At 34.5% G+C, this 561,150-nt stretch overlaps 1 protein-coding gene across 6 annotated transcripts; it reads right to left on the bottom strand.

Annotated features, from left to right (window-relative positions):
• Positions 1-80,645: 80,645 nt before the first annotated feature.
• PCLO (piccolo presynaptic cytomatrix protein) lies at positions 80,646-483,956 on the bottom strand. Of its 6 annotated transcripts, none has more exons than XM_055347822.2 (26): positions 483,358-483,952; positions 475,669-477,403; positions 455,127-456,533; positions 292,473-293,189; positions 278,535-283,617; positions 276,154-278,168; positions 241,281-243,468; positions 235,532-235,668; positions 229,327-229,417; positions 206,018-206,143; positions 173,752-173,860; positions 173,180-173,247; positions 171,883-172,097; positions 168,071-168,121; positions 164,839-164,963; positions 162,288-162,314; positions 154,518-154,611; positions 153,238-153,309; positions 150,875-151,055; positions 149,105-149,299; positions 147,720-147,902; positions 132,393-132,534; positions 128,224-128,297; positions 87,976-88,110; positions 87,268-87,413; positions 80,646-85,350 (listed from the first exon to the last, which is right to left on the bottom strand). In XM_055347822.2, the coding sequence occupies exons 1-26, from the start codon at positions 483,603-483,605 to the stop codon at positions 85,210-85,212; spliced, it is 15,705 nt and encodes a 5,234-aa protein (XP_055203797.1). In that variant the 5' UTR covers positions 483,606-483,952; the 3' UTR covers positions 80,646-85,209. The 6 variants fall into 6 exon arrangements, with proteins under 6 accessions (XP_055203797.1, XP_055203798.1, XP_055203799.1 ...); XM_055347823.2 differs by having other exon boundaries at positions 147,720-147,899; XM_055347824.2 differs by having other exon boundaries at positions 276,628-278,168.
• Between the last annotated feature and the right edge of the window lie 77,194 nt (positions 483,957-561,150).

The following is a 561,150-nucleotide window of genomic DNA, read 5'->3' as shown; positions in this document are numbered from 1 at the left end:
CTAAATTTTAATTTGCTTTAATTTTAATTAATTTACATTTACATATAAATAGTCACATGTAGCTCATGGCTACAAAAATGGACAAAGTGGCTATAGAGGTCATAAAATTAAAAACTCGTTTTCTCAGTATCCCTTTGCAATTAATAGTGATCATGTTTTGTGTTTCATGGTTATGACTGATGAGACTGTATCTGTCAGAGTGTGGTTGCAGAAGCAGAACCACGTGAGATAGAATAGTAAGACTTAATAAGAATAAAAGAATGAGAATAATATAATGGCTACACACTTGTCTTGTTGGAAGGGTTGAGTGTCATAATTTATCAGTTAGGAGTGTGTTCTGCAGCAAGAAACAGCTTTCAGGAAATCCATAAAGGATGGCAGGGAAGCTGTCACCTATGTATCCACCTGCCTGCACACTATGCTGGATACATCTCAGATTGCAAAAGCCAAGGAAGTGCTTGCTAAAGATCCCACTGACTCCCTGCAGTGGGTTGATTCTAGTGAACTCCCAGAGTCAAGGGAAATTATCTCCAATTATCTCAGCTGCTACTGAGAGCTACCATCAGAGAATAAGTGCTACTCCATCTCTGCTCTTCACATTGCCAGCTTGCAGTGTCCCTCGGTGGCAGAATCTAAGCCAGAATCCTATTGGAGAGATTCAGAGAGATACAGCTGTGGGCTTCTCCACTGTGACGCAGAAGAGAATGTACAAGGGGTCAGGGAATACCCCTGAGTTGACAAGGGGCATCCCGACACAGAGATTTAAGAGGGAGTTTGCTGTTATCAGTTCATCTTCTTGTTACCTCACATGTGGATAGGATGGCAGGAGGACTTGTGACCAGGAGGCAACAGACATATGGATGGCAATAGATATTCTACAATGGTGGAGTGGAAAGAGCCTCAGGGCTGGATGACATTGCTGAGTTACTGTACCAGCCTTGGATTGACTATATCTGTTGTTGTTAAGTTAGAGAAATTAAGCCACAATAGTTTATTTTTTTTGTTTATGTAATAGAAGACATTCCTAAGTGATACAGGAAAACTACAAAATTGTGCAAGACTTTCCCTCTCCCTAAGAAAGAGTTCACATTTAACAATTTTATTGGATCATAACTTACAGTTGTGGCAGTCATTTCAGGTCTGTTCCTTCCTTTTTATTTTTTGGTTTTATTTTTTCCTTTTCCTCTCCTCTCCCTCCGCCTCTCTTTCTCCCACCCCTTGAACTTATCTTTCCCCAAAATAGCTTTCTTTCTTTTTAATTTATTCACTAAATATTTTATAAGACCCTACTATGGACCATGTAGTAGGTACTTACAAAATCAAAATGCCCATGCTTTTATAAAGGGTTTTAAAATCACTGTGGTCCAATGTTATTTTAATTTATTTATTTATTTATTTATTTTGAGATGGAGTCTTGCTCTGTCACCCAGGCTGTAGTGCAGAGGCATGATCTCGGCCCACTGCAACCTCATCTCCTAGGTTCAAGTGATTCTCATGCCTCAGCCTCCCAACTAGCTGGGATTACAGGTGTGTGCCACCATGCCCAGCTAATTTTTGTATTTTTAGTAGAGATGGGTTTTCACCATATTGGATAGGCTGGTCTCGAACTCCTGACCTCAGGTAATCCACCTTCCTTGGCCTCCCAAAGTGCTGGGATTACTGGCATGAGCCACTGCCACTGGCCCAATGTTATTTTTGAGCCTTATCTTTTTTTAAAAAAAAGTATATTATAGTTGGTCTTCAATTTATAATTTCCTGACTTTCCCAAGAAACACTACATTTCCTCCAGACCTCTAGTACTCAACGTGGGATTTGAAGACCAGCAGGATTAGTATCATCCAGAAGCTTGCAAGAGAAGCAGAGTCCCAACTGTAAGAAGGACTTTTGCTTTATTAAAGATTTTTTGGAGGGTAAAGAAAAGAGCTGCACATATAATCTGATTTCAAAATTTCGAGAATGTGAAAAATGTGTGGTTTGGCATGGAAGAAATAAAATTTATATAGTATATATATAAAGTTATGTTTACCGTGTCAGTCAGGGCTGCCAAGGGATTCCAAAGCTGATTCACAAAGCTCACAATACACTTGAGGGGGAGGAGAAGATAAAGAAAAGTTGCTATGAAGTTATAGTTAGATAGGAGGAATAAGTTCCAGTGAGAATCTTAAGAGAATCTATTCTCATAATCTATTCTTATGAGAAACAATGAGAATCTATTGCACCATAAAATAATGTACTATATATTTCAAAATAGCTAGAAGAAAGGATTCTGAACATTTTCACCACAAAGAAATGATAAATGTTTGAGGTTACAGATTTGCTACTTACTCTAAATAATCATTACACAATAATACATATATCAAAACATCACATTGTACCCCATAAATATGTACAATTATTATGTGTCAGTTGAAAAGAAAATAAATTACAAATGTCAAAAAAAAAAGAGAGAAATATCTGATGGTTTTCCTTTGGCTAAAGAGATAAATCTTACATCCCAGAACGTGGATATAATAGACTTTACCATGAACCCTAAACTGTTCATGACATCTTCCTTTCCAGTGCCCACACACGGCATGCCCTTCCCTCTCCTAACTCTTCACCATTCAAGGAAGATGGCCCCTGCTCCCAGACTTCCCTGCTACACTCTTAGCCTGATTCTTCTTCTGCCCTTCTGTACTGGCAAACTAGTTATAATGCTTCAGGTTACAACTCAAAGAGGCACATCCTTTTCCCGCTTAGTGATGGCCTCCATCGGATTGTATTATGTTCAGTTATGTTTCTTCCTTCTCTGTCACTAGAATCTATGTTCCAAATCAGCATGGAGGGTTTTGCTGTTCTTGTTATCAATAATGTAATGTCTGATGTGATACATGCTCAAGAAGTGTTTGATAAATTATTTCAACAGTTAGTTTAGACCAAGTTAGGCTGCAGTTGAAACAAAAACAAAACTTAGCACTCTGTGGTTCTGAACAACCAAGGCTTATTTCTAGCTCAAGGTACATGCCTATCACAGGTCAGATGTGGTTCTGCCCCATGTCATTATCATTCCAAGTTCCAGGCGGGGAAACAGTCCCTGTATGAGACACTGCTTGTCTCAAGAGAGAGCAAGGGGAGACGTCGTCAAACCACAGAAAGGTTCTTAAAGCTTCTTTTTGAAAGTGTCTAATTTTCCTTACAATTTATTGGCCAAAGTGAATCATAGAAGATAAAAAGAAATATAAAATCTTTCTATAGGGAAGGACAGCAGATATTCTAAATCACAATACAACTTAATATAATTATCCATAATAACCCAAAACTCATTAATCACTTATTATGTAACAGGCATAGTGCTAAGTACTTCACAGGAATTATTGCCATTACAAGGCACTCGAGACTGCTAAAGGGCAGTAATTTATCAAGTCATACAGCTAATAAATGGCAGAGCTTAGTGACAGAGACAGTCTAATTTGAAGATTAAACATTTGGGTTTTCATACGGCTTTGCCATAAAAGATTTACTAAATAAATATAATTCCCAAGAAAAAGAGCAGAACTAATAGCAGCAGGCTGCCTGTTGAAGCCATGGTTTTGGTTACTAACTAGCTGATAAAGTACACATGCTCTCACAATCTGTCACAAATCTTTGTGTAAGGCTGTTGTTTCCAATCAGGGCCAAGTTTGCCCTGCAAGAGACATTTGGCAATGTATAGAGACATTTCTGGTTGTCACTACTTGCGGGTGGTGGTGGGAGGTTGGTTGTTACTGCCATCTAGCAGGTAGAGGCCAGGTATGCTGCAAAACATCCTAGGATTCACAGGACAGCCCCCACAACCAAGACTTATCTAGCCCAAAACGTCAATAGTGTCACCGTTGAAAAACCCTGAAGTGGGGAATGGGATAAAATATTTAGGTCATCTTTAAATATGAGACTTTATTCTTTAAGTAAATAATTATAGGAAGACATTTTCTACCCTGATTAAAACCTCATTAATTTTTACTTCATATCAATTTAAAACACCCCCAAACTTTTGATGTGTTTCTGTATTTCTAAAAATTATCCGCTGTTTATTTAGATACAGTGCAAGCTTCATTCAGATTTAGAAGGATGATATCATTCAGCAGGAAGGTGACATTTGGAGGAGAGGCTTTGAGCACCCCGGGATGTGGTCGCCAGTCACGGAGCAGAAGAGGCGGAAGCTGCTGAGAGCTCTGTTGGCTCTTGGAACCAAGTCACTTTCTGATGTACTCTAGCAACATTTTGCTCTCCCACATCTCTGCAAATGCACTTTATATTAATTAGCTAATGACTCTAGTGTTTTAATAATGAAAATTCAAGTAAATAATCAGTACCATTAATGGCCATTCTGTCTCCTCTTGTTGAACAAAACTAGCTTAATTTGCATAGTATAGGCAGGATTATTTCTTTATTATGTTAGACACGTTTTTCCTTGATATATCCCTTTGATTATTTCTAAAATGTCTCATTTCACTGAAAGATTTAAGAGAAAATTTATGACATATTTTGGCCAACTTCACTGATCAGTTTATGTTCCGATCTTTCTTTTATTTTCTTTTTTGAATCATATTAAATTATTTAAGTGGTATTATAACAACAAAATTAAGTACAAATTTTAACATAAACCTGCCTGTAGCAGCTTTTGATGGTGACATAGTTTGAACCATCAAATAATCAATGTTGAATCAGTGTTGGAAATCCTTGCCTGACACTTTGTTTATATAAAAAAAATTGATCGGTTTATGCAGGCTAAATATAGTGAGGTTTTGAGAAAACAGTGCAAACGCTGTCAAGCTTTTCCTGTAAAGGACATATTTTTAGGCTTTGAGAATCATACGCAACCACTCAACTCTATGATAGCACAAAAACAGCCACAGGCATATGTGAACAAATAGGGGTGGCTGTGTTCCCACTAAATTTATTTACATGCTAAAAAGTGGCTGGTCGAACTTGCCCTGCAGGAAGTATGTACTTGGCTGACGCTTGCCCTAATTAAATCAAAAGAGCAATCAAAATTGCACAGAAAGAAAAAACTTTCCCTCTAATGAGACCTAAGTACTCCACAAACTCTAGTGGGTTATAAAAACTCCCTGCCATCTGACCCAGACCCCATTCTCAGCATTTTTTTCCTCCTACGTTCCTTTATGTACCTCGTACACTAACATAAATAAGCCATTCTCTGACCTCTACACGAGATTTAGGAGTTCCATGGCTGTTATCCCTGTCACCCTTATAATATGTAGCATTCTACTTTAAATTTCAGCTCAGTTGTGTGCTGCTTAATGCTAGAGAATGACATTGTCGTGGTTTGTCTTTTACCCAGGTTAAGTAGCTTCCTGTATCTAACACAGGATGCTGAAACTGCAGGGTTGTGGGAAAGGCATATGCTTTAGGGTCAGACATACAATGGTTTAAATCTCAGTGCTGCCATTTGTTAGTTACATGACTTTGCACAAGATACTTGACCTCTTTGAAGCTTATTGTTTTATATGCAATATTAGCGAATGAACACCTGCATAGAAGTATTATAATTAGGAATAAATTAATTTGGTGAGATTGCATATGCAGGGGCTTCCGTGAATGTCAGGTATTCCCCAACTTTTCTCACCTTTAGGGAGTTATAATCATAAAATGAACCAAATAAATAAAAAAGTAAATAAAGTGTTTCAAGTCAAAGTCACCCAGTAAAATGTTTCTATTTTTGTTGAGAACACTTAAGGCAATAAAATATAGAAACAAAGAAAAAGAGTAAGGGCAATGAAACAGAAAAGAGATTTTTTTCTTTCCCTCCCTCCCTCCCTCCCTCCCTCCCTTCCTTCCTTCATTCCTTCCTTCCCTCCTTCCTTCCTTCTTTCCTTCCCTCCTTCCTTCCTCTCTCTCTCTCTTTCTTTTTCTTTTTTTTTTGAGATGAAGTTTCCCTCTGTCATCCAGGCTGGAGTACAGTGGCACAGTCATAGCTCACTGAAGCCTCAAACTCCTGGGCTCAAGCAATCCTCCTGCCTCAGCCTCCAGAGTAGCTAAGACTACAGGTGTGCACCACTGTGATGGTTAATATCATGTGTTAACTTGATTGGATTGAAGGATGCCTAGATAGCTGGTAAAGTATTGTTTCTGGGTGTGTCTGTGAGGGTGTTGCCAGAGGAGATCAACACTAGAGTCAGTGGACTGGGAGAGGAAGACCCACCCTCTATGTGGGTGAGCACCCTCCAATCGGCTGCCGACCTGGCTCGCACAAAGCAGGTGGAATGAGCTGACTCGCTGAATCTTTCGGCTTTCATCTTTCTCCTATGCTGGATGCTTCCTGCCCTTGAACATCAGATTCCAGGTTCCTCAGCCTTGGGATCTTGAACTTACACCAGTGCTTTGCTGGGGATCTCGGGCCTTCTGCAGACTGAAGGCTACACTGTCGGTTTCTCTACTTTCGAGGCTCTGAGACTCGGACTGAGTCGCTACTGGCTTCCTTGCTCCTCAGCTTGCAGACGGCCTGTCTTGGGACTTCACCTTGTGATGGTGTGAGTCAATTCTCCTTAATAAACTTCCTTTCATATATGCATATATCCTCTGCATAGTTCCGTCCCTCTGGAGAACCCTGACTAATAAAACCACCATGCCCAGCTAATTAAATTTTTTTTTAGAGATGCGGTCTTCCTACATTACCTAGGCTGGTCTGAAACTCCTGGCCCAAGCTATCCTCCCTCCTCAGCCTCTAAGTAGCTGGGATTACAGGTGCAAGCCACCCTGTCAGGTCCAGAAAAAAAGATTTTTATGTAGACCTAGGGGAATTAGATAGATAATAACTGTGGCATATCAAAATTTGGGGGTATAAATGTATTATTCAATAAGTGGTATGGAAACTACTACTGATTGAAAGAAACAATTTTAAAAAGTTCCAAATATCTCAATGGCATAAAATATTAAAAAATGAGGCCATAAACAAAACCAAGTTAAGTGCGAATTAATATATTTATAATATTAGAACATGGAAAGACTTTTAAATTAGCCATTAATTTAAAATCTTGAAAATTTTGACCCAATAAAATTAACAACAAAAATTCTGGATAACAATGAATAAATTCCAAAGACAAATTTGAAAAATTAATAACAATTTGAAACAAAACTTTAAGCATATAACAAAATGGTAATTTTTAATTTACAAAAAGTTTATGTAAATCAATAAGAAAGGATGAACTAACCAATTTTTTAAAAGAGAAAGAAGGCATTCTCCAAAAACTAGGAATGACAATAAATTGTAAGAAATTATGTTCAATCTCAGTAACAACTGAAGAAATGCAAATAAAAGAAAAAAATTGAATTTATCTCCTATTAAACTGTCAAAAAATTAGAATAGTTTGATTTTCCCAGTGTTGTCCAGGATGTGGGTAAATGAGCTATCTCATTCGTTGTTGTTGAGAGCAAAAATTGCTACATCCTTTCAGTAGGACAATTTGGCAATATCTATCAAAATTCAAAATACTTTTATCCTTTGCCCACTGATAAAAGTTCAGTTTATCAATGTACTTATAAAACGTTTGCGAAAATTTATATACAAGGGTATTCACTATAGAAATTTTTGTAAGAACAAAATGCTGAAAACAACCAAAATGTTGTTCACCAAGAGAATAGATTAATATATTACCATGTATTAATATATTATCGTGTATTAATATGATGGTATATTCTACCACAATAATAATGAAATGTAGATATATGTGCTAGCATGATGAGATCTCTAAAATCTATTTTAATTGAAAAAAAAATTTACGGTAATATGTTAAGATCTCTTTTGAGAAAATAAATGTAAAACTGGCTACATATTTGTGGCTCAATGTACATTTTGGTGATGGAAAGGAATCACAAGAAACTGTTAACAGTGGGTGCTTGAATATAGTGGTTAATATATGAATGGAAATTAAGAGGTGATGAGTATTTTACAGTATTTTAGGTTATATGCTTTTTAAACATTATATAATGATTTACATTATTATTAGTATTTGTCACAGTAGTCGAGTACACCTACTTGACTGGTTCTTACAGAGATGGGTGAGATTGGGGGCCATTTTATATTTTATTCTTTATTTTGAGAAAAAATCAATCAATATTTTAAATATAAATACACACACACCAATACAAGTATGTTTTTAAAGGTAAAACCATTCCCAAGAATTGTTTTAAGTGAGAGCATGTGGTTTGTACCAAATTGTGTTAAACATAAGGTAGCTATGGAGAGAACAAAATGCTAAAAACGAAGGAAATGATCCTCTAACAGCTTGTCGATAAATATATCTTGGTTTCTTGGTTTCCGTCAGTTTTTCTGCTCTCATCCACTATTTCTTAAAATATTTGTGAACCTCTAAATGTATGTTATTGAGGAATCACTAGATCTACATGCTCTTTTTGAATGTATACATGGTCAATACACTAATTATAAAGGTAACAATAACCTGTTTGTTAATGTGCACAGTCCCAATAACCAATATTTTCAAAACAATCAATGGATTATTGGTTAACTCAAAACCTGATTGATACTTTGGAAATAGAGTTTCAAAACATAATTCTTCGTACTATATTGTAAATCTAATTCCACTTACTATATGTAATCAACCTTGCCTTCAAATATTTTAAAAGGCTAATTGTCCAGGTTGTAGTGATGTTGTAAGATGGTGGAGAAATTATAGGAGAGTCACACCTTTCCTCAGCCCTTTCCTCAATGCTGCACCTTGGCTACTACACCTATCTATTCTTATTTCACATATCAGCTTTCCTAAATGGACATTCTACTTCTCAAAACATGTGTATTAACACTTTCCTTTTCTTTTTCTTGAAATATGAGCAAGTTTCCATCAAGAGAATTTAAAGCTGGGGTGGGGTGAGGGGAGGTTAGATGAAGTCTATATGATGATTTACCTCAGGGTCTGACATTGAATGTCTCAAATATGCTTCAGCATATCACCTAACATCCTATATTCCATTTATCTCTGTAAGTTTTGTTGTCTTTTTTTCTATAAAGGAATAAAGTTATGATTTTTTTCAAATGTACAGTAGTTGCTAGTAGGCTTTATACAAGTTAGTGTTGGTTTATTTTTTACCCATGGATATTAAATTTCGAGAAGTACAATTATGGTTTTTAATGAGAGTTTATATTGTAAGAATTTTGCAGAAGGCCAATTTAGATTTTTTTTTCTAGTGGGTATTTAACCATAGAAAGAGTTCAAAGATTACATTAGCACAACCAGATGAGTTCTTGATATTAAAAACAAATAGCTTACTTATTTAGATTCTCCTGACATTGGCCCACAGCTCTTATCTTTAAATGCTGGTTCTTACAAAGATGGGTCAGGAGGTAAATGAAAGACACTGTGAAAGGTCTTACAAGATGAAGACAGATTTGAACCAGTTAAGCTTTTTTTGTGAAACTGGCCTCCCATGCTCGGGGCAGTGTGATAAGTAGCACTCTCTGCTCCAAGTTGCTGATATATACCTTGAGAGTGGTGAGATGGGATTCTGTAGGCTGGTCCAGCCTTTGCTATGCTTCCCCTAATGACTGCAAGCCAGAGCCATTCAGTGATTCTCAGTATCCTCCTTCTAAAAGATCTGAGGCTTTAACATGAGAGCCTTCTTTCCCTATAATAATATACCTTAATCTGACACTTATTTACTCTTTTTCCTGGTTTTATGGGGAAGGCTCCTTCTAAGGCTCACGACTCATAAGTATTGAAGAAGTTGTTTATCAAGCATTCCATGATTCTCCTCTTTCTCCAACTTTTCTCTTTCTTCCTGATCCTTCTCTTTTCTGCATATATTTATTTTCTCCTCTTTTAAGAAAAGGAAACTCTTGCATCGATCTTCTTTACTTCTGGCTATCAGAGTACATTACTCCTTATGTTACGGGGTAAGCATTTTGAATGAGTGTATTTTTGCTTCCTGACTCTGACTTATTACCTACCACTCTCTTTTCAGTCCACTGCAATCTGTTCTCTGCCTTTATCTCATACCCAAGAGATCACTCAAGTCAAAGCACTCATGACTTGCCAACATTGAAAAACAACTGACAATCTTCTTTCGTATTTTAATTGACTTCTCTGTAGTAGTAAAAATGTTTCCCCTTTCTCATATTTCCCAACTTAACTTTTTTTTCATTTTTCCTGTGTTGCTAAGTCTCTTACTGCATCCTAGTTTCATTTCTTACTAGACTTTTCCATTACTACCCACTATATAAATGTAGCCCTTGCTAGAGCTCTCGTCTCCTTTCCTTTTCTTTCCTTTCTCCTTAAGCATACTTAACTAGCTTCACAACCTCTCCTACCACCTTTAACCTCACAATTTTCCAACCTATATCTTGAAATCTAACTCCTCTCATTTCTGGAGCTCATATATTCAACTACTTCACTGACATTCTTGTTAGATCCTCTCTTGGTCAGTTCATTCTTATTAGATGCTATCTTAGTACTTTACTATAACAAAATACTATAGACTTGGTGGCTTATAAACAACAGAAATTTATTTCTTACAGTTTTGGAGGCTGGAAATCTGAGATCAAGATATCAGCATGGTCGAGTTCTTGTGAGGGCTCTTCTGGGTTGCAGACTGCTGACTTATAGTCTTACATGGCAGAGAGCAGAGAGAGGAAGCTTGGGACTCTTATAAGGACACTAACCCCATTCATGAAGGCTTCATTCTTATAGCCTCATCTAATCCTAATGGCCTCCCAAAGGTCCCATCTCCTAATACCATGACATTGGGGAGTGGGATTTTAACATATTCAACATATTAATTTTGGAGGATAGAAATATTCAGTCCAGTACAGAGGCCTCACAGCTTCCTGAAATTTCACACAATCAAAACTGAACAAATCCGACTCTCCAAATCTGCTTCAAAAATGAACATTCTCTCTCCAGATCTCCTTAAAATTAAACATTTCTTCTCCAAATCTACTTCTCCTCTATTTTCCTTGCTTGTTATATTTAGATGCCTACCCAGTTCTTTCAAGTATTGCTCTTTAAAATATTATTTCATCCCTCTCAATCCTGGTTGTAGCGTCATGGTGCTGGAGGTGGCTGCTGCAGCGGCAGCATCCCTGTTCAACTGGGGAGACAATTGCTCCCTCAGTGGCTTGGTTTTGTGTTGTAGATTTGGGAGTTCTTTCTAAAAGTTCAAGTTAAAGCCTGCATCTTCAGCTTTCCAAATTACCCTATTAATACCAAACAAATAGAGATTTAATTTTACTATAACAGATTCTCTGCAACTGGATCTTTACCAATATAAACGACCAATATAATTTCCTTCTAATAACACTTGTTACTTTTCATCACATTTTTTTGGTTGATGTGTCCATTTCTTCTACTTGACTGTTAACTACCTGAGCATGCTATTCCTGCAGTAGTACACATGGTAGCTATTCAATGTTTATAACTGAATGCATTCACAAGTAAGTGGTATGTGCTATACAAAGATAACTTCATAATAACTATCTTTTCCTCTATGAGCTATTTAACATTATGCTTAAAATATTAATGAAAATGTGACTTCAACTCAGTATGCTAAAAATATCTTTTAATAATAGAAATTATCTTCCAAGACTACATTTTTCTTTAATGGTTGTATCTCATTTCCAAATTTTCTTTGATGAAGAAAACTACTTTTGCTGTTGTCCTAAAAGTTTTCATGCATGATTTCATGTTCTTTGTTGCACCTGAAAATAGAAATTGAAGTTATAAAGTTATAACTTTAAGATACATTGATGCTGTCAAACTGAAGGCCATGTAATTTTTTTCTTTGCATTCCTCTGTGGTTCTTAACATGTCAAGGATGACTAGTCACTTTCATTAAGCACTATGACCTGGGTATGAAAATCCAAAGATATTACAGAGCTTGTCAAAACAGCTTAGCTCTTTTGGCCTCTTCTGTGCCACTTATTTTAAAGCTTAGGAAATGAAAAGCAAAGAAAGAGTTTTAAATAATGACAGTTATGGTTAATAATTATAAATGATAAATTATAAATGATATTTAGTAGTGCCCATGTAAAATAAAGTCAGTTTGGAATATGGGGTGCAAAATTAAATGTCTGCAGGAATGGGGCAGGTTATGTAACAAGTGAAATGGGCTAAATTGGACAAAATGAGTTGGGGAGTATGGAGGGAAAGGAGATTATATTCATGGTCTAAAGGGGCTGGTACTACGCAGGAGGAACAAATTGGTGCCTTGCAGACAGATAAGCCCAGTGTGGCAGATCTGATTTTTAAAAGAGAAAACAGAAATAAAGAGTTTGCATGGATCATTCTGAACTGTAAATATTGCCACATACAAAAAATTTACAAACAAACGTAACTAAAATTTTGAGTCAATGTCAGCTCACAAGATTAGGTGCCAAGTCTAGGTTAGAATCTATTAAGAGGAGAACACTTCTTCACAATGTGACTTCCATGTAATACATTCATATTACATTTCCTCAGGAATAAACATTTATTGTTAACTACATACGTATATTTTTACAAAAAAATAGACTTTGGTCAATGATTTCTGAGTTTTTAATGTTTAGATCACCATTTAAAAACCTAACTAGTATTTTAATCAGTCATATTGAATGAATGAATAAACGATTGAGTGAATGAATGCTATAGAGGTAAGAAGGTGAATGTGAGGTAAAGCCTCATCATTGTTCTTTTAAAGCATGGATCTTGAAGTCAGGGACCTTACAAAGCCACTGGAAAAAAAATGAGTATCTAAACAGAAAAGTAAATTTGATGTCACAAGCAATCAATCACTGCAAATTAGTAAAATGTAATCATTACACTTAGACTAGGCAGTGTTTTATTAGTACATCAAAATAAGTCTGTTCCTAAGGGAAATAATGCTAGGGATAAATAGATAACACAAAAGAGAAAGTAATTCACAAAGCTGTAGATACATAGGTGTATACTTGTGATTTTACCTAGATGTTTGCTACATATCCATTAATAACTTTTATATTTATTACCAACAAAATGAAAAAAAGACATCAGGTTACTCACTCAGCTGTGTAGTCAACTTCCTGGCTTCCAGTGACAGCTTCACTGCTTGTTAGCTGAATACTTGAGTTAAATACTTGATTTAATTCTCAGTTTCCCCATATCACAGGGTTGCTAGGAAGATGGAATGAGAAGTAAAGAGCTTGGGACACGGAATGTCACATTGTAAGCACTGAATAAATATTAGCTCTTATTATATATTTTCTAGCACCTCCCTTAAAAAGTATAGCTTGATTGACTGATAGACTATTTCTTGGTTCTCCAAATTTTTTATCTACTGAATGAATATTTCAAGTACTAAATATTATGCCAAGACTGAGAGAAAGATGAGCTTCTATCCTGGAAGTGCTCAATTACTAGTAGAGGATATAGAAACGCATACATGCCAAAAATTCAAAACAATGTGATTTTTTCATAGAGGTTTTTTTTTTATTTTTTATTTTTTACAAAATATTAAGAAATACATGTGGACCTGGAAGGGTTAAAAAAAGTTTGACATAGAGGTGATATTTAGGCTAAGCAAGTCCTGTAGGACAAGCAGAGGTTTTTTCCAGGTGGAGAAAAAGAAAGAATTAAGTTAAAAAGGAAACAGTAGCCGTGCACGGTGGCTCACGCCTGTAATCCCAGCACTTTGGGAGGCCGAAGTGGGCGGATCACGAGGTCAGGAGATCGAGACCATCCTGGCTAACACGGTGAAACCCTGTCTCTACTAAAAATACAAAAAAAAAAAAAAAAAAAAAATTAGCCAGGCGTGGTGGCGGGGGCCTGTAGTCCCAGCTACTCCGGAGGCTGAGGCAGGATAATGGTGTGAACCCAGGAGGCGGAGCTTGCAGTGAGCCGAGATCGCGCCACTGCACTCCAGCCTGGGCTACAGAGCGAGACTCCGTCTCAAAAAAAAAAAAAAAAAAAAAAGGAAACAGCACCAAATATTGTTTTCTCTGAAGAGCATATTTGGTGCAAGAAATGGGAAGTAGTTGTGACTCAGTGAAGTGTAGGAAGTTGAGAGGCCTGGGTTATCCCAGATTAATAACATGTTTTATCACAAAATACATACAAAAATGGATTCTACAGTTAGTGGTATACCAAAACAAGTGTTAAATATAATAAAATATTAGCAAGTGAAAGCAAATACCGAAAACAATGAAGTCAATGAAGCTTCACACTCCAGGCTCCACTTTCTTCTCTGTCCAAAATATACAGCACGATGTATCACATTATTACTCTTTCTAATTACTTCAACCTTTTCTTCTGTAGCAACCTCCTAAAAATTTTGGAGTCTTGGTATAAGCTGAATGTTCTTGCTTGAGGTTAATACTTAAGATGTACTCACTGGCTCCTCATCATTTCAGTTTGAAAATTGATTATAAGCTTTTGTTGTTGCTATCTATAGTCATGTCTTACTACTCCAAGAACACTTAGAAAAATGCATTAAACATAGTGATTATTAAAACGAATATACATGAACTAGGCTAATAAGACCTCTTTAAAACCATAATTTGCACAGATGGATGTTCTATCTTATGTGGATAAAACTTATTATCTAGCTTTTTACAATAATTTCTGCTTTTTAATTGAGGTTATTGTCCTAAATACTATCAGCTCACATATGGAAATTCTAAAAGGGACTAACAAGTCCGCTTCTTACTTCATATTTGGGAAAGCTCTTTGGAGGATTCTGTAGATATGAAGAGAATCCTAAAAAGTTGTATGAATTGCATTTATCTCAATCCATTATGTTTATTTTTTACTTATCAGAATGTTCCCTATCAAACATAGACTAAAGGGAAATAAGTCTAAGTTTTTCTGTGAACACCCAAGTACTGCTATCAGAATAAGATGACCTAATCATTATCTCAAAGGCAATTTGTGAGGATTAGCAGCGAATGTTTTTTTGACTTGCGTATTTGCCAAAATAATTCTGTTTGCTGTGTATATCCTTTTAGAGATCATTCTTTTTTTTTCTTGGATGAAAATCTACTTTTCCTGAAATTGAAATTGCTGACTACAACCTACAATATAAAGCTTTATAAATATTCCATTCAGATTTCTCAAAAGATTTAGTTGAAATTTTACCTATGATGACAGATGGGATAAGAAAGACAGGGCAACATTCTTTACGTATATTCTGAACAGACAAGATTTATGTTCCTGTTTTCTACAAAGGACAGAGGATGCCAGGCATCTCTCATAAATCTATTTACATTTGCCATAGGATGGATATCACAGCCAATGTTTGAGTGCATTAATTTGGGGTTCAAAAGAGTCATTTTCATTCAAAATGTGAAAAACGTGAGATGATGAAAGAATGATTTTAGTGGTATGCTGGTAAACATTTGAAAACTTGCCCCTTAGAAAAAGTTAAAAAAAAAAAAAAGCGCCCGGATTTGTGGCATTTTCTGATTTCCTTACTGTAAGTACTTTCACTATTTCCTATTTTCAAGTCACCAACATGGTGTCAACTGGCTTACAAATTCCTTAATTGGTTTCCAAGAGTCATTATGAGTTGGCTTAACACACCAGTGACTAGAACATGATATTTATTTTTACCTATCAATCAATTTCAAGCTCATTAATGACATGATCAAAATAATTACAGTTCATTTTTAAGTGAAAGTGGAAAATGTTGCTGCATTTTTCCTTTAGTGTAGAAGAAAAAATATATAAGTAGCTTTTGGAAAAATGGCACGAAATATCTCTATTTATATTGTAGGTTGTTTTGGGTGTGGTCTTCTTGCAAGCACCATTTTACTTTGAAAGTTATTAGAAAAAATAAATCATAGAAATTAGAAAGTGAATGGAAACAGTTTTTCTCCATTTAATTTCATTACAGTGGTACACAACAATCTCTTGACTAATGTTGTAGCAGTTTGTGGATTGATCAGAATAATTCTTATCTATAGACAAGGCCAGGAGTATCAAGATGCTAGGGTATAAAGTATATTTCCCCAAATATGTGTAATGCCTATACAAATTACTATTCATAGTATATTTTAATACTCTTTCAAATCAAAGGAAAAACAAAAACATCTGTTAGAGAGAAAAAAAGCCAATCATATAAACAGAAAACTTCCATGAAGTAAACTCCATCATTATCATCATTTTATTTTATAATTTTTAATTTTTGTGGGTACATAGTAGGTGTATATATTTATAGGATACATTAGATGTTTTGATACTGGCGTGCAATGTGAAATAAGCACATCACAGAAAATGGAATATCCATCTCCTCAAGTATTTATCCTTTGTGTTATAAACAATCCAATTATATTCCTTCAGTTATTTTTAAATGTACAATTAAATTATTATTGACTATAGTCACCCTGTTGTGCAATCAAATACTAGGTCTTATTCATTCTATTTTTTGTACCCATTAACCAAATCATCCCAACTTCCCCTTTTCACTTTCCACTACCTTCCCAGCCTCTGGTAACCATCCTTCTACTCCTTATCTACATGGGTTCAATTATTTTGATTTTTAGATCTCACAAATAAGTGTGAACATGGAATGTTTGTCTTTCTGTGCCTGGCTTATTTCACTTAACATAATGTCCTCCAGTTCCATCCATGTTGTTGCAAATGACTGAATCTCATTCTTTTTTATGGCTGAGTAGTACTCCATTTTGTATATGTACCACATCTTTATTCACTCATCTGTTGATGGATGTTTAGATTGCTTCCAAAAAAGTTGCAATGAACATGGGAGTGCAGATATTTCTTCGATATGCTAATTTCATTTCTTTTGGGTATATGCCCAGCAGTGGGATTGCTGGATCATATGGTAGCTCAATTTTTAGTTTGTTGAAGAACCTCTAAATTGTTCTCCATAGTGGTTGTACTAAATTACATTCCCACCAACAGTGTACAAGAATTTCCTTTTCTCTACATCCTCACCAGCATTTGTTATTTCCTGTCTTTTGGATACAAGCCACTTTCACTGAGGTGAGATGATATCTCATTGTATTTTTGATTTGCATTTTTCTGATGACCGATGATGCTGAGTACCTTTTCATATGTCTGTTTGCCATTTTGTATGTCTTCTTTTGAGAAATGTCTATTCAAATCTTTGCCTGATTTTTAATTGGTTTATTAGATTTTCTTCCTCATTAGCATCATTTTATACTTAAGAAAACTGAAATACAGAGAGGTTAAGTAATCTGTCTAGGGTCATGCAGCAGGTAAGTGTCAGAGCCAGGACTCAATGTCCTTTTGATACCGCTACCTACGTAATATACCTTTAATATTTATGGTTTAGAATTATCTGTGCATTGGATGGGCTCTTTTGATTGTTACCTGGAGAGACTTGCTCAGGTTTCCTAAACTACATAAGAAAACTGCATAAGAAAACAGGAATTATATTATGCAGCCAGGTCTCATTGAGTCCCAGAAAAGCTGCACACGCAACTTTCAGTGAAGAGACAAGAATTGCTAAAACCATACTTCATAAGGTACTGCAACACCATTCTGAATTCAGTGCAACTGTGGTTCTCATGTGATCTTATTCCCCCTCTACAGAAAATGTTCATTCATCTTCTTGGGGTTCAGAAAAATCATATCTCAAAGTATGGTGCTTTTGTATGCTGAACATTGGAAGGCTTAAGTAGCAGTCTCAGAACCAAGGTCTCACTGACCTTCTCCTGCCCTCCTATCTCACACCCCTCATTCTCTCCTGAAGTGAATCATGAAAACCAGAATTCCTCTTCCCCAAAGTGGGCCTTAGAAACTAGAATCCCTTTGCCCCATAGCAAGCCATAAAACCTAGAAATATTGCTCTAACCTTCCTCTACCTTTTTCTCTAGGAGCTGACTATAAAGAAATTCTCTGACCTACCTCTCTTTAATAGTAGGTCATAAGACCCTCAATCCAGATGGGTCCTGCCCCATATCAAGAAGGAAGAAATGATACCACAGACAGGCCAAGAGGAATCTGGACAGCTTTGCTGAGTTTCCCTACTCAGTCTATTATCTTTAGGTCTTCCCCTTTTGTCCAGTCACATTGCTACACAGCTGTTCATGCCTCACCAAACCTAAGCATAAAAATACACACTTTTCCCTGAGTCTTTGAGTCTTCATTTCTGAAGGCTTTAGTGTCACATAAAATTTTGAATAAACTGGTGTGCTTTTTTCTTGTTAACCTGTCTTTTTGATGCAGGATTTTTCTCAGTCACTTCGCCAGCTGGGAACCGCCGGCCGGTGACGCCCCCGCCTGGGCCTTGCTTGGCCATGCTACTTGCTGCAGGAGGTGGCCCACCCACTCAGCCCACCCAGGCTGTGCCTGGCTTGCACACTGGCTCAGCCCGCAGCTGGGCCAGGTGTGCCCCAGCCCATCTGTGTTATAGCTCATACTATGGGTTTGGTGATTCCTGAGTTCTTCTCCTGTGTCCTAGAAGAATGAGGATATGCTGACAATTGAAGGGTGAGGAGGGTGGAGAAGAATTTTATTGAGTGACAGAACAGCTCTCAGTGGAGAGGGGTCACAGGAGAGCTTCCCCACCCGAAGTCAGGTGGTTTCTCCCCCGGTGTGGATGAGTCTAGGGTTTTTACAAGCACAGGATGGGGAGGGGTGGGACGAAGGTAGCACTGGAAAAGGTAACTTTTGGTTAGTTTAAAAGCATTATTCAGAAAGAACCAATTGGGAAAGAGCAGGCAAACAGGAATAGAAGATCTCACTCCAGGTTGCAGGTCTCGGGCTGATTTTGGATTGAAGGTGGGGTTTCACTTGGGACCTTCCCCTGTCTACTTAGGCATTTGTCTACCTCCTGCTGCTCTCATTTTGTTATGAGTGTTGGCCATGCCCCTCATGATGGAGAGGAAAGGTATTAATCTCTACTATTTCTGATTCTACAATGTCTACTATTCGTGTTCTGGAATTTATTTGACTCCACTACTTTTTCTGTTCTTCTAAATTCCTTGGTTAAGCTGTGGAAAAAGAAATTCTGATTAACTCAGCAAATTAGTGTTGCACCTGTGTAAGCAGAGCTTTATGCTAAGCCATCTTTATGAAAGATACTAGATTATTCTTAAACAAGGAGACAGAGGAAGTAGGAGAAAGCACAACTTCAAGTTTGGGCAAATAGGTGAAAATACAGGAGAATGAAGGGATAATGATTTCAATATTGGTTGACTTTAGTCTTAGGTACTACAAAATACATGAGGGTATTTGTTCTATTAATTCTATTCATTAACAAGAAAAACTGAGTGGTCTGCAGGTCAGGAAAACCCATTAGTGAACCATCAGTGTACTTGTCATGTTTAAATCAGAGTATCTCTTAGCCATGCCATAACTTAGTCTCATATTCTTTTTTTATTTAAAAATTGTGTCAATTAAATATTTAAATTAAATCCCAATGCATTTTGAGTGTGAAGTTTTAATTAAAAGTCAGTACACTATGGTTTTCTCATGTAAATTTGTTGCTTGAAGGCTGCCTGGCAAATAAAAAAATAATAAAACAGAAAATGTCTTTGAGGTAAACTCAGCAAAAGCATAGATGCAGTTCCACTGAGTACTGCTGCATTGAAAATCCCTTCAGAGATAGGAAAAAATAATTCCTATCTGCAATACTGCACATTCCCTAAACTATGCTCTTTGAAGCAGTCATTAACAGCAGCATCCTCAGTGTATAGTGTTTTATGGTCTCACTGTGTGTGACAACATTACGCATCATTAAAAAGGGTAATTAGAATAAAAATGCAATGTTCCATACATCTTTTGAAATACATCACATATAGTCTGTCCTTGAAACAAAAAAGGGCATGAAAATAAAGTTAACTAACCTTTTAAAATACGTGAATAGAATAAGAATGAAATCTTTAGATTGCCTTAAAAGACACAATTAATAACTCTAAAACAAAGTGCTAAAAACAGAAAATTTCAGTGCTTGAGCAAGTAAAATAATGTTGTTAAGAACTGAACTGGTAATAGAGTAGAAGAGTAAAGAAAAACAAAACATATAAATGTCTCTTTGAAGAAACCATAGGATCAAGAAGAAAAAATTTATTGCTAGCAAGCAAAAAAATAGAAAAAATATGATAACTGTCCAATCTAAATACAAAACACCCGTATAATGACATATTATATAAACAATATCAGATATGCTTTCAAAGTGTAGTTACAAAAACAGTCACATTGTCATGGTAAAATGGCAAGATTTGAGATACCCAGCTCTACAGACAGAATTATTTAAAATCATAAAATCAAATGTTTAGTCTCACTGTATATCATCCAGAACTGTTAGCTGAAAAACACATAGTAATTTAAAAAATTATTTAGACTGAGTTACAAAATTACAGTGGCTCATGCTTGTAATCCCAGCACTTTGGGAGGCCAAGGCAGGAGGACCGCTTGAGCCTAGGAATTGAGACCAGCCTGGGCAACATAATGAGACCCCCATCTCTGTAAAAAATTTAAAAACTAGCCAGGTATGACGGTACATGCCTATGTTCCCAGCTACTCCAAAGGCTGAGGTGTGAGGATAGCTTGAGCCCTAGAGGTTGAGGCTGCAATGAGTCTTGATCACACCACTGCACTCTAGTCTGGGTGACAGAGTGAGACCCTGTCTCAAAAAAGTAAAAAAATAAAAAAATAAATAAAAATAAAAAAATGCTATTTCGAAGGATGAGTTCATTTTTTACATGGTTTCTAGCATATTTTTTCCTGAAGTAAAGCAAATGCTGACCAGTGTAAGAGTTCTACAGGGATGCTGGGTGTGAAATGCAAATTTTGGGGGAAAGTTTGTCATCTATGACTCAAGAGAAGCTGATAAAGTCAATGATAATGAGAACCCTCTGCTCCAGCATAGGGAAATGGAAGTTGAATTAAAAAGGTAACTCTTGTTTTGTTCAGGAGTAATGTATGCTTTAGCTTTGGGTCTAGGGTGAACTGAACTGTTGGGTGTATTTTTCCTTATTATACTTAGGTTTGATTTCAATCATACTTTCTGAAGAACCCCCATTGAAAATTATAGTTAAATGGATGCACTAATTTTTAAAGAGCTTTTTATAAAATATATCAGAAACATGAAAACAAAAACTTAAGTTTTAAACATTAAAAATGCCATGTTAAACATTAAAAATTAAATAACTATATTTCTTAGTTATTAAGAAAAATAACTTATTTCTTAGTTGTAGGTTGGTCATCATGAGAAATACTCCCTAAATTGGTTCAAATATTGACATGCCAGAGATGTTGATTTATGAATTCACAAGGTATTTTGAGATTGAAAGCCATGATTTCCACTAGGAATGAATTTACATTCTGCTTTAGGGAAACCAGATGACTTTCACTGCTTAATCATTCTGTTAAGTACTTCGTTAGTCACAACTTTAGCCTCAAGCCTCTATAGAGATTAGGGGAGCACACAGGAAAAGACTGACAAAGCTAAATTGAAAAGATTCGTGAAGTCTTGACTTAATATACAGGAACACTTTTGTTTCTTCACCAAATTTAAATTTCTAACTAGGATCATATTTTTATGTAAAAACTACTTTGAGCACTAAAGGATAAAAACAATTGACATTTTCATACACATATGGGGAAAAAAAACCTTAAACATGCCTCCTTGATACTTGCTAGTACTAGAAATCTTGGTCTTACCGAGGAAAATTTGCAAAGATCCTTACAAAAGGATTTCTTACATAAATCCAGATAGAGCCAAGTCATTTAGTCAATGATCAATGGTTATGCTTTCTTGTGGCACTTCCTTGTTGCTGCTGAGCATCATGGTCTTCAGGGTATTGCAGATATTCCATGGGGCCTTTGCTAGGAGAATTGTGGACGAAGGACCAAAATTATGAGCATTATTTGGGAGCTTGTTTGAAATACAAAATCTCAGGTGACATTCAAGACCTTGTGGATGACAATCTGCACTTTAACAAGATCTCCAGGTAGATCATATGCACGTTAAACTGAGAAGCACTGTTCTAAACTTGTCAGGGTCTCGCAGGTGAGTCTCACCTTTACAGTCTCTCACTTTCAAACCACAAGGATTTTCTAAGTACCATTTAACCCTCCCACTAAAATCAATGAGTCCTAGATTCCCTTCTGTGATTCAAAAAATTCTCCTTCTAAGTTGCAGTGAGCTAAGTTTCTGTCACTGGGAAGTAAGATGGATAATATTGAGGTACCTGGAAAGACAGACAAATGACTCTGGGTTTCACACACCTTCAGGTTACCATTACTTTTTTTGTTCAAGTACTTAAAATGAAGAAATATCTCAGACTTATAGGATTATTTTCCAGATGAAGGCCTCAGTTGGCCTACATGAACTATGACATTCCTATTTCACTTCTAACATAATTTAGATGTTATTTTACTAAAAGAGAATCCCCTGCTAGGCTCTACTCCAAAATGATGTACATTTTGGAAGGATCATTTACTTACGTGATGAGTTTCTTCCTATTTGTTTGTTTGTTTGTTTATTTATTTATTTTGAGACAGAATCTCACTCTGTCGCCCAGGCTAGAGTGCAGTGGCGCAATCTCGGCTCACTGCAAGCTCCGCCTCCCGGGTTCACGCCATTCTCCTGCCTCAGCCTCCTGAGTAGCTGGGACTACAGGCGCCCACCACCACGCCCGGCTTCTGGTTGTCCTCACTGTTCATTACACATTAATTATAATGCATTGGCATGCTAAAAGACACTTCCACCAGTGCCACGACAGTTTACAAATGCCATGGCAACTTCATGGAAGTTACCCTATATGGTCTAAAAAAGGGAGGAACTTTCAGTTCCCCAGGAATTGCCCACCCCTTTCCTAGAAAACTCAGGAATTATCCACACCTTGTTTCATATAATCAAGAAATAACCATAAAGATGATCAACCAGCAGCTCAGTCTGCTGCTCTGCATATGGAGCAGCTATTCTTTATTCTTCTACTTTCCTAATAAACTTGCTTTCACTTTTGTTACTGGAAAGGAGTCCCAATCTAGACCCAAAGAGAGGGTTCTTGGACTTCTTACAAGAAAGAATTTGGGGCGAATCCATACAGTAAAGTGAAAACAAGATTATTAAGAAAGTAAAGGAATAAAAGAATTGCTACTCCATAGGCAGAGCAGCAACATGGGCTGCTCTTTGGCTTTTTTTATGGTTATTTCTTAATTATATGGTAAACAAGGGGTGGATTATTCATGAGTTTTCCAGGAAAGGGGTGGGCAATTCCTGGAACTGAGGGTTCCTCCCCTTTTTAGATCATATAGGATAACTTCCTGAAGTTGCCATAGCATTTGTAAACTGTCATGGTGCTGATGGGAGTGTCTTTTAGCAGGCTAATCCATTATAATGAGCATATAATGAGGAGTGAGGATGTCACTTTTGTCACCATCTTGGTTTTGGTGGGTTTTGGACTTCTTTACCAATCCTTTTATCAGCAAGGTCTTTGTAACCCATACCTTGTGCCGACCTCCTATCTCACTCATCCTGTGACTTAGAATGTCTAACTTCCTGGGAATGCAGCCCAGTAGGTCTCAGCCTTATCTTACCCATACCCTATTCAAGATGGAGTTGCTCTGGTTTGAATACTTCTGACAGATTCGCCTCAAATTCTGTCTTGTGTGAAATCCAAGAACTCTCTCTTGTGGTCCGGATTGGGACCTCTTTTCTGATAACAGTTTGTGCCACAAGGAATGCCTCAAAGAAGAACACTGCACTGACAATTTCTAAACAGCAGCTTATTAGGGAAAGTGAGAGCAAATTGTTTTCCTTATGCATTGGCTCTGGAGTTCTCAGGGCAAGATGTCAGAAGCAGGATGCATCTTTGGATTGGTTGCTTCTTAAAAGGAGGATGGTTGGAAGTGAGATGAGATTCTAAGTGAAGAGAAGAAGTGTTGAGTCATCACACATTGTGAGGCTGCAATTACAAAGCTGATGATGATGGTTGTTCCGTTTTTCAGGATGATGGAGGAGAAAGGCAAATTAAACTGAAATGTTATACCTTTCCAAAATTAAAATCTCCATTTTTGTAACTATTCACTGTATGAAATATACTTTAACAAAACTTCAAATACACAAGAGGAAATATCTAATTAAATGCCATCTTGCCTTTAACAGCTAAAAGCTATGTGAAATCAATTCTATCTCCATGTTTCTGTATACACATTGTTTTTTAAAACTGATATACTTCAAGAAAGGAAGATAGCTATCTAAAGCCATCAGTTAGTGGGTGTCAAAATTGAGATATAAAGTTTGTATCGACTGTTCTAAATTCATTTATTCATTCTTTCCTTCATATGACTACTAGTTCCATGCTACAAGTTACCACCCAGAATGCCCAGCTCCAAGGATATACTGGTGCACAGCAAAAGTAGACTAGTCAATGTCTTCTGTAACATAATTTACGTACAACGAAATATTCAATCTTAAGAGTAACGTCACCCTAGAAAGTTCTCTGATGCCTCTTTCTAATCAATTTCCTCCCCATCCTTTGTGAGTTAAAGAACATTGTGATTTTTTTTCTGATATAACTTAGTTTTACCTGTTCTAGAACTTCACATAAATGGAATCATTCATGTATTCTTTATACACATGGAATTGTTTGTGGCTTTTGTGTGAGGCTTTTTAAAAAAAAAAAACTGAGCATAATATTTTTGAGATTTATTCTTGTTGTACATTAATCATTTATTGCTGTGTAACATGCCATTGTGGATACAGCACAATTTGTTTATTCATTCTAATAATGGACACTTGGGCTGTGTCCAGTTTTTTTCTATGATGAATAAAAATGCCATGAACATTCCTGTGCAAGGCTTTTTGTAGGACTGACACTAGAAATTCCAGCTACTTGGGAGGTTAGGATGGGAAGATCACTTGAAGTCTGGATTTCCAGGCTGCAGTGAGGTATGATCACACCACGGCACTCCGATCTAGACAATAGACTGAGACCCCATATGTAAAGAAAAAAAACCTCTTTTTATAAATATATGTTTTCATTCCTGGGGTATAAAGCATATATAAATTAATTTTATACAAAAAAAGCCAGATCATTTTTCAAAGAAGTTGTGCCATTTAACTCTCCCACTAACAATATGTGAGTGTTTGTATTGTTCTACGATCTCATCAACATTTATATTGTCACTCTTTTTAAAATTTTAGCCCTTATTGTGGATCCATCCATAGATAATTTAAAGAAAAAGTACAAGAATTTATTTTCTTATTTCCTAATAACATTCCCATTGATTATATACTCCCATTATATTTCTAACTTTTTTCAAACATTCTTGTAGTAGGCTTGGAAATATCCCGTATTAATATCTGGGTAAAGTGTGCCTTCTTATTTGCATAATAATGAGCGAGGCCTTGTAAATTAGGGAAAATAACTTTCTGTTATTTGAGGTTTTACTTGGTGAGTCCAAGGTTCTTTCGTCATCTTGGAAAAGAAGTTATGAATCTTCCTCATAACCTGAATCCTTCCTAAAGCAACACTGGACAAATGGCCATCCGTATTCTGTTTGGTCACTACCCGTAATGAGTGGTCTGCTTTACATGACGTCCCAATCCATGTTTTAATGTTCATAGTTTGTTGTTGCTGAATAAATCCAATTTGATCTCAGGTTTTTTATAGAATACCTGATTATGATAATGTGATATATCATTCATTCATTAAATGCATGTGTACTCATTTATAACAAATATTGTCACATATTCCAGACAGTTTCTGGGCAAAGTATTCAGGATCCAGTAGTGAATAGCAATGTCCTTAACTACATAATTTTTTTAGTCTAGAAATTAATCATTCTCTAGCATTGTTACTTACCTGGTTTTCCCTAGTCTCTTTTTCAAAATACAAAGTAGCACTTACAGGTGAACTGTACCTGTTACAGAGATGTATTTATAGCAACACCAGGAAGATATTTGTTTTCTTAAAAGATGGGGTCTGCAGCCTCAATCTCCTGGCCTCAAGTCTCTCATCCAGTTTCATGTAATTACCTGAAATAAGAATATTGTTTTCTAATATTCTTCTTCATTTAACATGTCTAGCTATTAAATATTATTAAGTTAAAAAAATCTCCTAAAATGTCAGTGCTTTGTTTGTTAATAAGTTGTGCTCTTCTCTAATTGAAAGAATATTAAAATGCATTTATATGAGTTGTCCTCATATTTACATAAAATGGTTTGAGCATATTTACAAAAAATGGTTTAAGGTTATCTAGAAAGTCCAATGTCTAGGGCTTCCTCAGAGACAGTATCTATTGGCTGCTTTTTCCTGGTGTGTAGGCCATACTTTCCTGATTCTCTGCATGTCTCCTAATTATTTTGTTAAAAACTAGAAAGTTAAATAATATAATGCACCAACTGTATAATTTAGATATTTCTTCAGGTTTATTATTTTTGCTGTTTCTTGTGGTGGTGGATTTCTGGAACTAATTCTTTAAAGTCTGTATTCTTTATTATGTGTAGCCACTGAAGTCTCTGCTCTGTTAAGCTTTGTGGTCAGGTAATGGTTGAACAGAGATTCCCCGTAATGCTTTGAATAAATAAATCTCTCAGCTCTTGCCAAGGGCTTGCTGTGTGTGTGTGTGTGTGTGTGTGTGTGTGTGTGTGTATGTGTATTTGTGTGTGTGTGTGTGTATGTGTATTTGTGTGTGTGTGTGTGTGTGTGTGTGTATGTTTGTTTGTTTGTTGGGGTATTGTCAGAGGCGTTTTAACCAGAGCAACTCCATCTTGAATAGGAGCTGGGTAAAATAAGGCTGAGACCTGATGGGCTGCATTCCCAGTAGGTTAGTCATTCTTAGTCACAGGATGAAATAGGAGGTTGGCACAACATACAGGTCATAAAGACCATGCTGATAAAACAGGTTGCAGTAAAGAAGCCGGCTAAAAGCCACCTATACCAAGATGGTGATGAGAGGGACCTCTGGTCATCCTTACTGCTCATTATACACTAGTTATAATGCATTAGCATGCTAAAAGACACTCCCACTAGTGCCATGATAGTTTACAGATGCCATGGCAATGTTAGGAAGTTACCCTATATAGTCTAAAATGGGGAGGAGCCCCCAGTTCTGGGAATTGCCCACCAGGAAACTCATGAATAATTCACCCCTTGTTTAGCATATAATCAAGAAATAAGCAGCAGCTTAGGCTGCTGCTCTGCCTATGGAGTAGCCATTCTTTTATTCCTTTACTTTCTTAATAAACTTGCTTTCACTTTATGGACTTACCCTGAATTCTTTTTTGCGCAAGATCCAAGAACCCTCTCTTGGGGTCTGGATGGGGACCCCTTTCCAGTAACAGTACGTTTTCAATGCTCCTGAGGGCAATTTACAACTCCTTCTCAGTCTTCACTTCCAACTTGCACAGAACCTCAAAGTCAACCAGAAGCAAGAGATTTGGGCTGTCTTCTGTCTTCCTTGATCATAGGCACAGCACTGAGTACATGTGTGGACTTCTAAATTTCCAGCAACATCTGAGCTTTTCATAGCCCTCTATGGACGTTCAATTCCTGCTTTTCCAAATAATTATCACTTGGTGTTTTGTACTAATGTCCTGAAAAGAGTGCTGTTCATGTAGAGGGATCTCTGATTCAGGTCAAAGGAAAAGAAGCCCCTGAGGATGGAGCTTCTTGGCAAGCTGCCATATAGGTCAAATAGTGACAGGTTTTTGAGGGCGGGGCTTGGGGATACTCCAGACCAGTTGGCCTCTGCAAGGGCTTGCTAGGCTGCTAGTTTTCACTGCTGTAGTTATAAGACTTTTGGTTTCCAAGGCTACTGCAGAGCAGGGGAAAGGGGCACATAAGAGACACATTAAATGCCATAAAGCTCACGGTTCATGCTAAGACTCAATTGTTTTTCTAGAGTAAATGCTCCTCAGATTGTTGCATGACTTTAGTTAATTTCCAGAATTCTGAAAATGTTCATTTTGACAGTGTTCGCCAGTGTTATCATTGCTTTTATGCAAGAGCAAATTTTCAGAAGTCTTTGCTTTTCCAGGAGTTAGTCCTCTATCTTGCAAATTTTATCATTATAAACGGGAAAATAATACTATCACTTCATGACACTAACAAGTGATATTGCATTTTTTTCTAAATGCCCTTCTAGTCTTCATTCATATAAATACATTTTATATAATATGATAATAACAAGATTTGTAGTCTGATTATTTTTCTTAATATTGTATGATGAACATTTTCTGTTTCTACATTTCTAATTCTGTGTTCCATATTACTGACATCTTACAATTTACAGCTTCTTTACTTCGATTATTTGTCTCTAATTGTTTGAGATTATAAAAAAATGCTATGATGTCTAATTTTGGATATTTTTCTTATGAAAAATTTCTAGGAAGCAGAATTAGCAGATCAAATGATTCTTACATAACTTTAAAAAAGTAGGAAGCATAATTAGTAGATCAAATGATTCTTATATAACTTTTAAAAAGTACAATACACTTTCCAAGACAGGACTGTATTTATAGTTATTTATTATTTCTCCTATGTCTTTACTTTTGTACACATGCCTGCCTTGTGAACATCTTTTTATTTTATGAGGTTAAGGGACCCACCAATAAAAATTTCCTTGATATACATTTTGTAAGCATTTATACATCTTATTTCTCTATTCATACTTTTTAGCAGTTAGTGAAATGACCAGTAGGGTTAAGCAAATGGAAATGTTTTATGCTATTTAAACTAAGATAATATTTATTAATATAATATCTATATTACAAGCTTCACTAGGTAATATTGAATTCCCTTAGGCAAGTGCTTCTAAAACTTTATTTTGGGCATGACTAAATTGGGAATTCTTGTTAAAGGTCAGATGCTGAATCAGTAGATCTGGGGCAGAGCCCAAGAATATGCATTTCTAATAAGTTCCATGAGCCATGAACCACAATATAAATAGCAAGACCTTGTGACATTCTTCTGTGTTTGTATTACTGCCCAGATGGTTAAAAGGATGAATTTAAAGGTATCCTAGTTCTGGTCAAATCTTGTTTTGAAATCTTCACCTTATTTAAAGAAATACACTGGGATTAGGACTCGAATGGGAATAGACAGATTTAACAATGATTCCTGGTGCATCCTCTTGGAGCAGACATATTCACTGATTAGTTCCCATCCTTCTAAACACAGCATCCTTCCCTTTCTCCTGTCTATCCGTTCTCTAGGAGCCTATTTTAGAAGACATCATCTAAAGTTCAAAGCTTGATAAAACACCTTGTTACTTTTCACTGGTTGTTAAATTGTATCAAGGATATAAATTGTTTAAATGAACAATACCTTTTACTATCAATACTAAACTTTTCTCTCTGATTTTTAAACTTAAAATTGAAAGTAGGATCACAGCAGCTCCCAGGAGGTATTTGCTTCAGAACGGTAGGCAATATTTCTAGTTTCAGTGCTTTTGTGATATGCCTATCATCTTCCATTCTTAAAAAAAACAAAAATGCAGACAGATGGCTATCTAGATTTTATAAATGGATTTAAAAAAATAAACTACATTTACCAGGATGTGCATTGTCAGTAGGATTTAGGGTATTAGCATATTCATTGTTCAAGTTTTAAAGTATTACAATGGAATTCTCTTCTTTAATGGAACTGTGTATTATTTGAATTAAACAAAATAGTTATAGCTTTAGTTTTTTAAAATTAACTATTTTATGTGGCTTAATAATGTAAAGTAAGTATTGTAATATTAAGTAGATCACTTAAAGTCATATGTAAATAAATCACAAGTGACTCAGGACAATCATAATGGATTGTGCAGACTTAAGAGAAGAACTTCTTATAAATATGGTACCTTAAAAATTACAACAAACCAGGTATAAAACAGATAACACAAAATTACAGTCTGGTTAAAAAAAAAAAAATCTCTGGCCTGGAAAATGCGTGGCCTTAGTTGGAGGTAGTCCTAAACTGATCATGACCTCACATACGTGCCAGAAGCAAATGAGGGAAGTATCTTATTTACAACATTGTAGGCTTCAAACGATTTCTTTAAAATTTTTTAAAGTACAAAACCAGAAAAATGGCCCCAAGTGTAGGTAGATCTCAGAGATGAGAAATATCTTAGATCTCAGCAAGCACAATAGCAGCAGCAGCAGAAACAGCTCTTCACATGCTGAAGAAATTAGAATGATCAGATTCAAACTATAAAACGATTGTGCTATGTTTAAAGAAGCAACAGTCTTGAAGATATCTGCTGGAAACAGTAAAATAAAGTGACATGGAATTATTAAGAAGGAGCTGAAAAATGTACAAGGATAAAAATAAATGAGATCTATTTTTTGAAATTCGGTACATATACTGAGGAACAGAGAAGTGAAATAGAGGATATAATGAAAAAGTATAATATAAATTCAATCAGGATCCTGAAAGGAGAGAAGATAGATTTGAATGGGGCAATATTCAAAGTGATAGTTGCTGAGAGTTTTCTAGAAATGATGAACAGCTATAATTCACTAATTCAAGCAGCTGAAAAAAACAAAAACAAAAATGCTAATCCAGATTGATAAGAAATTCTATACCTAGACACACCACAACTAAACTGTAGGGAAAAAGACAAATAGAAAATCCTAAAAGCAGTTGTACTAAAAAAGAGAGAGACTACTTTCAGAAAAGTAGCAGTCAGATTGAGAGAAAAAAGGAAGTTATTTACAGTTAAAAAGAAATGAGATTCTGAACACATATGGAGCAATTGGTCTTTGAATAGAATAACATGTACTCTGTTGTAATAAGAAGGAAGAAGATGGGTATAGAGGAAGATGTTCATAGATTCATGAGAGAAATGAGAGTGTTCCCATCAGTGAAATGTGAGACAAGATTATCAGTTAATGGTAAAGAAAGAGGATGTGGAAAGTCATGTATTCAAGAGTGGAAAACCAGAAAAATATATAATAGGATTGCAGGCAGTAATCAGTAATATTACATGAGAATTGTGGAAAAGTGATATAGGAGAGGCAGCTATAGCTTGACAAAGAAGGTCCTGAGTGACAGGAGATTTGAGAGATTCTGTAGCAGAGCAGATCAAGTGACTGCAGACAGGAGACTGGCTCAGCTGGCAAATGACAGCCAGAATGCATTTTGGAACGTATTCAATTTTCTCAGTGACTTCCACAAGTGCTTAAGGAGGGGAACGTGGTAAAATATCATTGACTATCTTTAATCAAAAGTTGTAGTGCTTTCCAGGTAAATATTAAATTTATCTGTGATTTCACACACTGGTTGAATCTCAGATCTGTAGTTTTCATATGCAATTAAATATCTATGCAAGAATGCATGCTGCATTCTCTGCCACACTCACTCAGTGATTCCAGATTGTTCTCTAGATATAGCTATAGAACTGCCCCGTATCATTATCTTGCCCATCTCTGCAAGAAGACAGAAGTCCCATCACATTTTTTTCAGGGTCATCTTTAATATGAAGTTGGGGAGAACTCAAAGGCTGTGGCAAAGCTCAGAGGCCATTTCTTAGGCATTATTTTATCTGCTGCCATCTGTGAGATGGTGGTAGTTTAAGCACATCAGAATATTTGAATTAGCCTATTGAAATAATCACTAGTTTAGTTTGAAAAAGAAGGTAAGTAATTTATGAGCCCACATTCTAGTTACAGCTTGTAAAACATTTGAACAGCTGGGCAAACGTTTCTTAATTGAATTAAAAGGAAGTAAAGAACAATTATTCACTGCAGTAATGGTATATAAATGGGTCCGATAAAAGCAATAGTGGGGATCATTGCATCCTAAGTACTTACTGCAGTTAACTAGCCTTGAGTTGTTGAGGAAGAAATGCCTTTGTGATGTGTGGGTAGCTCTAAGCAAGGACTAAATTGAGCAAATTCAACATTCCTCATGGTAAATAAGCATTTAACAATTCTGTAATCTACTTCTCCCCAACAATAACAGATTACTTCTCATTACTGTACTATTTAAGTTGTTGCTGAACATTTAGCTTATACATGCATTTAGAATTGTTCAAAAGTCCCTGACATCTTCTTATTGGTTGTGAAGTAAGTTTCGTAGTCTACACAGGATAGCATTCAATAATTGAATACCAATTTCAGGGTTGAGTACAGTTACTGTTCCAAAGTTCTATTTACCATTTTATTTCTAGCATTTAGGTCAGTACCAGTCCATGTAGGTGTGTAATTCATTTACTGTATTAACTTATTATACTTAGTACAATCATATCAAAATGCTCAAGGTCAAAGTTTGAAACATAGTTATGTTCCTGGAAAGATCTTCACCTAAAATTGGGGTAAAGATCACTACTCTTGTCTATATTATTATGTGTAGCTGTGTTATGTTATTCTGCCTACATTCTTCATATATAATTTAGTATGTCACTCAGGGAAGCCTTGTTTGTCACTAAGTACAGGACTTGTCTTCAGTTTGTACAGACTTCAAAAGACATTTGCCAAGTGGGTAGGCTTAGAGGTTGACTCATAGTTACAAAATTCAGAGGTGTGTATGTGTGTGTCTCTCTGTATGTTTATTTGATGTATTATTTATTACAATAAGAAATATAACTGCTAAGTGAAGCATCACAATTTTTATACGGGACATAACATTATTTTCACATTGCTTTTCACCTGATGAGAATTGACTTCAAACTCGGGCTTTATTTTCATATTTTAATGGATAATTGTATCAAACTAAGTTATCATGATTGGTCATTTCCCTTTAAAGGGTCTGCCAGCCACAGGGGTTGGTAATGGCAACGTTTACACTTCAAAACTTCCTCCCAGAACAGCCAGCAAGAACACCATGTGTGGTCTTAATCAGCTCTGTTTTTTATAGGTTTTTCTGCAGACCAAGCTCTATTTGCTTCTTTTTCCCTTGGCTTGACTTTTTCTTTAGTGATTTATTTCAACTTAGATAAGTTAATAGAACGAGAATGAAGTTACATCCAGATTTTTTTGTTTGAAATGTTGCTGCTCCTAGAACTTCATAGACACTCACTCATTTGACCCCAATGTAAGGCTCTTTGGTTCAAATATAGTCTTCACCACCCTAATCACTGGTGACAAAATGAGGCATAATTTCCCAAGTAACAGAGTCAAAATTAAAGTCTAGAGCAATCATTTAATATATTTTGCTTGTAATTCCAGTTGCACAATAAATGGAATGGATAAAGTTTGGTGAAACCAGGTTGATTATAACACCTTACATTTGCATGAAATGCTGTATTTCACAAAGCCTGTTTGAAACATTACCTCATTTCAGTTATAAGTCCAACTCATCTTGACTGAGATTAGCCCAATAGTATATGTGTGTGTCACTGAGGTTCAGAGAAGCTGGGTAATACCTACTAAATAGAATATGTGGGGAAGCCCAAGGGTTGTTGGTAATAATTTTCTTTAGATTAGGATGAATGCTGGTAGACATTTCAAAAGCCATGCCATACATATTTGTCCTTTGACCCCTAAAATATTCTTTATTTATTCATATGAACATAGATATTTGTTTAGACTGTAGCTAAATTAATGGGCATTCAAATTTTGTTATCTTCTTTGGGATTTTTCTTGCTCATATTCTAAACATATCTTTCTTTTGACCTTTTGTTTATGAAATAAACAGCTAGCATGAACTTTGGAAAATGAGTTTGGGTTCGATACATATTCATCAGATACATTTCTGTTGAAACTGTATTTTTTGTAACTCTCACAGATTTGTGAGGAAACTGTCATAGACGATTATTCAAGATACTGACAAGTTGATGAAAGTACTATAAGAACATCCAAGAGCATTTTATAGCTAAACATCGTTATTATTCACATTTAATTGTCCCAAATTCTTCATGAAAACAATAATCATTACCTAATTCTTTACATATATTAATAATCCCTATTATAGGATATTAATATATGTGATAATTGTTGATAATTGTATAAATCACTCATGATGCAAATTTTCCCTCTCAAAAAAAATTACTGAATGCGTTTCCAATTTTAATAAAAATTTCATGTCTCTCTAATAATCCCTTCAGTAGAAATCTAATAAAAGGATATGCATACAAGAGAAAATTACTGGACATTTTTTATTTCTCTTGATTTCAACTTTTATTTCTATAATAAATACTATGAATTACTTAAAGGGTTCGAATTTTTTAGTAGTATTTTGCACATATGTATATATATGTGTGTATATACATATACACACATATTACATATATATATATAACATAATTTTTCCTAGTATTAACAGTTAGCTACCAAAATTCTATCAGTACAGTATTGGTTTTAATTTCTTACCAGGAATTGATATAGGAATAACTAATATAGAATTTTTCAGGAGACAACTGAAAATAGACTGATGGGCCTTGGCCACAGACTCTTTTGGTTTTAATCCTGGCTTCATATCATCTTTACTTATTAGTTAACATAAGCCTGGAAAGAATTCAGCTCCCATAACAAAAAAATTATATATGGATATCGGTGGATATAGGTATAGTTGTATATGGATATGGACACATGAATCCATATAACCATATGGATATACAGATCAGAATACTTCTATCTCATAAGTTTGTTATGAAGATTGAAAAGAGAATACGATTAAAGGAACCAGAACATTCTGGCCAATAAATAAATAATTTGTCTTAAAATAGCAATGATAAAAGCCAACTTTCATTGAATACTTAACATGTGCCAGGCCCAAAGACAGAGTGATGAATAAAATAGTGAAGATAGTTCAACTCAAGGAGTTTATATCCAGGAGAGAGTAGAGAGATAGTAACTGAGTCAAACAATAAATAAAGAAGATTAAATAAATTATCTGGGTGATGCTATAGAAAGTTATCTTGTAGAACAAGTGCTTTACACAGAGTGAGAACTGAAAGCTTTTACAAGAAGATACCATTTGACCAGAGGCCAAAAGAATAAAAAGCAGACTACATAGAGATTGAGGGAAGGCCAAAAAGCATTAAGCTAGTTTGAGGAACCAAAAGAAAGATAGTTGAGACTTAGAGTTTTCTGAATTAGGAATTGTTTTAAAAGATCTGAGGGGAAAGCAGGAGCCAGATCATACACATTGTAGATCATGATAAGAAAGTTGGATTTTATTGTAGAGCATTCAGAAGCCACTGAAGGTTTCTAAGTAGGAGAGATTCATCATGGGAATTTAAGGTCTACTCTGGATGCTGTGTGGAGAATAAATTGTCAGGACAAAAGAGTGAAAAAAGGAGATCAGTCCAAAATTATTTAAGATGGTCTGGTAAGCATATGATGGCTTTTTAATCTGTCAAATAGTGAAGTGGTTCCCAAGCAGCAGTGCCTCTTCTGTTGGTCACACTTCTTCATATTTGTCTGATAGGAAGTCAGCAAGCCCAAATAGGTTTGGATCATTTATTACTCACTGAAGAGCAGGCAGCATAAACTTCATATTTCTCTTGGTTCCCTTTGGTCCAAAATCCCATGGGGGTAACACAGAGGTCGGCCTAGGTGAATATTGCACATGTAGTAGATCTGTGTCATGGTTGAAATTAAGATTAAGAGATCCTGATCTTGTCTAGGGGCTGATGGCAAACCTGCCCCTCTTCCCTTCCAGAAAGAGACATTATCTTTAGTACCCTGAAACATCTCCAGGGAGAGAGACTAGCTTTCTTACCTTGAATGTAAGCCAACCTAATCTCTGTTCTGAAGCACTTTGGCAAACATCTTTAAACAAAGATGTCAATGTCTTTTGCCCAGAAGAGCTGCAGAAGTGCACTGCCTCCCAGCACATCTATGATCAAAATTTTAAAGGAAGGTGTGGCTGAGGCATAAAATAATACAGTGTAGGATATCTCAACTTAGTTCCATTTGAAAATTTTTGCATGTCTTTTGCTTTTTAAAAACCATTTTTCCAGTTCCAAATGAAAACAAATACAAATATCGACAAAATCTCTAGAATTAATAAAAAGAATGCTATTGCTTTTCATTTTTATTGGATATACAATAATTTTATTTTTCTAATGTTTTAGTCATTTTCTATTCCCAAACTTTCCCTCTAGTTCTGTACATTTAAGTCTTTGCCTTTCCTGGTCATCCCTCTACTTATATTGCTTTGGCTGCCTCCGTGTATTCCCAGGGACTCCTATGCATAGCTCTGTCAGAGCACGTAGCATACTTCAGTTTGCTATTTTTTGTCTTTACCATTGATCTTACACTTCCTGAGGTCAAGAATAATGTCATTCACTTCCATATGACTAGCATACCATATTTTTACTTTAAGGGAGTAGAAGCTTGATAAAAGTTTGTTGAATAAATGTTGAATTGATAGCCATTGTTGCATTGTTTCAGTTCAAATATTTCCTTTTTTACAGTAATTAACTCCATGGGAAAGTACTATCTCCCTTTTAGGGACTTGTGTATCCATGGGTTCCTCATCCAGGAATTCAACCAACTGCAGACTAAAAATATCAAACAAATGAAAAATAATAATACAAAAATAAAGTAATACAAATAAAAAACAATACAACTACTATTTACATAACATCTATATTGTATTAGGTATTGTAAGTAACCTATAGATAGTTTAAAGTATACAGAGGCTGAACGTGGGGTACACGCAATTATGATAGCATTTTATACTAGGGACTTGAACATCTGTAGATTTTGGTATCCTCAGGAGTCCTGGAACCAATCCTCCTCCGATACTGTGACATTACTTTGTTTTTCATGGCAGTCGTTATTTATTTACATATTTTTTCCTCATGAAAGATAAGTAAGTCTTCTTGAGGGCAGAGGTGATACTATTTTTAATGACATACATCTTCTTAGTTCCCTGTAAAGAACCTGTATGGAGGAAGTCATCAAATATTTAAGTGAAATTGATGTAGCCAGGCGTGGTGGCATGCACCTGTACTCCCAGCTACTTGGGAGGCTGAGTCAGGAGAATCACTTGAACCCAGGAGGTGGAGGTTGCAGTGAGCCGAGATTGCAGCATTGCACTCCAGCCTGGGTGACAAGAGCGAAACTCTGTCTTTAAAAAAAAAAAAAAAAGAAATTGATGCAAGGCAGGTGAGCCCCCAAATTGGAGCTTAGCCCGGGAAGGTTCTTGGCTTTGCTCAGGAAAGAACTCAAGAGCAAGCTGACGGTAGAAGAAAGCAGCTTTACTGAGGTGGCAGTGTTGCTGCTCTGTGACTGCCCCTGCAGAGCAGGGCTGCCCCACAGGCAGTGCATGGAAAGTGGCAGTTCAGGGCAGTTCTGCAGTGATATTTATACCCACTTTTAATTACATGCAAATTAAGGTGCTGGTTGTTCAGAAATTTCTAGATAAATGGCGGTAACTTTCAGGTCATTGCCATGGAAGGGATAGTAGCCTCTGAGTGTTGCCATGGCAATGGTAAACTGACATGGCACAGGTGGGTGTGTCTTATGGAGAGATGCTTTCACCTCTTCCCTGTTTCAGCCAGTCTTCAATCCGGTCCAGAGTAAAGATCCACCACCTACCTCAGTACCCCCTCAGAGATTAGATACTCCTCCCTAATCTTAAGGGGGCTACAGAAAGGCAGAGGTCTATCTTCCGCAACTCCTTTCTTTTGAGTTTATGGGTGCAGGCCCTGCCCAGTATCAGAAGAGTAAAAATCTCTGCATACCTGATCTAAAGTGCCCCAAGGCAGGATGCCTTTATTCCCCAGGTCAGTAGACAGGATGGGGTGGAAGTCTTGTGTCAGCATTGTTGTTAACTGGGACTGCTGTAATGTAGAAGACAAACTTTACTAAGAGGTTAAACAAGCAAGGACCAACAATTAGTAATAACAAGACAGCTATCAAAGGTCCTAGGAGAAGTAAAAACCAGGTGAAACTTGGGAAGGCACTTTTGATAGTTGATGAGATATAATTAGGGTCAGTACCCTGGTTATATCTATGTAATCAGGTAACTTGCTCAAAGATCTTTTGCATGTTAACCTCAAGCTGTCCAGAGCTGTTAGTATATGTGCAGCAGATTTTGTTAGCAACTCTACAGGCTTAACTTTGTTCAGTTAATAAGCCAATGCTAGCCTGTTATTGAGAACTACATTTGCCAAAGAGTCTAGGGACTCTTGAATTCCCTCAGTGCCTGATCTGTGTTGATGGTTAAGGATTCTAGTGTTCGAGTCAAGTTCTTTAGCGTTGACTCCTGGTAGGCAATGTCACTCCAGGGTGCTGCTAGTCCTGTGGCCGCCCTGATTCCTGCAAGAATTAATTTCACTGCTTGCTTACTTCCTGTGTTTTGGGTCTTAAGGGTTATAGACTATAACCCCTGCAGGGGCAAGGGTGGCCAGTGTACATTTACCTGTGTTCCAAGTTTTTTTATACACAGGGGAAAGCTACTCCTAAAAGAACAGGCAGTTCCCCAGGGAATTGGGAGTGGTTATGGAGTGTGACTTCTTCCCATTCATGACTGCAAACAAAAATTACCCCAGCTGGGCACAAACAAAGGCCCTATGGGGTGTGATGTCTATTCTTTGCTGCCAAGTAGAGTCTATGAGATATTCTTCCTCTGTTTAAATGGGGGTGGCCAAACAACCCTTGTTTTCCAGAAGGATGTGGTACTCTCAGCTTCCTGGATTAGGCAGTAGTTTTTCCCCTGTATGTTCTGATCCAGGAGAAAGCACCATATGTGGTCTCCTCACTTACAAGTGGAATCCCACTTACCTTGCTGTGGCCTTGGGAACTTGGCAACTAGAGTTGAATCCAAGCATTGCAGGGAATCTTCTGCTTTTGTGTCATTAACCCAACAATGGGTGCAAAAGATAAAATCATTAATGCACTGGAGATATAGATACCCAACTTCCCAGGTCCAGGTAATAGTAGCTGGGGGGGTTCAGGTGGAATCCGTTATGTGGAGAGTTCTCCTTAACAAGCAGGGGTCTGGGTTCTTTGGGATTGCTATGGTTATTTAGGAAGTCTAGGGAGAAGGCTGTGAGATTTTCCAGATAGACCAGAAGGTGGAACTCTCTATCCTGGGGATGTTGATGACAAATACAGCAACGATGAAGATTTCCTGATGCTATAATTTTTGAAATATTTACTATAGAGTTTTTGTTCCCTCCCACACTGGATCAGGGTGATTGGGAGAGCAAACAGGACTCACAGTGACAGCATGGTGTCCAGTTGGGACTTAGAGTGACTTCTACACCCAACAAGGACAAAAGAAGTGTTTCAACCAGGAGAAGGTGGTTGGCCAAAGTGATAGAAAAGAGGTATTACAATCAGGAAGGGGAGAAAATTAATGCCCTTATTCTCATCCACAGCATCACATTACCACTTCTGGCTGAGTGTTGATTCTTTTAAATAGGTAGTGGAGGCCTTCCAAAGGTTCACAGATATATACAAGTCGTGGTGTCCCCCTTTTGTGCCTGTGACTCATAAGAAACAGGTTTTATCCTGGACAAGTATACCCAACTAGTTATTCCCTGAAGTTTAACAGCAGTGGGGGAACTTAATATCTGATAAGGGCCCTTTTATTTTGGTTGTAATTGATTCTTGGAGGATCCTTAATTTTAAAGTTTTTAGTAAGACTAAGTATTCTGGTTAGAGGCAATACTTTAGGTTCATATTCTTGAAAGACCTTGTGAACCTAGCCTAAATTTAAAATTTAGGGGGCATAGTGAGGTATGTCCAACCCCTTGTTTCCATCTTGGCCTGAATTTTTTTTTTTTATTTTTTAGATTTTTTTGGAGGATTTCCTTTGGCCAAGTGACTTAGAGTCAAAAGACTTATAGTCAATTAAACATTCTAGACCAGACAAGAGTGGAAGTGGGTAGAAACTCATTAGCCTTTAAAACCATTTTAAGCAATTTAAGAGTCAAAAAATAAAAACCAAAAATAAGATTCTACAACTGACTTAACTATAAATTCTGTGCATTGAGCTGCTATAATCTTGGCTTGTAGCAATTAGCTATACAAGACATAAGCACTTTGTTTAGGCATCTGTCTGCCTGTCCTTGATTTGGAGGGTCTGGATTGTTTCCCTCAAAACCCAGTCTTTGCAGTCTCACACGCACACCTCTTCTGAGATAGTCCCCAAGCCTGGAAGAATTGCATTGTTATAAATTCTGGAAGTAAAACGTGAAGAATCAGCAATGTTACTAACAAAAAGGCCATAAGCCTTCCCTAGTTTTGAGAATGACAGGGAAGGAGACTCACAGGTAGCTAAACATTTAAGCTATTCAGTATCAAGACATATAATAAGTTATATTAATTCAGTTAGAGGCAAAATTATTAAATGGATACAAGCTTGTCTCTGTGTCTCATGAAAGCACTTTACTTTGATTTTCCCCTTTGCCCAGGTTTAAAGACAAGGTTTTGGTTAACTTGAGTTTGGTGTTAGATGCTGGAAGGAATTGGTGCTTTCTCCAGATGAGCTATGTGTATCCAGGAGTCAGAGTCCGGTAACTTAACAGCACATGGATTAGTTACCTAATAAGATTACCTGATAACTTACCTAATTTGATTACCTGATAAGGAACTTGTCAAAGGTCTGGAGGTGGTGATCCTGGAAACCACGACCTGACTAGAAACTAAAAAAAGAATTTATAACCTTGTGATGATTAATTTTTATAGCTTTGATAAACTCCAGCAACAACCCAGAGATTTAAACTAGGATTTGATTCTGAGGTTGTTTGTCAAAGGTGTTAAAAGGCCCAAAATATTTGATCAATATGGAACCACAGGTTATTGTAAGCAATAGTTACTTGTTTATCCAAAGTGGTAACACCCTCTGCAATATGATTACCTCTCCTATGGGAAGCCCACTTAAATGACCTGAAAATTAAATTTGATGGAGAGAAAAAGAATAATTTGATCAAATGCAGGAAAAATGTGTTTAAGGCTATGAGTATAGCAAAAGAACACTCAAAGTTTTCCAGTTACACTGAAAATCTAGAAACATCAAGAAAAACCAAGAATCCCATGGCTGCTTTTTGTAGCTTTCTCCTGTCAAGGGCAGATTGAGTAATAAAATACATACCCAGGAGAGCTTGCCCTTCAGAAGAGTCTAGATTTGTATTGGTGTATTTCCTGAGTGTCTCAACCAAACCACCCTGAAACAGAGTGGGATTTTTTATTTTTCCCTGAGTTGTTTCTCTAACCTTGTCTTAATTGACTGGCTGAACTGCACACTCTTTCCTCCACTTTTTCTCCACGGTACGGCAAGCAGACAACAATATTTGCAAGTCATGACAAGTTAAATTAAAGAACTTAGTCAACTTAATGAACTCCTCTATAAACTTTTCTGAATTCTCTGAAAACTGACCACATTTTTCATTGCATGAAGCCAAGTTGCACATAGAAAATGGCACATGTACTCTAAATGTTCTGTTATTTCCATCAGCTACTGCCTGCAATGGACACAGGTTTGATTTTCGGGGCTGATATGGGGCCCTGCTCCTGGTGGTACTGGTTGGTTTTGCCTTCTTGGGAAGAGTGGGTATAGGCTGGGGATTGTTAGATAGGCTGGTACCTGATGACCTTGGGGTGAAATCCTTTATTAGAGAACTGGCAGGACCGCCCATCGGAACTGGGGGACTGAGGAGGCTCCAGAGAGGGTGTAGGCCTTCTAGGGGGAGCATCTAGTAGGGGGTCCCTTAGGCGTGGCTTCCTGGTGCCTGGAAGTAACATGAGCCAGTAAAAAGCTCTAAAAGCCTGCACATAAGGGACCTCTTCCCAATTTCCTTCTACAGAACTAATGTAAAATAATGTAAAGACCTGGGCCTAGGATGGATCTGTTTATTTTCTAATTGGTAACAGACCCAAACAGTGATGCAATAGAAAATGAGTTTCAAATTTGAATTCGCTCCAAGAACCTAAAAGACACCCCGGTGGCAAGTCATCTGGGATGCTCATCATTGTTCCCATGGATTGCTACAGGACTCAGAAGTTTTTCTAATTCTAGTGTGAGTAAAAGCAGCTGGGCTCTTGCAACTTTTCCTTTTTAGATTCTCACTTACTGCAGAGAAGGTGAAAGTATAGAAAGCAAGACATTATGAAAGTGGATTATATTTGCCAATGAACAAAGCATGACAAAAAAGTATTTTTATCAAGCAAAGTGTAGAATGAAAAGTGTAAATAAACTGACAATAAGAAAAACCTGTTATGGAAAGTGATATATTTAGGGCAGAAAGCAAGAAAAGGCAAGATCAAGATTCTCCTAGGGGAATGCCAATGCTGAAAACCCCGGAGCATCCAGCGGGCAGCCAATACCAAATGCTGAAAAGCTGGAGTAGCTGAGTATCAACCAGTGGGGTTCCCCACACCAAATGTCGGAAATCTTCAAGTATCTGGGGGCTGGCCAATGCTGAAAACCCCAGAACATCAGTGGGGTGGCCAACAGGAAACCCAAAGGCCTGGTTAGGGCCACAGAACAATGTGACTCTGGTGTCCCAGAGTCAACACAACAGGGGACTTCTCATAACCAAGTGTCTTGCTTTACACAATTGCCCAAATACAGTTAACAGAAAGTCAAAGCAAAAACAAAAAACCAACAAAAACTCTGCAGACCAAATGTACATTTTAGAACTGAAAATAAAATGGCTGGTTGAGCAATAAGATGAAGTCAGAAGAGAAAGGACCAGGGAAAGCAATGACAAGGATATCTTTGAATTTTTCATTATTAGAGAAGACTTTTGCAAAAATTTCTTGATATGACATTTATACATGGCATTCAGGACATGTTACCTCAAAATATGTCACCTTGGCATATTGACTATTTTAAACTGAAGCATTTGAGAAAAAACATGTGCAGAAATAACTTTCTGACCTTCCCCTGAAGTGGGTCATAAGACCCTCATGTGAAAGGTATCCTCCTTCCACCTGAAGGAATGGAGCAACCTTGTCTTCACAGAGGAAGAGACACCAATAGAAATCTGAACACACAGGCCTGGCTGTTTCCCCTGGTTTACTATAGCTCATACCTTGTCCTATCACATTTCTCCACAACTCTCCACTCTTGATCAAATCTAGCATTTAAAACACTTATTCTTCACTTCCTTATGAAGGCCGTGTGTCATGTGAAGCTATATTATAAATTTATATGCTTTTCTCTTATAAATCTGTTGTTTGTTACAGGGGCCCAACTGAGAACTTAGAAGAGTAAATGAGAAAGATATTATATTAGTCTGTTTTCACCCTGCTAATAACAACATACCCAAGACTGGGTAATTTATAAAGGAAAGAGGTTTAATTAACTCACAGTTCTACATGGCTGGGGAGGCCTCATAATCATGGCAGAAGGTGAATGAGGAGCAAAGTCACGTCTTGCATAGTGGTAGGCAAGAGGTGTGTGCAGGAGAACTCCCCTTTATAAAGCCATCAGATCTCCTGAGACTTATTCCTATCATAAGACCAGCACAAGAAAGACCCGCCCACATGATTTAATTACCTCCGCTGGGTCCCTCCCACGACATGGGAATTATGGGAGCTACAATTTAAGAGGAGATTTGGGTGGGGACACAGCCAAAAGATATCAGATATTTTTCCTCCCCTACAGACATGTATTTAGAGAGGGAGAGGTTGTTCTTTGTATCTTATTTTGTCATAATGTGACATGTCAATAAAACATTGTGATTATAATGGCATGTATGTTTATTTATGTTAAGAAATTCTAAATCGTCTCTAAAAAATCACATTCCTGAGAGTCTTTCATAATAACTATAAGGTTTTTTAAAAAAGCATTTTTCTCTCTCTCTTTACATAATCAAATTGAAGGTATTATTCTGGCCAGATTTTTAGATTTATTTTCTGAAAAATAATATAAGTTTATGCCAGATTGTGTGATGTTCTCTTTTGTTCTACAAATGCACATTTTGAAGCAGTGATAGAAATATTAGGATTCATAAACATTAAAAAATGTGGTGCTATTTTGACCTGCTGTGTTCCTTTTTCTAAAAATAACTCATATTTATTACATTTTCTTATTGAAATTTTAATATCTGGGTACTACAGTAATAAAACTGTTCAATAAATATGTAATGAGTGGTATTGTTAAGTATCTACTTTACATTACAGTCATACATAACTTTTGACATCCATAAAGGTGATTGTGTATTATAATAAAGTCTGAAGCAGTTATACTATTTTTCAGTTTTATTTTAGGTAACAGAATATTTTGTTCCAAGCATGTGGTAACCATAGTATTTGAATATCCAGTCCTATATATGGTGTTCAAGCTGTCCTGTTCCATTACTAATGTCCTTCAACTAGAAATTTAAAAATGTAGGTTTTCAATCCAATTTCACTATTACACCTACAGCCATTTGAATTTAAGAAAGTTCTTATCCTAAATCCAGTGTCTTTTTCTGTAATACTCAGTTCAAACACTCAATAAACATTTCCTGAGCCCTTGTTATATTCTAAACACTGTAAGCATAAGGTTGAAAGGCACAGACTTTAAGAGGTTAGTGGTGTCAAAGTATAATTTTCAAAAAGTTAGCCTGGGCAACATGGTGAAACCCTGTGTCTACCAAAAAAAAAAAAAAAAAAAAAAAATTCGCCAGGCTTAGTGGTGCACAACCCTGGCTCCAGCTACTCAGGAGGCTGAGATGGGAGGATTGCTCGAGCTGGGAAGGTGGGGGTGGCGGTGAGCCATGATGGTGCCACTCCAGCCTAGACAATGGAGGAAGACGCTGTCTCAAAAAAACAACCAAAAAGTTAAATATGTACCTGTCAAATGAGCATGAAGTGAACACATGTCAAATATTTAATTCTCTCCATAGTGCTAGAATCTGTAAGATGGTAATAGTGGTTCAAAGAAAGAAGGAAGTATTTAGACTAGCTGAAAAAGGAACACTTGAATAATGAAGGCTATTTGAACACTCCACCCCAGTATAGTCTCTTTGGCATATGGATTGTTTTGAGCTAAACACAACTGGGAACCAGCAGATGGAGAAAAAATTCTCTTTACCTTACTGCCTAAAAATAGAGAATAAATTTTCCCTTTTGTAAGGAAAATTATTTCCATTTATAAAGGAAATTTACATTTGTAATTGTGTCTCATACCAGAGATAACTCTTATGCGCTGAACAACTCTTATCTGCAGAAGACAACTGTTATTTACCATACATTTCTCCCCATTCTTACCTTCCCATAACATTCCTCCCCTGTGTAGAAGCCCCATACTCCTTTTCCTTTGTTTAGCCTAAAATGGTTTATAAGCCCCAAACACCTGCGTGCCTGCTTGAAGCTCATTTATTTGTGAGACTTCATTGCATATATGTGTAATTAAAACAGATTTTTCTCTTGTTAATCTATCTTTTAACAGTTTGATTTGTGGGCCTCAGTCATCGAACCTAGGAGGGCGGGGGGAATAATATTTTTCCTCCCTCATAACAAGATTGCTGATTTAAATGTAACCCTAGTTAATTATCTTACAAAAGATGTGAACAACAAAACCACATTGCTATAAAACAATCATTTGAATTTACTGGCTGGTGATTATCTTTGTAGAGTTGTAACTTACCTAAATCAATAGTAAATTAGCCTAGGGGCAGAAAGATGTGCTACTTTTCCTCAACCCATCTGAAGGGCAATGGCAACACTCTTATAACAAAAGACAAGTTAACCTGAGAAAAGCATAAATTTATTTAATAAAAGTTTTATGTGACACAAGAAACTTCAGCAATGGAGATGCAAAGACTCAGGGAAGACTGTCTGTTTTTATGCTTAGGTTCTATGAAGAATGCCCATCCATGTAGAAATGTGATTGGACAATGATGGTATGGCCTAATGATAATAGACTGAGGAGGGAAACTCAGCAAGGTTTTTCTCTCTGTGTAGCATTCCCTCCTCCTGGGTATAGGGCAGTACCCCTCTGAAATGACAGTCTGTTTGGCAAAGGCACTTGACAGCTGTAACTGAAGCACACCCTGAGAGTGATCCTATGGTCTAAGAAAAGTGTTGGTTCAGGGTTCTGAGCTAAGATATCTGGAAGTGGCCAATATGGAGAGTCACTCCTTATCTATGAAGGACATTTGAACCCTTGGCCCATCCTTTGGAATGCAGGCCATACAGGGGATTGAGGTCCTTTGTTTTGGGTTAAAAGGAAGCTGCTAGGTGGAGGGTGCTAAGTAGAAATGCTGCATAAACTACATGCTTTTTGCAAACGGTAGTCGCACTGGACTGCCCCGTACATAAGTCCTCAATACACCCTATTAGCTGTTTCTGGCTCTCTTCTGTGGCCTCTTGTGCACAGCACTATACTTATTGGAGCCAATAAGGGTCTAGCACAACAGGGTCTTCAAGAGAGAAGAGAGATGGGAGAGAGCAACCTTTCTAGGTTTTATGGCTCACTTTGTGGAAGAGAAGTTCTAGTTTGTATTATTGTATTTGTTTTCATGCTGCTCATAAAGACATACCTGAAACTGGGAACAAAAAGAGGTTTAATTGGACTTATAGTTCCACATGGCTGGGGAAGCCTCAGAATTATGGCAGAAGCTGAGAGGCACTTCTTACATGGTGGTGGCAAGAGAAAAATAAGGAGGAAGCAAAAGCGGAAACCCCTGATAGCCCCATCAGAGCTCCTGAGACTTATTCACTATCACAAGATAGCACAGGAAAGACCAGCCCTCATGATTCAATTACCTCCCCCTGGGTCCCTCCCACAACACATGGGAATTCTGGGAGATACAATTCAAGTTGAGATTTGGGTGGGGACACAGCCAAACTATATCATTTCACCCCTGGCCCCTCCAAATCTCATGTCCTCACATTTCAAAATCAATCGTACCTTCCCAATAGTCCCCAAAAGCCTTAACTCATTTTAGCATTAACCCAAAAGTCCACAATCCAAAGTCTCATCTGAGACAAGGCAAGTCCCCTCCAGCTATGAGTCTGTAAAATTAAAAGCAAGCTAGTTACTTCCTAGATACAATGGGGGTACAGATATTTGATAAATAAACCTGTTCCAAATGGGAGAAATTAGCCAAAACAAACTGCCATGCAAGGGGTTACAGGGCCCACACAAGCCCAAAATCCAGTGGGGCAGTCAAATTTGAAAGCTCCAAAATTATCTCCTTTGACTTCAGGTCTCACATCTAGGTCACACTGATGAAAAAGGTGAGTTCCCATGGTCTTGGGCAGCTCCACCCCTGTGACTTTGCAGGGTACAGTCTCCCTCCTGGTTGCTTTCACAGGCCGACGTTGAGTGTCTGCAGCTTTTCCAGGTGCACGGTGCAAGCTGCTGGTGGATCTGCCATTCTGGAGGATGGTGACCCTCTTCTCACAGCTCCACTAGGCAGTGCCCCAGTAGGGACTCTGTGTGGGGGCTCTGACCCCACATTTTCCTTCTGCACTGCCTTAGCAGATGTTCTTCATGAGGGCCCCACCCCTAAGGCAAACTTTTACCTGGGTATCCAGGCATTTCCATACATGTTCTGAAATCTAGGTGGAGGTTTTCAAACCTCAATTCTTGACTTCTGTGTACCTGTAGGCTCAACACCATGTGGAAGTTGCCAAGCCTTGAGGCCTCCACCCTCTGAAGCCAAAGCCTGAGCTGTATGTTGGCCCCTTTCAGCCATGGCTGGGCCTGACAATCTTCAAAAAATACACTAAAAGGAAATATTGCAATCTCTTTTGCTTGTTTACAAGTTTTGGGTACTTTTCTTGGAAGAGGGAAAGAGAGATCAGTAAAGTATGATAAGTGCTTTGATGTAAGCAGGAGCAGGGTACTATAAAACTAGAGGAGTCCCCACTTTTCTGTAGTTTTGCTTTCTGCAGATTCAGTTACCTGAGGTCAACCACGGTCTGAAAATATTAAATGTAAAATTCCAGAAATAATTTATAAGCTTTAAGTTGCATGCCATTTTGAGTAGCATGATGACCTCTCACACCATCCTGTTTCATTCTACCAAGGACATGAAACATTCCTTTGCCCAGCAAATCCATACTATGATATCTGCTTGATTAGTCACCTAGTAGCATCTTAGTTACCAGACAGACAAAAAAAACATAGTGTATATAGGGTTTGGTAGTATCTGCAGTTTCTGGCATTCACTGGAGGTCTTAGAATGTATTCCTCATAGATAAGAAGGGACTACTGTGCAGGAAAATAGTACTTATTGGGGACTGTGGGACGAGCAGAGGTGTTTTCAAGGAAGATGTGAAAATGCTAGGAACATTCCTTCTGAGACCTGAAGAACAGGTAATCAGACAGCAAAGGAGAAAAAACAATGTAAAGAGAGAACTCTGCCTTTGACTCCTCACTGGGCTACTGTGTGGATGATAGGAGACAAAAACTCCAAAAACAGTAAATAGAAAGGAAAAAAATCTGATTAATGAACAAATGCAAGAGTGGGAAGCAAAGTTGTTTTCTTCGTAGAAGGATTAATCTGACTCAGAAAGTGTAGAACAAATTAAGTAGTCAGAGACTCAAGGACACAGCTTTAGTATCAGCAGGAATGCTTCAAATAGCTTGAAAAAGACAACCTACTGGGGAATAATTCTTGACATTGTGACTATGGGTTGCCTGGAAATACTACTGGTTCTATTTATTATTATATTCTCTTGTCAAGGTTTCTCTATAGGAACAGTGATTATAGCTTGATATCAAGATTGTAGATTCCACAGGGACTCTTTTTAATGTATATAATTATGGTCAGTGACAAACAAGCATAATTTCAGCATCTGAATACTGTACGTTGGAGAAAGAGGCTTAACCTTAAAAATGTTAACCTAATCACAAATCACTTTCCATGACAACTCTTTTATACTTTCTGGTTAAATCTGGTTAATGATACCATTGGCATCATTACATCATTCATTCAATTATATTCAAATCATTACATCTTCAATTTATTTGCAAATCCATATGCAAACCTTTTTCTAAATATTTTTTTCTGAGATAGTAACAAAGGCTTGTTGAATTTTCTATGATGCCAGTTTTGGGCAACAGAAAACTTAGTTTAGTAATAATGTAAATTCTTTTGTTCCAAATATCTTTCACTACTTTTTAACTTAGGACTTTTGAAAACCAAATACAAAATAATTTAAAAGAATATGTACTCTCAGATCATTGAATAAAACAGTATTCATGAATAATGGCAGCTTTTATAAATTTATGCATGATAATCTCTAAATTATATATGAGAATCCTGAGAGCATTTTCAAATTCATTTTAACTAAAGGATTGACTTTAATAATTAGTCTTGCTTGTCTAGAAAATTATCTATGGTCTGATTTTTTTTCTTTCTCCTTTGTTTTCCAAGATTTCTTATTCCTCTACTATATATCCTCACTTATTTATTATGAGAAAGAGGATAGCAGCCCCTGACAGCTAAAAACTGTTCTTGAACTGTCGCTTAGCCCTCAGTCTTGCTGGCTGTTGACCTTGTGTCTGCTCTTCTCCTGTTGAACATAAACAATTTTATGACTACAACATCAGACAACACCATAGATGCCACCAACATCTGTGACTGTAATGGATAAAGACTAAAACAAGATGACTCTATAATTATGTCTAATAACAGACAAAAACATGCATATTATCAAAACCCAAAAATGACCAAACTCCTCCTCTGCTGGCTAATATGTGTGGCTCCTTTGCCAATCACAGCTTTAGCCATGTTCCCTTCTTCCCTCACTCTAGATGAGATTCATTAAGATACTGTAGCAGACCAGCTCCTAGGTGACCCAAGTTATTCCCACCTCCTAGTCATCACACCTATGTGTAATCCCCTTCCCTTGAATATACGCAGGATTTCTGACTTGCTTTTAACCAGAATAATATGGCAAAGATGATGTGATTTCACTGCTGTGACTATGCTGCGTAAGCTTGTTAACTCCCATCTTGCCAGCAGACACTCTTGACTATTACTGACTCTCCCACTCTGCCTTGCTGCCTTTGATTAAGCAAGCTGCTGTATGCAGAGGGCCACGTGGCAGGGAAATGAGGGCAGCCCCAGCTGACAGCCAGTAAGGACCTGAGGCTCTCAGTATGACAACTCAGAAAGAGCTGAATTCTGCTAACAATCTCCTGAGCATGGAAATTGAGCCTTCCCTAGTAGAGCCTTGAGATGAGACTACAGCTGCAGTTGACACGTTGCTTGCAGACCCTGAAAAACCCTGAAGCAGAGGATGCAGTTAAGCTGTGTCTAGAGTCCCAAATCACAGATATAGCAAGATAAATGTGCAGTTTTAATCCACTAAATGTGTGGTAATTTGTTATGCAATGATAGATAGCAGATACAATGGTCAATTGTAGAATTAACTCGAATTCCTGAAAACAATCAATGTATAACAAAGCCCCACTTCCTTCAAGCTGTCCCCAGGTCACCTAACAAAAGCCCAAATTTTATAATGCATTCTTAACAGCCTTTTTATTGAGACACACCCACAATTCCCACTGGTATGCATTTTCCTTTGTTACAGTGAGTAACCTCCTCAATTTTGCTCAATTGTAGCTGTATTTGTGGTGGCTTTAGGCTGTTGGATTGTGACACTTTGTCTTTCAATGCTGAGCTAGTTCTATCTGTTGACCACTGACCTTCCAAAAAGCCCCCATGCCCCCACAAAAAAAAACAAACCCTGTTATCAAACAAAACTAAGTTTATTACATCTGCTATAGAACTCTAGCTTGCCAGAATCTTAGTGGTGTCTTACAATGTAGAATTTAGGGGAGGATATTTATGAGGCTTTAGGTCCTTGGTAAGTGATTTTAAAGTGTGTGTTGCAAGGTGAGGAACTGGTTGGGACTGGGCAGCCTTAATGGCTTAATAATTTGGGATACCTGAGTACAACTAGGTGGAGATCCTGCAATGAGCTTTGATGAACAAATACTTTTGTCTTGATAATTAAGGTAAAGTAACGCATTGCTTAACTACCAGGATATATATATATATTTTTTTTTGAGATGGAGTTTCACTCTTGTTGCCCAGGCTGGAGTGCAATGGCACGATCTCAGCTCACTGCAACCTCCGCCTCCCAGGTTCAAGCAAGTCTCCTGCCTCAGCCTCCCGAGTGGCTGGGATTACAGGCGCTCACCGCCACACCAGGCTAATTTTTGTATTTTTAGTAGAGACAGGGTTTCACCATGTTGGCCAGGCTGGTTTTGAACCCCTGACCTCAAGTGATCCACCTGCCTTGGCCTCCCAAAGTGCTGGGATTACAGGCATGAGCATCCACCACACCTGGCCAGCTACTAGGATATGTTATAAGAAATGCATCGTTAGGTGATTTCGTCATTGTGTGAACATCAGAGTGAACTTACACAAACCTAGGTGGTATAGGCTATACACACCTAGGCTAAATGGTATAGACTATTGCTCCTACGCTACAGACCTGCACAGCGTTACTGTACTAAATACTATAGGCAAATTGTAACACAGATGGTCAGTATTTGTGTTTCTAAACATAGAAAAGGTACAAGAAGAATACAGTATTATAATCTTATAAGACTATTGTTGTATATGTGATCTGTCCTTGACTGAAACACCATTATGTGGTACATGCCTTTATTTTAATTTGTTTACTGTTATTTCCTAGGAGCAAATATTTCCTGGATCAGGTAGGTAAGTTATTTTTACTTGCCCCCAGTATTGTTTAACACTTTGACATAACAGTATGTTTTGTCTCAGTATTGTTTATCTTAAGGGCAGGGAATAAGGTTAGTTTCAATTTTCATATTATTGTATTATGGCCCTTGTTGCTATTTGTAGGGATGATCTGCTTAACAGCATAGTTCAAATTTCTCTTTAAATGCAGATGCTATTTGCTCTGCTGTAAAGGAGGATTGGCCTAACCCTAATTACCCCATATTTAATGTCCATTTATAGCTCTTTCCACCTTCTCTCATTCTCTATTTTCATCATAAGATCCTATGAGAACATTCCAAGTGGAAATGCAAAGAAGTTCTTAATTTAGTCCTTTTGGACGGATCTCAGTCTCAGGCCTGAGTGATGAACACAGTCCTCTCTGGGCATAGTGTGTACGTCCTGGCTCTTTCGAGTAATATTATTAAAATACTTTTTGGGTATAGCATTTCAGAGTTTTACTTTTTTTTTTTTTTTTTTTTTTGAGACAGAGTTTCACTCTTGTTGCCCAGGCTGGAATGCAATGGTGTGGTCTCTGCTCACTGCAACCTCTGCCTCCCGGGTTCAAGCGATTCTCCTGCCTCAGCCTCCCGAGTAGCTGGGATTACAGGCATGCGCCACCACACACGGCTAATTTTGTAGTTTTAGTAGAGACAGGGTTTCTCCATGTTGGTCAGGCTGGTCTTGAACTCCTGACCTCAGGTGATCTGCCCGCCTCGGCCTCCCAAAGTGTTGGGATTACAGGCGTGAGCCACTGCGCCAAGCCAAAGTTGTACTATTTAACAACCTCACACTCTCTATCTTGTGGTTATATCTATACCTACAATTTTTCCAATATTGAAATAGCCTATTTGATAATATGGAAACATTCCTACCAATTAAAAACTCCTTTTAAAAAATCCTAGACAGGAATAAAAATCTTTTGAAATGCATTGCCTTGTGATAAGGTGTCGAAGTTCTGTCTTCTCATTGGCAAGTCAACATGGTAGGAACTCATCTTTCTGTTCTTGCAGCTTTCAGTTCTAACCAACTCCTGTGCTGCTTCTCCTTTGGAATCTTTCTTTTCCACTTGCTGGGCAAACACAGAAAGGCAATTTCTTCCCTCTCTAGTCTTATCAGAAAATAACTGCAGGTATATAAAGTGTAAACTATATATGTATTATGGTTATGGGGCCAATGCAAAGTGTCATATAACTGGAGGTTTTTATTGACCATTAATTTAGGGCATATCAAATGCCAAGAACAGATATGTATAACTCAGGTCACAAATTTGAAGCAATTAACTCTGCTGTAGTTCACTGGGAGAAATAACCTCTTTTTTCCCTCTCTGTATCAGAGCTAGACATATTGTAGTAGGTACTACGCAATACATACTTGACTGATTCCAAGTCAAATAAATTCGACAGATATGATTGAGTGTCTATTACACGCCAGTCCCTTTTCAAGGTGCTTGTGATCTGTCTGTAAAGAAAAGCTTCCTGTCTCGCGAAGATTACATTCTAATAGGTGAAGCCAGACAATATATACTGAATAGGATAAATAATTGAACTAGGTGACATGTTAGGAAGTGACAGGTACTATGTAAAATGGAAAAAGTAGAGAATGTGAGAGGAATGTGGGGTGGTGGAGGGGATGATGGGGAAGACGTTACTGTTTTACAATGGCTGGGCCTTGATAAGGCAGAGTTTGCCAAAACATCTCAAAGAAGAGGTTTTCACTTAGAAGGAACAGCCACAACAAAGGCTCAAGGCCAGTGTCTCTAGCATGTCAGAAAACATGGAAGAAAGCCAGCGTGGCCACAGCAGAGTGAGCAAGGGAGAGAACAGCAGAGCAGTGGATGTCACACGTCACAAAGTGGTTTCTTCAGGTATTTTATTCTAGAATTCGCAATGACTTATTTCATCAAATTTCTCGTTTCAAAAATCACTTCCATGAATAGAAATAGCCAAATGAATATGGAAAATATTTTGATATTTCTTATTATGCATAATAATGGTCAAAAAATGCATTTGTATTATTAAATATATTATGATAAACAGATCTCATTTGGAATTATAAAAAGTCCATGAAAAAATTAATTTAAAAAATTCAGTTTTGGGTTAAACTTTCAATAAATACACTACCGAACTCTAAAAGTAAAGGGTAATTGAAACGCGTATACAAACAGAAGTTCAGTCTTAGCACAGATTTCTCACATTACAGAATCTCCATTAACGTTGGCTACTTCCCAATTTAGGGTTTTCTAGTGATTCAGGAATTTAGTCACTTAGTGTCATCTAGTGGCATTTCTTGGTATAGCAAATAAAAGAGTTTAAAAATATTTGTCAAATTGATATAAAAGGGGCAGAAATTGGCCAGGCGCGGTGGCTCACGCCTGTAATCCCAGCACTTTGGGAGGCCGAGGCGGGCGGATCACGAGGTCAGGAGATCGAGACCATCCTGGCTAACACGGTGAAACCCCGCCTCTACTAAAAATACAAAAAATTAGCCGGGCGTGGTGGCAGGCACCTGTAGTCCCAGCTACTCAGGAGGCCGAGGCAGAAGAATCGCGTGAACCCGGGAGGCGGAGCTTGCAGCGAGCCCAGATGGCGCCACTGCACTCCAGCCTGGGCGACAGAGCGAGACTCCGTCTCAAAAAAAAAAAAAAAAAGGAGCAGAAATTATGGATAGCCTTGGAAGCACTGTGGTATTAACCAATCAAATAATTTAAAGGCTGTTAAAATAATAACATGGGAAACAACCAAAGATAATCAATAAGGGAGTGATGGCCTTCACACTGATAACCCGACCGACCCCAACTAGGTATCGGAAGGCAGATTTTCAGAATTAGGGCTCTGTCTTTTTAGGTTTTATCAAACCCAAAGAATTAAAAAAAAAAGTTTCAGAGCTTGAAGAAACTATAAGCAGCCATCATTCCAGTATGTGAAAGTATAATACTAATGCTCACTTAATGATAGCAATGAGAATACCTCAAAATATTTAGTGCAATTACAATAAAAAATTAACGTAATTTATTGGTTGACCATTCTCTTCACTTCACCTCAATTTTTGTGACACATTTGTTGGTGTCGTCTTTCTATTGGAAAATCGCTTTATAATAAATCTTCTCAGGCCAGTGTGAGGTTTATTTTCAAATGTATTTCTTGTTCTCTGACTGATCGAACCATAAAGGGTCAATTCTGCCAGTCATTTGGGTAAGTGAGGAGCACTGCTCTGGGAGTCAGGAACCCTGCGTTCAGATCCAGCTCTGTCCAATTGTGAACTTAGGTCAACACTGTGAGTCTAGGTTTCAATGTCTTCACCTTAAAAAGAAGGCAAAAGTGTTTTGCTTTAAAAATATGTTGTTATAATAGCCTGTTATGCAACCGCATTGTAATAAGTAAATTTTATTACAATGCTTTACTATATTATTAATATTATTTTCTACTCCGTCATGTACTTAAATCTTAGCAGTTACAGAAATAATGAAATATCTTTCTCCAGGAAATTATAATACAGTTAGAGGCTTTTGAGATGATGATGGAGACAAGAATCTAAGATAGAAGAGAATTTTTATTCTAAAAAGAGAGAAAAGCGAAAATATTAATACATACTGTCTAAGAGAAAAGGGATCTAAATACAAATGGCACTATAAATATTTTAGACCTAAAGGACAAATATTCTGCTAGCTGTTGTCACTTGATTTTGATACTTTGTTTATCTTTTACTTCAGGGTTACAAAATCAGTGAGTCAAATTATTACATGCCTTGTAAGAGGTCATGATTTTAGAAGAGATTTTATTAAATCACTATTGCTATATGACATCTGAACTGTTAATAGTTTTTACATGCCATTAAAATACCCACTAGATATGTTAAACACGTTTAAATTGATAAAGCTTTTGCATCTGATTTCACTTTATTGTGTAGTATAAATTTTACTGGGATATTTTTATGGTAGAGCATAAAATACACAGGCATATCACCCTTTCTACAATACATTACTCACCTGAATCCTCAACATTTGGGACATCACATAGTATTGGAGAGCCTGAGTTCACATTATTTTGATTTTGTGATCTTGATTTTTAAATCTTGAATTAAAAAGTACAGTTCCAGAAATAGGTGATAAATAGATCAGTTAAATCTAAAGGCAGCAGTAAATCAGTAGTTTGAAAGCTTGTTTGTTGATAGGGATCTTAAGGGGCATTTCCTCAAAATACAGTTTGCTAAGCCATGTTCCAGACCTGCTAAATTAGAATCTTCAAAGAAGGAGTCTCAAAATGTTTTTGTAAAATGTACCCCCTGGAGATTATCGTCGTATTAATTTATAAAGCACAACTCTAATTCAAATATAAAATATAGCATAAGACACAATCTTAAAAGGCAAGATAAATAAGAACCCCTTTTCTAATACTTCTAACTTTGAATAAGTACCTTCACTAATTTAAGTCTTGGTTTTCTCTTCTGTAAAAAGGGTAACAATGATTGCACCTAAGTAAAGATAGGGTGGTGAACGTTGAGTCAATGCTCGTAAAACACCTAGTACATTACCTGGCACAAAATAAGGGCTTAGATAATATTAGTGTGATTATTGCAATGTCAACATCGTCATTCTTACAGAATGAATTCAGTTCTTATGATTTATAGTCACTTAAGAAATATTTATTCACAGTGGAAAATTTCTAAAGTTATTAAAGCTGTAGAGAAGTTGAATCGTAAAATAAGAGTATGTTGTACTCATGTTTTGTGTTTGCATAAATCTTGAAATAAACTTATTGGAAGTTCTTTGCTTTCAAAGAGTTATACTCCCACCTTGTGGCAAAGGGCTGTAGAGCAAAGACAACAGGACCTGACTCCCTTGGGGATCATGGGATCAAAAATTATTTATACAAGTGAAGAAATGAAAATAGCTTTACAAATATTGGCCAATAAATGTAAATGAATGAATAAATAAAAAAGTAAATTTTTAAACAGGAAAGTAAAATTAAGAAATAAAATACTAACTTGAGAATTGCAAATCTTTCACAGGCAGGATGCCGCCAAGGTAAAGATTTGCCAGGTGCATTCGTTTCTCGGGAGACCTCAGAGAACTGAGTAAGCCAGATTTGAGCTTTGAAAAGTCAACATGATCAGGGCACTAAGAGTTCGAGTTAGAGGCAACCCCCACTGTGTCTCAGATACTCAACTTAGGTAGAACATTGAACACGTGTTAGCCAGTTGAAGTTCATCATAACTTTATTTGTAGATTTGAACTTTATACATAGAATTCAAATTCCTAAAATCATTTTATGTGTATTTCAAGAATCCACTTAGAGAAATATTTAAGACTAATTTTATGTGAAATCTTGTCTTTCTATGTCCCGTTCCTCTCATATCCATTGTGTCTCCTTGACAGTTTTCAAGATGATGGAATTATTGATTTAGAATTAAAGCACAAATTTCATGAAGATTTTACTTTATTTCAATTTCATTGTTCAAAATAAATATTCAAAAATCAGACATTTATCCGATCTGCCATTAATGTGAAAAACGTTGATGTGAACTGTCAATGGTGCACTGAATTATTTCTTTCTTATCAAATTTCATCAGTTCAAATGTAGATTTTACTACTTACAAGCTTCAAGTTAGGAGCATTGGCCAGCTGAAATTAACTTTAAAAGGCCATTTGGTATAAAATAATTAATTAATTGCTAGCAAGCTTCTCAGCATTTTCTTATTTTGCATTTAATGAAACTCCTCTGAGCATGTCAAAGTATCCCCTACTCAGTTCTCACCCACAGGTATTCAATTATCACTCTATTAATATATAGACCAATAATGGCTTCCTTAGTCTACTTCACCATGCTAGCAATTAGAAGGAAATTACTCCTGAATAACATGGAGAAGGGGAACATTTCTTAATAGGTAGTTCTTTAAACTTAGAGAACTATGATAGTGCTTAGACTAATATAATTTGTAACAATTTTCCTGTTTTTAAAAAATGTGTCTTTAAAAAATAGAATGTTGGGCTGGGTGCTGTGGCTCACACCGGTAATCCCAGCACTTTGGGAGGCCGAGCCGGGCATGGTGGCAGTCGCCTGTAATCCCAGCTACTTGGGAGGCTGAGGCAGGAGAATCGCTTGAACCTGGGAGGCAGATGTTGCAGTGAGCCAAGATAGTGCCATTGCACTCCAGCTTGGGCGACAAGAGTGAAACTCCATCTCAAAATAAATAAATAAATAAATAAATAAATAAATAAATGTTGAAGGATTAAACAAAACAGGGAAACATTAAAGATCCTTGGCTATTGTGGGCCTGGCACGGTGGCTCACGCCCGTAATCCCAGCACTTTGGGAGGCTGAGGCAGGCGGATCACCTGAGGTCAAGAGATCAAGACCATCCTGGCCAACATGGTGAAACCCCATCTCTACTAAAAATACAAAAATTAGCTGAGCGTGGTGGCGCGTGCCTGTAGTCCCAGCTACTCGGGAGACTGAGGCAGGAGAATCGCTTGGACCAGGGAGTCGGAGGTTGCAGTGAGCCAAGATCGTGCCACAGCACTCCAGCCTGGGCAACAGAGTGAGACTCCATTAAAAAAAGTCAACAATATTTAATAATCAATGATTATTACAAATTTTTATATTGTAATACAACAAGGCATCTGTACATATCGATCAATTGTACACTAGAGTTATGATCCTCAGTGGGCTTATGGAATAATGATACAAAAACAAGCATTGGAACGACTATGATACATAATATAAACTGTTATGAGATTTCGGAGATGGGAGAGGTTACTTCTAAGAATGAAAAGTATCATAGCCAGTAATAAGAACTGTTCTCCATCAGTATTTTCAAGTTCCAAACTCATTATCCTTCTATGTAACCCATCTACTAAGTGCTACCAATAAATCATTCCCCAAATCTGCCTTCTCAGCTTGTAAACCTAATTGACTATTAAAACACCAACAGAAAAAAAATCAGAAAACAAATGTGAAATGATGCCACCAAAAGTTCATAGTTTTTATGAATGGAAATGAATGAATAAAATAGTAAATTTTATTGAATGAATGAATGAATGAATAAAAAAGTAAATTTCATAGATTTTATGAACTTTTGGTGGCATCATTGGGACCCAGAATCACTAGTCAATTTTTATTTGGCTTCGCTCAATTCTTTCCTTCATTCTTTTGGGCGTTGTTTTATTTTATTTTATTTTGTAGAGACAGGATCTAGCTATGTCGATCAGGCTGGTATTGAAGTCCTGGCCCCAAGTAATCCTTCCACCTTGGCTTCCCAATGTGCTGGGATTATGAGTGTGAGTCATCGTTTTGGGCAATTGCTTTGAAAGAACAACACTCTGTTCATATCCCTGTTCCTGTCTCCTTCAGAAATCTCCATTACTCTCCACCTCTCTCAGCTCTTTTATTTCCTTGAGAAACTTGTAGTCAGCAAATGTGTAGTTCTACAACTTTTTATACCACCCCTCACCTACAGATATATATGTATCATATCTTCTGCCATCTACAGTAAAGGGCTTATATATTTAGTTATTTTAGAGATGGGGTCTCACTCTGTTGCCGACACTGGAGTGGAATGGTGCAATCATATTATGCTAACCTCAAATTTCTAGGCTCAAGCAATCCTCCCGCCTCAGCCTCCCAATTAGCTGGGACTACAGGCATGTGCCACCATGCCTGGCTAATTTTTAAACAAAATTTGTAGAGAGGGGTCTCACTATGTTGCCCAGACTGGTTTTGAACTCCTGGCCTCAAGTGATTCTCCTTGAAGAAAGAGTAAAGAGGACTTTGTCTTGCAACTGGATACCAATTCAGCCACAGTAAAATAAATCACCAAGCAGGCCCCCATTCCAGGACGTTGCTCCTGGATGTCATTTCTAGACCTACCCTGGGTCAGGAGAGAACCCACTGCCCTGAAAGAAAGAACCCAGTCCTGTCAGGATCCATCATCTGCTGATTAAATAGCCCCTGGGCCTTGAATAAACATCACCAGCAGCCAGGCAGCAGTTGTCATGGGCGTTCAGCAAGATCCGGTGTCATACTGGCTTCAGGTGTGACCAGCACATTCCCAGCTACAGTGGCCTTGGCCATAGGCCTCCTTTCCTTTCTACTTTAGGAAAGGAGAGAAAGAGGAGTAAAAAGGATTTGACTTTCAGTAAAATTTGACTAAGCCAGTAATATTTGAATGAAGTCTATGCTACTTCATTTTTTATGTCTTATACTTTGAGATACACACCTGGTTCTGTAATAGATGTTGTAGATATGTATTGAGCAAGAGCCCTGATCCTGCCCTCACAGAGCTTACAGGCTGATTAGGTGAGAGACATTAATAATTTTATTACCATAGAATGATCAACTGTAATAAATACTATGTAGGAAAAATATGGAATGGTAGGAAAAATTAAAAGGTCAGATTCAGTCTAAAGAGTCAAAGAAAACTTGTGTTATTAGTTTGATTAGGGACTAACTTTCTAGTTATAGGGATAAAATCGGAGATAGTCATTTTGTTCTTCCAATGAAAAACATAAACACACTAAGCTTGAGGAGACAAAATACGCAGCAGTAGGGTTCTTACCAAATGTAATAGGAATGGCATAATGGACACTGTTGGGTCATGTCGATTCAGATGTCCCCAGGAGACAGTTATTTGGTCTGTTATTTCCATAAGCCAGTTGAAAACAGGCCTAATGTTGGACAAACTTCTAAGGAATTCAGGGAAGTGAGTTCCCAGACACAACCCTTCCACCAAATATTTAAATTCTAATGAGTCCTCTTTGCCAGTGGATGTGGCCTTCCCACCATCATATAAGCAGCTTTTCCACCCCTAGTGGTAGCAATTTCTGCACACTCAGTGGCAGTGGCCTCTCCATCCCTGGTTGAGAGCATTAAGCCTGCATTGGCTGAGAAATTTATTACAGAATGGCCTCCCTTGAGACAGTGGCCATGCAGCAATGATTCTCCTTAGGACCCACCCCATGACCCTTTTACGCTTTTAGACCTTTCACTAAACTAAAGTCCCAGCAGGCCCCTAAAGGTGAGGTACAAAGTGTGACTCATGAGAAGGTGTGCTGCACTCCAAAAGAACGAGTTGAATTTTCTAATTTACACAGACAGAAATCTGGGGAAAAATATGGAAATGGATGTTGAGGATATAGGATAATGACAGAAGGAAAATAAAGTGGAACCAGGCCAAACTTATTTATGTATGTATTTATTTATTTATTTTTGAGATAGGGTTTCACTGTATTGCCCAGGCTGGATTTGAACTTCTGAGTTCAAGAGATTCTCCTGCCTCAGCCTGGCAAGTAGCTAGAACTACAGGTGTGTGCCAAAATGTCCAGCTCCAAATTTATTGATATGGGCTCACTAAGCAGAGATTCTGCCTTTAAGGTTGCAGCTCAGGAAGTTTGGAGGGGCTCCTAACTCTTGGGTTGGTGAACTGAAACATGGACCAAAAGGTGGCCCACCATGAGTGAATTAGAAGTGCTGAGTCTGCCTTGATTTAATGTAGAGGAAAGGATTCAAAGCTTAGGAAGACTAGAATGTTAGACAGGATTTAGCTTTTAAGACCTACTTATACCCACACTGGGAGTGTCTAGAGGACATACTTTTCACCACTACTGTGAGAAATAAATCTGTGAGGTGGGGGAGGGGGAAGCATTTTTAAGAGTTCTGTGATCACTCTTACCTGTAGGCCAAGCTTTATAGTGAGGACTGCAGTCACTACATTGGATCAATGCAACGGGAGTAATTGCAATGGGAGTAATTTGATCCCAAGGTGGCAGGGGCCAAGTGGTGGCACTCAACCACCAAAAGCAAAATGCATATAATTATTGTAATGGACAGCAGAGTCAAAGCAGCAATCAGAATAGTGTGACTCACACAGACCTAAGGTGTTTGCTAGTTAATCCTGGTGTTCCTAGAAGTGAAGTAGATAGGAAGCCTACTAATTCTTACATGACCTATATAAGCAGAATATTTTTAGGTCAAATGGACAAAAATCTAACATGGATTACATAAGCAGAGTTATGGTCCCTCAATCAATTCCCAGATGAGCTATTTGCAGACCCAGAACCCTCTGAATGAAAGGGAGATTGGATCCCCTTGAGGAACGACTCTTGTACACTACCAAAAATGTTTACTGTTAATCTTTCTTGCAGCCTTTTCCAAAGGGACCTATGGCCTTTTAACAAGGTAATAGTGCATGGAGAAAAAGGAAGTAATCAGACCTCTCAGGGATTACTGAACACTGGCTCTGAAATGACAATAGTTCTAGAAAATCCAAAATATCACAGTGGTCCCCCTGTTAGAGTATCGCCTGATGGAGGTCAGGTGATCAAAGAAGTTTTAGCAGATCCATCTTACACTGGGCCCAGTGGGTCTCTCAACCCATCCTGTGGTTATTTCCCAAGCTCCAGAATGCATAATTGACATATATATTCTCCGCAGCTGGCAGAAAGCTTACATTAGTTCCCTGACTGTGGAGTGAGGGGTTATTATGTTGGGGAAGGCCAAGTGGAAGCCACTAGAACTGTGTTTACCTAGGAAAATAGCAAACAATAAATAGTATTCCATCCCTGGAAAGCTTGAAGATATTATTGCTACCACCAAGGACCTGAAAGGTGCAGGCGTGGTGACTTCTATCACATTCTCGTTCAACTCACCTGTTTATCCTGTGTAGCAGACAGATGAATCTTGGAAAATTGGAGTGAATTTTTACGAGCTTAACAAGCAGTAGCTCCAATTGCAGCTGCTGTATCAGATGTGGTTTCATTGCTTGAGCAAATCAACACATCCCCTGGTACCTAGTATGCAGCTAATGATCTGACAAGTATGTTTTTCTTCATACCTGTAAATAAGGACCACCAGAAGCAATTTGCTTTTCGCTGGCAAGTCGATACCCTTTCACTCTCCTATATCAGGGGTATAGCAACTCTTCAGGCTTATTTCGTAATTTAGTTTGCAGGGATCTGAATTGCCTTTCCCTTTCACAAGATATTACACTGGTCCATTACATTGATGACATTATGTTGATTGGACCTGGTGAGTAAGAAGTTGCAACTACTCTAGTCTTCTCTGTGTATCAGAGAATGGGAAGACATTTGAGTATCAGAGGATGGGAAATGATTCCAACAAAATTTCAGGGGCTTTCTGCATCAGTGAACATTTAAGGGGCCCAGTGATATGGGGCATGACAGGATAACTCCTTTAAGGTGAAGGATATGTTGTTGCATGTGGCTGCTTCCACAACGAGAAAAAGAGACAATGCCTAGTGGGCCTCTTTAGATTTTGGAGTTAACATACTACTCATTTGGGTGCGTCATTCCAACCCATATCAGGTGACTGTAAAAGCTGCTAATTTTGAGTGGGGCCCAGAGCAAGAGGGAGTTCTGCAGTAGGTCCAGGCTATTACTGTACAAGCTGCTCTGCTGCTTGAGCCATATGATACAGCAGATTAGAGTTCTTGAAGTGTCAGTGGCAGATAGGCATGATACATGTGAATTTCAGTACATACCCTTAGGATTTTGGAAAAAGTCTTGCCATCCTCCACAGAAAATTACTCTCTCTCTCTTTTGTTTTTAGAAACGCTCTTGGCCTACTACTGGGGCTTAGAGACCGAATGCTAAACCATGGGCCACCAAGTTACCACGGGCCCTGAGCTGCTCGTCGTAAACTGGGGGTTATCTGATCTGCCAAGCGATAAAGTTGGGTGTGCACAGCATCACTTCATCATGAAATGGAAGTGATATAGATTTTGATAGGCCTGAGCAGGCCCTGAAATCACAAGTAAGTTACATGAGTAAGTGACTCAATTGTCCGTGGTCTCTACTTCTGCTACATTGGCTTCTCTTTCCCAGCCTGCACCTATGGCCTCATAGGGAGTTCCCTAGGATCAGCTAACAGAAGAAGGGGACATTCAGGTCTGTTTTACAGATAGTGCTGCATGATATGCTGGCAGCACTTGAAAATGGACAGTGGCAGCACTACAGCCCCTTTCTGGGACATCCCTGAAGGACAGTCGTGAAGACAAATACTCTCAGTGGGAAAAACTTTGAAAAGTGCACCTGGTTGTTTACTCTGCTTGGAAGGAGAAATAGCCAGCAATGGGATTATGTACCAACTCACGGACTGTGGTAAATGGGTTAGCTGAATGGTCAGGGACCTGGAGGGAACATTTTTAGAAAATAGGTGACAAGAAAATCTTGCCGAGAGACATCAAAATGTGAAAGTATTTATGTCACATGTGAATGCTCACCAAAGGGTGACATCAGCAAAGAAGAGTTTTAATAATCAAGTAAATGAGATGTCCTCTTCTGTGGATACCAGTTAGCTCTTCCCCCCAACACTACTCAATGGGCTTATGAACAAAGTTGCCATGGTGGCAGGGATGGAGATTATGAATAAGCTTAGTAACATGGACTTTCATCCACCAAGGCTGACCTGATTGTGGCCATTGCTGAGTGCCTAATCTGTTAGCAGCAGAGACCAACAGAATCCACCATTCACTGCTGGTGATCAGCCAGCTACCTGGTGCTAGGTTGATTATATTGGACCACTTCTGCCATGGAGGGAATATCGTTTTGTTCTTACTGAAATAGACAGTGTAGATATGAATTTGCCTTCTCTGCATACAATGCGTCTGCAAAAACTACCATCCATAGATTTCTAGAATGCCTTATCCAGCATCATGGTATTAGACACAGGATTGCTTCTGATGCAGCTGGTTTGATAGAATGGTGGAATGGCCTTTTGAAGACTCAGCTACAGCACCAGCTATGTAACAATACCTTGCAGGGCTGAGGCGATGTTCTCCATAAAACTGTATATGTCTCAATTATCTTCCAGCATATTGTGCTGCTTCTCCTATAGCCAGGATTTATGGGTCAGGAATCAAGGATGGAAATCAGAGTGGAACCACTCACTATTACTCCTAGTGACCCATAAGCAAAATTTTTGCTTCCTGTTCCTACCACCTTATGCTTTGCTGACCTAGAGGTCTTAGTTCCAAAGGGAGGAATGCTTCCATTAGGAGACACAACATGATTCCATTGAACTGGAAGTTAAGACTGCTATCCAGCAACTTTGGACTCCTCATGTCTCTGAATCAACAGGAAAATAAGGGATTTACTGTGCTGGCAGGGGTGAGTGATCCTGACTACCAATGGGAAATTGAACTGCTACTCCACAATGGAGGTAAGGAAGAGGATTCCTGGAACACAGGAGATCCCTAAGGATGATTAAGATCAATGGAAAACGACAACAACCCAATCTAGACAGGACCGCTAACAGCCTAAGTCATTCAGGAATACAGGTTTGGGTCATCTACCAGATAAAGAACCGCACCCAGCTGACGTGTTTGTTGAAGGCCAAGGAAATACAGAATGAGTAGTGGGAGAAGATAGTTATAAATAGCAGCTCGGACCATGTGACCAGTTATGGAAATTAGGAGTATTTCCTCCTTAGCTTGTTCTGAATATGTGTGTGTGTGTGTTTGTGTGTGTGTGTGTGTGCATAGATAGATAAATGATAGATAGATAGATAGATATATAGATAGATAGATAGATAGATAGATAGATTTACCATAAGAAATTGACTCATACAGTTATGGAAGCTGAGATGTCTAAGATCTGCTGCCAGCAGGCTATATACGTCCCTTTGTTTTCTTTCCTTTCCTGTTCCCTTTTCATGTAACATAACATGTATTGACTTTATATCATATAATTTGTTTATTTATTTATTTATTTTGAGACAGAGTTTCACTCTTGTTGCCCAGGCTGGAGTGCAATGGTGCCATCTCAGCTCACTGAAACCTCTGTCTCCTGGGTTCAAGTCATTCTCCTGCCTCAACCTCCTGAATAGCTGGAATTACAGGCATGTGTCACCATGCCCGGCTAATTTTGTATTTTTACTAGCGATGGGGTTTCACCATGTTGGCCACGCTGATCTCGAACTCCTGACCTCAAGTGATCTGCCTGCCTCAGCCTCCCAAGTGCTGGGATTACAGGTGGGAGCCACCATGCCCAGCTATATCATAGTATTTAAGTATTGTTAATTTTACATCTCAGTACTCAAGTTATAGGATATCAAGGATAAGAGTAAACATCCCTCAAGGACTTTGCCTCCTCTTCTGGGGAAGGGGTTTGTGCATTTTCAGTTCTATGCAGGGTAGTTTTATCATATTAGATGGAATTATGAATTTGTTATTTTCTTTATTTGTAGATAAAATATGTTTAAGAAGATGCATATGAGTGCCAAACTGGCAAGGAGTAGGTTTGTGATGGTTAAACTTTTGTGTCAACTTGACTGGGCCAAGGGGTACCCAGAAAAATCATAATTTCTGGGTGTGTCTGTGAGGGTGTTTCTGGATGAAATTAATATTTGAACTAGTAAACTGAGTAAAGCAGATTGCCCTTCCCAATGTGGTTGGGCCTCATCCAAATCTGCTGAAAGACCTGAGTAGAATAAAAGGCTGAGTAAGAAAGAATTCTTTCTCTCTGTCTTTGAATGGGGACATTGGTCTATTTCTGTTTTCGAACTCACACGGAAACTTATGCCATCAGCTCTCTTGGTCCTCAGGCCTTCAAAATCAGACAGGAACTTATATCATCTGCTCACCTGGCTCTCAGGCCTTCAAACTCGACCTGGAACTATACCATCGGCTCTCCAGAGTCTCTAGCTTGCTGACTGCAAATTTTGGACTTCTCAGCCTCCGTAATTATGTGAGCCAACTCCTATGGCAAATTTATCTATCTGGATGTCTGTGTATCTATCCATCTACCTGTGTATCTATCCATCTACCTATGTATCTATTTATCTATCTATCAATCAATCACCAACCTATCTCCTATTGCTTCTGTTTCTCTAGCGAACCCAGACTAATACAGATTTGAAAGGAAAAAAAAGGATCTTAGTATATCCAGATTTTCTAAAACATGACCCTTTATGTTGATAGAAATTGTGTGCTTTTTTTGACATAAGATGCAGAGGAATAATAGTATCAGGATATTTTTTTTAAAAACTGCAAATAGACCAGTTTCTGTTTCCTACAGGAACTACTTTGTAGATCCTTTTAGAACAGCCTGAGTGAGATATTGGGGGTGTTGGATGGTAGAAAGCATTGATTTGGGTTGATATCAAATATATTTTTTTAAGCAGGGGAACCTTCTCTTCCATCCCACTACACTACTACACTCTTTGCATAAAGTCACCTTTTGTGGAGGACAAAGGTCTCTGCAAAATATTTTGAGGGAAAAGATAAGAAGGGTATGTTTGTATTGGATATAGATCTTCTACCTATATATCTGTATAGGTTGAAGAAAAGAAAAGAATAAAATACTTTAAATATAGATTTTGCTGTTACAGACAGGAAATGATGAATGCAGAAAGCTGAGGACCCAAAGCTGTCAGAAAAATCTGACTTAGCCTCATTAGATATTTAATAAATAAAACACAAATAGATCACAGCAGAAAGGCTTTCATTTCTGAGGGACTGCTAGGCCCAGATTTTGTGCATCTTCTCTGTTAACTGGGTCATCATTGATTAAAGAGTTTTTCTAGTGCACTTGGCATACTCATTCAGTATTAAACTGAACTCAATTCAACTGAACTCATGGGGCTCCAGCAGAGGGCGTGATTCACAAATGCTGGAGCAGGGGACGCTTTAGTAGAATATGTCTAGAAAAGCAAAGATGGATCTGGAATTTCCAGACTATTTCAACCTTTTCTTTTAGCAGTGTGCTGTATTCAGGTAATCAGTAATTCAAGCTAATATGAAAGAACAATGAGAAGCAGTAAGCTGTATTTTTGGAGAGATATTAATTATTGTATAAAATATTTTAAAATATTCACTGGAATGGGGTTTTAAAAATAAATTGAGTTTTTCTTTAAAATGCATGGAATGTGTCTTCTTTTATCAACATTAGCTGCCTTATTGATATTGAGTCCAGAAGCTGAGGGAAGAAAAAAAAAACATTTTTTAAAAATGCCAAGTTTGCAGCATATCTTAGGGAAGAAAAGTGACTGTAGTGAGCAAGTATCTATAGCTTGATAAGAGTTTTTAATAATGAATTCTAAACATCAGTAAATAAAACACCATTGAATAATAATGAACTTTGCTTCTTAGGTAAGTGTCTTAAAATACATATTTTGCACTTAAAACATCCAGATGTCAAAAATATTCAGGGACTATGGGGAAACTGATTGAGATGTTTAGGAATTAACCCCCATCATCAAGACCGCTTGGCCCCTTCTGATCTCAGAACAGCTTTCATAAAAATATTCTACTGTGAGTGCATGTCAGGGGTCTTCATGTCCAAGATAGGCTGAACTTCACGATGACTAGAATAAAACATTTCCCATAAGCGCTTCCTCTCTCCCATCTCCTGACTCAAGACCCCAACATTTGGTCTTGATGTTTCTGAGGACTGTGGGTTTGAGTTTTTAGTTTTAACCTATAAGTATTTGGCCTTCAGCCCTGACTCTCTCCTACTGTGCATAGGAAGGAAACTAAAAACATTCAGCTCACATTGAGCAATAATGCTTAACATATTAAAGGCAAAGTGATACTTTTAGTGGTAATTTTTGATAATGTTATTGATGGTAGCGATGATGATGATGAAGGACAACACTAACAAACAGAAAAAAAAAAGAACAGAAGAGAGCATAAAAAGTACCCAATAGAATGGCAATAAGCTAGATATGTTTGAACTGAGACCCTAGACCTCAATGAAAACAGAATAATTTCAATCTCAATTACATCTATCAATGTATCTAGTTCCTGGGATTTTTTTCTTCCCTGGGAGTAGACACACTTTCAAATTCCACTTTATGAGAGTACTAAACAATTGCAGAGGCAGCAGCTCTGAGCATTCCTTTGAAGTATGTACTAAAGAGGCATTTCAAGCACTGCTAAGAGTATGCTGCACCATCATTAAAAGCCAACATTAAAATTCAGAAATCAAAGGCATGTTTACACCAGGCTAAACCATTTTTTTCTTACACATTAAAAGAACATCAAGCTATCCAAAATGATTTAGTGAAAAAGTTCTCTTTTTTCTTGTTTACCCATCAACTGAGAAAGCACTGGGCCAGTGTTATTCTAGTTATCTCAGCATTTTTAGCATTCTCTTTGTATAAATTTTTTAAAAGGGCAAACTTCACATATACAATATCATACTTGTTATAAGAAATAGACTATTTGAGGAAACCAAAATTATACTTAAAACATACTAAGAAGAAAATTATGTTTATTGCTCTCCAAGATAGAATGGAATATGAGGTGCACTGATTTCTAATTCCAAACTGAATCCCATTTTTCCCTATGGCCTTAGGTTTTAATTGCCATTAGATTTCTCTATCCTACTTTTTCATATTTTATGAAGAGTTCTTGTAAATGACATGCTGTGGTGGCTGTGGACATGCCCTGCTCAGATCTTCATAAAAACCTCCTGTGGGAGGGTAGTTGATCAACAATTTCTAGCTGCTTCCCTCCTGAGCACTGAGGCCACACATCCTAAGCTGCTCCCAGACAATGGTCAAGCACAGCAGGGTAGAACCAGTCCATGCCTGCTCAAAGTGACGCCTCCTCTAATGAACACATTTTCTTTGAAGCGCCCTCCACCACCTTAGTGTGCCCAAGAGTTTTTCAGAACTGTTCTGCAGTCTGTAGGAGTCCTTCCTTCCCAATCCTTCCTTTTCTTTTCATTCTTCACAATCATGATGTTTCCATCTCAGTCTGAAGGCTCTTCCTTCAAAGGCAATACACCTGCAAATCCTTTGGACATCCAATCCTGTCCTGGTGTCTACTCAGAGGACCCAAACTGACACAGAGAGTGGTCTGAGAAAACAGGTGACAAGAAGCGGGTTGTGGGGACTGGATCATTCCCTCTCTAGTTGGCAAATAAGGTACCATACTGGACTTAGCAAGATGTCTGGCTTTTGAACAGAAATCTTCATAGCACCAGCGATAAGAGAGAATTAAATATGGGTGATGATGAGAAGGGCAAGAAGATTTTTGTTCAGAAGTTCTTCCTGGTTTAGTCTTGGGAGGGTGTATGTGTCCAGGAATTTATCCATTTCTTCTAGATTTTCTAGTTTATTTCCTTGGAGGTGTTTATAGTATTCTCTGATGGTAGTTTGTATTTCTGTGGTATGTCTTGTGACTTTTTTTATGTGTACCATGATTTAATAGATCTCATACATCAGAATTCTGATCATGAATGACTGACAGAATATTTTTCTTGGGCAGTCCCGACTTAACTAAGACTGGCTTGTGGTTAAATTAATATGTTTGGTTTTTTGAACGTTAATAGTAATTCTAATTCAGTAAATGCTATCGCTGTTTTTGTCTTCTGAAGATATGATTGGACTTTGTTAATAATGTTCAACTTTCCACAAAGATGGTGCATGCCATCTTAAAACCAATTAGAGAGTGGTTTTGTATTTAGATGTATATAACTTGTTATGTGACTATATTTAAATACTGGGGAAATCCGCCCTCTTTCTCAGAACCAAGCAAGACTCATTTGTGTTTTGTGTTATTTGCCTCCTAAAGGCTGGGCTGAAGATAAGGTGGCAAAGTCTACTTTATCTTTTTGGTTTTAACTATACCAACCTAATTAGAATTTCCTGTATCTAAAATGATTCCTTGGCCAGGTGTGATGGCTCATGCCTGTAGTCCTAGCAGTTTGGGAGGCCAAAGTGGGTGCATCACTTGAGGTCAGGAGTTCAAGATCAGCCTGGCCAATATGGTGAAACCTCATCTCTACTAAAAACACAAAAATTAGCCAAGTGTGTTAGCACATGCCTGTAATCCCAGCTACTCAGCAGGCTGAGGCAGGAGAATCGCTTGAACCCAGGAGGTGGAGGTTGCAGTGAGCCAAGATCGCATACCACTGACCTCCAGCCTGGGCAACAGAACAAGACTCTATCTGAAAAAAAAAAAAAAAGTTTCTTGTACTTATTGAAAGGCATTTTAGTGTGGTGTATGTGTAATATCAAATAAAGAATATTTAACACTTAAAAAGGAAATACATGGTCTGAAATGCAAAGCATAGATAATTTCTGAATAAGGTGGCAGCCCATTTGCTGCTGATTTCAGGAGTGATGACTTAGGAAAAGTCCCCAGGGAGAGGAATGTCCTTGGTGTGAGGATCAAGGCATTTGAAAGACACAGAGTGAACAATGCCTGTAAGGACAGCAGAACTATTTACTAAGTTGAAGTGTTGCTTTATAGAGGTATAATGATAAATGATAAGGAAGTTGACAAATTCGTAAAGTTAGCTGTGATAGCCAGAGGCCCTTTATGGTAGTTTAGGAAGAAGCCCTTACTTCCTGCAATGGAAGAGCTGATAGTTGTTGAGAAGCAGACCCGGGATTTCATAGTGAGAACTACAGAGGCTCCAGAGACATTTTAATGTTCAGCAAAGACAGTACAGGTTTCCCTTAAGGTTGGGGCTGTGGTTAGGATCTCTGGACCCCTACCAGATAGAATTGGAACACCTGAGTCAACGCTGACCGGGATGGCTTTAAAACCCCTGAGGTCCTCTCATAATCCAGGAAAGTCTTTCTTGAGGACTTAGAAGCCACTCTTTTGACATGTAATTTCGAGGAAAGATAGTGCACCTATCTTTCAGTTTCTGTGTGCGAATGGGAGCCTAACTTTTATGGGCACCAATTAGCAAACATGGATGGCCTAATAATTGAGAAAAAACATTTGCAAACTCAGGATTAGCACATCCCACTGATCAACCGCCCAACCCCCACCCCATGTCCTCCAGCACTTTTCCAGTAGATCATCCCAGTTCTGAAAATTCCTCCTTCCCTTTGTTTCAATAGAGTTGACTTCAGACGACCTCTCTCTTTTGTTTTAGCAGCTTTGAATAAAGTCTTCTTTGCCTTCCAGTGCAATTTTTACTTTGACCATATCACTGAGAATTGTGGCTTTTCAGACCCCTCTGACCTTCAGAATTTGCAAAAGGGAGAAGGCTGTCCCTCCCTAGTAAGAGCTAGTACTGCTCCCCCACAGGAAAAAGCTACAGAGCAGCCTCTCCTTTGCAAGACGACAGGTGACCTTCTCAAGAGTTGCCCCTCTTGCCTATCCTGATTATAAAGCTGAAAACTGTGACTGAATTCTAGCACAATCTAACTGGAGACATGCTGGGCTGATAAGGGAGAAATCAGTTTATAAACTGAAGGAGTTTCAGGTATATGCTACAATGTACAAACAGTAGCCAAGGGATCACCCCTGGGGTTAGGTTTGAGGGTGCTTGATCAAGGAAGACAGAGTGAAAGACTGAATAAGAACAATGGACTTGGCAACACTTTTTTTGAGACATTTGATTTTATACCCTGGTAAGGACCCCAGAATACAGAACAAACTTTCTGCTAAGAGTGGCTCTTAGAAGCCAGGAATAAGTGATGGCCCTGGCCGAGCAAAGTGGAAATGCCTGCATTGCCTGGCAGAAGCAAAAGGCTCAGGAATGTGGGCCTGATGGAATGCATGGCATGTAGGGCCAGAAGCCCCATTAAATGTTATGCTTCATGGGAGGTCACAGGGAGCCCTTCAGCCAACAGGAATCAATTGGTGAGGGCAGCAGCATCCATAAGTTCAGTGGCAGCTCATCTCAGAATGACGGGCTGTTGGATGGAGAGGGGCTCCCAGAACAGGTCTGATTAGTATTCATGAGCATGATGAGACCCTGAATAATTGAGGCTAAGTGGCAGGGCTTAACAGACAAAAGCAGGAGACACACAAGATTGGAGTAGTCAAGGGGGCTTGACCTTCAGGGAGTTATGGAGATTGTTAATACAATATGGCATCGCTAGGGGCAAAATAGATGGGTAGCTAATGAGCGAGCTGCTTGACATCTACAATCAGAAATAAGCTAGAATGAAAAAGCGGGAGGCTGAGGCCAGTTGCCACACATAAAGTTACAATGCTTTGCCTAGTTCTCATGCCTAAATTAATTTTGAGTTTCAGGATTCATTTACTAAACAGATGACCATGTGCCCATAAAGGAACAAGTCTCCAATACCAAGCATGTATATACTGTAATGATTCCCCAAGTCTTTTCTCAAAGGGACTTCTAGTTATTTACTCATGTGACCATTTACTAGGAAAAAAGAAGTACTCAGAGGAATGTTGAACAGATTTGTGAGTTGACGTTGATACCTGGTGACTCAGTGAATCATCATGGCGCTCTAGTTAGGGTGGAGATTTACAGGAGCCGTGTAATAAGTGGAGTCTGCTAAAGCCTGGCCTAGAGTGGATTCACTGTGTTCACAGACATATCTGGTGGTCATTTCCTGGTCTTCAATATGCAATTGGTATTTTACCTGGCATTTGGCATATTCCCCATGTTTGGTCTTTGGACTTCTTGGGAAAGACCAAGTGGAAACTTCTGAAATTATTCCTCCCTCCTACCTGTACGAAGATAGTAAATCAGTGTATCTCTGGGGGACAGGGAGGAAAGGTAGAATAAACATGCCATTCAAGAGCTAAAGGTTGCAGGGATGTATGGCCCTAGCATATCTCTGTTTAACTTACCATTCTTCCCCATGGGTAAAATAAATGGATCCTGGAGAATAAATATAGACTATAGATACTGTTAGCTCAGCCAAGTAATAGTTCTTGTTGTAGCTACTATACCATGGGTGGTACTTATTGCTAGAGCCAATATTAAGGCTTCAGGTAATGTAGTATGCAGATGTGGATTTTGCAAATGCATAATTTAAAAAAATTCTGATCAGAAAAAATCACGGAAATTTTCATATATGTGGAATGGACAGCAATATTGACTTACAGTTTTACCCTAGGACTATATTAACTCTTTCAACCCTTTGTCATAATATATTTAAAATTGATCTCAACCATCTGGACACTTCATAGGCTATTACATTGCTTTGTTGATTTATTATGATTTATTTATTTATTTTATTGATGACACTATGCTGATTTCGACAGTTCAAGAAACAGTGGCTAGTATTTTGGAAGCCTTGCAAAGACACATTTCTGAAAACTGCAATTTCAGTCAGGTTTTTTAGGGGTCCAGTGATCAGGGGCCCCTAAAGTATCCTGGACCCCTTTGAGGTATCCTGGATACTTTGAGGTATCCCCTGCAAATTAAAGGTCAAATTTATGTATCTTCTTGCCCTTATCACAGAAAAGGAAGCACCACACCTGAAAGACCTTTTTGGATAGTGGCTGGAACACATTTTGAACATAACAATATTGTCTAGCCCTTAAGTCCAGTGATATGAAAGGATGATAGCTTTAAATGAGTTCTAGAATAGAAAAGGGCTCTGCAGCTGGGTGAGGATGTGGGTCAAGCAGCCCTACCACTTGGATCATGTAATCTGTCCTGCTCTAAATTGTTGTAAACGTCAGTAGTGGGAGAAGATGGAATGTAAGTTTATGGTAAACCCCAGTGGGAGAATCTTAGTGTATCCTACTGGGATTCTGAAGCAAGGCCATAACATCTGCAGTGGGGAATTATACTCCATTTTAGAATCACCTTTTGGCATGACAGATGGCCCTAGTACAGATGAAACACTTGACCATGGGGCACCAAGTAAGCATGCTCCCGGAACTGCCCATAATGAGCTGGCTCTCTTAGATCTACGGTGTCATAAAATCAGCAGGCTCAGCAGCAGTCCATCACAAGTTAAAAGTACTACATTGGAGATCAAGTTTAAGCAACAACAAGGGCACAGGCAGGATGCATGAGCAGGTGGCCTAGACCCACATGTCACTCAGGATGGTTGTACCAGTGCTCTTTACTTGGTGCATTTTCTAAGACAAGCTGAAGAAAAAGAAAAATACCCATGCTTGATTTATAGACAGGCAGTCTCAGTATTTGAGCTCGAACTGAAAATGGATGACAGAAGACTGTAGCATTACTTGACAATCAGTAGAGAGAAAACATCTTCCCAACACGTGGAGGTGAAAAGGAAGAACTTGGTCATCCAGTCTGAGGAAGGAGAAATGTCCTGAGGGGATAATATATACAGATTTCTGGACATTTACTAATGGCATTGATGGCTGGTGAGGGGCCTGGGGGGAAAAGACTGGAGGATCAGAGACAAGAAGGTGAGGATAGAGGGTGGGTGGACACATGGGAACAGGTACAAAGTGTGAAGATTTTTGAATCTTAAGTTAATACCTAAGAAAGCATATATGAAAGAAGATATAGTGAACAATGAAGTAGTCAAAATGATTTGGTTAGATGAAGTTAGCCACCTTTGTCAATGACCTCTCCAGAAGTAGGATAATGGGCACATACATGAAATGGCCCAGTCATAATACTGGTATTTCTTGATCATGATCAAAGATTAGATTATACTTATGCTTATTGGTTTGCCTCGTAATTGTCCTCCATACCTTTCTATTGTGCTTAAAAATCTAAAAACTAAGAATTATGACAATTATATGAACAAATTATGAGGTTCAGAAAAAAATTGGAAATACCAGAAATTATAGAACTGGACAGGGTTCTAGCAGAAGCACAATACATTGCCCAGAAAGTGAGCTTATTTTATTGGTTATGTGTATTTAGATTCAGATATTGACTCAGATTATTAAAATTTAGTTTTAAATCTTGGCTAATTATAGTGATTTTTTGAGAAATTATGTGTAAATGGGCAACAAGCTAGAAAACAGAAGGATTTTATTTAAAGAATGCAATAGTGTTGTCAGTTTTGTTAGATCTGTGGGGAATACTGCGGATGATGTAGTCCAGCTCTTTAACTTGGGAAACCTGAGGCCTTAAGGATACCCGCCTAGTGTTGTAACACTAATTAGTGTCAAAATTATGGTTTAGAGCCCAATTCTTCTGACTAAATATCCTGTATTTTTTAAAACTAAGTCATATAGTCTCTTGTACATAGAATAACCTTACTTGAAAATACTGTGGCTACCCACATAAATCCGTACACCTTGAAATAACTGATCTATTCATTTAAGTTATCTTAATGAGGTGGCCTTGAATAAATCTTGTGTTTTGTTCTTTCAAAACAAAAGTAAAAATGGAATTGAGATAGTAGTTGTAATTTTAAAAAGTGTGAAAAGTGATAGCAGGTTAAAAATTCCCAAATTAATCCATGTAACAAAACTGCATTTGGACCCTCTAAATCTATGAAAATAAAAAAAATTACAAAATTCTCAAATTAGTAAATTGTCTCAACTATTTGTTCACAGATTTGAGAGTGAACGTCTTTTGGAAGGTGTTAATTAACCTCTTCCACCACTGGCCAATCTTTTTGATTGTTTACCTTCTGGAGAAGAGGTTACAGATTTTACCGACCTTATTTTCATCTTGTATTTCAATTCATTGTAAATTTACAATTGATTTCAATTCATTGTAAATTTACAATTTCAATATGCTTTTGGTCAGGTTAGTGACAACTCACTTTCAAGGTTATTTCCACTTTAGGGGTGTGTGTGTGTGTGTGTCTGTATGTGTGTGTGTGTGTTGGAGGTGGCAAGTTGTTGGGAAGTTAAGAATGTGACCAACTTGGTCTTAACATTTCCCTCAGCTTGACCACACTCATGACAGTGACAGGCTTCTTCTTCTTCTTCTTTCTTCTTTCCTCCTTCTCCTTCTTCTTCCTCCTCCTCCTCTTCCTTCTTCTCTCTCCTCCTTCTAATCCTCCTCCTCCACCTTTCCTCCTCCTCCTCCTTTTTAAAATCAGGAATGCTTTTGCAGAAAGAATAGACAGGCTTCTAGACTCAAAGCCTGCCTCAAGTCAGTTTTATAGAACAGTATGGTCTTTCTCAAGGATGATGGAGCCGTCGCTTTAAAATGCAGTCATCAAGGAAGATAGTGTCCCTATCTCCTAGTCTCTTGCTGGAGAGAGAGAACTTCAATGGATTCCTTGCTCCCAGGTGTAAATTCCTGTCATGTCATGAAGATAATGACAAATGTATTTGGAGTGGGAGAGGAGAAGGAAGAGGATTTACGTAGGCATTGAATTTAAGTATTTAAGTCTTCATTCTTCCCTCCTTCTCTTCCCTTAGCCAATTATGTCTACTTATTCCCCTATGAGGTAACCTATCCTTTCTTTTGCGATAATCATCCCCTGAATTTTCATAGTTATTAGAATCACACTATGTTTTTTGTCCACTTATATATAAAACTCATTCATATTGACATGTATAGCTCTTGTTTGTTCATTTTTGTCATTTCATGTTATTCTGTTGCATTAATATACTGTAAAATATTTACCTATTTTATTATCGATGTTTGGGTTGTTTTGAGTTTGTGGCTATAAAGAATGACACCAATATAAATATGCTTGCAAGGATGATATCAAAAATATTTAATGATGGGTAAAGCAAGGTCACATACCAATCATAACAATTGCCAAACCCATCTGAGTGGAAGCTTGGACGTGTCTCCTGGTGCACATTTTCAAAAATTTTTCTGATATCTGTATCTAGGAATGAAATTATTCAATTATAAGGCATTTACTTTGTAAAGGCATTTAACTTTACAAGGTAATTTCAAGCTATTTAAAAAAATGATTGTACCAATTTATGCTTATATCAATTTATGCTTACATGAGAATTGTTAATACATTGCCAATGTTTGAGTTCCCTAGAATATATTTTTGCCAATGTAATGTGCATATGATGTCTCATTGTAGTTTAAACTGGAATTAACCAGAAACTAATGAGTCTGGGCATCCATGCACGCTTCCTAATCATTTGAATTTCTTTGTCCTCTGATTTATTTATGTATTCTTGACAGTAGTCCTTTTAAAATTGCTTTAGATAACAAATATCTTTCTGAATTTTGTGGCATTTCTTATCAATATTTTTATAATTTATGAGAAACAGAAGTCTTTATTTTTATGTAGTTGCATTTATCAGGTTTGCCTTTAGTATTTTTCTGTCTTAAGAATTTTTTATAACTCGAGTTTATAAAATTTTTTCTGTATTATCCTCTAAATGGTTTATAAATTTGACTTTCACATTGAAGTTTTAAAATTAAATGCAATTTATTTTTGCTAATTGTGTGAAGTAAGATCCAGTTTTATCTTTTCAAGCAGTTAATTGACCCACACTATTCATTAAAAGTTCATGATTTTGTCGCAGATCTATTTTGCCTCCTGTGTTATATATATTTGTGTGTTAGTCTGCTGTTCTCACTATTTTGTTCTGTTGTTCAATTTATCTATCCTGTGTCGGTACTATGCTCTTTTAACTTTGGTCCTTTTTTTTTTTATTCCTTAGGATTGTCTAGAGTGTAACTTGTGTACTTTTATGAGTCTTGATAACTATTAGAAAATAGTTTTCAATCTTGTTCTTCCTCTTCAAGTATGCTTTGACTTTCTTGGCATTTCGTGCATCAACATAAATTTGTAATCTTCTTGTGAGATTTCACATATATTTAAAAATGTGGTTGCATTGGGCTGGGCGCAGTGGCTCACGCCTGTAATCCCAGCACTTTGGGAGGCCGAGGCGGGCGGATCACGAGGTCAAGAGTTCGAAACCAGCCTGACCAACATAGTGAAACCCCAACTCTACTAAAAATACAAAAATTAGCCGGGCGTAGTGGCGTGCACCTGTAATCCCAGCTCCTTGGGAGGCTGGGGCAGGAGAATCGCTTGAACCCGGGAGGCGGAGGTTACAGTGAGCCGAGATTGCACCACTACATTCCAGCTTGGCCAACAGCGCAAGACTCCGTCTCAAAAAAAAAAAAAAAAAAGAAAAAAGAAACAAGAAAAAATGTGGTTGCGTTGAATATCTGCATTTGTGATTTGGGAAGAGTTGAGTACCACTACAATATTCAACTTTTTCAATCAATGAACATGGTGTTCAGGTCTTATTTAATATATTATCTTAACAACATTCTTTGTAGAGGTCTTGAACCTCTTTGTTAATTTATTCCTAAGCATTTGATACCTTTGATGATAATAAAAATTATCTTTTAACAATTTCATTTGCATCTAGTAGAACTGACAAATTCATTTGTATATTCTAAAGAAAATTGTTGAGTGTTTGGATTTTCTAGGCATAAAGACATATAATCTACAAATAATTATAATTTTCTTTTCCTTTCTACTTCTTGTTCAATTATTTGTATTTTTTTCCTTGCCTTGATACATGACTGGGATCTTTGATACAATATTAAATAGAAATGATACAATAGGCATACTTGTTTTGTTTCTGGTCTCAAAAGAAAAGCCATTCACCAAGTTTTATACATAGATACAATTCATTAGATTTAAAGAGTACCATTCCATTCCAAGTGTGCTATAATGTTTTTATTATGAATGAATTTTTAATTTCTTCAAATATATCACAGTACCTTATCATTCTTATACCTTAGCATATTAATGTGGTAGATTTCATTAATTCATTTCCCAATATTAAAATACTCTTATGTAAATAGTATAATTTAACTTGATCATGATTCTTATCATTTTTATACATTGCTGGATTGGTTTTTTTCATTATCAGGTAGATATCTTGACATCCATGAAAATTTCTCATATCTGATTATGGTAACTTGGTTTTCTCTTTTGATTGGCATGGATTTTTTCATTTTATTAATCTTTTCAAATAATCAAATTTTGGAAGATTGTTTTCTTATAAATAATCCATGAAACCCTTCATTTCATAAATAATAAAAAATATGATAATACAAAAAAGTAAAAATATCAAAATTAAAAAACAATTTTTTTGGAGTTGTTATACAGGAAGGAAAGATTTCAAAATTTTTGCAATTATACTTTCATCATTATCTTTTAATAGATAACTATTTTGTCTCGATCTTCAAGATCTTTAGACTGTAGTTTGAGGCATTTTCAGGTTTTAATACCTAGAAAATAAATAGTCAAAAAGCCAAACTTTTAAACCATTCATCTATTTATAACTCTTTAGATCTGGCATTATCTTAAAAAAACTCCAATATATACTTCACCTAAGAATGCCCTTAAAAGTTTACCAGAAGTATATTACATAAAATTTGATCAATCAGTGTGAATACATTCCTAAATTTAATTATTGCAGAGAGAAGAATAGATAAAAAATAAAAATTTAAACCAACTAGTTTTTATACTGTTTTAAGGTTAAAAAATGATAGGTAACTTACTTGCTATAGCAAGAGAGTATCAAAGAATATAGTAAACATGTACGCCCCCTCGGACATGCCCTAATTGGCCAAAAAGGGTAAATCCAAGCATTAATATGAATAATAGCTTCAAAGAATTAAAGCATATCAAATATGTTTCAATCTTTGGTTTTATAATGACACTAAAAATAAAAACAAAAAGGAATTGGTTATTTTTGGAGGGTGGTAGGGAACTATCTGTTATTTTGAAATATGGTAAACAGATAAAGGGAAATTGTCCAGCTTTCTCTGCCTTTATCTGAGATTTCTTGTACAGACTGTAACACGGGGTAACCAAATATTGACTCAAAAAAAGTTTATCTTTTTCTAAATATTTCAAGAAGAAATAATGATTGATATATAATATTATCATTTTGCAACATTTAATTAATTAATAAATCTATTCTAGGGATTGAGCATCAGTGGCCACAAGCAGGACAAAGTAAGAGACCACCAGACATATGTGCCTCCCAGTCCAAGAATACAAGACTGACTTGTGACAAAGAAATTGAACATGATTTGGATCAAGCATATTGAAAAAAATATCAATGCACAAGTAACACAGAGGCAGAGAAACTTGTTAACTACCCTGTAGTATGCAATGAGCAAAATCCAGTTTGCGAGGAATCCTACAGGTGCAAAGACCAAGGTTTTTTTTCTTTTCTTTTCTTTTTTTTTTAAAGGCGATTCACTGAAAAAGAAGGGAGGGGGAGGAGAATAGGCAAATTAAAAGAAGCTTAGAAAAATATTAAAAATAGAACAGGACAACTACACTAGTGTTTTGTGGGCTCTGTGAGTGATAAATCAAGAAATTACTATCATTAAATCAGGATAGTGTTTTAGAAGGGTGGGAATGAGTTGTGATAAGGATGAGTTGAATGGAAGACTTATGAGATGGCTGGCAAAGTTCAATTGTTTGGCCTGGATGGTGGTTATAAAAATGTCTGACATACAATCATTTATGAAGCTATGCATTTGTTTAATTCTGTTTTCTGTATCTCTGCTATATTTGAAATACAAATTTAAAACTGGGCGAGTGAATATATTTACGATACAATTTTCAGAGACGTCCTGAAAAGTTTTATCTTTATATTAAGGATGAATTTATCAAGTTGATAAACACAAGAAGTCAAAGGTGATATTTTCAATATTTATTAGTAAGGCTGAGGCAACAGCCTTTATACAGCACAATTTACATAAGTTATCAAGATACATCTTGTATACAATCACAAAACCATGACATATTTTTACACAGAGTAAAACTTAAGACGGATTTACAAGCATTTTTTTTTTAAATGTAACTCTCATGTATTTTCAGGTCAATTTATACAGTCCTTAGTCCAAGAATTTGCGTTTGTCCATTAGATTTTTCCAAAGGGATTTGGGTAAAACAAACAAACAAAAAAACACATTAGCAAATCACCAACATGGCATGCAACATATAGTTAGAAACAAGACATATCTTCAAGTACTTTAGTTTTTATTTCAAAATCAGTTTTATTAAGATGTTTATGTTGTCAGACAAGAAAATTTTTTCTTAAACCTCATATGTGTTTTTAGGATATTAGCACACACATTAATCAGTAGTGGGAGCACCTGAGCACGTCACCAAACAAATATACAGACACAATCAAACAATAATCATATTCACATGCTGAATGCCAAATGAAATTAATATTTCAACTTCGTCTACTTTACCAAGTGTATACTTATGTACAAGGTAATGCATTAAGAAAATGCTCTCAATCTACCTATCAGATAAAGAATTTGATTAAATAATTTTGGCCTAATGGATACCTTTAATAATAGAACATGAAACATACAGAAAACAGCATTGTATCATATTCAATGAGAATATTTGTTTCACTCATTCATTACTGTATTACACCCAAGGCAAGTAATTATTAAATAAATAGCTCATAATTATTCATTGAGTCTTCTTTCACTTTCATTTCAAGCTCAAAAAGAGGGAAGGAAGATCACTTCTGTCATACATAACACATATATAGCTGTAGTTGGCTGATTTTGGAATATTTGACATTGTAGCAATGAAAATAAGTTTTTAAAAATATTGTTAGTTATGATTTAAATAATAAAGTAAAAAAATACTATAAACATCTTTATGATATTTTAATGAAATGAAGCATTGATCAAATAATTTCTAATAAATTGGGCACAATATAATATATACTTTTATTTTACTTCACATCACCACCACCGCTAATATCACTACTGCTACCACCACTATCATTACAGTCATTCCTATAATAAGAATCAATATCAGCTGGTTACCAGCTATAATATTCCCACAATATGACTATTTAAATGTGTGTGATCCACAAAATTAATTCCACTGGTATGCTGAAAATATGCGTTTAATTAGTGTAATTTATTAAAATATGGGCAATATTAAAGAGTAAAGATAACTGATGCCCCTTAGTCTTGATATTTTAAACTGAAATATAAATAAAGAGTTCAGAGTCACCAAAAATCTTCTTAATCTTAAGTAAAAACAGGGAAAACACCAACTTCTTGCTACTAGGGTTATTTGTGTCTGTAATGACTATTCTATATTCCCTGTCTTTTGTAAAAAATTCACTCTGTGCTTTTGTTTCTACAGCCGAAAGTTTCTTTAGGACCAAATTTGAAACCAAGAAGCAACATCAGTCTCTGATGACTCAATGAAATTGTGGGAAAAATTGAGATGCTCTTCAAGGTAAAAGTGCTGTAATTGGAGTAATTACGTATTATATAGAGATTACAAACTTTGTTAGTATTAGAATAAAAAAAAGTTAATTCCAATAAAATGAAATAAACTAAAGAGTGAAAAACCATGTACTGTGATATGTACAAAAAAGTAAAAAACACCAAGAGCCCTATTTGCAATAAAAAAGAAACAGTTTTGTTGTAAGAAGGGTAGTCAACATCATTCAGAAGAAACGCATTCATATAAGGATCAGTGTTGCATAGAATAATTCCAGTACAACCTAGAAGTTTGGTCAGCTGCAAACTTGGCACACTGGCAGGATCTTATGCTCTCTGAAGGGGAATGCTGGTGCACAAAAAGAAGCCCTGTTGTCAACTCTGCTGATTGACCTAGCCCCATCGCTAGTTCCTTGGAATGGAGGGGCTTCTATAATGGAAAGACTCCTACGCTTTCAGGTTAAATAGCTACCAAAGAGATAATCTTTGTTTTGGTGATCCCTCCATTTATATTATTCTAAAAGAAATTGCAACTGGAATGAAGAAAGCTAACTGGTCATACAAACTCTCATGCATACCTATGGATATGAGTGGCTGCAAAAGAGGATCAGAGATGAGTCAGGGTTTTCTTTTAAGGGCAAATACCAGAGCCTTTTTATGTCAGAAGGAGATCTCCTTGGACCTTTTCTTCCCCAATTATGAGTGATGATTATAGGCTTCTTCAAGTGCTAGCTTCTGCTGGAAATATCCATGGCAACCATCAGCAGATCTAATAGTTTCTAAAAATAAAATACTAGCAATATAATGTGTTTGATGATTCCACTCTCCCATGCTCATTTTAGAGCAAAGTCAATGGTAAATGACATTGTATTGTCAGTGGAGGGGGATTAAAAAATAGAGGGAAGAAAAGTTATGGTTATCTTTCTCAGTTTGGGGAAGAGCGAATTTGTATTCTGAAGTCATATATATATAATCTCCTGGGATATATTAGAAATTCTCTTATTTTTAGTGTTTTACAGTCCTCTCAAATTTAGAGCATTTTTTCTTTAAAAATGAGAAAATTCAATATCCAACCAATATCTAGAGATGGTTTTCTCTAATTCAACTAACACTTCACCCTTAAATAAAGCAGCAGGTTTTAAGCTCAGAATGCTCTGAGAAGCAATTTGATTTATTTATTTTGAGTAGAATACAGGAATAGGGTAAGACCAGCATTATTCATTTAATTTAGGATAACAAAATTTGCATTTTCATGTAATTCTTCACCTTTAGTCAGGTTAAAGTTTATATTTTAAATAAAAAATAAGTTTTGTGGCTAATTTACTGCTTTTATCCATGTCAATCCTTGCCATTGGTTTAGATGACGTTTTTCACATATAAAATTTGAGAATTAAAAAGATATGTAATAATTATTCCTCACTTCTGTGTATAAAACTATATTTGGAAATGTGCTTTCATCTTTCATGGATCATTGATTTATCATCACAACATCTCATCTGGAAGGTTAAGAATATATAATTATTTTTATCCTATAGATAAGAAAACTGGGGTAAAGTGAGTGTAAGTGACATGTGCAAGGTGACACAGTCAGTGGTAGAACTAAGACCAGAAGACAGGCTTTTATTCCCTGCTGAGTGTGTTTTCCACAACTTCACGTTACTTCCTTAATTAATAATGCTGATAGAGAAGAGGGTGCTTCATTTTAAGACTTGGACATTAGTTGTTTTATTCATTATTATTAAAATAGCTCAAAGTATATTTTAATCTCAGGTAAATGTTGACTTTTCACATATTTTCCCAACATTGATGAACTTGATCACTGTGATACTGTCACTAAAGTAAGAAAATACAGCACTAGAGAGAACTCGAGTTTAGTGTCATGTTTTCATGATACAATCAGTAAATGAATTAAGTCATTAAGGAAAAAAGCATAAAATATTATGAAATGAGGATCCATTTAATTAATCAATGTCACAAGATTAATATGGTTTGTTTGCCAGAGAAAGAATTTTCTTTCTCTGTCAATGCATCGCTCAAGAGAAAGGCAATGTGCAGGATAATACATTTATTTGCAGTTTCACAAAGAGTAAGTTATCATGCTTCCTAGAACATATCAGTTTACTCTAGGTCCTTTGGTACATAGACTGAAGATGTCTTGGCTTAATGGTAAATTATGAAGATTTTGATGGTTTCAACCAAAATTCCAATATTTTATGGGGCAACATTCTTCTTTGTTAGCCAGTCATAGTTTTATTTCTAGATAAATTCAATTTTATTTCTACCTAGCATTATCTTCACTCTACATCGTTTCAAATGATACGGAAACAAATGTGCTTTTACCACATGGATTCCAAAGTCAGTGTTGTACACGCTTGTAACATTTAGACACAGAGAAAACTGGTAAAATATGGCCTGAAAGCCACAATTTCTACATCTCCTCTTCCATTTTCCGTAAGAACACAGCCACCTCACTTCCAGCCTTGGACACATATTGTAGGTATATCTTATGTCAGAATCTGAAAGCAGCAAGTTGTCTGAATAGAAGATGATGAAGGAAGATTTTTGAAGTTTTGAAAACTGAGATTTGTTACATCAGTTCTTTCCTTTCAACCAAGGCTTCTTTGCATAAAGAATTACCTTTGTGCTGCATGAAAACCACATTAATCTTTGAGCCTCTGTCTTAAGCTATAGCTCAACTCTGCTCAAAGATTATTGTCTTAAGTAATCAAAATTTGTTTCACAGTTTCTCTTCACAGCCATGGGAATTTCGAGGTCTCAGAACTCCATTCTTTTTGTTTTCAGTATGTGAACTTTTTCAATTGAATATCTTTGTGTGATCCACAACAATAAATGTACAAGGTGTTAAGTATGTTTTTGCCTGTTGTTCCCACTCTTATGTTTGCCTCTCAAAACTTAGCTTTGTTCAATAGTATTCAACTATAGTCTTGATGTGAGGCTATTTAGAGCAGTTTCTATACCCTGAGAAGACATGTTTCTTCAATGCGTTTGAGTAGGACTGACCAAAAGTTTGTGCCAGTTGACTATTCTTTTTCTGAGATCCACTTTGTCAAGCCAGATACAGGCTTCACCAATCAAGGTCTTTTTCATAAACTTCCCTCCATTGGAGAAAAGTAAAATCTAGAAAAAATAGCCAAAAATAAACATATTTAATTTATACACATATACATGTGTATAGTTTTCAACCTCTTTTAAGGACATTTAATCATCAAAGAAATAGCACGAAAGAGGGTGACGCTGAGTAGAAGTAGCAGACATATTTGCAGGAGAACTGATAACCAAGGTGTTCTCAAAAGATTTGCATGTAATGTAAATTAATTAACATCAACATGTGTATTATTCTGCAAAGGCAAAGACACATTCTGAAGAATGTGAGAATACTAGGTAAGAAATGTGTAACTAGCTAATTCTAAGTTTATGCTTAAACTGATGGAAAGTTCCACAAAATAACTTTGCCAAATAATTTTTTACTAGTTTACACAAATCCAAATCAAATAAAAGATTATCTGTATTCTGAATAAATAAATATAACTTCACAGAGCATTGTTTTTATTTAGTATTAAATTTTCTGGTGATTTTACTATAGTATGTACGTCCAAGCTGTTTTCTGAAGTCATATGCAGAACTTATCACAAGGGTCTCAAACTAAATAATTTTTTTTTTTTCATTTTAAAGATGAGTTGAAGGAAAGGTAGAGAGCATTCAGTGGAGCTAGGCAGTAATCCTTATAATTTTATTCTCTTTTTCTCTTCAGAATCTCCTTCGGTTATATAATTTACCCTTATTCCTGGCGAAAACTTTTATGCTTCTGACTTCAAAATTTGTACTTCCAGATATGACTATCTCTTCTGGTTTCCGGTTCAGGGATTTCAAGTGACGTTGTATATTTTCACTCGAATCTCTGCCTTCTTATCAAATTCATTTCAGACAAACTATTGGTCTTTCTCTATTCTAAATTCCCTGACTACGTAATCTCTGTGAAATAATACATTTGTTGACACAGACTTCAGAGTGTCATTTCACATTTTTATTCCCTTCCGGTCTAATATCAGTTAATCTTCTCAATACATTTTTGCTTTGTAATATCTCTTATCTTTGTCTCTAATTCAAACCTTTAATTTCCTGTACCATGGTCTCTTCCTATATTTTTTTCTCATTCCCCCATTTCTACTTTTATTCCTTGTCTCTATATCTACTAAAGACATACTATGTGCAAAGCATTGTGCAGGCTGTAGGCAATGAAAATTAGGCCTTGCCCTAGAGAAACTGATAGCATAGAAGCAGTGACAGGTAAGTACAGATATTGTTACAAGACAGACTGGGATTGATAGCCTAATAATAGAAGCAAAATGCTTTGTGAATAAGGTAAGATGAATTATACCCAGGGTCATCGGTAAGGAGATGAAAGATGTGGAGTATTGTGACAGATGGCGAGAGTTGGAAAAGGGAGCTTTGAATGGGAGAAAAAATATGAGGAAAGGATTGGAGGCTTAACATGACTTGAAAACAGTCTGTTGTGACTTGGAGTGTTAAGTGAGTGGAAAAGTATCCAAGGAGCTGAGACTAAGTCAATACAACTAAAACTCACTTTGGAGGACTCTGAATGATTCAAGATAATGGTGAGTAATTAAAGAGCTTTAATGTAAACTAGGGTTTTAAAATGTAACTCTGGCAGTGCTGTGATGAAATGAACTAAAGGGATTAGACATAAACGACAATAGGCCAGGTAAACAGATGAAATGATTTGAATAACAAAGATGGGGGCCCAAAAAGGTTTAGTGGCAGTAAGCATGGAAATAAGAAGAATCTATGTAAAATAAACTCCGCAGACAGGGTAGAGAAGGCATGGCAGCTGATTGGATGGGGTGAGTGGGCTGTGGAATTCTAAAAGATTCCTGGGGAGATACTGCTGAAAATTAGTTAACTTCTCAAATGTCATATAGTGTATGATCAGTATACAAATATTGAATAATGGAATAAAAATAAATACAATATGAATGAGAAGTTTTAAATATCAACTACATAATACAGAGGTACCTGAAGAGAATGTCCTGCAGGACTTAGACTGAATCGAAATGTTTCATTGAATGAAGGCTCTCGATCATGTCTGCACACTCTTGTTTTTTTCTTGATCACCTTTTTTTGGGTAGAAATATTCATCACATATATTTTCACATATAAATCTGAAAATAAGAATTCAGCCCATTAAATTCCATCAATCATATAAATTTCTATTGAAAGAATTATAACTGTATACTGAGAGTTCTTGTTACATTTTGCACAAAGCCAGCAGGTTGTAAACAATTTGTTTCAGATAATATAAAATGATTAAAAGATATGTCTATTTTTTTTTTTTTGAGACAGGGTCTTACTCTGTCACCAGTCTGGAATGCAGTGGCCAGATAACTCACTTAACTTCAAACTCCTGGGCTCAAGTGATCTTTCTGCTTCAGTCTTCTACATAGAGGGACTACAGGCAGAAGCGACTACACCTAACTGATATATCTATTTTTCTTAACAATTTAAAATTGTCCTTCTGTTGTCTAATGAATATAACACTATAATGTATATGTTAATATATCTAGCTAAAAACTGAAAGAAAACAACTTGTTACATATGTTAATCAGTTATTTTTTCTGACATATTTGGTGTACAGTTCAAATTTTAGTTAACATTTTCCAGAATATGTAAGACACATCCCTAAAAAATTCTAGATATATTGATGATTATAATAGAATTAGATACCTGGTAGATGATCAGGAGACTTAAATTTGTATGTAATATTTCTGCATTGGAGAATTTCAACTATTAGTTGTTCACCATCTGTCTTCATTTCCTTCTTCAGTGCAATCTTGATTTCTCCCATTACTTGAGTTTTAGCTGGGAGAATTTAATAAAAATGTAAAGAAGTATGTAATGCCATATATGAAATGTTTAGTTCAATAATTCATTCATACATTCATTACTCTTTATCAAGTGCTAAGTATCTTATGACATCCTAAGTGCTAAATATCTTATGACTGTATTTTATTCATCTGTATATTTATTCACAGGTGAATAAATAAATTCACAGATGAATAAAATACACAAAATTTATCACAGATTCATTTATTCAGATATGAATAAAATACAGTCCATGCCCTTAAAGCCTGTAAAGAGTGAACAATCTTATGGGTAGACTGATAAATACACAGATGCTTACACCAAAGTATGTTAGATATAATGATAGCTTAGCAACAAGGGAGGTATGAAGAAATGCATGTAGATAAATTTTACTCAACTGTAGACTTTAGGGCAAAAGAAGTAACAGATATGACTGTATCAATTCATATAGATATGACTCTATCAAGAGATATGACTCTATATCAATTCATGCATTAATTCACTTATTCAATCTCCAACAAATATTTTATTTCCCACCCTACTCTGTGCTAAGCACTCCACTAGGAAGAGTGAATATAATGATAAGCCAAAACGTGAGTGCTTATTGGTTTCATGCTTTTTCTACCTATTGGGAAGAAAACCATTAATCAAATGTTTTCATCAATAAATATATAATTATAAAAAGAGGAAAGGTTCTGAAGTATAGAAGTATGGTTTCAATGGAGGCTAAAGCAAAGGAGCAGATGTTTAGGGAGGTGCTGCTTAAGCTGAAACCAGAAGGATGAGAGTTAATTAGGTGAGACGGATTAGGAAGGACATTCCAGAGAGAAGGAACAGTGTGTTCTCAAAAGGAAATATAACATGAGAAATAAATGCCTATGTGATAGTAACATATTGTAAATTGAAGCCATGTTAAGAATTTGGTTTTTCTGTTTAGATCTATAGGAATCCATTAAAGGTCTTTAAACATGGCTGTAGATAATTTATTCTCAAACATTTTGATCTCAGGAATTCTTTACACTCAAAAAAAATTAGTCTTCAAAGAACCTTTGTTTATGTGGATAACTACCAATATTAGAAATATAAAATTTCTAATTTTTAATTAAAATTGAAAAGTAGATATTCAAAAATATTTATTAATCAAATTAAATGACAATAACTGCTTTAATGAAAATGTTTTAATGAACATAATCATATATTCCAAACCAAAAAAAAATAGAGGTACTGTTTTATATTTTTTCAAATTTCATTAGTGCATGGCTTAATAGAGGACAACTGCATTCTCTTTCTTTCTCTCTCTTTCATTTCTTTCTTTCTTCTTCCTTCTGTAGAGATGGAGTCTTGCTATGTTGCCTAGGCTGGTCTCAAACTCATGGCCTTAAGCAATCCTCCTGCCTTGGCCTTACAAAGTGCTGGGATTACAGACATGAGCCATACTGTACCTCACCTCTTTTTTCCTTTTAGAGATAGGGTCTCACTCTGTTGCTCAGGCTGAAGTGCAGTGGCCCGATCATGGCTCACTGTAGCCTCAGACTTCTTAAGTCAACCATTGTATTTTGGTATGTGGCATAAGCACTTTAAGAATTTTTCCTATTTAGTCACACGAATATTAGAAAGAAATGCACTGAAGGATTTAGATTTTTAAACAGTTGAACTGATTCATCGAGGATACCCTTAAGTGAAACTCGCATTTTTGCCCTGTAAGAGCATGTTGGTAAATAAATAAAGTGTCTACTAGCATAGTTTCTTGCCACTGCCTTAATTGGAAATAAGTCCCTAGCACTTTCATGCACTATTACTTTGCACTACCAACATAAATATCAACCAAGTGAAAAAGGTAAGTAATTTCAGCGTATTTTGAAAATTTTGACTTTATGAACTTAAAAATCTCGCGGAACCATGGAGGTCTGTGAACCACATTTCGAGAACCACTGTTATAGAGTATAGTTGAGTAATTTTTGAAAGAAAATGAAATAACAAAACACTGTGAGTAAAGTTGTAAAAATATTAGGCTGTAGTTATTTGATCATTTTGATTTAATTTTGTCACATTTTGGGGATATAATTGATAGATGTATTCTTTTCTGGATTAAGCAACTGTTTGACGAAATTAACTTAAAATTTGTAAGTCCAGATATACCCTTACATGTGGAAAAATACCTATAACATATGTCTCCTCGCTCTCTTCCTCTGTCAGAAAACTAATACTGTAGTCCAAAAATTGACAAAATTATCTTCTATATGTTTTATAAACTAAAATACAAATCTTCCAGAGTTAAATAATAATTCATGAGCCAATGATTAGAGATAGTTCGTAGTAGAGAGATGTTTACTTTCAAGAAACTCTAAGCATAAGTCAAAGATTTTATATCCAGCTAACCTGTCTTTCAATTATCAAGCCTATTATTTTAAGCATGAAAGAACTCAGGGAATACTTCACAAAATTTGACTCTCTGAGAAATATATAAGATAAATTTCATCAAATGAAAGAGACAACTAGAGAAACTTCAGCAAAGGGACCGATGGTAATTATTCAATATAATTAATTGTAGAACTAAGATTGAGCAGTACATAGGTTGGTGGAAGAATAGTATGGAAATGTTATATTTATGACAAAGTATAAAGTATGAAACTAAAAATTAATGAATAAAGAAGGGAGAGAGAAAGAGGAAAGCAGAATGGGATTACTGATTTTTGTATAGGTAATAGGTAACAAAGGATGCCATTTAAAACTAACAAACCAGGCAGTCAATGGTCATGTAAGAGGAACAGGAGTTAGACATTATAAAAAGTATAAATAAAAGGAAAACCTTTAGAACAATGATACAAAGCTTTCTTAATTCCAAAAGAAAATTAAAAAACCCAGAGGCCAAGTGGAGAAATATCATGAATATGACATAATATACACAATGATTATAAAATAAAATGCAGAGTTGAGATTAAGCATATCTATTATATCACTAAACATGAGTAAGTTTTAGCTAGCCTATTTTAAAAATTGTTTCAGATTGGCTCACAAAGCAAAGCCTAGTTCTATACTATGTACAAGAAATACAACTAAAATCTGGTTTTATTCCAAATAGTAAAAAATACAGATATTGGCAAGTATGTCAGGCATATGGAATCAATAAGAGTGCAGAGGTTGAGATCTTATTCTCAGATAAAACAGAATTCAGGCCAAAATGCAGCAAACAAGACAAAGAAAGATACTGTATGAAACTAGAAATCCATAAATCATAATGAAGACACAACAGTTATCAATATCCGTGTACCACTTATGTAAAGTTGAAACTACAAAGTAAGATGCATGAATATAGAGGATTTGAGGAGGAGTAAAGATGATAATAATGCAATATTAACAGCGTAAGACAAGGCAAGTGAACTAAAAAACTAGATAAAATATTGAGACACTATAATCAATAAAGTAGATCTCATGGATATGTATCAAACACTATACCCTGATAATAATGAATATGCTTTTATCTTAATCATCTATAGAACATATTCAAAAACTGATCATATATTGAGTTACAAAGAAGACATTAGTGGGTTCTATAAAATGAAGCTATTATCAAATTATGTGATAATACACTCAATGGCTTTCAACTAACCAACTTTTGGGTGAATGGAAAAATATATGAAAAAATACAGAAGTTCTGAAAAATAATGGTAATAAAACACTATATATCAGAATCTGTAAGAGTTAAAGAAATGATCACATGAAAATAAATAGCTTTAAACTCCTATATCATTTCAAGTAATGATTAGAAAATACACATATTCTTCTATCTGCAAGTAATTATTAGAAAATACACATATTCTTCTATCTGCTATCAATAAAAAAACAAAAAATACAATTGGTTTAAATTCCAACTCAAAATCTAGAAAGGAACAACAAAATAAAATAAAAGTAAGTACAAGGAAGGAAATAATAAAGATGTCCACTAAAATTAATAAAGTAGGGAACAGAAAAAAAGTAGATAAAATTAATAAATCAAAATTCTGGTACTTTGAAAAACCCACCAACAAAATAGAAAAATTAATAGTGAATTTAGTTAATGTCATGTGGCTTCTTAACATTACTATTTAGAAATGACATGTGTTCTCTTAACTGTAACACTACTCTCCTCTCAAAGATTTGGTATAAAATGTCTGGTGTCATGAATATACCCTAATACTAATTGGCTCACATTTTGTTTATACATTCTTGACAGATGGGAAACTACAAATCTCACCTTATATGTTTCTTTGAATTTGTGAGGGCAAATTCAGTTCTGGTCACTTAACCATTTTAAATAATCATAAACAAGTCCATTAAAAATCTATCTTTTTTTAAAAGGACCTTCACAGGAAAATAAAGGATCTCTAAAATAAAAATGAGAAAATGAGACAAATCTTAATATCTCCCTTCTTCAATATCTAGAGAAGTTAGGGGGGGAGAAAAAAAAGTAAAATGTAGGAAAGTGTTAATCAGTACCAACAAAGCAAGGAATAGGTTATAGTCTCTGGACAGAAAACCCAAAGAAGTGATGTCTAGGAATGAAAAGGCAGTTTCTGGTAAGGTACAAGTCAGCAGAATTCTTGAGTACAACAGATATCACAAAATCTTGTCAGGAAAAGAGAAATGAATTGACAAAACCCTGAGAATTATTGCTAAATCCCCCATCTTAGGGAAGTAGATGAACAATGAGAGTAGCTAGCCCTAGGAAAAAATCAAAATAAACCTTTGAGAGTGGCAGCCTCGGCTTATCACTATGAAGATTCAAGAGTCTCAGTAGAATCAGGAAAAACAGACATGCCTCCCCATTACTGGAGCTCCAAGATAAAGTAGGGGAAATATGTAAAGCTTAGTATATCTTTTCATAGGAATAACATGCACCTCTGCTTGGTTGAGTGAACACTGACAGAAAACATTTAATCAAATGGTAAAAGAGGTAGCAAAAAACCTAGTTAAATAAGGTGGCAAATCTATCTATCAGGCACCTCTCACTCTTTCCTTTAAAGCCACAGAAAAGTAGATAGCTACTCCTCAATCTCTCAAACCATACCTGGGAGGGAAGGAAAAAGAGGTTTCTAACATGGAAGGGAGGGAGTCAAGGAAAATTCTCTCTTGCTATTTGGAGTCAATAGCAGTTGTGAATAGAATTGATCACACTAATGATCATGATGAAATAGAACAGCAAGACAAATTTTATCTGGGAGAAATTCACTTTTATAGGTCATAGTCTTCCATTATAGGCCTAAAAGCTCAACACACCGCATATGTGAAATTTGTTGTTTTTCACCTTCTCACTTGGGGAGAAAAGTGGAATTAAAAACTTGCTAATTGAAGTTCTCAAGTCATCACATTGCTTGTTTCTTTCTTGGAATGCTTAACTTCACAGGCTTCACAGTGTGATACTTGTGAAATTTTTTTTATAAGTTTCTCTCTGTTCAAAGATTGAACCAGCTTGTTCTTTGCTACTAAAGGAAAAAAGGACGTGCTTACTGAGGTTGTCTCAAAGCAGGTGGTTGCGTTGTGGGTCCATTGCTACCTCTTATATCTGACCTTTTATAGGTTTGTAATGCTTTTGTCTTTTGAAGCAAATACATGGATGGAGGCAAAATCCTCCATGTTTGCAGGTTGGGCAGCAGCTCCAGATCTGCTTGAGCCTTTGAACAAAACAAACAAACAAACAAACAAAAAACAAACAAACAACAAAAAACCATCACACACACAGAGGACATGTGATGATGTTTTATAATTTGGTTTGGATAAAGAGTGAAATGGCATTAGAAAATGCTTTGACCAGCCTTCACTTCTCCTGGTGTCCTGAAACTTACGCTTCTTTGGTTGTATTAAAAGAATAAAAATTAATCCTACTCTAGAGAAGATATTTATCCTATAATGTGGCACAAATCTACAACTTAAGAACAGGGAGGAGAAGAGGAAGGGATGGAGGATGTAGAAGTCATGGTTAAAAAGTCATGGTTAAAAATGAGATGACAAAATAATATATGAGGTGAAAATGGAGATGCCAGATCTAAGAACACTAATAATCACATTTTAAAACTATTAGTGAAGTAGAAACATCATGGAACAAAATGAGATAAGATAGAAATTAAGACTATTGACATGGAGGAAAGAAAGAATTAAGATAATACAGAGAACATAGAGAATAAAGGTAGAGAACAAGGATTGAGGTATGGAGAAGAAAACTATGACACATATAATCGTTTCTCAGAAAAAGTAAATTCAACAGAATAGAAAATAATATCTATTTAAAAATATCAAATTATTTCTCCCAAATAACAGAAGAATAAATCTGTGGACCAAAAGAGCATCCTATATTCCTGGAAATATTGATGAGTTGATACACTGATATATCCATTTAATATTATACTTCAAGAATATAGGAATCATTCTTAAAAGGATTCAGGAGAAAAAGAAATAAGTTCTCTGAAAGATATATCGACGTATAAAGGAAAGTCATTCTGAAATATATAAGACTATGGCAGAGGATACAGCAATGATTGAGTGAAAGAAAGAAGGAAAGAAAGGCAAAAAGGAGGGAGGGAGGGAAGGGAGAAAGAGACAGGGAGGGAGGAAGGACTTGAAGATGAAATCCAGACAATTAATAAAATAAGAAAGTGGAAGAGAACTAATTTACTTGCAATTTAAAACAGAGAATCAACTGATAAAATTTAAAATTAAAATATAGTATTAGGCTGGGGACGGTGGCTCACACCTGTAATCCCAGCAGTTTGGGAGGCACAACTGGATGGATCATTTGAGGACAGGAGTTCGAGACCAGCCTGGCCAACATGGCAAAAACCCGTCTTTACTAAAAATACAAAAATTAGCCGGGCATGGTGGCGCGAGCCTGTAATCCCAGCTCCTCGGGAGACTGAGGCAGGAGAATTGCCTGAACCTGGGAGGCAGAGGTTGTAGTGAGCCAGGATCATGCCACTGCATTCCAGCTTGGGTGACAGAGTGAGACTCTGTCTCAAAAAAAAAAAAAAAAGTATTAAAATGTATAATTATTCAACCTCAATATTTTAAATTTTGTCTCTTAAACTTCATGAAAATTTTTAATAAAGTAATATGGCTAAAATATTTATTGAAATTAACTCATTCGTTTTTTCCTTAAAATACAATTAAATTTAATACAATCATTTTTTGATGAACATGAATATTTTAATTCTACTTTAACAAAATTGATTCTTGCTTTCTCTTTAGCTAAAGTGTTTCTACTAATGTAACTGTCAAATTGGCTTATTTTTATCTTCCACTGTAGTTCTTAAATCACTTTCTGGTGCTTTATTCTCAATTAATAAATACAATGGCCTTCTCACTTTTGAATTTTCTCAGATAAAAATTATATATACATTTTATCTTTGAAAAATATGTGTATGTGATATCTATATGCATACATTTGTACACATACCTCTATCTCTAGCTATCTAATTTGCATTTATAGAGAAACATTACGATTAACAGAATACAATCATCATTTCACCAAAAGAAATAGATTGGTATAATTTCTATTTTACACATGAGAAAAAAGTGGTTTGGGTATTTCAAGTAACTTGCCAAGTCGTTAAATGGCCCTGGCTGAACTTTAATCTAGATCTTCTAATTTTAAGTCTAAGGCTCCTTTCTCTCATGGCCACTTTAGATTTTCTGTGAATAAGATTGCAAAAACACTGACTTCATGGGAATATTCACTTTAAAACATTTTTGTAACACAGTATCAGAATAAAAGAGTTTACAGAGGCTATTTTGCTTTTTTATTTTAGTCACATACTGGACTTTAGAAAGAGGAGATGGCATAGTAAGCAACTCTTTAAATTGTTTAAACAACGGAAGATGTCTTCCAGAAATTATTGTCTATGTAGGCACATTAGGTCAATTATGAAAATTGTTTAGATTAAACAATAAACACAGCAATGCTTTTTTTTGAAATATTCATCATTATGTGAAATTGCTAAAATATGAAAAGTGACTATTAATTGAGAAGATATTTCTTTTTTATTACATTATTGGTGTCTGTACCACTTAACTGGACATAGTATAAAGTGAGTTTACTGTCTCTCAGAATTCTAAGAATTCTATTGCAACCTCAGCAGCTGTTGCCAGTGCAAGACCATTTTAGGCAAAAGTCTCTTTAGAGGCAAGTTTTAAGTAACTGTAAATGAATACAATGTGGAAGAGAAAAGAAGGAAAGAATGATACCGTGTAAAAGAAAAGTCTGCGTAAGAAAAAAAGCAGAGTGAACAAAATTCTCATCCCATTACACTACATTTGCAAATTTTCACTAATAAATACCACATAGCAATGATGTAGGTCACTGGTGCTAGCTAGTGAAGTCTGAATTGGTGTCTGATAAGATGAATATTTAGCCGTGACAGTCTATCACCTCATAATTTGTTACCTAGCTCCCATCACTTATTCCAAATCTATAAAAACTCTAAGATGGATTTTAAAAACCAGGAATTCTGGCTTCTAGCCCCGTGAGATGGCAGGCAAGTCATTAAATCTTCTGCTCTAAATAATTGTGTTGGTTTACTTAGTTTTCAAACCCAGTCATTATGGAAAGTCTTATTAATGCCCTAATAGCTGTTAATAGCCAAAGTAGTGATGTATATTCCCACAAGTGTAATTTGATTTTCCTTCCTTTTATTGTTTCTATTCTACCAGTTTCAAGCCTAGGTGATGAAAGTGATGATCTTTTTCAAATGCCAAAATTACAAAGGTAAATTGTTAGTACAATCCCTGAAGTGATAATTACTCAATAAGCATTAATTCTTTTTATTTCTCCATATTCCCTTATTCTTTTTTAAAAAATTAGATTTTCAATTTGACAAATAATAATTCTAGATATTCATGGAGTACAACGTGATGTTTGATATGTGTTTATAATATGGAATGTTTAAATCATGCTAAGAAATAAACCCATCATCTCACTCAATTATCTTTTCTCTTCCAAAATTTTTGATGCAGTGGAAGACCATTAGAAGCACTTGACAATTTATGCCTAGAAAACATTAGGTTAATTGCTCAGTTCATTCAGAGTAAACCAAAAACCAATAAGATCTTGTATTCAAATATTCAGTAGATTTTAATAGAAATTTCTAAAAAAAAGAAAAAAAAGGACATTTTTCACTTTGCTGAATCTATTACAGAAAGTCAGCTCTCTATAATTTGTCCTGTTCACTAATCTTTCTCTATAATTTCCAATGAGGTGTATTAACATTACCCTGGCGTCTATAATAATTTTACCTAACATGCTGAAATTGTATCTCTCCTTTAAAAGATCAAAGGCCTTCTGACTCTGGTACTCAAGAATTACCTATAATTAGTGCTTTTCTTTTCTGCATACTATATCTTCGAGTAGCAAAGCAAGCTACTCGATTTTTTAAAAAAACAATTCTGATAATCTTATTTGCATTGAATTTTATCTTCTGGTATATCATTGTTTTACAAAGGCTATATTAAAGCCGCTGATATGTTTTAAATTTAATTCCCAGAAATATGTTTTCTGAACAAAGTTTCTTACTTCTACAGAACATTTTATGTGTAGGACAACATAGAAGGAATGAAGAACTGTATTTTTTTAAAGGTTTATCCTAGTTACTGTGTGTTTGAAAGAGGGAAGCAGAATGTAACTATTTTATTCCATAGTAGGTTAGATTTTATTATAAAATAAAAATACCATTATTGTAAGATCTCCTAAGTTCAGCTTGGATAAATTAGCCTGCTTATACAATGAAAATTGTATGAAAATGGAGCCACTAGCTAGCTCCCTTATTCAGATCCCTTTTTTTCTATGTATCTAACAAATGACTATAAACGTCTGAGTCCAGTTTTCACTAACACGTACTATGATTGAAGAGTTATAAAGAGAATTCCTAAGACAGAATTTGTTAAGTTCTTTAGGTTCAAATATAAATTATTTATTTAGAATGCAACTCACTGGATTTGGTTTTCAAGTAAAAAAGAATCTTCGCCCTTCAAATTTTTCAAGAAATATAATTTTCCACTCTCTCATAGTATAAACTCATCTGCAATCAAGTGGATAATATTATACTATTGTCAATGACAAATACCAATTGAATCACTTGAAAAATAACATGTAAACTTCTGTCATTGTATCTTGTTTTTTATCAACCATTTTAAATACAGTATATATTACTACCCTCACTTTAAAAAAAGGAGACTGACTAATTGACAAAGGTCACACAACTGGATTAAATGTTTCCATCAAGATAGCCCAGGATTATTGGCAACATTGTGGTAATCTATTATGTGATAATAATTTGGGGCCAAATTCATGTGTGTACTCCTAGGTGTGTATAAGTTGTGGAGACAGGACTGGTTATTTATGGGGAAATTAGCATTAGTGTGTGTATAAAGTGGGGAATTGGGGACCCAGGATTTGTGGGGAGTATATTCTGGAAAGATGAGTTACAATCAAGACAGGGAATAAATGCTTACCCATTTCCTTTCCAAAACATTAGCTTATGAAAGCATACTTCTTTTTTTTTGTTTGTGTTATATAGGGAGTTACAACAGACTCAAATGGTAACAACAATGTATTTCATTCGTTGAACAACGCTTGCTCTTCAGACGTTTTATATATTCCATGTACAGCCTTAAAGAACTGTCCCTTATTTATCTTTGTCTTTGTAGCCCATAGAAAAGTCAGCTAGTCTATATTAGATGTTTAATAAACAAATTTGTATTATTTCTCTAATCTTTCCAGCAATCCTACAAGGTAGATATCATTTCCACCTCTTTTGGAAGAAAGTAATTTATCAGCTCTAACTCAAAAACCCATGCTTGTCCCATGCTACTAAGCTGAGGCCATTGATGAGAGGTATTTCGGATATTTTTTTTCAAATCTATGGTTTCACCCAAAATAAATGATTGTCAATCTATTAATTTCATTTTTATTTATATGTATATCAGAGCCTCTATTATTGAAAGCTATGGGGTGGCCTCCTAGCACATTCTCATGTTTTAGGGCTAAGTGGGGGCTGAGGGAAGAGGCATTTTTAAGTGTTTTCATTAATTTTTTTTCCCCAAGGAAGAATAATTCTGTAAGCTTTCATTAATACCTTTATTTGAAATAACCCAGATTCAACGAGATATTTTATACAATAAGGCAGGCATTCTGGCCTAATAAGATTTAAAAGTTCTGTGAAAGTAGGACAAGCCTGCACATTCTCTCTGTATTCTGTTATATAAAGAAATCCTTTCTTTCTGAGATAAAGCCAGAAAGAACACAATTTTAAGCAGAAGAAAAGTTTTTTCTGATTGATCTCCTTCAGTGTTTTTTTTGGCATTTTTGTCCTTTTGGTATGTGCTTCTTAGCATTTATTTTACTGTGTCTGAAAATAACCAGATTTCTTTAAATTTTTTTGTAAGGGAAAGCCTCTTACTATTTTATAGGAGACAACAACAACAAAAATGTTTCACTATTACAGAGGAAAAACTGAAATTGTAAGTGGACATTACATTTAAAACATCTAGAGTTTTGAAATAATTTCTAAAAGCCTCAAGACCACAAAGCCCAGGAATAAGGTAGGAGAGCTGGTATGATAGACCAACATGCTGGCAAAGTCTCCTTCCAGAAAGCGGTCAAGCTTAACAAAACAAGGTAGTTTCCTGAGTTCCGAAGGCCTTGGCTACAACTCCCAAGCATTTATATTGACTTTTGATCTAAAAGCAGAGCACCCACCCAGGAGAAGTAGTGGGTCTGTATATCTTCTTTAAACTCAGAATAACATTAGGATCGTCATATAACCCATTTAGAAAATAAAACCAGAAAAAAGTATAATGTAAGAAAAACTAGGAGCTCCTGTGAGGAAAAATAATCTGTGTCTGTAAGTGAGAAGCTACCAATAGCTGTAGAACAATCTCCAGCTTCTCCCAGGAGTGGATGGTGGTGACCCTGCAGTCAGATAACCTCTGAGTGAACCTGTGAAGACCTCCTGAATGAACGTAAATAGCGGTGGCAGTCAAATGTTCCATTGGTCCATTAGGTTACTTGCATCATTTCTCCCTCTTTGTCCTTAAATTAATTTTATCACTCTTAAAATGCAATAAATGTGATCCTCCTTGCAGTTTTAACTGACTCTCTGGTTTTATGCTTTCTTTAGATGCAACATACAGTAATATTTTACTGTTCCATTCTATAAAACCCTTTCTCAACCCTATTTTTCCAGCTAACACTTCCTTAACTTAACTAACACTTAACTAACACTAGCTTAAGCTAACACTTCCTTCCTCCCTTCCTTAACTGTCATGCTAGATAAAAGAGCAAACTCTAATTCCACCCCAATTATTTGTTCTTAATCCACTTGTGTTATTTTTCTTTTTTTTTTTATCTCTTCAGTTCCCCTCTTCATTAGTCTCTTGCCTTCTTTTGCCCCAAGAGGAAGAACACTATGAACTTCATCACCTGGGTTTCCTTAGCTTCTGACTTCCAGGGTTTCAGTAATAATTACCAGCAAGAAATCTGAAGTAAGAGGAGAGAGCCCAGGGTACCTATATCCTTCCGTCATCCAATCCTGTCTGTTGTGGCATTGCTTTGCAGAGGTTATGACTTCCTACAAGGCTGTAGCTCTTATCCGGGATCCCCTCCAACATGGCGATAGCTCTTGCTGGATTCTGGCAGCAGCCTCCCTCCTCATGATTCTTTAGACCTAAAGGTAGTAATGGCTTTTTGTTGGGGTTAGTTCCTGTGTGCTTGCTTCATCTTCCCTAGTTAGTTCCTTTCACCTTCTTCCCTTTGTAAGAGCTCATTTCATTAAATTCTTTTTAACTACCCTCTTGAACATGTCAGCTGATTCTTGCTAGGACCTTATGTAAGAGCCACTATTGCATATGAAGTTAGATAAGAATCCAGAATTTTTTTCTCTTTATAGGGAGGTATTCTCCCAATTCCATCTATTAGACAGTCCCATTTGACTTGTGATGCCACTTTTGGTTCTCACGTATTCCTGGATCTATCTCTGTGCGTTGTACACCGTGCCATTATTCCTTTCACTTTGCACAAGTACCAGACCATTTTTATCATTATATCTTGATACCTTGCAGGGTAACTTTATCCTTGCATAAGTCAGGATAGACTAGATTCTGCTGCAGCAAAAAAAGTTGCTTTTGTTTTCCTATAGGTATCTTGGTTATTTTATATGTTAATTCCAAAATACTTTAATAATTTTTTAAAAGATTGGTTTTAGAGCAGTTTTATGTTCACAGCAAAATTGAGAGGAAGGTACAGAGATCTCCTGTATACACCCTGTCCCCAGACATACTTAGCCTCTCCCATTATAAACACTTTCCACCAGGGTAGTTCATTTGTTACAATTGATACACCTACAATGACACATCATGATACATCAGTATCACCCAAAGTCCAACATATAAATTAAGGTTCATTCTTGTTGTACATTCCAGGGGTTTGGAAAAATACATGACATATATCCACCATTATAGTATCATAAAGTATTTTACTGCCTCCCAAGTCTTCTGTGTTCTGCCTATTCATTCCTCCTCCCCGCTAAACCCCTGGCAGCCACTGATCTTTTTGCTGTTTCCATAGTTCTGCTTTTTCCTAATGTCGTATAGTTGAAACAAAGTAGATATAGACTTTTTAGATTTTTTTCATTTAGTATGCATTTAAGTTCCTTCCATGTCTTTCATAGCTTTATAGCTCATTCTTTTCAGTATTGAACAATATTCCATTGTCTGAACAATAAACCACAGTTTATTTATCCATTCATCTACAGAAGGACTTGTTTGCTTCCAAGATTTGGCAATTATGACTTAAGATGCTATAAACATCCATGGGCAGGTTTTTTTGTGGTCATGAGTTTTTAATTCCTTTGGGTAAATATTAAATAGCATGATTGTGGAATCATATAGTAAGAGCATATTTAATGTCGTATAAAATCGCCAAACTGTTTTCCAAAGTGGCTGTACCATTTTGCATTCCCACTGGCAATGAATGAGCATTCCTGTTGCTCCACATCTTCTCCAGCATTTGGTGATGTCAGTGTTCTGGATTTTCATCATTCTAATGGGTGTGCAGGGGTATATCACTGTTGTTTAATTTGCATTTCCTTGATGGCATATGATATAGAACATCTTTTCATATGCTTATTTGCCATCTATACATTTTTGGTAAGGTGTCTGTTAAGGTCTTTGCCTCATTTTTTAAATTTGTTGTTTGCATTCCTTAAAGTTCTTTTTATAGTTTGGATAACAGACCTTTATAAGTCTTTTGTAAATATTTTTTTCCCAGATTGTGGGGCTTATAGTTTTATTCTTTTGACAGTGTCTTTCTTGGATCAGAAATGTTGTAATTTTAATGAAGCCCGATTATTGAATTTTTCTTTCATAGACTGTGCCTTTGGTGTTATCCCCCCAAATTGTCTAGATTTTCTCCTATGTTATTTTCTATGAGTTTTATAGATTTGCATTTTGCATTAAAGTCTATAATTCATTTTATGTTAATTTTTATAAAGCATGAGTTCTGTGTCTAGGTTAACTTTTTTGCATGTGGAGGTCCAATTGTTCCAGCACCATTTGTGAATAGATAAAACACTTTTTAGTTTTGATATTATGAATAATATTATTATTGTTGTTACTGTTATTATGTATCTATGGTAACTTACTGGTGATATGAATAAATTCTTATTAGTTTTAACACTGATCTCTTGATTTAGTCAGTTTTTCTATATAGGTGTTCACATTGTTAACAAATAATTGGTTTTATTTTTTCCCTTGCAATTTTTATGCACCTTTGCATCTAATTTCATTTTCTTTTCATACTTATTAACCAAAACCAATACTAGGTTAAATATTAGTAGAAATAGTGGGCATCCTTGTTGAGCTAAGGGCATGAGCCAAAATCTATCCAATACGTAAAATAATGTTTTAATGAAATGTAAAAACTGGGCTGGGCGTGTAATCCCAGCACTTTGGGAGGCCAACGCCGGGAGACCACTTGACGTCAGGAGTTCCAGATCATCCTGGCCAACATGATGAAACCCTGCCTCTACTAAAAATACAAAAATTGAGCCAAGGGCATGAGCCAAAATCTATCCAATATGTAAAATAATGTTTTAATAAAATGTAAAATCTGGGCTGGGGATGGTGACTCATGCCTGTAATCCCAGCACTTTGGGAGGCCAAGGCTGGCAGATCACTTGAAGTCTAAAGTTCCAGATCATCTTGCCCAACATAGTGAAACCCTGTCTCTACTAAAAATACAAAAATTAGCTGGGTGTGGTGGCGTGTGCCTGTAATCCCAGCTACTCAGGAGGCTGAAGTGGAAGAATCACTTGAACCCAGGAGGTGGAGGTTGCAGTGAGCCAAGATCGTGCCACTGTACTCTAGCCTGGAAGACAGAGCGAGACTCCATCTCTCTCTTTCTCTCTCTCTCCTCTCTCTCTCTCTCTCTCTATATATATATATATATATACACACACACACACACATATACACATATGTGTATATGTATAGATATACATATATGTGTGTGTATATATAGATACACACACACACACACACACACACATACATACACACATACATATATATAAAACCTTGCTTCTCCAGTTCTTTTAGTTGTGATGTTAGGTTGTTAATTTGAGACATTCCCAACTTTTTAATGTTGATGTTTAGTGCTATAAATTTCCCCTTAACACTGCCTTAGGTGTGTCCCAGAGATTCTGGTATGTTGTAACTTTGTTCTCAATAGTTTCAAAGAACTTCTTGATTTCTGCCTTAATCCCAATCACAACTGCCACAAGAAGAATAAAATACCTAGGAATACAGCTAACCAGGGAGGTGAAAGCTATCTACAATGAGAATTACAAAATACTGCTCAAAGAAATCAGAGATGACACAAACATATGGGAAAACATCCCATGCTCATGGATCGGAAGAATCAATATCATGAAAATGACCATATTGCCCAAAGTAATTTACAGATTCAATGCCATTCCTATCAAAACACCAATGATATTCTTCAGAGAACTAGAAAAAATATTTTAAAATTCATATGAAACCAAAAAAGAGCATCAATACCCAAGACAATCCTAAGCAAAAAGAACAAAGTAGGAGGCATTATGCTCCCCTACTTCAACCTATACTACGGGGCTATAGTAACCAAAACAGCATGGCACTGGTACAAACACATGGACCAATGGAACCGAATAGAGAGCCCAGAAATAAGGCTGTACACCTACAACTATCTGATCTTTGGCAATGCTGACAAAAATGAGCAATGGGGAAAGGGGTCTGTCTTTAATAGACCTTGCTGAGGTCAGCTAAGCCAGTTGACTAGCTATATACAGAAGATTGAAACTGGACCCCTTCCTTACACCATATGCAGAAATCAACTCAAGATGGATTAAAGACTTAAATGTAAAACCAAAAAGTATAAAAACCCTGGAAGATTTACCTAGGTAGGTAATATCTAGTTCCCTCTGGACGTAGGAATGGACAAAGATTTTATAATGAAGACGCCAAAAGCAATTGCAATAAAAGCAAAAATTGACAAATGGGATCTAAGAAAACTAAAGAGTTTCTAAAGAAACTATCAAGAGAGGAAACAGACAAACTACAGAATGGGAGAAAATTTTTGCAAACTATGCATCTGACAAATATCTAAATCTAATATCCAGCATCTACAAGGAACTTAAACAAATTTACAAGCAAAGGCAAACGACCCCATTAAAAAGTGAGAAAAGGACATGAACAAGCACATTTCAAAAAAAGACATTCATGCAGCCAACAAGCATATGAAAAAAAGCTCAATATCACTGATCATAGAGGAATGCAAATCAAAACCACGATGAGATACCATATCATACCAGTCATAATGGCTCTTATTAAAAAGTCAAAAAAATAACAGATGCTGGCAAGGTTGTTTAGAAAAAAGAACACTTGCACGCTGTTAGTGGGAGTTCAACCACTGTGGAAAGCAGTTGAGTGATTTCTCAAAGACCTTAAAACAGAACTATCATTTGACCCAGCAATCCTATTACTGGTATATACTCAAAGGAATATAAATCATACTATTGTAAAGACACATGTATGCATACTTTCATTGAATATTGTTTTACTTTGTTTGTGGCATCATTTGCTGAACAAAAGTTTTAATCGTTAGTCTTTTACATTATGGTTTTCAGTTTAAAATTTCTTTATTATTTGGCCATCAGGTAGATATTTATTTTCTTCTGAAAGTTTTAGAATGTTACTTTTTATTTTGAATACTTAAACCACTCACAGTTATTTTTTGTTGCTTTTTACAATGTGAAGCACTAGTATTTTTTTTCCATGTAGGCAACCGATTTTCTCTGAGTCTTATTTATTTATCTGCCATGCCTTTCAATTTTTTTTATAAATAAAGTTTCCTGACCCTTGAGGATTTTTTCCTGGCCATCTGTTCAGTTTCTTTGGTCTGCTAGATTATACCTGTGCTGTACTAAAATATTTTATGTAATATTATACTTGATAACTAGAAACAGCTCTATTTTATCATTTTTCTTCAAAATTTTTTTAGTCCTTTGGCCTTTTATGTAAATTTTAGGGTCAACTCTCAAAATTCAACAGCAAACTTTATTTTTGTTATTTAATTGAACTTTCATGACATTTATATATTAACTTCTTGTTAATATATCAATCTTCATGATATTCATCTTTATGACATACTGTATTCGCGTCTTCTTTTGTGAACATCAACAATAGTTTTTTTACTTTCTCATACAGATATTATGAGTATTTTGTTAGATATATTTCCTGAAGTCTTAGACTTTGTGCTGCTATTGTTAAAAAGTTCTTTTTAAAACCGTGTTTTGAAGTGGTCATTGCAGGTGACATAGGAAAGATATTGCTTTTTGCCTTGATTTTTTCTCTTTGTCTGGTTTTCACATAATTTTTTTACCAGCTTTATTTTGAATAATAACTGAATAATATGTATCTTTTCATCCTCCCTTTTCAACCTTTCTGTGAGATCCAACTTTAGATGCATTTTCTGTAAACAACATGTAGTTAGATATATTTAATTACTTTGATTAACTTTGTCTTTTATTTGATGATTTAAGTGAATCAACATGAGTTTGTGGTGATTTGGAATTAATCATGTGTTTTTCAAATTCCTTTTTCATTGTACTTTTTCTACTCTTTTTCTTCTGCATCCTTAACGAAAGCTTTTAGCTATCAGTAACAGAAAATCTTACTTAGAATGAAGAAACAAACAAGAAATTTTTTTTCTGATGTAACAAGAAATCTAGAGGTAGACATAGGTTTACCACCTCAATATTGGTTTAGGAACTGGGTTTGTTCTTTATTTTTGCTCTCTGTTTTTTTTTCTTTCTTTTTTTAGACAGAGTCTTGCTCTGTTGCCCAGGCTGGAGTGCAATGGCTGTAATTTTTATTATTCGTTTTCATCATTTTTGTCTCATCGTTGCAAGATGCCTGCTACATACCCAGGGATCACTTTTGCCTTCTGGACAATAGTATTGGTAAGGGATATAAGGGTTTTACATCACAGGGTTCTTGGAAAGATGAAATGAACTAATAGAGTGCTCAGCATATTTTAAGCTCTCAATAGGTGTTAGTTATCAACAGTTGTTCTACAACAGAAATTACTCCTTACCATCCAGTTATTGTAAACCTCTTTCTGACTAAAAGTTCAGCTAATATGCTGTACTACATTTGGTTGGCAGGAACACCACATTTATAACTCCAGAGGGTACCATTCACAAACTGGTTTATGTGAATAGTGCCTCCTGAAATTGGCTGTTTACATCTTACTTGTCCATATATGGGCAGTACTGGTCTCAGGCCTCTTATTACATGAGACATTCAAGATTATTACTGTTTTTGATAAATACAAAATACAATTGCCATTAAAGTTGAAATTATTAAGTAGAGAATTTAGTAATCTATCTTAAACGAACCAATAGAACGTTTGTTCTGTGGACTAATTGCTATGGTTCCCCACTTCTTTTGAAAACCTGCTATCAATTTTCAGTCTTCCGGATTGATTGAAGATTGAAGTTAACCACCACTCTCTCCCAAGATGCCTTCTTAATGGAAAATACCTATCATCTCCCCAAATGCTTGAACAGCAAAATAAGCCTCTTGTATGTTTTTTGTTTGTTTGTTTGTTTGTTTTGTTTTGAACGGAGTCTCGCTCTGTCGCCCAGGCTGGAGTGCCGTGGCGCGATCTCCGCTCAATGCAAGCTCTGCCTCCCGGGTTCACGCCATTCTCCTGCCTCAGCCTCGTGAGTGGCTTATTTGTTCTTATTCTCAGTTTACATAGTGATACTACAAATAAGTGGTTACTAACAATATTAGAATTCTTCTAAGCCCACATATGTCTGACATTTTCCTCAAATGGTAAAGACAGTATCTGTAACAAAAATTTATTTTTTTGAGACAGTCTCAAATAAATAAAAGAAGCTTGAAATTGTAAAAATTGGGTGAATCATAATATTCAGATTGGTTGTTGTATGTTGAGAGTACACCATTTGATGCTGCAGGGATTGGGCTATAACTTTAGCTCACATAATTTAATTCTTGGGAACAGACTCAAAAGCAGTTCCTCATAGTGGATTTGTATGAGTTTTCTGAGAAAGAAGAAAAGTAAACTATTTTTAAATAATCAAAACACTAATAAATATTCAACAAATAAGAGAAATAAATAAGCAGTAATTCTGAAAAGAAATAAATTAACAAAAAATCAATAGATTGAAAAAATTTTTCATTTACCCAAATTAATTTATAGAAATGCTTCATTTCAGGTAAGGTAAAGATCATGCTCCTGACAATGTTTAATATAAATTTAATTAAATATCTTTATTATATTATGACTTACAACATAAAGAAACTACCATTTTTTGTTTATTTCTTCTAAAAATAACCAACAACCCCCTCCAGCCCCCCAAAAAAACTCAAAACAGAGTACATGTGCAGAACGTGTAAGTTTGTTCCATAGGTATACGTGTGCCATGGTGGTTTGCTGCAACTATTTACCCGTCCTTTAAGTTGCCTCCCTTTGCCCCCATACCCCCCAACAGGCCCTGATGTGTGTTGTTCCCCTCTCTGTGTCGATGTGTTCTCAATGAGTAACTGCCATTTCTGCTAATGCATGTAATTACATTTGTGTTGTTATGATATATATTGGTTTTCATCCAGGGTTCCTGGTTTATAACTCCCACAGCCCTTATTACAGTCTTTTGTTACAATGTTGGGTGTGTGAGGCCTCAAGGGCAGGCCTCAGGAAACAGAATCTCTCTCCTGCCCTCCTTTCAGCTGCCCCAAGGCAGAACTCTAATCTTCTCCCACCTTTCTGATGTGAGTCTTAAGACCCTCCCCAGGGAAGGTCCCACCCTGTACTCTGTGGGAAGAAATGTTGACATCATGAAGCTTCCATAAAAACCCGAAAGGATTGGGTTTGAGGAGCTTCTGGAGAGCTGAACACATGGAGGTTCCTGGAGGGTGGCATGCCCAGGGTGGGCATGGAAGATTCTCACCCCTTCCCCCATACCTTGCCCTGCACATCTCTTCATCTGTGTCCTTGATAGTAAACCTGTAAACATAAGGTTTCCCTGAGTTCTGTGAATTGTTTCAGCAAATTAATCATACCCACAGAGGAGATCACAGGAACCCCAACTTGAAGCCAGTCGGTCAGAACTTTCTAAGGCCCAGACTTGTGACAATACTTGTGTGTATTGGGAGGCAGTCTTGGGGACTGAGCCCTCGACATGTGGGTTCTGACACTAGCTCCAAGTAGATAGTGTTGGAATTAAATTGGAGGACACCCAGCTGGTATCTGTAATTTGGTGTGTGGGGAAAACAGCCCCCTAACCTCTGACGTTTGGTCACAGAAATCTCTGTTGCTTGTTGTGGTGTGAGAATTGTGGAAAAACATGATTTGAGGAGAGTTTTCTTGAAATAACATTCCCTTCCTTTTCCAGAAAAAAATCTTCTATACATAAATGCTCAGTTACAGCATGCAAACTACTAATAATTTATTTCATTATTTTCATTTATTTTGCTTAAATCACAGGGACTGGCTATGTCTGTTTTAGAGGACTGATTTTACAGTGCATCCAATATTGTAAATCTACTGTGGCAATATATGCTTAGCCAGAAGAAGTCGAAAGAGAAGAGAGTAGAATGTTCTATTCTGGAAATAGTTTTCATGTCACATATAAAAATGATATACTAAATGAATTATGTATAAATTCTAAATGAGCTTTGAAACTTTTTTACGTTAATATAAAATAGTATAGAATATCAAAATCCATTTCAGAAATTTACTACGGTTCACTGTTATGTTTTTCATTTCAAGCAAAACTCTTCTAAAGTTTCCATAATATAAATATATTTGAAAGTGTCTTATATGTTAGTATATACAGAGATGCCTTAACACAATCTCTTATCTGTCTAGTATCTTTTCTCCTCTTTCACCACTATCTCAAGAACATCTACTCCCAAATGCATATGGTTCTCTTAAGCTGGAAACCACCATACTCAATTTTCTTTGTCACAATGTTTGTTCCAGGTAAGTGCATCTGACCCACATAGGAAAAACCAGAGTGCTTCACTGAGGATGTTAGACATATTTTCTCCTTTGGGTCAAGAGTGTAAAACTAGGCCTCAAAGGAGCCAGCAACTTCATCCCTTGCCTTATAGAACAACCTGAGAAAAGGCCAACTTTCAGAGAAAAGCTGAGAAAAGATGTGAGAACTAAATAGGCTTGAGGCTGGTCTTTCCTGAGACTATAATATCTACATGTGAATTTCTTAGTATAGCCACCAGTAAACATTCTTTGGTTTTGAGTTTGTTTGTGGAGTTTTCCATCTCTTACCAGTGAAAATACTGCCTTATCTTAGAGTTAAAGAAATATCACATTTAAAAATTGCACCCTAGAGGGCCGGGTGCAGTGGCTCACCCCTGTAATCCCAGCACTTTGGGAGGCCGAGGCGGGCAGATCACGAGGTCAGGAGATCGAGACCATCCCGGCTAACATGGTGAAGCCCCATCTCTACTAAAAATACATTTAAAAAAAAAATTAGCCGGGCATGGTGGCGGGCTCCTGTAGTGCCAGCTACTCAGGAGGCTGAGGCAGGAGAATGGCGTGAACCTGGGAGGCGGAGATTGCAGTGAGCTGAGATCACACCACTGAACTCCAGCCTGGGCGACAGAGCGAGACTCCATCTCAAAACCAAACAAACAAACAAAAATTGCACCCTAGATGTAATGAAAAATTTAATGAATGTTAAAATTATTCAATATTGTTTTTAAATTAATTAAAAATAATTTAGGTATAAGAAAACATAAAGAACATATCATAAGAACCCATGCAATGGCTGGTCAGCTTAAGAAATCGAACAAATTCAGATGAAGCCAATAGGGTAATCCTTTCCCAATTGCTTCTCTCTCTCTTACCCCTGAAGTAATCATTATTAACTTGATTATTATAATTACCTTGTTATTTTAATTATATATAATTATATATGTATAGTTATATGTATGACATGTATGTATATATAGACACATACATACATGAATCCAGAAGCAATAGGCAAATTCTTAGCCCTTCTCACTGTATTAAATGATAAACCTGATACAGACATCATCATTTCTTTCCTGAATAATTGCAACAAATATTTGGAGGTCTTTCTTCTTTGACCCTTTTTCCCTTCAGAATATTCTCAGAAGAGTAATTAGGATCATCCTTTTAAAACTTGAGCCAGACTGTTTCATTCCTCACCTCAAAACCCTCCAATACTGTCCCACACCATGTTGTAAGTGAGAGTTCTTGCAGTGTTCAACAAGGCTTCTATTCTCTCTCTGACCTCATCACCTACCATTCTCTCCACTGCTCACTTCACCTGGGTCATACTCTTCCTGAAGGTGCTGGGCACACTTCTGCTGGTCATCCGGGAAAGTTATTTGTAGGATTCACACAGCTCTCTCCCTCATTTTCTTCAGTGATTACCTAAATGTCATTTTCTTGTGAGGCCTTTCCAGATAATATTATTTCCAAGATGGTTTTTTTTTTAATTGCAGATGCCCAGAATTGAATTGCCCGTATTCATCAATTCACAGCACACAACCGCACAATTAACATCTGTCTCTGCCAGAAACTGTATTTGTTTGGTACTTTGTTTAGTTTATATTTTTCCCTTTTATCTTCCTAACTTTATCATCCTCATTACCCTCCCAACCAAAGGCAACCAGTCTTGAGTATTTAGTGTATTTCTTTTCAATTCAACTTCTATGTATTTGTTTACATGAATGTTTACAAAAAGGTATATCTGTGAGAATATCTAGTTTGGCTTTCTATCTATTTATTCTGAACTAAAATAATATCATGCTGTGAATCTCATTATTTGTACTAATTTATTTCTCAAATCTATATTTTTGAAATCTATTGATTTTATTATATGTAGATCTAGATAATTTTTTTCTGACAGTTGCATGGTATTCCATTACTTTCCTATATTTTATGTATCTGTTCCTCTAGTTATGGAGAAATAAATATATTGCCTCCAGCTTTTTACAACCACAAAAAACTGGAAAACATTTCTTTACTAATGCCTTTGTAAATGTTTACTTAACAATTAATTTAAGTTTCTTCGGTATTACTTTATATTTCATTTTTTCCTTTAGCATCACAAAACAATTCTTCTTTATTATTCTAGGATAGTGGTCCTCTACCTTTTTGGCACTAGAGACTGGTTTTGTGGAAGACAATTATTCCATGGATTGGGGGCTGTGGGGGATGGTTTCAGGATGAAACTGTTTCATCTCAGATCATCAGGCATTAGATTCTCATAAGGAGCACACAACCTAGATCCATCACATGCGCAGTTCACAATAGGATTCGCATTCCTAAGAGAATCTAATGCCACTGCTGATCTGACAGGACGCAGAACTCAGGAGGTGATGCTCGCTTGGCTGCCACTCACCTCCTACTGTGTGGCCTGGTTTCTAACAGGCCACAGACCAATACAGGTCTGTGGTCCTAGGGTTGGGGACCCCTGTACTAGAAGAAATAAAGCTTTCAAAGTTATAAGCTAAGAAATTATTCTATATATTTCTATAGCCCACTATCTTTCCATCTCTCAATCATTTCAGCTCATAGTTTTGCAAAAGAGATAGAACTTAAAAAGATCATTACAATTGCAGGGTGATTGGTGCAATGATGGAGGCACTGACAGGAGCAAGAGAAAACTTCCTTAACAGAGCCAGCTGGAGAGCGCCCACAGATAGGTTCTTGAAAAAGTAAGCTGAGGGGTGGGTCTCAAAGGATGAAAAGGTGTTTTCCAGGATCAAGCATTTTGGGAACGGGTGATCATATTAAGCAAAGAGAACAGCAGGAGCAAACTTAACAAGAGAAACTGCAGAGCCTGTGTGGAAGACTCAACACAATTTTGATATAACCAGATGTAAAGTGGGAGAAAGGACATGTCAGGAGATAAACTGGAGAAGTAGAAAGAGGGGCTGGTTGTGGTAAAACCTAGCTAGAGTTATATGGTTCATGAGGTCCACAGAAATATTTTATGCTAGAGAGTGACAAAGTCAGATTAGATAGCGGCTGTAAAAGAGATGTGAAGATGATGATAATTCATCTTCAAAAACTTCTAAGGTAGATTAGGAGATCAGTGTGGACACTAGGCATTTCTTTTGGTGAAATGTGATGGAAACCTGAAGTTAGGCAGTAGTTAGAATGAAAAAAAGGAAAGAGATTTAAGAAATCCTGAAGAGGTAAAATCTGCAAGGATTTGGCAATTGCCTAACCGTGGAAATGAGACAGTGATTAGAAGAATAATGTAACTAAAACCAAACCTGAGATATAAAATACAGGAGGAGAAGAAATTTACAGGTTAAGAGCCATAGTATTTTCTTCTATCCTCTAGCAAAACAAACAAACAAAACTAAAATCCGATATATTTTCTATACCAATAAATTTGCATATTTAGAGTTTTAAATCTTAAAAGTTTGTTTAAATCGTTAACAAATTATTCTTAATTAGTTAAACAATTATGTTTAAGGAACATAAAATTGTATATTTCCATAACATATCTCCATATTATCCTGTTTGCCATTACAACAATTCAACCTAGATTGATTCTAGATCGTATTTTGCAAAATGAGTAATTAGTGACTCATTAATTAATAAAGACACAACTTTTTGTTTTGATACTTTAAGTTCTGAGGTACATGTGCAGAGCATGCAGGTTTCTTATAGGTATACACGTGCCATGGTGGTTTGCTGCACTCATCAACCTGTCATCTACATTAGGTATTTCTCCTAATGCTATCCCTCCCCTAGCTCCCCACCCCCCAACAGGCCCTGGTGTGTGATGTTCTCCACCCTGTGTACATGTGTTCTCATTGTTCATCTCCCACTTATGAGTGAGAACATATGGTGTTTGGTTTTCTGTCCTTGTGTAAGTTTGCTGAGAATCATGGTTTCCAGCTTCATCCATGTCCCCGCAAAGGACATGAACTCATCCTTTTTTATGGCTGCATAGTATTCCATGGTGTATATGTGCCACGTTTTCTTTATCCAGTCTATCACTGATAGGCGTTTGGGTTGGTTCCAAGTCTTTTCTATTGTGAACACACAATAAACATACGTGTGCATGTGTCTTTATAGGAGAATGATTTATAATTCTTTGGGTATATACCCAGTAATGGGATTACTGGGTCAAATGGTATTTCTAGTTCTAGATCCTTGAGGAATAACCACACTGTCTTCCACAATGGTTGAACTAATTTACACTCCCACCAAGAGTGTAAAAGCATTCCTACTTCTCCACATCCTCTCCAGCATCTGTTGTTTCCTGACTTTTTAATGATAGCCATTCTAACTGGCATGAGATGGTATCTCATTGTGGTTTTGATTTACATTTCTCTAATGACCAGTGATGATGAGTTTTTCTTCATGTGTTTATTGGCTGCATAAATATCTTCTTTTGAGAAGAAGACACAACTTTTAAAAGCAGGTTTTTAAATAACTCAATAATTTCATCTCATTCTATTGTTTTAACCCATGCCACAATTATTTATTTCCAGGAGCATTTTAGTAGAATATTTTATTTAAAATATATTTAAATACTTTATTAAGAAAAATATGAACAAGAAAATGATTAACTTTAGTTCTACAAAAGTTTAAAATATCACATGACATGCTAGACAAATCTCAATCTGAGACTGCTAATCCATGTTCCTAAAGTCATTGGAAAATGACATTCTGGAAATAGATCATATTCAGAGCTCTAAAACACCCATAAACCAATGAGCAACAGCTCATATTAATTTTACTCAGATAAACTTACAGCTGACTATTAAAAAAACGCTGTAAATTGGCTGAGGAATAACACAGCAGTCTCAACATCAAACTAAATCGCAAAATTTGACCTAAATTTTGACCCAGCCAAGTCATCATTAATTAAAAGGAAATGAACTCAAACTATCAGACTATCAAAAGTAATAAACACTTGAAGAAAAAGCTGTCTTGAAAATAAATTGTTGAGAAATAGTTCCTGTTCATTTGGCCTCTTGCAGTAACTGAAGTCATTATAAACTACCTTTTCCACCAATTAAAATAGAAGTCAAATAGAGCATGCCTCTGGTTAGCTAAACACAGAACCATAGAATGTGAAATGGACTCAGGCACTTCAGCACTAAAAGATGGCTTCAACCAATAAGTGTATTTATCTGATTTAATTTAATCAATCTGATTTAAATTTATAATTTATATATTTATGATTTAAATTTAATATATATTTAATATATAATTAATAATTACATATAATATATAATTTATATATAATTAATAATTTATATTAGTATATAAATTTAATATATACAATTGATATATTTATGATTTAAACTTAATAATCTGATTTAAAAAGCATTAATGAATGAAATAAATATTTTTCAAAAACCAAAATAATAACTCAGTTAACTGCCTTACTCTAGAAGATGTAGTATTTTGATAAATTACATTTCTTCTGGTTCAAGAAATTCCTTAATGTTCTCAGCGAACTTTGTGAAATGCATATAGCAACATTTAAGTCTTCCCAAAATAGAATTGTAATTTATTTTGACTAAGCCTGCTTTTCATAACTTATGGTAGCATTCTGAATTTCTGATCTCTTTGTATAATACCATAGATGCATAAAATAAAAAGTATTAAACTAATTCTCCTACTATTTTCAGGATATGCCCAAAATGTTTTAATTAAAAACATCAAATCCTTCTTCTAGACTTGTCTGCCAGAGATTTTCTGCCTTTACTGAGAGTGCTCCGCACACACACTCACATACTAACCAGAATATGGAAGAGTCAAATTGAATCAATTCTTTAAGTAACATAAAATTGTGTATTTCCATAACACGTCTCCATGTTATCATGTTTGCCATTGTAACAATTCAACCTAGATTGATACTAGATAATATTTCTGCAAAATAAATAGTGACTCATTAATTAATAAAGACAACTTTTAAAAGCAGGTTTTAAAATAACTCAATCATTCTATCCCATTCTGTTCTTTTAATCTGTATCACAATTATTTTCAGGAGGATTTTAGTGGAATATTTTATTTAAAATATATCTAAATACTTTATTAAGAAAACTATGAAAAAAATGATTAGTTATATAAAAGTTTAAAATATATCATGAAATGCTAGACAAATCTCAATCTGAGACTGTTAATCCATGTTCCTAAAGTCACAATCCTAAAGTCACAAGAAAACCACATTCTGAAAATACATAATATTCAGAGCTCTAAAACACCCATAAATCAATGAGCAACAGCTCATATTAATTTTACTCAGATAAGCTTGCTTGTAACTGTAAAAAATAGTTGAATCAATTAGATTGATTCAATTAGATTCTTAAATCGAAGAAGGATCAATTAGAATAACCTAATTGAATTAGAGTCTTCCATATTTGAAACAACAGGTCAATGTCATTATCTATATAAAGCTAAGAAAGCAAAATGTGGCCGGGCACAGTGGCTTATGCCTCTAACCCCAGCATTTTGGGAGACTGAGGCGGGTGGATCACCTGAGGTCAGGAGTTTGAGACCAGCCTGGCCAACATGGTGAAACCCCATCTCTACTAAAAATACGAAAGTTAACTGGGCGTGGTGGCAGGCACCTGTAATTCCAGCTACTGGGGAGGCTGAGGCAGGAGAATCACTTGAAGCTGGAAGGTGGAGGTTGCAGTGAGTCGAGATCGCACCACTGCGCTCCAGCCTGGGCAATAAAGTGAGATTCTGTCCCCAAAAAAGAGAGCAAAATGCAAACATTCTACCTAATTCAAACTCCAAATTACTCTTTTAACTCATCTTTAAAGTACTATATTGTCTTATAAAGCATAGTCAATTTATTTCTTCAAAATCCTGTGAAGGTTTGCTTTTCATCATGTTCAAACAGTTTCCCTGACTTTTAAAATCAGTTTTTACATTGCCCTCTGCTGTTAACATTTCTTTTCTGTTTAATCTTTCTAAATCATACTTGTGTTTAGTGATCATTTTACATGATGACCATTATCACATCATTTCATCTTTATGATGCTGGTGCCCGAAGCTGTTTTATTTGCATTTTGATTCTGAATCATTTTTAGAACAAAGAACCTCATTTGTCTTCCTAGATCACTCTCAGAGCTGTCTGTCCTGCATTTCGCACCTCTGCCCCTGCTTGCATTCCAGTCCTTATCTATTGAATTGCCTCCAAACGAGTCCCCCAACTTCAGATAAGATCCTCTCTAACCCATCCTTCAGAACCCCAAATCTGTGTAATTTTCCTTCTTAAAATCAATCTATATCTTCCAATTGCCTATTTACAGTGTGGAGTCTAAGTTCCTCCTCACAGCTTCAGATATTTCATAATTTATCTGAACTGTGACTGCTCTCAAATCCTATCTTGCACTACTCCCTCCAGCGCAGAACTATGCTACAGTCAGGCAACTTGTCCACAAGTTCACCAATATCACGTATTTTCTCATGTTGCAAAGGCTTTGACAATGATGTTTCCCCATATTGGAATCCTTGCCAGCATTCCTTCTACTATGAGTACACGTTACTTTTATTTCAAGAACTATTTAAAAAAATACTCCTGCCAGGAAGACTTTCCTTATCCTTCCTACAGCAGAGTACCTTAATATTCAATATACATTCACATCTGTCAGAACTCTATGCCAATTGTTCATGAACATGTTTGTCTGTCTTACTACACTGGTTCTTTTTGGCAGAGACACTGCATTAATAATCTTTGGTAGATCCAGCTGCGCTTGTGAAAAGAGAAGCACAGTCAATATAAATTCAGAGTTACTATACTTTTAAATAAATTATGTAGTTTTTAATTGAAGTAATAATCTCTCTGAGTTCAGTTTTAGGGTGGTAAACTCCTTAAAACCTGTATAACAACATACAGGATTAACAAGACTTTTCAAGGTGTCTTAGGTATGTCAGGCATATGCAAAAATCTAATGTTTTAACACACTCTCTCAATGTTTTTGTGTAAACATTTATTTCAGTTTTGCAATTATGCTATTAAGGTTGGTTTAGCCTTTGGTTTCTCTGAGTTTTTATTACTTGATTCAAACATATTTATCAAGTGGGAATTTTGTGCAAGTCCCTGTGCCAGACACTGGGAATAGCATAAATACGGTAATACCTTATTATAAAGGATTCCTGTGAGAGTTGGGTCCACCAGATTTTTTAAAGGACCTAGCCAAATGCTTGGCAAATAAATGAAAGTTGTGTTGTTGTTGTTATTGTTATTAAGGGGTATGTGTAGATTTTTTTAAAAAGATGAATCATCAATTAGAATGAATATATATAATCATTCAATATGACAATATCATAATAATATGTGTAAGATAAACCCTGCTACTGCTACTTAGCATTCCATAACACCAACAATAGTTGTCTGGGCTCCAGAGTGCAATGTAAATTAGGGAAATCACAATGGTGTGCTATTTCTTGGTAAGTGAGCATCCACTTTGGATGATAACAGCCTAAAATTGCATCTGCTTAGTGCAGGTCAAAACATGGCTTGAGTAGATAGCAAGTCTTTTTTCAAAGTAAAAGATTTAAACAGAATAATCCACCTCCACAGTTTTTAGTGGTACAAAGCAAATAATAGAATATATTGATGATTGTAGAGACTAGCAGTCAACATTTAATAAACAAGCTGTGTTGTGCTTTCCTCAGAGTCTATTATCTCATGTCCATAGTACTTTCTTATCTGTAAAACTGGTTCCTTAAGGGAAAGTAATACTTGGTTGACCAAGGGCTTCTTTTCTGAAATGTGCTGGTCTTTTCTTTTTCCAGTTTTATTTTTTTACTTACCTATAAAATATTTTCTTATACAGAAAATTATGTAAACTTCCAGGATTTTCTAGATAAAATAAATTTTAAAAAATTTTCATTAAAGTAATAAACTAAAAGGTGGGAAAGTGCATTATCTTCAATAAATTTTGTCATTTTTAAAAATTCTGAATTTTTTCTTCCTGAACATTTATAAATTTATTTTTAAACTTTCAGTGAACTGGAAAAAGAAGTTAAAAGTTAAAAACTTTGAATTTCATAGACTTTTTTTCCCCCAGAGATTTTGTATTTTACATCATCAAAGTCGGGTTTTTTAAAAGTGAAAAAACTTTGTCTATTCAACAATGAAGCTATCAGGAGGTCTTTAATGAGTGTGTCAGATAAAAAGAGTACTTAATTGTAATACCTACTACTGAAGAGTTTTAAGAGAATGGATATTCATAATAATTTAGGGGAATGGTAGAAAAGTATTTACTTCAAATAATACCGTTTTTTTCTTCTTATTATTATGCAGTTTGATTCCTATTGCTTGTTTTTCATTTCTTTATATAACAAAAGGTTGAATAATTTTATGGCTCTTTTTTTTTTTTTTTTTTTTTTGACAAGGTCTCACTCTGTCATCCAGGCTGGGGTGCAGTGGCATGATCTCGGCTCACTGTAACCTCTGCCTCCTGAGCCCAAGCGATACTCCCTCCTCAGCATCCCAAGTAGCTGGGACCACAGGCATGCGCCACCACACCCAGCTAATTTTTGTATTTTTTTTTAGAGATGGGGTTTTGCCATGTTGCCTAGGCTTGTCTTGAACTCTTGGACTCAAGCAATCTGCCCACTCCAGCCTCCCAAAGTGCTGGAATTACAGGGTGAGCCACCTCACCCCACCACCATTTTATATTTTTGACTTCTTTTTTAAAAAAATAAAATCTCACATCTCACATATCTCAACCCGTTATTTTACCGAACTCATAGTCAAATTGCTAAGAGAAACCCACTGCCAATTATTTTTTTTAATCTGTTTCTTGGGTTCTTTACATTCATATTTCTTAAAATAATTTTGTATTGCCTTTATAATATATGGGCTTTTTAAATTTTGGTATATGAAGATTTAGCTTTTCTCATCCTTGTCATATATTACAATCTTGGTTAAACTAACATTTGGAATTTATATTAACTTGCCTCTTTAATATGCATTTTTGAGAAAATTTGGTTCTTATATGGCAAGCTTTACTTAATTTTCTTTTTTTCCTTAAGTTATTAATTGCTTTTTTTTTTAACAATTTGCTCAGCTTTCTGCGTACCTATCTCTAACTGTTCTCAACACTTCCAAGAGCACCTCTTTCAATACTATTTTTCACTTGGCCAAACACATCATGACTTTTGTCAATTCTCTTCTCTCCTGCATGAGCACCCCATTCACTGCCCACGTGCAGCCTAGAACTCTCCATATATTTTTGTTTTTGAAATTCGTGTTATGGTGGAGATGTCAAAGACAAGGAAGAGTCACATTCTGTGCCAGTGCTATCCCTGGCTTTGACCTTCCCACCTGGGGTTTTTAAGGTAGTACCTATGTGTGTGGCTGACGCTCAGGTGAAGATGCAAAGCAGTATCAGCTCTGGTTTTGAGTTCCAGCTAAGTTGATGGGCACTCTGCCGCAGTTGCACCCATATGTTGAGAAAACAAAACTACAGGCTGGCTCTTCTGCTAGTGCTTCGTCACAGTGTATACCAGTTCACCTCCCTGGAGACAAACGCCATTCGAAATTGGGTTTTCAGGGCCCTGGAAGCATTGAATGAATCTCTAAACTTCTCTAGTTTCTGTGGAGGGCCAATTTTTTTAATTGGGCTACTAGAAATGTCTGTACCCCAAAATACATTGGAATCAAATTCAGATTTTTAATAACTGCTAATGAACTCTTCATATTTGATATTTGATCTCCACATTTGATATTTGATTTCCATATCTCTATATTTGATCAGATTTTCTCAGGCGTTCTTTATGCCTGCTGCATGGCTATTGTCTTTAGATTCTCCTTATCTCATCATGGAAGTCCTCTATTCTTTGTGTCTCTGGATTCACAAAGTATTGTGTGTGGGGTCAGGGTATGCTTCTATGTGGTTAATTCGCTATTTTGCTGGAGCATGTCTTCAAGGAGCTTCCTGAGATAGGTAGCATGGAAAGTAAAATGTACTTAGCCTTCTCAAAAATCATTTCCTTTTACCCTTACACTTGATGGATAGTTTGTGTATAGATTTTTAGTTTACAATCCCTTCCATTTAAAATTTCAAAGGCATTAATTATTATCCTTTTCTTTTTAAGCCTCTATTATTGCTGTTGAGATATTGTTTGAATTCTTATCTTTTCTTCTTCGTAGTTAATGTACATTAATTAATTATCTGGAGAAACCTTTAGCATCTTCTCTACGTTTCCTGTTTTCTGAATTATTATGATGTCTCACGCTGCAAGTCTCTTTATTTCTTGTCTTTCTAATGTGGAGATTTGTTTTCTTCAGTTTAAAGAAATGTGCTGTATTTTGAATAACGTTTCTTTTCATCTCTCCCTTTTCTGTGGAATTACTGCTAGTTAGAATTTGAGCCTGATAGGTTAATCACTTGTTTTTTAATAATTATAAGTTTTTTTGTTGTTATTGCTAATTTCTCTTCAGTGAAAAGCCATTGTTACTGACATGCTAGTTCATAATTTTTTTTTTTTTTTTTTTTTTTTTGAGACACAGTCTTGCTTTGTCATCCAGGCTAGAGTGCAGTGGCACGACCTCGGCTCACTGCACCCTCTGCCTCCTGGGCTCAAGCGATGCCCCCTATCTTAGCCTCCCTAGCAGCTGGAACCACAGGCATGCGCTACCACGCCCAGCTAATTTTTGTATTTTTTGTAGAGACGGGGTTTATGCCATGTTGACCAGGTTGGCCTTGAACTCCTGAGCTGAAGCAATCTGTTCTCCTCGTTCTCCCAAAGAGCTAGGACTAGAGACATGAGCCACTGCGCCTGGCTCTCCAGTTTATAATTTTTGACCTTGTTTGTTCTTGTTTGTCCTTTTTTGAGCAAAACATGGGAGATCCTTATTTAGTATAGTGATCATTTAGTGATCATACAAGTTACAATATTTTAATCTTATTTATCATTTGCTCATTGCTTTTATTTTTGATTTTACTATATGTGTTATTATTATTTATAGACAAAAATGTTTATTATTTCTTTGAAGCCTTATGGCTTCTTATCTTGCTTAGGAAATTGCCCCTCATATTCCACTAAGCCTGTACAAATCTTACTTGGATTTCCTTCAAACATTTTTATTATTCCATTTTAAAATTTCATCTCCTTAATTAACCTGAAAATTATTTGGTATATGGCAGTGACTAGAAGTCTAATTTTCTTTTCTTACTGAAGAAAATTATGGCAGAACTATTTGATAAACAAACCAACTTTTTCTATGGAATGAAATATCTGTTCCATTGGAATTTATAATAATCATTTACTTTAAAACCATATATGGACTGGTTAAGTTATCCATTTGCCCATTTATCTGTCTATTTTGTGTAATTTAATGTTGTTTTGAATACAGAAATTTTTAATATCTGATAAAACAAGATTTTTAATTTTGGCAAGCTACATAGCACCTGTAATGTAAATGGTGTTATTAGTTGATTGCCTATCATCATTAAGTATTGGATGTTTTCCTGCCCAAACCATTTAAGATAGTCTTATGAATTTAAAATGTTTTTTCATGAAATAGCTCTGTAACCTTCAATATCAAAATAAAAATGTTGGTAAGTACAATGGTAAGAGTCAGGTGATGTTAGATTAGCTATCTGTAGATTCTAACTCTTTTTAATAAGTTGACTATAAAATTCTACTTTGAATGGTTTTACTGCTCTAGTTCTCTGTTTTCTTGACTATATAAGGTGGAAATTATTATTTCAATTATTCCATATCTATATCTCCTACTGTCTTGTGACAAATGAACCAGACAATGTGAAGGCATTTAGAACAAAATAAACATTATATGTTTGTGATATTTACACATCTTTTGTTAATTTTCTACATCTATACTAAGAAATTATTCTTGGCTTGTATTTGTTGTGTTATTTGCTAAGTTTTAGTATTCTTATCTTGATTCAAAAGCCTCTCTCTCATAAGTAAATCAGAGCAACAACTCCCAGTGCAACATTTCAGAGACTTCTAGGTAAAGAAGACATTTCAAAAAATATTGAAAACTACTATTTCAGATATTAATCTCTGAAAGTCTAAAATATTCTGGGCTTTCATCAAGCAATTGACAATGCTTTGATGTGTGCTAAGATGAAGAAATACCCAAGATCACTTCCAGAAATTTAATTCATTTAACTTTTTAGTGGTCAATCGATACCCTCCAGAGATGAATCTGGCTTAGATTTAAGACACAGATTTTTAAAAAATATTTCAATAATAGGGTATTTTGCAGTAAATGCCATTAATTTTAAATTCCCAGTGAATAATCCAGGACTAGAAATAAGTGACACTGGATTTTAGATTCACGTAATTTAGGAAAATGTGATAAGGTGATAAGGTCCAGGGAAATCACACCCCAAATAGGAGGAGGCTTTCCCCTTGCACCTTCTGCTCTAGCTTCACTGAATAACTTCCCTTCTATATACCCCCAATCTTTTCTTCCATCTGTGATGATCCTCATGGTGTTCTTCAGTCTGAACTTGGCCTCATTCATTGCCACACGTCTAGACCTTGTTCAACTTTCAAAGCAGTCACTACTTGTAACCTCTTTCACAAAACCATGCTCCCCACCATCACTTCTACAGATGCTGCCATGCTTTTCAATGCTGAAATTCCAAAGCATATAATTTTCCCTCTGGCTTATATATTTTTGTTGTAATTATTCATTGCATGATGGTTATTAAAGCCCCTTCTCAGGATGATTGTTAAAATATACAATAGGTGTGGTACAGTCACCAACCAATCTGAATGGACCCTGGCTGTACACACCTGGTTCAGCAAGCATGCTTACTGGCTGCTGATGAAATAGAACCAGCCATACTAGATGGACAGTATGCTCCCTCAGATCAGTACATGTACTGAATTGATCTCTGTAGGATCCAAAGTTTTAATATAGTGTTTTGCATATAATAGATACACTCATATATAGCACTAATCAACTTTGGAAATATAAGAAAGGTAGCCTAAGTATTGGGAAAAATAAGACAGCAAGGTCACATATTTGTGGAGTGAATTACTGGATGCTATACTAATAGCTGTTATTATACTCTAATTGAGGATCTTCCATAATGGTTTCATATTTTCTCTTTGAGAGTAGAGCCTAGCAAATTTCTATAATGTTTGAGGTTTATTTGTTCTGGAAACTGAATTTCCATTCTTACTGAAACTAAATTGAATTTTATAAAGATACTAAAGAAAATAAATGATTTATTAGGGGTATTTGTTCTTCAAAGGTATACAGCCAAGAAAATTGAACTTCATGGAAAGTTGTGATTGCAATACTTTTTAAAGATGATGAACACCTGGTTTAGGAGACTTAATGGATCAAGACAGCTGCTACATGGATGCTCACTGGCAAAAAATAACAGTATTAAATACATCCATCTTAACTAACGGAAGGGTCAGATAGCTCAAAGGATGTAATTAGATGTTTTTAGTGTAAATTGGGAAAACACTCATCTGTACAATTTGAAAGTCTAATTGGTTTGATTTAAATCTTAAAGAAAAGTGGTCTTGTATAGCTCTCATTGTCAACAAGTGCACAATATTTTATCAATCCTGAATAATAATCATTTCTTTGGATGGGATCAAAATGACTCTCACATATACTTCTAATTTAATAATAGCTACAACTTAAAGGATGTTAACTGTATGCCAAATACAACACTTATTTTCGCTTTACATATGCACTTAATTAAATTGTGGAAATTCAATGATTGATTAGTGGAGATAGTCTGAAAAAGTATTACTGTTTTATACTACAACTTAGGTCGAATCCCAGAACCCTTCATAGAGCTCACATTCTGACCCATTGAACTAATCTCATGCTGGGATTAAAATTCATAAACAACTTCTATGAATAAGGTAAAACATTATTAGAGAAAATGACTATGTGGAAAATTATTGTTTTTAAATTAGAAGCAGAATAAATGGACTTGCTTAATAAGAATAACAAGAACATGGCTATTTAACATTAAAAATACTCAATGACATTCTCATCAGAAATTGCAACTCCATAAAACATTACTTTTTACATTCTGAACCCTATAAAGCAAAAACAAGAATAAAAATTGTATGTGAACAAACCGTCTAAAAGTGATTATTTAAAATCTATGATATACTCCGGATTAAAGTATGCTGTCCTAAAGCAAATCTTTGTAGATGAGTATTTCTTAGAGTGGACTAAGGTGTTCATAAAACAAAGTGCTTAAATGAATAATATATGTAATCAAGATGAAGTGGAACATTTCAAGGATCTATAATTTCAAGAAAACTGTGCTTATCTACAGAGTCACAGTTTTTCTGATGTCCTAGTGAAGGATTGAATGGAGGAAAAATACAATAAAAAAACTATATATTTTGTCTAAAAAAAATTGAATTGACTCTTGTTTGTTTTTGTTCCCCCGCTAAATTGGCTGTTTATGTTCACTGACAACAAAGGCAAGTAAAGATAATTATTTGGATCACTCAAAACAAACAAAACACTGATTAAACATATATCTCAAGTGCAACACAAATTTGATTCCATATTTCTACGTGGACAAAACAAAATCTTGCACTTTGCATTGATGTGTCCTTCTATCTGCATAGAGCAAACACATTCTTAATCATTTTCTCCTCACTCTGTTTATATATTCTTTCTAATTTAAAATTGCCTCTGAAAGTCTAATATTATTGAGTTTTCTTCTCCATATTATTAACTTTTTAAAATATTTTGCTTACAGTGCTTCATGCCCAATTCATATAGATATGTAGATTATAAATTTGATTATTGTCAAATGTCAATAGCAACTCAGTGAAAAACAACTTGTCCAAAATGTTGCTACCAAAAGGGCACTTGACTATAAATAACTCACATTATATTACATATTCTATCTTGTTCCCATCCTCAACCCCCGCCCCTCTGCTCAATAACTAATCTAAGATCAACTGTTGATCAGGGTCAGTTCGCTAAAGGGGAAACATATTGACTCATAAGTTTAAATAAAAATAAAGTCGCCTCTGATTGGCTCCTTCTTGGAAAGCAAGCATGTTTTGTGTGGGACTGATATGAAAGAAGAAAGCAGTATTAGGGTGAATAATTTCTGTTCATTGACAGCTGTTAACATTTATACTAAAACAATTTTATTTATAAACTTTAGGATTAAAGAAAGGTAAAATTAAGTAGCTAAAACTATGCATGAATTGCTTCACTATATATCTAAATTCTAGACTAATATGAAAATCAATAGCTGCTAATTGTATAGGTGATCATATTTGTTATTCATTTGCTCAACAAACATTCTCTAAGCAACTCTGTGGGCAAGGCTGTCTGCTAAGTGCTGGGATACCAAGAGGAATAAGCGCTATCTCTGGTTTGAGAGTTGTTCAGCCTTATGGAGGAGACAAAAATAGAAATAGGTAATTTAAATCAAAGAACAATGATAAAATATGCAAATTCTGTCAACTGTGTTTTAAGAGCATAGTAGGAAAAGGAGGCAAAATTGGGGAGAGGGTGAATTAAGTGCAGGGCATACGTAGTTTGATGCATCCATGTAAAATATTGTGCTGGCCCTATACTTATGTGCTCTCAGATGCATTCTTCGGTCTTTTCCTTGCTTTCTTCTCAGAGTAGCTGCCCTGTACAGTTTTCCAGACCTCTCCGTCAACTGGCTTCCAGTTGGTTTTGATCAGGCACTGGCAGAGATTGGAGAATGGGAGGAAGAGAGAACCAGGATATTTCTCCCCATCCTTGTCTGTCTCAGGATATATTTCTGGCATTGGCTGAATTTCTTTCATGTTTCTTGCTCCCAGAAAGCAGGCTTGTCCTGGTTTCGGCTCTCGCTGTCCTCTAGCTTATGGGGACAATAGCTATTTTTCTGCTGCTTCACTATCCCCCACTTAGTTTCTCAGCTTCTTTCACGAGTATATCATCAATTGCTAGTCATTTGTTTCCTCTATTTCAAATATTCAGAGCGATTTCTAGTTTCCTGGTTGGACACAAGTGCCTGACATACTGAGTCTAAATTCCAGGAGTTTGGGCAGCAGGTTTGGGACTAATCAACATATAAGAGAGAGTTCACGAGTGTACACAGAGATAGGGTAGGTAAAAAGATTGGTAGATTGAGGGTGGAACCCTGAAGTATATAGCAAGAGATAAAGGAAGCATAGCTTTTGAAGGAGCCCAAAGATTAATTTACAATTTTGAGTAGAACAAGAAAAATGTGGCATTCACTTAAGCCCCTGAGAAAACCTAGGTATCACTTAGACCCAGCATTTGTCAGATGAGGTTTCTGAAGACAGAGAAATGAGGTCACATATCTAATAAAGACCAGAATTGAAACCTAAACCTGTTTCCCTATGTAGTGCTCTTGTGATAACACACCCATTATCATGGTAATAGTGTGACATTTGGTGTCATTTTCACTTGTTCTGTCCTTGTTCTATGTGTGCACTTCAGTTTCCTTTTATATAAAGCCAATATACGTTATTAGTTACCTCATAGGTAATTATAAGAATTAAATGAGACAGTGCATGAAAAGTACTTAGAATAAACTACTTAGAATAGTTAAATGTATTGAGAGAGGTTGGAATGACACATGAAGGACAATAGGCCTGCTAGATTTTATTTATTTTATTTTTTGAGATGGAGTCTCCCTCTGTCGCCCAGGCTGGAGTGCAGTGGCGAGAGCTGGGCTTACTGCAAACTCTGCCTCCTGGATTCAAGCAATTCTCCTGCCTCAGCCTCCTGAGTAGCTGGGATTACAGGTGCGTGCCACCATGACTGTCTAATTTTTGTATTTTTAGTAGAGATGGGGTTTCGCCATGTTGGTCTCGAACTCCTGACCTCGTGATCTGCCCGCCTCGGCCTCCCAAAGTGCTGGGATTTCAGGCGTGAGCCACCGTGCCCAGCCAGGTTTACTAGATTTTATCACAGTATTATGAAAGGTAAGCTAGTCATTGTAAAGCTTATAGATACTCCTTTTATATGTTTGCTGACGTTAAGGATTTTTCACATTTGGTAATAATTTATTATTTGTTTAATAAAACGAAATTTGAACTTAAATTTGGTTTGTCTTTAGAAGTTAGTTTAGCAATTAATTTTTCTGTAAAATGATTTTTACACCATTAATTTCTTCTCAGCTTTGTATATTTAAGAATTTCCATGGACTTAAATGAGGTTCCATGATTGATTTTCTATTTGCATGATATTTTAAACAAAATATACGTTATATTTTTAAGTTCAAGATTTCCCTCCCACCCTGGGAAAGTCTTCTGAGTCTTTTTCACATCATCCTTCTCATTCTTCTTTCTCTTTTAATTTTTCAGTACCCCAAGTTACTTTAATGTTAAACACAAATGAGAAAATTGGGGAATTGTAAAATGAATACAGTCATTCTCATTTAATAGATAATGATATCTTACTACCTATTGCTTTTGCCATTAGTATGTAACATTTAAATTCATGTTAAAAGAAAAACAACTGAAACACTTATACTGTAGAATGCAGATTCAGCCAAAATCCAATATTGTAAATTTTTACTTACCTTCAGTGTCTGCTAGTCCTACTCCTACCCCTGGCTGTTTTACAGGCTCTTGTCCATTCTGTCCCATCTTCCCTCTGTTTAGAAATAAAATAAAATGATATATTCAGTTATGATCTCATGAATGCAAAGGAGGCTAAATTTGCATAAATAAAATGACATTGATAGTAATGGCAAAACCTGCAATTACTTTTGTACAACCGAGTATTTTTGGACTTGCAATAATTATTTGAATGGCACATACATACACAGTTAATTGCTCTATATCATAATTTTAAAATGTGAACTTGTTTATTATTCCTATTCAGGCCAAACAATATACCTCAACATTCAGTAGTTTTTATTTGTAGACTATTTATCAAAAAATAAGACCATCATGACATTTAGATATTTTGTTTTAGAATCTTTTATTTATTTCTAACTCAACAATGAGAAGGGGCTTTATATTTTTATATGTTGTACTGATGAGTTATTCCAGTTTTTTTGGTAAAAAGAGCAATATTGAATTAAATAATATATAAAAATGATATTTTAATAAAATATTTCTTATTTCATGTATTTTTTTTCAACTCCTTTCTGTGTTTTCCACTGTGTTGAGCAAACTGGCTTTTGTAGTCAGGCTGCTTGGTCTCTGCTTCTGGCTTTGCTATTTCTTGCTATGTGTAATGTAAGGCAAAGTACCTGGTCAAGACTGTTTCTCCTTTTGTGATATAAAGATAATAATATTAGCTACATTTTGATTATGAAAAAAATCACATGAAAAATGCGTGAAAAGGTTTAACAGAGTGCCTGAGAAATAATAAGCATTCAATAAACATGGCATATTAACAGGTAGGCATGCTCATAGTAGCCTTAGAATTCAACCAAAATCTGCTAATCACTTTTAGTTTTCAGCTTCAAACTTTTTGGAAAGTCAACTAGATGAAGAATTCATGATACTTTGAGGATTGTAAGCTTAGAATGTTAATAATTTAACAGCTAAAGGACAGTAGACCACTTCTTATTTCTTCGGCTAGAGAAAAAGCTACATGGCACATGAAGAAGTTTGGAATTTGCCTTTATATATACTTAGATAAGGTGTTCTAAAAAGATGGAATAAAAACTTAAGTGTTATAGAAAGATGCTTGAACAAAAGAGCATCTTGATACTGCACTTTGTAGACAACACTTCTAGCATAGTGGGATTTACTAACAATTAATTATAACTTTCATAGGAAGTATTTGGTTTGCTGGACCTGCTGAAAATGTAACCATATTTATTTCTTAATAATCCAATTATATCTTACTTGAAAACTGCTCTAAAGATCCTCTTATTCTACTTCAGAGAAGGTGCTGAAATGTTTCTGCACATAATAAAAGAGGAACACATGTAAATTCAGAAATTATTTTATCTCAAAACCCATTACATTGTTCCATTATAATAATTCTAGGTTAAAGGTTTAAGTACAAATTTTTATTAAGTGTGTATGTGAGGGACCAAGTTCATGCAAATTAAGCAATTTCCAACATTTCCATTTTACCATATATATGTTAAACCATGGTCTGCATGGTCAACATCTGCATACATATTTAAGCAACACACAAAATTTTAGCTTATGTAATTGCTTCATCAAGATTCAAGACAAGTAGTTAAGAAAAAAAAAAGAACTCTGCTCTATGTGTTAGCATTAGAGAGGAAAAAAAGCTTAATAGCAGTAATCTTACTTTTATCAGTATGCTACGCTAGTAGAGTGAGCCAAAATATACCTTGTTACTGAGCCAAACTCTATTGAAAGTGCAGGTCTTTTTAGTATTGGTAATCTAGTAGATCAGAATACTAAAAAATAAATATTCTAATACTATCCCAGACTTAAAAAGTAGCTACTGTAAGTCTTAGTAACTGTAGTACAAGTACATTTTGATAATTTTTGGGGTTGTTCTTGAGTCTTAGACTTTATATGTTAATGGTGATACCCAGCCAGTCTTTGCTTTCAATTAAAACTGATTTTAACATAGGTACTTAGCCAATATGTGTAGTAAGTACATTTTGAAGATTGTACAAAAAACTTTCATAGGATTGTGAAGCTAAATTAAGTGCAAAGGAAATGTAACTGTGAGTCGTGTGAAGGATGTGGTTTCTCTGACTTTCCAATGACTGCACTTTAGCTCAGAACATTCTGGCTATACATTTTATAATTTATATTTTTAAATAATCACTAGATATTTATTAAACACTTTTACTAGCCCAAGCTATAATTTTATTAGATACAATGAGGGATATAAAAGAACTGCCAAATACTACTTCTTACACATATCCTATAATGGTTTTCAAAAGTAAATATTCGTTGTGCTCATATGGCAAAGCAAGAGTCTCCTAGACAGTTGTGAGAAGCTTTGATTTACAAGAGAAACAGGAAAATGGGAAAAATCAAAATTAGAATGTGGTATATATAAAATACATAATCTACTTATAATGCAGACATTCAAATATTGACAAAATGACATATTTGCTTTTCGGAATTATAACTTTATCATCAGTGTTAAATTATATATTTTGAAAGGTGCAGAAAAATTGGAAGGATAACAAATTATGTGTGGTTTAAAACCTTTCTAAATTCACATGACATTTACAGCTTAGAAAGAAATTTAAAGAATTTGTAGAAATTCTTTTCTGTCAAATTGGATCATCAGAAGTCAAAGACCAATGTGATTATATTTCTTTTAGGAAGAATTTCCAATAAAATAGAACTGATTAAGTACAAATAACTCTATTGAATCCATAGACTAAATCTCATAAAAGAAAAGAAAGCTAAGATGGACAGGTGATACAATAATAATTTGCTTAATTTAAATTGAAAAAAATGTAGTTCAAAACAACAAAATGAACTCGTTTTTCACTGTAAAAATCCATTTTCTCTAATGCTTTGCTTTTATAAACTGAACCATTATCAAAATATTATAATTGTTGTGGACATCAGAAGGAAAGATTTATAAAAACCTTTATTTTAAAACAAAGAGAAATAGAAAATCCACCCCCTGAAAAGTCTTCACTTAGCATTGGAGAAAATGAAAAAGACCATTTCACAACCCAGCTCAGGGTTGGCAAGCTCTGCAAAGTGCCAGTTAGTAAATATTTTAGATGGGCTGTATTCTAACGACTTAATTCTGCCCTGCAGCACAAAAGCAGCATCAGGCAACACAGAGCTAATAGGCACGGTTGTGTTCCAATACAACTTAGTTTATATTCACTGAAATTTCAATTTCCTATAATTTTCAAGTGTCACAAAATATCACACTTCTTTTGTTTTTTCCTACACATTCAAAAATGGAAATGCCATTTTTAACTCACAGGTCTTAGAAAACCAGGTGGTAGACTGCTTTTGCCCTGGCGTAAACCCTGGGACCTGGGTGGCCCAGTGGTATTTTCAAAATCCAGAAGACTAGTTAATGGGCAGGAGAAGGAAAAGTCAGGAAGTTTGGATTTTGTTATTGGAACAGACATAATCAACATATTTATCTTAAATGCCACCAATATGACCAAGGCGATTCTAACACATTAAGTATGCTAAAGTTTTGCATTTGATTTGCAAAATGACTCTTTTTTTTTGAGGCTTAACATTATGAGTGATTCTTATTCCAAGAGTGCCTACTCAGGGACCTATGCACTACTCGGTATTTGTTCTAGAAAGTATGGAAACACTTCGAAACCTTCAATGTTAATTGTAGAAGGATTTATAGTTGAAAAGTCTGTATGATTATTCACTATGTCCTCTATTTCAAATATGATATATGGATTCTTTGAATATGTTTAAATATCTCCTGATTCAAGGTAAATTAATATATGTTTGTCTCAAACACCAGTAATGTTTGTATTTGGTCATTATGTGATTAAAACATTACTGTATTCCTGCTGAACTTTATTCTGGCATGGCTAAGTGATTAGCAGTTTTAACATCAAATACAGATTGTATTGATTAAGTAGTTCTGGTAGTGACTAACATTTATCCTTAGAATTAACTGAATTATCCAATCTTTCTTGAACTATCTATTTTTACATAGGCATTAACAGTTCAAGTGTCTCAGGGACAATGACTCAGAATTGGGTAATTATCTAGTTATTTCCTGTTAACTGTTAAGAATGCCTTACTCATGATGCTGAGTAAGCTTTGTAGTAACAAAAAGAGACCCACTTACATCCTCGGAATAGGAAATAGATTAGTCTCCCCTGCAGTGCTGCTGCTTCCTTCACTGTCCACGCTATACCCACTGCCAAAGCTGCTGCCCGAGGAGCCGGTGGACACAGAGCTTTCTGCAGGCCGGTGATTGGGAGGCTTTGCTGCATGGTGTGGGAAGATTCAACACCACAGTCAATAAATGAAGCTGACATTGATCTACAAATGCATCATTATACATCTTCTTAATTTACATGTGACAAGAAACAGCTACTGAAGAACTCTACATTTTTCAGCCTGCCTTTTCGTTTCCTTTACTGATAATGAATGGTGGCAACAATAAATTATTTTACTGTTTTTATTGGACATCAAGGAAAAACAATCACCTTTAGGGAAAAAAACATTTAATTTTTAGACCAAGTTAAATAGTATGTAACTATGCTACTATTATTATTTTTGTGGTTTCTTTGTACAGTATTGCAAAAATGATATGGTAAATAAGAATTTTGGCTATTTCATGGAGAAAAGAATTTAGAAAGACTTGGGTAGATAGAAATGGCAAGATAAAGAAAATTGCTTAATTTTTTCCTATTACTAGACTATAATCTGTTTTTTTCTTAGAAACAAAAATGCAAAATAGAATTTTAAGAAGTGATTGAAAATTCTGTTTGTGTGTACCTCTGCCTACTATCTCCAGCAAGTTTTTAAAATTTAAAGATATTTATTTCTCTTCAGGCATTTCCTAGTTTATCATTGATACTTGTCTCAAGAATTTCCTAAGTTTGATATTTGAATATAAGAATCCATATTCCCATACAGACATTACAAATTTGTGCAATAAATTATGCAGTAGGGGTATAGTACTAATATTGTTGTCAGATTTGAGAAGAAATTTTGATGCAAAAAGAAGGAAGATAAGGCAAGTGTTTCCCTTATTTTGCTGGGGAGAAGTTTCTCTAGTAAGTTTTTGAAATTGTTGATATTTGTCTTCTGCCAGAGAGAGTGAACTTTTCGGTCACACCGATCTGATTTTGACTCCCAACCCACTCTTTAGCAACTGTACACTGCTTTTCTCATTTGAAAACAATGGAGTCAGTAATGCCTACCTCGTAAAATTGTGATTATGAGGAGTGAGATATGTAGGAGCTCAGCAACTTACTCTTCTTCCTCTTGTGATATTATTTGCCACATCCCCACTCTTCTCAAGGGCTTTACTGTCAACAGCTGTTTCTTACTGTCTTTGAGCTTAAATAGTCTTTGACAATGAATTTAACTCTATTCTCTTCTCAAGGTATCCCCACTCTTCTCAAGGGCTTTACTGTCAACAGCTGTTTCTTACTGTCTTTGAGCTTAAATAGTCTTTGACAATGAATTTAACTCTATTCTCTTCTCAAGGTACCCCCACTCTTCTCAAGGGCTTTACTGTCAACAGCTGTTTCTTACTGTTTTTGAGCTTAAATAGTCTTTGACAATGAATTTAACTCTATTCTCTTCTAAATCTAGATGTGTTCAAACCTACAGTTCTACTTAGAGTCTTTTTTCTTCATAAATGCATCCCTATCCCATTAGGAGTTTATTAGCCAGTTGGATAGAGTTATACTAATGGGTGAACAGTTGATAATCATTTCACGATCCTAAGATATTTACATATTTCTTAAGGATATGTATAAAAACACAATTATTCTTAATCTGGTGGAATTTTAACCAATATAATAACCACATGAAGTGAAACACATAAACATTGTGTGGGAAACCATTTGAGGACAGGAAATCCACCCTCAGGGTAGCTAGGATCAAGTCTTGCAAAGGATTTAACTTTTCCCCCATTTCTTCACTTTTTCAATTTCGGCGGTAGCAGGTTCTCTAAAGCCACAAGGAATTTTTATATATATTCCAGTGGTAGTAGGATCCCTTCCCGAGAATAGGGAACAAGAAAGAAATTGTTAATAGTCAATTGTATATCAGATGTGTATAAGTTAGAAACGGCTATTTAGAAAAAGGTGTTCCTAATTTATAGACATCTGATATGCAATTGACTAATTGAACTGAACGCTGTTAAACAACCAGTCACCAAGGAATTGCTAGTAACCCACAGGACTAGATTTGTGGAAACAGAATAGTTATGTTTCTGAATATTTTCTTTATTTTATGTAGAAGAAACCCAGATGGTGTAGTTAGTGTTAAAAAAGACTTCTTAAAAGAATAATTTTAAAAATGTAAAGGTAATGTGAGTAGGATGTAAAATGATAGACATGTATAAAGTAGATTAAAATGCATAACCTACATAATGAGTCAGATTAGTCAATTGATTATAAACAAAAGAAAGCTGTCATACTTTTTGATGGGATTCTATAATCCAATTCATAATTTTTAGTATGACATTGAATGGAAGACATTAATTTCATCAATTGGAAAATCACAATTTACTATTTTCAAACATAAACCTTAATTATTAGACACTAATATTCAATCAATTTATATTTATTAAATTAAAATAATTTTATTTCAAGAGCAAACTCACAATGAACAAAAATAGCTATATTATAAAAATGATTTATTATCTATGTTTCAAAATAGTCCATCCTTTGTTTTGTCAACTTTGGTTTTACCTGATGCAATTTTTAGTTCTATTCCTCTTCTGGAAAAGTTGAGAAATGTGTACAGAATATAAAATAGCATAATAAGAAGAAAGAAACAAAGCTAGAAATAAATTTAAGAAAATACAGTTTTTTTTTCCATCTTGCCAATCTCTTTGAATAGAATTCTCATTTTTAAAGCCTGTGCAAGTGTTGTCAATATTTTAAATGCAAACAAATAACATCTTATAAGAAATATTAAAAAAGAAAACCAAATGCAGGGGACATTTACCTATGATGGAATCAGTCTAACATCTCTGCAAAACATGATTACATCTAAGGTTCTGTCTATGGAAATTTTAGGCAGTTAGAAATTAGGTGAATAATTCAAATGAATCTAGATATTTGGAGTTATCACAACAAAACATCTGGTGCTGGATTAAATTCTGTATTCCTAACTTGGTATCTAAGTGTAGCACAGAGATACATAGCCTCACATTTGGTTAGTTTCTGAAAAATGAATTAAATTAAAACACACAACAGATCTTTTCTTCTTGCTGGGCTGTATCTGCATATCATAAAATGTGATAAAACAAAAAATGGAGAGGTTTTGATAAGCTGGTTCTAAGAATCCGTATTTTAATATATCTTTTCCAGATACTGGAAACATGTATTTACTCATTTCTTTCTCTTGAAACAGACTTCAAGAAATAAAACATCAATTCTATTAAATTGAGCTAAATCTGCATAAAGGCAAACTTTTTTTAACAAATAAAGTGTAATTTAGGACTTTATTATCTGAGGCTGGATCTTAGGTAATTTCAAGACATCTAATAATTTCCACCACATTCTTTATTTTGCCTCTCAAAAGAGTTTTTTATTGGTCTGGCCTTTCCAAATATATCTCTCATAATTCTCCTTCAAACATTTTACATGGAAGCCCTCTCAGTCCATTCACTCTGGCTCCCTTTGGTTTGGCTTTTTTCTTTCCAACTTTACTAAGCTCTCTTTTATGCCATCACTTTCTTGTATCTAAATTAAAGTTATCTGTAAAGGCCTAGCACAGAAATCACCTACTTCATGCATTTTTCCTCATTCTCCCATTCAGAAGTGACCTCTCCTATGTCTGGACTCTTGTAGCACATACTCTGTCGTTATTGGAAGCAAAACCTATGTTTTCTCCTTGGTAACTTCCTTAAAAGCTTGTCCTGGAACCATGTTTGAACAATATTTAATGAACAAATAATAATAATAATAATAATAATAATATATTAATACTTCTTTCCTTTAACCAAACAATCAAAACATCTGAATGATTTAGTAGATAATTTCACTTTTTAAATCAAGCTTTGTGTTTTATACAAATCATAAATTTCTCAACAAGAAGTCCACTTGATATGGAAGCTTTTTTTCCATGTTCTTTGTCAAAGAAACTTTAGGGAGTCATTTTTTTTAGCTTTTAAAATCAGAGATAACTTTCCTCTGTCATACTGTATAGAAAAAGGTGATCATTCAACTATATTTTTTAACCCCAATCTCCCAAAACACTGGTTTGATTGAAGGAAATATTTAATGAGAATACACTAAACATGAGAGATTGTAAGCTTATGAATTTCAAAAAGTTCATAATAGATCACAAATATTACATATATATTTAAAATGAAAGTGACAAAAGAAAATAATATGTAGAGTAACATTCTGTGGGAGCCAGCACTATTACAGACTCTAGAACTTGTCCTGATCCCATGCTTGTATGTAGGTAGTTGGAGAGCTCTGGGTTATATTTAAGTGTAATATATCTCTATTTTTTTATGTTATTGAAGGAAATAATATTTTAAACACACTAAGTATAATCTTCCATAATTTCATAATTTCAAAATCAAAAATTTATAAATATTCAACTTCTGCTTTATTCTTCCAACTCTTTTCATTAGAGTTTCAGAAACCAAGGACCTACTGTGTGTGAATGTATTACGCACCTGTGTATTACATATGAAAAAAGTTTATATAAACATTGAGAGGCTTTTCTTAGTAATAAGATACATCTTTGGGGCCATTTTTTATGAATTACATTTTTGTGTCTACTTTCTTTTTGAAATCCTAAGTGTATTACTAAGTACCAAGTAAAGGAAAGAGTGGATGCTATAAATATATGATAGAATCAGCTGACTCATAGAAAGTGTCCTGTGCCCCAAAAGAATAAATCTTAGAACGTTGAATCATTTTTGTAACTCAATTAATTGAGGGGGCATTTCAGGTAAACAAATGTTACGTTCTGTGATGCAATTCAATCTGTTTTAAATTATTCTTTGACCATTTCACTTTCTTTGGCTGTTAGATGGTTCAACATCATTGTGTTTTATTACTCCATTGTGGCTAACCTTAATTAAATCGGTAGTGTCTCTTTAGTTTGCTCTGTTGGCTTTTCCTCCCTCTACCACACAGTACTTAAATATGCAAAGCTATCACTGTACTTACCACATGATGGCAGCACTTTGCTCTGAGAGCACGGATCAAATGTAGACTTCACTTTTACTACTTTTATATCACATCCAGTTATCTGAAATTTAAAAGGCAAGGTCTCTGCCTATCCTACTAAATTCCAAAAATTTAGTGTTTGGAATGTAAATAGGTTGCTGTCTATGATGTTCCATTATTGGTTTTATATCTTTGGTCCAGCACAGAGCTATTTCCAAATATTCTGAGGAGTAATTTATTATGTAGGTAGCTTGTACTTTCCCAAATTACTTGGTTAATACAGTAGTAAATATCTTCCTAGATACAGTCTCTAAAATTTTAAGATTAACTGAAATAAAAAGCAATCAATAATTTTGTTTATTCCAATACTTTAATGATGGAACGGAAATAACTACCTAGCAGTTTTAGAAATCAAGTATTTGGGAATTTTTACCCCCTGTAGCTACCTTTAATTTAGCTAGTATTTACTTCAGGTACCTTTCTCCTCTCTTTCTTTGTTTCTTTCTCTGTCCATCCCTCTTTCCTTTCCTTCTTCCCGCTTCCTGTCTCTGTCATCTACCTGTTGTTATTGCTGTTACTGTTTTTGTTTTTTGATATTTTTACTAAAGGGATTTTGCAGTTTTATCTCATGTTTTAATTTTCTTTTGAACGCGGACCTGAAAATTTCAGGTTTTAAGTGTCATTGTGCCAGCATTATTTGGAATGTTTTACCTTGAATTATGTACAATCACACTTCATGTATGTTTTCTATTACAGTTCAGGGGTTCTAATTTAAGAAGAGATATTGCAACTTAAAAGTAATTTAGAAGTTTAATTTTTTTCCAAATCTACTTCAGTATAATTATTATCTATTTGGGAAAATCTAAAGCAAACTGGACACTAGAAAAATGGGCTAGCTTCAATAGAGCTATTTGTAGTTTTCACACACCACCAAATTACAAGTTTTCACAAATACAGGTGTTGAAACTCTGATATCTCTATCAATCATTTGTAAGTCGTTAGGCATGGAAGTTGAAGGAAGGATGTCATTGACAATTTCTTTTTTAAATGACAAATTATTAGATGACTATTAGTCATTACAGATATATTTTATATATATATGTAAACAATATATCTATTATAAAGGTATGACAAGTCATGAGAAATGGAATGTTGCAGGCTTTTTTCTTATAAAAATAAAAATATTTCCCTTAAGATATTTCACATTCATATAGTAGCTCCTTTTAGAGAAGAAGATGAAGACGGGTTGCCTCCATTTGCTGTGTTCCAGAAAGATGGTAAATCTCGTATGTTCACAGTTTTCTCTCTCCATGCACATTGGCCTTATGACTGAATTCTTAATGACATCTTAATGAACAATTTTAGTTTGTTTATAATGATTCATTATCTGGCTTTATAGATAATAAGATCAATGATCACTTCAGGAAACAGAAGTAATCGTATACAACAATGTAACAAATGAAAGTGAAGTTAGCTTAACAAATAACATGGTATAGAGGAATTTTTTCTTACATGAAAAAATACATGTTGGCTCCGTATACTATAATCCTTGCTTTTAAAAGGAAATCATAATGTTGCCTTTTAAGTAGGTCTTCATTTTTTTGAGGTGTTTTTAGTTCAGAAGTGATTTTGGAAGAAACCACTTAAAATATAGTTTAAGTAAGAATTAAAATTTTATAGTAAATAATGAAAGAAAGTTTGACTAAGACATTATCATATATGAAAATTAAGAAAGTAAATTCATTTTGTCTTTAATAAATTCAGGCCGTAATTCCAGCTATGTTCGAATAAATAGAATGAAAAAAGAATGTATCCAGTGCTGAGTTCCGGTTTGGTGCTAAAAAATGCAAATACAATAATGATCTTTATCTTTAAAAGATTAATAGCATGGGGGATCATATGTGAAAGAAAAAACATTCAATTTTGAGCTACATCAAATTTTCATGGGCAATTTTTAATTTTTCAATCTTCCTTTTATTCTCTTTTGAAGCAGAAGCATTTTCTTTCTTGCTGTTTGCTTGCACTACACTTGCATTAGGCTGTCAGACAGGTATTTCCAACTGACGATTGGAGAAAAAAAAACTCAAGCAGGAATAAAGACTACTGTAAAACATGCAGGGTTGTTTGAGTAAAAAGTCATTCTAAAAATAGTCATTTTGAAAAAAGTTCTTACATAATCCTGAAACTGTGAGAACTTACATCACGACTGCTTAGATAACAAGAATGCTGTCCTTAAATGGAATCCGAACATTTTGAAAATTCATTAAATTTTGCCCAAATGAAAAAGGTTGAGCACATTTCCAGTTTGTTTTCATATTATTCCAATTTGATCAATGGCCACGAAGTAAAGAGGAAGTTTGGACAGTTATTTGATAAATGCACGTCTGGTCTCATGAGACCTAACCTCTCTAGCTAATGTCATTAATCTTTCTCCAAACAGATTATATTAATGATCTATTAATCTATAACAATCATTTCATCAACCTTTCTCCAAATAGATCCTTAAAAAATACTTTCTGTCTATATATAGATTGTTATATTGCAGTGGATTGTACAGGTTATGATAGAACCAGAGGCAGAACAAATAAATTATAATTAATTATATTTTCCAGATATTTTTAAACATGATGATGTTTGGTTGCACATAAATGTAAATCAGTGACCAATTGCATTTTTCTTTTTCCTCTCAGTTGAAGATAGACAAAACTCACTTTTCTGACTCTTCATAATTTTTTCCAGATACCTTTAAATTGATTATTCAATAAATATTACTAGCATGAGAGATTCATGAAGACAGTAATATTTGACTATTTTGTTTGCTGTAGTATCACCAACACCTTGAAGAGTTTCTGTGATATTATTTGCACTAAAAATAATATCAGCAAATGTATGTAAAAATGATGACCTAATAAAGTAATTCAGATCATATTTTTCATAAATGATAAACACATTTGCAAATATCCTTTTGGCATTAAATATTTTGAAACTCATCAAATTATATACTTGAAATTGAGGATCAAGTATTTGGTAAGAAGCTTTCCATTTTTCCTCAAATTTGAATGAGAGTGATAATCTTCAGTTTTTCTATTGTTACGCCAATACAATTAATTGCCACTATATGGGATCAGTAATGTAGATAATGGAAGATGAAATTAATTGATAATTTATAAACAACTGTTTTTCTATAAATGTTACTTTCAAGATAAGAACAAGAAATTTTATTCTACCTTTATAACACTTCTGTCACTCTACTTCAGCTTGGAAGCAGCTTGATTAAAGCTGATAGGCAACTTATGAAATTTCAAAAGGAAAAAGTAATAATTACGGATGTGTAAATATAATTTAATCTATATCATTCCCAATAAAATAAAAAATTGCTATATAAATTGAAAAAATGTCATTTGTCAATCTTAATAATTATAAATTAACATCAAATGAGAAAGGAAAGAAGGGGTTCTGAAATGCAATAGAAGAGATATATAAGATATAGAAAATTTGGAGACAAACATGATAAACATGTTTTGGAAGAAGTCCTTGGTTATTCAGTCTTTGACTATTGTAAAAATTATGATTGTGCATAAGTCTAAGTTGGTGACTTTTAAATATTTTTAAGCTTAAATATATTTAAACACTTTAATATAATTTAATTTATAATAATTTATAAATTATAATTTAATATACTTAAATGTTTAAGCTGGACAACAAGCTGAAATATTTTAGTCTTATCTTATAACTTATTTAATAATCCAAAGAACTTTATATTATGTAGGTTATATCTACTGATATTTATCATATTCAAAATAAATAAAACATTAAAACAAAAAATCAACAAGCACATATTCCATTAGTCATCAAAGCAATGATAATATGACACCTTATGTAGCTGCTGGAAAACTCCATTGTACACTCGAGAAAAAAATGAGAGCAAAAAAGCAAATAACATGTTAATCTTCTTAAGAATATTTTGACCTTGCAGATCCCTGAAAGGGTTTCTGGGACACCCCCCGCCCCCACCAGGAATCAGTGAGAATTACTGGTCAAGACCCACAGTCATGGAAATGAAGTACTGTGAAAAATGAGAAGAAACTGATTAGCATCAGTTTCTTTGACAGTCACCTTAACAATTACATATGTCAAGATCATTTTATCATGCTATTTATTTTTAATTTTGTGTTTTGTACTGAAAAAAATATCAAGTTTTCAGCTTTCTTGAAAAGATTCATTATTGATATTAGCATTCATTTTAATGGTCTCTAAGCTTCTTAAGAACTTGTTTCACTCAGAACTTCACAACTCTAGAAATATATGGCATGAATTAAAAATATATTTTATCATAAAATCTTGTCTGTTCTATTTTTGGTTAAAAACAAACAAAACAAGAAAATAACTATGTTATTGTGCACAGAAACCCAGAGTAAATAATGATAATTGGCAGGCATAAAATAATGCAGATTCTTCCATAAAGAGGTTTTGTGTTCATAAAGTCTCTTTTGTACATTAATAATAGTTGGATGGAAGCAAAATGGTGATTCGATAGTTATTGACTTTATTAAATGTCATTGGCAATGAGGATGCTTTAAAACAAAAACTACATAATAGACCTATATAGAAAGACATTTGAATTAGGTAGTTGTAAAAATATGTTTTCAATATTTCTCTATATTCCAAGGTCTTTTTATAAAAAGAATCAGATAAAAATACAGTGTGATCTATAGAACTTGAAATACATGGTTTTCAATTTGAAATGTTTTAATGAGGAAAAGTGAATTTTGCTATGTTCTTTTTAAGAACAATATGGTAGAAATTATATTTCACTATCTTTCTTATACATTTGGAAATAGAAACCTGTGATCCTGGCTTTTACCAAACATTTCTTCCGAAAAATTTTTCTGCTTTGTTTGAGTTGTGGTATTAGGTTGGTGCAAAAGTGATTGCGGGTTTTGCCATTACTTTCAATGGTAAAAACCACAATTACTTTTTGCACCAACCTAATATTATTTTGATTAATCTGTTCAAATTATAATTAAATTAACAAATTATACTTTTCAGTATCTAAAACACATTAAAATATAAAATGATGGTTAGATCTACGTCATTCCTATTCACACATCTACCAAACTCAACACCCCGATCAAAATTTTATATTTCGGATATAATTTGGTTTCATTTGAAAATTCATGTGTTTTTGGCTTTTTAGTGATTCATTATATATTTACATGTACAGCACAGTAATAAAAATGAAAAAGAATATTTTCATGGTCTTGTTCAGTATACATGAAAATTCCCTTCATCTTACCCCATACCCACGTTTCTTCCCCCAGATCATGTTGCACAATGGAGAATGGGTGAAATATTATGGTTTACATGATGTATGTAATACATGTGGATGAAAAGTGGAAAAATAACCAAGCATTTCATGGATAGTTAGATATCTGGATTTGGGGACTATTATTAAATCAACAATTAGTGTCTTTGGCATTCCTCTACCACTCCTTGGGCAGCATATCCCTGGTTCCATGATCCTCCTATCCAAGTGAGAAAGTTGCCTGCCCCATGCTCTTATTGTACCCTGACTGCCCCCCACTGTGTCTCCATTGGCATTCTCATTTCCCTCCCCCATCAGCATTTACTTGCCTGTCTTACTTCCACAGGTCCTGCTCCCTGGTGGTAATTTGATAAACTAACTTTTTGAAAATAATTGCATTACAAAAACTAGGCTTTATGGGTATTATTTTTAAAGACATGTCATAAATAATATTTAAGAAACCTTGGTATGTTAAAATTTAGGCCTTTCTCTTCTTCTTAGATCATATATTAATAGTCTCATCCTCATTATTTAGGCCCATAGCTAGACCATATGACTAAGGCATAACAATTTTGAAGCCAAGTTTGGTGTTTAGATGGGCCAGTTGGTCTTACTTTTCACGTCAGATGAAATGAACATATAAATCCCCACTGTGGACCAGACCAAAGTATGCAGATGGCTCAGTGCAGATCCATGGCTACTACTGGAAAAGAACAGAAGTACCCATTGATGGTAGGTCAGTGAATTCATCTTCAGGAATGAAGATCCATAAACAAGAGATAGTGTGATATGGTCAGAGTTCTACATTTACTGTCTGATTCTGTATGTATAGCAGAGGTATTTCCAGCAATAAATTTAAATGACTATAGAAATATTTGAAAATGCATAGTCAATCATTCCAAGAAAATGTAGAATCTCTCAAAACCAAAACGTTAGAAAAGCATTTTGATTTTCACAGACAACAAAATAAATCCTTATCACCAGAGAAATAGGTATAGAACTCTGAAAGCTGAAATTGTCCAAATTGATTCTCTTAGATTTTGTTGGATGCTTGCTATGCGCATGCCCTTACAGTTTGAATTTTCTTTTTATTTTAAACTGCTCAAGTTAAAAAAAATTTTTTTTGCACAAACACATGGAAATGAGGAATGTAAAATTTGTTTTTATTAATCTTGTACATACAATGTTAAAGAAGACTTCACCTCCAAATGAAATTGATTTCTCTTATGCTTTTTCCTTTATTTTTCTTATGGGCCTGTCCTTTACAGAAACAGGGAAGGCTAAATTCCTTCTGACCAGAAGTGATCATCTGCTTCTGGTCAAAAGAAAATGGGATGCTGATTAGCTACTATCATTTGTACCCAGCAATTCCCTCCACTCCCAGTCCCACCCACTCCCAAACCCATCCACCCACTACCACTTGCCCAAGGCAGCAGCTCCCACAGAGTGATGGCTTAGTAAGAGTTCACCAAGGCAACACATGGATATGAAACTCTTCTTTGACAGGTGCCGCAAATGAGCTTTATTGAAAGCGGAGTTTCCAGTAGTGGTCTGTGGAAGTAGCATCAGGCTTTTCTCCTACAATTCAGCCACATCAGGGAACTCGAAATCATATTTCCTTGCATGACCTATCTAATAATTTATCGTCTCACCTAATCTCTCCAACCTGTCCCAATGGCTCTTGTTTTATTGACCAGGGTAGAGGGATATTTCTCCTCATCCTGTATTGCCTATTTCTAAATTTAAAACTCATACCTAAAATCTTAGTATCAAACAAAAATAGCTCAGGTTTTTCAAACTGTACTTAAATTTAGTATATTGGATTTCAACTAAATAAATCTTCAAGGTTTTAGGAATGCTTCAACTTGTTTTGGTCTTGATATAGTTTTCAAACAAACCAACAAATAAAAAATCTTTTGAAATGGCAAGGTTTGTGTTCAACCAAACCAACTAGCACGGGGAAAACAACAACAACAACCGAAAGTATTTCCAGAGGTTTTTAACTACGGAGAGTTGTTTAGGCCCCAGGATGTTTTTGCACAATCTGTCTAATCTTTCCCGTCAGGTGTTTTAGCATACAACTAAACCCCAGAGGGAAAGAAAAAATTTCTTTTGACTCACTCCATAATTCTTGTTTGACCCATATTTTATGCTAGTTCAAGCAGAAATCTGCTGAGAAGCTTACAAAAAATCTTTGAAAAGCTCTTTAGGGACAATTTTGTCACTCTTGATAGAAATGCCTACAGATGGACCCGCAGCCTTTTCTAATGGAGCTACAAACATTGCCTAATGCCTCACTGGGCTTGCACAGTGGGGAGGCTTCCTTTTGTTGGGTTAAATCAACAACCTTTAGAAAGGAGGACCATGTAGGTAGAGAGTATAAATGGAATTCCGCCATCATTTCTAGCTACCTCTAATCGTTTGTAAGAATTTAAGAGATAAGTCATAAATAACTAAATGACTGTTCTTATTAAAATTAGGAGAGTTTGATTTTAAAGGAGACAATGTATTCAAAAATTATAACTCAAAAAGTCACAAGACAATGTTATATTTGTCGGTTCTGAAAATTTCTAGCTGTGTGTTCTTATATCAGCCAGCCTACCCCTCTGACTCTGATTGCTCACCCATAAAACAGGGATAAGAATATTGAAATAACTACCTCATCCACTTAAGGTGATAAAATGAGAAATGGATGACAAAACACTCTGTACAACATGAAGAACTATTCAAATGCAGAGTATTATTTTCAGAATGCGGATGGGATTATACGAACTCCATTGTGAGGTTTGAAATGGGACACTTTTATCTAAGCACTTATGATTATTACTAATACTTCTGCAGTTAGTGAACAGGAACTTGCAGTTTCTTTTTATGTGTTTGTATCTCTGCCTAGTTTTTCTCTCTGCACTTTAAACAAATTATATTGCATTTTATATAAATTTAACACTATAGTATGTTTGCTTGAAGTGCCTGGAAATATACATGGATCAATTATATTGTTACACTTATAATAGCAGAAAAATTATACTTTAGAAAACAAGGCTTTTTAAGTTATTGTCTATTAGAACAAAATTAAACATGAAGGCATGCTGTGTTATCTAGTTTTCCTTTCAATTATGATTTTAATGAAGAGTGACTTCTAAGTCAATCACAAGACTAAATGTTTGAGAATATCTATTAGAACAGTATTCAAAAAAAGGGATTAAAAACACTTTAATATAAATTTTAAGGACTATGTCTAGGAAGAAAATCATATAAAATGTCATATAGAAACACTTAAGTCACAATAATTAAAAATAAGGTGTGAAATAAGGGAAGTGTTTGATTACTGTGAAATTTATAATTAAAAGAATATTTAAAGTACGAACGTGAATAACATGAAGAAATCAACTGAACTTATTTGATGGAAGAAAAGGTGAGAGGTGGAATTTTAAAAATGAAAGTTTTAGTAAGGCTAACAAGAAAAAAGAAATTGTGCTTTGATGATAATCTACAAACTGGGCTGAGTAACACATATTCAGAATTATCCTAATGTTTAAGCTGATTGTTTCCTTAATTACCTAATTTAGGAAACACCTCAGTGGTTTACCTCTGTAATGCGACATATATCTTACATTGCCACCACATATATAATTAATAGGGAGAAGGACATATGAAATGTTTTTAATTTTATGAGAATAAAAAGAATGCAATAGGAAAGTATAAGGCTTGATTTTAATTTTGTGCCAAATATAGACTCATAAAATCAAATATTTTAGGGCTGAGAGGTACTTAAGGGGGCAAATACTACTATCCTATTTTTTAAAAAAACATTATTTTAATATGTGCTTTTGAATTAAATTTGAAGATAATTGTATAATCACCCTAGCTTCATTCCTTGTCACTGGCAGTGGCACTCTTTCTTGGGGGAAAATTCTAGCAATGTTGGGGTCAGGTTACAGATGGATGTAAATTTGCTTTTCTTTCTGAACAGAGCTATGAGTTGAAGGTTAGCCACTTCTGCAAAGCAAGAGCTCATGGAATTTACCTTCCTCTATCCAGGAACCTGAGAAGATTGCAAAGTAGATCAGACGTGGGAGAGAGAAATAGCAGAAGTGTTGCCTAGGGCAGCCCAATCCCATTATTTATTTACATTTTAATGCAATCTCTGATGCTTTCATTTGGTGACAATTTTCCATCTATCTTATAGTGTTTCCAAGATGGAACTTTGTCCTGCTCTCAGATGTCCAATCATTACAGCTGTCACTAGCAATGAGGCAGTAATTAAAATCTATTGCAACGAAATCAATTGAGAAAACAAAACTGACACATTCATTTTAAGCTGCATCATATAACAATGGCTCAGAACCCAGTAGTTTATGAATGAAATAAAGATACTTTATTTATTACACAGGCACTTGGAGATTCACATGCCCAACACATCTGATACACTTAACAACTATGGAAACACGAGTGGAAAATGTCTGTTTGTAGGATCAAGAGAGAACTTTCACCATGTAAAGGTAAATGAGTGCATTAACAATTTTTCCTTTACTTTCCTCTAAGAATTTTCAAAATCCACTAAATTTTTTAAAGTTACACTTGAAATAATAGGCAACAAACACGGATCCACATTCCAACTGGTAGGCTAACTTGAACTGTGAGCAATTTAAACTTTTATCACAATGAAACATATTTATAGTCATGCTTGAACAGATTAGGTTAGTAGCATGCATTCCATTCTGCAATATGAATATTGTTAATCTATTTCCCAACAAAAGTCAAAAGATGCCCAGTGCATAGAAAAATACAAATCACTGTAGTCAATATATTACGGGACTGATCTTGGGACTTACATGGTGATGATGAAGTCCTGAAATGCCATGCCCACAAAAGCACATTAAAAAGTGGATAAACATATTTTATCAGACAATCTCTAAAAATTAAAGATGAGAGCTTTAAATTTGGGGATGTTCTTGCTGTGTGCTTTGAACAGGGCCTTTCTGCTCACCTCCTTCTGGCTTGACTGGTCCATCAGACATCACCTTCCTGAGGGCTAGCTGGCTTTGGTCTTGGTTGCCATTGGCTGGTGGAGGCAGATTATCAGACTGAGTTCTTTGAATGGGGAGGACTCCTGCTATGCTGTGTCTGTGCTGCTTCCTGGCATGATTAGACTGACCGCTTTTATGTGCTGCTGTGGCAGTGTGGGTGAAATGGAAACCCAGAGTATGTATCCTCAGATGGAACCAGCTTAAATGTTATTCATGCAAACAGAAGTGCTCTTTTGCTCTATTTAAATAGGTTGTGTTTTCAAATGCCAAAATGACACCACATGCACAGCACTAAAGGGGTTTAAAACTGGCTGTTTCTTTGAAAATGATGACTAGGGAGATGGAGAGAACAATGATCTATCTCCATTGCCTGGCTAATGCCTTTTAGAAGTAACAGGGTACCTACATTTGTGAAATATTTGCACGTATTAAGTTTTTATATAATTATATCAATTGACTAAATTTTCACAAATGAAATGAAAATACAGCAGTTAAGATAGGTCAATTGTTATACTTTGATTGACTTATAGCTACCAGACATAGCATGTCTTGATTTCCAGTGGTTAGAAAAAATATTTGTAAAATCTGTCATCACATACAAAGTGTGATCCAACAGAATGGACCCAATTGTGCTCCTCAGTGAGGTCGCATTGCCTCATCACATATGCTTACACATATATTAATTTAATGTAGTTTTTTGAGAATGTAAGAAATAAGATTTTCTTCACAGATTTTTCAGAAGACTACAATTTTTTGCACATGGAAAGCTACCATATTTCAGAAGCAAAATTTGTTAGTGTTTTAAAGCACTGTCTTGAAATGGCTTTTCCTCCAAGGTTCTAGAAGTTGACTGTTGGTTGCATTATCTTCTGCCTAGACTTTTTGAGTGTTTTCAGATACAAGAATCTAATTGAAAATCTGCTCTAAATACTTATATGTGTGCACTTTTTTTTTTTTTTGGTATAAGTCCTGGAAAACTGGCAGCCACTTGTGCTTATAATTTCTGTATTCTAAAAGATATTTAAGTGCAAACAAAAAGGACACACAACATTGCTTTGCTTCCAAACATCACAGACACTGTATCAAATGCTATGAGCCAGGTTGGATGGATGGTGGAAACAAAGGAGAAACAGCCAGTTTTATTTCAGTCTATGTAAATAAAAAAAATCTAAATAAGAAAGAGCATATTAATGTATTTATATCGTTCTTACACAGACAAAGGGACAGAGAACAGGGTGAGCAGAGGATGTTGAAAACTGAAAGCAAACAGGAAAGGACAGCAGGAAAGAAAGGCAACAGATGAACATTAAGCTGCCATGCTGAGGAATTTATTTGCGTCTTTTACTTGGTTGAATGCGGAGTTGTTGCACGGCAGCTTCGGCAGCAGCTATGGCAGCCCCTGCATCTTCCAGGTGGGTCTGAGTGACGCTGGTTTTGCTTTGACTGCGAGATGGTCCATGAGAACGGAGATGGCCTTCTGATGATGATTTTGAGCTACCAGGACTACTATGGGATTTCTCAATGGTGGGAACCTGCATGTCTGGTCACAAAAGGGTAAAACATGAGTTAAAGTTGTTCCAGCATTCCTCCTATCAAGCTTGGTCTACACATAATTTGAAACTGCCTAAAATTTATGTTAATTCTGAGTCTTATATGATTCATTTATGCAACTGGTCATCATACAGAATGATGATTAAACATCTGGGAAACAATTTGGGGGAGGAAAGGCAAAAGGATGATAGCAATGAGAAGAGAGAACTTTGAAAAAATAAATACATTCTGACTAGCTTCTAGTAATAAATATGTTAACTTTTAGTTTCACCAAGCACCTCTGCTAATTCCAGTAGAGGTCAGGTAGGAGACAGTACACACGAGGAGTTTTAAGTAAAAACAGGATGAAGGATGTGAATCACTAGGACATATTAAGTGTGGAGATTGTAGAATCATGCCTCAAACCATTGTAGAGAATGTATGGATCACATATTTCCTAAGGCAGTCATAGAAAGAGATCTTTATACTAATGATCTTGCAGAATGTTAAGCAAGATAAGAGTTGAGATGGCTAAGTGGAACCCATAAATGATCTATAAAACTCATTCATAAATAATCTACAGCACTCGTAGTCAGCAGTTTATGATATCAACTCAGTGGCCTACTGGACATGGACTCACTTTCTCATCTCCTAGAACACTTGCATTTATGATTCAGAGAATCTCATGTACAAAGAACCACTTTACAATTTGCTGGACTTTCCTAGAAAAGGTGACAAGGAAGTAATACTCAAGTCCAATATAAAAATTATATTTAATACTTACAAATAGTTCAGTATATCTAGGTAAGGAACCACATGTTTTATCCCATAGAGGCAGTAACTCAGTTTATGATGAGGATTAATGTTGTGTTGTAGGACAGTTGGTTATGAACCTCTCAAAGGAAAAGCTCATTTGAATGAGAGTGCTGTACATATTTGCATATTGCCAAACCCAATGTATGGCACTGTTATTTAAAAAATAATAATAGTTATTAAAAAATTAGCTTGAGTCCAACATTTAGGAAAGACTTAAGTAAATTTCAGCATACCAATTGTTTTGATGACAGGGGAAAATATTCTTTGTATGATAAATAAAAAGTAGCATGCAAAATTATATTTATTGGGTAAGACAATATTTATGGACAACCAGAGATTCAAACAATTAGAAGGATTATAACTTAATGATAATGATGATTATGTCTAGTCAATGAACTGGTAGGGATTTTTATATTATCTTTATGAAATACCCAAAAGCATTTTCTGAAATCATGTTATCATGGATTTTGAGGTGGAATAGACCAAATAGCTCATATAGTCACACCTTCTCCATTTTACATGTTGAAAAATGGACAGTTAGAGAAGTGAAGATTACAAAGTACTGCACCTAAGTATGGGTGATGACCTGAGAATAAAGCCCATTTCTCCTGATTCCATATCCATCACTCTTTACATGACATTATATTAAGTATTTTCCAGTCGTGTCTAATCTATTAATATAGGTTAAATGTACAAACATTCACACTAAGAAGATACAGACTGAACAAATAGACACAAAACTTTTTCTACTTAAAAAAATATTTCCTACCCTTTGATGGGTCAGGGAAGATACCATGGCTTCTGCTTTTGATAACAGATGGCTTTGGGGACTGCTGGCTGCTCTGACTGGAATGAGACTTGCCATGATCAATGCTTTCAGTCTGTTCTTTGAGAGAATACCACCTTGGAGTGTTATCGAGGTGAGATGTGCTAGATAAATCAATCAATACCTGAAAAAAAGTGTAACAAATAAATGAAATTTAGGGACTAAAGTATAATTGATTCATTACTTTTTCTATGTTCTAAAATTTATTCAAGGATATAAACCAAGGAATACAGTATAACTTTTGAGGATGATGATTCTTTCTTCCTCAGTTTTCTTCACCAATGATACTGGAAACAATGTCTTTTACATACTAGATGCTTAATAAATGTTTGCTTGAACTGAACTGTATAAAATTTTTGACTATTAACTAAATTATTTGGATATGATGTTAAAAGATAGGGTCACAAGTCAATCTGTTCATAAAACAAAACTTCTTTTTGTTGTAAGAGCTTATTTTAATCTTACACGGTGAAACCCCGTCTCTGCTAAAAATACAAAAAAATAAAAATTAGCTGGGCGTGGTGGCGGGCACCTGCAGTCCCAGCTGTGTGGGAGGCTGAGGCAGGAGAATGGCATGAACCCAGGAGGCAGAGCTTGCAGTGAGCTGAGATCACACCACTGCACTCCAGCCTGGGCGACAGAGCAAGATTCCGTCTCAAAAAACAAACAAATAAACAAACAAACAAAAACTCATAACTTATTTCAATCTTAAACTGGACTAGCAACCTTGAAAAATGTTTGATTTTAGTCACAAAAGGGACAAAATGGAAAAGAATGAGTAAGTTGCAATTACAAACTTATTTATTCTATTTTAAAACATACTTTAGTTCACATTTGAAATAGGGATATGACTACCACATTTTGTCATGGTTTAATTGGCAACTTTTTTTTTCTTAGTACATTGGTGCATTTTACAGTTGCTGACATCTTAGATATGATGAGCTAAAAAGAAATGAAAACCAGACCAATGGATATATGCTTTAGGCTCATGTAAACATAAGACCATAAATTAGAAGGACTTCAGTAAGTCACTTTTTTGAAATGAAACATAAAGTCAGGCATATTACTAATCTAGAGTACTCCTGCCTAGGATCAAGATTAGTCCAAGTGGCTAGAGCTGGATGGAGCCGGAAGGTAAGGGTCAAATGCTCCAGTTTTGGTGAAAAGAGATGTGCAAAGTCTTAAGAACCAAACAAGTCCTCATTATCACCTTGATTACACAAAAGGATGTTGTATTTTGTAGGTTTTGGATTTTTTGGAGATTATTTTTAACATGAATTCATAACTTCTGCCCTAAGCAGAACACTAAACAATGTGTATGTGTGTATATATATTATATATACTATATATAATATGTATAGTATATATACATTGTATATATAACGTGTATATATACATTATATATACACTGTAGACATACAATTGTATACACTGCATAGTATATATTATACATTGTATATAGACATATATACATTATATGTATACACACATTATATATACAATATATAAATATATGTATATACAATGTATAATATACGTATATATAACATATAATGTATAATGTGTATATATATACACAATGTGTACATATCTACATTATACATATAATATTCCTATATATAAACAATATGTGTATATATTATGTTCATATATATAAACAATGTATATATATAATAGATTAAAAATCACAAGATCTGTTCACGCTACCAATTTCATGATTAGGTTATTTGTTTATTTTTAAATTTTTACAAGTACATAGTAAGTGTACATATTTATGGGGTATATGAGATATTCTGATACAGGCATACAATTAGGTTATTTTGATTCCTTGATGTTAATGTAAAAATTGTTTTTATTGTTTTCTCCTACTTATAGTTTTGCTTCTTAAAATGTTTTCAGTGATTTTTCTCAGAATACTTAATTATAAATAACAACGCAATCAATATGTTACATCAAATCAATTAAAGAACTTGTAAATGCATTTTTAAAAGTCCAGGCCATTTTATAATATAATAAATTTGTTATTTCAGATCTCATTTGGACTCACAGTATGATTACATATCTTCCTATTGAAAGAAAATTTCATCTTAGAAATTAATTATAAAGTACATCAAGTGATAGAGTGAAAACCATTTCTTGAGTTAGTATTAATCTACTCAAATAGTAAATCAGGAAATAAATTCTATCTGCCAGAAGATTTTTTTCAGAAACGGCTATCTTATAAACTTCAGAAACATGCTTTGCATCGTGCTTTAATTGGTGGTTTACCATAGCAGCAAATAAGGGAAAGGAAGTCAGAGGCTTACCTCCCCAAGGAAGTCGTTGGATGAAAATCTATCATAATCCCAAACTGTCACCTCCAGTGTTTTCTTCTTGAGCTATATAGTTCAAATAGAAATCTAATTAAACCTATCTTTCCATCATACATTTTCTCATCACACATACAGTAGAATTTATTTTTTTCCTTAAACTCCTTCCATTTATGTGAAAATACTTAAAATTTTACCAAAAACTATGTAGCTTAAATATTAAATATTATGTAAAATTTGAATGATTTTGCACTCTAAACTAGTGTTTGATCATGTGGAACATTATTATTTTGTGAATAAAATGATAATTCTTATTTATTGTATCCCCACCTCATTTTCAAAAATAGAAATCAGAATTTATAAATACTCTAAATGTAAGAAATTCATAGATTGCAAAAACGTCTAGTACTATCTAGATGAAGTATTGGATTAAATGTTTCAGCAATTTCCAAAAAACTTAGTAGCATTGCCTTATTTCTGCAGGTGAGTTTATTTTAAATTCACAAACCCAGATTATAATTTATATCCAGCTTCGTCTTTGTAATGAAAATAATCTACTAGAAGACAAATTAAGAACCTCATTTTGAAAGACAGTTCACTTGTAAATTGGTTTATATGGGAACTGTCTTTATAGTCTTCTCTCTGAATTCAACCTTATACATTTCAGTTATTGTCTGTTACTCAAACAAAGATATAAAAATGCAGATTTTCAGAAATATAATAATGTAATTTTGCCTACAGTTACTTATCTGTGGTGATAATCCTTTATACTAGTCATCATTTTGCCTTCTTCTGTAGAGTTTAGCACCACAATGCCAGACTCTTAGGAGGCCTCAATTTAGCAAAGAGATGAGTTCCTAAAATATTGTCTAGTGGAGTAATACAGTTCTATGCACTGAATCTTATTTTTTTTGTGTATTGTGTATGAAAGTCAAAATATAGCCAGTTGGACAATGTGTTTCTCTCTCAAATATGATAAATGTGGCTTAGTCTAATAAAAATTTTAAATTCTGAAATAACAAATGGAAAATATTCCACTAGTTTTCTTATTTTATTTGTTTATGTTTTGGCTGCTTTGTCAAAATGTGCACATTTACTTTCACCCTACGCTTAAATGTCACTCATTTTTTTCCATTGGCTACATTTCTTACATGTATTTTACTCAACTTTTTCTGTTTGATTGGCAAAATGTATATAGATCCCAATTTTTGAATAATTGTGTTATCACTGTACTTATATTAGCCTAATTCTGTCACCTAGAAATAATCTTGACATACCTGTTCCATGGAAATACTTTTATAAATTACTGTTTGATTCCACTCAGGATTAAGACTTTTCTGGACATGTTTTGTCCTTCTCTTGTACTCAGCACTGAATTGGGAGAAAAGAAAGAGTTATCTTGATTATTCACCTTAGTTTATGACTTCACAGTTAAACTAAAGGACATGCAGACTATTCAAGATATTTTATTTCAAATCACTATATAATTATCTCATCATCCTCATGTCTTAAACCTTAGTTTAAGTTGAATGCACAGTGACAATTTAAAAATATGTTGGATGCTTGTAGTTTTCTTTGCCCTAATGATTTTTTTTTAAAGAAATGCTTGTAGGTGTTCTAAATATACTATAATTTCAGAAATCTTGCTCATTCCTGAATGTAGGAGATAATTATATGAACTAAATAGTAACATCAATGTTATTGCCCCATAAACAATAATTTGGTGTTTAACCTTACTATAGTTTTGTACATATGGAAAAGCAAAACTAAAACATTGTAATGAGTGTACTGAGAAAAAGATGAAGAATGGCTGTTGCTATGGCTCACATTCCATGAACACTTGTTACTGATATCTAAAGTATATTCCAACACTCTTGGTAAAGTATATTTAATGCAGTTATAAAGCAATTTTAATTAAATATAAATTTTTGGTTTCTGTCAATATGTTATTTTACAATTGATGAACCAAATAAAAATCTTTCCTCAATTATTAGAACTTGGGACATTTGCATTAATCCTTGACTTTCCATTTCCTCTGAGCACCAATTAGAAGCTTATATGCTACACATTTAAAAACAATTTATTTTCAAAGCCTATCCTAATTAAGTCTGGCAGAACATCTATAGCTGGCACCAACCTGCTGATGGGGTTGAAATTAGATTACTGTTACTTGCTATTACCAAATGGTGCCCACACAGACAAGGCCTTTCTCTAACTCTCACTGCTTTTTTCTGAATTTTCTGCCTAAGCTTATGTCTCACATTCTAAATAATACTTCATCTCTGGTGGGCACTAGAGTCCTGTAAACCAACCTCTCTGTCTGGGGGTCTTGACATGTGTCTGGACTTCACAAGTTGCCTTTCCCTAAAAGGGGGCTGGACCCTGACTCTTGTAATCTGTAGTTCTATTCCAAACTATAGCCAGACTAACTCTTGCTACATTCCTGGTCTCAAGTATTGCCATATCCTGGATGCCTAGAAATTTTCCCCAGCCACTAATTTACCTATGCATTGTAGAGAAAGCTATTGAGGATCAAACTCCAGCTCACCACTCACTTTTAAAGATGGGCCTGCAGGCAAGTACTTTCCTTGTATCTCTGATTTTATTTTCTTACCGGTCAGATACAAGGGAAATAACGCTCAACATTGACTGCATAATGGGATCACCTGAGTTCTGGTGGTGGGAGGTGGGTCAGTCAACCCTCCACCCACTTCCCTCTTACCCCTGCTTACTCCCCGAAGGAAAGTCTGATTTAATTAGTCTGGGATGAGGCTTAAGTATTAGGATTTTTGAAGGCTCGCAGGTGAATCTAATGTGTAGCGAAGATTAAGAAGCACCGAGTTGGTGTTTCATAACACTTCACAAGTCAGCCATTGTGAGCTGAATCCAACTGAAGAAATAAAGCAGAATTCCTCGCACTTCAACCTATTTGAATGTACACAATTAAGGGCAGAATTTGACAGCGGTCACTCAAGATAAATTACAAAGAATTTTAGGGAAATATACAGACAATGATTTAAAGAAAGAGGAGATCTCATAGACTGTGGATAGGAAGTTTCTATATATACTTTTTAGATACATTTGTCAATATCTAGTGAAGTTTAAGTTTATATACCCAAACATCCAAATATTCAATTTCTACTAATTCCACTTCTGCCATAGAGAAATTCTCCTACCTGTGAACAAGAAATTTGTTCAAGAACATTAATTGCAACATTATTTCAATAGTAAGCCAATAGAAGAACGAATAAATACATTGTGATATATTCATTTCAATGAAATAGTAAGTATCACTGAAAATCAATTAAATAAATTTTAAAAGCCTCCATATGTCAAGATAGATACATCTTGAAAAAAGTTTTGATCAAAAACTTAATATAGTATGGTATAATGGTATAAAGATAAAATCATGTGAAATAAGATTACACATTATATATACATGTATATATGACATACATATATAAATATCATAAGAAAGCTTGTAAATTATGAATATTAAAATCAATTTAGTGAGTTTTTCAATGGATAGGGAAGTGATTTCAGAGGGCTTCAGGGTATTATCTTTTAAAACATCTAAAACAAATATAGCAAAATCTTAAGATTTGACAAAATTGGATAGCAAGCACACAGGTATTTGTTAGGGTATTTTCTATAATTTTTAGTAAACTCGAAATATTTTATAATGAAAAATTCAAAAATTTTTAGTAAGATATGTTGCTTTAAATTTAGTTTTTGATTCTTTTTTTGATGGTGACTTAGAACTAATGACTTAATTTGATGGTGATAGAATTAGTGTCTACAAAAAAGTGTCTACATAGAAATAATACATATAAATTAATACATAGAAAGAGTTAATAAATTTAATTTGATAGTGACATAGAAAGAATTAGTGACTACTTTTAAGTTAATAGTAAACTTGGATTGCTACTTTAGAATCATGGCTATTCTCATAGGTGAATATACATAGGAAACAAACACATGGTAGTATGAGTTTTAAAGCCTCTGTTTTGGACTTACTTATCAAGGTGGTGAGGTTATGGAAACCATATTAAGATTTATAATACACTGAACAGTAATAAAATTATGTTTTTTAAGTTCTAAAAAATATACAATTTGTTTAACAAGATGGGAATTAATATCAAATGCAAACCCATGTACTATCACTAAAATTCTGGGTCTGCCAATACATATTAAAATAGTCTGAAGTAGTATTAAAATACCTTTGAAGGAATTTATCAGTCACTATCTTTTCTTAATCCATACATGTGAATAATTGTTATTCAAATTTTTCAAATCCACATTTAGTCTTTTTTTCACTTATACACCTAGCAAAAATTAGTGAATGCCAACTCTGTATCAAGAATTGTAGATCTCTATCAACTAAAAAACCCTTAATTGTATTGACATATGAGTATATATTTAATTCATGCATGAAAAGCATTTTTAAAAGTAAGCATATTAAAATCATAACTAACATTTATTAAATGCCTTTTTCCTCTGGTAAAGTTCTAAGTGCTTTTCATGTGTTAACTCATGTAATACTCATATTAACCCCATTATACAGGTATTACTTCTTATTCAATTTTATAGGTGAGAAAACTTGAAGCTCAGAAAAATTAAGGCATATTGTCAAAGTTGCATAGTTATTAACTGGACCAGGATCCAAACATAGGTAATTTGATTTCTTGTTTTTAAATAAATGTTATATGAACTCAATTGATTAGGCCCATCATAAAATGTGACATCCATCTATTTTCTTAATTGCAGGCTTCAGTACCTGAAGTATCTAGTTTGTCTTCTTTATAATCTAAAATTCTCCATCTCAATTTAAATACATAATTTTTATACATATAATATAAATTATGTATAATGTGTGTAGACACGCATTATAAACATCGTGAACAAGTTAGGCCTTCTTTAGAGTTGCCTAGGGAAATTCTGAATAGTACATCCTAAGTGAGTGTTGTGGAACAATTAGGCCTACTTATTATAAATACTGATGTTTGGCCAGATACATTTAGAAATAACCTAAACTGATTGGACAAAAGTTAAAATGTTCATTTTAATAGAGTATCTTAATCATAGTAATGAGTTTGATTCTCCAATTCTCTCCAGACCTAAAACATCCATTGCCTTTAGAATTAATGAAAGTAAAAACAGCTTGCTCCTAAACACCAATGAAAGCCTTTGCAGTATTTTTTGCCCTTGCATTTCCTGACATGCAGAGCTGGTCACACAAAGCCATTCTTCAATAACAGTTGTTTTATAACTACCATGCTCTGATCATATCATACACAATTTCAATGAACTGTGTTGCCACCTAACACAATTTAAAACTCTACACAAAATAGTCATATCAAAATCTGTGGAGTTGAAGGTAGGCAGGTAAACAGGGGGATTCTTAAATGTGAGCATAAAGTCAGGCTGAGAAATAAGTGGAGTTCATCCTCCCTTTCCTTTCTTGTCTAGTAAACACACTATATTCTCTTGTGGGAAGATTACATTAATGATTTAACATTAGGACAATTAGGACAATTATATCTAATAATTAAAGAAGTTTATTAATAAGGGAAAATAAAAAGGTCAATACATAAAGATGGGACATGGTGCTTATCAAAAAATATCTAAAACTTCACCCCCTTGAAGTTTTGCCTTGTTTGTTGGTTTATTTTTTGAGATGGAGTCTTGCTCTGTTGCTCAGGCTGGAGTTCACTGCAATCTTGATTCACTGCAAGCTCTGCCTCCCGGGTTCACGCCATTCTCCTGCCTCAGCCTCCTGAGTAGCTGGGACTACAGACACTCACCACCATGCCCGGCTAATTTTTTTGTATTTTTAGTAGAGACGGGGTTTCACCATGTTAGCCCGGATGGTCTTGATCTCCTGACCCCATGATCCGCCCTCCTTGGGCTCCCAAAGTGCTGGTGGTTTATTTTTTTTATTTGTTTTTATTGGTCATTTTGTCATGCATAGGTATATATACTTTTAAGGCTGTCTGAAAAAATTTTTGAAATTCAATTATTCTACTCAAGACCAGCAGGAAAACAGTTTCCATGTACATATTTTTTAATTTCAAAAGAAAAACTGAGAAAAGATAATGAAATTTGAAGGCTTCTTTGGTGTATCTACTTTCATAAAATTATCTAAAACATTGAAAGTATTAATTTTTAATGTTTTATCTGGTTTTCCTTTACTAAACTTACTACACACACACACACACACACACACACACACACACACACACGTTTTTCAAAATTACTCCTCTGAGGTTATTTCTCTTAATTTAGAAAAAGTACAACCTGCATCCCATTTTGTAAGCTCTGTTTAATAGTGCGATGGTGTGCTTATTGTCTATCATTTTATTTTCCTCTTTGCTCTCTGATGGCAGAGACTATGGCTACATTGTCAATTGTAACCCCTGCACCTGGCACAGTGTCTGACACATAGTCTGTGCTAAGTAAATATTCAGTGATCCTTAGAACATGCTTGTATTTTGTTTTCCTTTAAAATCTACTGAAGTAAAATAAATTTTGGACACCATATTGTAAATACACACACCACCTGTACCTGCTTTCCACAGGTCCCAGAGGAAATAGTTTGATAGGCTACCAATGCTGTTTAGAGAAAGGTCCAGCCAGGAATTGGGCTTCCAGGTATAAAGATAGATAAAAATAATTATATTCATAACAAAATCTCAGTAATGAGAAAATATTTTCACTTTGCTCAACAGTGTGATGAGAGAAAACCAGAGCGAGGCCCTTCATATATGCTCATTTCCATTTCTTAATCGTCCAACAGGAAGTATTGAGTTCATGCATGACCCAGACCTTTTCCTTGTCATTCTCTCACCTTATCTTGCCTGACATTTTGCCCTTCAAAGTTTGAGTATATTGATCAGAGGGTGGGAAGAAAAAAGTAAAGGAGACAAGGAAACCAAATCAGTGTACTTTTTAACTAGCTAACAGGACTCTTATTTTAAATTTAAGAATGAAAGATGTATTACATTTTATTATTAAAGAAAAGTTGTTTAATTTTCTATATAGTATTTTAAAATGATTTAGTATAATTCAGAAGCTCAAGCATTCTGTACCTTTCTGTTGCAGAGATAACCAACCACTGGTTACAAAAAATGTATGATACACATTGCTAGCAATAATAATAACAACTACTATTGATTGAAAGCTTATTATGTTCCAGACATTATGCTTATCACTTTTGATGTATTCATTTCATGTATTTCACAGAAGGCCTGGGAAGGGAGCTGTTATTATTCCTATTTTGCAGAAGATAAAATAGTTTTAGAGAAATCTTAGAGCTTCTAAGTGACAGGGCTAAAATTCAAATGCAAGTTCTTAAGGACCTCACTTATTGGCTTCCATAGTCTAACCTACAATGTCAGTACCTTGTCAATATAATTCCCTCTTACATTGACAATTCTCAAAGACATGGTGAAAGTGATTTCTAGATGAAAGATATAAGAAAGTAGCTTCTAGATCTTTTAAATAGTTATCTAAGACATGGTATTATTTATAATTTATAAAATATTCTCTCTTTTATAAGTTAAATACAATCTCTATCATTCTGATAATTTTCCCCAAGTTTCTATATATAAAAGATAGGGAGATTCTGAATAATGTGATTAATAATATCTGTTCTAAAAAAACACTATTTCTTTGAAACAAAACTAATTTTGCATATCAGCCTGAGATACCTGGATTGTGTTCTGTGATGAGAGAACCAGCCATAACAAGGAATCTATCACAGTGTCAGTAACATTGTTTGCCATAATTATGTGGCTGTAAGGAAACAAAAAGTTTCTGGGCAATAGCAAGGCTGTGGTAACAAATCCTATTGTTTGAAATATTTAAGTATTTATGCTTTTAAAAATCAGAAACAGCCTCATTTGGGAAACAGTTCATTAGTAGTAAATATGTGAAATTTTAATGTCATAGACAAAAACGAATGCTGTACCATTAATAATCTGGGTGGGATTAAAATTCTCATCACCCTATTGCTACAGATCATACATGATTTGCCTTCACAACTAAATGACACATTTAATTTATAATGCAATGAGAGATGTGCAAAATAATGCTTTTGGCTATGTACTAAGAAATTGCCTTAGTTGACAGTGTAATGATGCAACTTGTTATGAGCTGTATTAGAAAACGCTCCTACTATTGGGAACAAAGGAAGATTATCTTATTGCTAATATACTACAGCAAGCCAATTATGGCATCCTACATTGCATAGCAGAAATTTTGTGGGGCAGAAGTTATAAAGGCATGAAAATGTTTCAATATTAGGTTCAAGTGAGGGACCAAGTTCAAACACCTATTATTGTTTTTTTTTTTTTTTTTTTTTTTTGAGGCTGGAGTGCAGTGGTGCGATCTTGGCTCACTGCAAGCTCCACCTCCTAGGTTCACGCTATTTTCCTGCCTCAGCCTCCCAAGTAGCTGGGACTATAGGTGTCCGCCACCATGCCTAGCTAATTTTTTGTGTTTTTAGTAGAGATGGGGTTTCACTGTGTTAGCCAGGATGGTCTCGATCTCCTGACCTTGTGATCTGCCCACCTTGGCCTCCCAAAGTCCTGGGATTACAGGCGTGAGCCACCGTGCCCGATGGGACATACACCTGCACTGGACATCCAGAAGACCCATTAATTACTTTTGAAAAATGGCTATAGATATTTTTATTTTAATAGAAGACTCGAGAACTTAAATCATGATTATTATGTGAGAAGCTAAATGAGTTTTAGTGAATAGATTATGAGACTTTAGTTATGTCTAATTTCATGGTAATATTTTTTTCATTGTTTCTATGCTTTTAATATTTTCTACTTTTCTGTGTTCTATTGCACACATCTGCTAAAGCTATTTAGAAATATGCTCAGAACAATTTGTTGTAGTGCTGATTCAATAGATACAAACATGTAGAAAAATATAAGTTACAGCCCATGTTGAAGTGCCAGTGAATGTACATAAAAATGCCAAAAGTATAATTCAAGACATAACAGCAGAGCTTGACACTGAAAGAGAAACAACTCTACCTTGCATTCTGGACAACCATGACTTGACTGCATTGATTCCAAGAGCGAGAGTGAAGGGGTAAAACAGGAAAGTAGAAAAGACAGGAAGAAAATAGTTAGGAACAGAAATAAGAAAGAAAACACGAAAATAATAACTAGAGGAGCTATCCCATAACATAAATGACATGAGGCAGAAAATGCTAGAACTACAGTGGAAATAATACCTTGCAAGTGTAATACATTCCAAGGCCTTTGCTTGTCTAATAATTAGGAGTGTGATTGAAAGAAAGACCCAGGAATTGAATAGGAGTAGCTTATTAGTTGCCTTTGAGCCAAACCTCACCAAGTAGGAATGTTTTATTTGACAAATTGCATGAGGAGAGCTTTAGGTGGGGCATTTGTTCTCCATTTCACCGTGGTTCCCACCATTCCTTGTTGCTTACCCCAGAATGGACTGACAGATTCATGTTACCTGCCTGTCCTTCCTGGTTCTTTAAGTTTGTAACATTCTAATTGACACATATCCTGTAATAAATAAAAGATAGATACTCCCATATTGTGTAAAAGATGATATTCCAGGATATCATTAGAGAATATAGAATATAAACAACAATGCTTTATTTTCATTCTTTCATTTGCAAATGCTAATTACAGACAAATCCTTGGCAGTGATTTCACCTTGTATCATAATATTGTCATAAATGACAATGAAGGTCTAATAAATCAAAGGCAGAATGAAGTTATCAGTTTGTTGTTGTTGTTAGACTCTAAAAGATATTGCCAAATTATAGTTACAACTACTATATATAGATATAAATGAATTAACATAAAACAAAAACTACCTTTTCCTATACTATGTGACTATTGGTAATCTCTACATAAAATTATTGGTTTTTCAAAATGTTCAATAAAGTAAAACTAGAGCAACCATACTAACAATTCCAAGTTTTTAAAATAAAATTATTGAGAAGGATGAAATTAAAAGCTGTGAACTAACTTTGATATAGCACCTGGCAATTTAAAAATTATTTTCTGAGTATTATCTAATTTGGTTCTCCTGACAAGCTAAAAATGATGATTCTGCCTACCTCGGCTCTCAGGGTTGACAAGAATACTGAATCTCAAAGAAATTGGTGATCTGCCTGTGGTGATATAAATACTAAGCAGCAGATTCAAGGGCAGTGTATAGCTCTAATTTGGATCCTGTTTAAACAAACCAACTACAGTAAAAGAATACACTTCATATAATTAAAATGCTTTTAAATTTGCCACAGATTATTTTATGTGCTAGAAAACAGCCTATTTTGGTGAATGCTCCATGTGTACTTGAAGGGAATATGTAATTTGCTATTGATGGGTAGTATATTCTGTAAATACCAATTAGATCATCAAACCAGCTAGGAAAATATTATGAGGCAACCAAACAATTATTTGAAAAATTTAAAATTATGCTTATACAAGGTATTAAGGCTATTTTTAAATGAGTTTTATTTTTCAGAAATATATACTAAAATATTTGCAGAAATAATTATAATAGCTGGGATTTACTTCCAAGTAATCTGGATTAAGGGAGTGTATGAGGAAAAGAAACACGATTGATCACTAAGTGATAACTGTTGGGGCTGAGTGATGGGTACATGGTGTGTCAAATTATTCCTTCTACTTGTGTACCACAATGGAAAATTTCCAAGTTAAAAGGAAAATTCAAATGTCACTCCACAAATTAAAACGAAAATGAATAAAAAATAAAACCAGTTTCTTTAAATTACCAACTCAAAGTTCTTTTTATTTTACCTCCATTTGTTGATCTTATGTTTCCATCTTGCTAATTTGGCTGATATGAATTGTTCAAGTGAAGGATAATAATTTGTAGGGTTCAAATCAGTGCTTTGAAACCATCCTTGAGTACTGACTTATATACCAGAACACAGCAATTTGCATTATGTGAAAGTTAAATATCTCCAAAGAACACTTGCTTATATCAACAATTTATACATCACACAAGAGATTCAAAGAGATATTTTTTATTTATTTACCAAAGTCAATACTTCAAATATCACTTTGTGCTATTTTATAATTTTTAAATCAGTGATTTGGAAATATGCATATAAATAAGGATACATCAAGAAGCCACTTAATCAACACTAACATATTGGAAAATACACATGTCCTATAAAAATAAACAGTAACTTGTAAGTCCTTGAATATTGATTTCTCAGATAAATTTTGGAAGGTAAGCCAATTCTTTAACTTTGACACAAATAATTCCTTAAATGAGTTCATAGTGAATCTGATAGTTATCACAGGAGTGATTTCCAGAATTGAAAGGCTGATTTGCTCTCTTGGAGGCTGGTTTCATTATGATCACTGTTCTTCTACAACCCTGTAAGGCTTAATTACAAGTTTTTAATTCCAACTTATCTACTAATTGGAAATAAATAAATATGACATGTGGAGGAAAGTAAGGAAAAGATAATAAAGTCAATTAAAATGAGGTGTTGAAATTACAGAGTAGAAAATACTATACTATTGTTTTAAAACATGAGATGAAGTACTTCTTAATTTTACTTACCCTCTCCCTGGAAGAAGGTACACTTTCACAAAAGGGTCAGAATAACCATTGTTGTCTCGAGGAACAAGATTTCTTGCTTGGAGAATATGTATTATGAGATTTCCAAGATCATAGTTAATTTGAAGCTTTAGGAGAGAGAAAAATATTCCGTAAGTTTTTAAAAGCATGTTATACATTATCATTCAATGTTTACTAGTTTTTTTTAAAGAAAATTCTTATAAGAAGCATCAACTTTCATTTTCATTTTATTTGAAACCAAACAGACCAGTTAATGTCTAATTTAATTGAGAGCTCCCAGGCATATTTTAATTCCTAGCAAACATGTTGTTCATTCTTTCCACAGTGAAAAGGCCTGGCCTGTTTAAAGTTTATTTAGAAGGAAAATCATAAGGTAGAATGCTGGTTATATTCTTTAATTAAATTGCTACTCAGGAAAATAGTAAATGTTGTTAATGTTTATTAACAACAATTCCTAGAATTTTGAAAAGAAATTAACTAATTGGTAAATTATTATAAAGTATTATTTGCCTTTTGCCAAATAATTAGCAGTGGGGTGGAACTGTTATTTAAAGATAAAGCTGTCAGCACTGAAATGTAAGAATATTTAAGAATACACAGATTATTACTTTTTTATGTTATATTATCTGATATTAAACCTATAGATACCTTTTGGTACCAGCTTTCCTAATAGAGTGAGATACTAGAATAATCTTTTTTTCTTTTAATTTTATAAGCTGAAAAAAGAAGAGGCATTGCTTTATAGATGCTTATTGGCTGCTGCACAATTGTGGCTGAATACTAAAAGACATAATTCAAACAAATATTTGAGAAAACTGCATAATTCAAAATAATTGAGTTAAGCATTTTTTTCTTCTACAATTGAAAGACTCTTTTGGCATCATTTAGAATAAAGCTTAATTCTGTTTGATGTTACTTTTGTTTATTAAATAATAGAGTGGAAGGGATCCATATTTCAAAGGGCAAATCCATATAGAAAGATACTAACTTTTAAAATAATCCATATAAAACAGATATGCTGCATTTATATTTAAAATAGGATAACTCAGATGAGTCATACTTTCCTGTAAAACTTCATAATGAAAATAAATCCTCATTTTAGTATAATTTTGATCTTATTATGTTTCCTGTCAGAAAATACATATTCAATTGCTTATCTCCATCCAGAAAAGACTAGAGTCCCTGACCATAATAAAAGCACAGTGAAAAAGAAAGCAAAGTACCATTAAAGAAGAGGAGAAAGGGGAAGTTTAGAACTCTATGCCATCATGCAGCAACTGTATGCTATAATCTGGTACTGAAATACAGAATATAAAATAGCCTGTAATTAATACCACTGAAATTTCAAACAGCTTCCTGATCTTTATTTAAGGAGAAACACTTCCCCATTCTCTCCTTTCTCTGCCAGCCTTAGAATCCACTTTTAAGTGATGAAGCACCCAAACCGTTTCTTATTGAAATTAAAACTTGCAGGCCACCCGAAGAGAGTGCTTTTCAAAATTTGCTCTGTATGGCCTTAGGGAACATCTAGAGTTACTCAGGGTCAGCTTTGAGAGAGAACAGGATGCCCCAGCAATCTTCAATCACAGCGACTCCAGTGCTGATAGATTCATGGTTTGGTCGTCTACATAAGATTTCATTTGAAATGAGCCTTTGCTAAAATAAAATAATAATAATAATAATTGAAATCAATGCCTTAAGAAAATATCCCCCAGATTAAGAAGGAATAATAGTAGGGTAAATTTCAACTACAGAATTACATCTTACTCCTTAAGGGAAAGCAAAATAAAATTAGAAAAAACAACAACAATAAAAACAAAAAACACAGTCCAAAAGAAATACTAGTCCAAGGACAGAAGTTTAAAAATAGTAGGAAAGAGAAAGAAGGCTATTAAGAATCAGAAATTCTAGCATTTTCTTTGCTGCTTGTGAAATGAAGAAAGATCAAGTCAGTGAAAAACAGGCTTTCTGGAAGTTGGAAATAGCAGAGAAACAGCCAGATCTGGAGTACAGAGGTCATCAGGGTAGTACTGTTAGTTTGTTCTTAGTAACGTGTCAACCTTCTGCACATTTTCTTCATTTCCACGCTCACACTCCACTTCTGCTTTGTAGTAGGTTCCTGGATAATCACTTAATTGATTTCTTTGCCTCGATGTCCTCCCTTTATAATATTTCTTGTAGGTCACTGCCATATGAATTTTTATTACACATTCTTTTCAAATAGTCTCTCTCTTACTCCAAAATAGAGATCATGGTATATTATTTAGTGGCTAACATTCCTAGGATTGTGTTCAAAGTTCTTTTTAATTTAGTCTTAACCTACTTCTCGAAGCTGATTCTTCAACCATTACTCTCAGACAACAATACCTTTAATTGTACTCTTTCTTCTCCAGGAACATAATTTCCCTTTCTTTATGCTTATCTTCAAATTAATTTGAGTTTCTGTTATCCTTTGTGAAGTCTTTTGTGAAAATTTCCTCTATAATGTATTAGAGATGCAGCTAAGACTCTCTTTCATCTGAAACTACTGTTTTCAATTAGTTACTATTTTATAGTGTTAATTCTTTCTATATGCTATTTCTTATTTAGTCTAAATTACTTCTTGGTATCACCTAATGTGCAGGTTTTAAAGTTTTATTTTTACTATGACCCACAATCAGAAATATATAAATATCAAAACACAGAGAGAATTTAAAAAGATGATTATCTTTTTATTTTTATATTTTTATCTATTTTTATTTTATTTTCCTGATGAAAATTAATTTTATAAGTTACAAAGCAGTTATGACTCATGCTATGAAAAATACTTCTCTACAAAAACTATTCAGCAATTTTTAAAGCAATTTTTGATTAAAAGAAGAAAAAATCCCAGTAGACTCATGAAACTCTTAAAGAGGAAACTTCAAATTTCCAGGAGAATCTGTCATGTTTAAAATACATTCGACAAATATAAAGTAACTGAGGCACAAAACATGTTGACACTGCTAAGATATCAGGCAGATTTCAAAGTATAGAAATACATAGCTATGATTGGACTTCATAAAACATATATTTGTATTAATATACTATTCTATAAAATTGCATTTTTCCTTTACAGTTCTGTATATATTACAGAATAAGAAAAATCCTAACAGTGTGTTTACAATTTCAACAAACCAGTGGCAAAACAACCAAAAAAGGTTATATAATGGCGACTTTTTAAAAAACTTCATACCTGAATTTCTCCCGTAATTGGATGAGAGACAACCTTTGTTCCATCGGTAGGCTGTAATATTAAAGAACATATATTACATTAATAGACACATTTTTCACATAATTTATCATTTCGGTTTCCTTCTGAAATTAGTTTCTATTTGGTCAGAGCAACTGCTTGGAAAATATATTTTATCCATTTGGCTGCTTCAGAATAATGGTGTCTACTTACGGTTCTCAATACACATTTAATTTTACAGATGCATAAATCTATTTTTCATTTTGGTAAGCCTGCTTTGAAGCTGTAATTTTATACCAGCAGTATTTTCAATTACTTAAGAAAATGAACACTTTAGGTTTAAAGCACTTAATTAAAGTATCTACAGGTTTTAAAGATCTATACAGTAATGTTTAAAATACATTCAACAAATAAAAGATTGGTTTAATACAAGAACTGCCGAGGAGCACAGAAGGTAGAAAAGTCCTTCTTTCACTTCTTTGCTGAATGCTCAGCACCTCCCTGCTCCCTTCCAGAGTGAATTACCCACTCAATCACTTTCCCTATAAAAATTCCAAAGAAATTTTTATAGAACTAGTAAAACATTCCTAAAATTCATTTACAGCCACAAAAGACCTTAATAGCCAAAGCAGTTTTGAGCTAAAAGAACAAAGCCAGAAGAATTATGCTACTTGATTTCAAAATCTACTACAAAGCTATAGTAATCAAAGCAGCATGGTATGGCATAAAAGCAGACAGACATATGGAATGGAACACAATAGACAACCCCCAAATAAATACATTCATTTACAGTCAATTGACTTTCAGCAAAGATGTTAAGAACACATAATGGGCAAAGGATAGTCTCTCTAATAAATGGTACCAGGAAAACTGGACATCCACTTGCAGAGGAATAAAATTAGATCCTTATCTCACACCATATACAAAAATCATCTCAAAATAGATTAAAGATTTAAATATAAGACCTGAAAATTTAAAATTATTAGAGAGAAACATAAGGGAAAAGCTCTATGACATTGGTCTGACCAAAGATTTTTTTGGAGATGACTCCAAAAGCACAGGCAACAAAAGCAAAAATAAAAAATAGAAGTACAACAAACTAAAAGGCTTTTGCATAGCCAATCAGCTTCTGCTGATTGTTTCAATCAACAGAGTGAAGAGACAACCTATAGAATGTGAGAAAATATTTGCAAACCATACATCTGACAGGGTGTTAATATCCAAAATATACAAGAAAGTCAAACAACTCAACAGCAGGAAAACAAATAACCTGAATTAAAAACGGGCAGAGATTTGGAATAGACATTTCTCAGAAGAAGACATACAAAGGACTAAGAGGTATATAAAAATCAACATCATTAATCATCAGAGAAATACAAATTAAAACCACAATGAGATATCAACTCACCCCAGTCAAAATGGCTGTTATCCAAAAGAAAAAAGATAGTGAGTGATGGTGAGAATGTGGAGAAAGGGAACCCTTGTACACTGTTGGTGGGAATGTAAATTGATATATCCATAATGGAAAACAGTATGGAGGTTCCTCAAAAAAATTAAAAATAGAGCTACCATATGATCCAGCAATCTCACTGCTGAGCATATATCCAAAGGAAATGAGATCAGTATGTCAGAGATACCAACACTCTCAGGTTCATTGCAGCATTATTCACAATAGCCCAGATATAGTACCAACTTAAGTGTCTATCAATTGATGATTAGGTAACGAAAATGTGTTACATATACACAACAGAATACTATTTAGCCTTAAAAAACAAGGAAGTCCTGTCATTTGTAACAAGATGGATAAACCTGAAGGACATTATGTTAAGTGGAATAATTCATGCACAGAGAGATAAATGCCACATTATCTCACTCATATGTGGAATCTAACAAAGTTGAACTTATAGAAGCATAGAGAAGAATGGTAGTTACCAGGCGCTAAGAGAAAAGGAAGGATTGGAATGATGGTCAAAGGGTACAAACTTCTCTTAGAAGGAAGTCAAAAGCTCTGTTATACAACATGGTGACTATAGTTAATAGTAAATGTATATATTCTTCAAAATTGTGAAGAGAGTAGATTAAAAAAAATTTTTTTTTAAGCCAAATACTTCAGAGGAATGAAGAGTAGATTTCAAGTGTTTGGACCACAAAAAAATAAGTGAGGTAATCCATGTTAATTAGCTCAATGTAGCCATTCCACAACGTATTCTTTTTTTTTTTTTTTTTTTTTTTTGGAGACAGAGTCTTACTCTGTCCCCTCCGGCTAGAGTGCAGTGGTGTGATCTCTGCTCACTGCAACTCCGCCTCCCATATTCAAGTGATTCTCCCACCTCAGCCTCCTGAGTAGCTGGGACTACAGGCATGTGCCACCACACCTGGCTAATTTTTGTATTTTTTGGTAGAGATGGGGTTTCACCGTGTTGGTTAGGGTGGTCTCGAACTCCTGGTCTCAAGTGCTCTGCCTCTCCTGGCCTCCCAAAATGCTGGGATTACAGGCATGAGCCACCATGCCAGGCCACAATGTATACATATTTTAAAACATCATGCTGTACAGTATGACCATATACAAGTTTTGTTAATTAAAAATAATTTAAAATTTAAAAATCTAAGCAATATTGCATGAGATGGTTAATTGCTTAATTTAAAAAGAAGTTGTCTTCAAATATGTTCAAATTGTATTTTTATAACATAGAAACATCTACAAAACAGAATTTAGTATTAATTATGTTGGTATTTTAGTTGGCTAGTTTATGAATTATTTTTAAATGATTATCAAAATAGAGCCTCTATAAAGTAATTATTCAAAATTAGCACATAATTGCTTGTGGTAAAATGTAGTTGTGTTAAAATTTATTTTAAAATTTAGCCTAACTGCCCTTGAAATTACTTTGTTTATGAAGCTTTTCTATATTTAGTTTCAAACAAATCATTTTATGATGCAATGATTAAGGTCAACCTACTTTTGTTGTTTGCTTCTGAATAAAAGGATTCTTTTTTTGGTGACATCTGCTGTATTTTTATAGTTAAAAAACAAACTTTATTTTTTATGTCTGGTCACTTGACCTAAGCATATACAGCCTATCCTTCCCATATATCTCACCACATAAAGAAAAACCTTTATTCATTTTTAAACAAAAGGACACTTTTTTCGCATGTATTTATCAACTACAGGGATAGTTTTTCTTAAGAATCAAATCCATGAGGGAAATCATAAATTTTGTATATTTCCTCTGCTTTTTATAAGGTTAAAAAATAATTTTATGCTTTTTTAAATTCCCTGGAACTTTGAAACAATAGCACTGGAAGCATTTGTTTCGAATGAAGATTTGCATCAATAAAAAAATTCTTAATATGGAATTGAGGATAAAGTTCAAAGTAGTGATAACATGTTACTGGTTTTCCTTGTTTGTTATTGTCTTAAATTTTCTTTATCACTGTGTCCTTTTTACTTAATTATAAAATCTAATGTAATATGTACCTTTTGTTCCAAAAAGATGCAAAGCTAATATTCTATATACATATCTCAGATTCATGCAACAACAAAGAGAACCAGAAAATATAAAGTATCAGAGACATTTTTCAAGTTCCTCATAATAACTACTGAAATATTTAAAAGATGTAGAAATACATCATCTTGATACATCTTGATCAGTTTTGTACTCAGAAGAGAAAAAATGTTTCTTGTTTTGATAGATCATCTGGAAATGAGAAATCATAAGAAAAATACTTTAGAAAATGATATTTTATTTTCTGTCTCTATGCTGAATAAAGAGCTAGAAAACAAGTGGGTCAGAGGTCACATCAACAATCCTCACCTTGCTGCTGCCGTGCTTCTTTTTGCTCACTGAGGGGGACCCTGGTTGCCCAGGGCTGGGAACGGAACTGGATCCTGCTGATGTAGGACCTGAATGAACATGAGATCCTTTTTCAACAACTGATGACAGAACCAGCGGTGACTGCTGTAGTGAAACCTTCTGGAGTTCTGCTGCCAACTGCTTAGGATCAACCCCTGGGGATTTCGCCTTATCCACTACAACAAAATGAAATAGATTTACATACTTCTCCATTTCATAGGTACTTTATACCGTGGAACTATGTCAGTTCTAGGTGACAAAGGTAAAACATTACCTATAAAATAAGCTAAACTTTAAAAATGAAATTAACTCTATTGCACTTTTATGTATCAATTTCTAAGGAAGTCTACAAGGCTCTGAGAAGAGTGACATAATGCTGAATTACAGAGGAATAGTGAAGCTCCTGTTGCATCTTCAGAAAAATGTTTTTAATATTTTACATAGAGAATTGTTTGAATGATGCAATATCCTATTTTATCCATTGGAACTTAATTTGTATGATCAGCTGTTTTTCCTTCCTTAAATTTTACATAGTTCTTTCTCTAAGGGGAAAATTTTCTAAGGGGAAATTTTTAATGGGTTTATTTATATTTACAAATGTATTAAAATTCGTATAGCACTTGGTCTATTCTGCTTAGTACAATAACCCAGACTACTAGAATTGTGGCTGTCAGAGTAGGAAGTGCTCAACAAAAATTTATTAAACATAGGAAAAAGTGATGTTTTTAATCTTACAATGGATTTAACAAATTTGTAGATTATATTTGTTATTCAAGAAAGAGTTAAATCTATCTCATCATGTACTTATGAAATTACATGTTGATTTTTGTTTACTACAAAAAGGCAATGAAAGGGTTCAGGAATAATTTTTTCAAAAACCCAGTTATTCTAAAAAGAATCAAGTACGCTCTAAAAATTATGTAAAACCAAAAAGAAATGGCTCCAAGCATTACTTTCACAGGATGAATTCATATTTAAAGAATTAAAACCGTGAACTCATGCAGCAAGGATTTTACGTGAACTTGTTTAAGGGGACTAACATGCCAATATGTATTTCCCCAGAATGCTAACACTGTAGCTACAATGCCCTAGATTTTGTTTATAATTATATAAATACATAAAAAAATCTATCCATAACTTTAGATTTGTCTATATCTGTGTTTATGTCTACATCTTCATCTACAATTACGTCGGCCTCTGCAATTACTTCTATTTCTATCTCTTTATTTACAGTTGAAACTAGACTTCTTTTACCTACCAGCTTTTGGTGGCTCATGAAGTTCCAGATGCTGGGAATTTTCAGAATCTGATAGCATATTGAGGTCCCTAAAAATTAAAACAAAACATTAAGAAAGATATTGAGGAAATCTGAGACAAAGAGCACTTTTTTCCAACTACCCTTAATTTTTTTCATAGGTAAATGAGAAGTGGTTAATGATAAAAAGCAACTCCAAAGCATGCCTACCATCCTAACCCAATATATATTTGCAATGCAGTTAAAAGTCAGAGCTGATAAAAATGATTATTTAAGGTGAAATCTTTATGAATTAAATGTAAGTTCATTTTTAAATACATATCCATGAAATCTAAATGGGTTCAGGCTTTCATTTAAATGAAGCATGTTTCCATAAAAGCATGAAAGGGAAGAGGCTGTTGACACAATCAGAAACTAAGTTAGCTGAATTCTTTCTATGCTTTAGGCTTTGATTCACTTTATTTTATAATTCCAGAAAATCTTGCTAACTGGCAAAGGTTCCACCTTAACAATTTTAAATTAAAAGAGTCATGGATAGCCAAAAAATGGAAACAGAAAGATGGGGAAAAACTCACAGTCTTACACATATTTCTGCTTCCCCACTTTGCTGACTAATGATACTCTGAACTTCTTCATATGTTTTAGAAGTCAAGGGAATTCCATTCCATTCCAATACTTGCATCCCTAGAAAGACAAATTTGAATATAAAATCAAACGTGTGCTATCTCTAGTCTGGGTACTTATGGCATTGAAGACATTTACTTGCATTTAGAAGTCAACTCAGCACACCATTTTAGAGAACATCAGTTCCAAGTTCTCTGCAACATTAATACCAAAACCATTATGTAGTTTGATCTCATTAACTTACCTGAACACATAAAATATATTTAATACAACATGCAAAATTTTGCTTTTGAAAATCTGTGTAATATTATCAAACGCATGCATTCTGTTCACACTGTCATAAAAAACATTATTGAATGTATATTGCTCAGACCAATTTTGTATAGGAAACAAACAAACAAACAAACAATTAGAAACCCCAATATAATTTTCCTGTGGGGAACAAGCTACTAGAAGAATGTATTTGGTACTTTATCATGAAATGGGAGCAGTAGAAAAAAGTCATTTGGATTTCTCCATTTCAGAAACTATTGTAGCTTCTATTTTGTCCAGATGAAACAGAATGCCACTTCGTGTCTTTTTCTTCACTGTATGCCAGACATCCCTGAATTGAGGAATAGCAGGAATGTTATAGGAAGGGCAGCTGCAGGGGTCTGTGACCTGTGCACTAGTACAAGGCCCTGTGCTCAGAAAGGCCTATGCTTGGTTTAATGCTCTGCTGTTGTCATCTTGACATTCTTAGCAACATTTGAACAAGGAACTCACATTTTAATTTTGCATTGGGTTTTGTAAATTATGTAGCTGGCCTGGCCTGACCTGGTCAGGGCATTTCATTTTTCCTCTCTATCTAGAAAGATAATTTCATAGAAAAAAGAAAAGTGTAACATAATTAATATTTCAATATTTTACATCTAGCTCCTTTGGTCCATTTTATATGAGCTGTCAAAATCATTGAGGGGTCCATGTGTGGCATGATTCACATTGTCCTGACATGCAGCTATGTGAACTGGGTATAGTAGATGAACCCATCCAAAGTAGTGCTCAAATATTTGTGAACTCCACCAGCTTTATTTGAGAAAAATGTCTATATACCACAATTATGTTGTTGAACCATTAGTTAGTTGTTTTTTTTTTTTTTTTTAGACAGGTCCCACTCTGTCGCCCAGACTGGAGTGCAGTGGTGTAATCTCTGCTCACTGCAAGCTCCGCCTTCCAGGCTCAAGCAATTCTCCTGCCTCAGCCTCCCAAGTAGCTGGGATTACAGGTGTGCGCCACCACGCTTGGCTAATTTTTGTATTTTTAGTAGAGACAGAGTTTCACCATGTTGGCCAGGCTGGTCTCAAACTCCTAACCTCAAATGATCCACCTGCCTCAGCCTCCCAAAGTGCTGGGATTATAGGCATAAGCCACTGTGCCCGGCCTGAACCATTAGGTTTTTAATGAGCTTCACAGATGCCTATGTGAAATTACCTATTGATCATCACTGGCTCCAATGGGAAATTCTAAACATGGCATGATTGTATATTTAAAAGTTTTGATGATTATGATATATATTAGAAAGCATATTACCAGTTGCAAGTAAGTAAAGGAAAAGCTTTTACACTATAGTCAAATGGTAAAAGAATTCCATAAAAAGGCTCACAATAACACAAACAAGAATGACTTTTCTATAACTTACTCCAAGGAAACTTTATCTTCAGATGGGCCTTAGGTTTATTTCAACAATCCCAGGCTGTTGTACATATAAAATGAGAAAATTATGTAAAAGACAGTGACAACACCACTAAATAAAAATATAGCATGCTGTAAGAGGAAAATAAAGCACTTTTTTTTAAATAAGGAGGAAGAGTATATTAATAAACAGATGATTTTGAATTCAATCAAATTAAAGTTATTATATTTCAGAAATTGCATTGTCACATTTCTGCAGGAGCACATACTATGAAAAGGAATAGTCACATATTTTCATGCTTTTTCTGTTGAATTTACCTGTTATTCTTCACATCCCAAAATAAAAGGGCAAATTTACAAAATAATTATCCTGTAAAATTAAAAAAATGCTTCTAAAGAACTAGTATGGTTAATAAAATTTCTGAAAAAATTATACAGATAACTAGGGTCTCGCCTGGATATATACCTGACACCACAAACTACATGATCTGCTCCATACCACAATGCACCAACGGAAATTCTTTTTGCGCCACCTCAGTTTCCCACCCTAGTTGTTTCAGTGCTGTAGTTCAAAAGAATGGGACAATTCTTTTATCATTGCTTGTTGCCTACAGTGAGACACCATAGGGAAGATGACCACTGAACACAGTCATTTAATAATATTTTCCTTTTCTATTGTCTGTCTTCCTACAAATTCTATGAGCCATATTAAAATAATGAATGATATACAGGTATAACAAATCGCTCCTTATTTATCTCAAAAGAGGTTCTAGTAGTTGTGAAAATTAAATATGGCATTTCGAATATATATGAAAAATATTTGTTAATTGTAACATTATATAAACTATTTAAAAACGCATGCAAAATTTGTTGAAAATTATTATGCTCTGTGGATGTTCAATAATGTATCTTGTCATTTAATAGGTTTGAATATAAGCATTTTTAGTCTCAAGACAGCTTTTCACACTGCGTTTTAGAAAGATTTTCTGGAAAATATTACCCATGTGAATTATGATATTTATTATTTAGTATTATGAGTAAACATATTTTCTTTACATTTAAATTATTACAAATTTCAGGTATGAAAGTACACAGATGAGACTTAAATTCCTTGAAAGTACCTATTTAAATAGCTTATTATTATTATTATTTATTTATTTTTTGAGACAGGGTCTTGCACTATCACCCAGGCTAGAGTGCAGTGGCACAATCTTGGCTCACTGCAACCTCTGCCAACCGGGTTCAAGTGATTCTCCTGCCTTAGGCTCCTGAGTAGCTGGGATTACAGGCACCCATCACCACACCCAGCTAGTTTTTGCATTTTTAGTAGAGACAGGGTTTCACCATGTTGGCCAGCCTGGTCTTGAACTCCTGACCTCAAGTGATCCACTGACCTCAGCCTCCCAAAGTGCTGGGATTACAGGCGTGAGCCACCATGCCTGGCCTTTAATAGCTTTTAATAGAAAATTAAGACAGTCAGGATTTTTGCTGAATATGTAGCATCGATGATAGGATTTGTTGCAAAGTCTCTTGCTTAATAGGCTACTAACCACTGAAAAAGACAATAATTAGGTAATTCAAGAACTTAGTATTAACATAAAACATTATCAAATATATGTTTTCATAACCTCTAGGATTACTTAATATTGTATGCTCCTTAAATGGGCAAAAGCTATTCCTCTCTTTATAATACAAAATTTCATGTTATGTTATTTCTTGATCTATATTTAATATTTACCATCACATTAAAAACATCTTACTGACTAAAATTATTCAGATAGTTAAAAATCTTACAGGTTACTCTACATCCAAACATATGCCACACAAAAGCTCCTGACGTCTGTTCATTTTATTCATTCCACATGTATTTTTCTAACACTTCATATGTGGTAGGCACTACACAATTCATCACCTTTGTTTATGTCTAACATTTTATGGTGTTATAAAAATTAATAAAAATGATAGTCTACTAGAAAACAATTGGAAATATCTAAGCTATTAGTAAAATAAAGATCATTCACACAGGAGGAAGTTCCAAAACTTTTGCAAGTATATGAAGAAAACCCCAGATTCATTAGTCATTAGAAAGTGCAAATTGAAGCCATAATATATTACCTAACTGTCATCATATTGGGACATATTTGAAAACCATAAAATGCTATGTGTTGATTGGAATGTGGGATTGGTGACCCTGACTTCATCAAGGAGATATTCTTGGTAGACGGTTGTTCCGGTTTATTCTCTCTCTAAAATGTGAGAATACTATGACTATAAATAGATAAAATAAAACAACCTCTTATTTACAATTTATTAACACGTAATTATTTTAATGAGAATGCACATGAGTGCAACTGTTCTGGAAGGCAATCTGGCAGAATGTAGTTAAATTAAGCATATGCATACTCTATCACCTAAAAATTCTTTGTGGGTATGTATTTGTGAGGAGGTGGAGGTATCAAGAGAAATAGGCATTGAGAGCATTGAGAGTGCTGTGAACGCTCACGATGAAAATACTTGGCAGAGGCTGGAAGAAACAGACCATACCAGGTGTTAACACCAGAAGGTGGATCCATCCTGAAGTCTTTGCCAAGTTAAAAACAAGTGAGAAACAGGATCTGACCTATAGGGCAATGTTATTTATGTTGATTTAAATAACACGTGCACAAAATAAATCATTACATATTTTATGAATAAATACCAAGCATCTCATAAATTATAATAGTTGTTCACAGAAGGGAGAGCAGAATGGGAAAATAAGATAAAGGAAAATGAATGTGTTAATAAATGAATAAAGAAATAAAAAAATGCAGGAGCAGACCTTGAAAAAAAATAAAGGCCCAAACCTAATTTAAAAATGTGTAGTATAAATTATTTGTAATTTGTTTGCTATCTTTTCCATACTAAGATTATTAATCATGACTATAGGTTCATTTTCCAAATTTGAACAATCACTCTCAGGAGTCTTCTATAAAGCACTAGCAGCAGCAGCAAAAGATCAGCTGAACATGGCCATCTTCCCTGGCGGAGTCAACAGCAAACACATCTTGCAAGTGGGCTTCAATACAATTGCCAAATCAATTATACTAATTGCTCGTTCATTTTAATGTTAGGCAGTGTTAATGTATGAGAAAGACATAGAGAAGTGGATTTTATTTTTTAAATTTATATATTTTTCATATTTTACAATTTTTATCTATTTATATATTAACATAAAAGGGAGAAAGGTAAGAAGGATGGAAGAAAGGAAAGAAGAAGGATCAAAGAAAGGAAGGAGTAAAAAGAAAGGAAGGGGGAATCTTTGGTAAAGGAAAAAATTAGTATTTGAATAGTGTCCTGCTTATTTACAGAACAAGGAGATACACTCAGTCATAATAAGAGATTTAAACTAGGGTATATTTTCCTGAGTATATTTATTTTGAAATATACAATAAACTACTGTGATGGTTAATACTGAGTGTCAACTTGATTGGATTGAAGGATGCAGTACTGTTCCTGGGTGTGTCTGTGAGGGTGTTGCCAAATCAGATTAACATTTTAGTCAATGAGCTGGGAGAGGCTGACCCACCCTCAGTCTGGGTGGGCACCAGCTAATCAGCTGCCAGTGTGGCTAGAATAAAGCAGGCAGAAGAAGCTGGAAAGAGCCGACTTGCTGAGTCTTCCGGCTTTCATCTTTCTCTTGTGATGGATGCTTCCTGCCCTAGAACATCAGACTCCAAGTTCTTTAGCTTTTGGACTCTTGGATGTACACCGGTGGTTTGCCAGGGACTCTTGGGCCTTTGGGCACTGCTGGCTTCCTACTTTTGAGGTTTTGGGATTCGGGCTGATCCACTACTGGTTTCCTTGCTCCTCAACTTGCAGATGGCCTATCATGCGACTTTATATTGTGATCGTGAGTCAATTCTCCTTAATAAACTCCCTTTCATATATACATATATCCTATTAGCGCTATCTCTCTAGAGAACCCTGACTAATCCACTGTCGTTAAGTATATTCACTCTACTGTGCTATTGAACACTGGATCTTATTTATTCTCTCCAACTGTATTTTTGTACCCATTAACCAACCTCTTTTCATGCCTCACTTCAAATCCTTCCCAGCCTTTGGCAACCATCATTTTATTCTCCATCTGTATGAGATCAACATTTTTAGCTCCTACATATGGAGTGAGAACATGCCATATTTTATTTTCTATGAGTGGCTTATTTCATCTAACATAATGACCTCCAATTCCAGCCATGTTGCTGCAAATGATGAGATCTCATTCCTTTTTATGGCTGAATAGAATTCCATGGTGTATACATGTACAATCTCTTTACCCATTTATAAAATTTTGAAGTTGAAAAGTGTTGTGTTGAAGAGCTAATCTCATAATAATATTGATATTTTTAAAATTATTATTGCTATTATTTTTATTTTTTGTACTCATGGTTCAAACAAAACTTAAAATAGAGCCTCAATATACAAAATATATAAAAATGGGCCTACTTTCATCAAAGCAGGCTCAGTCTGCCTTCTAGCCTCCTCACCATTCTCCAGGTCCTATTCTATAGGTACCCTTAGACACACCCTGTTTCCCTGATGTACATGAGTTGTGAGTTTAAAATAACATCACAACCTGAATAAGGGCATAAGAACAATTGCTATTAACTAGGACACTGTTTCTTGAGATGTACTGGAAGGAAGGTACTCTGAATTTCTGTTTATTGAAAATGAAATCTTAATTGGTTTAAAAACTGTAATTTTTTTAACCCAATAACTATAGGAATAAGGCTTTCAAGTAGAGCTCTGTGTAATATTTACCATTAAAAATTAAAATCTGCCTATCTCTCAATAAACAGAATACACATTATTTTTATATAGATAAATATTTTCTTTATCAGAAATATGGTTTATGAGCCACCTTGCTGTTGGTAGCTGACTGTTGACATGTTCTTTTCACCCTAATTGAATTGTGTTCACATGTAATTTGGTTATTTACTAGTTGTTGTGCCCTTGAGCAAGTTGGTTAATCCTCCTCCATCCTTGACTCCCTCAAGGGGATTGTACTTGCTAGATGACTGCTCTAGTTTTATTTCCATCCTATGATAGAGAATACAATATGACAGAATGGGAAACACAAAACAGCTGCTTGTTTACAACTTGTAAATACGCATTTTTTGAGCTGAAGGTTTATATAAGAAATTTAAAAAATACTTTAGGATCCTGAAACTTCCATTTTGTTCTTAATTATTTTCCTTATCTATAGCTGTTCTTGACATATACAGTAAAACTTCCCCAAGCATAGAAATCATGTCATCTAATTTTTCTTTTTTGCACTTCCCACATCTCCTCTCATGGCCCTCTCAGTGGCAGTTGTCCAGGTTCTTTGGCTTTGTCTTGGCTCCCCTGGGTGCCAATGGTGTCCCCCTTACTGTTTCTTTTCTCTCGGCATTGTTACATTGTTACATTTGTAACATTTGGATTGGTTAACTCAGCATGGGACATCCAATCTGCAGTCTGAATCTAAATTTGGTTTAAATCTACATGCCAAGGAGACAAATATTTATCATTAATGCCACTAACCCAAAGTTGATTTAAATGCAAAATACCAAAATTTTACTCCATCATACACTTAAAAAACATGTGATACGTCATAATCATATCTCTTCATAATATAAAGATAATATAATTTTAAACTCATTAAAAATTTTAATGCAAATTTTATAAATGAATATTCTTTCAAATTTTAGTAGTATTAAATATACATATATAGGAGATTTGCAGTATCATCCTACTCTTTTGCTTTAAGTCACTGTATTTTTATATTGAATATAAAATGAATGAAACAGATTGTTATGCAAACTTATACGCTATGATAATATACTCTGTTTCCATTTTTGGGCAGGACTGTTGACAAGAATTCTTTAGATAAATGTTATACAGCATGGATATCTTTTTAAATCGCTCAGAGTTAGAGAAGGTAAATTCTGTATTTGAAACTCTCATTGATTTGGGATGTGATCTTGGACAATTTACTTTCCATGTACTTTCTTTCACTCTCAAATTTTGTGAAGAACAAGCAATTAAAATTAGCAAAGTGTGGCTTGCATATATAAACTCCAAAATGAAATAAATTTACATATTTTTAAAACTTTTCATCACATTTTGAATAAAAGAAATTTAAGAAATACCAAAGACTACAGTTGAATGGTCTGAGCTGACTGGTATTTCTTTTCTAGGTCTGAGTACATTGAAAGTATTTAGAGTCAATGACTTCTTTACTCACATATCTAAAATAGATTTAGCTCCAATCACAAAAAAGTATAATTGTAAAATAAACAGATTCTTACTTATATCACAGTATTAATGGTTAACAATAAAAATATTGTTCAAAAGGATTTCATCGTCAAATGTGTTGTAAAAGCTCAAGTCACAACCATTTTTTAGGCTAATGTTATATAGTAAGCAAGATCCTTGTAAGTACTGTAGTTTTAATCTGTTATACTATATATTTAAAAAGTGACACCTAAGAGGTGATATAACTTGTCTAATATCCCACAGAATGGTAGTACAGAAATATGAACCCCAACCATCTCCTAGGCCAATGCATGTATCAGTAAATAAAAAACTCATTCAACTTATGCCAACTAAACCTACATGCTAGCCTACCTGAAGGCAAACTATGTTCAAATATGTGAAACTTAGCAAAAATAACATATATTATTTGTAATGCCATTTAAATTGCAACATAATATGATAATTTGGAAATTTTATTAATTGCCTACATGCTGATATTATTTGGAGGCTTGGACATGCAAAAACTGAAGACATTATTGAATGAAGAGAAAGTTGCTGTGGGATGTATCACTTACGGTGAGTAAACAGTGACAGAAATGAATAAAATTTGATTGGGTCTCTTATCCCTTTTCCCCATCTCACTCCCAGAAGAGAAGACAATATCATATTTCTCCAGGGAGATTGATGCAAAATTATGCTGAATCTTACTGGGAAGAAAAATAATGTAAGAAGGATGAAAGAATAGGAGGTGCAGAGTCGGTGCTAGGGAGGAAATGGTGGTTGGAGGTTCCAAAGGAAGTAGGGACCAGCATCCTGCTTGTTTATATTGTCTATGGAAGATGTCTGGCATATTTTTTAAATAAAAATTACCAAGAGGTGCCTTTAGAAAGTTGAACACTAGATTCTGTGACTCTCAATGTAGGCAAAACTACTCTTGTGAAAACTTGGGCACAGTTAAGGGAGCTACTCATTATCAGGGAAGTGTGCTAGCTTTGACATTGCACTCTTAGTGGCGTGGACTGATGTCAGAGGCCCAAACTCCAGTGTTCTAGAATGTGTAATACCCTCACTGGGAAGTTCCTCAAGGCATGTGGTGCAGGAAACACCAAATGATGAATGCAATTCAATTTCCTACCAACAGATGAAAGAAAGATTGGACTTGATTACATCTGATTTACAGAAAAGGTAATATTTCTTATACTCAAATATGACTGTTGCAAAGATACGCTTTTTAAACATACTTAGTGTGAATAAGGGAATACAATTAGCCATGATTTGTGGACCAACCTGTTAGAAGATTATCATGATGGGATTCGATTTCTAATCACCATGACCACTAAAACAATCCAGTCCAGTATTTCCTTGAAGGATTGGTATAGATGCCAAAAGCCACTTTATGGCTACAGTTCATTGTATTTCTCATTCTATGTGTTATTTGGAACAGACTGAATCAGAAAGTGGCTGAATGAGGCAGAATAAGGGATATGAGTATATTAGTATAATTTGATTGGCCCCTAGAAAATAATGTTACATGGGGAGTTATCCAATAATAGATATGTAATGTCATCATCTCACTTGAAGTAGATTGCAGTTTATAAGTTTATAACTTCTTCCTAGTTTAATATCACAATTTATTTGTTAGAATGGTCAGAATGGATGTTTTTTACTAACTTTCTAATAAAATGATATTAACAGATTAATACTCGTCTGCTGTGGTTTGAACGCCTCCTCAAAAACTCATGTTGCAATTTAATTGCCAATGTTATGTTATTGGGGGGTGGGTAGGGCCTTTAAGAGATGATGAGGCCAAGCCCTAATGGATGGATTAATGCCATTATTTCAGGAGTGGGTTAGTTATCCCAAAAGTGAGTTCCAGATACAAAGGATGAGTTCAACCTGATTTCCTTACTCTCTCTGTGTTGTATGCTTACTTGAAAGAGCATGCCTCTTCACTATTTTATGACACAGCAAGAATGTCCTCTCAAGATGCCAGCACTGTGATCTTAGACTTAGCAGCCTGAAGAACTTTAAGAAATGAATTTCTTTTCTTTATAAATTACTCCAGTCTCTGCTATTCTGTCATAGCAGCAGACTAAAATGCTATCAAATCTTATGAATATCATAATCATTTAACAATAACAAACTAAACCAATACTATATGGATTGTGTAGAAATCCACAATTAATTGAATGGACTTAGGAAGCTAGGGTAGTTGATGCACTTAGGAATGAGAAATGCTTGCCTTAACTGTTGCCTCCTCTGCTTTAAGTATTCTTACTGAATTATTAATAATTTAACTTCAGTTATGTTGATAACCTTTATGATATTCATATATTCTGTACTGTTCTTTTTTAACTGTTACTTAAATGTATCTTACTACTCAGATGATAGATTTTAACATAAAATATCATCACTTTATACTAGGAAAGTGTCTCCTAACAAATATAAATGCTATCTGAACTAGTGGCAAAATCATCATCACTGCCACCACCATCTCCACTGTACATAGATATAAGGACAATATAAATTTCATTTTATAACATAATTTGACAGATAAAATACCCAGAAGTTTGCATAGATTACTGAGGTATAACTTTAAAGCATGTGTAAAATAAGATAAAATGGAAATCATGTTTCTGAAAAAGTTAGAAGAAAGAAATCTCTCAATCAAAATTTAAGAGTAAAAGGAAAATTCAAATATATTCATACTATAGTATAAGAAAATAAAATGTTCTTTTGACAAAGGAGGAGAGAGGTTTTATCACAACCCAAATATTAAAAGTATGCTTCACAAGAAATAATACAACATGGTCAATTGTTACGTATAAAAATGTTAATTAAAGATTAATATTTTAATTGACGAGGAAGAAATACTTCCAAACTCATTGTATAAGGCCAGTATTACCCTGATACCAAGGCCAGACAAGGATGCTACAAAGGAAAATTACAGACCATTATCCCTGATGAACATAGATGCAAAACTTCTCAATCAAATACTAACATACTGAATTCAACAGCGCATTAAAATGATCATCCACCATGATCAAGTGGGATTTATCATTGGGATGCAACAAGGTTTCAACATATGTAAGTCAATACACGTGCTACACATTAAAAAAATGAAGAACAAAAAGCATATGATCATCTCAATAAATATAGAAAAAGCATTTGACAAAATTCAACATCCTCTCATGACAAAAAACTCTCAACAAATTGTGTATACAAGGAATATACCTCAAAATGTTAAAGTCCATGTATGACAAATCTGCAACTAATATCATACTCAATGATGAAAAGTTGAAAGTTTTTCTCTAAGACGTTGGTATCCATTCTCACTAATTCCATCAACATAGTACTGGAAGTCCTACCCAGAGCATTGGGAAAGAAAAAGAAAGAAAATACATCTATACTGGAGAAGAAAAGGTTAAAATTGTCTATTTGCAGATGACATGATGTTATATATGGAAAACAGTCAAGACTCCACCAAAATACTGTTATAATTAATAAACACATTCAGTAAAGTTACAGGATATAAAATCAACAACAAAAATCAGCCTATACTATACTCAGCTTATACTATGCACTTCTAAACACTGACAAACTATCTGAAAAAGAAATTTTGAAATATCATATATGATAGCTACAAAAAGAAACTATTTGGGAATAAATTTAACCAAGAAGGTGAAAAATCTATGCACTGTAAATGATAATACTGATGAAAGAAACTAAAAAAGACACAAATAATAGAAAAAATACTATGTGCCTATGGATCAGAAGACTCAATATTGTTAAAATGTCCATACTAACCAAAGTGATCTGCAGATTAAATGCAATCCCTACCAAAATTTCAATGTAATTTTTCATAGAAATAGAAAAAAAATCTTGAAATTCATGTGGAACCACAAGAGATATGGTGTCTATGGGGTGAGGCTTGGCTCCTCTGAAAAGGCAGGGAAGAGTGGGAAGGATTGCGTTTGGTTGTTTGAGGGCCAGCTCAGCTGCAATACAATAGAACACCAGGTAGACTTCTAAGATTTTTGACTCTGGTTCCTGACTCCTGGATGACACTTCTGGACCCACCTGGGGCCTGGTGGACCTCACCACCCTGAAGGGAAAGACACAGGCCTGGCTGGCTTTGCCACCTGCTAATTGTAGAGTTCCAGGGCCATGAGTGAACATAGGCAATAGACAGGAAGTGGTTATAGCAGGCCTTGGGCAAGATCCAGTGCTGTGCTGGCTTTAGGTCTTACCCAGTGTAGTCACAGTGATGTTGCCCACAGGGGTGCTTGTGTCACTCAGCCCCCAGCTTTAGGTGGCTCAGAACAGAGAGAGAGAGACTTTACGTTTGGGAGAAAGTAAGAGAAGAGAACAAGAGTCTCTGTCTGGTAATCCAGAGAATTCTCCCAGATCTTGTGCTACACCACCAAGGTTGTACCTTCACAAGTCTGCCAGAACCACAGCATTACTGGGCTTGGGGTGCCCCCTAAAGCAGACATAGCTTAGACCATAACACCAAGTCATTTGAAATATCTGGAAAGCCTTCCCAAAAGGACAGTTACAAATAAGCCCAGACAGTAAAGACTACAGTAAATACCTAAGGGTCTTCAATGCCCAGACAGGAAAACATGATCTCACCTAATGAACTAAATAAGGCACCAAGAAACAATCCTGGAGAAACAAAGATATGTGACCTTTTAGACAAAGAATTCAAAATATTTGTGTTGAGGAAATGCTAAGAAACTCAAGAACACAGAGAAGGAATTCAGAATCCTATCAGATAAATTTAATAGAGTATGAAATAACTAAAAGGAATCAAGCAGAAATTCTGGAGGTGAAAAATGCAATAGACGCAACTGAATAATGCATCAGAGGTCTTTAACAGAAGAATTGATCAAGCAAAGGAAAGGATTAGTGAGCTTGAAACAGGCTATTTTAACGTACACCAAGAAGACAAAAAAAGAGACAATTTTAAAAATAAAGCACACCTACAGGATCTAGGAAATGCCTCAAAAGGGCAAATCTAATAGTTATTGGCCTTAAAGAGGAAGTAGAGGAAGAGATTGGGGTAGAAAGTTTATTCAAAGGGATAATGACAGAGAATGTCCCAAACCTAGAGAAATATATCAATATCCAAGAACAAGAAGGTTATAGAGGGCCAAGCAGATTTAACCCAAAGACAACTACCTAAAGGCATTTAATAATCAAACTCCCAAAGGTCAAGGATAAAGCAGCAAGAGAAAAAAAAATAACTTACAATACAGCTCCAATACATCTGGTAGCAGACTTTTCAGTGGAAAACTTACAGGCCAGGGGAGACTGATATGACTTATTTAAAGTGCTGAAGAAAAAAAACTTTTACGTTAGAATAGTATGTCTGGTAAAAATACCCTTCAAACATGAAGGAGAAATAAATACTTAACCCAGACAAAAAAAAGCTGAGGGATTTCAATACCAGAGCTGTCCTACAAGAGATGCTAAAGGAGGTACACTTCGATCACAAAGAAAAGGACAGTAATGAGCAATAAATAATCACCTGATGGTCCAAAATTCATTGGTAATAGTATGTACACAGAGAAACACATATTATTATAACACTGTAACCGTAGTTTGTAAACTACTCTTATGCTAGGTAGAAGATTAAATGATGAACCAATCGAAAATAATAACTACAACAACTTTTCAAGACAAAGCATAATAAGATATAAATAGAAACAACAAAAAGTTAAAAAGTGGAGGATGAAATTAAGGCATAGAGTTTTTATTAGTTTTCTTTTTGCTTGTTTGTTTATGCAAATAGTGTTAAGTTATTATCAGGTTAAAATAATGGGTTATAAGATAGTATTTGCAAGCCTCAAGGTAACCTCAAACCAAAAAGCATACGATATAATGCAAAAAATAAAAAGCAAAAACTAAATTATATCACTAGAGAAAATCATCTTCACTAGAGGAAAACAGGAAGGAAAGAAAGGAGGAAGAGAAGACCAGAAAATAAACAACAAAATGGCAGGAGTAGGCTCTAGCTTATCAGTAATAACATTGAATGTAAATGGACTAAACACTTCGATCAAAAGATATAGAGTGGCTGAATGTGTGAATAAACAAGACCCATTGTTCTGTTGCCTACAAGAAATACACTTAACCTGTAAAGACACACATAGACTGAAAATAAAGGGATGGATAAAGATATTTCATGCCAATGTAAACCAAAAATGGGAACCTAGAAATTAATAACAGGAGGAATTTTGGAAACTATTCAAGTACATGGAGTTATTACACTTAGAAAAAGTAGATTTCAAGACAAAAGCTATAAGAAGAGACAAAGAAGTTCACTATATAATGATAAAGAGGTCAATTCAGCAAGAGAATATAATAATTGTAAATATATATGCACCCAACACTGGATCACCCAGATATGTAAAGGAAATATTGTTAGAGCTAAAGAGAGAGGTAGGCTCCATTACAATAATAGCTGGAGACTTCAAAACCCCGTTTTCAGCAGAAAATCAGACAAAGAAACATGAGACTTAATCTACACTATAGACCAAATGGATCCAATAGATATTTACAGAACATTTCAGCCAAAAGCTGCGGAATACACATTCTTTTCCTCAGCACATGGATCATTCTCAAGGATAGACCACATGTTAGGTCACAAAACAAGTTTTAAAACATTCAAATAATGGAAATCACCAAGTATTTTCTCTTACTACAATGGAATAAATCTAGAAATAACCAGAGGAATTTTGGAAAGTATTCAAATATATAGAAATTAAACAATATGCTCCTGAATGACCAGTGGATCAATAAAGAAATTTAGAAATTGTAAAATTTCTTGAAACAAACGATAATGGAAACACATACTAAAACCCATGCAAAAGCAGTACTGAGAGGGAAGTTTATAGCTATAAGTGTCTATATCAAAAAGAGAAAAAAGTTGAAATGAAAAATCTAATGATGCATCTTAAAGAACTAGAAAAGCAAGAGCAAACCAAACCCCAAATTAGTAGAAGAAAACAAATAATAAAGAACAGAGTGGAAATAAATGAAATCAAAATGATAAAAATACAAAAGCTCAACAAAACCAAAAATTGGTTTTTTGAAACAGATATATGAAAAGGTGCTTAACATCATTGATCATCAGAGAAATGAAAATCAAAACTACAACAAAATATAATTTCACCCTGGTTAAAATGGCTTATGTCCAAAAGACAGGCAATAACAAATGCTGATGAGGATGTGGAGAAAAGAGAACCCTTGTTCACTGTTGGTGGGAATGTAAATTGCTACAGTCAATATGCAGAACAGTTTGGAGGTTCCTCACAAAACCAAACATTGATTTATCATATGAACCCACAATCCTACTGCTGGGTATATATCCAAAAGAAAGGAAATCAGTTTATTGAGGAGATATCTGCACTCCTATATTTATTGCTACACTGTTTACAACAGCTAAGAATTGGAAGCAACCAGAGCAAGACTCTGTCTCAAAAAAAAAAAAAAAAAAATAGAATTGGAAGCAACCTAACTGTCCATCAACAGATGAATGAATAAAGAAAAGGTGACATATACACAATGGGGTACTATTCAGCCATAAAAAAGAACAAGATCCAGTTATTTGTAACAACATGGATGGAACTGGAGATCATCATGTTATGTGAAATAAGCCAGGCACAGAAGACAAACATCGCATGTTCTCGCTTATTTGTGGGATCTAAAAATAAAAACTATTGAACTCATGGATATAGAGAGTAGAAGGATGGTTACTAGAGGTTGGAAATGGTAGTAGGGAGTTGGAGGGAAGGTGGGGATGGTTAAAGGGTATAAAAAATAGAATAAATAAGACCTGTTATTCGATGGCACAATAGTGTGACTATAGTCAATAATAATTGTACATTTCAAAATAACCTAATGATTATAAATGTATTGTTTGTAACTCAAAGGATAAATGCTTGAGGGCATGGATACCCTATTCTCCATGATGTGTTTATCTTTGCATGCCTGTATGAAAACATCTCATGTACCTCATAAATATATATACCTACTATTTATCCAAAAAATTAAAAGTTAAAAAGTTATACTTTGCTTATATTGGAGTCAATTATACTATATGATTATTATGAATGATATAATCAAAAGGGTAAAGTTGATGCATAATTTCTTTCATAATTAGAAGTGTCAAAAGATGTAAATAACATAGAGAAGTCAGTTCAAACAACAAAAATATCAGTAACAATTTTATCATCCTGAGAGAATCTTCAAAGAAATAAAATTATGTGTCAAGTTATTTTATAAAAAGTGCAAATATTCTGTTCTTCATATCACAATGAAGAATTAGCAAATAATTCACTTTGACTTGGTAGATGTTTAATAAATAACATAAAAAATCAAATGTCATTTGATCCCTGAATTCCATTTGAAAAGTTATCAATTTCTTTAATAGATAGAATTCAATTTCAAATGTTATCAATCAATGTTAGAGTGTATACAATATCCTGCAATAATTGATTTTCCATTGAAAAATAATAATTGACTAAGAAGAAAACAGTTTAACAGCAATTTCTGCCAACTGAATAGAATAAAACTTAACTATGTTCCCTACAGCTTTCTAATATTCATGTAGAGAAATTCTTTCTCTAATTGTAAATAGGATTACAACTGTAAAAGTAATGGCAATATAGTTCTATATGAATTATAGAGGGTTTTCATATGTATACCATCTGATTGGTGGTTATTTCAGTTAAAAGGAGTAAAATTTAACCCATTTCACTTGTGGTACTACCTTTGGTATTAATAAGGAGCACCAATACAGGACTCACACAAAAAAGTTATTTTGCCCATTTTTTTTCTCATTTTATCTTCACAGCAATCTAGTAAAATAGATAGGGTAAGCAAATCCCCATTTTCACAATAAAACCCCCATAGTTTTAGAAACCACATTTGGTGGCAGTTTGAAAAGCCAGGTCTCCTCATTCCTCATCTAAGTTAAGTAATTTTGGTATTATAAAGGTTTTTTTAATTTTTAAGTTATACAGAATATCTAATTATAAACTTCTGGCTATTTTATAGCTAATATCTTAGATGTAAGTGCATAATCAGTATAAATAAATATATGGAATTATAATAAAACATCACATCAAGTCCACAAATATTTAGTCAGTAAGTGCCAAAGAGGGTACTAAATTCTGGGCCACTTATATCAATTAGTTATAATTTCTGACATGATTACTCCTACTATGGAGTAGGAACATCATGAACAAATGCTCACAGAAGGCAAATAACATCATGGATCTGGGATCAGAGTGGGGCTGGTGGGTGTATAGATGGGAGGTGAGAATGGATAAAGATGAGTTTGTATAGCTGGAATGTGTTGTGGAAGGCTTACAGCTAAAATTTTATTTGGACTTAATTAATTTGCTAATATTAAGACATAAAAGGAAAGGTTTATAATAATTAGATCATTATTTTAAAAACATCTTGCCATTTGGAGAGGATGTATGCATTTCTCCTCCAACTTCAGCAGGTTAGTGTCAGTTTCTTTTGTGTTTTCTCTGTTTCTTGTACACACTTCTATTGTTATCCTCAAAACGTTATACTTTAATTTATTCACTTATGTAATTGCCTCTATTTTGACAATGGAGACACTAGTGAATGACAATTTGCTGAATGAATGAATGGATAAAATCAGAGACAGACTGGAAGCCCGGAGAATGGTTAAGATTTAACAAAAATAAGACAGGAATTCAAAATTCCAATTGATTATTAATTCTTACATGAAATAAAATTTTCAGAAAATATTGTCATGATGAAAAAATAGGACTGCTGAGAATCAGTTCTTGGAATCAATATAGTACTTAAATTCATTTTTTCCACAGTTTATTAATGCAAACTGTCTAAGCACTCTAAAATATTGAGAGATTTTATTCACCTTTGTTCTCATAAATAAAGTGATATTGATACAGACATAATTTTCTTAAATAAAGAAGTATTACAGAATGATTTTCCTTCATAAACATTAAAACTGTGGCTCTTGGCTGCCTTTTGTCCTACTGAGATGCAAATTACAAATGATAGAAATAAAAAAAAATTGAACTGCCACCTGTAGAACCACACAAATGCCGGGCATGGTGGCTTACACCTGGAATCCCAGCACTTTGGGACGCCAAGTTGGGCAGATCACCTGAGATCAGGAGTTCGAGACCAGCCTGACCAACATGGTGAAACCCCGCATCTACTAAAAATACAAAAATTAGCCAGGCATGGTGGCCGGCGACTGTAATCCCAGCTACTCAGGAGGCTGAGGCAGGAGAATCACTTGAACCAGGGAGGCAGAGGGTGCAGTGAGCTGAGATCGCGCCATTGCACTCCAGCCTGGGTGACAGAGCAAGATGCCGTCTCAGAAAACAAACAAACAAACAAAAACCCACAAATATACATTTATATGGTATATTTCCTACTAAAATATATGGATTTATTGTGTTAATTTAAAATAAGATGTAAGACTTAGATGCAAAATACTCTGTTGGCTTGCTGTATTATGCAGGGATTTAAGTTTTTAAAAAATGGTGAAGGGATTTTGGCTTATAAATGTGAATACCTAATAAATGAATGAACATATTGAGATCATTTTCATTAACTAAATTAAATACACATATTGTGTTGATACATATGTATAGCTATTATACATATATATATATAACTATTTCTTAACACCTCCCTGTTCCCACCTTGGTCTTAACTTATATAGGTTCTTAGCAACTCTCCTCGCTTCTACTCTTTACCTCTTTAAAACTATTCTTAATACAGCAGTAAGAGTGATCCTATTTAAACGTCATTCAGCTTATGTCAGGTCAATTGCGTCTCATCTCACATTTACACGTTAAAGTCCTTACAATGGCCTGCAAGATTTGACCCCTGCTACTTTTGGTATCCGCTCTTTCACGTGTTCACTCAGTTTCAGCCACGTTGGCTTCCTTTCTGTCTTGCTGTTCTCGGCACACACCAAGCATGCTCTTGCTCAGGATATTTGTGTCCTTGCCACTTCTCTGCCTATAATGCAAGACAACTCCCAGATCATTCTTTCCCCTCCTTGGTGGCTTTACTGAATTTTTGCCTATTTGCCAAAGCTTTCTCTTACCACCTCACCTCAAATTGCAACCACATCCTCCTATGTGCCATACCCACCCTCCTTGCTATATTTTTCTCCTTAGTATTTATTACTGTCTAATATATGATACTTAATATATTATATGAAATATATTTAACATTTATATATGATATTAATATTTCTTATAATCTGTCTTAGCTATTAGAATGTAAGACCCATGCTTTCTTCACTGAAGCCCTCACATGTCCAAGAAGAGAAATTACTTTATACAATATGTACTAAAAAAAAACTTTGAAAAAATGAATGAATAAATAATGGCATTCAGCAAACTCAAGTGCTGTGGCTGACAGTGACTACGATTTGGTGAATGAGTAGAGTGTAAAAGGAAACAAAAGTAGCTTAAGAGAAAAATAAAGGAATCTTATTTTCCTTCACTACTCTCAATGAAATTTTATACACACACACACACACACACACACACACATACACACACACACCCCTTTAATATGAATTTCTTGAGTACCGAAGTAAAAACCTGCATTCTTGTAGGCTATTGTTTCCACTTCGGCACTTATCATTGTATCTGGAATAGTACTCCATAACTATGCTGAACTATTAAAAATTAATTAAAATAAATGAGAACCTTAAAAGATCTGTATAGTTCCTGGACAGTGTCTTGCCCTCAGGAGCTTATAGTCTGCTCTTAGAAACTACCTGAAGGTTACTTGGAATTCTTTCGAGTGGGGGAAAAATCTGTAAGCTCCATTTAGTCATGGTGTTGGTTCTAATGCAAGCAGAGTCAACCAATGTATTCTGCATTTCTTTATTTCTGTATTTTCTTTCAATGAAACTAAAAGAATACATATATCAAAATTAAAAGGAAGACAAACATCATTAATTTTAAAAAAAGAGTTTTGGTCCAGGTGCAGTGGCTCAGGCCTGTAATCCCAGAACTTTGGGAGGCTGATGCAGGAGGATCGTTTGAGCACAGAAGGTCAAGGCTAGCCTGGGCAACATGGCAACACTCCTGTCTCTACAAAAAATTTAAAAGAATTAGCATACGTGGTAGTGCATGCCTTTTTACTACTTACAATATTCTAAGCATGACATTATGTTTCCTATATCTTATTCCTAAATTTGATAACAATTTTGCCAACTATTATCCCAGTTATCCAGCTAAGAACACCTGGGTACTAAAAGTTTTTAAAAATCCAGGCAATAAGTACCAGATCTGAATTTAAATCCTGATCTAACTCTAAAAGCATGGCTGTCTACTAACCACTGGAGATACTAAAGCATTGGCTGGTGGAAGATCTGGTATGGATATTAAAAAGAGAGGTTAGCATCCTTGCTTCCAAAGTAACCACTCCAAGATTATGAAAAAGTGCAGTCTATTCCACGAAACATTGGTTAGACAAATCTGGAAATCTAACTGTAGGAACAATTGTTCCTTATGAAGCAATATCACTGAACACAGAAATACCTCAAAGTATGTCAACCTTGATGAAGGCAATCAAATTAGGATTTGGGGCATTGTACCACATAAAACAGGACATTATTTAGTTTCCTTCATGTCCCTATCACAAAGATTATAATGTAAGCATAATTCTCCTCTGATAAATTTCAAAATAAATGGATAAAGAAGAGAAATATGTTTCTTTGTACTGGCAATGTATCTAATCACTAGTATCCTGATGTGGTGTGATATCACTACATCTTGAAAATAATATATTAGAACCTATCAGCCCAGGGACCAATAATTTGTATTTTTCTTCACAGAAGAGAGTTTCCTAAATATATATTAGAAAATCTTCATATCAACATGAAATGTGGTCTGTGTCATGTGTACCTAACGCACCAGCTTTAAGGAATTTTGAGAAATCTCATGCTAATGACCAATCCGTACCTGGTAATCCCCCTGGAACAAGAACAAGGAAGCTCACTCATCTGTGTGCTGTGTTTCTTGATCTCCAACCTTGATCACTGCCATCTGTAACATATGCCAAAAAAGCATAAGCAGAAATAGAGACTTTCTTGCCTAGGAGCATTCTTCCTTATGTTATGCTGGAGTGCATCCTCTGTCCTCTAATAATGCTACTGGAATTAGCTCTTCTACCAAAGACTTTTTCATGACAAGGAATTCCAGAGGCCAACTTCTAAAATCAAAACCACCACTCCAAAAACAGCTAATTTCATCCTTACTTCAATCCCTGATTCTCAACAATACATCCAACAGCATTTTCTTGCCAGAAACCCTGTCATTTCATCTTTAAGAAGAAGAGCAAGCTAGCTGACCAATTTCACTCACCTACTGTGAAACAACTAAAAACTAAGAATATAAAAGTATGCACGAACTATAATTCACATCACAGAGGCATTTCCTCACAGAATACCTATGGACAAACAATGAAGTTTCTCTCATTTCATTACGAGTCTTATGGCCTTGGACATGCTTACTTGCCATGTAGCTCTGGCTAAATCTATAAGCAAACATTGGATATCACTGGTTTTAGCTTTGTGCTCTTCCATGCTGTGTTACCACTGATTCATTAAGAATGTTCTTGAAGACACATTCAGATTTTAATGTTATATTTCTATCTTAGCTCCAAAGAGTTTTACAAAAATTTTCTAAATTTATCAATTATAATAATATAGATGCAAGTTATCTTCAAAAGATTTTATTAAATTAACAAAGTTGAACAACTTATCAATATAAACAATTGTTTTAGGTTCATTGGATATATGATATTTAGTCCTTGTGGATTCATTGTTCTCTTACAAAAATTGCTGAAGTTTTAAAAGTATCACGATGGTAATGTATTTCACAATTATGTTATAACACAGACAACTAGGATGAAAATTAATTTGGAGAACTAGTTCAAAAAATCCAGCGATTAAATAAAGCTTAGAACCAATGATACGTATATAAAAGTTTAGATTTAGTCCATGATATTAACCAAGTAAAATTGATTTTATCTATATTTTCTACTCTACCTTTTCTGGAGATATAATATTGGCATAAACTGATAAAACCATATAATACTGTTAATAAGTTTAACAATTGCTATTGATAATTGTTTTAATGTCCTAACTCTTGTTATTGTATTAATTCAGAATACAATGACTAAGTCTCTAAGTAGAGCAAAAACCTGCGTTGTGAACTTATTGAAGACTCAACTGGACATGACTATATGTCTAATTTTTTTCCATATTAATCAGTCTCTTCAATGAAATTACTATCAAGTCTCAACAGAGATTGTCATGAAAATTGAAAAACAGATTCCAGAATTTATATGCAAAACCAAAGGGTCAAGAATTGTTCCGAGAGCATTCTGACAAATGGCTCTAGGACGGATCCACCTACGAAATGCCAGGATTTAATATAAAGATGTTACAATTAAAACAGTGTGATATTGGTGTAGGGATAGACAAATAGGCCAGTAGGATAGAAAAATAGACCAGAACAGAGAACCTGGAAAAGATCTGTGCATGCATTTTAAAACTTAATATATGACAGATGGGACTAGTAGATCAGTGTGAGTAATAATACACTATTCAAAAAATGGTGCACAGTAGTAGTAAAGAAAAATAAGAAAGTAATCCTATTTAAGACAGCTACAGCATAATGAAATACCTAAGAAAAAATTTAACTAAATAAATGAAAGATCTTTACAATGGAAACTATAAAACATGAAATATCTTTTCATTCTTATGTGTCCTCTTCAATTTTTTCAATGGATAAAAAATGGAAAGGACACATAAAAAATGGAAAGATATTTCATGTTCATGGATTGAAAAAATTAATATTGTTAAATGTCCACACTATGCAAAATGATCTGCAGATTCAATGCAATCTCTATCAAAATATCAATCAATGTCATTCTTCACAGAAATAAAAAAAAAATTCTAATAGTTGTGTGGAACCACAAAAGGCCCTGAATAGACAAAGCAATCTTAAGTGAAAAGAACAAAGCTGGAGGCATCACACTGCCTGGCTTCAAAATATACTACAATGGTATACTAACCAAAAGAGCATGGCATGGCATAAAAATAGACACACAGACTAATGGGACAGAATACAGAACCCAGAAATAAGTACATGCATTCACAGCCAACACAGTTTCAACAAAGGCACAAAGAATATACGCTGGGAAAAGGATAGTCTTTTTAAGAAATGGTGCTGACAAAACTGGATATTCATATGCAGAAGATTAAAATTAGAGCCTTATCTCTTATATATCAAAATAAACTCTAAATGAACTAAAGACTTAAATTTAAGACCTGAGCTTATGAAACTACTAGAAGAAAAACATTAAAAGAATACTCCAGGACATTGGTATGGGCAAAAATGTTTTGAGTAAGACCTCAAAAGCACAAGCAACAAAAGCAAAATTTGACAAATGGGATTACGTCAACCTAAAAAGCTTCTGCATGGCAAAGGAAACAATCAACAAAGTGAAGAGACAACCTACAGAATGGGAGAAAATATTTGCAAACTATCCATCTGACAAGGGATGAACAGGTAGAATGTATAAGGAACTCAAACAACTTAATAACAAAAAAACCCCCAAATAATTTGATTTAAAAAATGAGCAAAAGATCTGAATATACATTTCTCTAAAGAAGACATACAAATGGCCAACAGATACATTAAAATGCTCAATATCACTAGTCATCAGGGAAATCCAAATTAAAACCACAATGAGATTTCACCTCACCCCATTAAAAATGGCTCTTTTCAAAATAGAGATGCTGGCGAGGAGATGAGAATAGCAGATGCTGGCAAAGACTTGAAGAAAGAGAAATGCTCATACACTGTGGCAATGTAAATTAGTCCAACCACTATAAAAAACAGTATGGAGATTCCTCAAAAAACCAAAAATAGAACTACCATACAATACACTGATCCCACTGCTAGGTATATATCAAAAGAAAGGAAATAAGTATATAGAAGAGATACCTGCACTCCCATGTCTATTACAGCACTATTCAAAATAGCCAAGAGATGGAATCAAACTGTGTTCATTAAGAGATGAATGAGTAAAAACTGTGGTATCAATACACAGTAGAATATTATTCATTCATTGAAAGAATGAAATCATATTATTTGCAGCAACATAAGTGGAACTGGAGGATATTACGTTAAGTGAAATAAGCCAGACACAGAAAGACAAATATTACATGTTCTCACTCATATGTGGGAGCTAAATAAATTGATTTCATTAATATAGTAAATAAAATAGCCATTACCTCATGTTGGAATGGGTGGTGTGGAGGGGGGAATGATGAGGGATTGTTTAATGACACAAATGTACAGTTAGATAGGAATAACTTCTAGAGTTTGATAGCACAAAGGGTGACTATAGCTAGCAATAATTTATTGTATATTTCAAAGTAGCAAGAAGGAAAGATTTTAAGTGTTCCCAACACAAAGAAATAATAAACATTTGAGGTGATGGATATCCCAATTATCCAGATTTCATCATTAAACATTATATGCGTGCATGAAAATATCACATGTACTCTATAAATACGTACAACTATTAAGTGCCAATAAAAAAAATGACCCAGAAGCATACAGCCCCTCAGGAGCTGAGCCACTCTAGAGATGGCTCAGGGATGCTTGTTGAAAAACAAGACAAAAGTCCTGTTAAAGTTTCTGAAATATAAAGCTTTAAAAAATGGTGCATAAGAAACTGATTATACATATTGAGAAGAAAAACAAAACTAAAATATGAACTTTCTACTTTGGACCACAGATACATTAAAAACAACTTAATTCTGTGAGCTTAAGAACATTTCTGAAATGTAACATTTTACAGTTTTTAGAAGAAAAAAAAGAATAATATATTTAAGACTTCAGGGCATGGAGAATTTCCTAAACAGTACAACACATTTACAAAACTTAATTGAAACAAAATGACAAATTTAACTATATTAAAACTTCAAATTTTACAAAAAATAAAGAGAAAATAAAAATATAAGCCATACACTGGGAAAAGGTATTTATATCCTACATATTTGACAAAGGATTATATCCAGAATATATAAAGATGCCCTAAAATGGTTAAAAATACACAAACAATCCAATCAAAGAACAGGCAAAAAGACGAGTCAAATCTCAGATGAGAAAAATCCACAAGCTCACAAGATTAATAAAATATGATCATACTCAGCACTACTGAAGGAAAAGTAAATGAAAGCAACAATGGGAAACCATTGCACAACAGAGTTGATAAAAGGAAATGTAAAGAAAGAGGAACAAGTATGTATAGAGATGAGAACACTAATTTGACCCTGACAAATGTAAAAACAGTATGAAACGCTTGGGAGAGAAATTTGGAAAAAAACCAAACTAGTTGAAGAAGCCACAGAACAATCTTCCACATTATTTGACAAGATTGATAGTCATTATAACACAGAAATTTAAGTTGTATTGTAGAATAAACTCCTACACATGGTCACAAGGAGACTACATGAAAAACTAATTATAGCATTGTTTAAAGCAGTAAAAATAAAGCAAACCAAAACTATAATGTCATAAATAACCAGGGAATGCTTAAATTAAACTGTAGTGGAGACATATAGTAACAGAATTCTACCCAGTAGTGAAAATAAATGAACTAGAGTTACATGTACGTTTTGATTAATCTCCAAAACTTCAGGTGACTTAAAAGTGGCACAAAGACATGTGTGGCAAGATATTCTGTAAATAAAATTTTTCAAATAAGCAAAACGAATCTTATATAGTTGTGGATACATACATAACACTGTAAAGAAATGTAAGCAAAAGTATAACCCGAATTAAGTCTGATATTTTATCCCAGGATAGTAACAGAGGTTTGTGAGTTGAGGGGTGACTACAGGAAGCTTTTACTAATTTATAGGGGCCTATTTCTTTTTAAAATATGGAAGAAACATGGTAAAATTGTAAGACAATGAAACAGTATGATAGGTACATGGCTGTTTGCTATATTATTCTGTAAGTTTTTTTTTTTTTTTGCACATTCGAACCTTTTTAATGAAAATTACAGGTCTTCGCCTGATTAAGTGTTAAATAGCATGCATCAGACCATGAGAAAGCTGAGACACTCCATCCCCATCCACACTCCCGTCATCCTCTTCCACTCTCATTAGAATCAAAGAAGGAATCACAGATGTAAGGTGATGCACTGGGCATCTTAATAAGTGAAATAAGACAAAAGTAGGAATAAGCTATGTGAGTCTTACACGGCAATTTTGCTGACTGGGGAAGAAGCTCAGTTTAAGGAAGGAACATCATGTCCAGTTTTAGGCATTTTAAACATCAAACCTTGTGCCTACTGTGTAATGCAGAAATTCGACTATTGAGTTGTTTCAATGAAAATTTACAAGATTGAGAGCAAAACACATTCACTATTAAGTGCAAATGAATCACAAACAGGCAGAAAACACTTCCACATAGTACTTGCTATTTTGAGTTGAGATTTTAACTTCTAATCTAAAACTCCTCTGTTTTGTGTCCTCACCCTTACTCAACCACAGAATAAAGACAATATTTTGGATCTTCTGGACTAAAGAAGAACTGGCAGAGAAAAATCTCCTTCTCGTACTCAGTCACTGCACAGGAAGATGGTCCTGTAGTTCTAGAAGGGGGGGGGGGGTTCTGTCAGTAACAACCCTGTCCTCCCATCCCAGAGATCTGAATTTAAATTCAAAGCAAAGTAACACTGAGGGAAAAAATAAACCTAAAGTAAATGTATGTAAATATATGAGCAGTTAAGTTCAAGGTTGTGAGAACATGTGCCCAGAGGTAACTTTGCATTTTGTATACTATCTTAAAAAGATAATCGAAAGGTTTAGAAATATTGATGCTGTCTTAAATGCTTAAATTTACATGATTAATTACAAATAGTAGTGTATAAACCGCACATATCGTTTTATTTGCTTCACACAATCCTGTGAGGAGTGACATCTTAATAAGTATCCTACTTTTGAAAACAAAGGTTTTTTTTTTTTTTTAAATCACTTATTTCTTTATATATTGCTTGGATCTTTGCTACTGGCATTGTGCTGGACACAGTATAAAGGAAAAAAAACTGACAAGGTCAAGGTACACAATAGATGTGTGCACAAAGTGGTAAGGAACACAGTGCAGGGGCACAATCTCGGTTCACTGCAACCTCTGCCTCCTGGGCTCAAGTGATCACCTTGACTCCCAACGCAATGAGATTACAGGAGTGAGCCACTGTGACCGGCCTGAATCTGGTCTTTATCGGAGTCAAAAAGAAGTTTCCATTTGTCATGAGATCTTGACAATTGTATTATGAATTTCCCAAATTTGGAGAGGGTTGAAACGTTGATCTTAGGTGAACATATGCAGATAGTTATTTTTAAAGAATAAGCATGTAGTAAATTCAAAACTTCCTAAAATTGTAATCAGTAGGTTTTACCTAGTAAAACAGTCAAGAGAAAATACAGTTATTTATAGAGGAAGCATTTATTGTTTTAAGTCTATTAGGTAAGATGCTGGTTATATTGAACTTAAATATAAACAGGTATATAATAATTAATCTAGGGTAAAGATTTAAAATGAAAGTTGTAAATATATATTCAAAGTCCATATATTCTAGTACACTTTTAGATGCTCAAACTAGTTCAACAAGAAATACCAATGACAAAGACCAAAATGAGAGACAACATTGTATACCATTGAATACTCCAACATTGCTGAACATCTCACAGCCCCAACACTGTTGGTCAAAAAATTGTTAAAATTGTAATCCTAAATCAAATAGCAAGAAATAGCACTTCAGAAACTTAGATTTGTAAATTCCCCAGATCTTTTGTCTTCATCTTTTTTACAGAACAAAGGCTAATTTATGCAACTAAAATAAAGAATAATAGGTGGCAAAAGATTATTCTGTGTCCAGTATTTGTGGTAGGAATGTTTACTAAATGTTACTGGAAAATAAATTTTAAGATTTTGAGATATTATAATCCTTCAAGTACTTGATTCTCTGAGTTCTTTCAGGAAATCATTGTAGATTGATTGACAACTAAAAAATTGGTTCAGGAAATTTTTAATAGTAAAGTTCTTGAACTGCATTTTTTTATTTTAGGAGATGGCACACATACCATTAGGAGTGTTTTAAAACCATTTTCTTGAGTATAATCTAATGATTTTGCAATAGTAATTATTCCTAATTCTCTAAAACATAACATTCTCCTACATTATGTAACAAGGTAGACTAACTTGTTTAGAAACTAGATTTTTCAAAAAAAGATTGAATAAAAATCTTTTTTTCAATCAAATAACCAGAGCAGTCACTCAGCACCTTCAGAATAGTACTTGGCTTATGAACATCAGAAAACCTATATGATTGCTCAATATATTTTAAATGAATGCATCGAGACAACAAAAGCTAGAAGGAATTTGAAAATACTCCTGTTTTCCCAAAGCCAACATATGCAGAATCTATGCCACTGAGTGCTGCAAAAGTGTTAGAATGTTTGACTCTGATGTCTTAAAATCCTGTTATATGCTAGGTAGCCTGATTTGATCATTCCATAATGTACATATGCATTGAAACATCACATTGTAACTCATAAATCTATACAGGTATTATTGTCAATTAAAAATCAAAATAAAACTATAAAAATAAAAGCTATACCAAAATATTTTTAAAAGTCTGTGATAAGAGAAATGAACAAACTCAGGAAAAGCAGGAGACATAGCTTTTCTGAACAACAGCTTTGTAGATTAGGGTAGAAAAGAGTACACTCTAAGAATTCTATTGCCAACCAAGTTGTCATTCATGTTTAAATAAACTGTAAGATGATATTGAATCTGTAAGGGCACAGTCTATATAATTCTGTATTCAGAAATACAGAAAACAAAGATATATATCAAAGAGATGATCAATTTCTAAGTCTGCCTGGAAGTCATTAAACAGGTGGAAAAATCCAATTACATAAACACATCATCTACTTATTTACATACGTATAATTTTTCCTTAGGAAAGAATTAACTTTAAACTATGAAATGTTCAACACCCTTATTGCCTTCAACAAATACATTTAAAAAATCAATAATCATGAATTTTTTTAATTGGAAAAAAACCTCCAGTGATATATAATTGGCATCATGATAATGCCTCACATCAGGCATAAAAATCAAGGTGGTATCTCAACCAATCTACTGCTTTAGAATTTTGGGATAATCCATAAGGGGTTGAGGATGAAGGATATAGTGTATAAATTAAACACAGAACTATAGACAAAAACAAGTATACACACACACACACACACACACACACACACACACACACACACACATACACCACACACACGTACCAGTAAATGTACTGGTCTAAACCAGGTGAATACTTGTGAATACCCATTTGGACTTGTAAATTTCTAGCTAGTTAATCTTTGGATATTAAAGGAATAAACCTTTATCATTGTCACCTGGTAGTGTAGAATACAGGTATAACCTTTTTGAGGGCGAGAAAAGATATGATGTACCATATGTTAACATTATTCCCCAAAATATTTAACGTTCAGAACCAGTATTTAAATATTGACAGTCAAGACAGTATCGTGAATCTAATAGAAATATTAACAGGTAGTTTATTAAAGAGCTATGTTGTAAGAGTAAATACAGCTGGAAATCATAAATAACAAATTATGGATTTGAATTATACAAGAACTGGACTTCAATCAGAGGATTTATACTCATAGAAAGGCCTCACTTAACACCTTGGCAAAATTTTGAGAGAATGAATAAATAACATAATTAATCAAAATAAAATCTTAAATCATACGCATACAGTTTTTAATGATTTCTCACTTAAACCAATTAAATTGCAAAAATATTAGTTCCGAAATAAAATAAGAAGGATTTAGTAGCAGTCTTAGAGCTTGTAAAATCACAAATACAATTTTAGATTTACTTTTGTTTTCTCTCTTGAGATGGTATCATATCTATTTTTAAAATTAAACTTATGAACTTAATAAAGGCCACCTAGACTACAAAGTGCAGACAGCATAACTTCCTCATAGAATATACTGCGTTGATATTGTCTTTAGAATCATGCTGATTTGTAGTATTTGTTGATTTTCATGGTGTTAATCCAAAAAAGTATATGGTATTTTATTTATAAATTATTCAAGTATTTTTGCCAAATGATACTAGACACAGTTGTTATTGCAAATGTTATTTTAAAATAAAAATAGCATGTTCATTTTTCTTCTAGGGTATACTGTGTGAAAGTGATCCTATCACTCTCATCCTTAAAAATGGGTCTTAATTTATATATCCTTATTAGACTGTAACACCAAAAATTATCATTGGGCGTGAAAGGGTTATAGTCATAGAAAACGCATATGCGCCAAGTACTTTGCTTATAATTGTTATTTCTTTATTCATACAGTCTTTCCTTTCATTGAGCTATCTGGCAAGCTCTCCTAACTTCTCCTCTTTTATGAATGCCATTAGAATATTTTTAATAATGTGCATTTATTTATTTATGATACAGAGTCTCACTCTGTTGTCCAGGCTGGAGTACAGTGGCATGATCTTGGCTTACTGCAACCTCCGCCTCCCACGTTCAAGCCATTCTTGTGCCTCAGCCTCCCGAATAGCTGGGATTACAGGCTCCCGCCACCACATCCGGGTAATTTTTGTATTTTATTTTTTAGTAGAGACAGGGTTTCTCCATGTTGGCCAGGCTAGTCTTGAGCTGCTGGCCTCAAGAGATCCGCCCGCCTTGGCCTTCCAAAGTGCCTCCCAAAGTGGGATTACAGGTGTGAGCCACCAAGCCCAGCCAACAATATGCTTTTAGTTATTTATTTGGTGATGTGCTGTTAAGCTGGCATTCAGAAAGCAAATAATTAAGCAAGCAAGCAAATAAAAAGGTTTGAGTTATAGCATTTGCCTATTTCCACATTGTAAATGCTGCCACTATAGCCAATTCAAGCTATCATCATGATGTTACTGAATTTGAAGTTGGGAAGAGATTTGTACAGAATATCTTATTGATGTGGAGCAACCTGGCTCCAGCACAACATTGTGATGAATAAATACTGCTTCTAATTTGTGTTTATTCTAATAGTCTATCAAAACGTCCAGGGACATTTTCTGGTAGGTTCCAATATATTTAATTTGAGAAAATCACAGTGAGTCAATTTTAGCATGATTAAAGTTTTTAAGCAACAGCAGACAAAATTTTATTAAACTATGAAATGACAGAAAAACATTTTTTTTCAAATAATATTATATTTAGAGTAAAAATAAAAAGGTTGTATTTACTTTGTGACAATGTTCATTATAAAAATATCACCAAAACCTTGCAAACTATATTTATGTTAGAGAATCTGGAGAATGGAAATGACCATACTATCTGATTGACAATTGAAAATTTTCATTATGTATTTTGAGAATCTAGGTCTAATATTTTACTGAATGAAAATGATTAAGTACATATTTTATGGCCCATTATCTCCTACTCTAATGTTCATTACTTTAAAACACTTTTGATGTAATGAGGCGATTAGTATCTAAAAATAGACCACACCTAGTACAGGGGTTAGCAAATGTTTTCTGTAAAGGGCCAGGAGTAAATATTTTAGATGCTGCAGACCATACATTCTCTGTCATGAATGCAGTTCTGCTATTGTTTTGGTAAAGCACCCAGGCTTGATATGTAAATTAATGATCATGACTGTGTTCCAATAAAACAGTGTTTACAGAAGCAGGCAGCAGATGGATAAAGCCTGTGGGCCATCCATAGTTTGCTTACCCAACCTTAGTGTGTACTGGATCATTTGATTTTTTTTGTAGCTCTAATTTCAACATAATTTTTCTTGGTGTTTGTGAAACATTATCACAAATAACTAAAGTTTTTTTTAATAAAATTGCCCCAGTCAGTAAAAAAGTTTTGACTAGTGTTTCTTAAACAACATACTTCTGTAGCTAACTGCCAAAAGGACAATGCAATTGAAAATAAAATGAATATATTTGTGGACATATTTTCTTTCACATTACTATACCAAAATTTCACAACTAACCATAAGGAGAGAGGTTTACCTACACAGAGAAGGATGAGAACATTTGCACATTAAATTAAAATGTATTTAATATGAGTGCATTCATTTTATTTTACTGTAAAATTCCTTATTCTTACCTTCCATAAGCTTCCCCGTCTGTTCCGCACTTCCCCCAGGAAGAATCTTGGCAATATAGGCTCCAATTTCTCCACTATGTCCCGGGATTTCTTTACCACCCACAATTCTAATTCCTAATCCATTACCTGTATTAAACAATTAGCAAATTATTAGTACTAATTTAAGAAGGGACAATAGTTATCACAAGTTACAGAGAGCACAAAAAGTAGGTCTGGTACCCAGAAGCTAAATATAACATGAATATTGGAAATGAACACCAAAACCAAAGTATGTTATTCTGATTTCAATAATATAAAATAGGATTTTCTGAGATCTTGGTAGACTCTCCAATGATTGACCTGATATTAACAAGTAATTTTTCTAATTCAGCCATATTCAGTAATATACCCAGGACTTGCCAATTTTTGACTAGGTATTTTGTAAAAATTTTATGAGAGGATGTTCCCAGAGCATACAATTCACTTATGAGACTAAGGAACATTTTACTTATAGAAGAGCAGTAATGACTATTCAAAATTGAGAAGACACAATCCAATCATACATACAATTGTAATTTATAAAGTGAAAACATGATCATAATTTATAAATTATTTATTTTTCAGCCTTAATTAACCAACTAATATTGTTTGTGTATTAACCTGACACTTTCTACAAGACACGATAAAATTATTCTTGACTGATGAACATCTTAGTAAACTGTTTCTTACTTTGCAGTACAGGTTCTTCTGGAATTAGCCACATGAAAAGACCAGGGTGAATAATTATTATGAGAAACCTAATTGAGATAAATATAAGTGTTGATATTTTTAGTTTCTGTGTTTTTTAAAAAATAGCTAAAAATTAGCAAGTATATAGAGCATGAAACATACCTAAACATGGAAAAACTACAGTGAATGTACCATACTGTAATCTTATGGGACATTGTTGCATATATGGTTCATCATTGACCTAAACATTATGTGGCACATGAGAACACTTTAATGCATAGTGGTTTTAAGACCATTATTTTGAAAGGCAAGAAACAAACACATATTAATCATGACAAATAATTAAATATTTGAATAGCTCTATTCTTTTTATTTTTTGTAGAGACAAGGTCTCACTATGTTGTCCAAGCTGGTCTCAAACTCCTAAGCTGAAGCAATCCTCCTGCCTCGGCCTCTCACAGTGCTGGAATTACAGGCTTGAACTCTTTTCTTTTAAAGCAGTGGCTCTCAAATGGGGGTGACTTTTCCTCCCAGGGTATATTGGTCCATGTCTAGAAACATTTTTGGTTGTCACCGTGGAACGATGCTACTGGCATTTAGTGGATAGAGGCCAGGGGTGCTGCTAAACATCCTACAATGCACAGGATATCTTCCTAGGATTTTCTAGGCCAAAATGTCAACAGAGCCAAGGTTGAAAACCCCTGTTTTAATGAAAGCAATGCATGTTAATTATTTTAAACCTAATGTGACTATTGGGCAATCTTGAATGTTTAAGCTATAAAAATTAGAAAGATTGACATTGTTGTAAAACTAAAACAAGAAAATCCTTTTGCAGAATTCCTTCTATAGTAACAAATGGGTTACAAATATGGGAACAGATCCTAAATAACAGTAATACTTTAGACACATATTTTGGGGCTTTCCTTCTATTTGAATATCTTTGAAAATAGTTTTTCTTTTCCCAGCAAGTCCATATCAGAACTTAGAATCCACAAATAGACTTAAGATTGCTATAACTTACAAAGGTATGGCTAAAAGTGTAGTTGCAGGCTGAGTGTGGTGGCTCATGCCTGTAATCCCAGCATTCTGGGAGGCCAAGGTGGGAGGATGGCTTGAGGCCAGGAGTTCAAGACCAGCCTTGCCAACATAGGAGACAGAAACAGAAAACAAACAAAAAAGTGTAGTTGTGGAACTTCAAAATCTATTCATTGGCATGAAGGACTTACAAAAATTGGTTATAGTTTCATTCTGCAAATGACAGTGTCTTGAAGGTGAAGTAGTTGGGTCCTTAGAGTCATCTGATTTCTAAGAGCTGAGCACCTTCTAAAACCCTCTGGTAAAGGATCAGTGATGAGAAACTGTATTTATAACCATCTCAATAAAGTAGCACAGGCACAATAATTATTTAATTTTGTAATGTATAGTCTCACAATAGTGACTTCAAAATGCTTTTGAAATATACTTCATAAGCCTCATGTCTTTGGTAAATAGAATAATACAGTCATGACAATCCTGTGAGAAATGAGACTATATACATAGAAACAATTTCAGTCATATAGTTAATTTTCAACAATTACTGTTCCTTTTGTTGACATTGCTGCTATTGTTTTTGTTTTGAGACAAAATTTCACTCTGTTGCCCTTGCTGGAGTGCAATGGTGTGATCATAGCTCACTGCAGCCTCAAACTCATGGGCTCAGGGATCCTCCCACCTTAGCCTCCTGAGTAGCTGGGATTACTATATGCCACCATGCCCACCTAATTTTTTTTTATTTTTAGTAGACACCCAGTCTGGCTATATTGCCCAGGCTGGTTTCAACCTCCTAGGCTCAAGTGACCCTTTTGCCTCAGCCTTCCAAAAGTTCTGGGATTACAGGTATGAGCCACTGTGCCCAGCTGCTATTGTTTCTCATGTAGACAATTAAGTTGCATAGGAAGATCAAGAAATTTTTGAAGAATAGAACATTAGAAAATAAATAGACCCAGGAAAAATAACATTTGTTTATTTTATAGTAGCTGCTTCTACCCTAATTTGAATGTCATGAAAAGAAATTGAATTTATATAATTTTAAAGAATTGAATCTGGATATTTTGATTTCACATTTCTACAGTTGTACTGTAATGTTTTATATTTCAAATATAGATAAAATGAATAAAAATATTTCTATAAAAATCTAACACCACTCCTCAAATCTAGAAAGCAGAATACCAATAGAATTTTTTGTAAACTCAAGAAGCAACATTAATTTTGAACTGCAATTCTTAGAAGTAAATGACCCTTGACAAGTGATGTGTATAGTATCATTGTTTTTCAACTTTTGACAAATTTTTATCAACATAAGGTCATCTCTCTGCTTTTGTTTCATCTCAAAACATTGATGAAATGCTTCTTCAGATGCCATGAAAACGGTCTTGTTCTTGTGTTCACAGTATGACAGCATACAGAGACATGTAAACCAATAGTTACTCCAGATAACATAAGTGCTTTACTAAAAAAGAAAGTCATAAGTTATGGTAATTTCACAATACATAAGCATATCTGTGGTTAAGAAAGTCTTATAGAGAAGTTTAAAATTTAGAAAACCTTCAAAGGTTGGGATATTTATAGAAAAGAGAAATTCAATGATAAAAGTGGCAAAACCATTAAGAAAATGCATTACCTCTACTAACCTTAGAATTACAACTTAAGTCTCTATGTACATTATAAGTATTTGATAAATATGCTACTTTGAAGTCACTTTAAAAATAAGCTATGCACAAAACAAACATGAGCATACTAAGGAAAAATCTTTACATTTGCATTTAAATTTACAGATTACATCTAATTTTATGTGTTTATTAATCTGTTACAATGAAAGCTCTGGCATTTTAAAGCATCACAAAGAATGTTTTATTTTCAACATTAAAATATATATTAAAATATTATGAAGTTATAATTAGAACATTACATTTGGATAAAATTAAAATACTTGTTTAATTTCAATACCCTCATATCCTGTATCTAAGCATCAAGAGAAAGCAAAATTGGTATTAATGAACATACTGTATCTTATGAATAGTTTAAATCAACTGTGTTGATTTTTTATAATAAAGTTATCCTAGAATAACAATATATTGCGTAGTTCAGTCATGTCATTGGTTGGGCTAAAGAAGAAGACAGATTATACAAATAATAATGCCTATAAAGTACCAAGAATAACAGAAAAATCCCCAAGGGATAGTTCATTAAATTTATTTTTATGTAGTTTACACATTACTTACACTCTTGAGTAAGGCTGTGAGAATTTCATTTTATATTATTTCACTGATTTATCTCTGTGTTATAAATTATACATAAAAGTGTTTAAGAAAGTAAACCAAATTATATTAAAAATTCATAGTTATTTCCCTTTTTCTCCTATCAAATGAAACAGTTTGTTCATTAATTCTCAAACATGAAGACCTAAAGAATTTTCACTATTTATCTAATTATTGGTCAGAATTTAAAAAAAAATTTCCTATAAACACAACAATGTACATCAATCACCTTAATAATAATCCATACCTTACAGTTTTCAGCAACATCAAAATGGAAACAGCACACTCATGCCAAGTTTAATCCACCTCTAATCCTGAGTATTCCAATAGTAAATTCACTTATTCCTATTAGCTTTTTCTTATCCAGCCAATTGCTCCAGGCATGAAAATTGCTGTTCAGCATCCTTTTGTTTCTAGTTTTATTTTTATTTTTTTATTTTATTTTGAGATGGACTCTCGCTCTGTTTCCCAGGCTGGAGTGCAGTGGTGCGATCTTGGCCCACTGCAACCTCCGCCTCCAGGCTCAAGCTATTCTCCTGCCTCGGCCTCCCTAGTAGCTGGGATTACAGGCTCCTGCCACCACGCCCAGCTAATTTTGTGTATTTTTGGTAGACAGGGGTTTTTGCCATGTTGGCCAGGCTGGTCTCAAATTCCTGACCTCAGGTGATGCCTGCCTTGGCCTCCCAAAGTTCTGGAATTACAGGCATGAGCCACCGTGCCTGGACTTTTTCTAGTTTTAAGTATATATCCTTTATGTACATGAAAAATTTGAAGAGAACAATTCATCTCACATTTCCATGAACTTGCATTCACACCTCTTTTCTAATGTAATCTAAATAATGTTAATATTAAAATGTTATGTACAGTTCAAAGAATGTACAAAAGCCTGTCCATATTTACAGTATATTGCATGAGATGAGTCCACGATGGCCTGCCATATGACTGAAATGACCATTGGCATGGGAAATAAGGAAGACAAGTAAAAAAATACACAAAAATGACACTGGTATTCTGGCTTTGTGGAACACACTTTTCAAATGACAGATGATGCATGCTGTTAAAGTAATTTTACTCAAAGCACATAGGATTTTATCCTCTTTATAGACTTGGAATAATTCCTACCAAGAAAATTTGTCAGGACTGCCACATTCACAAATGCATTCTTCATTCATGTAATGACATAAAGATTTTCTTTTTTCTTCATTTTAGCTTATATAAGACAATTGCAAAATTAGAAGCATAAGGACTAAATCTGAAGGGTTTGCCGGATACTTCTATAAAAGGCAATGAAAAGGAAATTTATTTCATTTAGCAGTACTTAGGGTCCAAAACAAAATGATTATTTGATATGAAACTGGATGTCACAAAATTGGAAAATAGGGTCACTTTATAGGTTTGGCCTTGATACTAAATTGATGGCAGGCCAGGACATGGGGTGAGGTCATTCACTATGGTGTTAAGGAAAATTCTTTTTTTTTTTGAGAAACACTTATGAAACTCTACGATGATGGAAATAAAATGGTGTAAACTTACATTAGTGTAAAGCTATGATGTGCTTGACAAAATAAATGTCAGTTTTCCTTATATAAAATGTAAGTAGGAAGAAAAATACTATTCTAATTCAAAATTAAATATAGTGTCTTTTGTTGGATTTCTTGACTTAATATGGGATTGTGGCAGAAATACTCTATCATGATTTCCAATGAGCCACTTTCTGGTATATTCCCTTCCGTTTGAGTGAAGGCAGAACTTGTGACTTGCTTCTTATCAATAAGATCTGGCAAAGGTGATGGATAGCCACTACCATAATTATTTTATATTGGATTCCATCTTAAGAGGTTAGAGTGAGAGATTTACTCCTGGCCTTCAAGAAGTAAGCTGTCACATGTTAGTGGACCTCACAGAAATAAACTGAGAGAGACCACTTGGGGCTCAGTTGTCCCTGGCTAACAGCAAGAGTATGGGGAATTCAGTTCCACACCTACAAGAAACTGAATCCTACCAACAACCACATGAGTTTGGAAGAGGTCTCCCAAGCTCCAGAAAGGGATACAGCACAACTAACATAGATTATAGTTTGTAAGTTCATGATCAGGGAACCCAGTTAAGCCATGCCTGGATTATTGACCCATGAAAATGACAAGATAGTGAATATGTGTTGTTTTAACTCATTAAATTTGTTATGCAGTGATAGAAAACAACACAAGGATGAAAATCATACTCAGAAATTTGTTGTGCACACAACATATGTAGACATTATTGTGGTAGCAAAATGTGCAAGACATTTGTGTTATAGTAGTTACAGCAATGATTGAGCAGTGATAGAGGGTAGGGATGAAGGGAAATGGGCTGGGTAAAATAATATATGCATATTGTATTCTATTCTTAGAAAATGCCTTTAAAATTACATTATCTCATTGGATTTTAAAATAAAAGAGCAAATGGAAAAAAAAAAAAGCCCTGTATTTTGCATGTGAGGAAAATGAGGCTTTGAGAGGTTAAACACTCCAGGCAATGCAGCTAATATAAAGGAAAGCTAGAGTGAAGCCCATATTCTTTCTCCAAAGAAGTGACTTGGCAGTGAGTCTCCTGTCTGGTTTATGCCAGTTCACTTGGTTTAGAATCAGAAGGTATGGGTTTGAGGGTAGCACACTCCAGTCCCTCCTTTCCCCATTCAGTTTTAGAGAAGAGTGATGGGAGAAGTTGCAACCAAATAATAAAAGAGAAACTACCAAGATATGAAAAAAGGTGTTGGAAGCCAGCATTTCTCAGTCAAGACCAAGGAGAGAAAATGCTTTTGGCTTAGGCAGCCCACAAGTTATAATGCATGGTTCAATCTGTAGCCAGAACTAGTTAGTTAGGAAACATTATATTTGTTTTGTCAGTATAATCTCCATTTCTCTATTACTGCATACAGTTTTATGTATGTTTATATCTATCTTTTTCAAACATTATAAAGATAAGATTATTGCATCTTTTAATATTATAGCTTTTAGCATTATAATCCAAATATGAATTGCATATATATCTGTTAAATGAATAAGTAATTGGCTTAATATTTCTATATATTGGTATGCATATCTATATAGAACAAAGTGCCTTATATGCCTGATTATGTAATAATTATTATACTAACCTCTATTTTGGAGGGAGTTGAAAACTGATTTAGAGAGAAAAGTTCTATATTTGCTGAGTCATTTTAGGTATATAAATAAAATCCAGATGCTAGATTATTTTTACACTGCAGACTGAACCTGTTCTCATCAAAATCAATTTGCCTTTGGTGAAGGAGGTATTCAATATAATTCAACAGCTTCTACTTTCCTATATATATCAGCGGCTATTTTTTCATTGAAGAGTTATTTAGTACAGTTATTTTTGGTTATTTTCATGACTCTATTAAAAATAATTACTACTATCTGGAAGGGACAAAAATGTATTTCATGGTGTTAATAACTGGGCCAAGAAGATTCAAACATCCCATTGAAATTATGCTTTAAGCAAAAAGTGAGCTGCTTTTATTTATTTTCATCTAATTTTCTATTATATAGGATGTATTGATCTTTTGTCAAAACATCTCAAAACACATGACTTTGAACAGATGGATTTTATTTGATTTTTGTTTTTGTGCCAATATTATTTTATGTTTAGTGTATTTGATTTTTCTCAATCTCTTCAGTATTGTCTTCAGAGATGGAAGAAAAGAGAAAGTAACACTTGCAAAGTTTCTCCTATGTGTCTGACACTATCCCGTAGCTTTTTTTGCATTGCCTTTCTTTAGCCACCTCCACAACATTTTGAGTTACGTACTATTCATACCATTTTTACGACAAAGCAGCTGAGACTGCTAAGGAGGGTTAGAAACTTGCCGTAGGATGTCCAGCATACAAAAAAGCTGAGAACTCATCGTTTTTCTCTTGACTTTCACATCCTTGTTCTTCCTATCTTTGATCATCACTCTAATTGTCAAGAAAATATTCTAGAAAATCAATATAAATCCTTACTCCTTTATTGAATCCCATTTCCCCTTGCTTATTTTTCTACTGCAGTTCACATACATTTTACATTTGTATGCTTATGTTTCACATTAATATTACCATCTATCCTCCTATCCTTGAATATTGTGAATGTCTTCACTCTCATGGAATCAATTATTCATTCCTTTAATTTTGTTTTATTAAGAGTGGATAAGAAAATGTGCTAAGCTACCTCCAGCTGGAAGCAAAGCCTATAATGTCACTTCCTTAGCAGGAACACAATATCCAAGCAATCTGTCAGGAGAAATGATAATGTTTCTGTGGAACTCACCCTGAGAATAAAAACTTCCTTTGTTACTGAGTAAATAAATCCACATTTTCACCAGAATTTACCAGGAAGAAATTGTGATTTCAGAAGAGATTCAATCTGAGCTTTACTCTATTTCCATAGTTTTATGCTCAATATATTCCTAAACAAGGCTTACAATGAAAAAGCGAACACTTTGGGAGGCCAAGGCGGGCTAATCACGAGGTCAAGAGTTCAAGACCAGCCTGGCCAAGATGGTGAAACCCTGTCTCTACTAAAAAACTACAAAAATTAGCCAGTCGTGGTGGCAGGCACCTGTAATCCCAGCTATTCGGGAGGCTGAGGCAGGAGAATTACTTGAACCTGGGTGGCAGAGGTTGCAGTCAGCTGAGATTGCGCCACTGCACCCCAGCCTGGGTGACAGAGTAAGGCTCCACCTCAAAAAAAAAAAAAAAAAAAAGAAAGAATATGAATACTATGTAATTGCACTGTCAAAATAATAAAATAGAAAAAGCCATCTTATATGAGAAAGGAGAAATTCAGTGTTAAGACCCACTTTGTAGCATCTGTTTTGTTCCATGGATATTCCAGCAGTTAGGATGGAACACACTTGTACTGAGGGTGACAGTTTTACTTTCTTTTGGTCTTCCACGAGAAGCAGAAGAGATGGCATAATCGTTTTAACTCTATTTTAAGAGTTGGCTGACCTGAAAAAAATTAGTTTTCTAATAAAATGTTCATATAATTGATATTGGAGAAATGTTAAGTGACTCTTAGCCATAACTTATCCAAATCACATGGAGTAGCTCACCATATTTTGCCTCAGTACCTCTTTATTTAATATATCACATTTGAGAACAGCAGTATATTCTCAAGCAAAGGTGATCCAACCTATTTATTCAAACTTCTGTGTATCTTATTCATTATGATTAAGCTTCCTTCAGAATTCAACTTTGAAGCAAACAAAACAAATTTTTTTTAAAAAGACTTCATAAACGAAGCCATATTTTCAATGATTTCAAGATGCCAATCTTCCCTATCAAATTAAACTTAGACTATTTATTTGTCTACTGGGCCCAACATATTCTGGCCCTAGCTTTGTATATACTCTGGTCCCTTTTATATACTCTGTGTTGCAGCAAAACAAAACAAACAAAATAAAAATAATCTATTATCCTGCATATTAAGTAGATAAGTCACTGAAAGGAAAGAAACAGAGCTAATTGTGGTCTAAAGGCTATAGTTAAGACTCAATATTAGATGCTGTGTAATTTTCTGGTAAAATCAGGAGGGTCGAACCACAAGTTCCCTCCCGCCCCCTGCCCCACCCCCGCCAACTGTGCTCTGATGTATCAGGTCCCCTTGCCAAACAATCCTCTTTATCAAGGGGGTCAGGGGTTTCTGTTACCTGCCAGTCTGAGGAACTATTCAGCGGAGCCAACCAAGTCTTCCTGTAGGACCTAGGGGCGCTCCAACCTTTTGATACTAAAAACCCAGCCTTGCATAGCCTTTGGTTGTTCAGTGTTCCCCAGCACAACCCCCGTGTGGCTCTGTGTCATGTGTGGTGTCCTGTTCCCCCAAACTTTGAGCATATGTGACTAATAAGCTGCTGTTGATGTCACCTGTCCAGTGTCAGGTGCAATATGCTCAGCCCTCGCCATAACCCCAGGACAGGCAGGAATCTCTCCCTCACCACCAGGATGCTTAGGAGACAATTAAATTATAAAATATTGGACAAAATATCAACCTGATAATTAATCAAAGAAATAATACTTAGAGCAACATGATATAAAATTTGGCTTCTGAACTAAGTTACAATATCTTTTCCTGAAAATTATATGATTTAAAATTTCCATAGTGAAAAATGAATGAAAAACAATTTCTTAGTTTGGGAGTGCAAAGTAGCAGAACTTTTCTGATAAGCAATTTGAGAAGATGTTTAAGGAATGTCCAAAATATTCTTTTCCTTTTACTCACTAATTTTACTTCTGTAAATATATTGTAAGGGAATAATAAACATTAAGGCAGCATTTTTTTCATTGCAGCATTGTTTATAATAATGGAAAGGAGAAGATGACATAAATGCCAATCAATTAGAAAGTGGTTGAAGCAAATAATTAAACGTCTGTACAATGTAATAAGAACCAGTCATTACATTTATATTTTTGAAGAGCTTTTGATGTAAAAGGAAAATGTATTTATTGGGCAATTTATACCATATTAAAGATATGTATCTGAACTATATTACAATGTACTTTCAACTTTTAGTGTGTGTGCACATGTGTGTAAAAAAGGCAAGAAGTAAAGGAAAAAATAGAAATTGTAAAATTATGGCTTCTATTTTTAGCTTTATAATTGTTACCACTACCATATTTTACAGGAAATATTTTACATATTACAATATATTATATTATTATATATACATACATGCAAATATATACATTTATAAGTATACATACAAGAAAAAGGTTGAGAATGATACATGCATTTATCCATTTAGCTACTATAAGCTGAGAGCGAGGTGGGCATTTGCCTTTGAGATCTCTAGCTATAAAGGAAAGCAAAGTAACAAAAATATTCATGAGAAAATGGGGAAATACGTGTTCTCTATATTCCATTGGTAAAATTATTTGAACAAAGAGAAGCATTGCAAAAATTTGTACACGTAAATATATGTACACATAGTTTGTGAAACATTTTAATTTTCAATATATAGTTTCATGTGTTCATTGTTTCATGTACATTAGTTCCACTTCAAGTATTTTGTAAGTTCTTTAAGCAATGACTGTACCACAGACTTTTCCCATACCTATCTCATATCTAGTATAAGGCTGATTCCATATTCAATATTACATATCTACTTTTTTATAGTAGGAGATAGCCCTTTATTTGTTGTGACTCTTCTTTCCGTTAGTCCACATTATTTAAAATAGATTTAACAGTTATAGAAGGTGGACAAAGTGTGTTTATAGTATTTTTAATTATTAAGGTAGAACATGAGAATTTTGTTGTAGTTGCTTTTTTAAAACTAATCTGCTAATCACAATATTATATCTTTGAGAACTATCAATAGGATATATAGAACTATTCTTACCATGCTTCATCTAGAGTCTGAATATAAATCTCTGAATAACTTCTATTTTAGGCTTGTAGATTTTCATTACAAACACTTATAATCAAGGAAAAAAGAGGAGAATATTTGTATTTGGAAGAAACAGTTATACTTTCAAGTTATTTCAGAAGAATATAGAAAACCTGTAAGTACAAAGAAAACAATATGTTTATTTTTATATTTTATGTCCCCTAAATATTTATGATTATCACTATTTTCTTTGGATTTTTGCATATATGATTTATTTGGTTGCCTAGTGGGACTAATAAATGTAGGCAAATAAGACCATTATTACAAATGTAATACATTTAATTCAAAAAATCTTCTCCTATATTTGACAGAGGGCTTATTGCTGTGTTTATTTGTATGTATGCATATATGTATCTTCCCTGCAAAATGAATATATAATCAACTCTATGTTTTCACATATTGCCAGTGTTGGAAATTCCATTGATAAATACAAGAAAATGGAAAGTCTGATTAGCTATTTTTGTCTTTTTTAAAACTGTTCTTAATCACTTCTGCTCAGATTTTTAAAATTTTAGGTAGAAAAACTTTACCACTGAGTAGCAATGAAGGCAAGGAGAGGTAAGAATTCTGTTGGTGTATAAGAATGCTTGTGATTTTTGCACATTGATTTTGTATCCTGAGACTTTGCTGAAGTTGCTTATCAGCTTAAGGAGATTTTGGGCTGAGATGATGGGGTTTTCTAGATATACAACCATGTCATCTGCAAAAAGGGACAATTTGACTTCCTCTTTTCCTAATTGAATACCCTTTATTTCCTTCTCCTGCCTGATTGTCCTAGCCAGAAGTTCCAACACTATGTTGAATAGGTGTGGTGAGAGAGGGCATCCCTGTCTTCTGCCAGTTTTCAAAGGGAATGCTTCCAGTTTTTGCCCATTCAGTATGATATTGGCTGTGGGTTTGTCATAGATAGCTCTTATTACTTTGAGATACATCTCATCAATACCTAATTTATTGAGAGTTTTTATCATGAAACGTTGTTGAATTTTGTCAAAGCCTTTTCTGCATCTATTGAAATAATCATGTGGGTTTTGTCGTTGGTTCTGTTTATATGCTGGATTACATTTACCTAGGAATCCAACACACAAGGGATGTGAAGGACCTCTTCAAGAAGAACTACAAACCACTGCTCAATGAAATAAAAGAGGATACAAACAAATGGAAGAACATTCCATGATTCCATGTTCATGCGTAGGAAGAATCAATATTGTGAAAACGGCCACACTGCCCAAGGTAATTTATAGATTCAGTGCCATCCCCATTAAGCTACCAATGACTTTCTTCACATAATCGGAAAAAACTACTTTAAAGTTCATATGGAGTCAAAAAAGAGCCCGCATAGCCAAGTCAATCCTAAGCCAAAAGAACAAAGCTGGAGGCATCACACCTCCTGACTTCAAACTATACTACAAGGCTACAGTAACCAAAACAACATGGTACTGGTACCAAAACAGAGATATAGATCAATGGAACAGAACAGAGCCCTCAGAAATAATGCCACATATCTACAACTATCAGATCTTTGACAAACCTGACAAAAACAAGAAATGGGGAAAGGATTCCCTATTTAATAAATAGTGCTGGGAAAACTGGCTAGCCATATGTAGAAAGCTGAAACTGGATCCCTTCCTTACACCTTATACAAAAATTAATTCAAGATGGATTAAAGACTTAAATGTTAGACCTAAAACCATAAAAACCCTAGAAGAAAACCTAGGCAATACCATTCAGGACACAGGCATGGGCAAGGACTTCATGTCTAAAACACCAAAAGCAATGGCAACAAAAGCCAAAATTGACAAATGGGATCTAATTAAACTGAAGAACTTCTGCACAGCAAAAGAAACTACCATCAGAGTGAACAGGCAACCTACAGAATGGGAGAAAAGTTTTGCAATCTACTCATCTGACAAAGGGCTAATATGCAGAATCTATAATGAACTCAAACAAATTTACAAGAAAAAAACAACCCCATCAACAAGTGGGGGAAGGATATGAACAGACACTTCTCAAAAGAAGACATTTATGCAGCCAAAAGACACATGAAAAAATGCTCATCATCACTGGCCATCAGAGAAATGCAAATCAAAACCACAATGAGATACCATCTCACACTAGTTAGAATGGCAATCATTAAAAAGTCAGGAAACAAGGCTGGAGAGGATGTGGAGACATAGGAACACTTTTACACTGTTGGTGGGACTGTAAACTGTTCAACCATTGTGGAAGACAGTGTGGTGATTCCTCAGGGATCTAGAACTGGAAATACCATTTGACCCAGTCATCCCATTACTGGGTATATACCCAAAGGACTATAAATCACGCTGCTATAAAGACACATGCACACGTATGTTTATTGCGGGACTATTGACAATAGCAAAGACTTGGAACCAACCCAAATGTCCAACAATGATAGACTGGATTAAGAAAATGTGGCACATATACACCATGGAATACTATGCAGCCATAAAAAAGGATGAGTTCATGTCCTTTGTAGGGACATGGATGAAGCTGGAAACCATCATTCTCAGCAAACTATCGCAAGGACAAAAAACCAAACACTGCATGTTCTCATTCATAGGTGGGAACTGAACAATGAGAACACATGGACACAGGGCAGGGAACATCACACACCGGGCCCTGTTGTGGGGTGGGGGAAGGGGGGAGGGATAGCATTAGGAGATATACCTAATGTTAATGACGAGTTAATGGGTGTAGCACACCAACATGGCACATGTATACATATGTAACAAACCTTCACGTTGTGCACATGTACCCTAAAACTTAAAGTATAATAAATAAAAATAATAAATAAAAAAAGAAAAAAATAATTCTATAACAGGATTAGGACACAGTCCGTGAGTTTATTCATGACTAATTGTCAATTTTCTTTAGGATTCTAAGAATGTCACAATCTTCCTCAGAAACTTAATGGACTCATTTATGAAATATTGATAAAATATCTGAACTATTTTCTTCAGATTTCTGAGATCTCTCAGACTATTGTTGTTTCTTTCAGTCTGATTCAATTATTTAGAATTGTTATTATGTTGTCAGATGAGTAATTCTGGCTGGTATATTAGAAAGAGGTACATTAGGCCTGCAGCTTTCTTTTTTATGCACACGAAATCAATACTATAATGGAATATTTAGAAACCATCATTTATAAGACTCTTATGCCAAAACAAATTTCATTCATTATCTGTGTTTTATTTTATCTGTTATACTTTAAATATTTAAGTATAAAAATCTTATACAATCAAAACCATTTTGAGAATGAGTAAAAAAAATTCAGAGAAATATGGTATTTTTATTACTATCTCAGGAAATACATTATAAAAAGTTGTCAAAATCATAATTAAATAGATTACAAAATAAAATAAATAAAATTTTCTCCCAAATAATGAATTGTATAGCTGGATAAAACTTTAAAAAACAACCAACCATTTCAGCATTCTGGAAATTAAACAAAAGTTTACAACAAACTAAGCAGCATTTGTTCATGAGAAGCGCTGATCTTCAAGAACACTGGTGTATTAGTCTGTTTTCACACTGCTGATAAAGACACACCCAAGACTGGGCAATTTACAAAAGAAAGAGGTTTATAATGGACTTACAGTTCCACGTGGCTGGGAAAGCCTCACAATCATGGCAGAAGGCAAAGTCACATCTCAGTGGATGGCGGAAGGCAAAGAGAGAGCTTATGCAAGGAAACTCCTCCTTATAAAACCATCAGATCTCATGAGACTTATTCACTATCATGAGAACAGCACGAGAAAAACTCGCCCCCATGACTCATATACCTCCCACTGGGTGCCTCCTACAACACACGGGAATTCAAGATGACATTTGGGTGGGGACACAGCCAAACCATATCAAGTGGGAATCTTGGTCGTACTTGGCTTGGGCTGCTTCCATCCCCAGCTAAGTTGTCATGATAATTCTATCAGACAGGGCAGGGTATGAAAACCAGAAGCTTTACTGCTGGAGGGGATGAAACAAGTGGCAGACTTGCAAATTATTTGGGGATTAAACTGGGAGACTGGGAATTGGGACATCCATAAATAGATTTAATAAGTTCTCAATATATCCCTGGGTAAATGAAGGCTGAGTGCATGTTTGGCAGAAACCAGAGAGAGCCCAAACTGTTCACACAAATCTAACCAAAAGAAGGTTACACAGATGTGCAGCACAGAGAGAAGTTTCAGTGGAAAGTAAAATTATAGTCATACTTGGAAACTGTCAGACTCACAAATTGCTTGTGCTTTTAATGTCTCTCCATTTTATATACAAATTTATCAACAAAGCTTTGCAAATCTGAATGAAGTCAAAATAATTGAATCATACCAAATAGGTTTTCCAACTACAATGAAACTAAACTAAAGATCAAGAGCAGAAAGAGACTGGAAAAATCCCCAAACATTAGGGAATGTAAAAACATGTTTCTAAATAAACAATAGGTAAAAGAAAAAATTACGAGGGAATTAAGAAATCTTTTGAAGTGAATAAAAATGAAAAAAAATGCATGGGATGCAGTAAAGTAGTCCTTAAAGGAAAATACATAGTTTTAAATGTCTATGTCAGAAAACAAGAAAGCTCTCCAACTAATAAACTAATTTTTCACCTTAAGAATCTAGGAGAAAAAAGCTAACTAACTACAAAATAAATGAAAGAAAAGATATAGATGATATTTAGACCAGAAATCAATAAAATAGAAAACAAAAAATAATGGAGAAAAATCAATAAAAGCAAAAGTTGGGTCTTTGAAAAGATTGGCAAAATTGACAAATCTTCAACTAGTTTTACTAAGAAAAAACTGAAGACACTATAATAAAAATTAGGAATAATAAAGGGCTTCACTGTGTGACCTAAGAGAAATGAAAAGGATAAAGTATGATGAATACATTTGTGACAACAGTTATAAAACATAGGTGATATGAATACATTTTTAGAAAGACTCAAATTACCAAAACTGTTTTAAGAAGAAAGAGCACATTTAAATAGTCTTATAACAAATAAAGGCATTGAATTAGTAACTGGATGTCTTACTGAAAAAGAAAGCTTAGGCCAGGTGATTTCATTGGTGGATTCTACCAAATATTCAAAAAATGAATAATACGAATTCTTCACAAACTCTATAGAAAAACAGAGCCAGGAACACTTCCCAATACATTCTACATGGTCAGTATTATGAGATTACTCAAAGATATCACAAGAACAAATCTACAGAGTAATATCCCTCATGAATATCCACAAACAATTACTTAACAAAGCAAACTAAATCATGAAAAATTGCTGGCAAGAATGCAAAATGACACACTCACCTTGACTATGTGGCAGTTTCTTAAATAGTTAGACGGAAACTTACCATACAACCAGAAATTTTATGTCTAGTAAACTAACCAATAAAAATTACATATTATGCATGTATACTAAAACGTGTATGCAAATATTATTTAAAATATGGGGAAAAATCTCACGGAAAAACAAAATGTTGACTTTTTAAACAATGGAACATATTTAGCAGTAAAAAGGAGCAAACCACTGGCACATGCTACAACTAACCTACAAACTAGTAACCTAAAAAACTAGTAAATGAGAGAAACCAGACACCAAAACTGTATATTGAATGATCCAATTTATATGAAATGCTTGGAAAAGGCAAACTTACAGAGACAAGAAGTAAATCAGTAGTTAGTTTTTGGATGAGGGATGTTGGAAGCAGAGATTGCTAGCAGCCTCAAAGGAGTCTTTTTGCAAAGATGGAAATCTCTAAAACAAGATTGTGGTGATGATTGCACAAGTCCATAAATGTATTAAAGTCATTGATTTGTACACTAACAATAGATATTTATGATATGTAAGTTATATCCAAGAAAACTGTTAAAACAATAATAATAATAATAATAATAATAATAATAATAATAATAATAATATAAAGAGCTATCCACATGTGGTACTACTGCCAACTAGGATCCAATGAGACTGTTCTAATTTGCCTCTGTTTCTAAAATCTCATAAAGATGGTGACTAATGCAGAACAGAAAATGAGCCACTATTTCCTAAGAAGACAATGCTATCTTTTCAAACTTAACAACATTTTTAGTGTTCTTCACTATTATAATTGCTAAGTCTTTCTAGCCTTGCAGATGTAGCCAGTCCATTATGGAACTGTACATAGCAAATGCCTTTTTCAAAAATCAGAAGAATTTCTTTGGCTTGTTTCAAACAGCTGTGTTTCTGAAGCCATAAGATGGAGTTTTAAATAAGAAAAAAAAGGAGACTTGTTTTTTGAGCATCACATTTTGTTCTTTCTTTTCTGTACATTTCTCTTTAAGAGAAGAGGAAATAACATTTGTTGAGCATACAGTAAGTACAAGATTTTGTGTGAGGTTCACTTACAATTATGACATACATGGAGTTCATTTTATTTACAGATGAACAAACTTATTCTCAAAATTTACATGTGTTAGAGCTGAATTTCAACAGAGATTTATAATTCCAAAACTTATTACCTATTCTTTCCACTCTGTTGCCTTGTGTTTTGCTGAGTACCTTCAAAACCATTGTACAGTTGTTGATAAACACTTATATCTTTAAAGTTAACAGGTTAAAAGTTAAAGGATATATTTTTAAAATATTTTGAACCATTTAATAGAAGATTACATGCCTGTGTTTCTCTTTGCATACATTACAAAATTATAAATCATGATGCACCTGTATAGCTGTGTGTGAATACACACCCATACATAGGTATAGGTATGAACAATAAATTTATAAATTCCTTGACTGTTGCCTCAGTTGTTCCTAAAATTTTATAGTAACAATTACTTACATTTCAGGTCCTCCTATTAAATCGTTAGTACATTAAGAATCTGGGTCTTTGTTGTGTTCACTCTATTAATCTAGCACCCAACAAAATTTAAGTCATACCATGGATGACAAATGAATGATCATCAATGAGTAAACATTTAAAAATGCATCCACTGTGAGTTACAGAAACAGTTTATTTTATGCTGTACACATTTTTTTAATAAGGAGAAAAAAGTATATTTCCTTTTCAAAAAAAATATTTCACTGCAGATATCGTTACAGCAGTGGCTTTCAAACTTTTGGTTTGGGGAAACATATCCACTTTAATATTATTGATTATCTCAAGGAGCTTTTCTTTATATACGTTACAACTATGTATATTTTCCATGTTATAAATTAAAATTGGGAATTAAAAATATTTATTAATGCATTTAAAATAATCTCATTCCATGTTAAAATAAATAATACTTTATTAAAAATAACTATTTGATAAGCAAAATTCATGAGAAGGGGAATGCTGTTTTAAATTTTTGTAAATCGGCTTAATTTGGACTTAATAGAAGGCAGCTGAATTTTCACAGCTACTTCTGTATCATATCTCTTGTGAAGTCACACATTAAATAACCTCTGAAAAACTCTATTGTATATTCATAAAAGGATCAGCATGAAAAAGGCAAATTCTGCCCTTGCATTACTATTAAAATAGTCTTGACTTTGTGGACTCCCCTGAAGAATCTTTGAGATCATGAGGGTCCCATTGACATTACTTTGAGAACCACATAGGAGAATGGTAAAAAACAAACCAAACAAAACATTACTTCTGTCTTCTATTTTGAAATTATTTTTGTTTTCCTAAATAAATTTTTTTCCTTTATTTGCCAGGTATGCTTGTTTTATATAACTTTTATAAACTATTTATAAAGTTAGAACTGTCTATTAAAATATTATAAAAGATTCATAGTAGTTTTACTATCAATAGGTTTATGTAACCAAAATTAAAATTCCCTAATGGCCATTTTCCACCATAAAAGAAAAGGTATACTACATTTTATTCTTCACTACTTCCTTGCTTACATCTTTGTCTTGTCTCACAAAGGCAGCTAAATTATTAGTTTTGATAGCTTTTTCCCTATTGATGAAGCTTTTGGATACTGCTGTTTTACTGTGAACATGAAAAAGAAACAGCAATTGTACAATTTTATTATGGAAAATTTATATATATGGAAATGTAATATAAGACTACAATAAAATCCAACGTGGTTAATCTCCAAGCTCCAACAATCAACAAATTATGTTCAATTTTATTTTATCTACATCTCCAACATTCTCTACACTTAGCTAATTTTGAAGCAAATTTCAGATATGATATCATTTGATCTGTAAATATTTTAGTGTGCATTTCCAAAAGATACACTCAGTGGTAATTATAGTTAATAACAATATATTGTATTATAGAACAATGCTAAGATAGTTGTTATAATAACTCTAGCTAATTAACATAAGCACTATCTCATGTAGTTATCACTTTGTTTCATGAAACGTATATACTTGTATATCTACTTCAAAACATCATAATGTATATGATAAACACATACCACTTTATCAATTTAAAAAATACATAAACTCAATTAAAACATTAACATATAAATGAAAGTATAGCTAACAATAAATCCTTAATATTACCAAACATTTAGTCAATCAAAGTAGGATTTTTATTGAGCAGAAAATGACACAGAGACTAGCCAGGAGTGTAAATATTCTTTGCCATCGTTTCTCTGGCACTGGTTTAAAACTTCCAGACACTGTCAAAGACTGTAACTTCTGGTTCTAGCCTCATATGTAGATGTATTTACAACAATTAAAAGTAGAAGTAGAATATAAAATGCAGATTGTTTTAAAAGACTTAATTTAGTATAGGATTATTTTTCCTAAGACATATGGAAAATATATTCAGCAGTAATCAATACAGGGTAACTATAACAAGGAAACCATTTTTAGTATTATTTTAGGTAGATACCACAAGAAAAAGGGGCATTCAGAGAAAAGATATAGTACATTACTAGCAAATTTATTGTCCAAAAAAATAACATTTTCTCTTTTTGTGAAATCTATATACAGAAGAAATTAAATTTACTTTTGAGACTAGAATATTTACTAAAGAGCTGGCATTTATTTTTGTAATTCTTATGTTTTAAAACTTGTTTCTAGTTAAAGTAAAATAATAACTAAAGAGTAGGAAAGATAATAAGGTCGAAGGAATAATTCTTAATATAGCGTAAAATAATACAGCTAGAAAACAGGCACATTGGCATAGATTCTGATGATTTAGGAAAAAAATGATTTGAAGATTTCCATTGTACATCATGAAAAAATAATTTTGGCATTGTTAGAAAATATTATGTTGTTTTGCTTTATGAGCTGGAGGAAAACTGAAATTCTTTTTTAGCAAGTAATTACTTCCACAACAACAGCCCTTGGATTTTAAGATTCACCCTGGAATTTTCATCAGTACTTAAAATACAGTTTGAACAGCAATAAAACTATGAAAGTTTGAATTATCAGTTTTTGACAGAAGAAAAGTTACCTGCTCTTAAAAGGAAAACAACATTAGATTCCTAATCAATTCATTCTCTATGAAAATAAAGAAGAAATTTGCTCAAAGCAAAACCTGTTCCACGTCATGTTCCATTGTCTAAGATCTGCAAGGAACAATAGCAATTACACTAAAGAAATACCCTGTTTGTTGTATCAGTGCTTAAAAAAGAAAACACAGTACATATACCATGTTAGATGTATTGCCTATACATATATAACACACAAATTATATATATATTTGAATATTTTCTATTGATGCACATTGTCCATGATATTCAAAGAACATACTTGACCAAAAATATAGGTAATTTTCATTTTTTGAAATTTCATTAACTTGGAAAAATTTATATTTTATCTCATTGATTTAAATATGGACTATTTGATTGTAATATAAAAATTTCATACATCTTTCAAAAAGCTTCCAGGTCATGAAAGGCAAAGGATGATTGAGGACCTATCAGATTGGAGGAGATACAGGAGTCAAACAATTAAATGCAATGTGGGATCCTGAATTGGATCCTGGACCAGAAAAAAAATAAATGGTGGGTTAGTGGAGAAGCTCAACATTTGTATAAGGCTTATAGATATTTTAAAATTATCATATATATGTTAATTTCCTGGTTTGATCACTTTATTGGGATTAGAAGTTAACATTAGTAACGTTGGGCAAAGAGTGGGCAAAAGGAATGTCTGTATTATTTTTGGAAATCCAAAATTATTTCCAAATAAAAAGTCCACCATTAGCTTTGGCTTATAAAAGAACACAAACAAACAAAACTCCAGCATAAATTGACAGTGTTCAAATTGAGTAGAAATAGGGGAATTTATTCCTTAGAAGAATTCAAGACAGATTTTTAATTTCCTGTATAAGAATGTCTTATATTCCTACAACCAGTGACCGTATTTCTTAATACAGCAATAACTGCGGAGCATTGTAATACCATGTGCATTAAAACATATGATTAATGAAAAGAATGATGCAAGTATGTACCATTTAGTACCTCCTCATATTAATGATCATGTCATCAATGCCTTTAATGTTCAAATGTATATCCTACTTTTTTTTTACATTTCTCAAAACACGATTTTTGATATAAAAAGTGATGTTTTCCAAAATGTCATGAGTCATCTAAAATGAAATCCAAATGTCAGTACATATGTCAATCTGACATTAGAATAAAAACTGGCTAGCCATATGTAGAAAGCTGAAACTGGATCCCTTCCTTACACCTTATACAAAAATTAATTCAAGATGTATTAAAGACATACATGTTAGACCTAAAACCATAATAATCCTGGCAGAAAACCTAGGCATTACCATTCAGGACATAGGCATGGGCAAGGACTTCATGTCTAAAACACCAAAAGCAATGGCAACAAAAGCCAAAATTGACAAATGGGGTCTAATTAAACTAAAGAGCTTCTGCACAGCAAAAGAAACTACCATCAGAGTGAACAGGCAACCTACAGAATGGGAGAAAATTTTCACAACCTACTCATCTGACAAAGGGCTAATATCCAGAATCTACAATGAACTCAAACAAATTTACAAGAAAAAAACAAACAACCCCATCAAAAAGTGGGCAAAGGATATGAACAGACACTTCTCAAAAGAAGACATTTATGCAGCCAAAAGACACATGAAAAAATGCTCATCATCACTGGTCATCAAAGAAATGCAAATCAAAACCACAATGAGATACCATCTCACACTAGTTAGAATGGCAATCATTAAAAAGTCAGGAAACTACAGGTGCTGGAGAGGATGTGGAGACATAGGAACACTTTTACACTGTTGGTGGGACTGTAAACTACTTCAGCCATTGTGGAAGTCAGTGTGGCGATTCCTCAGGGATCTAGAACTAGAAATACCATTTGACCCAGCCATCCCATTACTGGGTATATACCCAAAGGACTATAAATCATGCTGCTATAAAGACACATGCACACGTATGTTTATTGCGGGACTATTGACAATAGCAAAGACTTGGAACCAACCCAAATGTCCAACAATGATAGACTGGATTAAGAAAATGTGGCACATATACACCATGGAATACTATGCAGCCATAAAAAAGGATGAGTTCATGTCCTTTGTAGGGACATGGATGAAATTGGAAATCATCATTCTCAGTAAACTATCGCAAGGACAAAAAAACCAAACACCGCATGTTCTCACTCATAGATGGGAATTGAACAATGAGAACACATGGACACAGGGCGGGGAACATCACACACTGGGGCCTGTTGTGGGGTGGGGGAAGGGGGGAGGGATAGCATTAGGAGATATACCTAATGCTAAATGACGAGTTAATGGGTGCAGCACACCAGCATGGCACATGTATACATATGTAACTAACATGCACATTGTGCACATGTACCCTAAAACTTAAAGTATAACAATAAAAAAATGCAAAACAAAACAAAACAAAACAAAAAAACAAAAAAACATTAGATTATATGATTTGCTTTACCTGAAACTGTGTGATCCTTTGAGTCTCTTGTTATTTTTATCCTTGCGTGAGGAAAGATGTAGTGCATAGTTTTCCCGTTCATCTGTATAATCTAAGACATACATGTAGTAAGGTAAAAAACCAACATTAAAGACACTTAAAGTGCAATATACATAATTAGAATGGTTCATTTCAAAGCACATTGATTAAATCAATGGAACGTAGTAGGAGATTCTCACCTGATGGCAATTTAAACATCTTACACTAACACTATATAATGATATTACTGGTTCTGAGTTCTTATGGTGTTTGCATTTATAACCAATTGCTCTTGCAAAATGATTTGTTGTATTTGAAAAATTAATAAGTGCATGCAATAGGTTCTGAAGAATGTTTGTTACTACAGTAGTATGCAGTCAATATTGATAACCTCGGATATAGAATGTATTTGGAAAATTGCCAGCTGTTGATTTTACTCTGGACAGTCTAGGAAAAGCATTTTTAATTTTCAGCAATTAAGTTGTGCCAGGGGAGAAAAAATAGAGAAGATCCCCCTACTTTGACATCTCTGTCATCATAATTAGGATTACTTTATGTTTGTGTTTCTTGATTTATTGTGGCATTGTACTTCTGCTGAGCACATGTACTAGAAGTTTCATTGTAAACTAGATGCAGAGACTAATTCTATATAAATAAATAAAGACTTTGTTCACTTTAATACTTTTTAAAATTCAAAGCTTGCATTATTGATAGTGTTATGTCTCCTAGACATTCCTTAGGGTAGAAGAAGTAACACTTAAAGCTACTGTTGCAAATCTGTGATTTCAATTCTCATTATTGAGACTTGAATATGAGAATATTATAGACAGCATTATCTGTGTTTCCACCTGGTGAAACATCGTTTCTGAAACAAAAGCAAATTAGCGAATGCAAACTTCTGCTTTATATTTCATGGAACTTTGCTTTCAAAAGAGATTTGTGAAATAATGAAAGACAGAAATAGTAAAATATTTACTCTTATCTATATTAACAGGATTTTATTTGTATGGAATTTTGTATGTATTGTCATAGGAAAATTTTTGACTTAAATTACAACCAAAATCAAGTTTAATATAGATAAAAATTTCATATTACCTATTTTAGAATATGTTTAAGAAGTGTGTTCCCAAAAGATAAAACAGAATTTAGAACTAAAGAGGTATACATTTTGTGAAGAAAGATTCCTTAGAAAACTCTTGTGAACTTAATGTGTCCTAGTATTTCCAGCTGTAAAATTGTTAGAATTCTGGATATTAAAAAATAAAACAGGTATTTAAAAAACTGAAGCTAAAATTACAGCCTTTAGCTTTTATCCTCTTTAGGAAAGAATAAGCTTAAGCAGGCCTTAGATTAACATAAAATACTCCCTAAACAACAGCAGAATCCTGTTAAGTCCAGGAATATTATGTGAATTCTGCAGAGTAAAACAAAAATACTGTTTACTAAATTATAAAAATATTAAGGTAAGTATAATAAGTCAATTCAGATAATTCATACTAATGCTAACTTTGTAAACCATTGAAAACCTTATTCATATTTGTAACAAGTGCTTACATTTTTCTTCTTTTTCCCTCTCTTCCCTGCTGTTCACTCTTCTCTCTCCTGTCTCTATCTCTTTTGTCTGTCTCTCAGTCAGCCTCTCACTCTTTCCTTTCTCTGTTACTTTTTGCCCTCCCCGCATCTTTTTCTCCCACTTTTTTTCCTTCTTCTTCCTCTCTTTTCTTTTCCTAATATGCATTTAAAAATCTTTATTTTTTACTAAAAATAAAATCATATGCATTGAAAATTTTGTAACTGTTAGGTGTAACTGAACTTTGCTTTGGTACTGCAGGTAATTCAGTAAAATTGGTGGATGTTACTTTGTTTTATTTCAATCTCTTCTAATCTCAGGTATTAGTTAATAATAATTCCAAAAAGTTATTCTTTCCATTTGGTCAAAAATAAACTAAGAAAACACAATTTTGCCTTTTAGTATTCTTTCCAATTTTCAGGCTGGGGAGACATTGATGTAATCTCACGGTGCATCTATCACACAGTTTAGAAGAGTCATCATCAGGTTTCCTAATTTTTTCACCAGTTTTATCAAATAGCCACTATTGCCTTTTATTTTATAGTAGAAGGAATGTTGAACATATTAATTTTCTTGAATATTGCTTTAGGACATCTCATGCAATCTCCTATAGTTTCAGAGACTGTCTACCCTGTCTGCAAGCAGCTTCATAAATCCACTTAATAAATCAGAAACACAAAGCTGCCATAATTATGATCAATATGACCAAAACTCTATCTGTCTTCCATGTATGAATTAGATGTACGAGCTAGATGAATCTCAGCTTTTTAGTAACCACAGAGGGTGAATGTTGAGAGAGTCCTGTAGCAGATGGGGTTACGGGTAGGTGTTGCTAACGCCAAGTAAGAGTAGGCACAAAGCCAAGGGCAGAACTGATGTCAAGTGGTGCTACATTCCTCTCCCCAAGGGGATGGTCTCTGTTATCATTGTCTTTTGGTGATTCCTCATTGATAGAATTATTGCCTATAGGCCTCCCAGAAAGAGGGCTGTTCTTTCCTACCTACAAATATTTCAAAGAGTTATTTTCATGAATCAAGCCTGTATATATAAACAGTTTGTTAACAAAAATGGAATGAATTGAGCCCTTCATACGCGGAAGACAGATAGCCTTCATGCCCTTTTTGTTAACATACTGTGTATTCATACAGACATCCATTCCCTCACTTAAATACTACACATTCTAGATGCAGGAGACAGAGTGTCCTGCTGGGTTCCTAGCACTGTATGCATATATAACATGGTAGTTGGAATAGAGAGCTGCTGCTCTCAAGAAGCTCACAGCCCAAGACATAATACATGGGGCACCACTGGAGCACAAAGGAAAAACACTTATCCCAGATTTCTGGGGAAGTGGGGGTGGTAGTGTCAGGGGAGTCTTCTTGCATCATGGGGCAGTTACATGGACACCTGGGTGATGACTAGGGTTTGCCAAGGGACGAGTGGAGGAAAAGTGTCCAAGGAGCAAAAACAGAACATTCAAATTCCTAGAATCAAGAGAAAGAGTGGCTCTTTCATGGGAGCTTAATGTACCTCAATGCAGCAGTTGCATAGGAATTGCAGATGATGTGAGCGTTAAGTGCAGAAAGTGAAGGGATTTTATAATAGTCAAGAAGTGCTGACCTTTACAACCACCCTGTGAAAGGTATTAGCATTATTTATAGAGTAAGTGACTAAAGTAAAATTAAAAAATAAGAGATTAGGTTATCTGTGCAATTCACAAAGCAGTGCTGAATTTCTACCGAAGAAGGCAGAGGTTAAGCATATAGATAGATCGATAGATAGATAGATAGATAGATAGATACACACACACATACACACACATATAAGTATACACATATATTTGAAATGAAACAAATATGGACTTTAAGATTCGGTTTATTTTTATAATTAATATGATTGTGTGTCTAATAAAAAATTTTCAGAAATATTCTTCTATCATTCTGTTTGTCTTATGTAAACTAGTTTTAAAAGCAGATAAATTAGTGTTTGCATTAGTATTATTGGTTTTATTACTTTTGCCTCCAAAGCATTTTATGAATATGATTTCTTGTTATGCATATGTTTTCAAATAAAAGCATCTGAGTTTATTAGTACCAAGAGCTCAATATTAGCTTTTTATGATTAGAGATGCAAAGAAGTTAATAACATGAGAATGCCATTTTGTAATTCTCCAAGCCAAAATATAGTTATGATGAGTTAAAGAGGGAGACAGTATTTGAAGATAAATATTAATGCAAAAAGCATGAATTTTGAATTTTATATAATTCAACTTTTGAACTTCATGTAAATAAATGTATGTTATAGTAGAATCTATTTAGAAAAAATGATGAAGAAAAACAAATTATTGTCACAAAAGTCAACACATTTGTTACTTATTTGGGCAAGGGAGTGGTTATGATCTGGAAGGGACATACAGGGGTTTCAGGGACAGGCAATGTTCCTTTTTTTGGCCTGTGTGGCGGTTTCATGGCTGTTCACTTTTAATCAGCTTATAACTTTGCATAGTTGCCGTTTCAATATTACATATATAGTTTTTTTGTTTGTATGTTAGATGTGAAAATGTAAAATATTATACAAATGTAAAAAATTACTTTTAGCAGGAATATACACATTATTATATTCACCTAACAAGTATGTCTACTTGAGCAGACATAGCAAGAAATTTATTAAATGATTCTCAAAAATACCTTCTCTGCTTAATTTTGACATTATATTGGTCTATAATTATATATTATTTAAACCATTATTACTATGTACCCAGTAGACCAAAACCATAAATCTGTATATGTTAGTAACATTAAATTAGAAACAAGAATGTCCTTAAAGATATGAATATTTCATTTACATATTTTTGGGCTGGATGCATTACTTTAAATATATCCTCAAAGAATATTAGTTTGATAAATTAGGTGCAAAAGACTATTCTCAGTGCCTGTGGAAATAGTAGTGTTGATAATAAATATTCCTGCTTGTTAATTACTAAACAAGCTGCCCTGTTTATTATATAGTTTATCTTACTATGATTTTGTTAAAGTATCTGTGTTTTCTTTGACTGGATCTAGGTTTGTGGGAAACACTAAACTTCAGAGAAACAAATGAGATGGGGAAGATATAACAAGTATTCCATTTTAGAGAGATTCATATAATAAACACATTTAAAGAAGTTATTTTTAACTGACAAATTTATTATCTTAGTAATTGTAGATAAAAGGAGCTAAATTTAAGATTTTAAATGTGCAGAATAATTTTATTAATTTTCTTACTTTCTAGCCAGATCTATTTGATGAGAGTTGAAACACAACCACAAATACAATTTCAATAGCAAGACAAGCTAATGAAAGCATAATTCAATACAGGCTGATATGTTTACATGAAGTAGAATAATGGAATTATATTGACATTTTAATGGAGGTAAATATATACCTAAACAAAATATGTATTGAAGATATGAAAAACTAAAGATAGAAATTTATAGTAGAGAGGAATTCAAAAGATTCTAGAAAATATGATAGCATATAGAAAAACAGAACAAAATTCTAAGAAAAAATTCTGTTTAATAGGTAGAAATTTGTCTATGAAAACTTAAATTGCTTAGAAATAAATCAAATCTAAGAGTATAGACAATGTATTTTAGACAGTACTTATAAATGTCAAAGCCTTGTTTTCTTTTATACCTCAATATGACAAACACTGAATTATAGTAAGTCTATATGGATCTTCTCAGTTGTTTAAAATATGGTTGTTTTCTATTTCAATTAATCACTAAACAGGATGATTAGGAGTTAATGTAAATAAAATAAGTCAACTATTTTGGATATTTCAATAATCATAATGAGTACACAACCTGCAAATATCTGATCTGCTAAGGCAATTGATTAAAGGCCACTTGGCTTACCTGAAGACTCTCCTTCAATTCACTCAACTCTTAGTCTCGTAGTTGTATTTCAAAATTCAATTCAAACATCACCTCATTTCTCAAAAGTGAGTGAGATCATGAATTTTGGTATCATATTTATTTAATTCTGAAATTTACCTCTAAGTTTCAATTTCTTCCTCTATAAGAATACACTGATTAGTAATATCTACTTTATGTGAGTTGTTCCATATATAAAATTCAAAAATACATAACAAAACAACTAACATTTCCATATAATAGATCCACTAAAATATCAGCTTCGTTTCTCCTCCAGGTTAAGCGTTCTTTCTATCCCAGCTCACTCGGTTTGGCCATGCTCTCACTTGCTCTTAGCATCTGAACATGTTGTTATTGGAAAGCACTGAAAATTACCCAAATCTATTTCACCCAATTGCTTGTAAGCTCTCAGAGCGCCATGTATTCTTCTTGTATAGCTGTGCTGGATATGTTATACAAACTTAATAATGATCTGTTGGAGGAATGAATCACTTAAATTGGTAGAAGTATCACAGCTATGCTCCATTTTCAGTCAGTCATAGCTGATGAAGTGAGCTGTGTTACTCCTTTATGTTACTGGAAAAAATCATTTGTGAAATTAATAGACAAATATCTCATTCCTTTTAGGACAATTAAGACCATTCTAGGGTAGAATTGAGTCTTTTTTGATAAATCTAAAAGAAATTGCTAAATATAGCACTTACTTGCTCTTGATGTTGACTGAGTGGTCTAGAGTGGACCAATCTTTCCGGCAGTTTTCGGTCCAGACCATGTCCATTTTCCAAACGAGACTCCCTGGGTTTATCAAACCAATCTGTTTCCTCACGACGCAGATGATAGGCTTTGGACACCAAGGAAACATCATACATTGCAACGGCAAGTAATATAGATGATTGAGGGCAGCAGATGTTCTGTAGTACTAGCATGCACTAGGCTTGTTAACCATACATGCATTTCAAACACATCTCCCCTTGGGACTAGAAAAATTATTTTTGTTATTATGCCAAAAATCAAATTATGTCAAAAATTTTAAACCATAGAATAGCCTAGAAAAAATGATGCACACAGATGTTCACAATCTCAGAGCAAAACAAAATCAAATTTTAAATCAGGAGAGAAAAGAAATTTAGATAGTGATAAAATAAATAAATGAACAAGTGGTCATTCTTCAAAAGGATCATTCTATTTAACCTCAGCCCATCAGTTCCCACATCCACACATTCTCTCCCATACTCTCCCCACAACCCACTAGAAATTTTTTTTTAAGGTAGGCCGATGGGTGCAGCAAACCACCATGGCACATGTATACCTATGCAACAAACCTGCACATTCTGCACATGTATCCCAGAACTTAAAGTATAATACAAAAATTAAAACAAAAAGTATTCCTTGTGTATGGAAGTTTCTGTCACTTTCCCACCATTACATCAACCCAGTGCCAATAGGTTGTTGCTGGCTTTAACATTATTTTTTGAAAATATGACATTTCTATGACATTCACAATGAACATAAACATTTGTTTCTAAGAGAATTCTTGTGTTATTGTTAGGAACACGTGTGCCATGATTACTTAGTAGCCTAATATTAAAAATACCTCTATTATAATTGTTAAATAAAAATAAAATGATTATTTTTTTAAGAGAAGCACTGATTTAGAAAATAGATTGAAGACTTGGTTGCCTGCTTTTTATACTCACACTGTGACAAAATTTCACAGCATACTTTTTTGAAAATGCAACTATATTTAAGGTACACAATTATTATTTTAAATTAAATTTCATTCATTAGTATCTCATAGGTCTTTTCAAGATATTCTATAATGACTGAACATCTTATTTTCCCTAATATATAGAATTTTCCTTTTAATAAATTGTTTTAGTCTTTGTAAAAGAATCTGTAATTAACAGTCTCTGGAAATACTTTGTTGCTTCCTGCTTCCTAAACAGTAGAAGGAACAAAGCTCCTCAAGTGCTTATCCTTTAAAGATTTGTTGATGATGTTGTCAACCTCCACTTTCTTGAAACTCCAGCTTCTAGAATGCCATACAACAGCTTTATTTTTCTATCTACATTCCTGACTATCATCTCTTCCAAAACCTCCTCCCAACCTTTTCCCCTAGGCCATTTCCATCATTTCATTTCTGCCGGGGATGGCAAACCCACAGCATATGTACCACTACTCACCTCTATACCTCCTGTGGTCAACACTGCTACTTAACCATGGCATTTTCCTCCCAGAATACAAAATGAGCAACGATGTGTCATGGGTTAATCAGTCTTAGATTTGAGAAAATACATTAACACATATCTGTTTTGTGATTGCATATGTACTTGACTGATCTCACCTATTCTAAGCTGCTTAAAGGCAAAGCTCATATTGTCTTTTTTTTCCCCTTCCCTCAATACTAAAATCAATGCCCTGCACAAGGCATAGCATCCAATAAATATTGGAATGAATGACGCATAGAATAATTAGTCATCAACTAGAAAAAGTAAACATCCTAATTATGATAAACACATTTAAAATATTAATTTGTCCTTTGAACCTCACTGATGCAGATATTTTTCACAATCTGCTCAATAATTATGGTTTTCCAGTCTTAATTTGAAACCAAGTGACTGAACTTACCAAGAAATTTAGTGTAATAGACATTTGACAAGTAAATACAAAAATTCATTATTTAATCATTAGTCTCTTAAAATCTATTAGATTATTCCCAATAACACTGACACTACTTTTGTCTTACTTCTTACAGGATTTTATTATAGATTTCTCATGAAAATAGAACAATAATTTAAACTGATTTTAATAAATTAATATCCTTTATGATGTAGTACAAGATTTCATTTGAATATATAACTTTCTTAATTGCATTTTAAATATAATTCTTTGAAATGTGTGTTTTGTTTGGCTGTGCCTATAGAAATAAAGTAGAAGTTCAACCTGACCCAAATTCTGTCAATTTATTACCAATAATTCTGATTATGTATTTTGATTTTGTTATTTTTTATAATAACCCTATGTGTAACTGAATAAGGATGACTATCATCCTTTGCACAAGAATTTACAATCAACCAAGAGCAAGCAGATTAAATGAATCTGCTTTTGTACTGAATTTTGTTTTCATTATTTAGAACCAGTTGTACATAAATGCTAATTGTTTATAACTGTCTCATCTTTCATGGTAAAATCTCAGTGAAAAAGTAAATTTTATAACAAAAAAAATTCTGAATTAGTTCAAATCATTTGAAGGAGACTAACAGTATTTTTTTTTAAACTTGACAATATTTTCTTGAATTCCTAAAAGTAAAATACAAATAAGTTATTTCTGGATCTAGTACTGTCCGCAAGCTACAGTTACATAAACAGTTTAATTCTTCTCACTATCAAATATCGGTGAAATATATATACTTTAAAAAAGACTGTATATATTGGAGGACATGAGATGAAGCACAATTTTTTTTTTTTTTTTTTTTTGAGACGAAGTCTCACTCTATCGCCAGGCGGGAGTGCAGTGGCGCGATCTCAACTCACTGCAACCTCCACCTTCCAGGTTCAAACGATTCTCCTGCCTCAGGCTCCCAAGTAGCTGGGACTACAGACGTGTGCCACTACGCCCAGCTAATTTTTGTATTTTTAGTAGAGATGGGGTTTCACCATGTTGGCTAGGATGGTCTCGATCTCTTGACATCGTGATCCACCCGCCTCAGCCTCCCAAAGTGTTGGAATTACAGGCGTGAGCCACCACGTCCGGCCTGTTTCTAGCGTGCTTCAAGCTAAAAATATTAATAAATATTAAGCAACATAAACTATATCTATATAGACTTTTCCTCAAGAAAGATATTTCAACATCAACAAATCTTTTAGAATATATCTAATGACTGTCTTATATCCTGTAACTTACCCAGTTTAATTGAATTTGGAAAAGCACACAACAAATAATTTGAAAGCAATTAAATTTGTTTTGTTCACAGGATACTAAATAACCTGTAGAATGTTATACTATTCAAAATTATCTTAGTACATTCAAATATAGATATAGCATATATTTGCTAAAAATCTGTTAAAAATTCCTAATACTTCATGAGTTAATAAATGTCAGGAATTATTGATTGGAAAAAAGTAGTTTCTTCTTTTTTTTTAAATACTGAAGGAATTCAAGATTTCAAACGAAAAGCACACCATTACTCATTAGAAGAAAAATAGTATGCTTAAGTGATACATAAACAAAGAAAATATATAACATTTTACTACATACATCATTTAGAAGTAATCACTACAATTCACACACATACCATTACATATGTAATTCATATATAATTGCTATAGTTTTCCTGCCCAAATTTATATCAACATAATCTTTATGAATAATTTCCTTGTCTGCTTAATTTTAAAATATATTTTAGTTTAATTTCATTTAAATTTTAATTGCTTTACTTCTTTGGTATCATCTTTACACACTTCATAATTTTATATGCTGCATGGTATCTCATCCTCTATTTTATCAAAACAATGTTTTTCACACAGTCTTTGATGATTATGACCTATACATCATTCAAACATATAAAAGGGAAATAGAATATTCTGTTATTTTTATATGGCTCTACATATATGTAAGTGCCACGTATTGGGATATATAGAAACATCTAAATATCTGGCAGCATGTTGACAAAATATCTATGATGATAAATCAAACTCTCTTTAGATATATGCTCATCATGTACACACAATCTTAAGGCATTTCGTTATGCCATTGACCCTCTAGGGTTTTTGTTTTATTTTGTTATTTTATAGACATGACAATTGGATAAACTCTTTACTCTTCTGCAATTGTCATTTTCTACCTATAAAATGTTTATAAAATGTGGATTGTAAAAAATAAGGAAATATTAAAGACTGTTCCCACACGATATCACAATTCTTGCAATGTACATTTATTCAAATAATCATCTAAATAAAAAACCCACAAATTGAGTACTTTATTCAATTAACTAATTGTCAATAAAAATGGTCAATCCAATAGCCTGTAGAGACAAAAACAAATCAGAAAATGACTAATCTATTGGAAGTTCACAAACAAAAGCAGTTTGTCCTCCTTCAGATACAGTGATTATTTTAGTTCAATAAAAAAATCTATTAAAATCCAGATTTGAATTCCTAAAATCTTATTCATCTAGACAAAGATGTACGAAAAAAATCCTTTTCACAAAAATGTGTATTTTCCTGTGAGTCCTCAAGAAAGATGTTATGTTTGGAAAGGGAGATGTTCATGTTAGCTTAGTTCTTTGGAGTCTCTAAAGGAAGGAAATAATAATGCTTTTATTTGATCAAAAATATTTTATTTCCAGAACTCCATCTACATCTACATTCAAATGTAAACCAAAGGAGGTGGAAAAAAAAGGACCAAGAGTCAAGAGTCATGAATCCTCTTGGTATAGGCTAGGCTCTTCACACCTTTGTATCATTCCTCTCTCATCTTCAATATTAGACTTGGACTAGATAATTTTCAAAAATGTTTATGGTTGTATATCTTTAAACACAAAGCTACTTTAAATCAGTTTTTAGTTAAGTATTTACTTGTTCAACATGGAAAACTAGCAAGTCAATTTAGGGCAAATACATGGGATGATACAAAAAACAAAATCAAGAAACCAAAGGAAAAGGCTAAATGGGCAAATCAGGAAGGTTTGAACTCTAAATAACTAAAATCAGAAAAGAAGTTTACAAGGTTTCAATTTTAAAGAATACTTCATACATACTAATACAATTCTTTATTTTCATGTCTTATTTAGTACTAAACTTTCTAGCATATAATGCAAAATTACAAATTTGTAAATAATAGTATTCATAATGAGAGAGAAAGATAAAACAGAAATCTTTTATTTAAGGAAAATAACAAAATTCTACATTATACTAACATCAAGAACCTATCCAAAAGTTCTCAAAAATAGAAAATCTTCTGAACTAATGAACACTGATCTCATAAAGATGCCATAAATGATTTTCTATTACAAAGTCTATCAGAATAGTATTTCATGGCTCTAAACTTTAATAATTTCAGAAACTGAAACTGACCAATAACTTTTAAAATGTATTTTTAAAAATGAAAGAAACTTACAATGAAAAACTTTTCAACTATGGATTTATAGGATGACCATATTTTATTGACAGAATTATTTGATAATGGTTTCAGAAAAGCAGACACCAAACAAATCAAGCAAACAATCAAGAAACAGAACAATAAAGGAATAAAGTAAAACTAAATAAAGAAAAGCATGCTACAGAATCTATACACATGATAAAATTTCCATTTACAAGAAATAAAATTGAAGTAAACATGCAAAAGACACACCAAGAAAAGTAGGATACATCTCTGGAGAAGGGAAATTAAACATGCAGAAAAATAAGAGTTTGAGTTTTGAGAGTAACAGGGTAGTTTGAGGCCCAATTTACCTTCACTGTCTGACATGGCATGTTGGAAGTCATCCATGATGAATGCTATGTCACGGTCATAGCCTCGAGTCCGTGATTCTTCCCTCATGTGTTGCTGAACTTCAGGCAATGAGTGGCTCGATCCAAACTGATCCCTGGTGTCTGCAGATATTGGTGGCAGGGGTCCAGCTGCAGCCCTGGCCATTCCCATTGGCTGGCCAACAGGACTGAGTGGGCTTTCTTCTTCAGAATTCTGGGCCACAATTGGTATTCTTCCTCTACTTTGACTAATTGGCAAACTGGTCGGCTTAGTTCTGGCAGAGGATGATGCATGACTAAAGGAAACATCTAGAGCTTCAGCCTCTTGAGCTTTCAGTCTTAGGGAAGAGCTAGAAGAATCCCTTTTAATTGATAAATCAAGCCCATAGACAGAGGAAGGTCTGGAGGAAGGTCTGGACCTGCTGCCACTACTGTATGGCTTATCCGCTTCATCCTGCAGAGCTGAGCGTATGGTATTTCCTAATGTGCCCAGTCCTGTGCCAAGAGAGGATCCCATAAATTTTTGTTGGTCTGTAATATTTTTTCTGAGGCCAAAAGTGATGTCATCTTGAAGGAGCCTTGCCCTGGAGGAAATGCCACCAATAGATGAAGTGCTAGAAGTCATATAGCTTGAATAATCAGGTTCAAGGTCTCTACTTTCTTGAATAGGTGAAAATTTTGACATTTTAGGGTCAATTAGTGATTTCTTATGCTTTGACTGCTTTTGATAAAGTATGGCTGCTGGCAGTTGTTTTGCTGCTTGTTTTTCAAGTGTGAGTCTACTGATGCTATACTTCTCAGATTTTGGAAAATGTCTATAGCTAGTATCAGCATGGTAATAATGAGAAAGACCAGCAAGGTGATCTAAGCTCTCTGTCCCTCTACGAAATTCCTGTTTAATCTGATGTTTCAGAAGCTTTAACTCATAAGGATCCTCCATTGGGTCTTCCTCCGCCTTCACATAACTATGCAATCTAGAGGAAGACTGTAAAGGTGCTAGGAAATCTGTCACTTCTTGAGACCGGCGTGTCTCAGTGGTTCGAAGGAGACGGTCTGTTTTTGATAGATCCTTTTCATGAAGGCTAAATGCGGTGCTTAATGCCGCTGTTCCTTTGGTGATCTCTCCAATGTCGTCAATTAGGACATAATTTCGTGGAGTATGGTGATCAATATCTGCATAGAAAGAATCTGCAGATATGCTTGATATCGGACTGCTTGCCATGCTACTTCTTTCCTCCAAACCTATTCTCAAGTCTAAACTATTGTACTTACTACCAAGATGGGAAACAGCATATGTGTTATCAGTAGAAACAGGTGCTATCATAAGGGGTTGGTTGCGAATCACTTCATAGTTTGAAGTTATCTTGGGCTCCAAATATAATGTAGTTTGCCGTGGCTTCTGTTGTATCACCATCATCTGTGAAGGTAACTGATAAGAAGGCTGTGGGGTTGGTGTAGGTTGAACTTGGGGTGTGAAGGACATTGTTGCCACAGCTTGGAATGTTGGCTGAGTCTGATAAGGTGAAACTTGCTGATGGTACAAAGTTTGTTGCTCAAAATGAGACTGTTGAGTGTATGAGGTGGGTGCTTGGGTAGGAAGAGCAGGGGAAGAGTACTGGTATTGTGTGTAAGGACTTGTCGGAGGAACTAGTTGAGATTCTGTTTGGGTTTGTGGTGGTATAAACTGGCTGAATTCAGTTTGGGGAGCAGTTCTTGGTCGCTCAATGCCATGCTGACTTTCTATTCGGGTTGGTCTTGTGCTACTCACTTCACTGTCAGACATGTAATCACGATCCTCAGCTACTCCCTGGAGGTAGGCTCGTTCTCTCTTTTCTCTCTCCTTTAATAGGGCCTCTTTCCTCCTGTTAATTCCCATTTCCAGGTATCGTAGCTTAGCATCAATCTCCTTTTCTTCTTCATCAAGCTCTGCTTGTTTCTTTCGAAGTTTTGCAGACTCCCTTTCCACAAGATCAAGCTCTCTGTCTATGTCCTGGAGAATCTTGGCTCGTGCCATTGTGTTGGTTCTGCAGATCCTTCTCCTGGAAACTGTGCCCATTGTGCTGAATGTGGATTGAGTTCCTGTGGAAATCTCCTCAGGAGGTGGATTTGGCAGAGTTCTTTTAACTTTTTTCTGGGCTCCAGAGGATGTCATGGTTTGAGAACCTTTAGTCTATAATCAAGTAAACAAAATATAGTACTTTATTATAAAGAAAAATAAAAACCAAATCTACTTCCATGAATTATATTTAATAAAAATGATTTCATGTATGATTTTGCTATCGCAGCATGATAAAATAAAATATATGCATATAATTTCAAGTATTGGTCACAAATACAATTAACTGAAAAATAATTTTTTAAATAAATTGGCTAATTATAACTCCTACATTAGCAGTTATAAAAACTTATTTTCAATCTAAATTAATATACATAAGATTATTTACTGAATCTATTTCCAGAGTGTTTTATTAACCATCTAAAATTTAAATTACATTTGTTGGAGATGTTCATTCACCAAGTTCATGCGCCTATCTTCTCATTCCTACTTTTGCCCCCTGGAGTGGCTGTCATTCCCATTTTTTAAATTACATCTTCAAATTATCTAATGTCTTTTTTTTCTAAAAAAGGGATAATCTGGACTAATTTTCTATTTAATGTTTCAAGATTTTCATGACTATTTGGTTTTCTTTGACTTTATTATCCTGCAGTATAGTTTCTTTTTAATGCTCTAGTAACTTCCATATGAAGCAAAAAGAACTGACCAATAAAAATCCATTGGAACCTTTTAAAAAATCAGATAAAAGTATAAAGTTGGTGAGTTTTCAGATACTTTTCATTTCATTTGGTTAATTTGTCATAAACTTGCTTTCTAAGAATTGAAGGTCTTGAGAATCATACAATTTTAGAATATCAAAAGACATGAGAGATTAGTTTGAGCACTTACAGTTAAACTGATGTACTTCAATTTACCTAAGTATTCAGTGGCACATTTACAACTAGATCTCAGGTCTTCTGCTTTCCAGTTGCATAATCTTTACAAGATGCTTTCTTTTCTTTTCTTTCTATTATAATCCAAATACATTAATTCTCCAATTTTCCCCAGTCACCAAATATTGAGAGTAGAAAATAGAAAAAATAAGAGTCTATAAATATTGTACCTGAAAATTGTGCCTTATTAATTAGATCACATTTTTCCAAGACTCTGTACTTCCATTGCCTTTTTATTATTTCCAAATTAACTTCCTTAATAATTTTTGTTTTCTGTTATCATATTTCTGCTCCCTTCATGTAACCCCACTAGTTGTTCCCTTAATAGACATCATAATATAAAACAAAATCCTAAAGGTTTATTGAAGTTTATATGTTTCTAAGACTTAAAATATTTGGATGGAAATGAATAAATGTTATGAATCTTTGAAATAAGGTAAAGTGACTTTGGAGCAGTAGTTTGTTTTTCCTCATAGAGCAATCCCAATGTATATGGGGTATTGAAGTCCCCAAGGCAGCTGTTTGACATGTCATTTATTTCTTCCTACTCATTCTCAATTCTTTTCATTTTATAAAATGCTCACAATTAATCACAGAATTGTTATAAAAATCAAGTGAGACAAATATGTAAAATACTTACTACACATTACAGGCACCCATTAAATATCAATTCCTTTAAAAATCTCTATATTTTTATAGAAAACTATGGTTTCTTGATTAACCCACATTCTAGATCTTTACATATTCTTTCACTTGTAAAAAAGTACACATGTAACATGTTGAATATCAATGGGCCATAATTAAATGGTAGTAAAATAAAAATTAAGATCTTACAATAATTTTCTTGATACTAAAAATATTAACATAGATATGTCATGTTTTTAAAAAAGTTGTTCCACAAAAACATCTTCAGTCCTCTGATTATAATGTCGTTCAACAAGAGGCTGAAAACTACATACTATTTGTTTTTTCTTAATATGTATATGGTAGATCTGGCATATGCATAAGCATTTGAAAATTTAAAATGTTTACCTATTCTACATGATTATGATTATGAAATGGTTTGACAAAAGGGTGTTTAATTGTTACTCAAGACCGTGATGCCTAACAAAGATGTAATAAAAAGAGGAGAATATGAAATGAAAAATATGACCAATATTTTATTCTAATGTTTGGTCACTACCGGAAATTTTAAATATAACCACTGATAACATTTTCATAGTCCAAAGAACTTAATAACGGTTGAAAATTCAAGTCTCTAAGAAGCCCAGCTTAGAAGCTATATTTGAACTTGGAAGTCACTTCTTTTCAAAATGCACATTACAAATAGTTATATATTGTACATATGTGTAAGGTAGGCTTGCACTTCTTGTGTTTAGGTGAGAAAAAAGAGAGCAAATACTGACCAATCACTATACTTGTCATATGCTCTTATGTATTGATGGGTGCCGCAAACCACCACGGCACGTGTATACCTAAGTAACAAACCTGCACATTCTGCACATGTATCCCAGAACTTAAAGTATAATTTTTAAAAAAGAGAAAAATATATAGATCATGTCAGGAAAATTCTAGTGGGAATGAAAATGGAGGAGTACTTGACTATTGAAGAGGCTATAACCCAAAAGCCTGCAGGATCCAGAAGGTAATGGAGTGAATGTGTTGACCTGAGAATTTAAGTTCCATCTGTCAAGGCTGGCTCCAGAATATTGCTGCCATGAAGAAATAGAGACCCAGTGTGGTGAGATCTGCTTCATTCAAGAAAATCCATATTTTAAAATTTTGGTCTCTATTTTAAATGGTTTTAAAACATAGTTCAGCTCAAAGAAAACAAGCCTTTAACTGCACTGACAGGTTGAAATAAATCTCTGTTCCAAACCTAAAGAAGATTGGATGCCCACTGAGAAACCATTAGAGGGTCAAACAGCATTAATGGCTAGTTGAGAGAAAGCAACAGATTTTAAACAATGAGGGAGGATGTGGGAAGAATACAAGAGCCCTAAAGAAAAACTTCAGTCCTTTATTAGCGTTTTCTGCCATCTTTTGGTTAAATTGTAAATATGATCATCCATGAATTTTCCTCCACAGCATAAATTTTCTTTTAGATTTTCCCTAAAATACATAACTATTCAATTCACTTAGACAGATATTTATTAAATGTCTCCTCTCTTCAAAGCACTTTGCTGGCACACTTATACAAAGAGGATCTGAACTATAGAACCATTAGAACCCCACAGATTTAAATTTAAGCATGTGTGTGAGGGGTGTGTACTATGTTTTAGGACTGGTTAGTATCACTTAAGAGGACAGACAGAAATACAATAAAGAATTTGAAGTAATGTCTTACCAACTTATAATTCAAAAAGAAATGACTCTGACAAAGACAATAAAAACTTCTCAACTAAGTATTTAATTCTAATTTAAAAAAACCTCTCAACTAGGTATTTAATTCTAATTAAATCAATATAACATAAAATAAGAGTTCAGAACTCCAAATACAAAGATAAAAGCAATACAATATAATTTATTTTAAAAAGATCAAAATTGCACAAAGAAAGTTTATTATGATTAAAGATGATGTAGCTGGAAGCCATGACTAAAGATGGCAAGACAGTCTAGAAAAAAACTTGTTGTTTACTATGGTTTTCTGTGTTGACCAGCTCTTAAAAGTTGTTTTCAGATAGACCTGGTGCCTTTAATCTAGAAAAAAAAAATTGTACTAAATATACTGGATATATAAATTTAAAATATTTTAAAATACCTGTGAAAATAGACAAAGACAAAGAGAAGGGAATAAAAAGCCCTAATAATAGAATAAAGGTTTAAGAAAGACTGGAAAAAAATCACTAACTGCAGATTGCAACATCAGTGAGGTAATCAAGCTAACAAACAAATAACCTTCAGGATAAGGTTTGCTGTCCAAAGTAATTTTAAAGAACATTTTCCTTAGGAAAGTTAATTTATATAATGCAATTTATACCATTTCTATATGGCAAAGGAAAGGAAATTTTGCTTGTTTTGGAGTGTCAGGAATATTAATGAAAATAATAAGTAAAGTACATAGCCACACTATCCTAAGTGACTTAAATATATGTATGTGCATTAATTCATTGTCAGAATTCTCTGAGCTCAACATGAGGATGAGAAAAGAAAGATCTGTAGTTTTTTCAAATATTGAGAAACTAAAAATACACAGGGGCTATTGTTTAAAGTCCTAGATGCTAGACCAAAATTATTCATCCAGTATTATATATAATAAATATGAAAACATTCAATTTATTGATGTATTCAAAGAGTTGTTAAGTATAATTCTAAAATGCATTGCTCTAGATGCTAAAGACATAGATACAAGATACACTAGATGGAAGAAATCTACACTTTGCCCACAAATAACTAATACATTATGAATATTTTTGGGAAATTGTTGTTTGAAGAAACTACCTCACCATACTGCCCAAAGCAATGTATAGATTCAATGGTATTTCTATCAAACTACCAACAACATTTTTCACATAATTATAAAAAAACTATTCTAAAATTCATATGGAACCAAAAAATAGCTCAAACAGCTGAAGCAATCCTAAGCAAAAACAAACAAATGAACAAACAAAAACAAAGCTAGAGGCATTATACTATCCAACTTTGTACTACAAGGTTATAGTAAATGAAACAGCATGAAACAAAAACAGACACATACAACAATGGAACAGAATATAGAACCCAGAAATAAAGTTGCACACCTACAGCCATCTGATCTTCAACAAAGTTGACAATAACTGGCAAAGGAGAAGTGACTCCTTATTCAATAAATGGTGCTAGGAAAACTGGTTAGCCATATGCCAAAGATTGAAACTGGACCCTTTCCTTATATCATATACAGAAATCCATTCAAGATGGAGTGAAAACTTAAATATAAAACCTAAAACTATAAAAACCCTAGAAGAAAACTTAGGAAATGCAATTCTGAACATAAGACTTGGCAAAGATTTCATGATGAAGACTCTGAAAGCAATTGCAGTTAAGAACAAAAGTGGACAAGTGGGACCTAACTAAAGAGCTTCTGCACAGCAAAAAAACTATCAACAGAGTGACAGAAAATCTATAAAACTGGAGAAAATATCTGCACATTATACATCTGACAAAGGTCTATTATCCAGAACCTATAAGGCACTTAACAACAACAACAACAAAAACACAAACAATCTTATTAAAAAATGGTCAAAGGGCATAAGTAGACATTTCTCAAAAGACATACACATAGCTAACAAGCATATGAAAAAATGCTCAACATCAGTAATCATTAGGGGAATGCAAATCAAAAGCACAATGAGATACCATCCTACACCAGTCAGAATGGCTATTATTAAAAAGTAAACAAAACAAAACAAAACAGACGTTGACTAGGTTGTGGAGAAAAAGGAACGCTTAAACACTCCTGGTGGAAGTGTAAATTAGTTAAGCCACTGTGGAAAGCAGTTTGGAGATTTCTCAAAGAACTTAAAAAAAAAAACCAACCATTTGACCCAGCAAAGGAATTGCTGGGTATATACTCAAAGGAATATATATCGATCTACCATAAAGACTCATGCATGTGTATATTCATCACAGCACTATTCATGACAGCAAAGACATAGAACCAAGCCAGATGTCCATCAATGGTAGACTAGATAAAGAAAATGTGGTACATATATACCATGAAATACTATGCAGCCATAAAAATGAATGAAATCATGTCCTTTGTGACAACATGAATGGAGCTGAAGGCCATTATCCTAAGTGAATTAATACAGGAACAGAAAACCAAATACCACATGTTGTCACCTATAAGTGGGATCTAAACATTGAGTACACATGGATACAAAGAAGGGAACAATAGACACTGGGGTCTGAGGGTGGAGAGTGGGAGAAGAGTGGTGATCGAAAAACTAGCTATCAGGTACTATGCTCATTACCTGGGTGAAGAAATAATCTGTAGTCCAAACCCTGTGACATGCAATTTATCTATGTAACAAACCTGCACATGTACCCTCTGAACCTAAAATAGAAGCTGGAAAGAAAAAAAACGAACTACCTCATCTTTTGCTAAATAGTTCTCAGCGTCAATATCAAAGATATACTTCTAAACCATTCTGAAACCATTGTACTGCTAGAGAGACATAGCAACATATATTTCACTATATAAGTATAGAAAGCCATACCTACTGTCAGAAATAAATGTTCATCATCATAATATCTTGGATTTTTAGGTTTGTTCTCTCAACTAAGCAGGAAATATTTGTATGCAGGCCCTTTATTGAGATGGTGGAGATGTGGATTCTTTTTCAAACAGCATAATTTCACAAAAAATTATCAGTAAACAAGATATTTTGATACATACTCCTTAAGAGGTTTTCCATTTAACATGACATAAGGTGAGTTAGACGAGTATATAATTACGTATATGTATTGGGAACTGGATAAGAGAGAATGATGGATTAAGATATAACAGGAAGCCTGGTTCTTAAAGAATGGATGGTATTTAAACAGGAGAATGCATTCTAAGTGCAGGGAAAATAAGAAACTTAATTTTTTGAAAAATATGAAGGATAATCTGGTTTCATTTTGGGCTAGTGATGCCTTAATTCCTGTGAGATGGAAACACATCCAGAGAATGCTCTATGCCAACAGAGAGGGGAAAAATGCAAGAGCAAATACAGAAAAAAAAAGTTCAAAAGCAAACTATATATTAAAATCTTTATTCATTTTCTTCTTTAACTGATGGGACAAGCAGCACTGGTTATTACATACCAGTCAAATTAACTCCAATACCATGTGAAATCCCAGGGCAAACCTTCAAACTGTAAATGTGCAATCACTGACAATGATTTCTAATGCAGTATGTTAGGTAGCAATCATTGTGGCTCTGTCAAAGAGAAAATTGTGACAGCTCAATTTAATTTTCTTTAATTACAATGTTGCACTCCATGTAGATAACATAGAAGAAATAGATATATTCTAGCAGTGCTTGAGCAGAACATTTAATGTTTTCCTATGACAGCCAGCAACATAGTTTTGGCCATAAGGATGGAAAGTAGTAATAAAATTTGTCAGGGATTCATGTACCAACCATGGCTATTTATGGTCCAGCATCAATATAGGTAATTAATAAATCTTTCTCATCCTTGACAGTAATGGCATTTTGGACCAGATGATTCTATATTGTTAGATGTTTAGTTGCATCTCTGGCTTGTACCCACTAGATACCATCAGTATACCATGTCAATCAAAAACGTCACCATGCATTGGCAAATGTCTCCTGGAAGGAAAAACAGACCTTGCTGAAAGACACTCATGCACGTGATATACTAAATAATGTCCTCAGACAGAAAATCCTGATCGATTGTTAATTAATATATTTATTGATGATGAGAATCCTACTATTTGTTTATCATAGTGCCTTACTCTGAATGCGAAAAGGCTGACTTCCTAGAGTAACTAGAAATTAAATAGTGCCTTGAAAAGAGAACCAGATGGAATAAAGGGTAAACAAAAAAGATACATTCTAGGTTATGGTAATGACAGGAGAAAATTAATAAGGATAGGAATGTACCTGATTATCTTGCCTTGTTATAAATTCTTAGGACCCTAAAATTAATCCCCTTTATTGTATAGAAAAATTCTTAACTATTAAATTATCACAAACTAATATTCAAAAGGTATTCAACTAGCTATTTTAATAATACAGTTTTATTAGAACACAGGAAAAAAAAGACAAGGTGCCTACAATTACAACAATGAGCATACTCAGTGAAGAAGATTAATCCTTCTAGCTTAACCCCATAAAAATCTTGAAAAATTGTCCACAACTGCAATAATTATGGAAAAGTTTGAGTGTAAGGAACTGCCAGTCTGACTGAAAAATTATGTAAGTCCTAGTATGTTGTTAAAATTGTCCGTTATTCTAAGTTTATAAGAAGGATCAATGATGTAATTAAAAAGAGATTAAAACCTTAAAAAAGAAAGTAATTATTTAGTTTGAGAAATTAAATACCAGAATCACTAAAGGAGATCAGGTGCATAGCTAAGCTTAATTTTAAAATTCAAGAAACTCCTACTATCTTAAAAATAACTTAAGAAAAAAAGGAATTAGAACAAAAAAATTTGATAGCTTAAAAAAAGTTAAAAAATAGATGGAAACATTTTTAATGAACAACAGACATTTACATACTGTTCACTGTACTAAATACTGAGATTAAAATGATGAATAAGACATGGTCTTCTCCCTCTAACTGTACAACAAATTAAAGAGAACTTGAGAATGGAAATTGCTCTTAGGGTCATTTGTCCCATTTTATTTCAACTCTCTTCATCCAGGAACTGCACTGACTTTGAATACAAGAATAAGCCTTTTCTTTGCCTTGGTAAGAAGAGTAATACTTATATATACTATACTCCTCTCTGACTTTATTTTCTTCTGCTCTGCTCCTGGCCATTCATTCTTTTTAGGGTGTAAAAATCATCTAAAAAGAGCTATTTATGCCTCTTAAGCATTGGGAAGGGAAGTGAAATATGCAGGGTATTTTTTTTTCTCTCCAAACAAGAGGTCTTTAAAATATATAAATATAGTGCAGTAAAGGAATTAACATATTCCTTTGATTTTAGGAATTTAGGTTGGGAGAGGATGATGAAGCTGATAAGGCAGGCATAAGGCTACAAATTAGGAAACATCCCTTTACACATCCTTCCCTTTAAATAGACTGGAAGCAGAGTTTCACTCTATGAAATGTCAATGAAAACAGCAATACACCTTCTAGGGGTCCCCACCTGCACTCCAACAGCAGTAGCTTCCTGTTTTTAGATAAAATCACAGTTAAATATAGAAATATTCAGCAGTCTATCTTACGCACAATACCATTAGTAATGTGTTACCAAAATAGACCCATTATTAAGCACCATCCCTCTATCCTCTGCTTCTACCCTCTTTGGCTCCTTGGAGATAAAACATACATGTTTAGTGCAAAAGCTCAAGAATTTTTGTTGCTTTTTTTTTTTTTTTTTTTGAGACAAGCTCTTGCTCTGTTGTCCAGGCTGAAGTGCAGTGGTGCGATCATGGCTCATCACGCCTTGACCTGGACTCAAGTGATCCTCCCACCTCAGCCTCTGAGGTAGCTGGGACTCCAGGTGTGCACCACCCTGCCTAGCTAATTTTTATTTTTATTTTTGTAGAGACGGGGTCCCACTATGTTGCCCTGGCTGGTCTCAAACTCCTAGGCTCAAGAGATCCTCCCACCTTGGCTGCCCCAATTGTTGGGATTACAGGTGTGAGCCACCACCATCCTATTGCTTCAAGGCATACAAAAATAAGAAAGATAACAGAGGAGTGACCTGTGAATAAGGAAATTCTAAATGATACCATTCGTGAAAAAATACTTTCAACATGAATAAAATGTTTAAAATCCATTAGCATTGCAATAGGGCACAGTGTCTTGCATGTAGAAAACAAGACCATCAAATTCTTCAATTAGAGTATTGTGAAATAGTTTAATAATTGTTTCTATGAATTGAGGCAATATATAAGTAGCAGTATCATCACTATGGGTCTATGTTTGAGGTATTAAAAATTATAGACATCTTTATTCATAAACAGTCTTGAATCTCTACTGCCATGAAACAATTTACCATTTGTGAAAATAATTGAAAAAATTTTTAAAGGTAGTTTTTCTCTAATTTTAAGCTTCCAGTGGCAAAAAATGTGAGAAACTAAATTACAGGACCCTATTAATAATAGAATAAAAACAAAATAGAACATATTTAAAAGTCGTACATGTATGTTATTTATCAAAGTCTAGTAATACATAAAAAAATTCTCTAATTGATACTGTGAAAACGGTACTCAGTGTTTCATCAGACATCTCTAAGCTTTTCCTTAATGCACCTCTTGTCCCAGTTTGTTTTGTTTCCTTGCTTAAAGTCATTGCTCTTGGGCTGAGCAGTCAAGCAGAAAACCAGTTTCTACCTCACTGGACAGAAGCATTAGAGATGCCAGTCTGTGTGACATTTATTGCATTATATTTTCTGGAAAGTCCCAAAGAGATTAACTTCTTTTCTTTCCTAAAATCTGTATAAAATATTTTGGAAGGCACTTTCAAAAGTTTTTTTAAGGTGAGCAGTTTTTGATATGTGAATGTATGTGTACATTTTTCTCCCTCCCTCTTTCCATCCTTCCCTCCCTTCCTTTTGCTTCCTTCCTTTGTATGAAATCAGACGGCTATACTACAACAAAGGGAACAAAATATATCCTGTTCATATGGTTCCTGAATATAGTTCTGCTTAACAGACAAAATATTTAGGTTTCTTTTTTCCTTTCTTTTTTCCTGTCTGTCAACTACTTTATTCAACTATCACACATATAAAGAGTTCAAGAGGAGCATTCACACTCTTAACAAGAGACTGCTTTAGAAAAAGATGAATTCTTTCGGATACTCATTTTTGTCAAATGGCAGATCCAGCACCATAAGAAAATTAGGACCAATTGTACACTGCCTTTGGGGTGTTCATCTATAACTTTTAATATTTATATAACTAGCGTAGGTTTAAAGTACTTTTCACACATATGATCCTTGGCTATTTCGCTTTCATGAGATAACCACTATTTTTTTAAATCAATTTGTTAATTATCATTCTATGTGTAAATCAGAGGTTCTTACTCTTTCCTAGAACAATCCATGTATGCATTCGTGTTTTTGAATTTTCAGTCTGGAGCCTTGTCATTTCAAAACTGGAAAATGAAAATAGCTTTCTAGAGAGTGCCCTTACACTTGGCTATCTCTGTGAGACCACAATCAGCATATCAATCCTTTTTCTTTTTCTCCAGGTTTCTTTACTGATGATTATGCGGCATCCAAATGGTTTTGCCAGGATTTCAAGGATCTGGTGAAAGCTCACCAAAACCCATCTTGTTTATTCTTTCTTCTCATCATGGTCTTTTAAATCTCACTTTAGTAAAATTCCTCGTAATCTCACTGCTTATTCATTCTTGCACTGTATCTTTATACACATCAATTAATATTTCTTTACTAGGCACTTATATTGCATTCCCTACATAAATATATATTTTCAACATATTCAGTTGTAAGCATTTTATACCTGCTTTCAAGTGCATACTATAATTTTAGCTAGGATATATAGACCAAGGTTCAAAGCAATGCCATAGTTCATTTGCTGTTAGCTTCAAAAAATGGGAGGGGTGATCTGAATTTACTGTTCAACTGTAAAAATCATTAATTAAATTTGAGTCTAACTTAACTAAAATTTATTTATTCATTTATCTATGTGTGTAAAAGCAGTCCTCATATGCATGGGCTAATTATTTCAGTTAGCATAATACTATTTCTTTGTGGGTGAGTAGAGAAAAGCCATGCTAACCAATTTAAAAATATATACAATTTATAATTTAGAATCGCATTATTGAATAATATTGACAGGTTTCTAATTGTTCTTTTAATTGATGTCCCATAATATTGTGATTAGCACAGACTAGGCATTCAAGTGTTTGCTATATGTACTTGAAGCAAATGTTTAAACAAAAGAATAATATCTTTGCAACTAAAGCCACTACTACATTACTAAAAGGGTTAATGTAATAAATGATATGAATTATATTTTTGTCAGTGATTTAGGTCAATTTGTAGATAATCTTTATTTATATAACAGTGTCCATTCACTTCAGGTTTATAAAGTACTAGCAAAACTACACAGGTCTGTTAAGAAACTGCTTAGAGAAAGAAAAAAGTAATAAAAATAAATGAAAATATTTAAAATGATGCAATGAAAATAATTGGCACACAAAAGATATTTTTGTTTTTGTTTTTTTTGAGTCAGAGTCTTGCCCTGTTTGCCCAGGCTGGAGTGCAGTGGCGTGACCTCCACCTCACAGGTTCAAGTGATTCTCCTGCCTTAGCCTCCCGAGTAGCTGGGATTACAGGCACCTGCTACCATGCTCGGCTAATTTTTTTTGTATTTTTAGTAGAGACAGGGTTTCACCATGTTGGTCTCGAACTCCTGACCTCAGGTAACCCACCCGCCTCGGCCTCCCAAAATGCTGGGATTGCAGGCATGAGCCACCGCGCCTGGCCTGAAAGAGAAATATTTTAAACATGGGTATAGAAACAAAAGTAAGATAATTCTGAACTGGAGCAATTGAGAAGCTATGGGAAGCATAGGTGGTGGAAACAAGATGTAATTGCTCATCCATACCACATACTATACAGTGGTATGGATACACATACTATACAGTGGTATACAGAAAAGGCAGAGTTAGACACAGCTTTTGGCTTATCATTTAGAAAGCCATTGGTAATCTTGAGAACAGTGGTTTCTGCAGAACAAATATACTAGGTTGAAAAATAAATGATAAGAGAGAAAGTAAAACCAGAGAGGATGAACTCTTTACGGCTTGCTAACTGAGATACAAGGTAGTTGTCTGAAGGTGAGACTTCTGAGAAAGAGTAGTTTTTAGGGAAAAGAGGCATAGTAAGAAACAGTCTAAGGGTCAAGAGCAAGAAAGGGAAGTAATTGAGGACATATAAGAGAGAAGGAAAAGCTGAAAAGGCCTTTATATAATGATATTATTTAATGGGGGATAATAAATTATTTCAACAGTAATAACTAAAAGATTAAGATTTAAAATACATCAAAGCTTACCATGTAGTAAGCATTATTAACAGTTGCATATATAATATCTTATCAATCTCTAATACAACCTTATTAGAGAGGAACTATTAATTCCAGGTTTCAGATACTGAAATATAGAGGCAGTATATAACTTAGCCAAACTTGCGTCACTCCTAAGTGGCAGTGCTGGGACTTAATCTATGTTTGCCTAATGTTATTGCTCAAGTTTAAGTACAATGTGATTTATTTAAAGCTCAAATGAAAAAGTCAAAATAATCTACAATGCAAATTTCTACATTAGCATATATGATTAAAAATAAACGTGTTAAGAAAATGTGTTCTTATCTGATACATAAAATCAATGCTACATTTAAAGATTTGGGGGAAGTAAGCCATAACTATGAGAAAAAATTAAATAAACATAAATATAAAACTTATTTTTAACTTCCTTGATACACTCATATGATATTTCTCAAGCCATCAATCCTTGTTTTCTAAATATGTATTTCCTAAATTTCTAGGAAATATGTTCAAACTACTATTATTTTATAAAATGAGCTGGAATTATTGTGTAGTCTAATATTAAACTATTTAGGATTAGCAAATTCTAATTCACTACTTCAGCTATTTAGGATTAGTGAATTCTAATTGTTTGTCCTTCTGACCATCCGTCTAATAAATATTTACTAATTCTCTATTTGGTACCATGTTCTAAGCTAGGCCATTATGACACAAAGATGAATGACTCTGGTATTGCTTCTACCTTCATGCAGCTTTCAGAGCTTAGAAAAAGTAATAGAGATGTTTTGCTAGGAACTTTAACATGATAAACTTTATAATAAAAGCTTCTATCTGGATCTTAGAGAATGCAGAGGAAGGAGTGTGAATCTCAGATTGAGCTGAAGCATATAAGGCATCTAGGAGACAACTTGTATGTAGTTCTAAGTACTAAGAAGGAAACCACAAGGGCTACAGGGGAGGGATTTCCTGGTGGCAGGACACATGGACAAATAAATGAAAACACAAGTACACGTATGTCCCAGGACCTACAATGTCTACTGCACAGTGTAGAAGCCTGTGCGGAGGGAGGGAGAAACAGCATTAGGAGGGGAAACTACAGAGTGATATAACAGACCATCTAGGGCCTTGAATGTCATGCAAATTTTAGACTTTATCAAATAAGCAAGAGGTCACTGAAGATTTGAAGTTCAGAAATGACAACACAATATGTATTTATTAGAAGACGTAGTTGGCAGAATTTTACTATTATTAATGGTACAAAACTTACTAAAAATTCTGAATAATACCAAATTATCCAAGAGGTAAATGTTAGCATAACACAAAAACACTCAATTCATTTCTACAAAAGTAGAAACTAATGTTCAAAGAGGTTATAATAGAATGCATGAACTTTGATTTCTTTGGTAGATAATTTCTTACCTAAAAAATTAGAACCCTGGTCTCTGACTCCTTATGTAATTTGTTTTTCAAACACACCCAGATACCTTTTTGAAACTACAGTTATTAGGTTATGTGCTCTTTATCTCATGATACTTAAAGTCAAAAAATGTTTCATTAATCTTTTGGCTCCTTTGGGATTCCCCTAATGATATGTGATGGGTCTAGAAAGGTAGGAAGGTTCCTGCAAGCCATATTGATAACTTGTAGATTCAACATAATTTCTATGGAACACCATTGAACAGGAATGAATGGGCCAATAAATTTACATATGAAAAGTTATATCTGGCTGAACTACAGAATGCATAGGATGGGAACAGAGATAAAAGAAAACAAATTAAGAGCCTTTTAGTGGTCCGGGAGAAAAAGACTGATGCACTTTTGAAAACAGAGTGGTATCAAGGAATTACAGCTAAGACATATAAAAGACTACGGATTTCAGGATTTGTTCTCATTATTTTACTTATATTAACTTATTTTAAAATACAGTAACCATATAAGGCCCAGTACTATTATTACCTTCAATTTATAAATGAGTAAATTTAGGCAGAGCAAAATTAAGTAACTTCAAGTTTGCACTGCATGGCATATAAGATTTGAATTGGGGAAATGAAGAGATTTGAGGAGAAGCATTTCGGTAATCATGCTACTCAGTAGAGCATTTTAGGTGATAGATTGTGTTAATTATCAAACACAGGCTAAGGTACAACAAATCACCTCAAAATTTAGTGGCTTAAAACAACAATATTTACATTTTCTGTGGGTCAGCAATCCGGGCATGGTTTAGTTGTGTCCTCTTGCTCATGGTTTCTCACAAGCCTGCAAACAAGTTGCCATTGAAGTTATCATCTGAGGTCTTGACTAAGGAAGACTACTTCTAAGCTCACTCATGTGGTTGTCGGCAGGATTTGGACACGGGAGGCCTGTTGGACTGGGGGCTTCAGTTCCTTATTAGCTTCCCTTGTTACTTTCTATGTGGACCTTTGTAGAGCAATTCAGAATATGGGGGCTTGTTTATCAAAGCATGCAAGCAAGATGACAAGAAAAACAGTGCAAGCAAGATGGGAGCAATAGTCTTTTGTAACCTAAGTTTGGAATTGACAGCCCATCATTTATTTCATATTCTACTCATTAGAACCAAGTTATTAAGTCCAGCCCTCACTTAAAGAGAGGGGACTCCATGAGGGCATAAATACAAGGACATAAGGTCAATTAGGAACCATATAGAAGCTGTCTATAATGTAACATGAATTGATTTTATGATTGATTACATGTGAAGTATGTTGTAGAGGGCAGAATCAAAGAGTACTCCTTAAAATGATATACAATGATGGCATATTCAGTGGCTAAAATTTGAGAAAGCTTATGTCTTCACTGTGATGTAGGAAGTATATTTATTCACTGTGATCAAGGCAGCAATTATCAGGGATTTGAGCAGAGTAGACAATGAGAAAGGAAACTGAGTAATTAAACCTTGTAGGAGGAGGGTTTAGCAGGTGGATGGTCTGATTGAGTACATGGCTCTTTGAACTTTTAGTTAATATTTCCACTTGTGGGTCTTCTAATTTACATCCTGGCAAGATGCAGATAAGAAAGTGGCTGCTATTTGGATTCATTCAGGGTAAATTTGTTTCCAGGGCTGTGGGATAAATTACAGTAATAGCAAAAGGTTTGTTGTGGTAAATCCGAACCTTGGATCCTAAAAGCGGTGGATATAGGAAGGTTGATAAACACAGGCAAAGAAGAACTTTCAATGGAATCGAATTAGGATGGACTTGAAGGACAAATATATGGGAGGTACATTAGTGAGCAAGTTCTGAGATAGAATGTTTACATGTTATTGCCATGTATGATTTGAGTTAAATAATTTTCAGGTAATTTCAGAGGGCATTTGTGGGAATGGATGAACAACATGAAGGAGAAGTAATAATTATGGTAGATGAACTTTAAGAAAGTGAAGAAACACAAAAACCGGGTGTGGGATCATCATCCTCACAGATGTTGAAGTCATTCAGGATCTGGCAGGACTTCTGATGACTTTTACTACACAAAGATGGTGTCAAATGACAAGTATGCCTGTAGATGAAACATGCTAGATTGCACTGTTAATGCAAATACATTCTTGGAGAGAAAAAACAAACATCCTTAGGTTTTTTATGATTTCTTTTATATTTCATTTTTTTAAAACAAGTTTCGGGGTAATTTGTTACACTGTAATAGAAAACTAATATGCTCATTGGCCTTTCTCATCTTATTGAACTTCTACATATATGTCTGTCTTGAATATGATTTGGTTTTGTATGTTTTTGACAGTCCCTTTATTCTGACAAGTTCTCCCTGAAGAGACAGTTAATTGGTACATTCTCCATTATTTTCCTTCACCTTACCTTTCTAGGTTATTTTCTCTTGCAAAGCCCTGATTCAAGATCCAGAAATGACTCACTTTAGAGCCAGCAGGACCCTCTCTGAATTACTGCCTCAGTTTTCTTTCCTGGCTGACAGTTCCTATCGGGTTAGATTGGACTAGTCTTTGAGTTGTTTCCAAGAAATGAGAATAATTTATTAGGTTGTTAATTAAACAGCAAAGGAACACCTCCTTGTTGTAATAGTGCTTCAAGATTTTAGTTGAAAACTTAGCACTTCTGTCTTTTGAAGTATACCCTGAGGTTTTCCGTTTTCTGGAAGGTCAGGTTTTTTTTTCAGTGAAAATTATTTTAAGTGTTCCTTATACTGGGTACTTTCAGAAAAAATAGGAATTTGAGAAAACAGCTTGCTGTGGGAAAAATGTCTTTTTAGGTCTTCCTATTTCCTGAACAGTCTTCAGCCTTCACAGCATCACCCTTACATGCATGGCTAAAGCAGCAAATGCAGGGCTCACTGGCATTGAGTGGTCCAGTCCATTTTTTTTTAATATTCCTGATATATAAGAAATGAAGAAATGCTCCAGATAAGGTTACAAAACTGTGATATATTTTCAGTGCTGACATTGAACATTTATGCTTTTAAACACACACAAATAAAAACATGTAATGACTTATACTTGGAGATAACATAAGAAGCATAGATTTTGAAGCCCTTTGTCAAAATAAGGCCAAGGGCAAAAGCTCTCCTTTGATCTTTCTGTGATTCTTCTGTCTTTACAAGTGAATTTTCCCTCATAAAGGCTGAAAATCAGGTCCCTCTCAAGAATATGTAAACTTTAATGTGGTGCCTTAAGATTACTCAGAGAAATGAATCTCTAATGATAGAATGTCAATATGATGAGATCAATATTTGCTGGGTTTGGTCTAGTACCTCTCTGAAATCATTACACATGTTTACCTCACTTGCCAATTAAGGCAAGTGAGATTTTATTTTATAGAAGGTAGCTATTTCATTGAGTTGTCTTTGCATATGATGTAATATTAAAATATAACTTTTACAAACTACCATTATTAATGATTTTTATGGGCAAAATTATTTAGAATGTTCTTATGCAGAGATGACCAGTTTATGATAGACATTCAAAGCCATCGAGATGTTCTCTGTGACTCTCATAGGTCGCTAATGATTATCATTTCTTTAGTTGGGGCTGTGTTTCTTGAAATCCTGGAAAAAGGATCAAGGCAAATGATCACATTCAGCAAGATAAGTATTCTAAATAAAACTAATTCTAGTATATTAATTAAACTGTGTATGGATACACTCACCTAGGCTTCATTTTATACCTCAAATAATCTAAATATTTATTTGTGTAGTTTAGTAATCAAACTGCCATGATGACAACTGTAACATAAATTTGATTAAGTGGTAATATATATCTTTAGTCTAACGATGTTTATTTTAACTTATCTTAAGATGAAAACATATGATAATTGCTTTCTTAAATTTATGACTGCTTGACAAGTATGTGTTCTAATATGAAACTGCAGTGTTGAGATTTCATCTAGCTTTCCAATTCTACAGTATGGTGGCTTCAAAGCTTCAGAAAATTTCAGAGCATGTCTAGGAAAAAAATTATATGGAATGTTACCTACAAAGTCAAGATATCTAGATTTGTATTTATCTATGTCCACCTGTCTTTGCTCTAAGAGAAACAGAAAATATAGATATATTTCTAACCATAAACAATTATTTCAAATGATAAAATATATTTTTATATAATAGCACTTACATAAAAGTACTACTAGTAAGCATTCATAAATGGTAGATATTATGATAAATGGCTAATTGTTATTATAGTATACATTTCTTAATAACAAAAGCCATAATTCTCTAATAGTATCACTCAAAGTTCCTTTTGATTAGAAAGTCTGTAATATTTTAACATGCATATTATATTACCAAATATGCTTATGAGAAGTCAATGAAAATTATGATTTTTTCATATAAGGGTTCAAAAATTCATAAGCTAAATGCCTTTCCTAAAATAAGGACAATCCTTGCACTTCACCATCTAATCTAATAATGACTCATTAGAAAAAAATGTAGGTAAGACCATACATAGAATGACCAGGAAGCAAGCAGCCTGGTATACTAAAAAAAAAAAAAAATTAGGATTTGCACTCAGACATACAAATTTAATCATGTCTTTGCAACTTACTTGTTCAGGATAGCCTTCAACAACTCAATGTTCTTTATTCTCAGTTTTTGACTTTGTAAATTAAAGATCAAATACCTATACTTCATTGGTTTGCTGCAAAGATAAAATGAGCTAAGTTCTTTCAAGTATCTAGTAGTTTGCTTGGATATAGGAAACATCCATAAAATACCTGTTATTATAATTACTATTATATTAAGAATCAAATGCAGTTATGTATGTTGCTTTTCACACAGCAAAAAAGCAACAAAAAACCTCTACAACATACAGTTCACACTTTTGTTTAATATTAAAAAAATCTATGTCTAAGATAAGTTTAATAAACTTAACTACATTTTCACATGAAGCTAAAAGTGAAATGGGTAAGCTATCAATTATTACATTTACGCCAAAAGTGAAACTTCATTTCACAACGCAGAGTACTAACCACTATATGATCATGGCGTGAAACTTCATTTCAATGAAGACAGAGCAAATTATAAATTAAGATTCTATGCCACGATTGGAGTAAGATCATAGAAATGGCAGAGTTCAGAACTTCAAGAATTGATCCATCTATTAAAGCGAAAATTAAGCTGGCAAAAACTGACAGAATCAACCTTTCTGGAACTCTGGAATCCAATCAAAAATAGAAAACAGAAGAGTGTTTAATGAAGAAAGAAGGTTCTAATGTAAAGTAAGAAAGCATTGTGATGTTCTGGTTCATTCTCCTATAATTTCCTATTCTCTAGCTTGGATACAACATCTAAACGAAGATCCACTAGGAAATATAGAACTTGAACAACACTGTAAACAGTAGACCTCATAGACACATATAGAACACTTCACCAAACAGCAGAGTGCACATTCCTCTCAGGTGCACTTGGAAGAGTCTCTAGATAGACCATATGTTAGGCCAGAAAACAAGTCTCGATAAATTTTAAAAGGTTGGAATCATACAAAGTGCCTTGTTTGACCACAATGGAATGAAGGTAGAAATCAATAAATTAAGGAATGAAGCTAGAAATCAATTAAGAAAAACTAGAAAATTCTCAAATATGTAAAAATTAAACAACAAAAAGAAAAACAATCCAATTAAAAAGTGGTCAAAAGACTTAGTCACTTCACATAAGAAATATGAATGGCTGAGAAGCACCTAAAAAGATGTTCAACATCATCAGTCATTAGAAGAATGAAAATCACAATCACAATGAGATACCAATTCACATTCACTAGGATAGTTATAATAATATTTATTTTAAAAAGGAAAATAACTATTGGAAAGGATGCAGGGAAATTGCAACCCATATACATTGCCGGTGGGAATGTAAAATGGTTCAACTGCTATGGCAGAGGTTGACAGTTCTTCAAAAAGTTAAATATGGAATTACTATAACATCCAGCAGTTAGCTATTCCTAGGCATATACCCTTAAAATTGTAATCAGATACACAAACAAATACTTGTGTATTAACATTTATAGAACCATTATTCCCAATAGCCAATATATTCATTAGTAGATGAATGAATAAACAAACTGTGGCATATAGAATAAAATGGAATTTAACTATTTAAAGGAGTAAAGTACTGATACTTGCTACAAAGTAGATGAACACAGAAAATGTTATTTGAAGTGAGAGAAGCCCATGACAAAAGGCCGAATACTGTATGAATCCATTTGTATTTATCTAGAATAGGTAAATCCATACAGACAAAAACACATTGGTAGTTGTCAGAGGCTAAGCGGGGAAGGGAATGGAAAGTAATGGCTGAATGGGTATAGGATTTTATTTTGGCATGATTAAAATGTTTTAGAACTAGATAGAGGTAGTGGTGATTGTACAACATTAAAATGTACTGAATTTGTCACTGAATTGTTCATTTTTAAATGGTTAATTTTATGTTGTGTGAATTTTGCCTCAATTAAAATAGCAGCCCTTTAAAAGGTATCATTACTGTCCAAATTTTGAGACATAAACAAAACCTATTCACATTTTAAAATGCTCTTACTTTTGAAACCTACATGTTTTTGTGAAAATTGTGTTTTAATGTCACATTTCATGGTAATGCCTGTTAACATCCACACTACAGTTTTTTTTTTGCATTTGGCAAACAATGTTGTGCCTCACTTTGTATAAAATAATAAACTCTACTGTAGTATTTTAAAATATGTTTAATTATTTCAGTGGTAGAAAATAAAAATCCTCAAATTTCTAAACTGTATTATTTCCCTGAACTATTCAAAATCTTCAGTATAGTGTTAACTAGAATATTATAAACTGTACTTCTCATCTGAGTAATTATGATCTGATGTGCTTTTGGAAACTTTATCTAATTTTGGCAATAGTATCCCATCACATATTTTAAATGCTCAATGCTAGGTAAATATGAAAAAGAAATCAGTAGTTTTTTCCCTTTTTATAATATTTACAATGTTATCCACCAGCAGGTTCTATTTCAGTCTGTCTGTTATTAAAGGAGAGAATAGACTAAATTGCAAGCAATTAACCGATACCACCCAAACTTTACTTTCATGTTTCATTAACAGAATTAAATATGTTGAAGGTGTGATTAAATAATGTACCAAAAAATTTCAGTTGTGTTTTGTCCTTCTTGCTATGAGACTAAAATAACAATAGGTATTCTCCTTTTTTAAACTCATGAAGGTATCTCCACATTAGATTCCAAATCTGAGAACTTTCCTAATGGGTATTTTGAGTTACAGAGCCCAACCAACAAAGTTATCTTCTACTACTTGTAGATACACATCTAAGGTCTATTTGGATGACAAAGTCAATAATAGGACATTTAAGAGTCACAGCTTTGAAAACAACATAAAGCATCATGGGCTGTGCTAGACATTTAAATGCAAGAGCCATTCTCTTCAAAGGACTATGAAGACTTGGAACAAAACATCAGTAAGAAATACAGAAATGTTTAATTTGCTTTAAAGAATATATTACATTTTGACATTTCATTGTTGTAAAGTGAAATATTTATTAACTATAAGGGTATAATATTTAAAGCACATGTCTTAGAAGCAAGATACTGTATTTCTAAGTTTTTCCATGTTTGTTAGAAAGGCACACTGCTATACATGTATTTTTTAACTGGTTTGTTGCTTCATTCAACATTATATTTTCTTAGTTATTTTTCTAGTAGAAAAGAAAATGCTTAAAGGTACAGATGGCCTCCTTTTTCTCTTCCTTTTAGTCTCTCAATGTCAAGTTATTACTAAAATTTAAAACCACCCTTTTTGTAGTCCCTATTTCAAAAACTTATTGGGGCAGCTTTTGCCTATATGCTCTTAGCTAGGTTGAAAAAAGGCCTGATGACCAGTGAGCATAAGGAGAAACAATGAAGAAATTTAAAAACATTTACTTAAAGACTATTACTAAAACATGATAACTTAAGGATGAAAATAACAGGTCAGATCACTGGAAAATGAATATCAATAGCTCTTATTTTCTCATTTTATACCAATTAACTTTTATATGGTGCTGTTGGACTCAGATACTAAACGTTATGTATGGCTACCTAATGTTTCCTTTTTCAAAGGGCAAAATCATTTACAGTTCTAATATGCTACAATGAGACAACAGTATATTCCTTTATCAGAAAATGTGTTAAATAGCTGAAGTGGGCAGTCTGAAGTAGAATAACAGGTTAACAATAATTTCCAAGAATTAACATGAAAACTTGTCTTAAAACGTAAATGTAAATTAAAAATAGTAAAATGTATATTCCCCTTTTTCTTTTCAGCAGTCATTCCTTTGTACTCTGGATGCCGAATGTTGCAATACTGTCTGCCCGCGAACCTTTCCATTCTTACAGCAAATCACTGGTCCATAAAGAGAGACTGTAGTGATTCTAATGCTTCTGTAAAATATTTACTTATTGGCACTGTCATCAGAATAAATTTAACTTTATTTTAAATGCTGCAAAATGTAAATCTCTAATTATTTTACATTTCTGGACATGTGGTATTAGAATTATGATTGCTATATGATATATTTTCTAAAGCATCAGATCATTAGCAATTTGAAGAATGATTAAATAATTACCTATCAAAAGCCATGGTAAATGACAATTTTAATAGTGACACAAAGCCTTCACTAAATTATGTTGAAGTAAATATATTTTATGTTTACAGTCTTGAAATCCCTAAGCTCAAAATCACAGTGATCTCTACTGTGTTTTGTTTCTTGTTCATTGATTATCTCTTAGCCTAGAACACAACCTTGGAATATGACATTAAAATAGTTCAGGGATATGTGTGTGTGGAAATATATGTATTTTTTTCCCACTGGAAATATATATATAATTTTTTCCGCTGAAAAAAATATATATATTTCTTTTTCCCACTGGAAATATAAATATAGATTTTCCACTGGAAATATGTATATATAGAGAGAGATAAATAGATATAGGTATATTTTCCACTGGAAATATATATTATATATAAAATATATATTTTTATTATATATAAATATGTAAATATAAATATATTTTTATGAAGAAGACATATTTGTTCTCATAAACCTAAACCATGTGAAATAGCTCCCTTAAAATTAAATAACAAAGCTTTTTTTGAAAATGCCTGAACATGGCCTTTATTTCATACAAACTGCAGAAACATTTAGTTCTTTAGAAGACAATACTATTCACTTTTGGTTAAAAGATGGTAAATTAAATTAAATCAAGGACAAGAAATATTTTATTCAGTCCTCTAGAAGTTAAAGCCTATGGACTTATATTAAAATGAAAACGTTTTTACTAAATGTCATTTTAAGAGGTTAACTTTTCCTTTCAATTCTCAGTTCTACACATCCAATGCCATGAAAATGGATGTATAAATGAATGGTCGATTAGATAATTTTCCAAATGGATAATCAATGAAATCTGAGCTTGTTGGTTGGTGTGCAGTTGAGTTAGCATTTATAGGCTCGACTCCTGCCACAAGTGAACTGATTGAAATGACCAGTAGAGGTTTTTCTAAATACAATACCATTGTTGTTTTTATTAGAATGATTTCTATCATTTTAATATGTGTCACACTGAATAAATTTATGCACATTTATTCATGTCAAAAGGAAAAATTAATGTTGTATGACTCCTTGATAAAGTTTTTGAAACTCTTTACAATGAACATTAATTAGTACTTTCTAATGGATCAGAAATTTAGATTTGATCCAAACTACTAATTTATTCATGTAGTTAAAATGATATATTAGAGAGCTAAAACAATATTTGTATTTTTCGCACATTTATATTTAATCATTTGATTGGAAAGAAAGGAAGAGGAATGGCGAGGGTAATCATCTTTAGCTTCAAATCTATTTTTAATGAACTTTTACTCCCTCAAGAGAGTTATTTATCATTCTTCACAGGCTAAGCTTTTATTTGCCATTTTATAAAATTAGAAGTACTCCTTTCTTTTTTTTAGCCAAAAATATACTGAGACATCAGTTCTATAATCTGCATTAATTATTTCTTTTTCTTTCTTTTTTTTTTTTTTTCTGAGACGGAGTCTCTCTGTTGCCCAGGCTGGAGTGCAGTGGTGAGATCTCGGCTCACTGCAAGCTCCGCCTCCCGGGTTCATGCCATTCTCCTGGCTCAGCCTCCGGAGTAGCTGGGACTACAGGTGCTCGCCACCACGCCCGGCTAATTTTTTGTATTTTTAGTAGAGACGGGGTTTCACCATGTTAGCCAGGATGATCTTGATCTCCTGACCTTGTGATCCGCCTGCCTCGGCCTCCAAAAGTGCTGGGATTACAGGTTTGAGCCACTGTGCCCGAATGATTTCTTATATTGCTTTCAATCATTAAGGTTTTTTTTAATGCTTTAATTTGGATTCTTTGCAACTTGTTCTTTAGGTGAAATTAAAATAGAAGAAAATCCCTTTGCTGTTTAAAGCTTCAGGCTAAAGAACCTCAGCTTATTTAGCCAGTTCATCTAAGACTCACCTTACCTTCTTTATGTAATTTTAAAACATACAATTATGTTTTTACTGTCTATAGTCACCTACTACGTACCCACATTTTTAAAAAATAACTTAAAACATTTAGAAAAAGACTCACCTTACCACACTTGTTCAAGTTCTCTCTTAATTAAAACTCTACACATAATTCACAATACATAATAGTACCAGTAGAAAAAAAGCTGTTAATACTGGGGTCTTATTTAGTGCAAATAAAATTGATGTTGGGTAGGTACATGTGTGCAAAGGACATTGATGTGGGCTTCACATGCCTCATCTTTAAAATATGAAATAAAAGAAACATAATGCTTACAGAAAACAAGTGGTTTGGATCACAACCAAGCAACTGCATGTGAAAATATTTTATTAGTTATATGAGACTATAAAAGTATCGTTTTAATGTATATATGTATATGCATATATGCCTATCAATAAGGTATAATATTAAATATGTTAAGAAAGTGTCAAACAAGTATTAGAATTGTGATGTCACATATCTTATATCTCAAAATATACCCCAAACTTTTCCAAATTTTTATATTATAATCCTTTTAGTTGTTTATTCATTTTTTCCAGTAAGAATTAATTTAGCATAATATAGAATCCTAAATAATTAGTAATGTTTAGCAATTTAAACAGATATACAAAAGTGTGGCCGGGCACAGTGGCTCATGCTTGTAATCCCAACACTTCGGGAGGCCAAGGCTGAAGGATCACTTGAGGTCAGGAGTTCAAGACTAGCCTGGCCAACATGGTGAAACCCTATCTCTACTGAAAATACAAAAATTAGCTGGGCATCACAGCGGGTGCCTGTATTCCCAGCTATTCGGAAGGCTGAGGCAAGAGAATCACTTGAACCTGGGAGGCAGAGGTTGCAATCAGCTGAGATCACATCATTGCTTGAGTCAATTATAAAGTACACAACTGTTCAAAATAGAAAGAGTAGTGAACTGTTAAGAAACTAATATGCTGAAATACATAGGAAACTAATTACTGTTAAATAGTGCTGTGGTTTCAAACTGCTTCAGTAATACTCAATGCTCTATTAAGTCAGACGTCTCCCATGTTAAACTGGCATATCATAATATTTAGTTTTACGCTTTTGGCAGAAGTCTTTCAATGAACAATAAGAATACAATTTTTTTCTTAGAATCATGTTAATTTGCATATTTTGAAATTTGGATTCTGGAAAGGGTAACACAAATGATTTGATTTTTTCTGAAAATCTTTTCCTTCTTTATAAAAAGTTTTCTTTTCAAATTAATCCTTAGATATTTATTATAGTGAATAGGAATGTTAACTACCGAATACTAAATTGCTGAGATCAACTTAAAAACTTTCTGGTTTTGACTCATTGACATTTGTATATCTGTGTACATTTGTTTTAATTGATTTTTAAAATAATATCTTTCCAATTACTAATGACCATAAATTATTTTACTGCCATTTATTTTGAAAAATACTTCAAAATACTTTGTATTTTAATTTTAAAACAGTTGGATGTTAAAATGCAATATTTTAATCAAGAAGAAATATCATGAGAAAACATTAGTAATGAAGAAGGTAAGAGCTATAGAAAGATGAGGCTTCTATTATTTACAAAGCTAATCTTTAATATATGATTATTTTTTTCTGACATACATAAATACCACCATTATAAAACAGTTTTAAAGTTAGTTTTAATAGACTGCTTTCTTATATTGCTTTTCAAAGAGAATAATGAAAAATAACCCCTAATAAATATTATTATTATTCAAATCACATTTGGCCACCAGAGCCATTATTTCTTAAATCATTATACTCTGGAAGAATTGACAAAAATACAATTTCTCAATTTAGGTTATGGAAATTACTTTCAGAAATAGACATTAAAGGATTCCAAAAATTTTAAAAATAGCTATCAAAACAGCAATCAGTGGAGCAAAGCATATTCTTGTAAAAATCAGCTCATGAATGCCATCTGCTTTGCAATAGGATCCTGGCTTAAACACTAGAATAAAAAGATTTTAATAAGAAGTTTGCCTATTACTAAAAACTTTCTAAAATTGTTGAACAAGTCTAAGGGGATGAAATAGCTTCAACAATTAATAGCCTATGTACTTTTAAGGCCACAGAGAGGTGATAACATTTTAATTGTAGCTAATTTTTTTTAGCACAAAAAGTAGTGTGTACTATCATTGCCAAAATGTGATATTTCTGAAATATACAAACTAATTTTTTGATAGAAAAATCACTAAGAAAACTGTTATACTTTAAGATACATAAATCTTGAAATAAATTAGGTACCTTCTAGCTCTAAACAAATTCTTGGAATTTACATTGCTATGCAATAGATAATGTCACTTTTCTCCCCGACTCTGTAGAGAGCATGCTACACTAACCTTCCTGATTGAAGTTATTGATCATCTGGGGTAGGATGTAAATCAGTCTCATTGTGCAGAAGAAAGAGAAAGGGTGTAAGGAAGGCATTTTGGAGCTCTGGTTTATGGAATCGTCATAAACACGGTACTAGAGATAATCCATAGATACACAAAAATACTAGATGGAAATAAATGGAGAAAGTGTAGTGTGGTCCATGTACGAAATGGAAGAAAAGCACAGAGGAAACAGAAGTAAAAATTGTAACACTGGGCTGGGTGCGGTGGCTCACGTCTGTAATGCCAGCACTCTGGGAGGCCGAGGCGGGTGGATCACCTGAGGTCAGGAGTCCGTGACCAGCCTGGCCAACATCTCTACTAAAAAGCACAAAAAATTAGCCGGGCGGGGTGGCAAGCACCTGTAATCCCAGCTACTCGGGAGGCTGAGGCAGGAGAATCACTTGAACCCAGGAGGTGCAGGTGAAGTGAGATCGTGTCATTACACTCCAGCCTGGGCAACAGAACAAGAATCCATATCCCAAAAAAAAAAAAAAAAGTAACATTGAATTACACAAAATGAATAGTGGGAGGATGAATATGGTTTTGTTAGCTTTTGCTTTGTTTTTATTTTTTGTTTCATGTGGGAGTGAGGGATTTATGAATCCTGCAAAATTGAAAATTATTTGATGGATAAAGAGGTCCTTTGACTCATTAATTAATCAAGTTAAATTATTATTATAGAGCACCTATTATGAGTCAGGTATCTTTCTGGACACTGGGTATACAGCAGTAAAGATATTAAACAAAAACCCATAAATTTTGGTGAGGGAAGAAAGACAATAAATAAAATAACAACAAAAACAGATATAGTATCTTAGATGATGATAGGCAAAATGGAGAAAAATAAAGAAGGCCATAGAGATAGAGTACTAATTTAAGACAGGTCAGTCAAGAAGACCTCATGACTCAAAAAAATAAATTCAAAAATGGCTACCAGGTATAGGAATTGGCAATTTCCAGAGAAGCAACATTACATACTCCAAAGAATATGAAAGATACAGTTACCGGAACTTTTGAGAATTATTTCTACCAACCCATAAAGTAAAGCTTTTTAATGATAGTTGGTGACTTTTTACTGAAGAAACACAGATATTTGCCAAATGTCCATCTGAGAAAAAGAGAATCCACATTACTGGATATCTACAATTGCCAGACTTGGTGATGGGAAGGTAATAAACCTTATTCACTTAATCTTTACAAATAAACCTTTGATCATTCTGATTCTACCCATGTTTAACTCTCTCTTACGTAAAATATTCCAAATGAAGAAGAGTTCTACTGATAAATTAATAAAAATCACTGTCCACATGCCACCTTTCATTAAAATGTACACTTCTTCCTGTGCTTTTGCTAAATCATGATGAAAATATAGTATTACTAAGTCATATCTAGGGAGCAAGCTTAAACCCAGAATAAATTCTGACTGGTTTGTGTCTCTTGGGACTTTTTTTTTCTGTGGAGTAAAGTGAAAGATTTAAGGAAACAGGCGGTAATGTTTTTCCATTTTTACTCAGAGCTAAACAATTAAATTTGTAAGAGTAAGTAGGCTGCAAGATAAAACTGGTTATGTAAATGTCAACAAATAAAATTTGATATCAGACTGACAGGGTCTTGAAAAATACCCAAAACAAATAAAATATCATTCCATATTTGGCTGTGAGCAAACAAAAAGTACAATATAGTGCTTGGATGTATTTTATGGGTCGAATTTTGTCTCCTCCAAAAAATGATATATTGGAGTCTTAACCCTTGATATCTCAAAATGTGAACCTATTTGAACATAGGGTCTTTACAGAGGTAATCAAGTTAAAATGAGGTCATTAGAGTAGGCCTAAATCAATATGGTAGTATCCTTATAAAAGGGAAATTTGGGAACAGAGTTAGACACATACAGAAGGAATAAATTTCTGTTGTTTAAGCCACCCAGTTTGTGGTACTGTGTTATGAGAGCGCTAGCAAACTGATACAATGCATGGGCAATAAGAACAAAATGATCCTAGTGGTAGGAAGTCAAGCATGAAACCTGCCTCTCTGATTCATCCTGTATCTTTACAGTTTATCACCATGTCTGGAAAAGAGTAATGAATAAGGTAATGAGTGAAAACAAGCAAGAATTGAATTTTAAAAATGTATAAACCTAATTGATGGAGATTTAAACTGGAATTTTAAGGACAGAAGAGGAAATGCCAAGATTTAAAAAAATCAAGCATGACATTGAATTAAGAATAAATAATTAGGAAATGTTTAATATGTCTCAGAAGAAACTAATAAAAGGATAAGAACTATGAAATATAGAGTCAGGGCACGGGTTTAGTAAGGAGCCATCATAAAATCACTAGACTACTCTGGGACTTGTCTTATCTGTAAGGGCTTGCTAATAGCTAAACACCATTCAACCTGTATTCAGTGTTTCAGATGCCTATACAAAAATAAACAAAGTGAAAGTGATACTTTAAATAAGGGACATATTAACTTAGATTATCAACAAGACTTGCTAAGATTTCATTGTCCAAGTACGGCAATGAAAAGATAAGCAGCCAGAGTCTTTCCAATATAAATCTTATCCCATTCCTTCTATGATTATAATCTTCCCTTTAATAAGTTTATTCAACAAATGTTGAGCACCTACTTCATGCCAGGCACTAGTCAGGCATTTAGGACTATAGCAGCAAGAGAAGCAAAATTCCTGCTCTTGTAGAGCTTATATTCTACTGGAGAAGAAAGACAATATTCAATTAAATACACAATATAATGTATTTAATAAGTAATATATACAAATTTAGAGGCAGAAATAGAGATTTATAGTAATAAGCAGACTTCTTTAGAGAACAGATTAAGAAAATTCTCTCTGTGGAGGTAAAATTTGAGCAGAAATCTGTATGTAGGAGTCAGCATACGTATATCTGGGGAGATAGAGGCACAGACTCGTGCCCTGGGTGGGGGCAAGGTTGGCCCATCCAAAGAACAGCACGGCCTGTGGTCGGAGCAGAGTGAGGAGGGGAGAAAGTTTGGAGAGTGACCAATGAGGTCATGAAACAAGCAGAGATCACATCACATATAGCCTTGTTAAGAAATTTCTAATATATTTTGAATTTGATGAGATCCTAATAGAGTTTAAACTGTGCTGCAAGTAACATAATCTGATGTACATTTTAGAAAATCACTCTAGGTGCTGTTTAGAGAACTGATGGCAGTAAAGGCAAGTGTAGAAGGAGCCTAAGGGCTGTGCACATTGTAAATAAACGATGATGGTGGCTCTGGTCTATGATCCTCATAGCCACAGGAAGTAAATCCAAACTTTGTAAGGCAGCAGATTAGATCTCCAGTGATCTGGCCCTCACTTGCCTTTCTGGTTGTATTTACAGTAAACCCTTTTCTCCTCCTCTTTGCTTTATGTCTGTTCATCAATCTGAAACTTTGTCCATTTATTCCCTCTAGTTACAATGACCTCCATTTTTCTCTCCATGGTCCAGCAGAGGTCTCAATCTTCATGACTCAGACCTCTTCTTTGCAATCTCTCCTGACACTTTCAGGAGGAGGACAGATTGATTCAGAATCTGACAGAGTATAAAACTTATCTTTTACACTGTATTATGTGTGTCACTGTGTTGTTTCAGTGCCTACTGAGTGGTGTAAGTTTTTTAAATCTTACTGGTCTGTGAAAATTAACAACCTGTAAACTACTGAGCTAGCCTTCTTAAATTCACATCACTATGAATATCCCTAAGAAAATTTTTTTTAGTATAGTTAATACTTAGTAATTCACACTCATAATTAAGAAATTAATTTATTTACTTTAAAATAGACTCAAAGTATGTCTAGACATTTGCCTAGAAATTATAAAATTCACATCTTAGACTCATAGTCTCTAGAGTGTTAACAACACTGCCTGTGTATAAAATGATCTACCTGTGCATGTAATAAGACAATACCTTTGAATCTGTATACAACTATTCCATATTAAAGTATGCATTTAACTTGACCAACTGGAAAAAAGAACCAATGAATTGTGCTTTGAGGCTCAAAACGCCTAGGGTTTTTCAGATTCTGGGTATTATTTGGTAATTCTACTCAACTTCCTTTATGATTAGCTTATCAATATTTCTGACACAATCAGTAATACAACCTTTACAACCCATTGTATCAATTTCCAAGTGGATACATTTCCAAATCCAAAGTGAATACTTTGTGAGGAAAAAAATATTGATAACTTGAGACTCTTTTTTAGCTGAGCTCATTTGAATTAAGGGTACAGGAATACATATTATGTAAATAGTCAATATTCCACCTGGAAAGCCTGTTCTTTCTAATAACAGAAGTCTTCACTATTACTTTGAAAATACTGCCAAAAATCATATTTCAAAGTTGTTCACATAACTCTTTAAGTGAATTTCTAGGCCAAACCTATAAAAATATATACCTACACATTATATAACTAACTTAAAAATCACTTTTCAACTATATTAATAGATGAAATTCTAGAAACAACACTATGCATAAAATAATTCTCTGTATACTGGATGAAATCTCAATACAACAGAGGTTTCCTGATTCTACAGCTATTACCTCTCTCCTTGACATGAAGACAGTTTTAGTTTTAGGTTATACTATTTTGAGAAAAAAAACCCGTAATAATGCAATTCTACTAGAAAACTAGAAAACACAAATAAATTTATAATTTACTATTATGACCATTGATGTCTATATACCTACAAGTAGACTTATAGTCATATATCATGACATATTTTTCAGCCCACAGCCAGTGTTTAACACATATGGGTCAATGGAAATGTAACACCATCTCAGAAAAACCTACTTAGAAACTTCAGGGTTCAAAACCTAGAGCTCCGTAATCATGCATTAGGGGAACTTCTAATTTGAACAGAAGTCTTGTTCTAAATTGAGCTATTATATCTATCAATCACTTTCTGAATAGTTACGTATATTAGATTTTCTTAAGTAGGAAATATCTGCTTTATAGCTGATTATCCACATTTCTTATTCTCTGTTATAGAGATCTTCACAGATACACCTGTATATGTTCTTCTCCCCTTGAAGCATACCTATATATTTGAAAATAATTAATTTATATTATTCAAAGAAACATGAAAAATTATTTTTGCTTCTGTGAGCACTAGGACTAAGGTTTACCTGAGTTTAGATTAATAAAGTTGCCAGAAATAAAATAAGCATGGATGGACTATGATGATTATATTACACTTTTATCTGCCTGCCTCAGAAATGTTCTCTTTTGACCAGTAAGTGTTCCAAGCCTTTTAATGAAAACATTCTGGCTGGAGGAAGAGGATACTGACCAGATAATTTCTAAGGGCCTTCCCACTAAATATCCATGGTCTAAATTCATAGTCACCTTTTGCATTATCTGTTTAACGTTTCCTATCATGCCTGAAAATGAATATTAATTATGTTTACTGAAATCACAGCTACAGTTGATGTTTGGGAGATTTCGATATAAGAATAAGACTTTCAATTTCATTGTCTTAAAATAATAAATTCATTTTGCTTCACATAATGTGTTTTCTTTCTTTGGTATTTTTAAGTGAATGTATGGTTTTCTACACACACGCACACACACACATGCAAGTGCACACACACACGCGTGCACACACACACGCACACACACATATACACATATATAGTGTAAATTTCTAAGGCAATAATCTTCACCCTAATCTAGTATTAGGTTTCTAAGGTACCAGGAGCCTGATTGCCTATTAAAAGTCTAAAAACACATGATTAATAACTCATCCATTGCCTTCCAACTGAAAAGAATCACTCTTACCGTATAGCCCTCGGTATACTGAAAAGGAGCCCTGGAACTTTCGTCTGCTGTTGGACTCAGAGGCTTGGGGTCAGACATAGAACGCTGCATCATCTTGGCTGTCTTAGGACTTGCTGGGGGAACTTTAGCCATATCTGGATGCAGTACTTTCTGTGGACTTATATCATCAGGGAGGGGTTTTTCATAAGGTACAAAGGCTGATTCTAAGGCTTTGCCTGGTGAAAGTGGTGAGATGGGTGAGTAAAGGACTTTGGGGGATTTGGGTGGGGAAGGAGCCAGCTGTACTGTGGAATCTGCCCGGAGGTGAGATGAATAACCAATCTCTAAAGGTGTTGGGCGTTTCTTGTCTTTGGGTGGAGATGTGGCACTCAGATATTGAGGACTTTGTGTGTCTGAATCTGCTTCTGTTTGACATCCTAAACTGCCCCCTTTGTAAGTCTTTTCAGGTGCTGAAATGTGTTTAATTATTTCTACCTTGGCATCCACTCGTGCCCGAATGGAGGGTGCTCTTATGGTTCCAACTGGTTCAGTTTGCACAGATATCTCTGCTACCGTTTGAACTGCTATGCTGGAGACTTTGGAAAGGGGTTTGGTCTTGTCAGCCTCTGTCATGCTGTCACCATATTTCCCTACACGAGCTTTCCTCCTTGATCTAGTAGGCATATCCCACTCATCCTGATCTTCATCATCAGTTTGGACGCTTGTATCCACACTCTTTTTAGTTCTCCTTCTCCTACTCACATAGCTCCGATCTGTGGCATCTTCGTCATCCGTTTGTACACCACTGTCCACTATCTTTTTAAAACTTCGGGGATCATCTGTCATATTTTCTCCCATGTCATCATACTGTCCTCGGACTTTAGCTCCAGAACTTCTCTTTTTGGGTTGTTTTTCCTCTTTTACAACAACATCTGTTAGAGGTATTTCTGAAACAGTGCTCAGGATACCAGGTGGGGCAATGTACTGAGTAACACCATCAGACTGAACGGTGTACCATCCTTGGCTTTGTGGTATTTCAATTGCCACAACAGCTGAAGCTGTGGTGGTTGCATCTTCAGTTGCCCAAAATTGACTGCCTTCCGGAGCAGCATACTGACCTTCCAAAATTGCCTGCTCTGTAGTGGTTTGTGGAGAAGCAGTTCCAGAAGGGTCATAGTTATACTGGTAGATCTGCCGAATCTTTTGCTCCTCCAGCTGCTGGTGAAGCTGTTGTTGCAGCTGTTGGATCTGCTCAAGCTGTAACTGTTGCTGAGCTAACGTCTCCTGTCTCATCATGAACTGGGCTTGCCGCTCTTCTTCTTGCTGATAGAGAAGGTGTTGCTTCATAGACTGCAGCTCCTCCAACTTTTTCTGAACCATGATCTTTTCTTGTTCTCGGAACCTTTGAATTTCCTGACGTTCCCACTCCAATTCCTCAGCAAAGCGCTGTTGCTTAATTTTCTCCAGTTCCAGGAGCTCACGCTCCAAGTCTAGCTGCTGCTGTTGTTTATCTTCTTCAGGGACAATTAAAAGAGCACTTTCATCTCCCACCACTTCAGGAAACACTTCGGATGCTGTGGTTAAAGTGGGAACAGAGTCTATCGTCTCAGCAGTAAGAGACTCCATAGTAATAGTTTGCAAACTGGCACTGATATCAATACCAGTTACTGCAATGTCCGTTTCAGATGCACCTGTTGTTATAAAATATGATCTAGGCATTGGCTGGCTATGGTGCATGGCAGGTAATGAAGTCACTGCATCAGCCGTATGAATACCAGACAAATCCCTCACTGTGGTGCTGAAAATGGAGCCAGGTTGTGTGGTGATAGCAAATGTAGAGGGTGTTGGAGTTGCTACTGAAGAATAGACAACACCATTAGATGACCTCAAAACACTCCCCACACAATACTGGGGTCCTGGTGGTGGTGTCATTCTTGCTGTGGAATACTGTGGGGTACTAATCCCAACTCCTGAAATGACTTGTCGTGTTTCTGGATATGGACCTGTAGTCTTGCTTGAATAATCCATTACCTCACCTGAAATACAGGGCAGAGTTATAGTCCAGTTCCCAGAATGAATGATGCTTTTTGAGTTTGAAAACCCTCTCATCTTGATGAACATAATGAATGAGACTGCATGCAAATCCACAGGGTAACCTAATTAGATGCGGAATGAAAGCAATGTTGAACATGCAGGCGCATGCAGGTGATTTTGAGCAGAACAAATTTTTTTTAAAATGAAGGAACAAAAGCGCACATGTACTCCAAAATATGCTGCTATAACATCCAAAAAAAGAGAAAAAGTAACAAAACTGGAAAAGAAGCCACATTTTCATCCTGAAATGAGATGAGGAACACCATAATGATATTTCAAGGAAAGGTCTGCTGCCACATCATACTGACCTGTAGTAACTCTCCCTGAAGTCAGATCTACTGCTGTGTCAGTTCCTTCAGAATAATCAAAAGCATTCTTACTTTTATAGAAAAAATGTCCAGCTTCTGCTAAATTTGTGTCAGACATGGAAGGCTTCATTCCCCCAATCCCTCTATAACCATATGGCCCTGATCGATCATACTGATAGTGGTCATCCCTATAACCAAAACGATCCTCAGGAAGAGTAGTTGCAGGCTGCTGTGCTGTGCAGCTCCTTCCAAATGGTAATTTATAAACCACATCACAGCACACAGCTCTTCTCCCTGCGGTTAAATCAACGGGTTTTTCATCATCTTCTATTATTTTGGTCATCACACTTGAAGTAGACTCATCCATTGTTACGACTGTTCTGTGAGACTTGGTTGTACTGAGATCCACTACTTCCCCATCAGTGATCCCCTGGGATACGGTGCTATCAGTCCATCCATTTGTGACACCAACAGGAGGCACAGTGACAGGTTTTGTAATAGCCAATGTCACTGCATGTGCTGGAGTACCTAGAGATAAGTTTATTGGTGCTTCTTCCCTAGCTATAGGAAAGACCTGGTCACTTGGTACCCTGTATGGGGGCTCAGCATGCTTTGATGTTGTAAGTTGGAGTGGTGTTGTCATTGCATGTTCTGCACCCACTAGGCTTTCTGTGCCTGTAGTGTAACTTGCACTAGCTGTGCATGTGACAAAGGTCACTGTCTCAGTGGCCAGAGATACAGGAGTCACTATTGATGATGTCACACTAAGATTTATAATAGAGGGTTGGACAGCACTAATTTGTTTCCCATAAACTTCATTTGCTGTGATCTGCCTTTTCACATCCATTGTAGAAGCAGAAAGATCAATACATTTATCAGTTGTTTTAACTTCTACCTTTGGTACTGTACGCAAATCAATTATATCACCAACAAGTTCCAATTTTCCATCTTCTTTATACTGAGGCTTCTCTAAATGTATGTTATCTAGAGCAAGAGGCTCTGGAGGAATTGTTATGGAAATGCTGCTGAGATCAACACTAGGAGCTGTACTTCTGGTTGCTGAAACCTCAGTCTTGGAAACTTCAGTAGTGAGAAACTGTGTAACTGATGTGGGAGCTGCTTGAAATGAAGAGGGTGCTGTGACAGGGGTAGCAGAAAATGTCTGTAAAGCTCCAGAGATGTAGAAGGTCTGTTCTGAAGAAACTGGAATTTCTACAGCTGTCACAGGAGGAACTACAGAAAACACAGGTTCAACAGAAACCAGATCTTTGGAGGGTGATCCCAAGGGCCAACTGGTAATTGCTTGACTAGCAGAAGAATCTGTTGGAGTCCCAGGTTCAGATGGCAATGTAATAACTACGTAAGTTTCTGTGAGGGATTTGGAAAATCTTGGTGAGGACTTGTTGGAGTGTGGGGAAAGTGGGGAGGTAGGGGAAGGCAATTTATAATCTGCTGAAGTCACTAAATTTAAGGTCATACTTGAAGTTAAAGATAGGCCTGTTGGTTTGGGGTGTATATCTGTTGGTTTTTGTGTAGTTGTTGGAAGCTGAGGAATCACTGGTTTGGGGGCGATTGGAGGTTTGCTTGGCTCAGGCCTGTGGGTAAATACAAGTCCAGATGGAATTGAAGATGGCTTAGGAGGAACAGGAGGAGGTGCAGTGGTACATATTCTTGTAACAGGTAATCCATTACTTCTCAGAACAGCTGTGGTCTCTACAGTAGTAACAGCATCAAACAGAGGTGTAGCTGTAGTCACTGGAGCTGCAACTGTTAACTTTTTTTTAGGAAGAATAGTTGGTTTAGGTGAAGTTGGTGGAGGAAGTGGTGGGGGAGGAGGGGGTGGTGGTGGAGGAGGAGGAGGAGGGGGAGGGGGAGGAGGGGGAGGAGGTTGAGCTGATATGTCCAAAGAAGAACTTCTAAAGAATGGGCGAGGTTTAGCTGGAAGAGAGGAAACAGAAGGACTGCCAGATGGTAACTGAGATGCAGGTTTTTCCTGACCATAGGTCTCTCCAGATGTAAAGTATGTAGTTGAAAGCTGCTCTTTCATTGGAAGGGCTATTACAGAAGAAGGTGGGTGATCAAACACGGTTTCAGATAAGCTACTTTTTGTTCGTTCGGCCTCCAACTCCTTTTTATCTCTGTAAGCTTCCAAAACTTCCAGAATGATTCCATTCCCAGTTTCCTTCTTGGCTTTCTTCACTGGGTCCTTTTCAGATATAGGTAAGTCAGTAGAAATAGTGTCAGCAACTGGCCCTTCAGGTTTAGGTACTACAGATTCTATGATAGAAGATGCCATATCAGATAAGGAAATAACAATATGATCAGCACTAGCTCTACCATCTGGTGTGGCAGTCCGATCTAAAGATACACTTATTTCTTCTGGATAGTCTATAATGCTGCCTGGAAAATAAGTTGATGAAGAAATTTCCTCAGAATCTTCAAATTTAGTTATCATGTCCACTGGCTCTGTATAAACTGTGGTTATGCTATCCAGGGTAGTAATGGGTGAAGAGCTATCTGTGGTACAGACCGAAGAAACAGATGATGTGAGAGAAGGTGTGTCAGAGGGTGGGACAGATGTAGCACTTTCTGAAGGCTCCGAGTAGGTCAAAATCAGCGATTCATGGGCAATTATCTCTTGAATTTCTCTTGTATAATCGGTTACATATTCATCCTCAATTTCTTCTGTTGAAAAATGTTGGGTTATTTTAACATCTGGGATAGAGAGTGTTGCACTGCTGGTCGAATCTGTAAGAGACGCTCCTGAGAGAACACTTGATGTCAAAGAGGCATCTGGCATTCTGTCAAAGTCCATGGTGGACTCTGTCATATCCTCACCAATGGGGGCCTGGGTTGGGCTAGATCCAGGTGTTAACTGCATCTGTTGCCTCTTCATAAGTTCTTCATAGGCAGCATCAGCATCTAGTAGTTTCCTTTCTTCTTCTGTAGAAGTTACCATAGTACCCAGGTCCACTATCTCATGGCTTTCTGGGATGATAAAAGAGCTTGAAACAATATCTTCCTGAGGCACAACAGAATGTAAGCTTTCTAACTCATAAAACTCTTTCTGGAGGTCTGTAATTTTCTGCATAGGATCTTCATAAATCTGTTCTGAAAGTCTTATATTTTGCTCTCTTCCTTTCTGCTGCATAAATCCATTTTCTTCTTCTTGCCTTGTTAGCAGACTGCCATCTACTGATCCATTGTAAGTATCTTCTACTAAAGATTCATAAATATAATCCTCTATTAGCATCCCACCATACAAAGGCTCTTTTTCAAACACTTCATCTCGTTCATTTGCAGCTGGAAAAGCTTTGTATTTGTGTGTTTTATGCATCATTTCTTCATACATCTCCTCAGCACTTTTTAGCGCCTTTTGGCTACCTTCTTTCTGCATAATAGATTGCTCATCTGTTGGTGAGTATAATGAAACAGCTGTGGGCAATTTATAAACTTTTTGTACTTCTATTATTTTTTCCGGGCTTATTTCAAAACCTTCTGGGTCTGACTCTATGCTAGGTGAATATTCAGAACAAGAAGATCTATGGAGCTCCTCCATTTCTGCAGCCTGACGTAACTCTTCTGTCGGAGATGCATCTTCAATGGGAGAGAGATTACTAGGTGGTGTCTTTGGCCTTTCCCTTCTTCTCTGAGCTCGAAGTTCATCTTTGTCTTTCTTTGATTTTTTACTAGAACTCTTTCTTTGTTGCTGTTCTATTTCCCTCTGCTTTTCTTGCTCCTTTAGTAACTCTTCTTCCTCTCTCAATTCTTCTTCCTCTGAAGAATCTTCAATAGTAGGCAAAAGAGGGCCATGTGGTCTGTGCCGAGCTTTGCGTTGCTGTTTGCTCTCTCCTTTTTTGTGACTCGGGCTACTGTCACTGTCCTCATCAAGTGATGATACTGATGTAGGGGATGTACCAGGAGTGAAGCTGGAAGCATGCAGACTCGAAGATCCCTCTCCCCTTGACCTATCTTCAGGTGAGTCTGTCAGGCTTTCCATTTCCAATTCTGGCTCTTCATCAAAATACAAACTTGTTTTTTTCTGTGATGACTCTGCAGAATATTTATCTGCTATTGTACTGTTGAGCTCAATTGTTTTAAATCGGCGTAGCCCTCCTCCTCCAGCAACTACAAGTTCTTCACTTTCCTGACTTTTAGTTTCTCTGTATTTAAGTTCAGGACTTTCATCAAATGCTTCATCGTCTTCATCATGCCATGAGTGACGTCTTCCTGCATCTTCATCAATGCTTGTGCTACTTTTTCGAGTCAGTCGTCTGTGTTTCCCTGCTGTTATTTTGCCTTTTCCCTTTGTTTCTTCCTTCTTCTGGCTCTCAGTACTGCTACTAATCTCTTTGAGCTGGTTTCTGATGAACTCATCATCTTCAGAACCTGAAGCATCTTCATCAGCACTCATTTCTATGATTTGTTTTCGAATGAAGTCCTCCTCTTCCCCTGATCCTTGGCTGTCTTCCTGTTTATACTCATCACTGCTTGATGAGCCAACACTAGTTCTTCGTTTTCTTTGTGGAACAGGTGAGTTTTCACTTTCACTGCTCTCTTCAACTGAATCATAAGGCTCTCTTCTAGTAGTTATGTCATCAACAAACTCAGACTTCTCTTTATGGTCCTTGTTGGAAGGAATATCTTGTTGGCTATCTTTTTTAAAAGTGTCTTTCCTTTCTTCTTGACTCTCTTTAATCTCCTCTTCTGAAATAGTAATTTCCAAGGTTTCAGATAAACTCTGAGTTTTCTCTTGATCTTTAGGCTGTTCAGGAGAAACTTCATGGGGTTGTGTTTTCTTTTCTGACTTTTCATCAGCAAGTGTACTTGCTTGAGCTTCCAAAATAGATAGGACTGTACTTTCTAACTTAGCCAAATCTGAGGGGCTGGAAGGGCTGCTTTCTTGTGAAAAAGTGTCCTTTTTGAGTCCCTTGAGAATATCCTTTTCATCAGTTGGAATAAGACTTGGAATTTCACCAAGTGAGCTTGATATTCCATCAGAAGAATATCCCGTGTCGCTCAGACCTTGGGGGCTTTTAGGCTGCTGAGAACTTGAGGTGTCTGATTTGTCATCTTCCTTTTCCTAAGCAGGGAGATAAAGATACAGGAAAACTTAACATGGTTAAACTAAAAACATGGCCTCTCCATTACTACCAAATAACTATTAGGAACTGAAAAATAATTTTGGAAAATTTTTTCAACCATATCTCAGTATTTTTTAAAGTTTGAGAAAAATATTGTTGATATGTGTTGATAAGGTTAGTTTCCATTTAAACCAAATTTCATTAAATGTCAGTTCTCAATGATATTTGATCTTCTTTCATAAATACTCTACCTTTTCACATTTCAATGTCATTTTCCCTCAAAAATATGATTACTTTTCTCAATAAATTTGCTTTAGGATAAAGTTTATAAATTGTGATGAAGATATTTAAAGATAAATTTTCTATTAACATAATTTATACTTTTGGATTATGAGGTCAGGTAAAGTTCAAGAAAGTATCAGACAACGGGCTTTGTGCCTGGCTGCAAGTTGTAAGGGATGTTGGAGAATTTACTAAACAAAAAAAAGCAAGTAACATGTCATAATAACATATATGCCATGTACCACAAATAATTTTGTTATCATTCTTGTCAAATGATTCAAACAAGGCACTGCTTTTAAGAGACATTTTGAAAGTTATGAAACGCTATATATACTTGGTATTATTGTTAATATCATTACTCTACATCACTTGGAATGAATGTTTAGAAATTATGTACTTTGAAAAAGTTATACAATAATTGGTCTGACTCATCAGTTCAGTTAAAGAGAAATATCCAGCTGTTATTTCTATAGAGTTGTTAATCACATTTATCTTCAGCATCTCATCTCAAAGGTGTTTCACTAATGTCACCTACAAATACCTTCTGATTTTGAAATCTTGTTTTATCTTGGAAAGCAGCTTCCTTAAACAATAAATATTTTTTGTGAGCGGAAGCATGGGCTTTCCAGAGATCTGGGACCCTTAGCAACACACCACAACCTTGAACTTGTTGCCTTTCTTGGGCTATGACGATGCCATGACAACAATTTAGATTCAAGAATCAGAGAGGCCTTAAATAAACATTAAATATAGAGACTTGTTGCATAAAGACTTTTTTGCTAATTAAAAATATATATGAGCAAAATAAAACTGATTCAGTTAGTTGTCCTGTTTAAAGGAGAGTGTCACAATAGTCTCACAGCCTACAGAAAGGAGGGGTTAGGGGAACAGCTGCCTAAGAGCATGCTATAGCTCATTCTAGCCTGTGAGGCCACCTTAATTCCACTAAGTCTGTATCTTGTACTGTCTCAATATTTTCAGTGTGTGTTGGCATGAGCTCTTCTGATCTAACTATGGCCCAAGTAAACAGATGTAAGGTTGCACAACAAACATACTCCTTCCTTCCTTCCTTCCTTCCTCCTTCCTTCTTCCTTCCTTCATCCTTCCTTCCTTATTCCTTCCTTCCTCCCTTCTTCCTTCCTTCCTCCTTCCTTCCTTCCTTTCCTCCCTCCCTCTCCCCATCCTTCCCTCCCTCCTTCTTTTCTTCTCCTTTTTCTAGTTAGAGTTATCAAATATAAATATTGTTGGCTTGATGCTCATTTTACATTCATTTTCATCTAAATATATACCTTTATTATGCATGGTCAATGATCTATCCTGGGCATATAACAGGGTAAAATGATTTTGCTGAATTTACAATGTTACTCAATTAAAAAAGACAGTGTAATATATTCTTAACAACTTTAGTGCAAAAACTAATGCCTACTCTTCAGTGTGCACCTAGAATTAACTATACTGTACCAATTTGAATGTCTTTCCAGTAAAGAATTTCTTATCTGCAGTTCTGAGACTACAGCAGGACGGTTGATGAGCACTTAACTCATTTCAGCTCCTTTCTCATATTGAAGTGGCAAGCAATGGTGAAGCTGCCTTCTAATAAATGCTTTCTGGATGGTTATAGTGGAGAGACATTTCCATTTCATTACATCCCAGAAAATGCCAGAGCACATTTTTTGGAATTCAATATAATTTCTATGTCCTTCCTTGTTTATCTTTTTTTAACCCTAGCCCCATCCTCCCTTTACTGAATTACAGTAAACACCATCATGATGGGGGTGGGGTACTTAAGCTCCTTGTGAATAAAAGGTCAAGAAAATGATCTTTCACAATCAAACTTTGATAATGTCATGTGTATTCTTATTTTTCTTCTTACTATTTTTTTTGAGATGGAGTCACGCTCTGTCACCCAGGCTGAAGTGCAGTGGCTCGATCTTGGCTCACTGCCACCTCCGCCTCCTGGGTTCAAGTCATTCTCCTGCCTCAGCCTCCTGAGTAGCTGGGATTACAGGCATGTGCCACCACGCCTGGCTAATTTTTGTATTTTTAGTAGAGACGGGTTTCACCATGTTGGTTAGGCTGATCTCGAACTCCTGACCTCGTGATCTGCCCACCTCGGCTTCCCAAAATCCTGGGATTACAGGCGTGAGCCACCGTGCCTGGCCATGTGTATTCTTTATTTTGTGTCTACATATATTAAAATATGTAACAATGTCATAAAATATGCATATATGAAAGAAATGTGACCATGGTTATATGTAACAATTCAGAGGACCATTTAAAAAGTTATGGCTTTATATAATGGATTCTGAAGGTTCTACTGATATTATACAAAACAGATTAGGACCAGACTTATATAATGTAACAAGGGAAATTAAGTGACATTAGACAGAAGATTAATACACACAAATATCAAAATACCAGCCCTGCAATCTCCCTTATGTGCCTTTTCCTTGTGTTCATGCTTTTCTTCTTCACTCAGCACCACGTCTTACCCACTTATTCCTCCTCTCACTCACTGCCTGGTCTCCTCCCTCCACACTCCTCACAGGATTTCATCATTGTTTACCTATGGTGGTGATGCTGCAATGATTTTTTTCCCCTAAATAACTTTTGCATATTATAAGGTGGCAAGCTGGCAAAGTGTTTACTCTTCAGGCTTTTTTTCCTTTCCCTTCCAATAACCCCCTGCCATTTATTGAGCTGCAGACTGGTCAGTGAGAGGCAGTGACGATCGGAGCCCCATTTGGATCTCTTCCCATGGTGGTGTATCTTGAGGCCTTCACTTAGTAGTGGAGAATGTGCCAAGACATATCTGCACAGCCAAATTTGGTTTTGCTCTTTTCACAAAAGCCTTCCATATTGAAGGCAAACAGAATTTTTTTTGAATATTGTTAAAGAACTGAATTCTAGATGACATATAAAACTGTGCAAAGAAAGGATGCAGTGTTAAGTTTTTGTTTAATTTTCCATTTATTTTGACGGGCTAAAATTAAACAATGAATACAAATCTTCAATAATTTACATAAAGTTTACATTAATGCAGATTACTGATTTGAGTGTTTGAAACACTCCAAACAAAATTAAGCCAATAAAATTCACTGGACCTGGAGTGAAAGATCGGATGCTCTCATCTAAGCACTATAATATGGGAGTCCTCCTCACTACAGAAAACATTATTATTTTTCATCCTTTCTGATTAGGCAGCCACTTATTGGCTACATGTAACTTGAATACTAACCCTCAGATCATTTTAACCAGAAATAAAAGTACCTGCTAAAGAATGTTCCAAGTTTGGTTTCTATGAGGAGAGTATTTTAGTGTACTATATCAAATAAAGATTTAAACAGTATTGTTTGTGTATATAAGTAAAAAGATAAAATTCTATAGCAATATGACTTTTAAAATATTAAACTAAAAATTTAAAAATGTGTATGTAATTTTCAAATTGTTATACTTCAGGATTAATTTTAATGCTATTCAACAAACATTTTGAAAGATAGGAATGAATGAAGTGATAAAATGATGTGGCAACAAAGAAATGTAAACAATGTACTATAATAATATGAATGACACAAATGACAGCTAGATGAATGATTAAATAATACACACATATAAATAGAGTAAAATATTATACCAAGTGTTTGGTATAGCAGTGAGGGTTGCTAAGAGAGATGGATAATTATAATAATGAAAAGGCAGTATTCTAAAAGTGTCATAGGAAAAAACATCTTGTGCAGTGGGTGAGGGCACAGTCTTTGTAATCAGAGCTGGACTATAATTCTAGTACTTCTGCCTTCCAGCTATGTGATCTTGGGCACAGAAATTCAGTTCCCCCATCTTTACTAAAGCTATCATAATATTAACCTTATCAATAATTGTATAAGGAAGTACTTAACATAGCAGCCAGAATAGTAAGAGGTAAATTAAGAGTATTGTTTTGACTGTAAATAAAAACTAATTAATAAATTAATCATTGCAGAAAATTCTGCATCAGGAAGACTGACTACCACTAGGGAATAGAAGGGCAGACTCATGGAAGTCATGCTAGCAAAGTGGTCTGGAGGTTCAGGTGGGATTTTTTCTGACACAGTTGATGTGAAGGTGCAGCATCAGTGCACATAGAAAAACTGAGAACAGGTTCAGAAAGGAGAAAGCACAAGCTTTGTTCAGGAATCACACAAAGGCATATTTGGCTGTTTTTCTTTAATTTCTCCCCATGGAGAATGTTAGCGGTTGCTTGAAAGTTGTGCTGGAGCCAGATTCCAGAAGGCTGAGAAAGCCAACTAAGCCATTTAGACAGGAGTCTCCACTGTGGCGTGCACATACCCTGGAAGCTATGCAAAGTGCTTCAGTGGAATACAATGAGAAGACACTAGGATTTTAGTTGTATTTTTAAATCCAAAATACAGGATAAATTAAACTGCACTAATATTTCACCAATAGATGGACAATACTATTATCTTACTTGTCATGTCAGTTGGTCACATGGTCTGTGAGGAATCCTGAGAGAAGGCTGGAAGTTATAATGAGGCAACCAACTATAAAGAGAAGTTACAGTGAGGCAACCACTTCACTTGCTCACCTTTACGTTGAAGTTTATTGTTCAGTTATGCAGATTTATGGTTTGTAGTTACAATAGATCACCTAGTTTTAACTAAACCAGCTTTCCTATAATAGCTAAGTAGTAGAAAAAAATTCTGCAAAAAAAATCATTTGTTAAAGATCAAACTAGTAATGTAAGAAATACACACATGCACTCACAAGAAAGTTGACACTTTTCATATTGTTACAAGCTTTTCATCAGTTTTCATAACAAGGTGAGAACAGTGATCATCAAATTAAATCAGATCTGACTTGAAGTTAGCAAAAAATGCTTGACATTATCAGGAGAGCTATTTGAAATCTGTTTCTGCATCTATTATTGCTAATAACAAACCTTACCCTAAATATAGAACGTGCTTTGAATCAAAGCCAGTGGTATTATGACACTATCACAAACCTCTGTAATTTTCAGCAAATAAGTTTTCTAATACTTTATAAGTTTTCACTAATTTCAATAATAACCATCTGGAATCTTCTTTTGAATTTTCTTTCTCAATAAGAAAAATCACATGACAGATGGGGAAATGTTTTTTATTTTTGGCCATGAAAAAATTACTAAAGTAATATGTGGAATCAATATAGTGACAAATCAAACTACATTCCTTTGTCAGCAAATGCTGTTGGAAGAAACAAAGAAATAATTGTGGAAGGTTTGGGAAAAAATTATTAGAACAAATTATGTAGCAAAAGATCTAATAATAATATAACCCAACTATGGAGATTTATTTACATACTCAGTTCATAATATTCCCTGTTTCTCTTAAATTAATAATAAAATAGTTAAAAGAATTACTATTGTGAACCCTCAAGGAAAAATGTACCAATGAAGACATAGCCTCAATGTGGAGTGATTTGTTTAATTCAAAAAATGTATATTTTTTTAAATAAAAAATATTAAAAATTGAGAAGTAATTTCTCTGATTGGAATTATAATTTTAAAGAATAAGGTTAGGGAGATGGCAGTACATGTGAAAAACATTTATTCATTACAACTAAGCCAGAATTAGACAGACTGCCTCAAGATATTACTGATATAGTACACTGTATACTAATAAGACCTTTATATTTTGAAGAATATTTATTTTGTACTGAGACAGAGAATATGACACTATTTTTGACCATGACACAGATATTTACTGTTTACCTCATGGAAAATTAGTTAAAAAGCTGCAGAATGTGAAGATTTGATCCTTTCTTACAAATAGAGGATTGCAAGGGTTTTTCAGTAATACAATACTTATTAGATAGCAAGAAAATAAACACTAGTTGTCAGCAATATGCTGGGTATTATATATTTAAAGCAAAATAAACAATACCTGTTTCTTTGAGAAAATTATAATGTGGAAACAGCTCTTTGAAGATAAATATTTGGAAATTATCATATGATTATGCTATACAAAATAATGTCACTTTGAAAAGTTATCGTGTCTGCTTATTTAACAAACTTTAAAACAGAATATTTTAATCTGTTTAAAAACCTTCTAGACAGAGAAATGCAATGGGTTTTAAAATCATTTGTTGAAAAAGTATTTTAAAATCCCCACATTTTCTGATAGTTAACAAACACAAATGATTGGTATTAAGGAAGGTTAACACTTATTTGTGCAATTGCCAATTCTTTTTTTCATAATTGGTTTCCAATCCACACTTATAAAAAAAAAGGTAGCAATACATAGTGAGAACAAACTGTGAGCTACTTCTTTCATTTCTAGCATATACTTTTTAATTATCTTTTTTTTTCTGCTCTGAATAGCCATTAAAACTGAACATCAAAGCATCAAAATAAGCTTAACTTTGAAGCTGGATTTCAAATAACTGTATCATAAAATTGTACACCAAGATCTTAAAAAATATTAAAACATAATCAGTGCTCTCTCTAAAATATCATTATTAAACACCTTTTAAGGTGATCAAATGTATCTGTATTTACTATCTGCATTTAAATAAATATAATAACAATGGTAATTTTAGTTTATTTCACTGAGTTATTCTCTATTGTTTGTGAATGTTTTATAAGGTAAATATTAGTAAAATAGTGCATACATAAAATTTATAAATACATATACACATATTGAGGTTGTATAACGAAAGAAAAAGTATAATAAAAAGAAAGTGAAAAATTTATAAAATAAAAGAAAAAAGTACTGCATTCAGGAAAATATTTGAAAACTTCTTGTTTGGAATATATTTAAAACACAATAGGGAATCGTTAGGAACATCTGAGTGATGGAGTTCAATTATCTGAACCCTAGAAAACATTTACCTGACAGCTATAGACTGGAGAAGGGAGAAAAGGAAGGCATTCTAACCAGTAATTAGATTGCTCAAATAATTGGCAAAAGGTCATGAAAGCAGTAAGTAAGGTAGTGCCCTGAGGAACAGGAGTTAATAGACAGAAGTGTGATACCTTCATTGTGGAGAACAAAGGACAGGTAAGAAGAGACCTGAAATCACTCAGAAGATTAGTAACTGGGAGACAGGAGACAGGTGCTTGATGGTGAAATAGAAAGTTACAAGCAGAAACTGTTTCTACAGAGAAATGGAAAAGAGTCAGACATATTGAGTTTGCATTTACAGAGAGGCTTTGAAGTAGAACTACTGACTAGGTACTTGAAAATGCAGGTCTGACACTCAAAAGAGGGACAAGAGGTACATAAGTGGATTCAAAAATTGTTCATGTAGCTCCCATAGGAGGAACAAAGACAGAACTCAAAACAAAACAAGGAAAATCATCTGGACTTTGCAAAGATAAATCATAGAGATAGTCAAAGTAGATTTCATAAAGTATGATCAGAAAGACAGAAAGAGAAGGAAAGTAGAGGGCCATGAAAGCCACAGAAAGTTTCACAAAGGGACAAACAGTACCAAGCATCAAGCTCTGCAAAGGTTAGCTGGAAGAAGCAATTGGTGGCGGTGGTGGTGGCTAGATTCAGTCATTAGAATGGAGACTATATATAGGCATCTTTTTGACTCTGATCAAACTCATTTAATGAAAGGAGACCAGGATTTACTTAGACAATGTGTGATGCATCAGATAGCAGAGATGGGTTGGTAAGCATGTGTTAAAACTGTAAAGAAAACACAATTGAATCACAGTGAAACAAACTATAGTTTCTAGTTGGAATTTTAACACTATTAAATTATTTAATTTCCTGGTAAGCCATTGCTGTCCTCTGTGAATTAAACGTATTCAATTAAGTATAATGTAAGATCTCTTACAGCTTCAAAAAATATCAGAGTTCCACTGAAAAGGATGTAATTGCTTGTGAAAATACTGGTTAAAATGGGTTAAATGAAAATTTTCCATTAAAGAAAAAGAAAAGAATATTTTTCCAAATTATGCTGATTATAAATAACCTTTCAATATTAAACACATTGAATAAAACTGCTAACAGATACATTATATTAAAAATCATGCTAAATATTAAACTGCTTTGTGAAATTTTAGAACGACTTTTGCTTTGGATTTTAGTTACGTCATTTTTTTTTCCTTTTTTCTTTTTTCTTTCTTTCTTTTTTTTTTTTTTTTTGCAATCACTTTATGGCTGACCACACATTAAATAAAACCTTGTTGACTCTTACGTAAACGAATGGTTAAGTAAACAGAAACTTACATAAAGACGCATTATTTTATGTTAAAGGGGGATATTGATTTTTATGTCCATAGTAGAGAAAATAAATAAAACTAGATAACTTCTTTATCACTCCATATGATTTTGATAGATTATTTGATAGGCATAAGAAACAGGGAAATAAATGTGGTATTTATGCTTTATGTAAACTTCATAAAGCTGTGAAAAGACCAAAGTTCTTCATTATAGTCAAACAAGTGTTATACTTCTTTAAGAATGTCATTCATTGTTTGAGGAACTTCACTTATATAATTACCATTGAGCAACTTGTATACTTAGGTTAAAAACTTAGTAATTTCACACATGAGAGTGTGAGAAGTTAGTAAAATTTAACTTACTGTTTTTTCTTTCCCAGGTTCCACCTGATCGGGTTTTGCTGTGCATGGTGGCTGTGGCTGTTCTTTTATTGTTTTGGTTGTCTTATCATCTTCTTTAGGTAAACTCTGAGGTGTGCCAGATGGTAAACCTTCCATCTTGGTCTGTGGTTGTTTCCCTTCTTGCTCTGTCTTTGGAGCCACTCTGCCTTGAAGCTTTTCTTCAGCAATTTGTACTTGAGATTTAAGTAAGTCATGTTTTTGTTCTTCTGGGGCTGATGTTTTTGCCTCTGGGAGTAGCTTTTTGTCTTCAGGGGTTGGCTTTTTTTCTTCTAGGAGTGGCTTTTTTTCTTCAGAACGTATCTTTTCTTCTTCAGAGATTAGTTTTTTTTCTTCAGGGAGTGGCTTTTTTTCTTGAAGAGCTGAAGCTTTGTCTTTCTCTAGTTTACTCTCTTCTTGTTTTTGATCTGTGGTTACCATAGGAGGAATTTTTTCCATTGATAGTGTTTCCTTTACTTTTTCCAGAATGACTTTTTCAGCTTCCGTTCTTACTTCTTGTTCTTGCTTTTTCACTAATTTTACTTGGGGAGGCACTGCTGTTTTCTGAGATGATGATTCTGTAGGAACAGGCATAGGAGATGCTTTGGGTCCTGATGGTGCAGGTGGCATTTTGCGTATGTCTCCAAGCTGTCCTGATATTGCTCTCTGGGTTTGGCAATTTAAACAAAGCCATTCTTGAATCTGTGGAAAAAAAATTACAATGAACAGATTAAATGTATTATAATGTATCTGTTTCTGTGATTTTACCAAAGTGAAAATTTGGCAATACCTATCTGCTGTTTTTGTACATGGAGATGGTGGGTCACTGTTTTCCAAATCCAATGATGCAGTGATTTTTTAAAACATTACAAAAAGGCTATTTGAACTGTAAAAATGTATAGAATTTCTAGAGACTAGCAATTCACTATCTTCATTAAATGAGAAAAAGAAAGAGAAATAATTACATTAAATGTGGACCCAGAGAAATATTCATTTTCAGGAAGAAAAAAAATCTGCATTTGTTCCAAATAAAATTATTTTAAGGCCTGGTTTCTTCAAAATTAGTATTTTCATCCAAAATTTATTCAAAGACTATTACATTTCATAATAATTATCTTTATAATAACTAATTAATCAAAAGTTCTTTTAGGATTTAGCCTATTATCTCCTATCTCTTGACTTGGGCCAAATATAGTTCTACCTTTCAGAGTAGAGCTTTATAGGTACAGACAGTTTTCAAGAATCACTTGTGCATAATCCTCTGCTTCCAGATTATGAACATAATCTCATTCTTAATAATAATCACATTACCTCATGCAGTTGAGTAAGAAGCATTCCAAGTCTCAATTATTTGGTATCTTTTTCCCTGAGTGTTCTGATTTGCTGACTAAAACATTTTCTTTCCTCTTTTCTTTTTTTTTTTTTTTTTTGCCCAGACTGGGGTGCAATGGTGCGATCTCGGCTCACTGCAACCTCCACCTCCTGCTTTCAAGCAATTCTCCTGCCTCAGCCTCCTGAGTACCTGGGATTCAGGCACGTGCCACCCATGCCCGGCTAATTTTTTATTTTTAGTAGAGATGGGGTTTCTCCATGTTGGTCAGGCTGGTCTTGAACTCCCGACCTCAGGCGATCCGCCCACCTTGGCCTCCCAAAATGCTGGGATTAGAGACGTGAGCTACTGTGCTTGGCCAAACATTTTCTTATATTGCTGCTCTTCAGTGCCATGGTCACCCGCACTAAATCAACTAATAGGGTCTTTAGACATACAAATTCCTAGGAACTACACCAAAAACCATTTTAGCAGAATCCTGGGAGAGGAAACAGGAGGACCTGCCTTTTTGATAACCTGGTTGAGAATTTTTGCAAAGTAAATACTAAAAACTACTCTCTGATAAGAATATAGAACAAATGATCACCTAGGAGACAAATTATGTTAGAATAATACTATTAAAGAATTCCTCCCTGATTGATGTGTGTTGCATTTTTTCTTACATTATATCTATTCTAATGTTAAAAAGTAAAGGCTGGGTATGTAGTTCTAATTGTTACCACTGAATGTGTACCCATTCTGTAAGGCACAGGGTTAGAGTGTCATACAAATAATATTGCTTTCATGCATTACACTGTGCTCTGAGAAGTTCAGTTTCAAATTGCTTTTCATGCTGGCTCACTCTTTCTAGTTGCTTATCTTAAAGTATTTAGATAAAAAAATCACTTACTGCTCTAGAATACTAAAAGATATCTAAGTTTCATTTCTTACTTCAGGTTCCAACTACTTTAGAAACTAACAATGTTGCTTAATAACTATGATTATTTTGCAATCTGTAAGCCATTATGATTCTTATTTGCTGATCTAAAAGAGTAAAGACAAAAGTCAATTCTGTAAATGTGGTAAAATGCTGCCAATAAAATATTAGGATATATATGGATTCATTTGCTTTTTGTGTATATAATCACTCAATATCAATTCTCTTGTTAATTTCATGTCTAAGGAGCTCTGAAGTGAATTGTGTGCCTTCTTTAATTAATGTTTTTATATAAAAGTCATTGGAAAGAAGATTTGATTCATTATGTCAAATGCTAAAAGTTCTAGCTCTTGTGTTGAACAGTCCCTGAAGGAAGAACTTCCATAATACCTACAGAAAATCAATCTTAATCTATAACATGGTTTTAAAAACAATTACTTGGTTGAACCACATCTTAAGAGATTTTCATTCAGAGTCTGACTTTTTTTTTTTTTTTTTTGAGATGGAGTCTCACTTTGTCACCAGGCTGGAGTGCAGTGGCTTGATCTTGGCTCACTGCAATCTCTGCCGCCCGGGTTCAAGAGATTCTCCTGCCTCAGTCTCCTGAGTAGCTGGGATTACAGGTACACGCCACCACACCCAGCTATTTTTTGTATTTTTAGTAGAGACGGGGTTTCACCATGTTACCCAGGATTGGTCTAGATCTCCTGACCTTGTGATCCGCCTGTCTTGGCCTCCCAAAGTGCTGGGATTACAGGCATGAGCCACTGCGCCCAGCCCCAGAGCCTGACTTTTTAAAACACAAAAACTGATACGAATGGCTGCATTACCGTGCTGATTTGCCACATGGATTCTAAAAATGAAATACAGGTGCGTATTAAGCATCTCCATAGGCCATGTTCTAATACAAATAAGTTAGAAAATTTTAATATACCAGAAATATAGGTTTCATGCCATTGGAAATTTTTGTCATTTAAAGAAGTGAGACTATTCTATCTGAGATGTTGGGACAGGGACAAATTATTCTTAAAAAATTGCCATCTCTTGCTACTTTACAGCATATGAGGCCACAATGGTACATGGCTCTTGGCACAAGAAAAACGTGTTGAGAAAATAAAACATAGCAATAATTTCAAGGTAGTATCCTCATTATTTTCCTATAATTTGAAATTTAGGTATGAGGATAAAAGGTATCATCTATGTAATCTATTTTGTCACATAAAATATTTCATTGTCCCAATTTAAAGTAATGCTTGGTAAACCTATAAAGTGGTGATAACCATTAAACTACTAAGGTTTGTAATGCAAACAGAAGGCAATAGTGTAAATCTGAGCAATAAAAGATCTTATCCTGAGAGCCTCATTGGCTATTTCAAATTAATGTTTTGCTTAAATTGCCATCCATGTTCAGTTAAACCTAGCATTTTAAATAATTGCTATTTTGCAATTATTTTTAACATAATGTTGCTATACCCAGTCTCTTGGGTGCATGACTAATTTTCATTGTGAATGAAAGAAGGCAGCCAGCCTAATTCTTTTGCACTTACACTCTGACTAATTGTCACCAAAATTAATTTGGAGCTGATATTTCTATTACGTCAAATAATGACAAAATAATTCATTCATATATCTATTCTGTATGTATCTATTTGGTTTATATCTATTGGTTGGAAAGTGCATATGCAAAGGTTATTTCATCAAGGAACCAACATTCAAGTAGAAGAAATAAAGCATGGGTGAAAATAAGTTAAATATGCAGTAAAAACAAAGAGACGGAGATACTGTGTTGCAATGCAGAAGAGAGAGATACCACTTCTAGTTAGATATTTTCCAAGAAGGTTTGGCCTTAAAATAGATATGTTAATAAATTGTGAATGTGAAATAAATCTATTTTCCCAAAAATATGTCTTGTCACTATTTGACATAATAGAAATATGAAATGAAAATGTCTATTCAGATTTGATAGCAATCAGTCAAAATGTAAATACAACATCAGGCTAAGGCCTTATTTCATTCACACTGAAATTCAATCATTAAGTTAAGAGATGAAGCACAGCAAAAATCATATAACATATGCCTGCAAAAAGGCAATGATTAAAAACACTAGATTTGACCAAATCTAGGTAAAAATTAAACAATAAACATGTTGCTTAGCTGTAAGGTAATGGAAGATAAAGTTGAAGAGGCAAGTTGAGATTCTCTCTTAGGTGGCAATTATTCCCAAATAAATGACACTTATTGCCATAACTAGACATTTTTTAGAAGAAACTGTAATCCAGTGAAGGTTTCTGTAAAGGAGTAAAATCTGCTTCTTTAAGATCAGGCCGGCAGAATGTGGTTACCTACCTATGTTGGTAAAAATTAAATGTAGAGGCAGAAAGAAACTATTAGAGGAAATGGAAAGGATGGAATGAATACAACAGGATTATCTGAGGAATTTAGTTTGAAACATAAGGAATTTGATAAATTATAAGCCACAAAAGAGTATGTTTTTCAACAATCAGAAATGCTAAACTGGTGGTCTCATATGTGTCTCTTCTCTTTTCTGCAGCCCTAGAACCAAAAATAAAATGTCAACAAATTCAGCAAGCAGAGGAAGTTATAATGTCAATAAAGAGTTGAAAGAGAACAAAGCCCTACAGTAACACCAAAAATTTTATATTTCTTTAGATATATAAATTCAAATTTTGTTTATTAAGGGGGAGCACAGGAGTATCATTGGAGGAAAATGCAGAATCTAGGTAAAACACAAAGAGGAAATGAGAAAAGAAAAATTGATCAGGTTTTTCACAGTGAGTAAAAAGAAATAACAGTAAATTTCCAAGAAAGTTTATTTTGGACAATATGGGTCATCATCATTATCATATCATCATCAATTATAAACAAACTGACCAGAAAAATTCGCTTCTCCCAAAATTTTGGAAATACTCTATAACCTAAACATCTGTAGGTCACAATTTTTTTTCATTCTTTAACAAAAGTAATCCAAAGATTTTTGTATCAGTGTATTCAGGAATTTAATTAAGAAATATTGTATTTATAGTTCCAAAAGATGTTATCTATACTCTTAGTTCCTAAATAGCCACACCATGACATTTTCATATTGTTTCTGGTCCAGTAGCAACCTGGAAATCAATTAAACAAAATTATTTCACTTACGTAACAACTCAGTGTATCAATGCCATGTATGACTTTTACTAGCTGAAAAGATTTAGCCAGATATAGCATTAACTCTTCCTGGAACAATTAGAATTGTGATACGCATGATTATTCATATTTTGCCTTAAGGTTAAGTATCAAATGAGTTATAGTTTTATCTTTGAAATATCTTCTTATAAATATAGTAAGACAACCAGCAGTTTTATGTGTGTGTGTGTGTGTATACGTATGTGTGTGTGTGTATACATCTGTATATACACACATAAAACTGCTGGTGGTCTATTATATCAAATTTTATATATATAATAAAATTTCATTCTATATGCGTATAGATATAGATCTATCTATATGATCATATAATATATATTATTATATATGATATAATAATATATATGATATGATATATGATATCGTATAGATATATATCATAAAATTTCATTTTAAGGTGCTGTTTGCAACATTTCTCCAATTCAAATTTGTTTATTACTTTTAATGGAAAAAGCCACAATTACTTTCGCACCAACCATATATATATATATATGTACTGAGAACATCTCTATTGTATTACTGAGTTTACTACATAAAAAATTACAAAATATAGATGCTTAAGGAGGCTTTTAAAAAAACATGCTAATCATCCTTGTGGATGCTTTAAGACTGCTTCCATTTTTTTTCCGGTGATTTTTAAATATATTTTGAATATGCTATTATAAGTATCATCTAATGGTATAAAACAATAAAAGTTTATGTTTTATCTATGTTATCATTAAATATAAACAAACTCAGAGGCCTCCAAATTATGAGGCCAATCACCGTTTATTCAGTGCTATAACATTAATAATCAGGGTATCAAAATTCATCTCTAAGTAGGAAACATTCTGACAAGTAGAATATGTAAAATAACACCATACTGATCAGAAAATACTCAAATTTATTCAACTGTCAGCTAGTACATGTTAATAAAACACATTTATTTTAACATCAATTCACGAGAGCTTGTTCAAAAAAAAACAATGTTCAAAAAATCCATTCATCTTAAGAAGGAAAGTAGAAAATGAAGGCAATAAAAACCCAGAGAAGGGATGCTACTGTGCCACTCAGCATTTTTCCATCAATAAGCAATTTGCTTTATATAACATTTCAGCTGTAACTATAGCAACAATCCCATTAAGGAGAATCTCAGAACTTCAGGGCTGCCTATTTATTTTTCTAAGGATCTTTTCCAAAGCATAATAGTAAGACTTGCAGCAGGTTGAACAGGTTGAAAGTTTGCTTTTAGACTTAAAATGGTAAGGAAATGGTGGTCACAAAACCTACGTGAACATTCATATTTGTGTTGGAGAAATCTTCCAAACACTACCTTAAAATTAAATTTCATTAAAGATCAAGTGAAGTGATTAGGAAGCTTATATCATTTCCACCCATAGAAGTATGTAGTCAAAGACTGGGTAGGTCATGTCTCAAAATTCTGTAAAGAAATCCAAGCAATCAAGGAGATTGGTACTATTACATCGAGTTCCCTGCCCACTATGAAGCTTTTGACTCAACACAAATTTTGCACTGGTTTTCGTTTATCTATTTATTTGCTTATCATTCAGGGTATAATTTAAAAAGAGAAATAATTACAGTAATAAACTGCTTAGAATTCTCCTTTTTACTTATTGACAAATACACCAATTGGGGAGCAATGTTACTCGTAACTTGTCATTTTTATCAATGTTATTTACAATCTCGGCAATATGGTGTTCTATTCAACTCAGATCCACGCATTTTTACAATTCAATGTGACATTCTGATAATTGTTTTTTTTAGTTATAAATTCATTCCCTTTATGACATCTACAAAAGGGAGAAGGATTGAATTCACAGTTGACACATTCTTTTTCCAGACTACACAATCGATTGTTCAGACTACAAGATCAGGACATTAGAAATCTATAATCAGTCCTGAGACTGCAGTTTATAAGTATGCATAATGATGAATTTGTGATACTTCTATGCTTACTCTGTCCCTTCAAAAAATAAATGAAATGTGTGTCAGGTCCTTTTATCATTATATTCTTTTACCGAGGCTGTGCAGCTTCATTCGTATTTTGTTTCTTTTAAAACCACTGACACCAGAATAATTCATGTTCAAAATACATAATTGAATGATTGAGGTTCTTCCTCAAATATAGACATAAGATTATATCAAATTATATTAGAAAATAAATATGTATATGAATACAGTGTTGAGAAATAAAAATAGTCAATATAAAATACTAATTTCCAGTTGAATTGCTGAATTGAAGAATATAAATACAACCTAATACAATACAGGTACTGTTAGAAACTTGTACTAGAGTTATCATTCCTAGGTAAAAGTTGATTAGTGGTCATGTCCCTACCCATCTCTTACCTGCATGCTTATTTCTGCAAGACCTCACACTTCTGTATAACAAATGAAGTCTCTTTGTTTCCCTCATTAGAAACCTGCATTCAGCAGAAGGCAGATTAAAAAAAAAAAAAAAACTTGCAATGTAGGTTTCTGTATAATGTAAAATACATTAACAGATATTTCCATAAATAGCAACATGCCAACTAAAATTATGTATATTACAACCAGATATTAAAACTGTGTGTAGAATATGATTTCATACTCTCGATTGATACTCTTTTTGTGTTAATTTTTACTAAACCAGAACCATGATTCTGGTTGCTTTCTTATCATAATTCATATACTTTTTTCTGAAACTAATGATCTCTGAATTTTCGATGTTTTCAATACTATTACATAAACAACACATAAATGAAAACTTGCTCTAATTTAAATACCTGTGAATTATTACATTAACACAATTTTAACAGATCTGAAGAAAATCATATGCTTAGTTTTCTTTTACAAGATATATATGGCTGGGTGCAGTGGCTCACATCTGTAATCCTAGCACTTTGGGAGACCGAGGTGGGTAGATCTCTTGAGGTCAGGAGTTTGAGACCAGCCTGGCCAAAATGGTGAAACCCCATTTCTACTAAAAGTACAAAATTAGCCACGTGTGGTGATGGGCACCTGTAATCTCAGCTACTTAGGAGGCTGAGGCAGGAGAATCATTTGAACCCAGGAGTTGGAGGTGGCAGTGAGTTGAGATCACGCCACTGTGTGATTCTCAACCGAGTAGTCTACCTGATCTGAGTTTAATCAGAGTTATTAGATTAACTGATCATCTAACAGTGTGTGTATAAAGGACAACTACAAAGGCACAGCTGATTTCTCACTGGTAACCAATGATGCGCTAAACTTATGGGTAATCATACAACTTAATGCATTGATTTTAGCTAACTTTAGTGGAAATATAAGACTTAGAAGAAAGGCTTATCTATGGGTTCATAGCATTTTTTGTGATTAATTTTTCTAGTGTACTAGGTTTTAGGCTGATAGCTATTTATGTATTATAAGTGTGGTATAAAAATAATAGTTTTAAAAATATATCATTTATGTTGTATGTGTGTCAAGTTAATTTTTAGAATGTAATCAGTTCTCATCCCTCTGCTCTTACAGAGGTGTATTTTGGTATATCTTTTTATTTTATTTTATTTTTTTAGAGACAGAGTCTTGCTCTGTTGCTCAGGCTGGAGTGCAGTGGTGCAATCTGGGCTCATTGCAAGCTCCATCTCACGGGTTCACGCCATTCTCCTGCCTCAGCCTCTGGAGTAGCTGGGACTACAGGTGCCCGCCACCACGCCCTGCTAATTTTTGCATTTTTAGTAGAGGCGGGGTTTCACCGTATTAGCCAGGATTGTCTCAATCTCCTGACCTGGTGATCCACCCACCTCAGCCTCCCAAAGTGCTGGGATTACAGGCGTGAGCCACCGTGCCCAGCAGGTATATCGTTATTATAAAATCTGTATATTGATTTTGCATGTGTGAATAATTACATCAAAGCAAAAAAACTTAGACTTAAGCCTAAGTTAGTCACTAGTCAGCATTACAAGCAATGAAAAATTGAATTTTAAAACAAAATTTATTTAAAAGATCTAAAGCACTTCATTATAGGGAAATTTTATGTTTGTTAAGATTACAAAGAAATATGCATTTGGAAGACAGATCATTTAAAACACATTGCAGCCAAATGAAATTTGTAGAACACATTACAAGATAAAAATCAATCCCCTCACTTATAAATTTAAGCCTCATTGTGGATATAATATTTAAAGACAGAATAATTTCACAGACTAGGGAGTCTGAAATGCATAGAAGGTGGGTCACACTAGACTGTCTAGATAGTGCAGAATGGATATAGGTGGTGGGAGAGATTGGTTAGGTGTTAAGCCCTCCTGTGATGTGGTAGAACACAGTGCAGTACTGGAAGCTCTTCTTGCAGGGAAGAATCAGTATATCGATTCTGCAGGGTGTAAACTTGTCTAGGTTGAACTATGTTTCCCAGAATCATTTGCCCTAAATGTTTCCCATTACAGTGTACAATATTGTTTGGCTCTGTGTCCCCACCAAATCTCATTGTAAAATGTAATCCCCACGTGTGGAGGGAGGGACTTGGTGGGAAGTGATTGGATTATGGGGCAGTTTCCCCTATGCTGTTCTAGTGATAGTGAGGAACTTCTCATGAGACCTGATGGTTTAAAAGTGGCAGTTTCCCCTGCACTTTCTCTCTCCTACCACCTTGTGAAGAAGGTACGAAATTCTCCTTTGCCTTCTGCCATGACTGTAAGTTTCCTGAGGCATTCCCAGGCATGCGGAACTGTGAGTCAATTAAACTTCTTTGTTTTATAAATTACACAGCCTCAGGCAGTTCTTCATATCAGTGTGAAACTGTCTAATACAGTTTATCACAGGAAATATTTTGTATGGGATTTGGCAGGTAGTAGAAGCAAAGCAGTAGCCATACTGGGTTTTGTATACCCAGAGAATCTGAGCAGGGTCACTAGGTGCTGTTAAAGGTTACCCATGTTGTCAATTATTGTTTGGCTTGGGATAGGAAGCAGGAATGCAGCTAATCTATTTTCCTCTAGATTCTCCTTCAGCTTGTCCATAGGCATTTAGCTTGGAGTTCAGTGAGAAGGGACAGGCATTCTGACCTGTCCTCATGGGTTCCAGCTTGTCCATCCTCTCCCCTACTTTAAATTCTTTCCTTCCTCTGCCTGCCCTTCAGACTTAAGCTCCAGCAATCTTCAGCAATCACTTAACCAGCTTTCACAACTGTGTATGAACAAATCTCTATACCAAATCTCTTATTATATATATTTTAAACTTCCTAATCATTCTGCTTTTCTGATTAAAATCTAAGTGATACAGTCAGGCTGAGTCAACTTGTTATTCAAGGGATGATAATTTTTTACACTTTTATCCATGATTGTTGGTGTGTATGCAAAGTAATTCTAACAAACTATTTTGGATATTAACTTGCATGACCAAGAAAGTGCATTTTACTGGAATTCAAGAGAAATAAGAACTGTTTCAGTCAGTGTAACATGCATAAATAGTCACTTCAAAGGTTTAGTTAAAAAAAAAAAATATGGTGAGCTATTTCAGTCATCAACATAATTCGTGACATGTCAGATGACTGGTATGTTAATTAGCCTGATTTGATCATTCCACAATGTTCACATCTATTGAAACATCATACTGTACCACATAAACATATACAATTATAATTGTTGTTTATTTTTTCTTTTTGAAACATTTTTATCATTTTTGTAGAGATAGGATCTCGCTACGTTGCCTGGTCTCAAACTCCTGGGCCCAAGCCATCTTCCTGCATTTGCCTCCCAAAGTTCTGGGATTACAGGCATGAGCCACCACACTTGGACTAAAATTATTATTTGTAAATTAGATATAAAATAAAAATTCAAAAAAATTTTTAAAGGAGGTAAATATACACTCACCCACTATCCACTGAAAAAACAGAACAGTGCCAATATTATCTAATACATTGGTTTGATACACCCAGGTCCTGTTTTCAATAACATCCTATTATATATCCTCGAAGAATAACCACTATTTTAATTTTTGTTTTGTTAGATCTTTGTTCCTTGATATGGTTTTAATAGTACACACTTTTTTATAGTATTTACTTTTGTATATTTTTGAACAATATATGAATAGTTCTGTGCTTTTTTTTCCTTTTTCTGTTTTTTCAGTAAACTGCCTGAGTGCAAAATTCATCTTTTTTATTTATTTATTTATTTATTTATTTTTGGAGATGGAGTTTTGCTCTTATTGCCCAGGCTGGGGTGCAATGGTGTGACCTCGGCTCACACAACCTCTGCCTCCCAGGTTCAAGCGATTCTCCTGCCTCAGCCTCCCGAGTAGTTGGGATTACAGGTGGCCACCACCACACCCAGCTAATTTTTTGTATTTTCAGTAGAGTCGGGGTTTCACTATGTTGGCCAGGCTGGTCTCAAGTTCCTGACCTCAGGTGATCTGCCTGCCTTGGCCTCCCAAAGTGCTGGGATTACAGGCGTGAGCCACTGCACTTGGCCCAAAATTCATCTATTAAACAAGTGTGGGGCACAAAGAATAACTTTAAAATGATCACCCATGAGCCATTGATCCAATTAAAGAAATGAAATATGATCATTACTTTTGAAGCTTCTTTCAAACTCATTTATTTATATCCTCCTTTGAGTTAACTACTGTCCTAAGTATTATGTTTATCATTATGACACTAAGGGGCTTATTTTTGGCCTGTGTGTTTGGATACCTTAGTCTTTTGTTTCCCTGTGATTTTGGAGTCAGAGTTGCAGAGTATAATTTTTCATATATATCTTTTAAAATCAAAGTATTTCCTAAAATTAAAGTTTTAGTACCATTTGCAAGGTATTGCTAATAATAGATACACATAAATATATAAGATCATAGCTAGAAATAGGTATTATGAGAAATGAGAGTTCATGACTCACCTGTCATTTTTTTTAATATTAGAGAGACCCCCCCCCCCAAAAACTCTGTATGAAACTCAGGTTATGAGCCACCAATGTATACCCTCTTCACCAGGAAAGTTTTAAATTTAAAAAAAATGTAGTAAAGATCCTACAATCTGGGCAATTACAGATTGCTCAATTAATATGAGGCTAATTGTTAAAAAAGAATATGATTATTAAATATTCAAACAGGAAGATACAAATTTGTAAAAATTTGGAGAGTCCATTTTTAAAAATTCTCCTGTTCTGTTTGACATCCAATGGCTAATCAGTATTAAGAAATCTTTGTGAGACTTTGAAGTTGTTTAAATCCATTCATAAGATAATTATTACACAATTTCTATGATATTCCTATTGTTCTAAGTGCTATATATAATTTTTGCTCTTAGAAGAATCAAAGTAATTATATAGGAACTAGCAAAAATACGATGAATATATATTCATATGTATTATATGCATGAATATACAACATATACATACATATTCATGTCTACATCCTCATTTAGTCAAATAATGCAATTAAGGTGAGAATGATCAAATCAGAATCAGGAATAGAGCAACTAATTGGCTGAAGTCACCAGGGAAACCTTAATAAAGTGAAATTTATTATGAGCTGTGGCAGACCAATTGGATTTGGAAAACAAAGAAAAATGAACCAAAGCTCCAGGAACAAGAAACACACACACACACACACAAACACACACACACACACACACACACACACACACACACACACACACCCCCCACAAAATGAGTATCTTTCTTGGTCTAGGATAATAGAAACAAGTAAAAAGCTAGGTGGAGAATGAAAACAATGTATAATTCATATGCAAAAGATAAATATCAGTTATAGAATTTAGGCTGAAGTTGGCAGGGATAGAAAAAAGTCCAATTTTAAGTCAATATTTAAGAAGGACTTAGCTCTTCAGTTAAGGCATGATTGTTGGCATCTGTTTTAAAGTTACTCATTTATAGAAGTTATTCCTTTTCCTGTAACTGTTTATAGACTTCAGAATCCTAAGTCTCACATATTGAGGTTGAACTTGGTTTGTGTTTCTTCAAAAACATATAAATAAATAAATAATCTAGAAGTACTGCCTGTTCATGGTAAAAATTTGAAAAATTTGAAATTATCATGGAAAATTATATTGAATATTCTGATGTCATTAAATTTGAAAACATGATTTTTATTGATGACATAATAACCAACCATATGGATGCATTTTATTTAATGATTCTTCAGTTAGAAGAATATTGTAAATACAGCTATACAAACATACATCAAAATGTAAATTCAGAGAAGCAGTAAGAGGTTTAAAGTAGTTTTTTGATGCATAAATAAAATATTTATTATTTGCTTTGCTACCTGGTTCCTAACAGTATGCCAAAAATGTGTATTATACATTCTAAACATTCAGAATCCAATCTTTCACTCAGCATATTTGCTGGCATTTTGTTTCTATCAGCAAACAGGTAGATACAGCCATATAAGGCTGAAGACTTATTGGCCGTTGAAGCAATCTGAGAAAGTATAGATATTTTAAATAGATTTAACTTTCACATGTGTTGTTTGTCTCCAGTCTTAGCCAGTAAGGATGGGAAGTAGTGATTTGGAACTGAGAAAGGGAAACTGAATAATATGGAAAGTCACACTGGCAAAAATACTGTGCGTTAGGCAGCAAATACATTACCATTAGTAATTCTAAAACTACAGTATAGTTTAATGGACACATAACAACCAAAAGTGAATACTAGTTCACATAAACCCAACTTTGAATAAAGGGCCTAAGTTCAATTAATTTCTTTAAATGCTAAAGAACAAGAGATATTTACTGATGGATCCTAACAACCAGGTCCCAAGCCTCACATCCTTACAACTGTCATTCTCTAGAAAGACCACTGAGACTAACCCTAGAACATAGTCCATTCTGTTTGCCTCAGTCACCTGAAGATACTTGAGACATCCCAATCAACCCTCATTACCTAGACTCTCCCTCTCCCCACATCCTCACACCTGCTCAGTGTTTCCTGAAAAGTGAGGATGTGGGGCCTGGAATGAGTCAGGGGAGAAGAGAAGGAGCCGAGAGAGAGAAAGAGGAAAGTCTTGACAGAAACATGTGGAATGCTTTATTTTCACACCTGTCCATATTGCTGTCAGCACCATTGCAGGAATGGTGTCACCGGGAATACGTGGTGCTCTGAAGCTCCCAGAACATATGAGATAAAATTGCTCCATGGGGGAAGTCAGCTGGAGTCTCACTGCCTGAAACGTTCAGCTGAGTCAAATAAAGATTTTTGAGTTAGAAAGTGGCATGATTGAGCCTGTCATCTTGGAAAGAATATGATAAAGAAATGTACCCTAAAGAAAATTGACAGTGCTTTCCAAGCCTTTGATTGTGCTCAGTGGGCTTGGCTGAAAAATAGAATTTAAAATAGAATTCCCATTTTTAACACATAGCTGGTTTCCATTTAGCATGGAACTTCCTCCCTAGGCTACTTGCATTTGAAGAGGATAAGTTTACCCTGAAGGAATGACAGATGCACTGTGGAGGTTACAAGCTTGTATAGATGACTATGGCAGCAGCAGAAGAACTGAATGAGGGAACTGACATTGCCAACAAAAAAATGTCCTAATTTATAGAGAACATGATGATTTACAAATAGAGGAGGAACAGGTTCTGGGGGGAAGGCTAGAATATGTTGAGCATCAGGACCCTGTAGATATGCTTATCTTATTGAATCCTCACAACAATCCCAGGAGTTTCTATAATTATGTTCATTACACAGATGAAGAAAATCAAACATAGAAATTAAAAAGTAATATTCTGCTCAATAGCCAAAGCTAGTAAGCAGATCTCAGAGATGAGTCTATAGTTAAAGACCTATGTAATAAAACTGCATGTTCTGCACATGTACCCAAGAACTTAAAGTATAATAAAAAATAATATTTCTCCACTGAATCATAATAAATAATTGTGTTAAAAAAGAGTATATGCAACAGATTAACTTCATTATGAACATACTTCATAACTATAGGGTACTATTCTGGGGGTGGGAGGGACATATAATAATAAATTCACCTGACCATAAAAAAAAAAAAAGATTTCGATCTTAAAGAATACAGAGGGTACTTAGGCCAGAGTTAGAGGTAGAATTACCCAGAGATTATATGCAAAAGAAGAGAACAGCAGGCAGATCTTGAAGAATAGCTTCATTCAATAAGAAACCAGCAAAGCATATTAAACAGGATCATTCAAAAAGCGTAAGGAAAACCAGTAGTTTTTAGTAAATTTGAGTGAAGAAAGATCAGAATTTCAAGAAAGTGACAGGCGATATCACCAAATATAGTAATGAGACTAAGTGACATATATCAAAAAGGTTGGCAGATGTCTCTTTCTATAATGGAACTGAGTACTCTAAAAATTAATATTTCTTTCTTAATCCTTCATTTTGTTTCTGTCACCTTTGCAATAATTGTTTCGATTTTTCTCAGGTAGTCTGCATAATTGGCTATAAGAATTGTTTTACTTGTAATTTAAGTATGTGCCTATACTTAAAAAAAGGAGTTATGATGGATAGTACATTGCTTCATCTTTACATAATAAGAATAAGCATCTAAGCACGTAAATGAAGTCCTAGAATTAAACTCAAGCTTTCAAGCTTCATGTTACAATATTGCCTTGAACAGCATTGGATTCTGAAGTAGAAGTTTATTTGTAGGTGTCATTTTTTTTTCCTAATAGAATATTAAATAATCAGACCATACAGACTAATTATTGTAGAATGTGGCTTAATACTTAAACCTATCTTTCTTCTTCTCCGGTTTTTAAAATGGAAACAGTCGTTAAAAGTAAGCAAGCCATGAGAATGTTCTGTGTGCTCTGTATGTTAATGCATATGTAGAAACTACTGCAGGAATCTTTATTCCTGAAGAAGCTACTGAAATATCACACTGTATAATTCATTCAATTAATTTATTATTCCACATATTTTCACCAGACACTGTATTGCATTATGTTAATAGAGATAAGAAGCATGGTTGCTTATCACAGCAACCCCAAGGCCTAGCAGAGAAAAAGAAAATATGAATTGTCTCACTATATTTATAATAAAAGTTAGCAGAAAATGCTCTGCAAACTCAATGAAGATCCAACTCATATAGAGTGGGGGATGAGACTCAGGGAAGGCTTTTCAGAAGCAAGTGACACCTGAGTTGATCCACGAAGAATTAGTGTTAACCAGTCAAAGCAGAGCATGCTAAACTGAAGGCAAGTTTGACGGGGTATTTACTATAACCACAGGAAAATGTGCACAGAAGCGGGGTCATGACTGAAACATCAGAGAAGGCTCAATAAGCGAGCCTTTGCTCTCCCTCATCTCCTAGAATAGTCTCTTTATTTTGTGATTCAAGATAAAAAACAGACCTTTAGATATTAAAACTTAATTGATTTTTTTTAAAAGCAAACACAAATTTTACATTTAGATTTAAATGTCAAATATAAATGTATATTGAATAATTATTAAGGTAGACTGGCTATTTAGCATTAAGACATGCATTACTTTTATGGTAAAATTAATACTGTATAATATATGAGTAACATTTTGGTCATATTTTAATATAATTTGATATTACTGATATTCTGGTACAATCTATGAAATTCAGAATATTTACTGTCTGCATTGTCACAGGGTTAGGATTTACAATTAATCTTTATGCTCCCACAGTGAGGTGCTCAGATATAAAATGTTAACGAAATAATAGAATTTTAAATGTAATTTTATTTTATATAAAGTTTTTATCTATATTTTAATTTTCTCACCTGTGATTGGGAAAATTAAATTAACACCTACTCTAATAACACTGATGTATTATGAAAAATAATGAGGTAAAAGTTACCTAGTAAACTGTAAAGCAGTCTATAAATTTAAGATATTTTAAAATTGCTTTTATTTATATTTTTAAAACATGATCTTAAATGGGCTCATAATTACTCTTTATTCACATTGAGTACAAAAAATTGCCTTTTATAAATATATAATTTATTAATCAAAATATCATTTTATATTCACTCTATATTGTTAAGTTTTAAGGCAATCAATCCTAAAACGATTTTTTAATTTTTTTGGTTTAACCTATACTTATAATTAGCACTCTATCCAGTTTTGAAAAACTATCTTTCTACGACAATTAACCAATGTGTAAGGTTTTAAAAAATATATATGTTCCCTCTGGCTTTATTTAATAAAATATACTTCATAATAAACAATATTATAGCTAATGTTTAATTTATTAAAATACTTATTGCACATTCTATTTAATTTGTTAAGAATTAGAAATTTGGGAAAAGGAATGTTATATATGTTAACATTTTATTAAATAATATACAAATGGCCTTAGCAAAAATATTACAGATCTAGCTAAAATTATATTTTATAATTAGCCAAAATGGTAAGTTTTTATATTTATTTATATTTATATATGTATATATTAATTATTTAAAACAGGAGTTTATAAAATGTATCATCACGTTAGCAGGTGGGAATGAAGTCTTGGACAAGGCAGAAAAATGAAAGAAGAAAACAGTATTTCTAAGGACATAATCAATGCTTATTTCAAAAGAATCATTTTTTCCAAATGTATTTGAGTTATATGTTCTTTTACATTCTGTGTGAAAGTCAGGATAATCTCACTGCAGCAATTCTAAGAACAAGTGAAGATGTTATCATCCTAGACTGAATAGGGCTAACCTCAAAACACGAATATATTCTGGCAGTTAGTAGGAAAATAAATTAGAAAAACTGACACCTTGAGAAAGAGCTGAATTCAGCTTCATTTGACACTCTGTTGGGACTTAACTATATTAAAAAAATGTTGTTAGATTCAAATCCTAGCCAGGAGAAAAAAATGTTGCCTTTTAGAATAATTTTTCATCTATAATCATAATATCTAACTATGGTTATAACAAATACAGACAATTTAGTTATGTGAAGAAATTAATTTCAATACTTACACTAATCAAGTCATTTCAAAGGTTGACTCTTAATGTGAAAAATGTTCTTTCACTTTCCAAGAGTTACTTACTTTTATGGTACCCTTCTCAAATATTAAGATTCCAAGGAACATATTTGTTTTAATTATTCAATCATTACCTCTCATTGACAATTATTATCTTGAATTATTACAAAACAGATTTTAATTCTCTTATGGTATTGTCAAAACTGTCTATTCACCTTAGTTTATTTCAAATGTGGTGTCCCTGTGTGTGTGTGTGTGTGTGTGTGTGTGTGTGTGTGTGTGTGTGTGTGTTATGGAAGGCAGAAGATTCATTTTAAAAGGGGGAAAAATAAGCATTGCGGTCAAGGGCCTAAGAATAGACATCTTGAGCATAACTCCAGAGACACTGTCATTATTGTAATAAACTTGAGGAACAAAAGCGCATCATTCACCACGTGACAAGGTCCAGTACTATGAGCTTAAACTTGCCTGTTTCGTTATTTTGTTTATTTGTTTTTCACAGCTTTCTGCTAAATCCTTTGCTCACTTAGCTAACATTTAGGCCTATTTTTCTCTTAATTTGGGTGTAATATAACACAGCAATGCCTCTATCCCTGGGAGAACTTGTCTTTTATTAAGGCCTATGCCTGCTTCTTGCTACTTCTGAAGTTGAGCTAGGAACCTAGTTATTTGAATGAATATTATTTTAAATGATAACACTGATTATATTTTGATTTGAAAACTATCCTTGAGTAGGCAATGTATGTCAAATTAGAAATATTCTTAGAGTACTGCATAAAATCAAGAATGAAACTTAAAATAGTTTCTACTGATAAAATTGAAAGAATATTACAATTACTATTTCCATTTTATTTCCCAATCATTCCTAAACTGGAATGTTTTCTTATAATAACTGACTGAAACTAGTTAGCCAAACTAATGTTGGTATGAAACTGGAAATAGATCCTCAGAGAGGGCACCTACCGACCTGATACATGGCCATGTTTCTGAAAATGTCCTCAATAAAGGCTGATGGTATAGTGCCAAAGCTCAATCCATGAAAAGCAATTATAATGGCACAGAGGTAGGGCAGACAAGATAATAGTGTATAGGCTCTCTGATGTTCTGTTTTAGTCACAGAGTACATTTAAGAGGATCAAAAGAATGAATGGACTGAACATCCTTCAAGCAAACTGCCATGGTATTTATTTTGGCCAAGCTTTAGAAAAATTTGACCTGAGGCTGATTCAGGAATATTCTGTGACAGGTACCTGGAGTGCAGTTATTCCATGCAGCCAATTAATTGGAGAGCCATATGTTTTAATATTTAGCCAAAGTGGGGTTAGCACTGATATTTTTTATATTATCTTGTGGATGCTGATTAGCTGAACAAGGGCATATGCTGAATAGACAAGGCTGTGTCGTTTTCTACTTGCTTTCTGTGATGTCTACCACAGATTCATAAAGCATTTTAAGTAAATAATGAGTCAAAATTGGCAATGCATGTGGCATTAAATTGGCATGAATCCAAAGCTGCACATATTCCTAAGGAGTAAAAATATTATAGATCAAATAGGAAAAATAAAATACAAATGTCTTTTGTTTTAAGAATGTGTAAGGGTAGAAAGTCGAGACTTTTTATTTATTAAAAATATCTCACAGTATGTCCACAACATGTAATTAGAAATCACTCTGCATTTCAACCAGGTAATTAAAATTAGAGATAATACTGTTGTCTAGTCTCATGAGTACTTTTTAGATTTTTGTAAATCTGAATAAATCTATTATTTTTAGAAACAAATATTCATTTTAGTGTTAACTTTAAAAGAGAAAATATATCCAATAAATGTTGAATCAAATTTTTTCTTATTTCTCACATACCTTTTTATATCACGATTACTAATACCTTATAATTTAGGGTAAATCATTTGATGAGATTAAATTTTTCTTATAGTTACTTAGAAAAGTCATGAATGAGGTTATGACTACATTCAAGAAGGATGAATGAGAAAAAACATAAGAATTCTCTAATCATTACAAAAGGATCACTGGAAACATAAAATAGATTATAGGTTGCTTTTGTTTTTAAACTTGTTTTAGTAAGTTATGATCATTATATGCATATTTTTGCAGATGGCCTCATTCATACATGATTTGTAACAGCTTTCTTCCCAGATTTTTTAAATATGCACCAAAACAAATTAGAAATATGCTCTCTTTTAATGAACAAAATAGGATTTTTTTTGTAAGTCCAAATACGCTTGCTCTAAAATAGAAAACCAATTTGTATTCCTTAGAGACTAAACTATATTTGAGTATTAAGGGGGTTCACTGACACACAGAAGAGGGATTCTCTTAACTCTTTTATATTTAAATTATTCATTTAAAATAACCTCATTTTGATATTTACCTGTTTTTCACTTTGTATTATTAGTATTAAGAGCAGATCTAATTCTGGCATTGTTCATTTATACAGATGCACAAGATGCTGAATAAATTCATTCAAATGAGTTAAATATAAACATTTTACAAATAAAATTTAAGGCACATTTAATTAAAAGTTGAGTTGATGTCTAAAATGGGGATAGACTGATGAAGGAAATTCATAATTTTCAAATTCAAAATGAATAATTCTTTACAAACACAGAATTTAGGGAATGATATGGGATATTATATCAAATTATTGCAATATAATTATTGATGACCCAGGAATTTTATTACATCTAGAAATGAGTCTCATTCCATTAAATGAGCCTGTGACATTTCATAGAGGCAAATGAAAATTTGCAAGGACAGAGCAAGACTTTAATAGTAAAATAATTATTCTTACAATCTCTATTAAACATATATTTTTCAAACCAAAACAGGTGAACTATTATAAAGGGAAGCATATGCCATTTCTTCAGATTAACCATATTTTACACCTAAATGAATCATGGTAGATGGTAGAAACATATAATGCATGTAATTTGTGTACCTGTTTAAACTATCAATTTCCACAGATGGAAATCTGAGGATACCAACATTTTGGCTGGATTTTACAAATAACATTATGACAAAGTAGTTAATACTGCGGCATAGATAAGACATAAAATAAAATCTTCATATTTATTGATTCTAGTTACTTGATTTTTAGAAAAAAATCCTCTCAGTTTCTAAAATGGAGACAACAGACTTATCACATGAGTTCTGGGGGACTTAAGTAAAGTAATGCATACATAATGTTTACCAAAACAATTGTCAATAGTATGTCAGATATAAATGGGGTAATACTGTGTGCATGCAGAAAAAAATAAACAAATAATTTAGGGTTGATCTATTTGCTTTATATTATAAAGTCTATTGTATGCCAAGAATAAGTATGTGAAGATATAATTGCACTTACTGAACAGAACTCTGGTTAATCTGGTAATACTTTGGCATCAGGCAGTAGACTCCTAACGTGTAATTTTAAATAGCACTAAGTTATGCAGCCAAACATACAGATAAAACTTGATCTAAAAAAAAGCTTCATAATATACTAGAATTTCACAGAAAAAAATCCTAATTCAAAGAACTTTGCATAAATATGTTTTGCATTAAGTAAATTTATCAGTTCCAACCAACAATCAGTATAGGTTAATGCTTAAATATGAAATTAAAAGTAGAAAATATTAAGTATCTTATTTTCCTCATGTTCTTAGTTCTTCCCCATTCACAAATAGAATTGTTCTTAGTTAACACAGAACAAGAGTTAAAGGGGGAAAAATAAGTAAAATGAAGGTAAAATCAGTCATATCTTACATGCTAATGGTAGCTAACACTGTGAACAGTGTTTAAAAACATGGAGACAGCATATTATCAAACACCTAAGTTAAACTGATTAGATTATTATAACTAAACAAAATGAATGAGTATGGATATACTATTTATATACTTTTTTTCTATACTATTAAATAGTTTATATAAAATTTAGGTTATTTTGGTCTCTTAATCTAGTGATCCTCCCACCTCAGCTTCTGAAGTAGATGGGACTACAGGCATGTACCATCATTACCAGCTAATTTTTCTTTCTTTTTTTAAAAAAATTTAGTAGAGATGAGGGCTCACTGTACTGTCCAGACTGTTCTTAAACTCCTGACTCAAGCCATCCTTTCACCTCGGCCTCCCAAGGTGCTTACAGGCATGAGACCCCATGGCTGGACCCAGCTGATATTTTAAAGATAGAAAATAATAATTGAAAACTTAGTGGAAGAAAGAAGAAAAAATAATCAGATATAAACTTATCATTTATTACATGTTATTCCAATCTATTGTTCTATATTTTAATAGAGTTGAGACCATATAATACTCATTCACTCTATCAATCATCTATGCCAGGGGAATTATATGTTCATTTAGTACCTAAATAATTGTTTTTGCTGCTTCCATTTAACCTTATGAGTACAATCAGTATTATTTTTAAAAATATCTTGAGTTATATCATTGAATATAGTAATATTATATTAAAACATGAAAATATTTAACCATTCTTCAATTATGATACATGTAAGGTATTTCCTGTTTTCACTATCACAACTCTTAAATTATGTTTCTAGGGCCATCACAAATCTATTTGTAACACTTATTTGATTGAGTCAGGGTTTTCTTTTCAGAACATTTACTTCTCAAGGAGCAGAATTTCTTTTTTTTTCTTTTCTCTTTTTCTTTTTTTTCTTTGAGACGGAGTTTCGCTCTTGTTGCCCAGGCTGGAGTGCAGTGGCACGATCTCGGCTCACCGCAACCTCTGCCTCCCGGGTTCAAGCGATTCTCCTGCCTCAGCCTCCTGAGTAGCTGGGATTACAGGCATGCACCACCATGCCTGGCTATTTTTTTTGTATTTTTAGTACATATGGGGTCAGGCTGGGTCTCGAACTCCTGACCTCAGGTGATTCGCCTTCCTCGGCCTCCCAAAGTGGTGGGATTACAGGCATGAGCCACTGCGCTTGGCCAAGGAGCAGAATTTCTAAACCACATGTAGATCTTTCTAAAGGAAAAAAATGTAAAACTTGAGATTATTGTTAACTGCTATCTGGTGAAAGGCAATAGTTGTTTTTTCTGCTTTACAGAAAAGACAAAATCATTTAGGGCAAAAGCAATCCAATGAAGTACTAAAACTAAAAAAGAAAACACTTGAATTTCTTGAGAAATTACTTCTAGTTAAGAAAGGTTCTACCATTTTATTAACTCTTTGGAGGCAGAAAAGAAAATGTTATAATCAAAATCTATTTTAAAATAGAGAACTTGAAAATTATAATAATCATATGAATTGCTTCTAATTCCTTAAAAGTATATAATTGATTCAAATTAATATATTTGAATATGTTCATTTGAATATAATTTACTCAAATAAAATATGGCATTCTCAATAAAAGAAAAAATAATTTTTAATTGAGATATTTATTTTTCACATGTAATTTTAAATAAGTAAAAATTAACTGTATTTATTCTCATAATATGATCTTACATCTACTAATACCAGAAGCTGTTTTAGGTAAGACATTTATAAAGTTACCAGATACATAATCTCTGTAGACAGTGAGATGCTATTTTTGAAGTATCAACTGATACATTTCTCTTGTGAAATTTCCCTTCTCCTTTCCCTTTATTTCTATCAGACAGTTTATTCCATGTTGAGTGTCATGACGAAGAGTTATGCTATGGTCCAAAGATTTGAATCTGGTAGTCTCTCAAATTCTTCTTTCCCCAAACCTCAAACCATTAAGGAGATTATGTTTTGATTGCCTGCAGCATCACATAGGGAGTACTTCAGACTGGAAAATATTAAAACTTAAGAGTAAAGAATTTCCTCTTTAGTAGAAAAAGATTTCCTAGGATCAAGTAATGAGAGAGACTGAAGGAATTTTGTGGGAAAATAGTGAAATTAAGGGGGAAGGGGAATTTAAGTTAGACTTTCTAGGAAAATGCCTCAATAGGAAGCCATGAAGATACCCTCCCCAGAGAGGTTGTAGGAGTTGAGGGCAAGACCCAGAGAGTCAATGAATTCACTGTGTAGGTATACAAGACCATTGAGGATCTAGCAGAATTTTACATATCCAAGAATGACATCAAAGCAACAGAAACATTTCTGTGCCCCCTTTATGGCCTCCTAAACTAACTAAACCATAGAAACAGGAAAACGGATGGCTTACTAAAATGTGTGGACTAAGATCAAGGACAAGATGGATTTTTCAATATTTATCTTATAGACACAATTTAATTACCAGACAGGCAATTAATTACTACCCTGTACTCTCACCTTTTATATACCCACTGGATCTTGTACATAGTGGGACCTATCTTAGGAGGATTCTAAATTGGTTCAGATTAAGTTTTTACTGAGATAATGAATGGGACTCAAAATAGAACTTGAGTTTGGTTACAGACAAATAATTAAGTAGAACTTGTCATTTGCATATCCAAGATTGTTAACAGAAATCCGTAACTACTACAAATAGAAAAACTTTTGTCCTCTACCATGTCTTTAACAAAAACTTTATTTTGTATAATAATGTATGAGCTGTTTGCATAGTTGGTGTTATGATTGATTATATATGCTATCTCCCCAGAGATACTTAAATGTGACTATGCTCTCTGAGAAACATCATGAAGCACTGATATAATTAATATAGCATATAAACTGGGAAAACATTATTAGAAAAACATCATGGTAAAATAGGCAAATAAGATCACCCCCAATGTCATACATATCCATAACAATAAAGCAAATTATCAAACAAAGCATGAGTTGTTTCTTTTTCAAAAATTGATATTCATTTATTTCTTACTTACTAATTTTAGAATGAGCTAATAGACCAGAAGTAATATTTACTCAAGTTCAGTAAAAAGTAGTCATTTGTTATTCTATTATTCAATAAACGTTGATGAACAAGAATGTTACTCATAAAAATAACTATAAACAATAATGTTCTAAGAATTCTTTCTATCCAATGGGGATAAAATGTCAATTAGCTGCGGCCTTTTTGCCCAGCTAACTGTGTATCTCTGCATCTTTATGTGTCTATTTATAGTATCTATCTGTCTATCTATCTGTGTTGTTACCACATCATTGAAATGATATGCCTTTTATGTAGATTTTATATACGTTTATCATACAACATCAATATCTTGTTGCGCCACTGCACTCCAGCCTAGGTGACAGACGGAGACTCCGTCTCTAAATAAATAAATAAATAAATAAATAAAGTCATGAAACATTGATGTTATAAGTGGTCATTTAAAATTTAATACCATGAATACATACTGACTGGCAATTTATTCACATCTGGGGGCCACTATTCCTTTTTACTATCATGAACCCTATAAATAAAAGTCTTTGCTCATAACTACCTTAATGCTGAGATAAAAATATATTTAAATAAACTTTGTATTGCAACTTTTTAAAGAGTTTTCAAAGATATTCACTAGAATGGGAAGTATATGTAAATTCTAAACACTGTGGGATCATAAAGTGATTTTAATTAAACTTTTGTAGTATATTTTGGCCATATTCAAAGGAGATACTGCTCATTTTGAAAACAGATTATCAATAAACTGTGTGGCACCATAACCATGTTGCTATGGAACAACTAGCCTCCCTTCCCAGGGGCAATACTTCATAATGCAAACATAAAATATTCTCAGTACCAACACCTGCTTAAATTAGTTTCATAGGGCAATTATGTCAGGCTTCTTATATATTCCTGTAGGTACTTTAAACTATTTTATGGCATTATCCTGTAAACTTTTGAAAACTGTATATTACATGACAATCTATTAATGGCTCAAGAGACATACCACTGTAAGTTTCAGGGACCCATACATCTTCTTTTGCCTATGTCAAAAAAACATATTTTAAGAAAGATTTTGCATCTTCATCTCAATACAATCATTGCATGAACACCTTTTCAAAAACAGAATGATAATTATTACCAAAAAGAAATTTCTTGTTGTTTCCATTTGCCTGAGTGACTAACAATGGTAAACTGATTGATTACCTTGGTCCCACACCATTGTAACTATGTGTCCTAGTATCTGTGGCCTTTGTTCCACAGACTACTACAAAGAAAGATGTAGGTTCATCCTCCTTGTCTACCTCAAAGATCATAAAGACTCATCTCTGGAGGGGAAAGAAGACAAATGAGTACCCTCTCTGTGCCTGCTGCTCTCCACAGTTAATATCAAACAAAACAGTCATTATTTAAGATGAGATGATGACCAAAAGTTGTTCAAATGGTTTATTATAGTGTGTTGTAATAATGGAACATCCTATCTATCCTGGATTTTAAAGTCGTCATACTAGACAGACAAGCCTGGGTATCTTATAACACTTCAATAAAAATTGACGCCTCATAGTTCAACTCCTACTTATGAGTGAGAACATGCGGAGAACATCACACACCAGGGCCTGTCGGGGGCTGTGGGATAAAAGGAAGGAGAGCATTACGACAAATACCTAATGCACGCGGGGCTTAAAACCTAGATGACGGGTTCATAGGTGCAGCAAACCACCATGGCACACGTATACCTATGTAACAAACCTGCACATCCTGTACATGTATCCCAGAAGTTAAAGTAAAACAAAAAAAAAATGATGCCTTACTTTTTGTGAATTCCCACAGATTACTGACATTCATATTACTGTTACTCTTTTAAAGTACATTCACCAAGGAATTGTTTTAAAGTAATTTCAGATGTTTTCTGAAATAGGACAAGAATCATCTGGTAATCAATGCATCCATATTAAATGTGTTTGAGGGCCACTTAAATGATATCTAAAGTTAACACATTTGGTAATCAATATGTGCTCAGTATTGACTCTATACATACATGGCACAGTCAGAGCCACATGTTTAGAGTCACTAAACATTGTATTTGATCTTCCCTCCCAAGCTGAAACTCTAACCACATTATTGAAAATATGTAGTTTTTCCCCCTTCCTCTAGATTGTACCTTTATAATTCTATACATTCAATGCAACTTAATTTCTCAATATAAAATTTCTTCTATTGGCTAAATTTTTTCATGTCTTACTCAAAAACAAAATTTACATAGAGATATAATAAACACAATATATTTCTATAGAATATAAAAAAGTGAAAGATCTGGCCTTGTCTACAAAGATATTTTTAATTACAGGATCTTCATTGCTATGAATTTGCAACACAAGGAACTAAGCTGACATGTTTTGTTTCATAATAAGGAGCAGATATGGAATACAGTAAGGCTTTGGCATTTTTTTAAAAAAAGCCCTGAATTTGAATTCTGGTTCTGCCACTTATTAGTAGTTTAATCTGTATATATTATTTAATCATTCTAACTTTCTCTTTCATGGTAGGAAAAATAGTGGAAATAATTAACAAGCAGCAAATGAGACTTTTTTAGCAATAAAGTCTTTTTAAATTAAGGCATGTTATTTTTTTGGTCATCATAATGTGATTGCACACTTAATAGACTACAGTATAGTGTAAACATAACTTTTATATGCATTAGGAAAACAAAAAAGTTCATGTGACTCACTGTTTTGCAATATTCGCTTTATTGTGGTGGTGTGGAACTAAACCAGCAAAGCTGTAAGATATTCCTGTATGCAAAAGTATTTTTGAATAAATGAATGATATGTATTCATGTATCCACTCATTCACTCATCTTTTCACTCATTCAAGGACAAGGATAAAGCTGGAAGCCATCATTCTCAGCAAACTAAAATGAGACTTCTAACACTATTTAAGGATGACAATAAACTAGGCCTTGTCATAATAAGAGAAAACTATCAGGAAGAAATAAAGGAGATAAATAATTGGCAAAGGTAGTTGATGCAATATTGGGAGACAAAGGTTGAAATTAGGGCATTTAAAATATTGAAATAAATGTTGACATTTTTGAATGAAAGGAAGTTTTGTCTTACTACATGAAGTTAACCCATAATTTTAGACTCAATATAAGATACAACACAAATATAAAAAGTCTCAAAATACAGCAAACATATTTGAAAATATTAATCATTCAATAACTATATTGATTAATGTGCTAGGCAATACAACAGTGAACAAACAGATACAATTTAAGTGAGATAATGGCAAACAGATAATGACAACATCAGTAATTAATTAAAATTATGGATAATATTAGGAAAAATAAGTCCTCTGTGTTATGGAAAGGGAGGTGCAACTTAGATATTCAGGAAAGGAAAGTCTTCCAAAGGAAGTGACGTAAGAGCTAAGAAGTAAGTAATGAAAAGGGTAAGGTGGCTAAACTGTGAGGCTGAGGCTCTTGGGCAAAGGGCTTTGTAAGCCACATGAAGAATTTTAAACATACTACTAAAGCAGTTAAGAGACCATCAAACAGTTTTTGACCAATAAATGACTTGATCAGATAATTATTTTATTTTTTATATATATTTTTATTTTGGGGGTTCATAGTAGGTATATATATATATATTTATGGGGTATATGAGATGTGTTGATACAGGCATGCAATGCATAATAATCGCATCATGGGAAATGGGATTATCCAACCCCCCACAGATAACCATTTTCAAAATATCACTTGAGGTGAAAAATGGATTGGAGTGAGAAACCAAAGTGCTATAGATCAGGTGAGAAACTGAAGGTAGTGGGGAAAAAGCGATGAGAATAAGAAAGTAATTTGAGAAACAAAGTACAAAACCGATAGAATTTAATGTTGGACTGAATGTGGATAGTGAGAAAAAAGGAAATGTAAAGATTATTCTGTAATTACTGGCTTGGATTTCTGAGTGGATTACTGTGTTATTTACTAAGATAGCAAGAATATGGAGGACAAAATATTTTGACCTCCAATACTGTAAAGGCAATGTTTAGGCTATGAAGTGATGATGCTGAGGTAATTGAATATATGGGTCTGAAGCTCAGAAAAGAGATACGATACAGAGATGCCTATTTGGGAGTTACAGTGAATACACGATGTGTTAAGCCATGGAAATGGATGAACTCTTTGGGAAAAGATGTACAGTGAGGAGACATGAAGGTCTATGACTGAAGCTATATAGCCTTTAGAATCTAGGTTGGAGATAATGGTCCAGTACTGGATGCTGAGGGGTAGGCAAAGCCAGAGGTGGAACACAGGAAAGAGAGCTGCACCATAGAAACCAAGAGAAGAGAGTAAAAGAGGAATAGGCTTTTGCCAGGGTTGGTTAACAGCGCAAATAAATTGGAAGCCAGGGTGTCCGCTAGATTGAAATTCATTACACTTTAGCAAGAACCAATGGTTTTGATAAATTGGTGTAAGAAAGTGCTGGATTGTGGTTTGTCATGAAGTGGCTGGAATATGAGAAAATGCAATCATACAACACAAGTAGCTCTTCTGAGAAATCTAGCGTGAAGGGGTGGGTGGAAATATTGCAACTACTTGATGTGGACATGATATCAAAGGAAAAGCAATATATTTGTGACACTTTTCAAGGTCACAAAATCTGAAAGCAGATGGTCTTTGATTGGACCCAAGGCTGCTACTTCCTAATTGTGTGGTCTTCACTAAGTTACCCATTTTTTTCTGTGTCTCACTTTCTTCATATTAAAACTGGTAATAATAATAGTACTTATCTCATTCAGTTTTGTGAAAAAATTGTATTGACATATATAAAGTACTTAGATCCATGCACGATATATAGTAAACATTACATGAGGGTTTCTTAATGTTTTGTTCGACACATAAGTATGTTTAGTACGTACAAATGTCTATTGGAAGAATCCAATAAAGGAGAATGAAAATAAAATATATGTTTATCATTATATTTAAGGGGAGAGGTACTGGATAATTCTTATCCTTTTTGCTTTAGAATAGGTTCTATTTTTTATAAGTTACATGTTATAGCTTTTATAATAAAAATACTATATATTGTTTTAGAAAATACGCATGTCGTTAAAATTGTGTAAAATATTTTGAGAAATGAATGTCAAAGATAAAACAGGAATATAAATATGATCTGATTTTGCTAAAAATTATGAAAAATACTAAAATAAGATTTACCAAAATATTAATAGTAGCTAATTATAAATGGTAAGGTTATTGTTTCAATTTTATTTTCAGTACTCTTGGGTATTTTCTAAATTTTCTATAATTGGCATTAATGGTTTTTTTTATGAGGAACACATTTATTTTAAAAATTAAAGATATTTTATTGGGAGCTTGAAAGTCCAAATATTAGGACTTAATTAAAGACTAAAGGTACTTAATGAATATAGAAGTACTGAACCCATCAGTGTTAGGTTACCGTGTCAGCACTAGGCTTTCTATCCAAATCCTTGATGCTTAGCAATAATCTTGTTAGCTCTACACTGCGGTCCAAACAATCTTGATAAAATGTAAATCTGTGTATGGCAAACTCCTATATTGCTCCTCCTTCCTTATGAATAAAATAGCCCATTTGTAAGCCCTGCCATACACATTCAATACACAGTCTCTTTTGTGGCTTGATTTTCACATGGTTTCTTTGCCCAGAAGTCCTTCCTTTCCTTTTGTACATAGCCAAATTCAACCCATCCTTCAAACAACAGGTTTTTTAATACTTCCAAAAGATACTATAGTGACTTTCTCTTTGTGTAAGTCTCCCTTGGACTCTTAACCACTTTCAAAGAAGGACACATGTGCGGCCATGTACACACAATTTCTATATCTAAGCATCTAGCTGAAAACATTTTAATAAATAAGTTGTGTTTTACCTGGTGTTTAGTGGACCTAAAAATTCTAAAGCCTCTGTGAAAAATTTATAAGCAAGTTTTAAACTTTCAACGGTACTGTTTAAAAAGAACAGTCCTCCACTTTTGTCATTTATGTCCAAGGTAGACCCTAGAATTAATTTTAAATCAAAGGATTTAAGCAGGAAATACTAGACTTGAGAATTAAAGTTGGAGTCGTAGATCAAACACGCTTGGGTCATCACTACACTTCAATGGATAATAACACCTAGGACTTCAACGAACAGACTCTTATCCCTGAAGACTAGATCAGGGAATAAGAGTACACCAGCTGATCCCTGCCATGGTACCATTAAATAGGATACCAACAGTCTCTTAAAGAGGAAAAGTGATTATAGGCTATCTCAGAAAAGCACACGGTCAAATAATGTTGGAGCCATTCCAGACTAAACCTAAAGCTATTAGCTGGTAGTTCACCTGCTTATATTATTTTACTCCTAGTACAGATATAGCTGTTACCATTATAATCTTTCTGCTATGTTTACAGAAAAAAAATGGAAAATTACTTTTGTCTTTCTTGTTATGTTTACCATCCGTCAAATCTTAAATAAGTTTTTCAACAAGCTATAGTAACTGATTAGTAACAACAACTACAAATCTGAAAAGAGATCTCCCTATAACCTACAAATTACTTATAAGCAAGCAGAGTTGCATAAACAAAAATTTTCATGGTATAAACACATGTCCCAAAGACAAGTTTATAAAGATCACTTATAGGTCAGCCAGATGCCTCACCCTCGTATCAGTCACATACATGAGATTTCTCCTCAATTCTGGAAGAATGAGTTAAGAACCTGGCAGGGTACTGTCATTAGTGAATGAATAATCAATTTAAATTTATTCTATTCTGCTATTTAAATGCCAAATACACACAGGGTGCTGGATTCATGTATATTTTCCTATTTCTGTTACATCCAAAAGAAATTTATACTGAAAAGTTAAAGCACAATGTCATTTAAAGATACTGGCTACTGGTTTTTTGTTCATCTCCACGTAAGGAGCATGGAAGTCACTACTTCATTCTAACAATAACCAAAAAGCTGAACAAACTGAAAAACCAACAACTCTTCTTAGATCTGTAAAAGAAGTGAAGTCACAGGTCACACAAATACTCTCAAAATTGGAGAGACAGGTAGATACAGAGAAGCACAACTTACCAGGGCAGAAACTCAGAAGCAAAACCTTCTACGGAAACCAGTACTGGGGCTGGAAAACCTGAATTTTAATTGACAAATTGCTGGAGTCTTGGTGTGGACAAGCCTGAGAGTTTAAATCCAGGAAGAACAAGTCACTAATGGGAGTTATGCTTTTATTTGTTTTATCAGCAAGAAACCTACTAGGTTTTCACAGTAAATATTTGGGGAAAAATCCTCTCATGCTTCAGGCAGGGGGAAAGGAAAAGGTGCCAGGCTGAAATATGCCAGTGTACTCTGTTTCTCTCAACAAGGTCTGTCCTTTAAAAACAACAACAACAACAACAACAACAACTATTAATCCAGTGCTTGAACTGCTGGGGTTTCACTACAGTCTAACTGACTAGGGGGAAAGGAAATAGCCAACTCCAGCCAGCTCTAGATTTCCACATGGGAAAAGAAAATACCTAACTCCAGGCCTCTCTAGATATCCTGTCCCATATAAAGGAGAGAATGTGGACTGAGAAACATGAAATTTACAGTCCAGAGGCACATGTTCACTAAAGACTTTGACCTAATCAGAGGATTAGAGAATGCTTTCTCTGCCCCACACCTTACCACCACATTACTAAAGGCCTATTTACAGCACTTTCTTTTACCCAATACATCATATCCAGCTATCAAGTAAAAATTACAAGCAATACTTAAAGACAAGACAAAAACAAAAACAAAAACAACAGTTTGAAAAGACAGAGCAAGCACAAGAACCAGGCATGGCAGCATGTTGCAATGATCAGACTGGAGATTTAAAACAAGTATAATTAATATGATAATTGTTCTAATAGATGAAGTATATAACATGTAAGAACAGATGGACTGTATGAGCAGATAACTGAAAATATTAAGAAAGAATAAAAAATTAATGTTAGGGATAAAAAACACTGTAACAGAAATGAAACATGCCTTTGATAGGCTTACTAATATATGGGATAGTGGGCAAATTAAAGAATCTCTGAGATTAAATATCAAGAATATATCAATAGAAACTCCAAAACCAAAAAGCAGAGAATGAAGACTGAAAAAAAAAAAACAGAATAGAATATTCCAGAATTGTGGGATACCTATTAAAGATATATGGATATATATATTATATATAAAATATATATGGATATATAATAAATATTATATATTAAATATATATGGCTATGTAATAAATATATCCATATATATTTAATATACTTATTTCCATTGTATATTACATTTTATTCCATTATATAATATATTATATATTATTTCATTATATATTATATATTTTATTATATATTATTCCATTATATAAAATATATAATATATCATTATATATTATATATAAAATATATAATATATCATTATATATTATATATAAAATATATATAACATAATTATATATAAAATATATATAACATAATTATATATAAAATATATATAACATAATTATATATAAAATATATATAACATAATTATATATAAAATATATATAACATAATTATATATAAAATATATATAACATAATTATATATAATATATATAACATAATTATATATAAAATATATATAATATATATAATTATATATAAAATATATACTATATAATATATATTATATATAAAATATAATATATATTATATATAAAATATAATATATATTATATATAAAATATAATATATATTATATATAAAATATAAAATATAATATATAAAATATAATATATATTATATATAAAACATAATATAATATATAATATATAATATATAATATTATATATTATATATAAAATATAATATATATTATATATAAAACATAATATAATATATAATATATAATATATAATATTATATATTATATATAAAATATAATATATATTATATATAATATATATAATGGAAATACAAGAAAAAGAAGAGAGAAAGAAACAGAAGAAATGTTTAAAACAATAATGGCTGAGAATTCCTCCAAATTAATGTCAGACACCAAACCACAGATCCAGGAAACTCTGAGAACACCAAGCAGAATAAATGCCAAAAAACAAAAAGCAAACAAAAAAAACCCAAACTAACAAAATCATTAACTAGGTATATCATATTCAAACTACAGAGGATCAAAGATACAGAAAAATATCCTGAAAAAAGCCAGTGTGGTGTCTCAGGGAAACACCTTACTTACAGAGGAGTGAAGATAATAATTACATCTCACATTTCCTCAGAAACCATGCAAGCAGGAAAAGAGTAGAGTAAAATATTCAAAGTGTTGAGAGAGAGAGAGAGAGAAAATAAACCAGAGTATAGAATTCTATACTCTGAAACTATCTCTACAAAGTAAAGGAGAAATAAAGAACTTATCAAGTAGAAATTGAGGAAATTTGTTGCCAGTAGACCTGCCTTGCAAGAAATGTTAAAAGAAGTCCTTTAGACCAGATGTCCCCAAACTATTTGGCACCAGGGACCAGTTTCATGCAAGACAATTTTTTCCATGGTTGTGTGGGATGTGGCGGATGGTTTCAGGATGAAACTGTTCCACCTTAGATCATCAGGCATTAGATTTTCATAAGCAGTGTGCAACCTGGATCCCTGGCATGCACAGTTCACAGTAGGGTTCACACTCCTTTGAGAGTCTAATGCCACTTGCTCACTGGTCTGCTGCTCACGTCCTGCTGTGAGGCCAAGTTCCTAACAGGCCAGTCTGTTCCCCAGGGGTTGAGGACCCCAGCTTTAGACAAAAGGAAACTAATAGGTATTAACTTGGATCTACATAAAGTAAGTAAGAGTATCAAAAAGGAATAAGTGAAGTAAAATAAAAAGTGTTTTTGTTCTTTATTAATTTAACTGATAAATTTGTTCAAAACAATAATAGTAATAATGTATTCTTCAATATATAGGTTACTGTCAATTCATTTTTTTACCAGTCTCTAGCATAATGAGAAACAAATTAGTGAGTTTTTCATGAAGCCAAACATTTTTAAATTAAAGTATACTACTTTCTTTTGAGATTTTGTTCTTCCAACATTTTTGCTGCTAAAAATATCTGTATTTTTTCAAAATAATAATGTATTTAGTAGGGTTTTGATTTCTTGTTTGTTCTATAACATCAAATAAAATAAAAATTTGACAAATTTACTGCAGACACATTATTTCCTCTCAATTTTCATGTTTTGTGAATTTTAAAAGTCTGGAAACCACGGTCCTATGGTATGTCAGTGGAATGGCAGGTTAAAAGATTCAAGATGTACGGGTACAGAAAGAGAAATAGCCAAAACCCTACATATTCCTGCGATGGATAAGAAGTAATGCCAATTATCTGAAGGATACTGAATGTATGTTAGAGTGAAAAAATAATTTCTTGCATAAACAGAAAAATCTTCATGACTAATTCACATTCCATGTTACATAACTGAATACATTAGCAGGTATGTCTAATTAAAAAAAAAATCAAGGCTGTGCTGAAGAGCTTTGTTCACTCTAACACACATACACACACACACACACACACACACACACACACACACACACACACAAAGGAAGTAAGAAAGAAAACCTTGGTGACTTAATCAGATACTTATTCCTGACTTTCAAACTTAGCGGCTGAGAACAAAACCATTTGTATTTCCCATGACCCTGTATGTTAGCGGGGGTTTCTCAGGAAGCTATACTCAGCTGGTGAGTGGACTGGGCTGGGCAGAACAAAATGGCCTCATGTGCATGTCTGCCTCATGGTGCTGATTTATAGCTGGATCCATCTTTTCACTGCACTTTCATTCTGGCATCTCATGGCAGTTTCAGGGAATCATTCCAAAGGGACAGGCTCCGATGCACACACTTATTCAGCCTCTGCTTGCGCTGTTTGTTGATGTTCAATTCACAAAAGTATGTCACAGGACTAAGTGACTACATAAAGGTTTGGGATTCTGAGAGGTGTGACTCATGGGAGCATGTTACTATAATATTCTACCACAGGGACTCTATGCCCAGGTCCTATCAGGCTTCTTTGGTATCACTATGATGAGTCTAGCTATAGATTTCTTTTTAATTCTCTTTCTTGGGATACTTAGTTCCTCCAGGTTCTGTGACTCCACTCCTCCTCCTAGTTTTCAGCTATTTTATCTTCAAATGCTGCCTTTCTCCTTTCTTTCTATTACTCCTTTCTGGATCTCTAATTGGACATATACTAGATCTTTTTCTCATTCTATTATCTATATTCCTAACTTCTCATTTATATTTTCCATCCTTCTCTCTCTGTTAAATACTGTTTATCATATGGCTTCCTATTCATTAATTATCTCTTAGGCTATAACTATTTATGTCTTTAACCCATTAATGTTTTCAATGTAATAATTTTATCTTCCATTTCTTGAAGTTTCTTTTGGATCTAAATTTTACTGATCATTCCTTATAGTGTGTTACTGTTTGTCTTTCACATTTATTCTTTTATTCCCCACACAATCTCTATTCTGTAGTTGACAATGCAATTTTTACATACTCTAAAATCATACTTCAATTTATTTTAATTTGGCTTTAATACAAATAATTTCAATTTTTAAATGAGAATTCTAAAGAATTTACAAAAGTGTTTTAAAATATTAACCACTCCAACATCTTTTAAATACTCAGAATTGTTAAAGCATTAAAATGCAACAATAGAAAATAGATTAAACAAATTATAGTTTGACAAGATAATGTTATACCGTAGTGTCATTTAAATGGTGATACAAATTTGCCTTTATTGATATGGAAAGACTCCACAAAAAGCGAAAATAACTGATTAAGAAGCACCCATTCATTCATTCATTTACTCGTAAATATTTACTATGCAAATAATATGTATGTGCCAGGTACTGTTCAGTGTTCTGAGGTCTAATGGTAAGCAAGAGATTAAAAATAACAATATTAATGTAATATATTTTCCCTATTTATATTATAAAAATATTTTGTCTTATGTACTGCAAATGTTCTTTCATTTGATATCTTAAATTTGTCATTTTAGATTTGTTTATTTTTCCTTTCCATATACCTTAATGGAAATATATCTGAAAGATCATATCTTCATATTTTAAGTGTTAAACTACAATTGGATTTCTACAGGTGGTTTTCAATTTTTTTCTTACCTATATTTTATATTTTATCTCCCATTAACATATACATAGATTACCCATCACAAAATACAAATAATTTCATATAAAATTTTAAAATATATAAGAAATCTCAAATATGTATTATTTTATGCATACATTTATATGTAATTTTATATACTAATATTTTAACAAATAAAGTTTTCATAAAATAAACTAGAATTTTGAGAAAAGACTAAGAATAAAATATTCCCTGTGTTTATAGTCAAGATTTCTTATAAATGCATACTCAACAAATATTTAATGTTAGCTTTGATCATATTTATGTTGGGGGTATGTGTGCTTCTGTGTGTATTTGTGTGTGTGTGTGTAGTAGAATCATTGCTAAATGGCTTGGATGGGATGGAAACACATAAAAATATGGAAATATGGATGACTATGTCAATGGTTAAAAGCAGAGTTAAGAGGTTTTACCATGAAAGAATGTTGAATTTTATTAAATGCTTTTTCTACATGCGTTGAGATGATAGGACTTTATCCTTCATCTATTAATGTGGTGTTTGACACTTATTGATTTGCATATGTTGCACCACCTTTGCATCCTAAGGATAAATCCCCCTTGATTATGCTGCTTGATCCTTTTAATATGCTGTTGAATTTGGGATGCTAACATTTTGTTGAGGATTTTTGCATCTATGTTCACCAGGAATATTGGCCTGAGTTTTCTTTTCTTGTAATATCCTTGTCTGGCTTTCATAGCGGGGTAATTCTTGCCTTACAAAATGAGTTTGGAAGTGTTCCCTCCTTTTTAACTTTTTTGGAAGAGTTTGAGAAGGATTTGTATTAATTAAAAAAAAAAAAGTTTGGTAGACTTCACCCATGAAGTTATCTGGTATTGGGCTTTTCTTTGTTGGGAAATTGTTTATTGCTGATTCAATCTTCTTTCCTCTTATTTGTATGCTCATAATTTCTACGAAGTCATACATGAGAAGCTCGCACCTAATCACATTCTCAATGATGAAAAGCAAAATGAAACCTCTATCAAAATTCCAGTGACATTTTCCACAGAAATAGAACAAAAATCCTAACATTTGTACGGAACGACAAAAGATCCCAAACAGCCAAGGCAATCTTGAGAATCAACAAAGGTATAGGTATCATACTTCTTGATTTCAAATTATATTGCAAAGCTGTGATAGTCAAAACAGTCTGGTACTGGCACAGAAACAGACACATAGAACAATGAAATAGAACAGAACAGAAAAATAAGCCCAAGCATTTACAGTCAACTAATCTTCAACAAAGACTCCAAGAATATACAACAGAAAAGAATAATCTCTTCAACAGGTGGTGTTGGGGAAACTGGATATCCACATGAAAAATAATGAAATTGGACGCTTACACATGTGTCTTACACCATATACAAAAAAGCAACTCAAGATGGATTAAAGACTTAAACATAAAGTGTGAAACCATAAAAACCATAAAAATCCTGCAAGAAAACAGATAAAAGTTCCTTGACATTGGTTTTGGCAATGATTTTTTAGATATAACACTAAAAAACATAACACTAAAAAACAAAAGCAAAGTAAACAAGTTGACTACATCAAACTAAGATGTATTTTCCATAGCAAAGGAAACAATCAATAAAATAAAAAGAAAACCTACAGAATGAGAGAAAATATTTGAAAAACATATATCTGATAAAGTGCTAATATCCAAAAAAAATAAGGAACTCTAATACAACTCAATAGCACAAAACACATAACCTAATTTTAAAATGGGCAAAGGACATGGATAGTTTTTTTTATTATAAGTCATACAAGTAAATATTAGGTATATGGAAAGGTGCTCAACATCACTAATCATCAGAAAAACGCGAATCAAAAACACAATGATATATCACCTTACACCTGTTAGAGTGACTATTATCAAAAAGTCATATAATAAGTGTTGGAAAGGGTAGGAAGATACATTGTAGGAGGGAAGGTAAATTAGTACAGACATTAGAGAAAACAGTATAAATGTTTCTCAAAAAATTTAGAAAAGAACTATCATATGATCCAGCAACCCAGCTTTTGGGTATATATTAAAAAGAAATAAAATTAATATGTCAAAGAAATATCTGTACTCCCATTATATACAATGCAATATCATTCAGCCTTAAAAATGAAGAGAATCGTGTCATTTGTGACAACATGGATAAACCTAAAAGACATTATGCTAAGTGTAATAAGACAGAAACAGGATGAAAAATACTGCATACTCTCAATTATATGTGGAATCTAAAGAAGTCGAACTCACAGAAACAGAGAGCAGAGTAGTGGCTGCCAGGGGCTGGAAGTTGAAAAAGATGGGGAGAGGTTGGTCAAAGGGTAAAACGTTTTAGTTATGCAGAATGAATAAGTTTTGGAGATCTAAAGTACAGCATGCTGAGTATAGTTAATTGCAATGTATTGTATACTTGAGTTTTCTAAGAGAGTAAATCTTAAGTACCCTCACCACCAGGGGGACAAAAAAGTACAAACAAGCAAGCAAGCAAGAAAAGTATATGAAGTGATGAATATGTTTACCTGCTTGGCTGCAGCAGTCATTTCACAGTGTACAGGTAGGTATATGAAAACATCAGGTTGTACACCTTAAATATACATTCTTTTTATTTGTTAATTATGCCTTAAAAAGCTGGGTTAGGGGAAGCTGAGTTAAATATTTTGAATGTTTTAGTAAAGGAATACAACTTTCAAATTACCTAACCAAATTATCTATTTAAATAAAATAATATGGAATCAACTTTGAAATTAAGGAAAAAATATACATCATATACCTTCATTTGTAATTTGGAGCAATGTTCTAATTACAGCTATTACAGTAAAATATAGGAGCAAAGTCAAAAGTATGAATTTTTGTTTGTTTCCTTATGAATAGGCACACTTTTAAAACTCTATTTGCCTTGGCAAACATGACACTTGATTTTAACTGTACACAATGCATTTTATGGCTTTCAGTTAATACAATTAACAAGGTCCCCCCTTCCAAAGGGTTTAAGACAATAACAGCATCAGCAACTTTTGATAGAAAAGAGCCACAGCTTTAAAAATAATTTACTCTATACCATTTTAAATGAGATCAACTTTAGATTGGACTTCTAAGTTTAAAAGATATTCGTGAGTTAATAACATAATAGAACTGTAAAACTTTAATTCACAGAATGTGGCATTTAGAATTACATGTTTTAAAAACTATAAACAAACTAAAAATAACAGAAAAAAATACTTGAATATGTTTCACAGCACATGGTAAAGTTAATAGATAGTTTTATGGTTTATTTACAAATATCTTGAACAATAATTTATTTTTATGGATTTGAGAATTACAGACATGGTAGATGGCAAAGTAGTATAGGAACAACAATTTAAAACATTTACAGTTCCTTTCTCATACTGCTGTTTCATAAGAGATGCTGCACAGCAAAACAATAATTATTCCTTCATTGAACCTTGGAAATACAGTAAAAAAAAAAATTTAAACAAAGACAGTATTATTTTTATTCAACATGCTGAGTATACTCCTTTTCATTTCAATTAAGTGCTCCTAAGACTAGTGTTGTATACTTGAATTTTGTAATGGGGAAATTGCATGGATCATACTTTATAGATGGAAATTTCTACAAGAGTTACAAAAAAGTCTCTATAATATTTATTAAACCCATTACTTGTTACCTACCCCCTCCTTGTTTTTATTACACAAAATCATTTTAAGTCTTTGCTCAAGTATTTACTCTTCAGTGATGACCACATATTTAAAATTGAAATTCTCCCTGGTTCCTTAGCCTACACAGTCTCCCTTATACTGGTATGCTTTTTACCTTTTCCTTACCACTTGCCACATTATAGCATGCTATATTTTATGTATTTATTATGTTAATTTACTTATTGTCTACCTACTACCACTAGAATATAAACGTCACAAGGACAGAGAACTTTTGTTTGCTTTGTTTATAGATGTATCCCAAGGTCCTTGACCATTGCCTGTAAATTAGTAGGGCCTCAATAAAAAAGTTATTGGAATAGTGATATGGACTTAAATTAGTAATTTGTCTTCTCCTTAGAAACTTAAAAATTCTTCAACAGAAAAACAGTCAAGGCATATGAGCAAACAATTCCCAAGGGAAAAAAGTATAGAAACACAACTTCACAAGTAATCAAAGAAATGCAAAATGATGTCTTGAGAGAACACTTGAAAAATTATAAAATAAGGTAAAACACTGTTGGCAATGAGTTAGGGAAACAGGTGAATACATTGTTGTGTAAAGTGGTAAAATATTTATCAGCTGTTTTGTTAATATAAAGAGCATATTAAAATGATAACTAGACAAATAATGGAAAAATGGAAAGTACTATATATGTTATAGCTATGGAAAAATGGTAACAAATTTCCAATAATAGGGAATCACTTTGGCAACTTATTTCTATATAGAGAAATATTATGTAGCAATTTTAAAAAATTACGATGATAAGATATCCATTTCTTACTAACTAGTGGAAAAAATAGGTAAGAAAATATATGTATCATAAAATATTTATTGGGGGAGGACATTTACGGTAGAATGTAAGAGTGTGGGTTTGTAGAGTCAGACTGCCTGGGTTTGGTTATTGTCCATCACTTACGGTTATGAAATAATGGCAAATTAGTTCACTGAGTAGAACCTCTCTAAACCTTAGTCTAGACATCTACAGAATGAGGGCATGTTATCTACTTCAGAGAGTTGTTATTAGGATTATGTGATAAAATCTATGTAGTGTACTTAACAGTGTCTGAGACATGGACATGCTCAGTAAATGTTAGCTGCTGCTATTGTTACATGCTTTATTTGGACGTCTACATGTGTGAGGAAAAATACAGAATGATATATAATAAAAACTGTAATTATTACTTAAAGATTGGTTAGTATGTCATTTTATACTTTTATTTCTTTGCAAAGCCTACCCTATATTCCAAGTAATACCTGTTATTTGTGTAATAAATGCACACACATACACACAAAAGGCATAAGAAATATGTAAAACACATGACCAAACTATGTTTATTGTAGGATTCCACTCTCTTCCCTGCTGTGAAAAATAAAGATTATATATTAGCAATTTGTCCTCAAAGGAATTAACTATTTTTAATGTTTTACATTTAAGAGCCTAAATATCTTCTTTTAAGGTCAAAATAGTCATTAAAATATAGAATGACCCCATTTGTTAAAAACCGGTTAATATAAAACCAACAAGAAAGTCTGAAAGTTTTAATAGGCTATAACTTGTGGGAGTAGGAATCTAATCTTTTTTAATGCTTCCTGTACATGACACATTTATGTATTTTGTAATTTAATATAAACCTAATCCTATAAGGTGGACATTATCCCTATTTTACAAGTAAGTTCATCAAGTTTCAAGATTACTGTTAGTAAAATGAGAAACTGAGGCCAATTCAGGTTGACTGGACTGCAAAGTTCACGGTCTTTCCACCATTCAATACCAACATCTAATGTTTCTTATCGTGGATTCCTAAAAAGGCTAAGAATACGTAGCCATGAGAAGGAAAAAGAATGCTTTGCAGGGTTAGGTAGGAAAGACTAAAAATGTATAATAGGTTGACTCAGATAGTACAGCTAGTATTAACAAGGTCAGGAATATTTCAGCAAATATACCTAAACATATCAATTATTATATTGGTATACAAAGACAAAAATGACTAGTTAAAATGAATATATGATATATATCATTATGTATGTATAATGTATACATTATAAATATATATGTTTAGATAAGAAACACATGCAAAATGCCATAGAAATCTAAAGCTAAAGCGATGGAAAAAAGATATATTAAGCAAATATAAAAAAAAAATCAGTTTCCTGAGACATTTATATAAAGGCCAAAAAAAAGTTAATCTCTCCAGCAATTCTATACCCATAAATATCCCATACAGAAAAATTACCTATACCTTAATTCATTTTAACTTATTTTAAGATAGCCTTTTTAGTGGGTACTAGAAAATATATTTTTAAATGTCTAAAGATAGTATGTCTACTGGTTCTTTCTTGTCTCCATGCTTAGCTCCCTGACTAGCAAGCAATGGATTAACCACAGACTCAGAATATTATGTAATATCTGAACATTTTTAGAGATAAATAATTTCACTAGTACCAAATGAACTCATTGGCATAATGTTTAATATAAAGATAGAAAATAATTATTTGGACAAATCATTTTGATACTGTGAAATTAACACTAGAGAAGGATGACAGCCTGAAGTCAGTGTGTTTTCTTTGTGATTTGTGAGCAAGTTATTTAGCCCATCTGTGCCAAAGATTTCCAATTTCTATTTAATTATGAATTCCACCAACTTTAAATAAATGGTTGAAGTATAATGAGAAAGAGATAATAGCTTGCTTTTCAAAGAGAAATTTTTATTCTGTGGCCTGAAAGTACATAAAGAAATCCTTTTATAATTTCTGTACTAAGAGATTAGTTAAAATACATTTGATAATATACAGAGAATACAAAGCTCGTATCAAATTGAATGACTTCTTGATATAAGCTGTTGCCTGGAATGGAAATAATATAAATTTAAAATAAATACTTATTTCTTAGGTAAAGATTTAAATTAGATTAGAAAAATTTATATAAGAGTTTCTTTATTCTAGAAAAAGACAAATGTTATTGGGTTCCATACCCATTATCTACAGATTGCCTATGCATGATGTTTAAAAGCATTCTCTAAATACTAGAATCACAAAGTCTTAAGGTTAGAATATAATAACTATTTACTAAAGATTCTCTAAATAGTCAATTAAGACATTATTTTTGAGAATACATTAATTTGTAACATGACAAGTGGTGAGCACCACTCTCTATTTTTCTTTGACATTTCTGGATACCACTTCTCACTACTGAGCGAGTTACCTGGCCTCTTGGTGCCTCAACAAACTCCACATTACATTGTGGATGATATCTGTACCTATCACATAGAATTGTCATGAGGATTAAAGGGGTAACTGTCACACAATGTCTGTTTCTTATAAGCATTATTTTCTTCATGACCTTAAATATATCAGTGTTTCCTAGCACTCCATTCTGGAACTACTTCAAGCTGCACATCCTTCTCAATGTCAACAAATAGCTTTGGCTCGAAATTCACATTTACAACTTCATATGATGTCCCCAGTTGAATATTTTTTAGGTATCTCAACTCATCATACCCCAAGCTAAATTCACTCTTAATCTACTCCTCATTCTCAACAAAACCCTTCCAATCTATTCCTGTGTATCTCCAAAATCAAATGTATTGAATAGCACCGATATCCAATCCATCTAGTTGACATCCAATTCAGGAAAAACTGAAATTATCCTTCACTTAAGACCAATATTATTTTGGCCACCAAACACGATAATCCAGCCTCCTAAATATTGATTTATATTTTATTTTATATCATATACAAGTAATTGTATATAAGTAATTATAAAATAATTATATTTTAATATAATATATTTTTCATATTCCTATTACCATCTTGCCTTGCCTCTCAAACTACTGAAATTATCTCCTAACTTTTCTCCCTCCCTCCAGTTTATCCCTATCTGAAGCATAAATCATCCACACTTCATATATCACCTTAGCGATATTTCCAAAGCACTAATATAATCATGTCACTCTCCACCTATAATACATAAATGTCCCTCCTCCATGTAAAGAATAAATCTCTAAATCTTTTTTCCAATAAATCCTTCAATAATTTATTTGCTTGACGTCTGGTCTAGTCTCATCTATCACCATACTCTCTTGCTTTAGACCCATATGAATACCTGTCATACCCAAACATAAATTCTTTCTTTCCAACTTTAATCCTATATGCTCTTACCTCTGGCATAATTTCCACTGCTGAACTATCTGAGAATCTCAGCACACACATGATCTTGTATGAAACTATCCCTTTACAAAGTCAACTTTTGGCCTTTAATCTTTGTTAATATCTTAGTGGTAATTCTAATGCTGCTCTTATAAAACTGTACCGTGATGGTCTACTTTTCTTGCTTTTTCAGGAGATAATGAAAAACTTTTATTTACCTTGTCTTCTCAAAACTACCATGTGAAATTTATCCAATCTAAAAAGAAATATCTTTAACTTATAAAAATTAACAAAATATATATTTTAGACCCAGTGTGAACTAGCTAAATTTTATATTTTTTTCAAAAAAACTATAATTATTGTATACTTGTTTTAAACATTTTATGTGATTACTTTTTAAGTTTTTTGTCATTGTTTGATTAATCTGATACTTGTTGCATATTTGTTGAACACTGTTAGATAAATGCTATAGTGAGGACCATACACATTCTGCTAAGACAAAAACAACAGAATTGGAGAATATTTTTATTCTCTACAAATCTCATTATGTGATTTTATTCTGAGGAACTTACAAATAAATAGGATCAAGACAAATACATCACAATGAAATGTAAATGTCTAATACTATAATTTTAAAGCTGAAAAAAAAACAAATTCTAAGAGAATTTTAAAAATATCATCCAAATTTGGCTTCAAACCACTGACTCACTTCTCTTAAACTTGACTTCCAAAGATACAATTGTGACTAAATTTCATCTTGCTTTACATCTTGTACACACACACAAACACAGACACATACACACACACAGCCCAAAAAGCAACACTGGTTGATATGCACTTTAAAGATCCCCAAATTAGCTTCTAACAGATGTAATATTGAAATCTACCTTAGGAATTCATTCAGTTATGCATTCAACAGACATTCAGCATCTTCTGAATGACAGACTCTGCTAGGCACTGAGAATCAGAGATGAGTATATAATATCTTTTTTTTTGAAATGCTAAAATGTTTTTATTTTTATTACTTTTTACAAATTTATTTATTTAAATTGACAGATGAAATTATATGTATTTATTGTATCATATACACTATTTTTAAAAACTCACACTTAACAAACTACTGTTCACAAACTCAAAGAACTGACAAATGAGTAAAGCAAATCAGATACAGGAAAAACCACTACATCAGCATAGTAATAAATTTTATGAGTATTTTCAGATATATAATAGGAAGTGGTGTGAACTATTGTAAACTGCAGAATACGCATCTTTCATCTGGGAGAAGTTACTACTGAGTTCCTATCAATTGTTACTTGGAGGAAATAGGAGCCTAGAGTTGACTGATAATTGTTTTTAAAGAAAAGCCGGCCAGGTACAGTGACTCATGCCTATAATCCCAGCACTGTGGGAGGCCGAGGTGGGTGGATCACCTGAGGTCAGGAGTTTGAGACCAGCCTGACCAACATGGAAAAACCCCATCTCTACTAAAAATACAAAATTAGCCAGGAGTGGTGGCGGGCACCTGTAATCCCAGCTACTCAGGAGGCTGAGGCAGGAGAATCACTTGAACCCAGGAGGCAGAGGTTGCAGTGAGCCGAGATCGCACAATTGCACTCCAGCCTGGGCAACAAAAGTGAAACTCTGTCTCAAAAAAAAAAAAAAAAAAAAAAGCCAGAAGCCCAGATTTTTATATGAAACCCCTTGGGGTTCAAATATTCATAATCAATTAACCTCTTTATAAACAAAACAGAACACCTTGGTGACTAGTACAGCACAGCTCAAGAAAACATCCCTGTTGACTGATTCTGGCCTGTAGGCTACCAGATCAAAACCTCTAGATTAAACTCTAATCTGAGATAATAAAACAGACCAGGTGTTTTAGTTTTAGATTAGTTTTGAAAGCACAACCAAAATGAGTTATATAACTTATGAGATACTGATGGAGTTCAACCAATGCAGAGAAGGAAAGTCACAACTTCCCTATGCTGCCACACTGGAAAGAAGGTGATGAGTTTCAAATTTGCTATATGAGTTCAATACTCATCCCACACTGCACGCCTCCTTGCTCTCAATATATACCTTGCTGCTCAGCTTTCTAATTCCTAAGATCATATACATATATACATATATTTTCTAGCTAGGTATATAAATAAAAGTGAATATGGCACTTATAATAAAAATAAAAATTAATCACATGTGAGATATTCTGTAATGATAAAAAAAGTACATTTCTGAAGGGGTCTGATATAAACTGAGAACTTAATACACCATTAATAATATAAGTTTTACATTTCAGTTTGGCAAAATATATGTAAAGTATTTCAGAATTTAACAGGAAATTCTCCTTGGTACACTGCATTGCATTATTACATGATACCTTATGAATTATATATGCCTTCTCATAAATTCAGTCTTTTAACCTCTATATATCTGAGTTTCTTCATTCAAAGTAGTGATAATGCCGTTTTCTTCAGGGTTGTTGTCAAGATAAAATTAAAAGTGTGTATAGAAATGCCTTGCATAGTGTCTACAACAAGGTGCACCTATTTACTTTTGGGTAAATAAACACTGGATGCTTCCCAGAGCTTGAGCTGAACGCTTGATGACAGAGATACCAATCTAAATAAGGCACATCCCTGACCAGGAAGATTTCACAGTAGGGTAGCCCTGATACTTCAGTTGAGTTCTAATCAATCCAGAGAAAAAGACTTTCAAACTTTCTTCTGAAAGAGACAATATATGGAAATGTAACTTCTGAGATTGCTTTCTTAGAGTCTTCTAATGGATTTAAAATGGAACGTTTGTGTGAATAAACAAAATTGCAAGTCACTTAGTGTTTTTGGAAATAGCACAATAATCATTAGAGAAAGATTATAAAAACTACATCAGATATTCATATTATGTGAAGTATTCTTTGTTATTAAACAAAACTTAGCTTTTGGATTTTGTTGTTATTATTGTTCCTGTTTCCATTGTAGAAGAGCAATTCTTTAAAAAATCTTGGTGTACCATTTTATACCACTAGCACCTGCAAAACAAGAGAAAACAAGCAACTGATGGTTTCATATGGAGAGCAACCAGTATTTATTGAACATCCATTCTGGCTAGCTTTACACTTGTCACTGTGAGGAAAGACATTCATATTAAAAGATACTGTATGTATCTTCCCTTAAGGTATGTACAGTCTTCCTAGAAAGGCAAGAGACACACTTGAGATAGGTAACAAAACGAGTCAGTAAATGAACAAATGCCAGAATTAGTGATATAAACAACAGGTAAAGCCACGCCACAAAAAGTCTTCAATTAAATATCTATCCTGTTCTACTGTCAAAATAAGCAGAAGTATTTGTCAGTTGCCAGGAATTTACAAGAATTATTAATTATGCATGTATATATGTAATGAATAAAGCACATGAGAGGATAAAAATAAATTCCCCTCACGAATGCTGAGATAAGTAAGTCTGCCTGCAGAGGTTTAACTATAAAATCAATGCATAATGGATCAAAGAATATATTTCTGTGAAACTTCCAGTCCATAGCAAAATTTCCTGAAAGTAATACACCTAAAAAAAGAATGTGCAAGTCACAAGGGAGTAGAAAGGGATGGCTGTTCAACATTGCAAGATAGAATGAAAAAAAAAAATCACAAAGTCACAAAATTAGCACTGCTCATCTAAGCACCAAGCAGGGGAGAGTCTTGGTTCCCAGACATTGACTATTCAGTTCCCTGAGGCAAGGCTGCACCATTTGAGGAGGATGTATCCGGCTACCTCTCCCTAAAGGCAGCAGACAGTCAAATTGTGTAACTAACACCTTTGTCCTAATTTCCTGCTTAAAAGAGAAAATTTTGGATTGCCACAGAGCTTCCCAAGAACAAGGAAAATACTAGAAAAAGGATGGAAATATGTACTCCCTTTTTTTAGTCACATTTCTCACAATAAAAGTAATTCTAGTAGGGAACACTTTTCGAGCAATTACTATGCGCCAGGTGCTAAGTGCTTTACCTGAAATAACCCTTTAAACTAACACAATAATCCTATCAGCTATGCGCAGCTACTGTCCCCATTTTTCAAATGAGGAAACTGAGGCACAGAGAGGTAACATTATTATTCACGATGACACAGTCAGTAGACACTGAGATAAGATTCGGACCTAGGTAGCCTCACTCCAAAGTCCTTGATCATTTAAAAATATGACACTATACTGCTTTGCACAATAACGTATTACTTGATATTTATAATTTATACAAAATAATTCCGTGAGCCTGGTGGACATAAATCAGTATCTTTAAATGTCCCAACAGTTCTGGACCCTGTGAAAATCAAATTTCTGGGCTTTTAATGCTAGGTCTAGGTTTTTTTTTTTTCTTTTAGTCACATTTTGTAGTGACCAGTCAGCCTCCTAGAGTGGGAGGGAATCTGACCACTACATGAGATTTCTTTTCTTTACTGTACACATATGCTCTCCCAAGTTCCATATATTTTCTTCTATTTCTATGTGATGTAGATAAAACATAATACTTTGTATCTCTGAAATAAAATAGCATTTGTTTCAAATTAACACACATTTTGATAATAAAAAATTATCAATGAGTTGTGTAAAAAAGATACTGTGTCCTGATATAAACAGATGGCATATAATCTATAACAAATTATCATTACAACTTTTTATTGTGAAAACAAGGCCAAATAAATGTAACATGTATTACCCTTAAATAAACCATTTTGAAGTAGCTAAATGATATAAAGCCATTATTTTTCAGTTTCTTTAGCTGTATAATAGACTAGTATTTTACTACATTACAAATTTATTTCTTTTTTAAAGTTTGTTTTCTTCCTACAACATTACATGTTCTTAGAAAAGGTCCTAGAATGTTATCTTTTAATTCTATCCTAAAGATCATATGTTTTTTGCATAGTCAAAAGCCAAGAATAAAATTCTTGTCCTTAACACAACAGTTCTTCAAAGAATCTTTTCAGTTTTGAAATATCACAGATTCTTGTGTCTATTTCCTTAAAAAAAAATGCAAAAATTGGCAGCACTCAAGCACCAGCTCCTGAATTGTTTTCATGAACGTGCACAGCCTGGGTAGAAAATCAAACATCAGAAAGCAAGTGAGGTTCTTCCCACTAGCTCACTGAGTTCCTCATGTAAGAAAGGACATGGCACAGGGTTGGACACCCACTATCAGAGGCCCAACAACAGATGGACTGACTAAGAATTAGCAGTGATGCCAAAATCAGGAAATGTCAAAATAAAATTGAATAATGCACACAGGTTGAGTAAAATGGGGGGAAAAAAAGCAACGTGTGCAAATAGTAACCTGAAATCAGAATCAATGTTGAAGGAAGCAAGATGTAAAATGTGTTTTCAATTACTGTAAGAAGAACTCAGTTCACATGTTAGGGTTATAACAAAGAATAAAGAGGGTCGCTTATATTTTGAGAGTGCTAAATGACTGTCATAGTTTCCTCATGTTGATTTAGGAATCAACGCTAAGAAACAAATATAGAAGTTTCAGCCATTAAAGAATGTGTCTTTTGACCTTGGCTTCAAAGGAAGGTTATTGTTTAGACAATTTGTGAGGTTGGGAGAGAGATCTACTCTAGAGACTAGAGATGACGTTTCAGAAATAGGTCTACTATAGAGAGCCTTGTATGCTAGGCTCATGAATATAGAAGTCACCCTTAAGGAAGAGAGACATAACTGGAGTATTCTGAATATAAAAGTACTATGGGTAACATGAGAAAAGTAAATATTATGAAAATTATTCTGAGTTATATGGTATAGATTGAAATAGGAAGAATGGACGCTGGGTACTGGGTTTAGCTGAAAAGTATGCTAGATATTGGGAGGTTGACAAAAACTGTCCCTTTAGGCTGCGCAAAAAACTAGCACCCCCTAGGACAGAGAGCAGAGCCAATGGCAATTCAAATGCCTTACATAGTGCCTTAAACCATGTCAAGAATGATTAGCCTTCACTTAAGAATGGCTTAAAGTGGGGAAATGGGCTCTTTTTCCTTTGTGAATAAATTATGGCTCTATTCAGACTGAAAGAGAACAAGAAAGGGGAAAATCTTTCCAAAGACTTGGAAGAAAAATAGACCTCAAAAAATGATTTACTAAAGAATCAGAAGAAATAATTTGAAGATGATTTGGCAGTTTTAATATAATGTTGAAAAAATGCTTTAGATGAATTAGCAGTAGGAAGATCCGGAAATGAAAATATATCTTCTGTGAGGTAATGGAGATGGGTAAGAAATGAATAAAACAGAAGATAAATTCATAATGCAGTCATAGAATTAAACTTTGATATTAGAAAAGAACAGCATAAACATTAAAGAAATTTTTTTTGAAAACTTTACCAGGGTGTAATTGAATAGGACAAAGAAAAAAATGGAAATGGACAACTAAAGCACATATGATGAAAGAACTGTAATTCATTCTTGAGAACAAAACCAGAATAACTAGAACAGGAGTAATACTCAGGACACATTTGTCAATATCTTTCCTGAATGGAAAAAGAAACAGATCAAGCAGATCCCATAGGTTCACTGAACTCCAAAGAAATCAATGCAAAGAGATAAACCTAGATCTATTATTTTAAATTTATTATTTTAGCATCCTTTTCCTAATGATATATTAAAATGTATATTACATATACAGCTACAAAATCATATCACTCTTTTGCATCCTGAATAATAAAAAACTTGTTTACCCATTTTCAGAGAAAAGAGACATTTTAAAAAACTATAAACCACCCATTTGAAGTTCCTGTGTAATGACAGTGAAACACATTATACAACATATAAAGACTTCTGATATAATATTAACTATACAATTTTGATGGGAAAAATTATTTAACACATTTTAAATGGCTAAGAAAGAAGTTAAAATAAAAAACTCTGTGATTATTTATAGCCGTACCATCTTGAATTCACCTGATCTGATCTTGGCACCTAAGCAGGTTTGGGCCTGGTTAGTACTAGGATGAGAAATTACCTAGGACTGCTGGGTGCTGTAGGCTTGAAACAAACAAACAAAAAAGAATGGGAAGTTGTACTAATAAATGAATTAAATTTATTATCCATTTGAAAGAATGTTTTCCCAAAATACAAATAATTCCTTATAGAAGTATTATTTATAAAAACCCAAATTGGAACCAAATAAAGTGTTCCTCAATAAATGGTCACACACTGACATAAAATTTAGGTATCAAAATGTTTACAAAGTTATTTTAATGCCACAAAAAGCATTTAACACACAATCCTGTTAAGTGAAAAAGAGAAAATATAAACATATATAAAGAATTTTAGATACATACAGAATGTCAGAATAAATATGAGGAATAAAATAAATATGTTGTATTAAGAGTACTTTTACCTTCAGGGAATCAGTTGTGATACATTTCCTGCTTTTGTTTTGTTAAATAACTTTCTACACTTTCTAAATTTTCTACAATGAGCACTATTATAACCAAAAATATAGAGAGCTAAAATAATATCGAATTTTGTTATTCTGTTGAAATAATTGTGTATTTTTATATTTAGGCTAGAATACATCTGACAAAATTATATAGTTTTATAATGCTCATAATGGTTACATGAAAATCATTATAAACTCCATTTCAATTAGAGACATACAAATCCCTTAAATATGTACATGTTAAATATTCTTAATATTTCAGGTATAACACCAACTTCCCTTTAATGTCCAGGAGGATTTTTACTGTATTCTGAGTTGGTGGTTGATTGCTTGCTTTGATTTTATACAAACACTTTTGAAACTCAATTTGGAAGCTTATAAACAAGGAGATAATGGGCATGTACTTAGTAAAGGATTCCACAGCATCAAAGAATTGAAAGCAAGTTTGAAGTATTCTGTGTTTTATACATTACCTTCTTTTGGATTTTGTTAGACTGCATATTAGAGGAAACCTGCTTTTTTAAAACATTGAGTTATGAAGAAAATACTTTTTTGGAAGATAAAATAAAAGAAGTGATAATGAAAGATGCATACTGGCATACAGAAAGGTATATGAGAACTTCCTGTTTGCTCACATCCTACAAAGAAAGTATAACTTATTATATTTTCCATAATATTCCTGAAATCAAGACATTTATACATGAGTGAATGAATGAGTGAATAAGTGAATGAAAATGTCAATGTAAATTTTATGAATTGCTAAAAATGTTAAAGAATTTTTAGTTCCCTCAATATGTGTGTCTTGCTTTGCTTGTAAATAGTGTAGCTATTTTAGCTTAAGTGGACCAAATGTATTTTAAATCTTTTGCGGGGTAGAGTAAGGCAGGAAGAACAGAAATAAGAACTTCTTTTGTTTTAATTTTAAACCTATCTAGCAAAAACTATGTAAAGCTTATATTTTATAATCTAATATATTGCATTTATTTTATTGTAACCTGTGGTCTCCCAATCATAAGTTTTTTTTAACAAAATGTATTTTAAGGAAATAATATAATTAATATAAATTTATACAAAGAGTAGCCTGGTGGGTATATTTTCAAAAGTCAGGTTTATTACCCTAGAAATGTTCATATGATGGGCAAGAGTTCCAGGTAAGACTTGGAGGTCAACAGAGGCACTCTCAGCTAAATTAGCCATACAAAATCTTGATAAATTATATGAAGATACAAAGCTACTATTTAGGAGAACCAATGTCTCATTTTTATTATGTAAACATCATTTCTATGCATGAAGCACAAGTGGCCTTTATTACTCTTTATCTCTATGAAGCACTGTGTTGTTTTCCTATATCCCAAATCACTATTTCTACAGAATAAATTATGACTAGAGAATCCATCAGACTCTGGGGCAAAGACTGAAGCAGCGGCAAAGGAAATTTAAATACCAGAAAGATTCAATGTCTTATTTCAAAAGAGGCAGAGGAAGGAAGCACCTGAGTATGACTCTTCAAGCATTTCAAAGTCACTCTCTTAGTTAAATATGCTTAGGAGATATGTAGCTCTCAGAAGTAAGAGTCTAAATGATGAAGAAGAATATAATAGTCTTGATTTCAAGACTTCTTTGTAGTTAGCTGAATTCAAACTTTTTATTAGACCACCGACTTAACTTAGATGGAAAGCATTAGCATGGCCCTTTGCACAAAGATTATTAAATAAATGGCACACATCTAAAGTAGACCTTTTATTACTTGGATCTACTTTGACCCCTAAGTGTTTATATTATTAATTGCTCTGAGAGAAGTGTAGGAAACAAAAGCTAGTTTTGTGTTGTTGATGCATGCTGTTACATTCCATCATTCATGAGGGTGCAGAATTTGCTGACACTTGATGAAGCTTAACTAATGTTATGGTGACTGCTATGGTTTGAATGTGACCTCTCCCAATTTAAGTGTGGAAACTTAATCCCTATTGTGGTAGTAGTAAGAGGGGGGGCCTTTGAGGGAGTTATTAAATCATGCAGGATCCATCCTTATGAATGGATTAGTGCCTTAGAAAAGAGCTGGAAGGAACTAGCTTACATTACTTTTACTCTCCCACTTTCTGCCATGTGAGGGCATAGCGTTTTGTCTCTTTTGGCCTCCTGCTCTGCCACGTAAGAACATAGCAAGAAGGTCTTACCAGACAAATAATGCTTGTGCCTTGATCTTGGACTTTTAATACTCCTGACCTATAAGAATAAACTTCTGTTGTTTATAAATTACCCAGTCTGTAGTAAAGTATTTTGTTATAGCAGCATTAATAAACTGAGAAGATAACCATAACATTGAGAAGAGCTATTAGTGAAGTGGTCCCTATAAATTTCGTAAAATTAATCAGGGAAGAAGGGAAGGGTAGAAATGAGAATAAACCAAGCTTGTGATATATTTGGCATTAATCATTAGGTCAGCTTGCTCTCTGATCTGCTTTCTCATAGTTGTTTGTCACTTATTGTCTCAGAATCATGCAGATCCTACATGATAGTTTCCCTTAACTGCTCTATAGATAACAACTTGAGCATTGTGAAATGTTAAATTTTCCTTTTGAAATATTCTTTCAGGGCCTGCACACCAATGAAACTACTGATATCAGCTGTTCTGAAGAACCCCAGAAGAGAATGAATCACCAAAGAATGCAGTTTCCACATCCTGATGATTTTATCATCCTTACTCTGACCAAATAGTGACCTCAATTTTACAGCCCCTCACACTCTATAATCATCCTAAAAACTTCAGCCCAGAACTCCTCAGGAGGATAATTTGAGGGTTTCTCCCATTTCCTTATTTGGCTGCCCTGTAATCATTAAACACTTTCTCCACTGCAAACCCTGTTGTCTTGGTGTATTGGTCTGTTACTGTGCAGCAGGCATTATGAACCTAGCAGTCCTACAATATCAGAGTGTGAAACCACTGGCCAGAGAGTTCTGGATCTAAATTCTGATTTTCCCATTTATTGGCACTGTGATCTTGGACACATTATGTAAAGTTTATGGTCCTCAGTTTCTTATTTATATAATAGAGATAATCTGTTTAGAATGAAATGAGCAAACATAATGGAAGAACCAAGTACACTGTTGTAACACAATGTAAATCAATAGACATTGTCTCTCTCCTTCCCTCTTCCTTTCTTCCTTTCTCCCATGTGCATTTCCTGATATAATTACCAGCATATAGAAATAAAAACATATTTTAGTAAATTTGGAGCAAGGCCAACATCTATTAAAACAAGGTAAAACAATATTGTGATTAAGAGTAAAGCGTCTAATTCTGGGGAAGGTTCCTTCCAAGTGTTTTGACATATTTTATTTAATCTTCCCATGAGGAGTTCAATACGGAAGCTAAATTACAATCTTTACCACAAGATAAGAAAGAGGCAAGAAAACAGAATATTTTATAAGCATTTCTTAAAGACTGCTAAGGAATTGTAGTGTGTGTGGTATGAAGTTGTTCATATTGGCCTGCAAGTAAGCATTCTGGCAAGATAAAATTATATAAACAAATTTAAAAATATTCTTTTTGGATATGTTATGGTCTGAATGGTCTGAATGTATGTGTTCCTCCAAAAACTGTATGCCAAAATCTAACCCACAAAATGTGTTGGGGTTAAGAGGTAAGGCCTTTTGTGTAGTACTGAAGTGATGAGGGAGGAGCCCTCATGAATGGGATTAGTGCCCATATGAAAGAGGCTTGAAGGAACTTGTTGGTCTCCTCCCCCGTGAAAGGACACATAGAAGGTGCTGTCTATGAGGAATGGATGCACACCTGACACCAAGTCTGCTGGTGTCTTGATCTTAGACTTCCCAGCCTTCAAACTGAAAGCAATACATTTTTGTTGTTTATAAATTACCCAGTCTAAGGTATTTTATTAGAGCAGCCTGAATGAACTAAAACAGTATATAAAATAATTATTTGTAAATTGTATTTGCAAAATTTAGTTCAAAAGTAAAGTGACTTAAGCAAAGGTAGCTGGAAAATGATGGCAATATTTTAAAGGATCAAAAAATACCAGGACCCAATTCTTCAGGACAAGCTAGGAGTCTTCACTTGAAGACCATAGGATTGTTTTTCGAATCACCACCTAATATTGTTGGCAAATCCTAGCCAAGATAAATATGAAAACAATATGCACTAGCTAAACACTAAATGTGGGTTGAATGAATGAAACAAATAATTTACAATATTCCATATTTTCTTTCAAAATAGACATGCTCATCTTTTAGATTTATACAGTAGAAACTATTTTAGCTGCAGGTCTTTTTTTAAGCCTGCAATGAATGAGTTCTTTAAATTAGAAAAGGTTATAGCACATTTCTTTGCCTTGTGTAACAAACATACAATAGCTCCTAAGTGCCTCTGGCGTAAAAAAAACTATCTGAAAGCCTGAATATATAGGATAAAGTTTTAACTTGTTCCCTCAGAACTTTATGGACAAAAGTTGAAACATAATAAGCTAATTCTAGATCTTGCAAATTATCCTGTTTTTAATTGTTTGATGTGAGATAAATATCATCTGTAAATGCATATATCAAATCTGTACATGTATAATCAAATCTAAGAACAGTTTTTTCTTCAAAAACTGTTACCACTAGCTATTTTGACCTGCAAAATTTGTCAAAAAAAGTAAATTTTAAAACATAAAGTATTAATGGCATTTAAAAAGCTAAGAGTATATGGCAAAATGATTTTATGACTTCCAAATCTACTAATTGATTGGTTTTGCAGATCACAATGTAAAAATTGTAGCTGTATATAAACAATACAGAAAGTGACTAGTCTTAAAAGTCAAACATTACAGAACTACTTATAATATTATGACTTTGATAATATGACAACCCAGAAACAATTTGAAATGAACACTCAATAGAGGTGGTTAAGACATGTTTAGAATTCAATAATGTATTCTAACAGCTTGCCCAGTTTATCCACATACTCTCCCATCTGAAATCTGATGTACATTGCCAAGTATATGACGTTTTGATTGGGAATTAGAGAACCATCAAATAGGACATAACTGAATTTGAACACTGATAGTTATACAAAAAATTCAAAACAGTTGTAAGTACATGTCCCTAAATGCTTTAGCACAAAAGACTGTGCCACTCAGTATCAAGGCAAAGGATTACCTTTTCAGCAACAGTATTTTTGCTTGCCCCCCAAAAACTGAACATGTCTCATATGGGTGCCATGATTATGGAACGCTTAAGATTGTTTCAGACAAAATTTAATAGTTTCAATTTAAAAATTAAGTAAACATGTCTTATGCCCACGACAGTGCAGAAGAGGAGCTAAACTAATAACTCTCTAAATTATTAATGTCATTGATAGCAGAGAAGTGATGTATGGCAAATCTTATGGTTTCTCAATAAGTCTTGAAATTCCAATAGCCATTCCTAGAAACTTTATTTTTCTGGAATGCATACCAAACAAAATTGATAGAAATGCTGCCTGTTGAGTAATTCCCAAGAGCTGACTCATCTTAACCATTCTTTCACTCAGTGATCATTTATTGCTTACTGGCTTTGGGCCAGTCACCATGCTATGTGCTAATGATACATACTCAGATAAGAAAAGGCTCAGTTCAGCTTTAAGAGCCTCACAACTGATGGAGGGAGAGAGACATTTAAAACTCTAATAAAATTTGATAAGTCCAACAGTTGGGATCTACACATCATGCTGTGTATAGAGCAGAGAGCTACAAATAATTAATCTTGTCTCAATATTAAAAAAAAAAACTCTACAGGGGATATCCCTTCGATCTGGAACTTGAATAAATGCTAGGATTTCATCAAAATTAGAGGAAAGTAGATATATTAGACATATATAACAGCATGAGCAAAGGCATGGTCAAGTTAGAACATCTTGAATGGTCTATGAAGTGTCTTCTAAAAACTATAGTAAATGACGCTACCCTTAATCTTTTCAACTCCTATCTCTGTAGCCCTTTTGTGTCTGTTCAATTTATACTGCAGTATATCCTAAGAGAAAGGACCATGCAGCAGGGCTGGAATTGCAGTGATGAAAATGAGGAAGACACCCCAGAAGCAAATTTTAAGGTTGCAAGGAAAAGATGAGAAGCCATATAATATTTTTTAAGTCAAAATTAGTGCAAAAATCTGTGATGAATAAAATATAAAAATACTAAATAAAGACACGCTGCAATAATCTGGCAGTGTTGCAAAATGGGAGGAGTCCTTTCAATCAGCCCAAAGGTTTCTAGCCTGCACAGCCTCTTCAAGTACCCTTCAGTCCTTACAATGGCTGGGTTTATAGAGATTGACAATTGGGAGTAAAGACCTTTATGCAAACAATCACTTTTTTATTGTAAAACTTTTATTAATATTTTTACTTGGTTCAAAAAAATAGGAGGATATTTTGATAAATATCAATAGTGGATGAATTATTTCTTTTTCCTCAGGCTCTGATATGGTGACACAAGGCAGGCACTGCACTGCAAGATTCCTTGGCCACCTCTGTTTTTAACTTACTCTAGGATCTGGGAGGAGTCACTTAGCTCCCCTGAGCTGCACTGTTCATACTCATTAGTAAATTAGGGATAACAGCAACTACTCTAACAGCAGATCTATTGTGAGCAAAGTAATTTGAAAGAGTTTATAAATTTAACCTACAGCTCAAACTATGTCAATTTAACAATTTCCGATCAGTTCAAACTCAGAGACATCATATGCATGTTCCAAACATCCTCTTCCAAATACCACACTATTAGAAATAGGCAACGGTACTTTTCCTGCAGTAGCTTGGTGTTCTGAGCATGGAAATGTATGTTTTACTACAAGACTGAGACGATCTGGAGTCCGTAAACATTTATATCAAATATCTTGGAATTTTTTATATTCAGAGGAAAAGCTATCATTTAAAATTTTACTCCAGGTATGCCCCCTTATTAGCTTCTATATAATGGATGTAATATGGGTACCATTTCATCTCCTCATTGATAAAATACCATGTTACACACAAAAAAGAGAAATGGTAAAATTAAGATTCAGTGTCTGAACAAATGGAAAGACATTCAGAACAGTCTTCAGAATCAGATTCTAAGTGCACCTGTAATGATTGACTTTCTTCTCTAAGAATCACCAAGTAACTAAATAAGGAATGAAAAGCTACATTAAGAAATGAGTCTTAATCTCTCTCTCTCCCTCCCCCTCCCTCTCTCTCTCTCTCTCTCTCTCACACACACACACACACACAAACACATAATCACTGACCTTTATTTCAGACCCACTAGAAAGAATAAGTCCCTCAAAGATAATCACTAACATTAGGTAGGCTTAATAACACAATTTAGTCTTTTTAATAATTCCCCTTACTTTACTTAAACCCTTTTCAGGACTATCCTTGATATGTCTGCATTTGCTAAACTCCTAGGCATTTTAGGATTGCATTTGATTAGCTACTTTCTTCAATTTAGATGTAGGACTGGTTTTGTGGTTGTCTCAATAGTATGAGGTTTTCACTTCAATTTTTCTTGCTATACTAAAATTGTGACTGTCATCTTAAGGCATGCAGTAGGACTAAGTTGTAATTTCTCAGCCCATGTCCCTGGTATCCGTTTGCCTATCAAACACTCAGTCCTATTCATCTTTCCATGTGGCTTCTCTTTTCACTCTACAAGTCTTAGTAGCCTTTTGAGTCACCCTGAGTATCTCAACTGACAAATTCATTATCCTTTAAGTATTGCACACTTTACTAGCACTCCTTCTTAAAACTCTATCCTGCTTCACCTTCTAATGCAACAGCACAAGGCTCCCTCTTCATCATGGATACATTTTCATTCTCCATTCCCTCACTCCCCTCACTCCCCTCCCTCCTTCACTCCCTCCTTTCCTTCCTTCCCTTCCTTCCCTTCCCTCCCTTGCCTCCCTTCCCTCCCTTCCCTCCCTTCCTTCCCTTCCTTCTCTTGCTTCACTTCCTTCCTTCCCTTTCTATTTTAACATTGGTGTCTCTGATTGTATTCTCTTGCTATCTTTTTCTTCTCTGCCCTGAGCTCAGATATCTTCTGAATGCCAGATAGAATGTTTTTATTTGATACAATTTCCTGAAGGGCTACTAGAAATTTTTGATTACCATGCCCACAATGAAACTCTTGTCATTTATGGTGTCACCATTTTCAAAATCACTCAGTCATAAAACACTGGCATTATTTTTGACTACTCTCTTCTTTTCTTTATACCCCACATCCAAAAATCTAGAGTTGAATCATGAAGTTTTAATACCTGTAATACTCCAAATGTCTGATATGCAGGTGGGTGACAATGAAGTACAAGGTTGACATGGTTTGGCTGTGTGTTCCCACCCAAATCGCATCTCATCTCGAATTGTAATCCCCACATGTGGATGGAAGGGACCTGGTGAGAAGTGATTGGATCATGGAGATGATTTCCTCCATGCTGTTCTTGTGATAGTGAGGGAGTTCTGATGAGATCTGGTTGTTTGATAAGTGTTTGACATTTTCGCCTACTCACTCTCTCTCTCTCCTACCACCATGTAAGAAGGTTCCTACTTCCCCTTCACCCTTCTGTCAGATTATAAGTTTCCTGAGATCTCCCCAGCCATGAGGAACTGTGAGTCAATTAAACCTCTTTTGTTTAAAAATTACCCAATCTCAGGTTGTATCTTTATAGCAGTGTAGAAATGGACTAATAGAAGGGTTAAAGGCAATCAGACTGATTTGATTAGGAATACCCATCTAACTTCTCACTACTTGACATTAGCAGTTTACTTTCTTATCTAAAAATGATAGTTATATTACCTAGTAGATTACTGTAAATATTAAACACAATAAGATAATATTTGGGAAGCTGAACACCTGGTATCTGTTATTTGTATGGCACGTCTCTACCTGTAACCTATTCCTCAAGTAGGACTACCTAAATGGTCCTATTTACATATATACCTGCCTTTTCTTTAGCCTAGAATATCCTTCCATCCCACACCATCTAGATCCTACCCATCATTCAATATCCATCTTAAATATTCCCTCCTCCATGAAGCCTTTGCTGATAAACTAACCTTTCTATATTAGTGCAATCTTTCTTCCTTTCAGCACATATATTACTTTCTATTCTCTTTCTTCCTTTCATCACATATATTGCAATCTTTCTTCCTTTCATCACACTATTACTTTCTTAGACATATATTAGTTTGTACTACTTGTACCACTTTGTACTACTCTTTATCTCCTGTATTTTTCAATATTTTTAAATTTGGTAGACATGTTTCTCACCACCATATTTCCCAAGACTTGACTGCTACAATGCTATTGCTCACCCAGGCTATTGTTAATTTTACCATATTCCTTCTCCCTTTATTTGAAGTCATTTAATTCATTCCAAGATAAAATGGTAACTTCCTTGGAAAACAGTACCATATTTATCTTTTTCTTGTCTTCAGTGCGTAATACTTAGCCTTATTCAAGTAATGCTCAATATATTTTTGTTAAATAACTTTAAATTGGAGAATTATAAATTGAGAATGAGTCCAATACACTTAAGAAAAAAATCAAAAACATCTCTTATTATAATCTCTTGTTCCATTCCATGACAGAAAATCAGAAAACACACAGAAAAATAATAATTCAATTTAACTTAGACCCATGCTGTTTCCTTTTATTCCTTTTTGTTTTGTTTTGTTTTGTGACAGGTTGGATTGCAGTAGCATGATCTCAGATCACTGTAACCTCTGCCTCCCAGGTTCAAGAAATACTCGTGCCTCAGCCTCCTGAGTAACTGGGAATACAGGCATGCACAACCACACCGAGCTACTTTTTATATTTTTAGAAAAGATGGGGTTTTGCCATGTTGGCCAAGCTGGTCTTGAACTCCTGGCCTCAAGTGATCTGCTGGCCTCGGCCCCCACAGTGCTGGGATTATAGGCAAAAGCCATCACGCCTGGTTCCATGCTGTTTTCTATAAAATACTTTTGAGGAAACAAAGAGTCAAATGTAACTTTCCAATAATGATGCAGAATGTTTTAGAAAAGCAAATTACTACTCATCTCCTTAATCAAGGACTGCTTCTTCTAGCCAAGTCTCTCACATATTGGATGTATCAATCTAATCTTGTGCACATGCTGTATTGAAATCATCGTTCAACATTGACCATATTTGTGATTCAACCATATAAATTTTCTATTGTGCTTAATCTGGCAGTATCTACACTTTATTTTCTAGTTATTATGTGACAAGAATTTAAAGCTGAGGCAATCATACCAAACTTGTTCATTGATTCTATTTGCAATAGAGAAAAATGCACTGAATGTTCTGTCATGAGTGACTCCTAAGTAAGACCTTGACTATCTTGTACGCTTGGTGATAGTTTTACCTCAAATAAGTAAATGTTTCTTACTGCTGAGGATAACGCTCCAACTGGTCTCTGTCAGTCAATCATAATACAAAATATTTTTCAAATTTATGTGTGTATTTCTGTTTCTTCAAAATGTATAACTCTTTAGATGATATAATATCCACTTGAGTGCTCTGGCAGCAAGTCTTTAATTCTTAAAGTCCCATTATTGTCTCCTGCAAGTCTCTAATCATCCAGCATTCACAAGCTCTAGCCATGTCACATTTGCTTCTGTTCCTGCTTCATTCCTATAAATTGGTTCCAATAACCTGGCTTTTGCACTATTGTTTATGAAACACCCATCAAGAAATAATATACCAAAATTGGAGACAGGCAAAATCAATTACTGCATGTTCTTTCAGTGTAGTTCAAGGATGTATCTTTTATTAACTTTCTATTGACTAGGCTATTTTACAACTTTGTAGGGCTAGAGGTTATCTTGCAGAAAACTGTTACAAATTCAGATTTCATATCTGATGGTTATGAAAATAATCCTTGTCTCTACTAATGTAAATAAATGTCCACAAGAAATGCAATTGGTTTTAACCTAATAAAAAAAAAAGATAATTCCTAACATTACAGTGTATTGCCCTGTAGTATATTAACTGGTTTTATGTCCATTAGAAACTCATTTCAGCATTCTTGACAGATTATATTAATCTCTGTACTCTAAGACCTTTTTTTAAAATCCAGTCTTGATCTTACTAGTTACTTTATTAATCAATGAATTAAAAACATCTTTGACATGTGTATTTTATATTGTATGAGTCATTTTTTAACCTTTTGAAAATTATAATTCAGAAATACCAATTCTTATGCTAAAATTTTTATAATATAAAAAGCATAATGTGAATTAACATCTATTATGTCCTTACTTTGTGACAGTCTTATTCTGAGTATTCTCTGATTCATTTACTTTTCACAGTAACTCTACAAGGTTAGCCCCGTTTTTATTACACTACTTTAGAGAGTGAAAAATTGAGGCACAAGCAGTCTAGCTTGCTGAAGGCTAAAAGGCTCTATCTGAAGCCAAAATATTTTTATTTGAGTCTATACATTACCTTCTTAAATACTGTATATCTTTATGTTTCCAAGCCCATGCCTTCCTATAAAATATGTTAGTTTATTTGGGACTCAGGTTCTGTCCTGATCCCTTTCCTTCTAAGATTCGTTAACTGTTAAATCTTACTGCTTCCTAAGCAATGCCTAACGTCCAATCTGTGAGGTGACCCTCAAATCTTACAAAACACCTTCTTAGCACAGTGGTTCTCAAACTTGACTGTGCATCAGAATCACCTAGAAGGCTTGATAAAATAGATTGTTGAGCTCCATTCCCCAGAGTTTCTGATTCGGTTAGTAGGTCTGGGTGGGGAAAGAGAATTTGGAATTCTAAGAATTTCCCAAGTGATGCTGATGCCTCTCCTCTGGAGATCACACTTTGAAAACCACTGTCTTAGTACATATTGCTAAAGCTCTTGCAGATTGATTGCTAGTTAATCTAGATTAGGCTATCATCTATTTCTTGATCACAATACTTATATTGCTCACCTGATTTCTCTGGATGAGTCTAACCTTTCTTTTGCCTGCTTTTCTTATTGTAGAAGCAGTTATCCTCATATATGTTATTATTAATATAACTATAGATGCAAATATCCTGAAATGTGTTGGGGAGTGACCTCAGTATAGCAACTGATTCTCCCAAAGGCTCCAGTACATAGCCCTATTTGTCACACCTGCTATAGTCTGAATATAGGACAGTAAACATTTTGGGGGATGGGGTGAGAAGTTATTTGGAATATCAACTTTTTATTGTTATAATGTCTGCAAATTATTACCCTTGACGACCCTAGTAATTACATTGCTCCTACCGCCACTACTATTGTAATTGCTTCCATCTGACCCCTACTGATTCCTAGCTCCAAGGCTGCTTCTTCATGACCAAATAGCTTCATGGACATTGTGTCCTTTTTTCAAAGTTACTTCCTGGTCTAGCATTAATGATTTATGGGATCAATGTAATAATGGTTAAACAGTGATAAGAAATGAAGAAGTTAACAGATTTGACATTCAACTTTCTGATGCTATTCCACCAGTGTTGAACAAAGGTACAAGAAAAATAACTATTCATTTTGGGAAAAACAGGAGTAGAAACATAAAAGATAAAGAAATACTGCTTATTATTTCCTGACAAAACAAACCTGCTTTAGCAGTTAAGCAAACCAGTTTGTGATCATACTATAGCAGGTTGCTAGGCTACTTTATGTCTAATGCACCAATATTGACAGAGGTCTGGCTTGCAAAAATGCTTTTAAACAGTTTTCTATAGGAGAATCAGCAGAGACTAAAGAAAAATACAATAAATAATAATAAAACAGCGTTCTGCCATATCATTTTCTTATTAGATTTTCCAATAGCCACCCAGCCTATCACCATATCATAAAACCAAAGTATAAGATGCTCTATAAGTGTTAATATATTTAGAATAACAGTTGGTTTTAAAGGTTTGTTAGATTTTTACTGGAGCTTGCAAGTTAGAGAATCTGTTTGAAGAACATCAGAAAGTGTACTCTACTTTTTTCAGATGGCTAGCTAGAAGGAATTAACACTGAGCTTTGGTCAAGAATAGACTAAAAGGAAGGAAGCAGTTATTTTTCAGATAATAACCTTACTCATACCTTTCATCAACAGAATGCCAATTCTGACTTTTTTATAGTAAATAAAGAAGAAAAGGCATATCCTGGGGCTCTAGCTTCCTCTGGCTTCTCTCATATTACCCTAAAATATCTTCCAGAAAAACTCAAAATTGAGTGGCAATTGTGAAAATGATGTCACACTATTTAATTCCATTTTAAAATTCTCCAACTTATAATTCACAAGTTATAAATCTTTTAAAATCTACATATAATGACTGTTTGCACTGGGACCATTGAAGGATAAAGTGGATATTAACTGCTGCCATATAATGTTGGTTCTCTTTACAATTGGTTAACTTGTGAATTAAATTTTGAGTAAGTTTCCTGTGTTAGTTGTGTGTAGGTGTAAGGAGGAGCTTATATATATATATATATATATATATATATATATATATGCACACACACATATATACACACACTCATATATATATACACACACATATGTATATACACACATACACGTAACACATATCCATACACACACATATATGTGTTTAATATACACACATACCATAAATTCACATGTTTAAAATGTACAATTTAATGGTTTTTAGTATATTCACAGACATGTGCAACCATCACCACTGTCAACTTTAGAATTATTTTTATAACTTCAAAATAAGCTCCATAACGTTTAGTTATCACGCTCAGCCATTTCACATATTCCCCATCCTCCTTCATCCCAAAGCAACCACTAATCTGCTTTCTATCTCTATAAATTTGATAATGCTGGACATTTTATATGAATGGAATTATATAATATGCAGTCTTTTTTGTTGGTAGCTTCATTTATGTGGTATAATGTTTTAAAGATTCACCTATGCTTTTGCTTGTGTAAGTACTTTATTCATATTTAGGGCTAACATTTCATTGTATGAACAGATCACATTTTGTTCATCCATTCATCCATTGATGAGTACTTGGGTTGTTTCCTTTTTAGCTATCATGAATAATGCTACTAAAAACATTCATTAGCAAGATTTGTGTGAACATGTTACTTTATGTCTCTTGGGTATCTATGTAGGAGTAAAATTGCTGGGTCATATGGTAACTCTATGTTTAGTCATTTGAAGAACTGCCAGATGGTTTTTCGAAGTGGCTGCACCAATTTATATTCACACCAGCTGTATATTAGGGATGGGTTTGATTTCTCTAGATCCTCACCAATATTTGTTCTTTTCTGAGTTTTTTATTCTAGCCTTTCTAGTGAGTATGAAGTAGTATCTCACTGTGGTTTTGATTTGTATTTCCCTGATGACTAAAGGTGTCAAGCATGCATTTATTGGCCATTTGTTTATCTTCTCTGGAGAAATGTCTATTTAGATCCTTTGTTCATTTTTGAGTGGGTTGTCTTATTATCTACTCTAAAGAGCATTCTAATAGTTAATATACAAATCCCTTATCAGGTCTATGATTTGTAAACATTTTTTCCCATTTTGTGGGTTGTCTGTTTTACTTTCTTGATAGTGTGATGTGAATCATTTAAGTTTTTAATTTTGATAAAGTCTAATTCATTTTTTTCTTTTGTTGCTCATACTTTTGGGGCCAGATCTATGAATCCATTGCTAAATCCTATTTTATGCAGACTTTCCCCTATGTTTCCTTATAAAATTGTTCAAGTTTTAGCTCTTATATTTAAGTTTTAGACCCATTTTGAGTTAATTTCTGTATATAGCGTGACGTTCCAATTTCATTATTTTGCATATGAATATCAAACTGTCCCAGTGCAATCTGTTGAAAAGACTATTGTGTCCCTACTGAATATTCTTGGCACTCTTGTCAAATATCAGTTGACCATAGGTACATGGGTTTATATCTAGGCTTTAAAATTAAGATCTATGTCTATCCTATGTAGTACCACATTAACTTCTTTACTGCTGCTTTGTAGTAAGTTTTGAAATTAGGAAATGTGAGTCTTCCAATTTTGTTCTTTGTCAAGCTCATTTTGGATAATCTGGGCCCCTTGTAATTCCATATAAATTTTAAGATTGCCTTGTGCATTTCTACAAAATAACCAGCTTAAATTTTGATAGAGATTACACTACATCTGTGGATGAAGTTGGAGAGCACTGTCATCTTAAAATTAGAAGTCTTCCAATCTATTAACACAGGATGTTGTCTTTCAGTAATGTTTTGTACTTTTCAGAGTATAAGTTTGTAATTACTTCTGTTAAATTTATTTTTCAGTATTTTGTATTTTGTGATGCTATTATAAGTAGAATTGTTTTCATTTCCTTTTTGCATTGTTCATTGCAAATATAGAGAAATTAAATAGATTTCAAAAATATTGTTATTCTGCAACATTGCTGAACTTGCTTATTAATTCTAATCATTTTTATGGGATTTCTTGGGATTTTTCTATATATAAGATCATATTTGCTGAGAATATAGGTCATATTTTCTTTTTTTGCATAATTTTTTGTTAGAATTTGTACATTGTAGGTAATAGATTATAGTAAACCTGAGTAATGATCATTCTTCAGTCACTTACTATTTATTTGGCTACTTGTTCAGTGGCTGGTTATGTTATTTTAGTGAAATCTATTCTCCCACTCTGTCCACAATGTGAAACCTCAGATGTTGCCCATCATGGGGCACAGACTTTGTAGGCTGATAGTCACCTTGGGATAACAGGGGTTTGGGCAGGCTCTCTTTGACTTTCTCTTTCAACAGATTACACTAGTTGTTAAACTCCACTACTTGCAGCGGATTTTTCTATTGTTTTCAACAATGTCCTGGGGCATAAATTGTTTCGCAGGCTAATCTATTCGAATTTGAGCTTCTTTGCAGGGATGGTTCCCAAGGTCAATGTTTAAATTTTGTTCTGCCCTTATAAGGGGTCCTTCCAGCTGTCTCTTCCCCAGTTAATTTTTTTCCAGCAGACTAGCTGACCTACATACAGTTCAGCCTACATCTCTAATAAATCTATCAATCATCTCCCCATTGTCTTTCACTACAACTTCCTCTTTTTTGAGAGTGTCTTTAGGCTGAACTTCTCCATACTCTATTACCAATGATGTCAGTTTCTTTGGAGAGGAATTTAGAGCTCTCCTTTCTAAGATCAGTTTCTCCCCCGCAGGCAAAATCTCTGAGTGATGGACAAGTTCTGGGCCCAAGAACGATGGCTACCTGATTTAATGATTCCACAACATAAACATATATCAAAACATCACATTGTACTCCATAAATGTATGTAATTATTTTTTGTCAATTAAAAATAAAAAATTTTAAAAGGATAATTGTGAATAGTTTTTAGACTGAGAATACTACTTAATCAGGAAATTTAACTTCTGTGAAATGTCATAGCTTTTATGACAAAACAATAATTATTTTGTCTTTTAAGAATTATAATTGTGGAATTTATCATTTTTTCTTTTAGAACTACATTGAAACCACAAACATAATGCTGATGATATTCAATATACATTAAACATAAAAGTAAAAAATAAAGTGTATCCTTTAAAAACATGAAATGACTTAGGTGGTTATGAGGCAATATGAATTATATATAAAAAGAAATAAAGATTCAGTCAGACATACGAAACAATAAGTATATATTGTATAGAAAATGAGCCTGCAGTTTATAGCTTCAAACCGTTAAAGACCTGCTGTTTCACCTCCTGTCAATATTCCAGAGGCTGTTAAAGTCTATATTTTAAAATAGACTTATATTTTCATAACAGTATAGCCTATTTCTTAGTTCTGTCTAAACTGTCCCATGTTAATGCATCAGCTTAACTTTCAATTATTTACTCTAACAGGGAGAAAAAACTTGGTTAATAAAATCCAAAATTCATAACCAAATTATATATCATAGCCATTAGTGACCAACTTTTACATTTCAAACATTTAAAGAAATCTAGCAACAGCATCATTTTCATTTTTAATATCTTTTCAAGCAATTCTTAACCTATAGTGTATAGTCACTCTAGAAGCACAGAGCATAAAAGTGGGGCAGCCAAGAACATGACATTCCAATATAGCATTTAATCAAGTGTCCATTCTAATATTCAAGAATGTTATGACAATATCAAAATCTTCATTTGGATAACAGTTTAATTCACACAATTACATTTCCTAAAGAAATGAAAATATTATAGGACTTGGTCTACATTTTCTCATTACATACAACTAAATTTAATCAGAAAGTATTTTTGAATAATATTAATATACGAGCATCCCCTAGGGCTTTCAAAGATATATGTTTGTTTAACAAGGACAGAAAAGACTAAAGGAGGCAATAAAAATTTCTGGTGGAACTCAGACTTTTAATGATTAAAGCCAAATTCATTTTGAAGCATGAACATTGTTATATTCTGTGGTGCTATAGCTGAACTTGAATTGCTGTGGGAGTTGATTTAAAACATTTGTTTTGAAAATGCATCACTTCCCTCTGATTGAGGAGTATTAGACAAGGTTAATAATATTATTTTTAAAATTAATATATCATACTACTCTAGTTATTTTACATATAAAGAAGGAATACTAAGTCCTATATTTTCAAGCATCTTTCAATTCTTGCACACTAATGAAAAACAAAACATGAATCGCATTTGTATCTCTGCACTGAAAAACAAAACATGAATTGCATTTGTATCTCTGCATTGATAAATATATAGTGCATGTTTCTTGAAAGCTATAACCTAAAAATGACAATAAAATGAATAGTTTAATTAAATAATCTCTTGAAATAATTCTGCATGTCTTTACCCCTCTAAAAATGAAAAAGTATAAATAAATTTGGCAAGATTTATAGATTTTGGGCTCTTGACAGATGATCTAGTCAAATTCTTAACTTCATAAACGAGGAAATTAGATGAGGGTAGGGAAGTCACTTGTTTAAGATAATGATAAGGGGACTGGGCACAGTGGCTCAAGCCTGTAATCCCAGCACTTTGGGAGGCAGAGGTGGGTGGATGATCTGAGGTCAGGAGTTCGACACCAGCCTGGCCAACAGGGTGAAACTTCATCTCTACTAAAAATACAAAAAATTAGTTGGTTGTGGTGGTGGGTGCCTGTGATCCCAACTACTCGGGAGGCTGAGGCAGGAGAATTGCTTGAACCTGGGAGGCGGAGGTTGCAGTCAGCCGAGATGGCACCACTGCCCTCTAGGCTGGGCAAGAGTGAGACTCTGTCTCAAAACAAACAAACAAACAAACAACAACAACAGCAAAGATGATGACAACATGGCAGTCAAAGCAGAATAGATGACACAACCAGAAACAACTGCCTCTCAATGTTGTATTCTGCCCACTGAAGTTATTTCTTTGGGTTTCTCAAACTCAGCACTACTGAGATTTTGGGTTGAAAGATTTGTTGCAGACGGACTGTGCTGTGCATTGTCAGATGTTTAGGAGTGTCCCGGCTTCTGTTCAATAGATCCTAGTAGCATCCCTTCCCTTTCCCCATTGTGACAATCAAAAATGCCTCCAGACATTCCCAAATATCCTCTAGGGGGTAAAATCTCCCCCAGTTGATAACCACTGCTTTAACATTAGTGAAGCTGAAATTCTGGAGAAAGCCTTAAGATAGCAATAGAGGTCGAGAAAAAACAAAAGAAAAAAAAAGTGAATTTGATTGCCTGGCCTCTATTTCCTTTGACCTTTCAGTACATATAAATTCCTTGAATACAGAGAAGGATATGACTAGTTGATTTTTGTTTCTTCATAGCCCTAACATATTGAAGAAATACACACAATGAATAAGCTCATTTGAAATGACATTATTTCAAAATAACTTCATTTTCAGAGAGGAAAATGTATTGGATATTTGATTATGTACATCCTCTTAAATTCCAACAAGGCATAAAAATTGCCAAAAGATTACATTTGAAACTCATATGGCAACTTCTTATGTAAGTGTGGAAGTGGCAAATTAACAGAGAACTCAAGTGGCGTTAGTTTTCTCTTTCATGCACCATTTGAATTGCCCTCAATTTTCATTTGCATCCCACACACCAGACTTCTGCATTTACACAGCTCTCAAAGCTTCTGACAGCAACTTAAAGATTCAGGCTGTGGTTGGGTTGGACAGAAGTCTACCATAAGCAAAAATGGCTAGGGATGCTCACTGTATACAAAGCCATTTTTAATTAATGGTTTACTTTCCAATTATAGAAGAGAAATCATAACCTTGCTTTCTTCATAAGAAGCAAAAAAGAGAGCCTTAACTCAATCTTATTACTATTATTTTCTTTTTTCTTTTTTTTTTTTTTTGCATTCTATCTTTGAATCCTGAATCTCCATTGTATTAGTTCATTCTCACACTGCTATAAAATACTACCTGAGACTGGGTAATTTATTAAAAAAAGAGGTTTAATTGACTCACAGTTCTGCATGGGCTAGAAAAGCCTCAGGAAACTTACAACCATGGCGGAAAGTGAAGGAGAAGCAGGGCACACCTTACGTGGTGGCAGGAGAGAGACAGCAAGGGAAACTGCCACTTTTAAAACCATTATATCTTGTGAGAATTCCCTCACTATCACAAGAACAACACGGGGGAACCGCCCCCATGATCCAATCACCTCCGTCCAGGTCCTTCCCTCCACACATGGCGATTACAATTGGAGATAAGATTTGGGTGGAGACACAGAGCCAAACCATATCATCCATAAAGTGTGCAAGTATAATAATTTGTGAGAAAAATAACACAATTATTTCAATTTGGTAACTAATAAACAAATCTGAGCAGTTAAGCAGCTAGCACTTTCCACATAGCAGATAATCTCATAAAATATTAACTGGTTGTTTGAGTGGTTAAAATTTAACAAGAATTATTAAGTAAAATTAAATTATAAATGTGTCTTTTACCATCAAAATTTTAACAGTTCCTAAGTCGGTTTTTTTGTTTGTTTGTTTTTTTGTACAAAGTACTATATGAACCTGCTATACCTAATAAAATTTGTTGAGGGTTACATAATGAAGCAAACAAAAATCATTCTCTACAATAGAGAAGAAAGGAAATATTATACTGATTGGTAATTTGGAACACTAAATTGCATACTTTGGAACACTAAATCGCACACGTAACATATGTACAAAAATAAGAAGTGGTCAAATGTATATTGATTCGATATCTAAAATAATAATCTTCCCAATATTATCTGAACTATAAAATGGGGGTGTCGTGGGTTGGGAGAATGTTATTTGGCTTATTGGAAGTCAAAGTTTTAGAGGAAATATTTCTTTCGTCATTTAACATGGCTGTATATGAAAGCAATAATGATATAATAAAATCAATCTTCCTAACCACAGGGTATAGCAAAAACATTTGTAAAACCACCATATGCTTCAATTATTCAGTATTTCTTATAAACTATGATAGTTGTAAAATCTGACTGAAAAGCAGACATTTCAACTGATTAGGCCCTGATTTTTCTCAAGCAAGGTATATCTGATGCAATTCAATTTTAATGACATCATTTAGCCACTGCTAATATGACAATCTAATAAGTCTCGGGTGGTAAATTGTTACAGTGTCTACTTTCTTTTTAAGTCCAACCCATGTCCTTTTGTAGAGAAAAGAGCAGCACTCCAGAAAAGGAAAAGAGAAAAGGGGTTATATAATTGTATTGGGGGTGGAGAGAAAAGAGAGATTTGTTTTTCCACGAATGCACTTTCCTTATGCAATGCTATTGCCTAAAATGTCCTTTACTCTTAAAAATCCTCCATCAAAAGTTCTACTCATTCTTTATGACCCAGCTAAAATGCCTTCTGCTCCAAGACTTCCTTAATCTGCCTTCTGGAACAGATATTACTTTTTATTTTCTCCTCAGATATTTGCATATATGCATGGATCTTTCTTATGGTGATGGGCATATTCTGACTCATGATAACTATTTGTATTTAGAACTTATCTTCCCTATTAGTAAGTTCTTTAGTTGTATCAATGACCCTGTTTTTCAATCTTCAGACTGTCTAATATAGAAATATTCAATTATTGTTTAATAATTTTTCCTCCTCCTTAGCATATAGGCAAATGAATTTCCTAGAAATATAGAAAAATGAGGATGATCTAGAAGATATATTCTTTGGCTCATTCACCAAAATGATGGTTGTATAATACTGCAAAAGAAGCAGACCTCTCTCAGGAGGAATATCACCAATGGGGATTCTAAGGGCCAAGATATTAATGTTACAACACTTAGATTCTTGCCTGTATGAGTTTTCTAGGGGTGCTATAACAAAATGCCACAGACTGGGTAGCTTTAACAACTGAAATTTATTTTCTCATAGTTATGGATGTTGGAAGTCCGAGACCAATATATTGGCAGGTTTGGTTTTATCTGAGGCCGCTCTTCTTGGCTTGTAGATAGTCTACCTTCTTACAGTGTCTTCACATAGTTACTTCTCAGTCTGTGATGTTTGTACCCTAATCTCCTCTTGTTGTAAGAACACTAGTCATATTGGATTAGGGCCCATCCTAATGATTCCATTTTAACTTAATTACCTCTTTGAAGACCCTAGCTCCAGATACAGTCACATTCTGAGGCACTGAGGGTCAGAGATTACACATATAAATTCTGGGAAACACAATTCAGCCTATCACACTACCTATTTGAACTAATAAATGTCTAACTATACCATTTTCCTTAATATTTCACCATGGCAAGTCCTAAAATGAATACAGGTACACAACTTGTATTTGTTCTCTGTTGTATATATTTACCATGCTGTTTCAGATTGTATACCTATGTTAAAGAAATGCTAATTTTTAAATAAGAAATAGTATCTCTCAGGGAATGGTAAGAATTCTAGTTCCCCAGAACTTTTTCAAAAATAATCAGAAAGTATTTCATAAACACTGTTTAATCTAAGTGACTCTCTCTAAAATACCAGAATTAGGTCTTCCTGTGCTTTTGGATCTTAATACTATTTTGTTTTTCAAATTTGTATTATAAATCACAGAATATGAATACATACATATCTTGTGAATTCTTATTTTATTCCTGTTTGTTCTGACCCCAAAACATTCCTTTTCTGAAGGAATAAGACTTTGTATATATCCAAGGCCCCAAACATAAATGGGTGCATACAATTTAGGGATTTGATTCCAAGTCTGAAAAATCAATTTTTTTAAAAAAGAGCTGTGGGTACTTTTGGCATTTCTCACACTCTGCTTTAATTTGTTCATAAATACAGAACATTAAAAGCAAAGCTGGGTTTTACCCAGAAGCAAGAATTTTAAAAGTAAGAAGAAAAATCAATATGAGACAACAAACTTATTGAAGTAGCACTAAAGGATAAAAATAGCTGATTATTTTTAAATGCACCAGCTAGGTATAGTATCTTAATCTGTTCTTTCTTATCTTGAGAGCTACTAACACTCTACTATGAATATAAAGCAAAAGCCAAAAAAGGAAACAGGTCAAACTCCTAAGTACTAAATGTAGATAAGCAAGGCAAAGAATGTTTCTTATTACATAAATCAAATTTGTTTACACTTTTTGACAGATAACACCACCACTCCTTTGGAAAGAGTGACACTGGGTAATTTGCCTTTATTTGATCATATTTTTAACATCAAAGTACTTATGAGAGAATTGCTTATCATCTACCTACAAATGAATATATCTTTATATGTACAGGCATGACATTTGTTAACATCAAAAAAGATGTATGATTAATTTTTAGGGAGTATCACACATAATTTATACCTTAAGCCAAATACAATACATTATTATAAAATAAGATATTAAAAATGAGCTCCTTCATCTCTTACATTGTCCTGTAAATAATCATTGAAGATACTGGAGATATTTTACATTATCATAGTCAATGTGATTTCCATATTGAGTTGAAAATCCACTTCTTTTGGTTTCCACATTATTAATAACGGAAAGAAGACTGCTATAAAGAACCCACAATATGTATATATGTATCTTTACAATCTTGACATTTTTAGCACAAGCAGTAACAACTCTCACTTATTGAGGGTTTACAATTTTCCAGGTACTTTATTAAATTCATAAACACGATCACATCAATCCACAAAAATCCTTTGAAGAAATATTTCACTCCTTATAGATATAAAAATAATGGAATTATTAAATTAAATATTAAATAAATTAAAGAATTAAATATTCTTTAATTAAATTAAAGAATTAAATATTCTTTAATTAAATTAAAGAATTAAAATATTCTCAAAGTCACATATGAATAACTGGGAGATCCATGATACGAACCCAGGTTTGTTTGACTTCAAAGTCTATGGTTTTAACCAATAATTTATCCATCTACCTGTCACACACAACACACACACCCCCACACCCACCTCAAGGATACACCACAGAATTGTCTTAACGAAACTCAGAAATGCAAGCAACAGGTATTTTATGTAAGGACCAGATAGAACGTCCAACTTTTGTTTCAGAATGGAGTTTCAATGAACTTTTTTTCCACAACTCCACATACATTCATCTTCCTTCACTGAACTTTGCTGGGATTTATAATCTAAACAACATGTTTTAGTGCTGGGTTGCATATTGTCTTATTAAATGTTTGCTGCTTTATATTCATCTGTCTTGTTTTCCCACATTTATTTAGAATTTAAATTTCAGATTGTTATAGGATTATGGCATTGCTATATCTAGTATTTTTATAACATGTAATTATGTTATGTGTCCAGAGCTCTCAAACAAGAATACTATACCTGTTCTTTAATAAACATGTTGCTAACTTGCATGAGTCATTAATCCATAGTAAAGACAGTACTTTGAAGGCCAGATCAGTTCAGGTGCCCTAGACTAAATTATCTTGCCACCTAGAAGATGAAACCACCATGAATTAGATCATATTTCAGGATCTTCTTCAGTGACATAAAGCCAACTGAGCTGTTGGTTAATTGCGGTTTCATCCACACCCCAGGTCACCCAGAAATCAAAACATCCTTGGAGAGATCAGGCAATTACAATATTTTACTCTTTTCCCCCAACTCCACACTAATACTGCAGGTAACTGCAAATTTACTTGACATTCTTTAAAAAGAAAGCAGTATTCCCTGAAGAAGACGGCTGAGTAGCTGACTGGCAGAATGTATGTAAAGGTATGATTACAAGCTTGTGAAACATGTGAGACTCATCCTTTCCTTTATTTATGGCAGCTTTATCATGCTCCAGACTCTCTATTCTCACCTACTGATGGTTTAAAGAGCACCATATTACAAAGCTCACATATTCCTTTATGTTTTTTCAAATTTCAGCTTAAAAAACTATTCTGAGCCCACTATAATACACTTACTTGACTATTTAACATGCACTTTACCTATATTTGTATGATCATGTATTTCTTATCTTATACTTTCACACAATTGGGAAAGTTAAGTAACCTACACATAGAAGTTATTAGAACAGATTGCTTAGTCATGGTTGAATGTTATCCCAAACAACAATAATGTACTCTTTTGTATTTTGATCAAGCTGACTTAGCCACCTGCTGCTGTTTTTTCACTAAACTAATTGCTCCTACAGTCACCAAGTTCACCTCTTAGGGAACAGAAAGAAAACTAAGACACTTTCAGCCTGCTCTGTCAGTCTCTAATGTATAATATTTTGATGAAATAGGGCAGTGACTACCTGAAAGATAGGAGCGGCAATATATGAAAAATAAATCCACTGACCAGCAAGGCATGATACAAAAGCACTTTGTGGTCTGATAACATGATGCAACATGTGTTGTACCCTATTAACACTGCAGTCAAGTCCAAGTTCCTACAGTTCAGTGCACAATGGCCAATATGTTGAGAAACAAGATGTTGGGGCAAGGAAGGTGGCATTATTTCCAAAAGCCAGCAAACCGAGAGGATGGCAGACTAATATCCTAAAGAACCATCTTAAGTTAACATGAATTTCAGGCTCCTTCTATTTTAGGGGAAGATGGAAGAGTGAAGGAGCTGAGGTCAAGAGGTTACCGATGATCACAGACATCTGTGTGACAGCAAGGGTCTAGGGTCTGGGGGCTTTGTGAAGCTTCTTTTTCTTGGTCAGGTCACAATGCTCCTATAAATCTTTAACACAACATTAGTACTTCTATGTATACCCTCCTTATCTCCTTAGGGGTTAGTTTTGGGAAGGGACTATTATCTCCTTGCTTTAAACTATAAACTAAATTCCTTCCATGGTTAGCTGGGCCTACTGCAGAGATAAGAAAAGCGGTTAAGCTAAAAGATATCACCTTGGTGGGGAGTGAGTGGTTGGAAGCAAAATGGAGTTAGTCATGCTAGGCCTCCTTTTCACTGCTACGATTTAACAAAATAAGATAAATTGAGGTTTCATCAGCTTATTATGAATAAATGGTACAAAAATTCTAGTCCCCATTCTCTCCTATCTTTCCTCAAATTTGTTATTTCTTCATATGATCTTCCGCTTCCTGACCCATATACAGTCTTCTTTCCCTAAGTACTAGCTCCAGTCCTCTGTTCTCGGTGTACCAAAGGGGATTCCAATCATTAATATTGTGTGGTGGTTGAGGGCTTGAGTCTTTAGGTGAGGCAATCTGGGTCGGAAAGCCAGTTCTAGGGTACATTCTTTGACTGACTTATACTTGAACATTTCCTCATCTGTAAAACTGAAAAACAAACAAACAAACAAACAAAAAAAAAAAAACACAAGCAAACAAACAAAAAAAAACTAGAAGTGCTTTTTAAAAAAAAAACCAAAACCAAAAAAGCAAATACTTTCTAAACCAATTAGAATATTATCTGGCATAAAACACTCAGCAATGTAAGTTATTAGTGGTGGGAGTAATACTATTAATCTATATACTATTATTTCTTGGTTTCAAACACCACAATCTACTTTTATGCCTTGACATTAACTATCATTTATACACTGTTGACTTCTAAATTGAAATTTCTTTCCTAGACATCTATAAGAAAATGATTAAAAAATACAGGCTCTCAACAAAATGTTAGCAAATCAAATCTAACAAAGTATAAAAAGAAAATTATATACAACAACCAATTGTTGGATTTATCCTAGGTATGCAAAGCTGGGTTAACATTTAAAAATTAATATAATTCCACCTTGGGAGGCTGAGGTGGGTGGATCACCTGAGGTCAGTTTGAGACCAGCCTGGCCAACAGGTTAAAAAACCCTACCTCCACTAAAAATTAAAAAAAAAAAAAATTATCCGAGCATGGTGGTACATGTCTGCAATCCCAGCTACTCAGGAGGCTAAAACAGGAGAATCACTTGAACCTGGGAGGTGGAGGCTGCAGTGAGCTGAGATTGCACCACTGCACTCCAGCCTGGGCGACAAGAGTGAAACTCTCTCTCCAAAAAAAATTAATGTAATTCTTCACATCAACAGGATAAATTAGAAAAATAATATGATTATATGAATAGATGCAGGAAAATCATTTGACAACACCAATCCATGATACAAAACTCTCAGCAAATTAGGAATAGAGGGGAACTTTCTCAACTTGATAAAGAACTTCTACAAAACATCAACAGCTAACACCATAATTAATGGTGAGAAACTAAGACACTATTTCCATAGGATTGGGAATAAGGCAACAATGTCACCTCTCATCACATCTATTCAACAGTGTACTAAAATTCTTAGCTAATGCAATAAAAAAAGAGAAAAAGATATATAGGTTGGGAAGAAAGAGACAAAACTGATTGTTCACAGATGACATGATGTTCTATACATAAAATCCCAAAGAGTCAACGAAAAATAACTCCTGGAAATAATAAGTGATTATAGCAAGGTTGCAGAATACAAGGCTAACATATCAAAGTCAATGTCTTTCTATACACCATCACGAACATTTAGAATTTGAAATAAAGAACTTAATACCATTTATATTAGTACCAGAAAAAGTAAAATACTTAGGTATAAATCTAACAATTATGTAAACAATCTATTAGAGGAAAACTATACAGCTCTAATTAAGAAATTCTTTAAAAGATCTGAACAAATATAGAGATATTTCAAATTCATGGATAGAAAGACATTATTGTTAAGCTGTCAACCTTTCTAATTTGATTTATAGATTCAATGCAATCCCAATCAAAATCCCAGAAAGTTATTTTGTGGATATCACCAAACTAATTCTAAAGTTTGTATGGAAAAGCAAATGACCCAGAATAGCCATCAGAATACTGAAGAAGAAGAAGAAGAAAGTTGAAGGGCTGTCACGACACAGCTTCAATACTTACTATAAAGCTACAGGAAAAAAGACAGTGTGGTTTTGGCAAGAAAGACGACTCATAGATCAATAGAACAAAATAGAGAGCCCAGAAATAGACTCACACATAGTCAAAGGAGCAACGGCAATTCAATGGAGAAAGGATGTTTTTTTTTAACAAATGGTGCTAGAACAGAGATACATCCACATGCAAAAAAATGAATCTAGACTTAGATCTTACACCTTTTAGAAAAAATAACTCAAAAACAGATCAAAGACCTAAAAGTAAAATGTAAAATGATAAAACTCCTAGGAGATAATGTAGGAGAAAATCTAGATATTTGGTTTGGAGATGATATTTTAAATATAACACCCAAAGTAAGATTCATGAAAGAAAAAAATTCATCAATATTAGCCCATCAATTGCAACAAATGTACCACACTAATGCGTTAATAGAGGAAATATGGCCAGGGAGAGAGTGAGATAGGAGATAAGTACAAAGTACTCTTTGTCCTTTCTGAACAATATTTCTGTAAATATAAAACTGCTTTAAAATAAAATCTATTAAATAAAAAACAAAACAAAACAAAAACCACAGGCTCTAGAGCTAGAATTATTTGGAACCCAATACTATTTCTACTTCCAAGCTGTTTGAGCTCAGGTGTTACTTAACTTCCAAAAGACTACAGTTACACTGGTAAAAAGGAAACACTGATAGTCCTATTAATTGGATAATATTGCTATTTAAATGAGATAATGCTTATCATGTGTTGAGCATAGTGTCTCAAATTATTTTATTCCAAACTCATATTTGTAAACGACTTACTGGATGTTCTACAGGAATCAAAAATCAACAAGCCCCCAAAGTAAATTATCTTTACTCCTCTGCTTTCACACTTGGTATCTCCTGTGCCTCCACCTCGTTGGTTGTTCTATAGCTGTTAGCACATTTGTACTAACTAGAAACAAAGATAATCTTGACGACTTTCCCTCTACTTTACTTCACATACATAATTGGTCACAAAATCATTTTAATCCTATCATGTAATTAGTTTTATAATCCAACCTCTTTTCCCTTCATATTTCTGTATTAATCATCTTAATCTAATCTACTATATAATCCTCCAAATTGAAGTCTCAGACTTCAGTGTAACCTTTGTACTTCTTATTCATCCTCTATACTGCTGTCTGAATAATTTTTTAAAAGCCAAATAATATCCTACTTATAATTCTTAAAACGGGTTTATATTTCCCTCTTGGGAAAGTTCTTCTTTCCCAGTAGGATGCATAATCTGTCTTTCTTACCTCTTTGGCATTACAGATTTATGTAGAGTATTCAGTCATGTTAGCCCACTTGAAATTTACTATACATTCTCTATGCACTCATGTCTTTCTTTTTTCCTGAGACACATCCCATCTCCTTTTTTCATCTAGACAATTCTTACTTATATTTGATACCCAGATTAGGCTTCACTAAATCACTTCCCTTTCCATGCTGCTCTTATAAATATTATGTCTTCGCTTCTGTACCACTCCAGCTAACCATTACACACTGAAAAAGTTTGTTTTCCTATCCTTGCAAACTAAATGTAAGCAATCTGGCATCAACAATTACACGGAATTCAAACCTATATCCCAATAACTAGCTAAGTCATTAGGACATAAAATGTGCTCATCAAATATCTGTGAATGTTGGAAGAAAAGAATGGAGGAAGGAAAGATGGAGGGAAGTATGGAGGAAAAGATGGTAGTAAGGTGTGATGGAAGAGGGAAAGAATGGAAGAAAAAATAATGCAGAGACTACTTTGGTAAGCTCACTTAAACAAAGAGAAAGTAAAACATTTAGTAAGATCGACATTGACCAGGGAATTGAGCCATGTTTTAGAGCTATCTAAGCACACATACTGGTCTGGAAATTAATTCTAAATCCATCTAGTTATTTTGAGTTTTCAATAACTCTCTTCTTTTCAATCTAGATAATTACTTCCTAGGCTGCAATAATATTGAAATATTTTATGTAACTGAAAATAGAGTCCATTTTAAGATGATAATATTTATATACCCCAGAGGAAAAAAATGTCAAACTTTAACAAAACTACCAGACACATCTTCACTTCAGAGATGTTGAAATGTGGAAAAAACACATTGTAGAATCTATGAAATATAGGTATATACAAAATGAAACAAATTCTTGTAGACCATTAATCATGTACCACAAAAGAACAGAGACACTTGTAGCCATTGCTTGTACTCATAAAAAGCACCAAATAGCCAGAATAACCACCATGATCTGAACTTTGGTTCAAAAATTTTCAGTAGCCACTGCCAAGAAAGAAACATGATAGTTTACATGATTCAGAAAGTATATAAAATGTTCACAAGTTCAGGTGAAACCAGTTATTCTGAAAACAAAAGACAAAAGAAAAAAATTCTACCTTTTCTATCAATTCTTTGGAGCTCTCTTATGCAAAAAGAAATGTTGCAAAACCAACACCTAGATGTGCTTCTATGCAATACACAGATACAAAATGATCCTAATTCAATATGCCTTAATATTGGAAATCCAACCAGCCCTGAAAGATAATAGTTTCCTTTTTCTTTTCCCTTTTTAGGAACTGGCATAATAAATGCCAAATATATTTAATTTTTCACAGTATTACTTTCTCCAAGATTATAGCATTGTTTGAATATTTGCGTAATTAATAGAGGGCAAAGTCATTTTTTAGCCATGAGAAGAAGACTCATTATTTTAAAAACAAACTAAAATTATAAAGATATTAATATTATGGTATGAATCAAAAAATCAATTCAGGCATTAAGCCAGATACACAAACACTGAGTGGCTGAACAACAATTCTCCCTTCTGGACAGGATGCATCATCAAGGTCAAAATTTACATAGTAAATCATCAGCATAAAATCAGAGGTCAATTGGCTGAAAAATGAGTACAATTTTAATACAAATAATTGGCAAGGCAAGTGTGCATTAAGACAGAAGCATTGCCAATGAGGAGGAATTTCCTCCTTGGGAATTTAATTTTGTTGAATGAGTTGAGCAACTTCACAGATAGATACTTTAGTTCAAATGGAATTTAAATATTCCAACCATAGCACAATGAAGTAACTATAATTTTGCTAATCCAAACATTTCTTAACTTTTCCTCCATTCCACAATTGATTTTAAACATCAGGTATCTTGCATATTTTTATTTGCTGAAATGCCTAAATTAGAGCCATCCTAATTGTAAACTCAATTTCCTCACAACAGAAAATCTCCTGAAGGATTTGTATATTACTGCACTGTTATTAGAACTTCATCACTATAGGAAACAGCACGTTTTTGCTAATAAAAACTTTGACTTTTTTCAACACTATTTCCTGCAATATTGCAAATAATCCCAAAACAAATTCAAACCCTAAAGGGCCACATAAACTGTGGAATAAATGGGACGCCTTCTCACCCATTGGGCAGTAAGAGAGGATGGAGAGGAAAGTGCCTAGAGAAGAATTTTAGAATGAGATTCCTAATGGTCTGTGACATTCCGTCACAATTACTTATTGATTTTATTTGAAGAGACTCACCACAGGCTTTATGGAAAGCAAAATAAAAAGTGATGACCTGTTATTATTTTGGGAACTAAGGGAGCCTTATGAAGACTCTATTTTAACCTTAAAAGTCAGCATAAAATTATTTAGTTGATCTATTGCCCCCAACATTGCATTTCCAGTGTGCATGTGGACTTTCCATGATTGTCTCTATCAGTTAGACACTGTTTGGATCTATTTTTGAAAGGCAGCCCATTGCAAAGCTGTCAAAGTCAATTATTTGCAGGGATGTAGGGTAAAAGAGGTTGTCATTAGGTATAAGTGACTTTGCAAATTTATGAATTTCCTAAAAAACAATAAAAATTATTGCTGAATATATTTAAAAAACATGTGGGAGTCAAGAATTCTAGAATATTGTGTTTTGTTCCTACTTTTGATTCTACACAGTAAGGAAAAGCTATTAGGTAAACAAAAGAAAGATAATCCAAGTAATTAAATATTTCTTCCAAATGTAAATTCAGGTCAAATCTAAAAATGCTATTATTCTTTAGAAATCTAGTAACCAGAATGCTTCAAGATATCCAACTTCTCGCTTGGGTGGGTGCTGCTATGATCTGCACAGGTAAAGATGCTTTAATACATAGTTTATAGCCAGTGAATTCCGAACCAGGGTGCAACCTAATTTTTTATTTATTATTGATACATGTTAATTGTACATTTTTATGGGATACATGATCTCAGCAATTTAGCTGTGTTTTTCAAAAAAGTATATGGGCCTCTAAATCAGAATCATTTACAGTGTTTATTTAAAATATAGGTTTCTGGGCCTCACACCTCAGACTGAATCTCAGAATAACTTTGGAGTAAATACTAGATATTAATAATTATGCTTAGATTTTTACAACTCATTTTGAGATCCTTACGCACAATAAAATTGGAGATTCACTGAATTAAAAAAAATACATAGTGTACATGTTCTTAGGTTTACTCTATATTTCACTGGGAGACACTTCTGGATTGAATAACAGACAACAAACAGACTTCTAAAATGTTAGAGTTTAAACTAAGTTGTATTCAAACCGTTTAGAAAAATGTGTTTTTATATATAATTGCCCTAGATTAAATGTTAACAGAAATAATACAAATTAGTCAATATCCATGTCGAATGAGGATAATAAATGCACTTGTCTTTACATAGTTATTCAGTCATGAGTGGTCAGAACCGTCACTTTGTGATTTAACCAGAGAAAATATTCAGCTCCTACTCTCATCTATATGTATATTCTGAGGTTATTTCAAATATCCTTAAAAGATTACTTTAATCTCCAAATTACATAAATCCAAACTAATGAAGATGAAGGCTTTAGCACCACAGAGATCAAGACTGGAAAGGAATTAAAGGGTCATTTAGTCCAGGAGCTTCATTTTACAAAGTTGAAATCATAGATGTTAAGGTGAGCAAAAAGACAGAATTCTTGATGCTTAATCCACTGCTCTTTATTTATCACTGTCTAGACTACAGGGCCTTCTTCTATTGTTGTCTTAAACATTCCTTAAATAATAAAACTTCTCTTTTGACAGCTTTTAATTGTTTGGACTACTGCAAATAGTATGGCTAATATTTTATATTCATCTAACATGTGCTCTAAAGTGTATATTCCATCAATTAAATATAGTACAGAGATGTTATGTGCAGCAATATCTACTAATATTTGGGCTATTAAGCCATACAACTACTTTAAAAATGCTTTTTCTTTAATCATATATATATATATTTTTTTGAGATGGAGACTCACTCTGTCACCGAGGCTGGAGTACAGTGGCACAATCTCGGCTCACTGCAGCCTCCGCCTCCTGGGTTCAAGAGATTCTTGTGCCTCAGTCTCCTGAGTAGCTGTATTTCTAGTAGAGACAGGGGTCTCACCATGTTGGCCAAGCTGATCTTGAACTCTTGACCTCAAATGATCCATCTGAAGGAAAATAATAATTATTTATACATATATATATATATATATATATATATATATTTTTTTTTTTTTTTTTTGAGGCAGAGTCTCGCTCTGTCACCCAGGCTGGAGTGCAGTGGCGCAATCTCGGCTCACTGAAAGCTCCGCCTCCTGGGTTCACGCCATTCTCCTGCCTCAGCCTCCCAAGTAGACTACATGCGCCTGCCACCATGCCCAGCTAATTTTTTGTATTTTTAGTGGAGATGGGGTTTCACTATGTTAGCCAGGATGGTCTCGATCTCCTGACCTCGTGATCCACCCGCCTCGGCCTCCCAAAGTGCTGGGATTACAGGTGTGAGCCACCACGCCCGGCCTCTATCATTTTTAAATAATATTCTTCTTATGATCTTATACCTACATCACGATTGATCTATATACTTTACTTGAAACATAAAATTAGACATGGAACTTATTAAAAATTTTAATGGAAAGGAAATCAAAATCTTACATTTTGCATATTTTATGCTTTCTTATAATTCAACTCAAAGTATACTGAAAAAAATACAGATAGTGTTACTCTAAATCATTTGGATAAAATGCAGTCAGCTAATTTGGTTCCTAAAAACAATATATATCAGAAAACTTTATCCTTAATTTACTGCAATAGCCAAACAGGATGGGACAAAATGTATGACTGTCTTCAGGGAATAGAATATGGGCAGTTTGGAGCTTCTGAAGTTTAACCAGAGAAGTTTGCATTGAAGAAGAGAAGCTGGGTAGGGTCTTTCAAAAGCTTTCACATGTATTTAAGGCTCAGGCCTATTTCTTGTGGCTACAGAATACATAACTATAGGTAGAAGTTGTAAAAATACATATTTCAGTTCATTATTTGGAATAATATTCTCACAGAGTAGTTTGAAATCAGGACAGTTTGCCTCAGATGCTCTACTGAGGACTTAGGCATTTAATAGTGAATTGAGAATCATTTGCTGCAAGTAACCTCAAATGAAATAGCATCCTCTGCCAATTTTTCTGCAGTTAAAAGTCAAAGTGCAGTATATTTTGAACCACTTTAATGGTACATAGAGCTGACAATTTCTCAAAAAGTATTACATCCTTTTAGAAGACAAAAACCATAAAAGAATCTGAGGCACTTCTCTAACATACAGTCTGACATCAATATAACATTAAACTATAGACAACAGTAAAACTCTATAAATTGTTACGCAATATAACTACCATATATCAATACAGATCAATTAAATATATATACCTCAATAATAATTGCTAATATTTATCAAACACTTAATCTTTCAGGTTCTGTTCTAAGAATATTGCCTAAATTAACTCATTTAATCCTCCTCACAGCTACTCTATTATTTCCCATTTTATAGGTAAGGAATCTGAGAGATGGGGGAAGGGGATTTATATTACACGCTCAAGTTCATAACGTCGGTGTGTAATTGAACCTAGGCAATCGACTCCACAGCTCACCCTCTTAACAACTATGCAATGTTACCTCCACGCAGGCAGCAAGGGACTTACCTGGATATTACACAACAGGAATAATGACAAGTCAGCATTTATAAAAGCATTATTCAACACAAGCAATGACAATATTCATTTGAGCAAAATTACTATTCCTTCCTTAATAAATGGCAGTCCTCTCCCCCCTCCTTAAAAGGAATGCAAACTATAAATGATCTCAGCTTAGAAGGAACTAAAATTCCTTCTTACATTTATTCTTGTCAGAAGCACAATCACCAATAGTTTTATAAGCTACAGCATCTTCAAAATTGAGAAAATAATGTATATACATACTATATATGAGATATAGTATATACTATATACTATACCACCACATTCTCTCTTCTCTGATGTCAGTAGGAAACTTACCCAATCCTCTAAGTTAAATTTTCTTAGCACTTGTGGAACATAAGGTGCACCGAGGGTCAATTCTTTCAATTTTACTCAAGCAGTCACTTCTCTTAGGTGTATAAAATCAAATATATATATATATATTTATATATTATATATAATATATATTATATATAATTATATATACACCTTTAAAATATAAATATATAAAATAAAAATTAAAAATAAGGTGAGATCAACTAATAAAGGAAAGGTTTGGCTAAAACACATTTATCACTATGGAATTCCCGGCTTTAAAAGATAAAAATATGTAGATCACAAAAATAAAAATCAGGAAAACTTACATCCTAATATAGACAAGAGTGACTATAAATTATTTTTGACAAAAAATAAGAGAAAGCCTAAAATACAGTCATGACAGAAATTTATTTAACCAATCTCCATGCATTATTGACAAAGAACTTGACAGAAGCCATAAATCTAAGTACCAAATCATGGGATCCATTCGGCTTGGTGGTTAAGAGGTGAAGAGCTATGCCATCTGAAAGAAGTACCAAGATGGAAATCTTGCAGGGAGGTCAGGTAGAAATCAGTGAAGGAGAGAGCAACCAAGGTTTCCCAATTAGATGGAAAGTAGAAAAGACAGCAGAATGGAAAGACATACAGAAAACCATGTAATAACATGAAAGGAATTAAGGAACATTTAAGTCCTTTAGAAGTGTGCTGAGTCTGAAGTAGTTTGTAGTGCAAGGTTAAGATGACTGTAGCATTTTTTGAGTGGAATACACTGAGGAGAAACAAAAACAGTCTAATGATTTCCGTGGCTTCTAGAGAGTTGCAACATTCATTTTCTGCAGTTTAAATTATGTTTCCTATGGCAAGAAAATAGCTGCATAGATAAACTTCCCTGGCAAAGTTATTTTTGATCTAGCAGAACCCAGTAATTCCAGACTGCAGAGACAGCAGGTAACAAATGTCCCCTTCAAAATCCAAACCCAAATTAGATAGTCTGTGAGCCCTCATTGGTGAAATGGTCAGACCTGAGCTTCCTTTTAAATAACACTCCCAACACACTCTCTATTAGGTGTCCTACATGCTTCCTGGAATCAAATCAGGATGTTACTCCTGCTTGGCTCTGCCTTGCTGCTGAGGCTGCTGTTTTTCAACTGCCATGTAGCTCCAAGTAATTGCCAGCTGCTCTGCCAAAAATGCCACCTGACCTTGCTGCTCATTATTGATTACTGTCTGCTGCAGCTGCCACCAGACAAGGGCTAGAGACTTGCCCCAGACGGCTGCTCATAGGGCTGTCCCTCTGCTTCCAGCTGCTGCTCAGCACTTTCCTCAGTTTGATGATCTCACCACTGTACCTTCCACTACTACATTATCTCTTCTCTGATGTCAGTGGGGAACTTACCCAACCCTCTAAATTTAACTTTCTTAGCACTATTGGAACATAAGGCACACCAAGGGTCAATTCCTTCGATTTACTCAAGCAGTTACTTCTCTCAGGTGTATAAAAGTCACTGGTGGTGGTGGTCCATAGGGTGGGGTGGCTACAGCCTGGTTCTAGACAGTTTCAAAAAATAGTGCACTGAAGCACTGCTCTCTTTTCCTTGTTAGCCACAGTTGCTGAATCCAGCTCCACAATGATGATATTATTTTAAAAGATTTTTACTTTCTGATGGGTGATGTAATACATCCTGACAGTTTGCTTTCCATCACTGCTATCAGTCACAAACTACTCATCCATAAAGTTTGGTAGATATACCAGAATATGTCTAAACATCAACACTGTAAGGTTTTAATTAATTTCACAGAAGTCTTTTCTGCCCCCATATAGATTATTGGGCACAACAGATATATGGGTTGTGTATTAGTTTCTAGTGCTGTGCAAAAAATTATCATTTAGTGGCTTGAAACAACAAAAATTTTTCATCCTGTTTCTGGTGGCCAAAAATTTAGGAATGACATAACTGAGTTCTCTGCTCTGGGTCTCATAAGGTTGAAATCAAAGTGTTGGCTGAGCTATGTTCTCGTTTACAGCTTGGGGTCCTTTTCCCCCATTCAACTTGTTGGCAGAATTCAGTTTTTCATTAGAGGCCTCTTGCTATTCCCTGCCATGTGGGTCTCTCTACAACATGGAAATTTGCTTTTTAAAGGCCAGCTTATGAACAGTTTCTTGCTCACTGCTCCTGTTCTTTGTCTTTTTTACAGGTCTACCTGATTAGGTTTGGATAATCTTTAAAGTCCACTAACTAGGGGATTTATTATTACATCTGCCAAACATGTTTTGCCACATAACACAAAATCAAAAGAGTGACAACACATCTTATTCACAAGTCCAGCTTGCATTCAAAGGGAAAAGATTATAAAAGGCATGTGTACAAGGGAGAGAATCTTAGGGACCACCTTAAAAATTCTTTCTATCACAAGTGGACTGGTTAACTACTTTTGCTTACCATACATGTAACTTTCAACTCCCTTTCTAGTATAGGTAAGTTTATTTCCTTGCTAAAAAAAATAGGATCCTTTCTGCCTTTACAGTTAAACAGTGAATTGTATTACCCTACATGACTCCTCAACTAGACACAGTCATAAGCCATTAGCTTTAAAGCTAAGTATAGTTCTGAATCAACTCAGGATTCACTCCCTAACCATTTGGGTTGACTCTGGCTTTCAGGGGACTTTGAATACATACGAAATGACTTAGCTCAATCCTATTCCTGAGAACCTGAGGCCATTTTGGCATCAAGGTCATGTATTTCAAACCTTTTAGGATTTTTAATTTGATAGCAAAGAAAAGGAAGAAGAAGTCCCATTGCCTTATTCAGGTTATCAGAATGTATATGACATTGGGGACTAAGATCGAATTGGCATAAGGTTAATAGCAAAGAAAAATGTGCAGCAGGCTTTAAGAAGTATGTTTGGATATGTTAAATATGGATTTTATTTCATGGAGTTGATCACAGGTCCTCCTGGAAGGCTGTCTTAATGAAAACCTTATAATATACAAATAACTGTTATCTACAATTGGATCTGAACTCAAGGTTCTCATCTAACTGGGGTCATTATAGAATTATGAAGAATCAATGCTCCTGCTAAGAAGTAACATTTCTTTTCACCAATGTGCTAAATCATAGGTAAAATTAAAATATCCTGAACTATAACAGTCAATGTTTCTCTAGATAAAAGGGAAATCATATCTGAGCCCATAATAAAAGGGAAGGAGCTAATCATTTGAATCTGAGCAAGAATTCTTCATTGAACATGATAAAAATCAGTGTTTATATGCATTTTCTTCATTTTCTTTCATAGTGATATTACTAAGTTGGGTAAAAATAATATTTAAGTAGATTACTTAAATAAAAGCAAAAACAGCTCTGCCAATACCTGGCATAAGACCCCACTTGTTCTGCTCATCAACAGCAGACATTCATTGAGTGACTTCTATGTGTGAGGCATGTACCAGATTCAATACCACCCTATTTAACATCAACTATCTTAAATTCAACTTCTACTTCTCTGTTTAAATCTGTGTATTATCATGTTTTCTGTTGTGCAAATTCAAAACTTTGTATTTCCTTGGCACTTCCCATCTCCTCCATTCACCATAACTAATCCTGTTGGTAGTTTTATTGTGATAACCCATCACACAATTCCTTTCATTTTTATTTTCCCAGCATTCTTCTTAAGAACTATGTACCATAATTCTGTATGATTGCATTGACTTTCTAATATTCAATTGGATTTTCTGACTAAAATTACTATTTCCAAATTTTCACATATATAACTGCTATATTAATATTCCTAAATTCCTAATGGAGGCTTATATTTTCTTCATATTATATTTCAGCGTCATTTGCCAGATTCTGCTCTAACTTATGTATTTTGTTATCTAAGCCTCGTAACAATCTAGGTAAAATTTTATTTCCATTTTTGAGAGGAAGAAACTAAGTAAAATAATTACCAAGGAAGCTTTCTTGGTATAAATTCCTTGGAAAAAATTGAATAAAATAAATACTAAGTTAGATCCAGGTATCTGATGTTAAAGCTTCTTCTTATAATTACTACTGTATTGTCTTCCCATGTAACTTAAGAACCTGGAATAGTGCCCATTACCCATGAAGCTAAATCCAAGTTCTTCACATTGGAACTCAAATCTGCTCTTTTGTTAATCCCTGAAAATATAGAAGGTCCCTGTTTTATGATGTCTGACTTGTGATTTTTGACTTTACAATGGTGCCATATGCATTCAATAGAAGCCATATTTCAAATACCCATACAACCCTTCTGCTTTTTACTTTTATTACAATCTTCAATAAATTACATGTGATATTCAACTTTTTAAAAATAAGCTTTGTGTTAGAGGATTTTGCCCATTTCTAGGCTGGTGCAAGTGTTCTGAGTGTTTAGGCAAGGAAGGCTAGGCTAAACTATGATGTTTAGCAGTTTAGGTGTATTAAAGACATTTTTTGACTTAGGATACGTTCAACTCATGATGGATTTATCAGGATGTAACTCCATTAGGGGAAGAGGCTCTGTATATAAATTACTTCTCCTATTGCCCTTTTTCTGGCATTTGAAATGCCACCATTCTGTATCTATTCAAATTTGATTTATCTTTTAGGCTGACTTCAAGTTCTGTCCCTACCTTGAGGTTGTCTCAGGCCACAGGTTATTGTGATGTTCCTCTCATTTAAAGTTCTTAAACATCTACCTCAATTTTGCACTGATAAATATCCTCTTAAACTGTGGATATTTGATCATTTTATTATACTGTGTAACATTTGACTTATTGAGAAAATATAAAGTATCTGAAGACAGTAGGCTCTAATTCAATGAAAACCTATCAAGGCCCTTCCATGGGCAAGCTCCTACAATGAGAATGGTAAGTTGAATTCACCTCTATATAAAAGTGAATAAATGTGCTTTCTGAAAAAGTTTCCTTTCTGTGAAACAATTTCTGGGGCTATGAGATAAAGATACAAATTATGGGACAAAGACACAATAACCACAGGAAAATAAACACTTACATATACCATAAGAGAGCTCATGAGAGGTTTAGTAAAGTAATTATATTTTGAGAGATGATGTACAATATCATGGGAACAAAAAGAAGAAATATGAGTATGGAAACAGGTCATATACTGCAGGAAGAATGAATAGACTAGTCTGACAAAATGCAACACAGGAAACAAAAGGGTAGAAATTAATAAAACAACAGATAGGACAAAGCAGGGAACACTTTAAATGGCAGGCTATGGATTTCGGATTCTCTTTGAGGATGCAACATGGTGTGAGTATCAGCTCATAATGAACACAGCATCTCACCACACAAAGTTGCTGTTAGGATTAAAGAAAATGGTGTTCATAAAACACTAGCATAGGGCCTGGAAATAACAGATGTTCATCAAAGGGTACCTTGTTATTATTATTCCATCACAGTTCTGCTTTATAAACATAAAACTGCCAATATTCCACAGGATGGGGACAAAAGTTAGAAATGGAGGCAGACCACCTATTAATGTGTCTCTGAAAGGACAGACAGATTTTCAGGGCACTCAAACTCAATAAATATTGGCGGGTGCAATAAGAAAATCATGAGTTCATCGGTCTTTCTTAGAACACCGTGGACATTCATGCTGTCTCAGAGAGATGTGAAAATAATTGGAAAAGAATAAGAACTATAATTTCTAAATAATACTCCCTTTAATAGTCACATTTTTCTCCAAAGGGAACAATAACTTCTAATGGTGGGAGATGGATTCTGTTGGAAACATAGAATACTATTGCCTTACCCTTTCCAGCATCTCAGACATTTCATTTCCTTCACTGGAATCATTTTGTGTACATTACCTCAGGCTAACCATCTTTGCAAAGCTTGGGTTCCAAAAAAAAAAAAAAGAGACTAAGTGGAAAGCAATAATTTTTAGCCTTTCAGTCTTCCAATTTCCAGAGGCATATACTTCATCAAGTGTTTAAAAACTTGTTGATGGCTCTCTCCCCTTCCATGGGGAATAGGCTTCTTGCAGCCACAGTCAGCTCAGTATGTTCTTCCATATTTGCTCTTTTAAAATTCTTCTGCTTAATTTCTATAAGCCTTTTTCTACATAATTTCCTTGCTATAGTTATTCTCCCACTTTGTATGGTTTTTTTCCTAAATATTTTTTTCTTAATTGTACTAAATATGTAAATAGTCACTTAAATAAAAACTCTTGAAGTTCCCAATATTCTAAGTAAATTAAACATAAAATTTTGTGGGGGAGTTTTTTTTTTTTCCATTTGGTTTGAGTGTTCTCAAGAGAACACTTTCCGAAAATGCAGCTCAAAATGTAAAAAAAAAAAAAAAAAAAAAAAAAAAAAAGCAAATACTCCCCAGGCTTTAAACTATCTGTTGAAGATTACAAAAAGAGAACTAAACCTCTCTCCTGTCTCGTAAAAATTCTTTTTCAAATAAACTTTGTTTTAAAGCATAATACATTATTTTAGATAAATATGCAGATACAATGAGGAAAGAGATAAATTTGGCCAGAAATAAATAACACTTGCAATTATTTCCATTATACAAAAGAAGAAAAAAAAATAAAAAACAGGAAAGCTTTCATTTGTCTTTCCTGTGCCCCAGCTAAATGAACAAATACGTGGAAGTCAGAACAGCTGTAGTTATAAGTGAATTGTGTCAAAAACAGTTAGGTCAGTAGCTGTGATGAAATCTGGTCATGAGACGTTCTTTAACAATGGGGAACAAACGTTAATTTGATTATCTTCTTGTGGTTGGTTTTACATCATGTTTTCAGTAGACTCTCATAGAAGATTATCTTTCCTTAATTGTATTCTGCCTGCTGTATTCATCCATGTTTCTGGGACAGGACTAGTAAAGGGAATGTTGCTTTAGCACTTACATTTTCTTCTGAAGCTCTCTAATCCTTTCATGTGCTTCAATTCTTGTGAATAAACACAATGCTCTAGTTCTTACATATGCTTTTCTATGAAAAGTTATTGCTAACCCAATGACTTCCAGCTCTATAGAAGTCAATCAAGAAGTTAATTTTTGAAACTTTTTAAACCCTTTAAAAATCACTGGTCAAAACTTATCAATTCAGGTCTGACTTGCTACCTTTGTATTGATTTGAACATTTATTGTATTGATTATGTTAAATTCTCACTGTCTCAGCTTTTTATCTGGTATGTCTACCCATACCATTTTCTCCATTTTTATGTTCATTTTGTTTCTGCAACTCTGTAATAGGACTTGAAATATGTGCTCATAGAAGAAACCATTATACACATACATGTGCACCTGCATGAACACACATCTATAAATACAAGTTGAAGAAAAGGGCTCAGTTCAAAAGATACTAGGACTTTGTCCATCTGTATTTTCACACTCAATTTTAATTCATTTTTATTTCCCAGAAAGTTAACTTTAGGAGACTTTTCATATTTTCCTTTTTGTGTGCTGAGACCTATACCTTTAATTATGTTAGACTTCTGGTGGGTTTAGATTATTGAAATAGCCATTGAACTTAGATTATGTTGAGAAATGAATAATGTACATTTTCAGTTTTGCAACAAGTTCTGTCAAGATATCTCACTAAAATCAGCTCTGAGGAATGTTCAATGGGGCAGAAGGAAAAATAAAAATAATACGGGCCTTAGACATAAAATGTGAGATGGAGCGCTGTTCTTCACATATGAGATAAACAAGTATTCTGTACCTACATTTTCTGTACTGTAAAATAACAACACAGATTAAATATCCTCAACCTGAAAATCCAAAATTTGAAATGTTCCAAAATCCCAAAATGTTTAGTGCTGACGTGACACTGCAAGTGAAAAATTTCACACATAAGTACTTAATACAAACTTTTCTTTATGCACAAAATTATTAAAAATATCATATAAAATTATCTTCATGCTATCTGTATAAGGTATATATGAAACAAATTAATTCCATATTTAGACTTGGGTCCCATCCCCAAGATATCTCATTATGTATATGCAGATATTCCAAAATTTTAAAAATCTGAAATCTGAAAGACTTCTGGTCCCAAACATTTCAGATAAGGGATACTCAATCTGTATTAACAATCACATCATTCAGATGCTGTAAGGATTAATGAGATTACACATGAAAAGGGCTAGTACAGAGACTGGATTTCCTAGTTAGGAGCTTCCTCCTTTGTCTTCCCACTATTAATTTTATCCATATTTCAGAGACTTTCTCTGAAATATTTATTCATCCATATTAATTCAGTTGATTGCTTGAGAGACTCCTCAAAATAAGTTTCAAAGCAGGGACTTTACTTTTTTTTCCTTTTTAGAAAGAATTTTTTCTTGTCTGTGTCTATAGGTATAACTTTTGAACTAGTATTGTAATAAAGACAAAGAGTACAGTAGCAAGAGGGTTCTTCACCACTGAATCCCCTGGCTGAAGCCACACTGAACACCCTCAGTCCAGGGGCTTACTCCACACCAGCTGAACACATACTGTCATGCCAACTGGCCTGGCTCCCACAGTTCTTCTCTGTTCAGCCACCAACTTGGTTTGGGTTCGTGATTAAAGATCCATATCTTTCCTTGTTTAACATGACTTGTTTTGTTATATTTTCATTTCTAAGTAAGATGCATCATCTTTGTACCTTTCCTTCTGCTCTAAGGCAATTCAATAGGAAGTTGGTGTATCACACTTAGATTAAAGATTGATACAACAAATCCCTCCTGTGTAAAGAAAGGTCAGAGAAACTGACATGCAAAATTTATAAGGAACGCTTCTGGGGTACAGCTTACATACTTTCTGTGCATATCTGAAACCAAGGTGTATTCCCCTTCTATGTTTTAATGAGATTACTTTTTGTTTACCTTCTAAGTTTTTGTTGTTGCTGTTGTTGTTTTAAGCGGGTAATATAATAAGAAGCAATATTTTTAAGAGATAGGTATACATAAGAATTCTCCTTTTAACAATATTGGGTAATATATAAAAGTCAAAATTTTATATTAAAACTGAAATTTAGCTGTTCCCAGATTTTATACACACTAAACCAAAGTAAAAATTTCTTCCTATTAGGTCTTTGCAGATGAATAAATTAGGCTGAAACATAAGAGTTCTAGGTAACAAGGTAACAACAAAAGAAAGATAAGAATGAGAGTCTGCAGCATATTGAAAGTATCATAGTTAGATCATAGTAAAAGGTAAGTAGAGAAAAGCACTTATTTTTAATAAAATGATTATTCTTTAATAATTACAAGCTTATTTGCAAACCACATATTTTATAAGGGATTAATATCCAAAATATATACGGAACTCACACAACAAAATAACAAAAACAAAACAAACAAAAAACCCCCCAGATAATCCAATTAAAGAATCTACTCAGCAAAGGACCTGAGTAGATATTCTTCCAAAGAAGACATACGAATGACCAACAGGTATGTGAAAAGGTTCTCAATATCACTAATCATCAGGAAAATGCAAATCAAAATTATGAATAAGATATCACTTCATACCTGTTAGAATAACTATTATAAGAAGACAAGACATATGTTTTGGTAAGGGCATGAAGAAAACAGAGCCCTTGTACACTGTAGGAATATAAATTAGTACAGCTATTATGGAAAACAGTATGGAGCTTCCTCAAAAAATTAAAAATAGAACTACCACATAATACAGCAATTCCACTTCTGGGTATATATCCAAAGGAAATGAAACCTGTATTTTGAAGAGATCTCTATGCTCCCATGTTCATTGCAGCATTATTCACAATAGCCAAGACATGGAAACAACCAAAGTATTTACTGATGGATGACTGGATAAAGAAATTGTGACTATATACATAATACACACACATACACAGTGAAACATTATTCAGTGCAAAGAAAGACAAGTATTATATGATCTCACTTATATGTGGAATTTAAAAATTAAACTCATAGAAGCAGAGAGTAGAATGGTGGTTACCACGCGTTAGGGGGTGTGGGAAATGGGGAGATTTTGATCAAATGGCACAAAATTTCAATCATAAGAGAAACAAGTTCTGGAGAACTAATGCATATTATGGGTGGTAATACATATGTTAATGACAGTTGTCTCTGAATATACATGGCAGATGGGTTCCCGCATCCTTCACTCCCATACAAAAAAATCCACTCTGACTCAAGTCCCACAGTTGGGCCTGCAGAACTGGCGTATAATATGCAGGTTTTGCATCCTGTGAATACTGTATCATCGATTCATTTGGTTGAAAAAAATCCACTCATAAGTGAGCCCATGGGTTCAAACCTGTGTTGTTCTAGAGTCAACTGTAATTTGATTGTGGTAATAATTACATAATGTATACAAATATCAAATCATCATGTTGTATACCTTGAATATATTCAGTCTGTATTGACAAGTGCTTTAAAACTTAAAAAGTTTTAAAAAGAATTACCTTTGAAATTTCACATAAATTTTAAGTTTTAAAGTCAAGTTATACATGTACTTTTATAAATACACACGTATTCTAAAACAGGAATATTAACATTTATTTTACAGGATTGTTGTGCAGAGAAAGATAATGAATGTAAAGTGCTTAGTTCAGTGCCTAGGACATAGTAAGTTTTTAATAAATATCTCAATATATAAATACACATGATCATCAATGTCACTCTTTATATTCTTGGCTCTTCATAACGTACTCTAAAGATTCTCCACCTCCCCCACCCCACCCACCCGCCCACACACACACACACAAAGACTGATGATATAAAACAATAATGGAAGTGAAAAGAACCCATGAGGGAGGAGTGAAAAGTACACCTTCAAGCCCTGTGGTGGTTTTAAAGATATGCTGACCAATTCTTTGATACTTCTTCCCTCAAGAGGTGAAGCTTGATTGCCTTCTTGAGTGTGGAGTGAACTTAATGACTCACTTCTAAGAATTGGTTATAGCTGATATGATGGGATATCACTTCTGAGATTAGGTTATAAAAAGACTGTGGCTTCCATTTTGGGCTCACACTCTCTCATGCACGTGCTCTCTCACTTCAATTTCTCTCTCTGGGAAAAGCCATATTGGAAAAAACTCTACGGAGAATCCCATGTGGTGAGGAATAAAGCCTTGTGCCAACAGTAATGTCAGTGAGTCTGGAAGTAGAACCTCTAGCTCGAAGTAATTTTCAGAGACTACAGCCAAGACCAACAGCTTGACTGCAACCTCATAAGCGACCTAGAGCAAGAACAACCTTCTTCCGACATTCTTGATTCTCAATAACTGGGGAAAGTAATAAATGCTTGCTCTTCTACGTTTTGTGGTTTTTTTTTTTTTGGAGACGGAGTCTCGCTCTGTCACCCAGGCTAGAGTGCAGTGGCGCGATCTCAGCTCAGTGCAAGCTCCGCCTCCCGGGTTCACACCATTCTCCCGCCTCAGCCTCCTGAGTAGCTGCGACTACAGGTGCTGCCACCGTGCCCGGCTAATTTTTTTGTATTTTTAGTAGAGATGGGGTTTCACTGTGTTAGCCAGGATAGTCTCCATCTCCTGACCTTGTGATCTGCCCGCCTCGGCCTCCCAAAGTGCTGGGATTACAGGCGTGAGCCACTGCGCCCAGCATTTTGTGGTATTTTTACACAGTAATTTGTTACACAGAAATGGACAACTAAAACACACACTAAACAGTGACAACAGAAACTGATCCAAATAAATGATGATGGAATCAGACCAGAAAACAGGATTTTGGAGTTGTTGTGGACTCAGCCATTTCAACATGGAGCGCCAGCTTTCTGTCTACTTCCTTATTAATTGCTCAAACTCAACTTCTTTAATAAAGTCTAATATTATTTATCACCATTCTACTCATCTCTTAAATGACTCCAGTGGACAAATGTAAGTATCATTATTGCTGATATTTATGTTTTAATTTTCTTTTTCTATTTTTTTGGATTTGAAAACTTTTTATTGTGATAAAATACATGTAACATGAAATATGCCATTTTAACCAGTTTAAGTGTATAATTCAGTGGTGTTAATTACATTCACACTGTTGTGCAGCCCTCACCACTATCTGTTTTCAAATCTTTTCCATCACCCTAAACACAGACTTTGTGACCTTTAGGCAGTAATTCCCTATTCCTCTCTTCTCCCAGCCCTTTGTCACCTCTAATCTACTTTCTGCCTCTATGAATATGTGTTTTCTAGATATTTCATGAAACTACTAAAACTGTTTTAAAGTATTTCTTAAATGTGACAATAGTTATATCTTCTTATATGCTGTACTATTTTCTTTCCATATAATGGTTGTTAGATTGAGAGACCTTTTAAACATTAAAATGAATGTATTCATTGCACTTGAAATCATCTATCAATTTGGAAAGAGATTTGGTAACTGCTTCTAAGTGGCTCACTCTTCAAGTAATAAAACAATGGCACATTTCACAACACCTATTCATTATTTTAATCTCAATATCTCTGTTCTTCTCCCTCACCCTCTCTTTCTCTGTCATTCCCTCTCCAGTCAGATGGGAGCACAGTGCTTTTTAATTAGACAATAATCAAATGCTGTCACTAATAATACATCATGAATCTTTCCATTACTACTAATGAAAAGAAGCTTTCCGTGGGTGAGAGTGGGGAAGAACAAAAGTTAGAAGGATATATATTTTTTCTCCTTTTGAATGAACTTTCAAATAAATACACAAACAATATACTGATCTTTATTTGGTCATGTTGTTGGAAGATGAATGATTAAAGAAAACACCCTTCAAAGAACCTCATCAATAATTACATATATCTGACTTTAGAGTACAATTCTGCTTAAGATCTATCTGAAATGTAGGAGGAGAGCTATAAAACATTGAATATTTTTTACATGGAAGATAATTCACTTATTCTCTGCTGAATATGTGATTCAAACAGGTTATGTTATTCAAATTTCTTATTTTAAGTTTAATTTATATTTTGTTTGTTAAAATAATAGCTTAATGCAAATTGAAGAAACATTTTCTAAAAAAACAATTATTTATCATTGCTCCCTAGATTCTTATAATAGTTACATGATAATGATTTTGTTGTTGTGATTCTGTTATTTCTAGCAACAATGCTTCATAAGAAAAATGTATGAGAAAATGTGTGAGATGTATGCATGTATGAGAATTTCAACATGAAAACCACTTTTTTATGAAGAACACATATTTTAGAATAAAAACTTGACTACTTAAAGGTAACACTTTATACAACTGCCAAAACCTAACAAAATTAGAATAAAAAAGTCCTTTTTTATTTAAAAAATAATATTATCCAAAATTTCTCATGTTATTTTTCTTCCTTTTGCATCTAAAATAGGATGAATTAGTCCTATGGCCCCTTCTTTTACCACACTCGTCACCAAAAGTTTCGTATTTACATTCCTATGTCTTCAATTGTATGTAAGAAATTGGGGAAAAATGAATTGAGAAAAGAGATAATGATTCCAGTCTTGACTTTGCCATTATCTCTGAGACCTTGGCCATATTACCTCATTTTTCTGGGAGTCACCTTATTCAGCTACCAAATTAAGATTTGTACCAGTTTTGTTCAGCTACAGCATTTTATAAGTCTCAGATATGATATCCAGATCTTATATCTCCTGAATGCCAAAGCTTCCAGTATTCCTCTGTATCTATACATGTTTCCACTTGCTGATGCCTCACAGTCAAACTTATTCAAACTAATGATCAGCTCTTATCTACATAGCCATTCTCTGCTTTCCCTGATCAGGACATTATAATTCTCCATTATCCAGACTTGGGAATCCATAATTGCTTGACTCCTTCCTTCCTTTTACCTTCAACATCAAATCAGTTGCAAAATGGTTTCTCTTTCTGTCTCTCTGTCTCTCTCTCTCTCTCTCTCCCTCTCCCTTCCCTCTGTCTGTTTTACTAGTCTATTACCTTTAAAATTTCATTCCCACCATGCTATTTCTGATCTTTATTGCTACTCACTTGGACAATTGTTAAGGTTCCAATTTTATGCCCCTGCGGACAGCCTCCCTGCCATCTAGTGATAGCTGGAAATATTACAAGAATGCAGGAATAATGCCATTCTCACCTACAGTATATAAGATAATATACAATATTAAAAAATTAGAGATGTCAGTTTACCCAAACTTTTGAATATCTCATAAATTAGTTAAAATTACAGCCCATTAAAATTATGGTTAAACTAACAGCCATCGTAATATAATGTGGAGCAAATATTTTCCTAGCTTATGAATCATTCTAAGAAAACCTTATTGAGTACATTCAATGTACCAAATACTGTGCTAGATGTTAAGGAAAGAGAGATAATATTTTCTGCCTTTAAGAGCCTACTGCCTTGTAGAGAAGATAGAAATGTAAACAAAGATAAATGGCAATATGAATAGAACAAAATCCTGCATTAGAGGAGAAACATACATTATGCCTGATATTTAGCTTTTCGCAGCTTCAATTACCAAGAAAGAACATTTGTAATGCAAACAAAGCTGCTACCCTCTATTTATCTTGTTACTTTTGTTGTAAGAATTTAGTGAAACATATTAATTCTAAATTGCTTAGGAAGTACCTAGTATTACTGTGATGCAACTACAGATGCTGTGATATTATAACTTTGAAGCTGAAATTGAGTTTTATTTTTAATTTTTAATAAAACTAAAGCTATTAAAAACTATTTTAACATAAATTTTTTTAATTTTTAGTAAATATTTTATTACAATATTTAATTTTAATAATAAATTTTTTTTATTGAAATCACGATCATGCAATCAAACTATATGTGGAGATTCCAGGTAAAAAGAACTTCAGAGCAATTAAAACAAGTCCCATTTAGATATTTGTTTCTAAAACTTCTACAATTAAATCTCAATACCATTTGGGGGGTACTAAATATAGAAAATTAATTCAGCATACTATTAAATACAAATTAAACACATATAATTCTGGAAAAGAACCTTATCTTTCTAGTATATGTCTAGGCTAACACTTTATAATTGCAAGGAAACCATAATGAATTTCAAGACAACTCATTATTAAAATAATTTTCTCATTATATCCTTGTAAAATTTCTAGTATCTAATGTGTGAAATACATTTACTATTTTTTATTACAAGGTTCATTCAGGCCAGGAAAGAGTGAGAGAGAGGGAGAGACAGAAACAGAGAGAGACAAAGAGACCCCTAATAGACATCCGGATAACTACATTTGTTTCATAGATAAAAACTGATCCTCTAGACACACAAAAGTTAGCACATCCTAGAATCATTTGTACTAAGGAATTTCATTGACCTGTCTGAGGAACATTATGATATAAATTACCTTTGATAAAAATCTAGTGAGGCCCAATTATGTAAAAGTATATCCAGATAAAATGCCCAGACAGGCTGCATGGACACCTATGAGATGTAGAATGAGTGTCAAAGAACAGTGTCTACTGATCTGGTCCACACCAGCCATTAAAATCTTTTAAAGGAACTTTTCTCATGGAGAAACTTAATGGAACAATGATTTATGAATTTCTTTTTATTTTACACGTTCAGTGGTATAGGCCAATGTGGGAAAATTAGGTGAATTGTCACTAGATATTTGAAAATCATAAAATAACTAACAAAAGGTGATACTTCAAAAACAAACAAACAATAAAATCCATCTGCTTGGAAAAAGAGAATATTCTTGATCCAAATACTGCATGAAGCACATACTTCACACTCTGGCCTTTGCCATTTGTGTATTCACAGGAAGAAAGGAGAAACATACCACTAATGAAAGAAAAATTTCTTTAGGTTTTATAGCCTGAACAATAACCAAATATCTACTGAGTTACTTTAATAAGGTGGTAATCACAAAATATCACCTAAAGAAATGTAAGCAAAAACACAAATCTTAGTGCTCTCTAGCTGAAGGATAAAATCAATAAACAGTTGAATAAAGTACATCTGAAACTACTCCTTGATCATGTCACCACGTTAGTATTTTGAGTCCCTTAGAGACCCTTGCTGAAATCCTACTGTACTTAACAAAATGTACTGGTTTGAAAAAGAGGTTCATTTGTTACTATCAAACCTAAAAAGACACGTAAAAATTGAGAGATATCACCAAGTATAAGTGCTAAGTAGTATCAAGACATTTTATGGAATAGAAGACAGAGTTTCTAAGGACTATTTTCTTTTTTATCTATGACAACTTTTAACTTGATAGATTTGGATGAGGAGTCAGTCAGGCAAGAGTATAGTTGGTCCATTTCTGAGGACCTCAGTGAGATTAGGCCTTGCTCAATTATAACAGGTGTCACTTAGATGAGTTGGTCTTTTGTTTCGCACTTTCACCCCAAAGAAACCTGAATTCTAAACTGAATTCTAAACATTTTTAATATATAAAATGACTGCAGTAAAGATAGTAAACAGCAAAAATCCATGAGTTCTAAAACATGACAAGTGTTGTTTCTGTCCAAACTAAATTAAATGACACTAAGGACTGATAGGATCAAAGTAGAATATTACTTTGAAATAGTCCCTAGACTTTTAATGCATTTTTAAACCCTACGCATCAAAACAGTAAGTCACAGTGATGTTCTCTGTGTAATGACAAGTTAAAATTTCAGGAAATTACTCATATGTATATACACACATATAAATACCTTGATTTAATATGATTATGACATTTTAAATAATTATAAATATTAGCACATAAAGCCTACTTAATTTAAGTCTTCTAAATAAACACATGTAATATGTCTAAGGGATTTTCTTTGATATATCTTTTATAGTTTACCAGGAAATAGGAGGTAGAAATGAAAGACAATAATGTGTGTAAGCAAAGAGTGTTAAAGAATTTTACACAGGAAAACTTTTTTTCACTTGCAAACCATTTTAAATATAATATACCATAATTTTACTATAAATATTGAGAATGAATTAAAAATTGATGGCTAGTAATGCTTTGTATTTAATGACTAACACTGTATTATCTCAGCATGCCTCTGCAAACCATTCCTACACACCAGTTTCTTGGATTAAAAAAAAACAAAAACTCATACCTTTCGCAAGTCTCCTATAACAGTTCATATTGAAATGTTTATAAATCATTATATTCTCATAATTTATTCTTTCTATGCAGTTTTTCAACAAAAGAATCTTTCAAAGGGTAAATGGTGGAGCCATTCACTTCTTTTATTTTTTGAGATGGACTTTTGCTCTGTTGCCCAGGGCGGAGTGCAGTGGCAAGATCTCTGCAACCTCCAGCTCCCAGGTTCAAGCAATTCTCCTGCCTCAGCCTCCCAAGTAGCTGGGATTACAGGTGCCTGCCACCACGCCCAGCTAATTTTTGTATTTTCAGTAGAGACAGAGTCTCACCATGTTGGCCTTGAACTCCTGACCTCAGGTGATCCGCCCGGCTCAGCCTCCCAAAGTGCTGGGATTACAGGCCTGAGCCACCGCACCTGGCAGAGAAATTTCACTTCTTAAAACCTCATGCAAAACATTTGTTTTCTGTTTAATTTTCCTTTTTTTTTTGCAGTTTTTTTTAAATTATACTTTAAGTTTTAGGGTACATGTGCACAATGTGCAGGTTAGTTACATATTTTCCTTTGGCCAAAACCAAACAAAAAAGCAAATAAACAAACAAATCTCTCTAATCTTTCTAATCCTATGTTTAGCAATGAATGACAATTTTCTGAGGAACATGTGACCTTCCTACCTTTAAGGAGCTATCCAATAATCAGCTCTTAAACCTGTATTTATTCTAGATATAATAAGGTATACATGTGGAATAGTAAACACTATAAATCTAACATGGTTACTCTCGACATTTTTTGAGCATTGCTCTTACATTTAGAGCATAATATCCTGCTTTAAACAATTAAAAGTATAATATAATAATTTTAAAATTAAAAATGCATTGATATATATATTTTGCATATAGCATCTGTATGTAAAACTGCTAAGAGTTTCAGAAATACCTAAAATTCTTTCTTTTTGACTAAAATATGACTATAGTCTACATATAGGAAGCCCTTTTCATAGAAGCTAACATATAGAGTATAGCAAAGAAGTGGTATTTGCTACCTCATGAAAGAGTCCTGCTACCTTTTAATAATTGTTTCCACTTCTTTGGTCTGTACTGCTCTATTGTTACCTCTTCTCTTTTCCAGCTTGTGTGACAAACAGGTCCAGAGAAGAAGGCAAAGGGCTCGTTCTTAGTCATTAACAATAGGATTCAATTGCAAAGGGGTCATCATAAACTCATGAATGCTTCATAACCTTTCTCATCTACCACTCCTTCCCTGGTCTCGTCCTGACTGCTTTCTATTGCAGTAGTTGTTGCTGTTGTTATTACTGTCAGACTTTTTAAGTGGTTTCATCATCAAAAAAAAAAAAGTGTGGAAGCCAGAACCAGCTTCCGCCAGACTTCATGCCAAGTTTAAAAAATGAAAACAATGAATAACTCTAACCACAAATAAAAATGCTTAAGGAATACATGCATTATTTTAGTAATAAAGGCAATCAGGTCTAGATAAGCTTCAGTCAAATGAGAAGTACAGATATTTGTTAGTGCCAGGAGGCGTTCTCCCTGTTGTGTTCTGACTTGAGTAGTTTCCAGCTCTCATGGAATCTAATCACACCTGAATTAATCATTTCCACAAATGGATTATTGTTTTCTATAAAAGTCAGCAAAGTGAATATATAAAAAGAAGACTTATTTCAAGGAAGTAACAAGCAGAAAGTCATGAGATTCATCACAATAAATGTTCAAGTTAGAACAGGTAAGTCTAAAAATGCAGGCGCTTAATGGGAAATACCCAAATCCTCTCAACAATTGATTGATGGAGAAGAGTAGGACAGAAAAAGGCGGTTAGAGGTCAATTCAAGGTCGGTAATTGCATTTTAAAGCAGTCTATGCAGAGCCATTTCCAGCACTCAGAGTACAGGAAAATATTCTGCCCTGCCTTCTGTGCTCTTGAGTCCCTCAGATACCTCCTAATAATGGCTATAAAGAGAAATAAATCATTAAATTCTCAAATATAAACAGATAAATGGAAATTGTACCTATCACTGTCATCCTATAATCAACAAACATACATTATTAAAACATCAAAATGAAGGCATTTAGCAAAGAGATTTGCTAGATACCAAAAGCACTCAAGCCTCACTCTCAAGGAGTTATTTTCAAGTAGAATTTACAGTAGTCCGGTAGCTCTGCACCAGCTCTTATTTATAGTCCCAAAATAGCCTAAGTCAACCTTTGCTGCCCTATTTTTTGAACAGAAATTGTGAAGATGCACCCTAAAAAGAACTATATTTTATGACACATGGAAGTATACTTTTCCATAGTTTGTGTAAAATGACCCTACGTGACCAAATAATTATGGTTCAAACTATACTCAATATGTTGCTAGCATTATTATTATTATTATTATTATTATTATTATTATTAGTGAGATGGAGTTTCACTCTGTTGTCCAGGTTGGAGTGCAGTGGCGTGATCTCAGCTCACTGCAACCTCCGCCTCCCAGGTTCAAGCAATTCTCCTGCCTCAGCCTCCCGAGTAGCTGGGACTACAGATGCACGCCACTATGCCTGGCTAATTTTTCGTATTTTAGTAGAGACGGGGTTTCACCACGTTGCCCAGGCTTGTCGGTCGCGAATTCCTGAGCTCTGGCAATCCGCCTGCCTCGGCCTCCCAAAGTGCTGGGATAACAGGCATGATCCAACCCACCCGGCCACTAGCATTAATTATTAATATAAACCTATTTTTGCAGAACTTGGCATTTATAAAATAATACCAGCAAATCAAAGATATAAGCTTATGAATACAACTATCTTAAACATTGTTAAAACTATACATAGGCAATGCTTACAGGAAGCAAGTTACTGAAAGATTCTCATCAGAATTCTTTAAATCCAAGCAAGACAGCAGAGACAAGGTTAATATACAAATTTATAATAAATAACATTCCAAACATCATTATTTTGCACTACCATTTGACATAATTTTGCTATCAGAGCCATATATATGGAGGGATGGAATTAAAATTAGGACTACATTAAAAAATTGATTTCTGTATTTCAATGTGGTAACATCACATGAATACCAATACATGCAACAGCAATATATTCAACACAATTGTTAACCACTCAACCAGTGTTCATTTAAAACCAACATAAAAACTACAGTATGGCCTATAAAAATAAGCCAGAAATTATTTTTATTCTTATTTCTAAACCGGGTCAACTGAAATAAAAATAGAAGTAGTGATGAATAACCAGCTTTCATTTTGCCTTCCTGTTATTCAAGGGGTAGAAATAACTCTGCTGGAACCATTGAGGAGGAGGAGAAGGAAGAAGAAGAAGAAGAAAAGCAAAACTCTTCTTTCAGCACTTCCTTCCGATTTCCAGTTTTTAAATTTTTCTAAATATGGTTTTGTTTGAATATAAAATAGCTAACTGGTTTCTGGAGGCCTCATCCTGGGAAATTAACTCTAAAATCTATGTTCATACACATTTTTTGTTGGTGGCTGTGACTGTTTCTCAGCAGGAATATAACATGTTGTTCAGCACACACCCAGATTAAATAAAATTACATAATGAAGAGAGGATTTTTTTATTTCAATATTTATTTTAAGTTCTGGGGTACATGTACAGAATGTGCAGGTTTGTTACATAGGTAAACATGTGCCATTGTGGTTTGCTGCACCTATCAACCCATTACCTAAGTATTAAGCCTAGCATGCATTAGCTATTTTTCCTAATGCTCTCCCTCCTCCTAACTCACCCCCCACAGGCCCCAATGTTGTGTTCCCCTCCCTGTGTCCATGTGTTCTCATTTTTCAGCTCCCACTTATAAGTGAGAACATGTGGTGTTTGATTTTCTGTTACTGAGTTAGTTTGCTAAGGATAATGGTTTCCAGCTCCATCTATGCCCTGCAAAAGACATGATCTCATTCATTTTCATGGCTGCATAGTATTCCATGGTGTATATGTAACACATTTTCTTAATCCAGTCTATCATTGATGGGCATTTGAGTTGATTCCTTGTCTTTGCTACTGTGAATAGTGCTGCAATGAACATACACATGCATGCATCTTTGTAACAGAATGATTTCTATTCCTTTGGGTATATATCCAGTAATGGGATTGCTGGGTCAAATGGAATTTCTGGTTCTAGATATCTGAGGAGTCACCACACTGTCTTCCACAATGGTTGAGCTACTTTACATTCCCACTAACAGTGTAAAAGCATTCCTCTTTCTCCATAACCTCACCAACACCTGTTGTTTTTTGAATTTTTAATAATCGCCATTCTGTCGTGAGATGGTATGTCACTGTGGTTTCAATTTGCATTTAAGAGAGGATTTTTTTATACTTAATAAGCAAAGCAACGTTTATTTGCCCTCAAAATATGTTAATATTCAGGTGAACTCAAATCTGCCCATCATAAAAGCTCATTTTAAAGTCCATTTCCCTATGTCATTTGAATGCTCTCCCCAATGTTGTGAACTCTAGCTTCTTACTCAATTCAGAATTCTTACTTTTATACCAGTTTTACCTTTAATAAAGATAAATATTATCAAATATTAGTGAATATATTTTTAATGTTTCCTGGATATCTTTAGAAATATATCCTAATTTAAAATACTGAATTACAATAGTTCCCCCTTATCTGTGGGGGGTACTTTCAAGACTCCCAGTGGATGCCTGAAACCATGGATAGTGCTGAATCCTATATGTACTATCTTTTTCCCCATATATACATACCTATGAAAAAGTTTAATTTATAAATTAGGCATGGTAAGAGATCAGCAACAACAACTAATAATAAAAATAATTATAATAATATACTGTAATAAAAGTTATGTAAATATGGTCTGTCTCTCAAAATATTGTATTGTATTCACCTATTTTTGAACCACGGTTGATGGGTAACTGAAATGTAGAAAGTAAAACCACCGATAAGGGGTGGACTACTGTATTGTATTGATTTCTGCTTTCAGGATTTAAAGTGATAATCTGACAAAGTAGAAAAATAATTGATGTATTTCCAACATTTTGTAATTTTGTGTTCTTTTGTTTGAACTAAAACAACATACACACATACAAACATACAAATAAACGTTGTACTACAAGACCAGGACCTCACAACATATCAATGTTTTCATATTACTCTAATTGCCAAGTACAGATTTTATAATTAGTGGGAATAAAATTAATGTACATGTATTCCATACAGAAATTTAACAATGTAAAGATGAACTTAATGAATGAATCATTTTAAATAGTCTACACAAGGTTAGACTCCAAATACCTTCAGCATCATATCACCATGGTGCCAGATAATCTGAATGAAAATGGAAAATACCCAGACTATATTTAAATACTTGAAAATGAGGAAAAAATATCTGAAAAATTTAGACCTGATGATGTCTTAAATCTCACAAATTATCCAAAATTTTTGTGAAATAGATCCAACTGTATACATTAAACTATTTTAAACAAATATTGAAGTTAACTTAGATTGCTGTTTTTCCTATGGTATTGTATCTGTCATATAATCACAGGAATTTAGAGCTACAATAGGTTGAGTATACAGATATTTGAGCCAGCCATAATTTGGTTAAAATATTAATTTTTTGTTTCATTTATTGCTTCCTAACACCTACGCTAATTATCACTAATCTATTCTTTGCATTGCATAATTGCTTCTATCAACTAGATTCAAAGCTTAAGAAAAAGAAGTTATTTTTTGATACCATATAATACCTAGAATAATATTTCTATTAAATATTTGATGATTGTAAATGAGTAAAAAATAAATATTTTAACAAAATGACTGTCAAAATTATTAATGTATATATTTTACCATTAAACAGGAACAAGAAATTGCAGTTTCTGTTTATATATGAAAAAGACCAAAGATATTAGATGAAATGATACTGATTGTTTTAAGGTAGTAATTTCCTAAGAAATTTTCCTCCATTTATCTTATACATTTCCTATACTATACACACGCACACACACACACACACGCACACGCATATGTAAAATCCTCAACAATAAAAATTTTTCATAAAGGGAATGATTTGTTAAAATATGCAATAGAAAAAACACTACTCTCAATAATAAATCATTTTATTTTTGACTTATAATACTTGTATATATTTTATAGATGTTCCATACATAGAACGTGTGTAAAAATATTTTGCTTTATATTAAAAGAAAAGCTAAATGGATAACCATAGATGAGAAGTCACAGTAATATAAAAATTTTCATGTTTTGAAATTAATTTATAGATTCAAGTCAACTATAATAAAAATCGTACATACTTGGAACTTGGAAAAGAAAAATATCAGAGATAGAGAGTAGAATTATGGTTACACGAGGCTAGGAAGCACAGTGAGGAGGTGGGTATGAAGAAGGGATGATTAATGGGTAGAAAATAGAGTTAGAAATAATATCTGATGTTGGTAGTACAATACGGTGACTACAGTTAACATCAATTTATTATATATTTCAAAACAGCTAAAAGAGTAGAATTGGAATGCTCCTAACACAAAGAAATGATTAAGACTTGACGTGATAGATACCCTAATTACTCCGATTTGATCATTACACATTATAAGCTTGTATCAAAATACAGCATGTACCACGCCATAAATATGTATAATTATTATGTACTCATGATTAAAAATAAAAAATATCTGAAAAAGAAGGAAAAATAGGTATTAAAAATTTATAAAGAATTATGTGGAGAGGCTGGTTCTTTGAGCTATAAAGTATATAAAACTACAATTAAAAAAACTCTTACGTAAAATAGTCAAACTCACCAAAAGAACAAAATATCTAGAAACGATGTCAAAAAGATTGATGCATTTTGTGTATGATAAAGAATTCTCATAAATCAGTGAGGACAAAAACTTACTTAATAATGAACACTGATACAATCAACTATTTTTTTAAAAAATTACTTTAGCACTTTATTTTATATCCCACACACAAAATAAATCCCAGATGATTGATGTAGTCACTGTCAAAAATGTTAGAAGTAAAAATAAATGTTTATTGAGAAATATGTTTATCTTATTAGAAGTAACTGAAATAGATAATATTATAATGGCTAAGTAAATTATGTTACAACTAAATGTTAAAGTATTATACATAAACACTATAATTCTTAAATGTTTTGTTAATATGGATGATCGCATGTTTGGAAAGCAATGTACAAAATCAAATATGATCTCAACTTTATTAAACAGTATACACAAAAAGTGAGCAATACAACAAAATTATTAATTATCTGTGGATGTAAAATTTTAGCTTTTTTTATTTTTGAGGGTTTCCTTTTACATTGAGTAAAAAATTAAATACTGTAAGTTGAGGTTTTTCATACTGCATAGTATATGCAAAATTAATCTAGACAATCTGTTTTCCCTCTCTGTTAACCTTTACTTCTGGGTCCTCCCTGATGACTCTCAAGTTGATAAGGAAACATTCAACATTTTCGTGGATAAATTATACTCACCACATTTCAAGCAGATGGTAAATGAGTCTGTTTCCTATTAGTGAATAAGTTTTAAAAATTGTAAAAAGTATATCCCTAAGTCTACATGTAGAAAAAGCAGAAATTCAGGTTGCTGTCATGACTTCAGACAGTACTAGTGATGACCCTGCCCATCAAACATATTTGCAACTATTGGAACAGATTCTTGAAATTCCTCCAGTGGCGATGTATTTTCTTGATATATCTTTTAAAGGAGCTAATACATTTAATTCTCATTTGGCATTTGTAAGAATAAGAACAGAGTGAATATAATTTTTAAAACTTTTTCTGAGAACAAGTTGTGAAGAGACTGGGTTGACAAGAGAACATCCTCTGTGTAGGAAACTCATCAGAGCAGCCCTGTTCAGAGGAAAGACGAAGATGAAGGCTGGATGAAGATGTGGGAATAATGAAGAGGATCTCTTCCAAATGTCCAACTTTGTCAACTACAGATCCTGACAACACACAATTCTAGACCATCTGTCAATGAAAGAAATTCATACATGAAGATGTTCTTAGTTTTGTGAGTTGATACTATAGTAACTTTTATAAGCTCTGCTTCATATGTATTTATGAATTTTGGAATTGGACTTGGAGGTAGTGTGAAAGCACCCTATTTAAAAAAAAAGAATGACTATAAATTAATATTTTGAAATGACCGTTTTAAGGCTCAAGTATATAAAAAAACCTTTGAAGCCCGGTAGCAGGAGATTGGAAGAAGTTTTCCAAATACAAATGAAATAATTCATTAAAATTCACAGCAGTCTTTACATTTAATATTAATTTTAATTGAAATCCCAGCTTAAAAGCACCATGTCTCATTCTGCCTATATAATGGTTAAGGCATGCTGATACTAAAAATTAAATAATAATTAAAGGCTAGATTCTATAGGTAGCCAGAATTAAGCTGTATTTTTTCAGAAAGAATAAATGTTATTATGTTGTTAACTATGGAAAAAATACTTCTGTAAGTATGGTAAGTTCAGTGTACCTCATAAGTTGTAGTTACATTTGTTTTTATTCTTGCTTTGCAGAATATTTTCTTCCTCTCTGTCTCTCAAACACATACTTTAAAAAACAAAGAAATTTTAAGAGATTTGTACACATCTTCTTCTTGATCAATTTTGCACGTATTCGAACGCTTTCAATTAGCACCAGGAACAAAGTCCTGACTGCTTTCAAGCCTCCACCTGTAATTCCACTTGGGTTGACAACACAGAGATTTACCTCTTTATCTATCAAATTCACACTGGCAGTTGCAAAGCATACTAAAATGGGATTTGAGAGACCAAAGTAGAAATCTCTCTTTGAATATGACTCATTATAATTTCTTTATAATATACATGTGAAACAAAATCATACCTAGAATAATTTGGCCTGAAAAGAGAAAAGAAAATCAACTTGTCTTCCCTGTGTGCTTATCGTGGTTGGCTCAAAGATCATAAAAACATACACTACCAATGATGCACAATTCATGCATTACCCAGCACAACTTTACATAAGCCAAGTTCTACATTAGTCTCTTTATAATCCTGCAACAGGTCCAGAAATGTGTGCCATTTCAGGAGAAAAGCAACTTGTGGAAAGAAACATGTTGTGTAATTTTAGTCTATTTCTGATCTAAGTAGTAGATAACATTTATCTAGTATTTACTATGCACCAACTGTTGTGCTAAAACCATTAATTGCTGTTTTCTCATGATTTAAAAACCTACTGTGAAGTTAATTTTACAGATGAGAAAATTGAGGCACACTGGAGGAGGTTAAGTGACATTGGGCCACACAACTGGTAAAAACTTGACAGGTTTCACAACCAGACAGTCTGCCACCAGAGCCCACACTCTTACCACATGCCTCAGAATGAGCTAAGTGCTGCAGCATGCTCAGTCTCCCTTATTTCCATGATTTTGTGTTCATATTTCGGAGTGCCAAAAAGAGGCACTTGTGGATGAAATACTTGTTGGATGAATTTCCACTAACAGGACTGCTATCATGCCGTTAGGTCTAATGTTTGAAAAATTCAGTTTCCTTTTTAAAAAATGAATAAAAGGGAGCCAATCTTCTCAATAAACTGAAAATACTTTAAAAAAACACATTAATCCAAGTTTCTTTTATATTATATGCTAATGTAATAATAAATAGTTAATTTTGTATGCTATTTTTTTATTTGCAGGACTGTGGCCCAGATAAAATTTTCATTTGTGGTATTATAGTATTAAAATACCATTAGCAATATTTTATTATCAACACCTCTATCAGTACTAGCGGTACTAATGCTATAATTAATTGTATTAACAATATAATGAATTTTGACATAAATACATTTGCCAAATGTGACTTGATGGACAAATGATTTAGATGGTAAAACAACATGGTTTCAACTAATGATGGGATAACAGGTGTCAAGGCGCACTGAATCTGACAATTGCTACCTGAACACTGACAATTTCTTTCTTTCCTTTTTTTTTCTTTTTTTTGAGACGGAGTCTTGCGCTGTCACCCAGGCTTGAGTGCAATGGCGCAATGTTGGCTCACTGCAACCTCCACCTACCAGACTCAAGCGATTCTCTTGCCTCAGCCTCCCAAGTAGCTGGGACTATAGGCACATGCTACCGCGCCCAGCTAATTTTTGTATTTTTAGTAGATGGAGTTTCACCATGTTGCCCAGGCTGGTCTTGAACTCCTGACCTCAGTTGATCCACCCGACTCAGCCTCCCAAAGTTCTAGGATTACAGGCGTGAGCCACTGCACCTGGCTGACAATTTCTTTAAATACTAAATAAAGGGGGTGAAAAACTTCCTTATTGATAATGACAGGTAAAACCATGCCAAGTTGGAAAAAAAAACATTTCCTAAGATAGAGGCCTATATTAATACCTGACTGTTTTTTATTTAAATGACAAACAACCCATTTTTCTTATGATGATTTAGGAGAACGATTATCATGAGTACAGCATTAATCTGGTCTGGATTAAATATTTAAGAGTATTTTGGATGCTGGCACAACCTTGACCATTTGACAATATGCATCAACATATATTTTCAAATCCTTTGATTGAATAATTCTGAAAAAGAAATCAACAGAGATACATAGTAGCTACATGTTCAAGATTACTCATCAAAACCTTGTTTATATTAGTAATAATTTGTGAAAGATATAAATGCCCAACAGATACACAGGCAATGTTAAATAAAAAGTATGTGCATTTATATACGCCATGGAATACTATGCAGCCATAAAAAAGGATGAGTTCATGTCCTTTGTAGGGACATGGATGAAGGTGGAAACCATCATTCTCAGCAAACTATCGCAAGGACAAAAAACCAAACACCGCATGTTCTCACTCATAGGTGGGAACTGAACAATGAAAACACTTGGACACAGGAAGGGGAACGTCACACACTGGGGCCTGTCATAAGGTGGGGGGAGGGGGGGAGGGAGGGAAAGCATTAGGAGATATACCTAATGTAAATGACGAGTTAATAGGTGCAGCATACCAACATGGCACATGTATACACATGTAACAAATCTGCATGTTGTGCACATGTACCCTAGAACTTAAAGTATAATTAAAAAAAAAAAAAGTGGAAGTTAAGCCATGAGTACACAAAGGCATACAGAGTGGTATGATGGACATTGGAGACGCAGAAGCAGGGAGGGTGGGAGGAGGGTGACAGATTAAAAACTGCATATGGGTACAACGTACACTACTGGGGTAATGGGAGGACTGAAATCTCAGACTTCACCACCACTATGCAATTCATCCGTGTAACCAAAAACCACTTGTACCCCAAAAGGTATTAAAATTTTTCAAAGTGTGAAAAAAAAAGTATGTGCATTTATAAAATGAATTCTTAAACTATTTAAAATTATGTTCCTAATGAATACTTAGTAGCCTTGGGAAATTAGATATATGAAACTTATATATAAAAAGCATAATTTATATTTGTATAGGTTTTAATAATGGGTGAATTTTATCATTTTTCTTTATAGCTTTTGTAATTTTTTTCAAATATTCTATTTTAAATATAAAATTCCATTACAATAAGAAAAAGTAAATGTTATTAAACCTAAGATCTAATAAACATGTGACAAATCAAAATGAGTTCTATCAGGCAAAGATTGAGTCTATTAAATTACGTATTATGCTCAAAAAATATATTTGCTTAATATAGTTTTGACATAATTCATAGCTAATGTAGTTTTTAAAAATCATCTAATGTCACCACAACTTCATAAAAATATTTTCATGGACTCTAGGACATTTTGTGTTTAACTGCATTATAAATTGCCGAATTGATTTAACATTTAATTCTGAAGGCATACTCTAAATATTATGCTAAAATATAATCGATAAAATGTAATCAGATTATTTTATATTAAACAAAATATAATTTTACAAATCGCTCCTTTTAAATGTACACAATAAGCAATCTTGAAATTTTCCTATCATGAACTAATTACTTCTCAGGAGTCACTTCATTCTCAAATTGCCAGTTTTGAAAATTTATCTTTAGTGAAATGCCAACTTGTATTTTTTCATTAATCACAAGCTATGGAACTTACCAAGTACATCCCAACAAAAGCAGGAGTTTAGGGAGATGAAAAGCTGAGGAAAAAGAAGAGGGTGAAGAAAGAGACTACACTAGACAAGAGATGTGAAGGCTTTGCATCCCTGGGGAACAAAGTGGAAGCACTGTGTGTATCTGGAACCCAAGGACTGGGTCTGCAAAGAAAGAAAACAAATCCACTGCTCAAATTCTTCTTAAGGTCCCTGAGGGCCCAGTAAGGAACAGGGAGAAATGATCCTCTTCACTTTTAACCCTGTATCTCATCCACTTCATTGTTTCTATCGATGTTTCCAGATCAAGAAATGTACTAGACCAGGTAGCCGACTGGTACACAGAAGGGCTGGTGGGTTGACTCCACTAGTATATTGCACAAGCAACATTATTCTGCAAGCCCCTCACTGATTCATCATTTTTCTTCCACATTGAATGCGGACCTCCCTGTGGTTCCTCCCTCTCTCTTACCAGCAGTCTTTCATCGGCCAGTAGGTTCAGCAGCCCCTGTCTCATGAATACCTCTCAGGTCTTTTTTCTCATTTTCACCTTCACTGACACTGTCTGAGTTGTGATGTCCTTACCACAGAGAAAGTACAGTGTTGCCTCCCTCCTGAGGCCTCTCCTTACCTCATCTCAATCTTTTCTGGGCTATTCTCCACACTGCTGACGAGATAATCTTTTGAAAAATCAAAAGTGATCATAAAAATCCCTAGTGAAAAATCCTTCAATAACACTCCAATTCCTTCAGGATAAACCCTCAAATCTTTATTATGATTTGTAAGTCCCTTCAATAGAATTATATCACATACTTGGAGACATAGTATGTGAGAGAAAATGAGTCAAATTCAGCTTTAAGTAACTTCTCTAAAATTCTACAACCAAAATTTGGAAAGAAGGTATTCTCATTTAGTGTGTATGTATGTTTACATACATACATACATACATACACACATATATGTTTTAAATATTTTTTATATTTTAATTAAAGGTTAGAACTATTTTTATTTTGTATTACATGTTCAGGGTAAAAAAAAAATTAGAAGTGCTTAAGCCTTCTGAATGGAATGAATTCTGCTCTGCCCTTTCTGAGATGACTTGTTCTATTTCACCAGATTTATCTCTCTCTAACACCCTGGCAATTCTTCTCCAGTCTTTCTTATTCTAGAACATACGGTGCTCCCTCATGCCTATAGAACTCTGTCCTTTCTCCCCCCTGACCAAAATGCTCATTTCTCCCTTCTTCTGGAAAAATACCCATGAATTCAATAAATTTGGTGCAGCTACACCTCTCCAGAATGGCCCCCTTGGCTCAGGCATCAAACCACATACTGCTTTAGGTAATGCTCCCTACTTATTTCCTGCCATACAATCTTTGCTAACCACAATACCCAGTATTTATCAAACTTCCCACTCAACATTTAATATGTCCTTCCACTTACTTGAAAGAAGAATTTGATATGGTTCACTACAAAACCTAGTGCAATAACCACTGGCTGGAGCAGGGGGAAAGAGGCAAGGCAGGCAGCTTCTGCACTAGTGCCCTGAGATCACTGAGGCAAAACATGGGGTTCCAGGGTACTACATCATGTCTTGTCATCTGCTAAGTCCCCCTTGCCTTCTGAATCACCTCCCTTATGTCTGCCAAGAGTACAGAGTAAGGAGATTTCACTCTAAATTAAGTACTTCTTTCAGTTCATGAGTATCCAGTAGTTTCCGTTTATATAAAATTTGCAACTAATTTTCCCAAATTAACATAGGATGTAAGTAGAAGTCAACAATTTTATCTCTTACTAACGAAGCCGTAGGTACTGGCCAGGCACAGTGGCTCAAACCTGTAATTCCAGCACTTTGGGAGGCCGAGGTGGACGGATCACGAGGTCAAGAGATTGAGACCATCCTGGCCAACATGGTGAACCCTGTCTCTACTAAAAATACAAAATTAGCTGGGCGTGGTGGTGCGCGCCTGTAGTCCCAGCTACTAGGGAAGCTGAGGCAGGAGAATCGCTTGAATCTGGGAGGCGGAGGTTGTCTATGTAACTACCTATGTAAACTAATGCAATTTACTGGCTGATGTGTGCTGAAGACATAAAGATTTCAAAATACAGCACATATAGCCAGAAATCCAAGAAACAGAAAGTAAACAAAAGGTGACATTTGTCTCTCCAAAAATTTAAGTCCTCTCAAATAATTGATCAATTAGGAAGTTACTAGAACGTTGCATTCCAAAAAGTTTTCAACCAACAATAAACATTCTTCATTCACACAAAGCATAATATACTCCAAATCAGGAGTCCTAAATAATCTGACTCCTTAATTGTGACACTTAAACTCTGTGAGTCTCAGCTTCCTCATTATTAAATTAATTTGTCTTTCATTTAGGTCCTTTTCCAGATCTAAAATCTTATGATTCAAAACACACAAATCTGTGATGGGCACAAAGGGAAAAGAGGTTTCCAGAGGAACCAAGAGAACCTACAAATTAACTATTATTCCCACTTTTAAGACTAAAATATTCTAAAAATATATTTTTAAATTACATTTTTTTGATAAAACTTGGAACTGAAACAGTATATTTTCAGTAAAATTCCATTTTACAATTAAATATAATTGTCTTAATCCTGTGCTAAATGCAAAATATTGTACCCTCCTATCATTGCCTCCCTTTCCTATTAGGAGTACTTCCTTTTGATTAGTAACAAAGCCACAAAAGTCTTTAGTATCTGAGGAATAAATTTATATACAGTGTACTTTTTGGTACCAATTAGAAACACAGTTTGTATATAATGTAAGTCCCTTGCCTAAATGATGTTTTAATGAGCATTGAAGTATGCTGATCCAAACTACCTATTTTAGTTTCCTAGAAATTAATCAGCTTTTTTAAAAACATAGAGCCTTCTCCCACTTCCACTCACTGAAAAAGAATTCAAGAATATGTGTGCATACAAGTAGTCCTTACCATTAAGTGAGGATTTGTAGAATGAAGGAATTCAAAAAAAAAGAATAAAATGTTTATCTCTTTAATGCTAATCCATGTATGAAAGCTAGAAAATAACTTGCCAACTGAATGATAGAATGGTAAACAACACTCATTTCGGAGTATATCAAAGGACTGATGACACAAAAACAGCTTTGGAAAATAGAATCATATTCTCTCCAGGCAATTGAAGAAAATGTCAGTACTTTGTCACTTCTGTAAGGGCTTACGATAAATAAAGTTTTTTCCCCAGTACTTTGCCACTTCCATAAAGACTTAGCAGAAATAAAGCCCTGATTTTGAGAATTACTCAAAATAAAAATGGTGTAATCTCACAAGTAAGGACCAAAATGATTGTGAGAACTAAAACCGCTAATCAACTGCCAATTTGTATGAGTTTTGCTAAACACTCTTGGGAAGGAATTGCTTCATAATTTCTTCTCTTCATCTTTTTCCCCACATACTGATGTCAATTTTGTACATTTGCTTATAATAAATGTTCAATTGATTTTGCATTTTGAAAAAGAAGGCCAGAGTTTGCAAGAAAAATGTGTTTAAATCATGTAAGAAATAAGGTTTTATCCATACTAGTAAGCCAATCTACTTATTACCAAGCCATTTAAAACTATTTTACCATGAAGGTTTTAATTATTTGCCATATGAAACAAATGCCTCTGGTTTAGTGAATAAAATAAATCTCAAAAAATCTGCTTATTATAAGACTTCCTACATGCTACAACCAAAAATCACTGTGGACTAACCACTTGAAGAGGTATGGAAGTTTCATTTCCAAATTTTTTTTTTCACTGGTTCATTAAAAATGTACCTGTTCCACATTTGAATTTAACATGAATATTGAATTTTACATTTTGAATGAGAGAGAGAGGATAGAGAATGAATTTTTAAAATTCAACTTAGGAAACTCCAATGGAGCATGAGGAACTCACTAAGTCAGGAATAACTTAGAATGCCCTAAAGTTGGCAGCTGCCCATATAATATGATTTGTAAGTCACCCTGCAGAATCCTCCTGAATAAAATATCCTCTTCACTATCTGAAATACTGCTATTAGAGACATGATAGCTTTTTAGTCCTGAAAGATTCTCTACAAAACTTGAATCCACTGGAAAATAAAACACCTTAAGCCATTATCCCTTATTCATATATAGCCCAGAATTGACAACTACTTGAGAGTGAAGACCCATGGACCTGGGCACAAATATACAATGGGAATAAGGACAAACAGAAGCCCAGATAACAGCATCAAACACAGAATTTATCTACTTTTCTACTTAGCTGGGGGCCAGCCCAAGAAGTGTACTCCCAAATCTACCGTCAGAATCAAAACTAAACCTAGGTCACCTCAGATCTTTTTCTAATGTTCTGGATTCTGTTACAAACCCAGTCAAGTGTGGAAGAGTAGTGATCCCTACAATTTGATACAATCAGGACAAATCCTAAATGTAATAAAAACACATGAAGCAGGCCAGGCACGGTGGCCCATGCCTGTAATCCCAGCACTTTGAGAGGCCGAGGCAGGGGGATCATGAGGTCAGGAGTTTGAGACCAGCCTGGCCAACATGGTGAAACCCTGTCTCTGCTGAAAATACAAAGTTGGTCAGGTGTGGTGATGAGTGCCTGAGATCCCAGCTACTCAGGAGGCTGAGGCAGGAGAATCACTTGAGCGTGGGAGGCAGAGGTTGCAGTGAGTCAAGATTGCGCCACTGCACTCCAGCCTGGGTGACAGAGCAAGACTCTGTCTCAAAAAAAAAAAAAAGAATGAAGTAAATTTCAACGGATATCAAATAATATTATTGAAGTAATAGAAAGATAAATATTATGTCTACTGAATTCATGACTATTCATGACTAGGCTCAGAAATTAGAATATTCACTCCCTAGAAAACGCTAAATTTCATAAATGCAGAATTTTGTGTCTTCTTTAAATCTTCAATTGCAATTGAAATGCAGAAAAATATTATTTCACATTTTGACAAAAATTCAAATTATCAGTATGAAATCAAAGAGAGCAAAATGTTTCCATATTTAAAATCAATAAATGTTCTTAATGTATAAATCTACTCATTTTAAATACCATTTATCTAACAAAGCAGTCATCATTCTATACTTCAAATTTTCCAAGATAAAATTATATAAAGTATTCTATAAAAATAGTAGGCAAAGCCTAGATCAATTAATACAATATTACATTTTGAATCTATTACACTTGCCTTATTTCTAAGAAACTGTGCCATTTTATCAACCACAAACATATATATGTGCGTGTGTATAGATATATATATTTATATATATATATTTTTTTTTTTGAGATGGAGTCTCGCTCTGTTACCCAGGATGGACTGCAGTGGCGTGATCCAGCTCACTGCAAGCTCCGCCTCCCGGGTTCATGCCATTCTCCTGCCTCAGCCTCCCAAGTAGCTGGGACTACAGGCGCCCGCTACCACACCCGGCTAATTTTTTTTATTTTTTAGTAGAGACGGGGTTTCACCGTGTTAGCCAGGATGGTCTTGATCTCCTGACCTCGTGATCCACCAGCCTCGGCCTCCCAAAGCGTTGGGATTACAGGCGTAAGCCACCACGCCCGACCACCACAGATATTTAAAAAAAAAAAAAAAAAAAAAAAATCCTAGGTTGTTTACTGATTTTTTTTTTTTTGAGATAATTGTAAATTCAAATGTTATTGCAAGGAATATAACAAAGAAATCCCATGTATCTCTTACCTATTTCCTCCCAATAATATCTTGCAAAACCACAGTACAACCAGAATTTTTATACTGTTTTAGTTAAGATACAGAACATTTTCATCACCACAATGACCCTTGTGCTCTTTTACAGCCATGTGTTGCTTTTTTATAGCCATACTTCCTTCTGCCCCACTCCTTCCTTAACCTTTGGCCACCCCTAATTTATTTCCTATTTCTATAATTTTGTCATTTCAAGAATGTTATATAGATGGAATTGTAAAGTATGCAACCTTTTGGGACTGATTTTTTTTTTCTTTTCTTTTTTTTTTTTTTTTGAGACAGAGTCTCCGTCGGTCACCAGGCTGGAGTGCAATAGTGCAATCTCGGCTCACTGCAACTTTCACCTCCTGAGTTCAAGCGATTCTCCTGCCTCAGCTGCCCAAGTAGCTGGGACTACAGGTGTGCGCCACCATGCCCAGCTAATTTTTGTATTTTTAGTAGAGACGGGGTTTCACCATGTTGGCCAGGATGGTCTCGATCTCTTGACCTCGTGATCCGCCTGCCTCGGCCTCCCAAAGTGCTTGGATTATAGGCGGGAGCCACTGTGTCTGGCCTAGGGAATGACTTTCTAACTCAGCATAGTTCTCTGGAGACTATTCAGATTGTTGTATCAATAGCTTAAGTTCTTGTTCTGAGTATTCCACGGTATGGATGTACCATAGTTTGTTTAACCATTTATCCACTTAAGGACATCTGGCTTATTTCCAGTTTTGGTCTATTACGAGAAAAAAAGCTGCTATAAATGTTTGTGGACAAGTGGTTGTATGAACAGACATCTTCATTTTTCTGGGGTAAGTGCTCAAGAGTGCAACTGTCAGGTTATATGGTATCTGCATGTTTAGTTTTTTTAAGAAACCATCAAACTGTCTTCTAGAGAGTATAATTCTTTTCCTACATTGCTGAATTCTATCTGATAATATTTCTAAATGATTTTTGTATCTGTATGGATGAGGAAAATTGGTCTGTAATTTTCTTATATTTGTACTTTCTTTGTTTTGTTTTGATATCAGGGTAATGCTAACTTCACAAATGAAATGGGGAAATGCGCCCTCATCTTTTGTTTTCTGGAAAAGACTATATAGGATTGGGGTTAATGCTTCAAATGTTTAGTAGAAATTTCCAATTAAATAATCTGGACCTGGAATTTTTTTGTGGGAGTTTTAAAATTTTAAATTCAATTCTGTAATAGTTGCAGAACTATTCAAATAATCTATTTCATATCATGTGAATTATGGGAGTTTGTGTTTTTTGAGGAATCGTTTTTTTCTACCTTGCCGAATATATGCATGTATAGTTGTTTGTAGCATTTCCTTCTCTTTTAATTTCTACAGGATATGTACTGATATGCCTTGTTTCATTACTGATAGTGGTAATTTGTATCTTTTCTTGTCTTGCTACAGATTTGTTAATGTTGAACTTTTTTAAAAAGTTCCTTGTTTTATTGATTTTTCTCTACTCTTTTCTGTTATCAATTTCATTGATTCCTGCTCTTTATTATTTTTTTCCTTCTGCTTGCTTTTGATTTATTTTGCTCTATTTTTTTTTTAGGTTCTTAAGGTAGGAGCTTAGATTATTAATCTGAGACGTTTTCTCTTTTATAATGTAGGCACTTAGTGCTATAAATTTTCCTCTCAGCATTGCTTTAGATGAGCTCCACAAATTTTTATATGTTTTACTTCCATTTTTATTTAATTCATATCTTAAAATTTCCCTTGGGCCTTTTTTGTTAACTCATGGATTATTTGGAAGTATGCAGTTTAATTTCCAAGTGTTTGGAGGTTTTCCTGTTATCTTTCTATTACTAATTGCTAGTGTATTTCCATGTGGCTAGAGAACTCATTCTATATGATTTAAGTTCTTTAAAATGTGTTGGAGTTTGTTTTATGATTTATGATATGTTATTTCTTAGAATACATTCCCTTGCCGCTTGAAAACTATGTAGACTCTTGTGTTGTTGGATGAGGGTTTTATAAACGTCTATTAGATCCTGATTATAAAACTTACAAATATTTTTTTCTCTCCATAAACAAAGCATGTTCTTTCATTAAATCGGGGAGTTTATATCACTTTCTTCATAGATATATTTGTTTTTGAAAATAAATTTAATGTTATCTAACACACCTCAATTTCAACTTTCTAACTCTATCCTCTGAGATTTTATACATTATTAATAGTATATATGAAAGATTATGACTCACACTTCGTAAGTTTTAGAGTGTTTTCCTAACGTGTTCTTCACACTACTGCTTTTGAAACATTTGCCTAGCATTTCCATTTCTGCTGATGATTAAACTAGTACACAGAGAGATAAGCCACAAGACCTTGCAAAAGAGACTTGACCTATGATTTAAACTCCAGGTTCACATTCTTTCCACATCTGCACTTCAGAAATTTAGTCATCTGAATTAATATAGCAAAGTGTTTGGATTTAAGCCCAGACTCTGAAAATTACTAGTGAAATTACTTGTACAAGTTATTTAAGTCTTCTAACTCAGTGACTTTACCTTTGAAATTGGAATAATGATATTAAATACCTCAAAGGATTGTGTAAGAATTAAAATATTTAAACCATGTGAAGGACTTAGAGATCAGTGCCAGGCACAGGGGATACACGCTATGTATGTCAGCTATGATTACATATCACTTAGGATACATTTAGGCGGGACTGTCATCAAAATTCAGCATGTCGAATTTTGTCTTATAGTCTCTAATTTGTCTTATTTTCTCAATATTTTTTAAACAAATAAAGTAAACCAACAAGGTAAATAAACCTAAATGGAAAGCTCCAATCTTTTTATTACATAAATTATATAAATATTATATATTATATAAATATATATAAAAATATATTATATAATATTATATATAATATATTATGATATATGTTATATATTATATTATATAATATATAACATATTATATATCATAATATATTGTATATTATAAATATATATTATATAATATATTATATAACTATATTATTATAGTTATTATATATATTATATATTATATTATATATAATATTATATATATAATATATAGTTAATATATAATATTTATATATAATATATAATAATTATATATTATATAATATAAATATATAATAATTATATATTATATAATATAAATATATAATATATAATATAATATATTATATAAATATATTATTATATAAATTATATAAATCTTTTTTATTATATAAAAATATTTCGGCCGGGCACAGTGGCTCATGCCTGTAATCCCAGCACTTTGGGAGGCTGAGGTGGGCGGATCACGAGGTCAGGAGATCAAGACCATCCTGGCTAACACGGTGAAACCCCGTCTCCACCAAAAATACAAAAAATTGGCCAGGCGTGGTGGCGGGCGCCTGTAGTCCCAGCTACTCGGGAGGCTGAGGCAGGAGAATGGCGTGAACCCGGGAGGCGGAGCTTGCAGTGAGCCAAGATCCTGCCACTGCACTCCAGCCTGGGCGACAGAGCAAGACCCAGTCTCAAAAAAATACATATATATTATATGTAAAATACATATATTATATATATATTTTATTTGTATTAGGTTAAAGGGCTTACTCCTCTGTTTTTTCACGTATCATGCTTTATAAACTGTGACTCAGAATACTCCTGTTAAACTTAGTCTATTAAAAACTGGTTCAGCATACAAAAAATTTTGATCTTCAACACTTTTTCATATTGCAACCCCCTTAAATTGTTTCAGAAAATTGTGAAATAGAGCACTTGTTATTGTGTCAGAAAACAAAACATGCTTAGACCTCAATAAACCACAAAAGTCTGTGAGCATGATCATATTTTAAAAACTTGTTAGCTGAATAAGAAACGCTGAACATCTTCACTATGCATACTATATAATACATGGAAAAGATTCCTCTTTAACAAATAAAATTAATCTCCAAACTGTTTTATGATTATATTTTTCATTAATATCTGCATTTATAATGTGACACTTGGATTATATTATTTGTTAATATAAAAATGTAAAATAAACATTGAAATGCCTCATATTTCTACATTGTTATTAAGGAAACAAATTGAGAATAAGTTAGTTTATTCACTGACGAAAGGTAAGATAAATATCTCTCAATATGCCTCATATGGATGTCAAAATCTTCACTCTAATCTTAGGGGAGTCATGACTTTGAAGTGCTTAAAGGATCATAGCTTCTTCTGTTTACTAATACTATAATTAAGATACTCAGAACAAAGATCACTAATACTAATAAAATTTTGAGAAGAAATGCTTTACTTACAGTAAACATTGCAGAGAGAGAATAGGAGGTACTCTTTGTCTTTCAGATGCACTACATACAATCATATTTATTAGTGTATTGTTAATGATCAAGTAACAAAAATAGAAATGCATTAATCATCTGCTACACATAAAGACTTGCGATAGACACCAAGAGAATGCAAAATTCTTGCCTTGATGGAGCTTACAGTCTCGATAACATGACAACTGTAGGTTCTAACAGCGAATCTTAAACTTTATATATCTGTGGAACACTTCTGAATATTAGAATTTTGGATGGTATATATAAAGGGAATAAATGACTAAACATAACACCAGTTACATTAAATAGTCCCAAACTATTTCACCTCTGTTATTTCTTATCATATGTTCATTAAAAAAATTGCACATCTAACTCTCTGCTCTCTATGATCATCCTTTAGCATTTTCTTACTGAGAAGAGTTACCTTCCCTGACCAACTACTCTTTTATACTCAAGGGGAAACCTCTCATGCTCAAGAAAACATGTAATCTTTCTTTGTTGCTGACTTGGTGTTATACTATGTCTCTTGACTCACAGAGACCATGAGTTAGTGTAGAAAAAAAGCTATAATGAGCTAGACTAGTTGGCAACTATTTCACACAAGAAGAGGTATTCAAATCAGGTCTGAAGAATAAATAGAATTTGGATAGGAAAGAAAGGATTTACAACAGCAAGAGGAGTGTGAACAAGGAGTGGAAAAACACAAGACATATCTGAAGGCCAATGAAATACATCTGTAGGGTTAGGCTGGCAAATTTGATAACTTGAATAGCTTACAAAAATGCTAACCATATAAATTAAATACAAGTTTAATAGGTTAAAAGTATCAGGCAAAGGAATTTCAAATCTCTTCTGTAGACAAAGGAAAGTCATTGAACGTGTATAGGCAAAGCTTTGGTTTGGTGGCAGCTTGATGAAGGAGGTGGGAGGGAGAGTGGAGGCATGCAGAGTGGAGGCAACGAGATACTGACAGCAAGGACACCAGGCTACAGGTGATAAGGATCAAAACAAGGATTATGAAAGGAAAAAAAATGGAGACAAAAAAGATTTAAGGAAACAAATAAACAAATATGTTTTAACATACAGTAGACTTTTTTGGTTTTTTTTTTTTGAGACAGAGTTTTGCTCTTGTTGCCCAGGCTGGAGTGCAGTGGCAAGATCTTGGCTCACTGCAACCTCTGCCTCCCGGATTCAAGTGATTCTTCTGCCTCAGCCTCCTGAGTAGATGGGATTACAGGCAGGGGCCACCATGCCCAGCTCATTTTTTTGTATTTTTAGTAAAGACAGGGTTTCATCATGTTGGCCAGGCTGGTCTCGAACTCTTGACCTCAGGTGATCCACCCGCCTCGGCCTCCTGAAGTGCAGGGATTACAGGCGTGAGCCACTGCGTCTGGCCAAAATACAGTAGATTTTTTAAAGTATCTTTCTAAATGTATGATAGACTTGCAAATCTTCTAAGATTACATAAATTTTTAGATATAATCCATATCTACATCTAGAACATGACACATACTCCATAAAACACCTCTAACCATACTTCTTCTGCCGCTGTTGTCGTTAAATCCATAAATTTTAAAGAAAATCCTGGAATTGTTAACATGCTAAAGCCATTTTGAAGAGGTTTATAAGAAAGCATACTATTTTTTTAAATCTACTCATATAACAGAAGCTAGACTATAATTTACTATACTTATTATATTAAATAACGTTTGCTTAATTACTAAAAGAATCTCTGATATTCTAGAGATACACAAACACACACAAATATATTTATATCCATCTATCTAAATCTATCTATCCAAAAACTGTGTCAACAATGTTGCTCAATTAAAAAATAATATAATTGGCAAAAAAAAATTGTTATTTTCAGATGCTGGCGAGGTTGTGAAGAAAAAGCAACACTTATACACTGTTGTTGTGAGTGTAAATTAGTTCAGCTACTGTGGAAGACAGTGTGGCAATTCCTCAAAGACCTAAGGACAGAAATACCATTCAATCTAGCAATGTCATTACTGGGAATATACCCCACAAAATATAAACCATTCTATTGTAAAGACACATACATGTATATATTGCAGCACTATTCACAATAGCAAGACATGGAATCAATCTAAATGCCCATCAGTGATAAACTGGATAAAGAAAATGTGGTACACATACATCATGGAATACTATGCAGACATAAAAAGAATGAGATTGTGTCCTTTGCTGGGATATGGGTGGAGCTGGAGGCCATTATCCTTAGCAAACTAACACAGAAACAGAAAACCAAATACCGCATGTTCTCACTTATAAGCGGGAGCTAAAGGATGAGAACACATGCTCACATAGAGAGGAACAACACACAGGGGACCTTTTTGGAGGATGGAGGGTGAGAGAAGCTACAGGATCAGAAAAAATAACTAATGGGTACTAGGCTTAATATCTGGCTGATGAAATAATCTGTATAATAAACCCCCACAACACCAGTTTACCTATGTAACAAACCTGTACCTGTACTCCTAAACTTAAAATAAAATTTAAAAAACTGTTATTTTATATATGAAAAATTTATATATTCTGGATATTGGAATTATTCTAAAACAACAAATCAATACACACAGCGATATACAAACACATAAATTTTACTCATTCATTTTTATAGTAGTTTCGAGTCCCCTTTTTACTAAAAGTACAAAATATTAATATTTGGATAATTTTGAACATAAAATACTTAGCCATTTTATAGACATGAACAAACATGGATTTTTACATTTATTTATAGTTACCTTTCAAGGTCCTTTGCTAAACTGATTAACAATAGATTTTTCCAGTTATTAAAATTAATTAGCATAATAGCTCCTCTTATTTCATAGTTAAATATAAGCATTATTTCTATACCACAAAAAAGGAACATAATCAATTTCAAATCACTTTTCCTTTTTATATATCCCATGAAAGACAATCATGATAGGTTATAGCTCATTAAAAACAACCAAAAAATAATTTTTACAGTAAAGATATAAATAAAACAGGAAAGCTAACATGTCAACGTTCTATTATATATTTTACTTAGAAATGGATATAAGTCCATTTTAAATATTTCTACAAAGAAAATAACACCATAGCTAAATAAATCTGCATCATTAGTGATTTACCTACTAATTCTACATAGTTGGATATTCACCAATAGTGGAAAAGAATTTCAAATGCCAAAAAGAATAAAAATGGATAGAAAAATATGATCATAGAAAATAAGTATTTTTACTCCAAAAACTGACTAGAATAGGTATGGTATAGTGTAAATTACACCCACTGACAGTTGATGAGTGTTAGTTAGCTAATGTATGTGGAAGTGAAGAATAATTTGAATGGTATGTGTTTTACTTTTGGCACAAGAAACTGTGACATTTCAGTGCCGCAGTGGCTGAAATCTGTTGCTTCTAAGAATAAATCTTCCAAAATTAACTTTGCCAATCACGAGGCAATCCTATCACGCACTGCAAAAAATTCCAAATATGTTTATTTCAGAATCATCCTCTCCAGAGATATTCTGAAATCTAACATTTCTTAGTAGACATCTAAATGCTCCACTGATAAAAGCTTAAACTTGAATAAACCCACACTTTTTTTCTGAGGAGATAATGTCACTACTTCATTTTGTGACTCAGAGTCAAAAGAACAACATGATTTTAATCAAGCAAAAAAGTAGATCTAAGACAATTCAAAGAACTGTATTTTAAAACTGGGCAAAATGTTTTTGTTAGAGTTGAAAAATTGTTATCTGCCTTGTAAGGTTCAAGCATTTTCAGCATGGGCAAGAATAAACATAATGATAATAAATAAATATAATAAAGAAACAAATTCATTTAGTAAATATCACTTGATGTGCCTGTGAGAAATCAAGTTATAAGTATGATACTTGTAGATTCTAAAATTGGATCAGAATTATCAACTCCTGCAATTATTTACATATCTCATGACCCCAAACCTTCAACAAAAAAGGTCAAAATATTTGTCTACGTGATTGAAAAATCATAATTTTTGCAAAATTTTAATAATTTTCCAAACCATCCACCTAACAACCCAATGCAGATTATATAAACAATTTAACTCAGAATTAAGTGCTGCTTCTTATTTGAATGGTTATTATATTTCATGTCTTTTACATAATTTTCCCTCACCATCCCTGCCACAACACACAAATATATAGAATACTAGGTTGGGGAAAAAATACAGACTTCGGAATTTGAAAGTTCTCGGTTTGAATTCTACTTCTGCCATTTTGTGATATCAGGCAAGTTACTTAAAATCTATGACATTCGGCTATTTCAACTATAAAACTGAAATGGCAATATTCACTTTATATTATAATAATAATGTAAATTATCTCCTAAAGTAATTTTCACTGAGTATTCATACAATCAATACACATTGGATACATTTCTTATTGAAAAAATAAAACTCTTGATTTTTTATATCTAGCTAAAATATTTTTGCTTTCTTAAAAAAAATCAACCTTGTAAATTCAACTTTGATATAGTTCATTATGATTATTCTAATTATTCAGAATGAATAATTAATTACTTCTGATTGCACATTGTATAGCTGTTTCCATAATTCATCCAAGTGATGGGTGGTATTTATTGCAGAAGAAAACATAATATCTGCTTTTTCTACAAATCTGAGACATTTATTAATTTGTATACCAAAAATGGTATGTTTATTTCCCTTCCTGAGGAATTTGGAACCATTATTATAGTGATATTTTACAAAGCTGATCACTATAATATTGATTGGCTATTTTGAGAAGAACATATTGACAAGTAAATATCATAAAGAAGGCTTTAATGTAATAATTTTGGGAAAGTGTCTATATTATGAATCTTGCCAGATCTATAACCACTTGGTTATTTTTTTTGCCATTGTTAAAAAAGCAACTATTGTTTTTGAGAAGATGGACTAACTGTAATCTACTCCAATCTATTTTTAACTTAGCTCGCAATTAACTACAAAACTGGTAGGAACTCTTATTTTTAAAAACTAGACATTTTACTGCTGTTGTTACTACCTTATTTTTCCATGAGCTTCGTAGGGCTAGTAATGGGGGTAAAGTGCTTATAACAGTGGCCAGAATATAAGAAGCATGATATAAAATTTTGACCAATAAGACCTTCAGGGATCATCTCCTTACTTCCCACCTCTAGCAAGCAGCCAACCTCATTCTCTTCTACTACAGGAAGAAAAGCTATATACGAAAATCACTATGTATTCCAGTATTTAGGATATATACTATTATGAGTCCGACAATTGTCTTAACCTATGCATACTTAAAATTAGAATCTCAACTAAACAAAAGTCAATTTCTAACTTTGCCAAACCATAATAAATACTTCATTTCAATATTCTGTTCTGCTTACCAAATTGTCACAGAAAAACAAGATGATCACTAAAATTTCAAAATAATTGTATATGCTTTAATATAAAGATTAAGAGTAAATCACAATATACAAAACAACAACAAATGCAGAAAATACCTTCCTCACCATCATTATTTATTATGCAGTTACAAACCAATTTATTGTACTAAGCTGTCTCATGGGTTTCCTCAAAAATAAATCTCATTTACCCCAAATAAAGATATTTGCCTGTACTTGGTAAAAATAAAATTACAATTTCAGAAATGTCAATGCATTTAAGCAATGATTGAGTCCCAAGATTCATCTAAAGGATTGTGACCCAAAGATTACTTTTTAAAGTTGAAAATTGTTGTTCATTAAGTAACACATTGAGAACCTCTTGACATTAAAGCCTTTTATTCTCTAAAACATATATTGTAAACAAGTATAGTAACAGTGCAGGAAATCTGAAAAAGGGAACAACATTTTCTTATTTTAATTTACCTGTAAATATTTTAAGAGAGTGTTTTAGAAAAATAAAAGAAAGACATTAAATAAAACTTGTTTGATTAAATTTGTATATGCACCATAGAAACGTGAGTTTACATTTGGTCACACAAGTAAATTCAAAAGTCTTATTCAGTCTTAAATCATACTTGATTATGCTTTAAAGGAAAATATCTTCTTTAGGAGGAATAAGCAAAGTAATTTTTGCAGTAGATCTTTTCTCAGCCATATAATAATATAGGCAGAGAGTTCACCTTCACTTTTCTTTTACATAAATCCATGAACCAGATTCTTCACTAAGTTTTCAGTAATACACAAACTCCTTCAGAGATTTACTTAATATAGCTTTCATTTTCAGTCATAACAATATTACTGGGGCACCCAAACAAAATCATACCATGGCTAAAATAATTGTATTACCTGGCTATAGTAGCTACCTAACACTTGAAATTAATATTTTCATAAGCAATCAAAGTAAGCTGATTTTAATTATCTTAAAATATATCTATATTTTTTCTGAATTCAGAATTAAATATTTTAAAGTTTACAGTATAATAGTGGAACTTCTGTGACTTGTAGATTATTCAGCACCTCCTTAAAGTTTCATTAAATTTTACTTTTTCTATTGACTTGAGATCAAAGAAAGAAGTGACACAACTATGCCATAGATCAAAACAAAGACCTGGAAAAAGTCTTCTAAGTCTTGGGCACTGCCCTCAGCCTTCTCAGTAACATGAAAAAAATTTGAGAGGTACTCAATAGATACCTGTCAGTTGAATGTGTGAATAAAGAATGAACAAATAAATCATCAAAAGGCAGAAATTCAAGAAGATCAGAGTTTTCAGTAGCAAGATCCTAAATATTCCTACTATAGCACAAATCTTATCAGTGGAAAACATTACTTTTACACATCAATTTTCAACATGGATAGAAGTTTAAACTAAGCAAACATTGACTTGAATATAAAATATAGGACATGTTCTACAGTATTAGCTATGATACAGATGACAAATGATCCTTATGTTTAAATAATCCATGGTCTAGAATTACAAGAAAGCAATACATCACTTAACAAAAATTTTATTGTTTTTCATGGAATGTGCAAATTCCTCATCCTGACAGATATCTCTGCACATTCTCAAATCAGAATATCCTCCATTTTCATGGCATTAGCCATATAAATACACTTACACCAGAAGCAAAGTCTAATTGCTACAGTAAGTCAAGTTTATGAAAAGATTTGGGATCATATCCCTGCGTATTAGCTATTTATATATCCTCAGTCCAATTACTTACAAGTGAATCTTAATTCTTACATATTAATCTCATCAGAATATTATAAGTGTGTAATGAGAAACTTAAACAAAACAAAACAAAACAAAAAAACAGTAAAATACCAAGCATCTTTCATGGCTGTGGTTCCCAAGCAGAGTGCCAAGGAACCCTGGAAAGTTACAGTGAACTTGGAGGGACACTATGTGTATTTTGAATTTTCAAAAGAATCACAGCAACAGCCACTGGACACGGACACCGTGCAAAGTGCTATTTTGTTGTTTGAATTGAAGTACTAAATAAAATGAACTGTTAGATATTTAATTTTGTCTAGGAGCACTATGAAAAAATTACGGAGAACTAAGTGTGCCATGAACCAAGAAAGATTGTAAATCTCTGGGGCTTTCTCTCTGTTTCAACAAAGCTGCCCTATATACAGCATCTTCTTATTTGTCTTTTCTCAATTTATTTCAAAGCTAAACTAGTAGGTTCCTTGCTTGTAAGTAACAAAAACCTAATTCTGACAAATGGGCAAGAAAGGTTTGTTTGTTTGTTTGGAGTACAGAATAGTTCTCAAAATTAGCAAGAAGAACATTAGCAAGAGAAACATTTCAAAACACAGAGAGGAAACAAGTAGACTAGGTCATAGGACCCACAGTAAAGAGATCAAGATGCAGAAGCAGCCATGCAAGAATGCTGTGCTGGCACAATGGCCACTACAACTCTCCTCACTGCTGTGGCTGAATTCCATTACCAAGGGCAAGTGTGAATCCTACACTGACACATCTTAGCATCATTTGAGGTGCTAAGTCCCATGGGGTAGTCTCAGTAAACAAGCCTCACTTGAATGGAGTGAGGAGAAGGAGCAGCTGCCCTTCTTGTGTGTAGTGTGAGGCAAAGCTGTGTCTGCCGCTAAAGTCACCCTATGGAGCATTATCCTCAGCTGAAAAGATGTCAGGATTTTGGAAAACCAAAACAATACATCAAGTGTCCATCACAAAAGGCTTGCCCACCTTCAATGACAGCTCAAATTCCACTCTGGCAAAGTAAATACTTTGATTTGCTCATCAAACCCCTACTTTCATTATATTTGCATAATGACTTTTTGAAATATTTCTACTATAATAATAACTACTCTCTAACTTTTATTAGCCATTTTTATGTGTTTTCCTATTTCACTGGATTATGAGTTTTGTGAGAGCAGATGTCATGCCATTCTTTTAAAAAAGATCTTGCACAGCATTTAAAATTTCAGTCAAAATTTTATATGAAATAATAAAATATCCACATAGAAAAGGAAAATATAAGTATGTTTTATTTCCTAAGATTACTCAGTTTAATAGGCTATAACAAATTTAACGAAGTCAACATTCCCAGAAGTATGTCTCAAGTAACACAAATCCTTGGGCATATTTATAAAAATAAGTATTAATATAAGGTATAAACACCCTTTATTGAAGATTCCTCAATATGTGCATTAGTGACATTCAAAAATTCTGAGTCATCTCTGTAGTAAGAAAAATATTTAATTTTATTTAATCAATATGATCTAATATATCAAACATATGTGCTCATTAGTAGTGTGATTTATTACTTTTACCCAGTCTGATAGAACACTTAAGACCATCTATAAGCCTGTGGATTTTTACCTGTCTCTTTCAAATTATTTTTTTATTTTTAATTTTTATTTTAGGTTCAGGACTACATGTGCAGGTCTGTTATACAGGTAAATTGCATGTCACAGGGTGTTGGTGTACAAATTATTGCATCGCCCAGGTGATAAGCATAGTACCTGATAGGTAGTTTTTCAGTCCTTACCCTTCAAAATAAATTTATTATAGTCTATTAAACTGAATAATCATAGGAAATAAAATGTACCTCTATTTACGTTTTCTATGTAGAATATCCATCCCATTGGAGTTAAGTGTTGTAAGGAACAAAAATTAATATTGAGTCAAAACTAACACGAATTTATTTCACTTAAGTCCATCCCTCCATCATTTGTCAAATGTATAAACTACAATGACATTTGCTTTTTTAGGCCTTAGCTGAGATTTAAATATGACTTAAGTTATAAATTAATCATGACCAAAATATTAAGTCAATTATTAATCCCCTGTAAAATTAATTTTGAGTTGGTATTTTGAATTATATATATTTAGATACAGATATACTCAGTTGAGTTTATTAAAAAACTTATTTCTTGGAAGATAAATACTTAACTAAAAAATAAAACCAGTTATTAATAATAATTAATACTAATAATTTATTAATAATTATATATTAGTGTGCACATATATAGAGAGACAGAATATAAGAAGAGAATATAAAAAGAAAGAACTGGCCATGTGCGGTGGCTCACGCCTGTAATCCCAGCACTTTGGGAGGCCAAGGGGGGCAGATCACGAGGTGAAGAGATCAAGACCATCCTGGCCAACATGGTGAAACCCCAAGTCTACTAAAAACACGAAAATTAGCTGGGCATGGTGGTGCGCACCTGTAGTCCCAGCTATTCGGGAGGCTGAGGCAAGAGAATCGCTTGAATCCAGTAGGCGGAGGATGCAGTGAGCCAAGATCGCGCCACTGCACTCCAGCCGGGTGACAGAAAGGAAAGGAAGAAAGAAAGAACTCTGAAGTTTCAAATTATAACAGTTTTTAAATATTCTTTGGCAATAGTTATGGCCATTGATAGGTGGCCATAGATAAAGTACTACAGTTTATATAAAGTCAAAGAAATTGTGTGTTTGTGCATACATGTGAGAGAAAAAAATCTCTAAGAATACATTGACTTGAGAAAGAAGTAAAAATCATGATTAATGAGGCAAGTAATGTGTTTTCCTTTCCTTTGTTGTTATTGGTATGAGATTCTAAGTCCATATTTACTTAGTCACTTTTCACATTACAATATTTTAACTGTTATCTCAGCAGATAGCATCTATCTACCTACTTATCTATACACCTACTTACTTATCTATCTGTAATAATTAAGACATATGCCAGAGAAATAGAGATATTTTCACAAGAAAAGTTTAACCAGAAATTGCCATTTTAAAAGTTCAATTTCCCACTGTATGTGCTGTCAAAACTTAAATAAAATTTTATATACAAATTTTATATTTTAAATATAATATTGCTCAAATGAGATAGAAAATATTTTCTAAATACTCAATGCAAGGACACAATCCTGAAACAGACTGAACTCCATCCTTAGTTTTTAATCACTAAAGTCACAAAGAGATGAATGTTCAATATTTTTCATGAGCTACTTTGATTGTATTTCTTTGTAAACTATATTCCACCTCCTCATTTTTTTACCCGGGTCAGGATTAATCAATATACATCATAATTATATAATGTAATTATATTATCAATTAATGAAAGAGATATTATCATTCTAACGGTAATAGTAATATGAGCTCTTTCATTAATTTTCAACTTAATCACAGTGATGTATACAAAATGTACTGGAGTTAGAAATGTCTGTGGCTACCTGAAGTAGCTCTAAAATAACTACAGGCTGGTGCAAAAGTAATTGTGGTTTTTGACATTGAAAATAATGGCAAAAACTGAAATTGCTTTTGCATCAGCCTAATACTTGGAAAGTTTGGACTCTTCTTACCTAATTTTCTGTGTTACCTGTTCACTGTCTATCCCCATATTCTCTTTTGGCCTCCTCCTCACTTTGTTATGCCTATAAACAATAATCACAGATGGAAGTACTGGCCCCAAAACTCAAACTCAGATGCCCACATCTATATCCAAACCTTAATCCTGTACCTTGCCAGACTGACTAGAAAAAATGCCTACAATTTTATTTGACTTTCCATGTGTACTAAGCAAATCCTCTTTTCATTCTACAACCCGTCCCTCTAGTGTTCTTAATTGATTGCTTTTCTCTAATTATACTTTCATCTTAGACTGATTTCCAAAAATATCTGCTGGGTACATGATGGAGTTGGGAAGTGATATGTTCCCCACTCTTCACTGCCACTTTTCAACCACTGTTCATCCCTGACAAACTACTCTCCTCTTTGAAATCTCTATTGTTTAGTTATCCTGTCAATCTATGAATCTCTCTGGCCTTGATATTAATGTAGTTGATCTTTCCAGCTGTCTGGCTTCATGGAAAATAAAACGTATCAGCTCCAATGACAGTTTTCTGAATTATGTTTTAGCTACCTACCCATATGCTACTTCTGTGACATTAACATTATACTGTTCACATTCTAGCTGTTGACTCCTTGGCATGATGCTATTGACAGCCTCTCATTTTCATATATTTTTAAAAGACTAAAGACAAAAAGCAAAGAACAAAATGAATATAAATCCATCATTCTAATCCATTTATTTTCACCTAAGAAAAATGTCTTTCTAGCCCTTATAAATTTATACACTAATAGCAAAAACATTTTATTTAAGTATATAATTTCTCCAAATAATACTCAGCTATTATTTTAATGGTTTCATAACATTACATCAAATTTTTGAAAGGCAGTTTTGCAGATAAATTTCAAAATTTAGAGCCAGATTGTCTGGGTTAGCATTTTGATTCTGAAATGTACATTACATTGGGAGTTTAGCCACATCTCTGTTCTCAGTTTCCTCATCTATAAAATGAGGAGAATAAAAATATATGGTTTTGGATATTTTGTGCTTGGAACCTGGCCCCCAAGCAGGTTCTTAGTACATACTAGATTATACAACTTACAATGTACCATGTTTTCTTTATATAGTCATGTCTATTGCTGTAAATGTAGGCCTTTACAGTTTTTAAAATTATTGCTACTAAAGAAAATACTGCAATAAGCATGCAGCTTTCATCTACAGAATAATTTGTATATTTAAATTCTCAAGGATGATATTAACAAGATCCAAGAACACAGATGCTCTTTACATGCCTTTTTTTAATAAAAAGATTTGTAACAATTTATAATACAGCTATTAATATGTCAATTTTATCACCATATAGTTGACAATCACTTGTTTTCCTTAAATATGTCTCTTTTCTTGTTTTCAAAATGCCCTCTCCTAGTTTTCCCTTTTTGCCTAATCGCTCAATATGCCATGTTTTGCCTTGTTCTTCTTTCCTGACAAAATTTGTCCTTTCCTAACTCTTGGGTCATATGTTTCCTTTCTATGCCCTTTTCTTTGTTATCACAATCCAATTTCATAACTTTGACGTCATTTCTATTCTGATAACATCCAAAATACAAGGCTGTCCCTGAAATATCTTCTGAGAATTAGACTTGAGTAATTTAACTTCCCTATGAACACCAAAATTCCATTATACATGAATATTACTCCAACTTTACTTGATTTTACAATTGCTGCTTCAACATCAGGGTAAAAAGTATACAGTTACATTTATCTGTCCACTTCCACACATGCAGTCAGTTGCTAAACCCTGTCAAACCCATCTCCTCCACTAGAGAAAATTATATGAGCTAATTTCCTATATAGTCTGGTTCATTTAGCAAAGCAATGATAAAATTACAAAATAAGATCAAGCACTGAATTGTAAATTTATATGGACTTCTTATTACTATCCCAAATAAAGAAAATGATGCATTAATATTTTAGTGTGGAAGACCTTAAAGGAGAGATGATGTCAAAAAGAGAACTTCTGATACTGCTTTCACTCACTCTCCTCCCTTCCATGTGATTTGAGATGAATTTATTCTGATTTACATCCATATGTCAATGAATTATCACTATATACTTATGTATGCATGCCCTGTGACAAAATCAATTAAATAGACATTCTCTCCTTCACAGAATTTTATTTTATTCAATTCAATCACTCAGTTACTGTTGTAGGCAGAATTCTAAGACATATCTTTCTACCCCCAAGATTTCTGCCTTCTGGAATACACACCTCGTTTAATTCCCTCCAGGTGAGTGTGGGTGGAAACTGTAAATATTATGGGATATTACTCCACAATTAGGTTACTAATCAGTTGACTTTCCAGTAAATCAAAAAAGATACCATCCACTTAGGCTAAATCTAATCAGGTGAGCTCTTCAAAGGACCGGAGCCCTTTCTCCAGTGAGGGTTTTAGTGTGAAAAGGATCTTATGTGACAGAAATTTTCATGACTGGCTTTGAAGGTGGGGAACCACAAGAAAAGGAATGTCAGCAGCCTCCAAGAACTAAGTGGTTCCCAGCTGACAGTCCACAAAGAAACTAGACCTCATTCCTACAACCACAGTAACTAATTCTGCCAACAACCTCATTAACTCCAGATAGGAACTAGACCTTGAGTGCAGTCTTGTTAAGATCCTAATTAGAAAGTTGTGCCTTACCATGCTGAACTTCCGATCTATAAAACTATGAGCTATTGTTATAAAGTGCTAAATTTGTGGCAACTTGTTACATAGCAATATAAAATTAACATTGTTGCAGAAAAAATTTACTTTGTAACTTAATGTCTGCTTTTAAGGGGGATTCTATGTTTAGATTAAGTTTAAATGTTCACTTTTTAAGGTAGAGCAAATCACATCATTTTTAAACATACAAATGATATGATTGCTTATTTTTGTGTAAGTTAAATGACATCTATCTGTCAAAAAGTATATTTATAATTTCACTGAGAGTGACAGAATATTTTAATTAGGAAATGTCTGGGTTTTTTTTTGTTTTTTGTTTGTTTGTTTTGTTTTTGAGACAGAGTCTCGCTCTTATCACCCAGGCTAGAGTGCAGTGGCACAATCTTGGCACCCTGCAACCTCTGCCTCCCGGGTTCAAGCAATTCTCCTGCCTCAGCCTCCTGAGTAGCTGAGATTACAAGTGCCCACCACCACACCTGGCCAATTTTTGTATTTTTAGTAGAGATAGGGTTTCTCCATGTTGGTCAGGCTGGTCTCGAACTCCTGACCTCATGATCCGCCCACCTCAGTCTCCCAAAGTGTTGGGATTACAGGCGTGAGCCACTGCGCCTGGCCTGATTGTATTTTTTTAAGAACGGGAATAAACTATTATAACAATCTAGCTACTGGGTATCGTTTGGTAAAATAGTAATGATAATGACAAAGCTTTTTCTTAATCCAATTTTTTTAGACATACAAAAGAATGAATAACTCATGTAAATGTCCAGAAAGAAAAGAAATCTCAGACCACAGCTGACAAATGAAGCCATTTAGCCATAAATTTCAGAGAATATTTCTCATGTCAGTATATTCTTGTTGGTAATCTCAGCAGTTTTCTAAGGCTTTCCAAAGTATACTCATTTTAAGCCAATTTATGACAAAACTTCTCTCCAGAAAGCTCTTTTCAAAATCTTAGAGATATTTTCCTTCCTTTCATACATAAAGAAAGCATTCATATTAATATGCCATGAGAGGAAAAGCTCATTAAATAAGTAAAAATTAGAAGCAGTGTTGACATCACAAATGAAAGAACACAGCAATGCATGTGTTTTCATTTTAGCCAAGGACCATTACTTTTTACCAAACTATAGAAAATAATCTGAAATAATCTTTCAAGCCCAGAGTAAAGACTTCCATTTGTCCTCTAACATCAAAATTCATTTCATTAAGCAGCTTAACTCTTAGAAGTGAAAGTTCAGTCAAAAAATGATAATTTTTATCTTGACTCTTTAGTAACAAGTATATCTTGATACCACACACCTAAATCTGGCAGCAGTAGCTATCAAAGCTAGCATTTATTGAGCTTTAGCAAGAGCCATGTACTGTTCTGAAAGTTGTACATGTATTTTCTTCCTAATCGTTACAGCAGCCCCACACAGAAGGTCCTCTTATCATCATGTCATTTTACAGATGAAGAAAGCCATAAGAGGTTAAACAATTTGTTCTAGCAAGATGTCTATGAAGCTATTGAATGATTTTGAAGCCCTAATGATCTGGCACCATAGTCACCATCTGGACAACTCTTGCTATGCTCCCTCTGCAGGGATCACCACGCCTGTTTTCTTTTTTCCTTGAAGCTTAGTTTCATCTATTTATGCCCCAGCCTTAGCTGTAGATGTATTCTACCTTATAGACCTGATTTTATAATGAGAATTTATTTGGAGAAAATTTTTCAATATATGTGGTATGGTGCTGTTTCTCTTTACCATTTGAAATGAGCATAACAGGAAAAAGCAAGGTAGGAAGCTGGTTAAAATATTTACAGCTAACCAGATACGAAGTTGACCAATATTCCAGTTTACTTTATTCAGCTACTATATCTGTAACAACATATAGGATTAATTCACTCATGCTACAAGGATTTTGTCAGCATCTACTGTATGCTAGGCACCTGGAATAATGCCTGGCACTCATAGAACTTGCATTCTAGTGAGGTAGAAAGGTAATTTCGTAAAAACACAATAAATTACTGAATGAACAATTATGTTAAAAGATATTAAGTGCTACAAACAAAAGAAAAAAGGAGCAGGGTAAGAAAATGTTACATTATGGAAAGTAGGTCATAGTATTAAATAAGGTGGTCAGAGTAGACCTCATTGAAATCATATTTAGTCAAATAATTTAAAAATATAAATTTCTTAATGTTTCATATATAAAAAAACTCATTTTCTTTCTAATCCTTCTATACCTTAAAAGAAATATATAAGGGGATACATATTTGTACTTAAGACTTTTTATGAGAGCTTAAAAAATCCTGACAGCCAATATAGGACCAAATAAGTAAGTCTCCATGGTAGTCTTAACTACAATTATAACTCGATTAAGAGAAAGCCTGTGTTTCACTCTACATGCCATTTACCTAAATGCTGCTTTTCCTTCACTGAATGAACATGTATTGATTACCTACCATGTGCAGGCATTTTGATAGTCCTGAGGAGATTAATTCCCTGTGCCCTGGGGATTCATATTCTGCAGAGATTGTACAAATAAACAGGGAATTGCGATGCTATATAAGAGGGCTGACTGGAGTATTAGGGAACATGATGTGGGGCCAAGAGAAAGTGATATTTGGGATAAATCTCAAAAAATGAATGAAAGATAAAGATGTGGGGGTAGTGAAGAGCATTTGGTGAACGTGCAGAGGATGAAGAATTAAAAGTATATACTTTGCTCCTGGATCTGAGTATAGTCCTACATTAGAAATGATTAAAGATTCAATAGAACATGATAAATAGGGAGACTGCACAAATCATCAGACATCTATCAGGTGATGAATTTTAAAGAAACTTTTGCAAAGTTTTTTGACCAAGAAACATGTTTTTAGTGTAGCATCTTATGTGACAACATCTTAATACAGTAAAATGTTGGGGAAAAAACTATCCTAGATTATAAAAGTAAAAATAGTTTTTACTATTCATCCATATGTGTTATCAGATTGCATTGGGCCCATTAGTTTGTGTATGTCTTTAAATGGTATACAATGCCATGAGAAAATTGACTCTAAGTAGCTTAGTGTCCTGATAAGTGAGCAAGGTTATAAGGATGATTTGTTTTATAAAAGTCACGAAACCTATTCAATCTTTTGTTTCATATGGCTCAGCTGACACTATTCACTTCTATTTATTTGAGTCTTTCAAGTCTATTATTAAGGGTTTTGTATAGTACTTAGATAATACCTGCATAGTTACTTCTGCATAAATGTGATTTTTTAAAAAGTGGAGAATGGTTATCCTTCTAATAGTTACTCATGTTATTGCAGTATGTTGATGAATTAAACAAGAATGAGACACGTTAATGGATGTCAGACGTCCACAGAGTTTCATGAATGCTATGTAAATAGAAAAAAAATATTAATGGGCATCCTTGCAGACAGTTTATTCAATGAAAAGGTATATTGTTACCGTGTGTTCTAATTGGCTTCCCCTTGGAAGTATGGTTCAGGTAGAGTAATTCTATTTTTAGCAGATACAAAAGAAAATTGCTTGTGAAGTACTTTGAGATAATGAGAGTAATGGCAATATGTTGAAAAAAATCATTCCACTTTCAATGTTATAAAATAGCGAGGTAAACTAAAACTGGGTAAAATGTATAATAGTTATTCTGCCACGGCTAAGAAGTAATCTAACTAATATAAGTCTAATTTTAGGATTTAAAAGATAAATGCCACAATCTTCATTGACGTATGACTTTTATAAGCTGTTAAAACCTTATTATAGTATTTTAAAGGCAAAAATGGAAATGCTTTAAACGAACATCTCTTCTTTCTGTAGCTTTCCAAACTGATATTTCAAAATGATGCCTTTTCATACCTAACTCCATAAACATGTTTTCTCATAATTCAAAAAAATACAACAGAGAAGCAAAATATATTTAAGTCCAACTTTAGGCATTCCACACATAGAGATTGGAGGTTATTTTTATCCTTGTGGTTAATTCCATGTATAAGCCATTTACAAATACTACTGCTTCTTATATTTCCCCTTGCCAGTACTCCTTACTTTTCAAAGTTGACAAGGCAGATGTGATTCACAGTTCTACAGATTAATACACAACACTGTCATATCATCCCCCCAAATTAAACCTTGGGGTGTCTTCAGTCCCAAACTCTTCCCAGAGAAATTTTTGTTTTAGATCTTATAATTAATACACACAAGCACACATATACACTCTCACATGCACACACACACACATACACATATACATATATGTATATCATTTTCCCACATTAACATTAAAGAAAAACATTATTTCAATTAAATGGATGTCTAGTATCACCATTTTTTCTCCAATAGTAAGATAGATCTACATTAAGTAGCATGAAACTACCATGTAAATTCCATCATCAGTAGTGCAGACTGTCATATTTAGATTAGGAATATTGTTTTGCCATCTGATTAGGCAGATTTCTATAATTCAAAGAGTAACCTCAGAGTCATGTTCACAAATCTGGCTGACTAGGAGAAATGCAAATCAATTTATTTAAAAATCATACTAACATTTTAATAACATGTGGGCTTATGTAACCCACACATAATGCAGCAAGAAAATGTTAGTATATATTAAATTATAGAACATGTTTTCTGCTAGAGATGTTCTTATTCGAATGTAAGATTGAGTTATTTATTTCACAAGTTTTCCTACTGTTTCTTTTGTTCAGTAAGTTTCAGTAAAGGAAACAACTTTTTTCTTTTTAAATTTTTTTACTGAATTTTTAAAAATTAACAAGTTGTATGTATTCACCATGCACAACATGATGTTTTGAAGTATGCATAAATTGTGAAATGACTACATCTAGGTAACTAACATATGTTTGACCTCACATGGTTATCATTTTTTGTGGTGAGAACACTTTTATACATCTACTCTTTTAGCATTTTTCAAGAATATAACACATTATTAACTATATCACCTAGTTATAGAATAAAAGACTTGAGCTCATTCCTTCTAACTGAAATTTTGTATCCTTAACTAACATCTCCTCAACTCCCACGCCAAACATGTCAGGCCTGGTAACCACCATCCTACTCTCCACTTCTGTGATATCAACTTTCTAAAATTACACATGAGGGAGGTAATGTGGTATTTACATGTCCATGTTTATGGTAGCATTATTCACAATATCCAATATATGGAATAAACCTGTATCTATCAATGGATGAATGAAAATGTGGTATGTGTAGACAATGGGATACTCTTCAGCTATAAAAAGAAAAGATTTTGAAATGCTGTTACTTGTGACAACATGGATAAATTCAGAGGACATTATGTTAAAGATGAAATTTTTAAAAGGAGTTACCGAAAACAAACTTAGTGAAAAGGGTATTTTTATTTAGTACTGTAGCAATCAGTACTAGCCCAAACCTTAGGCATATCATTCATTTTCCTGAGCCTAATTTTCTTCATCTTTAATGTAGAAGGCCTGAGAAGTAGTCCTTCTTCAGAAGAGTCTCTTGGGGTAGGATTAGAGGCAGGCCCAAGAGTAAGAGTGGTTGCCAAACGGGCAGCTTCCAGCCCTTAGTTAACTGGCTGAAATTTGCCTCAGTGGGTGCACTTTCAATTTTTACCTGTTTTCTATACTAGGTCTATATATTTAGCATTGTTTAAAGAAACAGTTCATAATATAATATTCTCCCACACATCTTGCTGTTTATGTCAACAATGCAAGGTCTTGGCCACTTTTTATCCTGGCCATTTCTCAAGCATGTGTTTGCAACAGGCAGCCTCAAGAGCTGACATACTATCTCCCTTTGGGACAAAATCGAGCTCGCTTACTGCTGCTACGAAAGTGGTGGGTTCTACAAGCTGAATGTTCTTCACCTGTGACTCAAACTCACTGTATGTACAGCATAACTCTAAGCCCATATTGCATCACCCCCATGGGAGTCAGGGACAAAGGGAAACAGATGCAAATATGCTGATGCTCAGGCTACCTGATGTGCTGAGAGTAATAAAGGTCTTTTTCTTTGCCCCAGGAGTCTCATGTCTACAGTTGGATTCTCTGAAACAATAACAGGTTAACTTATTAGTGAAGTTGGGTAAAGTCAAATCCCAGGACAGATAATAACCTATTACTAGGCTATTATTGTCAAGGTTTACATGGATATTTAATGTTTAATATTAGAACTAGTCTAATAAAAATAGTAAGGTTCTGACACTGAACAACATATAACAGTACAAACTAAAGAATCTAGGAACATAAACTGTGTTTTAGTAGAAATTTATTACATAATAAAGGTGGCACTACAAATCAGAGTACAAAGGATAAATTACTTGGTAAATAATTTGGTGACAAGCAGCTATGCATTTCGAATACATAAAATTAGACCTTTCAGCTCGCACTATAACAAAACAAAAGATTTATAGAGTTTTAATTTGAAAAAATAAAACTACAGATGCTTAGGGGAAAATGTGTAAGGTTATTTTTATTACATAAATGTGAAAAATACCTTATTTATCAAACAGGTAATCACAGGAATGCAGAGCAAAATGGCCAGAAAGAACCCTCCGGCGATCATCTCCACGCAGGAACACCAAATAGAACTACTATACGTACAAGAAAGCATCCTCATAACAGCCAAAAATCAAGTGAGCAATAATAGTACCTGATTTTAATATAATATTAAGGAAAGAGGCACAGAAAAGGGTAGAAAGGACAGTCTTGAATTGCTGACAACACCCCCCCGACCCCATCCCCCAGCAGTGAGCATAGAGAGAGAATTTCTACCCTTGGAAGAGGGAGGGAGAGCAAAGTGATTGTAGGACCCTGCATTGGAACTCAGTGCTTCCCTGTCACAGCAGAACACAACAGAGGGCAGAATTTGGCTGGCATACAAGAAGGAAGCATTTCAAGCAGCCCCAGCCAGAGGGGAATCCTCCACTCCAGCAGTAGAAACTTGAGTTCTTACTAACCCCACTACCAGTGGACTAAAGTGCTCTAGGGTCCTGAATAAATTTGAAAGGCAGTCTAAGCCACAGAGATTGAAGCTGGGCTCAAGTACTACAAGGACTGGTGGCGTGCTAGGCTCGGAAGAGTGGAGCTGGGGTGCATTCTAGCCAATGAGACACCATCTGGGGGAAACATGGGAATGTTTATATCACCTCTTTCCCAACTCTAAGCAGTATAGCTCGGGGAGTGACTCTTTCCCCTTGCAAAAAGGAGAGGGAAATATAAAAAAAAATTTTATCTTGCAACTTGAGTACCAGCTCAGCCACAGTAAAATAAAGCACTAAGCAGAGCCCTGAAGCCCCTGATCCCAGGTCCTAACTCCTGGATGGCATTTCTGGACCCATTCTGGGAACCTGCTGCCTACTGGCAGGATTCACTACTTGCCAAATAAGGAGCTCCTAAGACTTGAATAAACGTCAGTGGTAGCCAGGCAATAGTAGCCATAGCCCTGGGGTGAAATCTAGTGCTGTGCTGGTTTCAGATGTGACCCAGTGCAATCCTAGCTGTGGTGGTTATGGGAGTGCTTGTGTCATCCCTCCCTTAACTCCATGCAGCCCAGCACAGAGAGAGAGGCTCCTTTTGTTTGGGTGAAAGTGAGGGAAGAGAACAAGAGACTCTGACTGGTATTGTAAGAAATTCTCCTGGATATTACTGAAGTCCACCAAGACAGTACCTCTCACAGTCTCCAAGAGTCACAGTATTGCTGTGCTTGGGGTGATCTCTAGTGCAGATAAAAATGCAGTGACCAAAGACTTCAATCAAAACCCAACTCATTTCCTTTTTGAATACCTGGAAAGCATTCTCAAGAAGGAAGGGTACAAATAAGCCCAGACTGCAAAGATTAGAATAAATACTGAATTCCTCGATGCCCAGACATCAATGAACATCCACAAACATAAAAAACATCCAGGAAAAAAATGACCTCACTAAATGAACTAAATATGGCAACAGTGACTAATCCTGGAGCAACAGAGATATGCAACCTTTCAGATGGAGAATTCAAAATAGCTGTTTTGAGGAAGCTTCACAAAATTCAAGATAACACAGAGAAGATACCCAGAATCCTATCAGAAAAAAAAACAACAAATATTGAAGTAATTTAAAAAATCAAACAGAAATTGTGTAACTGAAAAATTCAATTGACAAACTGAAAAATGCATCAGTTTCAACAGCAGAACTGACCAAGCAGAAGAAAGATTTCGTGAGCATGAGGACAGGCTATATGAAAATACAGTTACAGGAGAAAAAAAATATTTCTAATAAAGCATGCCTACAAGATGTAGAAAATAGTCTCAACAGGGAAAATCTAAGAGTTATTGACTTTAAAGTGGTGATAAGAGATGATCAGAGTAGAAAGTTTATTCAGGGAGGCCAGGCATGGTGGTTCATGCCTGTAATCCCAGCGCTTTCGGAGGCCAAGGTGGCAGATCTCTTGAAGTCAGGAGTTCGAGACCAGCCTGGCCAACACAGCAAATCCTAATCTCTACTAAAAATACAAAAAGTAGCCAGGTGTGATGGCACGCACCTGTAATTCCAGCTACTCAAGAGGCTGAGGCACAAGAATTGCTTGAACCTGGGAGGCAGAGGTTGCAGTGAGTCAAGATCATGTCACTGCACTCCAGCTTGGGTGTTGGAGTGAGACTCTGCCTCAGGAAAAAAAAAAAAAAAAAAAAAAAGTTTATTCAAGGAAATAATAGAGAATAGTCCAAACCTAAAGAAAGTTACCAATATTCAAGTACAAGCAGGTCATAGAGCACCAGCAGATTTAACCCAAATAAGACTACCTCAAGACATTTAAAAATCAAATTTCTAAAATTAAAAGATACACAAAAGATCCAAAAAACAGCAAGAAAAAAGAAGAAAATAACATAAACATGAGCTCCAATACATCTGGCAGCAGACTTTTTAGTAGAAACCTTAAAGGCCAGGAGAGAGTAGCATGACATATTTAAAGCACTGAGAAAACTTTTATTGTAGAATATTATATCCAGCAAAAATGACCTTCAAACATGAAGGAGAAATGAAGATTCCCAGACAAGCAAAAGCTGAGGGATTTCATCCATACCAGACCTGTGTTACAAGAAATCCTAAAAGGAGTTCATCAGTCTGAAAGAAAAGAATGTTAACAAGCAATAAGAAATTGTCTGAAGGCACAAAACTTGCTAGTAACAATGATAACAAAAATATATACAGAATATTGTAACACTGTAATTGTGGTATGTAAACTACTTATAACTTGAGTAGAAAAATAAACTTAACAAAAATAACTATAAAAACTTTTGTATCCCAGCACTTTGGGAGGCCGAGGTGGGCAGATCATGAGGTCAGGAGATTGAGACCACCCTGGCTAACAAGGTGAAACCCATCTCTACTAAAAATACAAAAAAAAAAAAAAAAAAACTTTTGTAAAGATACACAGTATAAAAAGATATAAATAGAAACAATAAGTTAAAAACTGGGGACGGAGTGGAAGAAGTTGAGGCACAGAGTTTTTATTAGTTTTCCATTTGCTTGTTTGTTGTTGCTACTGCAACCAGAGTTGTCAAAAATTTAAAATAATCGGTAATAGAAGGTTATTTGTAAGTCTCATGGTAACCTCAAATCAAAAACCAATAACAGATAAACAAAAAATAAAAGCAAGAAATTAAAACATACCACCAGAAAAAATCACTTTTACACCTAAGAAGACAGAAAAGAAAGAAAACCAAAAAACAATTAGAAAACAAATTTTAAAATAACAGTAATAAATCCTTATTTATAAATTATAACACTGAATGTAAATGGACTGAACTCTCCAATCAAAGACAGAGTGGCTGAATGGATTAAAAAGCAAGACCCAACAAAATTCTGCCTATAAGAAACTCACTTCACCTATAAAGACACACACAGACTGAAAATAAATGGATGGAAAAAGATATTTCATGCAAATGAAAACAAAAAAAAGCATGGATTGCTTTACTTAGACAAATGTTATAGATTTCAAGGAGAAAAGTATGAAAAGAATTAAAGAAGGTAATAATATAATGATAAAGGATTCAATTAAGCGAGAGGCTATAGCCCTGACACCAAAACCAAAGACACAACAACAAAATAAAACTATAGCCTAATATCTCAGATAAACATTTATGCAAAAATCCCCAACAAAATACTAGTAAACCAAATTCCAACAACACATTAAAAAAATCATCCATCATGACCAAGTGAGATTTATCCCAAGAATGCAAGGATGGTTCAACATACACTAGTCAATTAATGTGATACATCATATCAACAGAAAGAAAGACAAAACCATATGATCCTTTTAACTGATACTGAAAAAAGCATTTGATAAAATTCAAGATACCTCACGACAAAAACCATCGCAAAACTGGGGATAGAAGGAACACACCACAATACAATAAAAGCCATATAGAACAGACCCACAGCTGATGTACTGAATGAAAAAAATTAAAATCCTTTCCTCTAATATCTATAATAAGACAAGGATGCACTCTTCCCTTCTTTCTTTCTTTCTTTTCTTTTCTTTTTTTTTTTTTATGGTGTTTTGCTCTATTGCCCAGGCAGGAGTGCAGTGGTGCAATCTCGGTTCACTGCAACCTCTGACTCCCAGGTTCAAGTGATTCTCCAGCCTCAGCCTCCCAAGTACCTGGGATTACAGACGTCCACCACCATGGCCAGCTAATTTTTGTATTTTTAGTAGAGAGAGTGTTTCACCATGTTGGCTAGGTTGGTCTCGAACTCCTGACCTCAGGTGATCCACCCACCTGGGCCTCCCAAAGTGCTGGGATTACAGTCGTGAGCCACTGCGCCTGGCCTAGGATGCCCACTTTCACCACTGTTATTCAACATAGTACTGGAAGTCCTAGCTATAGCAATTAGACAAAAGAAAGAAAGGAAGGGCATACACATTGGAAGAAAAGAAGTCTAATTATCCATGTCTTTAAATAATATAATCTTACATTTTGAAAAACTTAAAGATTCCACCAGAAAAACAATTAGAATTGACGAACAATGTCAGTAAATTTGTAGAATACAAAATCAAAATACAAAAACCAGTAGCATTTCTATATGCCAACAGCGAACAACCTCACAAAATAAGAAAGTAACTTTTTTTTACAATTGCTACAAATTAAATACTTAGACATAAACTTAACCAAGGAAGTGAAAGTTCTCTACAATAACTATAAAACATTGATGCAAGAAATTGGAAAGGACACAAAAAAGGAAAGATAGTTCATGTTTATGGATTAGAAGAATTAATATTGTTAAAATGTCCATACGACCCAAAGCAATCTACAGATACAATGCAATGTCTACCAAATACTAGTAACTTTCTTCACAGAAATAGAAAAAAAAATTATATAGAACCACAAAAGACCAAGAATAGCCAAAGCCATCCTGAGCAAAAGGAATAAAACTGGAAGAATCACACTACCTGACTTTAAATTACACTACAGTGCTGTAGTAACCAAAACAGCATGGCACTGGCATAAAAGTAGACCCATGGACCAATGGAACAGAATAAAGGACTCAGAAATAAGTTCACACATCTACAGTGTACTCATTTTCAACAAAGATGCCAAGAAACATACCTTGGGGAAAGTGTATTCTCTTCAATAAATGGTCCTGGGAAAATTGCATATCCAAATGCAGTAGAAGGAAACTAGATCCCTGTTTCTCACCATATGCAAAAATGAAATAAAATTGATTAAAGAATTAAATCTAAGATCTGAAACTATGAATCTACCAGAAGAAAGCATTAGGGAAACTCTCCAGAACATTGGTCTGGGCAAAGATTTCTTGAGCAATACCTCAAAAGCACAGGCAACAAAAGCAAAAGTTGAAAAATGGGATCATATCAAGTTAAAAAACTTCTTCACAGCAAAGGAAAGAACAAAGTGAAGGGACAACCCATATAATGGGAGAAAATTTTGCAAACTATCTATCTGACAAGGGATTAATTTCCAGAATATACACGGAGCTCAAACAACTCCACAGAAAAAAATCTAAAATCTGTTAAGAAATAGGCAAAAGGGTCAGGCGCAGTGGCTCACGCCTGTGATCCCAGCACTTTTGGAGTCCGAGGCCAGTGGATCACCTGAGGTCAGGAGTTTGAGATCAGTCTGCCCAACATGGTGAAACCCTGTCTCTACTAAAAATACAAGAGAGAAACTCTGTCTCAAAAAAAAAAAAAAAAAAAAAAAAGGCAAAAGGTCTGAATAAGCATCTCTCCAAAGAAAACATACAAATGGGCCAGGCACAGTGGCTCACGCCTGTAATCTCAGTACTTCAGTACTTTGGGAGGTGGGCAGATCACGAGGTCGGGAAATTGAGACCATCCTGGCTAACACGGTGAAACCCTGTCTCTACTAAATATACAAAAAAAAAAAATTAGCTGGGTGCAGTGGCGGGCGCCTGTAGTCCCAGCTACTCGAAAGGCTGAGGCAGGAGAATGGCGTGAACCAGAAACGCGGAGCTTGCAGTGAGCCGGAAACGCAGAGCTTGCAGTGAGCCGGAAACGCAGAGCTTGCAGTGAGCCGAGATAGCGCCACTGCACTCTGAGCTTGCAGTGAGCCGAGATAGCACCACTGCATTCCAGCCTGGGCGAAAGAGCGAGACTCCGTCTCAAAAAAAAAAAAAAAAAGAGAAAGTAAACATACAAATGTCCAACAGGCGTATGAAAACCTGCTCAACATCATTAGTTATCAGAGAAATGCAAGTCAAAACTACAATACATTCTCTCGCTCCATTTAGAATGGCTTTTATCCAAAAGACAGGCAAAAATAAATGTAGGTGAGGATCTGGAGAAAGGTGAGCCCCCACACATTGTTGATGGCAATGTTAAGTTCGTACAGCCACTATGGAGAATAGTATGGAAGTTTCTTAAAAAGCTAAATGTAGAACTACTATATGATCCAGCAATACCACTGCTACGTATACATCCAAAAGAAAGGGAATATGTATATAAAAGACATATATGCTCTCCCTCTCCCTCTCCGTCGTCTCTGTCTCCCACTTTCCACGGTCTCCCCCTCTCCCTCATCTCCATCTCCCGCTTTCCAGGGTCTCCCTATGTTGCCAAGGCTGGACTGTACTGCCGCGATCTCGGCTCACTGCAACCTCCCTGCCTGATTCTCCTGCCTCAGCCTGCCAAGTGCCTGGGATTGCAGGCGCACGCCGCCACGCCTGACTGGTTTTTGTATTTTTTGGTGGAGACGGGGTTTCGCCGTGTTGGCCGGGCTGGTCTCCAGCTCCTGACCTCGAGTGATCTGCCCGCCTCGGCCTCCCAAGGTGCCGGGATTGCAGACGGAGTCTCGCTTACTCAGTGCTCAATGTTGCCCAGGCTGGAGTGCAGTGGCGTGATCTCGGCTTGCTACAACCTCCACCTCCCAGCCACCTGCCTTGGCCTCCCAAAGTGCTGAGATTGCAGCCTCTGCCCGGCTGCCACCCCATCTAGGAAGTGAGGAGCGTCTCTGCCTGGCCACCCATCGTCTGGGATGTGAGGAGCCCCTCTGCCCGGCCGCCCAGTCTGGGAAGTAAGGAGCGCCTCTTCCCGGCCACCACCCTGTCTAGGAAGTGAGGAGCGTCTCTGCCCGGCCGCCCATCGTCTGGGATGTGAGGAGCGCCTCTGCCCGGCCGCCCCGTCTGGGAGGTGAAGAGCGCCTCCACCCGACCGCCACCCCGTCTGGGAAGTGAGGAGCGCCTGCGCCTGGCTGCGCCCCGTCTGGGAACTGAGGAGCGCCTCTGCCCGGCCGCCCCCCCGCCCCATCTGAGAAGTGGGGAGCCCCTCCGCTCGGCCACCGCCCCATCTGGGAGGTGGGGGGGTGCCCCCGCCCAGCAGCCTCCCCGTCTGGGAGGTGGGGGGCACCCCTGCCCGGCAGCCACCCCGTCTGGGAGGTGGGGGGGCCGCTCTGCCCGGCAGCCACCTCTGGGAAGTGAGGAGCCCCTCTGCCCGGCCGCCACCCCATCTGGGAGGTGTACCCAACAGCTCATTGAGAACGGGCCATGATGACGATGGTGGTTTTGTCGAATAGAAAAGGGGGAAATGTGGGGAAAAGAAAGATCAGACTGTTACTGTGTCTGTGTAGAAAGAACTAGACATAGGAGACTCCATTTTGTTCTGTACTAAGAAAAATTCTGCCTTGGGATGCTGTTAATCTATAACCTTACCCCCAACCCCCTGCTCTCTGAAACATGTGCTGTGTCAACTCAGGGTTAAATGGATTAAGGGCGGTGCAAGATGTGCTTTGTTAAACAGATGCTTGAAGGCAGCATGCTCCTTAAGAGTCATCACCACTCCCTAATCTCAAGTACCCAGGGACACAAAAACTGCGGAAGGCCGCAGGGTCCTCTGCCTAGGAAAACCAGAGACCTTTGTTCACATGTTTATCTGCTGACCTTCTCTCCACTATTGTCCTATGACCCTGCCAAATCCCCCTCTCCGAGAAACACCCAAGAATGATCAATAAATACTAAAAAAATTTAAAAAATAAATAAAAGACATATATGCACTCCCATATTTACTGCAGCACTATTCACAATAGCCAAGATTTGGAATCAACCTAAATGTCCATCAACAGATGAATGGAAAAAGAAAATGTGGTACATATATAGCATGGAATATTATCCATCTATAAAAAAAGAATGAAATTCTGTCACTTGCAACAACATGGATAGAACTGGAAGACATTAAGCAAAATAAGCCAGTCACAGAAAGACAAATTTCATATATTCTCACTCATATGTGGGAACTAAAAATTAAAACAATTGAACTCATGGCGATAGACAGTAGAATGATGGTTACCACAGGATGGGAAGGGTAGTGGGTGGAGCAGGGCCATGGGGATAGTTAATGAATACAAAAATACAGATAGAATGAATCAGATTTAGTATCTGATAGCAAAACAGGGTGACTACAGTCAACTATAATTAATTATATATTTTAAAATAACTAAAAGAGTGACATTGGAATGTTCCTAACACAAATAAATGAGAAATGCTTGAGCTGACAGACAACCCAGTTATCCTGATGTGATTATTATATATTGTATTTCCATATCAAAATATCACATGTACCCCATAAATACATACATGTACTATGTACTCATAAAATTAAAAATGTAAAAGTAAGTAATCATAAAGAAAAATTAAAATACTTGATTGCATAAAAATAAAAAAATTCATATAAGAATGAATCTCATAAAGAAATTTAAAAATGAGTGACAGATAAGGGAAAATCATTTCCAGATAGATAAATTGATAAAGACTTAAATTATCTAAAACATAATATACAGACACTCCCTCCCCCAAAATCACCAACAGGTATAAAATGGAAATTTTTAAGAGGAGAAATATAACTGATTAATAAACTCGTGATGTTGATAAAAACTTATATGACGTTTACCCTCAAAATAGGCAGGGAAAGTTAAATTTATGCAACAATGCAATATAATTTCTGGCTCATGAAATTGATAAATATTATATACTAGTTAATGTAGGAAAAAAAGATACTTATACATTGTTGGCAGGACTATAATTATTATCAATATTTAACAAAGTAATATGGAAGTTTCCATGAAATTTTAAAACCCATTTACCTTAATACATCCATTTCAATGAATTTATATACTTAAAAATACAATGTAAATTATATGTAAAAACATTTTACTACGGCTTTGTTTATAAAGTAACAAGAGCTAGAAACACTCCCAATTTGTTAGTTTTCAAGAGGAGAATGTCTGTAAGTACTGTGAGATATTGTACATCTATTTACCTTATAAATACAATACCTTAAAAATACAATGAGGTAAGTCGGTGAGTGTTCACTTGAGAATGACTAATGTATAATGTTTAGTGAAAAAAAAATCAATGAAAATATGTGTAAGTTCACATATTTGTTTCAAAATAAATAATTTTCAAAAACATAACTATCCCAATAAAGTTTTTAAAAATGTCAAATCCTTCCACATGTCACTATGTGTATATGACCATTATAAAAACAAGCAAAAATCATTAGAAGGTATGTTTAAATAGATAAGATATCACTTTCAGGGGTGCAGAGGGAAGAGGAACCCATTCATTTTCCTTCAGATATTTCACTACTCTGTGGATTGTAATAAGAAAGAATACTACTTTTGGAATTAAAATTATTGAAATAGAATTTTAAAAGTAAAATGAATGACCATCAAAAAATGAAAGGAAGAAAATACTGGACATGGTGATATATTCAATTTGTAATATTCTGCATTTCTCAGTCTTCTGGTAGCAATTACTTCAACAGCTGAACATTTCCCCTAAAGCCACAGATATAGTATAAACAGACCCAAGAGTTCTGAAAAGAACAGAGGAATCATTTGGAACCAGAGAGGTCAGTAGAAAATATAGGATGTTCTGACCTAAAGTTTGATAAAGCCACAGTATGCTAGTAGGTAATGTGGATGTTGCTTACTAATGATTAGCAGGACCTAAGTACTTTGATCATTAGGCCACACCAGGCATCAGCAGTGTATCTCTTGACAATGAGAGCCTTGAGATCTATCTTCTCTGTAGACCATATAAAAAATAATCACACAAATATGCTATGCTACACTGTATGCATATGCAATATCAAAGTTAAAAGATAAAAAGGTAATAGTAACAACAATATTTGAGGAACAAAAGCCTTACCCAATATTAATTGCACTTGAATGAATTCAGAAGGAGCCAAAGGAAGTCTTACATCTTTTATACATTTTAGAAATATCAATTACTATCCAAAAGAGACAACAATCAAACCATCGAGACAGGGATAAAGCCCAAGACTGGGGATGTAAAACGAAATGGCTTGTGCAAAAGATAAGGTGGGAGCTTGTAACCAGAAAAAATGAACAAGTCATAATATAAGAACAATACTAACCCAATATTCTAAAATGTCATTTCTATATATAATCAACAAAAATTATTTTTGCAATATTTAACTTTTCTCATACTAAGTTTTTGAAATCAAATTTGTATTTTACACTTCAAGCACATCCTAATTTGAGTTAGCCACAGCATTCATCAGCACACGTGACCAGTGACTATTATTTCAGGTCATCTCCAGAAAAACAGTAGCATACATGCAAACTTCATTAGACTATTAATTGATACAACCACTGTGGAAAACAAAGTTAGAATGTGCATAACCTATGGCCCAATAATTCAATTTCTGAGAATGTAACAAAAAAAAAGACTATACAGAAAAGATAGAAGCAAAGACTTGACCACCACGACCAATGAAACACTGAGATAGTTATCATTTTCATGCAGTAAAGTCTTTGCATGCATTGGAAAGAATATAACAGTATTTCTTGCAACTGGAACAACTATGTTTTATACACTCATACTCACTAGAAAGGCAGATAAATCATTTGAACATTGAACCATATACTTTCACCTAGGAATGGTGGCCAGGTGGTAGACTTAGCTGGAAAAAACAAATGCACAATGATTCCAGCTTCTATGCTTCTCTGAACCCCTGAATCTGCTTCATTCTTCTAAATTCAACCATGTAACACAGCCATCATTATTCCAAGGGCCCCAGATGTTACCTGGATGTTATGCATATATTTACAAATTTGTTGGTATTAAAATCCTAGCAATTACCAACTGATGCAACTTTAAGAGAGCACTGAACAAGTGGCATTATTATCTAGTGCCTTAGGTTTTCTAAACAATATAGTAAAGAGACCACTGGCTTAACCTCTGAACTATACCTTTGTGGCTTGATAGCTACACCTCTCAGATACTCACTCTCCTAATCTCTAAAATACAATAAAATCTATCCCACAGGGTTGTGGTGAGAAAAGTGCTTGGAACAATTGCCTCACATAGGCCAAGTCAAAATAGCTGCCCTATTATAATTTTTTTAAGCAGTAATTGATATCAATTTACCTTTCAAACATCGCACAGTTTTTTTTTTCTGGATCATAATTAAAATCATCTATTTATGTTTAATATCTAAAATAAAAACACATGGTAATCAAAAATATAAGGCAAAGGAACAATATTACAGCACTTTTAGGCTTCCAAATTAAATATTATTTTAGATATTATTCAAGTTTGGAAGGCTATAGTGAGAAAGAAATCACATATACTAGTGGTGGCAGTGTTGACTGCTATCACATTTCCAAAGAGAATTTGTTATTCCAAGGTCCTCATCCCTTGATGTAGCATCCCTAGTACAAGTTTTCCTTGGGAAATAGTTAAAAATACTAACATTTTTGTCCAGAAAATTCATTAAAAATGACAACAGCCTAAATCCTGAATATAAGAAAAATGTGTATAACAAAAACATACATCCATAGAATTAGGTAATAATTATTTAAAATGTTACTTTGGGTGTTTAATTATATGGAGAAATGTTGTATGTTTACTGAGATACAGAACTACTATGCAGAGTAGAACACTAAGTATGTAAAAATGCATAGAAAAATGGGAACTAAGAAGAAAATTACTTTTGGTTTAAATTTATTTAAACAAAAATACAGCTTTATTTTTAATTACTCATTGAATATTTTAACTAAATATTGCTCAATAAAAAGTACATCAAATTTATTTTAAAAATTATTGACTTAAATTTATTTCCTAATTTTTTTTTTTTTACTGGCCAGCTTATAAACTTTTTTATACTGACTTTAAAATTGCTATCAGGTGTATTCTTTGCCATGGGTGCCAGAAATTTTTAATTAATGTAGATGTCCATTATGTTTTTGTTGTTGTTGTTGTTGTTGTTATTATTATTTGAGACGAAGTCTCCCATTATTATTATTTGAGACGAAGTCTCTCTGTGTTGTCCAGGCTGGAGTGTAGTAGGGAAAACCTAGTTCACTGCAACCTCTGTCTCCCAGGTTTAAGCAATTCTCCTTCCTTAGCTTCCTGAGTAGCTAGGACTACAGGCATGAACCACCATGCCGGCTTTCTCATATTTCTAGTAGAGACAGGATTTTGCTGTGTTGGCCAGGCTGGTCTCAAACTCCTGACCTCAAGTGATCTGCCCACTTCAGCCTCCCAAAGTGCTGGCATTACAGACATGAGCCACTGTGCTGACCAGTCTCCATTATGTAATTCTTTTGAAACTAATTAACGGTAGAATTCTTTTATCCTTATTGATTTCTTCTTATTGATAATTCTTTTAGCCTTTAATTTCTTTTGTGTGTGTGTATGTAAATGCTTTTGAGTACTGAATATATATGCTTTTTAATGTATTAAGTAATGGCCATTAAAGTAAAAGGAAGATATGTGTTTGCAAACTAAAAAATGCAGGATATCTCCACTAGGCCATTTTTGAGTATTTAATGGAAAATGTGGAAGCCACCCAGGCAGACAGAGTAAAGATCTCAAAAAATCTCAGTTACATCACTGGGTCTTATCTTAAAAGACTCATTTGTTGCATAGTGACAAATATCTCCTAGCAATTCCTACATTATTTAGGCCATGCACAATCATCTTGCTAAGGAAGCAAAATTATGACTCCAGGACTTCTTGAAACATGAGGAAACATATTTACTTTTAAATATTATTTTCATAGTAAAAAAGTTAGCTTAGAAAAGGGTGCTATCAACAATAAAATAAATATCCATTATGAGTAATTCTGACTCATTTTGAATTTGATTACCAGAATGACAAAAAATTCACTAGGTAAACTGATTGCCAACTTAAGCTGTTTTTCTCAGTATGCTTCCAAATTCTGTAAGACTAGCTTTTTAAGAAAGCTCAACTGCCATTTTTAAAACTCTTTCCAATACAAGGTATTTTCTCACTTGGCAGAAATTAAAGCCTAAAAGAATTGTCTCTTGCTGTCAGAGGTTAAGGGATTATATTGCCATTTATACAAACTGGGCATCAATCAGTTAAACAGTAAGGCTTAGGTTGAGGTCTGGCTGCACCCCAGGGCCTGCAGGTAGCCGTTGGCACTCCTCAGGTACAGTAGGAGGTGTTATGTATGAGACAGGAAACAACCTTAGCGACAGGTGTGTTTGATTAATGAGGGAGAAAGAGGGAAACCATCTACAGCTTCCCAACCAATGACAAAATATGACGAGCTCTTCTCACAACCAGAGAAACAGAATAGCCAAAGGGAGAGGGCGCCAGGGTGGCACCAGCAGGAAAAATGTTCTGTCTCACAGCAACCAGTATAGGAGAAGCAGAAGCTTGTATTAGAGAGTTGGACATACTTCATAAGAAAATAAATGAAATTACTGAATCTTTTCTTGAGGGAATACCATTTATTTGGACTTCAGGCATAAAATCTGAGTATTTTCAGAATGTCCCCTCTGAGACTGGCATGGAAGTACAGTACTAACCAGCCAAGCAGAAAATATTAGGTCACAAGAAACATATTACAAGCAGAATAAGGAAAACATAGACACACAACAAAGATCTAGGAGGAGACGCTTTCCTAACTCCTAACTGAGAGAAATGAAGAAAGATTTATTAGTAGGAACACTGACATTGTACCATGAATTACACCTGTTAATAGTATTTACAGTTTGCTGGATACATATACATCTATACATAAGGGTATATGTATATATGTTTATATATGTATATGTGTACAAAGGTATATATATGCATATATACACACATATGCAAACACATGCCATTCTTTTCAGCTAACTCCTTTTGCCATTTTTCCAAAGTCCTACGGAGTAATGATAGGGACTACCTGAACATGTAATAACTCAGCTAACCTTTATTCATTCCCCTGATGCCAAGTGAACTTTACTTAGAAACCAGAGGTCACCAAGATCTTATAATAACTGAAAACTTCATGTACATTAGCATAGTCAAGGTAAGGCAGGAATACTAGTTGCTTTTGTTAGATCTTCTTCCCTTCTGAAACCTAATCTTCCAAATTCAAAGAAACTGCCACAGAGCAAAATAATTTGAACAATGACTGATTATCTAATACGATCACTCACATTTGAAGTATGACCTCATCTAACCTGTCTAAATACTTGAGACAATTTAGATTTTCAAACTATTCAAAGTACTGAAATTCCACACGTCCTTTGTAATTCTCTGCTTCATTCAAGAAATCTCCTTTCCAAATTACCACTTTCAAAATATAATTTGCCAACACACAGAAAATCAAAGACTTCCCTGAAAGGTGTATTGTCTTTCTACCCAAGGAACTCTCATTAGACTTCCAAATATTGACAGAATTCTAATAATTACTATAATTCAGATGCACACATACATATGTATGTATGCATATCCATACACATATATGTAAAATTTTAAGTTATAGTGCTCAACTCACACTACACACCCATTTTTAAGTGTGTAAAAATATACTTTAAATGCAAAAAGTAGAGTTTTGTTTTTAGAAATGTAGTTTGCTTCATAACTTCATTGTGTTGATACTATAAGGATCCTCCTTACAAGGTACAATTTGGTTTAATATACAAAATAAATACAATTGTATTGGGGAAAAATTTTCTCTCATGAATTGACAACCAAAAACTGCTCTTCTAAAAGTGTTTTTTTAAGGTTTGTTTTTGGTTTTACTTTTACATTGAATCCAAAACACTGTAACTAATAATGACAGTTGTTACCACTCATGAAGTCCTAAGAGAAACCAAAATTTATGTCCCTTTAAGATGACTCTTAGTTAAAATTATTCATCACAGCTAAAGAGGAAAAAAAATCTGCTTAAACTTGTAGCAACAACATTTTCATACAGTGTTAATTAGATCAAAGCAAACAAATGTCTTTTTAAAGTAAAATGAAATTTTTCTATGGTTTATTTTTTTAAAAAATATTTAACTCAAGAACACCACCAAAAACAAACAAACTCTAAAGCTTATTTTATATAAATGCTAAAGTCTATTCAATTTTTTCATCATAATGATAACAAAATCAAGGACATTGGAGTGAAATTATTCTTAAGTATTTTTGGTTTGTATGAAACCTTGGAACAATTATTCAGATTAATTCCCAGACTGTTTATTAAAACATTGTTGTTACTTATTTAAGACAGCAGTAATTGTTTAACCCTCTAGTCTCCCATGATTTAAATATTCTAATAGCCCTAACATGCTATTAATGTTAATAAATTCATTCTTTTATAACTATATTAGAAATTCGTCATCTGCTTTTTAGTCATTTACATTGCAGAAAAAGTATTCTTATCATCCCTTTAAAAAAACCCTTCATGTTAGTTATAGAAATTCATATATCTTTCTTTCTTTCCACAGCTCCTGGTAAAGTGCCATATCATACAGATGCCCAATAATATTTCAAACAGAATTATAAAAAGCCTAGATATAATATATTTGAACCACTATTTTCTACTAGGCAAAATTTTTAACTTACACAAAGTTCTTAACAGTTTTTAACTGTTCTTAACATAGTAGATTTTGTGGTGTTTATGCATATTCAACCAAACAAACTTCTTTTATTAATGTATTACAGAGACTGGAAGGATTAGAGATGGGAATAAAATACTAAAACCTTTTATCTGGAGTTTACATGTGAAAATATTAAAACCTTTTATCTGGAGTTTACACGTGAAAATAGTCCTCAAAAGCTATTATTTTTTCTTTATTTCATGAATGATTGGCTCATTGTTATATTAATTTAAAATTAAGATGTTCATTTAACTTAGCTTATTTCATCTTCTTACTTGTGGAACATTAACCCAGGAAAGTACAAATAACATGAACTCTTAGTAAGAAGGTAAGCTGGTAATAAGTAATTGAAACTTCTAAGATTATCAATTTATTTTCTTCACTACAAATGTATTTTTTGCTCAGATATTTGGCCACCCAAATGTTTCAAAATAAACCCATAGACTCACCTCCATATGTAATATATATATATATAACTTACCTCAGTCAAATGTGGTGTAGGGTTAAATCCACAGAGATTACACACTTGATTCTTGCATTCAGTGCATGTATTGAAGTTAGGAGGATCCTTAGAACCTATGTTGAGTTCAGTTTTGCAGAGAGGACAGGTTGATTCTGGTTTGGGAGATTTCTCCAGTTTTGTGGGAAGGACAGCCTTTTGAGGCTCAGCTGTTAAAGATTTGCTATCCTTAATAGGTGGTGGCTTTTTTTCTGTTTCTGTTCTTTTTACTGTTGGAGCTTGTTCAGCTTTGGGCTCTAATTTTTCAGCTGCTGGGGCTTTTGTTTCCTTTTTCACAGGTATACTTTTTGCAGGTGCTGGTGGTGCTTGACCTGTGGATTTGGGTGGACCTTGTGAAGTAGGTGGCTGTGAAGGGGCAGGGGCTTGTTTCATTGGGGCCCCTGGTCCACTTTGTGAATGAGGTCCAGGTTGGCCTGCAGTGGAAATTAAATTTGATGCCTGGCTGAAGATTGATGCTCCAAACCCAAAGAGTTTCCCAGTCACGGTCTCTTGAGGAGTTGTAGGCTGTGATTTGGGGGCATCAGTAATACTTCCCAGATTCAGACTGAAACGTCTTGACTGCTCCTGAGGCTTTGGGGACTGTTGAGGTGTGGGGACAGTTTGGCCAGCGGTAGGTCGTGGGCCAGGGGGTGTTGGTGACCCTTTTGGCATTGGCTTGGCATCTGGTTTAGGACTCATTTTGGTTTGTGCTTTCTTGGGTTCTTCCTTCTTTTGTACAGGGTCAACTTGTTTTTGACCTTTGCTCTCTGAACTGGGACCAGGATGTGAAATAATTTTTGAATCTGATGCAGGTCGAGGTATGGCTTTAGAATCAAATGGGGTGACTTTTTCCCCTGTTGGTGGAAAACTCTGTGAGGGTTTGGCAGAGTCTGTTTTTAGAGGAGGGGTTGTTTTCTCTTCAGCTTGTGACTGTACTTTGGAGCTTGGAATATCAGGTTTTGTTGTTGCTGATGATGAAGATACAAGGTCTGTGGTTGGCTTTACCATCTTGGGTTGCTTTGGTTTATCATCAGCAACAGGGGCCTTGTCCTGCTCAGATGGGACAGAAGGTTCTTTGGGAGGGGCTGGCTTGGACGAAGAATCTGCCTCAGGGGGCTGCTTGGCCTTGGCTGAAGGAGAGCCATGAAGGGTTGGTTGTTTCACTAGTGGTGGTGGCTTTTTAGGCTCAGGTGCCTTGGAGAGATCCTGTTTTGGTGCAGCATCCTTCTTTGGGGAAGTCTGCTGCGGCTGTGGGGATGATTTGCTCACTGCTGATGTAGTGGTAACAGGTGCAGTCTTCAGTTTGGGCTGGGGTGATGATGGAACTGGAGCCAGATCCCCGCCTAGAGCTCTTTTCATTTGACAGTTCAAACAGAGCCACTCTTTTACCTACAAATAATATAAAACAATGGTCACCAAGACAATACTGTAAAAACACAAAAATGTTTTCAAAACATGCATACTGCCATTTGAAACTATGTCTCTCATCATTCAAAGCAGAAAATATAGAGAAAATTATTTTAATAAGTTGATATTAAAATAATTAATCGCCAGGCATGGTGGCTCACGTCTGTAATCCCAACACATTGGGAGGCTGAGGTGAGTGGATCACGAGGTCAGAAGTTTGAGACAAGCCTGACCAACATGGTGAAACCCCATCTCTACTTAAAATACAAAAATTAGCTGGGCATGGTGGTGTACACCTGTAATCCCAGCTACTCAGGAGGCTGAGGCAAAAAAAATCACTTGAATCCAGGAGGCTGAGGTTGCAGTGAGCCGAGATCGCGCCATTGCACTCCAACCTGGGTGACAAAGTGAGACTCCGTCTCAAAAAAAAAAAAAAATTATATATATATGTCTCCTCAGGGACTAAAGTACTCTATATTTTAAGGAATATATAAAGTAAAAATCAAAATATAGTTTCGTGTTTCTTCTAATGGTAATTCTGTTATTCTTTGCCTTTGATTTACTTAAATTTTGATTATCCCCAGAAATAGAAAACCATGTATAATTTAAGAAAAAGCAAGTTTTATGTGTTTTTTTAACAAGCTTTCACAAAACTTGTTTTTTCTTAGATTATACATGGTTTTCTGTTTCTGGGAATAAAACATGTTAGATATCATAAATCAGTTATGAGAGTTATTTTCTCTATTGATGGCTCATAATCAATTTTAAGATATACAGCCCAGAGTAGGATTGCTAAATTATGAACACATTGCTAATTTTTAAAATTAACAAAGCATTACTCCCCCCTCCCAGGTGACATTCAAATATTTTAAAATACAAATTGTTAACAATGCTGAATTAGAAATAGGATATTCTCTATTAACAAAGTAAATAAAAAATAATAGCACTCCCTCAAATGATCACAAATAGCATGATTTAACAGAGAAAACATGGTTTCCTTAGAAATTTTATGAAGATACTTGAAAAAGCAATGAGTAAGTAACGTACATATTTGACTGGTGATATATACATGTACATGTATGCATGTGAATGACAGAGATTTGTATATATATGAGATATACATATATATACACAATATGCAAATGCTTTTTTGCATTGCATCTATTGTGAAAAGATGTTGTGTTTGATACATTTTAGAAGATAATTTAAAAGTACCTATGTTTAACATTTACCTTTTTTATTATTCTAAAATAATGTTTCCTTATAATAGATTATGTTAAATATTACCAAAATAATTTAGAATATATAATTATGCCATGATCCAACGTTCTCCACCCAAGGTAACCAATGTAAATAATTTGGCACTGAAATTCTTTGTACAGAATGCTACACAATGAAAAAATATATATAAATAGAAGGAGCACAGGCATCAGACAAATTTCCCACAGTACAAAATTGCAAAGTGTTCAGCTGGCAAACAGTACATTTTCTATTTTCAAACAATTTCTTTTTGAAAAACAAATTGAATTAATCATTCCTAAACATTTTAAAACTTCTTTGAAATTATTTAAACTCATGTACCAGTATCACAAGGCTTATTTTGCACTCTCATGGAAAGTAAACTTATGTTTGGAGAAGGTTAAATGAGATTTTCAGTTTGAACTGAAACGTTATACTTCTGTTTTAAAAACTGAATCACAAAGTAAAATTATGATATTGTTAAAAATGGGTGGTTGGTACATGGATAGTCATTCATTCATTCATTCATTCATTCATTCATTCATTTAGAGATGGAGTCTCACTCTGTCGCCCAGGCTGGAGTGCAGTGGTGCGATCTCGGCTTACTGCAAGCTCTGCGTCCCAGGTTCACGCCATTCCCCTGCCTCAGCCTCCCGGGTAGCTGGGACTATAGGCGCCCGCCACCACGCCCGGCTGATTTTTGGTATTTTTTAGTAGAGACAGGTTTTCACCGTGTTAGCCAGGATGGTCTCCATCTCCTGACCTCGTGATCTGCCCACCTCAGCCTCCCAAAGTGCTGGGATTACACAGGCATGAGCCACCACGCCCGGCCATGGATATTCATTATATTTGTTTTCAATATGGGTATTATACACCTCTGTACTCACTATATTGTCTTAACCTTTCTATATGTTTGAAGCATTTCACAAAATAAATAACTCTTTATACATATAAATATTTGAAGTCCTAAAACAATCAAACAATTGCTACTTCTGCAAGTACCATGACAAAAGGCAGGCAAAAATGTAAGAAAATTTTCACTCCATTTTCCTTAATGGAAGGAAATACGTCTATAAATATGCATCTACCCACTCACTCATATCCCCTATTATCAATGTCAACTCTGCTGTTCTACTATGTGTTTTTCTCATTAATTTTCTTCCATAGTCTCACATGATCACCTCATAATCATGCAGCCAGACAAAAGAAGAAAAATAGAATTAAAGGCATAATTCTTACATGTATAGTCACTGACTTTTTTCTATAAAATACCTATTACGTGCAAGATCTGTATCCACATTAACTAGTTTAAATTATAAATTTAGTAATTTATAATTACTAAAATGAAAATTAGTAATTTTCATTACCATTAATTGCTTTTATTCTTTTTAACAAGCGTCATAACCAAAGTAATTTCAAAATAAAAAATACTTATTATTTTATGCAAATATTTATTGAGCACCTTCTACAAGGCAAATACCACTGAATAAAAGAAGCAAAAATCATGCCGGGCGCTGTGGCTCAGGCCTGTAATCCCAGCACTTTGGAAGGCCAACATGGGCAGATCTCCTGAGGTTAGGAGTTCGAGACCAGCCTGGCCAACATGGTGAAACATTGTCTCTATTAGAAATACAAAAATTAGCCAGGTGTAGTGGTGCATGCCTGCAGTCCCAGCCATTTGGGAGGCTGAAGCTGAAGAATCGCTTAAACCTGGGAGGTGGAGGTTGCATTGAGCCGAGAAGCACTCCAGCCTGGGTGACAGAGCAAGACTGTCTCAAAAAGAAAAAAAAAAAGAAGCAGCAGCAAATATCCCTGTCCTGATGGAGGCTATATAACAACCAAACAAGTGAATGCATAAGACAATTTCAAGGTTATGGTAGATACCATAAGTGGGAGACGAACAATGAGAACACATGGACACAGGGAGGAGAACATCACACACTGGGGCCTCTCGGGGGGTGGGGAGATAGCGGGTGATAGCATTAGGAGAAATACCTAATGTCGATAACAGGTTAGTGGGTGCAGCAAACCACCATGGCATGTGTATACCTATGTAACACACCTGCACGTTCTGCACATGTATCCCAGAACTTAAAGTATAATAAAAAAAGAGATTAAAAAATTATGATATATAAAATCCCAATTCAAGTTGTTTTAAAAAGAGAAAACAATTATCTTTAGATAATAGTCAGCGGACAATATAGACGGCAGAATTAAAGCCTCGTCATATTTTCTAATAGAACTTTCTGATAAACTTGATTAAATAAAAATTTTAAATATCACTAAACACATAGAAGAAATAAATTTAAACCTTCACAAAAAATAAAGTACAATGAATGAAGACAAGATGTACTTGAAAAAAGAACCGAATAAATATTCTACATATAAAAAAATCTGATGATATTGTGGTGATTCTTTACTTTGCTACTAGTTTCTCTTTTTTTCCTCTGAAAAATTTCTTGGGATGTATTTGGTTTCATTAGTAAAATTCTAAGTTTCTTTGCAATCTGAACATTGGAGCTTCATACATAGCCAGTATGCCCTAACGTTATCTTTGGACAACTGTAAAATTAGAACACTGCCAGACATATTTAATGTATGATGTATATCAACACTGGGACACATTTTATACTATCTTTATTCCAAAATCAAATGATTCACTGTGGTTTATAAATGTACATGGATATATCTCTACCTAAGCAGATAGTTAGGAGAGTTAGTAAAAAGGAGGTGGAAAATAGGAGTCACTGTCCCTTCACAGGGAGAGAATTCTGCTTTTCTCCTAATATACCCTTTGCTTGAACAGACTCCAACCCCTCATCTTTTGTCCTTTAAATGACCACATTTATTTTAACTTTGATAAACAACACAGAAAGATATTTGATCCATCAACATTCACCCTCATTGCTAGAATACGGGTTGAAATCATTATCTACGGCTAGCACTATATAAAAGCTTTTATCCTCTTAGGATTTTTTAGAAAGCACCTCCTTTTTATTTAATTATACTGGCCAAATCTGTTGAAGGTAGAAATGATTTGTATTTCAGCACTTAAGAGTCTTGTATTGAAAACAGCAGCTTTTGCAAGCCCCGATGCAACTGACAAAAAGACAAAAGAAAAAGAAAAAAGAAAAAAATATTTCCTACACATTGACCCAATGAAAAAGTCCATAACCAGCCCCAGCATTAACGTCACAAACCATCTTTACTGTCAGTCAGGTCTTTCACAGCGCACTTAAGGTGAGCAATGAATAGTAATACTTCCACTGCTTTCTCAGTTACCCAAGTTCAAAATCTCATAATATTTTTGCCACATTCCGATTTATTCTGAAGTGGGTCTGGATTGCTTGTGAAAGGTTCTCTCACATTTCCAAAGCCACTGTCTTTCATTTGGCCATTATTATTTCTCAAACGCTTCACATTTTCACCAAAAGTAACCTGTTTAATACAACCACTCCCCTTCAAACCTCAATGCCTTAATGCCTTTATCTATGAAATAAAGTAAAAATGTTTACAAGAAATTTAAAGTATATAATTCTGTTGGTGTTCTTATGCTAGTATTTATGTAATTCTGCTATTTCCAAGCCTGTATCTCCCCAGACTCAAAACAACAAACTGTAAAGATTTACTCATGGTAGTCTTTCTATTAATCTCCAGTGTATAAATGACACTTTAAGCATCAGTTATGTTCACAAACATTTTTTGAGCTAGTTTGAATTAAACAAATTAATTTAAAATATTTAACTGTGCTCTGCGTTTACTGTGAATCTCCCACTGTTTAGCCAATCTGTACAGCATTCTCAAGATGCATGCCATTCTCCATAGAACCCTACTTTGTACCTTAGGCCACTGAAAATCTATTCTCATTTTGATTCAAATTGAAGAGTCTCTCACAATTACAACATCTGCTAGCCATAAATATTTTTCCTGCCTGGAGATAATCACTATCTTGTTTCACTTCCAAAATTAAACCTTTATCTCCAATACTGAGTAGAGACATACCTGCCTCAGACACTTGCTGCCAGTTACACATAGTATCTATAATACACTTGGTCCCTTCATTCTGCATGATTGGGTTTTCACCTGCTACAGCCATAAATGAAAATCTTAGATGATTTTAGTCCTTATCACTTCCTCCCCATGCCTGATTCACAGAAGATGGAGAAGTTAGGCAGACAATCTCTGCAGCCATGACTGATTCACAGAAGATGGCTTCCACAAAGGTTTCCTAAAGAACTTCCCAAATGCCCTGTCAAAAGTGGCACTGCCTCTCCAACATGATACTACAATCCACATCCATTTGACAAATGGTGGGAGAAATGGAATAAACACTACCAGGAGAGCCTACAACGATATCAGTGTGTCCTGAAACAACTCTTAGTTCCATGTGCACACATTAAAAGGGAAGAATCCAACTGTCTTAGATAGATGTCAAGCCTGAACTTTTCCTAAATTCCAGACTTTATATGACAAATAAGGAAAAATAGCCATCTTTGCTTTCCCTATCTATAGCCTTACTTACAGAAGGTGCATAAATGAAATTCAAGGTGTGAAGATACAACTGTTTAGTGAGCTACTTAAACTCAATTATCTCTATGGAAAGGAACAAAAGAAAGGCATAAAAGTATTTGTTCCTTTAGTCTTCTGATTTAATGTGCTATATAAATGGGGGTAAGAAGATGATCAGACAGGATTTCTGCTCATTCTGAGGCCACTGTGTATTCTAATGTGGATCTGCATATAATTCCAACACTGCTGTCTGCTTAATTCAATCCTTGCAGTTTTATTTTGTTAAGCCTTTGTTATGTATGAGAGGTGTCAAATATAGTAATACAAGTTCATTGGCTAAAGTCTTTGATAGATAATCATAAGCACCCTATTTAGATTTTTCAAAAAGTACTACTTGAAGGTTTAATTGTGAACTTCACATAAAGAGTATCAATTAATGATGCCCTTTTCAAAATAAAGTATCAAAGCTATTGATTACCAAAAAATTATATTCCGATTTTTAAGAGCGTATCTTCAATAATGACTCAAAATAATCAATTTGATACATCTAAGCAAAGAAGTGAATTGATAAAATTTGGGGGTTTCAAAACTAAAGAATATTCCTGCTCAGAATTATTATTAATTTATTAAGATTCAAAACAGAATGGAAGCCCTGCCCCCCTCCCCCCGACACACACACAATTCCAGAAAGCATAATGACCAACATCCTCTCTTCTATGTAACTCTAACTGGAAAATTTAAACACATCAACGTAATATTCATAATATGATCTCTGCTCAATTACATAGCCGTAGTACTTGGAATAATGAAACATCAGAAGAACAAACACAATGTTAGGAATTTATATTTGCTCCTTTTTGTACTGTTCACATCAGCTGTTAAATAAATTTTCTTCAATCGTGCTATTTTCCTGTCTTTGTACAACAAAACCTTTTGGGCTCTTACTTTTAAACTCATCACAACTAAACTTTTCTGCAAACCGTAACATCTAAATGGACTATTTACTCCATCAAAGCAGTATTCCCATTCTCTCTTACCTGAGTTGTGATTCCCAGTCAACTTTGGGCTCCTCTCATGTTTATGTAAATGCTATCCATCTTTTACAATCCACATTGAATTTCCTTTCCTCCTTTGTCATGTATTATTCCATCATCAATGAACATCTGCTGTTTTTCAACTATTACAGTACCATTATACCCCGAACCACAGCATTTAAATTCAAATATGTAGTGATTTACAGTATTTTCCAATTGTTTCCTCTTGTCTCCTCATATAAACTTTTAAAAAGTGCAAACATGGCCAGGCATGGTGGCTCACATCTGTAATCCCAGCACTTTGGGAGGCCAAAGCAGGCGGATCACCTGAGGTCAGGAGTCCAAAACCAGCCTGGCCAATATGGTGAAACCCCATCTCTACTAAAAATACAAAAATTAGCCCGGCATGCTGGCATGTGCCTGTAATCCCAGCTACTCGGGAGGCTGAGGCAGCAGAATCGCTTGAATGGGGAGATGGAGGTTGCAGTGAGTTGAGATCATGCCACTGCAGTCCAGCCTGGGAGACATAGCAAGACTCCATCTCAAAAAAAAAAAAAAAAAAGCAAACACTTATGCTTACTTTTACCTCTATGTTGGATACCAAGTAATTTTTAGATATTATTTAACGGTAAACTATGCAAAAGGCTTTTCTCCTATTCCTCATCATATTATTTTAAAATACTTATTGAAGACCTTCTATTACTTTGAATACCAAAAATATGTAATATAACCAGACTAGAGGTTTTAAAAATCAGTATTAGGAAGATGAAATTGAGATAAAGTTTGATAGCAGATTATGTTTTGTGCTACTCAAGAACTACTCAAGCCACATGAGCTCCCCCACAGAGGCAGTTACTCCCCAACAGCAGTTTGGATTCAGATGACTCACTGTAGTTGACATCTTCAGCTATTCATACTCATGCATAATTTATTTTGGTTAAAAACTAGACACTAGCATTCCTCAGAACTGTGATGGCATACTCAGCAACTTAATAAAACAATTTTCTTTAAAATAATACATCCAGAAATTGAATGGACATCTCCTCTCTGAAATTGCATGGATTACAATTTCTGCTATGTAATTCAGTAGCCATAAACAAACCTTGTAAAACATAAACTAAATATGCACTCTTTTCACCATAATAATGCTTACTGAATGCTAGCAATAAAATTTCTAAATCATTACAAATAGGATCAAGTGATAAAAGCATACTTTAATATGCTTGTCAGGATTGCCCCCCCCCCAAAAAAAAAAAAACCTGACACTTTCACCAAAGCACAATTTGTAAAATAATTACAGTACACGGACATGAAAGTGTATCCATACCGTATCACAATTACACAAAGAGAGGAGGATCTCAAACCAGTAAATTGAACTTACATGCATTATGCATTAACACTTCTAAACTGCCTCTCGTGGTGAATTCAAACTTTTACACCTCAGTTGATTGACACACACCTAGATATACCACAAAATATTGCAGCCTGTGATCCAAGGGTTCCAATTAGACAGTGTTTGTGGAAGTATCTGAATAGTTTATTGCATTGTCCTCTTATTATTTCATTTAGAAATAACAAAAGATTATATCAGTGAAAAGAATCAAAGGTCTAAATATGAACTCATTCTATATGCTGAAAGCAGCATATCTTTAAATCAGACGCTCACTAGGATTAAGCCAATTAGTTGCATGTTGACTTGAGAAGGAAATAAACATACTTTTAAAAATACATGAAATCGCTGGGTGCAGAGGCTCATGCCTGTAATCTGCACACTTTGGGAGGCTAAGCGGGGCAGATCACCAGGGGTCAGGAGTTCAAGACCAGCCTGACCAACATGGTGAAACCCTGTCTCTACTAAAAATACAAAATTAGCCAAGTGAGGTGGCACATGCCTATAATCCCAGCTACTCAGGAGGCTGAGGCAGGAGAATTGCTTAAACCTGGGAGGCAGAGGTTGCAGTGAGCTGAGATCACACCATTGCACTCCAGCCTGGACAACGAGAGTGAAACTCCGTCTCAAAAAAAAGATAAAAATATATGAAATCCTTAACTATATTAAGGCCTCTATAAAAAGAATGTTCATAAGGAACTTTTAGCCTATTTTAGCTCTCTGTGAATAGATGCTCCTTACAACTGTCAATTATTAAAATTTTACATAGATATATGTATAACCACTTAACAGTATATTTAAGAAAAATCTCATTTTAAAATTATGATTAATCCGATTAATCTGCATTACATTATTTTCAAAAATGTTTTACAAATATTATCTACATTTTTCATTGTCATTTATTTCCTTCTGACTATTTCTTTAACCCATTTACAGGATAGATTAACTATCCTATCAATAAGTTAAAAACTTTAAATAAATTTAAAAAGATCTACACATTAAAAATTTTCCCCAAAAATACAATTACAGAACATGTTCACATAGTAAAGCCTGCTACTTGATTTCTTTAAGTTACGTTGCATAAGTAGAAATCTGTTCATAAGAGTTGTTTTAAGTATTTAACTGGTAATGCTTACTTTGCTGAACAAAGACTAGAAGTGTCATATTTCTGTAAATTGTATTGCAAGTGATTTTTTTATTAGAGAAAGAATAGGAAATGTACTTTACTACTTTATATTGAAGTGAGAACTGATCTCATCTATATGTACTTTTTCATATTCTCTTTTGCAAACAAGATTCCATCTTAAATTGCTAAGCATTTGGCTCTCTTTTTAGACTCTGAATTCTATTTCTGACAGTGGCCCGTTAAAGTTATGACCTTCATCACCTCTAGTCTCAATTTTGAACAGAGTGGACTGCTTAGAGTAGGAGTTCACAGCTTTCTTAGAGAACAAAGAAGTATGAATCAATGTAAGTCTCTGGTTTGCACAGAAGTATGTATGAAGGAAAAAACAAGTACTCTTAAACCTCGATTTTTTTAAACTAAGTATTCTGAAAATACCCCTGCCAAGAACGTTAATTTCTTTTTAACTTTAAGGATATGTAAATATACACACATACATACACTTGCCATAACCTAGAAATTTAGAAAATGGTATGGTGAATCAAGTAATCCAATTAAGGACAATGTGAACTCCTATAAAAAGGTGCTAAATTTTGGGTCAGCCAATCTCACTTCTTGTATGGGATCCATTGCCAAGTAATTCTGTGACTGTGCAAAAGTCATTTAAATTCTTAACCCCAGTTTTCTTACCTACCAATGGAGTCAATAATGATGGTGCTATCCCTATCTGCCTATTAGAATGTTATAAAGATTTTAATTAGTAGTGGTAATAGTAATAACAACGAATGTTCACCTACAATTTTAATTTCAGAGCCCTTCCACTTATATTGCCAAATGTGATTTTTAGCTTACGAATACTCTCACATTACAAATAATGAAACTAAACACTTAAGAAATAATAAAGTCACCTGACCAAATCACACAACAAATAAGTAGCTGATCTAGGTAGGATTCATACCCACACTGCCCAACTTTAAAATCTCATATTTTCCAGTTTTCCCAAGCACCATCTTATGATTAATTTATCAAGAGGGATGGCAGATTTCAAAATACTTTATAATATGAACTCTGATTTTCTTAATCTCTTTACTCATCTTTAAAATGTAGATACCACCTCATTAAAAGAGCATAAAATGACGAAATGCATATAAAGTGCTTCATGCACAGTTTGAAATGCATGGTGTTCAAACTACAATCTCTCTTCCCTGTGACAAGAGACCAAACTCCTTTCATACTGAAGTAACATAAAGACAAGAAACATTGTTTGTAGTGAAAATGTTGCTTCCTTATCAAAGGTAACAAGATATACTTTTCGGTGAATTCATAGTCATGTCACTAAGAGTGGACATATGTGAGAGCCAGAACTAGGACCAGAACCCATATTGTTTGACACCTTACTGATGTACTTCATACTATTATTACTTTAAGGATAACCAGTATAAACTTCTAACAGATTATTACCTCTTTATCTTCAATGTAATAATATATTAGAATTATTTCTAAATGGAGCTTATATTTATCTAAACTAAGATTAAGATACCAAGAGAATTTAGTTTAGTTATAAATTAAAGATGTGAAATAGGGGAAACTGTTAGATATGTGTGTTTTCTCAAGGAATATAAACAATGAGCAAGTTAACCCTTTACTATATTCAGCTTACTGATCCAATAAATACCTTTTTTTGAGACAGAGTTTCACTCTTGTCGCCCATGGTGGAGTGCAGTGGCACGACCTAGGCTCACTGCAACCTCTGCCTCTCGGGTTCAAGTGATTCCCCTGCCTCACTCAGACTCCAGAGTAGCTGGGATTACAGGTGCCCACCACCACGCCCAGCTAATTTTTTGTATTTTTAGCAGAGACAGTGTTTCACCATGTTGGCCAGGCTGATCTCAATCTCCTGACCTCAGATGATCCACCTGCCTCGGCCTCCCAAAATGCTGGGATTACAAGCATAAGCCACCGCACCCAGACCCAGTAAATGATCTTAACGGTGGGTATCTGCCTTCACAGCAGAACATCTGTTCCTACCAAGCTACTAATATATAACAACAGGCTTACTAGACATTATGAAAGCCGGCTCTCCAGAAAGATACCTGAAACATCTAGTCATTTAAAAGCTGAAGGTAAAAAAAAAAAAAAAAAAAAAAAAGGCTTTGGTTCCAATGATTAAACTTATGTATGTATATAACATTAATATTACATATAATGTATATGCCTAGGTGTATATTAACACATAAATCCAGGGAATATCCAAATCATAAGAAAACAGTGCAAACTGGATCACATCAAAGATGAGAGCTAAACAGAGTGTTTGTAAACGTAATTAAATAATACACGTTTTTAAATGATTGAATTATATTTCTTTAATTTAATGAGAAAACTACTTTAAATAAAGGTAAATTCATTTTGTTACAATTAGGATATTCTCACTTTAAACAGTGTGAACAATACCATAGAGATTATCAGAGAATTGCAAAAAACCCAATAAACTTTGTTTTCCAAAAACCTTATGCATAGAATCTAGGTACTTAATTTTTTTTCTGTTGGCTTCATGCAAACATTAGGACCAGTTAAAGCATACACGGCTGTGACAAGCAAAGAATGAACAAAGAAACTGACCAAACTTGGCATCACAGGCTTAAAATATTTCAAATCCTCATTGTTATTTAGAATGAAAAATCCCTGACATTTTGCCAAGAAGAATACCAAGGCTGAAGATGTAAAAATGAAGAATCAAGTCCTTTAACCCTTTATATCATATACTTGTTTAAGCATTTGATGATTTAGAGTTTTTAAATTATACCAGTGTTAATTTTAGTTATAACATGAATTTAAAAAATAAAAAAATAGTGCATAAATGTATGGCATAAAAAGTAAAAGCCTCCCTCACTACCACCAAGCCTTACTCTCTGGAATCAATCAGTATTAACTTTTGCTTTTAGTTTTTCTTGTGGTAGCCAATAGAATATCAAATAGTAGATTTTGATTTTATTTTTATGTATAAATTGAAAATCTAACGTATTTTTACCTTGTTATCCAAGGTGAATTTTTTCATAAGACATTATACTATTACCTGTTTTTAGGAATAGAAATAGTTCCTTATGCTGTGGATTTCATAAAATGCTCATTCCTTTACATTCACATTACAATAGGCAGGAGTGAAGAAAACATCTGTTATCCACATTCCTGGGTACATTCACACCCTTTCCTTTCTTAGTACCCTTACCCTTGACCCACAGCCTCAGTTAGGACTACAGCCGATTAGAATTTTAGTCACCATTAAAAATTCTAGATTGCCAAGTAACTCATCAATTTCAGACTGTAATCACCCAATAGAAGGCAGTGAGGGAACCCTACAACCCAACCCCATCCCTCTCTTGGAACATACTACAACCCTCCCCTACTTCAATTTTCTTCATAACACATTGTCATCTGTCTCACCATATGTTTTATTTATTTGTGACTCTTAATAAAATACATGCTCCGTAAGGGAAGGATTTTTTCAACTTTGTTCACTTTCATATTCCCAGAGTCTAGAACACACCTGAAGTATGGTAGATGTTAAGTAAGTAAATACTTTTTTTCTTTTGTTTTTTAACTCTATGCAATCTGGGAAAATTCTAGGTCCTTATTTTTTAGACCATTAACTGAGTTCCTTTTTTTTACCCTTAACCAGCCCATTGAAATTTGTGTACGTTAACTATAGAGAAAATATCTTCTTGCATATCTCTCAGGAATAGTAAGAATTTTCTTACATTCTTTGAAGAATGAACTTTTTCCTATGAGGTTGATTGTTATTTTTGTTATTGTTTCTGTCAGTTCAATATATGTCATTCATGCCGTGTTATTGCTAAAATGTCTAGTTAGGCTCTTAATCCACTCATAGGTAATCAACAGTTTTTTGTCTGTTTGTAGACAGTTCTGCTTCCCCATTTGTTCTCTACTTCGAATGAGAGAAAACAGGATAGCAGGGGGTCAGTATCCAAGTAAGGACAGTTTTACTCTGATGGTAATAGTTTAGGGGATTTGACTCATAGATGAGTAATGTTCTATTTGTTTTCTTTTTTGCAATACCCCATTGTGGGAGAGAAGCATCACCTCCACTTCTATTCTTCTTTTTGAAGGTCCTAGTTTTCTCATGGGGGCCCTTCCTCAGGCAGGTCACCCTTTCATTAGTGGATTAATCTCTGGCTTTAGCCTGAAGGGGTTCCTCCTGTACCTTGTCTTCCCAGTGAAGATTAAGAAAGAGACCAATTGTCCTTTTGTTCCTACTGCAGTTCTGAAATTTATTCTTTGACTACTACCACATCCCACTACTGCTTTTTATATTTTTTGATTCCAAGTTAGGGCTTCTCTGAGGTCTCCTGACTAGCCACTTGGACAGTGGTTTTCTCTGCTCTTTTTCCTTTCCATTTTCTTTCTACCTTCAAGGAATTCTTCAACATACCAACTTATGTTTTTGGAGCTCTTTCACATTTCTTGGAATGACTATACTTTAAATCTTTTAGAAAGTGGGACTTGAAGATAGAGGAGATGAGCATTTGTGTGCTCAGTCCTCCTTTTTAAGAGGAACTGTGTGGCAGTTTTTGCTTAGAATTTAAGCTTAAAAAAAAAGTCTTTGTGCTAAAAACAGCAAGCAACTAAAAAGAGAACATCCTCTTTTCTAAAAGTTCTTTCAGTTACTTCACCATCAGGAATGTCTTACAGGCTTTCTCTCTCCACAGATTCCAGCCTCCTGACATTTGGCATACCTCCACTATTTTCTACCAGCTCTTCTGAACAACTTCTCCCCATTTCTCTTACTAGAAAAAAAAGATGCAACAGGATTATCCACGGAAAGGCCATGGCCAGTTAAGCCATTTAACCCAACTGAAGAATTTCAGTCATTATTTTTTTGTTTTGTCTATTAAGTGGAGAAAGTTTATATGAAAGTTGATATATGCAAGTCAAGGAGTTTTTTGTTTGTTTGTTTTAGCTCATTAAAGGTGGCTATGGTTTTGTTAGACAAAATATCTGGCTTCTGCCAAAAGACTTATATATGTGCCATAATGACTAAAAAAAAAATAACAAGAAAACTTCGCTTAAATCCATTTTAATCCCTAACATTTGGTTCATTTTCAACATTCTGAAAAGTGATAAGTCATTTTCACTTATTATGAAATTTAATAAGAGTTGGGAAAATTACCAAACATTAGGGACAGGCCTTTAGATCTCTGTTCCTAAATATATCTTGAGTGAGGCTACATACCAAAAGAGATAAAGTAAATCAACAAAAACAATATACTTCTGTCTCCAATTAGAAAGCAAACGTTCAGGTTCTGTGTCAAAATGCATGCCCAAAGAGAGGACAAATATTAGAGAGATTTATTCAATCAATGGGCCGCAAGAAGAGATACAGCTATACACCCCTCTGGTCAAGGTCTAGGCATCAAAGGTCTAGGCTTGCAGCCAGTGGATTCTTAAGGTTTGTTTGGAACAGCATACATCTTGATAGCCTCCAGAGAAGGCAGTTAATTTAAAGGTGATCCTCTTCACATAGATGTTTGGGTTGCCTAAAGTGCTCATGTGTGGCAGGGTTGGGTCGGGGAGTGATGATTCGTGAGTTTGGAACTAAGGGAGTAAACACGTCCCCTTCTCTAAAGCTTGTGGCTGAGTGTAGCTAATTATCTAGTCCTTCCTTCCTTCCTTCCCAGACCTGGTAGTCATTACAGAGCCATGATGGTCACAAGCAAATATAGTCATAATTCTGATAGATTGGTAACAAAAAATGTTAGAGAAATTCTTCCTTTTTTAAGGAATGTTAAGTGTATCTATTTCACCCATACATTACGCAAGCAAAGAGTTACATGCATATAAACAACAAGCTGGAAAATAATAAATTCACATAATTGTACCAAAGGATGTCCAGCTTCTGTCCCTATCTTGCATAGAAAAACCATTTACTCAATCTGAATACTTGAGGGCAACTTGACCCAGAGTGTTACATCCTCTTTGGAAGATGCAGATTTACTTTTTCATGGATACGTACGAAAGTTATGGTGTTTTACACCACAACTGTGCCAGAAGTGATGGTTGTCCCCAAAATTTCACAACCTTATCTCCTGTAACAGAAGCTTACAGCCTCTCTCTAGAGCTCTAACTTCTCAATTCTGACCTCCATAAAATTTAGGAGTTAGAGAAACTGGCCATTTGGTAGGCAGTATTAGAAAAGATGCCTTTCTAGAGTTCAGAATTGGACCTTTTGATTGCATTTTTTCTTATAGGAAAAAAAAATCAATGAAAGTTAAAATGAAATGATATCACTAATACTATTGATCGAATGTCTTTAGATGGCTGCCTCAGCATCTAAGAATTTATGATACTGTTATCTATGTAAAAAAGAATGTACAATAAATTTAAAGGCCAAATTTGTTTCAAATATTAAGATCATCTGTGTTGCCATATATTGCAACTTTAAAAGCACTTCACGTATCTAAAATACCTTCTCATACAAATTTTCAGTTAATCTTCCAGTGTGTCTGGCAGAGAGCATGTTATTATTTTCATATGTCAAATGGTGCCATTGTAACAGAAAGTGTAAATGGCTTGTCCAAGTTTATTCAGTCAATAAGGAAATGCCTTCCTTTACATAGCTAGTGAGCCTCTCTACCTGCCCTTATGTTCCTAGCTTCTTCCATGCTCATTTATGTGTGTTCAAATTCTTATTATCTTTCATATTCCCAGCTCACATACTTCACCTTTCATGAAGATAGCTCTAATATCCCCCACTATTGTGATGGTTTCTCCCTTTGACCCTATAACACTTCATCTCTCTTCCTACCATAGGTAAACTGATTTGGAATCAGAATGATTGGCTTCTGTTTGGGAATATACTATCTGGGTGATCCTCACAACTAAACTAACTATAGTAACTACTTCAATGCCAGTTTCCTCATTGGTATAATAGAGAAGAAACACAAAATTATGGGAAGTTTAATTTTAATAAAACAAAGGACTCTGTGAACTGAAAAGCCCTATACAAACTTACTTTTTTTTTTTTTTTTTTTTTTTTGAGACAGAGTCTTGCTTTGCTCTGTTGCCCAGGCTGGAATGCAGTGGCGTGATCTTGGCTCACTGCAAGCTCCGCCTCCCCAGTTCAGGCCATTCTCCTGCTCCAGCCTCCCTAGTAGCTGGGACTACAAGCACCCGCCACCATGCCCAGCTAATTTTTTGTATTTTTAGTAGAGACGGGGTTTCACTGTGTTAGCCAGGATGGTCTCAATCTCCTGACCTCGTGATCTGCCCGCCTCAGCCTCCCAAAGTGCTGGGATTACAGGCATGAGCCACCGCGCCCGGCCCAAAGTTACTTTTTATAGAAATAAATATATAGATGTTCTTTTTATGTGCAACTTGTATTTCCCCTATTTATGGTTGAGAGAAGACTGCATATCTAACAAATATTTGATTCTCCCATACCATTCAATAATGCTTTGTAACTAGGCATTTGATACAAATTAGTACAATGAACCATCAAATGTGTATCATATTAATTGAGGTAACTTTCGAAAAGTAGAAAGCTCATCACTACCTGCTAAATGTGTAAGGCTAAAATCTGACTTCAACCTATCTCCAATCTCATTGCCCATTTCTTTTTCAACACCCTAGCTACCCTACATTTATTCTTGACTCCCTAAAATATACTCTGTACTTTTGTAGCTCCAAGTTTGGGCCCAAATCATTACACTCTTTCATGTCCTATATCTATTGAAATAGTGCCCATCCTTATATGCCCAGCTCAAATGCCATTTTCCCCATGAAGTTTTCCTTAATCTCATCCCCTGGAAATGAGCACTTTCTACTCTGAAGTCCATATTTATTCATATCTCTCACAGCTCTTATAATCTGGTCACATATATTATATTTTCTTGTGCATGTATTATCTCGTGATTTTTAATCTATTAAGATCAACATTCACATTTTAGTTATCTTTATATCTCACCAAACACATAACAGAATATCTTCCACATAGTAGGTATTCAAATAATAACTGTCTTTCTTACATTGGATGTAGAAACAACATATACAGCTTAAATTTCCAGCTGCATATTTCTGCCTTGTAAATTGCCACAAAACCAAGACAAATCCAAACACTATAAAATGATCATCTATCATCTGAAGTCATTATTACTTCATATTCCTATAAGGAGAGTATAATATGGGGAGAAACATATTTTACCAAGGCTTAAAAAGCTACATATATATATGTATATATAAAAACATATGTATATGTATATATTGTATATATAAACATATGTATATGTATATATGTGTATATATATAAACTACTTATAATCTGATTTCTTCCATAAGTCAAATGCAGCATATTCTTATTAATTGTAGTTTTATAAGTAAATGATTATTTATTTGAAAAGTTAAATTACTCAATATTACTTTTGTTTAAAAAAGTAAAAGTTCCTTTAGAAAACAACCAAAAGTTGACATATTTTAAATTTGCATCATTTTTCATAAGTATCCACATTAACATAATTACCAATGATCATCATTATTGTTACTATCATGATAGATTTCATTTATAACAAAAGTATACAAGCTTCACGTCTCAGGGATATTTAAATCACATAATCCTTCACTGCCTGCTGTCAGTTACCTCCTGGGCTGTTTGCAGATGTAATGCACAGATAGCCCACTAACAGTTGTCCTCCAGACAGGCTAAATGATTTCTGTGCCTTCTCATTAAGTAGAGGCTATTAGATCTCTTAAAAAAATGAATCCCTCATATTCTCTTAGAGCCTAAACCTCGTCTTTATTTATATGCTGATCATTACCTACTAAATGTGGAAAGCCAAAGTCTGACTCTAACCTATCTCCAACCTCACTGCCCGTTTCTTTATACCATCTTCACTGTTTTATTTCTTAATGCCAGAGAATTTCTGAGTTTTTAAAAATGCTTTGTATCTTCTTGTCTCTTCCCCTAAAAAAAAATAAACTCTGAATCTCTACCTATTAAAATGCTACATTATTCCAGGCCTTTTCATGCTGAACTAATATTAATAAAGTCAGTTAACTTGCTGAGAACTACTCTTCTATCCTCAATCTGAGTAAACAAACTTGTACTCATCTATATCACAATTAACCTTTTTATAATTTGATGAGTCAGAAAGTATTACCCAGCTAACCCTTGGAAACATAAGGGTACCCAGATTCAAGCCTAGGCAATATAAACTGTCATCTGAGAAGTCAGCCATACATTCTGAACCTGCTCTAACAACTTCTTCATTTTGTGAAATGATTTAATACTGTTATTAAGGACTCTCAACATGCCCTCATTTGATATATCAGAATTACTAGCAGGGAAAAGGGATGTGGAGATTAAAAAACTATATTCAGTTTTAAGTTAAAATTGTATTCAGAATTTGAAAACATTGTCCACATTTTTTTCTAACACAAATATAAATAACACTTATGAATACCAAAACTTTGATAGGTAGGAACACCAATGTAAAAGTTAAAGCAATATCATTGTATGCTAAATAACAGTGTGGGTCTTAAATACAGGGTGAAATGAGTAGATGCCCAGCATCTTTCAATCAATTTATATTTGTCTTATATGTCAAATTTTCAGAAATTGTGGCAATGTTTGAGGCTTCTAGTCAGAGAAATGTTAAAAAAAAATTACAACTGGCAGAAAACAAAACGAACGAAAGAGGGCAGAATCCAGAGAAAGACAATACCATCATGTCATATATGTGTTTAGTTAAGCATCATTTGTATAAGATGATGATATGGCTGAAGAGTATGGACTCAGTGAATAAATGCACTTACCTCCGTTAAATGAGGATTGGGATTAAAACCACAGAGACTACAGACAGTGGTTTGACACTCAGTGCATGTGTTAAAATTGGCCTTTTCTGGAACATGCAACAGAAGTTCAGTGGTATTGCAAAGAGGACAGATGGTTTTAGGGAGGCCTTGTGAAGGAGGCTGTTTTGCAGATGGAGACACTGTTGGTGGCTGCAGAGGTTTTCCAGATCCTGTTTGGCTTACTGGTTTTGTAGATTGCTGAGCCAAGGGCTTTGCTGGGCTAGGCTGTTGAGCTGAGGGTTTTGCTAAGCCAGGCTGTTGAGATGGGGGTTTTGTTGAGCCAGGCTGTTGAGGTGGGGGCTTTGCTGAGCCAGGCTGTTGAGGTGGGGGCTTTGCTGAGCCAGGCTGTTGAGGTGGGGGCTTTGCTGGGCCAGGCTGTTGAGGTGGGGGCTTTGCTGGGCCAGGCTGTTGAGGTGGGGGCTTTGCTGGGCCAGGCTGTTGAGGTGGGGGCTTTGCTGGGCCAGGCTGTTGAGGTGGGGGCTTTGCTGGGCCAGGCTGTTGAGGTGGGGGCTTTGCTGGGCCAGGCAGTTGTGAAGGAGGCTTTGTTGGGCCAGTCTGCTGGGCAGAAGTCTTTCCGGGTCCTGCCTGTTGAGCTGGAATCTTTCCTGGCCCAGGCTGCTGAACTGGAGTCTTTGTAGGCCCAGGTGCCTTAGCTGGAGACTGTAGCCCAGGTTGTTGAGCTAGGGGTTTTGGTGTCCCCACCTGCTGGGTTGGAGGCTTTGCTGGCCCTGGCTGTTGAGCTGGAGTCTTTCCAACTCCAGGAGGCTGAGCTAGAGCCTTTGGCCCAGGCTGCTCCGATGAAGGCTTCTCTGACCCAGTCTGCTGAGCTGGAGGCTTAGCAGGACCAAGAGGCTGAGCTGGAGGCTTTGTTGTCCCTGGTGGCTGGACTGTGGGTTTCACTGTCCCTGGTTGTTGAGCCAGTGGCTTTGTTAGCCCTGAGGGCTGAGCTGGGGGCTTTGCAGGCCCAGGCTGTGATTTTTCATGTCCAGGCTGCTGTGCTGGAGGTTTTCCAGGAGTTGGTTGCTGAATAGGTGGTTTGGATGGGCTTGGCAGTGAGGGTTTAACTGATTCTCCCCTTACTATGTCTGCCTGTTTAGTCTGAGGCCTGGATGCATCTCGTTGAAGTGGCAATTTTGCATGGTCTGTCTGAGGAGTCTGGGCAGGACCCTGAATTGGCTTTCCTGTACCTGGAGGTTGTGATTTAATTTTTTCTGGTTGTTGAGAAGATATTGATTTGGGAGTGCCATCCTGCTGAAGTGGATCCCTACCAGGTCCTTGCTGCTTAGGAACCGGCTTGGGTGGCTGTTGTTGTAAAGGAGGTTTTATGATTCCTTCAGGTTTTCCTTGCTCCTTCTGAACCACTTTTTGTTTCTTGGTGGTTTCTTCCTGGGATGCCTCAGAGTCTGATATCAAATCAAAAGGGTTGAATTTATTTACAACAGAGGAAACAGCACTTAAAGGGTTAACCTCTGAGAGGAAGCCAGGCATCATACTAGACTTGTGCTCTTCCTTTAAATCAGTTCTGGACTTTGATTCTTTCAAGCTAATAGTGGAAGGACTCCTCCCAGGCAATTTCTGCTCTGACCTGAAAGTGTCTGTAGTTCTACTTTTACTGAGACCAGGTTGAGCTGGACGCCCAGGGTCCGGGGGTCTTCCTGATTGCTTTGGAGGATGACTACTATCCAACTCTTGTTTCCTAGAAGAGTTAAAAAAAAAAAAAAAAATCAAGTGAAAATAATGGAAATTATTTCAAATCAAAGTAATACAAAACACCTATTGCTTATATCTTCAAAATTATGAACGTATAAATATAACTAGAACCCATTTTTGTAGCATCCTTTAAGTGATCATAAAACTTTTAACGCTTTTTTTCTTTCTTTAAATGGGTAGAGATTTTCAACAAGCAAGTGAAGAAAAAAAAACTTGCTCTTATGAGTGATAAAAATTAAAATATATAATTAGAAAATACTTATAATAAAAGTAATTTACCTTTGCACTTAATAGAATCTGGCCTTAAAACTTAACTAAATATAGGTTTAAATTAAAACCTCAATAAATCAATACAAAGTCATATTATAAGGCATACATGTTCACAGAGTGTATTTTTTTCTTTTTATCAAAAGTTATGGTCTTTTGATATAAGAAAGTCTTCCAAATGCTAGCAGCATTGAGAATTAAAAATATTCATTTTTAAATATAGGAGTCTGCTGAGACTTTTTAAAAATTTCATTTTGAGAATTTACATGAACTAAATAGGGAATACAATGTGAAATAAGGGGAGTTTCTGATAATGGAGTTTACATGATGCTTTCCCAGGAATGCTAAAAAGATTATAATCTATTTAATTTTACTTGGGCTTCTAGTGATCCAGGTCACTGGCCAGAAGAGACTGGGACACAGATGTGGGCACCTAAAATCATGACAGTCCCAGAGAGTGACTGGGGATTATCCCCATGCCTCCATCTATAAAGGCACCATTCATCAAATATTATCCTTATGAAACATTACAGAATGAGAATTTCCACATTCATTTAGACATTCTTGAGGAACAACCCCATCTTTATTATTGAAGATCAGTGTTATCTTTTTAAAAAAATAACTGATTATTAACCCGAAATTTTTATGGGAAGCATAATAGATGCTTAAATCATCTTGACATATATCTTGGTATCCATATATCTTACTCAGTGTTTGCTACGCTATCTCTTAATGCCATTGATTGATTATTAGTAATCTAATTTATTATTGACATTGAGATTAAATGTAGCAAGTAGTTAATTTTCAAGATATATCTTAATTCATAGACAAATATACAAGACATATTTTTTAAAACAGCCTTGGAAACATGATACATTTTAAATGACTATGGTTAAATAATTAAAATAGGAGTTTCTTATTTTTTATATATCTATTGTTTTAGCCAAAAGTCATATTAAATACAGAAACTTTTAAAATAATTCATACTTTAACTTTTAAAATAATTCATACTTTAGTGATAAAGTTGCAGCTAAAAGAATATTCTGAATTAGAATTATGGAGAAAATCATATTATAAGTATTTTATTTGATATATGAGGCTTTTTAAATTTTGAAAAATGTTTCTTTTTAATTAAAGGAAACAAGAATAAAGAAAGTAACTTAGTAGCACCTAAAATATAATATCAGAATAAAGATTTATAGGTTCTAATTGGGTTTACCAAAATTTACCTGCTAATGAGACAGACTACAAATATTTTATTTCATATTCAATACTTCTTATGAATTAACTTTTTCCAAATTTCCTGACATAGAAATTTGAATACAGGTAAGGATGTAAGAGATAGCAGAAAGAAGCAAAGAAGCATTACTTCTAGGTAGCAAGCACTTAGAAGAAAAGAAAATAATCTATAAATGGCAACGTATGCATAAAGTGATTTTCTGGTAAAAAGACAAATAAGTAGATGCTGAATTTTTGAAATTTCCTCCAAGGAAAAGTTTACAAAAATATATATATTCTACCATGTCTCTCAAGGCTTTACTTAAACAGAACAAAAAGTGTTACCCTAGTTAATTCCAATAGTTCCAAGCTAGCTCTTAAAATGGACTGCTACATATTTCCATTTGGAGAAAATCATTCTGAACATTTCTTTTTAGGTACACTATTCAGACCTTGACATTATTCTATAAATCTTCTATATTTACTTAATATATTGTACCATTCCCTTGAACAGCACATGCTTAGGGCTGATTACAGGTATGGCAATCCCATGAGTAATTATTAGGCATTTTATTTAAATAACTTCCCTGTACAGAGTCCTATAAATCTAACTTTAAGCAGAGTACCAAAAAAAATCTACCTTAATTATACTAAATTTTTCTCTCTTGAATATACTACTAAACTTATTTTAATCATTGTTTTAATATTTCACTTAATCCATCATATTTGTAAAACAACAAAAAATAAACTTCATGAATGTCAAATATTTGTGATAATCAGAAACAGCAGAATTGAAAGCAAGCTGCTTGCACCAGGAATTATAATTGCATGTACTTCCTACAAATATAAGTTGTACTTTACTATAGAATCCCCATCAGAAAATAGGCATACAACCCTAAAGACTGTCTTATAATTTAAACTTAGTTAGTTGCTATAACTATGTAAATAAAAGTAAAACACAGAGATCTTTGAGTGGGAAATGGAAAGAAAATCAAGAGAAAAAATTGTCAATACCAAACAAAAATGTAAAGGTGCTGCTGTCTTTTGGTGAAATTTTGTTAGGCATAACAGTTTTACTGTTAAAAAGAAAAGTGATTAAAATGCAATATCTGCCTTGTATACTAGACTGTGAACTCCTAGAGAGAAAGGATATATTTCACTTATCTTTGCATCATTAGAACCAAGTCTGGCAACTAGTAGATGAGCATTAATATTTGATGAATTAATGAATAAGTGGATGATTAACAATGAGTGAACCAAGGAATAAATACATCATGTATTCGTTTTACTTTAATGTTTCTTGAATTGCTTTCACTTAAAATTCTTCTACAGGCCTTGAGATATAAATAGATAAATTTCATATTCTTTTTAGAACCTGGATTTGGCCTGCACCTTTAGGAAGAAGCCCAGTAGGGGAGGCTGAAAGTAGTAAAGAAAATAATCAGTTCAGTCAGAATTCTTATTAAATATTCTACTAATCAGAGAATTTTTTTCAATAAAGCCCTTCTCATATGATATATCTGTGACTGTAAATAGAAAGAGTAGGAAAAGTAATGCAATTGCACTTCTCTGGGTCTACAATGAACAAAAAATCCACAAGCATTTCATTTGTAACCTGTCTTCTACTGCTAGCTTGCAACTACTTATATTTAGTACTACACCTCCCTTTTCATTTTACTATTGTCATCCTTGGATTAGAATTTTTCTTTCAAATGTTAGCAGAAAACAAAATATTTCCCCTAAGATGAGGAAAACATATATGCAAAATGTAGGAATGTAAAAGCATCTGAGATAATAAAATCTTTTATAAATGGAACACAACAAACAATGACACTTGACAGTGCTGAGTCACATAAAATTTTATAATTATAGTCCCAAGCAACCTTGGGACTATCTGTTAATTTTTATATATTATATAAATAAATGAATATCTATGCATTTATGCTCTAAGTCCCAGGATATAGGGACTAAGAGAAGCAAAGTGACTAATTCAAGGTCATAAAACTAGTTAGTCACAGAAATCTGGTATCCTCACTCCTGGTTTGTGGGCAGAGGAGGTGGTTTACACCCCATTGAACTGATTTTTCCACATGTAAAAGAAAACTGACACATCAAAATAACCCAAAAACAATGTACAATTCAACAATTTGTCTGTAGCCATCGGTGACAGTGTCACCCATTGCTGATACCGGTATTGCCACTCTTTATATTTGTAGGGTTTGTGTAAATTACAACTCAAACAAAAACATTCATCTCAACTTTTAATTGATCCTCAATGGACTCTCTAAGACAGGTGAGATAAGTATTAGTAGCCTTATTTAAAGGCAAGGAACATGAGACACATTGATTGAGAAGTATTTGTAATTTGCTATGAGTTGGTTAAAATCAATAGGATAAAAACCCATGCTCTCAATCTTTATTTTTAAAATTCTATGTTCAATTCACACCACTTAAATGCTTAAAACTTGAAATAATTTGTGTATGCCGTCCTATATTAATTAAATTTACATAACTCTATAACTTTAAAAGTCTAAGTGAAAAACCAAATGTTTCTTTGGTAATCATATATAGGGAAAATAACTTTAAAAAAGTTATATACCTTTTATAGAAATCTTTCAGTAAAATGTAAGAGTAAGTTGCAAAGGTCAGAAAATTATTATTTATTTTTTAGTATTTGGATGAAGTTTTCACCAATACTGTTTGGGCCATACACTAACTATTGATAAGATTTCCACCATAATAAAATTATCAATAGAGAGCTTTAAAAGTATACTATCTGATACAAATACTGCATGAAGCAACAGTTTTATAGGTGGAAATAATGTTTCTCAGCCACCTTCTAAACAGAATAAAAGTTAGAAATCTAGAAATCAAAGATCTCACTGTAACTGGTATTGGTAACCAGCATGATAGACCTGTTGCTTGTGCCTCTTAAGAAAAAATATAAAAGATCTGGCATACAGTTCTAAAAGGCTAATAAAAGTATCATACCTTGTTATTATCCTGTGAAAGTCTACTGAATGAACACTAAATTTTTTTTCTTGTCAAGTTTTCATCAAGTAGAGGAAAACAGTACATATCATAAACTGGATAAGAGAACAAGAAAGACTTTTTCCAAGTAGCCCCATAGATTACTAGTTTAAAAACACAGAAAAACATATTTAACATAAAGGGGCTAGTTTTCACTAGTACTAGTAGTTTCAAGATAAACAGACTTTTTACCTGGTAGATTTTAAGCATTTAAGATTTTATGTGAAAATATTGTCACTATCCATAAAACATTTTACATCTCTCCTATAATTATTTGGCAAAATTATGCTTACGTGACAGTGACTAAGTTAATTTTTTTTTTTATTTTATAAAGTGGAGGATAAGGATCTACACCTATATATCCAGGTCTTTCGTGCTTACAGTATCTCAAATGAAAAATTGTAGGTTTGCCTTCAGTTGTCATAAAAGAGGAATTGTTTCAGAACCACGGACAGAAAACTGTTCTCTACTAGAGGGTGCAAAGTTAAAGGGTTTGTTTACAATAAGAAAGGCAAGGCAGGCACAATGATTATACCCCTCTTAGTACTCTAATTAGAAAACAACTAATCTATTGGGATGAAGGAAAATGGAGAGTTACAGGCGGAAATGAATACATTCATATTACTGATTAGCTCTTATACTTGCCTATGCAAGTTGCCATTTATTTGCTTTGTTTTTAAAAGTATGTATTGAAAATTATTTTCTAAGGTAATAAAATTCACATGTTCTTCCCTAAACTGAGGGCCACTTTTGCATAAAACAGAGCAGTGGCTTAAAAATAGCATATGCTAATTTAGAAATATATGTACAGCACCTGCTCTGCTGTGACCAAACCATCTGTTTAATGCCACACATATTTTAGGGTTCCTCAATGAATATAAAAGGTATATTCATTCTATTCCTTCTACCTAAACAGCTTCTGCTCTCCTCTGGGGGTGGGGTGGCAAGAGAGGACAAATCACCTACAAGGGGATTAAAGTTACAGAAATATTTAGACATCATTCACAGAGAAAAACACCCCGCAATGGCCAAGAGGTTTAAACAGAGACAGGTAAACACCCAGCTCTATCCATTTCCTAACACGTCCGTGTTGTATTAATGGAAGACTTCCAGATTAGTAAAACACTGGAGGGCGTCACTCCACGCCATCCTAGAGGGGAAGGGCTCCAAAAGGCCAAAAATCACAACCTAAAATCACAGTTCCAAGAATGTAACCCTTGACTATCCCACCAGAAACTCTACAATGCATCATTTTTATTCCGCCCATCACAAGGCTTAGGATCTCTCTATGGCCACCCCACTGGGGAGAATAAAATGAATGGAGGCGACATATATGTACCGCCGTGCTGGCACATACAGGCTGGCACATATGTGCACGGGAAGCTGTACATATATGCCCGGACATATACATCATGCTGTGCATGCCTGTGCATGGAAGGCGACTCCGCAGCGGCCGGGGGGACGCTTCCCTTGGGCAGCCCCTGCGCCCTTGACATGACAGCGGCGATCTGTCTCCTCTCCTCTTCGCTCAGCTGGCTCAAATCCGCCTCCATGCCGGCCGGGATCGCGGTGTGCGAGGGGCTCCCTGCCCCGCTAGCTCCTCCTCCAGCCGCTGCGGCCGCCGCCAGCCCTTCGGGGAGCCCTTCCCCTTCCAAGCTCGCCTCGTTGCCCATGGCTCAGGGAGACTCGGGGCCGCCGCGCTCCCTCCTCGCGCCGCGTCCCAGTCGAGAAGCCCGCGGCCAGGGGAGCAGTCAGAGCCGGGGTCCGCCTCGGGGCGTGCAGGCAGCCGAGTCCCTGGACTCCGGACCAGGCACTGCCGCCCGGAACGCCAGGCAGGGGTTAGTCCCGCTCGCAGGTAACGCCCGCTGCCGGTGCCTCCTCCATGTTGGACAGCGCCAGGCAACCTTTGCAGAAGACACCTCCCGGACGCCGCCTCGGCGCCCCGAGCCGGGGAGAAGCAGATCTGAGCGGTGCCAGCCGGGCGCCGTCCGCCCCTCCCACCGCGCACCGCCTCCTCGCCCGCGCCCTCTCAGTGCGCAGGCGCCTCTCGGAACAGGTGATGCCCGCGGCCCACGCCCACCCCATCCTGCGTCGCTCCGGATCCTTCCTCGCTCTCAGCACCGATTTAAAGGAGCCCAGTGAACGCCCGGCTAAAAACAGGGAAGAAACAGGCGACGTTTCTTTCAGGCATATTTCAGGATGCCTCAACTTGAGTTTTAGCTTACTAGACACCTAGATTTAAAGGGGGGCGGGAGGGGCAGGAGAGGAAATATCTGTTTTCAGCTTTGGCTCCTGGGATTTGTAGTTTCATTTATTTTCTTTAAAAGAAGGTTTTAAAACATTCTAGGAAAGGGTTCAAGTAACTGAACATTAGCAAGAGAGACCCGGATACCTTTGAGGCACATTTCCCAAGGGAGCTAAGAATGTCCCTTTTCATTCAGAACTTTCACAGAACAATTCAATTGTTAATTAGATTATTTAAAATGATACAATATTAGTAAGCAGCTAAGGTTTTGAGTGCTTATAACTAGTTCCCTAAAGGGGGGGACTCCACAATAATAAAGGATTATGGGAAGTTGTGGACGTGGGGTTCTGCAGTAATATCGACATTGTAAAAATATTAAAATGTTTTAGTATGAAAGTTTGAAAACATGATTTTATTCCCCCGCCCCTTTTTAAACAAATGTGGACAGAAGAACCCCACAAAGTTCATTTAATGTGTGACTGTTAAGTTACAGTCACACAATTGGTTAGCAGCACGTTATCATAATAACCACTTTTTGAGACCCACTCCCGACTATCACTCCTACACTTTTCTTGCTGTTACATTTCTTAGACGGGACTGTTCAGCACTGAATCTGCAGCCTCAATGTTGTTACCTGCGTTTCCTCAGAATGTGAACTTAATGTCTCAACTGTTGAGGTTAGGTAATAGAGACTGAATAAATAAATCAAACAGAAATGAATAAGTTGCTCAGAAAGTAAGTCCAGGTTTTTGCAATAATCATTACATAGTTCGATCTTCTACCTTCCAAAGTGAATTTGTAGTTTTACAGTATAAAAGCACGAATAATTACAACTGATTTTTTTTTAATGACAAAAATAATGCAGTCTCTTATGAGGGAACCAAATGCTAACATCTTTTGTAACAAATGCCGAAAAAAAATGACATAGTGTATATTAATACCCGTAACTGCTTTTGTGTGTGATGTAATGAGTAATAAAACTCAAGCTATTCTCATCCTTTGTATGTTTAAAAGTCCATGCATTTTTGTGTATGTATGAATGTATATGCTTGTATAACTATAGACAATATGGCTTATAATTTTTATATAGGTGCATATGAAGGTCTTTAATTAATATTCCTTCCTAATAGAAGGTGAGAGAGGATTGTGTTCGTTGAGTGGAGCAAGAACCTGCAGTGGCTTAAGGTCCGACGCTTCATTTTTTGTTAAGGCTGAGTTACTTCTGAATTGCTGCTCTCAGCCATTTTTGTTAGCTCTACTTTAAAGTGGGATTTACAGTTAGAGTGGAAGAAATTCAAGTAAGGTTACAACTGATTATAAACTGGCTTCTCAATTTTGAGAGAAAAATCACGAGAAGTATCTTAGTGAAAAGTTTGATAAATTTAATTTTGAATTCTTAATATCTGAAACATCAATTTTTTCCTTTATACTTAGTCCAAAGTGTATCTGTAATTTAAATAAAAGAAAAACTCATATTTAGAATGTGTTCCTATAGACATATAATGTATAAAATATTAAGTAATAAAATTAGTTTTGTCACTTTACAATATTTGTAAATTGAAAAATATTAATAAGTCATGAAGTTATAACTTAGATGATCAGCATTATTTATTCAACCATTTTATAAATGGAGTTTAGAATTTAGAACCCGCTTTTTGGAGAAAGGGTACATGTGTGCATGTCTTATACTTCAGGTTTTTTCTGTTGACGATGTCTGGTTTTAAATCCTAGCTCTGCATTCTTACAGCTATTTGGATTGGTAAGTCACTGACTTTTCAGATGTTGAGGTTCCTCAACTGTAAGAACAGAGAAAATAATACTACTAACGTTACTACCTCTCAGGTTTGTTGTGACAACTAAATTAGAAAAAGCTGTGAATGCACTTGTAAACTAGAAATATGTTATCAGAATGTGGTATATGGTTACCAGGCTAGGCTGGGGAATTACTGAGTCTTCCATGCTCTGAAGAAGCCAAGGAGGTGGGACACGTGGAGAGAGGATCCTAGCTGCCTCGGCTTCGTCCATCTCAGCTGAGGCTTAGTGAGACACACCGCCCCCCCCCCCCCTTTAGCACAACCTACCCCAGCTGAGCTACCTACTGGCTACAATCACATCAATGAACCCAATGAGACCAGCAGAAGAACTACACAATCAACTGAAAGAATCAGAGAATTAATAATAATAATGATAATAATAAGATGCTTTTTTAAGTCAATAAGTTTTTTGGGGGGGCTAGTTAAGCTATATAACTGATATTCCAGGTTTTGCACATTAGATTATGCATAAGCCTTCAAAGTTTCCTTTCACTCTTTTAGTGACTTTTCTCAGTTACTGTCCAGCTGCACTTGAGTTGTTTGTTCAAAATTTCCAAATACCACCCTTCTAAACTATAAAGTGGAAAAGAACACAATTATCTTGAATACTTATATGCGTGTTTCATGAAAGGCTCAAACAAGAAAGTATATGTGAAGACGACTTTTAAACGATGTGGCATTACCCAGACGTAAAGTTATATAAGAAATGGAAGATTTGGCATGCCCTGGTGGCTCACACCTGTAATCCCAGCACTTTGGGAGGCCAAGGTGGGCGGATCATGAGGTCAAGAGATCAAGACCATCCTGGCCAACATGGTGAGACCCTGTCTCTACCAAAATACAAAAAATTAGCCGGGCGTGGTTGCCTGCCCTTATAGTCCCAGCTACTCGGGAGGGTGAGGCAGGAGAATCACTTAAACCCAGGAGGTGGAGGTTGCAGTGAGCCGTGATCACACCACTGCATTCCATCCAGCCTTTGAACAGAGCAAGACTCCATCTCAAAAAAAAAAAAAAAAAAAAGAAAGAAAAGAAAGGGAAGATTTATTTATAAGAATTTTCTGAGGAACATCAATGTATTTATTTGAGAATTCGTTTGGAGTCAGGTGACTCTTTCAAGGTCCTACTCAAGAGGATTAGACTATAGGTTTACATCCCTGGGTAAAATGCTTGGGGTCAGAACTTCAAAATTATTTGTGGGATTTTACAAAGTTAATAAGATATACTGTACATTATATAATAGTACTTTTAATATTCATCCAGGAAAACCTGTTAATAGCCACATTAACCTCTAAAGGAGTTAAGATGAAATCAACTAGAAGATGCTCAGTTTTTCTGAGTCTGGTGATGGATTGGAGTTCATACATACATATATAGATGGAGTTTTGCTGTCGTTGCCCAGGCTGCAGTGCAATGGCGCAATCTTGGCTCACCGCAACATCCACCTCCTGGGATCAAGAGATTCTCCTGCCTCAGCCTCCAGAGTAGCTGAAATTACAGGCATGCGGCACCACACCTGGCTAATTTTGTATTTTTAGTAGAGACGGGATTTCTCCATGTTGGTCAGTCTGGTCTCGAACTCCTGACCTCAGGAGATCTGTCCGCCTTGGCCTCCCAAAGTGCTGGGATTACAGATGTGAGCCAACGCACCAGGCCTGGAGTTCAAATATTTTTAAAACAGCATGGGCTTATTTAAGTGTTCTGTGGAATAAAGATAAAACAACTTGAATTGGTAAAGTAGCATGAATTGGAGGACAAAAGTAGAGAAATTTATAAGAGAAGGAGGGGACTTGATGCCACTTATTTTTGAAAAGGGAAAGAGAAATGTTCCCACTCCTAGCTCCATTGGCAATATGGCCTACGGGACATTGTAGGACCAACATGTCAGTGAGGCTGCAAGATGTTTTCTGTGGACTGTGCACTGTAAAACCCTGCCTCATCTCTCTCATGCAAAGGCAGGAATGTCTATGTTGCTTAAGTGTTTGTACATTGTGATGGTTAATTTATGTGTCAATTTAACTGGGTTATGGAGTGCCAGACATTTGGCTGAACCTTGTTTTTGGGTGTGTCTGTAAGAATCATTCCAAATGAGATTAGCATTTGAATCTGTGGATTTAGCAGATTACCCTCCCCAGTGTGGGTGAGCATCATCCATCCTATTGAGGGCATGAATAGAACAGCAACAAGAAAAAAAAAAGCAGAGGGAGGGAGAATTTTTTCCTTTCTGCTTGACTACTTGAGCTGAACATCAGTCTTCTGCCCTTAGACTCAGATTTACATCATTGATCACCCAACCTCCAGGTTCTCAGGCCTTCATGCTCCAACTGAATGATATCATCAGCTTTCCCGGGTCTCCAGCTTGCAGATGGCAGATCATAAGACTTCAGCCATCATAATTATGTGAGCCATTTTCTTATCTTATAACATCTGTGTGTGTGTTTATACACATATATATGTGCGCATATATATATATTAGATATAACAAAAGATAGATCCATATAGATACATATCCAAATATATAGACAGATAGATGATAGATAGGTAGATAGATAGATAGATAGATAGATAGATAGATAGATAAATAGATATAGGTATATGTCTCTCCATCCGATTGGTTCTGTTTCCCTGGAGAACTTTGACTAATAACATATGCATGGGTTCCTTGAGAAAGGATGGGGTGAGAGTTCAAGGCATGGAAAGAGTGCAGGGCTCTGTATCCATGTAAATACATGTTAAAAATATTTGCAATATAGATATCATGTACATACACAGGAACTGAGAGAAAAAAGACATCTGATGTATATGTTTTAGCCATTATCATATGTACTAAAATGTAAGGTTTATTATGGTTTTCAGAAGGCCCCATAATTTTCTCATGTGTTAATTACAACCTAATAATCTTTCAGGTAGGTTCTTATCAGCAGCGTGAAAACAGACTAATACACTCATTGACCTCCAAACATACCATGCAAACCTCTTCTTTAGTTCTGCTCTTCATCAGCTTGGCAGGATTGTCGCCTTTCCTCTATCCACCTGTGCATTTTTCAAAGCCAGGCTTAAGGGCCATTCACCACAGTCAGACCTTTCCCTATTCTGAAGCCACTATTATTTTCAATTATCATTTGAGAATATTATTATTTATTTAATATTTATTTACAGATCATGTTGCTTTATTTGCTTAATTGTTTTCAGTACTGATTTCTTAAAATGATGCAAAATATTGCTGTTTCTTTTCCAATACCATCACTACCTAGTGCACATAGTGAATGCTCAAATCAGCAGACATTAAATGCATTGCTTAGTGACCAGTCTTCAGGTTAAAAGTGTAAATAATGCAAAAACTGCAATAGGTTGTTTTGTAGAGGACATCTATAAAGGGAAAATAAAGGAATTCTTTTGTTATGATTAAGGAATTATCTTTTATAATTATACAATTTTAACCTATACATATTATACTACATTTAATATATCACAAGACCCTCTGTTAAGTATTTTCTCAATTTTATATTAATTCTTCTGACAATCTTGTCATGTAACTATTGTTTTGTCCATTTTAAAAATTAAAAAGTTGAGATTCAGAAAATTTATTTAAATTTCTTTAGTTCATTTAACCAGTAAATGACAAGAGAGAACTCAAACTTAGCTTAACAAGAATCTAAAACCTACTCCTTTCACCCTTTTATTAAAATGCCTCCAATTTCTAATAGGAAAAGATAGTCCTGCTAAAGAATGTATAGACCCATGGGATGGTACTTCTTGTGGCTACTTTTAGGGCTTGATAGTGCATTAAGTATATTGGAAATGTATATACATTTTTAACAAGCTGTCTAAAACATACAATAATAATCGGAAAATGACACATAGTACTTTAACTATTTAAGAAATATTCCATGCAGCCAAAAAGAAGAATAAAAAATAAAGATATTTACTGAGATTGTGCACATGTACCCTAAAACTTAAAGTATAGTAATAATAAAAAAAAAGATATTAATATGGTTTGGCTGTGTCCCTACTCAAATATCATCCTGAAATATAGTTCCCATAATCCTCACATGTTATGGGAGGGACCTGGTGGGAGTTAATTCAATCTTGGGGACAGTTACCTCCATGCCGTTCTTGTTATAGTGAGTGAGTTCTCGCGAGATCTGATGGTTTTATAAGGGGCTTTTCCCTGCTTTGCCCTGCATTTCTTCTTGCTGCTGCCCTGTGAAGAAAGGGCATGTTTGCTTCCCCTTCCACCATGATTGTAAGTTTCCTGAAGCCTCCCCACCCCTGTGGAACTGTGAGTAAATTAAACCTCTTTCCTTTATAAATTACCCAGTCTTGGGTATTTCCTTATAGCAGCTAAGAATGGGCTAATACAGATGTTGAAAAAAATGCAATAATAAAACTTCTCACTATTCTAATTTCATAATATTATTCATTAAAAATATTATTATCAATTTGCCATGTTTTATTTGCACTTAGGGTTAGATATCTTTACCTCAAGTCATAGAGCAATAATTTTATCATTCACCATTTCAGGAGCCATTTGGAGAATGTTTAATTTTATGCCAACCAAGTTCTAGATTTGCCAGGTTAACTGTTGATGAGTAAGTGCCAAGGATGGAAGATATTTTACGTAATTCTGCCTGAGGCTTCCCATGTCTTTCCCCACTCAACTTACTGCTCACGTAGAAAGATCAGTGTCAGCTGTTGGCAAGATGGTCCATCATCTGTCTGTAATAATAATATTTCATGTTTTCTAATGGCCTTCATTGCAGGGGTCTCAAACTTTTGAAACCTGATAGCCATGTAATACTGCAGTAACCATGGTTGGTTTTACAAATTTTTAAACTGTAGAAGTGAAGCAATGATCCATTCTCCAGCATAACTCTTGAGTCACTTACACTTGCCACTAGAGAAGTTTAATTTTTCACACATTTTATCTCATCATTCATCTCATAAGGCCAAAGATATACCAATCACAGATTCAAAAGTTGAGCCCTTCAAAGAAAAAAAATAATTGGATCAATATAATAAATGACACTCCAAGATAGATCATCATGGTCTTACTGATTTTCTTGCAATTCTTGGCAGGAAGTGGTGGCTACTTTAAATCATAGATAGTAAAAGACTCAAAGAGAAGCTGTTCTAGAGATTTTCCATAGAAGAAAGGCTCTTTCTGAAGTGATGAATATAGTTTCTTTCTAGGCATTTGTATTTTCATTCCATTCTCAAAGACAACCTGAGGAAAGATGGGCCATCTACTGTCAGAAACATGGCCATACCTTACAGCTTACCTGTTGTCTTTAGGTGGCCAAGAAGCAGACATCCTGAGGAAAGATGGGCCATCTACTGCCAGAAACACGGCAGTACCTTACAGCTCACCAGCTGGCTTTAGGTGGCCAAGTAGCAAGACTTCGAACTCATGTCTCTTGCCTGCTTGCCCGTCTCCCTTGCCAGTTAGTGATGATCTCCTAGTTTTGTTCAGCAGGGCAGAATTCCTTCATGCAGCAACTATTTAAACCACCTACTATGTGCTGATGCTAGAGGTATGGTGGGATGCAACAAAGACCTGGTTTCTGCGCTTAGAATTTATGTTCTAGTGGGAGAGACAGACTTTTTAAAAAAATATTCCATCTTTCTGGGAAGAGTAGGGTTCTTGGACCTTCCACATAAGCATCTAAGAATTTGTAGGAAAACAGACTCTCAAACCTGACCCCAGACCTACTGCTTCAGAATCTGCATTTTAACAATATCCCCTGGTGATTCATGTGCACCTTACAGTTTGAAATAAATAATGAAAAGAATGAACTCTAAACTAGATCAGTGAGGATGGGTAAGGAGAGGTATTGATGGAAGAGTAGATGTTATATATTCTGATTTTAGAGGCCTTAGACTGGATAAACAGACTGTAGTTTGTAACTTAAGTACCCGGAAAGTGCTGCTTCAACATGCTTTTTCAATCCCATGGCATACACAAAGCTGATTAGGAAACAGAAACAATATTATGTAACTCTTTTTTCCCCTGTATGCTATTGGCTTAGTGAATGTGGGCATTTAGACTGGGCATATATTTGGTTATACTGGAGTTGTAACTGGAATTCCGTATTTGAGCCTGGAACTGGTCCTTATTCTGCTGAGCATATTATAAGATAGAGTCTTTTTGAGGTGTGATGAGCAAGGCTAAATATAGAAGAGAATTTAACAATGTTTTAAAAACTAGAAATTTTTATGCTACTCTGATAAATGTCAATGTCACCTTAAGCATGAAGATAGGCTATTAAAACATTTCACAACTTCTTTTTATCATCTATTATTTTTCTGACAATACTGTACTGTAATTTGTTCCCAAAACATTGATTATTACATGCAGAGCCAATATTAAAACACAATTAAATTTAAATTTAAAACAAACGAAAACAGGAAGGGAACAAAACTTTGAGTTTAATAAAGGGAGAAAAATTCATCTTGAGAATTGGGTTTAGGCAAAAATGTTTGGGAAGTTTTAGAAATCCTTATTAAGGTATAGGTCAGGATAATATGGTGATCACATGTCCGTTTCCCCTTCAGAAGTGAGTAGAGATGAGAAGCCAAGTGCCAGGGGACTTAATGTGTTCCATGGATATGTTTTGTCCTCCCCACACAGTAATTTTTTATGTGCTATATTTTTAAATTGGCAGATTGCCCATTACAAATTATAGATTTCTTATTTCTTTCGAAAAATGAAGTCTGAAGCACCAAGTACATTATTACTTGGCAACAACCAACTGCAGTTGGGTAGCAGCCTTCTCCTTTAAGCCCACACCCACCTGGCTTAATTTATGTTCATAGCCTCTCTTCTGCAGTCATTATGTATTTGACTGTTCTACAATCTCCACTTCTCGCCAAGGGAGGACACAATCTTTCTACCAATTAGAAATATCTAGCTAGGGCTTACAAATTTCATAATTGATTTTAGTCCTGACTGCTGAACTACATTTTTAAAAGATAGAGAACAAGATACACAATATATTATAGACTTCAGCCACATTTTCTTCTTTGCATCTCCACTAATTCCTATTATTGATTTTCCTTTGAGCACATTGGTTTGTGTGCCTGAATTATAAGTAGTGACAGGTTGAACTTCCTCCACTCCTGTATGTGTCAGAGTTGCAATTAACAATCATGTAGGTCAGATAATAGTGACGACAATATAAAGGAAAAAATACTTCCTCCTAACTTAGTCTCGGAGGTTTTCTGTAGTGAATATGTTCCTTTACCTACAAAGAATATTTGCTTTCAAAATAATTTCTAATAAATGTCATATGTCAACTCACTTTCCATGTAACTATTTCTATGTCTAGAAATCTGTTTAAGGTCAAGAACTAACATTAGTTACTCTTCTTTTATAAGCCTCTGTCGATGGCGTTCATAAATTCTACAGGTCTTACTAACTTTCAGAATAAGTTAGCAATATTTTGAAACCCATTATAGATAATCTGGAAGATTAACATGCCTTACATCTGACCATAAATTTGATACTAATATAAAATTCTATTCAACCTTTCAGGCCCACAGTACATTTTTAACTTGTTTCAGAAAAAAATCTGGCCCAGGCCAGAGTATGTGAGTCACTTGAGATACCTTCCTTTACTGACAGCTTTTACGTTATATACCCTACAATCTCTAGTACAAACATGCCCTTCCTAATTATTTTCCCCTTGCCCCTCACATGAACCTCCTTTTCCCTTCCAAGATATATCTCATATTACCTCTTTGTGATGTTCAGACATTCCCTAGCATTTGTATTCTCACCCCTTTCCAGTCTATTCAAATCCTACCCAAGTTTCATGGACCTTCTGCAATGCACATTCTCCATAAAATTATTCCTGCTCACTCTACCTCTCTGATTCAATCATCTGGCAAATATCATGTGCTAGATTGAAATATTATTTATCTTATCAAGTCAATATGTTTTAATACCTTTAGCAATATGCTTACAAAAATGTCCTATATTCCATGTGTTTTTTAATCCAATAAATTACTTTTCATAAGAAAAACTCATAAATATTCATCAGTGGCTAACCTAGTTCTGAGATCTAATAGCTTAAATCAAAGATCCAATATCATCAAATTTTCTCTCTCTTGAGTATCTTTCCCATCAACAGACAAGCATGTTTCTAGTCCCAGTATGTTTTTTAAAATTTTCTCTTGACCTTATTTCTCCCTCCAGCGACAGCCCATCTCTCTGTTTCTCTTTGTAGCTGAATTGATGCTCTTATTCAGATTTAAATGTCCAGCCCATATGATATTTAATACTCATATAAAAATTAACATGTCCAAAATCAATACTGATTTCCACTCCTGACCCCAAACTTGCTATTCCATTTCCACATATCATTTAATAGTAATTTCACCTCTCTCATTGTTAAAGCTAGATATTAATATATTGGGATCATTTTAACTTGTCTTTCTTTTATGCAAAATAGCTAATCCAGTGGGAAATCCTGTCTCCAACTTCAAAATTTATCTGGAATCCAAATATGTCTCATCTCTGACACTGCTATTTGACTATTTAATTCCACTTGAATAATTTCAATAGCTTCTGTCTGGTCTGCCAGCTTCCACTCTTGCTCAACTTTAGTGTATCTAGTCTCTACACAGTAAGTAACCAGTGTGATGCTATCAGATCATGTCAGTTCCTCTGCCTCAAACTCATCCAAGGGCTTCCCATCTCAATAAAAGGAAAAGCCAAAGATTTCTCAAATCCTACAAAGTTCCATGTGATCTTAAACCCACCCACTTTTACTTCTAGTGCTCTCTTCTTTGCTCATATCCTTCCAGCCACATTGACCAATGTATTCTTCTTCAAACATACCATCTATGCTTATGCCTCAGGGCCTTTGCACATGCCATTCCCTCTGCCTGGAATACTTTTCCTTCTTATAAGCATATAACCCCCTTTAGGCCTTTGCTCATCAGTAGTTAGCGTCAGCATCACCTTTTCAGTGAGAATTTATGTGAACAGTCTCTTTAAAATATTAACCCCTACCCACCTTAGCATTCCCTATTATCCTAATTGCTTTATTTGTCTTCAAGTCCACTTATCTACATCTGATATAGTATTTGTTTTACTTATTTTGTCTTCCCAACTGGAATGTAAATTAGGGATTTATCTCTAATCCTCAGAATAGTGGCTCACATGTAATAGGTATTCAGTAAATATTTTCTGAATGTAAGAATAGTTAAATGAATGAATGAATAACAACAGATTACCTATAACAAAACTAGATTCTAGGTGAAATTGAATTATAATGCATTTCCCCTGATAAATTCTGGGGGTAACTCCCATGCTATCTTTGTGTGATACAAATCATGCTTCTTTTTTTTTTTTTTAGACTTAAATACCACTTATGCACTGTTCAGTTACTATAATTCTGTCTTCATTCTTCACTGTTTCTGTGAACTTTATACTCACCTCTCTGCTGGACAAGGCACAATAATGTTGCTCCAGCACTGTAAGTTCAAAATGCCTAAATCTTACTATACCTCCTCAGACCCTCTCACTCTGCTTTGCTAAGCATGTCAATAAATGGCTACACTTCTCACCCAAGCCAGATATGTGGCAATTGTCTTAGAGTTTTCATCATCTGGTCTAAGTGCATCTAAGCACTCCAAACATAAAAATTGAAGGCATATCCACTCTTTTCCTTATCTTTACAAGCAAAGGTGGAAAGATAATTTTTGTGAGAAGTATTTGTGTGGGTTTTTTTCCCGTTTTTCTCTTTTACATTAAATAGGAGAATAAACATGTAAGAATTTTCTTGCCACAGGAACTTTTTCAGGGTAGAAAGAAGAAGCTATGTGGAAACCCAGGGACAGAAGGCGAAAAGAAGCAAAAAAGAGAGAGATGAACAACTAAGACATGAGAACAGATAGTTGTATAAAGTACATGGTGTTTCCAGAGGCGCTATCCTATGTATATTGGTGTTCAGACTCTCCAAAGAGCCACACACTTCATATAAGACCTGAGAGCTGGAAAGTCTCCAGACTTCAGGCTATTTGCAGACTAGAACAAAGACACATATTGAAGCCAGAAAGACCAATGACCAGTGGCCTCCCTTATTGCTGCACAAGACATTGAATGGTTGCAAACATAAGGAGCACTGAACCCCAATAATGACTAAAACTGACTGTTTCACCAGCCCAGAAGAATGGGAGCTCTGTCAGCTTTAAGTTTATTCAAATAAAATAAATATCCCTGGAATTTCAGCATTTATAGGCTAAAATTTATATATTTTGCTCAATAGGCAGTCTCTCACTCATTTTCGAAAAACAAAGCCACTAGAGTGACTAGAATTTCAGAAAAAGACATTATTTCAGAACAACTATAGAATTATTTTTTTAAAAGCCTTGAAGTTCCAAGGACTGCAATTTTTCATCATACCTTTTAAACTTGGGAAAGTATGGTCTTTCCTTTCGTCTCTCATTTCTCCTCTTTCAAATAACATTTGATAAATAGAACTGTCCACTAACAAAACAGAATTCTGCACACAATAGCATCAACTCATTTAAGGTCACAGTCTCTCCAATAACTTAAAATCTTAGATAAGCAATGAAGTAGACAGAATAGGAGCTGGCAGTAGTTGCAGAGATGAGGACAAGGGGAGAAAATTATAAGCCTGAGCACGTGAGTCATTTTAATGCATCCATTTTGACAAAGGAGCATTTTTGATGTAGCCTAAATCAGAAAATTATAATTGCTTTTATGACCCAGAATTGTGACAAGCATATCTTCCCCACCCTTCTCAGAGCCATATACTTTGCTGCCTCTTACTTTCATAGATAAAGTGAAAGGTAGGGATTGACTATGGAGAACATACAAGGTAGGGGTTAGGTTCTAACAGTTACATAAACTATATCTCACTAAGATTTCTGTGGTTATCAGACTTATCTCTAAGGGACCATTGGTCATTCTAAGAAAAGTATGTATTGCCCAAGAAGTCTTTTTTAAATTGAATATTTACCTTTCAAATTATCTAATTTCTCTCTCAAAATTGAACTGTTTTATTTACTCCAATGAATAAATAAAATTGCATGCTTATTAATGGTATTTGGATTTTTTTAACTGTGAAATTCTGAAGGGCAGAAACATCTCCCTTTTGTAGGCTTTGTAGGCTTCCTGATTATGCACCATTAGAAACAAATATAGGACACTGGATGTGAAAGGGTTGTATAAAAGCTATTTGTGTCTTTTGAAGTGGGCTGGTCAGTTATTTTTCAGATTATTGCTTAATTTGTGTTAGTCTGGTGTCTTCCTATGTTTAGATTTACATTATGCATTTTTGGCAAGAACACTACAGAAATAATGTGCCTTTCTTAATGCTCTTTTGTTTTGAGATCCAGACTGCATAGAAGATTTCCCAAAAATATCCTTTCATTTCAGTGACTAGAAGACTTTCCTTGGTTTTGTTGCTTAACTAGTCTATGCTTCATTTTCTTCCTCTATACAGTTTGGATACCAATGGTACCTTCATCACAAAGTTGTTGTGATGATTAAACAAAGTCATACTAATAAAATATGTAGCACAGCACTTGGCACTTAGTAAACTCTAAGTAAATAGTAGCCATTATGAGTATTCATTAATTAAAAACAAATATTTAACATGAAATAAGAACTTTCTGTGTTTACATTATTTTGCTTATTTAAGCTAGTGAACAACCCCATCAAATAGAAAAGTCATCATTAGAGTACTATCATAGTAATGCAGGCCAGATTACCAATAAATAGTAAAATTAGTGGGTGAAAGATTAAGAAGAAGTAGGATATTTGCATAGTCTCAATGTATCTCCCTCGAAATATTTATTATAAATGGGAAAATAGTTCCATGAATGTGAGTTCTATGAAGGCAACTTTAAAGTAGGGCACCTCAATAGACATGACTTTAAAAAGCAAATTCAAAAGGCCTGAGTCAGCAGGCTGCCTTCTTGATACAGAGGAATATGGAGGCCGTTGTGGCTAAGGGCAGACAAAGCAAGTGGTTAACTAAATGTTCAAGGCTAACATCACATGACATATTAACATCATGTACAACTGCCTAATTTGCTGCCTAGTATAATACAATGAGAAGGGTACATTATTTTTGCACTCTATCCATAAGGAGTATCCTCACTCTAACCATGGGAAATCATCATATATACCCAAATTGACAGACATTCTGCAAAATAGCTGACCAATGCTTTTCCAAAGTGGCATGATCAGAAAAGACAGTGAAATACTGAAGAATATTGCAGATTGAAATAGACTAAGGAAACATGGAAACTATATCCAATGTGGGATCCTGGGTGGATGTTGGACCAGTAAATGGATATTAGTGGAAAAAATCGTGAAATTTGAATAAGATCTGTAGTTTAGTAAATAGTAATATACCAATGTTCACTTCTTAATTTTAATAAACACAATGGTTATGTAATATTTTAACAATAGAGGAAGCTCAGTAAAGAGTATACAAGGTCTTTCTCTACTACTACTGCAATTTTATCTGTAGGTCTAAAATTATTTCAAAATTTGAGAAGTTTAAAAAAAATCCAGTAGATACTACTATTTTCAGATGAGGAAATGAAGTAGAATGTGTTAAGGTCACACAGCTAGTAAGAGTAGGAGATGAAATTCTAAACCAGTCAGTTGGGATACAGAGCCTGCACATTTAAAACTTCATAGAACTTCTCATTAAAATAAGTATACATTATTACACAATGATAATTTAGGAGGTTGTAAAACCCACCTAGGTGTTAACTCAATTGTAAAAAAATGTTTATTTTTATAATTCATTTTTTTCTCATTATATTGGTAATGAATACTAATATAAGAAGTCTTGGCTAAAAGACTCCTTCCTGTATCAAATTACAACCTCCACATTCACTTTTAGCACCTCCACTCTTTTTCCCTCCTTTTTTTCCTCTCCCCAATTTTCTCTCTCTCTCCCCACAACCGCCTCCTCACACACACACTTAAAAAAAAAAATCTCTTCATCTCTATGCCTTAGAATGTGAGTTCCATGAAGGCAGGTATTTTTATCTGTTTTATCCCAAGTTCCTAGAGATAGTAAGTGATCAATTTCCTGAATTAATAAATGAATTAATGAAGAGTCTCTACTCTCATGGAAATGCAAGTATTCCAATTCTAAATGGAAGGGAAGACTGCACTAAGAGGGCATTTAGGCAAAGATTTGAAGGACGTGTGTGGGCAAGCCATGCATGTAATTGGAGACAGATAATTCAGGCCAAAGAAAGCAAACTTGAAAGGCCTGAGTTGGCAGGCTGCCTTATTGATACAGAGGAACATGGAGGCCAGTGTGGTTAGGAGAGACAAAGCAAGTGGTGGAAGCCATGAGAGATGATGTGAGAAAGACAACGAGGAGCTGCAGACACACAGAAGCTAGTAAATTGTAAAGACTTTCCCCTAGGTGAGATGGAAATCTACTGGAGAGTTTTAAGCAAGTAAGTGTTATGGTTTGACTTAAATTTGTACAAGATCACTCCGGCTATTGTGCATAGATTCTAGTGAGCAAAAATGGAGGTAGGAAGACCAGTTAGAATCTACTCCAGAAACTTAGGCGAAATACTGTACTGGCATGGACAAGTCTGGTAGTGGCTGAATTCTAACCGTGCTTTTCACAGGATAACATGCCTTTCCCTATCTTCAAAGCAGTTATAGTCTCATCTCCAGAAACTTTTCCCAAAGAAACATCTTATATTATGTCATCCTGTTCAGCAATTACAACTCTCTAATAGGCCTTGTGTGTCTACCATTGTGGTAGCTGCACTGTGAACAGTATAAAATGATTACAATTGAAGGGGTTAATATTTTTTTTTAGTATGAAATAACTTTTTCAACAAAATCCTCTATCCACTCCCCCTCCCCATACCCATAAGAGTGTTCTACTTTTATTATCCTTGGATGTGGCCCTATTATGATAACCCATATCCCACAAACAATGACATTTGGATTCACACATTCTCTACAGATGTGTAAACAGGAGTATGCAGTCCCATTGAGGATAAGGGGTTTGGACACAGAGCCAGAATTTATAAAAGAATGTTCAACAGTTTCTTCCAAGTTTTTCATAGAAATGGGCCTCTCAGGAGTGGAAGTAGCATAAAGTATTTGGTGAAAGTTCTTCCCTAGTGGAGCTTATATTGTTTAGAATAAGAATTGTTAACCACATGTAAATACACAACTAACAGGAAACTTATAGACCTTGTCAAATGCCAGGAAGTAAACAAATGGGAAAATGAGATGGAGTGACAAGAGGAAACAACATCTGATGGAATAGCATGGCAAGGTGTCTTCAAAGAGGTGACATTTAAGCTGAGACCCAAAAGTTGAATATGTGAAGACCTGGGGAAAAAGTATTCAATGGAGAAAAAGTATCTAAGTCTAAAAATCATTAAATAGCAAAGAACTTAGTTAGTTTAAGGAATCGAAAAAAAAGGCAAGTTTCTATAGTTGGAAAGGAAGCCATGAGGGAAAGTATCTGAGATGAAGTAGAGAGAAGTAGGTGGAAACCAGATCATGTCAGGCATTTAGGCCAGGGCAAAGGATTTGGATTTTATTCCAAGAGCAATGGAAAGCCATTGGAAGCTACTGATGACAAGAGTAACATGGTCTGACTTACAATTTTTAAGTTAAGGATTTTTTAAATTGACACATTGTAATTATACATTTAGATATACATTTATATGGGGTACACGCTGATGTTCCAATACATATGTATGTTGTATAATAATCAAGTCAGAGTATTTAGCACATCCATCACATCATGCATTTATCATTTCTTTTTGTGGTGAGAACATTGAAAAGCCTCTTTTCTAGCTATTTTGTAATATACAGTACCTTACCATGAACCAACATCACCCTATTTTGCAACAACACCAGAATTATTCCTTCTATCTAATTGTAACCTTGTACCCTTTGACCAATCTCTCTCTATCCTCCCCTTCCTTCTCTTTCCTAATCTCTAGTAATCATTGTTCTACTGTCTACTTTGATGATATCAACTCTCTCTTTATGATTATTATTATTTAGTTTTTACATATGAGTGAGATTATGTCGTATTTGTCTTTTTGTGTCTGGCTTATTTCATTTAAGATGATGTCCTCTAGGTCCATCCATTTTGTTGCAAATGAGAGGATTTCATTCTTTCATAGGGATGAATAGTGTTCCATTGTGTATAATTACCACATTTTCTTTATCCATTTATCCACTGTTGGATGCTTGAGTTGATTCCACATTTGCTTATTGTAAATAGTGCTGTAATAGACATCAGAGTGCAGATAGCTCTTTGATATACTGATTTTATTTCCTTTGGGTATATACCCAGTATTCCTGGATCATATGTTAGTTCTGTTTTTAGTTTTTTTTGAAAGACCTTCGTACTGTTTTTATAGTGATCTTACTAATTTATAATCTTACCAACAGTATGTTAGCGTCCCTTTTTCTCCACATCGTTTCCAATACTAGTTTTCTTTTGTTTTTTTGAAAATAGCCATTCTAGCTAAAATGAGGTGGTATCCCATAAGTTCGATTTGCATTTCCCTAATAAATAGTGATGTTGAGAACTTTTTAATGTACCTATTGGTCATTTGTATGTCTCCTTTTGAGAAATATGTATGAAGGTCTTTTGTCTATTTTAAAAATTGGGTTATTTGGTTTTTTGGCTGTTGAATTAAGTTCCTCATATATTCAAAATATTAACCCATTCTTAAATGGATCGTTTGCAAATATTAGTTTGCATCATGTAGGTTGTCATGTAAACATTTTTAGTTGTTTCCTTTGTTGTGAAGAAGCTTTTTAGTTTGGTGTAATCCCATTTGTTTGTCTTTTGCTTGTATTGTTTTTGCTTTTGAGGTCTTATTTTTAAAATTCTTGCCCACCCCAGTGTGGTAAACCATTTATCTTGTTTTTCTTTTTCTAGTAGTTTTATATTTTCAGATTTTAAATTTAAGTCTCTAATATATTTTGAGTTTATCTATCTATATAGTAAGAGGTAGAAATCCAGTCTCATTCTTCTGCATGGGGATATTCAATTTTCCCAGCACCATTTATTGATGAGACTGTCTTTCCTTAATTGTGTGTTCTTGACACCTTTTTTTTGAAATTTAGTATGCTGTAGTTGTGTTAATTTATTTCTGAGCTCTGTATTCTGTTCCACTGGTCTATTTTTTTATGGCAGTACCATGCTGCTTTGGTTAGTATAACTTTGTAGTATATTTTGAAGCCAGGTATTGTGAGGCCTCTAGCTTTGTTCTTTTTGATCAGGCTTTGGCTATTTGGGATCTTTTGTAGTTCCATATTAATTTTATAATTGTTTTTCCTATTTCTGTGAAGAATGTCATTGGTATTTTGACAGAGAGTACATTATTAATTTTTACAGTCCATGAACACAGGATATCTTTCCATTTATGTTTATCTTCTTCAATTTCCTTTATCAATGTTTTATAGTTTTCAGTGTAGAGATATTTCACCTCCTTCAGTAAGTTTATTCCTGTCTTATATTTTTGGTAGCTATTAAAAACAGAATTGCTTTCTAGATTTCTTTTCAAATAATGTTATCTGCAAACAGGGACAATTTGACTTCCTCCTTTTAAATTTGGATGTAATTTATATTTCCTCTTGCCTGTTTGCTCTGACCAGGGCTTTACAATACTATTTGGAATAGGAGTGGTGAAAGTGAACATACTTGTTTTGTTCCAGATCATAGTGGAAAAGCTTTCAGCTTTTCCCTGTTCGGTATGATGTTAGCTGTGGGTTGTCATATATGGCCTTTACTGTGATGAGATACATAAACTTCCATACTAATCCATTCTCACATTGCTATAAGGAAATACCTGAGACTGAATAAGAAAAGAGGTTTAACTGATGCACAGTTCTTCAGGATGTACAGGAAGAATGACTGGGTAGGCCTCTGGAAGCTTACAATCATGGCAGAAGGCAAAGTGGAAGTAGGCACATCCTACATGGCTGAAGAAGGAGGAAGAGAGCAATAGGGGAGGGGCTGTACACATTTTAACAACCTGGTCTCGTGAGAACTCACTCGCTATCATGAGAACAGCAAAGGGAAAATCCACCCCCATGATCCAATCACTGCACAGCAGGCCTCTCTCCCAACATTATGGATTACAATTCCACATGTGATTGGGCAGGGACACAAATAAAAACCATATCATTTCACCCCTGGCCCCTCCCAAATCTCATGTCCTCCTCACATTGCAAAATACAATGATCACTTCTTAACAGTCCCTCAAGTCTTAACTCATTTCAACATTAACTCAACAGTCCAAGTCTAAAGTCTTATCTGAGACAAGGCAAGTTCTTTCTGCCTACGAGCCTGTAAACTCAAAAACAAGTTAGTTACTTCCAAGATGCAGTGGGGGTACAGGCATTGGGTGAATACACCTGTTCCAAAAGGGAGAAATCAGCCAAAACGAAGGGGCTACAGGCCCCATGCAGGTCCAGAACCCAGCAGGGCAGTCATTATATCTTAAACCTCCAAAATAATCTCCTTTGACTCCATGTCACACATCCAGGCCACAATAATGCAAGGGGTATGCTCCCAAGGTCTTGGGTATCTCTAGTGCTATGGCTCTGAAGGGCACAGGCCCCTTGGCTGCTTTTATGGGCTGGTGTTGAGTGCCTACAGCTTTTCCAGGTGTGTGGTGCAAGCTGTCAGTGGATCTAGCATTCTGGGGTCTGAAGGATGGTGGCCCTCTTCTTACAACTCTAGTAGGCAGTGCCCCAGTGGGGACTCTGTATGAGGACTCCAACTCCATATTTCCTTTCTGCACTGGCCTAGTAGAGGTTCTCCTTGAGGGCTATTCCCTGCAGCCAACATCTGCCTGGACAGCCAGGCATTTTCATACATGCTCTGAAATTAAGGCAAAGGCTGCCAATTATCAACTCTTGCCCTCTGTGCACCTGCAGGGTTAACACTACATGGAAGCTGCCAAGGCCTACAGCTTGAACCCTCTGGAGCAGTGGCCTGAGATATATCTGGGTCCCTTTTAGCCATGGCTGGAGCTGGAGCAGCTGGGATTCAGGGAGCAGAATATCAAGGTTGCACAGGACAGTGGGGTCCTGGGTCTGGGCCACAAAACCAGTCTTCCCTTCTGGGCCTCCAGGCCTGTGATGGGAGGGGCTGCCATGAAGGTCTCCGAACTGCTTCGGAAATATTTTCCCCATTATCTTAGCTTTTAACATTCAGCTCCTCTCTACTTATGCAAATTTCTGCCCCTGGCTTGAATTCTGCCCCAGAAAATGGGTTTGTCTTTTCTACCACATGGTCAGGCTGCAAATTTTCCAAACTTGTATGCTCTGCTTCCCTTTTAAACGGAAGTTTCAGTTTCAGATAATCTCTTTGCTCATGCATATGAGCATACACTGTTAGAAGCAGCCAGGTCATGTCTTGAGTGCTTTGCTGCTTAGAAATTTCTTCCACCAGGTACCCTAAATCATCACTCTCAAGTTCAAAGTTCTTAATAAGTTCCTCATCTCCATCTGAGACTTCACCAGTCTGGCCATCTCTGTCCAGATCACTATGAGCATTTTGCTCAGAACCATTCAAAAAGTCTCCAGGAAGTTCCAAACCTTCCCATATCTTCCTGTCTTCTTCTGATCCCTCCAAACTGTTGCAACCTCTGCCTGTTACCCAGTTCCAAAACTGCCACCATGTTTTCAGATATCTTTATAGCAATGCCCCACTCCTGGTACCAATTTTCTGTATTAGTTTATTCTTACATTGCTATAAAGTACTACCTGAGACTAAGTAATTTATAAAAAAAAAAAAAGAGGTTCAATTGACTCACAGTTCTGTGGGCTGTACAGGAAGCATGGCTAGGGAGCCCTCTAGAAACTTACAATCATGGAAAAAGGTGAAGGAGAAGAAGGCATGTCTTACATGGCTGCAGAAGGAGGAAGAGAGTGAAGGGGGAGGTGCTACGCCCTTTTAAACACCAGATCTCATGAGAACTCATTCACTATTATGAAAACTGCAAGGAGGAAATCCACCCCCATGATCCAGTCACCTCCTATAAGGCCCTTATTGAAGATTACCATTGGATGTGAGATTTGGGTGGGGATACGAATCCATATTATACCTAATAATTCTATACCTAATTTGTTGAGCATTTTTTATCATGAAGGGATGCTGAATTTTGCCAAATGCATTTTCTATGTCTATTGAGATGCTCATGTAGTTTTGTCTTCCTTTTTTATTGTAATGTATCACATTTATTGATGCATATGTTGAACCATCTTTGCATTCCTAAGATTAATTCCACTTGATCATAATGTATGATCTTTTTCATGGTCTGTTGAATTCAGTTTGCTGGTAAGTTATTTTGGATTTTTTTTCATCTACGTTCATCAGGGATATTGCCTATAGTTTTTTCGTTATATCTTTGTCTGGTTATGGACTCAAAGTAACACTGGCTTCATAAAATATGTTTGGAAGTATTTTCTCCTCTTCAGTTTTCTGGAATAGTTTGAGAAGAATTGGTATTAGCTCTCCTTTAGATGTTTGGTAGAATTCAGCAGTGAAGCCATCAGATATTGAGGTTTTCTTTTTTCAAGTTTTTATTAGTGATTCAATTTCCATACCTGTTCTGACTTACATTTTTCAAAATTTATTCTTAAATTATGTGGAGGACAATTTTTAAAGTATCAATAATAGAAGTGTTTTATTCATCTTTTTATTGCCAGTTCCTTGTAGTATATTGACCAGAGAATTAGTTACAATGACTTCAGGTTGCAGGAGCTATTACTTTTGGGAGTTTACAGGCAAGCAAGGGGAGATGGCTGTAAAGATCCATGTAGTAATATATCAGAGTTGAAGATATCAGTATAAACTCTTGTTTACCTTAGTATAAACACAAATATTTACATACATAATTATTTATAGGTATTTACATACATGAGTTAGCTTACACACATATATTTTCTTGCTTTCTCTGAAGAGAGGACTTAGAAGCAATATCTGGCTCACACCTGTAATCCCAGCATCTTGGGAGGCCAAGGTGGGTGGATCACCTGAGGTCAGGAGTTTGAGACCAGCCTGGCCAACATGGTGAAACCCCATCTCTACTAAAAATACAAAAAATTAGCCAGGCATGATGGCAATCGCCTGTAATCCCAGCTACTCAGGAGGCTGAGGAAGGAGAATCACTTGAACCTGGGAGGCAGAGATTGCAGTGAGCTGAGATCATGGCACTGCACTCCAGCCTGGGCAACAAGAATGAAACTCTGTCTCGGGGGAGGTGGGGAAAGAAGCAATATCTCAGTAACAACAAGAACCGACAAGAACATCTAGTACCCGGTTGTTGGTTCCTCGCATCATTCTTTAATAAAAAGAACCAGCACTCCTTGGAAAATTGACTAATTCCAAGGCTGAGGCATGGAATATGGAAGAAAAGTCTTGGGCATCTTGTAGTGTCTAAAAGTAGGAAAGTCCTAAAAAAGGACTAAAAGTAAGAAAGTCCTAAGAAAGTCCACAATGATAGAGTATGTTAAAATGTCACAGGAGCCAACTGAAAGAGCTCTCAATGGCCATAGATGGAACAATATGAAAAACAAAATGAACAAAGTAATATTTGATTATGATCCAAAGTATAAAATCAATATCCATGAATTCATACTAATATAATTGAATGAAAGAATGAATAAATAAATTGGGGGATGGGGAATGAGACAACTCTGTCATGCCGAGTGATTCCAAACAATTTATGTTGTCATTCTACCTCAAGGAGATGGATCATAACTCTCCACTTCTTAAACATGGACTGCAAAAAGTAACTTTATTCCAAAGAGTACAGTATGAAAACCAGGTGAGAGATTCGTCAGTGGAGAAACCCAACAAACAATACCTTGGTCAGGTGTTCATAGTCAACATTAATAATAATAAGTCATGTTTATAGTGTGTAGACCTGATATGATGTGATGAAAAAGACACTTTATGTCTGTTGTCTTTTTCCCAAAAGCCTATAACCTCTGTCTAATAAAAAGGAAAATATCAGACAAATCCTAATTGAGTGACATTGTTGACAAAATACCTGACTCTAAGTTGCCAAGGTCATAAAGAAAAAAAAAATGAAAATGTGAGAAACTGGCACAGCCAAGAACCTTGAGAAGACATAGTAAATAAATGTTAATTGGTGTCCTGCATGGAATCCTGAAATAGGAAAAGGGCATTAAATAAAAGCAAAAAAAAAAAAACTGAATAAAGTATGGAGTTTAGTTAATAAAAAGATATAAACATCTATTCTTTGTCACAATGTAGCAGTAATGTAAGATATTAATATTAGGGGAAATTGAATGTGTATATACAAGCTCTTTGTACTGTCTTGGCAAATTTTTGGTAAATCTAAAACTATTCTAAAACAAAAGATTTATTAAGAAAACATTATTAACAAAATGTACTATCTACTAGGTGGACTGGGTTTTGCCAAATAGACACAATTTTTCTTAAAGGGATTCCAATAAGATTGGGCTAGCTTTGCAGAGAGGAAAGCCTGGAGTTAAACAAAGTCACCAGCTGAGAGGCTTGGTTGGAGTAGCTGACCTATAACCTTGACCTTGAAAATCTGCTGTATAATCTATAGCTTCAGATCAGAAAGGAAATAGGAGCAGCTCTGGGCTTAGCAAACTTCTGTGTGATCATGTTCAGTGTGTCTCCAGCACCTAAAGCAGTGACTGGCACATAGTAAACCCTCAGTAAATCCGTGGCAAATCCTTGAGTATGAGAAGCAGAATAGCATAATGGTTATATATGTATACTTTGGAGTCACATAGCTGGATTTGTTCTATATCTTCCACTTAATAATTGTATCATCATTTGGCAAGTTTTCTCCTCTGGCTCAAGCAATATAATGCCTCTGTTTTGACTCAGTTTTCTTATCTGTTTGACAAAATTTTAGTGATTCATCTAATTACTATAAAATTAAGCAAGATAGTATTTGAAAAGCAATTAATACTGTATCTGGAGTAAATAATGAAAAATTTTATTACCTTAAAATTTTAACCAATAAAAAATAAATTTGCTTATTATTTGTATCCTCTCTCCCATTTCTGTCTCCTAGTATTAAGACAGAGAAATGCTATCTATGAAAACAGATGGAAAATTTCTGATTATTTTCCAGACTACCTGATAAGACAGCCAGTATGAAGCCTTGCTGCTCCAATACCATGGGATTCCGAAATAGGAGCCCACTGAGCAGAAACATGGCCAACCCTCTAGATTGTGAGGCTCTTCAGTAGAAAGCAAAAGAGAATAAAAGGACTGCAAAGTATGGCAAAGGAAAGCTTCTCACTACCATTAGACCCTGGGGTTCATCATTTTGAGACCACAAAGCAATAGGTTTCTGAGGAAAGGAGGACGGTATGGTAGATCCAAGACACTGCTTGGGAATTCCCACCTATCCCAGTAACAACAATTTGGAGCTGTGAAATTGGAATCAGAAATAAAAAATTGTTTTCTGTGTTCTGTGGGTATCTAATGGGTTTGTTAAAAGACTGGTTAAAGCACAGGTTATAGGTTGGCATCACCCTCACCCTTCCTTCCTTCTGCCTTCTCTAAAGAAGCTACAAGACTCAGATTATGTAACACATTAGAAAGTCAATTCATTGCATGAGAATGAAGCTGGAGAAGGAATAAGGATGTAAGAAGTCACTGAGTGGTCTTATTACTTAATATAAATCAATCAATAATTCAGTGACTTTAATTTTAACAGGAAAATGTATGCTGCCTTTTATAAAGATATGTGTGAGTGAATGCATCAATATATTCTGCTTCACTGAGCTTTAGTTGTGCAAAGTTCTTGCCCTCAGTTATTTGTTTGGAAAATTGCTTAATTTTCAACTCAGTTGATAAAGCGTAGCTTTAAACTAATGATTTGAAGACTTTTACACTTTACCCCGAGAATTTAGAGTCACCTTCTTTTCAAAAATATGGTTAAGACACCAAATAATAATTGTCTAGGAGAGTCTGTAAGCTGTGCTATCCAGAGAAAATAACCTTTTGAGAGATTTAGAATTTCTATTTCTTGACCCGAGAATTCCTTTAGAATTTAAACATTAAAGAAAAGCTAATGAAATGTTACAACCAACCCTGCTCCCATATATTCTGTTTTGTTTTGTTCATATATCATAGGAAGGCATTTTATTTTATTTTTAATGTAAACTCACAACTAGTTCTACAAGTTAACAGAAGAAAAGGGGGTGGCTTACACAGGTACAGTTTCAAGGACATTATCCAAATCATGTCTTCTTTTTGCTGAACTTAACGTCTCACAGTTCACCTTTTTGGTGTCACTTTAATGAAACTGTCTTTTTTTGTGTGAATTGCTGCTGATTGAAAAATGGCTAAATCTTAACTGAGATGGAGAAGTATGTTTACACCTTAGCAGTTCTAATATACCTGCTTATTAATCCACTTAAAAGAGCCTGCAAACGAAGCTGGGCTGCAGCCAGGGCTGGCATGGACTTTCATTTCAGAGATTTGGTTTTTAAGAAGATGCATGCCCAATGTGTTGTTCTTTTTTTTTCCCCCCAATGATTTGTAATATACATTTTATGACTGGAAACTTTTTTGTACAACACTCCAATAAACATTTTGATTTAAAAAAAAAAAAGAATAAAACTGAGGTCCAGATAAAAAAGGCAGCAAAATGCTAGGAGCAGAAGGAAAAGAATGTGAGAGAAACCTAGAGAATGAAAAGTGAATGCCCAGGATTTATGAAGACCATGGGGGAACCAGGGAGTAGCAGAAACAAGCTGGGGCCGTAAAGAGGAAGTCAGTGAAAGGACTATGGTGATTCCCATGATACTTCATCCTCTATTCCATCACTACTTCTTTAATGCACATGAATTGTTATGGTCTAAGGAATAAAGATTTATGAAATTGGAGCTAAGTTGATATATTCATTCATTTATGTAGTCCCTGAAAGTATGTTTTACTTTTCCTTTGTCCAGCTACTATGCAACATTTATAAAGCAGCCTAGAAAAGACCGTTAGTAAAGAAGGTGGCACAGGATTTCAGAGGTTTAATTCATTCTCTATGTTAAAAGTAATATGCCAATGGCTCAGCAGTTCATATGTTAGAATGTATTATTAAAATAAGAGACACATCAAGAGTTATGGTAAAAATGAAGACTAAAATATAATTTCACTTTTTTCTGAAGTCAAATATTAATAAATTTAATATTTTTCAAAATCAAGTTACACAACTTTTAGCTTCTATACTGAAAACTTTTCTGAGAGACTGGTTAATTAAATTAGTGTTGCAACTAAAATTCTTTAGTTTTAGAGATTTTCAATTTAACTTTTTTGTTACTGACTAGACAAACAATTAAGAAAGCCTTCTATTATTTTAACATATATTGGTGGAAATTTTACATTAGGAATACATTGTTCTTGACTTATAAAAACATGTGACGATATACAGGAGGCTTTACTAGAATTTTTAAGGGATTCTATATGAGTAACAGTACTCCCTACTGATTCTTCCTGCATATAAAGCATGAAAAATTATTAATACAACCAAAAAAGTCTTTTGTGATATCAATGGTATTTTTCTAGACCTAAAATGTTTAGTTCCTAACTCTTTTAATATTAGATGTGTGAGATTACTGATTTTGCTTTTTCTAAGGCTTTCTATTTAGGCTGCATATTTTAATAAACAAAGGATGTCATACTTTTAATTCTTATGGTTCCACACATTCAAAACTCTTTTACTTTACTTGGTGAAACTGTTTTTTAAAAACAGTTGGAACAATAATAATTCTTCTCATGGTATACATTCAATACAAGCATGTCAGACAGTGATACATTCATCTCACTACTCTCTTTATAGTCTTCTTGGAAAAAAATGAATGCATTTTCTCACTCTTAATACTACATATAGATTGTAAAATATGCAATCCTTTAATTTAAAATAAATGTTTTTTATAAATAAAATTTACTTAGACTACAGTATTTATTTTTATATTTATTTTATATTGATTTTTGAAATTATAATACATTATACTTCCCACTATTAAGAAAACCTGCTCAATAAATAGATAAGTATATATAATTGATTATAAAGTTCACACATATCATACTCAATGAATACCAAATATAGCATAATTAAACTATTAAACGTAATTTTTTAAAGCATATGGTTGCTTCTTAGATGGCTATGTCAGAAATGTCACATATTCTTTTAGTAAATAATGGGAATGTAGTAAAGTTAAACAGAAAAGTGAATAAAGATGCTATCAAATAATTATAATGTTTATTTGTAGGTCATAAGTAGAAATGAGGCTTACATTTTAAAACTACATTTTGCAAGTGATACTAGTTTTAGAAGTCTGATTCCAGGTTCTTCACAATCCCATTTTAGATTCAGTGAGCATATTCTACATTGTGTATTTTGGTAACCACTGTGAAATTTGTGTCTAGTTTCCCTTGCCCAGAGTTCAAAAACATTTTTCATATTTTTAAATATTTATTTATAGTAGAAAAATCAATAATTAAAAGATGAAATTTAAAAAGCAGAAACATTAAACAGAGTTTTCTACTCAGTGGGCACAAAGCAGACCCTCAGAGAAGAGAAAATAGTATTATGTGGCCATAATATCCTGTCTCCTTCTAATGAAGAAACTGAGATCCATTCTGCACTCAGATATCACTTCTCAAATGTTTGAGGATACATTTTCCTGTTGTCACAAGAAATCAAGGCACAGAATGGGATAAAGGAGGGAAAAAGGCAGCTACAGAGAGACAGTATTATTATCCAGAGCTTCAGTGCAAGGGTTCAAAACCCAGTTCTACTCCATGACCTATGCAATTTGCTGAATAGGCATAATAACCAACCCACCTAGAGCACTTACAGTGGGCCAGGTGTTGTTCCATGCATTATGTTATTTTCACTTAAGCTTCTCAAAATATCATTTTACAGATTAATAAATCAAAGTTACTTTGCTTCTCTCTGTTCACTTTAATAGTTAAGATCTTATTTCAAGTCATCATCTCCAGTGCCCATACCCTAAACCACAAATCTACATCCCTTTAAGTTAGAGTTTACAACCATACAAAATGAGGGCATGAATGAGTATAACTGTATGCTCTGCTTACTGTCATAATAAATTTAATTATGGCTAAATGGATGTTGAAAACCTCTCATATAATAAGTTTTAGGTAAGTATAGACAATTGCAAAGCTGGAAGCAGAGTAGATACAATGCCTGGAATCATAAAATGGAGTTTTAGAGATTATCTTGTTCCATTAAATTTAGATTTGCAAATCAGATAAATCAAATCTAATCTTGAAAGGGAATGGACTTCTCAAAGCCACTGACTGCTAATCACATAAACTAATTTTGAAATATCAACTTTGTTTGATATTGCCTAGAATGTTGACTTTTGAGAAAGGCTTAATGAATATTTCACATGCAACAAAGGATTTAAAAAATAGTTACTCAAATTGGCAAATTCAGGAATCTAAAAGTTTTTGATTGACATTGACATGATAGAATAATAAATTCCAGCACACAATTTATTTGACTGATGGCCTGGTAGTGTCCCAGTAATGTTAAACCCATAGCTTTTCCACTCATATACAATATTGGTTGTTATATAAATGTCAGCTGGCTTTGATACTAGGGGCCAGCTTGGTGAATTGAACAGGGCAGTGGCCTGGGAAACCATAGGCATATCCTCTCGACACCGTTTGCATAACTCTGAGCAGATCACTAATCTTTGTTGAACCTCTGTATTAGGAGCATAAGGTATTTTATTTAAAGAAATAAGTCATGAACACTTTGATATGCCAGGAACTATTCAAGATAGCCTTGATTCATGTCCTGAATGTGTGTAGATAAATTTATAATGTAATGAACTGAGGAGCTGACACTTTATTTTGGTGAGTGTGTGTTGTGGTTGGAGGTCGAGGAAGGAAGGAGCAATAATGAATCAGATGCAAATGAACTGGCTATATGTCTAAAAAGAGTGATTATATGTGACATGTTTTATTTTTAAGTCTATAGAAGATGTTTGGTCATCTAAGAGCCAGGAGCTAGTACTGAATGATCTTCAGCTAGAAAGCCAAACTGGATGACCTTAAATTAAAATATTTGCATCAGTGTTTCAGTGTTATCAGCTCAGAGAACTCTTTTGTTTCCTCAACACTTTCATATGTAACTCTTTCTCTGTATGTAATACTGCTGCTATTCATTTTTAGCTTTCTTTGCATAATATCCATAGAGGGCAACTAAATCTAGACAGTGATTTTAAAACAAAATAAAACATTGTATTAATCACAGAGACAATATAGCTTTCAGAAGTTTTATTAATGTCTGCCTTTCAGGAGCTGCTTTGAAAATTGACATGAGAATATCATAAAGTAAAATGCTTATAAGATTCAGATATACTAAATATAATTTTCTTGAACTTGATTAACATTATTACTAGTTAAGCAAACTGTATTTCATCCACTGCTTTCTACTCTTTGTCACTTTTTAGCAAGAATTTTGGAGATAATTCATAGGGAGGAAAACAAAGAAGCAAATACCTTGTAAGGAAAATCCAAATAGAATAAAATTGCAAGTAAACAGAAAACTGTGTGCTTAAAAAAGATTTTCATGCTTTAAAAAAATACGTATATACCTCCAAGTTTGGGTAATTAGAAAATTGTTTGTTATAAATAATTTTCTTTTAGACATTTTCTAAATTATTTCCCTATCATTTAACAGTTTTTCCCCCCGGCTACCACCACACTTGTGTTATTGTTCTATTGAATAGGGGGATCAAGCTGTTACCTGAGTTGTGGCACCATAACAATCTTTAATAAACAGAAGCATATCCTAGGTGAACATAAACATTGTTGTAATTTATGGAAATATCAGTTTCAAGTAAAATGAGCAGCTTTGGTTGTCAACAAACAAAAACAAATCGGCTAAATTTTAAAGATATAATATTTAACGTAACTAGATTACTGAACTAGTGTCTCAGGTGTGTTTGTCTACTAATAATAAAACATTCACATGCCTTGAATAATTTACTATTAAATCTTTCATCTGTTAAACCAACCATAAAATTGCTCCTTTACTTACTATCAGATGACAACATTGATTTATAGTGACATATGAGTTCAACTGAGGAGGTAAATACTCCTAGAAATATACTTTGGCCTACATGAGCAAAATAAAACTTTGAATTAAAAATACTATGAAAAATATTTTATTTTTGCAATATGTACTTTTCACTGTGTACTCTTATTTAGCTAGTAAAAATGTTTCACATATAACTATTTCAAAGTTTTGTTGAAAAATAATTCTGTTGAAAAAGGACAGATGAGAATACATACCTACTTATATAAATTTCAGACTTATTCTTACCTTTCCATTTTTGGTAAAATTTATAAAAAATACCCTATGCAATGTTGGCAGATTGCTCAGATGCAAGGCTGATTTCATGAGCATGCAGCATGCACAGTCAGAGAGGGGTCTGGACTTAGAAGGACCCTGCTCTTGGTTTAATCCTCCATTGTCATCACATTGAAATTCTTAATATTTGAATAAGGGCCCCCCATTCTTATTTTGCACAAGACCTTGAAAATTATGTAGCCTGTCCTTCTCAGATGCTCACTACATCTGTGATTACAATATTGCTTGTACTGGTAAAAGAAATATAATCAATTTAGACATGTAAATAAACCATCTATTAGATAGCTTGGCAGCCCTTTCACTGGGACAACTGCTCACTGAAGACTGGGCTCTAAAAATTACATTGCTGCTTTGAGACTCTCACCAAAGCTGATTGGTATCATCTTTCCCAGAATTGACCATTTCAGCTCTTCATGGGATATCCCCAGAACCATTTAATTAATTATTTTTTAGCTTAGTGGAGCCTGTACAAATTTCAGTTGAATTGAAACAAATAAGAATTAAGTTATACACACATCATAAATAGAAATTTCATTAAAATAAATAATAGAAACAACTAAATATAATACAATATTAAGAATAATGAGATGGAACTATAAATATGTCCAGAAAATTATACAAAGTATGAGAAAGATGCATGACAATATAGGGGGCAGTGTCTCCTTTATGTTATTTTGTTTTAGAAATACATTCAAATATAAACAGATTTTGAAGAGATCAAAGTGTTAACAGAGATGGTTATAGGAGGTAGCTTTTACATATAGTATATGGGATATATGTAAAGCTTTGCATTCAGATTCAGATATGTAAAGCTTTACATACATCATATATATATATATATATATATATATATATATATATGGCCTTATATATAAGGGTTGGCTGTAAGATAATTTATATTTCTACAGTATAATATATAAAATTTTGCTTTATTTAAAAAATTTTACCAAAAATGTTTCCTTTGTAGCTAGAGGAATCTTAAGATTGGTCTTTCTAACAAAACAAATGTCTGATATGACTTCCTTTGTTGAATATATTCTTCCACATTTTCAAAAATATTTGGTCATTCCCTAAATAAACACTTTAAATTATTGTGAGTTTGAAACTGTAACTAGTAGAGTTAAAACGTGAACTACTGCAATCATCTATATTCCCCCTAGATCATGTTAGTTACTCAACTATTTCAAATTTATGAAAATGAATTCATGTTTGACATTGTGCATATACAGACTCTTTAAGCTTTAAATATAGCTTACAGCCAAAAAAAAACAGTTAAGGAATCTCATATGGTGATTAGATATAAAAATGCAGCCCTTATCCTCAAAAAATCACAGTTAAGTGAACCAGAGACATAGTGATAGGACAACATATGTTTTAAAAGAGATGAGTAACCTATTGGGAAATATTATAATATGTTAAATGTCAGAGCCAACTCCCTGTTTTGTTCTCTTCCTGGCCATAAAGGAGAATTTCTTCTGAGTATCATAAAAGTGATTAGCTAACTGTGAAGCAAGAAAAAGAAAGAATTCTGTTAGGATATATTTGGAGAAATTAATCTGTTAATCTCAAAATGGTCCAAATATAATGATGACCTAACAAAGAAGATCAATGAATAGTGCCATACTAGATGATCTTATAGTGTAAAATAAATTATATATACCTTAAATATAAGGTATTTGTAATTAAATATAAGGTATTGGTAAATTAAATAAGCTAGTGGTAAATTTAACTGACCATATCAGTATGCCCTTTTTGTAATTATATTAATATTTTGATAAGTTTGTCCATGAAACAGGCAACTGCTAAAAGTTTTGGAGTATTCTTGTTGTTTTCAGGTCCTCTTTGCAATATGCTTCTCCCAAATCCCATATTATAATTGAAAACTATCATTTATCTATATTCTCCAAACTCAAGTTTACAAGATTTGTTGTTAATGGGGAGTAAATGCTTCCGATTCATGCTCCAGTTAAACATACTCAGAAATAATTTGATATGGAGTTGTTTCTAAAAGATATCATTTTACCAGATGCCCCCCATAATCTCCTTTTTTTAGTGACTTCCCTTTATGATAACTTCATGAAATTGAAGAATCATTAACAGAAACTGTTGCTAATAAGGTCAACATCACCCAAATCTTGTCTAAACAGTTTGCATGGAAAATTACATTAAAATTATGATGCTCATGTTCAAAAATATAAGAAATATCAAATGACAAGAAAATTATTTTGCTATTATAACTAATAATAATAAAGGCTGAGCCCTGACAAAGTTTTTCAGATTTGAACAATTTTGTAAAATTGAAATGAATTCCAAAAACTTCAGTGCTTACTTCTTATATCAAATCTTATATATTTGAGTAAATTGGTAATTCTATAAGGATTTTACTTAAACACACACACACACACACACACACACACACACATGCTACAAATCAGGAAAAATATAAAATGATGTAATTGTAAAAATGTTTATTTATGCAATTAAACTGATTCTTATTTCCAAATCTAAAGACTTTTTCAAATATGATAAGCCTTGTTATGATGAATTCTTCCCCCCCAAATTCATATATTAAAGTTACAGTACCTCAGAATGTGGCTGTATTTGGATATAGAGCTTTTAAAGGTAATTTTAAGGTAAAATGAGGTCATATGGGCGAGCTCTAATCCAATATGAATGGTGTCCTTATAAAGAAAAAAAAGATAAGGACACAGACATACACAAGAAGACAGCCATATACAAGCCAAGAAGAGAGGCCCTTAGAAGAAATCAACCCTGCCAACACCTTGATCTTAGAAGTCTAGCTTCCAGAATTGTGGAAAAGCAAAGCAAATTTCTGTTGTTTAAGAGACCCACTCTCTGGCATGTTTTTATGGTGGCCCTAGCAAATGAATATAAGCCTTACCATGGACTATTGAAAAATGCAATGTTTTGAACTTATATTTTGATACCATTTGCATTCAGAAGCATAAGTAGATTCTCAAGACAAGCTAAATAATTTAATTAATTCAAGTGATTACTTCAGAGAGGGATTTTGGAGGCCAGCTACCAAGTTCTCAATACTAAAAATTGAATGTGAAGCCTTAAGTATTTTAAAGTTTTCAAATAAGTAGGGTGGCAAATATCCAGGATACAGTGGCTATTAAATCTAACACAAACATATTTATTGGCTTTTTAGAAAACTGATGAATGAATTAATTGTTCAAAACTTTGACCAGAAACCAAAAGGGCACAAATGTGCAGTGACCCGAACTTTGAGCTGATGGATGCTGCTGTAGAATTGAAATGAAGGATAATCATAATCGGTCAGTTAGATATTCTGTAAAATAATACATCTCACAATTGGTATTATGAAAAATAAATGAAAACATATGGAGAAGTATATGACACAGTTCCTGAAGTGGAGTTGATACTCATTAAAAGAATAAAGAAAGTGAATAAAAACAAATCAAATGGTTTGGAACTGAAGGGAAAATGTTTGACTTCAAACAAACCTAATGATAGAGGCCACTCAGGAGGGACTCCTTTAGACTTCAAATTTCTTCCAAGTTAAATGAACAATCTGAGTGTGTATTGAAGAATTAACAGCTGAGCATATAATTTGTGTCCTCAGATGATCTCACACATCAATAATATTTAGTTGGGCTCATCTGCATTGTGCAGTAGTGGCATATGAGAAATAAAGAAAGACTAGAATTCAGTATCAGTCCTTGACAGGATAAAGTCGTTCGTTTAAAGATCAATGATGGCATCCAGACTGCATCTTATATAGGAAAGGAGATGGGGCTCAAGGTTATGCTAGCTTTATTCCATTTTTCTATTTCTACATGGAAAAAAATTGCTCATGTTTTCCTTCCTTTGTATTAAAATAACATCATTTGTCTCAAAGTTAATTCTGTAAATTTAGACAATGTAATAATAAGCTATGAAATTCTCAGCTTTCAAGATGAGGGAATACATTATACAATGTTGAAAACAGTGATTAGTACACATGAATGATGTTAGTTGACTTGTGATTTTCACAAATGACTTTTGGCCTATATAAGGCTTGGAGAGCCATGGGTTTGAAAACTACAAATGTTAGATACATATATTTTTAGAAAACTATGCTACAGGACTACAGTAACCAAAACAGCATAGTATTGGTACAAAAACAGACACATAGACCAATGAAACAGAATAGAGAGATCTGAAAAAAGGCTGCACACCTACAACTATCTAATCTTTGACAAAGTCAACAAAAACAAGCAGTGGGAAAAGGACTCCTTATTCAATAAATGGTACTGGGATAACTGGCTAGCCATATGCAGAAGATAAAAAATGGACCCCTTCATTATACCATATACAAAAATTAACACAAGACAGATTAAAGACGTAAATGTGAAATCCAAAACTATAAAATCCTGGGAGACAAACTAGGCAATACCATTTGGGACATAGGAATGGGCAAATATTTCATGACAAAGAGGCCAAAAGCAAGTGCAACAAAAGCAAACTTGACAAATGGGATCTAATTAAACTAAACATCTCTGCACAGCAAAAGGAACTATCAACAGAGTAAACAGACAACTTACAGAATGAGAGAAAAATTTTGCAAAATATGTATCTGACAAAGGTCTAATATCCAGCATTTATAAGGAACTTAAATAAATTTACAAGAAAAAAAACCATTAAAAAGTGGGCAACAGACATGAACAGATACATTTCAAAAGAAGACTTATGTGTGACCAACAAGCATGTGAGAAAAAGCTTAACATTACTGATCATTAGAGAAATGCAAATCAAGAACACAATGAGACACCATCTCACACCAGTCAGAATGGCTACTATTAAAAAGCCAAAAAATAACAGGTGCTGGCAATATATCAGAGAAAACCAAATGCTTATACACTGTTGATGGGAGTTTAACCGTTATAGAAAACAGTGTCACAATTCCTCAAAGACCTAAAAATGGAAATACAATTCAACCCAGCAATCCCATTACTGGGATTATGCTGACATTCAGCATTAGGCAAGACTGGGTTATGCTGACATTCAGATTCCTGGTACCAGTTCACTCCTAAAGTCTGACTACATCCCTGCCCTCAGGTTCACTTGAATATAATCCCCTTTGGATTCTTGAAGTATATTTCTCTTTTCTGCCTAAACCGGTTTACTTATAGTAAAAAAGACCAAGTGAATACATACTTTATGTGCCCTTGCAATGATCAAAATGACACATTTAGACTCTATTAAATGATAAAAAATTTAAAAAAGACAGAAAAATCTACATAGAAATATATGAAATGGCACACATTTATGTCATACACCTTTCAACAAAACTATCAATTCAAACATTAATTGATTAATTTCTTGTGGTTTATTTTTTATGCACCTACTATTGATTCTAGTGGTAGTACAAAAAAAATACCACCATTTCATGACAGAGGCCATATTATTGTGCCAACATGGTCTCTGAATTATTGGCTATGCCTCTGTGGATATTGTACTTATGAAGACATTCATATTTTATGTATGAACATGCTTTTCTTGAAAAATTTACACCATTTGCCAACTAGATGCTAGTGATTTCCTCTATGACTCTATCCTTTCAAATATGCATGAGTCTTCGAATCATCTGTCCAGCAATGATCATATTTCTACTATCATCTATTATGTCTAACAATTGTAATACTCCAGAGACATGCACATTTTTTTTTGTTTCAGCATTTTTGTGGAGTTTTACTCAAATCTCAGTGCTAACCTCTTTGATAGCTAAGAAATTGTATTTTATCCTTTTCCCATGGTTGAAAATCAAATCACCCCGAATTATTTAAATGGGTATTTTAACCTTCACAGACTTCTCCATTAAGGTCTATCAAGATTTTTCATTGTCCTTGGTCAAGAACTTTCATGTAATAAATTCTTTTTAATGCATTCTTCCTTTTACATAAAATTGAAGCCTCCACAACAACCTGCTGCTATTCACCAAATCAACATTCTTTATAGTTCTTCATAAAGCCGGCCTTGTCAGTTATATAGCTCACTATAATCCTTGGTCAGACTATGTCACGTGGTAACTAAGTTAGAGAATTTTGACTTAATGAAGGTAAAATGATTTCAACTTTGTGGATGAGATTCTCTGTAATTACATGAACTAAGGAAATTTCAACTATAGTTAGTCCCCATTTGCTTCCCACAGGTGTGTGGTAACAAATATATACACATTAGGATTCTACTGAGGCATAGGAAGCAAAGGTCTAAAAACTGTTAATCAGTCACATTTCTCTAATAGCCTTAAACTAGCAACCAAATTGTTGGAGTTAAATAAGCAAGAAGTCCAAAGTATCACTTCCATGAAATACCTCTTTTTGGCTATTATTTGGTGTCCTATTATGTTATAAAATAAATCAACACTGGACCAAAGAAGGTAAGTGCTATAAATATTCAGAAAAATAGAAACAGGAAAACAATATTTCTTATTCACTGGTGCTGCCGCAACGTAAAAGAGAGAAAAATAAGAGAAAATGAAGGATTGGTAAAAGAAGATGTGGGACTTTGGAGCTGCACTGCTCAGAACTCCCTTCAAGAGAGCCTGCTGTAAGGAGCTTGTCCGGCTGACAGCCTCCATTGGCTACTTCTTCACCTTCAGCAGAGTACTCAAGTCCACACTGCTGAGGCCACACTGCCACTGGGTAACTCCTGGCCATTGGCCGTGCAAAGCAGCAATAGTAGAGCTGGCTCATTTCTGCCTGTACCTAGGACTCCTCTATAGGGCAACTTTTGCTCAAAACCTCACCAAGACTTTCTCAGAACTGCATTGTAATATGAAGTTCTTCCTATTCAACAGCCTTCTCTTTTTTGTTTGTTTGTTTGTTTGTTTCTCGTAGTGTCTAGTATCAGGCATTATGCACACATCTATCTGAAGGCTATCTACACCTTCCTTTACTCCCTCTCCTCTTCATCCTTTACAAGCCTTTCCCTCCATAAATGGGATTTGCATAACAAGTCCCAACTTAGTATCAACTTCTCAGAGGCCCCAAGCTGACCCAGAAACTAAGGTCAAAGAAACATATTTTCCTTTACGAAATATAATTTTTACACCCTATTTTGGCTTTTTGTCACTTAAAGGTGAGAAAAATCTATAATTTGAAAAATGTTTGACATCAATGGCAAAATAAATTAAAAAACAAAAAATGTTTTTGTGTCCCTTTCTTTTACCCTTCCTCCCTCCCTCTTTCTTTTCCTCCCTCCTTCCCTGTCTGTTTTCCTCCCTCCCTCCCTTCTAAAAATTTTTTTAAATATGAAAACTGAAATTTGGCAAGGCATTTTATTTAAAAATTCTGTCCTCTCTATTGTAGATCTGAAAGCTTGTAAACAATTTTTTGTGGTGTTCTTTGTAGTGCCACTCATAGTGATAATTTTGGTAGTCTTTGATAGCTATTCTTGGTGTTCATACGTGGATGCACACAGATTTAAGAAGAAAGATTGCTATTACCAATGTAATTTAATCAAACTCATTATTGGACAATGACTAGCTTGCAAACATTACTAAAGACATCTTTAGAAAGATTTCACTGGTGAATTTTTTGGGATAATAGTATAAAGAAACAAAAAACTATTCAATTTAATATGTTATTATGTTAATATGATAATATGTTAAGAATATGCTATACATATATTCTTCATATAGGTAAGATCAAATTTGGGGTAGCATATGCCAGCTAAAGTGCTTTGTTAAAACTCTCTTTTACTTTCACATCTGTTCCTTTATCTTTTCATTAATATTTAGAGACAACATATACTATTCATTATTAGAATGCTCACAATAAACTTTAACAATATTTGAATTATGACACATAGGTAAAGAAAGTTTCTTTCTCTACTATCTGACCCTTATGATTAGTTTATGGACTATAACCAGACCACCACAAAGACAAAATAAAGAATTACATGTAAGAACAAATATATGGAATAAAAAGCATAATATTTATTAGTGTAATTGTAGTCGTGTTCTCACAGAAGGAAAGCGTTAAGGTACAGAAATAATAAAAAAGAAGAACAGTTGGTATAATTTTGAAGTTGCTTTTAGTTTTGATTTTGCCTTGTTTTGCTTTAATACAAAAAGGTATTAAATGCTAATAAGCAGCATCTTATTTTGTTCACTTTAATTTTAATATCAAGATCACTGTATTCCTATCATATTTTCATTCTGATCTCTCACTATTTTCCAACAGTGATTCAAGTGTGACTGATCCATTTGCCGTTCCCTAAAATCACTCTTTCTTTCCTATCTCTATACTTTGTTTACAGCTCATCTTCACCGAGAGACCTGTAACACCTATTGAAATCCACCCACTTACCTTTCATGTCCAGAGCTACCCAAGCTGCTTCTGATCCACACAGATAAAATATATCACCCTTCACAGCTAATATTAACTCTTTTGTTCAGGAAATGTGTGCCCTCCTAAATTTAAAACTCTTTGGACATAACTGTAATTTCCTTTAATAACCACTATCTCTTTTCTAATGACTGCTTCTTATCTATCATGTCCTTCCAGTTTTTGAACTTATTTTGTTCATATTTGGTAGTACCAACTTGAGCAAATCTTTAGAGAAGGCCCAAACATAGCACAGTACCATCAACCATAGACATTTAAAAATGTATTTATTATTCCCTCATATTTAAATGAGAATTTGCCTGAATAATGAACTCTGAGTTCTTCTTTTACCTTTCTTTTGAGATTTTGAAAACATACTTCATTTTCTTCTTGTATCTATTATGAAAGATAAGATGTCTGAAGTCCACCTGTTTTTGGAACTTCTTTATAAATAAGTTGTAGAAGATTTTGTTTTAGGGGTTGCAATACTTTTCCAGGGTCTGTATAAGTGCTGGTCTTTTCTTAGTTATTTTGCTCAATCCAAAGAGTTCCTTTCCGTCTGAAGAAGGATGTTTTTCTTCAAGTCAAGGAGACCTTCTTCTCTTATTTGTTTGATTTTCTGCTCTCTTATCTTTTTATCTGTTTCCACCAATATCTCTTTTTAGGAAGATATGGCAAGTTCTTTCATTTCCTAAAATTTTTAGAGCATCTTCTTGACTCATCTTTGGGTTATTCGTTTGGCCTATCATTATTTAAATCTAATATCCAGCCCTTTCATTGATTAAAAAAAACTTTTCGATCTATTTTGAACAGTTCTCAAACTTTTTGTTGTTTTCTGATTGCTTCTTTTTATAGAAGCTTGATTTTGTTTTCGGATGCAGCATCCTCTATAATCCTTCTGAGGACATCCATCAGAATTTTTTTTTCTTTTGTTCCCTAAATTATCTGTTCTCTTCCTTGTCATTTGTTCTGATTAGGCCTTCTATTTCATGCTGTTAATTTTCCTAAATTGTGCTGATCTTTGGTTTCCTAGACATACATTTAGGTGGCCAGCAAAGATTTTCTCGGCAGTTGTGTCATCTGTCTCTCACAAAAGCATCCTTCTCAGTGGGAGGGTTAATAAAGCTGAATTATTTTTTATCTCCAGAGCTTCATCTTTCTGCATCAAAAATCCTGTCAAACTTTTCCTGGGCACTTTCTAGAATGGGTATAACTAGTCCCTATATGACCCAGTCTCTAAGTGCACATATTTTCTCTCTTTTCAAAACTGTATGCAAAAAGCTCTTAACTACTTGATTAAACTCCCACTGTGTTTTTTCTTTCCTTTTTGTTCTCATAAGAATATAAACACAACAATTTTCCCCTTCCTAATTTTCTGTCTTTCTTTCCAAGGCCTTGCTGACCTTACTTATTTCATTGAATTCATTGCCTTTCTACATTATATTTCAACTAAGTAACCCATTTTCTTCTCCTTTCGAAGAATTGAACTTCATCTGGCACTTCTAGTCAATTCTGATCACTCTGCAATCTTTGTAACTTGCTCTCCTGTCTTTCTGTTGCTCACCATGCGGATGACTCAAATATCTGTCAGTGGTCAAAGATCTGGGAGGAGATCTGGGAGGTATAGTTAAATGGTGTCCTTTGTCTAAACCCATTTACCTGAAATGGGAGACTAACTGAACAGTGTACCTGCTGGGCTATTTCTTTGACTAGAGAAGAATGTATTCTCATTGATTTTCTCTTCCTCAAACCTTTTCTCCATGTCTTCATTCACCACTTCTCTTTTTCAAGGCTGCGTCCGTTACCATCCCCTTCTCTTTGAAATCTTTGGATCTCCAAATGGGAATTGCCTACCTTTTTCTGCTGCTGTATAAAGGGAGGCAGCAGAAATATGTAGGAGAGGAGAAAGCAAATCAGGGTAAGCAGGAGGGACTTTGTGACTTTAGATAAGAGAGAAAATATTTTGCCAATATTAAATATTTGATTTCGTTTTGCCCTCAAAACATATTCTTTTGCAGCCTTCTGAATTCAAGTCCTAATCCCATAGTGTATTACGCAGGAAGAAATAGAAAGGTAAATCCTAGAAGAAAGAAGCCACTTGTCAGGATTGAGTCCTGAGGCTGAATTTCTTTTCTTCACATCTTTAGCATGACAATGATTATCAATGCTAGAAACACTTATAAAGAAATGTTTCTAAATTACTTTAGATGCTAGCATATTGATATTTGAGATCTCTCTTACTCTAACCACAGCAGAGATCTCAGGAGATTCAGATAATTCCAATGTTAATTCAATGACCTTCTTAATCTCTCTTTTATTGCATGGTTACATAAACTCCTACTCCATGTACATTGATACCGTCTAGAGAGGAGCATGAGAGCGCCATACCTGGGACATATTTGAGCACATCCCTGAGACATCCAAGCAGAGGATGAATTACCTGAAAAGACTATTTAAATTATGATATATGCAATTATTTATTTATACATTTAATTATCTATATTTATTATTGATAAATATTATTTTATATGTCTTATTTTTATTTACTGAGAATTTACTATGCGCTCAGTAAATATATTAGAAATAGAGTGACAAAACAGAATAATGAATCCCCATTCTTATGGAGCTTTTATTCTACAAAAAATTATTGGATCACAATAAGTTCACCAACATTGGACCAAACATTTATTTTCTGAACACTGTGACTTTTTTTGTTTTTTAGTGTAAAGTCTTTGGTAGTTCCCTGGCCCTTTTAGCACCTTTGCATCTTCTTCGTAGAGCACAGGAGCAATTTAGAGTCCTTTATATGTGAGGCAACACAAAGGATCATATTGTCAAATCCAAGTGACACACAAGTCAGATATATTACCCAGTGTCTAACTTTCCTAAACAATGTCAAAAATACAAGTAAGTAACCAGATGAAGAAGGAAAATGTCTGGATACACCGGGTCCCAGGTTCTAGGTGCTTCCTTCACAGATCAGTCATGCTCTATGACCAAGAAAAATACATGAGATCTTTAATGAAGTGCACAAGGCTGCCTTACACAACAGGGAACATCTCAGTTATTTAATATCCTCATTTATACTTATATATTTGCATAGCGCATATGATACAGTCTGGAGTCATGCTTCATGAATCTGTAGATTCTATAATTGTTTACCATAGCAACCCTAAACCAGGAATATCCTGTTAAAAGAATTCCATAGGTAAAATTCTCTTCCTGATAAATATTGGTTTATTTTCCAGGAGGTTTGTTATTAGTACTTTTACCAGAAGATTAGACCAGATTGCCTGCTTTATTCTTCCCCAGGAATATCCTGGCCTCCCTTCCTATAGGATTAACAGAGATTATAGGACAGTTGTTTAACTCCATCTTTTCCAAAATGGAACAAGTTCTGAAGAACCAAGACTGCAGTCTTAGGCTCATCTATTTATCTGCTTTTCTCTGCCATGTTCATGTACCTACTAATAGGGCATTTTGATATGGCAGAACTGAAGGGGGAATATTTCCTAAGGGCCTGCAGCTTTCTGACACTTTCCTCCCCTGGTTAAATTTGGAAGCCGCTATGGCACCCAACCTGAGCTGCGGGCCAGGTGGGAGCATGAGGGAGGATAAGAACTCTGCCTCTGATATCCTTGCTTCTTCTCACTCTCCCTTTTAATTTCCAATAATCTACCAGTACATGAACGACTGGATTTTTCTGTCTTTCTTCTCATCCTTTATAAAAAAAAATTGATGTTGTAGTATGCTCTTAATATCTTAAAAGTAGAGCCAAAGGGACTTAGAATTTTTAAAAATTTCATGACAAAGTACAGTTTTCAAAATTTCTTCAAAGGAATCAAGAAAGCTAGTCCTGTAATTGAAAGTTAACATGAGGTCCCTTTGTTTTAAGCAAAAGCATTTATTTTCCATGTATACCAGAAAGTCTAGAAATCAATGACTTTTGAAGCTGGTTTAGTAGCTCAGGAATGTCAGGGCCAGAGTTTCTGATCTTTAGCCTTGTCCTCCTTTCTTTCTCCTCATTGTCTATTGAATGATGCTTCATCTCCAGACAGCACATAGGTGCTAAAAGCAGAAAGAAGGATACAAAGAGAAGTGACAGTCTCATTTTTCCACTAATTACAAAGACTTGCAAAAGGATGCTCTTTCAATCTCACAGACCTGAAATATATTATATGGTATTCCCTAGCACTAGAGAGGCTAGACAAATGAATATTTTTCATGGGATAAGAAATAATGTTGCTCTAAACAAAATTATATTTTGGTTAGTAAAAAAAGAAGGGAGGAATTTAAGATTTGGCTTATAATTAATTTTGTCAGTCACAGACCTATATACTTGTTTCTACTGTATCACATGTGCACACATATGCTCACCCACTTACATAGTCTTTTATCATCATTGAGTTAACATCCTTTTCATTTAGGTAACCTAGACTTATTTAAGTATCATTATACTATTTTTACGGAAGATAGGTATGTCTCATAAATATTTTTTGCAATTTGAATTCTCCAAGAAGCAGACTTTGAGAAAGAATTTTGCATGCACAGTGTTTATTAGAAATCTCTGGGATCAACATCTGTAAAGGAGAAGGGAAAGAAAGTGTTGGGTAGCTACATCCCAAACTGAGCCCACAGGAAAAATTTGGAAGAAGAATGGTCCTCCATAGAGGTCTTGAGTTCAAAAGAAATAATTAGTCCTTTGTAGCCCCATGTCCATCAGTCACTGAATGTGAGCCATGTAGCCTTGGACATGGAGGCTGGGTTAACACAATTTCAGAGGGGCTGGCTATGAAAGGGTGGCAGCGGACATGCTCATAACAGTAAGGACAACAAGATGTTCATTGTTTCACTGAAGGAAAATCTGAATGGTGCATCACTAGTTAACAAGGTAATTATTTACCACAAATAAAATGGTACAATTGTATTATCTTGATATTTATTGCTCGACATATTTTATTATACATGCTACTTTATTCAAGTCAGAGATCCATAGCCTTAAACCTGATATTGAATTCTAGAGGGAAAATGCAATTACATGCAATAGCAATTACATGGCTAAGAGCTAAGTAGCTAATTAGAGTTGAGGTTTATCTTTTTAAAGAAACTGTGGATAGAACTTCTGCTTATACAGCACTGCGAAACATCTATTATCATCTATTCTGTAGATGAAGAAACCGGTTAGGTTACTTGTCCAAATAACTTTTTTATTTATGGAAAATATTCGTCTTTAGATTTAGCATATTTATTGCTATTTGGGAGACAAATTAGACCAAGAAACACTGTTAAATAAAGTAATATATGTGAAAAAGCTTTATTAACTGCCAAGTTCTATACAGACATCTATTAATTTTATTATTCCAGAGTAGTTGAATGGTGACATTTTAGTGACTATTTAATCTACCTTATTATTTTTATGTATGAGGAAAGCCATTCAAAACAGTCTCAGAATCTTCGAATTTTTAAAATTTATGATTATGTAGTCATTGTGTTAATAGCTAACTCTGAGGTTCAACTCTTTAGATTCTAAGCTGTGCTTTTTCTTTTATCCATATCTCATTCTAAAGAGGTTTCCTCCATATCATTGGGGAGGTGACAATTTCAAACATAAAGAGTGAAAAAATATTGCTATTTTATCATTTAAAACACAAAGGTGAAAAACAATTTTCATGATGCTTTTAAAGTACCATGAAGTAGGAGAGATGTTATGTACAGACAATTTTTTTAAGTGAAGAGTGAAAACCAGACCTGAAGAACAAAAACATGTCATATTTTTCTGGCCCACATCAGGAGAGAGTGCTATTATTCCAAAAAAGTCTCAGTTTTTAAGCAGATAAATTCTAGGAATGGAGAAGAACAATTCACTGGACTATGTTGTCCTGATGACAGTATATACAACACTTTTAGTTTGCTTTTATCAAGTACTTTAACTTTGAATTGTTTATCAATAATACATTAAACAACAAGATGCCCCATGCAGATTTGAATTTTGGTACTTGGGCCAGGTATAAAATTGTAGGTGATAAGAGAACAGCACATATAAATCATTCCATTAAGGTGATTTGAATCCATGAATCATAAGCATTTTGTGGGATAAACTATCTTAAGAAAAGTGAATCTGAACCTGACTTCCAGATGTCATGTGACTGCATGAAATGGCTAGCAAAACTTATGTTCTATTTCATATGTTTTGTGCTTTCTCATAGAAGTTCTCAAGAAACACTAGGCAAATACCTGAATTAAAACAGTATATCCTTTATTCACAAAAATATATACATTAAAACATGTAAATTAGATACATCAGAGAGTTTTTTGTGTTATAAAAATTCTCAATACATTAACATATTTACCAAGTTTTAAAGATGTACATTTGAAACACAAATATTATATAAAGATTCATTTGATTCACCCTATAAATTATGGAGAAAGTTTTCCTTTTTTAACAAAACTTAGAAAAAAGATTATAACTTGTGATAGTTTGTTTTATTATTCAAAGTACACTGCACTGGTAACCAAGAGAAGTAGATTTTTTTTTTCTTTTTTTTCTTTTTTTTTTTTGAGATAAAGTCTTACTCTCACCCAGGCTGGAGTGCAGTAGTGTGATCATGGTTCACTGCACTGCAGCCTCAAACTCCAGGGCTCAATTGATCCTCCCACCTCAGCTTCCCAAGTAGCTGGGGACTATAGCTGTACACCACTATGCCCGGCAATTTTTTATTTTTTGTAGAGATGGGATCTCACTATGTTGCTCTGGCTGGTCTCAAACTCCTGGACACAAACAATCCTCCCACCCCAGATTACATGCATGAGCCAACACACCCAGCTGACAAGTAGGGATTTTAATATGCACACTCTCCCTGAATAGAAACACTAACAAGGTATATTTATTAATGAATTTGGGTAGTTAAAATCTTCCTAAACGCACACATTTAAGAATCACTCTGAGGCAGGGCATAGTGGCACATATATGTAGTCTCAGCTACTCAGAAGGCTGAGGCAGGAGGATCGCTTGAGACCAGGAGTTCAAAGCCAGCCAGGGCAACATAGCAAAAACTCATGTCTAATAAACAAACACACAAACAAAGCCCCTGAAAATAATCATTTTACTATTGAAATCTGTGAAAAATGTGAAAATTCATATATTAGGCAAGTATGTCTGATTTAAATTCTGAAGATATGACTGAGCCTACACACTCAAAAGCTCAATCTTGTGCCTTCAAATAAGTGTCTATATTTTTTCTATATTAATACATAAATATAGAATATGGTCATAAAATGGTATCAGTAATTGTATTTTTAAATAAGAATAACTCTAATTTATCACAATTATGACTAAGAAATAAGATTAGAATAAATTATATTCACTTTTGTGGTGAATATAATACAGAGTGGCCTTGCTAGGCTGTGACTCATTGACAATGACAGAACATTGATACATGGAAAGAATAGCTTTGCATTTTTTTGTATGTGTGACAGGGTCTTGCTTTTTCACCCAAGCTGGAGTACAGTGGCATGATTTGGCTCACTGCCACCTCCACCTCCTGGGCTCACTTGATCATCCCACCTCAGCCTCCAGAGTAGATGAGACTACAGGCGTGTGCCACGAAACCCAGATTATTTTTTTTTAATTTTGTTTTTGGTAGAGACAGGGTTTTACCATGTTGCCCAGACTGGTCTTAAACTCCTGAGCTCAAGCTATGCCCCACCTGGGCCTCCCAAAGCATTGAGATTACAGGCGTGAGCCACTATCCCTGGCCAAGAGCTTTTCTTTATGAAGTAGTTATGGCGGTTTTTATTTTTTTTGGTGGATACTATTACTGTATCACTTATTCCTATGTGGAATCTTAAATAATGTACTAAGTTTTTTTTAAACTATTTTTTAGAAGACTGCGCTAACCTGTATATTTTGCTTGCTGAATTCTTTTAGATGTTCTGCATGCATAGAAAAGCAAAGTCGTATTTCATTACCTAGAGCATTATAAAAGCTTTATTATTTTTAATGACACCTTTATTAATTCATTTTTATATTATGATTGCAAACGAAAGGTAAGGTAGTCATTCTGCTTTAGGAAACAGCATCATTGAACTACTAGAAGAAAGTCAAAGTTCTACAATATTTAAAAATTACAGATAAAAACTGAGAAAGATAAACATTTGAGTGTTTACAGGTTGATAGAGGCCCTCTTCTGAAGTAAATGTAGACACCTTGACGAGCAGCAGTGAAAATTGCTGAACAGCTCCCATAAGTTACAACTAAAAATTAATGACAAAGAAAATGACTTTTTACTTCTTTTTAAAGTGCATAAAAATAAATTCTAGATTTAGAGAAGAAGCTAAAATTTGCTTATTTTTAAATTTAAAACAGAAAAGCAGTAAATAATGCTTAATATAGTAAACTATGGTTGACGCTGAATTGCAAATATTTTTGAAGAAGAAATAAATAGTGACACAAATAAATAGTAAGTGTAGATTACATGATTGGGAAGTCTTGTTTCCGAAATCCCATCTCCAAGAAAGAGTGAATTGCTTGTGCTTAAGTCCTTAGCATCTCAATGTATAAGCATCCTTTGCATTTCTTTAAAATATTGTTTAGAAATGATTAGCCTGCAATGGCATTAATTGATTTTACTTTGAATGTATATTGAGCTCACCTGGTGAATTAAGTGAAAGAGGGAGAAAGTGAGAGAGACAGAGAGAAAAAAAATTTAGCATAGAGCTAGTAATTTAGGGAGGCCTGACCTCACACTTATAAGCAATTTTATCATAAAAAAATTCTTTTAAAAATTATTTCTAAGGGTACACACTAAGTGATATGTTAGGGAGGTCTCAGTGTGTACCCATAAGGAAAATGTTAAAAACAAAACGAAAAAACAAACTATTCTAAAGTTATGTGAATGAGCAATTGGGCTTGTATAAAATTTCAAATGATATTCAAAACTTGCTGTATCTGAACAATTTAGTCAGTCAGAAATAAAGACAATAGGTTCTGAAAAATTGTTATATGAGTCCAAAAGTGCCTCTAGTACCAATAAAGATACAATGTCAAATTTATGTGTGAAGACATTGAATAAAATAGTGTCATAAAATGACACTAAATGAGAATAAAATATAATGTTTTGAAAGAATGCTTTATATATTATATTTTTAGTATATTTATAGAACTAAATTTAAAAATGAAAGAACAGAATTTTATCTAGATCCATAAGAATACATATCACAATATCTGGGGGTTATTCTAATTAGGAAAATATGAACCTAAATTTGGCATCACCTAATAAATAACATACATATTATTTAAAATTAAGTGAACATAATTAAGAAGAAAGTCATTTAAAATTTCTTATCAACTCTAAATTTCAGCTACATTTTTTCTCAATGTAAAACAGCACTGCAAAATATAGCCATGTTTCTATGTGAAAAAAATTACATAGAAATGGTAAATTACCTTTTAATGATTAAAAAATTTAGGCAAATTACTCCATTCTTCAGTGCAAGAATTAAATTATATGATAAAATATACCTTAAAGGATTTTATTAAAAACTGGTATTTTAAAAAATAGATGAGGAAAAGTAAATTTTTATGATCATAATAGAACTTAAATCTTTAAATTAGGACATATCTTTTGACATAAGTCCTTTGTTGATTCTCTTAAGTCATAACATCTTGGTGGACTTCTACAAAAGATGCTTGCAATTTAAGGATTTTTCTGAGATGCTAATTATTAAATGAGATATCACATAACTCCTCTATTATTGATCTTAAAAAAATCAGAGAATTCAGAACACACAGCACAAACTGCTGAATCATGTATTATCTCTTTTAAACCGGTTCTTGGAAAATAGCCTGTCAGCATGGAGCATTTCTGGGAATGTGATCAGAGAGCACCTACCCGGCAGAAATTCTGAACATTTTTGACAGATAAATTTGAGCCTAAAGAGCTATTTTCATATTTCCCTCTCTTTAGTTTGGATTAATAAGCCTAAGGATATTTTATTGTATATAAGGTATCCTGATGGTCAACAAGAAGATACTAGCTTTCATTATCCCATCACATAATGTATGAGGAGAGTCAGAAAACATTGCTTTGTTTCTGCCTTCTTCAGGACAGGGCCTTCTTAAAAATGTGGATTCTTGTGCTCCATCCCAGACCAGATACTAGGAGCAAATATGTACTTTTTTAAAGCTCTTGGGTTTATTCTTATGTATTCTGAGGTATGAGTTCCATCTATTCAAAGAATAACAGAGCGACCTAATTCATATTAGTCTTTAATAGATATAATTATGCATATACCTGTAGAGGGGAGTATGAAATATGTCATTGTAGAGGAAGAAATCTATATAGATATGCTGTTTGTCCATTTATATTGAAGTGACTTTTTTAAAAATGAAAGATGTGTTTGAGAATCCTGTGAGATAATAGTGGCTGCTTACATCCCTTCCTAACAGTCCAAAAAGTCTCATGTATACATTGTAGATTAATACAGCAAATAAAATCCCTGATGGCTCACACCTCTAGATAAATAGAAGTCTACACACCCAAATCTGCATGTTATTGAGAAAATAAATGCCAGAGATTGTCAGGAGACCAGCAGAGATGGCTCCAGAGTCCAGAACAAGTGGGGTGGGAGGTGATTGGGCAAAATAAAGGAAAGGGTCGCAGGCTCTAGCAGCAATGGAGCACAGATAACATCAGTTAGGTTTTGTTCCCAGAAAGCAAAGGACTATCAGTAGAAACTACTGAAATAACTTCTAAATCAAGGTAGATGATAATCCTGGATACTGAGTACCTGAAGGGAAGGGTCCTGGAGAGTGTGCAGGATCTAATGTGGCAGTTTCAGGAAGGCACTGGTGCTGAGAAAGAAAGTGGCATCTTGGAAGGCACCAGACATTTTTGGAAATTTATTGGTGAAAGGACAAAATGAGGTTGAAAAAAGTTCTCAAAAAATTAGAAGAGGTGAGACATAACAAAAGGCACAATTTATTATTAATATAAGGAAACTATCCTTTACTCAATAATTGAAGAAAGGAGCAAATGGACTGAAAAACTAAAGGAGTTGCATAGTTTCTCCCAACCACTTGCCCATAGGATCACCAGATATTGCTGATTCAGAAAAATATAACCCAATTAAAATAAAATAAACAAGAACAATTTCAATGTCATTCATATAAAGTTACTATAAACATTTTGGGAGGATGGGGTGGGAGGATTGCTTGAGGCCAGGAGTATGAGACCAGCCCAGGCAACGGAGCAAGGCCTTATCTCTACAAAATATTTAAAAAATTAACCAGGTATGGTGGCGTGTACCTGTAGTCCCAGATATTCTGAAGGCTGAGGCAGGAGGATCCCTAGAGGCTAGGAGTTCAAGGCCATAGTGAGCTATGATCATATCACTACACTCCAGCCTGGGCAACTGAGCGAGACCTTGTCTCTAAACATAAATAAATAAATCAAGCTACTATAAGATATATATATATGTGTGTGTGTGTGTGTGTGTGTGTAATATATAACATTTATATTACATTTAAATTATATAATTACATAAATTATGTTATTTAATATTTATATTATTTATAAATGTTAAGAAAAACAAAGTTAGAGAGATTATGGCACCTGAGATCAAGGCTTATACACGTAACAGTACACCTGAGGAGAAACAGATCAATAGAACAGAATAGGGGGTTCAGAAAAAGATGTACATGTATGCTGTCTCCTGATTTACAACAACATTGCTATTGCAAATAAGTGGAGAAAATGGGTTGTATAAGCAATAAAAGGAACTAGCACAATTGGGCATCTGAATAAAAAACAAAATACAGAGTCCTACCTTAGAGGATACCAAAAGGGAAAAAAAAGAATCATATAACTTAAAGTGAAGGGTAAAAGTATTTATCATTTAAAAAGAAAAAAAATTGAGAATATCTGCCTGACAAAGATGTCTTAAGCAGGATACAGAAAATATTAACCATAAAAGAGCAGATCGCCAGGCACGGTGGCTCATGCCTATAATCCCAACACTTTGGGAGGCTCAGGTGGGAGGATCATCTAAGCCTAGGAGTTCAACACTTTGGGAGGCTCAGGTGGGAGGATCATCTGAGCCTAGGAGTTCAAGACCAGCCTTGACAACATAGTGAGACCCTGTCTCTACAAAAAAAAAAAAAAAAAAAACAGAAAATAGCCAGTCATGGTGGCATGCTTCTGTAGTGCCTGCTTCTTGGGTGGCTGAGGAGAGAAAATTGCTTGAGCCCAGGTGGTCAAAGCTTCAGTGAGCCGTGATTATGCCACTATACTCCAACCTAGGTAAAGGAGTGACACCCTTTCTAAAAAAAAAAAAAAAAAAAGAAAAGAGAAAGAAAAAAAAAAAGAAAAAAACCACTAAAACTGGATTTCATAAACATTAAGAACTTTTCTTAACCAGAAACATCAAGAGAGTCAAAATATTCCAAATATTTATATCTGACAAGGGCTTAATATAAAGAATATTTTAAAAAATAGAAATGAAAAAGAAAGCATAACAATAAAAAATGAAAAGAGGCAAAAGATGTGGACAGTCACTTCAGAAAAGTTAATATTGAAATGGTCAAAAGGCACATCAAGTTCTCATTAGGAAAATGTAAATTAAAGCCACAATATTATACCACCAATCATCAAATAGAACGGCTGAAATAGAAATAAGATAAAAATATTTACGTGAATGTTCATAGAAGCACTATTATTATAAAAAATATTTTTTAAAATTAACTCTTCTTCAGGAGGAGACTGGAAAAACTGTAATTTATTAATCCAATAGATTATTATAAGGTAGTTCAAGTGATCAAACTAGGGCCAGGCGTGATGCCTCACGCCTGTAATGCCAGCACTTTGGGAGGTCGAGGTGGGCAGATCATGAGGTCAGGAGTTCGAGACCAGCCTGGCCAGCATGGTGAAACCCCGTCTCCACTAAAAATACAAAAATTAGCTGGGCATGGTAGAGCGCACCTGTAATCCCAGCTACTCAGGAGGCTGAGGCAGGAGAATCGCTTGAACCTGGGAGGTGGAGGTTGTAGTGAGCCAAGATTGTGCCCTTGCACTCCAGCCTGGGGGTCAGAGCGAGACTCCATCTCAAAAAAAAAAAAAAAGTGACCAAACTAGATCTGATGTATCAACATGTATACATCACCTTTAATGGTGATGGGGGATCACCAATTGCAAAATTATATATACCACCTGAAATCATATATCTATTCTCTATTTCATGGTTATACTGATATAATAGAGTCCACAAATGCATACTGAAATTAAAAAAAAAAAAAAAACTTCGGGGAATGGAGAGGAAAAAAATGTATGGGTATACGGACTTAGGCTACATCTGTATTATTCTTAAAAAATTAAAGAAAAGTTGAAAGCAAACATTTTAAAAAATGTTAATATCGGCTTAATTTTAGAGGTCAGCACATCAATACATAGTTTACATTGTTTTAGGTACTCATCTCTATGTTTAAATTTTTCACAATATTTAAATGTAAAACCAAGAAATAAGAAGACAATCATAAAAGAAACTGTCTTTTCAGAAATATTTACAATCTACCTTTTAGACAACCATGAGAAATAAGATTGTGCTGAAACTGTTGAAGTAAATAATAGTGAAAAATATAGTTGATTATGGTGAAGAGCCACACACTCAGTAAGTACCTGAGATAAATAGATGTTGCAAGGACCCAGTGTTTTAGTGAGAATAAAACACTAGTTGGAAGTGAACTGTATGTGCTGGGTAAGACAGTGAGCTATCACGAAGAGACAAACTCAAAATATTACATCAACATTCCTCATACAACAGGATGGTTGAAAATGCCAGGTTCTCAAAGCTATTTGAGAAATGTTCACAGTAAGCCAAAATCTAGTGTTATTTTGAGATTTTGCTATTATAAAGTTTTTAAAAACCAAAAGGCATTTTAAGAGAAAATTAAATTCCTAATCCCAATACTCCTCCATTACATCTGCAAGGAGCACTATTCCCATTGTATTATATAGAAATAGTCTATGTGCTATGTACATGTGGCAGTTTTGGAATTCTGCTAATAGCTTATTTCATCAGGTAGTCATATTTCTTGAGATATTCTCCACTCTGGAATTAATCTTTGAAAACAGCTGACATCTTTGGTTCTCAACTTGACTGTATGTTTGCACTTGGGAGTTTTGAAAACACCCAGTGCCCAAGACACATGCCTGAAAAATTAATCAGTCTACAGTTGTGGATCCCAGGTATCAGTATATTTTAAAGCTCACTAGATTTGTGCAGTATACAGACAAGTGTAAGAGCTTGACCTAAGAATTGACTCTGTTCTTTTTAAAAAAACTTTTAAGTTCAGGGATACAAATGCAGGTTTGTTACATGGGTAAACTTGCATCATGGGGTTTTGTTGTACAGATTATTTCGTCACCTAGATATTAAGCCTAGTACCAATTAGTTATTTTTCCTGATCCTCTCCCTCCTCCCACCCTCTACCCTTTTAAAGGCTCCAGTGTGTGTTGTTCCCCTCTATATGTCCATGTGTTCTCATCATTTAGCTCTCACTTGTAAAGCGAGAAAGTGCTCTATTTGACTTTTCTGTTTCTGTGTTAGTTTGCTAAGGACAATGGCCTCCAGCTCCATCCATGTGGCTGCAAAGGACATGATCTCATTCAATTTTATGTCTGCATAGTATTCCATGGTGTGTATGTACCACACTGTCTTTATCCAGTCTATCATTGAGGGGCTTTTAGGTTGATTCCACATCTTTGCTATTGTGAATAGTGCTGCAATGAGCATGCACATGCGTGTATCTTTATGCAGAATGATTTATATTCCTTTGGGTAATGATATGGTTTGGCTGTGTCCCCACACAAATTGAATTGTATCTTCCAGAATTCCCATGAGTTGTGGGAGGGACCCGGAGTGGGGTGGGTAGTTGAGTCAGGAGGGCCAGTCTTTCCCGTGCTATTCTCCTGATAGTGAATAAGTCTCACGAGATCTAATGGGTTTATCAGGGGCTTCTGCTTTTGCTTCATCCTCATTTTCCCTTGCTGCTGCCATGTAAGAAATACCTTTTGCCTCCCACCGTGATTCTGAGGCCTCACCAGCCATATGGAACTGTTAAGTCCAATTAAACCTCTTTTTCTTCCCAGTCTTGGATATGTCTTTATCAGCAGCATGAAAAGGGACTAATACAGTAAACTGGTATCAGTAGAGTGGGGCATTGCTGGAAAAGTACCCGAAAATGTAGAAGCAACTTTGGAATTGGGTAACAGGCAGAGGTTGGAACAGTTTGGAGGGCTCAGAAGATAGGAAAATGTGGGAAAGTTTGGAGCCTCCTAGAGACTTGTTGAATGGCTTTGGCAAAAATGCTGATAGTGATATGAAAAATAAGGTTCAGGCTGAGTTGGTCTCAGATGGAGATAAGGAACTTGTTGGGAACCGGAGCAAAGGTGACTCTTGTTATGTTTTAGCAAAGGGACTGGCGGCATTTTGCCCCTGCCCTAGATATCTGTGGAGCTTTCAACTTGAGAGAGATGATTTAGAGTATCTGGCGGAAGAAATTTCTAAGCAGCACAGCGTTCGAAAGGTGACTTGGATGCTATTAAAAGCATTCCATTTTAAAAGGGAAACAGAGCATAAAAATGAAGAAAATTTGTAGCCTGATGATCAAATAGAAAAGAAAAACCCATTTTCTGAGAAGAAATTCAAGCTGGCTGCAGAAATTTGCAAAACTAGCACAAGCCTAGTGTTAATCTGCAAGATCCTCGGGAAAATGTCTTCAGGCCATGTCAGAGACCTTCACAGCAGTTCCTCCCATCACAGACCCAAAGGCCCGGGAGGAAAAAGTAGTTTTGTGGACTGGGCCCAGGGTCCCCATGCTGTGTGCAGCCTAGGGACTTGGTGCCTTGTGTCCCAGCCTCTCCAGCCATGGCTGAAAGGGGCCAAAGTAGATCTCGGGCTGTGGCTTCAGAGGGTGGAAGCCCCAAGCCTTGGCAGCTTCCATGTGGTGCTGAGCCTGTGGGTGCTCAGAAGTCAAGAATTGAGGTTTGGGAACCTCTGCCTAGATTTCAGAAGATGTATGGAAATGCCTGGATGCTCAGGCAACAGTTCACTGCAGGGGTGGGGCCCCCGTGGAGAACCTCTGCTAGGGCAGGGCGGAAGGAAAATGTTGGGTCAGAGCCCCCACAGAGTCCCTACTGGGGCACGCCCTAGTGGAGCTGTGAGAAGAGGGCTGCCATCCTCCAGACCCCAGAATGGCAGGTCCACTGACAGCCTGCACCATGCACCTGGAAAAGCTGCAGACATTCAGTGCCAGCCTGTGAAAGCAGCCGGGAGGGAGGCTGTACCCTGCAAACCCACAGGGGTGGAGCTGCCCAAGACCACAGGAACCCACCTCTTGCATCACCATGTCCTGGATGTGAGAACTGGAGTCAAAGGAGATAATTTTGGAGCTTTAAAATTGACTGCCCCGCTGGATTTCAAACTCTCATAGGGGTTATAACCCCTTTGTTTTGACCAGTTTCTCCCATTTGGAACAGCTATATTTACCCAATACCTGTACCCCCATTGTATCTAGGAAGTAACTAGCTTGCTTTTGATTTTACAGACTCATAGGTGGGAGGGACTTGCCTTGTCTCAGATGAGACTTTGGATTGCGGACTTTAGGATTAATGCTGAAATGAGTTAAGACTTTGGGGGACTGTTGGAAAGGCATGATTGGTTTTGAAATGTAAGGACATGAGATTTGGAGGGGCCAGGATTGGAATGACATGGTTTGGCTGTGTCCCCACCCAAATCTCAACCTGAATTGTATCTCCAAGAATTCCCACATGTTGTAGGAGGGACGCAGGGAGAGGTAATTGAATCATGGGGGCTGGTCTTTCCTGTGCTATTCTCGTGATAGTGAATAAGTCTCATTAGATCCGATGGGTTTATCAGGGGCTTCTGTTTTTGCTTTTTCCTAATTTTCTCTTGCCACCATCATGTAAGAAGTACTTTTCACCTCCCACCATGATTCTGAGGCCTCCCCAGTCATGTGGAACTGTAAGTCCAATTAAACCTCTTTTTATTCCCAGTCTTGGGTATGTCTTTATTAGCAGCATGAAAATGGACAAATACAGGTATATACCCAGTGACTCAGTTCTATTACTGAGTTTGAACCTACCTAACCTAACCTCATGCTTTTGGCTTTCTCATTCTGATAGTAACTGTTCCAAATAAATAATAAACAAACAATAAACGAATAGCTATGGTCCGCTATTTGGGAAGGTTATTATATTATTTTACATAATATAATTTTTGATCATCTTCTGGACTTGCTCAAATAAATGTCTGCTCTTTTGGGAGATGCTCCACAGCCACATGAAGTTTGTTTATATGCTTTACGAGTCCTCATTTGCTCTGGAGCCATTTTTATGTATAGTGCTCCTGGCACTGTACAGTAATTATGTGCTTTTCTATTTTCTCCATTAGGTCAAAACAATTTAAGGTAAAGAAATGTTTCTTATTCATCTAGCACATAATAAATAGTAAATAAATATTTGTTAAGAATGAATAATCCAATTAAAAGATAATATTTATTACATTTTTGTAAATTCAATGTATTCTTCATTGCAGATATCATGTCTTTAGTAAAATGATGCTAAATTTATGTATTTGTTTGGCTTTTTATTTTGAAATAATGTAATTTCTCTCTAATACCTCCTAGTAGTGTATCTGGACACTTTTACTGGGATGAGCACTTACAACAACTATAGGAACACTACTGATCAAATATGACTAACTGTCTCTACTTATTCATTTTCTCTCTCTGTCGAGGTACTCACCAAAATTATGGTCAACTTTTTTTTTTCAATTTTTTGAAAAAAAAGTCTATGTGCAGTTTCAGAGGTTGTACAGCTTTACAAAGAGTCTTACCAAAAAGCAGTTCTTTCTGCTCAGCCCTCTTTCATCCTCCCACAAACAGCCACTTTGAGCTCCTCACTATTTCTTTATTATCATTCCTATCATTCAATCAGATACTAAGACTCCTTTTTTTATTTTTCAATTTCAAGCATTATGCATTGACTTCCTAAAAAGGAAGATGAAAATTTAGATTATTTTCATAACTTTCCCACACCCACTACACACTTGCACCCACTGCAAACATTCATCCAATGCGTACATCCTCCAAAAAGAGTTATAGCGTAATTTTGCCTAGATTCAGTATTGAGCATTTATAGTATTATGATAATAAATGCTTTTCTTTGCATAAATTGTTATTTCTTTCAATTATTTTCTATCTGTTTTTATTGTTGGGTCTAAATTTTATGTTAGTTAATTTTCTAAAACGTTTAGTGAACTTTGGCTGCTAACTCATAATTGAGACTTGGGCTTTAGAATGCTGATTGGAAGTTTTGTGTGCTTGGGCAGATTTGTCAAATATGGCTTTATTTTAGACCGAAATGACTATGTTCTTTTTTGGAATACCATCAGTATCAATATTTATAAATGTTTTCTTTTAGATGTCCTGGAGAATAATCGTCATATTTCTTGCTTAGAGGTTGTAAGCCTAATTTCCAAGATTCTAGGAGCCAATAGGTGACCAGATTTGGGAGATTAATGACCATGGAAAAGCAAATTATAAGTACAATGTGATATCATAATATTTATCAGACAATAAACAGCATATGTTGGTGAAGATGAGAAGCAATTGAAATCCCCACACAATGCTGATTGAAGTACAAATTGGTAAACCACATTAGAGAATGGCTTTGCAAAATCTACTAAGGCTAAACATAGCCATACCTTATGCTTCAGCAATCCCACTTCTTAATATATACCCAACAATTGTATACATACTCCTATAGATTTCATCTTAGATATAATGAAAGAAACTTACAAACATGTTTAGCAAAAGAACCTAGAACAAGAAATATTATATACTGTATAATTCTGCTTAGATAATGTGGAAAAACAGGCAAAACTAATCTATGTTGTTAGAAATCAAGATACTGGCTAATTTCAGAGGGCAATAGGAACTGGATGACAGCACAAAGTGGTGCTTCTGGAGAGCTGATGATGCTCTAATTTTGTGTGTTTGTTTTTCAGTACTTTTTACATGGATGTATTCAGTGACAAAAAGAAGTTCTCACACTGGTAGGCGAAAACTGATTCTTTTTTATTTGTGGTAATAAGTAGTCATCAGAACCAGTTTTTAAACTTGTTCCATTGATCAAAAACTCACATCACATTTTCTTAATCCAGTCTATTGTTGTTGGACATTTAGGTTGGTTCCAAGTCTTTGCTATTGTGAATAGTGCCGCAATAAACATACCTATGCATGTGTCTTTATAGCAGCATGATTTATAATCCTTTGGGTTTATACCCAGTAATGGGATGGCTGGGTCAAATGTGTTTTCTAGTTCTAGATCCCTGAGGAATCGCCACACTGACTTCCACAATGGTTGAACTAGTTTACAGTCCCACCAACAGTGTAAAAGTGTTCCTATTTCTCCACATCCTCTCCAGCACCTGTTGTTTCCCGACTAATGATTGCCATTCTAAGTGGTGTGAGATGGTATCTCATTGTGGTTTTGATTTGCATTTCTCTGATGGCCAGTGATGATGAGCATTTTTTCATGTGTTTTTTGACTGCATAAATGTCTTCTTTTGAGAAGTGTCTGTTCATATCCTTTTCCCACTTTTTGATGCGGTTGTTTGTTTCTTGTAAATTTGTTTGAGTTCATTGTAGATTCTGGATATTAGCCCTTTGTCCAATGAGTAGGTTGCAAAAATTTTCTCTCATTCTGTAGGTTGCCTGTTCACTCTGATGGTAGTTTCTTTTGCTGTGTGGAAGCTCTTTAGTTTAATTAGATCCCATTTGTCAATTTTGGCTTTTGTTGCCATTGCTTTTGGTGTTTTAGACATGAAGTCCTTGCCCATGCCTATGTCCTGAATGGTATTGCCTAGGTTTTCTTCTAGAGTTTTTATGGTTTTAGGTCTAACATGTAAGTCTTTAATCCATCTTGAATTAATTTTTGTATAAGGTGTAAGGAAGGGATCCAGTTTCAGCTTTCTACATATGGCTAGCCAGTTTTCCCAGCACCATTTATTAAATAGGGAATCCTTTCCCCATTGCTTGTTTTTGTCAGATTTGTCAAAGATCAGATGGTTGTAGATACGCGGCATTATTTCTGAGGGCTTTGTTCTGTTCCATTGGTCTATATCTCTCACATATACACCATGGAATACTATGCAGCCATAAAAAATGATGAGTTCATGTCCTTTGTAGGGAAATGGATGAAACTGGAAACCATCATTCTCAGCAAACTATCGCAAGGACAAAAAAACAAACACTGCATGTTCTCACTCATAAGTGGGAATTGAACAATAAGAACACATGGACACAGGAAGGCAAACATCACACACTGGGGACTGTTGTGGGGTGGGAGGTGGGGGGAGGGATAGCATTAGGAGATATACCTAATGCTAAATGACAAGTTAATGGGTGCAGCACACCAACATGGCACATGTATACATATGTAACAAACCTGCACGTTGTGCACATGTACCCTAAAACTTAAATAATAATAAAATTAAAAAAAAAACCCTCACGTCAGTGAATGTGCTTGTAAAATCAGTGACAGTCCTTTACTTCTGAAAGTTAGTCTGTCAGGAATAGATTGTCTGCACTAAGGCACACCTCTGAGTGACAGCTAATCAACCAAAAATCACAACCGGCTGAATACTACAACTGATGTTAACCTCTACAAAATGACTTAACCTCTACAAGGATATCAATACCTGAACTCCACACTTTCCCAAAAGCTTTCTATTAAGACCACCAGTCTGCTCTGCTCAGAGACACTGACTGACTAATATAATTCTCCTTCACAAAAATAAGCAATACATTCCATTCTTTTTTAAACTCTGTATTGAGTTGTGGTCTTATCCTTTAATTCCAGACTGTGAAAATTTATCTTGCTGCCTACTTATGATAGTGCCAGGTTTTTATGGATATCAATTACAATGCAATTTTTTTTTTTTTTGAGACGGAATCTCGCTCTGTCCCCAGGCTGGAGTGCAATGGCGTGATCTCGGCTCACTGCAAGCTCCTACAATGCAATGTTTTTTAAAAATTCAGGGGGATATCTAGTTTTGACCGATTTGCATGAGTGGGACCAAATTTACCCTATTGCCTTAAAAAAACAAAAAGCAGACAAAATATATAAATCAATGGGCTTCAAGACATTGGACATTAGTCAATGTAGGGCACAGAGTTCTGAGAAAATGTCAACAATCTGATTCCTAGGGTTGCCCCAGTGTACCACCTTGAGAGAATTTCCAGGTGATGGCAAAGGCAGGAGGAACCCTAGTGGAGCCTGATGGATTCCCTGGGTTGAAGAAACAGAGCTAAGTATCTAATTTTTAAAAAGCACTCAGAAAATTCTGATGTATGTAATCTGTAAACAACAATTTGAGGTGAGAAACTGTTGTATAAACAGTAATATTGTATTTAGCCTTTTCCTAGTAACTTGTTGATTGATTACAATTTGTTCTTTTTGGCAAGTCACTTCAATTTCTCTTCTGTAAAAATAAGAATAATAATAGCAACTACCTCATGGAGTTGCTTGAATAGGTGAATTAGTAGATCTAAAACTCATAGACTAATTCAGTGTATATGAATAGAAACTAGAGTTGGTCATGACACATTTGCTTGCTGTCTAGGCTCTTCACAACGTACTGTGAGAAGCTTCAAGATTATATGATGGACATCAGGTAATTCAGATGTTTAAGTAAAATATTTCTACTTCAATGATGATATGGCTGAGTAAATTACTAAATTTCTTTGGTAAAAATGAGATTATCTATGATTTACTTTCAAAATTCTTCATGGAAATAATATAAATAATGATGTGCTAAGTGTAAATCTTTTCTGACATGACATCTAAAATAATATTTGTTTAGTCATTTTTTCCTTGGAGTGTCACATACCCTCAATATTCTGGTCATATTTAAAAGACAAATTACTAGTCATTACTAGTCATTGTGTTTTTAAAAAGGTTGTTTTTTTTAAAAAAAATGACAATGCATGTGAGTTCCTTTTCTGCTGTTTTTTGTTTTTTTTTCACAGTGACAAAAGGATTGAACAAAATGTTGTGAGAATAACTGAGCTATGTTATACAACCATATTGACATATGTTTCCATCTAGAAACCTTGGAATCTTTTGAAATTTCTTCTGAAAGCTTGGCTGGACAGAATGGATTAGTTGGCAGAGAAAAGCCACATGTTGTACTTGCATCTAAGTGAATTACAAAATTACAAAGGTTTGTTAGGTACTCTAATACAATTTCAAACAGTACAAGGAAATTAATGCTTTAGACATGAAATGTTTACTGGAAGATTTTTTGGGAACCATGGCAATGTATGTATTATTTGAAAGAGCAGAACCAAACGTGATAAATAGCCTGTAATGTTCACCTCTTCCCAGGAGATAGCCAGATGGCTGTGTAATGCTTTAATCTGGCACAACTACCACTTATCAATTGTTTAGACTTTCGAATTTGAGCTGGATATTAATCCCTTGTGTCAACATTCTCTTTTATGGTTATACTCATATATAATCTTCAACTCTACTTATGTGTAAAGTTTAAAGATCCTCTAGAAATTACTTCTGTCAATGCAAGGAATTTCTAAGAGTATAGTACAACAATTATAGGAACAATTATAAATATGTATTATATTTTATAGATAGTATCATATTGCCAATTAATACATTTTAAATATGGATTTTTGTTTGCTGGAGCCATTTTTAATGCTAAAGTATAACCCACTGCAATTGTGCTTTGCTGATTTAGTGAATTCAATTACTGAAAAAAATCCTCAAGACCAGATATAATCCCAGAAGTACTCATCTAAAGACATAGTAATCTATTTAAAGAAAATCCTGGTTTATTGGTTCAGTACAGATACTTGCTTCTTTAAATTCATTTGTATTTTGGAGTCTCAGAGGGAAACAGAATAAAGTCATTGACAGTAGGCATGGTTACAGAGGCAAAGTCACAGATACAGGAAGAGTGGGGAATTGTTTTATTCATATTAATTAGACACTTTCCCCTGTGAAAGTAAATATATTTATTTTAACTTTTATTCCACTTACCTCTTTTTCTAACCATAGAGCTGGTTTCTACCTCTGCCACTCGAATGAAATTTTTGTCTCACAGTTATGGATGGATGGCCTCCCTATTGCAAAATTAAATATATTCTGTTTTTAATCTTTTTCAGTATTTTCTGTGCCGTATGAATTCCACTTCTCTGGAATGTGTCTCCTTTGGAATGCAAGACTTTCCACTACCTTAACAAATACTATTTTGTTAATTATTCTGATCTCATCAAAAAGTCTTTGTTGCTTTCTAGATCCTTTTTTCTATGTACATGTCTCATGCAATTCTGTCTCAGAAGTTCCTTAATTCTAACAGTGCCTAATAAAGTGAAGCCTGATGTGGCACCCCAATTCTCTTCCTCATACTTCAAATACTATACATTCAAATCCAATCCTATTTCCTACTATTAAAATAGTTTCCCTTTAATTTTCCTATGACTTTCATCACATATCTTTGAAAGTAGATACTTGAATTCATCTTTCCCATTTTCCCTAATATTTATTCAATCACAAAGTATTGGCCAGTTTTACATAAAATATGCTTTATATCCATTTTACTCTTTTTAGTTTCAATGGGATGATCTGAATCTGGATCATTTCCTAGAATCTAAAATGCTAAGCATCTTTCTAGCTAGATTCCTAATCTCAGTCTTCCTTATAACCAGTATTTATTCAGAAAATAATTCTCTATTAATATTTTTACATTTCTACACAGTCTGGGCTTTCTGAACAGATTGCTGACAACCTGAGTTAAAGGATGACTGAATTGTAAACTGCCTCGGAAGTTAAAGATAATGAACTGCTCTGGAAAAATCTGAAGACATCTCCCACTATCATGTGATTGTTCCACCCCTTCCCCCAAATTCATATGTTGAAACCTAGTCCCTAATGCAATAGTATTAAGAGGTGGGGTGTTTAGGAGGTAATTAGGTCATGAACATGGAGATCTCATTAATGAGATTAGTGACCTTATAAAAGAGGAGCAAAGGACCTTGCTTGTTCTTTCCACAGTGTGAGGACACAATGAGAAGGTGGCATCTGTGAAAGAGAGAGCAAGCCCACACCAGACACCAAATCTGCTGGTGCCTTGACCTTGGACTTCCAGGCTCTAGAACTATAATAAATTTCTGTTGTTGATAAATTACTCAGTCTAAAGTATCTTGTTACAGTAGCCTGAACAAACTAAGATATCTCCCAAAGCCATTTGTTTACATTGTACAGGTAATATAACCCAGACATACTTTCCCCCGACCCCTGCCAAAGACAGTTACTTTCTTCCAGGGCAGTGCCCTCTTTCTTCCTGGAAAGGATTTACTTGTTTACATTATGGAGTAAAAGCCAGTCTCTCTTTCTCTCTCTCGCTCTCTGAAGGGAAGAAAGTATGACATGTCAGCCTTATTATAGAAGCTCCAAGTCTCAGAATTTTGGGGTTTCTTCCTTGTGATGCAAACCATGCCGTATGCACAAATGTCATCAGGTCCTCATTGTGCAAAACTTGGGGATATTGATTGAAGCCCTGCTAAGATGCTCTGTAAGTAAATGGTCTGTTTTCTGATCCATAGATTTCATGTTTCCTATTAGGACAAATTAACTAATTAAACAAACACAGAAGCAAATTTAAAATTTTGAACAATCTAACCAAATAAATATTATTTAAACAGTAATTTTATCCAATTACTTCTTTGCACCAAAATCTAGGGGATATTAATATAGTTTTTTGTTTGTTTATTTTTTACTACTGGGCTTTTAAAGTCCTTATTGTTTCCTAACATGCTTTCATCCTCTAGTTAGTCTTCTCTGTTTCATAAACAGTTGGGCATGGTGGCTCATGCCTGCAATCCCAGCAATTAGGGAGGCAGAGGCAGGATGATTGCTTGAGCCTGGAAGTTTGAGACCAGCCTGGGCAACACAGTGAGATCCCATTTCCACAAAAATAAAAAAAAATAAAATAAGTTTAAATGCTGTTTCACAAATAAAGCACATTTATTACTGCTTCTTGAGAAAGTGAAATGTTTTCCTTACTAAGTGGTATTATTACAATACCACTTATTAATAGCCTTATGGTAAAAGGTAAAATTTGATCCATAAATCATATCATAGGCCAGGATAGATAGATTAGAGAATTAACTGTAAATAATGAAACCATAAAAATATGAAAATATGAGTGACTTGACCAACTATGACATAACACTCAAAAGCATAAAATTAAAAAAAGAAAAAATCATGGCAAAGACATCATATGCGAAGTAAAAAGAAAAATGAAAATCCGTATTAAAAATGTTGATATTTGTATAAACAAAGGTTTAATAACCCTAATGTACAAAGAGCTTCTGAAAATAAAAAAGGCAAATGTACAAACTTATAGCAGAAAAATCACAAAAACAAAATGCTGGCAGAAAAAAATATTCAAATGCCATACGAAACGATGTTGGGTTTCCATCTTTTCTGATGAAAGGTCTATCATCCTTCATAGTGTTGTTCCTCTGTATTTAGGGTCTTTTTGTCCTTGTGGTTGCTCTCAAGATTCTCTCTTTTTCTTTCCTTTTTAGCAGTTAAACTATATCTAAGTAAGAATAGTTCTTCTTACTTACTATGTTTGTAACAGTTTGCTGAACTTCTCTGATCTATAAATCAGGATTTTTTTAGGTCAAACTTGGGAAGTTTTCACCTTTTACTTTTTAAATCGTTTTTTTCTTTTTCTGCCCCAATCAATAGTTTTCTCTGTCAGTGACTTCAATTACCTATATGTTAGAAACTTCTGATACTGTTTCACAGATCCCTGAAGCTCCATTTTTCTTTAATATTTTCAGATTGAATAGTTTCTAGTGCTTTGAGTTTACATTTACTATATTTTTATTCACAATCATCTGTTAAGCTCATTCAGTGAAAATTCCATTTCAATCATTTTATTACTTATTTCTAAAATTTTTAATTTATTTTATAGATTCCATTTCTCTTCTGAAATTTCCTACATTAAGGAATTAATAATTAATATATTTTAATTAATAATTTGAGCACATTTTTCTTTAAATATTTCAATATATTTGTAATAGCCACTTTGAAATATTTGGGTGCTGAGTTAAACATCTGTGCCATCTTGGATTTGGTTTTAACTGATTGTTATTCAGTCCCTTTATATATTTATTGATTCTTTATTGAAAACCTTGGATATTTGGATTATACAATGTAAAAACTCTGATTCAATATTAGCAGAAATTTTACTTAAAATGGATCACCTTGTACTTGCAAAGACTTGGTTTTATGACCTTGTGAAACTGAATTTGTGAAAAGGCCAAGGTCTTTCCCAAGTCCCTCTAACTTAGTGGAACTCAGCTTTCAAATTATGTCTGTCTTGTTAATCTTATTAAGCCTTTTTAAAGGCTTCATTTTGGTGGGTCTAAAGTAGGCACAGGCCTTTGGTTCTTATGGTTTCGAAACAAAGCCATTGAAACCTAATGAGTCCAATCATGAGCACAATTCTCTCACAGTGCACGTGCTATTCTTTACCTTCTTTCCTTCTCTGGTTTAGCACTTTCTTGTCATTGTTTGCTTCCCATTATATTCTTTATTTTCTTCCTGCTCACTTAATTTTTTAAAGATCCTTTTAATATTTTACCTGGCATTTATGTATGTTCTGTACCAGAAATTTATTCCAAACATCTAGTCTGTTCTATTTTCAGAGAAGAAATTCTTATAATACAGTCTTTATCTTTCCAAAAAATGGTGTTTCTTGCAATTGGGAAGAACCTTATGCAGATACAGAGCTTTAACAGAATAGTGGATATTCAGAAGAGAGAATTGGAATACATAAGTGAAACTGGAATTCAGTATTCTTGAGCTAAGTAAATTAGCAGATGGAAATAAAACAAAACAGAATCATCTGTATGAAAGTAGAGAAGGAGCTGGAGTCAGGCTCAAGTATACTCTGATAAGAATATGTACCCAAAAGAACTAGAAATGGTACGAAAACAGATCAAAAAGAGAAGGAGCCAAGAACCTGTGAATCATTGTGACCAATTTGTCTGCTAATTATTTGTAATACATATCTTATATTAAACTACAAAGCCAATCTGAAGTTTCATTTATTTTACTCCCTTTTTGCAGTTTCCTGAATTATCCTTTCAGCAGTTACTTTCTTTTCAGACAGCTTATATATATTTTCTATACATACCTACGATTTAGAAATAGCTGTAACTTTTTACTGATCTGAGGAAAGTTATTTAAACTCTTTGAACTTTGTTTTTCTTACCTATAAAATAGGAATAATAACTTTCTTAAAGGACAATTAAGGAGATTAATAATAATTATTATCAATAAGAATAAATTAATAAGAAGCATGTAAAAATTACCACAGCCAATTATTTCTTTTGCAAATATTCTGCAAAAATAATAGATACCTCTATTATTATTTCCTTAGTAAAATTAAATTTAATTACATAGTATCTTCTTCTAAATAGCATATCCTGACTTGGAGAAAAACAGTAGACACAATGGAACATTTAAAACAATTGTAACTTCTTAGCATTCCTTCCCGTTGCCTCTAGATTTGTGTTTAAAATTCTCTTTAATTTACAGTTTTAAGCTTAGATTATTTTTAGGTAACTGATTACCTACCATGATTGAATCAAATGATTCTAGACCCAGGGAGATAGAAATCATGTAGTCCTGCACGTCTATTTTATAACGAAACTGATACAGAGAAAGAGGTTATGACTTGCTGAGTGGTTCCTACTTAGGGCGAAATACGCAAAACTAGGACCATTTCTCCTGACTCCTTTTTCAATCCGTTTTCCACTCCATAGGGCAGTTTCTACTTACTGAATCCTAGCATTCGTCCCGTGCAATGTGTTTCAATGTTAGAAGGTTCTATCTGTCATGGTAAGAGGTCCTAAAAATTACTGAGGGTTTTGAAGATTTTGGTGTAAATTGCTACCACTTCTATAAATATTATCAGTGGGGTTTTTTTTGAGTGGTGAAAGAACAGCCAGCAAACTATCTTTGAGACCTGTTTAAATACTAAGAGGTGACAAGACAACAACAATGGCTTGTACACAAACTTTACCATTGTATTCTTTAACAGTAATAGCTTACGTTCTTAGACTATGAGGGGGAGTTAAACAGGGTTTGATCATTAAAGAAAACTCATAGAACCCAAAATGAAATGCTTACAAATCTACAGTTTGCTGCATTATTGTTGAAGTAAGGATATGCGTGAAGTAAGAATATGCCTCTCAACAAGGGCACGGGTGCAAGCTTCAATTATTTCCCTTCTATAATGGTGTGCTGGATATATTCCTGGATCAGAAACCACTGGTGTGTGTACAGAGCATCTCAGAAACAGGCAGCCCACATGGAGTCTCACTTGGGATATCTGAAAAACTGGGATGTTTTTACTAATTATATAAAAACATTCCTGCTACATAAGCCACCCCCAAAACACAACCTCGCTATGTAACCAACCCCCAAAAGACAACCTTGCTACCTAACCAATTCCAAAAGCACAACTTCAAAAGCACTTCACTGAGACTAGGTATAATTCACCAATCTCTCTGTTATCAATAAACAGTGCTAAGAAGCAGTATAAACCTCCCTGAAACTCTTTGGATCATGGTTGCTATCAATACTATTAATCTTATTTTCATATTTCTTATTTTAATTAAACAGATCAGGCTCATTCCTGACTTGTCGGAATTAACCTTCACAGCAACACCATCCACGTCTCTTATCTGTGCTCAAGGACTTGATATGACAAAACGATCACTCTAGTTTGACAGCAATTACTTGCCATATTGTGTAACTAGAATCCGTAAACAAAATCACATACCTATTCCAAACATTTGTAATAACCATCGAGGAGTTACATGGATTTAAACAGCAAATAGAATCAGAATCATATGATAATACCAGCACAAACTTTCTCACAGTTTTCTATTAACCTAAGTTTCTTGTTTCGTCCTTGATCTATATATACCTGCACTTTAGGGTTTGCATCTGCTGAATGACTAATAATTATAATATATTTATCATTGATAAGGTTTAAATTTTTTTTCAGGCCACTTCCCTTTCGATGACATCCTGAAAGAGTTTTAATTCAATCTCTCAATACACTTGATCTTCAGTGCTAGTGTTCAAAGTATTACTAGGTTCCATAATATTACATTTACATGGGATCTCTATTATTCTGTATAAGAGCATCATGGCATACTCTGAATATACGGTTGTAATGTAAACAAAATATTATTGCAATATAATTATTTTGTTTCTTCCATAAAATTTACCCCTTCCCATATATCATATATTATTTCTGATAGTAGGTTAAAGACCATGTGTTATGGGCTAAATTTTGTCCCCCCCAAATTAATATGTTGAAGCCCCAGTACCAAGAATGTGACTGTGTTTGGAGATAGGGCCTTTAAAGAGGTGATTAAGCTAAGATGAGGCTGTAGAGTGAGCAGTAATCCAATCTGACTGGCGTCCTCATAAGAAGAGGAAATGTGGATACACAAAGAGATACCAGGGATGCCTATGCACCAAGGAAAGACCATGTAAGGGACACAGTAAGAAGGCAGCCATGCTAACTAACATGCAAGCTCATTTCACTTGCTGTTTGGGACACGTCATCTTAATGTTTGCTTTAATTGCAAGGTCCATTTTTGTCAGTGTTATATCATTCTAGTTGGTTTCCCATCTTCTGGAAGAAGATCATGCCCTATTTGACCCCCACAGATCTTCCCTAATTAAAAGCAAACTTCACCAGGCAATTATTCCTATCCTTATTTCTAATTATTTAAAGCTCTTTTTTTTTAACTGGCCAGTGCCATTTGATCCATTAAAACTGATGTTGCCATTAGGTACTAAACACTTCAGAATGTATAGGAAATAAATCTGGGAACAAAATTGTTGAATCTGCCAAGATAAGGTCACATTAGTAGTAGCCATGATTATCCACATTTTACGTTATTGTCCACATCAAATCTCTGACATCTCATTTCCAGTTATGCAGGCTTACTAAGGTATACCTGGTTATTTTCCTTTGTCAGTGCTTCACAACTCATTTTTTCCTCCACCTACTTTAGAGTTTCCACATACAATAAGGCAAATTGCTAGTTTCTCACATAATATTATGACAGATGGGACTTGCTACTGTCATTAAATCATAATCACAATTAATGGCCACATCATGTTCTTTTAGATGGTGAATTAACACACAGTGTTCTCCAGATTCAACTGGGAACACACATTCCCACACTTGCTTCAAAACACAGGTCCTTGATAATAGTTGTACTTTGGAAATGAGAACTGAAAGAAATAGCCACGTTTGTATTGCTCCACATAGCCATAGACAGAGTAAGGCTATAGATCATTTCCAAAAACATGTTCATTAGGTTGACCATTGCTTAGCTAATTTCTTGGTTCTTTAAAAGAAGAAGAGGTTTTGACAAGGTACTTTACCCTAAGGCACTTTTCAACCTAAGTTGAGAAAGCTTATTATTCTCTTGCTCTAAGCCTTTATCTGGCTTATATGTTAGAATCCCTTGTATAAAACCCACTCATTGGCTCTCTTTCTTTCAGAAACAGTCACAACTTTCTTCTTTTGATAATTAATTTTAATCCAACTTTCACTTCTGAAGTAGGTCCTTCTGGTTTGCCCTCTGGTGTATTTCATATTACTCGCATCAAGATGTACTGTGCCAGGGCTTTCACTTTATTCTCAATAGCAGGAAGTAAGAATAGATGAGTACAAAGAAATGGAACAGTCACTTCCAACTTGATGATATGTAGGTAAGAGATAAAACATTTCATAAATATTTTTGGCATTCTTGCAGTTGTGTTCAACTTAATAGACATGAATTTTGTTTTGCAGTATTACCAGCTATTCGAATCTTTAGTGATAGTGTCAGTGCAAGGACTATTGGGCCTTTTTAATTGAAAAAGAAAACTAAGTTGAAGTACAAAGTATTTTTATGTCAGTTGCTGTGTCATTGTCCAGCCCTTCTTTCCTATTTCTACCACAAATATATAATAATTTACCTAATGGAGACTCATGTTTAGTTTCATCAATTTATAATAAGTGGTAAACAGAATTCTGTTTGGAGACTAGCTCTTCAATTGTTTAGCAACCCCCATATTTTTAAGAAGGGGTTATATTTGTCCATTCCAATTTTCTATTAACCCATTACTTTGAGTGGCACCAAAAATATAAGTTTATTGAACATGATATTTCTTCATGCATAAGTGCTTCATGTGGGCAATGAAATTAACATATTGATCTGATGAAATCTAAGTAGAATGGCCAGACTATTTACAATATTCTTGTTCAACTTATTGGATAGTATTATCAACATTGATCTCAGTCACTGCTCATGCCAAACCAAATTCAGACTATATTATTAAGAAACCTTGCCAATATTCATTTATATCCTTCGAAGAAGTAGAGAAAAAGCCAATGCAATCTACTTGACACCTGTTGCTAGACTTTTCTTGGAATTACTTCCTAGGGCGAGCTGCAAATTCTGTCTTTCTGATTAGCATACAGGGAAAGTTTTATTAACAGTTTGTGCATTTTCAGGGGTTAGTGATATACATTGTTTGGCTCATCTCTTCGTGGCCTGATTTCCCTCATGTGGACTCATTTCATGGAACTGGGTTGCCATTTTAAGACACAGATCTAGGACATGAACATTTTGATTCAATCACCATCAGATTTTGGTATAGGATTTCTTTGCTGAACAGTAACATATCCTTTTCAATTTGACCTCAAAATTTCCATAGGGATTTACATATCGCAGTGTCCTACATGAGAGTCTATTTTATCATGCAGGTAGCTATGGACCGTTTTCCAGACTAAGTTGCAATTCTTTTTTTTTTTTTTTTTTTTTTTTTTGAGACGGAGTCTCGCTCTGTCGCCCAGCTGGAGAGCAGTGGCGCGATCTCCGCTCACTGCAAGCTCCGCCCGCCTCCCGGGTTCATGCCATTCTCCTGCCTCAGCCTCCCGAGTAGCTGGGACTACAGGCGCCTGCCACCACGCCTGGCTAATTTTTTGTATTTTTAGTAGAGACAGGTTTCACCGTGTTAGCCGGGATGGTCTCAATCTCCTGACCTCGTGATCCACCCGCCTCAGCCTTCCAAAGTGCTGGTATTACAGGCGTGAGCCACTGCGCCCAGCCAGTTGCAATTCTTTTGACAACATGCCATAACTTAGCACTATACATAATTAAATAGTGTGTGTGTCTGTTTGTGGTGGTGGGGGGTGTGTATGCAGTTTTTTATCATTGCTGGAAACAGAAATTGTAATTCAGGCCACTAGGCTAACCAACTATGAACTTTCTCGATAAGGAGTTTATTATTTGCTAAAAGGAGAGCAGTGGTAGCTTTCCATAATGAGCTTTGGCCCCTGATTCTGGAACTGCTATCTGAACTAAGCCAACTGCCTGGCAATCTTGGTCAATTGGTGTGAAGGAAGGGCCCATTTACCAGCAGCAGTAGGTAACTCCTTAGGAAAAATCTAAATTAGGTACTGTTATTAGAGCTAAATTGGCTACTTGTTCGTAAATATAATGATATCTGTTATGGATTGAACGTTTGTATCCCTTCCAAATATGTATGTTGAATCCCTAATCCCCAATGTCTTAGTTTGTGCCACTCTAAAAATACCTGAGATTGAGTGATTTCTAAATAACATAAATTCATTTTCTCATCATTCTGTAGGCTGAGAAGTTCAACATTAAACACAGGCAGATTCAGTGTCTGCTGAAGGCTTCTCTCTACTTCCAAGATGGTACCTTCTTGATATTCCCTCACATGGTAGAAAGGAGGAAAAAGGGATGAACACTGTGCTCTCATATGGCAGAAGAGTAGGCTACTTTCTGAAGTCCATAATTTATAATTTTATAAGGGTATTAATCTTACCCATGAGGGCAGAGCTCTCATTGTCTAATCACCTCCGAAAGTCCCCATCTCTTAATGCCATCAGCTTGGTGTTTAAGTTCCAACATATGAATTTTGGAGGGACACATACATTCAAACCATACAACCCAATGTCATGGTATTTAAAGATGGCGCCGTGGGAGGTAATTGGGATTAAATTAGGTCGTAACAGTAGGGCCCTGGTGATGGGATTAGTGGCTAAGAAAAGGAAGAGATAGAGAATGCTCTCTCTCTCTCTCTCTCTCTCTCTCCATTATGTCAGGACACAGTGAGAAAGCAATTGTCTACAAGACAAGAAAAGGGTTCTCACCAGAACTTGACCATGCTGACACCACGATCTTGGCCTTTCGGAGTCCTTGAGTGTACAAAAATAAATTTTAGTTGTTTACGGAACTCTATAATATTTTGTTATGGCAGCCTGAGGTAGCCAGTGCAACTTTCTATGATGCATCCTAACCATTGTTTCCTGCTCCTGGGTATATCTTCATATTATGATAAAACTTCTTTGATTGTCTTGTTGGAGTGCTTTTCTGGCATCATTCATGATATGGTGGGTATTTCAGGTCTTAATGTAATATCACATACTTCAGTTATTGGGGCTGTCTCAGTGCACAATAACTACTTCTAGAATGTTCTGTTACTTCAGCCTCAACATGCCCAGTTTGAACTCTTGTTCTTTTTCTTTCCTTCTTTCAAATGGGTTGCATTTGAGCACTGTATACAATAATTTTCCAGTCCAGAAGCTCAGAGATTGCTGTTGAGCAGTGATTATTAGCTTTTGCCAGATATTCTAAATAGCATGAATCTGTGGCTGACACTTTAAATATAATTCTAGCATTATGATCATATAGCCTTAACAGAATGGCTTGGGCTGCAGCTTCTTGTGGTTTAAGAAAGCTCTGGATGTTGGGTGCCCAATCAAATTATACATATATGTGTTTTTCTTTTGAGGAAACTTTCTAGATGGGGGCTAGCAGAATGCTTAATAAGATATATGATTTCACCAAAAGCCAAATAGATTAACTAAGCATTGAGCCTTCCTTTTAGTCTGAGGGGTGAGGAGCAATAACAATTTATGCCAAGGCTATATGGTATGTCATATATTGCTCCAGCCTATGTAATCACCCAAAACTCCATAGGCTGTGCAGTGTCTTGAGTTTTAGTAGGATTAAAGAATGATCCCCAGTCAGCCACATGATTTATGACTTTAGTATGGTCATTGTTAGTTTGGTCCTCAGTTTCAGAAATAATTATATTATCATCAACATATTATAGTAGAACAAAGTCAATTTGCATTGTATCTAAGCCCTGCCTTACCAGATTGTCATACTTTATAGGAAAGTTCAAATGCTCTTGAGGTTGTTAGTACAATAAATGCATATTGATAACTGTTTACCATGATTGAAAATGTTGTTGGCTCTCTTTGCTGACATATTAAGAATAACCCATCTGCCAAATTCAACTACAGAATACTAGTTACCTTTACCTTGTGTTAGTGAAATAGCACCATATCAAGGACTACTAAAGCTACTGAGAACACTGTTCTTTTAATCTTCCATAGTCAAGTGTCATTCTCCATCATACACCAACCTGCTTCACTGGCTGTGCTGGTCTATTGTATAGCAACTTTGTAGGCATCAACACACTTGAATTCCACACTGCCTTAATTATTCTGGCAATTTATTGTTGCCTTCCACATATTCTGAATTGCTTCAAATATATCACTCGTATTGCTTAGGAACTCTAAAGGCACTCATGTTGCATTTCCAACTAATGCTGGATAGAGGGAAAATCTACAAGTTATTTTTTTATTCTCACACTATATCTATACCTTTTCATGATTATATCCAATTATTTATTGAGATAAAAGAGATGCTACCACAGTATACTTTTTAAATCGTAATTTCAACCTTTATTCAGATTTTCTTTTTTTTGCTCTTTACAGAGTAGTAGACCAAAAAGAATTTCTTCTCTATCCACAGACATTTCACCCAAGCTTTGTAAAAGGCCTCAAGTGTCCCAACAGGGAGTGAGTCAAGAGACTGACTTTCATGTCAATCATGTCAATCTTCTTCCTATATCACCATATTAATATTTAAACATAGTATTTTCACATCTAATGCTAGAGGTTCAGCTGAACCTTTCCTTTGAACTTTTTCTGAGCTCAAATAAATCAATCATCTAGGTACCCTGGAATCTTCACATCCTGGAAAGTTTATAGAGAGGCAGTTGGGGGCACCTTCATCTTCTATAAAATTCTATCAAAGCTTTGCTGGGTACTCCATCAATTTCTTTCTTTTTCATGCCATTTGAGTGAGCCATTTCCAAACTTCTACACTTATTGCCTGAATTGTTGTCCCCATTCTTATTTTTATGTTTTTTCTGTTTATAAAGTCCTAACATTCAGGTATGTATTGGTCCATTTTCACACTATTGATAAAGACATACCCCAGATTGGGCAATTTACAAAACAAAGAGGTTTATTTGACTTACAATTCCACATGGCTAGGAAGGCCTCACAATCATGGCAGAAGGTGAAAGGCATGTCTCACATGGCAGCAGAAAAGAGTAGAGAACTTGTGCAGGGAAACTCCTTTTTAAAACCATCAGATCTCATGAGGCTTATGGTCCTACCATAAAGACCTGCCCCATGATTCAGTTACTTCCCACTGGACCCCTCACACAACAGGTGGAAATTCAAGATGAGATTTGGGTGGGGACATAGCCAAATCATATCGAGGTTTTATGTGAGATAGCTGGGATAGAAGTTCTGAAACTGCCTCTTTATATACTCCTGAGGATCCAACAACAAAGTCATACAGACTGCCCATGCTGGCGGGTTTTCTTTTAATACAGTAGCAGTTACTACATAGGTGAGTGGAATATCACCAGTGAGGTTGCTTTTGTTGTCATACAGACACTCCAATATTGCTTGTATCCAAATCACCACCATAAAGAGAGCAGCCACTTGAGTATCCATGTGAGCCCAAACATTCTTCTCTAATCTGAGTTGTTCAATGCCATAGACAAAGCTCTTTGATCTAAAGTTTTCAAGAGTCATTTTAACAAGGGCTCATCAGAGAATTTCTTCTAATGATCTGCAGTTACTTGATTTCTTCAGTATACTACTTTTTACTTTCATGACTTTTTTCCTTTTGTTATCAACTTGCCCAATTTTAACTACCATTTTAATTGTAACTGGTCTCATACGTGTAGCCAATTTATCAAATGTTGTAGTTGCCCAAGTTCCTATGGTTGGAGCTCCTCTTGCCTGAGGGCAAAGCTCAACTGAAAGATTTTCTTTGGCTAGTCCTGAAAGCAGTACATATGGAACTAAATTTTTAGCTAATCTGCTATCAGCTTGAAGTTCCTCTTAATCTATTTTCATAGCTCCTGATGTTCAGATTCTACCATTTTTACATTCCATGGAAAGTATTATTATCAATACTGATTCCAAACTTGTATTAGGCAACTATGCAACATCAATGGTTCATTTTAACACATTTAAAGAATCATTTTTTATTTCTGAATAATAGTTTAATCATATTATTGGTTAACAGTGAGTAAATGATCTTTTAATAAATCCAACTTTGACACCATCTTTACTAACTGGACAGTATTCAATTGCTAAATAAGACTCACAATACTCAACATGCAATACTTACAAGATTATAATTTACTACTGGAAATGTATATCATTCAGCAGCAGCATTAAAGCAAGGATATGAATGATAACCAATGGCTGCCTCACAGCAATTAATCTAGAAAGGCCAAGTTCCAATCTACAGGTGCAAGATCCACCTGACTTCCATTTGTAAAGGTCATGCTAGATGAACTTTCTCTCTGAAGTCAGGAACCACTGGCAAATATACGGAAACCTCAGAAATCAGGGAGTGTAAATGGAGCTTCAACCAGGGTTACACATTACCTGCTAATCCTACTGGCATATTCTTGCTATGTGATCAGCTGCAATGACAGAGCCTTAAAAGGTCTCACTGAGACAAATTGCAAGTCTTTAATCCTGACAAGCTGATATGGACTGTCCCCAGACTTCTCAGACCCATGATTACAAAGCAACGCTCATAATCAGTATGATTTATGCTTTGACCATAGTTCAGTGCTCAGTACATTCTTATTTCAGTAAAACATATCAGGCTAATTTCAATCCTACTAAAATTAACCCTCACAGTCCAACTCATGTTAATATCTTCTTCCAATATCTTAATCTAATAATCATAAATTATAATACATTGCCCTGAAAACTTTCTTGGCATAATATAGAGATAAGCTCAATTAACAAAAATCTGTATTTAATAATAATTTAGGTATTGCTATATGTACATATATGTATGAATGTATAATTATTTTTAAATGCTCTTTTCACCATATGATGCCTATTTCAAATTGTCTGTGTGTTTATCATCTCACTTATCATGAATTAAGATATGGAGTCTTTCCCTTAGCAACTCATCATCAATAGAGCATACTCGTCCTGCTTTAAACTTGTTGGATGCTTTACTGTGGAGAGCTCTTTCCATCAATTTTCTGTTTTTTGGGATCCATGGTTACTTGGCACTTGCTATCAATCCTCATCTTTCATGTTTCCCTGAAAGATTTACTGAAAAACCTTAATACATATACAAAACACTTATGTAATTTGCTAAGAAAATATTTACTCCTTTGAATGTCCCCTATTCTAATGCCTTCTTTTCTTCACAAGCAATATAGTTACTTCTATCCTTTTATCTCTCTTCTTCCATGAATATCCAGTCCCTGACAACATTTCACTTGTTAAGTATGCCCGTTTATTGTCAGGTTACAAACATTTTAGAAACGTTTAGAACATTTTGAAAACTGAACAAATTACCCAGTTTCCATCACATATGCTCACTTTTAATATTTCAATAGTCCATCTCAGTTTCCTTTTTTGTGAATTTCTTTATTATTATCTGCATTATGTACCAATCCCTGAACTAGCAACTGTGGCAACCAAGGCCAGGCAATTCCATTATGTGACTGTTCTATGTCTATCACATTCAAATTGCAGGAAGTGGTTATCCACCATTTCCAAATATACATTTTGTTATCATAAAAAGGAAAAAGAAGAGTATGCTAGAGAGCAAAAATCATAAGTTACCATGACTCCGTACACATAGCAAGATTGTAGTAAAGAAAGATGTAGAAGTAGGAAGCTAGGCATGCTCATAGCAGGAAGCTGCTCAAATAAGTGAGTATTGGAGATTTTGTTTGTTTGTTTTTAATCCCCTAAGTACTAGGCTGAAACAGCAATTTTCTAGGTT

This window comes from Gorilla gorilla, chromosome 6 (assembly GCF_029281585.2).
Source record: "Gorilla gorilla gorilla isolate KB3781 chromosome 6, NHGRI_mGorGor1-v2.1_pri, whole genome shotgun sequence".
Lineage (NCBI taxonomy): Eukaryota > Metazoa > Chordata > Mammalia > Primates > Hominidae > Gorilla > Gorilla gorilla.
This window is presented reverse-complemented; position numbering and strand designations above follow the sequence as displayed.

Coding starts and splice junctions, on each gene's coding strand:
- PCLO (XM_055347822.2), bottom strand. CDS start 483,605: ATGGGCAACGAGGCGAGCTTGGAAGGGGAAGGGCTCCCCGAAGGGCTG. Junction 149,300..150,874: donor CTTCCCTGACCCATCAAAGG/GTAGGAAATATT, acceptor TTTTGTGACCAG/ACATGCAGGTTCCCACCATT. Junction 132,535..147,719: donor ACCAGTCAAGCCAGAAGGAG/GTGAGCAGAAAG, acceptor CACACCATGCAG/CAAAGCCTCCCAATCACCGG.